This window comes from Marmota monax, unplaced genomic scaffold (assembly GCF_021218885.2).
Source record: "Marmota monax isolate L192 unplaced genomic scaffold, Marmota_monax_Labrador192_F-V1.1 WCK01_AAM20220418_F8-fsc00013, whole genome shotgun sequence".
Classification (NCBI taxonomy): domain Eukaryota; kingdom Metazoa; phylum Chordata; class Mammalia; order Rodentia; family Sciuridae; genus Marmota; species Marmota monax.
The window spans coordinates 12,122,714-12,699,429 of record NW_026692202.1 but is presented as its reverse complement, the minus strand read 5'-3'; the positions used below and the strand labels follow the sequence as shown (position 1 = coordinate 12,699,429).

Here is a 576,716-nt window from a genome sequence, read left to right as displayed (position 1 = left end):
CTGATGTATATTGTAGGACATGAAGGATTTTCCATTTTTTCTTTCCATTTCCAAAGACTCATTTTTCAAAATATAGGGTTGTGATCACACAATTTGGAGAGCAAAATAGACAGTCTGAGTTGCATTAGATTTCTTGCAAACAAATTCTTTAAAATACAAGAATATTTTTACACCTTTTAAAAAACATAAATGCTCAAATAGAAAGGAAAGATTAATATGTTGATCATGATGGGACCACGACTCTGCCATAAGAATTAATGCTAGATCCTAATTCATGGTTAGTTATACCTAGGTCAATCTACACTTTATTTTATTGTGATTTTAAAACTTTTTCTGTATTTCTCAAACACACAGATCAATGCTTTGGGTTATAGAAAGATTGACATTCAATAAAACAAATATACATTATGCTCCTACTTTTTAAAGTTTTTGCAATCAACCTCCAGTGATTTCATATCCTGCCTATCAAATCTGACTGTTTTTTGAACTCTTTTAGTTACTGGATATAATAATGCCAAGTCAGCTTATTATTTCCCAGGATTTGGATGTTTTTAATTATTATATCAAATAAACTAGAGAATTATCAAATTCAGCCATACCTCCGAGAATATAAAGAAATCATTGGGCATGCACTCAGTGTACAGATGCAAAATAGTATGCCAAATTTTTAAATATTACATTACTCCTGGTCATGGTGGTGTGGATGAGGCCATTGGTTTGCCTCAGTTACAGAGTAGAAAAAAGTTAAGAACACTTATTAGAATATTATGGAAGCACAGGACCCTAAGCAAGGTGAGGATCTGATTGATGGGAAAGGAAACCTACGAAAGAGATTGACTCAGGAAAAGAAACAGTTCAGCTTCCAGATGACATGGACATAGATGTACCCCCATGTACACATATTTGTGGTTGTAAATAACCCAAATTATGTGTGTAAATTGTCTCTAGGGGAGAACTCTAGGGGATAGAAATGCATGTCTTAAGAAGATGGTATTCTTTGAAACTCAAAATTGCCCTGGTATCAAAACCAGACAATAACACACGAAAGAAAAAAAGCTACATGCCAACATCCTCATTGAACATATATGGAAAAATCTTTAAGAAAAGACTAGCCAACTGAATTCAACAACACATTAAAAAGATTATTCACCACAATCAAATTAAATTCATCCCAGGGATGCAAGAATGGTTTGACATGTGCAAATCAATAAACCTGCTACACCACATCAACAGAATGAAGAATAAAAACCAGATGATCATTTCAATATATACACAAAAGTCATTTAATAAAATTAAACATTTATTCATGGTTAACACACTGAATAAACTATGTATATAAGAAACATACCTCAACATAATAAAGGGCAAATATAAAAAACCAACAGCTACCATCATACTGGAGGGGCAAAAACTGAAATCTTTTCCTATAAGATCTAGAAAATATAGGAATGCCCACTTTCACCACTAATATTCAACATAGTAGTGAAAATCCTAGTCAGGGCAGTTAGGCAAGAGAAAGAAATAAAGAGTGTCTAAATTGGAAAAGAAGAAGTAAAATCATAATCATTTGCAGATGATATAATCTTATATGTAGAAAAATTCTATAAGGAAAACTATAAACCATTAAGTAAATTGATTAGAATACAAAGAAATGAAAAAACATTCAATGTTCATTGATTAGAAGAATCAATATTGTTACAATGCCCATATGAAAACATAAGCAATCTGTCAAAATACCTATGATATTTCTCAGAGAACTGGAAAAAATAGTTCTAATGATTATATGGAAATATATACACACACACACACACACACATACAGTCCAAGGCATTATGAGCAAAAAGGACAAAACAGATGAATTGCACTACTGGATTTCAAAACATAATAATTAAAGCAGTATTTTATTGGCATCATAATAGATATAGACAAATGGAACTGAATTGAAAACCTTAAAATTAAATTTATGTATCTATAGCCAACTGATTCCAAAGACTCAAAGAACATGCATTGGAAAAAGGGCAGCCTTTGCTATTAATGGTACTGGGGAAATTGGATATCTGTGTGCAAAAGAACAAAAATATCAACTCAAACGGGTTAAAGATGGGCTGGGGATACAACTCAGTTGGTAGAGTGCTTACCTCGCATGTACAAGGCCCTGGGTACAATTCCCAACACCACTACCCCCCCAAAAATGGGTTAAATATATAATTGTAAATGCTGAAACTACAAAACTAATAAAAGAAAACATAGGGTGGACATTTCAGGGCTTTGAAATGGACAAGGATTTATTTGGAAAACATAGAAAACTTAAGCAAACACAGAAGAGTGGAATTACATGAAACTAAAAGGCTTCTGCACAGAAAAGGAAACTATTAGAGTGATAAGGCGACATACAGAATAGCAGAAAATACTTGCAAATTGTACATCTGAGAGGAGGGTAATAAGAAGAATATATAAGGTACCAAAAACTCAGAAACACAAATAATACAATTTAAAAACAGACAATAGATCTAAACAGACATTTTTCCAAGGAATACATGCAAATGAAAAAAAGTTCAATATCACTAATTATTTAGGGATATGCAAATCAAATCAAAACCACAATGAGACATCACCTCACTCAATTAAAACTAGATATTATCAAAGAGATAGAGGAGGGCTGGGGTTGTGGCTCAGTGACAGAGTGCTTGCCGCACATATGTGAGGCACTAGGTTCGATCCTCAGCACCACATAAAAATAAACAAACAAAATAATATTGTGCCCATGTATAAAATAATATTTAAAAAAAATAAAGGAAAACAAGTACTTGGTGGATATCTTAGGAATGTAAATTAGTATAGAATGTAAATTGTATAAAACAGTATGGAAGTGCCCCCCAGAATTTTTTAATATGACTATTATGTGATCCAGCAATCCCACTCCTGGGTATATATCCAAAGGAAGTAAAATCTTTATGCTGAAAAGATACCTGCATTCCCATGTTTATTGCAGCACTATTCACAGTAGCCAAGAAGTGGAACAACCTTAGTGTCCACCAACTGATGAATGAATAAGCAAAATATGATAGTTACACACAGTGGAATACTAACCAGTTATAGCAAAAAGAACAAAATCCTGTTATTTGCGACAACATGGATGAAATTTGAGGTAATTATGTTAAGAGAAATAAGTCAGGCACAAAAGGACAAGTACCATATATAGCACTTACAGTGGAATCTATAAAAGTTGATCTCAGAGCTGCTGAGAGCCATAGCCAAGTTGGAATGACATGGCATTTTTAATTGAAAGGTGACCCTGCTCAGGGATTAGGGTGGCTCCAGGTTTAGGGTGGATCCTGCTGGATTAGGGTGGTTCCAGGTTTAGGGTGGATCCTGCTGGGAATAGGGCGTATCCTGCTGCCTCAGTTGCCCACTCCTGGAGTTCCCGTTGAGTTCTCCCCGGGTTCTGAGAGTATTGGGTATGCAGAGCCCGGTGGAGGGTGTGAATTTTCCCAGAACATGCGTGTAGAGTGCCGGTGAGAGTTCGGGAATAAAGAATTGCTGTTTGAATCTACAAGGCTGTGTGGTGGTCCGGTTATTTTGTGCCCAGCCAGACTGCGGCACAGAGCAGTTAAGACTAGAAAAATAATTACTGGAGGCTGAGGAGAAACAGGAAAGGGAATCATGGGGAAGGGTTGATGGTCTGGTATTAACTTATAGTTAGATAGGAATAAAAAGTCTTGGTGTACTACATTAGGGTGAATATAGATAAGAACATATTGTACATTTCTAAAAGCTGGAAGAAAGGATTTTGAGTGTTTAACCATGAAGAAATGATAAATATTTGAAAGATTGATAGGTTACCCTGATTTGAACCTTGAACAATAAATAAATATATCAAAATGTCACATGGTACACCATTGATATGTAAAATTTTATAAGTTAAAAAATTTAAAAATTCCTATTGTATAATAGACACTGTGTTGGGCACATTGCACATGACAAACTAATATGTATAATTTTGTGTGTCTCCTGTCTAAGGTAGAATGGGTTTAGATAGGAAAAAAATAACTTTTCCCAACTCACCTGGCCGAGCTCATACCCTGGTCTGTTCAGGTCCAAGACTTAATCCTTTTTTTTTTTTTTCTTTTTTCAGTATTGGGGATTGAACTCAGGGTGCTTTTCCATTTAACTCCAATCCCAGTACTTTTTTAGTTTTTACTTTGAGACAGGGTGTTGCTAAATTATTTGGGGTCTCACTAGATTCTGAGGCAGGCCTCAAACTTCAGATCCTCCTGCTTCAGCCTCATGAATCCTTGGAATTACAGGCATGTACCACTGTACTCAGTGAGGTTTAAATTCTTGTCATTATGTTTATGGCACCTGGTATACACCTGGAAAAATTCTACTGAAGCTTTCACCTGGCTTCTTTCCTAATTTTTCAGATTTATCCATGTATGTCTTATGTTCAATTAAATATTTTATTTTATAGTATAGGTCTTTTCTTCCCTATTTTAATACAATATAATTCACCAGCTTTAGTGATCACCTTTAGTCAAACAACTTACAAATCTTTATCATCCTGATTTTCTTTGCAAGTTCCAAAAGCATATTTCCAACTGCTTGTCCTAATCCTCCTTCTACCCCAATACAACACATTGTGTAGTATGTATTGACAAAAACTTTATAAAAGACTTAGAGGCAGAAAGGATATTAATTGACCTACATTAGAGTAGTGAACTTGTATGAAATACTTTCTATCCTAAGTGCTGCCCTGCCTATCAAATACAAGGTACCACAACAGAGAATGGGAACCCTGTTATCCTCTCCTGCCTCTCCTGCTGGGGAGATAAGAGCACTTCAACCCTTGGAGGTTAAGTGTGGCTCAAGGCCACATGGACAAAGCAAAATCAGGACTGGAAGCTGGATCTTTATACTGTAAGGTTTTGAATTTTTTTTTTTTAGACACAATTGTCTCCCTTTATCTGCCCCCACAAAAACCTCATGTATTCTTTTTATTTCTTAATTTTGTTAGTGACTTTAATGGAGTAGGATAAGCAGGTTCTTACAAAAGAACAAAACTACAAGGAGATATCATCTCACTCAATTAAAAGCAGATATTATCAAAATGATAAGGGTTAACAAGTGCTTGGAGGATATCATAAGAATGTACATTAGTATAGTCATGTGGAAAACAGTATGGAAGTCACCCTGGCTGAAACCCCTGTCATTCTTTATACAATCAATTTCTCAGCCCTGTATATCTCTCTCATCTAGTCCTAAAACTCATTTCTCTACCACTCCCACTTTATCTCACACTTTCATCTAATTTTAGATTCTCTCCGGCTTTTATTTCCTGATCACTTGAGCCAGTCACTTCCTGCTGTTCTTTCAGACGATTCTTTTGGCATATATCCTTGCCTCTCAAAGGCATATGTATATTGCTACTGCTTGAAGTTTTAATTGTAGATATTAACTACTAATTTCTCACAATAGAAGATGTAGATTCAACTCTTTCTCCCTAACTCCCTTTATACACTTCAAAGTCTTCACCCTTCAAATATAAATTCACTGTGATTTTGGTTGGATCCCTGTATATCACATTACATCTAAGTAAAGGCTTTCTTTTAGAGATCCATGCGGCACAATTTCTTTCCTTTCTCTACTTAACAGTTTGGTTTTCCCTGAAATTTTATTTGTTAAATTTTCTATCGTAAACTCAACTACAAATCCTTCATCCCCACAATTGTGTCAGTGTTTTGTCAGTATATTTATGCACCTTTCAATTCACTTCTCATTGGACCTGCTCCATGAAGTCTGCTATACTGACCAGGCAGAAGATCAGAGGTTTTCTCTTCCAAGATGGTGCAACAGGCTAACTGCAAGGCTGCCATATTGAGATCTAGATTTACCATCACCTTGGTGACTTGCTTTTTTCTCACTCCTGGGTCACATCTCTCTTTTCTATACCCCATGTCTTCTTTCTAACTATGTTCTTATTTTGTTGGAGTTGTATCTGGGTAAAGGTGCATGGAAGGTAATTTTCTTGAAGCTTTTTTTTTTCTGTCCTCACATTTTATTGATAGTATAGACATAGAATCATAGGTTTGAAACTAATATCTTCTAGTCTCCAGTGTTGCTATTATCTGTGACATTTTTATTCTTGATTCTTTGTAAGAACCTACTTCTTCTCTTCTTGTTTATTTTTCTAACCCTCTGAGAGAATATTTTCTTGGTTTCTAGTGCTCTGAAATTTCACAGTGAAATGCCCCAATGTCTATTTTCATCCATTTTGCTGAGCACTCAGGCAGCCTTTTCCAAATATAGTTGAAAAGTATTCCTCTGAACTTTCTCTGTTTTCTCATTTTGAATTTCCTAATATTTAGAATATTGGATTGTTTTGACTGTGCTTCTTATCTTCTGTATTCTGAGAGATTTTCCTAATTCCCAATCATTCTTAGAGGGCTTTTTTTTTTCAATTTCTGCTATCACATTTTTAATTTTTAATACTTTTGTTGTTGTTCTCTGTTCCATTTCAAAGCACCTATTCCTGCTTCCTGGATGCAATCTCTTCTTTTGTCACTCAGAGGATACTAATGATTGGTTTCTTTAAGACGTTTTTTTTTTTCCCCTAGCATATTCTGTTTCTCCAAGATTTTGATTTGGTTTCTATCATTAATATCAGAAATTTCATTCAAATTTGTGATGATCCTGGTTTATTAGCTGATACTTAAAAATGGCTCTTTTGGAAGCCTAGAATGAGCAGTTAGGACTGTGGATAAACAGCTTGACTAAAGAATAAACCCAAAGGTTTAAACTTAATTTGGGAGGAAACAGCTATGGAGCAATATCTTTAAAACTTTTCCTCTTGGTCACTCAGATTCCCCAGGGAAGAATCTCCAATTTCTGCCTGGATGTCATAGGCCTCACTGCCAACATAACAGTATAGGAGAGGAGAGAGAATGCTGAAAGTCTCCGATTTAAAGTGAATGTTCACTAAATGTTCTTGTTTTCATACAATGATCTTACCCTCAAATACTGTCTCAAGTCTAACGACCATCATCGGACACCAAATCTCTGGTTTTCTGCCAGGCTCAAAGAAGGAGATTGTGTTGACTTTATATAATACTGGAAAGAGAGAGCACTATCATTTTTCTAAACAAACTTTCAGTTAATCTTGTTTATTGCTCTAAATTCACCTACACACCTGATGTCATCAATTCCTTAGCCATTGGGAATTCTATCATGTAAGTTGGACATACTTTTAATTCTTTCTATTTTTCAGGTTTCTAAGTTTTTGTTCATCTTCTACTTTTTCAGTTCTGAACTTCCTTGTTATTGACTAATTTCCATTCTTCTTCCAGGTTTATGCTGTAAAACTAAAACCCCTTTATTGTCATTTTATTTATTTATTGTCTGAGCTTCCTTGTTATTGACTAATTTCCATTCTTCTTCCAGTTTATGCTCTAAAACTAAAACCTTCCTTGTTATTGACTAATTTCCATTCTTCTTCCAGATTTATGCTCTAAAACTAAAACCCCTTTATTGTCATTTTAGTGTGGTTTGGGGGAGGGAACAAAAGCTCAAAGAGATTCAGCTCACATCTTATACTAGATTTTGGACTTAATTTTCTCTTTTAGTAAATTACAACAGTTTCCGAACTCCCTTATCACATCAGTCCTCACAGAAGCAGTCAGCATCCGTGTGGACGAAAGCTTCCTTTCGTTGACTAGAGCAGCTCTCAATGGATTTGCCATCCTCACCACTATTCACATGAACAATTTTTCCATCAGGATCACCTCTCAGTACAATGACTTACTTGCTTACAACTCCTGAGGTTATATTGCTTCATGCCTGGCTCAGTCTGCCATTTTGATGTATTACATAGGATTCATAGCACCCCTAGCTTTAGTCAAAGTTGACTTTTGTTGTTATTGTTCCCTTAATCTGTTATGAATTTCCTTCTCTATGAATTTGCTTTTCCCTTTTCTTACACAAATTTTACTGAAGCACAGGTCAGATGTTCCTCCCCAATAAAGCATCCCCTTCTCCTCAGCTCCGGGTCATGTCACACTCCACACACAGTGCTTGGTACATTTCATTTAGGTTTTCCTTAATATATTATTTGTGTCATTATTTAATTCCCATAATACATTATAAGTTCCTTGAGAGTGAGAATTTTGTCTTACTCTCATATTTTTTTATAATTTTCTTTTTTTATTTAAATATTTATTTTTTTAGTTTTAGGTGGACACAATATCTTTATTTTTTTTTAATGTGGTGCTGAGGATCAAACCCAGTGCCTCATGCATACTGGGTGTGCACTCTACCACTGAGCCACATCCCCAGCCCTTACTCTCATCTATTAACCAATGCAATAAATACATTTTTACATGTTAACCACAATTTAATTGAATTAGACCTATCCAAACCATATAAGAGTAAATAATAACTCCTGAAACTTTAAGATATTTGTCCTAATTCTTATATCTTAGTTTTTTTATTTGCAAAGGCAATAAGACTTAGAATAAACAAACAAATAAAACCCTACTCACTTCATCTCTGCTCGTTTGATTCATTACAACTAAATAATTCTAAGCATGTTCTGAAATTTAGCTACAAAATTGCATATCTATAAGAAAAACTTTATTTTTCAAAAGTATAAATTTCCTATGAAATATATTAAACAAAAAAATGTTTTAATACTAGGGATTGAACCTAGGGATATTTAACAACTGAGCCAATATCCCCAGACCTTTTTTATATTTTATTTTGAGACAGGGTGAAGGGTTTTGGAAATAATATTCCAACAAGACAGCTCCCCAAGAAAAATGGAGGGACAGTGTGGCTTGGGAGGAGGGAAAATTAGCCAAACATTAACAGTGGGCCTTGAGGGAAAAAGCAAACTTTCTTCCCTTCCCTGGTTCATCCCCAGCATCTCCACCAAAAGCAAACATTCATCCCTTCCCAACCATAATGGGTCCTGAAGGAAGGAGGCAAATGCTGAAACGCTGCCCTGGACATTTACTCTTTCCCATTATAGATGAGTCCTGGAAGGCGAAAAGCAAATATTGAAGCTCTAGGTAACAATGGGTCCCAGAGAAAGGAAGATAGGCTGTGAACACCAAGTTGTGAGCTTTTCCCAGTGACAATGAGTTTCAAACTTTCTACAGCTGCATTCCTGAGTTAAAATTTTAACTTGCATAACTAGGTCCCTGATTATACAAACCATCTGTCTGCAATGATTAATTTGCCCTCATTGAAAATTATAAAACCCAGACTCTTTCTGTAACCCAGGGGCCATTTCCCATACCCAGAATGTGAGCCTTCCTACTCCTGATAGATTGGCTTCATTAAAGAATAAAGGAAAGCTTGCTGATTCTAGGTTTGCTTCCTGTCTCCTGCCTCTGTCATTTGTGGCCCGTGCGCTTACACAGGGTCTCACTGAGTTGCTTAGGGCCTCACTAAGTTGCTGAGGCTGGCTTTGAACTTGTGATACATCTGCCTCAGCCTCCCAAGCCACTCTTGAACATCCAGCTTGAACAAAATTTCTGTGCAGCTTACTGTTGAAAATTTTTACATGTTGATGAGGCCATTTCCTCAGATAAGAAAACATTGCTTGCTCCAAGGGTTTATGAGTATTACTACAGTAACTTCAGAAAGATGGCCAAGTATCCACAGATTTTCATTTTTAAGATCTATTTCAGAATTTAAAATATTTTGTGTCAGCAAGAGAAAAGGGCAATAGAACTTAGTACATGCTTCAGCAGAAATATCTACTGTTATCAAAATAAATCTGGCTTTGGATTTCATCACTCCCCAATTCTTATTTTCAGGATGATATTTGGATAACTTATTTCTGATTACCATTAGTCATTTCTTATTATTCCATTTAAAATAGCCCTTATTTATCAGGGATTTATTTCATGCTAAGCCTTTTCATATGTTTTCTAATTTAAGAGTTACATTACTCCTTAGGATATATTGTGTCCACTTACATAGATATGTAAATAAAGTCTTAAAAAGAAGCTAATTTAACTGTCTAGGTTAAAACAGCAGGTAAGTAGTCTTCTGTTTTATTCTATTTGAGGGTTATTTTTAGACACTAATTATCATTTAGTCTAAATAACTTTGCTGCAAAATTTTTATATTTGCCATTGATCTAGAAATCAGTGGGGAAAAAATTCTATACAAAAGATTTGTTTGTTACCTGGGATGAACAGTTAAAAAGAAAACTCCCTATATATTTAGTCACTAAAGCACATACCCTGTGGGGATCAGGTGACTTGGATCATGGTCTCTGGCTGCCTCAAAGCAGGATTCTGTGCCTGCACTGGGAATTACCTGTGTAAAAGTTCAGATCAAGATTGCCCAGTTGCTATGGTGACACCCTGCTTGAGGAGGTTCTGTGCAAGGCACAGAGATTTTAGTCTTGACCCTGAGCTCAGACACCAGCAGACAGGGATAGAGAGTTATGATAACTAGATAATTATAATTGGTTGCCAGTACTTTGACCTTCAGCCTGCCTGCTTGAAGAAACTTTGTCATAGAAAACCCTCTTGATGATTAAAAAAAAAAATCAACTATATAATAAATGGGCTCTGCTACCTCTGGGTCATTGTTTCTCCATCAGCTTTCTCTCTATGTGTATGTGTGTTTGTCTTTTTCAATCCCCCATCATCCCTGTCCAATTTCTGAATTAATGGCCGTGCAAGTCTCAGTCATACTCATTATATGTTATCTGTGGGTTTGGTTCTATTTGTCATCTCTGTGTATCCAAAACTGGTGGAACATGTTCTGCAATATTTTCTGTCTTCCTTTTTCTCACTTGGTGTCAAAAGCCATTGTGCCTCAAGTTATGAGTACATCCAGCAGCAAAGCCCCATTATTCTCCCAAGTTTTGACCAGCTCATTACACTCTGGCTAAACTCTCAGCTTTCCACCAGATTCATTATAGAGATGGATACTGCAATAGGAATCATTTTTTTTCTGAAAACTAAAGGGGCCTAAACTTTATTTTACATTGATTGTGAGCAAAATCTATCTTGTTTCATATTAACCACAATTCTCTGTTTATAAAATCTGAGCCCCCACTTTATACCACAATGTAATTGGAGGTTACATTTATTTGACTATATATATATATATATATATATATATATATATATATATATAACAATATGCATTCACTAAGTTATTTATTCAATACCTAATGTTTGCATAGGATAAAAACTAAACCGATACACCAGTGAAAACAAAGAATATTGATTCACTGCATATATACAGATAATCTTGATATTCCCTAAAGTATACATATCACATGCAGACCTACACTATCAGTTCTATTCTAAGTATGTCCTTGAAGAAATAAATTCTACAATAAAAATAAATAAATTGCTTATCTTCTTTAGCTCTTCAGCTTAGAGTAGTCATTTTTAGGGACTATAGTATTTTCCCCGTGCTCTGCATTCTCATCCTCCAATATATTACTCTCCATGGATCAGAAGAATCAAAATTATGATAACTATAATCCTGCATTAGTATTAAAATTAATCTTTTCTGAAAATAGTAGCATCTACTTGTTTTAAGCCCCAATTGGAGATCTCAGATCTGAAGTGCATTAAGATTCTCCAAAGAAATAGAAACAATAGTGGTGTGTGTGTGTGTGTGTGTGTGTGTGTGTGTGTTAGAGAGAGATTATAAGATCAGATCATGTAATTATGGATACTAATTGAGTCCAAACTCTGCAGTCCACACTGCTGACAGAGACTCAGGAGAACTAATGGTACAGATGAAGTCCAAAGGCAGTCAGCTGGAAAATTCTTGCTCACAGATGCCAATCTTTTCATCCTATTTAGGATTTAACCTGATTGGATGAGTCCCACCCTAATTATGAAGGACAACCTACTTGCTCAAAATCCACCAATTTAAATGTTAAATTTATCCATAAAATAAATCACATGATATCATAATTAAAGGAAAACCTTGAATTTTCTCCTTTCTAATCATATTTTATGATCCATCCCTGACACCAGCCCCCACATATTCCTCCATACTCACATGAGCCTTTGAGGGCAACTTTGATGGAGAAAGATTTCAGTATAAGTCAATCTGAGAGAGAAGAGAGGTTTTATACTTTGCCTGAGGTGCTCTCTAAAATTCAGTTACAGGTCTCCATCACTTGGAGAGGCAGTGTGCCTTTCATAAGAATTTCTTGGGAGATTCTAATGCATGCAGTTCTGGATGAGACCCCATTTTTAAAAAATCCTATTCTAGAAACTGGGTAAAGGTTTTTTCTTCAATGTGTTAATAAAGTTCCAGGGATTTGGGCCAACTATTTTCCATCTGGACCCCCTATCTACACCTATGTTCTACAGAATCTACTATGTCAATGGACAGATTCATCAATGAGCAATATGTAGCTCCTTGAGGAACTACCTCAAGGAAAGGCGTTTGTTCTGGTGAGGATATCATATCCAGAGAAAGACTGGAAGAGGAACTTCAAAAGGTTTGGTTGGAGTATACCCAGCCATTGTCTGGGGAGGCTACAATGCTGCCATCTCTGCAAACACAGATCCCTAAATGTCAGTGATAACTTCAGTTAGTCAAATAATTGAACTCTTCTTTCCAAATATTGCCAGTAATGGGCATCTGCATTTAGAGCGTTTATGTTATAGATTGGGCCAGAGCAAAATAATAATCTTGCTTTATAAAACAATAATTCCTTATAATAATAATAGCTCAGGATAGTTTAGATATCAGGTCCCTCACAGTGTTTTCTATCCCAGACTAAGTTGAATTGCTTTTTCCTTCAGTTTGTAGGCTCTCATTTACTAAGCTGCATCCCTATTATGACTTTACAAGTTTCACTGGGAAATGACACAAGAATAAAAATAGAAATGTCTGAGCTGCCTAGATGTGAGCCTGGATCTCATAGGATATTTTATCAGATGCCAAGAGACTGCTGGGGGAGGGATTGCCAAGATCTGCATTCCCTGCCTGGCTCCCAACTGTTTGCCCTGCCCTACTTGGCCACATTGCACTGGGAAGGAGTCCTTTAGGGAGCAGCATCAGATGCATATGTAGCAGACAAGGAGCAAATAATGAAGATCTCTAAGTTTAATTATATTTAAAAATAAGTTCTAAGGAAAATGGACTGAAGCTGCCTGCAAGGCTATTTTAGAGAAATAGTTGAGTCAGTATTGTGTTTTCTCAAAGTCATTTATAGGAGAGCATAAAATGAATCCTCTGTCTTTCTGTGTCCTCATTCAGATGACAAAGGTACACTCAGATAGAACCAGGTTGTAGCTGTTTCCCTGGTTATCTTTCCAAAGTTAAATCCCAAGTCTGCCTCTTTGACACCAACACTGTGTGCTTTTGTGGGTAACACTCCCTCTATGCCCAGTTTTCACAAATGCATCAATTTCAGTGTTTTTTTTTTTTTTTTATATCCCCACTACTAAGTACTCGGCTCTAAATTCTCTGGGATGAGCACTCTAGATGGTGAACAGACAATACCCTTTCAAGCTTCCACTGTTCTACTCCTAGGACTAATTTGTACCTCACTTCTGCATCTGTTGAAATACCTGAAGAGTTGTGTCAGTCACCATTTCCAAAATTCTCCCATAAATCCTCAGCTGCTTCCCCTTCTGCAGTGTTCCTATGGCTCTCAGCTTGGATATTTATACTTGGTCTATGGAAAAATATCTCTGTCTTTCCCACCAGAGTGTAGATGCGGGTTATGTGTTTTTATTTTTTTCCAGTGATGTTATAATACTTGACATCATACCATCTTTATGATAAGAGCATAATATTTTTTGAATGAATGTCTGCGGAGATCTAATTTTCAAAATATTTTCAGTTTAAAATTCATAAAACGTTAAACTTTTTATACATTTTAATTGTGAAGATATATGTATATCATTATAATGAAAATTTAAATATACAGATAATACAAAGCAAGTTAAAGCAATTCACAATTTATGTTCCCAGAGATAATACCTATTTGACATAGTGGGGTGTGTCCTTTTGGGATGTTTCTATGCCTATATTTAATATATCAATATTTCAAATGTGCCACTCACAGACAGGAGCACTTCTGTCAACCGAAATTAAATCTGGTATCCTAGGGATGTCTTACCTACCCTCCCATAGCTATGGTAATTCTTTAGACAACTCAAGCAGTAGTCCATGATTATACATGTGGGACTCTTGAAGAACCTGTTCCTTATAATTACTTCTTTGTAATTTCATTTGTTGAATAAATTATAGAACCTCTGCTATGAGCTGAACTGTCCCTGTACACATACAAGTATCAAAGTACCAATCTTCAGTAGCTCAGAATGTGATTATATTTGGAGATAAGGTGTCTTGCCCATGACCCACGTGGGCGATAGAATTTGGGTTTCCTCTGTGTGAAGCAGGCTGGCTGCAAAATAAAGCTAAGGAAAGAAAGCAGAAAAAACAAACAAAAAAAAACATGACACAGAAAGTAATTTTAGAAAATGAGGGCAGGATGGCTCTTTGACCTTAGGGGTCAAGCTTCCACACTGGAAATAACATAAAAAAAATAAGAGGGAACTTCAAAGGTTTTCCATAGAATGTTCTTTTGCCAAATAAGGTAGGGAGTTGGCTGTTAGTACCCAGTAGGTTGCACCTAACTCGGGAGCTAGGAGAGCTGTCCCATTAGTAGAGAGAGGGCAGAGATCTCGCCCCTTGGGTAGTCTACACATGGGAATGCCAGGATCTTTCCAAAGGGGAGACCTAAATCACCCATGGCTCAGTACCAAGTAAAAGACCACTCAAATAGTTTCACAGGTGGTATAACACAGAGATGTTTAAGATGAGGTCATGGGAGTGGACCCAAATCAAATATGTCTACTGCCCTTGAAAGAAGAGGAGATTTAGGACACAAGTACACACACACACACACACACACAAACTCTGCCCAAACACTTTTTTCAGACTTGAACTGAGACTCTTCCCCGGGTCTTCTGCCTGCTGGATTGGGAGCTTGCCAACCTCATTCACAATCATATGACTCAATTCCTTGAAATAAAGATGGTGTGTGTTGTGGTGAGCCGTGTTTGTAGACCGTTGCCGCCATTAGAAGATGGCGCCGGTCTCCGTTGTGGATCTTGGTAAACAACTCCTTATTTGGGAGAGTTGGCGTGCTGTCCCTCAACACCCTATGAGAAAACCCCGCGTGGCAGCTTTGGATTGGACTTGAGTAAGCTTTATTAGGCTATGCTTGGGCGCTCCGCGGGGGTCACTAGAAGATGATACATGAAACAAGGCCTGAATAAACTGCTGAAAGAAGAATCCTGTGTCGTGTTTTCCCTTGCCGGCGAGGGGTCGCGACAGTGTGTGTGTGTCTATGTGTGTGTGTGTGTATAGTTGGCCCTCCATATCCATGGGTTCTGCATTTGTGGATTCAACCAAATATAGGTCAAATATATATATATATATATATATATATATATATATATATATAGAAAAAAATTACATTGGTACTGAATATGCACTGAAAACAATACAGTATACCAACTAATTACAGAGCATTTACACTGTATTAGGTTTCATAAGTAATCTTGAGATGATTTAAATATATGGGAGATGTGTGCAGGTTGTATATAAGTACTACACCACTTTATATAAAATACTTGAGCATCCACAGATTTTGGCATCCTTGGCTGGTCCTGGAACCAATACCACATGGTCACCAATATACATACACACACACACACTATCCTATTGGTTCTCTTCCCCTGCATAATCGTGACTGATACAGATTCTCTAATCTTTTGTCTCCTCACTTATAAATTAAGAATAACATGGTGCCTGCCTCATGATATGCAGTAGAATTTGCAAGGTTCTTAGCAAAGTACCTGAATCTCAATGTATATTGATCATCATTATGAATATGACTATAATAGGAAAGTACACTCACTTATGTTTTTCCAAAATTTATACTAATTTTCGTCAATAGATTATTGGTTCCCAGAATTTTTTTTTTTTTGCCATGTTAAGTATTACTGTATGTCAAAGCAAGATCCCTGTTTCAGTCAGGCCTAATGTTTGATTTTTGAAAAATAGACAATAAAGCAAATATTTTAAACTTAAGTATTTCAAAAAGAAATCAAAGGCATACTTAGTTGTCCTTTTATCCTTTACACAAATGATATTACAATGCATGCAAATATTACTACATTGATTTTAGCTGTCTGATTCTGTAATTTCTTTCATTTTTTTGTATTTTCAACATAACTGAACCTCAAAATTGTGGTTATTTTCATAACCTAGAGGATTTTTTTCTATCATTTAAAAATTCTCTCAGGAAACATGATTGACATCAAACACATCATGCCACCAAAGCATCATTAAACCACAAGCTTGAAAATATTTTGAAGAGTGGTTCCTTAGCAAACTTTGAAAGTCTTTCAAAGTTTTAATGCTTAATATTACAATGAAGCACAATTTTATTTCTGAGAAAGATGCACTGAAGACTTTGTAGAAGCTACTTGAGAATAATAACAAAAATCAATTTTTCCCCAGAAATAGAGAACATAAATATATCATGAGTAGTAAGAAAGCTTCAAATAAAACTTAGCTAGCAAAATTTAGCCAAAGTATCCTGCACAGTAAACTTGAAACATATTGCTTCCAGTGTTAGATATTATTGATTTTAGATAAAAGCTAACTTAATAGGTAAGACGTTTTACCTTTTTATTTTGGTGTGCATTTGATTCTAATGAGACTGATCATTATCAATTTACTAACTATATATTTTTAATTTAATTATTTGTTGATGTGGGGCATTCTTGTCTTGTAAAATATTCATACCTTTCTTATACTATACAATCTGCTTTTAAGTAACATTTTACTTGTGAAAAATTATTACTAACTACATGCTCTTTGTAAAGCATTGTCTACATGTAAGTCCAGGGAGATGTCAAAAGGCCCCGGGTTTGCTTTGGAGGTCAACAATCATAATGCTGCTCTGTCATGGAGAAGTCACTTGGGCCACTCTAGCCTTAACTTTTCTGTGAAAGGGAAAAATTAAACTTAATGATCATAGAGTATCTTATTAAGGATAAATTATTTATAAATAAGCTCTCAAAACAGCTTAAGTAGAAGGATAAGATTGCATTCCTGCATATTCAGTCTAAGAGCTCTAACCCTGTTATGAGGGATGTCTGTCTCTCCACCACTCTGCTTATTGGTCTCTGCTTTTCTCTGTGTTCTGATCTCATTCTTATCCTGTGGACAACCTCTCAACAATGGCAAAAAAGATCTCCTTTGGAAACCTACATCCTATAAACTATAAACCCCTTAGTTCAAAAGTAAGAGAGACCCTTTTCTTCCCCTTGTTCATATGCCAAATCTCTGGGAGAAACTCTCACTGGCCACATGATCATCATTGGACCAATGGGACAGAGAGATGCTATAATTAACAGTCCTACCAGAGTTCACAAGTTGGGGAAGAGATAAATGAGTAATAAACAGAAATTATAAATGTCCAGACACCTCTCCCATGGGGTTTGAAGAGTGGGATCCTGTAGAAACTAGAAAACTGTCAGGCAGCTATTTTCTCTAGGTTCAATATGCTCTCATTCAGCTTCTCTTTGAGCATCTGCTCCTTTACCTTCTCTGCAAAAAGGAAAGGGAAAAAAAAAAGAAAGAAAAAAGTGTCTTTGCTTGAAAACTCTCTCCTGTTTCTGACTCGTTCTGATGCAGACACTGACCCACACAACGCCATGGTGCTGCTGAGCTCCTAAGCCCCTCTGACTGCCACAGCTTCTATATCCTGATTCTGAATTTCCCAAGAGAAAGAATTTGATTGACTGAAATCAGGTCAATTTAAATAATTTTACCCCTCCAGTGCTATAGGTGGTGGGGCATTCTAGGAAGGAAATGTGTTTCCTATCTACCATATGTCCCCTGCCCTTTTTTACTAACACAGGCATGCACACACACACATACACACACACCTTTTGCGGATCCCTCCTACCATGTGCTCTCTCCTGTCTGAACTTTCCCCATGGTGTGATTTCTGCCTAGAATGCTGGAATGCTCTTCTAAATTTTTTGAAATAAATATATTTATTTGTTACTAAATTTCAAAAATGCATCCTTCAATTTTCAGCTTAACTATCACCTCTGACAGGCTTTTCTTGCTCACTAATTAAGAACATATTTCCTGAAATTCTGTTGCTTTATGTGTGTGTGTGTGTGTGTGTGTGTGTGAAAATCTGTTTATAATCTTTCTATTCCTCTCTCCCTCACATATCTGCAAACTTACAGTCAAAAGAAATGTAAATTTCAATTTTTCCCAAAATTTAATTTATTCTTTTGAGACTCTCCTTCTCAAAAAAAGCAAATACTCTACCTCAGTCAATTTCCCTAGAGTTGGATGTGTGTTTAGATAGGGTGTGGGATGAGAGGAAGGCATTGGATGAGATCAGATGTGGTTGATCTCATCACGTCTCCATGTTGGGTCTGGTAAAGTGAGCTTGTTCCTGTCTGATCTTTAATCATAGATCCATTTCATTACTTGAACACCCCTTCTACTTGCAACATTGGCAAGTTATCTAAGATATATCTTCAAAATTAAATTTTTCTCATGAACATGTTTATTTAATAACAGGGTGCTTTTCTAGATTAAGAAAAAAGAAACCCATCCAATGTATCATGATTTTTTCCCCTTTGAGAACTGATGCCACTGAGAAGAATGGGGCTGGAAACTCATGTAGCACAAGGGGACACATGTTGGTTCATAGACGACTGCAGATAAAGCACTATAAACTCTACAATTTTTGCTGAAGAAAAATATTTTGGAAAAAAAATGAGGTCCTATGAGAACATAGTTTGAAGCTGTGAACTATAACTTTAAATATCTAGTGTTCCTTAACGAAATTTTGTATGATCTGGATTTCTTTCACAATCAATGACCTATTTAAATAGATTCTATTTGCCTGCCTGATACAGCATTATTTCTATCAGCAAATTGATGTAGTTAATTTGTTTTAATTAGGGAGAGTAATGGGCTGTCATTTATTTTGCTTTTCAAATTATTCTCAGCTCATTCTGTATTGACAGCAATTTTAGCTCTTCTTAATGCTGGCTCTACCCAATACAAGGAGAAGCCCTTTGTGTTCAGAATGCATCTGAGTGGCACATTTAGGCAACTCTAGTAAACAGCAAATAAAAGTTCAGGTTATTGAAAGAGTTCATACTTTTGTCATGTTATTTTAATTTAGATATTGCTTATAAAATTTGATGACTAATACTTTTTTAAGTTGTGAAATTGGTAGTAATGTACGCTTCTTCAGTTTTGGGAGTTGTTTTTATATGCCCAATTCTCTGTAACTAATTTCACAGTCTAACTAATATATTTTAAATAGTGCAATTTGATCTTTTAATTAAGTTGCATAGTTATTTCTTAACCCTCCTTCAAAACAAAACATAAATAATTCACAATGAATCAAAGCATCATCTTTCATAATCAGTGTTTTTTGTTATACAAGGTACACAGCAAAACTGGCCTCCTAGAGCAACTAATCTGCTCACAAGAAAATTTATTCTTATAATAACAAGAGGACATATTGTTATTTCGGTATTCAGCATGGTGAGGTGGTAAGAATAAGGGATTTGGATTCAAATAGTCCGGGGTTTACTCTTACCAAACCTCTGGGGAGCACACAATTGATAAGGTGGTAAAGGAATTATTATATTGAAAGTCCCTACAAAAGCACCCACAGTATCAAAAGGCTCTTTCTGGACCATCACACAGGGGTACAACCTATAGTACTGTGGCAGTAGGGCATCCAGAGTTGAGGTGTAGTCTCCAGGATCTGACTGCCCTGAATCTGATCCTGCCCCCTCACTTAGTGACTATCAGAATGGGGGCAGATCAATCCTCTCTGGCTCAGTGATTTAATCAACCCAAAATTAAAAATAATAATACCTCCCTCACAGGATTGTTGTGAATATTTATGAATTAATTCATACAAAGGTCTGAAGACTTTATGTGGGATGCAGTAAGAATTCACTGAACACTTGGTATGATTCTGATAGTGCTAATAGCCAAATGGTACTACTGATACTGATACAGTATGAGTTCTGCTCTATAGTTCTCCTGATTGCTGCTCCTCGAAAACCTACTTCTTGTGGTTTTATGTAATGTTATTAATATCTATAGACTAATCTGTATAAACATTTGTGACATTTTATTTTCATAATTGTAAAAGAATAATATATACTTATTACATTAAATCAGAAAATACCTCAAAGTATAAAGAGAAAAATAAAAATTAAACCAACTCGGGTTTATGATTTATGCATTTCTTCCAGTTATGTCTCACTTGTCATATAGATAGATGTTCAATTAAGTTTGCATCATTTAATATATACACACTCAGGTTTATATTGATTTTTCATTTAAACTTCAATCATGAGCATTTCTCCAAGTTGTTAAGTTTTATTCAAGATTAATATGAATAGCTACATAATATCCCATCATTCAAATTAACTAACCAGTATTGCACAGTTGAATATTGAGATTAATATCCCATTTCAGTTAATATAAATCACACTATAAGAATTTTATCTTTATGCTTAAATATTTGTCCATGTTATTGAGTTAGTTTTGCTATATTTTCAGCGCTGAAAGTTTTTGCATTAAATTACATTAAGTATCTTTATTGAAACACTTTCTAGAAATTTTTCATTTTTATTACTCTAGTGGAAAAACAGTATCTCATTTTACTTTTAATTTTCAATTATTTGAACAAGTAGAGTTGAGCAGTTTTTCAACTACTTAATTATATTTTGGATTCCTTCTTCTAATTGTCTTTAGCCTTGTTTTCTAAAGATCATTTTAAAATTTTCTATTGAATAATTGACACCTTTGTTGCTGTTTTCCTTATCAAATTGTAAGCATCTTCCCACTCTTGCTGATTCCCCTCAGAGGACAGAACTCCACAGAGCTCTGCTGCTTAACACTGCTATCCTGGAATTCTTTCCCTACAATTCTCTGCCACTAGAGACTAGAAATGGCTGGTTGGAAGTTTAGAATAAAGAACTGAACAAGTGCAGCTCCACTCTGTCCCCAAAGTCCATGTCCCATCTTTATAGAAATCATGGGAAGCTTTTGTCTCATCTGTTCTTCCTCGTGTATGTTTTAAAAGAGTAACTCCACTTGGGAGGGCTGGAACATTCCAGAACTGCCTGGAATCTAATAGGAAGGTGTACCCAACTCTAGTGTTTAAGGTTAGAAAGCCCACCATTGGGACTGGGGTTGTGGCTCAGTGGTAGAGAACCTGCCTAGCACAAGTGAGGCACTGGGTTCGATCCTCAGCACCACATATAAATAAATAAATAATAAAGGTATTCTGTCCACCTACAACTAAAAAAATATATTAAAAAAAGCCCACCATTGCCATTCACAGAAGCCACCTGAAACCCTACCTCATTAATAGAAGTAATACTCTGCCCATTATCTAACCCCTTCCTTCTCTCTTGCAGTTGGTTTAAATCTTAGGTAGGGAAACCAAAGGCATCGTTCATTGGGCCTTCCCAAACTTCAAAATCTGCTTGAAAGTTGAGAAAAAGATACAAAGCTGAATTTGGTAATAATGAAAGGTAAAAATAAAAGATCTAGGACATTGAAGTGGGGGTGGGAAGATTAAAGCTGCAATGATTGGTTTTTCCTTGATATGTTATTGACGCTTCTGATAACTGCATTCACACACAAATAGTTGTCATGAACACTTACACAGGGTTGAAGAAAATTCAAGCAGGTTTCTACAAAAACACAGTATGCCTTGGTCTCAGAATACCTCAACTTCTGGGAATATCAGGGAGCAGCAGAGAAGCAGCTCCTACAGTTTATACTAGTGGGGCCTGGCCATGGGACTACACAGACTCAGCAAAAAAGTGCAGTTTGAGGAATGAGGGGCACCCCATCAGAAATAGGTGAGCTAAGAAGCAGAGGATTTGATTGCAGAGAAAAGTCTTTCTGTGTCAGGTTTTTTAGGTACTTGGGAGTCATGTAAATTATTTGGTGCTTTCCCTTGTGGTTTTTGTTGCGCTGTTGTAGTTTTGTTTTACCAATTAAATCAAATATTAAACTGCAACTCTGTTCTATGAGAACTACAAAAAATAGGGTGTGGATTTTACCATTAAATTGTTTATGTGAAGCCTAGGTAGGCACTTGGCTAGATTTATCCAAATTTTTGTTGTTTTTTTATGTCTAGACTTGAGTCATGAAAAACAGGAAATAACGCAGTTTGCTAAGTTTGCGTATAGGGTATTGATCATGAACTTTTGGGGGTTTTTTTTGTTTTTTTTTTCAGTGCTAGGTGAGCCCAAGTATGTTCTGCCCTTGAATTGTGTCCCCAGTCCTTCTTATTTTATTTATTTATTTTATTAACTAGGGATTAAACCCAGGAGAACTTAACTACTGAGCCACATCCCTACCCATTTTTCTATTTTATTTTGAGACAGGGTCTCTCTGAGTTGCTTAGGGCCTCATGGCTTTGAATTCACAATCCCCCCACCTTAGCCCAAAGAGCTGCTAGGGTTACAAGCATGTGTCACTGTACCTGGCCCTTTTTATTTTATTTTATTTTGAGACAGGGTCTAGCTAAGTTTTTAAGGCTGACCTCAAAATTTGTAATCCTCCTGTCTCAGCCTTTAGAATGGCTGGGATTTCAGGCATGTGCCACTATGTCAGACTATCCATGAATTCTTAAAAGTTACCCTAATATTGTCTCTAGTTTGCTCTGGATTTGTTATTTTGAAAATTTCTGACATGGCTTAGAAATTTTGTAAGACCCAAATTGTGGGTGGGTACACTCACAAAAGAGTGATATATTTCATTTTGTAAGTTAATAGAAAGGAACAGAACCCTTAATATAGAGAGATATGCCGCTTTCTTGGGGTCAATGAAATACTGCAGGTTCAAAGGGAAAAGTGGTTTGTGGAACCCATGCCTGGAATTCTACTTGTAATAACCAAGTTGGCTCGAGAAAGAGAAATTGAAAGTGTTGAAGAAAAAAAAATGGTCCAGTCCTATTCTCAGAACAGGAGCAGTGGAAGCTTGGAAATAAATCAAGAAAGACAGATTGATTAAACTGGAGGAACAAAGAAATTTCCTCAGGAGAAAGGTTGAGATCTGAGGAGATAGGTTAGGTGAATATCAAAGGAAACATGAGCTCTTGAAGGACAGAATGATTAATAATAAAGAGAATATCACGGTAAGCAATATTACATTGTAAAAAAGTAATAAGCATTGTACCTGGTGTTGTGAGGATAAAGTGAGTTCACATGTGGAAAGTGCTTAGAATGCCTGGAACTCATCAGGGTCTGCACGTGGGGAGTTCTCTGTGCTACCTGTTGCTGTTATTGTCATCACTGCTAAGAATAGAGGAATAAAGATAGCAACTAATAAGCCAAATACACTGTGAGTCACCTCAGAAACTTCCTGAAAGAACAGAGACAGAGAACAGAAGGAGGATATGTTAACAGAAATGTCCCACTTCAGCTGAAAGCAGGAGAGAGTACAACTTGGAGTCAAGGCCTACACCTGCAAGAGCTCAGGAGAAGACATGCTTTGGGGAGCATCGACAGAGGGTGGTCCTCACCAGCATCTGGAGGCAAGGTTCTTCAATCAAAACGACTAGGGGTTTGAGGAAGAGATCTTCCATGGGAGTCAGTTTTTGTAAGTGGAAACATTTCCGCAAGAAGGGGTAGGAACCACAGTCGCTGTGGCAAAAGACGAAATGCTCCCTCTTGTGAGAAAACGATGCCCACCAGGTCTGCAGCTCACCCTCACGATAGCACTGGAAGTCAGAAACACCATTTGGGTCACAGAACTCCCTATTTGGTTTTCTTTGGTTGGTGCTATTTTTATTTTTACCTTATCAGCCTTTCACATTCAATTTCTTTATTTAATGCTTCTGCCTGTCTCCCCCTCAACTCCACTGGTGTATAAATTGGGTCTGTTTAAATTTTTAACACTTAGAAGGTACCTGGCATAAACTGATTTGATATTAAAGATGATAAAGAGATTTTTAAAATTTTCTCCTCATCATCTCAAAGCACATAATTCAAAACATAACGATCCTTTCACATTTTAAACTCATATTATTTTCTTTGTCCTATATATATTGAAAATATATAAGCCCATGTTACAATGAGGGGGTGAGTCATGGACTCAGTTGCGTATAGGGACATTGAGTTACCTAGAACTCAAATTAATACCTGAGGGGTTATATTTTTTTCTTGGCCATGACCACATTTTCCTGCTTCTCTCTCTCTCTCTCTCTCTCTCTCTCTCTCTCTCTCTCTCTCTCTCTCATCTCTTCTGACATCGTACATGAAAAACTAGTAGATACTGAAGTCAACACTATCCCTCATTCTTTAGAGAGAGCTTGCTTTTCCTTTATCTGGCAAACAGGTAAATAGCTGACCACTGGTTCTAATTAAGAGTCCAGCAGACTAGGGATGGATATAGCTTTAGATAAGACTGGGTTCACCTTCAAGTCAAACATTTAAGATTGAGACTGTGTATATCACAGACCTTTCCCTCCTCTCTACTACAATCCTGTAGGAAAGTTACTCTTGCTTCTTAGACCAGTCCCCATCCTCCCTGGAGCCTCAGAACTCAGCAGACCTATGCTGTTTTGGTTTAGCCCCATTCCAATCTGGGTCACTTTATTGATGAATTTGGCCAAGAGAATGTGAGAATAAATTTTGGAAATTAATCCTGAGCAGAAATTTTAAAAGTCACTAATGTTTCCACACACATAATCTCCCTTTGCCATGAGATGAGCATGTCTAGTTTATTCTAAAGTTTCAGTAACAAGGTATCACAAACCTAGTGGCTTAAACAACAGGAGTTTCTGTCTCACATTTCTGGCAGCTAGAAGTGCTAACTCAAGATGTCAGCAGGATTGGTTCCTTCTGAGGGCTGTGAAGGAAGGATATATCCAGGTTTCTCTCCTTAGCTGTGGATGGCCATTTTCTGTCTCTTCATCTTGGGTCTTCCTTCTATGAGTATTTGAATGTATATACAAATTTCCTCTTTTTATAAAGACACCAGTCATATGCAATTAAGGACCACCCTAATGACCTCACATTTTCTCATTACATCTGCAATTATTTGATTCCCAAGGAAGGGTACATTCTGAGGTACCAGGAATTCAGACTTCACCATATGAATTGGGAGATAATGTCCATAATTAGACTTATAACACTGTCCTAAATCTCAATTATTCTTGCATCTGGAATCGAAGAAAGAAGAAGACATGTGGAGCAATAATAAGTGGCCAGCACATTAACTCAGTATCTTGAAGGCTGTGGCAGCTGGATGCCATCCTTCAGTCTATACTTCTCTCTCCAGGGAAAGCCAGTCCCTAAAGACAAAAACTCCAGGGAGCACTCAGCTCTGCAGCTAAACTGAGCATTAGAGGAGAGGACATCACACACAGATTTCCCCAAATTAGAAGTAGCCTTTCCCTTCCTGCCACAGATTTATAACATTATATCAATGTCAACACCAGTATCAATGCCAACACTATATCAATGCCAACACCATATCAATGCTATGCCTGATTCAGAGGAAAACTCTGATCTTGGACAGGATACTTGTCACCAGTTAAACACAAGAGAAACAATGGTAAATATTACTATGTAGATGTTTGGTAAAGCTCAGAAATGGAGAGAGAATCACAGCAGGAAAAAATAAATTGACATTCTCAGAAATTCAAATTATGAGAGTACAGGAGCTGAGGGGGGAGAACGTTAATATTTAAACACAGTTTTCAGAATGCTGAAAAGCCTTCTTTGACTAATCAAGTATGAAGAAACACAATGTGACTTGAGGATACATCATAAAATGACATGCCATTTCTGCCTGGATTCCTGAAGATCTCTTTTAGGACCCCTAACATGCCAGATAAGAAGTCAACTATCCTGAGACCACTTGGTAGGATCCATGCAGGGCTCAATAAACAGAGCCGGATTTTAAGTCTTTGCCATTGAGGCCCAACACCCCTTTTATTTTCTAAAAAGAAGAAGGAGGAGGAGAAGGAGAAGAAGAAGGAGAAAATAAAGAAAAGAAGGAAAGAAAAAAGCTCATAGAATATTCCTAATACTAGTGGGTAGGAAAATAGTATTTACTATTAGTGTGTCCCCTATACCCAAGCACCCACATGTACTCTGACATGCACCCCTTCATTATTTACACTTTCCTTCTTAAAAGAATGTAAAATATTATCTTTGCTGGGTTTTCTCTACAACACTGTTGTTGTTATTGTTGTTGTTGTTGTTGTTGTTGTTATGAGAAACTATTTGGTCTCCTAACAACAATCATTCCTTTGGAAGATAGAGAACATATTTTTAAGTAATATGTTCTATTAAAGCAGCACATGTGTTGGTCTTACTATGGTAAAGTTTATATAAAAGTTTATCATTCAAACCACTAAACAATGAGAACCAAGCATCCTCTCTCTCTCTCTCTCTCTCTCTCTCTCTCTCTCTCTCTCTCTCTCTCTCTCTCTCTTAATTCCATCTGTCTTTGCCCTATCTCTCTCTGCCTCTTGTCCAAAAGTCTTGTTCAAAGATTATCTGTCATTTATGGTTCTGCAGGAGGTATGACATGCCCATATCTGAAGCTCAGATTTGGAGCTACAGGTCCTTCTTATTATGAACCAAGCAGATGAGAACCACAAATCCAAGACTTGATGAGAAATATCTTTTATGTAGAAAGGCCATGTTCCTCTGGGTCACTTTCTTTAAAATAATCTCAGCAACACCTTCACAGATGAATCTTTAGAAAATGTTGAAAGCATATTTTCTTTTAAATGTTAATCCCAAAATAGGTGATCCAAGATCCAGATGAGCCTATGATTTTTCCCTTCCTGTTTTATATTTCTTAAAGAAATAACTTTAAAGAAGATCTTTTGGCCAATTTGCAAATCCATACATGGGAGGATGTATTCCTGAGGTCTATTCAAAAGTACCAGATGTCAAAATTTTTGCTCTAATTTAAAAGTTGTTGATGGCTTCTTGAATTTAAATATGCTATAAAAGAAAGTTTTATTTTGATAGTCCATATTTTATATAGGGGTTTATCATATCTCTGTACCACATAAAAAGAAAAGTAAATGCAAAGGTCACTCATAAATTAGAAAAGAAATGAAGCTTTTCTACTGACATTTTTACTAGTCAAAAAGCAGTGCTAATGGGATTTAAGTAGTGGTTTAAACTTTTTATCAATATGTAATATTTCAGACCTCTTTTATATTTTATTAGAGACCGGGTCTCACTGAGTTGTTTAGGGCCTTGTTAAGTTGCTGAAGTTGGGTTTGAACTTGCAATCCTCCCATCTCATCCTCCTGAGTCACTAGGATTACAGGCATGCACCACCTTGCCCCGCAACACATAATGGTTTTGACAATTTAGTTTAACCAAGCTGAGCTCTCTGTCCGGAACTGTCCATCATGGACTAGAGAGGGCCACCTCTAGAGCAGTAGATGGGCAGGACCTCCAAATCCCCTGCTATGATAAAGAAGAGAGTGATGAGTTCCTGTGATCATATTCTGAAGCATGTGCCAGCATCACTTCTGGACTTTGAATCATCAGGAGAATGATTTGACTTTCTAAGTCCTTTAACCATGCCAAGCAAGCTAATCTCAGATTCAAACAATCCTTAAATTTCAGCATTTTAATACAAAATTCCTGCTTAAGTAACAGTACATAGAAGGTGGGTAATGAGCTCTGCTCTCTGCAATGATTCAGGGACCTTAATTTTCTACCTAGTGAATTTACCATCTTTCAGTACCTCGTTAAATCTCCTCTGCCTGGGCAGCTGACAGGGGATAAGAGAAGGAGGGGAGATATTTCCTCCGACCGTCTCAGCCTGGATGGTACACTCCTCTTTTCTCTCTCCATTTTGCGGGTAAGAACTAGTTTCATACAAACTCCATTGCATACATCAAAACTACGTTTATGTTTTTCCCTAACTCTTTACAGTTGGAAGAGTTTGACTGCAGAAGCAAGTGATGCAGTGAAATATAGCCTACAGTCATCCATGTCTGATCCCCAAACTCTGAGTGTTAACTTGTGTGGCAAAAAGGACTTTGCAAAAGCAATTAAATTAAAGATTTTGAGAACTAAAAAAATTCTTATTCACTTACTGCATGGTTACTTTCCTAATCCTGACAAGGAAAATTATTAACTAAAAATCTTATAAAATATAGCTTGATTGGGTAGAAACATATCAAGTAACATCTGATGCAAATGTCATTGATACCTCAATAACTCATTACCTGTGAAAAATGAAAATTTTTTGACTGAATAATCATATGGCATTTAAAACGTCTCATTTTCAAAAAGAGAAAAGACAAAAATAAAACCTCTCATTTGCCAACCTCTAGTCTAAGAAGTAATATTTAAAATAAAACTCTCAACATGTTATGTGCTATTCTTGTCTCAGTCCGAAAATGATGCTGGTTTGGTGTTGCCATAGATATCTACCCATTAATGATTAAACTTCCTTCCTTCTAACTTCATTAGAATGTATATGGTGAAAATGAAAAAGAGGTTTCAGGTTTTTTGAGATGAGTATAAGATAAGAAGTTCACACACACACACACACACACACACACACAAAAAAAAAAAAAAAACCCTTTGTGTATTAGAAACTAGTTCAGGCTCCCTTGGTCAGCAGATCTTTGTCATATATACCAATTATGGTTTGGGTTTTTTCTCATGAACTATAGTAATAAATTCTCAAAGGGATAAACATTTTATGCATCACAGATTCATTATAATTTCCTGGGAAGAGAGAAGTGGTGAGAAATAGTATGAATCATGCAAAAAATATAGATTTACTTAAATTCCATAAAGTATCAGAAAATTCTGTTTATCCATTCCCCTTATCAAATTTACATATAAAACTATCACAATAAATTACCAAGGCAAGGAAAGTTTCAGAATTATAGGTATAAGATTGATAACTAACAGTTTTTCACAGAAATAAATTTGCTTCAGGTGAGGTAATTTTGTTTATTATATTTCTAAAATCACTTAAATGCTGGTATTTTTTCCAGCTTCCAACATAGCAAGTAATTTATCACCTCACTACAGTCTTTAAAAAAAATAGCTAAAACTTGGAAAGTGTGTAAGAGGAGTACAAATCCTCAGATCATTTTGCTCTGCATGAGAAGATAAAAGGAATTGAGGTCATATTATCTCCCTGTATTTCTCTATTTGTTTATTCCATAGATTTTTTTTTCTGAGTACTCAATATATGCCAAGCTCTGCCTGCATGCTGGGGATACAGAAATGAACAAAACAGGCAATTTCCATTATTATAGAGCTTTTACAGGTAAGAAATGATGAATGCTCAAGACTGAGAATGGTTCATTCCCTTCTGACAAGAGGATGACCCCTTAGGCTGGCCTTTGGATTCTTTAGCCTATATTTTAAGGATTCCTGGCAAGAATCTCCCCCAAAGTGGGTATTTGTGTCTCCATCTTATAGATGAAAAGATTTGTATTTCAATAGAGATAAATAAATTGTTCCAGGTTAGATCTACAATGCAACTCATGACATTATAATTCAAAATCTCTGTTCTTGTAAACACATCATATTGACCTGATAGGAATTTTTATTACTTATCTGATTCTAAATTCTGTTAAGTCAGGAGTCACCTTTAAATATGTCTGCATTTTGCATAACATCTAAAATCAATAAATTTAACCTCTAAATCAGCCAATTGGGAATCCCAATGAAGGCCTATGCTATAAAAAAAACATAGCATCATTTCAAAGGCAGACTAATGAGGAAGTAGACTATATGTCACCTGTATCCAAAATGCATTTCAGAAGATATTCAAGGAACTGCATTTTACATTAAATTTTACCCTATTGTTTGCTTATAATTCACCAGTAATTATCCTTTTCAGTTAAATATTTTATCATAAATATATATTGAATAAAGCAGGCATGTTTTACTTTTCTATGTATGAAATATATACAAAACATCATTGTGTAACTTTTTTTATACACCCATCAAAATGGCTCAGAGTAGAAAACTTCCTGAAACGCAGAATGATCATGCTGGAAAATATAAAAAACATGTGAGTTCTACATGAAGTGACTATAGGCAAAATATTTGAGCATTTTGGAACCCAATCTCTCAGTCTATAGCATGTGTGTGGATAATATGAAGATTAAGGCTAATGGTGGGGAAAACACGTGTGCTAGACCAAGATATGCAGCATAAATTTCAAGCTAAAATGTGCTACATTTTAACATTGGCTTCAAAAAAATATAAAACATAAAATAGAGTTTAGTCATGAAGTAATGAATCAGCAAGAGTCCTAGATCCCTTTGCAATCAGTTTCTCACCGTCAGCATAATGTAATCATTTCAGCAGGTCATTCCAGTGACATGGGCTGAGTGCACAGAATATCAGTGAAATCCTGTGTCAGATTCTACATAAAATGAAGATTGAGGCCTAAGTACTGGTAGTTTATTATTAGTTTCTATTTTTACTTTATTATTAATTTCCTATTGCTGCCGTAGCAGATGACCACAAATGAAGTGGCTTAAGACAACACAGATTTAGTCTCTCGTAGGCCTGGAGATCAGAAGTGTTTTTCTCTTTTATTTAATTTATGCTTATCTTCTTTAACTAACATTTATTTTTATTTAATAATGCTTCTTGATCAACAGGATAACTGAGACTGACACCCTCACTTCTTTTACCAAAGTATAATAAGACACCCTCCCCAGCACCCCTCCCCGCCCCCTCCGTGGAAGCTTATCCAAAGTATAGCACTGTCTTGAGAGATCATGCCCAGTACCCAGGGACAGAGGAAGAATGAGCTTTAAAAAAAAAAAAGGACAAAAATTTGCAGCCTGATATCATCTAATTCACTGACCTGATTGTGCTTCAAGAAAAGAACTGAAATTTCTCAGGTTTAATAAGACATAAAAAAAGAAAAAGGACAAATAGCTTGGATGCTTGTGATAGCCCATGGAAGCACACATTGCTCTGAGTAAATTCTGGCTCTTGGTCTTCTACACAAAGTAAAACAGCCATCCTGCAAATCTCCATTTGATGCACAAACTGGCATGTGAGGTGGCAGGGTTTTTCCCTTGCATTATTTAAAAAAAGAAAATAAAATAGAAATTTAATTTGAAGGACCTCTCATGGACGCCCCCAGAATTTAAGTAGAAAACATTAGTAGATGCTAGCAAATAAAAGTAAAATGAACACTTGAAAGAAGTCCTAGGGAAAGAAAACAGAAACATATTTTGTTAGAAAAAGGCAAGCAAGTGACCATGCTAGCCTCTCCAAAAATAATTGATTCATGGGGAGAACACAATGAAGCACCTAAAAATACCAAAGCTAGGTTTCAAAAGCATTCTAACTTCAAATAAAGAACTGTTGATGGTTTCCTTGTATATATATATTTTTTTATTTATTTATTTTTAAGAGAGAGAATTTTTTTTTGATATTTATTTTTAGTTATTGGCAGACACAACATCTTTGTTTGTATGTGGTGCTGAGGATCGAACCCCTTATCAGAGAAAATCTTGGAAAGAATTCAAATGCATATTTTTTATCAAAACAACCATTTTGTTTTGGTATTGGGAATTGAACCCAGGGCTTCTCAATTCTAGGTGAGTGCTTTACCACTGAGTTACATCCCCAGCCTTAGAGGCATATTTTCTATCCATCAAATAATATTCATATGTCCCCTGTGCATACCAGTAAGAGTTTTGCCACATTAGTTAGAAGTAACTATTTCATCAGTATTTTTACAAGATTGTGTTTTTTTTCACTTTGTCTTTGATTTGAAGTTTTTCTTTCTCTTCCCAAGTAGGAATATTCTATACCAAAGCCCCACAAACTTCCAGATGGTTCCAGTGAGGATCTACATGGAGCTATATTTTTTCCTTGAAATGAAGAATGGTCCAATACTTAGTTTTGTGTGCTTACCGGTTTATTTTCAGAGCATGCTTGAGTGATTCTTCATATTAAAGTCACTTGAGCTTCCCCTTTCTTTTAAATTGTTTCCCTTTTCCTAAAACTCTCTTTTATGTTTCTGTGTGTATAGCTGAAATATTATAAATACTGTTTGTATTAGATGGGAGAATGGGCTATTATCCCCCAAGACAACTTCTGATGGTAAGATCTTATGAAAATTTAAACGTTTCTCCCTTAACACCACTGTACTACAGATAGCTTTTAATAATTTATTCCGTGTTATAAGAACTATAGAACTTGGGTCCCCTGAACCTGTAACTACCATTGCACACACAGAATCAGTGCTGAATGGAAGCTTAGTCATCGTCCTATCCCAGGCTCCCATCCCTGGCAAGATATCTCAGGGAGCTTTAAAATAGCAGTGCCAGAGTCTCATTAGGACTGAATCAGAATCTTCAGAGGGTGAGGCTCAAAGATTGTTATTTCTCAAAGCTCCTCAGATCACTCATGGTTGAGAGCCACATTATCTAATCCGTGAACCATTTTCAGCCAAGAAAACGGAAACCCAGTTTAGTTACGAGGCCTACCTGCATAAAGGAAAAAGCAGTAAACTCGGAGTTGTACTAGAACACTACATTTTTAAAGTGCAAGTTTCTTTCAATTGTAAGTACTAGAGGTTTTCAAAGGCTTTCTGAGGAACAGAAACAATGTATTTCAATTTTAGCATCAGTACTTGTCACCTGATTTGCAGAATCCATTGGGAAATGAACATGTGGTATCTCTTGTCATAAATTTGCCAATATTGCGTGGCAAATCTCTTATTGATATGTGACATCAATAGCAAAGCATTAAACCAAGCACAGGATCCTTTTACATTTCAGGGTCTGGGTGCAGAGGACACACAGACACGAAGTTGACTCTGATCCAGGCTTTGATGTCAGTCTGTTTTCAATGAAAATATGTTGCAGGCTGGGCATGTGGCTCAAGCGGTAGTACGCTCGCCTGGCATGTGTGCGGCCCAGGTTCGATCCTTAGCACCACATACAAACAGAGATGTTGTATCCGCTGAAAACTAAAAAATAAATATTAAAATTCTCTCTCTCTCTCTCTCTCTCTCTCTCTCTCTCTCTTTAAAAAAATAAAAATTCACAACTATAAAATATATATATAATTATAAAGGGGCCACATAGAATGTTCTTTGATGTTATGCTCTCCACCTGAGAGGTAAAAGAAGGGAGCTTTCATTCTCTGGGTCCTAATAACAGTCAGACAAGTGTGGCCTTTAAGGGGGAGTTCCTGATCTTTCTACATTGCACATGGGTGTCCAGAGGCAGAGTCAATGTAGCTAAGGCTGGGTTCTGTCAGGGCAATGTCTGTGTGATGCTGGCTGCAACAGCAGGGCTGGAGAGTTAAAGACACCTGAACACAGTGATCCTCCAAGCTAGGACTCAGCCAAAAGCAACCCAAACTGATTTTAGCCACAACTCTTCACCTCCCAGGATGCTTATTAACATCTTTCCAGCCACATGTGCCAAACATGGAGCATAGTTTGGACTGAAGTAGAGGAAGCATTATTAGAGTTAGATAATCCTTTTCAAAGAAGTCACACACTGAGAAGCCCAGGCTGGATATCTGAAAGACCAAAGGAAAGATCAGAATGCAAAGATTGAAAGCCTGTGTCCAGCTGAAGGGCAGCAGTCATTTTGCAAGTTCCCCCACAGATATGAACATGGGAGGCATCCCTGACGACATTTTATGCCAACTTTCCTGAAACTCTTATGTATATCTAGAGCATTTTCTCAGGGATGTTATTTTATGCTGAATCAGACATTTTTCAAATGATTGCTTGATGAAACAGAAATTAGCATTTTCTGCCTGCAAATTGATAATAGTAAAACACTTTTAGGTAAATTTGGCTACAGCTAAAAATTACAGAGAGAAAGCATTTCCTAGCTTAAGACAATTCTAAACGCATGTATTCTTGTACCCTGAGGCTGCTGGCAGTAATTTTCACAGACATATTGTGAATAGACGTCTTCTTACTATTTTTGTTTAGTTATGACAGCAGATTCACATAGCAATCTTAGAATTGAGGGGGAAAAAAGGCCCTAAAAATACTTGATGTATATGTTCCCGTAGAAGTAATACAATTAACACAGAAACAGGAAAACAGAACAGTCTTTACATAACTAAGTTATATCTACTTAGAAATGCTATATGTTGGTTTTCCATCAATAACTTGCTATGAAAAAAATTCCTTTCAAAAATATTCTATACCTCACTTTTCCTATATTCTCTGCCAGTCAGGCAACATTGATTTTGTGTTAATGATGTCCAGAACCCTGAACCTTAAACTGTGTGTCGGCAAGATGTTTACATATTTAGCAAAGCACCAAAAACTCTCTCAAGGATATTAGAATTGAAATATTCAACTGACATTTTTCCTACAATAAAGAAAACATTTTTCATAAGGTTTTCAAAAATCAGATTTATCTCTTAAGTGCAATTCACATCCTTTGAGGGAAAATATTTTTATCAGGGTTTCAAAATGTAATTGCCTTACTCTTAAATGTTTATTCATAATTCAAAAACATGACTTTAAATATTTCGTTTTCCATCTGTTTTAAAATGTAAATACCCACAAAAGCTGTGTGTTGCCAGTTCTTCTTATCCACTTTTTTATTGCCATAAAATATTTCTTGTTACAAATGTGGGACTTTCACACAAAAACAGTTGAATAACATGGATCTATAAAACAAGATTTCTTTAAAACCAGTATATATGTGAATGAAGAAAACTACACAAGATATATTTACCTTGTAGAATTGCATTTAAATTTATTCTTGGATATAGGACTTCAATAAAAATCATCTTTTATTAATAAGGACATTTTGTTTAGATTTCACATAAGCAGATGTTTCCTTTACAATATAGAAGCTAAAGGTCATGAAGAAATGTCAGACTTGGAGAGAAACCTGGAAATTAGTGTTCTTTAGACTTTATTTTATTTTCATATTTTGTATTTGCTTTTTTCCACATCCCTATCTGTCATTCAATAAAGTAGAACAAATATAGTGTGTTAGAATTCCTTCTTTCTGAATCTTGGTTACCTTTAATCCAGTAAAGTCATAAAGATTTTGAGTCTCAGTGTTACCTGACCTGTTGAGTATGATACTAAATAACTACAGCCATCTTTAAGTGTTATAATTAAATGCTGCTATGGTACTTTTAATGCTGGCCTTCTTGGAGAAGAGATGGTCTGAAAAGCTTCCCACATTTTCCAGGTTAAGACAGCAGATTCAATGCCTACCTAATTTTTCTCCTCCCCAAACTCCATTAATTTAGAGTAGTTAGTGCATGTTCTCACTGATATGTGTGTGATCTAAGAATGGTGATCTCATGGCAATGGAGAGTATAATAGTAATTAGGAAAGGACAGGAAGGGTGGGTGGGAGAGGTGATGGGGAGAGAATAGTTGGGGAAGACATGAATGCAGTTGCATAAGAGGAACAACTTCTAAAGTGCTACAGCACAGTAGAGCAACTGACAAAAAATAGTTGTTTATTTCAAAATAGCCAGTTGAAAGGACTTTGATGTGCTGGGACTGGTGGCCAATGCCTGTAATCCCAGTGACTCAGGAGGCTGAGGCAGGAGGATCATAAGTTCAAGTCTAGACTTGACAATTTACAGAGACCTTGTTTTAAATAAAAAGCAAAAAGGGCTAGGGATGTAGTACAATGATAAGAGCACCCTTAAGTTCAATCTCTAGGAGCTCAAAGGGAAAAAAAAAAACAAAAAGAATTTTCAATGTTCCCAACACAAAGAAGAAAACTGTTTGAGGTGATCTATATGCTAATAACTCTGATCTAATTATTACACATTATGTTTGTATTAAAATATCATACTAAAGGTGCAATTATGATGTCAATTAAAATAAATGCATATATTTTAAAACTATAGTAAACTAAATGTCTAAAGAGAAGGATCTGAAGACATGAGGCAGAGTGAAGAGTACCAAGTACAGGCTCATTAAGCAACCTTGAACCCATCATAGATTGATGGCAGAACCCATATTTCCTCTGTTCCACTCTTCTCCTAAAATCTCCAACAGCCTAATACTCACTATCCACACAGAGAATATTACCTTTCCTAAAGAAAATACCTTACAGTTTTCCCCACAAAATGACCCACTCAGAACATTTAATTTTATAATTCAAACGTAAAAACTCTACTCATGAATTCAGGACTACTGATCACCCTTTTATTCCTGAACATGAACAGACATAATGAACAATCACAGATTACCAAACACCTGAGCAAAGTCCCTAACAGGGAGGGAAGAGATGGAGTCAACAACTGACAAAAACAACTAAGAGGAGACAGAGTTGAGGCCTTTATTATCCTCAGAAATATAGATGATGCTGCATCCATGAAACAATGAGAAGACACTTAAAAGGCCAAGAAAGGGTTGGGGATGTAGCAGGTTGTAGAGCATTTGTCTAGCATGTATAAGGCCCTGAATTTGATACCCAGCACCACAAAAAAAAAAAAAGATAGTAAATAAGAAGTGAAGAAAGAAAAGACTTTGGATTTTAAAAATAATCTAACAGGGAAAAGGGTTTTTTTTAAAGCTTATGGAGAAGTTAGAAGATGATTGGAGGACATATTTCAGAGAGTAGAAAAAAGACACAAAAAAATGGACAATAAAATAGAAAAAGAAAACTGATGTGTTAATCTTTCCACAAATAGAGAACAAGAGAATATGGGAAGTAGAAAATAATTTAATTTCTTATAATTAAAGAATATAACTTTCCCCACTGGAAGAACCAAATTGTGGAAACAGTCACACTAAGAGATATCAATGTAAAATTTCACAATTCTGCATGGGGACAAAGAAAAGATTCTATAAGCTTCCACAGAGGAATTGAAAGAAAAAGAACTACATACAAAAGATGAGGAATGAAGTAGGTTTGAAGGTCTTAATAGCAAAACTAGGAGCAATGAGCAATAACTTCAAAGGTTCAAAGGAAAATAATTACCAGTCTAGAATTGCTATACCAAATCAAGAACTCAGTCAACCCGAGTATAGAATATAGGCATTTTCAGTGCATGCCTGGTATCAAAATACTTGTCACCCAAGGAACCCTTTCCTAAGAAGTTCCTTAAGGATATACACCACCTCAATGAGAAAGAAAAACCTGGAGGGAAGACATAGAATAGAGGAAATAGAAGATCAGTGTGTGAAAGTAGTTATGAGGACGGCAGTAATGGAGACAGTGGGATTCAGCTCTGGCCAATTGGCAGAGTGAGGCTCAAGAACCAGACAAGAGGTGAAATCACCAAAATCCTCACTGCTACATCTTTTTAATGTGAGACAGATCAAAATGTACCAGTGAGCCTGATCCATCAGGTTTTTACCCAGACATGGTATGACCACATGCTGATGAGTGCCTGTCCCTCTATGGCCTGTTGAAAGGGTTAGAGACACTTCTAATAGTTGCTCTTCAATAGTTGCTCTTCTTTGACTTACTCCTGAGAACTGTAGACAGGCTGTATCAAGTTTAAAACAGAAAATACAGAGCAACCCTCTCCTGTTTAACCATATCCCTATGTGACACCCAGTGCCTGCTTGGTGGCACAGCCTGCTGGGTACTTCAGCTGTGTTTCTGACTCCATGAATACCCAGCAGTGGCCAGCTGGTACCATGTTCAAGTTATATACTAGGAATCCTTTGGTGTAAGTGGAGGTTATAATTGGCATATGGATAAACAAATGGGATTTATGTTTGATTACATTCTTCTAAGCTTGAACATTATACATTTTCCCTAAAAAACTAAACTTGTCTAGTGATACTGACAAATCAAGTTTAAAAAGATCAGGAGAAGGGCTCTGTAATACAAGCTAGACCACTAACTTCTCTTGTCTTCTGAAATTTGGGTCTTTTCATTTGAAACCTCATCTAATACCTACTGAATTATTCTACCTCATCTACATCAAAAAAATATCCAATTGACCAAAAGTCAGCCCTTGCTGAGATTAGGGAGAGAGAATAATGTATCTTTAAATGAGATTGTCATAAGAATTGCTTGGTTTAGCTACTCTTCATACAGGGAGTTAATATCCTGAATATATAAAGAATTCTAAAAGCTTAACACCAAAAAATTTAAAAAAACACAATCAATCAATAGACAAAAAATAGACATTTCTCAGAAGCAGAAATACAAATAGCCAACGAATATATGAAAAAATGTTCAACATCCCTGTCAATCAGGGAAATGTAAATCAAAATTACATTGAGATTTCATCTCACTCCAGTTAGAATGGCAATTATAAAGAATACAAATGATAATGAATGCTCGTGAGTATATGAGGAAGACTATATACTTATACATCCTTGGTGAGACTGAAAATTAGTACAACAGCTTTGAATAGCAGCATGAAGTTTTCTCAAAAAAAACTAGGAATATAATTATTATATGATTCAGCTGTTCCACTCTGGTATTTTCCAAAACCAAAAACAACAGCAGCAAAACTAAAATCAGCATATCTTAGTGATATAGGCACATGAATGTTCATACAATGGAATTCACAATGAGCCAAGTTACAGAACCAGCCCAGATGCCATCAACAGATGAATGGATTAAAAACAATGAGGTATATGTACACAATGGAGTTTTACCCAGTAATGAAGAATAATGAAATTATGCCTTTTGCTGGTAAATGGTTGGAACTGTAGAACATTATGCTAAGTGAAATAAGCCAGACTGAGAAAATTAAAGGTCAATTTTTTTCTATTATGCCAGGAAATTAGAGCAAAGTAAGGAAAAAAGATATGTGTAGGAGGTTGGGGGAGATCCCATGAAAATAGAGGGAAGATCAGTAGAGAAGAGGAAGGAGATGGAGGAAGGGAAGACATTTGGAATGAAAATGAAAAAAAAATATGCTCTGTACATACAAGTATACCAAAACGAAGTCCACCTTTATGTGTATCTATAAACCTTTAAGTTAAAAAACATTTTAAAAAAATAAAAGGACAGAAGGAAGATCAGTAGAGAAAGGGGAAGAGGAGGTAGGAGGAGAGGAGGGAAAGAGGAAGCACTGGGGATAGAAATGAAGCAAATTATATTCCAGGCATGTATGATTATGTCAAAATGAACCCCACTATTGTGTATAACTATAATGCACTAATGAAACTTTAAAAAATTAAATTGTTTGGTTTATGTTAGGAGTGATAAAAATGGTTTTTGTTTTTTGGTTTTGTTTTATTTTTCTGTACTTGGGGTTGGACCCAGGGCACTCCACCACCGAGCTACACCCCCAGCTCTTTTTATTCATTTTGAGGCAGAATTGCCCAGGCTGGCCTGGAACTTGCATCGCCCTGCCTCTGCCTCAGCCTCCTAAGCAGCTGGGATTACAGTTGAGGTTACAGGCAAGCAAGACTTCACTGCTTTGGGAGAGGGGGAATGCTTATTATGGCCACTAATATGTCAGAGAATTAAAAGAAGTCTCTTGGAGGACATCTTGAGATTATCAGTGTCCCCAAACCACAGAGAATCAAAGTATTACGAATTCTTTCTACTTTTAAAACATTTAACTTTGATGACAAACCCTTCCTTTCAGGAGTTGATCTTAGTAAAAGAGAGATGAAGCATAAATTGCAATGAAAGCTTTTGTTTGTGTTTGATTGTTTATTTTGCTTTTTATGTTTATTTTAGTGATGATATCAGGACATTGAGTCACTGGAAGAGGTGTTATTTACATTAAAAAAAACACGGAGAGTTAGGAGAAGGCAAATAAAAGTAGAATAAAGATAATATATGATATCTATATATTGGGATAATCAGCCAGTTCTAGAAATCAAGTTTAATGTGATGAAGAAATTTGGTTCAAGAAAAAAACTGTTTGTTCACTCAAGGATTGGAATAGTTGCAAAATCTTCAGGACCTGCCTGAAAACACTTTCCAACAACAAAATTACTATGACCTAATCACTTGTTACTTTATGTAGTTGCAAAACATTTTACTCATTCAGCTTTGCAGTCTGAGTCAGTCATTGATTGCACATTTCCTTAGCTGTCACCTGCTTTTCCAACGAGTATCATTCACTCTGCAGATCACTGCATTCGGCCACATACACAAAATTTCCTAATTCTTAAAAGGTCCTGAACTGAGAAAAGTCAGAGCTCATGAAAGGAGGGTGTGGTAACCTTTCTATCATCTAAAAGAGGAGAGAAGCCATAACTCTTTCAATATCCATTCCAAGCTAAACATGATTAAGAATCCAAGTACCACATAAAGGGAAATAGGATACCAGGCTCTAGGCCGCTTTCATTCTGGTTCATAATGAGTAAGATTTAGTATCTTTCTGTTGATTTGTGAAAGCTTCTGAGGCCATGTTAAAGCCATTGACTTCCAAATGAGAAAAAAAAAAAAAGCTGATAACCAGTTCTCTTAAAACATCAAGCTCTGATTTATTAATGTGTTCCTTATCTTCCAAGGCTTTGGCAGAAATTCTCCTATTCTTAGAAAACCTGGGAAAAGCCAAGAAGACATACGTTAACATACCTATGCTTAGTCAAAATTGTCTTTCTAAAATAACAATGAGGAAGCTTCTACCAATGAGTCATTGCTTCTTCTGACCACTGCATCTAAGGAGGGAGGATCATGCATGAGGCATCAACATTTACCGAGCATTGTCATCACACAAATTCTCCCTCCTCCTCCTGAAACAAATTAAGTTTCTCAATAATGTGTCTCCGGGTTGGCCAGAGGGGAATTAAATTATGTATCTGTGCAAATTAATTCTTATACTATTTGTAACGATCACCTATTTAGATTATATATGGACTATATTTCCAAAGAAATCACTGTTCTAAAATACTATGAGTCTTCACTGGAAGTAAACAGGATCTGTTTCTAATCCTGCGACTGATAGGAGACATATTAATTCCCACAACAACCACTGCTCTACCTCTCAAAATTCATTTTGAATTTACTCATCTACAACCTTAAAATAAATATCATTGATTTAGGAGAGAGAAGGGGGGGCACCAAGCCATTTAAAATAAGAATTTTCTACACACCATCTGGTCTTGGGTTGATTATTGCAGTGACCTAATTATAAAATAAAGGCAAGTTTATTACAAAGTAGATGACCCAAATGTCTAAGAATACAGGGATTACCAGTTTTAAAGGTAGAATATATAACTGTGATTACAAAAATTGAGCATGAGAATTTATATTTTTATTTGTCCCTAGAAAAAGTTATTCAGAACAAGTTCCAATTTCCTTCAGTAGTTTCTTATTGACATTTGATTTTAATTCTGTTCTGTTAAAGAACAAAATTACAACTTAATCCAACAATTATAGTTTAGTCTAAAAATGTTAATTAACTTTATTTTCTATTTTAGAATCAGACAAGACTCCATTCCATAAAACAGAATGAGTATTCAAATGAGTCCAACAGTGGAGTTTGGTTTTATAGACTGAAAAGGGCTTAAGAAAGCAGAAATAGGATGTGGAAGGAAAGGCACGTTCAGACATTGCTAGTGACACAGCAAAATGATGCAACCACTATGGAAAGCAGTATGGAGATTCCTTAGAAAACTGGAAATGGAACCACTATTTGACCCAGCTATCCCACAGCTTAAAATAATACCCAAAGGACTTAAAATAATCAATGTACATAGCAGTTCAATTCACAATAGCTAAACTGTGAAATCAACCTAGATACCCTTCTATCAATGAATGGATAAATAAAACATGGCATATATACATAATGGAATATACTCAGCACTAAAAAAGAATAAAATTATGGGATTTGTAGGTAAATGGATGGAGTTGGAGAATACCATGCTAAGCAAAGTAAGCCAATCCCCAAACCCAAAGGCCAAATGTTCTCTCTGATAAGTGGATGCTGATCCATAATGGGGGGCATGGGAAGAATGGAGGAACTTTGATTGGGCAAAGGGGAGATAAGGGATGGAAGAGGTTATGGGGGCGTGACAGATGATGGAATGAGATGGAGATCATTACTCTAGGTACATGTACGACTGCACATATGGTACAACTCTACATCATGTACAACCAGAGAAATGAAAAGTTGTGCTCCATTTGTGTACAATGAATCAAAATGCATTATTCTGTCATATATAACTATTTAGAACAAATAAGAAAAATAAAGAAAGCAGAAACAACGGTCTGGGGTTGTGGCTCAGTGGTAGAGTGCTTGCCTAGCACGAGTGAGGCACTGGGTTAGATTCTCAGCACCACATAAAAGATAAATAAATAAAATAAAGATATCGTGTCCATCCACAGCTAAAGATAAATTTTTTAAAATGCAGAAACAAAAAAAGGAAATTGGTCATTTCAATGTTAATTTCCTGGGAAGGTAGTGATAGAGCAACAGAAAAATAACTGATGGTTAACATCAAGTTTCTTTAGGTTGTCTTTTCTCATGAAAGGATTAAGACAGGGAACTTGATTATGATGTCAATTGAAACTGATCCGTATGGGAAATTTGGTTATCACTCTGACTGCATTTCTCAGAAAGTTAGACATATGCTCTAATTAAGCTTCCTGATGTGGAATTTAGCATTAATGGCTCCTTTTTTATTTTAGACTGGTCTGGGGGGGGGGGCTGCTATAGGAGCTTAGTCCAAAACAATGGACTCCTGTAATTTTTAATAACAGTTACCAAAGTCATATTTTTCCAGTGTTGTCCATTCAAGGTTATGCAATGTTCATTTGCCTTGGACTTTTTGTGCTGATGGCAAGACTCAGCAGTTGGGAACTGCCAATAGGGAGAAGAATGAAATGCTCATTTACTCAAAGCCTGGGTAAAGGAGTAGTTCTTGAATTATCCTACATGTAGTTGGAACCAGAATCTAGAGAGTGTTCCAAGCATTGAGGAAGTATAATAAAAACAAAGTTATTCCCAACCCAGGAAACCTGTCTGAAAAAGTAGAAAGGAAATAAAACAATGTTATTGTTGAACAACTTAACCAGAATGCAATGTTCATCACAGCCAATCCACAAATGATATTGTGAAGACAGAAAGAATCTCTTTTATGTAGCTAAATGGATACAACCCTTTACATTCATGTTTTCAAAATAAAATTTCTGCTCTTCTTGTATCTTCATAACTTTGGAGGAAGATGCCTACTGAAGTTAGGCTCATAATCTCCAGAGACTGGAGATTAGGCATTATTTTCCTTGATGATTACATTTCAGAGAGCTGGCCTTCAATTCTTCGAAGGCCATTCCCAAGTTTTGAGACTGACACAGGCTAACTTAGTATCTTATCTTCCACCAGAATGTGACAGAACTAGGTATGGGGGCTGCACACTAGACCTAGAAAGACTGGGCTAGAGATCACACAAAGAGCATCATGCCCAAATTTGGCAAAGAAGCAGTAAACTCTCATGTCTTTGATGGATTTTGTGAGCCTAGAAAATTCATATCATAAGAGACCAGTGCACTGGAAACAAAATTGAACAGATTATATTGTTCTATTGTGTCCCTCCACAAGTATGTAACAATAACTAATTATAAGACATGAATAAACACACCATAGACACACACACATAAAACCCATTAATCTTTAAGTTGAAATTTCAGTTTAAAATGCAAACTTTATCTTAAACTGCATTTTTTATTTTCTATACATAAAGCAAACAGAATTTTGTGGTGTGAAATTAATAATTGTAGCCTGATGGCATAAGAAAGAGAGAAAGTGGAGGAGGGAGTGGAGGGGGAGTGCGTGAAGAAATAGCCTAGGATTTCTAGGGAGGCAGATCCCACATCATCTGTGTTGAGGCGGCCATTACGCAGAATGGGTCCTGACCTTTGAAGTAGTGGTATAGACGGGCCAGCAGCTTAACAGAAGAGACTGAGACAATGAAAGTGAGTGAAAGGGATACTAATCCTAAAATGGAATTTATTACTTTCTCCAGGACTGGAAGAGTGACAAGAGCATAGGAGAATCTTCAGCCTGTGGTAGGAGAAAGAAGCCCTTATGGGAATATTGGACAACTCTAGGGCCAACTTTGTCAGACTTGCTCTGTGACCTGCCAAGTTGATTTCATTTTACTGTATCATTTATTCAGTAAGTGGGATTATAGAATAAATATCAAGAAAATTTAAAAATAAATGGTGACCAGTGAAGACTTGGGAACAATGTGCCCCTTCTTGATTTTTTTTTTAATTTATGATTTTCACTCTCATTGCATGACCCTAGATAACCAGAGGAAATTTTTCTCCATGACTCAGATTGAATTTCTTGTACCAGGAATGGGAAGAAAGTAACTCAAAGTAGAGTTGCTTTTAAAAACAATGAGATCTGGCATTCTTATGCTAAACATGCCAAGACTCAGACCTGCTATATTTATTTACAGCCTGTTACATACTAGTTATTGTTCGATGTGAGCAAGACAGAGAAGAACCTTTCTGTCATGGAAATCGTAGTGAAGTAGGAAAATCACAGGAGTAAGCAGATGATTATAACCAAGAAAAAGGAATTGTGCACAGTGAAGTGTAGGACACTTCAGATGATGTCTGGAACCCACAGTTGGGAGTGCTCAAGGAAGGTTTCCAAATGTAGGAAAGTCTACATTTATTCCTTCAGTATATCTTTCATGTCATGACATGATGATAGGTTTTTTTTAATCCATTCATGTGGGTATGATTTTTCTACTGAGAAATCTTTTCTGAAAATCAAGGTGATATTTTACCATTACTTTTAATTTAAGATAAAAGGAAGGATGAGTAGTTCTTGCATTTTGAAATCATATGAACTTCTTAGTGGTTATTAATAGCTCATCTCTGGATAACTGGTTGAATTCAGTACTTTACTGAATAAAAGATGTTTCCACCACAAGAGACTTGATTAAAGAATACTTTTTTCCATTTAGAGTAACAGTAAATTCAATTTAATTCATTGACTCTAACTTAGGTAAAGTCAGCATTCTTAGGTTCCAGGACACTAAATATATGGTAAGTAGCAGATAATGGTAATTAGGTGGCTCTTAAGTGGCTTTTTAAAGTTAAGTATTAGTATGTGATGGGAGTATACATTACATGGAAATTAATCCTTAAATTGGAAATCTAGGTATATTCACAACTAATCATTTTAATTGCTTAATTGCTTAGTCTGAATGGATTGCTTGCTATAGTTGTGTCTTTGGTAGCTTTGTAATTAGATCTGTGTTTCAAGGAACAAAATAATCCACTAACACCTTTTTATTCACCAAAAGAACTATTAAGCAATGAGGGCAAAGGCAATATAAGTCCATGCAAATATGCTAAATAATAGTTCATAGATTATAAAATCCCTAAGCTGTCTCTTAAGATCTTTATCTCATCCAAATAAAAATAGTTTTTTCTCTTTTTAGATTATAAAATAGTAAATTTTCAATTTAAAAAATTTTCACTCAATAGAAATAAAGAGTAAATATAAAATCAACCTTGATGTGTACACCCAGAAATAAATTCTACTAATATTTTCTTTTTTAACTTCTTACCACGTATAGATTTTTTTAAACTAAAATTAGATTAATTTTAAACATTGTCTTTCATCTCACTTCTCATATTTATTAATTTAAAAAAACTTTGGAGTCTATGACACTAATTTGTCTTCTTCAATGTATATATATTTTCAATATATACTTTTTTCCATATTTATTAAGCCATTCTATTTTTGAAGTTTAGTTAGTTTTCACATTTCTTTTTTGTTATTATATGAAATTCTTCAGCAAACATTCTTATTATATTTTTTATGTGATTTCTTACTTCAAAAATTCTTACACTGCAATGGCTGAGCTAAGGAGAATATATAATTTAAAGACTTTGGTTAAAATGTTACCAGACTTTTTTCTAAAATGATTTTGTCAATTTTTACCCTCATTAACAATATACGAAATAGACCGTCCCCTGATATCTCATCAACACTTGTGTGTGTGTGTGTGTGTGTGTGTGTGTGTGTGTCTGTTCTTATCCCCTGTGTTTGGAGATAAGAGCACATGCTAACTAAATGTGCTAAAATAAAAATAGGGAAAAATTATTTATAAATTTATAAAGTTATTTTTGAAGAGATTTATACAGAGATATTATTCTTAATATCTAAAGGGAACTTACAAGTCGAGGAGGGAAAAAACATGAATACCTCATGGCCACTAAATATTTTTTAGGGCCATTTTGAATATGCTAGGGATTTTACCAATGGGCCTCAGGCATGCTAACTATGTGCTCTACCACTGAACACCTACACCTCAATCCCCTATCAGTATTTTATGCTTTTGCCATGCTAGTTTTTTAAAGTCTAGAAGGGGATAGCAAAGAAGAGGAGTCTTTGGAAATAATGGATATGTTTATTTTATTGATTATTATGCTATATCACAGGTATATATATAAATCAAAACCCATCAATTGCATACTTCAAATACATGGTGTTTATTTTTACGTCAGTTATATCCCAGTGAGGCTAAAAGAGGAAAGGAAAAAAACCCAAAACAATGGAGGGCAAAAAAAAATGTATTTACTTTCATATTTCTCTGATTATTAAAAATTTAAGTATATTTTAGATGTTTAGTGGTCATTAGATATTTGTGTTTTTTCTCTTCAACTTATAATTATTTTTAGATATTAAGGATAATATCTCTTTATAAATATCTTTCCTAATTTTGCCTATTTTTATTTTAGAACATTTGGTCATCAGAAGTTTCAAATATTATTTAAATAGTTTGTCTACCAATCTTTTCCTAGTATATCAAGATCAGATCCTGTAGCAATGTTCCTGAAGCCATAAAATATTCTAATGATATGGTTAAGTCTGTTTTGAAAAAGGTCCCCCAACTATCCATTGCTTTCATTAGAAGATAATCCCAGAACAAGGAGCGTTTCAGAGAAGATGCCCTTCTTTCAACCCATCTTTTGCTACATGGCAAAAGTTCTCACTCTTCCTGGTCATGCACTTTCCTTTACAAATAGCTTGTATATTAAGTCGAATCATAAAATTGAAGTTATTTGACCATTTTGACATCCAAAAAAAAAAAAATGGCGATTTCAAGTGGTTCAATTTAACAGACACATCCAGGTACATATAGAAATTTGGGAGTCTGGAACACTCAGTAACACCACTTAACACACAGTGCTGAATTTCTTAGAGACAGAGTCCCATGTACAGAGTCCTCTTGCACCAAGAGGAGGTTTTGTTCTATTTATTTGAAAGTCCTCCAGTATTGGCAAAAGTAGAGACTGCAAAGCAGCTGCAGGCCTGATAGATGTGCCATCATTTATAGAGCAGGGGCAGGCCTGACTCAGCTCTGTCAGAGCTTTGGTGCACAGTCTTATAGATTACTAATGGCCCAGCATTGGCTTCTGCATTATCCTGTTTCTCTGTTATACTCCAGAAAAAAAAGTGGATGTTGGAAAGTGATGTTAATGCTACCACCAAAATAAGGAAGCATATCCTAAATCAAGCAACTTTAAAATAAAGGAAATATGGAGGAGACAGAGCAGAGAACATCTTGGTCTTCATTGGCCCCTAAGGGTGCTGGCTAATATGACAGTGCCAATCATAAGCTTCAGTTTGTTTAGAAATTGAAATTTGATGCCTATATGAAAACAAGAGGCTAAGCTTTTCAGGAAAACAAGGGTTACAGGCCTAAATAACTTCTGAGGGGAAAGGGAAGAAAGCCCAGAATGATTATAGAGTCCTGGGCTACAACCGGGCTTATAAAAATACCACAAGAGTTGCTGGGCAAGTAAAGTCATGAGCTTTGATGGTAGAGTTGCTACTATTATTGGGTTTTCCTGCTCCTTAGAAAGAGCAGAGCTGCATTGCTAAATAGGTGGCACTCAATTTAGCATTAACTTTGGAACGTGGAGCTAAAAATAAGATTCTGCAGTAAATGTAATAGGTGTTGAGAATTCAGAAATAATATTGTTGAGAAAGGAGACTGACATTTTCTAAATTTTTATGATAGAAGTGTTTTAAATGTTATTCTCCAAAAATATCAGGCATTTTACATGAATGGTAAGTTCTTCCCAAGTGAACAGAGAGTGGATGATTCACCTTTTCATGGGTGATTACTGACTTTGAAATTCACAAGAGAGAAACTTCAGATAATTGAGATGAATTTAGGGGGCAACCTAACAAAACTGGACCTAATGACCCTTTTTCTCTCTTTCTCTTCTATTTTTTTCCTACAAATGCCCCCCCCTTAACTCCCTTCCCCCACCAAAAAAAAAAAAAAAAATCTCTGCCTCATTAATTTTTCTCAAGATGCAAATCATGTAGCCAACACCATCATGGAAGTTTGCCATCCTCAGCTCAATGCAAATCAGTGGTGCTTTGGGTATTGTCTCTTCACAGTATCCAAGTGTAACAGCTGTGACTTTTGAATGTTTTGAAGAGCTGAAGGACCTCAAGCAAGGTTAATAAGCCATAGTATGTAGGTTAAACATTATTTCTGGGTGTGCCTCTGAAGGGGTTTCCAGATGAGGTTAGCATTTGAAACAGTAGACTCAGAAAAGTGGATTGCCCAAAATGCCACCATTTGTTCTAAAATAATCCCCTTGAGGGCTCTGGGAAAGAGGGCAAAATACAGATAAAACAAGACATAGTTTGCTGATGGATGTGAAAGCTGAGTAATAGATATCCAGGGGTTTATACTATTTATATTATACTTTATTCTTTGGACATAAGCTTGAAATTTTTCATAATAAAAAAGAAAATAAATTTTTAAAATCTTTTAAAAATTTTTTTAGAAAGTGCTGAAAGCCATAGCCAAGTAGGAATGACGCATGGCATTTTGGGTTGAAAGGTGACCCTGCTGTTTGAATCTACAAGTTGCTGTTTGAATCTACAAGGCTTTGTGGTGGCTTGGTTATTTTGTGCCCAGCCAGACTGCGGCAAGAAAGAAAAAAGAAAAGTGGATTGCCTTCTCCAGTACTGATGGGCATTGTGAAATATAACAGGGGTCTTGAGTAGAACAAAAAAGGAGAGGAAAACTTTGAGCTTCTTTTGTCCTGCCTTCCTGGCTGAGACCAAAATTACACCCAGCTTTCCTTAGTCTCCCTAGGTTGGCCAATTGGGAGACTTTTTACCTGTATAATTGTCACGATGGGCAAAGAAGCAACTTATGCAGTTGAGGGGGAGAAATAAAAAATATCCACATGCTTCTGCTATTTTCAATGCTTTATTCACTCAAATCACTCAATGTAATTTTACTCCATAGGTCCTTAATCAAGAAAATTACAATCCTTAATGCTGGGCCCTGCAATAGACATAGTCAATTCAAAGCAAATAATTCTAAATTAATCCTAAGCACTGCAAACACACTTAATCATGATAGACTCATTACAGATTTTCTCTCTGCATGCTAAGCTCAAGTGCCAAGATCTAGATTCTCAAGTCTTAGGCCTTAAGTCCAGCAAACACACAATCACTCAGACCATAATAGTCAGGTCAGGAACTGATGAAGGCTTCTCCTAGGGTGGAGCTGACGGCTGGTTGAGGAGAGGGTTGAAAGGAGAAGTTGCAATTCTCACCAGGGTCAAGATAGAGTTTGAGAGTAGTGAGGAGATGCAGAGGATCAGGCAAATGATGAGAAGAGTTGGGATGTCAATCCAGGTCCTTATCAGGCTCTCTGGCATGTGGTCATCAGTGTCAGCTGGCTAAATGTCTGTTCATTTGCTCCATCATTTATACTAAATTTGGGGGCTTCTGCTCACCCTTTCAGTCCCTATCAGCTGGTACCGGGTTTCTTAGTGATGTCTTACATTTTAGGGTCAGGACATATGGTTTGGTGATTTCTGCCCTGATATCACACATCTGATTCTTATCAGGGCGAAGGCAAATGACAGTGACTTCACTCGAGTTTTATCAGAGTTGTAGAAAGTGACTTGTCTTTATCAGGCTATGCCTGATGGCATATTGGAGGGCTCTGTAGGCTGGTGCCTGGTGCAGGTTTATTTAAATGAAGTTGCTTAGGCTAAGGCCATCCTTAAAATAATCAGATAAGCCAATATCTTATGATAGATTTCTCTCTATATAGATATATATCCTATTGTTTCTGTTTCTCTGGAGAACCCTGACTAGTATATGGTCTGTCTGAATACAAATTCCATGCCCTAGTGAGTAATTTATTCTTTCAACAAATTCTATCAAGTGTCTGGGTACTGTAAATACAACAGTTAAAAAATTTAAAGTTCTTGCCTCTCTGGAACATATATTCTTGTGAAATTCTGTCATAACTATGATATTACCTTGTAGATACCAGGATACTAGGATAGTCACATGTTCCTATCTTTACCATTTAGAAATAACTGATGGACAGATTTTTTGCAGGAGGCACCAAAAATTTGGTGGTTTAATAGCATCAACACTAGACTTTAATGGAGATTAGGTGTTATTTTGGTTCTGAATATTTCTCTTGCTTGTGATTACTTTACCATAGTTGGAATACAAAGAGTAAAAAAGCTGACATTAGCCTGTGTAATGAGGTTTTCCTTCACAATTTTATCTTTTCTCCCACTAACAAAAAGGAAGACTGTACTAATAATCAGGGAACAGAACACATTTTTGTTCAAATGTTATCATGAATCAGAGATTGATTTTAAACTATTCAAAGTATTCTGGCAAAGAAATATTTTGAGTTTCACAATTGCTAAGTTCTGTCTAAATAAGATTGAAATAGAGGAGCCAAACATAATTAAACCTTCATCCCTTCAATGGCAGTGGAGAAGAAAATTAATCAATTAAAAGAAAACATTTCTCTTAGATTCTCATATAGATGCTTTTAGAGATGGTTGTTCAGTGAAGGGCTCCTTAAGAAAGCTGAGGCTCAATCTAGGTTGGATCTTGAAACAGTTGCCCCAAGTCAAACTAACTGAAAATGAGGGTCCAAGAAAGCAAGTGGTGGCCTATAGGAGCTATCTCCTACCACTGGTAATATCCAAAAAAGCAAGCTTCAGAACAAGACAGTCTGCAGGCATTAGGAGCTAGCAGGAAGAGCTATTTTTTTTCTCTTCTGGAGTCTGTATTTTTTTAAAATATTTTTTTTTAGCTGTAGATGAACACAATACCTTTATGTTTATATATATAACAAAAATATAAAATATAAAACAAAAACAAAAAAAAAAAATATATATATATATATATATATATATATATATATATATATATATAATTTTATATATTTTTATATTGTGTGAGGTACTGAGTTCCATACCAGCACCACATTAAAAAAAATAATCTTGGCTAGTGTTCTACCACTGAGTCATAACCCAGCCCTGGAGTCTGTATTTTTAAGTGCATTATTTGTGGAAGCATGCATATAGATAAATGAAAGGATCTATCTGTGAATTGAGGCAGCCCAGAAGCCATTCTACAATTCTACAATCTCACACACATCAGCACCACCCTCTACCACCACCACCACTACTAACAAGAATATTGTGAAATTTTCATAAAATCATTTACTCTTAAATGATCTAAAATATGTTATATAATATAAATGCTAAATATTTATTTTTAATGTTAGTTATAGTTAATGTATTACATGGAAATAATATGGCAGAGGTAAGAAATACATGTAGAAAATATTTAACCATCACTCAAATGCTGCCAGTCTAAGGGAACAAAGAGGAAAATATACTATAAAAATCTCTAATGTATAGTCTGATACTGATTTTGGTTAGCTTTTTCAATGCTGTGACCAAAAGACCTGACAAGAACAATTTTAGAGGAAAGTTTCATTTGGCACTCATGGTTTCAGAGGTCACAGTCCATAGATGTCCAACTCCTTGGTTTTGGGCCTCAAGTGAGGCAGAAAATCATGGTGGAATGGTGTCGCAGAATAAGCATCTGGAAACATGGCACCAGAAAGCAGAGGGATAGCTCCCCTCACCAGGGACAAAATATAAACTGCCAGGGCATGGGCTCATCAACCTAACTCCTCTAGACCCCATACCTGTCTATAGTTACCACCCAGTTAATCCCTACCAAAGGATTAATGCACTGATTAAGTTAAAGCTCTCATAACCCAAACATTTCACCTCTGAACTTTCTTGCATTGTCTCACTCCTGAGCTTTTGGAGGACAACTCATATCTAAACTATAACAATATCCAACCTCTGCATTATAAAGATCAACTAAAATGGTAAAAAAAAAAAAAAAAAAAAAAAAAAAACAACGGTTGAGAGACTGCCTTTCACACAGGTTAAAAAAAAAAAAAAAAAAAATATATATATATATATATATATATATATATATATATATATATATATATTTCATCTCAATTAGGTAACTACAACCTCTTTCTCATGTGTATTAACCACCATTACCACCATGATTCTTTAAAGAAACTATTTCTCCAAGAATTAATAGGTGTACAAGAATAAAATCATGAAATCTTTATTGCATTCATAACAATCACAGTAGTAATTGTGCTCAATTTATTTGTGAATATGAAAAGCAATTTTAAAAGGAAATATTTTTAAACATACCAAATTCACTTCTGAAAATGAATTAAATGTTTGGAAGACATTTATTTGAGCAAGAAGGATCAAAGGACAGCCAACACAATGGTGTTAACAACTGTTTTAACAACCTAACAACCCAAATATTTGATCCTTTTTGTTTCATTCAATCTTGTCCATGATGTAAGTAGCTATAGTTACTCAGCACCAGGTTTATAAAAATGAAAGTATGTTCCTCTCATTTTTATGTCATACTTTTTTAACCAAAAAGTCACTTATCAAGAATTTGTGATAAAATATGCTTCATTTGAGCATATCTGTGGAGAGAGGGTTCAATAATAAACAAAACAAAGAAACCTAAATTATGTTGCCAACCCAGCCTTAAAATAATTTTAAATAAGGTTTAAAACTATAATAAAGTTGGCTGGGATTGTAGTTTAGTGATAGAGCATGTGCCTAGTATGTTCAAAGCACTGATTTCAATTTTCAGCACCACATTTAAATAAATTAAATAAAGGTCCATCAACAACTAAAAACAAATTTTAAAAAATAAACTATAATATAGTGTGTCTGAATAAGTTATGAGACCACAATTCTTCCACAAGTCCCCCAAATCCTTCTTTTCATGTTAGCACATTGTGTGTTTAGACAGCTGTTATATAATTGTAAAGTGTGGACCCTCATACCTAACATCCTTAGGATAGTTTATTTACATGAAACATCTCCCTCCACAGATATTTATTCAATAATTTCACTGTTAGTAGATTTTAAAAATCATACTGTTCTATTATTTTCTATGACCTTAACATGGAAAATGTTTAAGTATATGGAAATCAGGAAGTTCCAAGGTCATAATCATTCATACTCTTATAGCTTCTGGGAAATTTCCAACAGAGCTTTTGAGAAGAGTTTATGCAATTAGGATTTCATAGTTATTTCTAAATATGCTCCTTGCTGCTGTAAGTTTTCCAAAACCTGTACTTAAGAACATAGCTGTGAGGTCTGATCACATAAGGAAGATGCAGTACATTTTCCTTACTAGGCATTTTATAAAGAAAAGTTTTATACTTTAAGAGAGCAGACAAAATAATATGTATCTCCTACATTTTAAAACTTCTCTTCCAATTCCAGACTTCATACTGTTTGACAGATTTTCTAAACTTTTTTTTATATATCTCATCACCTTCATATATTCATGCAATAGGAAAACCACAAGACCCCAATCATGTTTCAGTTAGGACTCACAGATCACAACAATCTAAATCTCATTAACTTGGACCAGGAGCTCCCAAAATACAACTTCAATTTACTGAAAAAGATTAAAAGGCACATGTAGAGTTTGTACTGCAATGAGAAGTCAGAGCAGGCGAAAAGCTATCAGTCTCAGGGTTTTATTCTTATTTTGTAAACTTATGTACCAATTTTAAAAGGCTTATGAAAATAGACAAGAAAATATAGAACTAATCAATCCCTAGAAATTCCCCACTGGAAAAGCACATGAGCCTAGCTTCGGAATCCCTCCTTTCCTTAACTAACCCACAAACATATATGTCACCAAACACTAATTAAAATATAACATTTTAAAATATACAGCTGAGGGCTGGGGTTGTGGCTCAGAGGTATCGTGCTTGCCTGGCGTGCATGAGGCACTGGATTTGATTTTAAAAAAATAGAGATATTATGTCCACCTATAATTGAAAAATAAATATTTAAAAATATATATACAGCTGAAAGCAACCCCAAATATAAGAGTTCTCCTTGATATCTTTCTCACCATCAATAGTCTGGTCAGCTCTTCATATCCCAAACTCTTCTAGGTCTTACCCTTTCCTTGCTGGATCATGGTGGCTGTAAACCTCTATACAAATCCTGAAACAAGCCATGTGCCTTTAGGTCTTCATCACTGTTCAGAAATGTGGGCCTCTTAGCACTGGCACATTCCATCTTGGCCAAACCTACCTTCCACCTAAAATTCCCTGCAAAAAAATTTCCATCATATTATAATATTGAGCAGCAGGAGAGTATGTGTGGTAGAGAGTAAAGGCTGTCTACAAGCTGTGCAACAAGTAGATATGCTCTGTTGGCAGCAATGGTGTCCCTCTATCTGGACTCCAACACCAAATGACCCTGAACAAAAATTAGCATACCTCAGAAAATGCAAAGAAGTATGTCAAGTAAATCCCAGACTGTTAGATGGTCACTTGAAGAATAGGAAGTTTCTGGTGGGTGAAACTGACTCATCAGCTCCTGTTACCACTGCTTCCACTAATCTGTGTCTCAACTTTCCAGAAACTTCTTTTGACCAGGCCCTCCCAATACTGGCCCCTGGTCCCTTACGTACTTTTAATCAAGCCCAATTCTAGTATGTCTTAAAGAAGTCATAACTATGAAAATGTGGCCTAATTGATGCTAAAAAGTTGGCTGAGAGGTAACCTAAGAAGCAGTCACAAGCAGAAAGGGAAAGGTCATCAGGAGAAGAAAAGAAGAAGTGTGGTGAGCCGCTTCTGCTGTTTCTGCAGACTATGGTCGCCATTACAAGATGGCGCTGGCTCCGCTGTGGTCTGTGACAAACAACTCCTTATTTGGGAGAGTTGGCACATGGTTTTTCACCACCCTATGAGAAAGCTCCACGTGGCAGCTTCGCATTGGGGCTTGAGATGCTTTATTAAGGCTGGGAGGGGCATCCGAGAGAGAGAAGAAGAAATATCAAGGGCCTGAATAAACTGCTGAAAGAAGATTCCTGAGTTGCGTCTTCCTTGCGGGCAAGGGGTCGCGACAAGTGGTGCCGAGACCCGGGAACCAGAACTTTCAGCAGTCAGGGGTGGTGCACCCGTTAGTCCCAGGTAAGTGGGATCCGCGACCAAAGCGGGGTTAGTCCCAATAAGTGGGATCCGCGATCAAAGCGGGGTTAGTCCCAGGTAAGTGGGATCCGCGACCAAAGCGGGGCAGCTCCTCTGTAAAGAAAGAGAGAGCCTTACATTTTATTGCAGCTGCACTGTGTACTTTCGCTTCTACTTTCGCTTTTGTTTTCTGTGTTTCTTTTGTTGTGTCATTTCGCTTTTGTTTTTTGTGCTTCTTTTGTTGTTGTGACGACAGGGACGCTCCCCTGTAAAAGGAAGAGAGCGGGAAATTCATAAAAAGGAACGCTCCCCTGTAAAAGGAAGAGAGCGGGGACTTTTGTACTTTCACTTTCTTTATAGCTCTAAAAACATTATGGGCGTTGCTTCTTCAAGCCCAATTTTGTTGGCCCTAGATGGGTTGTTACATTCAAAAGGACTTAAGATAAGGCAGAGTACTTTGCAGATGTTTTTAAGAGAAGCTGATATAGCGGCTCCTTGGTTTGCTTTTTCAGGGAGTCTTACGGTTCCCAGCTGGGACAAATTAGGGAAAGATCTAGATTTCGCTCGTGAGCAAGGCACCTTAGAGGGTGGCGTTATACCACTTTGGAAGTTAGTTAGAGGATGTATAACAGATGGTAAATGCCAGGAAGCTGTGAGTGAGGGTCAAGCTATTCTTGAGCAACTGCATGAGGAAAAATCTGAAGGATCATGTAGTGAAGTGGCAGAGAGTATTAAAAGTAACAGTAGTGAGAAGGCAAAAGAGCCTGAAGATAAAAATAGGAGAAGGCTCTACCCAGACTTGACCGAATTAAAAACGCCTGAGAACACAAGCGACTCAGAGAGTTCTGAGGACCTTGATATATTGTTACAACAACTACATAAGATAAAAATGAAAAAGAAGAAAAAGGAGACACAGGGCACGCAGGCCTACTGTAAGAAGGGGAAGGGAGTTAACATCGGTCAACAAAACTCTGAGGAGGAGGAGGTAGAATATCTAGAAGAAGATATGGTGCCGATTGCCCCACCTCCGTATGTGGGGGGGAGCCAAGGTTCCGGGAGATCTTTTCATGCACAAGTTTGGAGGACAGTTAATACAGATATGGGACTTGCATACCCTGTATTTCAGGACAATAACAGGGGAAGATATCATGAGCCTTTAGACTTTAAGATAATTAAAACCTTGGCAGAATCTGTCTGCACTTATGGCATAGATGCCGCTTTCACTCTCACTCAGGTGGAGGGACTTACTAGATTTTGCATGACTCCCTCAGATTGGGCTAGTCTAGTCCGCGCTTGTGTTTCCCCAGGGAAATATTAGGAGTCCAAAGTTGGCTGTTTAATGTTTCTGGCAGTACCCAAGACTCGGAGCGAGGTAGGAGACTTAAAATTACTTCACACAATTCACAATTGTTTAATGCTACATTACCCTCCGCAGCAGTCTGTCTCCAATCTCCATTCCTGTTTCTTTTGGCTAATGTTACATTACAGGGGATGCTTAATTGTTCTAATACTACCTGTTATTTGTCTGAGTGTTGGAATGGCTCCTGGACTACGGCAATGGTTATGAAAATCCCAACCTTTGTCCCGATCCCGGTTACTGCAGATCCAGAGTCTTTTCCTATTGTTGAACTGAGCCCGTAGAGATTTTGGAATTACGGCAGCTATAGTGACAGCTGTGGCGGTATCTGCTGCTGCAGCAGTTACAGCTGGAGTAGCCATGGCCAGCCAAGTACAAACTGCTGCCACTATTAATCAGGTTATTCAACAAACATCCACCATACTTGAATCTCAAAGTAGAGTTAATCAACATATTTTATCTGGGATTCTGGCTGCTAATCAAAGGATAGATCTGCTTCAAGCTCAAGTTGAGGAATTGTCTGACCTAGTACATTTGGGTTGTATTGATCAACGTGCACATTTATGCATAACCTCTGTCAGATTTAATGATTCCAGGAATGCCTCCCGCATCATTGGCGAATATTTGGCCGGAAATTGGTCCATGGCAGTGGAAGACATGATCCAGTCTCAACTAACCCAGATAGCTGTCTTGAACAGTACTCGTGTCGATCCTGTGACTTTGGGTCAATTCACCGATTGGATATCTTCTGCTTTTTCCTTCTTCAAAGAGTGGGTGGGGGTAGGCATTTTTGGTGCAATGTGTTGCTTCGGTATGTTCCTCTGTTTGTGGTTTCTCTGTCGCCTTAAGGCCCGCAGTGCTCACGATAAGGCTATGATCATACAAGCTCTTGCAGCTTTAGAAAATGGCAACTCACCTCAAGTCTGGCTTGCGCATCTTAAACAGTAAACCTTTGACATGGTCGTTACACCCCAAGTTTTTATAACATTGCACTGGGATCGACATGACTTTCCTTGTTATTCTCTTAGTGTTGGAAAGCCCTTGCACTCTGCCGGTCTTACTGCCATTGCACGCAGATGGGTTTCCACACTAGTGCTTTTCTATCGCCTTAAAGTCCGTGCCTTTCTTTCAGGGTGCTGTCAACTTGTTTGTCGTTATAAACAGCCACAGTTCAGCCTCAGCTATCTCCCTTCGTCCACCATCGTCACGATACAGGATGCGAGGCAAGGCACTGCACTTGAGTGATCCTTGACGTGGACCTCAAGGAGAGCATGTCCTATTGCATGCGGGTTAGACGCGTCCACGCCCCGCCCCACGAAAAAAGGCGTCGGCTGATATGGCCTCAGATCTGGGGAAGGGCCCTCCTTAGGACTGAGCCATACTATGCAGCCACTTCTGCACAGTGGGATAGGACCTCTACTCTCGCCTGTATTGTTTTAAGAAAACAGAAAGGGGGAACTGTGGTGAGCCGCTTCTGCCGTTTCTGCAGACTATGGTTGCCATTACAAGATGGCGCTGGCTCCGCTGTGGTCTGTGACAAACAACTCCTTATTTGGGAGAGTTGGCGCATGGTTTTTCACCACCCTATGAGAAAGCTCCACGTGGCAGCTTCGCATTGGGGCTTGAGATGATTTATTAAGGCTGGGAGGGGCATCCGAGAGAGAGAAGAAGAAATATCAAGGGCCTGAATAAACTGCTGAAAGAAGATTCCTGAGTTGCGTCTTCCTTGCGGGCAAGGGGTCGCGACACAGAAGGTTCAAGATGAAAAGAAAAAAGAAAAGGTGGCTTCACCAGACTGGTCTTCAGAAGTTAAATAAATGTCAGTAGGAACTGGCCATTGAGCCCAAGATATGTCAAGTAAGGACATACTTTTAGTCACTTGCCCAAGCTTACTTTTATGGAATAAGTACAAATTCTTCAATGAGGCTGCCCTCTTTAAAAATGCTGCCATGTTTCTGGGAGCATTTTGGTTTGGATGATTGGTCCTTATGGTGTGCTGAACACAACACACCTAGCACTCACCTCAGACATTCATGAGTTGCAACCTAATCACAGGTGCTGGCAGTGGCTAGACACATTAAGGAAGAAATCTTCGCTAGTGTCTTCCTCTAAATGGGGTTTTAGTCTGAATCGTGAAGTTACTGATATATTTAGATTTATTCAATGACAACTCATTTATTTATGCCATAGTAAATTACTTTCTATTTATTATGCATTTTCTTAGTATTTTTTCTTCCTCCTGTTAAATTGAGCTTGCCTGACTTTGCTTTCTCTCTGCTATTACCTCCCCTACCATTTATCCTACAGTGTGCTCCCATGCATACACCTTTCTATAAAACTTGATCTTACACTGTCCTTAGAGCTATTGCCCCCAGTTTGTCCTCTGCCAAGAACATTCTTGGTCCAGATATCAAGGTGATTGGCTTCCTCAGTTCCTCAGGGTCTCTACTCAGATATCATCAAGTCAATGAGGTTTAGCATGGCCTTCTCATTTGGAGGAAATAAGGAAACAGGCACAAGTAGGTTAAGTATCCTGTCCAAGTTTTCATAGCTGGAGAATGCTAGAACAAAGATTTGCTTCCATTTCCTGATATATTTTTTTAACCTTTAATGCTATGCTGACACTCAATTAATTATTTCTCCTCAACAATTAAAAACTCAACCAACCATATTAATGACCACAAAGAAAATTTAACATCAAACACTTAACATAATACAGACTACTTTATTTTTCTTTATAATAATTATTTAGTTGTATTAACTGTACAAATTAATGGAGTTCACTGTGACATTTCCATGTATACATATATCCTGCTTTGATTGATTCTACCTACTATCCTCTTGTCTTCCCTATTTACCCCTCCCATTTCCTTCAGCTTCTCAAATAGTCTGTTTTCTTAAGACAATATTCTATTTTCTTAAGACAATGCTATTTTACTTCAAATACAATGGAACTGGAAATCAGTATATTAAAGATAGCTTTATAAAAAAAATATTCAGGGCTGGGGTATAACTCAGTGATAGAGCATTTACTTAACATGTGCAAGGTCTTTGGTTCAATCCCTAGCACACAAAAAATAATAAGAAGAAGATAAGGTACATACTGTATCTAAAAACCATGCTTCTAAATAATTCATGGGGCCATGGACAGTGGAACAGGTCTGCAGTCTCAGTTATTTGAGAGGCAGGAGGCCACTTGAGTCCAGGAGTTTGAGGACACCCTTGGCAAAATAGCAATGCTCAAAATAAATAAATAAATAATTTAAAAAGCTAAATAAGTCATGGGTTAAAAAGTCATAATGGGGGGCTGGGGTTGTGGCTCAGAGGTAGAGCACTCACCTAGCAGGCGTGAGGCACTGGGTTCGATCTTCAACACCACATAAAAATAAAATAAAAATATTGTGTCCACCTATAACTAAAAATAACTATTAAAAAGTCATAATAGGAATTTGACCACAATGAAACAAAAAAGCACCAATATCTAAATTTCTAAGAGTAGCTACATTTGGTTCATATGATGTCTTATATCTGAACATAGGTTAGAAAACAAAACAAGTCGACTGCAAACTGTGTGGAGTATTTGTTCTCAAGAAGCTAGGTACAGAACTTAGAGCAAGGACAAAATGTATCAAACAGGAAATAAAGATAAGAACATAAAATAATGAAAGGAAAACAGATATGATTCCCAAAACTCAGGACTAGTTCTTTGAAAAGACCATTATACAGGTGAATCACTGACAATACTGATCAAGAAAACAAAAAAGAATAAGCAGCATCAGAAATAAAACATGAGGTATAACAGAGACAACAGAGTTTAAAAAAAAAACACAAGAATACATTAAATATGCCAATACATTTTAAAACTTGAACCCAGGGCTTGCACATATTAGGTAAATGCTCTATCACTGAGTTATTGAGGGTTCTACAATTTTTATGAATATATGAAGTTATGTCATGTTCATAAAGGGAAGAACTAATATTGTAAAGATCCAATCATTTTGATATTGGTCTTTAACTTCAATACAATAATGATTAAAGTCCTTTCAGAGGGCTGGGGTTGTGGCTCAGTGCTAGTGCGCTCGCCTAGCACATGTGAGGCACTGGGTTTGATCCTCAGCACCACATTAAAAAAGTAAATTTAAAAAAGTAAATAAATAAAATAAAGTCATTGTATTCATCTACAACTAAAAAAAATATATTTTAAAGAATCCTCTCAGAGTATGTCATGGAGATTGATACACTAATTCTATAGTTCATGTCAAAGATACATATTTAATAAGAGCCAAAGATCTGCACTGTGATGAAAGACATAAATTATATATGCAATGATGATGACTTTCATTATAAGATTTCATTCCTTAAGAAAAAAGCTTAGCAATCTGAGGCAAATATGGCAAAATATTAACATATGTTAAATCTGGGTAGTTGACACATGATATTTTAATATTTTCTGAGATTTTATCTTTTTTTGATATTCTGCATAATTTGGGTGTTTTTAGAAGGAAAGCCAATGATGCTGAGTACTGCGAGAGAACAAGCAAGATAACCACTAAATCATTCTTTAGAACTGATATTATGGATATCACTGCAGGCTACAACAGAAGCTGATGATGTGAGATAAAGAGGCCAGAACATGAATAAATTGGGTTGAGGAGTTAGTACCACAAGTAAATAAATGCCTAGCATGCAAAGGGCCCTGGATTTGATTTTCAGAACTGAAAAATAAAAAATAAGAAAAAAAGTAAACGAAGACAGTGAATACAGACTACATGTTTTTTTAAAAAAGCATGTATTTTTAACAGATACACACACACACACACACACATTTTTCAGCTGTCAATGGACATTTATTTATTTATTTATTTATATGTGGTGCTGAGTATCGAACCCAGTGCCTTACACATGCCAGGCAAGAGCTCTACTACTGAGCCACAGCTCCAGCCCCTAAAAAGCATGTATTTTCAAAAAGCAATAATATAGCAAAAGTGAATTGAAAGTTGTGTATCTGTCACACAAAGCTGTACAAAACCATCTCTGTTCTGGGAGAGCTAAGTTTGGTGAGGCTATTTTATCAGCCGTCTTCACCCTTTTGAGTGATATGTCTACCCTGGAGGCTCCAATGGCATAATGGGAGAGGTTTCTTGCTTGTGATGGTCCTGCACTGGCATCAGAAACCATGCTTTCTGTTGCTGCCTCGTCCTACTGACACCCTTGGGATGTTTGTGATCTAGTTCATTTCCAGTCTCCTGGCTAATGATGACATTTGCAACTGAGATCTTTCATCACAGTCCATAAAGTGCTTTACAATTTTTAGGTCTTTTCAGTCCTCATCATCTCCCAGGATGTTGTAGGAGATGGGACACCTTTCCAGGGCTTTATGGTGTTGCTGTAGAGACTAAGTAAATTTCAAGAGTGCTCTGTCAGCTAAGGGTATGTGGCTCAGTGGTTGAGCACCCCTGGGTTCAATCCCCAATAGCCAAAAAAAAAAAAAGAGAAAGGTGGGTGGGAGGAGAGAATTAGGGATCAAGGAGACTAAAGAACATGCCAATGAAAGGTAATGCTATACTTTAATTGGATCTGCGGTTTAATCAAATTAACTTTGAAAGATATTTATAGTTAATTGGAGAAATTTTAAAATGCAAACAATATTAGATAATATCATGGAAGTTTCATTGATTTTCTTTGGCACAGTAATGATACTATTTGGTATTATATGTATAAAAATGTCTCATTTTAGAGTTGATACAAAAAAATATTTAGGTTGGAGATATATCTAAAATTACTTTAAAATAATTCATCAGAAAATTTATATAAGTAAATGTGGCAAAAAGTTAACATTTGCTGAGTTTATTTAATGGAATAAAAAATGCAATATGTTTCTAATTTCTGAGGTAAGATAGCTCTAAAATTAGTGTTCTATTCTCTATGTGTTGACCTTGAAATTTGACAACGAAGTCCTTCTCATGGCCATAGCTATTACTTAAAAGAAAACTGGAATACATAAGTACATATTTGTATGATTTTTAAAAGCACAACAATATTTAGTTCATAATTTTTTTCACTTTTAAATGTAAGACTATGAAACTAAAATTATACTTACTAAAAGAAGTTACCATATATATGCCAAAAGATATTCATCTCTGTTATGAGATATTTTTTAAAAGTAAAAGGTTTTCACTTAAAAACAAAGATTATCTTCCAAAAATATTTTCTTTATTAGGAAAGCTAATCTATTTTGTTCTGCTTCTATACTAAGAAAAGCACTCTTAATGAGTACTGTTTTAATAGTAACCAAATGACATTTGACCACTGTAGGAGAACAAATGTGTTGACTGAGTCACTAATCTCTTATGATAAATAAATAATGTTAAACAGATTTGAGAACAACTGTCTTGAATAATCCATATCATCCAGCATTGTTATTATTGTTTGTTGAAAAGTCTTTAAAATGGTAATGCCACATTATTGTGAAGTCAAGAAACCTCTTCAAAGAGAGAAAATATCAAAGTGTTTATCTTCTAGAGATGTAGTCCTGGAAATACAGAGCACTACAAGAACAGGAATAAATGCTACTATATTAACTTCTCCAGCTTAAGTATAGAAGAGTATGTGTCAGATGCCATAATCTTTCCTAAAAGTGAAAAGAAGAATTTTCATGGAGGGGCTCTAGAGTCTTAAAAATAATAATTTCATACAGTTCCTTTCTGTTACTGATTCAAGATAACCTCTCCTGGGCCTCATGGCTATCAACACTCATCTTTAAGGAGGATGACTCCTGCTCCTAAAAAGGATATTTTTGGGAACATGCCAAAGCTGCGACTGCAGGGAAAACCATCCAGACACACTTCGGAAAGGCTTCGCTTCTACAGCCCCTCCATAGGAAATCAGCACTCCCAGTACCAACTCCCTTGTTTGCCATTGTTTATTGCCAGTTTGTTTTTCATCCTGTTCATTTAATGGAAAATGCTAAAAATTCTCTTATAGAATTTAAGGAGGTTGGAAATAAAATGCCAAATTTAATTTTCAACCCAATTCTTTAGCTTTGGCATTTAACAGCCAAAAGTGAGGCTTCCTATCCCTACACCTGTCACCATCCTATTATCTTCTACTCTCTATTGAGTTCTCTGGGAAAAACTTAGAAATTAGTAAAGTAGCTGGACCAGCTGTCCTCTGAGTCATTTAACATTGATTGTATTGTCACCCAAGGCAAAGAAAGTCCAAGTACAAGAATACCAAGGGTTGTTCCTTTTAAAGAAATAATGTCAATTTTTAAAAATATTTATATATATATTTTTAGTTGTAGTTGGACACAATACCTTTATTTCACTTACTCATTCATGTGGTGCTGAGGACCAAACCCAGGGTCTCGCACATGCAAGGCAAGTGCTCTACTGCTGAGCCACAACCCCAGCCACTCAATTTTTTGTTAATGATTGGAGCCACGTGAATCTCTCAAGCAACTCAAAGACTCTCCTAAAAAAGTATCAAAGCTGATGTGTTACAGCTAATATTTGATTCCAAATGAACACACATACGTGTGCATACACCCAATAATTTTCACTCCTTCCTCCACTCCATTTTAATTTGATCCCTCTCTCTATAAAACCACAAGGCCCTAGAAGAAGGGGAAATCCACTGATATTCAGAATGGAATACACTTGAATATCTATAACACTAGAAGGACCTGGAATTCCATCATGTCTGTAAAGAAATATAAACAAATTCTGAGAGAACTGAGGACAGAAGGAATGAGAAGAAAAGGACTAGGAGACACAAGACTGTGAATGAAGGAGGGGAGCAGTCCAGCAGCCCCTTTGGGGAGGCTGATGTAGTGGATACCCCTTGTGAAAGACCAGGCAGCAGACTGGCTGTGGAAGCAGTCCAGGGTTAACATCTACCTACACAGCTCACCCTCTCACCTATTTGGAACAGCCTGAGCACACTTCTGCTAGCAACATGTGGTCCTCAGTCCTGAATGTCAGTCTGAGGTGGTATCTGAGCATCATCCAAGCTTCAGCCTTCTTCACTGTGTACCTTCTGGTAGCAAGAGCATCTTCCTCAAGAATATAAACAACTGAGGGCAGCAGCTGTTGTCAGTTTGGTTTGTTGCTAGATAACAGGGCCTGGAACATACAGACACACTCCATAAACGCTGGTTAGGTATAGGTTGAATTAGTCTCCCCACGGAGAACACCAGCAAGAGAATCACAACCTCTTAAATATGAGATTAGAAACTTGGCTTCTTACCATACAAGCCTACTGTGCTTTGTATCCAATATCAGGTAATTGGGGAAAAAAGAATTGATTTGAAAAAACTTCAGGGTTAGGAGTTTTATCTCATAATTTAGTAAGATATCAGTCCTTTTAAAATGCAAATGCCAGGGAAGGAAGAAATAACCTGGAAATACCAACAGGGATAAAAATGCTGCTTTTGCTTTTAAAAATAAGAGATAAAATTATTTTAAGTTTGATTTACACAAATCATAACTTAATTGTTCCAAACCTAGGCTAATTGTAAATAAAGCAAAATCTAGGGATGAAAGATTTGTGGTACTTAATCCTTTGAACAATTATCTGTGTTAAGCCATATTTTTCTAAGACATATTCTTGAACGTTAGAGATAGAGACATAACATGACAGAGGACTCCTTCATTTAAAGATAATATTTACATAATGTCTTATGAATAGATAATACTTTACAAGGTTCAAAAATCAAAGCAACATATTTAAAAAGTAAACTTCAAGAAATCCCAGTGCCACTCCATTCCTGTCCACCTTGACTCCACACCTATTATGTATAGTCATTTTTAATTTATTTATTTATTTTAATTAGGTATATGTAACAACAGAATGCATTTTGATTCATTGTACACAACTGCAGCACAACTTTTCATTTCTCTGGTTGTACACGATGTAGCATTGCAGTATATATGTAGTCAATCATGAACCTAGGCTAATGATGTTATGTATAGCCATTTTTATTAGTGTCTTGACTACTATTCCAAAATATCTTCATAAAAATATAAATACAGATATAATTTCTTATTTTTTTTAGATTAAAGTAGCCTGGATTCTTATATTATTGTTATTACATTCCTCCTCCTCCTCCTCCTCCTCCTCCTCCTCCTCCTCCATCTCCATCATCACAGTGCTGCTCCTTGCTTTTCCAGTTAACACTAACATACCCTGGAGAACTCACCTCAGCACATTGTGAATGTGCTCACTCTTTTCACAACTGCATGGTACTCCATCGTGTGGTGAACTAGATCCCTTTTAGTGGGTGTTTGTAATGTCTCAAGTCTTCTGCTGCTGGAGATTATTCCATAATGAGTAGTTTGTACATATGCTGTTCTGTGATTATTCAGGTCTATCAACAGAATAGATCACCAGAAGTTAGATTTCTGTGGCAAGGAGTCAAATGCCCCAATAATTTTGGTAGTTTGTGCTGGATAGTCCTCCACAGGTGTTATATGCTACATTCGCCACCTACTGAAGCACATGATCACTGGCAGAGTATGTCATCAAATTTATAAGTTTCTCTTAATCTAGCAGGAGAGAAATGGTATCTCTTTGAAATTTTCCTTACTATGAATGGAGCTGAGCATCTTTTTCATAAACTTATTAGCATCTGTTTCCTTATCTGCTCCTGTTTTTCAAATAGAGTTGCTGAATCTTAGGAATTCTTTATATAGTATGGAAGTTACACATTTATTTGTGATATAAGTAGTTTTTTCCCCTGTCAATTGTCTTTTAGCTTTGTCAAATAGACTTTCCTGTTTTTTCCCCCATTCAGAAATTATGATCACATTGCCCTTTATAAGTTTTACTCAACTCTAGAAGTTAGCACTGTTATCTGTGATTTACAGAAGAAGATACTGAGTTAGAGGAATATGCTGAGTTATAGGGTTGTAAAGTTATTGTCCAAGAATACACAAATCTGACCAAAGAGTATCTGACTTTGAAGACGGTATAATATATCTATTATGCCACACTGCTCTCTTACCACAAAAACAAGTAACAGTGACAATATCTAACTCTTTCCATTAGCTATATTTCTATCCTCACAACAACTCTGTGAAGATATTACTTATTCATTTTCACTTATAGATGAGGATTTTAAATTTCTAAAGGTAAATAAAATTCCCCAGGAAACCTAAAGTGCTCTACTGAGGATTAAGTCCCAGAGCCTAATTCCAGCACAGGAGTGTTCCATCTCCAATTTGTACAGCCCCTGGCCTCAAGGACTTGGAAGCCAGTATTAGAGAAAAGTTGCCAGTTCCAAACAGAGCTGCAAAGGGGAGTAGCTTCTCTCACCCCCTGTTCTATCTCGTTAAGCCAGGTCAGGCCCACATTCAAGTGGCTGGGCAGTTTCACCAGAGATTGTCACTACACCCAGCAACAATGACAGTGCCGGCTCCTGACAAGATATTTAATGAAACACAAATTGCACCGTCTAGCTACTCATCAAGGAATATTACTTCAAATTCACAATATTCAGAAACTGCTGAGAGGCGCACTCTTTGTGGAGAACTTTTTGAAGGGTCAGCACTCTCCCAATTCCCCTTATTATGCAGAGTAAAATCAATGCCCACAATCAACCAGACCAACAGTAACTGTCAATCAGCCAGAGCAAAGTAACTGTCCTGCTGTATGATTCTTCCTGGGCAACTCTTACTAAAATTTGATCTTAACTGATGTTCTCAAGCTATAGAGAGAAGGCTTTTAAAAAAAATAGTGCATGTTAATTATGCAGAATAAAGAGTTTATCATATGTACCCCCCCACACACCCTCCCTTATCATCCCCTTCCTTTTTTGGCATGATCTCTTTCCTCTTTGACATGATCCCCTTCCTCTCCTCTATCAGTCTCCCTGAGAAGGCTTTGGAAATGCTAGAAAATAATGTTTTCTGTGGAGGTGGAATCAAGGAATGAAATATCTAGCATTTTCTCTTTGGTAGAAAACAAATATCAATTTCTAGCATCTATGCCATGAATAGTTATAAATTCCACTGAGATTGAAGTTTGCTTATCCTATGGACTCTGACACTCTTAGAACCAATTGTATTTTCCTCATGAATTTGCTATAAGGAAACAGGTTTGTGTCTGTAGCCCATCTGCAAGGGTGGCCTACTTCACTCTTAGCCATTACCATACTTCACCCTTCTTTCCCCTTTTATATTTTATCTTGATAAATTGAAAATATTTTATTTTGAAATAAATTAAAATAAGACAGAATATTAATACATAGTTAAACTAAGTATTTTATCCTCATTCTTATCCTTTTAAACATTGCAAAACTACTATTAGAACTCTGCTGAATTCAAATTATGATTCAAATTAAATGAATAAATAAAGTTTATTTCATCTGCATCAGAATTTCATTGAATTCTTCTCATTCTGCCCTGACCCATAAAACTGCACTAGAAATTTGATGATTTATGTCTGGTAAAAGAAGAGTCAGGGCCAAAGAAGGGCATATCAGAATTCTTTTCAACTTATGGCAATTGTCTGACATGCTAATTCTAACCTGGTTAAATCAAACTTAAGTTATTAAATATGAGGGCTATTCTTTTTCTAATAATGACTTTGAAGCTAACAGACATGGAACCTTTAAAGTACAAATTGATACTCAAAATTTAATCTTCCTAGAAATACTGGAGTCCCTCTATGCCACAATAAAATCACCCAGAAAGCAATTTTAAATTACTGGGAACATTAATGTAAAATACTATTTGTTACAGAACAAACAGCATATGATTATATCATAGAAAACCAAATGTACTCTTGATCATTCACTTAGTATCCTGATTCCAGTCACCTTCAGTGATTTCCAAATACAGGACTCTTTAGTACAATCAAGAGAACCAATTTCTGTTCTCTTGCTTCTCTTTCTTTGACCAACCCATGGAAGGCTACCAGCATATTCTACCCAGGAAAAGATATATCATAAAAAATGAAATCTTGGTTCATTGTGAAAAAAAATAAAAATTAAGAAAACCCACATATGTTTATATCTATCCTAAGAATAAAACAGTAAGTTTTCTTTCTCTTGTTTCATTTTCGTTTGCTCCTGATGTTGTTTTCAGTGATTCTGTGAGCAACTCAGTGTTTGCTCTCCCTGGATCACTTTATACTTAGAAAAGCTGAGTCTATCGACCTCAGGAAAAGTCTGGCTTTAGACTTTTGCAATATTTCTAACCTCAGGAAATTACCAGTGTTCCTGGAGTCTGAAATGACTATACCCAGAGGAGCTAATTTTCATCTGTGCTTTGAACTTACACAGAAACTACAGCCACCTTTATCTGTCTGGCTTATAGGTTCATGTACCACAGGGTGTTCCATATGGTTCTCTTTGTTGTTATTTAGCTGGTAAAAACTGCTTGGAAATACTGTGACTACCCACATCTTACCCTTATCATATTATTCAATTTGGTCTGAATCACATTCTCTCTCTCTCTCTCTCTCTCTCTCTCTCTCTCTCTCTCTCTCTCTCTCTCTCTCTCTCTCTCAAATTAGGTTTTACTATTGCCAAGAACAAATTGTTCCTTAGGGAAACCAGTAAAAACCTTGATGGTGTGTCACCTTCAGCATAACTGTGCCAAGTAATTTTAGTTTCTCTTCAGTTTTAAATCACCACTTTCTCTTCTTACATATCTTTGAAAGAAAGTGGGGGAGAAAAATTCATCCTTATAGTCATTTCACATTCACCCTTCCAACTATAGCCAACTAAAAGGAATTGAACTATCACCAAACATCAAGAATTAAAATTTAATAGAGCATAAAAATAAAATTATATCCCCCACTGATGATTAATAAACATTCCTAAGAATCAAATCTTCAATTTAAAGGAAAATCACTAGTCCTGATTTGCTGAGTTGGGGTTAAAATCTTATCTTTAGCTTTTGCCTAATTTCTAGATACCATGTAAACCCATCACTTTTTCTTACCTGCACTGAGAAGTCTCCCTAGGGCTGTTCTCTAGGTGTGGTTTCTTGGAAAGGGCACAAAGGAAAAATTTCCAGTTGTAATAAGCAGAGAAAAGAACAACCTTCTTTTAAAAACTTTTTTAAATTTCAAGATGGCAAAGCAGATTCCTTAACACTTGAAAAGTTTATATAGCTTTCACATTACCTAAGTCACACCATCAAACAATGTTTTCTTTTAATGTCAAATTTGCAGACAAAAAGTGGAACAAAGAGGAAACAATTAAAACTTCAGATTTATAGTTAAAGAAAATAATTTGAATAAAATTCTGCAAGAAACATTTAATGAAGTATAAATACAAAGAAATTAGCCATGCTATGTAGTTATTAAAATGATTTGGTGGCAGGGGGTGTTGAGGATTGAATTCAGAGTGATTTATTTAAATTTATTTCTTTACAGACAGAGTTTCACTAAGTTGCTAAGGTTCTTACTAAATTGCTGAGGCTGGCCTCAAACCTGCAGTCCTCTTGCCTCAGCCTCCCTTCCATGTTGCTAGAACTTTAGGTTTGAGCCACCACACCCAGCCTAGAATAAATTTAACCTACATAAACTAATCAATAAAATCAGTCATGATCTATTAACTTGAAAAAGCAAAGACACAATAACACATAAAGTGTTACCTCATTTTGTAAAATAAATAAACAGATTTAAAAAACTAAACAAGACAAAAGTATATGTTTCTATTATTATAGAGGAAAATATATAAGTACACATAATCAATAGTTAACATTAGTTATCTGAGGAAGGTATAATTTAAAAAAAAGAGTAGAGATTAAAGCATTTTTTCATATTTCCATGTTTGTGTTGACTTTCAAAAGTGAATGCTTATTATCTCATAATTAAACAAAACAAAAAATGTAAGGGAAAGAAGACAATATACAAAACATATGCATCATATATGAAGAATTTTCCATTTACAATACATATTTGTTGAGCGCTAAGACACTGGGCATTTATCTTAGTTAGAGTGTGCTTGGCTATAAGCAATAGCAAATCCAACTCAATCTGGAATAAATAAAGACATTTATTGACACACATAACCAGAAATCCAACCATGATGTTGATTTCAGGAATGACATAAGCCATGAACTCCAGTTCCTTTTTACTGAAATTCTCTAGATGATTCTAGGACTCATCCTCATGTATCATGTATCCAGAAGAAGAGAATTGGTTTTTAGAAGTTTCCCAAGAAACAAAACAGCTGCCCCCAGCAACTCTCCCCTTGCGCCCCATTAACCCAAGTTCTTTCACACCCCCAATCTTGATAAGCTCACCAGCAAAGGATACAGATAATTAGATAATCAGGCTTTCCTTACAGTCAGGTCTGATGACAGTCTCCTCTGAAAATCATGGGCTAAGTTGGGGAGGAGACAAGGGTGAATATCTGAACAAGGATCTGTTAGCAAAGTACAAGGAGCAAAGGCAACTGTGGTCAGACCACAGCAAGCCTCATGGAGTTCATGGTTTTGTAGAACACAGCAATAAACAGGGAATTCTGACAGCGAAGAATGTATGAGAAAGAAGTTAATGGTGCTTTCTTAGGGAACACATCACAATGTGGCAAGTAAAAAGGGTATGTTTACAGAAGACCACCCTAAGGACTGCTAAAGACCTGAAAAAGAGGAGAAGGAAAACAGCATATAACGACAGGAAGTAAGCAAGTGTGATGGTTTTAAAGGACTGAAAGCAGTACCAATGGCCAGAGCCCACAGATGCAAAGTCATAGTCACTGTATGTGGGAAAAACTCCACAAACTGCCAAGAAAGAGACAAATTTCCCAAGAGAAAAATGAGACAAGTAGTTTACAAGAAATAGAAAAGGCCAAGGAACATATGAAACGCAAAAAAGTGCACTTTTAAATTCATTTCATTTTTCATTTACCAAAATAACAATTAAATCTGAATCCAATTTTAGAATAGGATATAGTTAGAGTGAAAATAAACTCATACTCTTCAAAAGGGCAACTTGGCAATAAGTCCTCCAACATTTTAAAATGACTACCACTGAGTCCAAAATTTCATCCTTTGTAATTTATCTCAAAAAAAATAAAAACCACAAATTTGGGTAAATATGCTCAGGTATTTTTCACTCTAGTATTATATGTAATATAATGCATGTAATTATATGTAATATAATGTAATTTAATTTTTTGCAAAAAATTAAAAATAACTTAAATGTCAATAAATAAGGTAGATTAAATAAACTATGATACATCACATTGATAAAGTATTATGAAGTAATTTTTAAAGCATATTTTAATGCTAAATGAAATTATTAAGTGGAAAAACAAATCAAAACAGCACAGTGTTATTATCTGACTTATGTTTTATAGAGCAAAAATATGCATGCAAGAAAAAACACTGGGGAGATTTTTAGGTTAGTTGTCAGTGAATATTTCTTAATTTGTGTGTGTGTGTGTGTGTGTGCGCGCGCACGCACGTGCACGCTTTACAATGTTTTTCACGTTTTCTGTAATAAACACATTTTTATTTATTTAGTTCTTTTTGTTTTGTTTTTGGTACCAGGGATTGAACCCAGGGGCACTTTTTGTTTTTTATACCAGGGATTGAGCCCAGGGGCATTTTACCTCTGAGCCACTGCCCCAGCCCTTTTTAGATTTTACTTAGAGACAGGATCTCTCTGAGTTGTTTAGGGTCTTACTAAGTTGCTGAGGGTGGCTTTGAACTCTCAATCCTCCTACCTGAGCCTCTAGTGTCACTGGGATTACAGATATATGCCATCACACCCAGCTCACATTTTATTTATAATAAAAAGAAAGAGACTCTTTTTGAAGGTACTTATCTCAGTAATCAAAACAAAATCACAATGTTCTTTTATTTTCTATATAACTATATCAATTCCTAGCTTCTTGTTAATACAGAGAGGTTCAGAGATGATGAATTAAAATTATCATAGTGAAGAAAGTAACTAACATCTGTCATATGATAAAGGAGTGATATATCTGTATCCTGTAATTTTTTTCTTTAAAGAAAATATTTATTTTATGATTAAACTGATGGGAAGTGAGAAAGAATTGGGGTAAATGTTATTGGTTCTATCTCAGCAACTATTGATACTGTAGACAAATAAGGTGCTTTGATGTGAGACATAAAAGTTCATCCTCATTATAAATAATTCTAACTACCAATAGAAGAATTAGCTCTGTGTACCAAATGCCTTACAAACCTTATTTTATTTCTAAATCTCTCAAGAAAAATGAAAGATAGGTCTCAGAGATTAACAATTAGCCAAGTCAAGACATAAACCCAGATCTGTTACAATTCAAGGCCCAGGTTCCCTACTCCATACAAATCTGCTTCCATATAGCATGTTATTTATACTAATAGCACACATTATTAACATTCACCAATAGCTGTGTTTTCATATTGCAATAATTAATTCAGTATTAATGAATAGACCTCATAGCATAGTGACTATATAAGGGGTTAGGTAGAAAACAGTGTTGTTTGCCCTCAATGTGCATTCAGTTCAAAATGAGGACTATAGGGAAAAATAAACAGGTGATTGCAACAAAAATAAGGAATTATTATGACAGAGAAAACAGGATGCTATGGAACCTTAATGAGGGGCATCTAACTCCAAATGGCATTGGTGAAGAAAGGAAAGTTCTGGGAGGCATATCTCCATGCAAATGGATGAATCAGAATTTATGTCAGTGCATTTAGGTTGCTGTAACAAAAATACCATGAACTGGGGAGCTTATAAACAACAGAAATTTCTTTTGTGTAGTTTTGGAGACTGAAAAATCCAAGACCAAGGATATCTGCATCTGCACATTGGATGTCTGGGGAGCACCCACTCCTTGCCTCATAGGTGGCTATATTTTTGTTAAAGCCTCACATGGTGGAAAGGACAAAGGGAGCTCTCTCTGGCCTCTTTTGTAACAGTGTTAATTCTATTAATAAGAAGTGGGCTTTTCTGACCTAATCACCTCCCTAAGGCCCATATAAAGTTATCATCATGTGACAAACATATATATATATATATATATATATATATATATATATATATATACCACAAGAACAAGCTTGAGGCAAGGATGTGTTCATGCAACAGCATGGTGGTATTACAGTATGAAATATAAGGTAGGAGGTAGAGGGAAGTGGGTTCAGAGGGACAGATAGGAGCCAGACCAAATGCTGTGCTTAGGAATTTAATCTTCAAAAATTCAAAGGGATCCAGATACTTCATATCACATACTCTTCCAAGTAAAAATAAAAGAAAAAGGAAGGAAGGAAGGAAAGAGAAAGGAAGGAAGGGAGGAGGGAAGAAAAAGGGAAGTAAGGATGGAAGGAAAAGAAAAATAGATTTTTTCATACTATATAGATTAGCTTTTTGATACTATATAAAATACCTTACATAATTTTGGCTCATAGTTTTTGGAGTCTGCAGTTGTTTTCCCTTTGGGGCCTATTGTATGATAGTATATCATGGGAACATACGGTGGAGCAAAGTCATTCTTCTCATGGCCAAGAACAAAAAAAAGAAAAAGAAAGAAAGAAAAAGAAGAGACAAAGGGCCCACAATTCCTTTCAGAGCACACTCCCAATAACCTAAAACTTCCCATGAGGCCCCACATTCCACTACCTCCCAACAAGGCCAAGGGCTGAAGACCAAGCCTTTAACACATAGGCCTTTCTGGGACACTCATCCCAACAATAGCAAGTATTCTACCAATACATACAAATCTATCTTTTTATATTGCATACCTATACTACTAATTAATACTTATTAGACTCCCTTCTAAGGTGGAACACTGAGGCAACAGTGTGGAGGATGGATTTATAGGTACAAAGACTGAAGTCTATTGCAGAAATCAAATTGAGAAGAGAAGACTGAGGGAACTGGTCTATGCTGGATGGTAATGGAAAGAATGGGCTCATGGAATTAAAACAAGTAGAATTGATAAAACTTAGAACCAACTGGATAATGGGTAGACTACAATAACAAAATGTCTAGAATGAAATACAGGTTATATTTTCCATAAAAAAAGAAGTATGTACTGAGTGGATAGATGGTTGTACCAGATAAGGATGAATTTTTAAAAATATAGACTTTAAAGTATTTGGGGAACATCCAAATGAAGATAAATAGCCATTGTCTTCTAGTGCTCATGGATCTAGAGATCCAAGCTGGAAACACTTACCTATGTGTATGTCTATTCATGGCATCATCAGAGTATTCCTGAAGTTGGAACTAAACACCTGGATGAGATGATACAATAATGGAAAACACAATTAAGAAAACCATGGGGCATGATAGGGAGAATAACAACCCTCCTTATACGTATCCCTGGCCTAATTTCCAGGACCTGTGAATAAGTTACTGTATATTGTAAAAGGAACTTCATAGATGTGATTAACTGAGAGGTATTGAGTTGGGAATATTATCCTGAATTATCCACACAGACTCATTGTACTCACAAGATCTTTACAAATGAAAAAGTAGGGCACAAGGGTCAGATCAGAGTGATCTGAAGATACTATATTGCTAACTTAAAAGATGGAAGGAGGAGCTACAAGCCAAAGAGGCCTGAAAATGCTGGAAAAGTCAAGGAAATAGATTTCTCTTAAGCCTCCAGAATGAATACAACCCGACAGACACCTTGATTTCAGCCTAGAACTCATTTTGGACTTTTAACATTCAGAATTGTAGGAAAATATTTTTTTATTGTTTTAAACCACTAAGTTAGTGGTAATTTACTATAGCAGTAATAGAAAAAAAATTACCAAGGTAATCAAAATTTAAGATCTATACCAAAAATAACATATTCAGGAACAAAATAAAAAATGAGCCAAGGAGGCTGATATAAATTGAGGAGATGATAAAGCAGGATGGAAACCTCAGGGGAAAGCTGAGAATAATCTCAAATGCTGAAGGTGAGTCATATGGAAATAAACAAACAACAAAAACCTGAAAGTGTCCACTGAATTCAGCATCTAAGGAAATAATTGATAATTGTTTGTCAGACAGTTCAATGGGGGAACTACAATGGAAGCTAAATAAAGCCAAGTAAGTTGAGAAATGACTGGAAAATGTACACAGAAAGCTTGAACTAGTCTTTCCAGAAATTTGGCTCTGATTGGTAGAAGAAATGGCTAGTAATTAGATAATAAACATCCAAACACACACACACACACACACACACATTAAGGACAGCCAAGAATCCAGGTTTTGTGAGAATATGAAGCTCATATGATTGCAAAAGAGAGGGAATCTTTAATAAAAATAATATAATACTAAGAATTTAGAATATATACTAAATGAATATATTTTTATTTGTTTTAGTTAGTTACACATGACAGTACAATGACCTTGACATATCATACATTTGAATAGATGGGATATAATTTCTCATTTTTCTGAGTATACAGATTGCAGAATCACATTGGTCATGCAGTCACATATATACACACAGTAATACTAAATGAATATTGATCATGAAAAGAGAAAACATAGCAAAACCCCTCATTTTTTAAATCTGACAAACACTATCACAAAAATCCAGAAGAAAAAACTTTTATTAATTAAATACCTAATTATCCTCTCAATATGTTTTCCCCTATGTGTTTGGATATATATTCTATTTATCCCTTCTTATGACAAAAATCTTTTAAATAATTTTCTATCAGACAAAAAGAAGACAATTTAGCCATTCCTCTATTGTGGTTGATCAACATCTATTTATTAATATTAATGGTCAGAATGTGTAAAACATTAGATTCCACCCAAAGACATACTTATCACATATAATACTGCTAAAGGTTTTTGCCTTACAGAAGAATTCTTATAAATTCTACTTCTCATTATTCTTATTACAAAAGAAGCATACATGTAAGCTGAATTTGTTATTGAAATTACTAAATATTTCCTATTTAATTTATTTTTATTTTTATTTGTGTGTGTGTGTGTGTGCTGGGGATTGAATCCAGGGCCTTGTGCATACGAGGCAAGCACTCCAGCAACTGAGCTATATCCCCAGCCCCTAAATATGTTCCTAACAGGAAAAGAAAGCTTGTTTTTCCTATGCTTCAATGAGAACTAATTTCTTCACTTATGATTTTACATACATGAACTCAGGAGGATTCTCCATATTAATTTCTGGCCCAACTTTTCAAACATTATTTTCTCCACTGCTACCTTCATACTTCAGGTTGCAGGCACCAAAAGGTACATTCACAAAACCTCTATGTTGCAATGCAGGGTGAGACAGCCTGGTAGGTAGTGAGGGTATTCCCAGAAGCCATCCTAAGCTAGTAATAATTTAACTGCATATGCATTTCACTAAACTAAATTAAATAATGTCTCCATTTCAATTAGGATTCTCACAAACTCCCCAACACCATGGAAATAGGACAGAAGGCAAGTCAAAGTAGAAAGATGTAGTCATTTTAGAGTAATTATAGAGAAATATTAGATTCTTATATGTTACTTCTGTATACTGTACAGATATATATGATCATGTGAACACACTGTTAGGCTCCACCTTAACAGAAACTTGAAAGGAGCTTAGGAAAGTAAGAAACCATGAAACTTAACATAATTAGCTTTAAGGTACATCCAGCTGTGGCTATGAGGAAATGTTGGAAGAGAAAAAGGCTTGGAAAATCCAGAAAAGAAGGGGCACAGTGATAACAGAGAGCTTCCTGTAGAGCAGAGGAGACTGGAGTCCAGGACACAGGAGGACACAGGGGCAGGAAAGAGCATACAGCAGTTTCCATACAGACAGGTGTGCACATGTGGGAGCAGGAAGTTGAGGGAAGTCCCGCTTCCTGTCTACAGCCTACTGTGGGAGGTGAAAGATGAGGCTGTCTGCTGGAGGTGAAGGGAGCCCTGGGTCTAAAGAAGGGATAACCATTTTTAGAACCTGTAGAAGACATGACCAGGGCAATGTGAAATTCGGTGAATAGGGATGAGTTTCAAATATAGATGAAGAGCCTGAACTTGAAGTGGCACCAGTGTGACAGTGGCTATGGGGCAGTCCACAGCAACATTAGTAGGTCAGGTGAGAAAACATGTGGAATGGAATCTAGTCCGTGACCCGCACAGGCTTCAAGAAAGAAGGTTCGAACCGTGAGAAACTGCAGGGAGTTTTAAATTAAAGTTACAAGACTCTAATTACCTTTAAAACCAGCCCCAGAACGGCTTTTCGTATCTCCAGCCTCCAGCCACCTAATGCGGTAGTGAGGTTTACTGAAGAGGCTAGCGAGAGAGAGAGAACACGCCAGGGAGTGGACTTTTATTGGGGAACAAGAAATTCTGGGGAAAATCCCATCCAATGAAGATTAAGGGGGGCAGCATCCCAAGGTCAGGGGCCACGATTGGGTCTTTGGGGTAGTGGCCAGACACGCCTCCACACGGACAAGCCCTCAAACCTGGAGAAGGGTGGGGAAAGCTCTGACACAGCTGTGTCTAAGCGCCTCTCACCCAGCCAGGGAGGTAACTCAAATCATGTGTGAGGATGGCCTCCCACAATGGAAGTCTGTTGTTTTTGAACACTCGGTGTTCCCAGACCATTGTTTCAGTCATTGAACCCCAACTTCTCTCTAGGAAACACTCCTTCCCATGCTTTTAGCACACATGCTGTCTAGCTCCACGGTGGAGCATGTTCCTTAGGTCCAAACAGATCAGTTTGTTTTTCTGACAATGATGATGAAAAGAATCTTGCCAGAAATTTTTTTAAAAGAAGTATTAGAATTGGGATAGTATAAGGTGACAGATAAAAAAAATGGAATAGACAAAGGTATGGCCTTTTCGTTTTGGACAGGACAGAAGTTGGCAGTCCTTGCTAAAGGGAAATTCTCACTTTCATCTTGCAACCAAACCATGTGTCTCCTAAAGCTTCCCCAATACAAAGTGAACAAGAACAGAGTCAGGAATTCAGAGAGTATATTTACTATGATCCTGAGTAAGATGCTATAATGAAAGGATTAACTGAGGCTGAAATTGGCTCATCTGAAATGAGAAAGGAATGAAAATTATACACATGTTAATGGAGAGCATTTCTGCCTGTGGCCTTCAATCTGAAATGGCTAGAAATGCAATGAAATAAAACCTGGGTGGTGAGTGGAGGATGGAATCTTTTGCTGTCAGTTAAGTTTCTTGCTTAAGAAAGGAGGGAATCTTAGTGAAGTGGCATCCCCTTTCTCCACAGAAAAGCCCTCTTAACCATGGCTGATTTTAGGACTGTCAGCAAAAGAATCCCTGCGAAAGAGTCCAATGTAGATAAACTTCTTATTTTCGTATCACCCTGTTTACTTGGCCACTGGCCGAGAAGATAACAGCACTCCAGGTGCTGGACATCTCCTTACTAGTTTTTCACAAACGTATCCAGTATAGCACTTTGTAGAAATGTGCAAACAAGGCCTCTGGCCTTGAGCTGGGCTTCACAGAGATGTCTACACTTTTAAGATAAATTACAAATGGGCTTCATGGTAATAGCTGGCAGAGGAAGGAAAGAAAGGGGAGAAGAAGCTCTCCCCTTCTCAGGTGTTGTCCTTGAAGAGTTAACTTGCCCAGACAGTGAAAGAAAAAGCTGCTTTTATGTGAACTTCTGCAGACTGTGAACTTCTGAGCCCCTCCCCTTACATGCTGGGTATAAAACTCTGAAACTCCCTGAACTTGGGGTTCAGGGGATTGATTGATTACAGCAAAAGCTGTGCCCTCTGAACCTGGCTGCAGCCAAATAAAATTGTTTCCTGCTGTCTTCAGTGCCTTGCCTTGTTTGTCCCTACAACATTAGCAGAGACAAAGTGCTATGTGGGCTGTTTTGCACCCCAGGACTGACAAAGACAGTAACTAAGCTGGATTAAGTCTGGGGCAAGGGGTAAATTATTGGCTACTCTTGCCATAGTATGGTTTGATTTTATCCCTAGACAGAAGTCATTTAGTTGAAGGTCAAGTACGTGAGCCAATGTCTAACACAAAAGGAGGGCCAACTACCAAGAGATTTGAATTCCCAGACTCAATTCAGAAACTGTTTTAACATGAAGCTGCCTTTTTGTTACTAGCCACTGGGACTCAGGTAATAAAGGAGTTGTGTTAAGAAAGTTGCTTTGTTTGCATTCCAAACCAACTCCTGGGACAACAACCAACTCTAGTTACTTTGTTACCTTTGAGTAAGATTGCTGAGAGATAAAATCAGGCAGGATCCTTCTTCCTACTACCCATCTGAGAGGTAGACATGGAAGGCAATAGACAAGGGAGTACCCCCAAAGCACAGAATAGGGATTGACCAAAATATTTATTGACACACTGGTTCCATAAATCTTGGTTGGACACTCTACTTTTATGAGTTAAATGGCCTTATTTTACACACATACACACACACACACACACACTGACACACACACAGGAATATAGTATTTTAGGTTAAAAGAAACTGAGATGATTTACAACTTAGGAAATCTTCTCTGAGTACCATGTGATCAAATGGGTTTTTCTGACTAACCCCAGTTCCAGAGGAACCAGAAGCCTTTGCAGAGAGCTGTAAATTAACTCATGGATGATTTATAGGAATCTTGTGCCCATTGAAACATTTTCATCGGAATCTTATAGTCACGGTATCAGGAACATAATTTGAATCATAATCAAGGCAATGTAATAGGAATTTAGAGCTAAGCATCAGATCCTGGGAGCAAAGTGAAAAAATAAATGGAAAAATAAAGAAATGAGGTCAGAAGGTAGAAGAATCCCATCCATGAGTAATGTCAAATGCATGGAAACTTAAGACATTTTTTTTAAATAATTGTTGATCACAGATGATCTCTAGTACTAACTCCATGTGATCCTCTGCCCAGACATTCTTGAATCATAGCTCTATTCCAGTGTCCATCCATTAGTGATCATCAATGTGATATTTACTCATATTTGAACAAAGTTGGGGCAGGTCAGTAGCTGGGCATACACACCAGGATAGGATGTTCTATAATTACCATCATATGGGAAGTACCCAGCCCATCTGAGTCCCATGAGCACCCACAGTCTACTGCCTTATTGGAATAGATAGAAGAAAGATATAAGAATGAGCTGGAGGAAGAAGAGAAAATCTAGCAGTTGTGCTTAAGTAGAGCCAGCTACAACACATATGAATCACTGAGTGAAGAGGACCTCCAACGGGGGAATACTTCCAGAAGTAGCTGGTTTCCTGGGATGTAACTGTAATGCACCTACTGATTGCACTTTCACATAGTGGCAGTTTTCTCATAGCTTATCCCCAGCCCTCAGCCAGTAAAAATTTATGGCTGCTAGCTGGTCAGTGGAAATTTTATGCACAATTGACTTTGAGGCTGAGAGTAATAAATCATAAGTGCCCAGAAAAAAACTTCTTAGTGTCATACAATGTGATTCTCACTGCCCCTGAATAAAACCTGTGCCAGGAACCAAAACTTCAAGACACAGAAACACATTGACAAATGCCCCAGCAGAGGTAGCAGACCATAGTAGAAGGACTTGCTGCCAGACCAGAATGGTCTGACATGGCCTGAAGTACTTCCAGAAATCCTGCATGGGGCTCCAGGAGGAGTGTGGCTGGTAATGAGTGTAGAATTGTTTATTGATTTGTCTTTCTTCTCATCTAAGATACTAAGATTGTCACTAATTCTGCCTCATCCACAAATATCATTCAGGTAGCTGAGCATGAAGGCATGCTTATAATCCCATAAACCTCAAAGGGTGAGGCAGGAAGATCACAAACTTGAGGCCAGCTTCAATGGTGTAGCAAGATCCTGTCTCAAAATTTAAAAACCAAAAAAAACTAAAAATAATAAAAGTGCTGGGGATGTTGCTCAGTGGTAAAGTGCCCACAAGTTAAATCCCCCAAAACACCCCACCACATACACAGACCTTGGATAGTCAGCTCCCCACCCTATTAACTTGCTAGAACCTCTAGCACTAGCCTCATTCTTACAAACTGCATTCCTTAGGGTTGAGTCATTTTCCAGTTTTTTTTAATCTATCCTTGGCCTGCAAGTGTGTTTCCTTAGATGTTATTATTATGTAATGTTGATAAGGCCAACAGATGAGAAGGTGACTGCCCTTGAAGACAGTCTGTTGTACTGTAGTTCCCATGGGAGAGTATGTGTCACACCACAGAGAACCACATGAGGAATAACCAGGGTCTATCACAAGGTAGAAGGAGAGAAGGTCACTGTGGGCCTTATTGTGGTTTCCTTCAGAATGAATTGCCTGAAGTAGGGAAAAGAGACCGAATATTGGTGAGTTTGAATAAGGTCAGCAGGCTCTTGGGATATAGGTGCTCTCTCTGTTTGTCTGGTGTCTGGCCCTAAAACGATTAAGGTAGGTGGGATATATGGTGATCTAGGAAATAAGAAAGAGTGTCAGGAGCTGTCTGTGGCTGTGTGTGGATTGTGTTGCGCATAGTAGCCTCTTGAGGGGACAGGCCTGGCACTGCGAACTCCCTGTCAGCGACTGATCACATGATGCAGGTATGAGCCTCCCCCTGTAGCTCTGCCTAAGATCCCACACAGCACCTGAGATGGGTGTGACTCACCAAGATGTTAATCAATCTGCTGACCATAAGACATCACGAAGCAAGACTGCACCCTTGAAACCTTACATACATACATGTATGGATGGATAATAATGATCATCTTAAAGAGGTGCTATGACCAATGGTTACCTGAAGAGGAAGGAGCTACAGTTTTCACTATACTGGTACTCCTAGTTCCCATAAGACCACTGTTGGTCAGGCACTTGGGGGATTTTACTGAAACCACTCAGATAAACACCCAGACTGTACATGGGGACAAATTTCCCTGAGGTCTTGCTTCTGAGACTCAGGACTTAAGGACCAGTGGCACAAGTCTGCAGGTCCTCCACAGTCCCTTGGCCAAACAGCATTCCTGAGGAAAGAGGTATCTTTCCTGCAGAGGAATTTTGTCAGTCTGAGCTCCTCCTCACTACCAAGGTCTTTTCTGTCTTTCTACTAGTGCTATGTCCAAACATATTTCCAGGAAGAAACTAGCACAAAGAAACTAGTGTCATTTGGATTATTTTCATCCCCAAAGTTCTGTTGCCCTGGCCTCCAGGACTTTGTGTCTACTAGCCTGCTGAGATTTCTGCCCTGTATTCAGACATTCTCTGAGGATGCAACTGCTAATAATGTTTAACATAAAGATCCTAAGCTGCCTCTTGTTTGCAAATGAAAAACACATGACTTTAGGTCATAATGCTTTATTTTGTCAGATGTTATGGGTGGGACCTGTGCAACTTACCAGTGCTGAGTAGTGCTTAGCCATGCTGAACCTAGCATATGCCAAGATAAAGAGGTGAGCAATAATTCAAACAGATCACCAAAGCTTAGAACCAGGAGACCACAGAAGTCAACATGGGCAGCAAGATGAGGTTCAAGTTAGACCGAGTGGAATAGTCAGATTCTATTTAAAAAAAAAAAAATCCTTCATGAATAAGGGAAAACTAAGGTGAAGAAAACAAACAAACAAACAAAAAAACACAGGTAAGAGGTTAGATATTCAATTCTACAATGTTAAAAAAAAAAAACACTGAGTTATTTTGGTTTCCATGAAGAATATAGGTTTGAATTCTTATATTTCTATCTTGAGTCCTGTGGCCTCTTAAAATCAGTCAACCAGCTGGAATTTCAAAGATTTATAAAATAGAATGATAATATCTATCTCCCTTAGTTACTGTAAGAATTGGAGATTATAAATTTATGCAGAGACACTATTTGTACCATTATAGGCATCAAATAAATGATGGCTGCCATTAAAATGATTATTTGGCTGTGGACTTTCTATGGACTTTAAATAGCAATAATAGTCTTAGCCAGGAGTTGACACCTGAAATCATTTTTTATAGCACTTACCTTGCTTCAGCCAACACTGAATCTTTATTTAGTAGTTAAATATTTTGGTACTTATTTATTCATTGAGCAGAGTAAGGAGATAACTTTTATATGTAAAAGTCTGAGCTTTTTGCCAAAAAACACAGTACTACCCACCCCAGGTACATATCATTATGTTTCCTATTTTATGTGACTACCCATCTTTGTTTTAAACTGCCAGTGTTTTAAAGATTTGTTACTAAATATAAGTTCTCATAACCCATACAATATTGGGCTAATTTGGCTGGGTTTTTTATTATTATTATTATAAATTTTCTTCTTTTTTTAAATTTATTAAGCCAAACTTTTGTTCTGGCACCATGTTAATGTACCTTTTTGTCTATTTATACATGTCACATCTTGGATTGACTTCTTATCCTCAGTTTCTTCCAGGCAAAGACAATGAGCACAGTGAGCATAGTTAATAAATGTTACATAATAATAACTATTAAATGTTCTTTTAAAACCACAAGCAGCTTTTTATCTTTAGCTTCTACTTTGAGATAATTACATACTTCCCCAAAACTATTTATAGCTCCCATCAGGAAGAATGGATAAAAAAAAATGTGCTCACAGTCCTGCCAAATCTATGGTGAAAGTGATTTAAACTCTGAAGATCCGTTGCAAGTGTTCAAAATGCCACTTGACATATGGATGTCAAACTATATCAATAGAAAACTTTTCCCAACCAAAATTTCCATGATGGAGGAAGTTATAGCTTACATCCTGTTCACATCTCCATCATCATTCTTTTACCAACAAACTGTGATGGAACAAAACAGTGACAGAAACTCACTTTTACCTATTAGAGTTCAGTCCCTTGGCTTCTGCATCCTCAGCTGCATCAGGAGTCCTGGCTTCCTCCTACCCTTTGAAGGGCTGAACTCTGGCAAGTTCATCTTTAAATCAAGACCAGATAACAGATCAGCCTTACAAATGAGTGGCACTGAGGACCTCCTCCAGGATGTGGAAATCACAGGATCAAATATATATTTGCACATTCCTGAGTTTCCAGATTTAGCATATACAAATTTAGTGACCCTACCCACTTTATATACTCATCCTCAAACTTGCTTAGAAATGACATCAGAAAAACTCCAAATTACCTTCCCCATTAAGTCAAAGAAGTAGGTTAGCACAATGGATAAGTCACAGACTTAGAGTCTCACTGGGTGCTGGTCTGAGCTCTTCCCACTCAACCTATTTGATTTGGATAAATCCATTATGATTTTTGTCACCAAGATTCTGTTATCAAAAGGCCCATTTCCAAGCTTTGAGGGAAACTACTGAGATGGGGAAAACAATGAATAAGCACAATGCCCTGGTCTCAAGGAGCTTTAGTATGGGAGAGAAAACTCGTGATCTTAAGGGGAAGGATGAACTGAGGAAGAATAAAGAACTGTCTGCTAAGAAGTCTTTTTCTTTCCCTTCCTTTTTTACAGGGGAGGGATATTGCATTGTTCTGTCAGATTACATTTTTATATTTCCCCTCAGTGTGAATCTTGTTTCACTACACACTTGTTTTCATGAAAAATCTTTTGCCTCAAGAAAGATCAATAGAACCTGTTGCTTAACAATAGTGACCTTTGCACAGATTAATATAAAATATTGTGACTTCTTGCAATCTAAGTTAATTACAGCTTTTAAGACTATAAATATCTTTGGAAAAGTTGTCCAAGAAAAATCCATCTTTCTTCCTATTACAGAGAAATGTCTTCTGTGCCACTTGCAGTTGCCTAGCTAATATGATCAGTCCAGGAAGGAAGTTGAGAAGAGAGAGGAACTCCCAGCATCCATGAAGAAAAAGATGTCCCAGCATTAAGTCCAGTGGGGCAAGGTGACAGTCCAGAGTAGGAGTATGGAATCCCTAGCTAGAGCCCCTCAGAAATTAAAGTACAGACTGAAATGATCAAACCACTGGTCCAAATACTGGCAAGCAGCAATTCCTAATCTTATCACATTGGCTTGCCCCGATTCCTTTCTACATTAGCTTAGCTTTTTTCGTAGAGGTTAAGCTTGGGTGATCGACTTACAAAAGATGTTATTTTCTTTAAAATTCCACTATGTTTTGTTTCTACTAATAAAAATGCACCTGCTCTATTCAGGTACTGCCCCGGATCATATGTCTTGCCTCTGCTTCCTTGATTACTTTTTTTCCCCAACACTTGTGACCTCACTGTTCAGCCCTTCTCTCTGAAAGTAAAATATCATTGACTCAAAGTCAAATGGAAAGAGCTCTAAAGTTGAGTGTGATTTGAGTCCCTGTTCCGCCTTCTAACTGCTGCAAGCTTTTGGGCATTTTAATGCCTTAAAACTGTTTCCTAATTTGTCTATATAAGGTGTAATTTATTTGAAAACCTACAAGAGAGGTACTTACTGTCATAGAACTGATGGTCAAAAGATAAATTACACAATTAAAAAAATTGTTTCATTATTTTCAAAAATATCTAATATAGTTTTTTGATACATTTTTTAATACAAATGATTCAATTGGTTAATAAATTCTAATTACTATACTAATAATGACTTCATGGGTGTCTTAAAATACTGCCACTTTATGGTAGGCAGAAAGAGTTCTTAGGGACACAGTGTGAGTTTTAAAGCTGGCACAAGGACCCCAGGGCTCCTAACTCCCAGCTCAGCACTAAAAATAGGCTTATTTATCTTGGATAGTTAAATACTCTTCAATGTTGTTTATATTAATTGGTATCACCAACTTTATTTAGATAATCATATAGAATCCAATGCTACTTATCACAAATTCCAAATTAATGGACCAGAGCAGAGCCCAACACTGAGGATGCCGTAGTGAGCACAACCGGGCTTACTGGTTTAATGGGCCTCTGGCATGAACAATCACTTCTCAGAGGTGGCTCTTTCACTTTTCCTCTGTGGAACTGTTGGACTCCCTGTGACATTTCTTCATTGCATGGTGTCTCTCCCACAGATGGCTTGGGCAGGTGCCATTAGCAAGGGTATAACCACTGGCAGGAGGGGTAACAAGGGAACCTTACAAGGCTTCTTCCAATATCTAAGCTCCGCCCCCAGCCTTGCCAGCACTGTCTTCATCATGTCCACCTCCATTAGAGAAAATCTCCAGGACTTCAGACAAAGTACATGTAGTCAAACCCCAACGATGCAGCAGGGTGAAGATCTTTCCAAAAGAGATTCTGGCTCCATGAGATTTAAGAGAATGGCTAGAAGTCAGTGTCCCCAAAATTTCTGCCACAGTTAGCCAGTTCCATAGAGATTCTATGATATTAGAGAAGGTATGTCCAAGGTTTGGAAGGACCCAGGCATTTCTGACTTAGCCAAATATAGTAAATGACTTAAAACCAGCAGCAAACCAATCTAGGTTTAGCTTTGAAGACAAGTTCTGCTTCTGATTGTTTATTTTCTAAGGTATAAACAGCAATAATCATTCAGTATGATTTTTAGTAAGCTCTTTAGTAAGCTTTTCCCACTAGGGATTTAGTTCTATTACCAGAGAATAAAGAGGCAAGGTGCACAGGAAAAAAAAAAAAAAAAGAGGAACTTTGGCATTAGGCCTAGATTTGAATACAAACTGTACCTGACCTGGTTATTTAGCCCACTGAGAGAGCTGTTCCCTCAGTTAGAAAGGACAAATAGTGTGGATTAAAATAGATACTGTGTACTTTGGCCATAATAAGTGACCCATGGTATCTCTGTTATTACTATTATTGTACTTGTATAGTTAAAGTTAATATTGCTATAATTATAAATGTTTTCAAATTCCTTAGACTAAAAGCATCACCTCTGACAAGTATCACAATGTACGCTTATATAGAAAGGACTTGTTTTACACAATTATCTGATCAATCATTACTCCTTTTTGAGAAGTTTCAAAATAAATTGAAAACCAGCAAAAGATATTGTGCTGTGATTATACAAATTTGAACCTAATTCAATCAAAATGTGTATCCCATCCTCTGCAACAATCATAACTTGGACATTTTATTAATCTCCCACATACACAACACTGAGATTTATGTGATTAAATTTTTGAACCATTGACTACAGCACCATGGAATGATTTGACTATATTTTACATCTGAAAATTGTCATTGTAATGGCCTTGAGAAGTTAACTTGATAAGGCCACAGTCCCCAATTATTCCATCAAACTCTATCTAGGTGCTGCTGTGAAGATATTTTGTAGATTTGATTAAAGTCTATAATCAGTCCATGTTAACTATGGGGAGTTTGACCTAGATTATCTGAGTGAGCCAGATTCATCTCTTGAAAGGTCTTAAAAGCAGAGCTAAGGTCTCTCTGGGGAAGCAGAAAATCCACCTGAGAATAGCAGCTTCAGTCTATTACTGAAAGTCCAGTCTTCCCTCCCTGAAGTGCTGCCCTCCGATTTCAGGTTTGCCTAGTTTCTCCATAATTGTGTGAACAAATTCCTTGCAACAAATCTCTTAATGTCCTATATAGTTTTGCATTTCTTTTTTCTTTTTTCATTTGCATTGCATGTATTCTAATTTTCTTCACTGACAACCAAAACAGGGAATTGAAACAAGGCTGTTTTACTATTTTTGCTCTACTGTGATCATTCAAAAGCAATGAATATACTGTTAAGAATAAGGCATAGTGCGTAGAACAGCTTGGCAGGTTAGCTTCAATCCAGCAAACTACCTCAAGTCTTGACAAGGCTGAGGTGACAAATTTTAAGAGTTGGACACTAAGAAAATGTTATCTAATAATAATCATCATCTTCATATATAATAATAATGTGTTCACTACTAATTATTTCTGTTAAGTAGGTACTATTATTACCATTCTGATTTTAGAAATGAGGAAACCAAGCCATGGCATAATTATACAAAGTCACACATCAGGTAACTTAGCTGGGAATTGTAGTTTTGCACTGGTTAAATTCTGTCTAATACAGCCATGAAATTTTTATTTTTCATTTTGAATTAAATCTAATTGACCCCCACCTTGATATTTAAGGTAGATATCCCTCCACAAGTTGTTCTCTTTATTCGGATGAACTGAATGGGGTTCATTATTTTCATAGTAGATGTGAATACGCTTTTAGTTCAGCATGTTTTTCTATTTTGCTATATCTTTTCTATCTTTCTGTTTCAGAAGGAAACAATGAATGTAGATTCAATGACAACTTTCTTTTGTAACTTAAAAAGAAGAAATATATTTAGCAATTGCACATGAAAAAAAATAAAACACTCATATCTAATTGGCACAAAATTGAAACCCTTACTACATATGATATTTCTCATAGATTTATATGTGCATTTTAGAAAGGTCTTATATTTTAGAAATGGAATTGCAATATGAAATCACTTTATTGAAACAGAGGTAGACATTGTCATTGCTTTGCCAGCTCACAATCTAATTTTAAATGACTCAGCTGTAAAAATTTCATAATTTTCCTAGGCAGAGTTTCTTAAAACTGTTTTTTAATAATAATAGTTTTTTGTCAAGTTTCATTTCATCCTGATCTACTGTGAAAACCTATAAAACTAGAATAAAGGCACATACACATAGGCTTTGAGAGCTAACTTGAAAATAAGAAACCAGAGGAAGCCAGATTTGAAACTAAACTCAGATTTTAATTTAACAGAAAGCATTATTCATGACAAACTTTTCTAAAATGAAATGAAGTCCTTTAAAAAAAAAAAAAACTCCACTCTAGAAATGTTAAACATTTATTCATTTTCTCATTGGGAGTTCCTTTCTTGAGGGTAATAAGAATATGCACAAATAACCAGACTTTTTGATATTTAAATATTACAACCGAAAATTCAAAGTTTTTTTTTCTTCCACATATGTTAGGTATTATTGTAAAATAAATTATTTTTAATTACAAAGGACTAGTACCAGTAGGTATCTAAGAAATTTATTACCATTTACTTGCAATAACAAACATGTGCTTTGATATTTTTATTTAGTTATTATAAAAACTGAGTTTTCAAGGAAGGCATTTTTAACAAGACTATAGCTTTAAAAATAAATTTACACCTAGCAGTTCTTTAAACTTAAACTAAAAATTGTGGTAGAATAAAATGTCAAGCAAGAGAAACTTTTTCTGTAATATATACATAAGTATTTTCATGTAAACAAAAGCAAAGTTCAAAAAATTAAATTAAATATCTTTGTAAGCAACAGAAATACATAGATCAAAAAGGTTATTTTATTTTACTTCATGCTTCCATTGAATACAACTGGCATAAGCAGAGCAACAGGAATTAGATGAATTTTTACATTTCTCTCACATTTTTCAGGAAATTACATACATAAAGAAATATCCTAGAGAGAGGTGTCTCTAGGAGAAAAAGTACTAGAGTAATTAGACTTCTGAAAGTCATGACTTTCAATTATTAAGTCACTCTTCTTGCTCTACTGTGGAACATATAATATGATTGGGCAAAGGTGAGGGAGTAGTGGGAGGGTTTATGGGGGCAGGAAAGATGGTGGAATGAGATGAACATCATTACTCTAGGTACATGTATGACCATATATATGGTGCAACACTATATCATGTACAACCACAGAAATGAAAAGTTGTGGTGCAATTGTGTAAAATGAATCAAATGCATTCTGTTGTCATATATACCTAATTAAAATAAATAAATTATTATTTTTTTTAAAAAAAGAAGAAAGTAAAGCTAACACTGGCAAGATCCACACTAACACACTTGGCGGCCAATCAGGCACACAGACATAGATTTTCCTCTCAATGTGGATTACCCATGCACTAGGAGATAACAGTTTCCAACACAAAACAATTGTTTTGAGATAAAACAGACAATATTTAAAGTATATTTATACAGGAGTGTTTTTTGGAAGTGTGCCCTAGGGACCACTTGAACCACAATCACACAATATGTTCAATATAACAAAAATGTACATTCCTGGGCTCAAATACAGATCCTCTGTGAGCCAAGAATCTGTACTGGTCCTCTTGCTTAGAAATATTTAAACACTTTGAAGTTTAAAATATCACTACCAAAGACTATTTGTGATTTCCCTTGACTTTTCCTTTTGACCACACTATTTAATTATCTCTTTCATACTTCCTATTTATTAGCCAGAAGGAAAAGAAAACAGCATCATATCTGATTATGTCAGTCAGCAGTGATAAGTAGTAGTGGTTTTCCTCCCCTCAAGAAAATATGGGGGAATAAGCAACAAGCAATTTTGCACCTAAATTTATTGAAGGTGCACCATAGTACTTTTTTTTAAAGCTTTCAAAATGTATACATAATATATTTTCAAAGTGATTTGTAAACTGTCATCTGATCAAGATTATCCAGTGTAAAGAGAACGGCATTGTTGTTGCTGAATTCTTACAAAGGCCCCTCACAGTCTTCTCTCAGTAACAATGAGCATCTGAGCAGGCTCTCCTGAGCTCTCAGCAAGGGAGGCACTGCCCACTCAGCAGCACAAAAGCACTTACAGCCTGCTCATCAAACAAGAAGAAAAAACAAAGCCCAGTCAACTCCATCTACAAAATCTCAAGACCTACCAATATGTAAGATGAATACAGATCATGTCGACTTTCCTGAGAGAAAGCTGAATCTCAAATATCTTTACTAATGATATCTGTTTGAAATCCAGTTTATGTTGACAATGGAAAGTAAAATACACATCAACATGCTACTAGTATCTACTGCAGTATTTATGTCCTAAGGAACCCCATGGACAAAAACAATTTTATCTGTGGTTAATATAAGTTAGAAATTAAAGAGGTAGGTGACTATCATCTGAAGATGACCCCACAACATGCTGAATAATATACTTGACTTCCAAAAGAGTTCTTTAACTGGACAGTGAATTCCAACACCGTTGTAATTGCTGAGCAGAGTTTCCCAACATCCTAATTCCTGATGCCAAATCACCAGCTTTTAAGACATTCATTTTTAAGAAATAACTGATGAAGTAAAATGTAAAGAAGTAATACTGGATACCAAAAAGTGATGCTGACATCAGCTGGGCTCTTCAAATAGCTATAGTCTCATATGAAGGAAAAGCACATTGAAGTTGGATAAGACCTTACAGATTCACCTAATCCAACTCTGGTTTTACAATTGAAGAAACAGGCTGATTTTTTTTCCAATGGCTTACGAAGCACTAAAATTCTGAAAAGATGTTATAAATCCATGGTTAAATTACCAAGTTATCCCATGATATAGCCAGGAGGCCACATTTTCATCCCTTATGGCCTAAGTCTGTAGTTCCATCCCAGTTGGCTGTTATAAAGTATGCCAGTGGTAACAGGAGGTGACCGAAGGCCCTGCATGCACCTGAGGAGACAGATAGTCAGCAAGAGAAAAATAATTTGAAGCCCACAGATCTTCCCTATTAAAACCTGCTCTAGGCTCAGATAAGGATTTATCTTCCTTCTTTGTGGTAGATACACCTCTGGGTACATTCACAAAGTCTAGCTCTGCTTAGGAGAAAAGCACTGGGCATTAAAACTGTTTTGCATGGAACACTTAGAACTAATACAGCTGGACTACTGGAAACCTCCAAACCCACAAGGGCAAGGCCTACATACATCTGTATTTAATTGTTCAATAATTGTTGGTTATTTATTTACATATCAAAAAGTCACCTTATTGACTTATTTTCATATTTATTTTTATCTTTAGATTTTTAAGATCTGTAAGTGATTTTATGTTTCCTTTTCTACTTTCCAGACTTTCTGTTTCATATTTCTCTTGGTAATTAAAAAAATGAAGCTATTTTTAAAGAAAACATCTTGGTTTTAAAAAAAATGTAAAGGATATGCATAGTTCCTTCATGACTATGAAACATTTAAGTTGAATAAAGTGTCTGTATGGTACAGCAAAACAGTACAGTCTCAGGATCTCAGCAGATGTTTGGATCCCAGCTTTACCACTAACCTTGCACAGGATTATAGTCCAAGTCATGCTTTCTTCATCTGTAAGAAGTTAAAAATAACATCTACCTTACAGAATGCCATGAGGATAAAATGATGCACAGCGCCTGGCAAATAGTAGGTGCCCGTAAATGTGGTAATACTCCCTAGTAAGCTTGGTGAGAATCCTTGAGTAAAAGGAATTACCACAGCCTGCACCAGCCATCTCCCCCCAAGTGCATTCCCCTTTGAATCTGCAAGGGGCTCTGTTGCCTCAATTGTTCCCTATTGCTCCAAAGAGTTGCTATTGTGCTTTGAAAATTTTCTACATTTTTATGTTCTCTCTTTCAAAACTGTACATGCAGATAAAACATTTTTTAAAAAACCATCTTCCTAGAAATGACAGTGCACATTTCCTGAAGCAAACATGTCATGTACAAAAACAATTCTGAAAAATATGACTGAATTAATCTGTTCATTGTTTCTTAAAGTGCACCAAAGTAAATAGTAATGACTTTTAAAATGTCACTAACCTCCTTGGGTTATTTTTAAAAATAAAACTAAATATTTATCAACTGAGATGTATGGGTTTTTGGCTCCAATGTAATGGCAAGAAGCAGCAGTGTTGTCCAGAAAAAAAAGAATTGATAAATTCAACTAAGCATTCCTTAGCAGCAAACAAAACACTAACAATTTAAGATAACTGCAGGCTCAATAGAGCACAATCCTGATTCCTGCCACAAAAATAAAATCTGTCAATAAAACAAAACAATCTCCCCAATCTAAATCAAGGATTTTTCTTGAACCCTGAAGGTAACATTTATGTTAACTTTCCTATTTTGTATCCTTGGTAACAGGACTATAACAAATTACCATTCTTTCTTTACACTGCACACACACACTCACACACACACACAATCTATAAAAAAACAAAGTTTAAGTGGAGAAGCCATGTGAGCAAAGTTCAAAGTCAAGAACAATCATCACCCAAAATGACAGACAGCTCCAATATTCACACCACCGTCCGATGTTCCCCACACACATAGACAGCACTGGGACGTATCCTTCGCCTTGTGTGACCAGGGAGCTGTGGCAGAAACTTGAAGGACTTCGGCATCATGTCCAGGCAGGCGTCATGGAATTTCTTAATCCTCCAGTAGTAGATCAGTGGGTTCAATGCAGACTTGAGGTAGGAGAGCCAGAGTAGCCAGGTGCTTATCTCAAAAAAGTTGTGCTTATAGTAAAAGTGCTTACTGAATGTTGCCACAAGGCTATAAGTGGTGAATGGAGCCCAGCAGACAATGAAAACAGCAAAAAGAATCAAAATGGTGGTGAAGGCACGTGTCTTAAAGCCCATGTCTATGCTCATCTGGAAGGGTCTCTGTAGACTCATGAGACCCAGTTTGCTGGCCTGGCTTAGGCATATACCTTCTGGGTAGCTATGGATCCTCAAGGCATTGTGCCGGAGGGTGTTGAGTATGCCCATAAATGAATACAGTATCACCAGGAAAGGTATGAAGAAAGAAATGAGAGAAATCAAAATCACATAGGCCTGGTAACCAGGATTGGTTGTGTACCCAAATACACACTGGGGGGCTCGGGAAGGTATCTGCAGGTCAGGGTTTCCTACAGCCAAAGGAAAAGCTACACAAAAAGAAGTTGCCCAAGAAACTGCAATCAGAACCTTAGCCCTATATGGATTTAGCTTATCCTGCCTCTGGACTATAATAAGGAATCTATCAATGCTAATTATGAGTAGGATGGCAACTCCCTCTATCACAAACAACCAGAAAAACATAGCTGAAACTCTACAGAAGAATTTCCCAAAAATCCATCTGGTAGTAAGAATAGTTACCAGAGCAAAGGGCATGTTCAGTACTGCAAGCAACATGTCTGCAAAAGCCAGGCTGGCAAGGAGGATATTAATTGCAGATCGCATGGCAGCTTTTTGGTAAACCATGAGGCAAACAACCAAGTTCCCGAGAAAAGACACAGACAGAATAAATATCATGATAGCAGAAAGGATGATCTGAAGAGGCAAGCTCAGACTCTTGAAAACAGCTGGTGTTGCGGGCACACCTGTGCTATTCACTGTCAAGGAACTGAAACCAGTGGGAGCCATGGTTTCAAAACTGTATCTAAGCAGTGGACCAACGGTGGGAGGCTGGAACAGTGGAGGGGCCGTGATATTCATGTGGGAGTTTTCATAGACCACAAATGTTGTGTTGGATAACCCAGTATGGGACGCAGTCAACACTGCTGAGAAGACCATGGTTTCAGGAAGACGGAGGGTGCAGGCAAAGATGTGTGTGTTCTTCAAGCATTTCAACACAGAACAGCAGTATCAGGTTCCACTGATGGGCTTGGAAACACATTCTGGAAAATGGACAAAGGGTTCCATCTTCCACAGGAGTTCTTCTGCCTGAAAACAAGGCCACAACATGAAAAGTGAGAAATGAGCTTTGTAAATAACATTTGAGTTCTTACCTCATGTAGGATCAGTTTGCTCTTTTTCATACCTTGAAAATATCATTGTTCTGTTGTTTTACTTTGAGTCAACCATGATGGAAATTTCATGGCATTCATATATAAAGTGAAAAGGATCTCAAAATATTACTGCCCCAAAGATAAAAGTTATAACATCATTATTAACTCTTTTAAAATTTAAAATAATGTTATGCCCTTGCTAGTACACATTGTATTATATGGTTCTCCTAAGAGTACTAATTTTTTAAGAGCTTTATAAATACACATAGTATTTGGGTTCATTCCAACAAACCCAAACATGCAACTTCTTACCAATTTCTACAATACACAAGTTTTATGTAAGGGGATTTCTTAATCTATTATCTCACCAACTAATTTTCTTCCTTCTGTAGGTCTTTCCTAGAGAAATAACATTTTACTTAAAAAAAAAACTATCTTTAAATCTTTTAGACTTCAATAAACTCTTAAAAGATTGGGAAAAAATATACAGAAATTGTAATAAAAATTGTAATTTGCTCATTACATGGATATAGAATTAAGTAATTGATTTTTACAGGTAATTGCCAAAATTTCATGTACTTATTTCTTGATATATGAAAGGTGGGTATCTCACTTGAGAGATCTCAGACCCAACATTATAGCCAAATTATGGGCTCCCTACCATACCTGTACCTATCTATAACCCCCTTTTTTTGTCCAGCACTGTTTTTATAAATAAGAAAACACTGATCTATTTGGTCAGCTTATCAATTTTACTACTTCCTCTCATTTTATAGCTTATTTCTTTGCATCTACTACATTTTATCCATCCTCACATATTCACTGTGAAATGCAAACATTCCTGGACAAGATCCCATGTTTGACCAGTGGCTCTCAAACTTTATAACCAAAAAGGGATCAGTGGGGAGGGACTAAAGTTGTTGAAAGGCTTTTCATCATAATCACTACAAAAACATATATATCATTAAAAATAAAACTGTGCTTACTACATAAGTCAGCCTCAATATAAGTCTACCTCCTGAGAAAAGTTATAAATGAAAAAATGTACATCTTAAGTCAAATGTAACACCTTAAGTTGTGTTTGACCAATTGTGTTAAAACACATTTAAAAAATATATACCATCTTTCAGTAGTACACAGTTAAAAACAGTTTCCTCGGGGGGTGAGGGAATATCTCTGTGGTATAGCATGAGGCCTTAAGTTCAATCCCCAATACCCCCCAAAAATAAAAATTTAAAAACTAAAATGAAACAGTTTCCTGGACTATGTTGAAGAATAAAGACAAACAAAACAAAGAAATGAAACTAAAGCAAAGGTTTAATTTAAAAGGTGCTTTTTTAAAGTTGTTATATTTGTATATGTAGCCATAATGACTTTTCTGCCATTAACCCTCCCATTACTATAAAAACTTCTAACTCAATTCATTTAGTTAGTCATCAAGTATTTATTGAAGAGCTTACTATATTTCAGTCACTGAAGAGAAAATAATTAGAACACCTGCCTAGGATGCATGAGGCCCTGGAGTCCACCCCCAGAAGCTACCCCCCCAAAAAAGGTAGACTCACAACAAACACTGCATCCCCCAAATCACAATGAATAGACAATTAATGGATTTTTTAAAACAAATTGTGCAAACCCAAAAGACAAGAGGTATGAATAAAAGACACATCTAAAAATATTTTAAGGCAAAAAGCAAATGGTGTGATGCTTACTAATTTAACAAAGCAGAACAGAAAACAATGTATCCTTAATCCTTTCAAGGAAATATGCTTTGAGGAAGATAGACCTCCCTATAAATCCCAGAGAAGCTGTGGAAATCAGTAACCACAGAAAGTACATGTGGAGCAAAAACTGGAAAGATAACTGAAAATCAAAAATGACTGAAACCCTACTCCAGGCCTGGGTCTCCTCTCCTCTGAGGCATCATGTGACAGCATCCATCCCTATTCCAGTAGCCCAAGTCTGTGGTAGAACTGAACCTGACAAGCACCAAACTAAGAATTATCAGTGTGGACTGCAAATAAGGCAATCAAGTCACTATTTAGAGAAAAGTCAGCATCAGAACCTAGCTCCTTTCTTACCCTGGAGGATCCAGAGGACACAATGCCTTCATCAAGGCTTTGAGAAACACTTTGGTTGAGAAGATCACCAGAGCATCTTTGAAGATCTCTGCAAGAGCTTTCTCTGCAGGCCAGGAATGACAATGGGCACTATTACCATTTAGAAATGGGGGTACTGGGATTGAATGGGGATGACAGTATCACAGAGTGTCACAGGCTGAGTGACAGCACTTACCCAGAGATAAAGTGAGCATGGTTATCATAATGGCAACTGAGTGAAACCTGTAGTCAGAATAGTTTGACTTGCAGAGACCATTAGAAACCCAATAGATCCTACTTAATCTACATAAGCAGAAAAGCTAAAAAATAGAAAGATGCAGCCCCTCAATAAATTCTCTAAATTGATCCAATACACAGTCCTATAGCCCTTGAGTAAAAGGAAGCCAGGTCCTTTTAAGGAAGGACCTTGTTACACGGCAACATTTTTTAAAAATTTCTTTATTTGTTCTTTTTAGATATACAGGACAGTAGAATGTATTTGGACATATTATATATACATGGACTATAACTTATTCTAATTAGGATCCCATTCTTGTGGTTGAACATGAGGTGGAGTTACACTGGTCATGTATTCATGTATGAAACAGCCAAATATTTAAACTATAAATCTTCCTCTCAGTCTTCCCCCAAAACACCTGCAGTCAATTACCAGGGTGAATGCACATTGGAGAAAGAGAAAATATTCAGAATTTTGTGGGATTGCTTAATATGACTCTGAACTAACACTCATTCCTGGAGTGTACTGTGGTACTGTGTTTCACCATCCTGAGCAGGTGTTTAAAGAAATCACATGATTTATGATTTATGGATTTTGGGCTCAGGACCAACTTCCAGTCATCCCAGAATTCATGCCATGGTTATTTTTCCCAGTTTTAAAATATAGAGTTGGTACAGACAGAGTCAGGAGATTCTCTCACTGGCTTCTTAATCTGGAGTAAGGCTATAATGGTGTAATGGTCAAACGCAAACCTCTGGAACTACCTCTACCTATGAAAATAACAACCAAAAGCACTATTTCATTCCTATAGGGATAGAAGAGATTAGGATCACCATTGAGGACTTGAAAGATGAAGATCTTGCCAACCACATCTCCATTCAATTTGCCTAATTGACCATGCAAAAAAATGGACATATTTGGGTACCAGATGTGGATTCATTGTTGGAGCAAATCAACATATTCTCTGGCATCTGGCACACAACTATTGATCTATCAAGTTCTGTTTTTTTCTTTATATTTGTTAGCAAAGACTACCTGAAGGATTTTGCTTCCTACTATCCTACTAGGACTCTACCAACTCTCCAACACAGACATAATATAGCCCATAGGGACCTTGATTGCCACTCCATTCCATACACTGCCATGCTATCCAATCATATGCTGACTCAACAGTAAGTAGTAACTTCCCTATATATGTGTGTCAGAGGGTAGAGAAATTCCTTCAAAAATTCAGAGGCACTTGATTTTCGTAAATATTCTAGGGATCTAATAATGTCAGGCTATCTCTTACAAAATGTTATCTCCCTCTTCCTATTACTACAAAAAGAGGCATATAATCTAGTATGTGCTTTTTTTCCCCCTTGAGGCAATATACACCTCATTTTGACATTATTCTGACCCATTTATCAAGTAACTTGAAAAGCTTCCAGGTTTGAATAAGATTCAGAAATAGGTCCAGACTGCTATGAAAGCTATTCTTTCACTTGGTCTGTATAATTCAACAGATTCACTGGTGTTTTAATTGTCTGTGGCAGTCAGGGATAATATATGGTACCTGATAGACACCCTACAGCTGAATCACAGCACAGACATTTAGATTTTTGGAACAAAACTATGCAAGATGAGCACTCCATTTGAACTTGATTTTGCTTGACCTCCAAAGCCATAAAAATTAAGAGTACATCCAACACAGTGGCGCTCGCCTGTAATCCCAGCAGCTGGGGAGGCTGAGGGAGGATGATCGTGAGTTCAAAGCCAGCTTCAACAAAAGCAAGGCACTAAGCAACTCAGTGAGACCCTGTCTCTAAATAAAATACAAAATAGGCTGAGGATGTGGCTCAGTGATCAAGTGCCCCTGAGTTCAATCCCTGATACATAATAATAATAATAATAATAATATAATGAGTGCACAGGACATTAAACCTTAAGTGGAGGTTGTATATGTGAAATCATGCCTGGCAAATCCTATGGGCACACTGGCAAATCTAAGCAAGTGGCTCAGATTTTCATAACTCCTATTCTTAATACATTGATCCTCTCTTTAAACTTAACCTGTAGCATCACTGAGAGGTTTCTTATGACCAGTTAACTAAAGAAGAAAAATTCGGGTCTGATTTAAAAATGGTGTTATACAATATGCTTGCCACTCAAAAGTAAAGAGTGATAGCATGAGAGTTCTCCTTGGGAGCCCTAAAGGACATACAAAGGGCAAAGCTCCAACCAGGCAAGACTTTGACCAATATACCTGGTTGTTCATTTTTTAAAGGAGATACATCAGAGGTGCGTAGGTACAATCATTTATGAATGGTGACTCGTGTTTTGGCTGACTGGTCATTTAAAGCACACTGAATAACAATCTCAGAGAAAAGGACTTAATTATCAGGTAGATGACTAAATTTATGGAGCTTAATCATTCTCCTTCTTTAGTCACCCCTGTTCTTCACCAAAGGGCTCATGAACAATACGGCCATGGCAGAAGGGAAGTAGGTTATATATGGGCTCAGCAACATGGACTTCTCACCAAATCCAATCTGGCCACAGTCATTGAGTACTCAATCTAGCAACATAAGAAACAAAGTTCAACTTATTAGATATGGCATCATGTCCTGGAAACACTAGTCAGGCATCTGGTAGCTTGCTGATTATAAGGATTACTTCCATTATTGGAGACTTTCCTCTTGTTAGAATACACCCATATCCTGGGTATTTTTGCAAATTAAACCATCAAGCATAATGTCATCGTGTTTAATATCCTGTGCCTCCTTCATTTCACACAATATCCTGTGTATATCAGAAGAAAATAGTCAGGAAGCTCATACTCACCGCAATTACACTTTTGGAATAAAGAGCAAGAACTCAAAAACAAAGCATTTAGAATTCTCAGTATCGAGAAGCATAAAGGAACAGACATAGCAAGAGATTTAGTACAATGTTTATTCTTAGAGAATGACCTCTTTTCTCCTGAGTTTGGTTAGAAATATAATGTCAAAAATTGTCTTAAGCTCTTTGAGTTTGTTAGTTATTTAAAATTTCACAGAAACTCTTAGATATTATTGTTATTTTTATAATCAGTATTATAAGGAAGAGAAAACTGTCCCATATGGAGGTCAAGTAACTTACCTAAGGTCACACAACTAATAATGGGTAAAACTGAGATTTAAACCCAGGAACTCTGCTCTTGACCAATGGCTCTATACTGGTAATACTGAGAATAATGTGCAGAAATGTTACAAGTACAAGAAAAATGTAACACCTAGTGTTTTTTCATTTACATCACTTATATATTTTCAAAGACATATTATTAAATTTAAAAACTAGCTACAATAGATTTAGAAATGTATTTGATTGAGAAATGAATCAAGATTCTGTCTGTATTTTAATGAAGACATTCATCTAAATGCTGGGCTTGATGTCTTGATTACAAATGTCTAGGTCTGCCAAGAAATCTGTGACATATGGAATCTAAATATGTACAGGAAATTCAAATACTTTGTGTTTCCAAAAATGAGATTCAATTTTAAAAGAATCTTAACAGTGTTTAATATGCTTAGTGATTTCCAGTGTAGATGTCACCAATATTATGTGGTACAAATACAATTAAGTTCCAAAGTAATAAAATTAGTTTACACATGTGGTCTCTATAATCAGAATGACCACCTTTTAAGCATAACCTCATATGAAACAAATTAAGAAAGGGAAATTCTAAAATCCTAATAAAAGTATTTAATAAGTAAAAGGAAAGATTTTAATGCCAATTGTTTCAGTGCCCCCAAAAGATTTCCTGATACTGTGGTGATAGGTAATATAAAGGCCAGCTGTTTTTCAGAGAAGCATTTCACATGTCCAAGTGCTCAGGAATTCCATAAAACTCTGCGAGGCAGTCCTCACTCAAAACTGGGAATGCAGAGAGTAGGAGCAAAAAGTGGGACAGCTGCCCTGAACCCCAGTCAACTAAACAGGACCTTTTCCCTCATCTCTTCCCTGTCTCCATTTCTTTAAGATGCTTTTCCTCTCCTCCTTTCTCTTCTTTCCCCCTTTGCTCCCCACTTTTCCTTTTTGCTGCATAATCTTATTCTGAGCCTTGAAGTTTTTGAAATCAAACTCCATTTCCAGTCTGAGATAAGAGTCCACCCTTAGATCCACATACATGTTGGAGTATACTGACTTTGCCTGCATCTCTGTCCCCTATAGGAGAACATTGCTAGCCTTCTCTTGGCAGTTTAGATGGCCAAGTGGTACAAATAAGATGGATTGTGGCCTACATCCTAAGAGTACAAGCTAAATGCAGAGTCTCACTGCCTGTTTTCTCTACCATGGCTCAGGCTGACATTCTTATAAAAGGGATGGGAGCATTACACTATAGACCATACCCTTAGAAATAAAGTCATTATGTAAAAGTCTACCTTGATGTTAAAATTCATCAGGTTGCCTCTGTGTGTGTGTGTGTGTGTAAATTTTTTTAAAATCCTTCCTTTCATGGCTCCATAGATATGTTCTCTTTATACGTAGTTTGATTTGAATCATTTCCTGTATTTTTCTCTTCCTTTCAAACCCACAGTAACCCACTAATATTTAAAACCTATCAAATTACACAAATGCTAAGAAAATATCACCTAAGAATGGCCCACTTCAAGTCTTTCCTAACTTCATCTTACTATAAGGATTTCAAAAGCACTTTAGAGAAAAAATGTTAGTCAAAATTGTGGCCCTTCTATTTAGTTACTGAAATATTCAGGCAAGACAATAAACTTCTCTGATTTTTCAAACGTCTTCATCTCAAAAATGCAGAGGAATGAGAAGCTGTGCTCCATCTGTGTACAATGTGTCAAAATGCATTCTACTGTCATTTATAACTAATCAGAACAAATTTAAAAATAAATTTATAAAAAATACAGATATGAAACCACACCATAAGATGGCTGAGAAAATTAAAGTAGATTACAAACTACAAAGTGCTATCAAAATAAAACATAATAGCTAAAATCTTGTACAGTATTTCTACTATTTTTGCAATTAATATCTTTACTGTAAATAAATGGTGTACCTAAAACTGGTGCAACTTTTTGAAGGATAACCAGGCAATACTTTTCTTCAACATTAAAAAACAATTTAAATACTGTCTAGAATTTTATACTATACAAACAATGGCACAATTAGATAAGGATGTTGTCCACAGCATTAGTTCATAGTAAAAAAACTAAACCTCCTTTAAATGTTCATCAATGAGATAAAAGTTAAATAAATTGTTGTTGTAAGGGCATAGTAGGAATGCCATGCAGCTATCACGAATAGGATAATCTACAGAACTGATAGCAGGAAATGTACATCATACACTAAGTGAATAACATTTACTTGAAGAATGACATAACATGATCCATTGTTGTATATGTACATGTGCATTTATAATGTGTATATGCATGCATTCATATATGCATATGTACATAAACAGCAAAATATTCACCAAATTGACAAAAAAGATTTCTTTCCTGATATCAAACTAAGGAAGCAAAATATGTTTTCCATATTTATTCCTGGTTTTGTAGTTTTTTTCCAAATTAAACCAATGCTGATCTGTATTACTCTGTCACACTTTTCTTGTTTCCTGTGTGAAATTCCTCTAGGATATAGGCCACAATCCATCTTATTTGTAACCTATCAACCCTATCATAAAGTTATGCACTAAAAAAAAAAAGCTATGCACTCTAAACATAGTTAAAATGCAATCAGCAACCATGTATTTGTATCACCCTCCCTTCAACCATTGAGACCAGAGTGAGAAGCAAACCAGAGATTGAAGATCTTCTCTATAACAGTTCAAGCAAAAAACGTGGGCTCAAGTTTCTCAGGGCTCCCAGTAGAGACCTCTGTCTGTTACCTTCTCCAGTCCCAGCACAACACCTCTAAACCAACGTGTTCATTGAACATGTTCTGAAGTCTGGCCTTTATCCCAGCTGCTGGAAAGGATCCAGCAGCACCACCTTGAAACAAATGCTTCTCTCTAATTCTTCTGCCCTTCAATAAGCAAAATGAACACATAGTGGACTGCTTATAAAGACCAGAAGAGGACTACAAGAATAGCTCCCAAGTGTACAGGAGATTCATTACTATAGTAGAATAAAACAGGAAAGATTTGAAATACTGTCTTTACTCAAACTCTCCACTTTTGTGTTGAACACAGTAGAAACCTAAGAGAAAGGAGAGTTCTTATCTAAGCTTAGGGAGCATCTCTCATTCCTGGCCAGAGGCCAGGAGAAGAAGAATTGTCACACGATTGTCCTCCTCTATTATCTGCCACTCTTAGCCACGCGTTATTTTACTTAGCCCTCAAGGCTTACTCCCTCTTTCACCATCTTTCCTCTGATTCAAGAATGAAAGTAACCGGAAAACTAACAGAGAAGAAAGAAGATAAATCATACCTAAATCCCTATTCATTGCCTACATCAGACCCTTACCATGTCTAAAGATTATAATTAGCAAGAGGGAAAGGTCAGCAAAGGACACAGGAGAGAAGCAAATATACTGCAAGTATTCTGAATTCTGGAAATAAAGCAGCAGCTCAAATTTCATCTTTATTTCATTAAAATCAAAAGCAATCACTTTCATTGGGCATCTTGTTTTACAATTTAAAAAAAAATAGCTAACAAATATATTTACATTGCTAAAGTAATATCCACAATTTTTTCAGTTGAATTCTGTTATTCCTTCACTTATACATAAGTACAGCAAAAGGAAGTTTTGAATAAACTAAATCAAAAAATAATGTGCAATGATAGAGTAGAGTGGGATGGGGTAGAGGAGGGTTGGTTTAAAGTTATTTATTTAATTAATTACTTTATCTTTGATGCTGGAGATTGAACCCAGGGCCTTGCACATGCTAAGCACATGTTCTGCCACTGAACTATCCTCCAGCCCTTATCGTTTTTGTATCTGTTTGTTTTTAATAAAAATAAAATCTTTATTGTGTCAGATTTTCACTGATTTTTAAGGTATATTCAACTTGAAACCTGTGCTAAATAAAGCTTATGGGAAAAAATGCTCTGTGCATATTTTCAACATGAACTACATAGACAATAGTCTATTACACAGTTTCATTCCTAATATATTTCTAATTTCAGTCACAAAAGAGAAAAAAATTTCTAACTAATAGTTCAAAGGAACATTCAGTTTTTCCATGGACATTTTAAAAATTAAATTATTAAGCAAGATGATTTATTTGCATTCATGTTAGTCATTCCAACAAATACTAAGAGGAAATTAAAACAGCAAGGGCTGTTTCAAAGGAGAATATCCTAAGTGACTTCTGATGGCAATTAAAACTGAAACTCAAGTGGGAAGAAAGGTCAGCATTTAATAGAAAAGTAAACTAATTATAATTAAAAACTAGTAAAATGTACTTTTTAAGTGGCTAATACAAGATTAACCTGAAACCTTTCTAGAAATGCAAAACAAACAAAAAAAGTGTTCCGTGGGTGATGAGTTTTGCTCATATTCCCTTTGTTGTCTATTTCTATGTCTTATTCTGTGGCTCACATTCATTTACTAAGTCATTGTTCTGCTGAGGATCTTTTCCTGCCTCAAACTATTACTAGCCAAAAAGCAGCTGATTTCATTTCATCAGCTTTTAATAATTCACAGACCATTACTCACAACCATTGACATTTCTCATGATGGTGTCTGACTGCAAATTCAACACATGGTAGGAAATATCAAGTTTTATGAGATAATGAGTTCTAAATCTTAAGACAAATTTAAAGCCAGTCTGCATCTCTAACTGCTCTTTTAAAACTTGAATATCTCCTTCTATCATCTTAATTTATTTTCCATTGCTGTCACAGAATACTCCGGACAGAGTGATCTATAAAGGAAACTGGCTTATGTTGGCTCCCAGTTCTGGAGTAGCCACTCTAAGCTGTGTATGCCCCAGGAAGCTGGGAAGTTCAAGGACATGGTTCAAGCAAGGGGCTTCAACTCATGGTGGAAAGTGGAAAGGCAAGCAGGCCCATGAAAGAGAGAGACAAAACACAAACTCATAGGTTACCAATCCAGTGCCACATACACTCCCACAAAATAGCACTCACCCTTCTACCAGCACACAAAACCAGTGACTCAGTATTGTGAATTTTACCTCTAAAGAAATTCTTTAACTGTTTTTCCTCCATCTTACTGCTAAGACTATGTCCCTAGGTAAAAGTCTCCAAAATGGTCTTGCTTCATTAAGGGAAGCCTTATCCTCCTTGTTTAAATACATCTATCAAACTATACCAGTGAATTTTTTTTTTTGTAAATCACAATCCGAATCTTATTAACACATTCATAGATTCTCATCAACTACATCAATGGTGGTATGTGTACACACATATATATAAAATCTTCATCAACTAAGCGATCCAACATACTTATAATTGACAAGAATTCAGAACTGAGGGGTGTGGAAGAATGATCACCTAAAAAACATATCAGAAAATATGAAGAATGTACATGTGGTTGGGAAATGCCTCCCCCCTCTTTTCTTTCCCAGATTACAACATGCTCACCTGTTTTAATGTTTGTTACTAGCACCCATTCTCCCATCATCTAGGAAGAATAGGGCCCCTGGGCCATGGAGGTACTCATGTGAACAAGGGCTCCATCTCCATGCAGTGACTAGTGTGGGGATTGGCCATGATACCTGCTGGCCCCTCTCTAGACAGCCTTCCATACTTCTATGTTAGGTCACCCTTACATCTTCTTTAACACGTCACTCTCTCCAGGAATCCTTCTCAATGCTTCATCTTGGAGGAAGTACCCTCTCTCTGCTCCAAGTGTACTCTATGTACCCCTCCTGGTTAGCACTATGTTGTGGTGACATTATCTACCCAGGGATAAGGCACCAGTTAGAAAGTTGCATAGGTCTATAAGTAAGGCCAGGTGGTAACTGATGCTTTTTAAAAGCCCAGCATTCTGGGATTCCTTTAAATTAAAAATATTCTGTAAATATGAGTCTTTATCTAACCAGTGTGTTTATCCATTGATAGGGATTAACTGGATTCTAACAGTAGGCAGGTAGGATTTGGCTGGAGGACGTGGATCCCCGGGGGAATGCCCAGGAGGAATGGGGCCAGCTGTCTATGGGCTGAGACCACTGAAACAGTGAGACCCAAATAAACTTTTCCTCCTAAAATTGTTCTTATCAGCTCTTTTGGTCACAGCAGTGAAAAAGCTGATTAAAACAAACATAATGTTAGATCATAAAATGGTATAAAATGCTACACATATACTACATACACTGCAACTTTTTTTTTTTTTTTTTTTGGCAGTACAGGGGATTGAACGCAGGAGTTCCTCAGTTCCCCAAGTTGCCTCAACAACTTGTGCCACCACACCCTGCCTACTGTAAATACACCATACACACAAACACACACAGGTACAGACTGAAGAGAAACAATGTTGAAAGTAGGGTATTAATGATGGTTGGCATGTGTTATTTTCCTTTTTTTTTTCAAACATGTTTCATGTGCTTTTGTAGATGTATATATGTATTTTGTAGTACTAAGGATTAAACCCAGGGTGTTCTGTTACTGAACCACATCCCCAGCCCTTTTTATTTTTATTTTTTTAATTTTGAGACAGAGTATCCTAAGCTGCCCAGGCTTGCCTTGAACTTGCAATCTTCCTGCCTCAGCCTCCCCAGTCTCTGGGATTACAGGTAAGAACAACCATGCCCAGCTGCTTTTACATTTTTATGAGAAAGTAAAAATAATTAACTTGACTCAAAGGAATATTTTCAATGTGTTTGAAAGAAAGAATAAAACCGTGCCTTAAGGAAATTACAATACATTAAACCCTAACTATATAAGAATATTCTTTATAGCTGAGTGAGTGACTCAGCTAACACTGAGCAGAACTGAGTTAGGAGGGTCTCTGGCTAAGTTGTTTTCAGCTGTCAAACCTCTATAGCTCTACTTACAAATTCAATGCTATTCTAACCTAAGGAAAAGTAAAAGGCTATGACTTGTTTCAACTTGCCACTAAGTTGGGAAGCACTGTCGTCAGTAATAATGAGAGTCCAGCTATAGAAATGGAGTTGGTCATACCTGTGCTCTGCAATCGTGTTTGAATATGTATACCAATGCTAAGATATTGGAGAAATTCAAGGAAAGTATAAAAAATATTTTCTCATTGATTTGTTCACTTTCTCACTTGTTCTTAGGTTCAGAAAATACTGGGGAAATGCAAATAACCTTTATATCATGTTTTCTTATGAACTGATTCTTCATAAATAACCAATTTACAGGTGAACATAGTAAATTGAGTTTAAATCAGTTATGGAATATTTTTGATCCAACTTAAATATATTGTCTCCACAGTTTAGAATGACATCTATATATTAGAATCTGAGAGGCAAACCAAGTAATATGTATTTTTTAAACCTTTTGTTTTGTGATAATTGTAGATTCACATGCAGTTTTAAGAAATAATATTCATATCTTTATCCAATTTCCCCCAAGAGTCTTACTAAACTATACAAAATATCACAACCAAGATACTGACAATGGACAGTCCAGACACAGTTCTATACTGCAAGGATCACACTTGTTGCCCTTTTAAGGACACACACCCTTCCATCCTACTCCCCCATAACCCTTGCCCCTTGGCAACCATGGATATAATCTATTATCTGAGTCTATAATTCTATCATTTTAAGAATTTAATATGATCATACAGTATGTAATCTTTTGGGATTGACATTTTTACTCAGCATAATTCTGTTGAGATTCAATCAAGCTGTTTTATGCATCAGTAGTTGTTCCTATTTCTTGCTGAATAATAATACATAGATCAACAATTTTTTAACCATTTGCCCACTGGGAGACATTGTTTCCAGCTTTTGTGAACAATATACAAAGCTTCTGTGAACATCTATATATGAATTTTGGTGTAATTATAAGTTTTCTTTTCTCTGGATAAATGCCTAAGAATTCAATTGCTGGATCATTAGGTAACTGCATGTTTAATTTTATTAGAAACTGCCAAACTGTTTTCCAGAATAGCTGTACTACTTTACATTGTATGAGCGATTCAGTTTCTCCATGTTCTCACTAGCATTTAGAATTGCCTGTTTTTTAATTTTAGTCATCATGGCAGATGAGCAGTAAGAACTCATCAGGGCCTGGCCTAGAGGTGTATGCTTGTAATCCCAGAAACTCAAGAGGCTGAGGCAGAAGGATCATGTGCAAGAACAGCCTGGGCAACTTAGTGAGACCCTTTCTCAAAATAAAAAAAAATAAAAAGGGCTGGGGATGCAGCTCAGTAGCAAAGGGACCCTGGGATTAATCCTAGTACCACAAAACAAAAACAAAACTTCATTAGGTTTCAGTTTGCATTTCCCTAATGGTTAATGATATTGAACATCTTTTCATGGCTTATTTACCATTTACATATCTTCTTTTGTGAAATTTCTCTCTGACTCTTTTGCCCATTTTCAAATTACTTTGTTATCACTGTTAAGTTTGGGGAGTTCTTTCTAAATCTACATTTTATCATGTGACAGACTAGGGTTTGCAAATAGTTCTTCCCAGCCTACAACTTGCCCTGACATCCTCTTAACAGAGTCTTTTGCAAAGCAAACATTTAATTTTGATGAAATCTAGTTTATCACTATTTCTTTTTATGGATGAAACTTTTGATATTAAATTTATATATACATATATTTTTTTCCAGACACCTTCTACTATTTATAACATGCCATCTTGTGGTCATTTAATAACTATAGGGGACACATAAGCATAACCAAACCAATAAAATAGGAACAGTATTGGTGGCAACATTTGGTAAAACTTTTTTGTATGTCTTAGAATAACTACATAGATATAGATATTTTTACTGATATATATATATCTACCTACCTACTATGGCCAAAAGAAGTCTTCAGAAAATAAAGTGCAAACTTTAAAAATCTTCAGTAGTAGAAATGCTCTCAAAGTTCACGCTAAGAAACCACTGAACCCATATGTTTTTATTCTCTTTTTAAAAAACTCTGTGTAAAATCTGGGATGGATAGAAAATGACTCTGCCATAAAAAGCACTTCATTTCTCATCTTACAGATACATACACACCCTTGAGTCTCACCGACAAGTTTGCATTATCTTTGAGATGTCTTCTGTTGTTTGATCTTTGTCTGAGAGAAGCAGCTATGGTTCATTAACATAAGGGTGAGCCATAAGGATGAGAGATGCACATCTGCATGTGTCTACTACATATTACACTTGAATTGAAATGAAATCTTATTTGAAGATTGGCACTACCTGGAATGTAAGATATGATAATTATAAAAATTCAACAAAGAAAGGATAGCTCTAGTATTATTTATGCTAATTCAAAGCAAATATGAAATTCAATGGTACTCAGGGAATAGTCCATAGACTTATTCACTGCTAACTTTATTTCTAAAATATACAATATTATATACATATATATGTGTATGTGTGAAATTATATTATTTGTGTGTATGTACACACGCTCACACATACATACCTAGCAACTTTTCAACTAAATGAGAAAAACATTTCATATTTATCAGTGCTGGTTGAGTGCTACATGTAAGCATTTTCCATTCAAGTCACATTCCTTTTCTTATTGGTCTCTTTTCCTGACAGTGGAGAATACCATGGATACCATTCTTGTAAAAACATTTCTCTGCAATTTCTCATAAGAGTGAGCTAAAAGTGAAAATCTCCACCACTCTGCTATTCCTACTTAGCAACAGCAGTCATGTGAATTTGTGCCAGTTTCAGAGTTGCCAAATTTCACTTAACAAAACTCTATCATATACATTCTCTTACCAGTGGTCTACCATTTCTTAAACAAAACCACTGCCTCTCATCCTCTCTCTACTCCCATTACCTTTATTAGTAACAATAACCAATTCGTATCAGCCTTGGGTGTTTAGTTATATTCATCAAGTACTTAGTGCTTTCATATTAGCCAGACACCACTCTGTACTCTACAAAAATCAGTATGATTAATAGCTCTAGAAGGTAGGCATCATAACTGTCCTCTTATAGATGAAAAAGCTGAGCAACAAAGCAATTAGGTACCTTGCCCAGGATCACACAGCTAGTAAATAGTAGATCTAGGATTAGAAATCAAATAACCTGGCTCTGATCTGGGAATCATCATCACAAGTCTAATTTGAGAATATGTGAAAAAATAAAATATGCAATTTTACCCTTTCCATAACCCTTAATATTATGTCCCAGTCCTTGAAATATATTATTACTAAGCTATTTTCCCCCAGATACACAGATGGAGGCTCAGATAGTGACATCCTTCCAGCACTGGGAGAGCTATAACTAGAACCCAGAGAGGGCTGGCTCCAAAGTTTCTGCTTTTTTCAAAATGCTTTTTGCCTCTCTCATCACCCTCAGAAGAAAAAAGGGACTTTTATTCATTAATATAGCAATTTGCAATGTTAAAGATGCTGTCCCTAGATCCAGTCCACACCCCGGGGCTAATACCTTGAAGGTTTTATTTGGAGACCAGCCTTCCCCAGAGGCTTCCATTTTTCTTCAGAACACCATTCCCTGAGGATTTGTGTCAGCATGAGAGTAGACACTGTACTTTAGTGCTTTATGCAGAGTTGATGAAATGACCAAAAATAAATATAGGACAGTGACTAAAACAAGGACATTTCTATGGGTAAAATTATACTTCCTCAACTAAAAGAACCAAAGATGCCTAACATAAGGAAAATTCCACTGTCCCTCATCCTCAGACACTATTTTCAAAATGCTGACTAAAATTTGAGTTGTCTGGATGATTTCTGGAAATCCAAACACTTGGTTAGAGTAAAATAAATTATGTGAATGGAGAATGCTTTAAATTATATCTAAAGCTTATAGGCATGCTTTAGTACGGGCATGCTTTAGAACTCGGAAGTCAGTCTAACACTAACTCTTAAACTCCTTTAAACTGCAGCTGCTACGGTTGCCATTCAGCATTTAGATAATGCTTCCAGAGATGAGAATAATTTAACTTCACACAAGGAAGACAAAACATATACTCCCCTTTTTACATTTGTGGAGATTTATGAAATCGGTACTTAGCTCCCAATGAATGTGGTACATTACAAAGGAGAATGTGATCTTAAATCAGTAATATGGACTGATATGAGAAAGAAGATAATGACTCAAAATGGGATGCCTCTGATCCAACTTACAAGAGGGATCTAAAATAGTCAAATTCAAATTGAAGAAGCAGAAAATAGAATGGTGGTTGCCAGGGACTGGAGGGAGGGAGAAATGGAGAATTATTTGTTATACAAGATGAGTAAGTTCTAAAGATCTATTGTGTAATATAATACTTAAATAGTTTACAATATGACATTGTATACTTTAATACGTTAAGGAGACAAGTCTCCAGTAAAGTGTGCTTACACACACACACACACACACATATACACAAATCAACACAAAATGAAATGTTTGGAGGTGATGGATATACTTAGTTGTCATGACAGAATCTCAGGTATACACACATGTCAAAACCCATCAAGATGTATACTTCTAAAAGCTACCAATAACGTGAGGAATTTTTTTTTGTGTATCAATTTTACCTCAATAAATCTAAAAATAAAAATAAAATAAAAATTAAAATGAGATGCCCTGTGACCTTAGACCTAAAGGAAATAATATAAATGAATAAGTAGGCAAACTGTTTATTTTGATTAATAGCTGAACACAGCATGACATAAGGAAACATTCTTCAAGGGCTTTCTGATCTTGTCTCTATCACTTTTCTAATGTAGTCTGCTTCACATTACTATGGACCATAACATGCACCAAATACCATGAATAAATTAAAAAAATAAATTAATTAAAATTTACAAATAAGAGATATACAACCCTTGCCTTCAAAAGTCTTTAAACTTTATATTAAGGTCAATGGAAAAAGCAATTATTTTAAGTCCATTAATGTAATAACTCCTTATCTTCAGATGTATGGATTCTTATTTGACTGTTAAACATTTAAATTCTTAAAAATTCATGAAAAATAATGTATTCAACAGGTAAATCATAAATAAACAAGGCAAAAGACCAACCATCATTTGAAAGAGTATTCTGTATCACTAGAATAAAAAGTAAAATTAAAATACAGTATTGCTATTGTCTAGCAGATTTTCAAAGGCTTAAAAGATGAAAATAATTCCAGTAAATTGATACTCCACTAATGGAAGGGCAATCTAACAGTAATCCAGGAAGTTATATCAACACCCTTAAAAGCATTCCCAGGGACTTGCTCTTCTGGCAAAGAAAGACAAGTTTGTGGTACACCAACATTCCCACCAAGAACCACCAGTATACCAAATAGTTTTGATAATCCTCTTTGAAGACATCTAAGAGCTCCAAAGCAGGGCAAAACTTGAGAGGACAAGACCTCAGGGAGAAGAATATGGAAAGGTATGGTAGCACTGTAATCTATGATACTTGTCCCCCGAGTCATGAGCCAATTATAAAACGCCAGCTAAGAGGTTTTCTCAAGGCAGCTGAGAAGCTATGAGCCTGAAAAGTGGCAGCTGAGAGGCTTAAAGGTAGCTGAGAAGCTTGAAAGTTGGACAAAAGAGGCAGCTGAGAGGTGAGAAGCTGAACAAGAGCCACCCAAGGGGTTGGAAGCTGGGGTCAGTACTCTTGGGAGGAGACAGCAACACCTTCTGAAGGACTTCACTCTTGGAACAGGCACAGACAGAAACTGAACTGGCCTCACAACAACCAAACACTAATCTCTAATTAGCTTAAGTGTCTTCTTCATCTTAAGTTTCCTAATAGAATTTATTTGTAAAACTCAAACAGGATGTCAAAAGCACTGCTATAAAGGAAAGATGGTTAAGTTGATCAGAAAGCATCATTACAAGAACGAAAAGGCAAGGTGACAGAGGCAGAAGTGCAACCACAAAACTGATAAAGGACTCACACCTTGGAAATACACTCTTTAAATATCAGTAAATTTATACAAAAAAGACAGACAATTCAGTTGAAATATGAGCAAAGAAACTGAATAAAAACCTCACAAAGATATCCAAATAACCAGAGAATGAACAAAAACCATGTTATACCTAAAGGGGTTTTCCCTCAGGGTTCTTGGAAATGCAAATAAAATTCTCAAAAGACACAGAATCCAAAAGAATGGCTAAACCTTAGTGCTAAACAACAGTAGAAAATATTGAGGAGGTGGTACAAATATAACTTTCACATACTGTTTTGGGAGTGTAAATTGGTAACTGTGTTTTGCCATTTCTGGTCATTTTGTAGTCAAGCCTACTCTAACACACCAATCTCACTCCAGAGAAAATCTATATGAAACAAAGTGCACACATTGGGCACCAAAAGTCAAGTACAAGTATATTCCTAGCAGTACTGTTTTAAATAACCAAATATCGGAACAGGAGAAATGTTTATCAATAGTAGATCTGATAAATCTATGTGAACTATTCATATAATGAAATGAGACATAGTATGAAGATGAACAAACTACTGCAACACACCAAATGAATGAATCTCACAAAAGGCACAGACACATAAATATAATATTTAATTTAGATAAAATTCAAACACTGGCAATATTAATTTATAGTGTTAGTAGTTACCTTTGGGGAAGAGTAGAATTAATGAGAATGAAGGGACTTCTGGGAGGTTCTATGAGCTCCTGGGATGCTATAATGGTTTCTCTTGATCTGTGTAGTAGTTACACATATGTATTCATTTTGTATTCAAATTTCAATGAGCTATGTCCTTATGAATTGCACATTTTCCTGTCTGTATGTGAAACTTTAACAAAAGCTCATTTAAAATAGATATATTAAAACTTTCCAAAAATTTTACTTTTCAGAGATGGATGCACAGCTGGTGAAAGTGGATTTTGATTTGATTTCACCAGAAGTAAAAGTGTTACTTCAAATTTAAAAAAAAGCAAATTTGAGGAGTTAAAGATAATGGGGGCTGAATAACAATGCTACATCTTTTAAGGTTGTCATAACCATGTACATAATATATGAAAAGGTCAGAAACGGAAGATAAAGTAACACAGGGCAGTACCTCTGTGGCTAATTCAAGCATCTACAAAAAGACTGACTGACTGTCTTATTCACTTTTCTGTTGCTGTAATGGAAGTCCCATGGGCTGAGGGTGTAGCTAAATGGTAGAGTGCTTGCTCAGCATGTGAGGGTCTCTGGATTGGATCCCCAGCACTGCCCCCCAAAAAAATTAATTGAAAAATAAAAAAAGAACTAAAACAAAAAAGGAAATATTTTATAATATTCTTTAAACATTTATATAGTTAAAATACATATAAAATATTCCAGATCTTGGATCAGGCAAATAATTTATATATGGCACAAAACAACAACATAAAAGAAAAATCATTGGTAAACTGGCCATAACTGAAACTCAAAAATTATGTGTTTCAGAAGGCATTAAGAAAATGAAAAGTAATTGATTAGAAGTATTTGTAAAACGTATTTAATAAAAAACTTGTATCCAAACCATACAAAGAATATTTGTAACTCAAGAATGTTAAAATAGTCCAATCAAAAATGAATAAAATGTGTTAATAGGCAAATAAGAATATATATATATATATATATATATATATATGACTAATAAGCACATGAAAGAATGTTCAACATCACCATCATCACATTAGGAAAATGCATATTAAAATCACAAAGAGACACTATAACCCACTAGAGTAGCTATAATAAATAGCCACTTAAATAAATTAATGGAAATATATTTTACATTTCAAAAAATTTATGCCACTTGGTAAAATTATTAAACACTAATAAATAATAATAAATAATATTATAAACTCTATAATAAATAAGATAGACAACAATAAATGTTTGAAAGGGGATGGAGAAACAGGAACTTTCTAACACTGCCAATAGGAATGTAAGATGGTAGAAATACTCTGAAGAAGTTTGGCAGTTTCTCTAAAAAGTTAAAACGTTAAATTCTAATACAAACTAGAAGTTCTGATCCTGATATTTGCCCAAAAGAAATAAAAATGTATCTCCACATAAAGACTTGCACGTAAATGATCATAGCAGCATTATTCATAATAAGCCCCAAATTGGTCCATTAATTGGTGAATGAATAGACAAAATGTAGTATATCAATACAATGGAATACTGTTCAACAATAAAAAGGAATAAACTTCTGATACATGCTACATTATAGATGGATGTCAAAAATATGCTAAGCAAAGAAAATGAGTCACAAGAAATCACATATTATATAATCCCATTTATTTGAAGTGTTTATAGAGACAGTAAGTAGATTAATGGTTACCTGGGACCATGGATGGGATATTAACTGTTAATGGGAATGAATGATCTTATGGGGGGGGGGGGGGTATGTAGAAAATGTTCCAAATCAATTATTGGATGGTTATGCCACTTGGTAAAATAATTAAAAACTAATAAAATGCCTAATTTTTTTGAAATGCAAAATATATTTCCATTAAGCTGTTAAAATTTTTTCATGTACATGATGGCAAGAAATCAGAACCAATATAAAGGTTCACTTTTACGGAAACACAAAGGACTATGAAACAGTATATATAGACTATATTCTAGGGCTGGGGCTGTAGCTCAATGGCAGAGCTCTTGACTAGCATGCAGAGCTCTTGACTAGTTGAACCCAGTGAGGCACTGGGTTCAACTTGCAGCACCAAATAAAAATATGTAAATAAAATAAAGGCATTCTGTCCATCTACAACTACTATATATATATATATATATATATATATATATATATATATATATATACACATATATACGCTAGGTTTTTTTAGTTTTAAAAAAGTATTAGAAAGAAACATACCAGAATATTAACAAATATTTCTGATTAGTAATTTATTGTGATACATTTTTCTCACTTTCCTATATTTTCCAAATATTGTAAAATGTGCTTAAATTTTCTCATATTCAGAGAAAAATTTCTTCTTCAATATTTTAATATATTACTAAAAATACATTTTAATATTACTTTTCAAAGAATATGACATTTCTTAAAAAATAAAAATTTGAGGGCTGGGGTTGTGGCTCAGTGGTAAGAGCACTTGCCTCGCACGTGAGAGACCCTGGATACAATCCTCAGCACCACATAAAAATAAACAAACTAAATAAAGATATTGTGTCCATTTATAATTAAAAATATATTTGAAAAAAATAAATAAAAATTTCTATTCCTTAGAAGAGACATTAAAGAAGCAAAACAAGTATTCCCCTGTTTACTTCATCATGCCCATGATGCATAGGTAGAACAAAATACAGTATTTAAAGATTTAGAAGCTGATGATAAGGAGGAACTACTGAAACATACCTTATCAGTTAAGCAACAGTTACTGTTATATAAGAAATGTAATTTCATCAGTCTGTTACAAACAGAGAAGAACAGAATTTTTGTTTTCCCCAAAGCACAAAATTTAAATATGTTTATCTAGTCACTACTTTTAAAAGCACCCCATATTTCCTAAGACTATTTATCTAGTAATCTAAATATCTGTGCCTATCTTTTCATATTAATCTCTAGATCATCTCTTTGGTTCCCACAAATACCCTGTCAGAATCTATGCTATTTTATAAGAAAGAAAAAACAAAACCTGCTTATTTTTTTCATTTTTGTGCTATTCCACAACAGTCTTTGTTTTGTTTTGTTTAAATTCACCTTACAGTCAATCTGAATTTCTGGGTACACCTCACCTTGCCACTCTACTTTCTTAAATTGTCCCTTAGCAAATCTCTAACCCATCTAATCCCATATGCCTATCTATCTACATGAGGGTTGCACATTTAACTTCTCTTTAATAGTAGCAAATTTGGCACATGTTTCCAAGACTTCAAAATTAGCTATCTAATCAAAACTAAATGCTTTTTCCTTCACACTGATGTTTCTTTTAAAATACTAGCACTGTCTTCTCCATTGCATCTCATAACAAATGATTTTGGGAAGAAATAAAAAATTAGGGCCACAATTCTATCTATTGAGCATGTCCAAGTACTTCCTCCAGATGCCACCTTGGCAGTAGTCACAGTGCCTGAGCAGGTTACTTAATCCCAGTGCCTCATTCCTCACCAGGAAAAAATGGAGATTATCATAGTATGCCTGAGCTCTTGAAGCTATTGTAAGGAGTAACATTTAGTGCTCAACAAGTACAAGCTAGCACTTTACTTAGGCCAGAGAAGAAAACCACATCTTCCAGAAGACCAAAACTGCAACCACATTTAGGATTCTACTCCTTCTTGAACATGCCTTTTCGATGCCTCACCTCAGACTGAGTTGAAACCTGTTTCTCACTTCAAGATTCTACACTGTGAATTTGATACCTATGCTTCTCTTCCTCTAACCTCCTTTATTTCAGAAAAGTGACTTACTAGACTTTCTAGAAATGTCCTACAACTGTGCCTAATGTATTCCTGTACCTCCAGATAGAACTGTAGTGTGGCTTACTTGTTTCTCATAACAACATTTTCAGTTGCTGATTGTGATTATCCCTGAAAGTGCCAGACAAGTTAATTCAACGAATGTACTTCAGGCATCAACCTCATATCAGGCGCATGCTAGTTGTTTGACATTCTTCTTTGACATGCTTTCTACTAAAATGTGTGGGATGCACATGTGTATCTCTTTCCTCCCACACATGCAGACAATGTCTCTATCTGAGATACTTCAAGCATAATCTCTTGGTATGACAGACATGTCTGGTACACTCCCTATCTCACCACCCTACCTCATTCCCATCAACTGGGCACATTTTTTTTTTTTTTTGCCATGGTATAATAGAAATCTCATAGGATGAGACTCAAAAGACCTTCACAGCTGGGCATGATGGTGCATGCCTGTTAATCCCAGCAGCTCAGGAGGCTGAGGCAGGAGATTCATAAGTTCAATGCCAGCTCAGCAACTTTGCAAGGGCCTGAGCAACTTAATGAGACCCTGCCTCAAAATAAAAAAATAAAAAGGGCTGAGGATGTAGGTCAGTGTTTAAGCACCCCTGGATTCAATCTCTGGTTAAAACCAAAAAAAAAAAAAAAAGGACCTTCAACATCATCATAGCCCCTCAAATAATTTCGTATCGTATATACAACAGGCAGCCATATATATATATATATATATATATATATATATATATATATATATATATATATATAACGTCATATATTATACACACAAGAATCGGCCATATATATGATATGATACATATGTGTGTATATATATATAGGGTTGACTGTTGTATATACAATATATAAAAATACATACATATGTATCTTTTGTTGAAAAAAAATCAAAGGATGGATCCTTGATCCATTGGTCCTGTGGTATATAAATGTAATTCAATATCATAGCAAATTCCAATAACAAATGCAAGGGAAAATACAAAATTACTAAATCTTTTTCATAAAATAATGAAATTATTTCAGAAAATAATGCAAGAGAGAACAAAACTAAAGATCAGTCTGCTTTTTGTACACCACTTTAAAATAGGATTGCTGAACAACATTGCTGACTCATCCTCAGAAATAATGGCAAATCTGTTTTGACCCTGACTTACTGCATGATCAAAATAATTCTGGTTAACTTGGGAAGCTTTGAAAAATCTAAAGGTCATATTTAAAACAGTTCAAGTTCAAAAATCTATGCAATAAGACTTTTGTTTTAGTATTTTAAGCATTTAATAGATAAAATCAAGGAAACAGCCAGGCGTGGTGGCGTATGACTATATTCCTAGCAGCTCAGGAGGCTGAGACAGGAGAATTGCAAGTTCAAAGCCAGCCTCAGCAATGGTGAGGACTTAAGCAACTCAGTGAGAACCTTTGTCTCTTAACTACGTTGCCCTCACTCTCAGTCTTTTACTATGCTGTCCATATATACAATATAAACCTTTGACGTACTTTTCCACTTGACTTCTATACTTATTTACAGTTATTTCCTCCCTTCAACAACAACAACAACAAAATTATAGGCTATATGTTATCTAAAATGGTTGGGACCAGAAGGGCTTTGGATTTTGGAATTTTTCAGATTTTGAAATATTTTGAAACCTGAAGTCAGACATATATCAAAATCTGTAACTTTTGGAGCTTCGTGATGCTCAGAAAGTTTTGAATTTCTGAGCATTTTGGATTTGAAAATTTCTAATAGGATGCTCATTTTGTGTTATGCACCTGCTCTAAACCAGCTCTGACTAAGTACTGCATTCAGTGAGGAATAAAAGAGATGTATGTCCTGATTTTAGGTAACTTACAAGCCAAGTGGGGAGACTCACACCAAACACACAGTAACCACTGTGTTACACCATATGTATATACTGTGAAGAAAAACCCAGGATGCTCTAAGAGGAGAAAACATAATTAATCATTTATGTGTATCTATATTTTTTGTGACATTCTTTAAATTTCATTCTCTAAGATAGTATGATATCAAGCAAGATGAATCCAAAGATTAGAGTGTTTTGGTTTCCAAGTTACAGTTTTTTTTATTCTAGTTTATTTTTTGGTGGGGAATGGGTGGGAAAGAGTGGTAACAGGAAGTAAGAGAAAGAAATAAGGATGAAAAGCAGGAGTCTTCCATTGTACTAAATAAAATTTTACAAAATGCATGTGGTCCTGAACCAAATGTCTCCTAAAACTGAATTGGTAATAAACAATTTTAAATTCAAGAATATTTAATGTTTCTTGGAATCTCACCAGCTGAAGAACTCTCTCTACTAAATCCTGTCATAAAGCAGAGTTCAACTCTAAAAATAACTTTGCCTTCTAAAACCATCCCATTTCTATTATTTCTAAATTTTAATATTCAAAGTTACTATGCATCAAATAATTGGGAAGGGTCACTCCAAGTAAAAAGGGCTACGTATCTGTCATTGTAAATGCAAAGTACTATATATAACTTCCCAATATAAACCCTGCTCACCTCTCTCTCTCAAAATACCTTGCCAAAGAAATTTTTTAAAGAAAATCTGCAATATTCATATTGAACCTTAAAAAAAATCAAGGTGATAAAATAGCTTGATTAAACGCCAAAGAACAATTTTTCAAAAAGCTTCATAATATCACAAGGGGGAAAAAGGTCCAGAGGACCCTTTTGTATGTCACTAGGTTCCCCACTGATAGTGTCATAAGTGACATTGCCATTCATGTGATACCTGCCACTAGTCCTCTGTCCTCCACTCAGATGAAAGCATCACAGAAGCTCTGCCAGTTCACAAAGTGCTGATGCAACTGTCATGTGACAGGTAAGACCAAAAACCCACAGGGAATTCACGGGTCAATACACAACAGACAGAAATTGCCTATGAGAGAGTGACTGTGTGTGTGTTAGTGTGTGTGTGTGTGTGTGTGTATCCTCAATATACATGTGGGTATATGTGTGTGTGTGTCTGCACTAGATGAACATTTAACAAAAGCAATAATCACTGCAAGAACATGGCCCAGATGTAGAGTTCACCTAATAGCTAATAAAACAAATGTGAATTTCTCCTCATATACAGAATATTTATTATGTTAGAATTGAGCAAGGAAAAAAAAACAGAATTTAACATAGATTGTGGGAGAGATCAGTGAAAGAATCAAGTCTCAAGTTCATATTAGATAAAAAAGAAAAGTCCTTTTCCTACAACAGCCACAACCTAAATGGATGCTGTATGTAGAATGGCTTTTGAAACTAGTATCCCCTATCTAACCACTAATGATGTAACCACAAGGACCTTTTTCTAGATATGAGTAAAGACCTTTCCACATTTAAGTTTCAGTTTGTGAGTTTCAGAGATCATTTCTATTCTGGTGTTTCTTTATGTAAGATGAGAAAAATTAGAACAAAACACGACTTTAAAACTTAGAATGCCAGAGGAAAATTATTTCTTAAAAAGAGCATACAAAATAGTAAAAGCTTAATTTTCTCATTTTCCAGTGATGGATAATCATCATTGATGAATGGAATAACTATCTAAAAGTAATCAAGCTAATTACTTTAGTTTCTTCTTATTATCATTACTATTGAGATTCATTTTACCACTGTTCCTGTTTTTATTACTAATTTACAGTAACTGAGTTCTGATAGATACAAATGCTGAGGTTCTTAAACTCTTCCTATTTAACTGCTCATCACAACCAAGTCTGTACCCACTCTATACCATATTACATTGGATTAAAAGGAAAAAAAACTGAGTAAGTTTATGTTAGTACATTTGGAGCTACTATAATAGAATACCAAAGACTGGCTAATTTATGGAGAGAAATTTACTTGGTTTATGGTTCTGGAGTCTGGAAGTCCAAAACTGAGGGGCTACGTCTGGTCAGGGCCATGCTATGTCATCCCATGGCGCAAGGCAGAAAGGCAAGAAAGAACATATAGAAGAGACAGGGAGGGAGATAGAAAGTACCGGAGTCAGCAAGAGAGGATGAAACTTGCTTTTATAACAAACACTGTCAAAAATAACACCAATTTAACCATAATAATATTAATCCATTCACGAAAGCAAAGCCCTCAAAACCTAATCACCTCTCAAAGACTCTGCTTCTGAATAACACTGCACTGGAGCTTAAGTTTCCAGCCCATGAACTTTAGGGGACACATTAAACCACAGCAATGCTATGAGAAAAATGGAAGGAAAAAACTGAATGTTTTTAAAAATGTCTACCAAAATGTAGCCATTTGAAATAAGTACAGAATTACTCCTTTTCAAAAGTGAACCACTCAGAATAGCCCTGCAATTGGCATCTTTAAATTTTGAGAATATAAACAAGGGCACTGCAGACCATGGATGGCTTTTTAACATTCCCAGAAGTTTAAAGGAAAAGTTCGAGCCTGAAGCAATACAAAGCTACATGACTAGCTGTGCCTTTCAAGTTGGAAAATGAAACCAAATAGTTTAAACGGTGTTATTTAGAAGCATTAACTTCCCAAAGAACAAAATATAAATGCGAAATGGCTATAGACAAAATGAAGTTTTAGTCTTAGTTAAGAGGAAATGCTAATATCAATATCTTACCTATACAGAAATTTCAGGTTTATCAACACAGGAAAATGATAAATTGTAAAACTGGAATTTTAAAAAAGGAAACTTTTTGCCATCCTATCTTACTACATTAATGCATGCTGTTTCTTCACAAAACCAAACACCCTACAGTAGTTAGATAAGGTTTGCTTATTAACCTGAATAACAAAGATAACCAATTTTATACATGTTTATTATCTTAGAAACAGAACAGTTTCTTCAGCATAGTCAAACATAAATCATTTGAGTTGGGATTATAGAATTATATTTCAGAAGACTTCAACAACCAGGGGCATCAAAGAACCGTATTTCCTATGTAAAATCTGAACAAGAAATGAATGCCCCTAGCCTCACAAGGACAGAAATGAAAACTGCAGTCTAGATCCTGGTGCAAGGGAGATGAGGAAAATAATAATTCTCTCAGAGGAACTATTACCATAAGCTAACCCTGAAACCAAAAAAAGGAAAAAAAAAATCTCAAACACAACCCACACAAATATAGCACCAAAACTAATAGCAGAAATAAGTATATGTCCCTGCTGGAGGAACTCACCCTCAACCCAGACTTTAAAAATTACAACAAAGTACAAAGGAAAGCAAGCAATTTACAGCTAAAAAAAAAAAAAAAAAAAAAATCACAGAACATCAAAACAATATGAGTGACTAAGAGCAAGGGAAAAAGAAATAAACCCACAAAATGATTTCAATTACAGAAATTATTAGACAAAGAAAATAAAATGAAATAATAAATGGCTGAAATTATGAAAAGGAAACAAATTTGAAAAATTACCAAATAATGTACTAGAAATGAAAAACATAATAACTGATATTCAAAACTAAATCAACAAAGTGGCATATTGCACATAGCTAAAGTGAATTAATAAACTGCAACTTAAAACAAAAGAAATTTTCCTGAATGCAATCAAGAGAAAGTAATGAAATATAAGAGATAATGGAGATGAGACAAAGGTGATAAATAAAGATGATCTTACAAACATGCAGTTGGAGTTCCAGAAGATCATAAAATAAGAAGTATTCAAAAGGATGGTACATAGAAGTTTCCAGAATTCCTGAAAAATGCTAATCTTCAAATGCAGCCTATGTAAAATCTAATAGGACTATTTATTTAATTCATACCCAGAGACATCCAACTGAAAATTCAGAACAGAAAAAGAAAGAGAATCCTTAAGGAGTGAGAGAGTATCTTTAAAGGGTCTTAGAAGGAATCAGAGTTTGAAAAAGATGTGGATTCCCTGACAAGGGAAACAAAATGGGCTTGACCACTTAATTCTTAATAGTAATAATAAGATTCAGAAGACAATGGGAATGATTTTTTTAATGTGCTTCGAGCTATTAGTTGTCAAACAGAATTTAATATCCAGGGTAACTTTCTTTGAGAAAGCAGGCAAATTAAAGTATTATGATAAACAAAAATATCTCCTTCTTTCTGTAATCTCTCTCCCTGCAACCCCGACTCTCCCTCTTCCTCTTCTCTCCCTTTCTTTCCAAAGGAAAAGCAAAGGATACATGTCAGGTAGAAGACAAATATCCCTAAAAGAAGCCTGATACACAGGAAGGAATGGTGAAAAGGGGTATCAATAGAAGCTTAAATATAATAGGCACTGTGTATGATAATAAAAGCAATGTCTAACTTATAAAGGAAGAAAGAAGATAGCACTATAAAATATTTACCAGTAATAACACGAGTAAGTTAAAATTGGGTTTCGTAGAGTAAACTGCTTCTTAGGAATTCGTATTTTTTAAGTGGAGGAGGAGCTGACACAAAAATAAATAAATACCACAGTCTCGATGTTTAAACAACATTAGTTTATTTTCTCACAGTTCCGGAGACTGAACATCCAAGGAACCATCAGGATTAGTTTCTGGTAAGGCCTCTCTTGCTGGCTTGTAGACATGTGTCCTCTGACATGCGTATCTTCACATGGCCTTTCCTCTGTACACACAGAGAGGGACAGAGAGATCTCTGTGCCTCAACAGAGATATCAGATCAGGCCTCTATCCATTTAACCTTAACTACCTCCTTAAGGGCCCCATCTCCATATACAATTACATTGGAGATTAGGGCTTCAATATACACTTTTGGAGGACACATTTCAATCCCATTAAAGAAAGCAAAAGTTATGATTAACTGTAGACTACATAATGATTAGTATTCATAGTAAAACTGCCTGAACAACCACTAACAGAAGAGATATAGAGTCCTTTAAGCTCTCAAGTAAATAAAACTAGCAGTAAAAAGGAGGACAATGTAACTCAAAGAAGATAAGAAAGGACAGAAGAAAAGATGCTGAATAAGCACAATAGAAAATACATGTAATATGATAATAAATAAACCCAAATATATCAGTCTTCATTCAAAATAGATTAAATTATTCAGCTAAAACCAAAGATCCAGCTATGTGCTATTTACAGGAGACATATCTAAAAACATAACAATATAGATCCAACTTGAAAGCCAAAGAGAAAAGAAAGATATATCAAGCATTCGTGATCTATAGGAAATCCTGTATTGTTTTATAACTGTCAAAAGACTTTAAATTAGCCAGGTGTGGTGGCCCACACCTATAATCCCAGCGGCAAGGATCAAGAGTTCAAAGCCAGCCTCAGCAAAAGACAGGCACTAAGAAACTCAATGAGACCCTGTCTCTAAATAAAATATAAAATAGGGCTGGGGATGTGGCTCAGTAGAAGAGTGCCCCTGAGATCAATCCCCAGTAAATCCTCCCCCCAAAAAAAAGACTTTAAATCAAAAAACACTACTAGAGATATAGAAAGTTCAATTTATAATTTATGCAGATATTTAAAAATCTAAACTTACATCTAACAACAAACCTCAGAAAGCAAAACATTAATTATCAAGATGAAAATGATAAACCCATGTTTTAGTCAGCTTTTGTACCACTAACACCAAAATACCTGACAAGAACAACAAAGAAGAGGGTAATTTTATTTGGAGCTCATGGTTTCAGAGGGCCCTGCCCACAGATGGTCAACCCCCTATCTCTGGGCCTAAAGTAAAGCAGAACATCATGGCACAATCACATGGCATAGGAAAGCAGCTCAGGACATGGCAATCAGGAAACAGATAGCTCTGCTCATGAGGGACAAAACTGTCTCATAGATAAGCTTATGAGGAATACCACATATCCACGTCATAACAATCCATTAAAATCTCTCTTAATAATCAAGCAGACAAAAACATCAATAAGTAAAAAGATTTAAAAAACACAATTAAAATATTCACATTATAGATACATGTGGAACAGTACACCCAGAAACTAGAGAATACATGTTATTTTCAAGCTACACATGTAACATTATTAAAGGAGACTACTTGTTGTGGCACATAAAGCTAAACTCAACAAACATCACAGAAATGGTTCCATACAGACAACAAGCTCTGACCATATCACAAAATTAGTAATCAGAAAGAACAACAACAGTAAGTTAGGAAACACCGTCCTCAATTCATGGGTCAAACAAATCACAGAAAATCCTCAGAAACATACAATAACAAAACTCAGAAATAACAATAACAAAAACTCTAATATGCAACTAACGTGGTGATTTGAGGGAAATTCAAAGTCCTTGAATGAAGCAAGTAAGCACCCAACCTGAGAAATCCTAATAAAGGCAAAATAAAAACAAGGAGAAAGAAAATAAAAGTATAAAAATGAATGAGTTAGAAACAAGCACTTAATAGAAAAGATCAGCAAAGCTAAAAGTCGCTTCCCTAAAAATATTTTAAAAATATATTTCAAGACTGATGAAGGGAAAAGAGAACACAAATTAGTGTCATCATGAAGAAAAAAGTGGAATATATCACAGGTGTGGCAATGATTAAAACAGACTAAAAAATATAATAGAAAACTTGATGCTATACTTGTAAAAGAAGAGTTACAATCATAAATAACCCTTAACAAAAGAATGGATGAATTGTAGAATTCATACAATAAAACACTGAGTGATGAAAACAAACTACAGCTACAAACAACATTGATCAATGTTGTTCAAAAACATAACACTGAACAAATGAAACAAGAATAAGATTAAAAAAATGTGGCATTTATACACAATGGAGTATTACTCTGCATTAAAAAATGACAAAATCATAGAATTTGCAGGGAAATGGAAGGCACTAGAGCAGATTATGCTAAGTGAAGCTAGCCAATCCCTAAAAAACAAATGCCAAATGTCTTCTTTGATATAAGGAGAGTAACTAAGAACAGAGTAGGGACGAAGAGCATGAGAAGAAGATTAACATTAAACAGAGATGAGAGGTGGGAGGGAAAGGGAGAGAAAAGGGAAATTGCATGGAAATGGAAGGAGACCCTCAGGGTTATACAAAAGAACATACAAGAGGAAATGAGGGGAAAGGGAAAAATAATACAAGGGGGAGAAATGAAGGACAGTAGAGGGGGTAGAGAGAGAAGAGGGGAGGGGAGGGGAGGGGGGATAGTAGAGGATAGGAAAGGTAGCAGAACACGACAGTCACTAGTATGGCAATATGTAAATCAATGGATGTGTAATTGATGTGATTCTGCAATCTGTATATGGGCTAAAAATGGGAGTTCATAACCCACTTGAAGCAAAGTGTGAAAGATGATATATCAAGAACTATGTAATGTTTTGAACAACCAACAATAAAAATAAATAAAAAGAATAAGAGTGTGTGATAGCATGTGTATGTGTGGAGAGAGAGATAGAGAAGATAACTCCATTTATGTAAAGTCCAAAAATAATCAAAAATAAAGAATACACAGCTTTCGGAATAAATAAGAGTTGCCTCTGGGTGAGGAATAAATAGAGTGATTCTAGGCCTGTTGTATTAACTTTAGTATAGGTTCATGGATATTTAATTTTTTAACTTATAAAAATGTTTTACATCCTTTTATATGTAAAACATACTTCACCATAAATATTATTAAAAGAAAAATATTTTATGCCGTGAAATAAGTTTCAATAGGATATCCTGAATTTTCCTATAAACAATGAACTTCCACAAGATCTCATAAAAAAAAGAAAATTTACCTGTTAAATCTATCCATACCTGTTGGTATGGATCCATACCTGTATCTTTATATACCAATATATAAAGATACAGTTCTTTGAGATATTGAAGGAAAAAGGAAATGACACTCAACTAAACAAAAAACTCATTTTGAAGGACGAAAACAAAAGAAAGCAACAGGAAGTAAAAGAGCAGAGAACCTAAGCTTGAGTTGGAGAAAGGAGAAAAAGTGACTATTCCAGAGTGGAGAACACAATGTCTGAAAAAAGAACAAATGGCTCAGAAAATAAGTCTGGAGGTGGATTATGTTTATTTTACCTTACCTTCCACAGTCAGATCGTAAAAATGGAATATACCGACATGAATGCATTCCTTAGGGTCATGTCTTGTGGCTAAAGATAACTTCAATTCTAAAAGTGAAGAAAAAAATTTCTCTCTATATTTCACCATCAGTCCTTATGTTTTAACATATGTCCTCTTGCTAATTTCTGTCCATTTTAGAGCTCTAGTTCTGTTCCTGGAAATACCATATTTTCATGATAGACAGAATGATAGCTATGTGGTTTCAAAAAGGTAATTTATGGCTAAGATGAAGTTTTTTCATTTTTAACAGAAATGAAGAAAGATACAAACATATGGATAAAACAGACACAGGCATAGACAGGCACATGTGTGTGTGTATGCGCACACACACACACACACAGAGCTCAAAGTTAATAATGTGTTTAAGCCTTCCAAATGTATTCTAAATGCTAAGAGTCCAGAACTATACACACACAGGGCAGGAAAAAAAAATCTTTTTAAATTTTAGAGACAACTCCACAGGAAACAAAAATCATCTATTATACTACAGCAATTAAGTGTGCATCAATAAATGTGGTGAGGAGATCACATAGGAATACAGTAAAAGAGACTTAAATTGAAAAAGGGAAAACATCCTCATCGAATACTATCAACTGTTATGTCTGTTTTGTTGGAAATAGCCATTAATAGTAACAACTGAGAACTAATGAATGATTTGGGGTTGAGGCTAAATCTTCATAAACATCTAGGATTTTTTCATTTGGATAATGCACTGATCAGTCAGGTCTGGGTTCAAATCCTATCTGACTTAAACGAAAGGCTCAAATATATTACACTAAGCAAATAATATGAATAAGAATAATAAACTGCAAAAGATAACCAAGGAAGACCATAAGTAGGTCTATAGATTTTATATCAGGAATAAGGTCAATGTAAAACATCAATACCCTTTATCTCTCCCAAAATATTCTACCTCTAGGACTTTACTCAAGTGGAATAATCATAGACGGGTATAAAAATGAGCTATAAGATAATCACTGTTGTATACAGGGGGAAAAAAATCCTGGAATATTACAGCATATCCCCAACAAATTATGATATATCCATAGAACAATATTATTCATTATTCAAAATATTATACATTATTCCATGACATGAAAAGTGGTTTGTGGGAGACCAATCTAGCTCGTGACTGGGTCCAACTCCCCTGCTGAATGGTATGGCATCCACGGGGTGGTCACTCTGCTGGACAGCCCTGGTCTTCTAAGGTTCCAGCGACTGTGTCTTGTGCAGGAGCTTGTCTCTCCACATCCCCAGGGATCCAATCACCTCACCTGTCCTTGTAACCCTGTCCCCCTTGACCTTCATTGGACGGGATTTCCTAAGAATTTAGATTCCCCTAATAAAAGCCCACTCCAAAGCGTGCTTGCTCTCTCGTCTGCCACTCCTGTAGTTCCTCACTCTCCCGTTTGGGCAGAGGAACCCTCCCGGATCTTGTTTTAAAAGTAAATTGTGTGTCTGTTTTATTTCTAACACCTTCGGAATTTTCCCTGAATGACCTTGAGTTAGCCATCTGTGCTGGACGCAAATGGCAGTGGTTCATCTTTACGTTAAAATTACAAAATGATATATAAAAGTGCCATTTTTAGAACTTATTTTTCTATATATGAATATGAATATATATGTGTATATATATACATATGTGTGTATAAATATATGTGTCTATAAAAAATGATAACAATAGTTATCTGTAGACATAATCTTTTTCTTTTCTTGTCTGGATTTTTTAAATTTTCTATAATGAACATTTGTCATTTTCACAAAAATAAAAAAGTGTTAGAGTTGAGAACAAAGATTTGAAATCTTACAATGGCAACTATATGCAAAATACAGAAATGAAAATGAGAAGTTACCAACATCATTACTACACCTTTATATGACAGCAAATTTACCCAATTTATTAAAAAATGGGAAGCCTTAAACCCAAAACCCACACGTACATTATTAAACAACTGGATAATGCAAGAGAAGGCAGAGCATTTGAAGAAATACTGAGTGGGAATAAGCTGAGAGAACTGAAGAACAGACCTCTGGTTAGTTCTGGATAGTGTAAAATTTTAGATAGCATCATGATTTATGCAGGTTTCATCAAAATGAAGCAGATAGACTGCTTTACATACAACCCAGAGGAAATGGAAAAAATAAGTTAAAATGATGAAAAGACTGTATTACATTACAAATACATATTTAGGCAAACATTCTTCCCTCTGTAAGGCAATAGGTGCTAGGCCTAGAATAGTCCCTCCCCCCAAAACTTCCTTTTGTCTATATCCTCCCAGGATCTAACAAGAGGAAAAAACTTAACAGCAGGCACCCTCAGCCAGAGATTCAGAACCCAATACCTGGCACAGAAATTAACCAGTTCTTAGGTAACTTTCAGTTGAAAACCTTTATTCTTATCCAGACATCAGACATCTTTAAAAACCTATGAATGATCTTTCTCAAAAACTACCTATATATTTATTTTTGTTTTTTAAAAACTGGGAGGAGGTGAGGACACCTCTCTTTGGAAGGAAACAATTATAATATAAAATTATGTCCCTTCTGCACTATCCTTTCCCAGGTTGATGCTTAGAAGTTTCCACATTAAAAAACATTGTCCAAAACAGTTTTCAAATGTTTTAATTGTACAGACTGAGTTAAGTCAATTGAGACAAAACTCCTAAAAAAGTATATAAAGCAAATGACTATAATGACAAACAAGGGTTTCAACTGAAAATTATCTAAGAATCAATTAATATATATGCTAAGTGTCTGAAATAGTATCTGGCTGGGGATGTTGTTAATCTAAATTGGGCCTGAGAGAATGTAATTTCTTTAGCATTATCACTCAAAGGAAATACTAATAACAATAGTGTTACTGTTAACTTCAATAGGTGACCACTCGCTTACCCTCTTAAGTGCAAATATATGCTCATTTGCCCAAGACCCCAGAGCCATGTTAAAATCCAAATTAATTCATTATGTTTATAATGAAAATGAATGTATATCCCAGTATATTAAACTAGTTTCATTCTTGAGCTTTCTAAATTGTCTGTCAAAAAACAAAAATGGGCAGAAATTAATTTGACCAATCCTGCCCATATTTACTGGCATAGAGGTAAAAAGCCATTTTGTCCTATGTGTCAAACTCAAAGACTGAAACAGCTTGCTGTCAGCCTCAGAAACCATTTTTTACAAGCATGGCACACTGCCTTTAGCCAACTAAACGCTAAAGCATGTTGGGCTTCCCACACTGCAAATTATGTGGAATTCTCTCCACATTTTGTGGTTGCAAAAGCACTGTTTTGTGGATCACACAGTTCAAATTAAGGGCACATCTGACCTTAAACGGAAAATTCCCATGAAACAAACTATAATTGACCAAGATCCCATCGGCCTTGAAAGTCTGTGATCTCAGGCTCATAATCAAACATCTCAAATGTTAGTTTTTTTGAAAGCTAAAGACATAGTAATGTCAACTCTTTTAAACTTCTTATTGTGTTTCATATGAATTCTAAAACCTCATCACAAATATGAATGTCATAACTGCAAAGAAAATGGGGAAGGGGTATGCCACCTGCTACAGTGGACATTTATAGCAAATATAAACACTTTTGGGGCAAAACCTAACAAATTAAGACAAAAACCAAAATTAGATGGATTATTCATCTAATTTCTAATTTTCATACATTTGCTGAAATGTAGTAGCTTCAACCAAGAAATGTGATTAAGAAATATTCCAAAGATGAGATAGTTTTCTTTACAGTGACTGCAGCATTGTATTATAGCATTAATGTAATACAAGCATTAATGCATTAATGGGTCACTCTCTGAAATCAAATGCTACTTAAGTCATGTTTAACAAAAAAAGTATCAGAACTTCCCCAAGATTTGCTTCTTATACTTTTGAGGTCTACTCTGTAAGTTCCAGACTTAGAGAATGAGTGCCTTCAAGGTCATTTCTGAAGTGCTAAAAGAATAAAACACTGTACTGTGAAGCAATTTTTTTCCTACAGATTCCTCTACTACAAATAAATTATTGAAGTTTAAGAAATGCCTACTTCAGTCATCTATGGTGGAGTAATTCAGTCCATTTTAACAGATAAATATATGCTTAAGATTATTATTATATGGTTCCTGGTCGAAGCTTTCTAAGAATTCCAGAAAAGTTAGAAAACAGCATTTTTAACATAAATTGACTAAAATGCTAAAAAGTTGACAAGCCTTAATAAAAACTATTTTTAGCTTCTCATCTTTAGACCTGCTAGTCGTTTATTTTTTATAACTTTGTTAATTTTTATTATTTTTAAATATGGTGCTGAGGATTGAATCCAGTGCTTCACATATGCAAGGCAAGCACTCTACCACTGAGCCACAACCCCAACCACTAGACCTGCTGTTCTTAGTACATATATATCATCATATCCCTGAATGGTTTTCACTGGGCTAGACAGACAAATATAGATGTAAGTGTGGTACAGTTATAAGACCTCTATCAGTCCATGCATGTGTGTATGTGTGTGTGTGTGTGTGTGTGTCTGCATGTGTTTACACAGATGTAGTTTCAAAAAGAACCATTCATGAAACAATCATCCCAAATAAAATAAACCTATACGAAATCTCAAGGAACTCACATTAATCAAGGAATTCTAGGAATTAAATCACATCCATCTTTGAACCCCAAATTCTTACCTTCTATCCTGAAGTCCTAATGGTACAACAGTAACTGAGTTAGGATTTTTAAGTCTGTGACTTTTCTAAGCAAATTTTTCTCCAAAAATGTTTAGTTGGCTGCAAATTTTGGAAAAATGTTTGAGAAATTGAGGGATTTTGTTTGTTTTTAAGTTTCAGTTCTGGTATATTCTACAGCAAAGTGACAAAATTATACTCAGAATCAAAAATCTATGTCCCATATAAAATTTTACAATATTAATGGTTATTTTAAGATGTTTTCTTTCAAAATTTCCCCATTGCAAAAAAAAAAGATATTTCCCTACAATATCCTCTACTTGGGTAGTATGTGTCTTTCACAAACAAAATTACATGTAAAGCATATATTTGAAAATTTTAGTACTTCATGACACTCTTTTCTTCAAATAACTTCTCCCATTTCATTTGTATTATTCAAAGTAATCTGGATGATGTAATCAATGTGCCACAAAATTTTACCTTTGCAGTACTTCACAAAATAAAGGTACTTTTCATCAGCACCTCTGATTTGCAGCTGACATCAGATGTACACACTGTTGAGTGGAAAAGACAAACAAGAACAGACTGAAGTGGCCAGAGGCATAGGGTGTGAGTATATAGGGTTTTCTTCACCCATGAGAAACACAGAAAAAGAAAACTTACCCCCTTGTGTAATAAATGTACCTATGTATTAGGTTTCATATTACATACCTCATCCATGGATAAAACTGTCTGAAACAACATCAAATTATGCAAGAAAAATCAGGTTTTATTTGCAGTTCTTAGAAATGTTACTCCTAAAATTAGTTGGATCCTTCTTAATCTAAGAATGAAAAACGAATTCATCAATAAACAAAGAAAATCCTATTCTTAAAGATATAGCTAAACCTCATCCTCTTACTGAAAAAAAACTTCATCATAGTACAGATATGCTGTATTTCATAAGTATCGAGGCTGAATATAAATATTTCATCAAAGACTAAAGGATCACTTTGAAAATTTGGGCCAGCCCTGGGGGGAAATTCTTTTTAAAGATGTTTTTGAAGGCTTTGTAAGTACTCTGAGATTCCAAGATATGTTTTCTTTAAGAAAAAAGGAAAAGAAAAATAATTTTTTTTTTTTTTAAGAGGGGAGTCAGAAGCAAAATCAGGGCGAGGCTGAAAACCTACCAAGGCTAAAGACACATAGCTCCTCTGCAAGCTTAACCGCATGCTAAGAGGGAACCTCTTGGAACTGTTGGAGCTCGCAAGGAGCCTTCCACCTGGGCAAACAAGGAGAATTTCGGCCAAGAGCGGCGAGACCACATTGTAAAAAGTTCAAGAGGAGTAGATCCCCTTCCTTTGGCTCGCAGCACTTCGCTTCTGGAGCCGGCGGCCCGGCAGGGAGCAGCTGGCACCAGGTGCCGGTCTGCAGCCACCCGCTTCCTAGAAGGCCTAACTGCTCCGGCCGGTAGGGGACCCGGCTCGGAGGCTTCGGGAGGCGAGCAGGCACCCGCAGGAACCGTGTCCCCGCCAGTTCCCTGTGTGTGGCGCTGGCTGCTGCAATGACTCCAGTCCAGCTGCAAAAATCTTACCGCAAACCCAAGCTGCTCTGGCACAACTTCAGTCTCAGCAGCCTCAATTCCCCCGCGCCCTCCGCCACACCGCACACCGTCCCCACCCGGAGGGTCATAGCACGCCCCGCCCCGCCCCTGGCGGCTACCTGTCCCGGGGCCGAGGACCCCAGGCTCACCTCATCCAAAGGGCAGCGCGCGGGAGCCTCAGGAAGAGCCCGGGGAGCATGGCCTCATCCAGTTCCTCCAGGAACTTTCCTGACATAGCACTTCTCTCCTCCGCTGCTGAGAACAGGGCTTCCAGGCAGAGGAGGAGGACAACGATGAGGAGGCGGAGGTGGCTGTAAAGGCGGCGGTGGCGGCGGGAGCTGGAGCAGAAAGTGAGGAGCATCGCCGACAGGAGCCTCCGCCTCGCGATCTGCCGTGGGGTTCCCGCCCCCAGGGTAACCAAAGCTCCCTCTTAAAGGCGCCGGCCCCGTTTTTGGCCCGGAGGTGGGGGGGGCGGTGGGGGGGGTGTGGGTGGGAGGGAGGAAAGGCGAACAGAGAAGGAGTCTAATAAAGAGGGGGGATGCTAGTAGAGACGGAGAGATACTGGGAAGCCACCGCCCCGGCTGTGCCCGGGCTGATCGCTGGCCCTTTTTGGCTCTTTCTCCTCCAGCCTCACTGGTGTCCCACATCTGGTCGCCCCTCCTAGGCAAAAGGCACCAAGGCTATGGCAAGTGCTTGGACCCCCGTGCGGAGCCACCCCAACGGCTGGCCTGCAACCCGCTACAGTTCATGGAACCTTTCCTTGTTCCTAACTGCGCACACTCCTATTAGGGTTTTTGACTCCCGCCCCCACCGCGGCACCACCCTTCCCCCGCTCCCCAAAAGTAGGCGAACCCAGCCTGCGACTGCCCAGTGGAATTTTATTTCCCAAGGCTGCTTACCTTTCCCCCTGGTTATTCTTTCTTCTCTGCAAACACTGTAATGAGGGTTTCACCTAAGAAGGAGCGCAGGAAAATGAAGACTAGCTGGGGGCCCTACACAGATCTTTGAAGGTGTTGCTGACGTGTGCCCTGCCTGAGAGACTTGCCAAGTGCCCTCCTTTACCCCATAGTAAATGACCACTTCCTAAGCGAACTTCAACTGGATCTCTAGAACCATTGACTTCCATGAAGGAAGACTGGCTGCAAAGATCGCCAAATTGAACTCCAGGAGGTCACCCCAGAAAGATCCTGCCTTAAGATGTAAATGATGCTGCATGTGAAATGCAGTTATTAAGTTACACATGATATTGGTTTTCCAGGTACCTTCGTTTGTGATAACTATTGAGACCACAGCAGAGTGGGGATATCCAGGGGACTCACAATATCAGCAGCTATCACCACCCAACAGTAGCCCCAGGGTGTGAGTAGCAGAGGGTCTGCCATTGTCCACTGGCTTGCTTTGCTACCTCATTGCTTCTTAGTACTGTGGGCCCTCAGCAGAGTGTGGTACAACACTATGCATTTGCATTCTTCACTATGTCTTCTGAGTAGTGGACAGGTTATTTGGGGTTAAGGTACAGGCTAGGCTCCAAAGCACTGCTTCTAGCACAGGACTGAGAAGAAATGGTATTTTCTAATTCACACAAAAACACTTACAGGCCTGAAACACTTTCAGGCCATCACAGGCCTGAAACTAGACCTCAACATCTTAGTTCTTCCCCTTCTGCCACCTATAGCTGTGAAGAAGTGCTTATGCTGAAATAGAGGGAAGAAGGCAGAAAGAAAATATGCAAAATTGAAAGAAACTTCTGTTACCAGATAGAGAAGAAGTAAACTCTGGGCTCTATAAAAGCAGAAGACAGGAAAGGAGGTTAACAGTAAGCAAGATTGAAGATATCCTGATTTTATGATAAATGCCTGTATAGTATGGATAATTGGATGTGACAGGCACCCACCTCAAACTGACTTAAGAAAACCTACAACAGAAGTGGCTGAAATTCACTGGCTCATATTTTCATAAATCCTAAAAGTACAGCACCTTTTCTATTTTTCCTCCAGATGCCCAAAGACTATCAGAGTTCAGTTTCTCTCCCTATCTTAGCTGTGCTTTGATTATACTTGTTCTATTTTCTCTAAGCAAGATAAGATCTGCAGCCCCAGGCTTACCTCCAACTGCCTTGGCAACTGATCCAATCAGGAAGAGAGCAGACAAAGAATCTCTCTCCTGGAAACTAACCATTGTAACCATGAAGTGGAATGCACACTGACTGAAGTCATTTGCCTATGTTAGATGAACATCAAGTGAAATAGCTTAGTGTCCCATTATCCATATACAACCAAACTAGATAAACTGAGTAGAAAGTAAGAGGTTTTCCCAAAGGAAAATTAAAGTGTCATTAGCAAAGAAGGGGAATGAATATTGAGTAGATAAAAACCATAGATGCCCCCCATTCCCCAATACCCAACTGACTACCTATCTATCCCTTTTAGCAGTAGTCTAAAGATTGAAATGACAAGCATACCAATAGTCACGGAGTTGCAAGTAATTTAACCAGCCAACCATATCCTTTGACTTCAGGAGCCACTAGGAGGTCCTCAGTGATACTGAAAACATTCTTGCAAATAAACAATATGCAAGGTATACTTGTATTTGGTAATGTTTCCCTTTAAATTATGATAACAGTGGTGGTGCCTGCTTAGCATGTGTGAGGCACTGGGTTCAATTCTCAGCACCACATACAAATAAATAAAATAAAGGCCCATCAATAACTAAAAAATATTTTTAAAAAATTAGGATTACTCCACCAACATACATCCCAAACCTAAGGCCAAATCCATTGTTAGGCCTTATGTCATTGTAAACAATTCAACTAGATGAGTACATAAAAATTCCTTATTACAAGGAATTTGTTACAAACAATTCCTTATATTCATTCTACTTGAAAAAAAATATGACCCATAAATAATCTCATGTCAGTATCCAAGTGCCACAGGGTCCAATTTCATTTAAACAATTCAATAACTTCTTTTCAGAGATAGGATAAAAGAATTTATATTTTGGCCTACCAAAAAAATGCCAATTTCTACTTTTTTCCTCCCACTCAAGAAACTTTCTTGTAGATGCTAATCAAAAGAGTTTTATATTTTCTTCCTTAATTTGTAAGTTTTATAGAATTTCTTACATATCATATAAAACAGACATAAACCTGCAAGAGGCTTTAGAATAATCTAAAGGGAATCTTCAGTAATAAAGGAATGAAAGTTCAAAAGTTGGCTTGTGTTGAGCTGTCTTTAGCATCTGTAGAGTGCCTGCCTTGAAGCATACAGAAGCAAAAACATAGAATATGGTCATTATCCTCAAAGAGATTAAATTTAGTCAAGGAGACATAACCATCAAAGACATAAAACAACTACGGAGCATAACAATACACCATATAATTTAGTATAAAAATGTGTGATGAAATCTCACATTAAAAATAGGTATGAGAACCCTGTTTCATAAATATATGAGATTTAAGACTATCCTTTGATTTTTGCTAGTACAGCTAACCCATGTACATATGTAATTATTGTTACTATACACTATGAGTTCTAAATTGTACTGTAAAAGTTACATTTAGCTAAATGTAAAGATTAAGGTGAAACACTTTACTAAATTGGTGTTATCCAAACTAAGATTATCTGTAGCAATAGTCTGGGATTTGTATGGAATAACAAGTTTGTTTGGTATTTATTCATGTCATTTGATGTTTTATAGCTAGATTTGATAACCTGATGTGAATAAGTTATGTATACAATTTTGTGTTACTCTTCACACTGGTATTGGAATTTAAATGTATTTTTGAAAGGTAATAAGGAGAGCCTTATCTGTTTTAAGGCAACATTGTAAAACACGAAAGCATTTTGCCACTTTTTCCACATACAAAAAAATTAAAAGCTCCCTTAGCCTTTGGGGAGCGGGGGAAGTAGACATGAGAGGGGCTGGGGTTGTGGCTCAGAGATAGAGAGCTCCCCTACCACGTGTGAGGCCCTGGGTTTGATCCTCAGCACCACATAAAAATAAATAAAATAAAAGTATTGTGTGCAACTACAACTAAAAAATAAATAATAATTTAAAAAATAGGCATCAGAGTAAGAGACCTTATGGACTTGAGTATTCTTGGAAACACTTTTTAGCAGGGAGGAAACTTAATAGCCTTTGGGGGGAAAAGCAGAGATAAAAGGAAGGGGCTTTCCAAGTGATAAAACAAAGTGAGAAGGCATTGAAGGGAAAAGATACTGACATTTATTGGAACATAAAGAAAACCTAGACTGTCATGTCAAGATTGTCATGGTTTAGAAAAATATTTCAGACAAAGTAATGAAATGATTTTAGAGGATATTACCATTATTGTCTGTTGTTGTTGATCATTTTTGTTTTTGTTTTCAGTGCTGGGGTTCCAACTCAGGACCTCATGCATACTAGGCAAGTATTCTACACTGAGCTACTCCCCAGTTCCAGCCACTAATGTTTCAATTAAAATAAAATATCAGAATGTGTTCTACTTAATAGATTAAGAAATATTTGTTAGGCCAGGCATGGTGGAACACACCTGTAATCCCAGCAGCTCAGGAGGCTGAGGCAGGAAAATTGCAAGTTCAAAGTCAGCCTCAGCAATTTAGAGACCCTGTCTCTAAATAAAATATAAAAAAGGATTGGAATGTGGCTCAGTGGTTAAGTGTCCCTGGGTTCAATCCTTGGTGTGTGTGTGTATATATATATATATATATATATATATATACATATATAAATAATTTGTTAATTAATACTCATATTTTATTTTCATGTGTATTCTGAGTTATGATGTAAATTCCATGTCTTATTTTGTGTCATGTTCAAAACAAGTTCAAATGCATTGGTTCTGAAGCCAAATAGACCGGGTGTGATATTCTACTTTGTGGCAAGATATTAAGTAAATAACATCTCTCCAAGCATGAATTTCCTTATGTGTAAGAGATTTTCAGCACAGTCCTCTATACACAGTAAGAGTTATAAATGATACTTCTTATATGATGATTAGATTGAAGATGTTAAACCCTGAGTATCAAGAGGCTTTTTTTAAAATACCAATGTCTGGGGCCTACGCTCAGAAACCCAGATTGATTCAGTTTGGGGGTTGAATCTGAACATCAGTGAGATTGAGTTCCCCAAGTGATTCCAGTGTATAGTCATGGCTGAGAACCCTGGTTTGTAACCAGTGAAGAACACATTTAGCACCTGAGGAGCATGATGATACAAAGTGGGCACAGTGGTCTCCATGATTTATTTTTCTATGTCTTCACCAACCGTAGATAGCATGCTAAGTGGTTAGCAGAATTCTAACTACTTTATTTTCAACATTGCCGCTGAAATATACTCAACTGTGGTACAAAATGCTCAGGGTTTATCTCAGTTAGTAGCACAGATGAATCCTGAGTCATAATTTCTTGTGTATCTTACCACATGCACAATTTATGGTCAGTTATCAGCATATAGTAGTTTCTGTAGATGTTAAAAGTGAATAAAATGACATCAAAACTCCATAAGGAACAGAAGAACTAGAAAGAAATGACATTGGAAATCTATAAACTGAATAATTAGCAAATGACACATTAAATTTCAGCTATTTTCATCCTGACTTTTAACAGTGTACCTTCTAAATATAATAATTAGTGATGTGCTTTTTGTAACTTTACACTCATTAATCCATTTTGAGTGTTTATAACTTACTCATTTTTTTCCCTATCCAGTCAATCCCTTAGTGTTGAAGCAGGAAAACCTCCTTCAAATACTATTTATTTAAGAGTTTCAGAATTCAGAACCATTGGTATTTTGCCCGGTTATTTTGTCTATGTAAATTCAGATGTCTTCAGACTTCAGTTGGGGAAAGAAAATAAAGGTAGTACAATTTTGAATCTCCGCAGGGAGATATAGCAACTAACATAAGGGAAAAAATTCCAAAAACTTCAAGTCTGATAACTAGACCATGATATTATAAAATCGAAAGTACCCAGAACCACAATGAAGTCTTCTTGTCTGAATCTGAATCTAATCCAACCTCTAGACCTGACAGGAAACACAGAGAAAAAGGGATCAATTAAAACCACCCCAAGGAGGCAATCAATCAGATCTAGATGTCAAGCATTCCATAAGAAGAATGACCTGCTTTCTCTACCAAATCAATGGCATGAAAATGGGTCAGATTTTAAAAACTAAAACAGATTTAAGAATCATAATAATTAAATGCAACGTGTGAACTTTGTGTTCTGTTTTTAACACACCCCCTGTGGGAAAAACTCTCAACACAACCAGGAAAACCAGATTATGAACTAAGTATTAGATACTATAAAGGAATTATAATAAATATTAGGATGACATATCAGTTATATATAGACAAAGTGTCATCAGAGAGACATCCTGAAGAATTTTTAAATCCTACAAAATATTGAAAGAAGGAATAAATGAGAAAAGGACTTATAATTTTTGAAGCTGGGAGGTGGATTCACGGAGGATTATTATCCTCTTGTCCTTATTATGGAAAGTTCCATAATAAGTAGATTTTTTTAAAAGAGAGAGAGAGAGAGAATTTTTTAATATTTATTTTTCAGTTTTCGGCGGACACAACATCTTTATTTGTATGTGGTGCTGAGGATCGAACCTAGGCCACACACATGCCAGGCGAGCGCGCTACTGCTTGAGCCACATCCCCAGCCCAATAAGTAGATTTTTTTAAAGAACTTTTTTTGATGTCAAGTTAACTTTTTATTAAAATCTTTCTCTTGGCTTTGTTAATTTAATACAGTGATATATGTGGATCTAACCCTGGTTGCATATTAAATATTTTTAGAAACAAGCTCTTGTCCTTTCTTATAATATTTTGGCTAATATTCACATTTCAGGCATCTTTTAACATGCTGAACACCGAGGACAAGGTGTGATTGCCAGTAATTTTGCTTGGTGGCTTATGATTAGGCTGAAAGAGTGTCTCAGAGGGGAAAGCCCACAAACATTCTACACAGTTGGTCTCTATATAGTGGGTGTGCTCTCTCGCCAACTCTCTCTATGCTTTATTTCTTTCCCATGTGGGTTGCACCCCGTTTATGAAGGCTCTGGCTTCCTCTACCTTGAAATGTCCATGGTGAAGTCTACAGGTGTGTTAGGGATTAATTGGCTGGATGCTTCTATTTTTGCAAACGTTTGTAGAGATGTGATCTCTTGGCCTTCTCCCTTCCCTCAGTCTTCCCCATTACACTATTTTCTACCGCTTTGAGTTGGCTCATATACACGTGCGCGTGTGCTGTCACATACACTTGTGCGCGCACACAATGAGCCTCCTTTTAGTCCATGTTTTATTTTGGAGTTTCTCCAGCACTGATACATGGACCATGATTGCACATGACTAAATGTTAGGAGACAGTAACCTTTAATGTGTCTATTTAATTTATTATGAATTAGAAAATACAACTCATTGATTACATCATTTCATGGACATTACTTCTTAGGCTAAGGCTAGGTTTTTTAAATTAGTTATTTAAAACTATTAAGTGAATAAAAATGCAGATATTTTGAGGATATGTAAAACTTGTGAAGGTATTTCATATCTGACAAAGGACTAAGAATTTTGGAAATTCTGCTTTATAGCTGCATAAGAATATATAGCTCACACACTGCCAGCCCAATTCAACAGGGGCTTAACTAAACATGGAAGATAGCAGAACAGTTAAGTAAATGCTTTGGCATTTCATTATCATAAATTCTACTTCTAGTTCCACCATGGTAGAGGGACCTTAGGCAGTTATTTAACTTTTTTGATCCTCAGATGTTTCATCATCTATAAAATAAGAATAGCAATAATGTGTTGGAAAGCTTAAATAAAACATTTATCTGTAACACTTAAGACAGTTCTTGATAGAAAGTTAAGGTCAAAGCATGTTTAGAGCCATCACTAGTGACACATAATTCGTATTTTTCTGATGTTCTTTAATCTCATACCCTTTTAGAAAGTTGTAAAATGGCTAGCAGCTAGCTTGAAAACTTTCTATTAGGAAATACAACTAACATGTCTGTGTCATCAAGAATGAGGAGGGTTTTTTAGCATAATTTTTTCCACAAGTGGTATATTTCTGATGATAAAAAATTGTATCATTTTTACCATTTGTAATCACTCAGTTTTCTTCATTCACATTTTTAAAAACTTATAATGAGCTCTCACAAAAAGTATTATTTCAAGAACCTTGAAAGACTATTTAGAAACTATAAGATCTCAGTATTTCATATATTTTTAAAAAAATATAATAGATAAACATTTATTTGCATTGAAGAGAATTTTAACTCCAATTTTGCTGGATTTTCCTGGAAGTCACAATTTTAAGTCCTCCATTTTAAAATACTAATCCTAAAGAAAACAATTATTCTCAAAATTACTCATAATCATTTTTATTCCTTCTTATACACAGTTATTTGACTTATAATATTTATTTCTAAACCTTTTCTTCTGATGTTAGGTATGTAAAATACACAGATACAAGAAAAGATAATAAATCAGTGTACCAATAAAAATGTTTGAATATGCCCAATGTGGTGGTCATTAGAAATGTACCATGCAGCTGCCCTAGTGCAGGGATCCCACATCATTCCTAACCTGCTCCCCTGAAGATCCATCATTACATTCACTTTGGACGTCAGGGGGGATTCTTCTAACACCTAACTTGATTGATTAACTCCTTGGGGTGGTTTTAATTGATCCCTTGGCCTGGCCAAAGTTTCCTTAGAACATCATAGCAGTGTAAGATCCTTCTTACCTGATCCTTCTTCCTTTTCTGTATCCTTCCACAGGTGTGAGAACTGCATCATAATTGAAGGTTGTTTCTACTTACTCCTTCCTGCCTTTTATCTTCCATAGATATTTTACCAATAAGTCTCTGCCATGCCTCATTCCTGCTAGGCTTAGGCAAACAAATCCAGACAGTATGAATTTGACAGACATGAGAAAATGATATGAACATTAAAAGCTATAAGGGGATTGTAGCACAGGCAGCCAAGAAAAGCCACAGGGAGTTGGTGTGAATTTCATTTTCTTTTTCTTTCATTTTCTCAATTCAGGAAAATCTCTTTGAAGTACCATATCATGCATGTTACCTGTAGAAGAGTGAGAAGCTATCTACAACTTTAAGAGAGGCATGGCATCATTACAGTGAGGCAGACCAGTAGAAAGGAGTATCCTGGAAGAGAGGACTATGGCTGATAGTTTCATGGAGCAAGAAAGAAGAGAATATGCAACAGGGAAAAAAAAAAAGAGTCACTAATTTAGAATCCCTGTTTTGGAAAGTAAAAGAGATAACAGCAGTGCCCACTAGAGGAAGACAAAGTTATTTCTAACTTAATATGAGGAGGGATTAGGAGAGAGGGAAAGAATAATTAGCTCAATAACTATCTCCAGATTCTTCTCAGATAGATAGAAAAATGCCCTTGCTTGGAACATCTGATGTGAGAGAGGCATTAAGGCTGAAATGAGAAACTGTCGCGACCCCTCGCCGGCAAGGGAAAACACGACACAGGATTCTTCTTTCAGCAGTTTATTCAGGCCTTGTTTCATGTATCATCTTCTAGTGACCCCCCGCCGAGCGCCCAAGCACAGCCTAATAAAGCCTCCCGCATACCAATCCCAAGATGCCACGTGGATCTCTCTCATAGGGTGGTAAGGGATTGCATGCCAACTCTCCAAAAAAGGAGTTGTTTATCACAGGCCACAGTGGAAGCCGGCGCCATCTTCTAATGGTGGCCACGATCTATAACAATGGCTTACCACAGTTCCCCCTTCTATTTTATATAACAATGCAGGCGAAAGTAGAGGTCCTATCCCACTGTGCAGAAGTGGCTGCAATGTATGGTTCAGTCCTAAGGAGGGCCCTTCCCTAGACCTGGTCCCATATCAGCCGACGCCTTTTTTCGTAGGGCGGGGCGTGGACGTCAAACCCGCATGCAATAGGACATGCTTTCCTTGAGGTCCGTTGAGGGATCACTCAAGTGCAGTGCTTTGCCTCGCATCCTGCATCGTGACGACGGTGAGAAGTAGGATAACACAAGTAGCCTGGTAGTAATGACAAAATTTAAGTTGGCAACACAATCCCTAAACCCCAGAGGAAGGTAAAGAGTCTGTAGCCAAGAAGAAAGACCAGTCCTGAAACCCATCTGCGTGCAATGGTAACAAGACCTGCAGAGTGCAAGGGCTATTCAGCACTGGGAGAGAATAAGGAAGAGGACATGCCAATCCCAGTGCAATGTGAAACTAACTTGGGGTGCAATGGCCATGCCCAGAAATCACTGTTTAAGATGTGCAAGCCAGATTTGTGGAGAAATGCCGTTTTCTAAGGCCGCAAGAGCCTGTATGATCATAGCCTTCTCTTGCGCATGGCGAGTTTTAAGGCGACAGAGAAGCCACAAACAAAGTACAACACCGAAGCAACACATAGCACCAAAAATGCCCACTCCCACCCATTCCTTAAAAAAGGAAAAGGCAGAGGATAGCCAACTGGTGAATTGACCCAAAGTCACTGGTTCGACACTGGTGCTATTCAAAACAGCAATCTGAGTTAGTTGAGACTGAATCAAGTTTTCTGCTTCCATGGACCAGGTTCCGGACAGATACTCCCCGATGATGCGGGAGGCATTTCTGGAATCATTAAATCTGACAGAGGTTATACATAAATGTGCACGTTGATCAATACAACCCAAATGTACTAGGTCAGACAATTCCTCAACTTGAGCTTGAAGCAGATCTATCCTTTGATTAGCAGCTAGAATCCCAGATAAAATGTGTTGATTAATTCTACTTTGAGATTCAAGTATGGTGGATGTTTGTTGAATAACCTGATTAATAGTGGCAGCAGTTTGTACTTGGCTGGCCATGGCTACTCCAGCTGTAACTGCTGCAGCAGCAGATACCGCTACAGCTGTCACTATAGCTGCCGTAATTTCAAAATCTCTACGGGCTCTAATCAGTTCAACAATAGGAAATGACTCTGGATCCGCAGTAACCGGGATCGGGACAAAAGTTGGAATTTTCATAACCACTGCCATAGTCCAGGAGCCATTCCAACACTCAGACAAGTAGCAGGTAGTATTAGAACAATTAAGCATCCCCTGTAATGTAACATTAGCCAAAAGAAACAGGAACGGAGATTGGAGACAGACTGCTGCGGAGGGTAATGTAGCATTAAACAATTGTGAATTGTGTGAAGTAATTTTAAGTCTCCTACCTCGCTCCGAGTCTTGGGTACTGCCAGAAACATTAAACAGCCAACTTTGGACTCCTAATATTTCCCTGGGGAAACACAAGCGCGGACTAGACTAGCCCAATCTGAGGGAGTCATGCAAAATCTAGTAAGTCCCTCCACCTGAGTGAGAGTGAAAGCGGCATCTATGCCATAAGTGCGGACAGATTCTGCCAAGGTTTTAATTATCTTAAAGTCTAAAGGCTCATGATATCTTCCCCTGTTATTGTCCTGAAATACAGGGTATGCAAGTCCCATATCTGTATTAACTGTCCTCCAAACTTGTGCATGAAAAGATCTCCCGGAACCTTGGCTCCCCCCCACATACGGAGGTGGGGCAATCGGCACCATATCTTCTTCTAGATATTCTACCTCCTCCTCCTCAGAGTTTTGTTGACCGATGTTAACTCCCTTCCCCTTCTTACAGTAGGCCTGCGTGCCCTGTGTCTCCTTTTTCTTCTTTTTCATTTTTATCTTATGTAGTTATTGTAACAATATATCAAGGTCCTCAGAACTCTCTGAGTCGCTTGTGTTCTCAGGCGTTTTTAATTCGGTCAAGTCTGGGTAGAGCCTTCTCCTATTTTTATCTTCAGGCTCTTTTGCCTTCTCACTACTGTTACTTTTAATACTCTCTGCCACTTCACTACATGATCCTTCAGATTTTTCCTCATGCAGTTGCTCAAGAATAGCTTGACCCTCACTCACAGCTTCCTGGCATTTACCATCTGTTATACATCCTCTAACTAACTTCCAAAGTGGTATAACGCCACCCTCTAAGGTGCCTTGCTCACGAGCGAAATCTAGATCTTTCCCTAATTTGTCCCAGCTAGGAATCATAAGACTCCCTGAAAAAGCAAACCAAGGAGCCGCTATATCAGGTTCTCTTAAAAACATCTGCAAAGTACTCTGCTTTATCTTAAGTCCTTTTGAATGTAACAACCCATCTAGGGCCAACAAAATTGGGCTTGAAGAGGTAGCGCCCATAATGTTTTTAGAGCTATAAAGAAAGTGAAAGTACAAAAGTCCCCGCTCTCTTCCTTTTACAGGGGAGCGTTCCGTTCTATGAATTCCCCGCTCTCTTCCTTTTACAGGGGAGCGTCCCTTTTTCCCGCTCTCTCTCTATTTACAGAGAGAGCGCCCCGCTATTTGCTTGCGGATTCCCACTTTACCTGGGAACTTACTGGTGCACCACCCTGACTGCTGAAAGTTCTGGATCCTGGGTTCGAGGAATATAATTCCCCGTCCGGGCCACCAATTGTCGTGACCCCTCGCCGGCAAGGGAAAACACGACACAGGATTCTTCTTTCAGCAGTTTATTCAGGCCTTATTTCATGTATCATCTTCTAGTGACCCCCCGCCGAGCGCCCAAGCACAGCCTAATAAAGCCTCCCGCAAACCAATCCCAAGCTGCCACGTGGATCTCTCTCATAGGGTGGTAAGGGATTGCATGCCAACTCTCCAAAAAAGGAGTTGTTTATCACAGGCCACAGTGGAAGCCGGCGCCATCTTCTAATGCCGGCCACGATCTATAACAATGGCTTACCATAAGAGACCTGTGCCAAAACATTCCAAAAGGGAAAGGCTGGATTGCACAGACAGGGGTAGAAACGTATTGCTTCTGAGGGTAACAAGGAATGAGAGGAATGAAGAGCTCAAGAGAAGAGAAAGAAAGAGGGGAAGGGGCCTGAGAATGAGGTGAGGGAGAAAGATCATTGAAACTTCTGCTGGCAGCATACTGAAAGACATTGTAAGAATTGTGATAAGAGGTGTTCTATGGTATTTGTGATGAGAGACGTTCATAAGTATTTGTGATACTCTTATTCCCAACCCACTTTGTCTTCTCTTCAGAAATTCATTAAAGTCTAACCAAGCTACAAATGCTTTTTAGAAGTTGTTTTTGTTCACTATTCATTTGCTTTAAGATAATTCAAAGAAATTATGATCCCTGTTGACTGGGTACAGACTAGAGGAATTAAAGAAACAGAAGGTTGAGAGGTAGATGTGTCTGAAGAGCCTAAGTACTTTAGGAATTCTCAAAATTCTTGATGAGACTTTGGACTTCCATTGCAATGAACTTAGGGGTGAGTTGAGCTCATTTTGTCTGGCTCATAAGAGGTGAGAAGGCCTCAGTTGATCTCTGGTTTACACTTACTGTTGTACACTAGAACTATAGATTTTTTTTATCTCATCACATACATCTTCACTTTTTGCAGTGAAGAACTTGTTCTGGAGCAGAGCTGGCAGCTGGCTCCAGGGTTGGAAAGAGCCCTCTGGCAGAGATTTGGGTTCTCACTATTGGAAGTGTGATTAGCTTGCATGAAGTATCACCTGCCCAGGGGTAGGGCACAGCAATGACAGCAACTGCTGCATGAAGGTAAAGAGTCTTGCCAGGAGTCTCACAGAGTCAGCACTAGGGCCAGCAGATTGCTAGGGGCTGAGGGAAAGGAAAGAAGAGAATGTAGCTAAGAGTTAGGCAGAGCTGGGTTTGCATCCCAGCCCTGTGCTCTAGTTTCTGTGCAACCCTGGAAATTACTTGTCATTTTGTAAAATTTCATCTGTAAAATGGGGCAACTAACTTGTAGGGTTTTTGAATATTGAATAAAGAAACATTTATTAAGGAAATAGTAGATTGCCCAGAGTAGAAGAGACAGATCATCAATTGGCAACTAATATTAATACTTGTGGCTTTATTAAATGAACGACTTGACATGAGCAAAAAGAGAAAACAAAAGGAAAAACTTGCTATTTTTTCCTCAGACCACTGATTTCAGTCATGGTATGTGGAATCCCCTTCCTCGTTTCTGGACTATGTGTCAAGCAGAGCCTTTGCTAGCTGTTCACTTCCAGTTATTACCATTTCTCACTAATTTTAAGATAATTTGTTGTTCATTATAATCTAATGAATCTTAGTCTAGATGTAGTAGTGAAAACAGAATTCACTTTAGTAATGAGGACTTGTTTTTCATATATTCAAAAGTCTAATCCAAGGATAGCATAACTTTGATAGATGTTGGTATCTCTACCTTGGTGTATGTTTGAAAACTTCCATAATACAAATGGATATTAAAGCTTAATGCAGTTCAATCATCAGAATATTTAGAGATTTTGCCAAGTTTATTTCTAAAGGGGAAATAAAACTAAAATATGTATTATTTTCTTCTTTTTTATTTTTGTTATTCTTATGACAAGTTAGCATTATTGTGACACACACAAATATCAATATAAATGAACACAACTTAGTTAAATTACATTTAACTGAAGTCATGTAAATAAGCATTGAACAGATGGGGGGAAGAAGGGAAGGAGAGATTGATTTTTCAGGTTCACTGGGTGCAGGTTTCTGAAATATCAACACAGAGATAATGTGGAGGAAGTGTGGCATTAAGGTCAAAATAAAAAGTTCTTCTTGGGGATGCCATCAGAAGCTTACTAATCAAGAAAAGCCCGGTACTGGATGGATACACAACTGAGTTCTACAAGACCTTTAAAGAAGAACTAACACCAATACTTCTCGAACTATATCATGAAATAGAAAAAGAGGGAACACTTCTAAACACATTCTGTGAGGCCAATATCACCTAATTCTAAAACCAGACAAAGACACATCAAAGAAAGAAAACTGCAGACCAATATCTGTAAAAAATATAGATACAAAATGTCTCAATAAAATTTTGGAAAATTGAATACAAAAACATATCAAAAAGATAGTGCACTATGATCAAGTAGGGTTCATCCCAGGGATGCATGGTTGGTTCAACATACAGAAAACAATAAATGTAATTCATCACATCAATAGACTCAAAGATAAAAATCATATGATCATTTTAATACATGGTGAGAAAGCATTTGATAAAATACAGCATAACTTCATGTTCAAAATGCTAGAAAAACTAGGGATAATAGGAACATACCTCAACATTGTAAAGGCTATCTATGCTAAGCCTCAAGCCAACATCATTATAAATGGAGAAAAATTGAAAGCATTCCTTCTAAAAACTAGAAGAAGACAGGGAAGCCCTCTCTCACCACTTCTATTCAACATAGTTCTTGAAATTCTAGCCAGAGCAATAAGACAGATGAAAGAGATTAAAGGGATAGAGATAGGAAAAGAATAACTCAAATGATCATTTGCAGATGATATGATTCTACACCTACAAGACCCAAAACATTCCACCAGAAATATCCTAGAACTAACAAACGAATTTAACAAACGAATTCAACAAAGTAGCTGGATATAAAATCAACACCCATAAATCAAAGGCATTTCTGTACATCAGTGACAGATACGCTGAAAAAGAAACTAGAAAAACCACCCGATTTACAATAGCCTCAAAAAAATAAAATAAAATACTTGGGAATAAACTTAACAAAAGAGATGAAAGACCTCTACAATGAACACTACAGCACGCTAAAGAAAGAAGCTAATGAAGACCTTAGAAGATGGAAAGATCTACCTTGTTCTTGGATAGACAGAACTAACATTGTCAAAATGACCATACTACCAAAAGCACTATACAGATTGAATGCAATCCCAATCAAAATCCCAATTACATACCTTATAGAAATAAAAAAAAAAAGCAGTCATGAAATTCATCTGGAAAAATAAGAGACCCAGAATAGCTAAAGCAATCCTTAGCAGGAAGAGTGAAGCAGGCGGCATCACTATACCAGAACTTAAACTATACTACAGAGCAATAGCAACAAAAACAGCATGGTATTGGCACCAAAATAGACTGGTAGACCAATGGTACAGAATAGAGGGCACAGAGTCTAACCCACATAACTACAGTTATCTTATATTAGACAAAGGTGCCAAAAACATGCATTGGAGAAAAGATAGCCTCTTCAACAAATGGTGCTGGAAAAACTGGAAATCCATGTGCAACAAAAAGAAATCAAACCCTTATCGCTCACCATGCACGAAACTCAACTCAAAGGGGATTAAGGACCTAGGAATTAAACCAGAGACCTTGCACCTAATGGATGAAAATGTATGCCCAAATCTCCATCATGTCAGTTTAGGTCCCAACTTTCTTAATAAGACTCCTATAGCTCAAGAATTAAAACCAAGAATCAATAAATGGGATGGATTCAAACTAAAAAACTTCTTCTCAGCAAAAGAAACAATCAGTGAGGTGAATAGAGAGCCTACAGAATGGGAGCAAATCTTTACCACAAGCACAGCAGATAGAAAACTAATCTCTAGGATATATAAAGCACTCAAAAACCTTACCACCAAAAAACAAATATCCCAATCAATAAATGGGCCAAGGAACTGAACAGACACTTCTCAGAAGAGGATATACAATAAATTAACAAACATATGAAAAAATGTTCAATATCTCTAGCAATTAGAGAAATGCAAATCAAAATTACTCTAAGATTTCATCTCACTCCAATCAGAATGGCAGCTATCAAAATACAAAAACAAAAAGTGTTGGCAAGGATGTGGGGGAAAAGGCACACTTATACATTGCTGGTTGGTGTAGCCAATATGAAAAGCAGTATGGAGATTCCTTGGAAAACTTGGAATGGAACCACCATTTGACCCAGCTATCCCACTCCTCGGTTTATACCACAGGGACACAGCCATATCAATGTTTATAGAAGCACAATTCACAATAGCTAAATTGTGGAACCAATCCAGATGCCCTTCAGTAGATGAATGAATAGGGAAACTTTGGTATATATACACAATGGAACATTGCTCAGCATTAAAAAAGAATAAATCATGGCATTAGCAGGTAAATGGATGGAGTCGAAGAATATAATGCTAAGTGAAGCAAGCCAATCCCAAAAAACCAAAGGGCGAATGTTTTCTTTGATATGAGGATGCTGACTCATAATGGTGATGGAGGGGGAGCATGGGAGGAATGGAGGAACTTTAGATAGTGCAAAGGGGAGGGAGGGGAAGGAAGAGGGCAAGGGGGTAGGAATGATGGTGGAATGAGTTAGACAGCATTACCCTAAGTACATGTATGAAGACATGAATGGTGTGAAAATACTTTGTGTACAATCATTGACTTGAAAAATTGTGCTCTATATGTGTAATATGAAATGAATGGCATTCTGCTATCATGTATAAAAAATTAGAATACATAAATAATTTTTTAAAAAGTTCTTCTTGGGTTTTTCTTCTATTACACATATCTTTTCTTTTTGCATTAGTGCTCCCATCAGCTTTGAAAAGTAAATTTAGAGCCAAGTCTACCTACTTTTCATCCTCCCCAACCCCTCCATCATGAACAAGTAGAATCTTGGGGAGTCAAGTTTTAGAAGGAAACAGTAAATTTTTCTCTTTAAAATTAACATAAATTACAAACATTAAATAGGTAGATTCCTGGGCTGGGGATATATTCAGTTGGTAGAGTGCTTACCTTGCATGTACAAGGCTCTGGGCTCAATCCCCAGCACAATTGGAAAAAAAAAAGGTAGACTCCAGAAAACCAAGGAGCAGGTACAATTTAAAATACTCATGAAAGAGAATATTATCATAATAGTTTAGGATTTTAATGTTATTGCACATTATCTCTTTTACATTTACAGCAACATCTCTAGACCAATTCTTGCTCCAATCATTTAAGTACAGTTGGAAACCAGCAGTAAACAAAACAATCAAAACTCCTGGCTTCTGAGACTTCCATTTTCTTGGGAGAGACAGACAATAAGCAAAATAAAGGAGTGAAATATATGGTAATTTAGTAAGTGATAATTACTATGAAGCAAGAGGAAGTGGAGAAGAAAGATCAAGTGTGTTGGAAGAAAACTTAACAATAAAATCATCACAGAGTGATCAGAAAAGTATATTTGTTGGGGAGAGTGTTGCAGGAAAGAAAAACAGTGAGAACAATGTCTCTGGGCTGAGGGTCTGGAATAGTCAAAGGACAGCAGGGAGGCTCCTGTGGCTGGAGAAAGGCAAAAAGAATAGTCACTTCCTCAGTTTAGGAAATGTTGTACTTTCTATACCCTTTGGTGAATCACAATGTCATTCACATTTTAAATACTCTAAGAAATTCTGCCAAAAGCAACCTGTTTCATGTTGATATCACAGCATTTCCAACTTTCCCACCCACAGATCTCTTCTGCATGGAGCACTTGATTTTTGGATTACAATTTGAGAAAGATGTTCAGTTTTTGAACTCTTAGAAGAAAGTCAAGTGCCTTCTTCTTTATACCTGGTTAAACACAGAAAATATTTGTTGAATGGATCAAACATCATTAGGCCACAATTATCTAATGCATGAGGTTATTTTGTGTGGTAAGCCATTCTTATAGACCGTGGCCGCCATTAGAAGATGGCGCCGGCTTCCACTGTGGCCTGTGATAAACAACTCCTTTTTTGGAGAGTTGGCATGCAATCCCTTACCACCCTATGAGAGAGATCCACGTGGCAGCTTGGGATTGGTTTGCCGGAGGCTTTATTAGGCTGTGCTTGGGCGCTCGGCGGGGGGTCGCTAGAAGATGATACATGAAACAAGGCCTGAATAAACTGCTGAAAGAAGAATCCTGTGTCGTGTTTTCCCTTGCCGGCGAGGGGTCGCGACAATTGGTGGCCCGGACGGGGAATTATATTCCTCGAACCCAGGATCCAGAACTTTCAGCAGTCAGGGTGGTGCACCAGTAAGTTCCCAGGTAAAGTGGGAATCCGCAAGCAAATAGCGGGGCGCTCTCTCTGTAAATAGAGAGAGAGAGGGAAAAAGGGACGCTCCCCTGTAAAAGGAAGAGAGCGGGGAATTCATAGAACGGAACGCTCCCCTGTAAAAGGAAGAGAGCGGGGACTTTTGTACTTTCACTTTCTTTAAAGCTCTAAAAACATTATGGGCGTTGCTTCTTCAAGCCCAATTTTGTTGGCCCTAGATGGGTTGCTACGTTCAAAAGGACTTAAGGTAAAGCAGAGCACTTTGCAGATGTTTTTGAGAGAAGCTGCCGGGGCCGCGGCCGCGGTCTGGGCATGAGGATGGCGGTGGGCTCAGTCAAGATGCAGCCGCCATGCGAGAACCCGGCCCTGGCCGTGGCGGTGGCAGCGGCGGACAGCGCTCTGCGCCGCAGTCCCAGCGCCCGCAAGCCGGAGCGCGAGCAGCCGCCGGCGTCGCTGCGGCTGCGGCTGAAGGACCTGCTTGCACTGCTGCGGAGTGCGCTCACGCTGCGGAGAAAGCGGAGCGCCGCCGGGGGCCGGGACCGGACGGAGCCGGTGTGGGTTCCAGAACGCCTGACAAGAAGAGCCCCAACATATAAATCTGAGGTTAATATAACCACTTTGGCCATTACTTCCCAGGTGTTAATTCCATTGTCTCCTTCTAATGAGACTTCTAATGCCACTCATTTTAAGGCTTCTCCTTATTGCACCCCTGAGTATGGCTTCCCTCCTATATTTACACCTTGTCAAGATCACTCTTGGGAGAAACATCAAGTCGCCAAAGGTTTTTCCCTTTCCCCCTCTCTCAAAAGGTACTTGTATAATTCTTCCAACAATAATTCCTCTATAGGAGCGGGTTGGTCCTGGTTTCAATGGTTGATTTCCAATGAAAAGGGGGCCACAGCCGACATCTCCGCTTTGGCTCAATTACAAGGAGTCCAAAGTTGGCTGTTTAATGTTTCTGGCAGTACCCAAGACTCGGGGTGGGATAGGAGACTCAAATCTATTTCACACAATGCACTATTAGGTAATGCAACGTTACCCTCTGCAGCAGTCTGTCTCCAATCTCCGTTTCTGTTCCTTTTGGCTAATGTTACATCACAGGGGATGCTTAATTGTTCTAATACTACCTGTTACTTATCTGAGTGTTGGAATGGATCCTGGCCTATGGCAGTGGTTATGAAAATTCCAACTTTTGTCCCGATTCCGGTTACTGCGGATCCGGACTCCTTCCCTATTGTTGAGGTGCTCAGGAGCCGTAGGGATTTTGGAATCACGGCAGCTATTGTGACAGCGGTTGCAGTGTCTGCTGCTGCAGCTGTCACTGCTGGAGTGGCCATGGCTAGTCAAGTGCAGACTGCGGCCATGGTTAATCAGGTCATCCAACAAACTTCCAGCATTTTAGAGTCTCAAAGTAAAATCAATCAACATATTTTATCAGGAATTTTGGCCGTTAATGAAAGGGTGGATCTCCTCCAAGCTCAGATTGAGGAATTGTCAGACCTAGTACATTTGGGTTGTGTTGATCATCGTGCACATCTATGTATAACATCTCTCAGATTTAATGATTCCAGAAATACCTCTCAAATCATTGGACAGTACCTGGCCGGAAACTGGTCCATGGAAGCAGAGAAGTTGATCCAGACCCAACTGACACAAATTGCCATGTTGAACAACACTCGTGTGGACCCTGTGACATTGGGCCAGTTTATGAATTGGTTGTCTTCTGCCTTTTCTTTCTTTAAGGAATGGGTGGGAGTAGGCATTTTTGGAACGATGTGTTGTTTTGGGATTGTCCTTTGTCTGTGGCTTTTCTGTCGCCTAAGAGCTCGTCATAGCCAAGAAAAGGCTATGATCGTCCAGGCTTTTGCAGCCCTAGAGAATGGTATCTCTCCACAAGTTTGGCTTGCGCAACTTAAGCAATAATTTCCTGGGTTTTGGCCATTGCACCCCAAGTCATCTTTGACATTGCACTGGGTTTGGCATGCCCTCCTCTTCCTGCCTTCCCAGTTTTGGAAGGCCCATGCACTCTGCAGGCCTTGTTGCCATTGCACGCAGGTGGGCTTCCATGCTGGTGCTGCACTTTATGCTTTGGACCCTTCGTTTTCTCAAGGGCCGGGGGATAGTGTTGCCACTTCCAACCTCATAGTCACTGACCGGCTACTTGTAAAATCCCCTTTCTTTTTCACCATCATCACGATGCAGGATGCAAGGCAAGGCACTGCACTTGAGTGATCCCTCAACGGACCTCAAGGAAAGCATGTCCTATTGCATGCGGGTTTGACGTCCACACCCCGCCCTACGAAAAAAGGCGTCGGCTGATATGGGACCAGGTCTAGGGAAGGGCCCTCCTTAGGACTGAACCATACATTGCAGCCACTTCTGCACAGTGGGATAGGACCTCTACTTTCGCCTGCATTGTTTTATAAAATAGAAGGGGGAACTGTGGTAAGCCATTCTTATAGACCGTGGCCGCCATTAGAAGATGGTGCCGGCTTCCACTGTGGCCTGTGATAAACAACTCCTTTTTTGGAGAGTTGGCGCGCAATCCCTTACCACCCTATGAGAGAGATCCACGTGGCATCTTGGGATTGGTATGCGGGAGGCTTTATTAGGCTGTGCTTGGGCGCTCGGCGGGGGGTCGCTAGAAGATGATACATGAATCAAGGCCTGAATAAACTGCTGAAAGAAGAATCTTGTGTCGTGTTTTCCCTTGCCGGCGAGGGGTCGCGACAATTTTGCCTTAAGGGAAGAAGCCATTAATCATTTCTTTGTATGTTCTTTTCCTGTGTGTTCTGGGTAATCTTTTAGCTTACTGAGGTGAACCTATATGCCCTCCTCTGCTCATTCCCCTATACTCTACTGGATGGGAAGTTTCAGGGTCCAGCAGCCTAGATATAATAAATTCAAGTGCTTAGCAGATTCCTTTCTGGGAACCTAATTCTCTTTTCACTGGTCTTGATTGGAAGTAGCAGCTATGTTCCTAGTTATTAACAAGTGAACCTAGTCCTTGTTTCCCACTTGACACAGTCCCTGCGTATACTAGTAATGGCAAGGGAACCCCAAAGGGAAGAGGGCTGAGTGGTGGAATTTATAGAAATCTCACAAAATCACTCCTCACTCCTTCTTTTGAAACCCATGTCATAGAGAATTAACTCATGTGATTAAAGCACCCATATTTTAAAAAATTCATAATAAAACTAGAAGTGTTTACAAAAAGGTTTGTGGAGTATACTGTTTTCATTTCTAAAGATATTACAATAGCATCTGTTTCTAAGTATTTAAGAAATTCACAAAATTATGGGTAGTAATATAAGTCCTAAAAATGATCCATTGTTAAAATAACAATTAATTCCTTGAGTATTTGTAAAGCAACTTGCACGAGTTCTTGGCTCCTCCACTGACGACTGGTTATATATTTACTAAGACTATACTATTGTCAACCATCTAGGGAATTTGTTCCCATAAGGAGCTGCACTCTTCAGCCAGTTTCATGTGTACATAGTTTATTTAAAAAGCATCAATTAGTATAGACTTCAGCAGAAGATATCATGGTTATTAACAGCTTATAACTTTGTGTGACTTTTTGTTTGCTTCATCCTCAAACCAAGAATATAGAGAAAAAAAGAAATTGAAAAAGAAGAATGAGTAATTAAAATAGTAAATGGAAACTCTATTTCCTGAAAATGACTTGGCCTTTGAAATTTTGTTTTTCTGTCACTCAAGAATAAAGCAAACTAATAACCCTATGGAAATTGTTCCTTAATCTTTTAACTTTTAATTCTAATATCTTTTTAATTGAGAATATATTTAAGCTTACCCACTAAATAGAGAATGTTCAGGAATTTTAGTGTTTGTAAAATAGGAATTGAAAATAATTCTTGGAGAAAGAAGTTTATTAAATATGCAAAGTAAGAAAACTATAATAAAACAGATTATGTGATCATATTTGTAATAAGCTTTCCCATTATAATACTACTCTCCATTTTAAGATTTATAACTTAAATATTAATAACATATCCTGATTGCATCTTGACAAAACAAGACTCAATTTCAGAACTCAGGACTTCATATTAGTTACACATGATTTTTGACAGATAGTGTGTGTGTTTGTGCGTGTGTGTGCACACGCGCGCGCGCATATACATGTGGGGAAGTGCATACAAAAACGCAAAAGCAAAGAAACTCAGGAAAATGCATAATTTTAAAATGAAATAAAATATATTAAATAATGAATGAATCATTAGTATTTGTATTATAGTAAGATTAACAATCCTATTCTAAGTTCACCTGCATAGATTTATACATTTATAAACAAAACATGTGCTTATGACACACTCTAATGTGTGTGTCACTCTATGCTAAAGGCACAGAAGTTATACTGCTTATACTGTGCTGTCCCCTAGAAGGTGGGAAGCATGTGTAGGTAATTCACCAGCCTCTTTTCTCTTGCCCACCACTGGTAGACCTCTGACTCAGAACACACGGTGCAAGAATCATTAATGTCAAGCTTCTCACTTCACAAAATAGATGAATAAAAGATGTCTTTATTTGGAATGATTGGGCCCACTTAGAAGGTAAACTTTAAAAAAATCTAAACATGGAATGAATAACAATGTAAAAATGAATTCCAGATGGACTAAAAATTCTAAAGTTAAAAAAAAAAACTATAGAAATGTTACAATAAACTTTGTGAAAATGTTCCTATGGTTTTGATGGAGGAGGACTCCCTAAGAAAGTAAACACAAAGTCTTAAAAAAATAAAAAGGCTGGCCATCTATTTACACAATAGAAAAATCCATCAGGAGCTTTGCAGCCCATCTGCTTATATGTGGGCTGCACACAATGAACTCCTTCCAGGGAGTACAGTATGTAAAGGGATGGTAAAAATGGAGCTTTACATTGGAGAAACCTCACCAACGCTGCATCAGCCAGCTGATCTAGCTTAATATGGATAGTGGTAATTCATCTTAATAGCTTCCTGGCAGTCTTCAAGGCAAGCCAAGGGAGATAGGTTCAAGGGGAGTGGCAAGATTCTAGAGGAGCATGTGGATCCAGAAATATTACCATGGCCATTTTTGAAAAATGCAATCTGTCACAATATATGTAAAACTCATACAAAGGGAAAAGATGTAGCCATATGTATACACACACACTAGTAAAATAAGGATGTAAGTATGCATTTTACTGAAGTTAATATGAAAAAAGCAATAAAAATGCAAAAGATATTTCTCCTCACTACATGGAGGAAAATCAATTCAAAAATACTTTTATGTTTCACAATGGAAAAGTAAAGATTAATTACTTCAAAGCTGGAGAAGATGTAGGAAAATAGATGATTTTTATGAAACTGCAATGAAAATAAATGTAAACTCTCTCTTCCCTCGTGTCTCACTGGTAACCCTTATTTGCAAGGACACCTGGAAATGTAGTTCTTTCAAGTTGACACACAACCCAGGGTCTGCTTCTAAGACAGGAGGAGAAGGGGTAATTTTTTTAGTCAACTAGAATTTCTACTGTAATCATTAAACATGTATTTGTTCAGAAGCCAGGCATGATGGTGCAGGCCTGTAATCCCAGAAGCTCAGAAGGCTGAGGCAGGAGGATCATGAGTTCAAAGCCAGCCTGAGCAACTCAGTGAGGTCCTTAGCAACTCAGCAAGACAGTGTCTCTAAATAAAATATAAAAAACTGCTGGGCATGTGGCTCAGTGGACAAGCACCCTGGATTCAATCCCCCCGCCCAAATTTATTTGTTTAAACATATCACCACAGTTATAGTAAATTAAGTTCACTCATCTGAAGTATTGTGCATACCATCATTGTGATCATTAACTCAGCAGCTGTGATTCCTCAGGCTTTATTCTGCCACTTCATTAGTGTGTTTACATATGTGTTAGTATGTGATATATACATGCATCTGTGTGTGAAAACAGGATCCTTTATATTAACTTTCCTTGAGCTATTTACTTAAATTTCTGACAGAAAAGACTTTCCTTACAATAGAACTATTCCAAAATAAAAATGGAAATTTATGTCTTTCTCCATCAGTAGATCATTCTTAAAAATTTTCATGGACTCATGTATAAGATCAGATATATATGAGATTGTTGATTGTTATTTGTGGTGGCAAATAGTTGAAGGTTATCTGGATTTCCATCATTTGGTAAACAGGTAAATTAAATAGAAAAGATATATACAATGAATTACCATGCAGTGGTATTAAATATATAAAATCATATTGCAGACTGAAAAATATAAAAACAGTATAATAATACTTATGTAAATTAAAAACACATGCAAACAATATTACATACTTCTCAATGTTATATATCTATTCAAAGATTATTAAAACATTAGAAATGAATGTCAACTGGCCAGAAGCTGAATGAAACAGGGGTCCTTGAGCATTTTTCTCTCTTATCTTGTTCTCTTTCTACATGATCTTCCCAGTGTAATAGCATTGGGATGGTTGGGATTCTTACATGGTATGCTTTTAGAGACTTGTTTTTAGTACATCCTACAATATTAAACATTGTTTAATAAGTCAGAGAACCAGTGTGGAGATACTATCATTTTCTGACAGTGTTTTTCACTACGCTTCCTAAGACTGGGAAAATAAACACAGATTAATACCATGGTCATCCCATATGCTTTTGAAATGAGATGCTCCTAAGCCATGATTTTATCTGGTTTTCATAACTGCCTCCTTCCATTGGTGGACCACTCTGGCATTTGGGGTCTCCAGGAATTAAGAAACACTAACAAGGGCTGGGGATGAGGCTCAAGCGGTAGCACACTCGCCTGGCATGCGTGCGGCCCGGGTTCGATCCTCAGCACCACATACAAAGATGTTGTGTCCGCTGAAAACTAAAAAAAAATAAACATTAAAAAATTCTCTCTCTCCCTCTCTTTAAAATTAATTATAAAAAAGATTTATTAAAAGCTACAGAAATTAATATAGTTTGGTGTTGGCATAACTGTAGACCAATAAAACAATGAAACAGAAACTCCAGAAGTTGATTCATGTATTAAAAAAAAAGAAACATTAACAAATAATCTCCATAAAGTCTGAATATTTTCATTTTCTTATTTATGCTTCACATGGTCAATTTCCTTTGTGCAAGGCCTTGAGGAAGATTCACAGCACACACATGTGGCCATGTCTGTAGGACTGAACTTCTTCAGCAAAGGCTCTGGGGCTATAAACTGGCTTATATCTGGAAACTCTGGTTGAGATAGTGCATTTCCAACACAGTGACTGAGGTCAAGTTTCTGCCAACCAAGGCTGCAATCTTTCTGCCTGTATTAAAGCAAGTTTAGATGCTGTCCATTCATTTTATTTCTAAGGACCCTGTGTCCAATTACCCATCACTGTAGATCTTTCTGGGTCAAAAAAACTCTAATTATCATTCAGTACTTACAGATTATGATATGTGTTTCTATCTTTCCTTTGTGCTTCAATGCCACCACCTACCTAACTGCTGTCATTCTAGGATTCCATTTTTGTGACTGATATCAGGGAACCCAATTCCATTGCACCATCTTCTCCCATCACTTATGGCTAACCAAGGACAGCTATCAGGGAGTTTATGAAGAATGATGATGTGTCTTCCTCAATGCACTTCTTAATGCCTTGGTGACAGAAAACCTTCCAGACCCCGTGGAGGGTATGGTTAGCAGGTAGCTGAGAATATTGCATACACAAGAAGCCTTCCAACAATTCCAGCTTCCTTAGTTTTCAGATGCCTTCTCTTGTATCTTGAATTCTCAAAGTGTGGTTCTAGGATCAGCAAAGTCAATATCACTTGAACCCTAAGATTCTGTTGAATGCTAGATTTTGAGACCCAGTACCATACAACAGGGAATATTTGTCAATTCAACCTCATTACCAGTAACCTTTTGTCAAATCCAGACTTTGATTAGTTGATATAGCAAGTCATCAATGATATCACAGGTCTGGAACCAACACATTATATTCAGAATTCCACATAAGCACACTCAAGGCAATGAACTCAGTTCAATCAAGCCTTACCATTTATCCTCCTTGAATTAGACCATTGGAATTTTCTCCTGTATATGTTCTTGACACTTCTGACAATATTTAGAGAGGTCACATTTTGGGGGGCAAAGACTATGTCCAAATTTTTTAAATCTACATCATGTTGGGATTTAACTCTTATGTATGAATCTGTGGGCAATAAAAAACAGTGAGGAACTAGATCCTGAGAAGAATGAGGATCTGCTTGCCTAAGGTATAATCACTGAAAGATTTTCATTCAGAGGAAAGATGATTTCCTGGAGGGCAAGAGAAGGCTCCTCTGACAAAGTCAGAATAGAATTTAACTTTCTCAGCTTCATGTGTGTCTGCACAAATGGCCTCATCTACTCCTTTCTCACTAGCACCCTTGCTTTAGTATGAAAGACCTAGTAGAATGGAACATTTCATTGACATTGCGTCACTGCGGGCCTTCCAATCAGGTCCTGGGCTTGGGGCTCAGCCATATCTACCCTGCAACCTACAGGAGAGGAAAAGCTATTTCAAAGCTTCCATGGAAGCGAGATTCTCTATGAATATTCACAGTTGGACATTCATGATTTTCACTCTTTCTCTTCCTTGTTGTAAACCATTGAAACTATCTTTGTTATCATTATTAATCATATATATTGTTGTCTTCATAGTGACATGTCACCACACTGTCTACAAAAGAAGAAAAACTTTAAAACCAAGGAAACTACCAATGCCCATGGAGATTGCAGGAGAAGGGATGAACAAGTAATGGAATATCACAGAAATGTTAAAATGATGGGCTGGGATTGTGGCTCAGCGGTAGAGCGTTCACCTAGTACGGGCGGACCCGGGTTCGATTCTCAGCACCACATAAAAATAAAGGCATTGTGTTGTGTCCATCTACAAAAAAAAAAAAAGATTCTCTCTCTCTCTCTCTCTCTCTCTCTCTCTCTCTCTCTCTCTCTCTCCCTCCCTCCCTCCCTCCCTCCTTAAAAAAAAAAGAAAAAAGAAATGTTAAAATGAACTTAGTATCAACACCAGTCATTCTTGGAAACATAATATTGAATCAAGAAAGCAAGTCCAAGAAGACTACTTATATAGAGTGACATTATAGATATTTTAAAGCTCAAAAGCAAGCAAAACTGAACAGTATGTCTTTAAGCAATGGATAAAAATGACTTAAAACTGTATTCAGAAGTATATAGCCCATATACATCTAAAAATTACATAAATATTTTTAAAACTATAAAGGTAAAGGAAGTATGACCATGCTTTCTGAAGACCCATGATGGTCCCCAGTTGCTGGAAAGGATCACCTAGTGATCAGCATGGAAGGATAAAGAAAGTCACTGGTAATAAATGCTGATGGATTTTGTGGGAAATGGAAGAAAAGGAGGTCGTGATATAATGAACTAAATTAGCAAGCCCATAAGTAAAATTTAAAATCAATAAATTAAGCAATAAGCATATCAGTATTTTATTTTGCAATAAATATCAAGAGGAATAACCATCTCAAAGAATTAACGTGCTTTCACTTGTAAGGTGGGATAGAAGAAACCTGAGGCAAAGGCTTGATCCTTTTCTTCCTAAGTCTTCGGTGGATTTTGTTTTTGACAACTTTGTTTCTAATGTACTTTAATAGAATGTTTTAATTATATAAAATTGTAAAATGAAAAACTATCAAAGAAATGCTGGTGATCAGGGTTTAGAAACTGTGGAATAACTGGGAATTACCTGAGAATAGGAGGACCCAGGAAATAGAAGTATTGGATGCAAATCTAATTTTGGCTCTGCCACCAATGAGCTGGGTTCCTCTAAGTAGTAGGAAAACTATCCCATCAGACCATCTCATGAGGAGTTTGAAGAGGTGACCATAATGTATGTGCATTCCAGTTCTAAAATTTTCTACTATTATTTCAGTCCAGCATTTAAGTTTGGGTCATAATTATTATTATCTTTTAGTGACCATTCATTTAGGCCTGTTATGCTTTTGCCACCATCTCTGTTAGATTTCCATGCCCAGTGACACTGAGGCCTCTGCTGTGGAAAGTTCCTTTTACATTGAAAATATCCCAAAAGAATGAGGAAGGGTCCCCCCTCCCCTGCTTTGTCCTCTGACAAAAGAAAAGTTTGCTTCTGAAAAAGAATAAAAACAGGAAGGAAAGAGGGATGGAGAGGCAAAATTTAACTCTACTTTTATCCCAAAATTTAACTCTACTTTTATCTTGTTGGCAGAACAATTTTCATTCCTGTTCCAGACCTCTTCTGTTTCATGCTGGGATTGTACATTTTGAACTTCAAAGCTTAAAAAAATAGCACATCCTACATGAAAATTTCCCTCTTTTTGGCTTCCAAGTTCTGGAGGACCCACTTACTCTGAAATCACTTTCCCTACAAACAGCAATTGAACCAGCATCAGGGGGTAAATTCTGACATTCTGGATGAGTGATCACACCTGGACACCAGGTAAACTCTTTTAGAACCAAAGGGACTGGGTTACAAGTGATCCTACTATTGATTGACACCTTAATAGTGCCCTCAGGCTCCACTTGGCCATCTTTTAGATCTACATTCGTATGTAATTACCTGAAAAATAGGACATCAATTCTAACTTCCACAGAAAATTTAGCAACTTGAGTTTTAAATTTTCTTTGCCTTTTATATCTGTATTCCTGAGGAATAGTCTGCCATTACACCATGTACTCTCCTATTTACGTCATGTTTATCACTCCATTTGTACCCTTAAAGGCCCTAGGTACCAATAAAACAAAATTATACCTCTCAGAATCACTGCTGACCATTTTAACTCTCCATTCTTTGATGTTTTGTTGTTTGGGTTATTGTTTTCATACCTCTAATCCTATTAGAAGTGGGAATAAGTGTGCCTGTCTAGATTCTATTTCTCTCTTTCATAACTGTGTCACTTTGAGTTGTTTTTCTGATGTACTTCCCCCAGTGAAATTTAATTATGTGGGCTTAAGTTTACAGTTTTTACAAAAGAGCATATGAGTGACTAACTTCAACAAAACTATTATAGGAACCATAAATCCCTATAACCTGTGATAAAAAACCTTGGGTTTGGGGGGTGGGGGGTGGGGGGGGGAATCATGTGAGCTTTTTATTCGTGCAGTTTGTGGCTGATTTTGTCAATTCTACCATACTTTCCATGGCATGATGATAGGGATCGTTCATATCTGAAAGTTATTATGAGTTTGATTTCATTTAACACATTTATTGGACACTTGTTTTGTGCAAAGCACTGTGCCAAGTATTTTAAAGGATAACAAAGTGAGTCAAACAGGATGCTAGCCTTCCAAAGAGGGTAGATATGTAGTTCTGATTCTAAAATTTGTTGGCTAAATTCTTCACAAATATCATTTTCTTTTTTAATATCATAATTATATTTGTATGTGGTGCTGGTGATCAAACTCAGTGCCTCACACATGGTAGGCAAGCATTCTACCTCTAGAGGCACAAATATCATTTTCGATATGCCTATTTCTTCAGAAGGGTAAATCATAACTTATTTAGCTAAACTGCTTTTACTTAATCATCTTCCAAAATAGATGGAAGCAAGTGATACAGAGTAATAAAACTAAATATGGTGATAGTATAGAAAGAGATGCTTCATTTTATCTCAGGAATCTTGGAAGGCTTTTAGAAGAATAGAAATTTGACTGGCCCTTGAAGAATTGACCAGAAATTCATAGGAGGATATGAACATAGAACAAAAAGACATTTCAACAATTGGGTGAAGTGATGTATGTCTGTAGCCCCAGCTAACAGGGAGGCTGGAAGCACATATATACTAGATGTATACCAGAAAATTCATAAAGTTTGTCTATCATTAATGTAATAAAGGAGTAATATCTAGCAATATCTTCAATATATAGTAAGATTATATAACGTGTTATGAAAACATTAAGCCCCCCAATAGAAAATCTGGTAATATAAATTAAGAGTCTCAGAAAAGCTCATCTTTTGCTGCCCTCCCCTCAAATAATTCCACATCTAGGAACCTATCATGAGAACACAATCAAGGTATACTTAATGTTTCAATGCAAAGACTTTCACCATAAAAATTCTTAAAAAACAAATTAGGGTAGGAGGATATGGTTCAATAGCTTGTCTAGCATGCACAAGGCCATCAGTGTGATTGATCTCCAGCACCACAAAAAGTAAATAAATAAATAGCAGTTTGGTTAAATAAGTTATGATTTACCCTTCTGATGAAATAAGCATATTGAACATTATATTTGTGAAGAATTTGTAAAGGTACGAGAAAAGACTAATGATTTACTATCATGATATAAAATAGAATATAAAATGGTATCTACAATATAAGTATATATACACATACACACAAATTTTGCTGAATTTCTTTAATTGAGCATGTACTATTCTTACTTTCCATCAGGAAAAAAAAACCTTTTTAAAACAGTTTGATAATTTTATGTCCTTCTACATCTTAGCCAACAAATTTTAGAATCAGAACTACATATATACAACAATGCTAGTCTCTATCTTGGCACTTGCTTTTCTTTTTCAAGGCTTTTAGTACTTGGTAGCACTTGCTTAAATCAAGTACTAATCTGCGCTCTACTGCTTCTACTTCACGTAACTTTCTTTCAAAAGAAGACTCCTGAATTATCATTACAGATTGAAGACTTTATTCTTCCATACCCTAGGTCTTTTATCTGAGAATTAACACAAAAAAGAAAAAAATCTGGTTTGGGCATCATATTATAACCTCGCCAAAGACTTTTTTCTTTAAATTTTGGTCTTCCATTTATGTAAAACATGTCAGTTGCTTGTATAAATCTGAGTTCTCTATATATAAGCTATCTAGAAGATCTCTAAAATTTAGGACCAAATGCACTGAAGTTCAACCCTATCAAATAAACCATCATTATGTATATCAACACCCAAACCTTTTAAACCAGAATTAAAGAAATGATAAGTAGGAACACTTTCATCTGTTCAGGGAAACATGGAATCTTATTCACTCTCTTTGCCAGATTCTATAAGGGAAGGGATAAAAAAGCAGACTTTGGGTAACCAAGGGGGAAAACGCACCTCTCCTAAAGAGGAACATGCCTGAATTACATTACATTCACAGAAAACAAGAGTGGATGGCTTGTTAATGTTTGCACTGAGGCCAATATTACGCAAAACTACATAGATGATAAGGAACTGATTCCAAAACCCAAAGCAAAAGAAAGATAATTTAATTTCCATTAATTCAACCATGTTCTACCTTAGATTTTATACCACTGGAGGTAAATTCTGTTTGGTTCATTATTAGACTCCCTATTTACAACACAGAACTGTATCAGAAGCCAAAAGCACATGATGTCTGAAGAAAAAAGAAGACTTCTAACATCCCTTTTCTTGTGGATACTGCTGACATAGTATTACTTCTAATTCCTTTTGAGCATTTAAGAGAACTAGGAATAAGACAAGGAAAAGAGACCTAGCAGATACAGCATCTCCCTACTAGTATTTGTGTTCCAGAGGCTTTTCCTGAAACACCCCAATATTCATGGGATCAACTCCCCAAGTTCAAGGTAACAATGGTAATAGAGATACCCACCTTCTCCTACTCTGACAGGATGATGTCCTGTAGTGACATTCTTAGCACTATCTACCCTTAGAAAACACCCTTCCTCTCTGGATATGGGGCTCTGGCCTGAGGAATGTCCCAGTGCAGCAGTAGCTCTTCTACCCTTCAAGGCCATTCTCTGCTCAACCTCCAACAAATCTCAGCATTTGAGTATTTTCGGTAGACTCCTTCTAGCAAAAGGTATATCATGAATTACATGCTTAAGACTTTGTAGCTTTTCATCTTATTTATGATATGAGTTAAGATAATTTTAGACAATAGTAACAGAAAACAACTCAAGAGCAGGACAGAATCCCAGAATCAACAAACATTCATGAGCATCTCTCTTGTTCTGGTCCAATTTTCACTCTGACAACTGACTTCTAGCTTCTTGGTACAGCCTCCATTCTCCCTTTTCCATCATAGAGCCATACTTATTCACAAGAGAAAGGTTTTGTTTCTTTCTTTCTTCTATTTTTCTGTTTTTTTACTAGCAGAATCAAACTGATTATGTTCAAAGATTCCTACTTAGATTCTAAGCAGGAATTCTGCTTCATTCAGAAGCATTTAAGTTCTTAAATCAAGAAGAAACTAAATTTAGAGTCTTAAATAATTCGTTCCATTTTGCACTTGAGATTTTGAAAATAAAAACTAAACAAACTAATAAAATAAGCAAGCCCTAGAACGCAGCAGCAGAAGCCTTGGATTTCTTTTTTCCACCTTTGGTGAATTTCAAGCAAACAGTATAGGATGCTCAGGCAATACACAGTGCTTTAAGTAGAGATGATTTATGTTACCATGATTAAAAGGCATAAAGAAGTGAGGTGATCCTGTAACTAAATAGGAGCATAGCTTTGATTGGCACCTCTGATTAGTTCAAGGAAACCAAACACTGAATCAGAAAGAAGCCAACTCTCCATTAAAAACCAGGCTTCTCCCTCCAAGCTGTTGCCAAATGCAGAAAAAGAAGATGCCCAGATCAGAAGACAGCAGGCAGCCTGTTGGGCACTAGTCAGAATCTTAGAATGGATTATTTTTCTTCTTCACATTCAAAAACTGTGTTCCCAGCCTTTTTTTGTTTCTTTATACAACCACCTCAGAACTTGGAATTTGTTTAGGAGTCTGGAATTTAAATTCACTCTAAACATCCTAATGTGCTTTTCTCACACTAAACTCCAGTCAGCTTGCTGAAGCAAAGATGTGAATGCATAGAATGATCACAAGGATGCGCATTATCTCATGATGGTTAATTGGAGGAAAATGCAAGGTAAAATGATTTATGTCTGGGGCTGGAGTCGTGGCTCAGTGGTAGAGTGCTTGCCTGGCATGTGTGAGGCCCTGGGTTTGATCCTCAACACAGCATATGAATAAATAAAAGATCCACTGACAACTAAAATATATTTTTTAAAAAATGATTTATGTTGAAAAGAGAAGACAAGGGACAGAGTCTACGTTCTGCTACTGTGTGGAGATTTCTAGGGCATAATCTAGAGCTTGATGTTAAAATATGTTGAAATACAGTCTGAAAAGGCTTCTGCCCAAACTCCTGAAGGCAGTGTTAATGATATACAATGCACCCCATTTTGTAGAAGTACAGCATTGAAACAGTTCATTTTCACCCTATGTAAGGTTTTTCTATACTTAAAATAGGGAAGATTTTGCTGTAGTTCAAAATTGCCTAATTTGGAAGCTAAACATCCTTTGAAGCATTCTAAAGTAATAGACAATAGATAATAATATCAATATGTTAGGCTTGCAGGAGTATTAACAACCTGCTTCAAAAATAAAAATTTGGGCTGGGGATATAGCTCAGTTGGTAGAGTGCTTGCCTCGCATGCGCAAGGCTCTGTGTTGAATCCCCAGCACCACCAAAAGAAACCTGAAAATTAAAAAAAAGAAAAAAAGTCAGCCAGGCACAATGGCACACATTGATAATCCCAGCAGCTTGGGAATTTGAGGCAGAAAGATCACAACTTCAAAGCCAGTCTCAGCAACTCAGCAAAGGCCCTGGTAACTTAGCAAGGCCCTGTCTCAAAATAAAAAATAGAAAGGGCTGGAGATGTGGCTCAATGGTTAAGCACCCCTGGATTCAAATCTGTGGTACCAAAAAAAAAAAAAAAAAAAAACCCCACTAAATACCAAGTTATTACTGTGTCCACAAAGAAGGCACTTCAACCAACCTTGACTATGCAAAAAGCCAAAAGATTCCAAATTGAGTGCTCTCTTACCTTTCACTTTATGGAATGAATGAAGGAGTATTTTGATAAATTAGGAGGCCTTGTGACATGTAAATTCAAGAGTACTTACAAGGAAAAGAGCTTGGAGAAAATTCAAGAAGTCTCAGTGAAAAACATGAGACCATGATAGAAAATGATATTCACAAAGATTTGCATCTTGGTCATGAAATATAAACTGTAATCCCTAATGTGATAAAAAAGTAAACAAACAATGTTTTTCTATAATCTGGTATAATTTTTAAAGATTTCTTTTACACAAAAATAAGAACTTAATAGAAATGAAAACAGATTAACGTTGCAGAGTAGATTGTGAGAGGGCACTTTTCTGCCTTCATTTAGATTTTATCTGGTTTAGACAATAGATTTTAAAAACATAAGATTATAGGAAAATATTGTTTTCCCTTTATTAATTTGAATATTGCTCTAGGCATTTTATTACAAAGAATTGAATTTAAATATAACTGGAAACATTCTAATGATGATCATAATAGTCTTGCTAATTGAAAACAGAACTGAGAACTTGGAATAGTACTGATGAGTTCACAAAGTACCCTCTTAAATTCAGCACATAATTTTAGTGTCTCTTTTGACTGCCAAGTGTAGTAGAGGGAAATGCCCAGAGCAGGCTATCCCCAGAGAGAAAGGCCTGTAGTACATTGGGAAGAATATTAGGGATTCTGTTCATTGAAGAGAAAATGGGAACTCATAAAACTGGACGTGTGTCTTAATTGCTTCAGAAATAGAAATCAATTTATAAACATTTATCATTCCCAACTATTAACATTGAAGCATCTACTTTAAATGTTCTAGTTTTCCATGTCATTGGTCAAAGTGATCTTATCAGTAAATAAGCATCGTGGAGAGCTGCCTGCTCTGGAGTACCCTGACCCCTTCAAACATCTACTTCTGCAACCCTGTAAGCAAGCCAGAATGAAGAGTTTCTCCCAGTCCCTCACATCTCATAGCCAGCGTTAGCCTTTCCAACCAAGGAGTTGGAACGTGTGGGAAACAAGAAATAAATCATTATGGCTGCTGAGAAAAAATGGCTTTGTATCTATCTCCTAAATTGAAATGAGTCTTCAGTCCTAGACCTCCTTCACCATCCCACAGTGATGTTTTATGCCAGAATCTCAAGTAATTCCATTTTAGCAGACATTTACCTGCCAGGAATGAATGAGAAGGTTAGTGAAAATATTTAATTACTGAATAAATTAAACTGAATGTTACCAGAATGTTATTGCCTTGTCTGTCATAGAGAGTGCCACAATAATTACCAACTTTACCTGGGACCTCAGGAAAGACTTTACAGCAGAGATGGAAAATGAGTTTCCTTTTATATATCCACAAGGGATGGCAGCTGGAGAAGGGCTCTGCTGAGAGGAACTGAGGCAACTCCAAAATCAATCGGGGCACAAGAGCACCCAGGAACAAGGTGGCTGTGAGTGTGTGTGTAGTGAAGAGAGACATAAAGTGGCTTGATGGTACCTGAAAAGGAGCTAACACCTCCTTCAACCCCTGCCTGATATTATGGTTTTGGTGTGAGGTGTTCCCCAAATGCTCATGTGTGAGATGATGCAAGAAGCTTTGGAGGAGAAATGATGGGGTTATGAGAATTTTAACCCAATCAAGAGAATTAATCCCCTGATTAGAATTCACTGAGTGGAAACTGAAGGCAGGTAGGATGTGGCTGCAGGAGGAGGGTCATTTGGGGTATCTATTTTGTATCTGGCCAGTTGAGTCCCTCTGTCTGCTTTATAGTGTCATGTTCCCAGCTGGACTGAGACCTCTGAAACCGTGATCCCTCAAATAAACTTTTCCTCCTTAAATTGTGCTTTTCAAGTATTTTGGTCACAGGAGTGAAAAAAAAAATGACTAAAGCACCTGCAATGTACCTGTCTTTCTAATCTCTGAGCCTTCACTTGTGCTATTCTCTCTGCCTGATCACCACCCTCCAGACCCCAGGTTTCATTGCTGAGGATCTCTTTGTGTCTCAAGTAAAAAGAGTACAGACAATTCTCCCCTTTTTGATCCAGATAAAAACAAGTTGGAAAATATAAAAATAGGGGAAAATTGCACATTATCACTAGAAATGAGCCATTGAACTACCAGAAATTTCAAGAGATATCTGCTGAATACAGTGTAAACAGATCCAGATTGAAGAACAGCACAGGGTCAGGGTGTAAAACACATCATACTCAGGAAGCAGTGTGATCACTCAGAAAATTAGGTGGAAAACAATCTCACAAAGCACTCCTTGGTTGGAAAGGGAAAACAGGCTATGATATGAAAGGGATTGGGAGAAACATTTCAGTCTGGCTCGCTCACAGTAATGGAAAAGAAGTTTGCTTGAGGGGAGTAGGAGGTAAACCAGAGCAGGACAGCTCCACAGAGCATAGAGCCAGCCATATAATGGGATTGTACAACATGACTAGAACTTGGGCAGAGCATAGCAAGCAGCCAGGAGCCAAGCAGGGTGTGTCTATACCAAGCTGAGACACTCATTTATGTTTTCCCCATAGAACATTTCTTTTTTTAAAAAAAGAAAAGTAATATTAAAGTTAAGAGAAAGAAGAGCTACATAAAATGGAAGATCTCTCCAACTCCCTGCCCAACATATACATGTACAGACCCCTAAAACTTTCCAAAGATCAATTTTCATGATCTGTTTGTATCATTCCAGACATGTTTGATGCATGTATAAATAATATTCACATACATAAAATATGGGTTTAGAATATTCTGCTAATATATTTTACCCAAAATATACATTGGAAAGATTTCCAAGATAATACATTTTGATCTTTTTCATGATTGTAGAGTATTCCATCACACAAGTGTACCATGATTTAACTAATTTCTAATTTGTGAATGCTGAAGTTGTTCCTAATGTTTCCTCAAATATAAAAATTCTTAGGTTGCATGTGTGTGATTCTTTTTTTTAAAAGATAAGCTCTCTGTTTTTTTTTAGAATATTAATTTTTTTAGTTGTAGTTGGATACAATACCTTTATTTTATTTATTTATATGTGGTGCTGAGGATCGAACCAGTGCCTCACACATGCCAGGCAAGCGCTCTAGCACTGAGCTACAACGCCAGCCCATGTGTGATAATTTCTAATGGATAAACTCCTAAAAGTCATTGGTTTAAAGAGCGTGAATACTTTTAATTGTAATTGATATTGTCAAATTCATATTCCTACCCACAGTGCATATATTGTAGAAGAAACCTTTTCCCACACTACTGACAATAGAAGAACCATTAGATTAAATGTTGAACAGCAGAATACTATGATTTTAAGTAACTGCATAGAGTTACTTAAAATCATAGTGTGGGAAGTTATATTAAGAAGCTGGACACATTGTGCATGTCTTTAATCCTTGCCACTTAGGAGGCTGAGCCGGAGGACTGTAAGTTTGAGGCCAGACTGGCCAAGAACAAGAACATCTTAAAACAAAAAATAAAGGGGTGGGTGTATAGCTCAGTGGTAAAGTACTGTTTTAAGGACTTTTTTTTTCCACTGCTATGACCAAAGATCAGACAAGAACAATTTTAAGGAAGAAAAGTTATTTTGGGGCTCATGGTTTCAGAGGTCTCAGTCTATAGAAGGCTGGCTCCATTCCTCAGGGCCTGAGGTGAGGCAGAATATTATGGCAGAAGAGTGTGGTGGAGGAAAGAGCTGGGAACAAGGCACTATAAAGTAGAGAGAGAGACTCAACTGGCTAGATACAAAATATGTATCCCAAAGGCACATCTCCAATGACCCTCCTCCTGCAGACACAACCTATCTGCCTTCAGTTTCCACACAGTTAATCCTAATCAGGGGATTAATTCACTGATTGAGTTAATACTCTCACAACCCCATCATTTCTCCTCTAAACCTTCTTGCATTGTCTCACACATGAGCATTTGGGGAACACTTCACATCTAATCCATAACAAGTACTCCTGAATTCAACTCCTAGTACAATAAATAAACATCCTATAAAGTTTTACAAAAGATACATTATTAAGTGGAAAAGAAAGATGTGAAAGAATATATGGCATAATACTGTTTTTACAAAACCTTTCTGAGCTTCAGTTTCTTTACGAATAAAATGAGGATGATAATGCCCATCCTAATCTGTTAGGGGCAAAATAAGATAATATTCATGAAAATAAGTAAACTATAAAGTTTCTGACAAATTTTACGATTTTCTAATTGAAATAGGTGGCAACATTTTCCAAAAATTTTTTAAGTCAGTGGAATAACACAGTCTAAATCCACTGCCCATATAAAGCCAACCAGAGGCTCGGTTAATGGAGCAACTTTTGCTCTGCACAAACTGGCAAACGTGGAAACTGCAAACAGTACAGACACAGAAGAAACCATCTGCACAGATTGGCATAGGGTGTCGAGTTTTCTCCCAAGAACTCTCACATTGTCAGCCCACCACTTAGACAACTGCTCACCTTTTCCACAGAACTTTCTTTCTTAATTTTTTATATACCTGAATAGGAAATCACTCCATGCCTGGCACAGTTATGTAAGTCAGCTTTGAATCTGAGGGATTCAATCCAAATCTCTGTCCTATCTGGATCCTATTTAACTAGTGTGGTCTAAAGATAGTTTTTAACCATCTATGGATATTGATTTCTTCTTCTGAAATATGGGGTTAACTAAATTTATTCTAGAAGATTACATATATAAAGTACTTAACATCATGACTGACACAAGATAAAGCTGTAATACGTAACAACATTGTTATTATTGTTATTGTTGTTATTGTTTCTACTAGTAGAATATATGTTCCTTAAAGGCAATGGCTAGATCTTATTCTCACAAGATTTAATACCCAATACTTGTTTCTAAACAAATTTATCTAGATTCATATATCATTTTATAAATTTGGCCCAGTATTATTTTTTAGACAACTTTTATATAGTTTCTATTCAAACCCACAGTTTTAAAATAATAAAACATCAAAGATTATAAATGGGAAAGTGAAATTTTTTGGAAATAGCGGGTGGAAAGTGGGAACTTGAAATACGAGGGAATATGTGGAAGAAAAGAATACTCATGATTCTTAAATTAAGAGAGAGAGAGAGAGAGAGAGAGAGAGAGAGAGAGAGAACCAACACGCATGCACCCGCGCTGGGTGTGGTGGTGCATACCTGTAATACCAAAGACTAGATAGAGGCTGAGACAGGAGGATTGAAAGTTCAAAGCAAACATTAGCAACTTAGGGAGGCCCTAAGCAACTTAGCATGAACCTGTCTCAAAATAAAAAACAAAAAGAGCTGGAGATGTGGCTCAGTGGTTAATCGCCCCTGGTTCAATCCCTGGTACCAAAAAAGGAAAAAAAAAATGACTCTCCTGACTTGAGACATTACTAACATTAACTAGGGCACAATGTGTAAAAAGGAGAAAAAAATAAAATCTTCACAATGAAACCAAACTTTGAGATCTGATATACATATATTAGCTCTCAAATATATGTTTACATTTATATTATGTATATTACATATCCTTGCATAATATATAATCAGGCATATGCATATTTAGTTTCCTGAAAACAGAAACCCATGTTGAACACTTTGACATGTATATGGCATTACAAACAGTTTGCATATATTGTACTTCCCTCTTTTTTTTTTTTAAATTTTTTATTGTTGGTTGTTCAAAACATTACAAATTTCTTGACATATCATATTCCACACTTTGATTCAAGTGGGTTATGAACTCCCACCTTCACCCCATACACAGATTGCAGAATCACATCAGTTACACATCCATTGATTTACATATTGCTATACTAGTGTCTGTTGTGCTCCGCTGCCTTTCCCATCCTCCACTATCCCCCCTCCCCACCTCTCCCCTCCCCTCCCCTCCTCTCTCTCTACCCCCTCCACTGTATAACCCTGAGGGTCTCCTTCCATTTCCATGCAATTTCCCTTCTCTCTCTCTTTCCCTCCCACCTCTCATCCCTGTTAAATGTTAATCTTCTTCTCCTGCTCTTCATCCCTACTCTGATCTTAGTTACTCTCCTTATATCAAAGAAGACATTCGGCATTTGTTTTTTAGGGATTGGCTAGCTTCACTTAGCATAATCTGTTCTAATGCCATCCATTTCCCTGCAAATTCTATGATTTTGTCATTTTTTAATGCAGAGTAATACTCCATTGTGTATAAATGCCACATTTTTTTTATCCATTCGTCTCTTGAAGGGCATCTAGGTTGGTTCCACAGTCTTGCTATTGTGAATTGTGCTGCTATGAACATCGATGTAGCAGTGTCCCTGTAGCATGCTCTTTTTAGGTCTTTAGGGAATAGACCAAGAAGGGGAATAGCTGGGTCAAATGGTGGTTCCATTCCCAGCTTTCCAAGAAATCTCCATACTGCTTTCCAAATTGGCTGCACCAATTTGCAGTCCCACCAGCAATGTACAAGTGTACCCTTTTCCCCACATCCTCGCCAGCACTTGTTGTTGTTTGACTTCATAATGGCTGCCAATCTAACTGGAGTGAGATGGTATCTTAGGGTGGTTTTGATTTGCATTTCTCTGACTGCTAGAGATGGTGAGCATTTTTTCATGTACTTGTTGATTGATTGTATGTCCTCCTCTGAGAAGTGTCTGTTCAGGTCCTTGGCCCATTTGTTGATTGGGTTGTTTGTTCTCTTATTGTCTAATTTTTTGAGTTCTTTGTATACTCTGGATATTAGGGCTCTATCTGAAGTGTGAGGAGTAAAGATTTGTTCCCAGGGTGTAGGCTCCCTATTTACCTCTCTTATTGTACTTCCCTCTTAATCAACTGAGCAAGTGTCATTCAGAGTTTAGGTCTGAACAAAATGTCTGGACTAAAAATTTGACTTAATGATGTCAGAGAGTCCCAAAGCAGTTTACACCAAAGCAAAACATCACCTCCAGTCTCCTGGGTATTTATACTCAGAGGGCAGGTATTGAAGTGCATGTAAAATTTGCAATGGTTCTCAGGTTTAGAATGATTTAAACAATCTCTAAATCATCTTTTGTTTTCAAGAGCCCTATATACATATTTTTAGTCTGATCTTAGAAAAAGTGAATTCCCTGTTTTTAAATAATGTTCCTCTTTTGTGGCTAGAAATAAGCTCATTTGGGGCAGGGCTGCTAATTGGCAATTTCAAAGACACATGGGGCCAACAAGGTCTCCTAAGCAGAAAGCTACAGACCTGATATATAACAGGAGAGGGAACATTGGGAATTAATAGTAGAATGTGTCTACTATATTTTTAAAGGATGAATCTGAAAAAATAAGACACATAAAAATTTCATCATCTTAATATTTTAATGTTCTACACTCAGTATGAAATAAATGGGTTAGATTGTATAATATTATTTAAATCACATTAAGTACTTTGATGTGGCACAGCTCAAAGTGTTCACTCAATTTGGGGATTTTCTTAGACTCAATTAAATTGATATTTCAGATATAGGAAGAACTAAATTTGCAGGCCACTTCTTTTACAGCAGCACATTGGGTATTGAATAAATATTTGCCTAGTTACTAACCAATAATTAATTGTCAAATACACAGTAGATGAACTCTGATTGTACTGCAAAGCTAATTCTTGCTACTAAGGACCCATCACTTTATGGGGGACAGGAAACAAAGAAAGGGAAAACAACCCTTTTCCCTGTAAGAAATCGGTTGCGATGTACAGGGTACCCAATATGCGTGAGTTCTGCTCCTCATTAGCACCGCTGCCCCAAAATTCCACAGCCTGAACATTATGATGCCTAGAACATCATAGAATGAGTCATGTTATAAGTCCATCTTGCAGAGCCACCATGTTCTATCAAAGGATTTGAGTAGATCCACATTTCAAAGAAAATTCTTGGAGGACAATTATAAAGGAAGAGGCATTCTTTCCAACACCTAGCACCATTCTCTGCCTTAGGAGAAAATTTGGGTCAGGATGAATTTTTATTTGCTTTAAACTTTTTGAACTTAAAAAAAAGTAAATCTATGTGAACAACTTATTCCCATAAGCTTCATTTTGTTCTGTTTTTAAAATATTTTTAGTAATCTGTACACCTTTATTTTATTTATTTATATGCGGTGCTGAGAATTGAACCCAGTCCTCACACATGCTAGGCAAGTTCTCTACCACTGAGTCACAACCCCAGCCCCCTAAATGTTTTTGAGGTGCTTTTGAAGATACATCATATATAAAGCATTTATTTATAGTAAAAATGTCAAAGGCAAAATATACTCATAGCAGAGATCACTATTTTTAAACTTATTTATTTCCTATGAGTTTATTTCTCTGTGTGATTTTATAAAATCACATTTAATTTTCATACTTTAAAACCATACATCACATTTATGTGCAGGGCTATAATTTTATATACTCAAGACACAGAGAATAAATAGTTTACTTTGTAAATTCATCAAACTACTTTCTTCTATCATTTCCTTTCATACTACTTAAAATGTACAAAATGATGATCTGTTTCAAGGTTAGCAAAGCTGAAGTTGAAGTTGAATATTTCAAACATAACTAAGTTACTGATTACATTTATTCATAGTATACTGGTTGGGGGAGACTGCATTTGATAAAATACTTCAAAATTCTCCATCTTTCTAAAGCTTCAAAGAAAATTCATGGCTATCCTTGAATTCAGCCACTCTTTTGCCTGAATGCACAAAGTTGAATGGGAAAATCTTTTAGGATCCTTTTGAGTTCTTGAGTCCAGGAAGTCTCAGGAGAGGAAAATCATGAATTTCTCACAACTACTTGGAATCACATAACACAGTCCATGAGTTTCTTAGAAGAGCCTCCAAACTGGCCTCTTCCTCAAAATGAAGAAGCCTCTAATGGAGCCAGCAGCTGTCTTAAGGCTTGTTAATAAATCAACACTTCGTGAGTTCTACACATATGGTATGATGTATATACATCACACAAGGGGTGATGTTATGTGGTAGAGGGCAGAAAAAGATGGGCACAATTGCCATCCTGAAGACTCACAGATACTGGCCAAGGACTAATATGTGCCTGTATTCAGGTTTGCTACAAAAAACAAATTGCTATTAAAAAAAAAAAAAAGATACCTGAAACATAAAACAAGCAATTTTTCTCTTTAACAAATAGTTCTCCAAACTATCATAGGGGAAAACTGAGATGGAACTACAAAATAAACATACAACTATATAGGTCACACTCATATATTTATGTATTTTTATACACACACATACACAGAGGCATGTGTGCAAAACACAGAAATGTGAGTCCAGGGAGTCCCACTGGGTGATCTGGAGTTGGTCAAATTAAAACTGTTTTTCTTTCTATACATTGCCAGATTTTCTAAGTATTCAAAACTGAGTGGCTATTACTTTTATAATTAGAAAAACTGTTATTAAAATATTCTAAAATCTGGATTTTAAAATATTTCCATATTTTTAAAAACTCATTTATAAAGGGATTAGAAAGCATATTTCTTGTCTAGAAATCAAATATAAAATTTAACTAGGAGAATAAATTCTACATTTTGGACATTATATCTAAACAATCTTTTTAACACGTTGAAAAGAAGAACAGAAGGTAATGTTACAATTTGTATTCAAGCCTGAGATCTTTCTGGGCTTCCAGACACTATGATGATAAGTACTTGAAATGCATGAATGAACCAAAATTTAACATAAAATCACAAGTGCTTCCATCACAAATACAACAGCTGTGTTTAGAATTTATGTCTTGATATTTTCAAAAGCCAACAAATTTGAATGTAGCATAAAAGTTAATTACTTCCACAACCCATTTCCTGTGGCCAGTGACAAAAGAAAAATTTGCAAATAAAGCCAGTCTTATTTATCTTATTGTCTTATTCAACAATATTTGCTCATTGCCAGTCACTATGCTGAACATTAGGCATTCAAAAGTAAAATGATTAACTAACATGAAAAGACAGATAATCTAATTTTTTAAACATACAAAACACTTGAAGAGGCGCTTTGCAAAACATGTTCAAAAGGCCAATGAGCAGTGACTAGGTGTTCAACATCATTCCTTACCAGAAAATTACAAATTACAACTACATTATATATCAACCCGAGTGACTAAAATTAAAAGACTGGCTATACCAAGCACTGGTGCACATGTTAAGCCACTACATCACTCTTTAATGGTGACAGGGTAAAATGCTACCACTCAGGAAAACTATTTGGCAGTTTCTAATAAAGGGAAATATAGCCTAACCTACGACACAGCAATTTCACCCTTAGAGACAAATCCAAGAAAAATTAATGCATGTATTTCCAAAAGGACACACACAAACATGTTAATATCAGCTTTATTCACAATAGCTCAAAACTGGAAGCAACTCAAATTTTTATCAACAGTAAAATGATGTATTCATTCAATGCAATAGTAAATAACAGTAAAACAGAACAACCAACTGACACAGAGATAAACCTCAAACATAGTATGTGGCACAAAAGCACATCTTCTGAATGATTCCTCTTAAATGAAATTCAAGAACAGACAAAATCCATCTATGCAATAGAAGTTAGGGTGGTGGCTACCTGGAGCAGGGCCCAGAGTGCTGACTATTGATTTTGAAGGAACTAAAGGGAACTATCTGGGATGATTGAGAGTATCTTGATTTAAGCAGTGCTTATATTGCCCACACATAAGTAGAAAATAATTGAGCTATACACTTATAGCTGCTGCATTTTAATGAATAAGAATACACCTCAATTTTTAAAAATACCAGAATTAGTTTCCTACTTTCAAGAAAATATAATGAAAGTGAACTAATCACCATATAAAATGATAAATACAACTATACACTTCATGGTGGTATTGATGGAGCTCAGAGGAAGAATCCAGGAATCCTGTCTGGAAAGGCTTGAAGACTCTGTAGGTACATGTGGAACTGATATGTAATTATGACTCATAGTCCAGTAAAGCTTTTCCTCTTCATTGGTATATTGGAAATATTTTTTTAAAATATAACTGAGTATTCATCCCCCACCACCCCTATAGGTATTCTACACTTAATTACTTGACATATAGTCTTCATTCACTAAGTCCGGTCATAAAGTTCAATTCACTCCAGAATACATATATTGGGTCCTTAGTGCTCCTTATATTGGGATGATAAAGCATGAACAGAGAGAAATAAAAAAAAAAAGTTGAGAGCTTTCAAGGATTTTATAATTTTCAAAATGTTTCTTAGAACCACACAATGTTTGATATTGTTTGTCCCCCACCCCAAGGTTTAAGTGTTGGAAGCTTAGTCCCCAGGGTGGGGGTATTGAGAGATGGTGTGCAACTTTTAAGAGGTAGTAGCCACTGGGAGATCCTTGGTTAATTTGGTGCATAGTCTCAGAAGAGAAAGGATTGTATCCCTTCTGTTCCAAGATCTCAACTGTTCTCTGTCTTACTATTTGGTGATGTGATCTCTTTCTCTCACCTGTATTTCCCCCATTGTCATCTGCTCTGAGGGGCATGAGTCAACACAGAAGGGTCCTTCATAGAGCCTGTGCCATACTATTTACACTTAACTTTCAAAACTGTGAGCTAAATAAACTTTTCCCTATAAATTTAGCATGACTCAGGTATTTTGTAACAGCAATGAAAAACAAAACTATACAATTCATTTCTTGTTCAGTTCTACTGTCACCACCTAAGAACACAAATTAGCTGTAGTTCTCATTCCTGTAACACCTCACAAGTCTCAATAGACACCTACCTAGTCTCCCTGCTTCCCAGCATTTTCTCAGCCCTAACTGTTCTATAACACAATTGTCCTTACCAAGTGTCTTGATGTTTTGGATCCGTTCAGGGATTTTTAGGGTCTGTTGCATCAAGGGTCTGTTTCATCCTCTGATATGGATTTACTGGATGGTAGCTGTAGGCAGGTAGGGTGTGGCTACAGGAAGTAGGTCACTGGGGGTGTGCCTTTGGGATTTATATTCTGTCCTCCATGAGCTGAGACGTCTCTTTCTGCTTCCTGGTTGCCATGTGTTTAGCTGCTTACCTCCTCCATACCCTTCCACCATGATGTTCTGCCTCCCTTCAGGTCCAGAGCAATGGAGTTGGCCAACCATGGACTGAACCTCTGAAACCATGAGCCAAAATAAAGTATTTTTCTCCTCTATATTGTTCCTTTTGGGTCTTTTGGCCACAGCAGTGCAAAGCTGACTAAAATAATGATAGTCTCAGATATAAGAATCAAATCATTGTCAAAAGCCTAATATCATTATTTAAAAACAAGGCATTTTTAAGCAAAAACATCTCCTTATGTCCATATCTTTTAAGATAATCTGATTTATTTTTATTTAGAAATGATCACCCAAGGGACTTTTTCAATCAACTAAGGTCAATAATGTTGTCTACTAAAGAAGTAAAAATATAGTTACCAGGTTGGCTTTTCTGTCAAAAAAGCTGGTCGTTTTAACCATTCACCATCGATGTTTTGCATCTTTTCTTCTCATCTGCATTTCAGCAGGAATCTTCTGGCAATGTGGAGATGTTTTCAAGCACAAATTTGATATGCACAAGCCATCTGTTTTTCCAGTGATTTATAATGTCATTTTTTAAAGATTAAGTTCTTCACCGCCAGTCTTAATTTAATAACATATGTGTGTATATGTTGTGTGTGTGTGCGCATGCGAGTGCGCTTGCATGCACCTAGAATTTTCTAGAATGTTCTAAAGTTCTTTTGGAAATGAAATCCACTAAAAGATTTCCAGTCTGTGAAAGTGAAAATTTTATTTAAATAACAAATTTAGAACATTTCTGTTAGGGTTAAGACTTGTTCACAGATATTTAAAGTGGTTTTAAAAGTTCAACTAGTGAGTATAAAACTCAGGGTAACTGTCTTCTCTAAGAGGACACAGAAGCTGCAGGGAAACTTCACTCAGAAGATGTGTTGCGTCTAGTGTGTCATGCCTTGCTCCAGGTAGTAACACTGAATGTGGAGGTTTTGCCCTTCACAGCCTATGCTTACTGCTTGAATTTGCTTGTTTTTCTCTCCTCCTTTCTTGGGGAGGCCCATTTACCCATGCAGTCATTCACCGTAATGAGACTGTTTGATCTTTCAAAAAATTTAACTATAAGAAATATTACCATTTTAAACAAAGAAAGACATTTTCTGGTAGTAAGACCAGAACTTTGAAAATGTGGAAAGCTCAAAAGCTAAAGTTATAAATCTTGACTCATTTTGGCTCAAATGTGTACTGACCATTTGGCTATTTGAGAAAAATGCATAATGTGACTGCAGGTAGTTAAAAAAAAAAGAACAGTAGAAGATTCAGGTGGACTAGCCTCAAATAAGTTTCCAGGCAGTAAAGACTGGATACAGAGGATTCTTCAAAATATGTAGGAAAGATGAATTTTACTAGAGCTTTAAAAAAGAGTATTCTGGAATACTCCTGAGTACAGGTTAGAAAGGATGCTCATTGTATTAATCCATTTTCTACTGCTATAACAAAATACCTGAAGTTGGGTACTTTATAAAGAGATTTATTTGGAGCCTGTTTTAGTCAGCTTTTTCACTGCTCTGACCAACAGATCTGATAATAATAATTAGGGGAGGAAAATTTTATTTGGGGGCTCACGGTTTCAGAGGTCTCTGTCCAAAGGCAGCCAACTGCATTCCTTGGGGCTCAGAGTGGGGCAGAAAATCATGGTGGAAGAGTGTGGTGAAGAAAAGTGGCTCAGAAACTGATCAGGAAGCAAAGAGAGAGAGACTCCACTCAAGGGATACAAACTATCTGCTCCAAAGGCAGGCCCCCAATGACCTACCTCCTCCAGCCACACTCTACCTGCCTTCACTTATCACTCAGTTAATTCCTACCAGGGGATTAATTCACTGATTGGGTTAAGGTCGTCATAACCCAATCATTTCACCCCTAAACCTTCTTTTATTGTCTCACATATGAGCTTTGGAGGTGTACCTCACATCCGACCTGAAACAGAGGCTGAAACTCCAAGATCAGGCAGACCTATCTTTTCAGCCTCTAGTGATAGCTGCATCACAACATAGTGGAAAAGAGCATACAAGTGGGGTCAAATGCTTAGGGGACTTTTATAATTTATATATTCAAAAACTGACCAGAGAGGTGACTACAGGCAGGTAGGATGTGGCTAGAGGAGGTGGGTCAATGGGTGCATGTCTTTGGGGTTTATATTTTGTCTATGATGGCAGCTCCCTCTCTGCTTTCTGTTGCCCTGTTCCCCAACTGCTTTCCTCTGCCGTACATTTCTGCTATGATTTTCTGTATCACCTCAGGCCCTGACGAATAGAGTCAGCCATCTATGGACTGAGACCTCTGAAACAGTGAGCCCTCAAATAAACTTTTCCTCCTTAAAATTGTTCTTGTCAGATCTTTTGGTCACAGCAGCGAAAAAGCTGACTAAAACAGGGGCTTGCTTTATAACAACCCACTCTCTCTAGAACTAAATCATTCTAAAAGACTAGCATTAATCTCTTTTGAGGATCATGACCCTTGACCTAATTACCTAGCATTAGGTCCCACCTCTTAAAGGTTCCACCACCTAAATACCCCCACACTAAGGATCAAGCTTCTAGTGCATGAAATTTAGGGTAGATAGGGGGCTTAAAACATATCCAAACCACAGCATCGATCTAGGCCTCTGCAGTATGGGAATCATCTCCCTCCAGTTGCCTTCTTTCCAGGACAAAATTCGGATCATCCTCTTGGGGGAAATGTGTTGAGAAGTAGAGCAGGAATGGGTCCCGTGGATTCAGCTCCTGAGTTGGAAATGTATGCCCCACTTTTGGAGATCCAATCTCATCTTCATGGCAGGTTCTCTTACCATGAAATACACAGTCTGAACACCATCAAGTCTAGCAAGGACAGACCTTTGCCTCTTTCTTTCAAGGAGGAGTACATTAGGATAACACCAACCTTTCTCAACTGATTCTCCCCATTTTGAAAACCACAGTTCTCCTTTTGCTTTACATCTTTTTGCTTCCCCCATGTTTGTTGAAAAACTTTAATGGGTAGGTCAGCACAGATGTAAATTATTCTTTTTCCAATTCCATTTTCAACAATGATTCATTATAGTTTGAAATGTTTATTCAGACATGGTGAAAAATTACAGCTGGTTGGACAGCTGGAGGGCCTTTCTCATTACAACGAGAAATAAACACTGAATTCTGATGGTAACAAGCCATGTACTGCCTTGAAACGGGCATTGCATGAATCTGATTCCAGAAAAACCTGAATCTCTTATTCAGGTTAAAGTGAATCCAATGTAACAGCTCAGGGCTGTGTGCAATTTTAGATTCATTGTCCTCATTATAAGGTAAAAATAGAAATATATAGATAATATTATTTTCTTGTTGTGAGTTAAGCAGGGAAATAAGCCTCTGTGATTCCAGTTTCCTCTGGAATCCTGAGAACAAGATGTTTATGAAGCTTTAAATATACAATGAAGAATTTGTTAAATTATATAATATGTTGAAAAAATAAACAGGGAATTGATATTTGTAATACTACTACTAATAATAATAGAATGCTGGAAAAGAGGGGTTTGAATCCTAGAGGGGAAAATGGTCTCTCTTTTTTTTTTTCATTCCCTTTGTCATAACAATGAAAGTAGACTGCAACAGATATTTTAGATTATTTTAAAATCTTTGTAGTTGTATTTTCATCCCTAGTTTTCTCTGCCTCAAAAATTATCTTCTTCCTCCTTTACTTTTAGGATAATAAAGTAAAAAATATTTATATATGCAAATATTATTCTCAAAATTTCAGGACAAAATACAGCTCAAAACATATTCACATTCTTGGCAACTTTTCATATCTTCCTTTTCAAAAAGAGACCTGATCTTCTTTCTTTCTCCTGACAATGGAAAAAGAACATTTTCAGAAAGTAAAGGATAAATAAACTGATCTTCTTTCACCTTTTGACCAAAAATGTTTTGAATACCATGTGTCCAGTTGCTTTTTCTCATTCTTTGATGCTTCAAATAGGCAGAATGAATCTAGGACAACTGTGTCCCTGAAACTGACCTCCAAAATCCTAAATTAATACCACAGATAGTATAGGTAATTATGAGTAATTTTCATTCAATTATTTAGAAACACATTTTATGGCCCCCAGTTCTGACTGAAGGGTGTCTAAGAAGACATTCAATCACAGTTAGCAGGGAAGGAGAGAAGCTCAAGAAAGGTTCCATGTGACATCTGACAACTCAAAGATGGATATGTGGGAGAGGCACACATCTCCCAGAATTTTAAGTTTCTGTGTGAGACCAAACTCACTGAATTAATTCTGTTTGAACTAAAAGTAGAAACAATGTTTGAACTGACCTTGAATAATAATGTTAAGGGTCAAATATGGTTAAATGTGTACTTGTATTTTAATTATGATTGTTTTAAAAAAAAAGAAATGTAAGTGATAGAATTAGAGAAATAGTTTTGAAAAATTTAAAGACTGATAATAAAGAGTAGAATAAGCATAATGTGCCAGTATTGCTTTTCCAGAATTACTATAAATATGTCAAGAAGATTAAGTGATGCAGAAGCTGGCCAGATGGAAGATGAAATGACAGATGTCATTTTCCCTTTTTTTATTTTTTGCAGATTCTTAGGTGTATTTGTTGTATGGAATGTAGAGTAGATTTTGCACAGATTTTGGTGGTAAGACAGCCAAAATTATTTCACGAGAGTAAGCTCAGGCAAAAGATGCGAGGGCCTGTACTTCCCTCCCTTCACAGCACGACCTTTCACCACCCCTCCCTTGCTCAGTTTCCTCTTCCTTACCATCACCATAACAACCAACATGCCATAATAAACATAATAAGGTGTTGTCAAGAGAAGAGAGAGCTTTTGGTGCCTGTCTTTTTTAGGAGGCCAACATTCCTTCTCTGAGCACCTAAGATGCCTAAGTATAGTCTAATTAATCAGCCTTTTAAAGCCTCCATCAATATCCTATCACCAAGGAGACCACACAGAACTAAAAGTGTGCACCTCAAAGGCCAGCTCTGATTCATCGAAGATGAGGCAAACAGCAGGACTGCATAGAGTCTTGAAATAGAAAGATATGCTCCAGCCATGCTATCTTGTCTTCCAAGCCTCTGAAAGTAATTAAAGGCATAATCATCAGTAGGGGACAAAGGGATGTGAGATGAAAGAATGGAAGGCAAACCGTGACCCAGATGTGAGCAAAATGGTCATTTCCACACTCTTACCTCTAAGCCTTAATACATGTGTCCCCTCCATAGCAAATTCCTATCTTTCCTGTTATGTCTGATGACCACTTCCTTGTCAGATTCACTGTGGAATATAATAGCCATTTGAAATTTAACTCTCTGGGTATCTTTGATGTATGATTAGTGATATTCATTTTTATCCTCAATTTTAAAAGTCTTACTTGCTAGGAACTTAGCATTACAAATAGAATACAGGGCTAGTGACAGTGAGGAAGGCCAACACCAGTGTGGTGGAGATCAGGACTTTGGAGAAGAGCCACTTCTGAGCTCCTCCCCCACAGGCTTGCAATATGACCTTGGGTCAGGCAAGTTCTTAGAAGTCTAATGTTTAGTTTCTTTGCCTAATAGTTAGTTTCCTTCTTTTGGAGATCATGAAAGAAGCTATCATACAAAATACTTAGAAGGTAAGGAATGAAAATGTGTACTATGGTATTATCATTATCAGTATTATCATCATAAATTCAACGGTTCAAAGGTTTATAGGACTCTACAATGGAATAGAATTTTTATTTGGGGGAGGTTGAGGCAGGAGGATGGAGAGCTCAAAGCCAGCCTCAGCAAAAAGCGAGGCACTAAGCAACTCAGTGAGACCCTGTCTCTAAATAAAGATAGAAAATAGGGTTAGGGATGTGGTTCAGGGGTCAAGTGACCCCCCCCCCCCCCGAATTCAATTCCTGGTACCCTCCGCTAAATTTACTTTTAGACTTCCCACAGGTTATTTGACTCATAAAAATTGATGGTTATTGGAGTGAAATTGAAATCTTCCAGATCAAGCTATCAAAAGTAGAAACTACACTAATGAAAAGTCTGAATTATAGGATATTCTTAAAAAAGTGCAATTTTATTTGCTGTAAATTCACAGGACAAACGAAAATTCCCTGCTGGGGAAAGAATAATCACACATTTGTAATTAGCAAATTCTCCTCAAATACATAACATACTACTAAATTATTTGAAATTTTGACTTTTTAAAAGATATTTATTTTTCAGAACAAGTTAGATGTGTTCCAAGAACGTGTTTCAAACTAATAATTTGCTTAATAAATGCTTTTTTAAAGTTCACTTTTTAAAAAAGTGATCTGTTTCTGTCTAGTCCTGTCAAGTAATAAAAGTTTAAGTGATGGAGTCTGACCATATTATACTGTATATCAAATTACATAATTAAGAATTAATCTCTTGGGCTGGGGATGTGGCTCAAGTGATAGCGTGCTCGCCTGGCATGCGCAGGGCTCTGGGTTTGATCCTCAACACCACATACAAATAAAATAAAAATATTGTGTCCACCTAAAACTAAAAAATAAATATTAAAAAAAAGAATTAATCTCTTCAGTGTCTTAGCTTATACTATCCCCATGGTTAATTATCACAAATCAAGCTTAACATTCCTTTCAAATTAAAATATTGTTCAAAAATCTTTCTTTTTAACTGATTAAACTCTTAGGTAAAACCAATTTATTTTATACTCATTAACTAACTATACTTGAAGTTATAAAAAAAATTCAAAATTGCAATAAAATTTATAAATCTGGGAGCTCATCTGAAATAGAGGGTTTAAGAGTATAAAGCCATGAAGATAATTATAGCAAGAACAAAGAAGTTCCATAGATTCAAAAATAATTTTTTAATTGCATAGTAGGGTTATTTCATTGCTTTGATAATGTAGCTCTTGTTTTATTGTGAAGATCACAAATATTAGACACTTATTTCTCATTAGCTTGATATATTATCACAGTTATATAATTAGTAGAAGAATTCCATTGGTGAAGGAATGAAATTGAGAATGATGAAGTAACTTTCACAATAAATAAGAAATCCAATATATGAGTGTAGTGTGCCTTGTTAGTATGCTCTATAACTTCTAATTCCTTTATGTAAAAGTATCATGTATTAAATATGGGTTGCAAATATTTTCAAAACACTAAAATACAATTAGATTTGCTAAACAGAAAATGATACCTTCTATTTTATTTCTGATGACAGAAAAGAAACTGTAAAATCTTGGGTCTCCAGGACATCTTCAGGAAATGCTTATTCCAAGGTAAATGAAACATTGTGTTGTGGAGTGGGACTGGGACCCTGGGTGGCCCTGAGTTCTAGAACCTACTTTTAATTTCTTGACTTTAGATACACCACAGCTTGTAAAATGAAGGATTTAGAATTGATGTGACTAAGAAATCATCCAGTGCTACTCAATGATTCAGAAAGCAGAAGCATCAATTTTCACTAACAGCAATATTCAGTCTCAACTGCAGGATAAACCAACCTAAACTTCATGGTACAAAAAATATACCAAGATCAAATTATGTTCTTAAAATAAGAATACACTTCTAAAATCTTACATAGGTTGATATTATAGGCTGAATTGTGGGCCCCTCCACCCCCCACCACATTCAAGTGTTAAAGACCTAACATCCAATTTCTAATGTTTGGATATAGTGTCTTTAGAGCAGTAATTAGGTTTCAGTGATGTCATATGGTACATCAGAGAAGACCATCACCTACAAATCAAGGAGAGAGACTTCAAAACAACCTTGCCAACACCTTGAACTTGCACTTCCATCCTCCAAAACTGTGAGAAAATAAATACCTGTTGTTTAAAACACCTGGTTTGTGAAATTTTGTTGTGTATTATTTTGTATTAGCTATTAGATATTTTATTGTGTATTATTTGTTGTGCAATATTTTGTATTAGCAAGCTAATAAGTTGGCTCTTTGATAGCAGCTATATAATTAAAGGATTCCAATGTACATAAATATAAACACTAGGTATGAAAAGGACAGCAGGTGTCTAATGAAATTGGAAGCTCTGAGACTGCCGGAGGTTACACCTTCTCCATCACTGTTAAAGAAAGCTCTTTCAGGATATCAGTCTCTGCACAAAAGCCCCATAGTGAGCATCACAGCAGAGTCTCAGCCTTCACCATACCAGCCACAGCAATGCTCTGCAAGGAGAAAATTAAAAAGCCAACAATACCAACCAGCACAGGAAAATAAAAAACACAAAAGGCGATGTTTTCAATAGCCTCTCAAGATACACGAGTGCGTTCATAGTGAATGGAAGAGCCTCTTCGTGCAGTTACCAACTACGCCATCCACACAAAGGGATAGGGATTATGGGGAACCTGAACTCTTTAGTGAACTAATTTCTTTTATATAATCCCCCCCCCTTGAATAGCAACTTCATTCTCCTTAGGACAACAGCATTAATTAAGACAAATAAGTCCTGATCATCAGCGCTTTCATTTCTCCTCCTTTGACTCATCATTGCATTGTTTTTAAGATTCTGAGGGCAGTTATTAAATTTTGCTGTAGTGAGATAACTTGTACATTTCTCTTATCCCAACTAGTGAGCAAGAACTATGTTTATTCTTGGACCCAACAAATACTCAGTACTTACTGAGTATTTGGAATTGAATTAAAGTACTCTTCAATCACCTTCTGAAGTGTTATTTTGCATTTTAGGTGATAGGTAAATACATATTTCTATAGAAAACTCAGAAAAGTTGGAGTTCACATTGGGAAAGTCATGAGAGATGAGTTTGGAGAGAGTAAGAAGTATGGAATTCCTTATAATTTAAGGAATTTGGATTTTTATCTTAAGGAAGATAGGATGAATTTAAAGCAAGGGTATAGCACTTAGTACACTCACAAGTTTTGAAAAATATTCTGGGTGTCATTTGGAAGACAAATTATAGAAGTCGTGACTGAGGGAGGAGGCTAGGGGTGGGGGTGAATTAGAGAGCAGTCAGAAGTCTGAGTTTTGCAGTCTTCATAACAGGAAGACTAGTGGAATAACTGTTGAAATCACCAAAGGAAGTACAACAGGGTAAGGTATGAAGGTGAAAGTGATGAATTGGGCTTTTAATTTTTTTCTTTTTAATTTAGGTTTTGCATATAATATATTAAAATGTCTAAAACTTAAAATATACAGTTCGATGTATTTGCACACTTGCATATACTAATGCAATGTCCACCCAGATCTTCTTATGACCTTTTCTAATCAATAACATTAATTACAAGGGGTGTATAGTGAAAATCTGGCAGCATTCACCTTGACCAAGCCATTGAGGTTAACAACACCCAACTGACATAAATTGACCTCATATATTTCTGATGATGCATTGAAAAGAGCAAAGAAGGCCACAAATTGGTATTTTCCCAGACAGAGATGTGGCTTATGCCCCCTGCCCTTGAATCAAGGTGGGCTCTATGACTGGTCTGACAAACAGAATAAAGAAGTGGTGCTCTGCCAATTTCTGGGCTTAGACCTTAAGAAGCTAACACTTTCACTTCCTTTGTCCTGCAACATTTGTTTTTGGAACCCAACCAATCATCATATTACTATAAGCCCATGCCATAAGGTCAGCCTGCTATAGATGCTCTAAACCACAGCCTAGATAAACTCTCAGCCAACAAATAGCATTGACCCTGCCATAAGAGTAGACTATCTAGAATAACCAGCCCAGTTGGGCCTTCAAATGACACTAACCCCAGCTGCAAACACATGAGAGATCCCAAGGAAAACTGTGAAATTGAGCTCTCACAATCTTCAGAATCATGAGAGATAATGATGAGTTGTTCTTTTAAGCCACTTGGTTTTGAGATGGTTTCTTATGTAACAATAGGTAACTGAACAGCAGCTAACAGTAAATTTTTAAGCTCCAGGAGACTTGGGAGTTGGTTATCTTCCCTGCTGTATATTCAGCTTCAGATAAGCAGCTGGAACATAGTAAGTAGATCAATAAATTTTTGTGATCAGTTAGCAATTTGTGAATAATTAGCAATATTATTGACCTGAGAGAATGATTTGAAAAGATGCTCTTTTTAAAAAAAACTATTAATAAGCAAAGTATAAACATTTGTCTTTTAACAAATTATCTGAGAAAGCAGAGAAAGTTAAAAAACACACACACAATATTAATCTTAACATTCAGAAGTGGGTCACACATTTGACCTAACTAGAAGTGGGTCTCTTAAAATATAGAATATAGTGACCTAAATATTTAAAGACCTAATTAAAAATGTTGTTTTGAGGCTGTAAAATCTCTAAAATTTGGTCTTTTAAAAATCTGTTATTTGAACTTTTGCTAACCCTCCAGGTCTATCAAGGCCAGTAACAAAAGGGAAAAACAATGTAAAACAAAAAAATAATAATCTGGGAAAAGGAAATGTATTGTTTTGTTTTGGTGATACTGCAGTATCTCTGGGATATTTATAGAGCAAGTTATTATATATTTCTTTCTCTCTCTCCCACATTCCATCCCTTATTTCCTTCCATAAGAGATATTTTAAATGGCTTTTCCATTTCTAAACTCCTTATCTGACCCAATGGTATCCACAGTCATAGAAGTGATTGAATAATGAATGAATATTTACCTAAGGACCCATAAATAAAGTCAGAGTTGAATACTCTGGGACTCTATGCCAGAGTTTCCCTATACTAACAATAATCTAAATAATAAATAGGAGACAATTTGTATTGTTTTTATATGGGCAATAAAAGGAGCACCTGCTTATATATTCACCAGCCCATATAAAGATATATTAAATCATAATATCACTTATTGAAAACAAGTTAATTTTTTAAAAAGTAAAATTAAAATACCACACACAAACATACTATTTTATAACAGGCATTATTAAAAATGAAAGGAAGTTAGAGACCATTCTAAAATAAAAGTAGTAATCTTCATTATATGGTTCAATTGAATTATTAGATGACGTGTATTGTGCTTAACTTGAAAAACAGAAAGTTATTTAAAGAAAAAAAATTGGCTACATTTCCCATACAACATGCTACAAAGTATACTAAAATAGCAAAATTGCTTAAATATTATTAGCTCTAAATGGAATTTTTACGACCAAATATGTATTATTAAACTTAATATTTCCTCCTATAAATAGAAAATAGGCCTGGGACATATTTTTGTTACATATTTCTATAATTGACCCCTGTATTTATGCACGTGGATGTCAGTAATCAACCCTACACCCAAATCCTTTTATTAGTTTGCTTACTTTGGAGCCATAAGCAGAGTTCGTTGTTATGCAGGTGACTTTCCTTTCTCAAAATTAGGTAAACTTTCCAAAGGTCATATTCTCTCATGCAAACAAAAGATTTTTTCTGTTCATTGTTTCCTGGATTACAATATACTTTCTTACTCAATTTCTTTCATCTCAGGAATTACATGTCAACTTCCAGGTACTGGCTTGTTTATCCCATTTTGGCCATATTTTTGTCCCCAAATTACTCATCTTCAGAATAACTTTCAAGTGACTTTTCTCCTCACAGGAAGCAAAGGAAGAAGCAATTTTGCTGTTACCCAGTATATACTTCAGAAAGTCCACAGATTAAAATTTACAGAACTTTAATGCTTCTCAGGATTCTGTGCTATTAAGTTCCTCTACTATAATTTTTTTCATGTGTGCTTCCAAGACACAATTTGTTCTGGAATGACGTGGTCCTCATGTATGAGAATTGGCCCTAAGGTGTGTGAGACCAATAGAAAGAAGTAGGCAAATCCAAGATTATAACAAGTGCAATTTACTGTGGATTAAGTGACATAAACATGGTCCTGAGTGGCAGCAAAATCAGGTGGAACCCTGCAAAATAGGTTGGAACAATGAGGACTTATAAAGTGGTCAGGATGTCATCTATTCCAGAATTCACCTGGTTTATCTCAAGCTAATATCAGAGTCAGACACCTTCCTGATGACAGTGTCTGATCATAAAGTTCCACATACCACTCTAATGGTTTTGACTATCTATAGCATGTGGGGAAACAAAACCAACCAGGGTTACTTGGACAATCATGGTGGTTATCACTGAAGATGGCTGTGGTCAGATCAAGTTGAATCCATGCATTTCACCCCTTGTAACTGGTTTTTACAAACTCACACGCCCTGCTTTTCCATGATGTGTCCTGAAACTCTGAAGGGTTTTAGCATTGTGTAAGTAGTATGCAGTGAGGCCATTTGTCTGGCCTGCAGGAAGATTCCACAGCAACAATAGGGGTGTTTTAGTCAGCTTTTTAGCTGCTGTGACTAAAGGACGTGATGAGAACAACTGTAGGGAAGGAAAAGTTTACATGAGGGCTCATGGGTTTCAGAGGTCTCAATCCATAGAAGGCTAGCTCCATTCCTCAGGGTTCTAGGTGAGGTAGAACATCATGGCAGAAGGGTGCAGCAGAGGGAAGCAGCTCACTTGTTGTTCAGGAAGGAGAGAGAGAGAGAGAGAGAGAGAGAGAGTCCATTGGCCAGATGCAAAATATATACCCCATAGTAGCCAGGCCCCCAATGAATCACTTCCACCAGCTCCACCCCACCTGCCTCCAGTTACCACTCAGTTAATCCAATAAGGGATTATTTTACCAATTAGGTTAAGGCTATGACCCAATCATTTCTCCTCCAAACCTTTTTGTATTATCTCACACGGGAGTTTCGGTGGGACACCATATCTACCTTTTCGTATTGTCTCACACAGGAGTTTCGGTGGGACACCATATCTAAGTCATAAGAAGAGGCAAAGCCCAAAAAGAGAACAATTATGCAAATGACGATAACTTCAATTTTTCCCACCAGAAGCCCAGTAACCAGATCAACAACTTAGTATATCTCCTATAGAAGGGATAGAATCAGATAAACCATCAATTTGGGTTTTCCAATGGATGACATGAGGTGTGTGACATCAGGGATGTACACATAACATTTTGTCTTCATAATAGCACAGATTCCAGTGTAAACAGCAAAAATAACAAACAAACAAATAAAACTCCTGCAGCTAAATAATGTTTAGTAGGAACTTGTAAAGATAAATGTGTACCAACCAATAAGACAATACTGGTGGCATCATTTCTGGCAGCAGCAGCTGGATGCTGGTGGAGTGGAGCAAACCACCCATGATGGCAAACAGCATGGAGTCTGAGTGATTCTTGAAATAGTGAAATAGCATGCCAGACCCAAAGGCCAACTGTAGTGCCCTCAAATATTTCCCACTCAGGAAATAAACCATGACTAGGTTTAGAGTCCAAGAGGATCAACAGGGATCACACTGTGGCAAGAAACAGCTGATCCATCTCAGGGGAACAAGCCACTTAAGCACCCCACACTGAATTGTCCCCTCCCCTGGATTTAATGTTGTAGCATGAAAATTAGCAGTTTTCTCTATCTGTATATCAACTCTGGCAGTATAGCCTCTGGATGTACAGCTTGTATGTAGGTGGTCTTTGGGGCAGGGACCACAGCCCCCAGGCACTCATATATGACGCATGCCAGACATGTGGATTAAATTTGTTAATACACTCAACTTCAGTCCAGCTGGCAAAGGTGGTTTACCTACTACTATTTGTATCTATTGCTTTAACAAGCCATTCTTTTCTCTTCATCAGTCCTTCTGCCTGAGAGTTATATGGAAGATGAAAATGCCATGACACATCACTTTTGGGTCCGACATGTTTAGACAGCATATCTCATGAAATGAGTACCCATGCCTCACGCTTCAGTTTCAAGAGTGTTATAGTGGAAGTATGATTAGCTCTCTTGCTAAGGAAGGCTTCTATAAGGCCAGTAGACCCTTGTTCCACTTGCCATCATGCCATCCACAATATAGGGCTTCAGTATATTGTCAATTGTGTATACAAACAACCAGCAGCATGGCTCACAAGTTACTACCAGTCATAGGACCCACAATTCTGCCCATTGACTGCTTTCATTTTCTCCTGGCTCAGATCAGACAGTATCAGTGGAAGGTTGTATTGCAGCAGCAGTTCAAACATTTGGGTTCCCTCCGCTGGTCTCATCTGTATGCCGCACATTTTCTGATATGGGGGCCACCCTCTCACACTCGAGATCATAGGCACTGGGGCAGTGTGGTGAGACAGTTTCACAGGTTAACTGGATCCAACATTGCCTCCGGCTCGGAAGTATATGAGCTATCAGAGAGAACAACATTGTTAATATGCCAGTTAGAGTAGAGATTTGCATTATTGTGGATTGAGGCTGATAAAATAGGCCCTCCACCATCTTCTTTATAGGTGGGCCAGTTTACACTTTTGGAAAATCTCAGTCACTAGGCTCCACCAGTAAAAGGGCACAGTACACTGTTAGAAAATGCATTTCTAAGTTCCCTTTCAGAAATGTGATTAAAAGAAAAGAAAAAAAAACTTATTGGAGAGCGCAACTCATGCCATCTGCTCTACTGGTGACATCTGACTGCATTGGCATGCCTGATACAGCAGTGACCAGATCAAAATCTTTGGCTTTCCAAATGTTTTTTTTTACTGGGAACATATCAGTCCTAAGTGGCTTTCCTCTTAGTCAGCTGATATAGTATGTGTAGGCATTGAGCTGAATGAGGAATAAAAACCCACCAATAATCTAAGAGTCCCACAAAAGCCTATATGTCCTTTATTGTATGGGGAAGGTTAGTACTTTATCTCACACTACACCTGGAATCAAATAGGTCTTTCCCAACCAAAGCACCCCTAGAAACTTAATGGCTAGTCTAGGACCCTGACTCTTGGAGTCGACAGCCCATTCCCATGTGTGGTGAATACACAATCATTTTATTGTGTCCCCTAAAAGAGTATAATCTTCACCAGTTAGCATATCATTGGCGTAATGGAACCAGCCTGACTTAAGGACAGGTGATTGAGAACTGCCTAGGCCTTGGATTCTTTCAGCAGATCTTGGAGAATGACAGCTTGCACTAACTGCATTTAGTTTGCTAGGGGGTGCCCATTATTGTCCTCCAGAAAGAGATAGAAAGGCACACCTCAGAAAGATATGGGATGCATGTGAAGAAGCTTACCTCAGTGATGATCTCAGTAGGATCTCCAAATATGATACTGGTGATGACTATCAGGTCTGAGTCCTGTTTCCCCAATGTGAAGATTGAACACACAAGAAATGCCCATGCCAAGGCAAGTATAGAAAGCAAGAGGTTTTTTAAATATTTTTTTAGTTGTAGATAGACATAATATCTTTATTTTATTTGTTTATTTTTATGTGGTGCCAGGGATCAAACCCAGTGCCTCACGCATGCTAGGCAAGCGCTCTACCACTGAGCTACAACCCTGGTTTCTAAAGCAAGTTTTATTTAAAGGATAGAACAGAGATAGACTTCTCTGAAGAGAAGGGGCCCCAGAGCTGTGTGTCTCAAGAAGTGGGAGCATCCTGCCTCATTTATAGATTTTAGATTTCCTTTGCTCTCCTGCCCTCCTTCTCCCCTTATCTTGTCTAGGTGACTAGTGACCAAAAGGTAAGCCAAAAGGTGAAGTGATCCAAGAGCAGGAACTCAGTGGCCCAGAGAGTATTCATTAACTACTCCTACAACTCCCTCCAGGGAACCTTGCCAAGGTTACCCCAGAACACCCCCACTTCTGAGGCTTGTTTTAAAGAAATGGAGTCCATTGATGAATATATTAAGAGAAAAAAGAAATGTTTTAAAGAACACAACTCCTTTAATGAACTGAAGAAGCAGCCTGGCAATAAGGGTGGGGTAATAATTCCAATTCCTCCAAAAGGAAGACTCTCTGTGGCTTGTACACCCATCAGCCAGCAGTGCTCTAAAGGCCAATCACAGGGCCTTGCAATTCGGAGCACTATTCATCTGAAGGGGTCAGTCAAGCACTTTTCTCAGCAGCTAAAATGAGTGTCAGGTTTTCAGCTGCTACTAAAGATAATGAGCATAAACATTCAGTGACCAAGACTCCACTTAAAAAGTTTCCACATGTGACCACATCTGGGAAAACCTCAGAAGGCCATGCTGTGCTGGGGATACCCAACTTAAAGACCAACAGAGGGAATTCTGCTGCAGCTATTACCCCATTCAAGTTGACAACTATGGCCATGCAGACTCCAGTCTCCAATAAAAAAACAGTATTTGATCTCAAAGCAAGTTTGTCTCTTCCGCTCACCTAAGAGCCACACAAAGAAAAGCTGAAACCACGGGGGAAATCTAAAGAAAATAATTCTCTGAATGAACATGTAAACAGAGTTACCTTCTACAAGAAAATCTATAAACAACCTTATCTCCAGACCAGGAAAGAGCAAGGGAGGAGCAAGGGAAGAAACAGGAGCAAGAACAAAAGGAAAAGAAAGCAAAGGTTTTGGAAGCTCAAAGGGGCTTTGTTATGGTTAAAGATGAATAATTTGTTAATGTCTGTGAGGATGACCTTAGGCCTGAGCCTAAGCAACTCCATTTTAAAAACACCAGTTTTGAAACCTGCAGTCTCACCAGGCACACCCACAGATCCCTCCGGTATGGCCTCAGACAAGTTACTTTCCCTCACCCTGATAAACAGAGTAAAGCCCCTGGCAGGCTGGCCTTGCCTGATAAGAAGGGAAAGGCAAGAAGATCAGGGTGGAGACCACCAGCCCAGATGTTTCTGATCCCAGGGTAAATGATGTCATGGAGAAATCCAGTAGTAGCTGATAAGGATTGAAAAGGGGGGTCAAAAGCCCCCAAATTTAGTATAAATAATAGAGCTAAGAAACAGGGATTCAGCCAGCTGAAACAAGGATGATCTCAAGCTGGAGAGCCTGATGCCAACCTGGACTGACATCCCATCATTTGTCATCATTTTCCTAACCTTCTGCATGATCCTTACAGCTCTCAAACTCTACCCCTTCATCTGGACCTTGGTGAGAGCTGCAACTTCTCCATATGACCCTCTCCTCAACTGGTCATCCACTCCAAGCCAGGAAAAGCCTGCCTTGGTTTTGGACCTGATCACCGCGGTCTGAGTGAGTATGCATCTGCTAGACTAAAACCTTAAGGCTTAAGACTTTTGATCTAACACTTGAACTTAGCACGCAGAGGGAATGTCTGTCATTTCCTGTCACGATTAAGTGTGTTTGCAGTGCTTAGAATCAATCCAGAACTGTTTGTTGTGAATTAGTTAATCTAGAATTGTTTGCTGTGAGTTGATTCTGTCTATTATATTGCCTAGCATTAAGAATTGTTTTCTTGACTAAGAACCTACAGAGTGAAATTGTATTGAGTAATTTGAGCGAATAAAACTTCGAAAGGGGCAGAAGTGTGTGGACATTCTTTATTTCTCCCCTCGACTGCATATGTCGCAATTTTGCCCCCTTGTGACAGTGTCCAACAAATATCCCTTTATTCTGAACTCGTTTTCTGAAATTTTGTAAATATTTTTATACTGTCTTTCCCATTTTAGTCAGAAGATCTTTCTCAGTTAACTTTTGTTCATAATCTATGAAGCATCTGTGGTGTTCTTTATGTGCTATGAAAGACATTATTATCTTAAAGCTCACACATTCTTTGGAACGGTTTCTATGTAAGTCCCTGTACAGCCCAGTTTTCTCATAGGATTCATCTTAGAGCTTAACCTAGATCTTTAATGTCAAGGTCCTTCTACAGTTTCTAATATTAAGAGCCCTGCAGTCCTCTATGCAATAGCATTTACCTGAGGACAGCTAGTCATACCACAAGCTTCAGTAGAACTTGAACAATAAAAAGTTAAGAATAGGGAAAGCTGGGACCGAAAGGTCACCTCTTATCCTCTCATCTACAAAATCTAGCAATCTTGAAACTGGACCAGTTGTTTGGTTATGGCGTCAATATTTTGCCTATATGAAAATGTTTAGGTTTATAATAAGCACTTGTACAGATCACCTCATGTCCTTACTACCTGTCATTCACTATATTCTTAAAAAATAAAATTCTACATCTCATTGTGGCCTTATAGTTTAGTGCCAGGCCTAGAGTATTACTGTTTTAAGGATTAAAATGCTGTCACTGTCAGATTTGTATCTTAACAATTTTATGGAAAAGCCCCAAGATACTTGGCATCTTATTTTTGTTCCTTGCTAACTACACAGAGCTTCCCAGTTGTATACTGCTCAAGAAATTTTTTTTAAATTTTTTAGTTGTAGATGGACACAATACCTTTATTTAGCATTATGTGGTGTTGAGGATCGAACCCAGGGCCCGGCACATGCCAGGCAAGCATTCTACCACTGTACTACTAAAGAATTTCATATATAAAAATTTATGAAAAAAAATACCTTCGAGGGTATGACCTCAGTGCTCTATTTCCATCAACCGAGTCCCACTTTCTGGTTTCCACTACCCTACAGCAATTCATTAAGCCATCTATACATTAATGTACTAATGAGATCAGAACACTTCCCAAAAGCTACTCCTCTCAATGTTGCTGCATTGGGGAACCAAAACTTCAACACACCAGTCTTTGGGAGACATGTCATATCCAAACCATGACACTACCTAAATTTGGGGTTGAAATTATGCCCACAGAGGTCTGTAGTGTCCTTCCTAATAGAATATCCATCCCTAGAATGTTTTTAGGAACTGGTGGGTTAGTACCAAATATGGAGTTGGGGGTTTTCTTTTAATTCCTAAATGTAACAATCTCTCTCTGATGGTCTTATCCTCATATTCCTCAAGCACTGCCCAGCCCCGGAGAACATTCTGAGTTGCAATAGATCAGTATACATTCAACAACCGTATTTACTGGAGCAAAGGACTTCCCCTGGTTCTTAGAGAACAGAAGATAATTCGAGATGAGGCATCTGGTTGCCAACTCTCTCTCTCTTACTCAAAGAGAATGTAGGGAAACCATTCTATGCATCTGTCGATACTGTAATTTGAAAATTCTTCACCTTCCCCTAGAGGGAACAGAAGGAAAAGGTTGGAAATGTCCAGGCTTAAGCTCCTTCCATAAGGCTATCAAGATTACATTAGGTTCCCTGGGGTTGCCAAAGCAAGTAATAAATACCACATCTGCTTTCTTATTACCTTAACCACCCCCCACCATTTCTTTTCTCTCCCATTTCTCTTAGTTGTCAGGCTTTGTGACAAGGCATGTCTTATTCTGACCATCTTGTCTCTCCAAGGCTGAACACAACCTTGTCCACATTATTAAAAATTCTGTCAAAAAAATCAAACTGAGGAGTAAAAGAAAAGAAATGTACTGTTGGAACATTTTGTTTTCATTCCATATTTAGAAACTGCTTTTCAGCTCCTTGAAACACCTGGGCATAAATGGCTTGTCACATGCTCAATTCCCACAGAATACCCTGGGCTTCCTCAATGCTTTTCCATGGGGGTACCTATGCTGACTGGTACAGTCCCTTATGTGGCCATATCTCTTATGCCTCAGATGATCCAATCTATAAGGGAATGATTTCCTTGGAACAACAGACATTATGTAGGTGCTACCTAAAGCCTGGATGAGTGATAAAATTATGTTTTATTTCATTTCCTACCAGTGAAATGTCATCCCCTCCCATGTCCCAGTCTCACCATCCAGGCAGTTAGGCTTTCCCAGGGGAGTTGTTTAAAAAGTTTTTGTAATATTTAGCAGTTTTGCAACAGTGCACTCCTGAACAGTCACGGTTTCTTAAATCAGAAGGTCCCCCATCTGAGTATTCTGTGCCTTTACATTGACATTCAAACAGAAAAGTGAGTCTGATTTATGGGGGTAAGGGGTTGGGAGGATGTGGAGGTGGGATTAGTGGTGGTGGTCCCTGTTCTCTATCATTTCAATCTCAGGTTCTTCTTCAATCCTCTCTCCCAGGGATTCTAGTTCTTTGCATTGCATTCTGATCTTCAGATGACAGTCCATACTTGTTTTCTCTTCCACCACTTTTCCCTCAGTGTCACAAAACAGCAAATTAGGATATCTAGCTTGGAGTCCTGATCTTCAACTTTCTCAGCCAGGCTACAGTCTATGGTAAAAGAGAGAGATGATGTTCTAGTCAACTTTTTCATGGCTGTGACAAAAGAAATGACAACAAGGTAGAGGAAGAAAAGTTTATTTTGGCTCACAGTTTCAGAAGTTCTGTGAATGTTGGCCAACCCCATTACTCTGGGCACAAAGTGAGGCAGAACATCATGGTGGAAGCGCAGCAGTTCAGGACATAGCACCCAGAATGCAGAAAGCAAGTTGTACTCACCAGGTACAAAATATAAACCCTTAAAAGACTAATCCCCAGTGACTTACTTCCTCCAGTCACACCTTACTGGCCTATGGTTACCACCCAGTTAATCCATATCAGTGGATTAATCCACATGAGTTTTGGGGCCACACCACTTATATAAACCATAACAGATGTATATCTCTTTCAACTTGTATCACTTTTCCTGAAGTCTTTATTCTCTTGCCTCCAGCCAGATGGACATTGGTAACCAAAGTGAACTGCCCACAGCAACAGCCATTCCACTAACAGTGAGACACCACTCTTCCTAACAGCAATGGGATAAGAAGCATTCAGCAAATAGCTGCTCCAAATCCAGTAGTGATTTCGTAGCGTACCCATACTCACTTGGTGGGCTATACACCTCTAATGCATGGGCCAAGCCTCCCCACATGAAGTTAGATGGCCAGCCCAGGACTTTTCCTGAGGATGCTCCTTCTCCTTGAACATTTCCTTAGTCTTCTTGGCTGGATAATTGTTTCAAAATAACCCATTCTCAGTGTTTGAGAACTAGCTCCCAAAGCTAGTTCATGTGACTGAAGAGGCATGGAGATCCAGGATTGCAGAGTGCGATTTACTGAGGTCTTAGTGACATCAGCATGGTTCTAGGTGGTAGCAAGATTCAGGTGGACCTCTACAATATGGGTCAGAATAATGGGGGTTTATAATAATGGTCGGGACAAAAGTGACTTCACCCAAGCCAAAATGTACCTGGTTTATCTCAAGCCAGTATCAGAGTCAGGCACATTCCTGGTACCAAGGTCCAGCCATAAAGTTCCACATACCACTCTTATTTTGACTATTCATAGTATAAGGGAAACCATGCAGGGAAAACCAACCAAGGACAACCATGGAGGTTATGACTAAAAATGGTGTGATCAGGTCAAGCTAAAAAAAAAAAAAGGCGTGGGGATTCTACAGCCACCCAAATGCTCTGAATTTAAAGTTTATTTTTTTCTTATGTAGATTTAGATCAAGTAAGTGCTTCTGATATTTCATTTCCCTACCAAGTAACCCAGTTCTATTATTCCTAATGCAGAAAAAATGGAGTAGCCAGATAAAAACAGATATCACTCTTGCAAACTTTTTCATGGACTGGTGTATGTCAGAACTAGTAAGGTAATATAGTTATCAAGCAATGAGTGATGGCTATTTGAAATGCAGATAACTATTTTAATCTTTTACACTTGTTCATTTCTTATACATTTTCAATTTGTACCCAACAAGCTATTTTTAAGCATAGCCTCAATCCAGGGTGCTTTGAGTTACTTCAGTTCAATTCCTTTAAGTATGCTTATAGAAGCTCCCTCATATACCACTAATTCTCCAGGACCCCAACTCCCATTTTCTTGGATTTATGTATGTTAAATGGCATTGAGTAAATATGGATAAAGGGATGTTCATGCAGATATCTGCAGACTAAGCAAAACCCTTTGACACATACAGGAATTATTCCTGAGTAAGATTCCAAATGTTGATGAGGTGAAGTTAAGATGATTACATCAGGGTAGCCTTTAAGACTTCCAATAGTGTTATTTTGTGGTTAGGATGACCACACTTCCTAGTTTTTCCATTTTATGTCTACTGTCCTCATGTGATTGGCCTTTTACTCTCAAGTGTCCCAATTTAGGCAACAGATTATAAGGTGATCCTATTTACCTATGGTAGAACTTTGCCAAATCCATCCGCTTTTCTGCAGCAGACCTCTCTTTTTGGTCAGCTCTTCCTCTTTCAGCTCCCTGGATCCCAGTTCTCCTACCTACCTATTAACTTCCTTCTATCCTCATATGACCCTGATTACTTTGGAGGCTTTTTCCTTCTCCCTCATCACTTAGAAATCCTTCAAATTCCTTCAAGGCCACTCTTCTTTCCCCTAATCCTCAATTTCATACATAATAAACTTTAGACCCAGACAATGCAGATGGTCAACCTGTACAGACTCATCAACCTGTACAGATGGTCAATCCATATACACTCAGCAATCACTGGTCATTATTGTTAAAACAATCTCACATCCAAAATCCACCTACCAGGAGTCTTCTAAGCTCAATAAACCAGTTTCTCATAGCAGAGGAGTACCAGTTATCTGTTATTTTCCCAGAGCTCTAGAGGGGAGGGGATTTTCATATAAAGCAAGCATTGAATGGTTCTGGCCTTTTAAAGTCCCAGGTGACCTGCACGTCATCTCATTTAATTCTTATAATCCTACAGAAAGACAACACAGCATAGCAGTTAGGAGCACAAGGTTCTAAAAGATGATCTACCAGGGCTTAAATTTCATGCGTCAATTACTAAGTAATCTCTAATGTTACTAAAGTTTCATGTGCTTCAATTTTCAAGGTAAAATACATTTGTACTTATACCTGTGGAAAATATTGATCAAGTTAATATATGTATGGCACCTAGATTAGGGTCTAGTATAGTAATTAATTTTAAAATGTTAGCCATTATTATTACCTATTTTTCAATTGTTAACAAGTCCAAGATGATATAGTTAGTGGTAATGATGAGATATAAACACAGGTTTTGTCAATCTAAACACCATCCATTTTCTGTGATATTCCTACTATCCAAGTGTTCTCCTATATGTAATAAAAAGCAGTAGACTAAAGAATGATATGGGAAGTAATTTTATTTTATCACATGACACTATATGAGAAGCCATATTTACAGATGCCTAATCACACAATATAGCTTTGAACACAAAAGGTGGCTCAGAAATAGCAATACCAGTGATTCAAGTATTGATCTTTACAGAAAAGAAAATAATTTTGACTGATTGAAAGGAGTTTGAAAATAAAAATTTTTATTGGCTAGCATTCTTTCATATTTTCTTGAAAACTACTGTGTTGAACAAAATAAAATACGTATAGTTTATCACATGGCACAGTATTTAAAAACAAGTTTACAAGTTGCCTATCTCTGCCCACTTTCTGTTTCAGCATTACTACTGATGTGTCATTCTATCATCATGCTGAATTCCTCAGCATCTTCCATACCATTTCCCGGGGAATCTCTGGGAAGTAGCAATGGAATCACATTGACAAACCCATCTTCCACAATTCCCACCTTCTGCTCCTTTGAAATAAATTTATTTTTGGTCTAATAGGAAAAAATACACTATGATTTTGAAAACCTCAATTCTGAGTCTGGCTGTCATGAACTACAAATAATTACATCATGTATCCTCCTCAGGCATGTTCTCAACTGGAAAAAAATTCATATTTGCTTGGTCCTTTGTAGTTCTTTACTATTTCATTTATCGTCACAGTAACCATTATATTTAAGGCAGCATTATACTCATTTTATAGTAGAAATTCAATCTCAAGAGGTTACACAATCTACCCAAGATCTCATAGGTGGTAATCTATTAAGCTGAGCTAAAGTTACACAACCTCGCTTAAGATCCTAGTACAGATATTTGTGGTTCTTTTAAGTTTATTACATTAATGAAGCAGCAATTTCCCAGCTTCCTTCCAAGGACCATATTTTATGCTTCCACTTACTATTTTTCTTTCTTCTTTCAACTAGCATTAAAACAAAATATTTATATATAATTTGATCATCAAATTTCCCTTACCCTGGTTCTTTAACTGTTTAAAAATTTCTTGTATTTCTAAATTAAACCAAGAGAAAAATTGTTTGTTTTTTTTCCCCAATAGTCTCCCCTCCCCCAATAGTTCTGATAGCTTTTGGCCTGATCCATTTCGGTCTAAGCAGATTGCTAACATTTATTAACATTACTAGTTATTTCTTATAATTTAAAAGACATTATTCCATACTTAGAACCAATTCAAAACAAAACAAAAAAATCCTTGCCAATTCTTATTCATCAAAAGTAATGATATAAATATATTTTTCACTGATTTCATAGTCAGCCTCCTGCCTGTCTTTATTTGGGAAATATTATTATTCTCTTTCCCTAACAAAAAAATGTCATGGTCCTAGGAGTCAAAAAACTTACTTTCAATATCCCTGACAGAATGAACTAACCACTTAAACTGGAAGGTAAGACTTATGAATTTTAAATGTGGGACTCAGGTCAAAAGACCAATTTAAAAGCTGATATCATGTGTCTAAAATAACTTAATATCTCCTTCAATTACAATAAATTTATAACTGTTCTGATTAGCCATGCTGACATACACATAGGAACTATGCCTAAACCAAATTAATTTAAAAGAAAACAAAACAAATCCATAACCAATCTTGAAAAGTCAGGAGATCAATAAATAGTATGCTCTCAAAGCAGGGAACATTAAACACTCAGTAGTTTATATAATTTTATATACTAAAAATGAGGAAATAAAAAGGATATGGGAATGGGAAGTACATATGGGAAAATCAATTTCATCACTTTCTTCATTTTGATTGTATTGCTTTCTTGTCTTCAGGAGGGAAAATTTTGACTTCAAAAGTAACAAAATACTTGAGCAGGGAATTTACATCTTTCAGTTCTAAATGGTATTCTTGAGCTATTTTCTCAGCAGTCCATGTTTCTGGATGAAGTTTATGATTATTGAGAAGTGTTAATGCTTCTACAATGGATATTTTGCCTTTGGGAATGTTCTTAATATTCAACATATCAAAATGGTGGCCTTTTGGCAATCTGAATTCCTTTGATTCTTGCTGTGTTTCAGTAGTTTTCACCTAGTATCCAAAAAGAAAGAAAAGTGAATTTTAGGATACAAGATTTGGAATCTTCTTTCACATTTCTCAAATCCTTTTCAAATAAATACTGCAAACATTTTCTCATTATAATGAGCCATGGTTTCATGGCACCTGTACCATGATGCCTTTTCATAACTATAGCTCTGTCATCACTAAGGAATTAAGGTAGCTTCAGAAAACTGAAATCTGAAATGCTCCAAATCCAAAATTTTCTCAGCACCAACAGGATGCTGTAAATGAAAAATGGCATACCTGACTCCCTGTAATAAGTTGTAGTCAAAATGCAGGCACGCTAAAAATACTGTATAAAATTACCTTTCAGCTATGTGTATAAGGTGCATATGATATATAAATGAATTTCATGTTTAGACTTGGGTCCTATCCCCAAGATATCTCTTAAGCAAGTATCCCCCCCCAAAAAAAAAATACAAAATATGAAACATTTCTGGTTCCAAGCATTTCTAATAAGAAATAATCAAACTGCTTTAAAAGGGCACCATTGTCATGCTTACTTGATTACCTCTATTTTGTTTCGAGTTTTGCATTTTATATTCAATACCCTAAACATCTCAAATGAATTCAAATACTGCTAGAAAGTGTGTCTCTTCTGAAAAATAAACTAATGTCTCCAATCCCTCAGTATAAATAAAACTTATACACTGCCTATCTCATTCAAGCTTAATCACTGCTCTAGTACTTAAAATACTATAATTCTAGTGTAAAAATAGAAAAATAAATGGAACTGATGAGTTCATAAGCAGACCTATATATGCATGTATAGCAGCATTTAAAATGTGGGAAAAAATTTGGGGAATTCAATAAATTACACTTAGACAACTGGCCATCCATTTGAAAAGGAGTTGAACTGATCTCTTCTGTACAATAAACACCATACTGAATGCCAAGCAAATATTAGCCCCCCCCCAAAAAAAAAATATATATATATAACAGAAAACCACTAGAAAAAAATACTGAAGACTTTTAAGATGTTAAAGCACCCCAAACTTATCAAAAGAAAAAAGGGCAGGGGGCAAAGAATTTAAATAGGCAATTCAATTTTTCATTTTCACTCATTCATTTTAGACTTTCTCTATTGCTCCTGAAATTTTAATACCACTAAATATCTTTCTGTAACTGTTCAATTTTTTTCATTCCCCAAGAGCCAATTTTCAAATGCCTGAATTAGTATAACATGAGAAAAACAATGTTTGGAAATATTATTCAATATCTGTTTAAAAATAACATAACATGTACAATTATGTGTTTTTTATGTGAGCCTTTGGTGATAACTATACCCTAAAATCACTATTACATACAATTTTCAAATGCTGTCTTATTTCTCCTACAAAAATTATATCAATAATATATTTGTGCAGGCTATGCCTGTCTACAGACAGTACCAGAGAAATTTTAGAATGGAAAAAAAATCTGAAAGTTGTGGTTGGTTCTTCCTTGCCCTTTAATCTAACTCTTCCCTATTCAGAACCTCCCTTGACAAACTTTAATTCATCCTTCAGACCCAAGCCTAAATATCTCTTCCTCAGAAGCCATCCCTCATCCTTCAATTTCAAATAGATCCCTCTGATACACTTCCACAGTGCCTATAATTATGCATTTGTAGCATGCATGTTCATCTGTTTAATGTCTGTTTCCCTCACAACATCATAAGCCTTGTGAGAGTAAGAAGCAGGTGTTGCTCAACACAGAGCACTGTGCCTGCGCTTGTCTACTATATGGACTTAACAAATATGCCCATTGCGAATGTATTCTGTAATCCTAATTTTACATATCCTATTTGAAAACACACTTCAAAACACAAACAAAAAAAGCTCTGACAAACCCAACAACCCAAAGGAGTTCCTAAGATTAGACTATACCTCAATTCACAGGAGAATAATAGTTCTAAAGATATCCTTTTGTTACTCAAATTACAACTACCAAAATCTACCCAGGTGCACTCAATCAACACTTTCATAAGTCTTTTAGAACTCTGGTAAATGAACCAGGTCCTATGTGTCTTGCCTAGAACACTGTGCTTAAACTTTGCCAAGGCCTGAACTCTGGACACAAGTACAAACCCTTGCTGAATGCTCACTTTTTTTTTTTTTTTTTTTTTTTTTACTACTTAGCACACTTCTCTTGATCATCTTCCTGAAGCCCCGAAATAAATAAGTAAATTAACTATTTTCTTAATTAAAACACACATTACCCGCAGGGAAGATACAGGATCTGTGGACTCAACATATACTTCTTTTAGTAATGAGAGCAGCCTGTCATCTTTTCTAGCAATTTCTCCCTTAACTTCTGGGTTGTCTAAGGAAAGAAAAAGAAAAATCACTTATTAAAAAAGAAAGAAAAATTTCCTTTAAGATCCCAAATACTTAACATAAGGCATTTAAAATAATCGTTTGGAAAGTTCGGAAAATATTTTAAATGTAAATCGAAATACTAGGTCAGGCTTGGCACCCATCCTTCTGTGATCACACAGAGCGAAAACTTAAGCAGCACACGATTCCCGCTGATTCGGATATGCCACAACAAACTGCCAACGATTAATGACAATAGCAGGTGAGGGCAAGGTCAGCGATGGTACTGACCACCACCTCTGGGACTGACAAGTGGTAGGGGCCGCCAACCTCACCGCTGTGCGGAGGGGACAACCTCAATGTCACCCGCCTGGCAGCTCCACCTTCCTGCGCTCGGATGATCAGAGCCGCTGCGGCCTAGCAACTTGACACAGGTCTTCCGGCCTAGGGACCGAGGCCCACGGTACAGAACCGCGAGCCCCGCACTGAGAGCCGGCGACCCGGCGACCCAGCGCCCGCCGCGCCCTTGCTCCACTCACAGTTCATCTGTTCTCGCAGGCTCTTGGTAGAAGGGTGCCTGGGAGCCGCAGAGGGTTTCGGCTTGCTGATTTCCCGTTCTGCTCGGTTCTCTATGTTGAAATTCCTGATCGCGCGGGTCATCCGAGCCCCCATCTCTTCATAACTTGATGCCCTCAGGTTCACAACGCACGTGGGAAAACACCGGCGCCGGTGACCTCTGGGCGCACGGAGTGTGCGCATGCTGGGGTCAAGCCGGCTGCGCGCCGGGAAATGGAAGGTACGTGAGCGCTGGTCGCCCCCTCGTGGTCAGGAGGCTACACACAGCGTCTCTGTCCAGAGAGTGTCAGAAGCGCTTCCTTCCCGGCCTACAGCCTGAAGGATACTGGCTGCTTCCCGCGGGAGGGGCGGGGGTGAGCCTTGGACGCTGAGAGGGTACCTAGGACCCAGACCCCAGCACGCACCCAGAAGCTTTGGGATAGATACAGGTCGCGCCCCACCCCAGACTTGCTGAACTGATTCCTCTGGAGTGAGGCCCGGCTTCGGTTAAAGCTTCCCACGTGACTCCAGGGTTGCAGTGCGAGCTGAGAACCAAAGTCCTAAGGAAGTTGATCATTGCACAAACCAGGTCCACGAGTTATCCCGTCCTGCTTTTGTGAAAGGAAAATAAGAATAGGGTGTTCGTTCTCAAAGGGCTTTTGTTTTAAACTGCTCTTTCATTTCAGTACCCACTATTTTCCTATCCCTTTGCCTAAATCCTCTCCAAGCCACCGTTTTCTTTTTCCATGATCTTTATCCCATTCTCATAACTCACTGAGATAATGATATTGATTTTAGTTATGCTTTCATTTCTTTTCTCTTTGTTTTTATAACTAATTTTGTTTACTGCTCCATGCTGTTAACCAAGGAGTCAGCCGCCCTGTCTTTTCCTACCTCATTTCTCATCTCTGTTGCCTTACAGAGTCTTTGAGCCCCAGGAGACCTCAGTGTAACTTACAGAAAGCAATAGCCAGTACGTGTGGGAAAAGCAAATATCTCTCTCAGTCTCCCTCCTCTCCGTTTCAGACTGTGTTTCGCTAATGCTAATTTTATTAAAGATTATTTAGGAATATTGTGATTAATCCATAATAAAAGAAAACCAAGAGGAAGGAAGTAGTTTCCAAAATTATTTTGGAAAATATTTTTCACAGACTCTGGCAGCAAAATCTGTTTTTAGTGTTCTCAATTCTTCTTAGTAAAATGAAATAGATGGGTTGTTTTTAACCTTTCTAAAGTTAGAAATGAATATAGGTGTAAAGGTAATCAAATTAGAAAAACTGAATTGAAGAAAGGGACAGTTTTAGTTAAAGAAAATTAATTTTATTAAATATCATGCTTAATCATAGCAAAACCTCTACAAAGAGCATAGCTTCCCTCCGTTGATTATAATGAAACGTTTTTACCAGGATTGGTATTTGGAATTTATAGACAATAGAGTGTTCTCTGACAGAGTTAATTGAGAAGTTATCCTGAAGGTGGCAGGCTGCTCCAAGGTTTCCAACTTCGGAACTTGGTTAAAAGTCTAGAAATCGTTCATATCCAGCCTGTACATTTTAGTCACTTTCTATGTGAAAAGTACATTTTAGTCACTTTCTATCCAGTACATTTTAGTCACTTTCTATGAATGCCAAGAAATATTTATCTGCTTCATTATATCTATTATGTAGTTTAATAATTATGGTAGAAATTCTGCACTCTGTTAAAATATTTTTAAAGTGAAAATCTCATTCTCATAAGAAACTCATCCAAACTTCTGGCAGCATGAAAAAGTAATGTTAGTGCTGAGGGCTGTGGATATTACAAAATTCAAGAATTCCTTGGGGTACTGGGGTTGGGGCAGTGGCAGAGCGCCTGCTTCCCACATGTGAGGCACTGGGTTCGATCCTCAGCACCACATAAAAATAAATAAACAAAATAAAGATATTGCATTCATCTATAACTAAAAAATGTTTTTTAAAAAAGATTCTTAAAAAAAAAAAAGAATTCCTTGGATTCCCACATTTACAAAGATTGGATTTAACATTTAAGGGGCATCCAAATGTGAGCCGCCTGCTTTCCCTGGTTCTTTGCTACTCAAGCCCTCAAAAAGCAAAACAGAAGGCAGATGTTCTCCACCAAAACACACAATAGACTTTCACCCTTTGGGAATTATTCCAGAAATAAAATCTGAGCCATAAATGCATAATCCTAGTTCTTCTTGTCAAAACATATAAATTAACAGGAAGTCTGAACTTAAGAACTCCCCTTGGGCTTATGTTAAAGGGTTGAAATCAGGTCCCCAAGGAAAGAATAACTAAGATTGAGCTCAGAATTAACCTTTATCTGAGTGGAGTGTTAGAGATGTTTATGACTGAATATCCTAAGCTACTAATGAAATGAACCCAGGGTCTTGCAAACACACTAGAATATAATTTTTTTTAGGACCTGAGATTTTTTGTTTGTTTTGTTTCTTGCTATATCCAGCACAATGAATAATACTGGGACACAGTAAATACTTTTAAAATGTCAAGTAAATGTCAAATGAACAGACAAGTCAGACCCGTGAACTGGACTCCAGATTCTAGGCAGGTTGTCTGTGACTGATTACCAGCCATGATACGAGAAGTGAGTTGTGCAAGTTACATAATCTGGTTGAACCTGCTCTTCTCATCTTAAAAATTGAGAGTAATTCTTCCGTGGGAAGTATGGGAGTATTAGATTAATTCTAGATAGGGAAGAGGTGTGGGAGGGTAAGGAAGAGGGCAGGAGATTAGCAAGGATGGTGGAATGTAATGGACATCATTATACAAAGAACATGTATGAAGACGAATTGGGTATCAACATACCTTATATACAAACAGAGATATGAAACATTGTAGTATATATGTGTATTAAGAATTATAATGCAAAAAAAACAAAGTACAGGTATAAAGGCATAAATTGGCGTGAACATACTTTATATATAGAGATATGAAAAATTGTGCTCTATATGTGTAATAAGAATTGTAATGCATTCTACTATTGTCATGTATTTAAAAACAATAATAATAATACAATTAAAAATGTTAAAAAACTAAAAATTGAAAGTAATTAACCAAAAGATTTTACCCAGATTAAAAATTTAAATGTCTAATCTAGTCCAAGCTTAGAATATGATGTTCAGTATTTGCACTGCTTTGCATTTTCCAGAAGAGCAAAGAGAAGTTTGGAAAAAGAACTAAAGATATGCTGAAGTTCTGGTGTATAGGTGAATGAAAGGGATACAATAACTAAATATCTGAAAGTAAAGTTAGATTCATTCTTCAAGCATCTAATAAAAATAAAGGTATTCCAAATTCGATGTTTAATTGCTGGTTAGCATGTTCTGCACATTTGGTGGCATTTGGGGCACATTATAGCTGGAATGTGGACTACCTGCCTTTGCCTGGTATAAATCACAGCAATAGTCTCTAGCCAGCCCCCTCCATGCTTCCCTCCACCTTTTTTGGTCTTCCTTTGCTTAAACTCTTACCATTGCACATGCCTTCTTTGAACATGATTCAATAGCATTCTTCACTCTTCAAGTAATTGCAGACACTAAGCCCAGGAGATGGATGACTCAAGGAGCCCAAAACAAACCCAGGTGAGAACCTAGATGGTTCACTGACTAAAATCTATCTAGTAGTGGGTGGCACTAATGATGTATAGAGAAATGATATCTCATCAGAGGTGTTGGTGTTCAGAGAGTTGGTCTTCAGAGCCTGGACACCAGCTCAAGTGCCAAGGAATTTGTTAAGATCCCCAGTTCAAGTAATTTACAAAGTTCCCAAGCTTGGCCAGTATTATAGTGATGCAGTATTGTATATTTGTGAAGCCCAGAATAGTGGTGGTGGGGGAGGGGGACCCAAAACCCAAACCAATCACAATACTCAGTTTGAAAAGCAATAGGTCTCAGATTGGAATTATCAGCCAACAATTATGCCCAGATGCCTGCCCTGGGCTTACTGTACTCATGACTTTTGTCATTTTACTAGTTTTCCATTGCTGCTAACAAGTTACCACAAAAGTGTGGCTTAAAAGAAAACAATTTATTATCTTACAGCTCTAGAGGTCAGAAGTCCAAAATAGGTCTGATGAGGATAAAATCACGGGGTTGGCAGAGTTGTCTTCCTCCTGGAAGCTCTAGAGAATCCCTTTCCCTGATTTTTTCTCTTTATAGAGGCTTCCCACATATGTTGGCATTCAGCAGGTTCATCACTTGTTTATCATGTATCCTTCTCTGACTGTGACTTTCCTGCCATCCTCTTTCCCCTTTAATATCCTTGTGATTGCATTGGACCTGTGTGGATAATCCAAGATAATCTTTCCATCTCCACATCCTTTATTTAGTCACATGTGCAAAGAACTTTTTGCCATATGTGCAAGGTAGCAGTTTTATAGGTTCATCTTTGAAAGACCTTTTTTTTTTTTTTGGTCCACCACAGTCATTTCTTCAGAATATCCATATTTGTAGTTATGACCACTTAAATAAATACAAAGATAGAATGGTAGGGAGAATGCCCAATATGCCTCATTCAGTTCCAAAGGGCTTAAGTTTCAGTAACTGCCTAATAATTGAAAAAATTAAACCATCTTATTTATTTTACTACCACTCAGTTCTGCACATTGCTCAGAGAGGCAGTTCTTAGGGCCCCAACCTCTCCCTCTGGAGAATTTATTTGCATCTATGACAATGAGCAAGGGTATGAATCTCCCCTCATATAAAGCAGCATGACTAGTTTCCCTAATTATGGTATCCTAGAGACACCAGAAGTCTATCAATTTTCTTTCTTTACTCTTCTCCCCACCCTATAATTTCCTTCCCAGATTACCTACCATTCCTTTTCTTTGCATTAAAGTTTTTCTACTGTTTTCTCATTATATCCACTTTTAGAAGATGAGTATGCCTGGAAAATGCAAGCCATTTGTGGGAGTATTTGAGTTCTCCAGACTCTTCGATTAGAAAAAGACAGCTGTCTGAAAAGGGGAAGAGTAGAGGCAAAAGTTATTGGGAAGAAGAGAGGAATAAAGGAAGAAGAAAGAAACCAGAGCACTTATCAGAGGCAGAAAGTATGTCTGTATCCTTCTACATGGTTAAGGAGACTCATACCCAGCTCCTCTTTCTGTAGCTTCCCGCCATTTCATTTGTACAATCTAGAAGTGAATAGCTTTTAAAGAAATACCCAAACCTGAGGGTTGTAGCTAAAGCATAACTGTAAGAAAATATGTGTATGTCTGTGTATATGTATTAGATATGTGTGTTAGAAAACTAGAAAGATAGCAAATAAATTTGAACTAAGCATTAAAGTTAAAAACACAAGAAAAAGAGTATCAAAATAAATTTTAAAAATTTAAAGGCCTAAAATAGAGCATAAATTAATTATATAGAAAACAAAACTAGTTGGTTCTTTGAGTTTCAAAGATCTGGAAAAGCTGAGCAGAAATAAAGGAGCAAATAGTAGATATTGGGAATTTTTTTAAAGAATATGATCACAAATATGATGAGTTTTTCTAAGTAAGATAAAATAGTACAACTTTCTAGACAACTATAATACCTACATAGTCTTCTCTTGTGTGACTTATTTCTAACCAATAAAATATAGTAGGGCTGCGTTTTGGCTCAGTGGTAGAGCACTTGCCTAGCATGTGTGAGACACTGGGTTTGATTCTCAGCACTGCATAAAAATGCATAAATAAAATAAAGGTCCATCAACAACTAAAAATATATTAAAAATATAGTAAATATGAATAGAATAAAATAGAACAGAACAGAATAAGGCACAGATATAAAACAATTGAATATAGAATAGAATATGATCACTCTAATGATTGTGTTATATAAGACTCTATCTTAGGAGATAGGAATGAGAGATTCTACTATTGCCCTTGAACAAACAAGATGACATGTTAAGGACTTTTTTTTTCCCTCTCTCTCTAAGCACTAGGGATTGAACCCAAGAGTGCTCTGCAACTGAGCTGCATCCCCAGCCCTTTATTTTCACATTTTGAGACAAATTCTCACTAAGTTGATGAGGGGGGCCTCAAACTTGTGGTCCTCCTGCCTTAGCCTCTCAAGTCACTGAAATTACAGGTGTGGGCATACCCAACTTCACTAAGAGTCTTTGAGAGAGCCTCTAAGGAAGCCAAATAGCAAAAAACTTCTGGGGCCTTTAAGAAATGAGAGAGGCCCCTAGGTGACAGCCAGCGAGAAACAGGTACTTCACTTGTACAACAATAAAGAACTTGAGTTTTGCCAACAATCACATGAGCCTGGGAAATTACCCCTATACTCCAGAAATTAAAGCAACCAAGTCAATACTATATAGTTATTTCAATATATATTTTGAACACCCCATTACAAATAATAAATGTGTCTATCTAGGAGTTGAAGGAAACTTCCTTTTCTTGATAAAAGATATGATATCATACTGAAATGGTTAAATGTTATAGCAAGGTCAATAAAGACAGTGCCCTCCATCACTGACCCTGTTCAACATTTAGAAGGTCCTAACTAAAACATTATTTGTTAATTTTCAAAATTGAAACCTCTATCTTCCTAGAAAATTTAAGAGAATCATTCAAAAGACTATTAGGTGTAATAAATGAATTCAGTAAGGTAGGTGAATAGCTGTCTCTCCTATACATCATTTAGGAAACAAAGTAACCAAAAAATATCATCAATGATGACCACAAAACTATTATATATCTCTGAGTAAACTCTCCAAAATGTGCAAAACCTAAATCAAGTTAACCACAAAATTTATGGAAGAATATAAAGGAATACACATAACTGTACATATCAAGTTTCTTGTGAAGTCTACATAGTGTAAAAGTATGTCAATTCTTCCACGAATCAATCTATAAATTTAATATACCTTCAATTGAAATTTTAATAGAACTTTAATATTAAAGTTCATCTGGAATAGAAAATATTAACAATCAATTTTTCTAAAAAATGTTAAGGGAGGTCTGACTTTATAGGATATTGAAGATAATATAAAACTTTATAGTGTGCTATTGATACAGAAGTACATAGAACAGAATTGAAGAGAACAGAACAGAATCCTTGGCTTTCCATTTCTTTGTAGCTTGGTTTCCTGTCCCCTTTTTTCACTTCCCTTTTCTCTGTATAAGGTAGTTTTTATAATGTATCTGTCTTCTACAGCCTCACAGACTTGCTTTTTATAGAAGTAAGAATCATCTTATCTTGGTGGTCTTGGCTTGATTTCAAAAAGGTAATTTTATTCTGTCCATAGCAATTTAATCAGCACAATAATTCTCCCTCTTGATCCTGGCCACAGATGTTCCCCCTGATGATTTGGTTAAAAAAAAAAGGAAAAAAGAAATGTGAAAAGTTGTAAAGAACAAGTAAATACTCAGTGACTAGTTTTCAAGGATTAAATGTAAAACAGAGAATTCCAGAAAGGCTTCAGAAAAGCTTTGAAAAGCCAAGATGTAACCACAACTCTTTATCTCAGCTGATGAACCCAACTCAGAAATTCCAGAGCCAGAGTTTGTGTTCACTCCATCTATCAGTCTACCTCTCTTCAGGTCTTATCCTTTCTTTCTGTTTGTGACTGTTTATCTTACTCTTTCCTTAACAACCATAATATAGCATTATGATTACTATCGCACTTGACCCCAGACAGACCTGCAACTGAATGTTGGTTCTGTCACTTCCTTACTGCATGATTTTATAGTAATTCCTTAAAATTTTTGCCATTCAACTTGCGCATCAGTTAAATGGGAATATAGCAATCCCCTTTACTTCAAAGGGTTGCTATGAGGCATAATCCATTTGAAGGCACAGGGATTGATACATTGTAAACATTGGAAATATTAGCTCTTATTTTTTGTATAATAGAACATTAATATAATGTGAAACATTTTAATATTATGCTTTAGATTTGAATAGCATTTTAAAGTTTAGAAATTAGTATTTTCAGATGTTATTTCATTAATACATCATTGCGATATTCTCTAGTGTTATCCCATTTTATAGCTCTAGGATTCACACATAATTACCCCTAAGCTTGAACACACACAACACCCTGAGAGTCTCATTTCTGTTGGATGTGACATTATTAGCCAAGGCAGAGAGGCAGGCATGGTAGGAAGAATTAATTCTATGTCACTGAGAAGAGCACCAAGTTGAGTTTGCCTGGATATCTAACCTCCCAACAGTAAGATGATTATTATATAGTGTATTGAGTCTCAATGTTTGTGGTGATTAGTTATAAAGCAATAGAAAGTGAGTAGGTAGTCTAAGAGTAAGGTTGGGAATAAAGTAGGTGGTGGGGTGGAGAAGGATAGGTACAAAGAGACTGGAGAATTGAATGGAGCTTTTGTTGAAGTCACAAGAAATCAGGTGGTAGACATCTGTAAGTGAAGGAACATAATTTGATCTTCATTCTCTAGTGTGAAGTTCTCTTGAACAGAAACTAAAGTTATACTGCAGAATGCCATGAGGATCTTCCTTCCACACAAAGGCAGAGAGAAATAGGCCTTTCATTGTGAACTATCTATGGCTCTCCCAGGGCAATAGATTTCCCAATACACATGACCTTTCTCTAGGCTCTGCTGGGAAGGTACCTCATAGTAGCTCTGGTGATGAGCGTAACTGACCAACCCACCTTTAACCTTTTTTGGAGAAGAACATTCTATAGGATCTCTTTGATATTTCCTGATATAAATAAAGCAGGCATGGGCTCTATTTTGTCCAGAAGCTCAATTAGTCTGATCAGCTTGCCCATCCTGCCCCTGTTTTTGAAACTACTTTCTGTATTCTGTAGGTTTTTTGCCATTTTATTTCTCTTAACTTTTATTTCTTAGCCAGCTCATTCCACCAAGGGGAACCCCATTTCCACCACTCACGTGGGACCTGGGCAGGAGTTTCTTGAACAGAAACTAGAAAGTTATAGATCTGCCATAGCAAGATGATTGACATCTATACAAAGGATAATTTTCAAGAGAGAGAGATGAGGTAAGACATTGCTATTATGATCTATATGAGAGGTAAACTTTTTTCCCAGTTTTACTAGGGATATCTATTTTATAGGAAGTCTTTGCAGGGGCGAGGCACTGTTTAGTTATACTTTCCACTTGATCTGGATAAATAGACAGCAACACACATTCCTATTTTCTCAACTCTCCCAGTTATTTTGAGGCAAATGCCTTCTTTAATGATACATCTTATCATCCTTAGAACATATTTGCAAAGACAAAGACTGCTCTTTTAAAACACAACCACAAAATACTAAAGGTAATTAAAAAAAAAAAGCTGTGAATGAGAAAAGTTACCATAGTCCTCCCTTATCCACAGAAGTACATTCCAAGACCTCCAGTAGATGCCTGAAACTGCAAATAGTTTTGAACTTTATATGTACCATTTTTTCTTACTCATACATATATACAATACAGTTTAATTTAGAAATTAGGCACAGTAAGAGTCTAACAATAATAACCAGTAATAAGTTAGAATTATGACAATGTACTGTAATAAAAGTTGTGTGAATGTGGTCTCTCTCTCTCTCTCTCTCAAAATGTCTTATTCTACTGTACTTAGTCTTCTTGAGATGATGTGAGATGACTTAATACCTATGTGATGAGACAAAGTTAGATGAACTGACTAACTTGATCTGTTCACCTAACTTCATTCCATTTCATGTTAGACTACGAACAGCTACTTCCACATAAACACTGATACTGCTGCAGTTTGTCTGATAATGAGATGGGTACTAAGTGATTAACAGGAACATAGTATATACAATGTTAATATGCTGGACAAAGTGTCAGGCAAGGCTAAGTGGGATAGCTTGGAATTTCATCATTCTATTCAGAAGAGTTTGCGATTTAAAACAAAAATTATTTATTTCTGGAATTTTCCATTTAATATTTTCAGGTCTTGATTGACTATAGTTAACTAAGATATCAGAAAGCAAAAATATGGGTAAGGGAAGACTATAGGATTCTTGATGAGTTCACATTCAGCAAATGGTATTATTTGCTTTAAGTGAATTGAGCAGTAAAATAATGACTGTTAAACACCTTATGTACCAGTAGCTCTTGAAATTCTGCCTTCCCCTTCTCTGCACACTGCTCACAGTCTTCCCATTTACTAGAGTTCTTCCTTCTAAAAAGCCTAGTTAGTTTGCCATTCATTGGAAAAACTGATTATGTGATCCCAAGATGCCAAAACTTAAATCATCCAGCTCATTTCTGTATTAATTCTTGCTAAAAAGGACATTTAAAAAAAAACTGGTTCGTTGAGACAGATGAAAATTGAAACATGATTCATCTGAATGACAATATCCCATCTATGCTTTCTTGCCATCCCCCTACTTTTACTCCAAACCAGAGTTCTGGTTAGTACCCAAGATGTACAACCTATGGGTTTACTTTGTATTCAAGTGACTAGTTATTTGCCCATTTTCCAGTTCAGTAGCCAGTAGTACAGATAGAAGATTCATACAATCAAGAATAGTGGATATCTGGGAAAAACTATTCTAGGCCAAGAGAACAAACGCTCTGAGTCAGAAGCATGCTTGATGTCATACTCCTGTACTGGTGTTGTCCCTTCTGTTACAGCTAAGCCATAAATCCCCCAAAGGGTCATAGCCAGCAAAGTCAGCAATGTATAGCTATGTCTGTGAAGCCCAGCAAATATACTCTTTGGTGGTATATCCAAGAAATAGGAGGAAATTTAGAGTTTATTGTTTTATGGCAGCCCACAGTACAAAAGCACAACCTGCGTTAACATCAAGGAATATTTCCTGGAAAAGTAGAACACAAAAACTTTTCACACACACAGGTATCCAAGGCAATGAATATGTTTAGTAATCATGCTGGGCTTACCTTATAGTGGAATTGAATTGCAAAACATTTAAAATGTTGCACAGCTTTTATGAACAGGGTTCTGCCACCTGTACACTCCTCTATACACAGGGAATCAGAATGCTTATATTTTTGTTTCATCCTATATGTCTGAATACCCCATCCATAGCATCCTTACCAAAAATGTAAGACCAATGCTTTTTCTCTCCCTTTTTTATTTGAAACATGGGCTACTCATTCAGGTCACAGAGCAGATCATATTGAACTGTGGGATGTTAGTTAGAGCTTAGAAATAATCTAGAATAATTAGCCCATCTTCCAATGAACAACTACATTTTCCTTCCTTTAACTGCCCCATGGTTCCACCTTTCCCATTTCTGATGTGACTGTTATATGCCTTCTATGTGCTCCCAATTCGCTTTCCCTGGGTAAGTACTGCTCAACTAGCCAGACCAAAGCTTTTTGTTTCTGCCTATTTGAATTTTAATTGCTTGGGATACACTTTATTCTTTTGTTGAAAACAAAAGAAACTGAATTGACACTTTGGCACAAAAGAGTGTTTACTGGAAGTGTGCAGAGGCCTGACAAAACTCTTGAGAGATTTCAGCAGCAGGACTAGATGTCACTGTATAGAGACACAAATTCAGCTGACTTCTGCTGCTGGATTTTTTTTTTTTTTTGTCTAAGAATTAATTGCAGGCAGGGAGCATACTGACTGACTTGATCTGGGTCATGTGCACATCCTTTGATAGGGATGGTTAGGCATCTCTACCAGAACCACATGGAGGATGGTAAATACAGAGATGATGCACAGTGAAAAACATTTCTGACAACTCCCCAAATTAACTGCTCTGCTCTGGAATTTTGCATGTGTGTCATGAAGGCTTATTTTTGGACATCTTTTTCTGGCTTTAATGACCTAGTTTTTAGATTTAACAAGTTTGTATGATTGGTCTTGATTTGGGTTCTGAGCTGTACTTTGCAAACCAGCATATTCCACAGTTTTAAAAAACAAATTTGCTACCTTGCTCACCTGTTCTGGGTTAGTCTTTAGCTAAGGCAGACCTGTCACTTAGCACCATGATGAACAAGCTGGGCAGAAACAGACAGGATAGAGATGGTTTACTATAGATAATTAAGGATAGTTCAGTTCTGCAGGTATACAGATTCAATGTTCTTTCCTACTGCAGGTGATTACTTTCAGTCCACCACATGAGAGATAACCAGAGAAAGAAGAGATAAAGTTACTTCCAGGGCATCAGCACATACAGAAGAGTTTGGATATATGTGCCTTTTGTGTGAAGGCATTGTGATTTGGACATGTTATAGGTTAGCAAATAGAATGTCAACAATGGTAAGCTGTTAGAATTGTATAATTATTAAGATGGATGGTCATTTTGAAGATTTAAAGAACTTTATATTTTCCCAAACATTTAACAGGTAGGAAAGGAGATAGAAAAGGAGGAGAATGTAAGGTATATGCCAGGAATTCAGAGACATGGAACACATAGCTAGTTTGGGGCATAAGTAAAAATTAACCTTTACTGCAGCTCCATTATAAGATGTCAGTTTCTCTAGATTCACAATCTCCTGGCTTTTGTTTGTACAATAGACCATTCCACTACCCTCAATACACCTTACCATGGTCTCCCTCCTCAGGGAATGGGATCTAAGAATCTCCTCATGTTGGACCTTTCAGTAATAATCCTAGTCCTAGGGAGGAGAGACAGGAGGCAGGAGATCCCCCATAAGATAATTCAAAAAATATACACCATTTACCTAGCTCCATGTGTAAGTCAAGTTACTCAAAAGGGGAATATCCAAGCATGTGTTTATATGATAGAGTGAAGACCGGTTCCCTTGTTCATGACAGTGATTTAAATAGCAATATCTGGAGCATTTTGTTTGAGCATTCTAACTTGTTCATTGTTTTTTCATTTGCACTGGCTTCCCAACTACATTTTGAGACTCGTGGGACAGTACCATAATTACTTGCCTCCATATATCTATAGTACTTTATATAAAAATTGCAAACAGTACATGCTTAATAAATGTTTGTTGCTGATAATAAAGTGAAAGCTTACAGTTTTTGTTTATTTTTTTAAATCAATTACCTTTTAATGGAAGTTACTGATTTACTCTTCAGTATTTGCTACATTTATACATGTAATCCTTTAAGCCTTTTAGGTAAAGCCTCAGAATTAATAGAAATATGATTTTAATCTGGATTATCATGAGAAAATTAGATTTGGTACAGTTTATTGATAAAAATCACAGTATCATAAACCTGGAAGAGACTCAAGTTTTGACTCTCAAGCAGGTGCTCTCTAGGATAAATAATTGCTTGATTTATTTTAAATACCACCTTTTACTAAAATTAGTTATGCAATATCTTTGGTTAATTTTATGTGAATACGTATTATACAATGAATATGGATAGTTGTATAAATGACATAATTAGACACAAGTATATTTTAAATATATTTTTCAAGCCAGAGTTTTATACAGCTACTGCTTTGACATTCTACATTAGCATTTTAGGGTTGCTGTAACTAAATACCACAAACTGGATGGCTTAAACAACAGAAACTTACTGTCTTACAATTCTGGAGAGGATGCACCTGAGATCAATGTGTTGGCAGAATTGCTTCCTTTTGAAGTCCATGAGGGGGAAAGTGTTCCATAAGAGTCTCCGTTAGTTTGCGCTGCTATAACAAAATATCTTGGACTGATCGTTTATAAGCAAAAGAAATTTATTTCTCAGTCCCAGAGGCTGCCAGTCCAAGATCACAGTGCCAGCATGGTATGGTTCTGGTGAGAACTCTCTTTTCTGAGTAGCAGACTACTAACTTACTATATCCTCACTTGATGGCGAGTGAAAGAGCTTCCTTGTTCTCTTTTATAAAGGCATTAATCCATTGATGAAGACTCTGCATTCATGGTTTAATCACCTCTCAAGAGATTACAACTTATAACACCATCACCTTGGGAGTCATGATTTCAGTGTGAATTTTGTGAGAACACATTCAGTTCACAATTCCCTCTTTTCTGGGGTTTTTCTGGCAATCTTTGCTGTTCTACAACTTGTGGAATCACCTGATCTTGGCCTTCATATTTGAATGGAATTTTCCTTCCTGTGTTCATGTCTACTTCCAAATGCCCCCTCTTTAAAAAACACCAGTCATATTGGTCCAGGAGCCTACACTAGTGCAATATGACCTTATCTGAACTAATTACATCTATAATGATCCTATTTCCAAACAAGTTTACATTCTGAGATACTAGAGATTAGGATTTCAACATATAGTGCACAGAATTCAACCCAAAGCAAATTCTTATGACTAAGAATTTTTTTCTTTATGTCTATTTAAATTATTTCTTTGTTCAATTCAGGTTCTGTTTTCTCTCTTCCTTCATTAGGGAAAACGGGCCTGATTATGCTCATTACTTAAGACAGAGAACACAAACTCCTCTTTTTTTTTTTTTTTTCATTCCAAAGCAAGAAGAATGGCTCATCTAAACTGATAAACATTCACTAGGCCATGTTCTTTTGGGTGAGTTATGATGCCTCAAAGTCAGGATCCCGGCCTGGACCCTCTTTTCTCTCTTGCACTCCTGAATACCACTCCCTACACAGATATGGAAGAACCCTAGTCTTGCCTCCCAGAGGAGGGAGGCCTCTGTCAGCCAAGAAGCAGCTGGGCGGTTCTCCATAACACACAATCACAGACTTAGGCGGGAAGCCTAAGCACCTTGCAGACTGGAGCTTCAGGGCCTAAGCCCTATACTTACCAGTCATACTGCACTGAGGGCAAGTGGGGAGGGGGTGTGTTTATCAGGATCTCTCCCACCACTAATGACCCCTGACCCAGGTGTGTGTGCTTCAGATTGGGCTGTCTTTAGCTAATGGTGAGATGTTATGCTTAGGGCTTGGGAGGCAGGCAGAAACAGGCAGGCTCAGTTTGCAGGTAGAATCTGGATGACACAGGATGCTCCAGGTTAACCTTAACTCTGAGCCCTAGTCTCAAACTCACTTTTACCATTGAAGGTTTCTTGGGTAGTTGATCAAAGGTTAGGAAAGGTGATATTTCATTTCCCTGTGGCTTTCATTTTTCTTATATTCAACCCTGAAATAAGCAACTTCGTGACATGTTAAGCCTGTTAGCATCATCTCCTTTTCTTCCCCTATGTCTCATTCCTGGAAAAAAACAAAGTAAAAGCCTTCTCTGCCATGAATAGCCCTACTCTCTAGCACTCAGCCAAATGCCCAGCCACTCACTCCACAGAACCATTCCTCCCTATTGTAATCAGCCAAACTTTATAACTCCTGACTTCCATTGTTGGCTTCTCATAAGTGCGCCTCCTGTTTTCATTTGTGATTCTTTGGGGCACATTCCATGATTCACTTACTTTAGATTTCCTCCTAATTCTCACCTCTGGACACTCCTCTGTCTTTGATTCTGTGCGTCTTAGGAAAGTCTCTAACTTAAGGAACCTTGGTGGTCCAGCTAGCCCTCCTTCTCTTTAAGCCAGGGTACAGGGTTATAGGGTTATTTACCCCAAACTGCTGTAGCGTTTCAGCTATCTTCCATCTTCCTGATAGAAGATCTTCATGTCTCTTGTGAAGAAAAAGAATTTTATGTACCTGAACATTACTGTACCCATGAGCCCTTTGTCCTGACCCTCCTACTTCCTTAGGGACCTTGAGCCAGCCCAAACCATTTCAACATCTTTCCTAAGTTCTCACTTATCTTAACTCTGCTCACAATGATTCTCAATCAATTGTCTATTTTTAAAAAAAAAAAAAATTTATTTTTTGGCATAGACGGACACAACACAATGCATTTTTTAAATTTTTATGTGGTGCTGAGGATCGAACCTCGGTCCCGCCTGTGCTAGGCGAGCGCTCTACCACTGAGCCGCAATCCCAGTCCCCAATTGTCTATTTTTTTAATTCACTTGTTCCACCAGCATTTAAATATGATCAAACTCCTCCAATTTAAAAAATAATGAACACTGGGTTTGGTCCCTAGAACTGAAAAAACAATCAACCCACCAACCTCCATTCTGTCTCTGCTACCTTCTGCCCAGCCTCTCTTCCCCTGTCAAAGTCACGTTTCTTGGGAGAATTGTTTTGCATTACTATTTCCATATCTATGCCTCCCATTCACTCCTCACCCCATGAAAAGTAGCATTTGATCTCTATGTGCCCCACCAACCCCAAACTAAATCCAACAAACACTATTTTGTTCATTTTTTACCACACAGTGTATTTGACATTTTTGGTCAAACTTTTTTTTTTTTTTTTTTTTTTAAAGTTTTCCCCCAAATATCTCTCTGGCTTATCCTTCATTTCTTTATGGCTCATCCTGTTTCTGACTTTGGTTTTCATCCTAACCTTGATGATTCCTGAATCTGCTATTCCAGCTCCCTGAGTGTCAAACCTAGAGAGTCACCTGCTTTGTAGATCCTATAGGCCTTTCAGGTATAACATTCTGTGACTCATTATTTTCCCCCACAGGCCTGCTCCTTTTCCTATGCTTGTGGCATTACCACCTCTCCAGGTGTCTAAGGTAGAATCTGGGTAGCAATCTGAACTTTTACCTCCATTTTATCCCCTGTATCACTCACGGTCAGCCACTCTGTCTCCTGGATCCCCTCCCCTCTGCTTCCATACTGATGCTGCAATGATCCTTTACAAATAGACCAACTTGCCCATCACCCTGATTTATAACCAAACAAATAAACCCTGCATACTTGGTCCTTAAAGATCCAGTTGTACTTTCTCAACAGTTTCCACATTTCATCACCCTCCATTTGCATCTTCAGGTAAGCATCCTCTTTTTCCTGGAACCCATTGTGACTTTTCCTGTGCTGTTCTGTTCCCTTTACAGTAACACTCTTCTTTTCATTGTCACTCAAAATGGTTAATTCCTACTCTCTCATACTAACCTTCACCGTGGGACCTTGAGCAAGCTAACTTTGCTTTAGTTTCTTCTTTTGTAAAATGGGGATAATAATAATACCTACCCCTGGGTTATTAGAAGAACCAAATGAAATAAGATGTGTCTGAGGACTTAGGACTTAGATGGAAGCATGGAGGATAGTACATATTTCTTGTAATTGTTGTTGTTATTATTACTTGTTGGACTCCGATTATATATCAAGGACTCCTTGACTGATCTGGGAAATCTCATTTTCATGGTGCACATAGTTTTACCCCAACTGATATGAACTTGCTATTGCTAAAATACTGAAAATTTACCAAATACATTTTTCAAATGGTACCAGTAGGCTCCAGAACACCACTATCTGAATGGGTCAGTAGAGACACTGTGAACTTTCTTTTCAGGAAGAAGCACATATTTAAAGGATATGAGAGTTAAATTCTGAGACAAAATGACATTTTTAAAAATTTTTGTTCTGCATACAGAAAGTTTGAAAAAACAAGTTAACATTTTGCTGACTTTGTTTTGTTATGTATTTACTGGGCTTCTCAACTCTACCCATACATCAGTCCATTTAATTTCTTTGGTATATTCCAAAGTAAGTTGCAGATATCAATATGCATTACCCCTAAAAACATCAGTATGCACATCTTAAACTAGATTGTAATACTTATTTACTATTTCTTTTTTTAGTTTAAATTTATATGGAATAAAACATACAAATCCTAAGTGTACTATTCCATGAGTTTCTAATGATCATCTACTTGTATGTATATGTTAATAAAACTAACACTAATTTGTAGAATAAATAAATAAATAAAATTTGTGTTTTTGTCTTTTTGCTGGGTGGGAGGCAGGATCTCACTGTGTTGTTCAGACTGTGAACTCATGATCCTTCCGCCTCAGCCCAAATAGCCTCTCTCCAAAATGTTGATTTTAAGCATGGCCTGGATCAGATTATTACCAAGCTTTCCCTTGATATGTGTGCACTTCAACTAGGGCTCTCATTATGAAAACCAGGCCTTACAGTGTCCCCTCCACCATGAGGGAAGAACATGGTAGTCAGATGTTCAATGTCCTAATCCTTGTAGTTTATGAATATATTACCTCATATGGCAAGGGGGAATTAAGGTAACAAATGAAATTAAGATTGCTAATCAACTGAATTTAAAATAGAGAGATTATCCTGAATTATCCAGGGGAACCTAATATAACTAGAAGGTAAGGGTCCTTAAAAGTGAAAGAGAGAGGCAGGGAGGGAGATGGGAAGAGGAAGAGAGGAGGTGGAGAGAGAGAGAGAGTCAGAGAGAGAGAGAGAGAGAGAGAGAGAGAGAGAGAGAGAGAGTGTCAGAGAGAGAGAGGAAGAGAGATAGAGGGAGGGAGGAAGAGGCAGGGAGTGGAGGGACCCAAGAGAGACCCAGAGAAATGCAGCACAAGAAAGATTTCTGTGTTTCTATGTTTCTGACTTTCAAGATAAGAGAGAGGGCCCACAAGCAAAGGAATGTGGACAACCTTTTAAAACTAGAGAAAAACAAAGAAAAATTCTGTTCTAGAACTTCCACTAAGGGAGCTCATCCTATTGATATTTTGGTATTATCCCAGTGAGACCCATGCAAGGCTTCCAACCTTCAGAGCTGTAATATAATAAATGTGTATTGTTTCAAGCTTCTGTGTGTTGTGGTGTTTTGTTTTAGCAGCAACCAGGAAGTATTACAGAGGGGGATCACCATAAAACATTGCCAAGGACCCGGTGTACTTGTTAAGTATCTGCTTAACTTTGACTTCTTATCAAGTGAGCTCCAAATCATTGGCTCTACTCCCTTGGTTAAAATACTGCCTTTGGCCCTTCAGTCCTAGTAACTGAATTGGATATTGCTAGCATTTGAAATCTGGCTTTCCCAAATAAACCAGTCTTTGTCTACCTCCCTCTGTCACTGCTGCCTATTTATAAGATACCAAGTCAAGTCACCTCATATCATAACTTTTGTGAGGCACAAGGGGAATTAGATAGTCATAGCTTCAAAACTGTTCCTCTCCTGTTCATTTCTACAACCCTAACTGTGTGCCATGTTCCTGGCACTTACTGCAATGACCCTTCCTATAACCCATTAGGAAGATCAACTCTTCTAAAAAAACAAAACAAAACAAAACAACAACAACAACAAAAAAAACGGATGTCATCTATGCCTGCTGACTGAAGTAAAAACACCTTGGATTGCATTCACAGCTTCCCATAGTTTTTCCTCAACCTCCATTTCTGAACATATTTTCCAACATTCTTCTACTGAAGTTTATAATTCAATCACAATATCTAAAGCTACTTTGTGTTTCCCTGTTTTTTAACTCATACCCATACATTTATCTATCCAACCATCATCAAAAAATATATATATATTTACTACTGCTTTCTAATATTGTAGTGGGCATGTTAAGGGGTACAAAAAAGACAAGTCCCCTAAAATGGCTAAGACAATGGATATGCTCTTGAAGGGCACACAAATATTCAATGAAATATGGCAATGGGTGAAAGGGACACATGTCAAATGCCCTGGGAGCTCAGTGGCAGGAAGGGCTTGGCTTGTGTTTTTTTGTGATTTCATCCACACTTTCCTTAGCTGTGACTCAGCTATGACACTGAGCTTAAGTTTGGGAGTTGGAAACCTGGATTTCAGCCCCAATTTTGCAATTTATTTATTGAGAACTAGGTGAACTCATGAACCCTATTTACTCATGAAGAAAAAACAGAATGGATAAAAATCAGAATTGTATTGAGAGGGAGAATTAACAATGCTCTGCAATCAAAAGTACTATGTATATATGTGTACTTTTAAAGGGGATCAGAACAAGCCCCCGCCAAAATATGCTGCTTTGAAATGAAGGTAATTGAAAGTGGCAAACACAGAAAGAGTTCTTGCCTTACTCGTGCCTGTATAAAAGCAGGGCATGAATTTCCCTTTATAAAGGTGACCCTCACTCCCTTCTCCATACCAGAAAGAAAACATCCCTCATCACTAGACACAGAAAGTCACCAGTGAGGTGGCTCTGCATAAATAAACCTTACTAAAATAATCTTATCTCCCATTAGTTGCTCCTGTATATTTATTTTCCCACAATTTACTGCCCAAATGCCCTTTCCTTTGTTTTGCCATTTTTCTACAACTTACTGCCCTTTGCTAAAATGGCGCACAATCCCTTCATTGGTTCTTCATTTCTTTTTTTAAGAAGATGTCTGTGCACATAAACATTAAAAATAGTAACATTAAATAATATTTGTATGACTTTTATTCTGTTAATCTGTTGTTTGTCAGTTTTCTATATAGACCTCAGCAAAAATAATTTTTTAAAAAAATAAAAGGTAGAAGAAGCCTTATTTTTTCTCTCCTATACACTTATTTAAGTATAACATAAGTTTTTAAAATATAATAAAACAATTATTTAAGGCCTAGGTCATATGCCATTTGTTTTTTTCTTTTCTTTAAATTTTTATAGTGCTATTTTTTAGTGCTCATCCTAAAGGAACTAATTTTTTTCCATTTAAAATTAATGTGTGATAAATTATAACCAACCTACAGAAAAATGAAGAAAGCACAAAATGTACAACCTAATGAATTGTGAAATGAACAATCAGGAACACTTTCTAGAATCAAAAACATTAACCAGAGCCTTGGGAGAACCCCATGAGCACCTTATATTAGCATTTTTCATGTGTTGTTTTAAACTGCCTTTTTATTGTAAGGATTTTGAAGACAGTTGTGTTCATCAAGACTAGAAAAGATCCAACCCAAATTAAATCCAACCCAAATCCAACCCAAGCTTAAACAGAAAATGATAAGTGTGCTGCATGCAAAATCAAATGGTGGAAACTTTAAGGATGGAACTGGACTTAGAACAACTCTGGGCAACCATTATAATTTCTCTCTCTCATATTCCCTTCCCTCTTTTCTTCCCTTCCTGTCTCCTGCTTTCAGAATAAGAACTTCATGTCTCTAGATGATCCTTGTTGGAGAACAAAGGTTACCAACTTATGATTTAGAGTTCTTCTACCTATGATTTTTCAACTTCACAGTGGTGTGAAAATGACATTCCATAGAAATGATATTTGGAATTTTGAAGTTTGAAGTTTTTCTCAGCTAGCAATATATATTACTATATTTTCTCACAATGATGGACAGCAGGAGTGAGCTACAGTTCCCTGTTGACCATGAGAGCAGACAAGTGCTACTCTACAGTGGATTATGGTTTGATGTTCATTTGTTATGTTTATTAAGTGCATTTTCTACTTAAAATATTTTCAACTTATAATGGGTTTATTAGGACATAGCCCTGTCATAGGTCAAGGAGCATCTGCACCTTGTAGCCTTCACACTAGAAAAGATACTTCTTCCCCTGACTTGAATTAAAAAATAAAAAATAAAATATATTTTGAGAAAGTCTATTGTCTGGCTGACCTGAGTTACAATCTCCCTCCTGGGATCAGGATACTGAGGTTTAGATTAGAGAAAGGTGCTGGTAATAGAAATCACTTCTGGAAGAGCTACTAGTTTTTGTTCAGTGCACCAAATGATCATTACATGTTCAAAAGAAGAGGCAGTACTGTCTTTAGTATTGTAGGTGACCCAACAGGAACTTCAACAGGGTCTGCTCTGGTGTTCAGCATGTCTGGATTTGTCAGGAAGATAGCTAAGTACACCAGGGACCAATTATTATGACATGCTTAAGAGGTTTCAGGAAGAAAAGCTCCTCCTTACTCCTTCACATCTTAGGTGAAGGAGTAAGGAGGAGCATGCTAACTTTCAAAATACCAGGGGACTTCTGTTACTCAGATTGTCCCCTAGAAACCTCTCTGAGACTCAGGCCAGTGCCTAGAGAAGTGTGTCTCATCTAGAGTGATATGGACAGCTGGGATCAGAGAATGTGCTGTTGCGGGGAGGAGTCTATCCTGTCCACCACAGGATGTGAAACAGCATCCTGATCTACCCGGGAGATGCCAGGAGCATTCTCCTTCTCCAGCCATGCAAAACAATAATGACAGCAGACATTAAGTTCCCTGAGGGACAAGATCACCTTTTATTGAGAACCATTGCTTACAAGGAAGGAACTATAAAAAAGAAAGAAAGAAAGAAAGAAAAGAGTAAGTGAAAAGGGAAAGAGGTTATGTACAAGGTACTCATGAAGGCCAACTTACAGTATTTTCAGCAAAATGACCATTTCTTATGCTACCAAGGATGCGCTGGGTGACTCAACAGACTCAATGATAAAATATCTTTAAGACAACATGATACAAAATTTAAGGAAGCTGGTACTGTTACTTTCTGCTAAGTAGACAGGCTAAAGATGGAGACATTTTTTGTGTTATTTTTGACAGTCGTTATGTCTATTTTTACCTCCAAGCTCATGTTGTCTGGGAAACAGTTAAATTTTAGTGAATGGATAATTTTAATGAATGAAGTTAATGTTTTTTTCTTAATGGCATAGTTAAATTCATACATTACTACTGTTATATTAGAATTTTAGAAATGTCAGGTACATTAATCTACATCATACTACTGTAAAATAGCAATGAACTTTCTGTGAAAATTGATCCCACACAGATAGTTCTAAGATTAGAAACTAAAATTCTGATGTATCACCTAGTATTCAGTTTAAATTCCATGATAGGTGGTCTAAATGTAAGAGAGCAAGACTTCTCAAAACACAGTTCAGGAGATATTTCTATGTTCAGTGTGTTTCTCATCAATTTTTAGAGGAATCTGTCTCATTAAAAAGAGATCTCATTAATTTGTTTTAAAATAATGGTTCCAATTCCACCTGAAATGTGTTTTGAAAGAGTAATGGAGAATAAGAGATGAAAAAAGAAAATATTAGAATGAATTTTTTAAAATCCTCCAATTAAATCTCCCTTTTAAAAGATGAGAAAATGAGTATCTAGTATTTTGCTCATGCAACATTCCTCGCCCTTGACTAGAGTAAGACAACTCACTATTCCCAGTGGAAAGTCCTCCTTCCCCATTCCACTTGGACTTGTCCTCTCCACCCTATTACCTGCATCACAGAATGATGATAGTCCCATGATCCAGAGTGGGCCATGAGACTCTTCTGGGAATTTGAATCTTAAGTGAAGTTATTTGGGTTCCTATTAAAAGCTTGGGCATTCAGATTTCCCCGGCCAGTCCTTCAATTCTATGAGCCACCATATCCCTCCCAAAAAGTACCTTCTTTCTTATCAAAATTAGTTTATTTTGCTTAAAACTAAAGCCAAAGCACTTTTAATAATATAGGAGGCTCTGAAAAAAAATTGTGACTTGTTTTTATCACTCTGGTTAAAGAGAAAGGGAGAGTCAGGAAAGAATACAGAAAAATGATTATCTTGGGATTACACTAAGTATTTGGAAGTACGAGGTCTAATTTACATGAGTTTTCATTTGTTTGTTTTTAAATTTTCTACCCATGATGTATACATATATTATAGTTATAAAGATGCAAAAATGGTCTAATTAATTTCAGGAGAGTCAAAAATTTTAAGCAGCTTCTCCCTGCCCCCTTCTTCTTCTTCTTCTTCTTCTTTTGGTCAGTGTTGGGGATTATGAATTATATCCTTATGAATTATATCCAGGGCCTGGCACACATGAAGCTGGTGCTCTACCACTGAACTATATCCCCTAAGCTATTTTTTCTATGATGCTAACTATTTTCCAGTAATACAATGAAAAGTGTTATCATATTCATTTTATAGATGGATTTTAAAAAGTGAAATTTTTATTTACTAATGCAATATAATGAATAACATTACAAATGTTATTCATACTCATGATAAAACATGAAAAGCAGTCCTGAATATTATAAATGAAAAATAAATGATACATGCTAAACCCTTTCCCAGAGAAAATACTTTCATATCTATTATATTTCTAATGTTTCTTAGTACCTGGACCTACCCCCCCAATTCAATCAAGTAATCATTTCACAAACTTCACCTCAGTGGAGGGAGAACATTAGAGATGACAGGTTAGACAGGTTAGCAAAAAAGCCAGAAAGCAAACCAACAAACCAGATTTGTTTTTTGACATTTCAAAAATCTAGGCCTCTGAGGAAAGTCAGGGGCTCATGTGTCCAGAAAAATCAACAAATTTTGGGAAGAACATGATAAGGAAGAGCAAAGGTTGTTAACTGGGAAGATTGGAGAAGTTGGGAAGACAGTGACAACTTGATAAAGGAGCATGGTCCCTGGACATACTCAGGACAGGGGTCTGGCAAAGAACAGGAACAGAGTCAGCATCAGAGACACTATTGTTCACCGCTGACATCACTGTCTATAACCCAACACAGGATCTTCATTCAGCTGAATGCAACACAACTGTTACCTGTCACCTGTGCTAGAGTGTGTGGTGACCCACAATAATCAGACATCCGCAGGAGAAGATTGCATATGTGCACTGAGAAGGGCCCATCCTGACCCTTTTGATGGAGAATGACCCATGAGTTCTGTGGGTCAGAGAGTGGCACAGAGTGTTGATAGCAGTAGTAGTATAACAGGGAAGGTCCCAGCATCTTCATGGAGCCAGCTTGAGTCACCTGTCTCCTTCTGTGTCTATAAAACTGAAAAATACACACTGTTACACACAAGCCTCTCTCCTTCTCTCTCTTCCTCTACTTTTATTCAAACTAGTTCATATTATACCCATTGCTCTTCAATTTGTTGTTGTCTTTTTTTTTCTTTTTTTTTTTTTTTTTTTGGTCACCTAGTGATATATCTTTGATCAGTATGTAAAATTCTACTCTATCTTTTCAAAAACAATAGCTCCTTCTATTCATATAATTTGACTGATTTCCAAATGATGGGCCTCTTACACTGTTTCTTTCTGTCTTCTTTCCTTTTTCTCCCTTTGGATGTTACTAAGCTATCACAGTATCTTTTTTTTTCCTCCAGCTTCATCCCTTTATTTATTTTTTTAACAGCTCTGTGCAGTTTTCTTAACCATTCAAGTACAGTAGCATCTGGTTTGGACAGAACTGGGATTGAAAAGTAAACAGATATTTAGCATCTAACAATTTGAAAGAAGCCACTACATACTCTTCACAGACATATTTTTTTACAGAGCCAATACAGTGCTTGCCTTTTATCCAGTAAACCAAGTGCACTGAAGTAGAAAAGATGCAAAAATAAAAACAGCTACATCAAAAAAGACCAACACTTTAGAAAAAGATTGAATTACTTTCAGTTTCTCCCCTTTATCCCCTGAAACAACACCTTACAGTCTGGATCTACCTATACAGTCCTACATCAGCTTTTAGAATATTTGTCAGGAGAGAAAAACTGACACTGACCAGTACAGTCTGGATATTTAGGAAGGGGAAGGGGAGAAAGTCAATTCTCAGAACAAATTAGTCAGATTCAGTCTCATCAGCAGAGTCTTTGGATTCTGCACTTCTTCCTTGTGCTTATCCTTCTCTTGCAAATGCTCCAGTTTGGCAGCCATTTGTGTCTCTCAGTTCTCATTGTTAGCTTCCATTTTGTGGGTCAGTTTCTCTTCCAGCATTTAAATGATGTTTTGTTTTCTTCTATTGCTTTCTGAAACACTTCTTTCTATGCTCTCAACCTCAGCTTCGTGGGAGTTACATCTTTCTTCTGCACTTCTAATTTCTTCTGAATTTCCTCCAGGGAAAGATACTTCTTTTTGGAGAAGGAGGAATCTGGGACAGATTATTTTGACTGAGGGCTTAGAATCAGCTCAAAAGCCTGGCCAGAATCACGCTTCTCTAGTTCTTTCACCTGAATATCAGAAGAAGCCATGGTGAATAGACTGACAGTGTATTCTATACAATCCAGAGGTAAGGAAATCCCTGCTTGGTCCAAGCCACCTGGCCACACTTCATCCATGTTATTCTAAATGGCAACATATTCTTTTCTTTTGTTTCTGTGGTTTGAAACTAGGATTGCTTTGCCACTTACATGTATCATTTTTACTTTTAAGATAGCCTCTTGGTAAATTGATGAGGCCGACCTTTAACTTTTGTTTTGCTACCACTTCCACCTATAGCATTCTTCTTTATAAATGCTGAATGGTAAGCAAGGTATGGAGATGTAATGCCAGATTCGTGGGATCCCAATAGACCTCCAGGAGCCGAATCTGATGCAAGCACCCAAGAGTCTTTATTGCAAGCTCGAGCCTGGACTTACAACCATTCCTGATGCAGCAGTCGCAGGGAGTGAGTCCCCGTCCTTTGTCCAGTGAGATTTTATAGGTTTTGGGGGGATACGCTATGTGTCACAACATCACACAGCAAATCATTCCATACAGTGGGAAAGTCAAACAACGACTCTTAGCATTGATTAGCACATTCACTGGCGGCGGGAACAAGTTGGATAAGGGTGATTGGTTAGTACAAGGGGGGAAATTCCTTTGAACTGATTGGTTTAGGCCACGAGGGGTGTACGTGCTAAAGTACATGGTTTCCCAACATGATACCAACCACCATAAACTACTTGGGGGTCATCTGGCATCCCAGGTATTTTCCCTGTCTCATACTGATTGGAGGTTGCAGAGGGTTGTAATGGGTCCTCATCTAGCCTAAATGAGTCAGGGACACCTTGCGCAGCAGATCTCTCCTGTGTTTTTTTGTTTGTTTGTTTTGTTTTGTTTTGTTTTTGAGACTTACTCTAGCACATTTATTAGAGTTCCCATATTATGTGAGCACCAACATAATAATTTTTTTAACATTTTTTAAAAAAATGTTTTTTAGTCATAGTTGAACACCTTTTTTTCTCTCTTTTTTTATTATTAGTTGTTCAAAACATTACAAAGCTCTTGACATATCATATTTCATACATTTGATTCAAGTGGATTATGAACTCCCATTTTTACCCCGTATACAGATTGCAGAATCACATCTGTTACACATCCACATTTTTACATACTGCCCTACTAGTGTGTGTTGTATTCTGCTGCCCTTCCTATCCTCTGCTATCCCCCCTCCCCTCCCCTCCCATCTTCTCTCTCTACCCCATCTACTGTAATTCATTTCTCTCCCTTTTTTTCCTTTCCCCTCACTTCCTCTTATATGTAATTTTGTATAACAATGAGGTCTCCTTCCATTTCCATGCAATTTCCCTTCTCTCTCCCTTTCCCTCCCACCTCTCTTCCCTGTTATTTGTAGACAAACAATTCAGCAGGGTGGGTATGTGCTTAGGAGTGCTCTGTGGGTTTCTCCAAGGACAAGGGTCATGCCCCCTTCCCTTCCTTAGGACAGGCCTTAAGGTAGAAGCTGCTGTTATTTATTTATTTTCAAAAATGGAGTCACATCAGTTTCTCAGAGGCACATAAGCATAATCCCAGGACTCAAGATGAACAAGAATTGGTGATGATAAAGAAAGCTACGCATACTCTCTTCAGTGAAGAACTTTGCCATGCGCCTCACAAATGGGTTGACTTCATTAAGTTCACCTTTGGTAGATTCTTCACAGTCTCATTGATCCCCTGGGCTTTGCGGAATGGGCGGAACTTTGGAACCAGACTTCTGAGGAAGGCCAGTGGTTAACTGGTACTCCAGGGTTCACAGGAAACTTGTCATATTTGTGCAGGAGGAGCTCTTGGTGAGAGCTTGACTACATGGATGCAGCAGGCCTCTGCTTTGCAGTCCATGTGAGCCCAGCACCAAAGCACAGTCCAGGAGAGAACATGGAGCCCTGCAGCTGCTCCCAGGAGACATGCTCAAAATGCACCATCACCGCCCCAATCGCCCACAGCATCTTTTTATGCAAGTTTTTGTGCTTTTGTTAGAGGTAACCCTAGGATAAATAATCAGAGGCAGAGTTTCTGGACCCAAAGGCATATGCATTTCAAAAAACATAACAAATGTAAATATTAACAAGCTGTCCTATAAAATATTTGTATCCATTTCTTTTCTCATAAATTCATAATTTATCAACATTCTCTCTGACATTAGATATTAACATCTTTGTACATCTTTGCCACTCTGATACATGGAAAAATATAACTTGTTTTAAATCTGCCTTACCCTAATGATGACTAAGAATATCCTTCATATTGTGTTTGTACCTACCTAGTAGTAGAATTAAAATATTCTATTTTATGGATAAGGATTATTTCCTATTCAGTACAGTAACTTTTTACTAAGCTCCCATTACAAGTCTAATTGATTAGACTGAATAGACTAAAAAACAAGAATAGCATTTGGTATCAGAGAATGTGACATAGAAAATGTAAATATTAAACATTTCATCAATGAAAGCTTTCTCTTGGCATGGCTGGTTTTGGGTGACCTCGGCTCCTGATGAACAGAACAAGTTACCTATAAAATGTGCCCACAGGTTCTTGAATACATGCAGGTGTTAGCTAGAGTTAGCTTGTATTTTTTACTTGAAAACTGGAGAATATCAGCCAAAAATCAATTTTGATTTTGGTATAATTAATATTGATCTGTTTTCTCCAGAAGTACACTTATTGAAGTATGGCTCAGTGATTTCTTAATGTCACTGTTGGTTTGTGACAGAAATCTATGACACTGGCTTTAAGAATAACACCTGTCTCCTCACTTGGTGTAGCAAAAGGGCTACAGCAGCTGTTTGCTCTAGACTTGAAAAAGGAGCTGTGGCATAACTCTACTTTATTATGTAGTTTGAGAGTGACATCTGGTGTCTAGAGACAATTTCAAATCTCCCTAATTCTCACAAAGCTGTTGAAAAACAGATTGTATAAAAACTTATGATAACGTTGGATTTATGCTGTGTTCTTACATCTTGGTTTATGGACAAGCTGAGGATAGATGGAGACAACAACAACAAATGCTGCAAAAACTTTCGTGTTCCAAAACACATCCCCAAAGAGTAAGAAGTAAGTTGAAAAATAAGGGCTCCACACTCAACCAAATTCCAGGATACTTGTTTAAGAAAGTGAAAGTGGCTCCCTTAGTGTAAGATCTCAGTCTTTAATGCACTATTGTGGCAGGGATCCCATTCTTAATGTTTCCCCAAAACATTTAAATCACATCCCATTTCCTGCCATGAATGTATGCTATTTTCCACCTAACCCAAGGCCCATTTTTCTTTAATAAATTCTGTGGGGGCTGTGATCAAGGGTTCCACCCTAGACCACCTGAGAGATAGGCTAAGACTTCAAATTAGGACAACTGGAAATGGGATATGAACAGGGAGTATAAAGAGCAGTAGATTGGGGTTTATCTCTTCCAATAATGGGAGTTACTGGATCATAACATCTCTACCCCAATTATCCTGTGGTCACTGCTTCTCTGTCCTCTGTGGATGTTCTAATTCCTGCCTGGATATCCAGGGAGGCCTCCTATCAATTCTCGAGCTCCCTATATTCTTAAGTCCCCTTTTGTTTAAATTGAGTGAAGTAATTTTCTTTTACTTGCAATCAAAGGACCCCACATGTTTTTCTTCCTCAGCTCATCTTTCATAATATCACTAGATTGAAACAGGGACAATGTCTCTTAATGACAACTAAAAGTCATTTAATTATTACACTGCCTAACATTATAAGGGCCAAAAAACAAAAAGTTCAACACATGGTCAGTATTCCAGAGACAAACAAAAAATTAACAAACAAACAAACAAACAAAACCCCAGCTTTTAAAAGTCTTAAACTATTTTCTTAGTAAGGAGAAAGACTGAATTTAATGATATTTGCGAGAGAAAGCATCTAAAAGCCCTAGTAATATTGGAAAATATGTTTGTGTTGAGTTTGGGTGGTTACCTAACAAACACTGAGTCTCTTATTTAACATAAATTTTTTAAATTTACTCCTCAACATCTTAGATGTAGGTAAGCAATATTTATTGAGTCACTTCTATGTGACAGATAATGAGCTAGGGTCAAGGGATAGGATAATAAACAAGAAACACCAGCTAGGGCTGTAGGAGACCTTTCCTTATCATACAGATGGCAAATTGGTAGTAATAAAGATTCTTTTTCTGTGTACATGCAGTTATTTGCACTTTTTGATTATATTTAATAAATAGAAGCTATTTATTCAAAAAGGATAATCCAATGGGTATATTGGAGATATATAAATGTATGTATGTGTGTGTGTGTGTGTATATATATACATATATATATATATATATATATATATATATACATATATATATATACACACACACACTACATTAACATATTAAGTGTTGTTAATTTAATGACACCTTGTAAATCCTAATGGAGTATTCTGTTTATTGACACCAGTCATTGTTAATATTTTGGGTTCAAAAATACTTTCTTATTTGATCTCCAAGTATAAAATAACATCCAATGAAAAATATCAGTTGTTTATGAAAAATTCTAGAGAATGACACTGCATCTACTGTTTGCAGTTAATTGTTTGTCATTCTTTTCTCTGCTCCTATCCTGGTGTCCAGGACTGCTAGATGAGTAGGTGCTCAGCTTCCTAATGTGCAAATATCAAGATCATGGGAGTAAAACACTCACTGGAAGAAAAAGACAGGTCCCACAGGGACAAATAGACCTAGAAATCTGGAAAGTTTAAAAGTGGAAAACAACCTCTGAAACTGATTTGGGAGTAAGGAGAATATTAAGGATGCTCCAAAAAGATACTTCCTAACCCAAGAACATAAATCTGCAAGGAATGAGCCTTCCGATCCTGTAGAAGTTTAAATATTCAGTGTCTACAAAATATAGTTATCTCTAATGTCGAGCTGTATTGTCTTGCTCCAGTGGATTAACTCCACATGTGACCAAGGTTTTCAATTCACAGGTCTAACATTTACACATTAAAACTAATCATTTCACTCAAATGTGAATTTTGAGCAGGCTTTTCAAAAGAATGAATTAATGAATGGTCTGAAAGTGTGCCAGGCCCTGGAATTCAGTGATGTGTTCCGAGGTTGTTGTCTGTCTGCGGTTTCAATTCAGAATTAGCTATAACCAAATACCCTTACTTATTCTTCAGGTTCAGGACTTCTGTCCACCTTTTAGGGAGAGGTGGATCAAGTTTCCTAAAGTTATCTTGATTTTGTTCTCAACATTAACATGTACAATCCTAAGGAGGGCCACTTTAGGGCCTCTTGAAATAGAGGGAACTTGAACTTTACAAGTTCCCTAGGTCAGGGAAAGGGAAAGCACAGGACCAGTACTCTCCACAGCAAGTTGGGGTCATGGCTTCGGTTGGCACAGGTTGCTGCGAAGTCCTGGAAAGAGAGTCTGGGGTAAGCAGGCTAGGTTCTATAGTATAATTCGTCACAGCAGGGGCCGCAGCTGTGGCTGCAGGGTGTGCATGTGACCCGGCGGCCAGCGGCGCAGGTGCCAGAGAGGGAAAAGGGGGGCGGCAGCACAGAAAAGGGGGACTTCCGGGGAGAGCAGGCGTGCGCGCTGGCTCGCCGGCGGCGGGGAGGGGGCAGGGAGGGGAGGGGAGCGTGCGCGCTGGTTCTCCAGCAGAGGGTGGGAGGGGGGGTGTTGTGCGCGAGCTCGCTGGGGGCAGGAGGGGGCGGAGTCGCTTTGGCTTCTAAACCCACCCGGGGGCTTCCAAGGTGCGTCTACTGGTTGACAACTGCCTGGGGTAGCTAGCCGGACGTGTCCCTTGCAGTGCTGGCTGGTGCTTTTTATTTACTAGGGAACACTGCCCGGGAGCGCGCAGGCAGGCGCGCGCGCGTACACAGACACAGGCACACACACACACACACTCGCGCGCGCGCGCACACACACACACACACACACACATACTGGCGCGCTCGTCTTCACAGTTGCATCCCCAAACCCGCAGAGAGAAGCTACTGCAATTTCTCTTAACCCCAGGATCTTGGGGCGAAGCAGAGCCTTTGTGCATCAGGGAGAACCTGGTGCCTGCGCTGCCGCCTCGGGTACAAAACCAAGCAGACCGCTCACCCCATCGGGTAAGGCAATCTCCTGTTTGGGGAGTAACCTGTTCGGGTTGGTGCCTGCAGACCCGAGGGAGAGGGTGGGAAACTGCTGTAGTGCTAGAGGGGGCGAGAACTGGAGTTGAAATTTCAGGGGCATACAGCCTCTACCAACGTCGTCTAGCGGAGCAATTACTACTCTGGTTACTTATTCTACCAACCCTGGAGTTGCTCCCCCTTTCTATCCTTCCCCCCAGCCCAATATGCACTGTGTTCCTTGGTTGCCAGGGAGACTTGCTTAAACATTAGCTTTGGGACATCTATTGAATAGAACTGGTTTCTTAAATGATGTTGTTATTTATTTTGATTTTTAAAATAAAATATACACTGGAAATCTTGTGTCAATTTGACATTCGTTAATTTGTATTCAGGCGACGGTTTCATTCAACTTCAAGAAAAGCTGTAATTGCGGTATACGATATGCTTTAAAAAGGATTCTTCAGATGAATTTTCAACGGATTGTGTTTTGAATAATGAATTAGTTCCATTTTGGTGATATAAAGAATGCTGATTCCAATTTAAATCTATTCTTCCCTTCTATTTTCAGTTCTGTTTTGCAGTTCACTTAGGTGTGATTCTTAACAATTAAAAGCAGATGATTGTATTGTGGTTCCCCACATCAGGATGATCTGTTGTAAATTGACCAGAAGGGGAATACATATTTGTGAATCCCTAAGATAACAATATAGTATTCATGAAATGCAGCTTTGCTAACATTTTAGTATCCACTGCATCACTAATTAAGGCAGTTTTCTGCACCTCTGCCCATTTCTGAGAAGATTCTGTTTTCTTTCAAACCTCTTGTTGATTTGAGGAGGGAGTATTTCTATATCTATATATGTTGATAGATATAAAATGTAAGCCATGGCTTAAAACCCCAGAGTCTAATTAGAACTCATATTAAGATGTAGATTTTTATTTTTTGATTCTGATGTACTGAATTCTTTAGCAAAACACTGATTAGGGCCCTTATTTCACAGAAGCCCCTTAATACTTGGGCTTTCAGTTTTGGTTGTACCTCAAGTGCCTGGTGGATGAACTTGTAACACAGCACTTGAAGGCATCAGCAATCCAGTAATTACACTTTGCACTAATTTCATACTTTCATCACAAAGAGGAATGACTAAATAAAGATTCACTGTCATTCAGTAATTCATTTTGTTTTCCTTTGATATTTGTTCATCTTTTCTACCTCTTGTTAAATAAAGCAAGGAAAATATGTCAAATTCCTTAATTTAGATTTTAAACTGTCATGCATGGTGTAATGATAAGAGGAACAAAGAAGACAAATAATAACTGAAGTAGGTAAAAGGGATTTATGCAGCTCACAGAATGCTGAGAGATGAAAAATGATGACAAACATTTTACATTATAGTTTACAAAGCACTTTTCATTTTTTTTTTTATTAATCCTCATAATAATCATGAGGTCAAAGAATTACCTTCAGTATAAAGCTGAGACACCCAAGATTCAAACCTTGTGGAGGTCACTGAGCTAGTCAGTGGGGAAGCCCTTTTTGGATAGAGGCTCTTTGCCTTAAAAAAAAAAAAAGTTGTGCTTACATTTGAAATATGTTCAGGGGTCTGAAAGGTGAGATAGAGGAGTGGAGCAGCCTAGTAGGAGACATCTGAGAGAGTGGGTGTGGACTTTGGCCTCTGCAACAGGCACCAGAAGGCACCAGAAAGAGGGCAGCTTCTTCTTTACTGAAGCTGATTGTTTCTGCCTAGTCTTTAAAACATACTAAATTTTCAAGGAAAACAGAAGATTTTGGATTTCTTTATGTGGGACTTCTTGAACCAATCCTCTGAGGGTATCCAAGAATAACTATGCTTGTCATTGTAAAATGAATTTTACAATGTGGGCTTACAGAAACTGTAAGGACAACTTTAAAAATATGTCTGGGACACATGTGGCCCATGGCCTGTCAGTTTGTTACCTATGACTACTGAGGCCTCATCCAATAATAAACTGTTATTCTCTAATAAAATACTTAAGTGAATCAATTATAAGAATGATCAGGAATATTCTCAATCAGTATTAAAGTCTAATAAATATTCTACATTTGTTATTCAGTAAACAGGTCCAAGTTTGTTTCTGAGGTTTCCTAGGTCTCTGTCTTGTGCCTTCTGGAAAACTAAAGAGAGTGAGATGCTCCAAAATAGGAATGTTTGAATCTGATGAAAAAAAGTATTTGCAGTTTAACATTCTTTCATTCCTGACTTAATTTTTTTCTTGGCATAGGGCTAAGAATGTACAAAAAGTCAGTTGAGTGCTATTGGTCCCTTGTATCTACAGAAGAACCAATTGCAGATTAAAATATTTGGAAAAAAAATTGCATCTGTACTGAATATGTACAGATATTTTCTTGCCATTATTCCCTACACAATAAAGCATAACAACTATTTACATAGCATTGACATTGAATTAAGATATTAAGTATTGTAAGTAACCTAGAAAATATTTAAAGTATATAGGAGGATGTGTATATACTATATGCAAATACTATACCATTTTGCATAAAATGGTCTTGAGCTGGGTGTGGTGGCACACACACTTAATCCCAGCAGCTTCAGGGGCTGAGGCAGGAGGATTGCAAGTTCAAGGTCAGCCTCAGCAACTTAGTGAGGCCTTAAGCAACTTAGCAAGACCCTGTCTCAAAATCAAAAATAAAAAGGGCTGGGGATGTAGCTCAGTGATTAAGCACCCCTGGGTTCAATCCCTGGTACTAAAGAAAAAAAAAAAAAGGACTTGAGCATTTGCAGATTTTGGTATCTGTGGGAATCCTGGAACCAATCCCCCAGTGAGTACCAAGAAAAGACTATACTTTCATTGTAAAAAGAGGTAGAACAAAAAGATGGTCACAAAAAAAAAAGGAGCATCCTGAGCTCTTCAATGAACACTTCCTATTAAGGAGTTAAGTAATTAATTAAACCCACCATGATATTGCAAGTTGCCAAAGTCAAAGGAACAAAGACCTGTGAAACTCAAAGAGACACTAAATTCTAGCATCTTGACATAGTAAATGCTGTTTGCTCCTTAAAGGCATCTTGTAATGAAACAAATACCTTTTGAGAAGCTGTTTCTCATATTTTCACTAAAGTTATAGTGATGTCAGTGGACTTTACTAAAGTAGGTAGTTGAAAAGGAGTACTATTTATGTTATTCTTTTGTGGATTCAGAAAGAAGTGGTTTAAGGGGGGAAAAGATGAGAATAGTAGCTTCTAATGGTTCTCCTATTCTAAAATCTCCCTCTGGAAGGATGCTTTAATAGTAAATAAAAGGATTTTGATTTCATTTCAGTGTGCACTTCTAGAAAGGAGCTAGGCAGGTGTTCACAAATATTTTCATAACAAAGTCAAGACTGAGTGCTCTTCCAGAATTTAGAGCAAACAAACCTCTTGGAAGCATCCTATTTGAGCCCCCTCTAAGTTTAAGGTATTTTCCATCAGTTTCTGTTCAAATTCACAATGTCCTTATAAAATGGGCATCTTATAAAGATGAAGAATTCAGGACTATGTGAAGTTAAACTGGATCAATGAAAGAAAACTTTAAATCTCAACTTTGCTTTCCATTTCACTCTCATCTTCGGCCTGTTACCTAATGGAGGTTATATATGTGTACATCATTGGGATTTTGTATATGGCTGAGGCAGTTATATGTTAAATGCTACAGTAGAAATATAAGATTGCATTGAAGCATAGACACAGCAAAAATAAGAAATGTTCTGTTTGTGGAGATCAGTTAAGTCCCTATATAGGAGGGGGATTGATGGCTGGATCTGATTATATTAAGTGAAGTTCCTTTTCATCTATTGAAAGATGGGAGGCTCTTGCCAGACAGCCAAGTTGGACATGTGAGTTGAGAGGATAATGCTGGTGATATCTGATACTGATGAGCTAATTAGCTGAATGGATAAGGGAAAGCATGAGAATGTGGTCTTTAGGATGGAGTGCAGCAAGAACGTAGAACTGGAGATGGGTGTCAGGGGATAAAGACAAATTGGTGAAAGAGATGAGAGGCTTGTAACATAAGGGAGAATGTAGCACTGATTCTTCTAAACATTCTGATGCTAAGGGCAAGAGACAAGTCAGGTATTATGTCCTACATAGACCTGGTCCATAGCAAGTACCCATTAGCTATTTTGGGTTTTCTGGATTTTTAATATCCATTGTATGGCACATAATTTCCTTTCATGATATCACTTTTCTATGGGAAGAGTGTATGTATGTGGATTCAATCAAAGTGGACAAATACTTGGATTTTCAGAAATGGGAAAGATTTGGGCAAATTAGATGATAAAATGTGTCATCATTTTCTTTTAGGAGAGTCATAGTTTGGAGGCTAGGGAAATGCTTAAAGATTTTACTGTTACACTTAGGAAGTCACACCTCGTATCTGTGGGACAAGTAAAGAGAAATATGAGCTGTGTGTGAGCCATTTGAAAAGCAATACTCAAGCACAGAGGGAAGCCTTTTGGTGAAAGTAGATATCTGCTCTTAATGTTTGTTGGGTCAACATTTTTACTTGAATGAGGTATGAAATATAAGGGATGAGCAAGTGAAAGTTTGAGTGATTCAAGTGTTAGACCTGCATTGACTGGATAAGAGAGCTGCCTCTTAGTATGACTGCACAAAGTAACAGGATTAAATACAATAGAAAACCGTTAGCACTAGAGTCTAGCTCCAGGGACATTTGGCATGACAGGAATTCACTTTAAAGTAGGAGGGATTGTAATTCCCATCAAGTACAATATAAGCCAATATGATGATTTTCCCTTCACAGACATATTTGCTAAGTAATGGAAAATCTGAACAAATGATGTAGGGAGCCCATCTTGCTTATTAAACTGGGCTTTCTGGTGAGAGTGGAGATAGACTTGGCTGTTTCTGTCTCCCCCAGTTCTCATTATTGCAGAATATATTGCAGTTTGCAGAGTTAATCTTCAGAGTTAACTCTGGAATATCTTACTTTGCTTTTTCCTGGGAATTAGTAGATGGAATTAATTTTGTTCATCTTTTTCCCTTTCCTGGCATTTCTAATCTGATCTTTTATTCTCTGACTCTTGTTACCAAGATCTTCACTTGAGAGAAACTGAGCAGGAGGAAGGGCTCAAATTTCTTCATATCTCTTTTGTTCTTGCTGTATTTCATATGCACACTGCTATGCATTGATGCATGTAATTTAGCTTGATTTAGACATATGGTACTATAAATTTGGGTAAAAATTTTTTAAAGAATTATATATTAAAAAATAACAGTTTTGCAAACTTGATTTGGAATCAGATTAGTTCCGCATATGGCATAAAGCATTGAAAGCTATGAATATGTCTAAAATAGCTTTTTTCCTTTGCAGGGCTGAAATCACCGACCTGATAAGATGATTTTTAAATGGAGAAGGAAAATCTTTGGCAGTTTTCATGGACTTTTGACAATATTCTCCTACATATTTATTTGAGGCATAATATATTCTACTTTCCATGCCAGATGAGCCAGTTCCAGTTACTTAGAAGCAGGGCTACCCACCCCCCTTCCCCACCCTGACATACAACTGGTTTGGCATACAGGATATTGATGGGATAAGTAGTCACATCCTGGCTGATTGCTTCAGTGGGAACACATTTGATGCTAATGGCAGACAATAAGAGCAGTGGAGGAGGCATCTTGCAATTTTTTATGACAAAAAAATCTGATACCTCATTTTAAATCATTACTTAGAAGCCTTATTATTTGTGATTTTTAGTTCTACAATTGAAAGTGCAAAGTAGCATGGCACAACTAGAACATGAGCCTTGGAGCCTGGATTTGAATATGAAATCAGATACTTTTTAGCTCTGTGATTCACAGTCCAGTGATATATTCCTTATAGATCACATTTTTCTCAAATTATAAATGAAGATTCTATTACCTAGATTATAGGGCATCTTAGGTTGCTTTCTGTTGCTATAAATGAACACAGAAGAAGGTGAAATTTATAGTGATTTACTTAGCTCATGGTTCTTGAAGCTAGGAAGTCCAAGAATGAGGTGCTGATATCCAGTGAGGCTCTTCCTGCTGCGTCCTAATATGACCAAATTTAGTAGCTTGGTTTGCTCTTCCTCTTCTTATAAAACTGCTAATTCGATCATGGAGGTCTCAATCTAATCCTAACTATCTTCCAAAGGCCCTACCTCCAAGTACTATTAATATATGACTTTGGGAATTAAGTTTCTAATACACCACTTCTGGGGGACACACCCAAACCATGGCATAGAGAGACTCCAAGATTATGAGATATGTATAGAAACATCTATCATAATGCTTGGTGCATAATAAAAACTCTGTACCTATTAATTCCCTTTGCTACCCCCGCTTTCCCTCAATGATGTTAGAATCCACTTAAATTTCATGCACCATATAAAACATCTTAATCTGGCCAGTGCTAGCCTCGGAGAGGAGCTAGTCCTTTAATTTTTTTTTTAATTTTTAAATTTGTTCTAATTGGTTATACATGGTAGCAGAATGCATTTCAATTCATTGAGATACCCGTTTTGTGTTACCGAACTTTGGGTTACACAGTGTGCTGCTTGAGTGGACTCTCCCAGGGAAAGTGATGCATATCTTGAGGTTAATGGTGTCTTTCCTCTCTAGTAAGCCACGTCTCCCTCTATTCTGCAGCTGTTGGTCATAGGGAAAATGAAGGAGGATCAGTTTCCTCCTGCCTAGGTAGCTCTCAGGGCTGTATTATAGAATTGCTTCAGGGGTTCTCCATCTGTAAAAAGTGCAGAACTACACCTTGTGTCCTCTGTGGAATGAATAATAGCAGCACCAAGTACCTGGTGGGTACAGACCTCCTAGCCTTTCTGCAAGGTCAATTTCTAGTTGCCTACATCTTTTAGACAACTAGGGGTTTCCCTTCATGCTGAATTATGTAAATTTTATGAAAAGGTCAAAAGCTCACCAGGCTCAAAGAAAAACCTCCTTATATTCTCTTTCAAGTCAGATAGGATTATTCACTTCTCAAAGAGAATACTTTCTAGCTAAAGCTATTTTTTCCCTTTGCATCACCACCTCCCCATTCTTCCCCCACCCCCTGCCCAGCAACTTCTTGTCCTTGAGAAAGACAGAGTAATTTGTCTGCATTTTAAATACCATTTGATTTTCTGGTGACCTAGGAGTGCAAATAAGGTTACTGTGTCTTGATTTACAACTTCCATAAAGGGTAACCCAGATGACAATGGGAACTGCCCACCAGATTGGTGACTTCTACAATGGTCAGGATGACAAAAACACTTGTAGGAAGTTAGTCTGAGTTGTAAATTTTAGAAACCCATAGACCAAGAAAAGTTCTAGTTTCATCATAAAATGGACCATAAAGCACATCCCTAAAGAAAAAGAAACAAACTATTTCTTGTGCTAAATGCGCTCTGCTTATACTGGGTATACATATATGCATGTGTTTATTTATATTGGTATGTATAAAGTATGTTGCAATTTCATAATTTCTATGTGATTTTGGTAGTTAGTAAGTAACACCAGTTTATATACTTAAAATAAGAAATGCATGTTAACAAAGATGATCAAGATTTGAATGTTCTCTCTGATAAGTGGATGCTAACCGAAACAAGGGAGGGTGGAGAGAGGAAGAATTGGAGAAGGAAGGGAAGGGAGAGGGAAGTGGAATAGGAAGGGCAGTAGAATTACTTAGACTTAACTTTCCTAATCTTGTATTTGAAAACACGACCAGGGTAACTCCTCATCATGTACAACCACAAGAATAGGATTCTAATTAGAATAAGTTATACTTCGTGTGTGTATAATATGTCAAAATACATTCTATTATCATGTATATATAAAATGAACAAATAAAAAATGATGATTTGTCAAAGACTGAAAATCCTTTACTGGTTTCTTTAAGACTCTAGAAAAAAACATGGTAAAAAATTTATGTATTGGTATTGATTATAGTGAGGTGTAAATTCTGGTATGCAAAATATGGTGCTGAGATGCATTATTGCTAGATTTTGTGTCTGCATTGCCTTCACAGAGCAGCAAAGTTACAAAATCCTATCACTAAGAAAAAAAAAGCCTACTCCTAATGTGAAGACACTGGATTTATTCTCCGTCACTTTCCAAGTGACAGCTATGGTTATTATTTTGGAAATTTAGGTTCATAATTGAGGTAGATATCTGACTGGAAAAGATTTATTTTGATAGTCTCTCTGTGACTTGCTTCCTCATTTACTCTATTTGACATTCCCTGAAAGGAGACTCAAAAAAAAAAAAATGCCGCTCTTGTGATAGACAGTGGTGTAGATATAATCAAATAACCCCTTGGCTGCAAAAAGATTCACTAGTCTTTTCCAGACTGATGTCCTTGAGCTGATATGGTTAATTGGTTTTTTGTTTTGAGAATTCAAAACTTAAAAGAATTATGGAATCGAGGTTATGGTTTCTTTCTTCTTCTTCTTCTTTGGTCCTGGGGATTGAACCCAACTCAGGGGCACTTAACCAATGAGCCACATCTCCAGTCCTTTGTATTTTTTATTTTGAGACAGGGTTTCACCTAGTTGCTTAGGATCTCACTAAGTTACTGAGGCTGGCTTTGAACTTGCAATCTTCCTGCGTCAGCCTCCTGAGCTGCTGGGAGGTTTATTTATTTATGCTAACATTAATTACCTATAGTCTGATTTTAATTAGGGCACAGCTTATCTTCTTTCGCTTTGGGTCAAAGCTATTTATAATTTCTTGGAAGTGTTTAATATCACCTACAGATGGGGTTTCTTAATTGATGAAATGTCCTTTGAGAAACTACGGCATAGTGCTTAGGTCTTTCTGCACAGCATTTGACATGGCTTTTTACTGAAATTCTGATTCATTAATTTTAGTGCCATCTGTAGAGTTTGATGATAAATTTCTCTTCTCTGACCTTACAATTTTTCACAAAGTTTTCAGTTTTTTAGTTCTGTCTTATGTTGTTTTGTCAATTCTGATTAGTAGAAGTCTGCATTGAATAGAGCATTGAGGTTTCCTAAGGCAGTGCCAAAATTAAAAATACCTTTTCCTGCTCTCTGGTTTTTATTCTGGAGATCAAACCCAGGGCCTCACACATTGTATGCAAGAATTCTGCCACTGAGCTACACCCTCAAAAAGGCCCTTTCTTAAGGTTGCTCCTACCTGTGGTTGCTTGAGTCATACAGCAGTATTGAAAATCTCTCACTGGTAGTGTTTCAGTGGAGTAAGGAGAAGGTAGGGGTAGGCACAATGAGTTGGATGGGGGGTTAGATTCCTTGAGTGTCCACTCTGCAGGGAGACTTGCAGTGAACTCTGTGCCTACATGTCCTTCTCTGTAAACCTGAAGAATCTTAATTTTCTCACACCATTGTTTATGAGAATAAAATTGTATATACCTAAAATGTGCTCTGTTACTACTTCTGATTGGCCATTCTAGGACCTTACTTTAGAGAATCATATATTTACCAGTGTTAGCAAATAAGTCTGTTATAAAGGTTTGCAGCCAGGCTGATCCTCAGAATACCTGGAATTGTTTTAAAAATGAGGTTTCCTGGATCCTTTGTATTTACCGTGTTAGGATCTGCATTGGTGCTGGGCCATTCGTGTATGAAAAAGCCCTTTTCAAGTCATTCTGACAATTGGTCTAACTTGGGAGCTTCTATCTAGAGTACAGTGACCTGCTGGCACTCTGTTTCTTATTCCCATCTCCCAAGGACCAGCCATGTCATCTGGACCTGGGCCTCAGCTTTCTGTCATTCACACTTAACAACAAACAGCAATTTAAGTCTGTTGAGGTTACATAGGTCCCCAGATACTCAGTGGGCATTTAAACAATACAGGCAGTTCTCTGCTAACCATAAGGAGTATGGTTGGAGTATGATAGGAGTATGATGTGTGATTAATATCTTCATTGTTGAAGTAGAAATTACCAAAGCTGGTGAATTTCTGCAGAGGGCATCCTTATAAATGTTATGGTATTCTCTGTATGGTAGATTGTTTTTTTTTCTTTTTAAAGTGCATTTCTGCATGAGATAAAATCAGATGATTTTTATCTTATACATTCTAGATTTAGAAAATTAATAGTGATTATATGGCATTATATAAGCCAGCTGGAGAATATTACTTCTACTGTGGATGAAATCTTATGAGTCATTGATGAACAGGTTGGTAGTGGATTGCTGCAGGGTAGTATAGATACTGATGGAAGGATTTGGGGAACAGAGAACCTATGTTTTCAAATTGTGGTTTATTATTTATTTTGGGGAAGGTTCAAAATGTGATTTTTGGATGATAGGCATTTTGAAGAGATATATAATTATTAAGCACTGGAATATAGTTAGGAAAAAGAATCTTTGCTGTTAGATCACTCATGAGTTTCCAGGCACCCACAGAAATGATTAAGGTTATGATGGTGAGATGTTGCTTGCTTGATGACAGTCCTAAGAAAAGTCATTGCCTGGTGTGTGAGTACACAGGAGAAGGGCGATATCATGCTTATCTGCCCATTGTGATTTAGTCATTATTGTGACTACTGCCGTGACTTCCCTGACATTGAGTTTGGTACAACCATTCCTATGGCAGGAAATTTTTTCATACTTAATAATACTTCTGAGTTGAAGGACAAAATATTTTGATCTGAAGAAAGACTGTTTCAGAATGGGAATTGTTTTACTGAGTTACCTTTTACTGTGTAGAAAATCAGATGAAGTTCCACATCTGGAACTTTGTCAAATTGGTATTAGGTCAGACTCTGGTTTTTTATGTCAGACAAGTGGAGGGAGGTATGGGGACAAGGAAGAAGGGAGAAGGGGTAGGGATAGTGAGGATGGGGGAGAGAGAGAAAAAAAAAAGAGAGAAGAAGTGGGGACCGAGAGAGAATGCTAACTGAACCTGCATTTGTTGTTGGTTGATTTGGAGGCTGCAGCCCCATTAGGTGGTTAGGTCTTGACTCTTCTGCCGACATCATCTTTTTGGCCATTTGTGCCACAGGATGGGATGTAATGACCTCAGGCACAGCTACTAAGCCAAACCTGTATTTCTAACTCATGTGATAAACATAATGAGCACATAAAGAAGTTCAGTGGATAAATATGCATAACAAATAGGATAAAACCCAAACTTAGAAGTGAGAGCAAGGAGAATCTGTGTTTTACATCACAAAACAATAGTAGGTACTATTTAAATCTTGAAGCAAGTAGGTGACCTTTTCTACCTTCAGAGTAGTTTTCTCCTAAGGAGAAATAAATCTCAAGAGAGAATGACCCTAATTAAAATTTGGGTATTTCTTTATGATGCTTTATGAGTTTCCCTCTATCATATGAGGTGAATTTAGTATATCCCAACATTTGCTGGCTTTCACCCAGCTTTTCTGATCTCTTTGAGCCCAGGGCTGTGACTGCCATTTGGCATTGTTGAAGCCAGATCTTCCCAGGAAGGTGAAGTCTAATGCCATTAGAAATATAATTAAGAAGTTAGAAGAAAATAAGATACTCTGCAGAGTCCTGTTCGTAAGGATAAAGAAGGCTAAGATGATTTTAAATAAATATTTACACATTTTACATGGTCAGTGCTGTAAAAACACTTGAGAAATGTTATTGGAGGAAATGTAACAAAGGTGGTCTTTAAAAGAAAGTTGCCAAAATTATGCCAGGTGATTTGGGCACATATACTATAACTTAGTACCAAAGTTCCTTATGTGTGCGTTCTAATTTTTTTTCTTCTAAACCTGCCTCCTCAGAGCTTCCCCATGGTTAGTTGCCTGGGCCCAAACCTTGGAATCATCTCTGACTCACTCCTTTCAACTTACACTCAAGCATTTGGGAAACTAATGCCTCTACCCTCAAAATGCACCCAGAATCCAACCCTTCTTTCCATTTCCTGTAGCCATGCATGTTCCATCAGCGTCACCCTTTCTTAGATGGGAGGTTTCCTTTGTCTCCCATGGGCTCTTCCCTTCACAGTAGCCAGGTCGATCCTTTTTAACTCCAAGTTCGGTTATGTTATTTCTTTGCTCAAGACTGCAATAGCTTTCAAGCCCAAGGACTAGGACTCTGCGCACCACCTCTCCTCTCTCTTCACCTGCCCCTGTCTTTTGCTACTCTTTCCCTGTTTACTCCTTCCCTTGCCCACTGGTCTCCTTTTCTGCCATAGAACCTGTGTATCTCAGCTCCTAGTTCCCTCTGCCTGGAATGCTCCTTCTCTGGCTATCCCCAGGCTCACTGCCTCACCTCCTTCAGGTCTTTGCTCAACTGTCACCGTCTCTGTGATGCCCACTGTGGTCACCCTCCTGATTTCCCCCACTCCCTGTACTCTCAATTCACCTTGCCCTGAATTACTTTTACTCACAGTTCTTATCACTTTTTAAAGACAGCTTTACTGAGGGGAAACTAGTATGCCATTCAAACGGACTTATTTTAAGTATACAGTTCAATAAAAGCAAATGTATAAAGTTGTGGGCAGTTAACATTATGATTCTGTTTTAAAGAATATTTCTGTCTCTCCAGAAAGTTCCTTTGTGCCTATTCATAGCTGTATCCCCCCCTGCCTCATCCCAGGTAACCTCTAGTTTGTTCTGCATCTAAAAGTCTAGATATTTAAATTTTGACTTATTTGACTTTGTACCCCCACAGATTACCTAGCACAGTGCTCAGCAAATACGGATTGAATTGCTGAAGAAGTTGCATATTTGTTTAAAATTCAAGTGTTACTGTTTTTTGTGTACTTATGACCTTGGCAAACAACTAGGGTGTCTGGCAGGTTGGAGGTGGGGCAGATATGAGAAAGAGATGTAGGGGTGTCAATGTTCCAGCAGTGTTTGTATGTCAGGTGATTTCCCTGCTGCTCTCTGGTGTTTTTCTATGTCCCCAGTGTCCCCAGGGAGGTGAGCTGGCTTCTCACACCTTTTCTTATGAATGATTCTGTCTCCTTCCTCAGTTATGCACTAGAGGGTGAAGTCAGTCCTAGCTGTCTCTCTCACTATCTCCTGAGTTCCCATCTGCCCTTCTCTTCTCACAGTTGCCCTTCTGACTCAGGTGCTTGCCACTTTAGCTTGCGTCTGGTCTCTGACACTCTTTCTCCTTCCATCCCTTCGTATGGACTGCTGCACTACAATGTTTATAGAGTTGGATTCCATCATCTCTGCTTTCTGGGAACTTCCATTGACTCTAAGATCCTTGGCTTAATGAGTCTCAAAGGCATTTCCTCATTTGCCTGCTTATTCCTCACAATGTGAACTATGCCCCTTTCTCAAGCTCTATAAATTAACATGCTTTCAGGAAATACACTTCCTAGACAACTTCATTGTGATGTTTGTCTGATCCCTAGGCCTTTTTGTCTGGCAGTGAGTAATTGGTTTGCAAGCAAGCTAACAAGCAAATCCTTAAAGCCTCTAAGAGTTGACTATTTGAAGGAATCCAGTGACTAATCTGTATATGTTTTCCCAAATTGTGGATTCAAAACATAACAGCTCCAGATTTGCTTTATATTTACTAAGGGTTTCTCTGGTCCCAATGCACTGGAGGAAAGTGATAGGACAGTTTCACAGTGGAAACTTAATGTGGCTAAGCCACACCAGCATCAGGACCAGACCTTAGCTGTATTTGGTCTACACTTGGACCCTGGCTAGGGCTTCAGTGTTGGTACTGGAGCAGGGCTGGGTGGTATAGTGCAAACCTCTCCTGCACTCCAGCCATCTGTGTTCCTCTGTACTAAAGCTGTCACATCCAACTCTCCCTGTGCTGTTGTTATTGCTTCTGGGTGCTCTGCTCCTGCCTTATGACCAAGGATGTTAGGGTGCCTTCGGTATGCTGTGCCTTCTCCAGTCAGTGAACTTTGTCTGCTTCTGGCTGCTTCTTTGCTTTCTGGCAATTGCTACAGCATGCATCAGTGAAATGGATTCAGAGATAGTCAGCTCTAAGGTTGAATCCTGATTCTTTCAGATACTGATTTAGACTTTGGAAAATCCTTTATTTCTTTGAACCTTAGAATCCTCCATTGTGCTCTGTAGTATAATCATGGGATCAAGTACAACAATATACTTACATTTTCATTGTCTAATACCTGGCACAAAGTCACCATCCAGTAAGGTTTTGCCACTAATGTTATAATTATTCCAAAGCAAAACAGGAGGGCCCAGGGAGCTAATGGCTTGCTCCCCATTCATCAGGGAGAGCAGTCCCTTCTTTCCATTATCATCCCTGTGTGGGTGTGTGTGGGGGTTTGAGAACATCAGCAGTATTTTTGACCACTGTCTATATTTTCCAGTGCTCAATCTCCAGTGCTAATGACAGTACTAATCCATACAACATGGACTACACCTGGTTGGCCTGTGTGACCCCTTGCTCTCATTTCAGGATGAAAGGAAAGTACTCTGTGTTGTTGTTGCTTCTTAAATATGCTGCCGTTGGTGTTTTTGATTATAAAAGCTTTGCCAGTTTTCTCGTTAATATTTTTCTATTCTGTCAAGAATGCTCATTCTGCACGTGGTTACTGGGCATCTGTTAAATGTCAGGCACTGTGCCATGTGCTGATGATTCAATGGTGAGGAAAACAATCCGGTCCTTGTCATCTCAGCACTGACACGCCAGTGATAGAGACAGGCATTTATCTCATGATCTCACAAATAAGGGTAAAATCACAATGGAAATAAATGCTAAAGGAAGAGATTTGAGGTATTATGACAAATATAAAGCAAGGGGGTTTAATCGGTTCCCTAAAGAGGTGGGGCTGGGGACCTGAAAGACCTGAGCTAAGGAGGTAAAAGGGAGAGGGTAGACAGGAAAGCCATTACCCCTAAGACAGTGTAGTGCCCTTGAGGAAGGACTGTAATCAGAGAGTAAGGGACTTGAAGGGCTGATGGTGGCTCCTGTTGTAGGATATCATTCATCAGTGTAGGAAAGCTGGAGTCCATTGCTCTGGTTCAGACCAGAGATGCTGGTAGTGGCTGAGCCTGGGGATGGAGAATGAGAGAAGGTTATTCTTTAAGGACTCTATGAATTTTCAGGGCTTGGAGATGGATTGAACACTGGTGGAGAGGGAAACCTGATGACTCCTACATTGGTGTGGTGCCACTCCATACAACAACATGGGGAGAGCTTCCCCTTGCATGAGTGGCAGTACTAATCCATACAACAATGTGGTTAGGACAGTATTAAATATGAACTGTCTTTAAGATGTTTACATGAGGATATCAAATAGAAGATTATTCTATGGAGTTCATAGAAGACTGGGACTGTGATACAATTTTTGATTAGGACTGAAATTGCCTAGAGACTAAATAGAGAATTAAATTGCATCTCAAGGAATGGTAGCACTTAATAATGAGCTAGAGAGGAGTGAGCAAAAAGGAGCAAGAAAAAAGGTAGCCAAAGAGCAAAGAGGAAAACCAAGAGAGGAGGAAATCTTAGAAGTCAGGGAAATGTGGTTCAAGAAGAGAGCATTGAGTGATTTGAAATGCTGCCAATACCCCATAAATTGAGGAATGGAAATGACAATAGGATTTAATGACAGTCAAGGCATGTGGGGGTGACTTGGAGACTAGAGGCAACCTAAAGTCCAGACCTCCTCACTGTGCCACCACATAAATCCCCAAACCATACCATAACTCTGCTTGAGCAACCCCAAAAAAGCTGAGCTTCCTCACCATTTGAATAGAAATTAAGCTGAGTTTCAGAAATTAGGAAGATAAATTGTTCCTTGCACATCAGACCTTGCAGTGAGATCCATACGCTCTCTAAATGCCGTCTATACATTCACTTAGGGGACCTTATTAGATGCTCAATATGGAAGCCTGGTGAAAGGTGCTCCCTGCTTTGAATACATACACAGAATAGGGGAGGAATGGTCTCACAGGAATACATCTGTTAACTGTCATCTAGGGATAGTGTAAGCACCACTAACATGGCCACAAATTATTAGAATTCAAAAGAGGAAAAGCTTAATAGATAACGTGGAATGCATAATCAAAACTGGGAACATGAAGTGCACAATCAAAAATTGAGCCTTCTGTAGGGCAAAGAGGCCTCCTGGAAATCTGGGATAATTAACACCTTTGGATTTAGCTTAGAGTGCCACTGATAGATCATCAGTCTTAGGTTTCATTTCTTCTTTTGTACTTCTGTAAACAAATTTTCAGGTCTTTTACAAGGCTTTGCTTATAAGGTTAAAATTTCAGAAAATAAATATCTCTGAAAATGACTTTAAAGGTACACAGCTTTTATGATTCACATGTTCCAACAGCAAACTAAATTTAACTGAAGAATCAAAAAAATCAGCACTGCTTTGGGTTGAAAATATAGAGGATGGAAAGGTAGATTTACTTCTTTCAACTTGGGCTTATACTAGTTTTTAAAATATTAACTTTGAGAAATATCTCTACCAAATAGTCTTTTATCTATTTAGGAAGTAGTGAAATGTGGATTTTGATATTTGATGTGGTTCTTTTGAAAGTCCTCCCTTAATTCTTAATCCCTATTAAGAATTAGCAATACTTCATCTGACTTGATTCTTTAAATAAGTTTTCTGATATATTTTAGTCAAATATATCAATGTCTGAAAGGCATTGATTTTAAACACAAGAAGTTCGATAGGAGGCTATCTTCATAAAACAATTCAGGTGAAGATTGGATGTGGAAGTCAACTTCATATTATCCAAGAAAGCCCCTCTAAGAGCACAGATGTGAAGGAGTCTTCCCAGGCTTCCCCTCTGGACCCTCTGCTGGGTTCCCACTACACAAGGAGAGCTGGGGATGATGTCACATAGCTGCACTTTCTTTTTAATTTATCTTCACTAATCAGGCCCATGTAAGCAATGAGAAGAATTTGAGGACAATTTCAGCACTTTTTTCTACTAAACTCAAATTTTCTGGTTTACAGGTGGGATGGGTGAAGTATTTGCTCCATACCTTCTTGAAAAATCTAATATATGGTACAGGTCCTCATTCCTGTGCAAAATGCATGTGTGTATATGGGTACAGAAAAGGGGGCACGAAATGAGTGGCATCTATATATATGCCATTCTAAATATGTGAAATCTGTTCATGGATCTCAGGTTAGTGTCTTCTGTTCTGAACTGTCCCAGGGGCCATGATCTGAAGGAGCTTCCTGAACCTTGTTTCATTCACTCTTCTCTGACTTTACAGATAATGCAAGCTCAGGTTCTGCTGGCTTTTGCAATCCACAATCAGCTGGCCCCACCTATCCTGGTCAACCTGATCTGACACTGTCCCTATACTATGCTGCTGCACACATGCCTGATCCACAGAACACTTATTCAGTTCCCTCTCAGTTAAAAAAATCAAGATTCCGCTCAATGCTCATTTTCTCTATGAAATCATTCCTGATTAACCTGCCCGTATCATGTTTTTCCTTATTTATTCTGCCATGTAGCTGTGGAGAGTTGCCTTTTGTTATCCTCTAGTCATCTCATATAAGTTTCCTTAATTCAGAAGTATATTAATAGTAGAAGTTGTGTCCTAAAGTATTAGAGCTAGAAAAGACATTAGCCTGTAGATCCTTTTATTGTACCTCAGCCAATCAATAGCAGTGACTCGGTACATTTGTGATGTGTATGTTTGCATGGTCACGCACATATTACATTAAGAATAACCCTGGGGATCACATTAGAATCAGGGATGGAGAGAGAGAATGGAGAAAGACTTGAGAAACTGAAACAGCCTTTCCCCAAAGGATTCTGCGTAGGCAACCTGTTTTACCTCTTGCCCATATGCCTTGGTTAAAAATTAAATTAAAAACTCGGTACCAGAGATTTAGAGGAGGGACAGGAGGCAAATACGGAAAAGAAAGAAATGAGATGGATTATCCATGTTCCTTTCACACACACACAAACATATATACTCACACCCTACCTATGTGTGCATACATGTGTGGGGTGTATGCATATGTGTCTATATATATATGTGTGTGCACACATAGATACATGTACACACATGCACACATATGTACACATGCTTGCATATCCATATATACGCACACATACATTCTCATCCCCTATCCTGGGATAGATGACTGTGATGTGCCCATTATTCTTTTCCTCAAAATGCATTTGGTTATGGTAAATGTGTTGTTTGTATTTTTCTAGAACCATCTCTTAAAGGGCTGGGTCTCTTGGTGTCACTCATATAGAATCTGTGATAATAATCTCTAGTAATACGATTTTTACTTTTATTTCAAAAGGAAGAGAATATCTTTAACTGTTCTGCTAAGGATATTGCATCTGTACACAGGCTAACACCTGTTTTACTTCTTCCCTCAACATTGGATCATATCACATTGGCTGTACAGAACTCTCCCACAAACTGACTTAGATGATCCCTTCACTCTCCAAAAGGGAAAACAGAAACCCAGAGACACAAACTGGCTTGTGCAGGAAAATGGTAGCAGAGTTGGGACAAAGGATACAGGTTTCCAAAGGCCTTGCCTTCATCGGTTTGCTCTTCTTTGATTTTATGGCCCCTTTGGTGCCTCACACAGCATGTTTCATAAGCTTTCACTTCTTTTGACAGTTAAATACTTTGAGCTTCCTGTCTTTTTCCCTTGCCATATGCACAGACACTTGCCCCAGCCATCTGGGGAAGGGAAAAGTCTTATCTGGCACAGGAATGAGAGTGCAGATGCATTCTTTTTATAATTACTCCAAAGAAGGTTGTTGGAGGTATGATGTATTTCGGCTGCTTCTTCAGATCCAAATTCAAAAGCCATTCTCATATTCAGAAAATATTTTCTTTTGCATAAAACTCTCAGGACATTAATTCTTTCTCAATCTGTGGTCTCATTTTTCAGCATATGCCTCTGACTTTAGTAGCTCACTGAAAGCTAGTACACCACCAGCATTAATTTGACCCCCGGCTGTATTCTTTCCCTGTCAGTTCCTGTCCTCCAGGCTGTTGCTCACAGTTATATCAAAGATGGGAGCAGCTGGAATCAGAGGCCTGTGATTATTAAGACAGTAATCACTGATCATGCCGACACTAGCAATATTAACTAGTGCTTAAATAATTGAAAATGTTACCTATGAGGCATGCATGAATTCAAGGTGTCAGAATAAAAGACGTTTTCTAGAATAGCCTTGGAAACAATAAAATGCTTTTGTTCTTATTTTATTCAAGTAGTCTGGCTCAAAAATGCTGTCTGGGGATAATGAACTGCTTTGGAGCTTAAATAAAATTTTTAAATTTCTTTACAAAATAGAAAATAAGATCTTGAGGAATACCATTTTAGGGGGAATAAATTAATTTTCTTAGATTTCTCAAGTTACAAAGAGATTGTAATACCTAAGTTTTCTATTATTGTAACTCTAAGTGCCACAGTAGTAGAAAGAGTTTGATGGTGGTACATATGCTACTGATGTTGTACCTCAGTTTAGAATGTACTTGCAAATTCATCATTTCATTTAGTCTCGATGGAAGTATTGTGGGTAGGTGGTTTTCCTTCTGCCTTATGGAGAAATAAATGTTTACTCAGAAAGACTGAACGATTTGCCCAAATTATATGAGTAATAAGTTCAGGAATTGGGTTGGAACATAAGATTTGTCCATCATTTTATAACAATTTCCAAATCTTTGCAATGGCAGAAACCTCTATAATATACTTGCGGTATGGGAGAAAACAAAAAACACTATAGTTTTTGGTGGAACTTTCTGGATCCACTCTGTATCGGAAGAGTAAGCAGTTGCAGGAAGGAAAATTGCTTTTAATGGGATTACAGAACTTGGATTCACTGGAAGAATTATCATCTTTTCCTTTAAATTTATATCTCTTAAGAATGTACCCTTTGGCAACGTTTTTTCACCAAAAATGATTAAAGTATATGACTTTCCCCCTATATTGAATAATTCCCCTATTTCAGTATGAATTTGTAGGTCTTTTTATCACAAACTAAATTATTTTATTTTAATTTGGGAAGCCTTTCCTTGAGAGATAGGATGCACTTCTAGGACTTTGTTTTCATTTGTGGTTGTTTTTTAGGTACCACCATTTTATCCTGGCACCTTCCTGTGCCAGCACTTTGTGCTAGCTGTGAACATATATAGCAGGACTTATCTGACACTTTCCATTGTTCACTGTGGTGCCACATAACTTACTGCTGTTCCCTTCCAAAGAGCTGGAAGCATATCCAGTTCTGTCAGAGCAGAAATCCTAGCAGGTACACTAAGACTGGGCAGGTCTGAAGAACTTATGAGGCAGACCTTTTCAGAGATCACAGACCTTGTAGATAGGTTAAGGCTTACAAGTTTATTTCTAGTCCAGTGGGTGAGTGTCAGAGCAAAAGCTTAATTCCAAGTAGAACAGTGTCTGCCATCCAGATTGTCCCTTGGCCTAAATCCAACAGGACTCAATTCCAAGTCCTAGAAAGAGGAGGATACTTTTAAAAGAGCAAGTGTTTTTTGTGTTTTTTTTTTTTGTTTGTTTGATTGTTTGTTTTTGTATCAGGGATTGAACTCAGGGGCACTCAATCACTGAGCCACATCCCCAGCCCTATTTTTTTTTTATTTTATTTAGAGACAGGGTCTCACTGAGTTGTTTAGCACCTCCCTTTTGCTGAGGCTGACTTTGAACTCGTGATCCTCCAGCCTCAGCCTCCCTAGCCCCTGGGAAGAAATATTTTTTAAAAAGCATTATTTTGCTAAAACCTCTATGGGATCCTGGGTATATAGTGGCTTCAGTGACTTGGGCAGTGATGGCACTTAGAATTTAGCTCACTCTAAGAGAGGACATTCTTGGGCAGTGTCTCCTTTGTGGCTTCTTTACTGTCATCCTTAGTACTTTCTACATGAGCCTAGAAATGTTTGGTATAAACATCATAGATGCAGCAGCAGGTATTATTGCACAGAATGGAGACAGCGTGAAGTGAGAATGTGGAAGCAGAGAGGATTGTGTTTCGAGAATTTCTGGGATAATTGAGGAGCTGGTCTTCCCTGTGTGGTCAGTTTATGCAGTTGCAAATGTGAGCTGCAAGGTCACACAAGGAATATTTTATAATAGTTTCTGGGATCTTATAAGGGTTTATACAAAAATGATGTAATTTATATCATTTTATGAAAAAAGTTGACTTTCCCAAAGAAATATCAACAAAATTAGTAAAACTTTCACACATTAAAAATGTGAATATATTTAGGGCAAAAATTCTTCAAAATTTTTGCTTTAAGTGATATATATCATTCTAATCAATTCAACCATTCAGATTTATATATAATATTCATTTGCAATTTCTGGTAAAATTATTATTATTGTACATAAACCCTTCATTTAGATCCCATTTACCTTGCTTGATTTTTTTCAAACTACTTGTCACCTCCTGGAACACCATATAATTTACTTACTTGCCATGTTTATTGCTTATCTGTTTTCTCTATGTAGAAAGCTTGTTCCATGGGACAGGCATTTTGTCTGTTCTGCTCATCAATGTGTCCCAAGTGCTTAGAAGAAAGTCTGAATGTGGTAGCCATGCAATAAATACTTGATGATTCTTAAGTCAAGAATCTGCCACTTCTCTGCTTATGAATTTGGAATTATTAGAACTGTTTTGGGAGAAATAGATTGTGAGGAATAGGGGCCTAGAGAATTCTTTTACATTATTGATAACTGGGCAGAGACAAAGTACAGGAGAGAGAAAGATCGCAGTAGACCACTTCTGAATTTGCGACTTTTACCTATATTTTTGCCATTCCTGCCACTGCTGCTCTCTCTAGAGTCTGAGGTAGGTAATAATGAGATGACAAGTCCTATGCCTCTTCCTCTTTCCCCATTGCATTCCTCTCAATGGATTCTTTTATCCCCTGGTAATTTAAGGAGAGAAAAAAAAGAGTTAAAGGGAAAAAAAGGGTTAACTCATAAGAAGTGGCTGGTACATGCAAAAGAAAGGGATGTCATAAAATGAACCGTGAATAATAATAGAAAGAAGCAGATTGTTGGCTTCCATATGCTAAGAATGAGGTACACACTGAATTCCAAACTTTCTTGTCAGTGATTATAAAATGAGAAGCTTGAGGAGTTATTTGTTTTAAAGCATTTATAAATGTTAAAAGAAATTTCACAGGGAGGTCACTAGGCTAAAGTTGTTCCAGTACCTTAAGGCTCTTACATAAGCAAACTGAAGCCAGGAAACTGTAAACAGTTTCATTTCAGGAAAATGAAACTTAAGCTTACCAATCAGAAACCACCAGATAATCTCTCACCAGGGACTTTCTACCAGATCACAACCAAATAAGGCAAATGCCTACCTGTAGCCAATCAAGAAATTACTTTGCTTCTGTGTTCACCCTATGGAAAGTCTGCTGTTGATGTTCTCTGAACCTCTTTTAGTTCTGGATGCTGCCTGATTCATGAATCATTCTTTGCTCAAATAAACACTATTCTGTTTAATCACTCTAAAGTTTTTCTTTTAACACAAATAAACCAAAACCAAATGCTCAGTGGCATCATTGCTCTTCATTTCTTTGTATTAGTGCCCCAAAGAAATCCCTCTTAAGGATTCTCCTGAAAATTACACTGCAGTGAATGTTATAAGCAACGTCTTCTAAGCATCTTGTAAAGATTACCTCTCACTTCTTAAAGACTTTAATTGTTGTTATGCCTCACTATATGTAGAAGGATGATAATTCAGCAATACAGATGGGGAGGTAAGATAAAGTCAAACTTGTACTTCAAACTTGAGATTGGTTTCTTATCCTGTGCTTGTTGGATCACCATAGTTTTTGTTCTTAAATATTTCTCCATAGAGACCTAAGAGTTTTGTTTTTAATGGCATGTGGATGAAAAATATTCTGCCCAAACATCAGATAATTTTTGAAACTTAAGAAAAGTTTTGCAATGTAGGTATGTCCTTAGGTGTGACATTGTATTTTTCTGAGATACACAGTTATTGAAACCATAGGATAGACTTTGAAATAAACATGATAGTTTTGTTTTCACAAGTAATGTTTACTAATTTCATGTGTAGGATATTACCAAAGGCAGTAATACCTTGATCAGAGAATACACTATACGTTTTTTTTTGAAGCAACATTATGTGTTCATAACTTTTGTGAACTGGGAAAATTAGGAATTAATAAAGAAAGAATTCTACTTCAGTCATTGTGAAATATCAAACTTGATGGATTTGACAGCCTTTTATCCCCTCTACCTCCCCACACTATTCTCTGAGATGCGTCCTCCCACGTGTCAAGCTCACCCAAGCCTCTTGACTGAGCCAAGAAAACAGACTCTCCTCTCCTCCTCCTCTTCTGACTCATGTCAAAAAGTCATGTAGCAATTCAAAACATTTCTCAAATCACAAAACATAATGTGGAAAACTTTCTCATTTCTGACTTTGGAATATTCCTCAGTATTTTGACATTTGTGTAACGGTTATTTTCGGTTAACTTCATTTCTCTAGAGGCTTTCCCTGACCACTCAAACTAAACGCCCACTGACTGGATCATGTCGCATGTTTGGCTCCTCATAGTACCCATTGCTATCCGGTGTTTTCTCATTGGCTGTTTCTTGCCCTTTGAATGTAAGTTCTGTGAGAATGGGGACACTAAACTGTGCTTCCTGAACCTAGCGGTATATAGTAGGAGCTAATGAATATTTTCAAATGGATGAATGTTCTTAAAATCCTCAAACATTTCCCTTCATTTTAATTTGTTATCCAGAGCTCTGGCTATGGTACTCTGGTTAGTCAGTCTTCCTTTTCTGTCATCCCCTCTGCCTTCCTTTGCCGCTGTCCGTACTTGTCCTCACTCATTCACCCAGATCTAGAATCTCTGGGTCCATCTCCGTTGTTGACATTGTTTTCATGTAAACTGACTGAGTTTGGTAATTTCACTTTAAAAAATATTAATATTTTCTACTTGACTGCATCCTAGCAGGGTTGTACAAATTATTAATGACAGCTCTTATTTAATTTCATAAGATAATGTCTTAAAACTCCCCAGTGAGATCAATAATTTCACCTTATTTATAAATATTCATAGTGTAATTTGTGCAGTGATTCAGAAAGCACCACTTTCGTATCTTTTTTCCCCTTAAATTTTAATATTTCTCAAAGGTATTTAGTAGCATTAGTTAGAACTAAGGCAAAGTGGCTCAGTATGTAAATAGTTTGCCACTGACTTTTGAATTAAATATACTAACTTGAAATTTTGTTATTCACATCAATATTCTGTGTTCCCTTTGGTAATTGTAAAATTATGACTTCAACATTTCAATTGCACATTATATTTTCAAAGTGCTTCAACTTGCTGTTTAGTTATTCTATAAAAGTAGAATCAATCATGTAATATTGTCTTAAAACTGAGATCTCTTAGCTACAGGGTTTTCATCAAAGCCAAGGTTTTAAAAGGATGCTAATTTTAAAATGAAAATGAAATTTGGAATTCTTTTTTGTCTTGATATGAAGTTGTTAGAATCTTGTGCATACTCTGTAAAAGACTTAGGGTGCCTTTTCACAGACAGGATAGTGTTTTGGGAGGTGTCTGGAACTTCTGCATTTGTGGTACAAACTCCATTAACTCACTAAACAAGACCAATACATTTATTAGTAAGTATTCTAGGAACCAAGCTCATTCCAGCAAGGAGGTGAGTGGGATGTGGTCCCTGCCCCTATAATTCATAGATAGGATGTCAGTTAACATGCAGCTCAACCCAGCTGAAGGAACTCAACCTCCTGCCCACGTACTTTCTCCTACCTTACATCTTTTTATTAAAAAGAAAATGATAGCTTTTATCAGTTGTCATGTTAAAAAAAGCTAGACACTTTGCTCTACAAAATCATTTTAATCTCACTCCTTTAACATGAATTCTTAGAGTATGGTAAATACTATCTAAATTTTGAATGATTGAATGAGTGAGTGAATGAATGAACAGTTAGTGCATGATTAGTTACAGTAACTTCTTTGTTATTCATCCAAGTTAGATATGTTTTCATGGAAAACCAAATAGTTTGTCTAGGAAACTCGCATCTTTATCACCTGAAGTGTAAATTAACAAATTGGTAGATCACTATGTCCTCTTCACTGCAGACATTGGATATTAGTAATATCTTCAAAATGGAGAGTCAGAGAAAAAACACAGGAAAGATTTCATGTCAGCCTCGCTCAACGATTGGCAAACTTTTCCTGTAAAGGGCAAATTAGCAAATACTTTAAGCTTTGTGGGCCAGATGGTCTGTGTGCAACTGCTCAACTCTGGTGTAGTATGAAAATAGCCATAGACAATACCTCACCAACTGAGTGTGGCTGTGCTCCAATAAAACTTCATCTGGCAAAAGCAGTCGGTTGGATTTGGCCCACGTGCTGTTCATCAACCTAAATAAAACATTGATTTCCAAATCTTAGAACTTTCAGTCAACCATTCATTCTCCAGTTTTAGATGTTCCAGGTCAAAAAACTCTTGCATGAATTTGTTATTCTACTCAGGCTCTGGGGGAGAATTTAGTTTCTGCTTTGGGTTCAATTCCTTGTGGTTGTAGGACATAGGCCCTTTGTTTCCTTGCTGGCTGCATTCCTTCCCTCTTGGTCTCCTTTCTGTCTTCAGAACCAGCAGTGTCAGCCAGTCCTTCTCATATTGCATCTCTGAGACCTTTTCTCTGGGTTTTAAAAACTCGTGTGATGACATTGAGCCCATCCAGACTACCCAGGGTAATCTAGATTCAAGGCCAGCTGGTTGTCTGCCTCAGCCCTATCACAACCTTAATTCTTCTTTTCACACTAAGGCAACATATTCACAAATTCTGGGAATTAGGATGAAAAACACTAGAATTACACTAGGAAGAAAAAACATTCAGTGTAGCATCGAGCTGGAAAACCTACATGGGAGCTGGGTGGTCTTGGTGAGTTCCTGACCTTGTGCCTTCCTTAGCTTGGGAGTATTTCCCAAGACAGAGACAGACCAGGCCAATCCTAAAGCACATACCCACAGGTGAAAGTGGCAAACAGTCCTACCAGTACCCAAAGTGATTGATAAGGACTGATAAGAGAAAGGCCAAAGCATTTCAATATACTATTCTAACTACTTGGGATTCTACAACAGAGGACATTCTTATAATAGAGCCCATGAGATGATGGTAGGAAAATGCAATTTGTACTTTGTAGACATTTGAATATAGCTATTGTCAATGTCTTAAACTTAAGAAAGCCTTTTAATGCAAATTTCTTAGTTTGAACTAAAAATGTACTTCCCACAAAATATACAATTCTGAATGTTTTATAAATTAATGTGACCAGTCTAATATAAAGTTTCTTATTTAAACTTCTGATTTAAAGCATGATATTTACATTTTTATGTTAATAATAGAAAAATGTACAGGATCATACTCACATGGGCTCTGTTTGAGGATAAGAGAGATTTCAGCAGCCCAAACAAAATGAGGAAGAAGCCAGGACCAGGTGGGGCTCAGACAAGGAAACAGTCTGGGCTGTCTGTTTGGAAGAAAATCACCAGCGTTCTTATGCACATTGTTTCCCATGTAAACATGGACTGTGTTTAGCTGGTGTCAGTGGCCCACAGTTTGATACTATAAGGGGACAACAGCAGGAAGAAAGCTTGTGACTAATGCTTAAAGTCAAGTGAGCACTATGATGATTCTGCCTTTTTTTTGAGTATGTCTCAAAAGAGGACTAGGGGATATTGGTGCTGTGCTGTGCCCCACCCATCTCTGCACCTTAACCATTGCTGGTAAGGTGGTTACTGTGTACGACCTGGCTTTGCTAAGACTCAATTAGGAAAAAGGCAAAGATGGATTCAAAAGTATTATTCTCTGTTTAGCACTAAAATATACTGATATCTAAAGGTTCATCATCACTACCATCATCTTAGTGTCATCATCAAGATAATAATATAGCTGGGTTGGGGATGTAGCTTGGTGGTAAAGCACTTGCCTAGCATGCACAAGGCCCTGAGATTTATCTCCAGCACTGCAAAAAACAAAAACATAAATAAAGCCCAAAGATAATATTAATATGTGTCTTTTGTATTAATGTATTTTCAATAATATATTGATATATACTCTAGATTATCTCATTTAATTATATATCTCATAAGTTTCATTAAGTTGTAATTCAGCTAATTAAATTGTATATATTGTAAGATGAGTTATATTTTTTCATTTAGTTTTTATCTTATCAGCATTATATTTATACATGATTTGAAGAGTCAGATAATTCACAAGACTGTTATGTAGAGGTATAGAAGCAGCAGATGCATAAAATGAGCCAATACCAAAAAACCAGGGGCCAAATGTTTTCTCTAATAAGTGGATGCTAATCCATAATGGGGGGCATGGGGTGAGTGGAGGAACCTGGATGGGGCAAAGAGGATGGGGGTGGGTGGGGGCATGGGGGTAGGAAAGATCAGTGGAATGAGATGGACATTAATACCCTAGGTACATGTATGATTGCACAAATGGTGTGGCTGTACTTCTTACACAACCAGAGAAGTGAAAACTTCTGCTCCACTTGTGTACAATGAATCAAAGAGCTTTCTGCTGTCATGTATAACTGATTAGAACTAATAAAAAAAGAGGCAGCTGCGTTCAATTCTTTTGGATTTTTATTTTGATATTTCTCAGCAACATGCTCATGTTGCCAGTTCCTTTTGGTTTGAGTCTATTGGTTTCCCATGACAGAAGAGCAAAATTTAGTCCTCTTCATCCATCTCCTGTAACACATTTGCTCACTCCCTGTCCCTTCATTCTCTTAATTTAGCTACACTAATATTTTATTTGGATCTGTATTCTATTTTTATATGGCCACGGCAATCTAAATGCTCTTCATAACCAAACCATGAGTGCTATTCCTTTCTCACACAGCTTTGCTATTCCTATCAGTTTTCTATCAGTTTTACCTTCTTGGGGAAGTCTCTCTGGACCCTCTTGAACTGCTCCAGTCTGAGTGTTCTTCATAGTTGTAGTTTGGGGATTTCCCTTCACCATCACTTGGAGATTCTGTCATGAACTTCTTGTATTGAATTCTTGGTTTCCTGAATCATGTCTTCCTTTTTCTTCGTATAGTCCTTTGTTTAGGTAGAAAATATCCCTTGTAACTTCCTGGGAAAGTAGTTAGGAGATTATTTATACATTGCAAGTGTGTAAACATCTTTATTCTACTTTAACACTTTTAAAAAATTGATAATTTTGTTTGAGTATAGAATTCCACATTGGAGACTTTTTTCTCTTTTTAAATTTTATATATTTATTTTGTGGTGCTCAGGATTGAACTTGAACCCAAGGTCTTGAACATGCTAGGCAAGTGATCTACCACTGAGCTATACTCTGAGCCCAGGAAAAAAATGTTTTAGTTTTAGTTTTAGTTTTGTATTTCTTTGGTTTGGTGATCCTCTTCTGTTTTTTTCAAACTTTTGGTGATCCTTGGATAGTCACCCATTTTAAAGAGAGAGGGAGAAAAAGAGATGACCAGAAGCTCTGAATACATGTGTAGGCTTGTTACCCAGGGGCTACTTGGTAAAGTGATCAGGTTGAGCTGTTCATTTTACATCTGACCTTTAGATTTTACTATTGGCTTATATACCCCAAGGAATACTCTAATTCCCCTGAATGGTATGAACCTAACTACTGGTATTCTGGAAACTGAGTGGTACATGAAAGCAAAGCACCTCCATCATCCACTATGTCTGTAATGCCCAGTCTAAATTGTCATTCCCTCTAGACAGCAAATATCCAATCTGCCACTGGGATGAGGCAGGACCAGAAGCTATTCAGTGCAGGAAAGGGGTGGGGGTTTAGGAGTCTTGACTGCTTTTAAAACAGATTTTCCCCAGTTTTCTATTGCAACTGTCTCAGACAGTTTGGGTCACTATAACAAATGACATAGACTGGGTGGCTTAAACACAAGCATTTTATTTCTCATAATGTGGAGGTTGGGAAGCTAAATATCAAGGTGCTGGCAGACCAGGTGTCTGGTGAGGGCTCCCTTCCTGGTTGGCAGATGGCCGAATTCCCACCATATCTTCACATGATAGAGAGCAGACAGACAGAAAAACCTCTTTTTCTTCTTATAAGGGTATTAATGGCACCATGAAGGCTGCACCTTCATAACTAAACTACCTCCTGTTTTTCTCTGCTCTCACACCACAACCAACACAGAAGACACTAAAAGGTGTGAGGATTCCTCTCCACCAGCAAGAAGCAATTCTGCAGCTGGGGACACTAGCTGTGTCCTCTAATTCAATTAAATTCTCACACTGTCTACCTGGAGATAGTGTTAGGCTCTGCAGATTGAGATCCCAGTGCCCACCCTCACTTCAGATGCTAGTTGCAAGTTTCATCTTGTTTTACTTGTACTTCTGATTGAGCAGCTGTAAATTAGTGTTCCCACAACCTCCTCCTTGTGTTCAAGTAATTCACTCAAGCACTTCACAGAACACTTAACGTTTACTGGTTAACACAAAAGATGTTGCAAAAGGACAGAGATGAAGAGATGTATAGGTTGAGATATGGGAGAAGGGGCCTGCAGCTTCCATGCCTCCTCTGTGTGTGCCAATCTCCAGGAACCTCCGTATTCAGCTACACAGAAGCCCCCTGAACCATGTCCTTTTGGTTTATATGGAGACTTGATTGCATAGGTGTGACTGATGTAAGGCATGGACAACTATGTGAATATGTGATTGGACAAAAAGGGTATGAGCTAAGGTTAGTAGACTGAGTGGAGAATCCCATCAAGATCTGTCTGCTCCAGCATTCTTGGTCTCTCTGTGCAGCACTCCTTCCTCCAGGAAATGAGGGGTGAACCTTTTGGAACAAGGAAGGTCTTATGAGTTACTGTTGGACTTTCCTTTCTTCCTTCCTCCTTCCTCCCTCCCTTCTCTCTCTCCCTCCCTGCCCTTTCTTTTTTTCAGAACTCCAGAAAGCCAGAGGAAGTGGAAGGTTAGAACATCTATGACCTATTGTTGAGGAAGAAAAATTCTAGTTCCTATGGTCTGCCTTGAGGAAGGAGTTATGAGCCAATCGAGATGGATAAAAAACAAAGCATTACATTGGTCATTAGGGTATTAGCAAATCAATTTCAGGAGGACAGTCCATAGTTTGAACCTCATGCTGGTACCATCAGTTCCTGAATCTTCCAACATATATATTCCTTGATGCAAATTAGAATTTTTCTTTGCATTCCCCTTTAACAGAGTAGAATTCACCTTCTGTACGAAATCAGCTATTATGCATCCATCTGTTCTTAAGCTTCAGTAGGTTTTATGGCTTCTATTTCTTGTTCTCTTTGATCTTGTATTGTGGTGAGCTGCTTCTGCCGTTTCTGCAGATTATGGTCGCCATTACAAGATGGCGCTGGCTCCGCTGTGGTCTGTGACAAACAACTCCTTATTTGGGAGAGTTGGCGCATGGTTTTTCACCACCCTATGAGAAAGCTCCACGTGGCAGCTTCGCATTGGGGCTTGAGATGCTTTATTAAGGCTGGGAGGGGCATCCGAGAGGGAGAAGAAGAAATATCAAGGGCCTGAATAAACTGCTGAAAGAAGATTCCTGAATTGCGTCTTCCTTGCGGGCAAGGGGTCGCGACAAGTGGTGCCGAAACCCGGGAACCAGAACTTTCAGCAGTCAGGGGTGGTACACCGGTTAGTCCCAGGTAAGTGGGATCCGTGACCAAAGCGGGGTTAGTCCCAGGTAAGTGGGATCCGCGACCAAAGCGGGGCAGCTCCTCTGTAAAGAAAGAGAGATCATTACATTTTATTGCAGCTGCACTGTGTACTTTCGCTTCTACTTTCGCTTTTGTTTTCTGTGTTTCTTTTGTTGTGTCATTTCGCTTTTGTTTTTTGTGCTTCTTTTGTTGTTGTGTCATGGGTGCCACATCTTCAAGTCCGCTTCTCCTGGCCCTAGGTGGCCTGTTACGTTCCAAGGGCCTGGAAGTGAAACATAGTACTTTACAGAGATTTTTACAGAAGATAGATATCGCTGCACCGTGGTTTGCATTTTCGGGCAGCCTTACTGTACCTAGTTGGGATAAATTAGGCAAAGATCTTGACTTTGCTTCTGAGCAGGGCATATTAGAAAAATTTGACTAACTGGGAGGACCCATTGCGGTCCAGTCAGGTCTCAGGGAGCATTATCAGTGCCGTACTGAGCCAAGTAGTTTCGGGGAAGCAATCAGGCTCAGGGACCCCCGCAAATAGCTCTGCTTTAAACATAACTACCTTGGCTATTATCTCCAAGGTACTAATCCCAGTGCCTCCTTCTTCTAATAGTACTTACAATGCCACTCATTTCAAGGCCTCCCCTTACTGTACCCCTAATCTTGGTTTCCCCCCAACATTTACGCCTTGTCAGGATCATTCTTGGGAGAAACATCAAGTTGCTAAAGGTTTCTCCCTTTCCCCCTCTCTTAAGAGGCATGTTTATAACTTTAACAACAGTGCCAACTCCTCTACAGGAGTAGGTTGGTCCTGGTTTCAATGGCTGATTTCCAATGAGAAGGGGGCTTCAGCCGATATTTCTGCATTGGCTCAATTGCTGGGAGCCAAAAGCTGGCTGGCTAATGTTTCTGGCACTGTTAAGGAGAGTGAACGAGGTAATAGACTTACATCTGTTTCGTTCAACTCTCTACTATATAATGCCACATTGCCCCCTGCAATGGTCTGTGTCCAATCCCCGTTCTTGCTCCTTTTGGCTAATGACACCTCGTCGGGGATGCTGGATTGTTCTAATGTTACCTGTCTCTTATCTGAGTGTTGGAATGGTTCTTGGACTGTAGCAGTGGTTATGAAAATTCCAACTTTTGTCCCAATCCCAGTCTCTGCGGACCCAGATAAATTCCCCATTGTTGAGCTACTTAGAGTCCGCAGGGATTTTGGAATTACGGCAGCTATAGTGACAGCTGTGGCAGTGTCTGCTGCTGCAGCGGTTACGGCCGGAGTGGCCATGGCCAGTCAAGTACAAACTGCTGCCACCATTAATCAAGTTGTTCAACAAACTTCCACCATACTTGAATCCCAAAATACAATTAATTAACATATTTTGTCAGGGATTTTAGCTGCCAACCAAAGAATAGATTTACTCCAAGCTCAGGTAGAAGAATTGGCTGACTTGGTGCTTTCGGGTTGTGTTGACCAACGTGCACATTTATGCATAACCTCTATCAGATTTAATGATTCCAGGAATGCCTCCCGCATCATTGGCGAATATTTGGCCGGAAATTGGTCCATGGCAGCGGAAGACATGATCCAGTCTCAACTAACCCAGATAGCTGTCTTGAACAGTACTCGTGTCGATCCTGTGACTTTGGGTCAATTCACCGATTGGATATCTTCTGCTTTTTCCTTCTTCAAAGAGTGGGTGGGGGTAGGCATTTTTGGTGCAATGTGTTGCTTCGGTATGTTCCTCTGTTTGTGGTTTCTCTGTCGCCTTAAGGCCCGCAGTGCTCACGATAAGGCTATGATCATACAAGCTCTTGCAGCTTTAGAAAATGGCAACTCACCTCAAGTCTGGCTTGCGCATCTTAAACAATAAACCTTTGTCATGGTCGTTACACCCCAAGTTATTATAACATTGCACTGGGATCGACATGACTTTCCTTGTTATTCTCTTAGTGTTGGAAAGCCCTTGCACTCTGCCGGTCTTACTGCCATTGCACGCAGATGGGTTTCCACACTAGTGCTTTTCTATCGCCTTAAAGTCCGTGCCTTTCTTTCAGGGTGCTGTCAACTTGTTTGTCGTTATAAACAGCCACAGTTCAGCCTCAGCTATCCCCCTTCGTCCACCATCGTCACGATACAGGATGCGAGGCAAGGCACTGCACTTGAGTGATCCTTGACGTGGACCTCAAGGAGAGCATGTCCTATTGCATGTGGGTTAGACGCGTCCACGCCCCGCCCCACGAAAAAAGGCGTCGGCTGATATGGCCTCAGATCTGGGGAAGGGCCCTCCTTAGGACTGAGCCATACTATGCAGCCACTTCTGCACAGTGGGATAGGACCTCTACTCTCGCCTGTATTGTTGTAAGAAAACAGAAAGGGGGAACTGTGGTGAGCTGCTTCTGCCGTTTCTGCAGACTATGGTCGCCATTACAAGATGACGCTGGCTCCGCTGTGGTCTGTGACAAACAACTCCTTATTTGGGAGAGTTGGCGCATGGTTTTTCACCACCCTATGAGAAAGCTCCACGTGGCAGCTTCGCATTGGGGCTTGAGATGCTTTATTAAGGCTGGGAGGGGCATCCGAGAGGGAGAAGAAGAAATATCAAGGGCCTGAATAAACTGCTGAAAGAAGATTCCTGAGTTGCGTCTTCCTTGTGGGCAAGGGGTCGCGACATTGTATATTTATTGTTGTTTTTAAATCCATTTACTATGGTTTCTTTGGGCAATTTCCTTGTGAAAAAAAACATTGTTTTTGAAATTTAGCATTCCTGAAATTAGGATGTGTGTTGCAATCAGTGTAAACATTTCAATGGACATGTGTTCAATCCACCATCTTTAACTGGGAATCTTACTTTTATTAAGTTCCACTTTTACACCTTCTTAATTCCTTAGGAAATTTGGGTTTAGAGAAATTAGGTAACTAAAAGTTCACACAATGTTATGGGTTATACAAAATGTTCCCCCAAAGCTCCTGTATTAATGATGCAGGAACATTTGGAGTTGCAATGATTGGATCATGAGAGCCATAACCTTATCAGTCCATCCTAGTTTGAATGACGTGAGTGGTAGCTATAGGCAGGTAGGGCATGGCTGGAAGAGGTTATTGGGGTGTGCCCTGGAAGGTACATCTTCCCTGTGGCCCCTTCTCCACTCCCTCTTTCTCCTTCCCAACACCTCCATGAGCTGAGTAGCCTTTCTTCATTGGGCCCTTGCCCCATGATGTGCTGCCTCACTGTGGACCCAGAGTAATGGAGTCAGCCATCTATGGGTTGAGATCTCTGAAACTGTGGGCCCCAAATAAACTCTTCTTCCTGTAAGTTGTCATTGTCAAGTATTTTGGTCACAGCAATGCAAACACTGACAAAAATACAAAACCAGTATTGGAATCAGGTTGCAGATCTAAGCAATCTACTTCTGGACCTCAATCTTTTTATCAGGTTACTGTACTATACCTCCAGCTTGCCCAGGATTCTCATTCATAAGATTATAGCTCAGGGGCCTTCATATCTTTGAATGTGTTGTTCTCATCTGGAGAGTAGTTTCTCTCTATTCTTCAGTGTTTCTGTGTTTAACCTTTGCCCAGCACTCTAAAGGACACCAATCTTTCCTTTGGAAGGATAATATAATTCAGTATAATACAAGAGAACTGGGGATTTTCATCTTAACTGCACCAGTTATTAGCTTTTCTTACCTTGAACATTTCAGTTTGTTGAGACCATGGTTTTTCACTGGGGGGAAAAAAGAAAAAGAAAGAAAGAAAGGACACATTTAATTCTTACAAGGGTAGATTGTTATAAAAATTAAATGTAATAGCAAACATACATACATACTGCTAGCCTCCACGTGTAGGTACTTGAGTAACAGCATTTTCCCTGTCCCAGTGCTTCTTGCAGCTGTAAGATACACATCAGCTTTTAAAGGGGTACAAACTAGTAACATACTAATGTATACAATATGCTTCAATTCTCATTTTTTAAATGAAAAAATATCTGTATATTACTCAATAGCAGAAAATGCAGAATATACTGCATTTATAATATCAGGGTATATGTGGAGATATTATTCCTTATTTTGTAGATTATAAGCTTTTTGAAGGTAGATATTTTAAACCTTTTTGTTTTTCATCATATCTTGTTCAGTGGTTCCTGTATTAAGCATTTAGCAAATATTGGATAAATGAACAGTTCATATTTTAAAATTCAAAATTAAGACCATTGCTGTATTTTAAAATGGAGCTTGGATTACATCTAGATCATATGGTTGTAAACCATGTGTTTTCTATTTGTTAGAAGGGAAACATTAACAAGAGAATGGTCATTTACTGTCTGATTAAGAACTTTTTTATACAGGGTTGTCTAATGAAATAAAATAATTGCACATATGTAGCACATTAGATTTTGCCATGCTATATAGTATTATGCTATAAATAATAAAAATAATTTATAATAGCAAAATGCTCAAGATCTACATTATGTCATCTGTAAAGATGCAGATGGATAATTTAATTTAATTTTGAATGATGTGAGAACTATAAGAAATTCTTTAATGAAAAAGTTTTCATGGCAACATTTAAAAAAAGCACCTCAGGATGTTATAATTGCAGGTTAGGTTATTTTGACAAGACTGTGTAACTGATCCAAGCATTTTATGTTTCTATTCATAGAGCAGTGATGGAACTAAAAATTAAATTAAACTGAGAGCTGAAAAGGGGTGTGCTAATGTGACTGGAAGAACTGACTTAAATATCATATTTTAGTTTGGTTCTCAAGGTCTCCAGCCATACTCATTAGGATGACTAGATACTTTGTCCTGATTTTTACATAAGCAAAAATTTTCATATGCAATGTAGTATTTTATTCTTTTAGAGAATGCATTTCATAATGTAATTTGAAACATTATGGTTCAATATATGCAAATATCTGTCATTAAGATTTCATGGTCTTCGTTCTAAAACAGAAATACATTGTACTTTTACTTTTCTGCTTTTAAGGATTTATAACAATAATGGTAGTCCTGAGGATTCCAACAGTGAACAAGATAGCTGTGGATTCGGCCTATAAACAAGATGATAGTGTTTTAGCCAGTTTTTGCATTGCTGTGACCAAAATGCCCAATAAGAACAACTTAGAAGAAGAAAAGTTTATTTGGGACCCATGGTTTCAGAGGTTTTGGTCCACAGACAGCTGAATTCATTGCTCTGGGTCCAAAGTGAGGCAACACATCATGGAGGAAGAGCCCAGCAGAAGAAAACTGCTCAGCCTAGGTGGGGTCTGGAAGCAGGGTTGGTGGTGTAGGGAAGGGGCCTCAGGGAAGATGCACCCTTCCAGGACACACCCACAGTGACGCCCCTCCTCCAGCCATGCCACCTGTCTGTAGTTAACCACCCACTCATTCACACTAGGATGGACTCATTGGGTTACAGCTCTCACAATCCAATTATTGAATTTCTGAACTTTTCTGTATTAATACAGAAGTTTTTGGAAGACACCTCATATCCAAATCATAACATTTCACTCCTGGCCACCAAAAGCTTATGTCCATCTTACAATGAAAAATGCATTTAGTCTCTCTCCAAGAGTCCTGCAGTCTTAACAGTTTTAGCATTACTCAAGTTCAAAGTCTCCTCTGACTTTGAACTTTTGGCTGTGAGCCCCTGTAAAAGTCAAAAGCAAGTTACATATATATCCAATATACAGTGACAGAGAGTAAACAGGGAAGAATGGGAGCAGAGAAAGAAAGGACAGGACCAAAACAAGACCTAAACTATCCAGACAAATGGGCCCCACCCTTAACTCCATATACAGAATCTAGGACACATGGCTGCTTAATGTTCTCTCCTAAGACTTAGGCAGCACAACATCTTTGGCCTTGTCAGTTTCAGTGCACATGGGCTCTTTCTAGTCTGGCTCTCTTGGTAGCCAGCAGCTTTTCTTGGCAGATGGTCCATTTTATTGGCAACTCTTGATTCCTTTGGTCTCTATTCTAGCTTCAGCTTTACCTTCACAGCTACACATATCACTCCCTAAAGCATGGCCCATAGAGATCTGATCCTGCTGCACTTTTCCTAGTCTCCCAGACTTTCCTTTGAAGTCTTAGTATAAGTCTTCATGACCCTATCATCCTGCAATACCATAGAACCAGCACTTCATGTATAATGCCAAGGTCTGCTGCCAGCTCTCACAATACCTGGGCCCCCTGGAATCACAGATGCAGCAGCCTCTAAGCACCTGAATAATCTCTTTTCAAAGGAATTTTCCCTTCTGTACCTTTGTGCCTGCAATAGGTATGATCTTGCATATTTCTGAAATGGCCCCATAAGCATCGTGCTTATTGTCTCTATGCAAAGTGCTTAACATGTCTTTAGGAGCTTCAATAAGCATCCCAGTTTATATCCACTAGCCAAACTGCAAGTTTTGGAAATCCTTTAGCTCTGGTTTCTGCTCCTGATTATCACAGTAAATCTAGCTAAAAGCGCCAGTGATGTTCATGCCACTGATTGAATGCTGTGCTGCCTTTAAGTTTATTCTACCAGATTAATAAGTCGATAGTTTTTAAATTCAGCCTCACCCAGAGTCTCAGGACATAGACAAAATGTAGCCAAGTTCTTTGCCAGAATATAATACAGTGCCCTCTAGTATAGTTTCCAGTATAGACCTCATCTCTGGTTTGGAGGAAGAATTTTGAAAAGTTTAGAGATGCAGACTGAAAAAGCTTTCAAATATTGTAGGCAGAGCTTAATGCATGATTCTGGTGGGGACTTAGAAGGCCAGAATGGCAATAGGAATGCAGACTGTGCTAATGAGGTGACTATGCTGTTGAGTGTAGATGTATGGGTACTCTTAGAGCATGTGGGAGCATAACTAACTCTTGACCTGGGAGGGTCAGGGAGAAATTCCAAGAAGAGGTGATCTCTGAGACTTGCAAAATGAATAGGAGCTAACCAGGCAGAAAGGAGTAGAGATAGTGGTTACCAGTGTTCTGAAATGATAGAACAGTTCAGCATGGATGAGTTGGTTTACATGATTGTGAGCAAAAGCCAAAGGACCAAGTGGCAAAACATAAAGCTAGAAAGGTGTGCAATGGTGCCATTTTAAGGAATTTGCCTTTATCACAACAGTTTCAGGCAGAGAGATGAGTTGATCAAATGGCTAAGGGTTTTGCCTGTATTCATCTGACTACCATGTACTCAGTTGGAACTGGGTTTCCACCTCCCCTAGCACATGAAAATAGCAGTGTTTCCCTTTCCCTCTTGAGTAGAACCAGTAGCAGAACCACACTGCAAAGAATTCATACATTTATGATCATATATAATAAGATGGTAGGGCTACCTATGAAATGCAGCTTGGTAGAAGGCCTGCTGAGGGAAAAAAAATCACCCTAAGTAATGGAAAAGTCATGCAGGTGCACAGCGCAGCCTCAGGAATGGAGTTTTAGGAGGTGGCAAGTTCTTTAGGCACAGATCAGACTGGGCTTGACATTCTAGATACTTAGCCATCTCTGCTTCTACCCACAGGGTATAAGATTAGGGCCCGCTCATGTGACTTTTTTTTTTTAGCTTAATTACCTTTTTAAAGGCACTATCTTCAAACAAAATCTGAGACATTGGAGATTAAGAACTCAACATATGAATTTGGGAGGGATACAGTTCAGCCCGTAACTGGGGCCTCTTTGGGAGATACCAGAAAGTGGTAGCTATAGGTCTTGATCCTCTGGTGTTAGATTCTGCAAATCAGACAGACCTACCTAGGGGCCTTTGAGTTTTCTTTGGAACAACCCTGAGTGTGCCATTGCTCCATCTTTTACTTCCAGTGATGGAAATATTAACTTACATAGCCTTTGAGCACTTTAGATTATTGAAAACGTCCTTTGTATTGAGTCACTGTTGCCTTCATTCTCCAGGAATGGTACTAGGTGGTTCCTGAAACTGTTGGTAGATCTTTACACTTTAGGGTGTAACTAAATCCTGGAATACGATCCCTTCTTCCTGTTAGCTGTGGATCAGAGTGTGGACTCTGGAGGCAGCTCAGCTATGATTGAAGCTTGGTTTCATCACACCTCTTGTGTGTCTTTCAACAAACTGTAGTTAGTCTTTTATATCTGAGGGTTCTGCATCCATGGATTCAACAAACCTCAGGAAAAAAAATGTGTGTGTGTGTGTGTGTATCTAGACACACACACATTATAGACACACACATTATACACACACACGTATGTATATATCTGTATAATATATATATTATTATACATATATATATGTTTAAAATATGACCTGGGAAGGTAGGGGACTCACATTTTCCTCACACTTCTCTTAATGTCCCCTGAGAGTCTATCAGGTTTCCCCCCAGCCTCTTTATAGGATTGTCTTACTGAATGTTTTGTCAGCCAGTAATAACAACTAATGTTTATGAAGCAGTTTTCAGTTTCAAAGTGTTTTTACTCTTAGTTTTATCCTCCAACTGACCCTGAGGGGTATAATTGATTGTTGTATCAGTTTTGTATCTGAAGGCGCTGAGTGCTGGAATTAACCAATTTGACTAAGATTATATGACTGGTAAGTGCTAGATTTAGGATGTAGAGCAAAGGCTCCTTTTTTTTTATCCTTCTAAATTATGTTCAAAGCATATGTTTATTGTAGAAGCATTGGAAAATACAGATATTCAAAATTAAAAAGTATTTTCATGCTGGGCACAGAGGCACACACCTGTAATCCCAGTGATTTGGGAGGCTGAGCAGGAGAATCAGGAGTTCAAGGCCAGCCTCAGTAACTTAGCAAAGCCCTAAGCAACTTAGCAAGACCATCTTGTTTATATTAAAAAAATGGGCTGGGTTTATGGCTCAGTGGGTAAGTGCCTCTGGGTTTAATCTCTGGTACAAATATGTACATATATATGTATATACGCATATATATATAAATATGTATATGCATATGCATATGTATATATGCATATGTATATGTACATGCATACATATGCATATACACACATATATAAATATATTTTTCACAAGATGAAAATCATGTATTCTTACAGAGGTGATTTTACATAATATATTTTACTCTGATGTTTTCTCTTAAAATATGTAAATATTTTTTCAACTATTTATCTGCCTTCTCATTTTGCTATTAGGTTACTGCTTGGTTTTTCAGTGAAGGATATACATTATTTAACTCATCCCCTCATATATAACTTCTATTTTTTGCTTGAATAAACAACACTTCAGTAAAACCTCTTGTAGCTGTATCTATGCATGCTTATCTGATTATTTTTATAGGGTGTATTTTAGATATAGAATTCTGGGTTAAGGATTTGCACATTTTAAAGCCTTTGGTCCATATTTACAAGTGCCCTCTACCAATTTAAATACCTGTGGGCATGTATAAGAGGTTCCTTTTCCTTGCTCCATTGGAAAGAACTGGCATCTTGTTGATTTATTTGCAATTTTTATTACTAAACAGGTTGAACAAGTGTTGACTGTTTATATTTCCACTTTGATGATTTATCTGTCTGTGCTCTTTGTCCATTATTTTCTATGGAGTTGTTCATCTTATTCTTATTGATATATAAATACATTATATATTGAGAATATTAGTGAATTCTGTCTTACACTCTTTTGAGTACTATGCATAATCATACAAATGATTTTTTTAAAAAAACTGTAGGGTTGTGGGTTGTTTTCTTTTTTAAATCTCATGTGAGTATTAAGCTACTTCTCCTTCATTTTGATAATAAAAAAAAATGAAATACAGCAACATTTTTTGAGCCTTGTTAACTTCATCTTATCAGATTCTCCCTGGAGCTAACTGTGCCATCCAACCTGTTCAGCTTCTCTTTCAGCTTTTAATCTTAAATACACTGTTGACAAGTGTGCCCTCAATATTTCCATCCAGGTGATGGGAAAGGAGAATCAAGTTAATGTTCACTATGTAACATGGTGTACTAAGCACCATTATAGTTGCTTTCAAATATATAAAATGTAAAGTAGAATAATAGACAAAAATGACACTTTGCTGTGTGATTCAGTGTGCTACATAATTTTACAAAGTTTTTTTCTTTTCTTATTATAGATATTTAGTTTTCTGGTATTGTTGTGCTGGGACAACATAAACTTGTGTGTCCTGTCAACCTTTAGTGAAGTCCATCTTCAAAAAGATATTTCATCTTTTCCCTCTTGATTCTTTTCCATCTCTCATAGGATTTTAAGAAACACTTAGTATATCAAAATGTTCATATTTATGTCTTATAATGCTAAGAATTCACTGACTACATTTCTTCTGTAATTTTCATATAACCTATTTTAATTATTTTAGATGTCTTTGAAAGTAGTAGTTTTATGGCTTTAATACAATTTGGGATTAGAGCAGAACAATTCAGAATGCAGACTATTGCAGATGAACGACTGTTCAATTTACATTTTTTTTTTAAATTTAACTATGGCACGAAAGGGATGTACCCTTAGCAGAAACTGTGTTTTGAATTATGATACTTTCCCAGGATGGTGATATACTATAGTATACTTTCATGATGCCAGGTTGCAGCTCTCAGTCTGCCCTGGGCTCAGGAGGGTGAGCAGTCATTACTCTGCAGTTACTAACCTATTGTGGAGTAGGTTAAGTTTCCTAAGTGAACTTTCAAGATATTTTTGGTGTACAATGGGTTTATCAGGATGTAACCCTAGCAGAAATTAAAAAGCATCTGTTCAAACAGACCCAGTTTTGATCTTTGACAGTACCAATTCTTAGTTCTGTGACTTTTGTTGAATTCCTTACCTACAGATTTTTTACCAACAAACAATGCTTTTACCAACAAACAATGCTTTACATGAATGAACTAGTTTAAACTAGTTGAGAATTAAACTAGTTCATTCATGTAAAGGATTGTTTACTATAATACAGATCAAAGTACATTTTATTAATGATACTAGGTGAAATAGTCATTGTTTCCAAAATTTTTGAATTAAAATTTTTAATATCAATTGTTCAATAGGAAAGCTTCAAGGTTATAATCTCAGGGAGTATGTTCTGAATAATCAAGTCTTTTTTTTTTTGATAGTGGGGATTGAACCCAGGGGTGCTTTATTACTGAGCTTACATCCCCACCCTTTTTTCATTTTTTATTTTGAGACAGGGCCTCACTAAGTTAGTTGCTGAGTCTGACCTCATACCAGGGATATTCTCCTTCCTCAGCCTCCCAAGTCACTGAGATTGCAGGTGTGCACCACCACTTCTGACCAGATAATCAGTCTTTTCTGTATTAAAAGAGTTGTAGGGTTTTGGAAGTAAGAATGGGGCAATTTTACTCTTTGGGCCTAAATTTCTACTGAGGTGGCAAACTGAACTTTTGATCACACATTGGACTTTTACTGTGACAGGTAAGCCCTGTTAATTTTTATTTGGAGGAATAACTTGGGTGTTTTCAATCTCTGAAATGGAAAGCATCCTTGTTAATATTCAGGAATGCATGTTCTGTACAGGAAAATATGCCAATGGGGGACCCTTGGATATTTGCTGTTCAGACAAAAGGAACATCTATTATTACTTTTTAGGCACCACATGCTAATGTCCTGATATTAAAAATGTATCACTTCATGTGATAAACAGAAATCCCAGAGTTAAAGATAAATTGTCATCTCATGTAATACATAAATGAAATAATGACTAGGACCATTGCACATATCCCAATATGTTTTATGCTTTGATGCAATATTTCCTTTCAAGGCATATTAATTAGATATTGAATTGGAATCAAGAAGTCATTGAGTACATTGGAAAATTATCTAATGTGGCTATGTTTTTGTGGTTATGACCTATGTCTACAATTCATAATAAGTATAAAAGTCTCTGAACTCACTGGTCATGGTGGCACATGCCTGTAATCCCAGCAACTCAGGAAGCTGAGGCAGGAGGATTGCAAGTTCAAGGCCAGCCTTGGAAATTTAAGTGAGGCCCTGTCTTAAAATAAAAAGGACTGGGAATGCGACTCAGTGGTTAAGTGCCCCAGGTTCAATCCCTGGGACCAAAAATAAATAAATAAATATCTCTAGACTCTTCTATTGTATCACTTCTGTTTGTCTTATATTTTACTTCTACTTGTTTAATAACTGGTGATCATTCCCTTTAATTAGTATAAATTACAGATAGCAGGAATAAGTAGTACTTTTAAAAAATCATTAATAAGATATGAAACGATTAGTACTTGTCATGTTAACTACTTTGGCGAAAAGTAAAACATAAGTAAAAATTAATCCACATACCTATCATCTGGGCAAATCTCAATAGAATTCATATTTGTATATACAATAATAAAAGAAAGTGCACATTGACATTTACTGAGACTCCATGATACATCAGTCCTTTGTAAATAAAAATTCTCCTTACAAAAGGAAAATTTGTGTCCTGTTAGAGTTTTTCCTGTAGCAGCTAACTCTCAAATGGCCATTAATGAAAAATCCATAGTTTAGAATGGCATATTCTGGTACTCTTCCCTGCCTGTTCCTTTAAAGTAGTTATGCTGCACAGAAAAATCCCCTTCTTGAGTTCCTTAAACTAAACTGAGAAGCTCATGTAATGATACTGAAATATGTAATATACATTTTCTTAACTATTTTTATAGACACATTTACTATTCAGAGACTAAATATTCAGAGTATAAATTCTGTGTTCATTAAGGTGATATTTTTATTTATTCAGTGGTTGAGTAAAAGTTCTTGAAGACATGACTATGGGCAGGGACTACTTGCTGGGGGGTGGGAATTTAAAAGAGCCTGACTGGAGTTGGGTCAAGGAGAGAATCTTCGTCTTGCCAGTGGGTTACAAAGTTGTAGGGGACTAGTTGAAAGAGACCACTGAGGTGGTCACTCTCAATTCACAGGAAAAGAGTTATGCCCCATGCTGCCAACCCCACCCAGCACTCCCCTTAGGGTTTGTAATAAATGTAGTTAATGTTTCTGAAGGTGCGCAAGCAGCCCTAGGACCTGGGTGCCTGGAAGAACTTGAGCCTTTCCCTATATTCTTCAATGCTCCACCATGCTGGCCCAGCTCTGAATCCAAGTGTGCATTCTTGGGAGGGGAAATACAGGAGATGTCTTGTATTTCCCTGAGCTCATGGGAAAAGTTGAGCATCTTGAATTAGGAAGAAATCCACATTCCAGGCATGTGAAAAAGTGCAAGGAAGCTAGCTGAGGGAGAAGAGGTCTAAATGGCTGGCACTGACAACCAGCCATATTGTATGTACACTGTACTGGGAGTAGTCAGGGATGTTTCCATAAAAAGGGTGCATTTGCCTATAAATTTTAACTTTAATCCAACTAAATTTATGACTTTAATCAAATTAAATAGTAAAAAATGTATATAAAAATAGTAAATAATAAAAAGTAAGAAAAATTTTTCAATGGTGATTTCATAACTCATTTTGACTCACCTTTAAAGTGGTATCCATTTCACTAAGCTTTGCAGGATGTAGCAGATTATCAGTGGGTAATTTGGAGAAGAGATAATTTAATCAGTTGGTCTCCAAAAAGTAAATGTCTATAGAAGGCAGTTTATTTTAGAATTTTCAATGATCATGTTTGAAATATTTGAAAAATATCAAGTTAGATTTGTCCTTTAATTGTTAATTACATAACTTTTATGATCTGTATTCTCCATTCATCTGATTATTGGAAGAGTTTTCAAAACATTGGGCTTTCAGATAGATTAAGCTTTTTCACCTCCCTGTAATAAAAGATATTCTTTGCAATTTTAAAGCTCAAGTGTCCATTTCTGTTAGTGTTTGTGTTAGGATATAACAGCCTCGAGTTTATAACCTGGATTCTGAAAGGAAACTGTAGCAACAGTGGGTTGCTAAGCAAGTGTCTCAGCTAATTAAACAATGTACCTAGAATCATTCTGACCACCTGTGCTGCTCACCCATCATGAATCATTTAAAAAGGTTTTCACTTTTAGGTTTATCAAAACTTGCATTAGAAATAAATGAAAGTATAGATATCCTGTTTTCCATGATTAAAAAAGAAAATAAGAATTAAAAGATACAATTGTATAAAAACTGTTTGAATCACTAACAATGAAATATAATCATACCAATTGAGGGTTTCTGTCCAATATAATAAATCCTGTATTTTAGTCAGATTGCAAATTGTATCTCTCTTTTTTTATACAAATCAGTAGAAATAGGCACAGTTTAGCATATTCCTTTCATAGGCATTTTCACCCTGTTTTCGCTTTTCAAAATAAAATTGAGACAGAAGGAAGCCTATTTAACTTATCCAGATTGCAATTAATTTTGCTACTTGGATGTGTTAGAAAATGGGAGCTAGACCCTCTAGAGAGAGTTGTAAAGTGTAGTCATGGACCAGGTCCCAGACTGTTTAAATAATTATTTTTCTGTTTAGAGATACATCAATGATTTAAAACCAAGACAAGAGTGGGGAGCAGGAAGTAAGTGAATAAGTGTATATAGCCAAGGAGCCATTTAAAGCCTGACAACTCCATCCTATTACATATTTCAACTATGCTAATCCTGTAAGAACCCAGTCTTCATTTCCTGCTAATTTTCATCCTCTATATGTCATTTTTTTTCATCTTGTTTTCAGAAATCTGCTCCTTGAATAGAAAATCATCTTTCTGTAAACACTTAGCCAAGAAGTACTTGACTAATTTCATTAAACATGTTTGGAAGGGAAGTAAAATCTCTGTGAAGGACAAGTCAACTAGTATCAGTGATTTAGATCATCAAATTTCTCTTATCAAATCAGTTTTTCCCTTTGGCCATCTGATGTTTATTTTGTATTTCAATCTTTTATTAAATATTATTGACTCTCAAATATATTTGACATTCTTGTCCTTGAATAATGTGAAAAAGCTTAAAAATTTCAAAATATCTAGAACCATTGCATGTTAAAAGAGCTTGGTATCAAAATGTTACATGTCAACAAGGGAGCTCTCCTGCCGTCTCCTCAGGACTCTAATACATTAGCATCAGGATACCCAGAATGTGCTTTTTTGCATTTAGCTCAATATGCTCTTCTTTCTTATCTTTTTATCTAGCTGGAATGCTTGCTGATTCCTCTGCAAACTTCTAAGACTGAGACCCTGAGGAACCCAGCTGGACAATGCCGTCTGAACGCTGCCTCAGGTATACACTGTAGGATGATATCCTTGCTTCATCTATTGAGCCCTGAAATGGTCACACTGCACATTCCAGGACCAAGTACAGAGCAGAGGCTGAACACATATTTGAAGGAATAAACCAACCAGTGAGAGCTTTTATGATTTTGGTGTGATGGCACAGGACTGAACACTATTACCTAGTTGTTGGTCAATAATCTGAAGAATTTTCATGGTCCTTTGAATGCTATTACTTTTTTTCTTTTTCTTATTTGCAATAATAACCTCCCTCAAACAAAAAGTACACCACCGCAAAAGTATATGATTTTTTCAAACAATTCAGAAAACTATGCACATATATGAATATTATCCCCAATGAATATGACTTTAAAATGATTTAAAGCAATCACTTTGGGGAGTGCAATGCTTACTCTCAAAATTTTTATAACATTTACCTTTAATATTCACTTTTTAAATAGATACTTATTGAGCCAAGCACTACTTGGTTCAGAGGACCCAGCTATGAATGAAACAGATAAGGTCCCTGCCCTCATGAAATGGCTATTCCATGGGAGAAATAGACATTAAATAATCACACCATCAGCAATGCAAATATAGTTGTGAGAAATGCTCTGAAGGAAAATTACAGGATAAATACAATAAGGGAATGCCTTTCTGAGGAAGTGCTCTATGACCTGAGATCTGGAGTGGAAGGAGTAGCTTGGCATGTTCCAGAAACAGTGGGAGCCAAGAGAGTGCACTTGTCATATTCTCATTGGAGGTAAATCTTTATCATCCTCAGGGAAATAGTCAAAAGATCTTCAGAGCAATGAATAAGACATGTGATAAACATTAAGAATACATTTTTTAATATTAAGAATTGAGCATGTCTATTAAATAATGATACCAGCTTTTTTCCATGACTCTGAAGTTATTAAAGGTGACTAGTTCCAAGAATGTGTTCAGAAATGCTGGCGTTGCTATAGCAAGTGTAATGCCTCTGCTCTTCCCACATGAGTCCGCTGCACTTGGTCAGTTTTACTCAGTGGGGAATGAGGGTATATTGTGCAACATCTGGCAACATTTTGGGTTATCTACAGGAGTGAGGGTATGATTGGCATTTAGTAGGTAGAGGCCAAGAATCCTGTTAATCATCATACAATGTATATGACAACTCCCCACAGCAAAAACCATTCTAGCTCAGAATGTCAGTAGTATTGCAGTTGAGAAACCCTACCTAGATCTAGTCACCAACCAATATAGCACATGGGGACTGTGGTATCTATTTGCCACCACCTCAGCCAAGACATTTATTTCTGATTACCATTATCCGTGTGCATTCTCAAAATGATGCTGACTTTCAATTTGTCATTCCTGTTTTTATTAACCAATGCCCATTCTAGCATCATCTGTCATCTACAGTACAACATCTCATTTCTATTATAATGTTCTCTCCTGCTATGCTTTGACCCAGAACCCTCCCTTCTCATCTCTTACTCTTACATCATGTCAGGTAGAACTGTTTGTTGCAACATGATTAAATGTTCAGTTGTATCAAGTCCCCCATTCCAAAAGCTCTGTTTACCTCATGACTTCCTTGAACCTGTCCTCCCCTGAGGACTGCTTCTCTTGTAGCCCTCTCAAGTGGCAGCATTATTTATTTTATCACATCCCACATATTTCAAGGATGAGTGGAGAGATTGTTCTCAGCTTTGTTTCTAAATCATTAATCCTTAGACGAGTTGTTCAAGAAGACCATGACAAAGACATGCTGTTCTGAAGGTAGGACTCTTCAGCTCTCTTACTCGATTCTCTTCCTCACTTTAGTCAAGGTCATTTTCCCTTATTCACTGAGAACCCTGGCACCTGGCTTGCAGCCTTCCCTTTATAACCTTTCAGGGTCTTCAGTGTCAGCATGGAAGATCTCTTCAGCTGCATGGTCCTTGGACCTTCAACCTGCTTTATCTCCAAAAATGTTCTTCTCCTTCCACTGAACCACCCACTCCTATGGTCACACCTTGGGCCTTGTCATTTGTAATTGCTTCATTTTTGAAATCGCTACACCAGCCACTTTACTCTTCCAGAACCTCCTCTCCTGGATTGCTGATTTATTTACCCCCATTAGGACTGCACTGTGACATCACTACACTGTCTCACCTACTGGCCCTGCTTTTTTTTTTTCCCCCACAATCAAACCTTTCTTCTCCCCATTTTCCTTCTTAAACAGTTTATATTCTATAACTCTTGCTAAATCCTTAATTTCTTGCATTCCTGATATTTTTCATGCATTTATCTGAAAAAAAGCTCCTATTCAGATGAGCCAAACTATCTGTATTTCACGCCTACATTGTCCATTGGAGACCAGTTCAGAAAATCTTTAGATACAATAAGAAAAAACATGCCCAGAGGTTTAGTATGTGTTTGTGGGCCACCTATTTATTCCCTGCTATTCAAGGGGCAATCCTTTTCTACAACTAAGCCCAATATTGCTTATCTGCTTTAAATTCCATCTTTCTTATTTTCTTGGTGACTTGTTGGTTATAGCAGAGCTGTGCTTCTACTACCCCTCTGTGCATATAACCCATAAATTATATCTCTAGCCAAGACTTCTTTCTGAGCTCCATCCATGAATCAAACTATATATTTGACATCTGCTCTTGGGAGTCTTAAAGACAACTCAAACTTAACATGTCCCAAACCAAACTTATCATCTTCTTCTCTGCAGTTCAGATCCTTTTAAACTGGGAATAAAACAGAAATATAGACATCTTCATGGTGACCTCCTTCCTTCCCACCTCCATATTTAGTCCACCACCAATGCCTCTATATTTCTCTCAGAATAGCTTTCAAACCCATTCATCTGGAACTCTATTCCCATACTCCAGTCCATGGTCCAAGTCCATAACTCATCTGAACTATAGCTGCAGTCCAGAGCTGCTCTTGTCTACCCCTGTCTCCCTTTCCTCTCTTGATACTGCAGCTTGAGTGACTTTTTTTCTGTGACTTCCCATGACTCTTAGGATAACCTGACCAAGATACCCTCATGAGTGGGCTCCAGCCTCTGCTACTTTGGCCTCACCTATACCAGGCTCTCCCCTTTCCTCAGGGTTCTAGCCATTAACCATCTGTAGACATTGTGTAAGGGTCATTCTCCTCTATTCCACAGGATCATAGCATTTGCTGTTCTTTTGTCTGGAAAATTTCCTCTCATCCTTTTACCAGGGTAATTTATTATGTCCTTAAGCTTGCACCTCCAGGAACTTTAGGAAGGCCAGATTACTTGATTAATGTGTAACTGCCTAACTAAACTGAATATTCCATGAGGACTGCTGCCACATCTGAGTTTGCTCACTGTTTTTTCCCTGCTACCAACAGGCTGAATAAATATTTGTAAGATGAATGAATGAGGCAAGGAAGGATACAAAACTGTTCATATACAATTAAATTCCTTTCTGTTTATTATTTCTTAATCATTCTCCATGATTTCTTTTTGCTATTATAATGGCCATTGCTATCAACTGTAGAATCGTAAAAATTTATAAAGTATTTTATAAAAAATAAGATTAAGTTCCATTACTTTTAGCAGCCTTCCTAGATAAATAAGTAGAATTATTTTCGTATTAATGTAAGGAAAAAGAAAGGATTAAGGCTGTTTATACAACTTGGCTGTTTTTGACATGTAAGAGTATAACATCTTATTGGGACCCTTACTTGAAGACTACTTGCATGTTCTTGTATATAGAAGTAGTAGGCAAACACTGATATAGAAATTCAGTTGAATTTTCAAATTTGAAATGCAGATGTTTAAAACTACATAGCCATTTTGGAATTTATAACATAAAAAGTGATTGAACTCAGCCAAATTTTATTCTATGAAAATGAGACCCTGTGGGATTTCTGTGATGAAATTATTCCCTTTTTGAATGGAGGTAGTGACTAGCACTAATGCAGTGACTTGCTGTGAGTAGGGTATACACTGTTATGAATTTCATGCTCTGCATTCAATTTATCAGTTTTTGCCATCCATCCAAGAATGAAGGTTACAGGCTTAAAGTCATGAATACTACTATTCCCCAAGACCTCTCTTATTACACTCCCCATTACTGATGCTGACATACAGTCAGTCAAGTGGTTGCTCCCTGATGTTACTAAAAAGCAATGTGTAGCTCAGGGAGTATAGGCTTCTCACTGTTGCACCAGGCCCAGGCTTGGCTCAGGAGCCTGATTGGGGGTCACCGGAAGTCCTAGTAGGCTTCAGGTGAAAAGAGATAAAGGAACATAGCTTTCTAGGAACTTCCCAATAGAACCATAATAGGAAGCATACATAATTTGAAGTAGTCACATTAGAAAAAAAATGGTAAAAAGAAACAGGTCAAATTAATGTTAATTAATTTATTTTATATAAACAGGTCAAATTAATGTTAATTAATTAATATATTTTATATAAACCAAATATACCCAAACTATAATAATTTAAACATGTAATCAATATTAAAACATTAATGAGATATTTTTCATTCTTTTTTCATACCATCTTTGACATCCTGTATAGATCTTACACTAACATCACATTTTTATTTGCGAGCCACCTAGGGAGCTATGTGTGACTAGTGGCTTTCATGTGAAACAGTGCAATTCATCGGGTTCTTGTAGAAAAGGACATTGGAGTTGCATTGGGTAAGGCAGGCCATAGAAAAGGACATTGAGTTGCATTGGGTAAGGCGGGCCATAGAAAAGGACATTGAGTTGCATTGGGTGAGGTAGGCCACAGCACTACCTGTGAATTTTGAGGTGGCAACAATTCTTTCATGGAACATTTTTCTCAGAACTTGATTGTTGTCCTTGGACACTCAAATCTGTATTCCCTTGAGAAATATAGTTGCTTCTTCATGTATTTTTCCAGGAATTAGGAAGTTTTAGGATATGTTTTTTTTTCTTTTGTTTCCCAGATAGTAAAAGGAAATTCCTCTAAATTGAAGGGTGTAGTTTGCTAATTTGGTGTGTTATAGATGCTGACAGAGAGCTAATTGCAAGTAAGTATCTGCTCATCAGTTAATTAGACATGGTACATGGCAAACTTTGATTCCTCTCCTCCCTGGCTTATGATTATTACTTGGTAAAGTGGGCTTGTCACCTTCCAGCAGTGTTCATTGGCCACATGTTCCTTTACACTGGAGGGTTGAAGTCTTTTGCAGATTTATATCTGAGAATTGAGTGGGAAGTTACTTTCGGAATACAATATTGACTTGTTGATTAGTGGGCCTTTATTTCTTGCCAAATGTTGGAGTATTTGTTTCTGCTTTTAAAGATTTCTAACATATTGGTTCCAAAATATTTGGGATCTTGTGCCAAGTGTTGTCTTAAATATTTAGCTTGTTATTTTCTTTAAGCTTAAATATTTCAAGCCAAGCTGAATGATCCTGTGAAATCGTGCAGCATCACTATTGTTTCAAAGTGGAGACCTTTCTCCTTTGCCAAATTTCATTTTACAGCTGCTCTTTTCCTGGCAAAATTTATTTACTCTCTACATATATATGAAATGCAAATACTGATTTAGGCTTAATAATAAGGACATGCATTGTGGCACTATATTTGGAAAATGAGTAAGGAAACATTTTAAGGAAATTGTTTTAATATATTCTGTTCCATGGCAAGTTAAATTTTTAAAAATCTATTTATTTAGTATTTAAGATGATAGAAAGGGGGAAAAATTCATGAAAGTTTTAAATACATTTTCTAAGATTGCAATAAAAATCTACATTCTACCTCAAAACTTTAAGTCACAGTATAAAAATTAATGTTTTGGAAGCATGATTTCAAACATCTATGATCTCATGTTATTATATTCATGTATGTTATTCTAAAGGGCTGATTTTCTGATTATTATACACAATATAAATATAAAATTATGTGGGACTTTTGTACCCTTTGTCCCCCTCAGGCATACATTTTGGAGCTCATATTTACAGATTATTTTTTTAAGCAAAAAAAGGAATAACTCTCAGTGTTATGTTTTCAAAATGTCTGCTCTTGGGCTGGGGTTGTGGCTCAGTGGTGGAGTGCTTGCCTGGCACGCGTGAGGCACTGAGTTTGATATAAAAAGTATTGTGTCCATCTACAACTAAAAAAAAATTAAAAATTTAAAAAACAATGCCTGCTCTTGAACTTTTGGTTTTTTTATCTGTAAAATAGAGCTAACAATACTACCTGCATCCTAGGGCTATTATGAAAGTTGAATGAATCAATAATTATAAATCTCTAAGAAGAGTTCGCTAAATGTGGTATAAGCATTGTGTTTGTTAAATACACAAAAGTGTCATCCTTTTAGGAAAGATTTTTTTCAAAGACTTTCTAAAGATGTACTTAGCTGTTATAATTTTTCTGTTACCATTCTGTTTCCTCATTTCTTCAACTGAATGATCCCGATTAATCTCCATTCTAGGCTTTACATAGGAACTTATAAAAATTATTTATGCTTCTGAACATGGTTTTCAATTAGTGATTTTAAGTGTTCCTAGAGCTAGAGCCACTAGATGATTGTTCAGTGACAGTCACCATTTCAAAACTCACTGCCACATTTTAACTAAAAACAATCCACCCACCTTCCCACGAGAGCTTCCTATATCATCACCTTCTGTCAAGTTATTCTCTTTCCACAGTTCTGACATTTCTGAGGCTTCCCAGTTGAAAATGTCCAATAGAGCTTACTGACTGCACTCTGGAATTTCATGGGAAGCATTTAGTTAGCTTTAAGGTGGTGATTTGTGCTTCATGTAATATACCAGGCAACCGGTGTACCTGCTGGGCAGAACCCTGTCAATAAACCAGCCATGAAGGCAAGGCTATGGCCACTCTGTGCTTTTCCTGAGCAGCCCTTGCACACTGAGAAGGAGGGACTGGATGCAGGAATTATCAGCACAGGAGAGGCAATGCTCAACCATCCTTTTGCTGTCTTTACTCAGCTTTAAGTAGAGTTTGCTGTCCAGAAACAGGGTTTCACAACCTGTAGCTTTTTTTTCCCTAATCAGCATTTGCTCACTTTTTCTGTATTTATTAATGAAGTATTATGTCTTGTGGGGAGACATCTTAAGTTACAAAGCTGGAGAAAGAATCAGTTAGAGTGGGAGTCACAGATTGGAAAGAGTCACACACACACAAATACATCAAGAGCAAATTTTGTACTCAGAGGTGTACATGCTGAGGGGATCAGGACCTAGAATTAGGCTCACGGGTCCAAGAAATGGACTAATACGAAGACACAGATGGATGGACACACATGAACACAAACTTAGAAAGAGGGGCACTAGTAGGAGATAAAAAGATGGGACAAAGGAAAGAATCAGAGAAAAGAAAACAAGGACATAGCACAGGGCTGGGATGTGGTAGAGCACTTGCCTAGCATGTGTGAGGCACTGGGTTTGGTCATCAGCACCATATGAAAATAAAATAAAGGTATTGTGTTCATCTACAACTAAAAAAATATTTTTGAAAAAGAACATAGCACAGAGGAGATTTTTTTAAAAAAAATGTATGAACGTGAAGGTCAAATTCAGTGCACTGGAAGCCAAGTTCCTTCCATCAGGGTGGAAAGATGGGATAGCATTCAGGAAGCAGGGCTGTTGAGAGGAAAAAAGTTGACTTGATTGTTCTCCTTTGTAGTATTCAAGAAATGCTGACAGGCCAGAGGCTCTGCCACTCAGAATCTCACAATGACAGCGTCCTGGCAGCGCTGAATCAGCAGAGGAGTGATGGTATCCTCTGTGATGTCACCTTGATTGCTGAGGAACAGAAATTCCATGCTCACAAGGCAGTCCTAGCAGCATGCAGTGACTACTTTCGGGTAAGTTAAGGTAGTTTGTGTGACTTAGGATATCAGTAAACCAAGAATGACAGTGTTTCCCGATCTGTCACTCAAGCATGAACCAACTAGAATGTGTCTCCAGAATCGCAAACATTGGTGACATATGTTTTTTCCCTGGGAAAAATGAGATCTGGGGGCCCATTGAGATACATCCATATCTGGATACATGGCTGTTTGTCCCTATGGAAGACAGACATGTCTTTCACATCTGAGCCAAGGGGTATCTGGTACTTTACCCTCATTAGAAAATGTGGTATTGTAGTTCTCCATATGGGGGTGTGGGCCAGGGGAGGGGTGTTCCTGGATTAAGGACAAGAACAATCTGTAAAACAACTTCTTAAAAAAAAGTTCCTAAATATATGTAGTGTTTCTGATTTTTGTACATTTTTATGCATGTTCTATACATGTTACCGATGTTTTCTAATTATTCGTTCCTGGCACAGAATTGCAATTGGTCTCATAAACCTTAATGTTGACACATGTGACTGAGTAAGATATATTGTTTTGTTTAGTAGAACTCGGGAGTTCGATTTCCAGCTACTAATGATATGTGGGGCTCTGATGATCTTTTTGGGGAGAAGAAAGTGTATAGTATGTTTATAGCTGATTAAGTGCCATTCATTTAGCTTTTCCTGTGCTTTTGGCAGACAAGGACTTTATATGCATATCTCATTTAATCCTCATAAAACCCATCGTTCAAATGCAGATGAGTACTATTAAAATCACCATTTTATGTGTAAGGAAACTGGATCTCAAAGGTTAAATAATTTTAATAAATCAGAAAGTAAATAACAAGTCACACAGTTCCTAATTGGCAGATATGAAACTGAAAGTCATGTTTAATTCTTATGCTATTCTCTCTCTTATTTGATTATAAAAAGGACAACCTGGAAAATTATTAGCTAGGTACTAGTTTTTTTGAAGTATTAATTCTTAAATATTCATTTTTAGGTTCTTATAAAAATTTATTTTTTATGTTACTTTGCTAATTAGTGACCAATATTTTCGAAACATAATAAGTCTATATGCATGGGAATACAAATTTAATTGTGATTGGTTTTTTTAAGTCCTTCACCAAAGTCTCTAAGTGATATAAAAACCAACCCAGACTCATGGAAATCCTTTGGTTAATTTGGATATTTCCCATAATGATTTTGTGTTTCATGTTTAGAGACAACATCAACTGCACTCCATTGCAACTATTAGTGTTAGAGAATTTTCAAAGATTCCAAATGATAAAAGAAATCCTTTTAAAATTCTTTTAAATGTGACAAAACTGAGTAATGTTAAGGAAAAGAGGTAATTACTTGAAATTTCTATTTCTAGAATAAAAAAATAGGGATTTGATTCAAAACTCCAAAATGAAGCTGAGTACTTTATCTGTGAAGTGACCTTTTAGTTCAGTTAATACAGTGATCCATGTATGTACTCTCACATTGTCAGGTATTAATCTTCCAGAGAGGTTTTATTATTCAGAGGGTTTTTGAAACAATAAAATACTTTGAATTGTGTGCATGTTATGTAATATGAGTTTTGTCATCTCTTAGACTATAATATAGTCTTCTTGGTGCTTAACTTCTCTCCACTTAGATCTCTGCCTGTTGGGTTTTTAATTTAATTTTTCATTTTTAATTAAATTATTTAATTTTATTTTTTATTCTTCTTAGTTATATATGACAGCAAAATCCATTTTATATTTAGGACCCCCTTCTTATGGATATACACAATGGTGGGATTCACTGTAGCGAATTCATATATGTACTTAGGAAAATTATGTCAGATTCATTCCACTGTCTATTCCTATGTACATATATAAATATACCACAGTGAATCTCACAATCATGTACATGTGTAAGACAGTAACTAAAAAAACACTATAAGTAAATAATAGGTCAGTAGAATAGAGGGAAAGGAATCAGGGGTAGGAGGAAGGAAAGGGAAGGGGAAGTACTGGGAACTGAATTAAAACAAATTATATTCCCTGTTTTTATAATTATGTCAAAATGGATCCTATTATCATGTATAACTAAAAAGTACCAATTAAAAAGAGCCAGGTTGTGTTGCTATACTGAATAGATTGTGGTATAGGAGAGGATCAATTGAGCTCAGGGAATAGCAATCTTTTTTAAAAAAATATTTTTAGTTATAGATGGATACAATGTCTTTATTTTTATGTGGTGCTGAGGATTGAACCCAGTGCCTCACACATGGTAGGCAAGCACTCTACCCCTGAGCCACAACCCCAGCCCCAGCATAGCAATCTTTTATGATGGGTAGTAAATATGTCCACCCTTTGCTCTGGAGTGAGACTTCATCATACTGGACAGTAAGCATTCCCACACTTCACTCTGCAGAGATACTATATCAAGAATTTTGAGCAAACCTGCCCTATGCTCTGGACTTTTATAACCCTCTGTCTTCCAAGGCTGTTGGCTACAGAAACATACTTGAAAATAGAATTCAAAACAAAGGATAGTCATTGGTCTATTCACAATATATGCAGAAATGCTAGAGACCTTTGGAGAACTGTTTTCCAACAGCCACATGCCCTGGACTAGAATTATATTTGTTTCCTTGTGTCTTGTGCTGTACCCATATAAAACCTAGAAACAATATCCTGTTGTAGTAATTTCTAAGTATCTCATAACAATGATAAAGTTGCCTTTGTAAATCACTTTGTAAGTGATCAATAAATATTTATTAAGTGAATGAAGAAATGTTTTCTAATTATCATAGAGTTCCATGTATATTTCAATTCTTAATATCTTGAGTATTTAAAATATACAAATGACTCTTGGAGTTTTCCTTCTAGTGTTAATTAAGTACTTTGATACAAGTTACATTTTTGTACTCCATACTCTGATATCTAGAAAATTATTTTAAAGCTTAAGTACTTCTTGTTCTGTTCAAGAAGCTGGGACTCTCAGAGGGAGAAGGCTCAAACTTTGATGTAAACCATTTTCTTATATTGGTCTGAGAGTTAACATCAGTTTTGCTTGCTTAAAATATGAATAATGAATGAGCAGTTCAGCACAAAGTACTGTGATTTCCTGTGATCATTAACATTTGAAAGGTTTAAAATCACATTCTTGAGTAAAAAATAATGACTTCAAGAATTAAGATTATCGACAATTTCAGTTGTGTGGGCACAGCATGGCATTAGTCAAATGCTGTAACTGAATCACAGCAGGAACTTCTTTTCTGAGAGAGCAGAGCAATGGTAGAAGAAGAAAGGAATGGACTTAGAAGTCAGGTCTGAGTTTGAATCAGGGACTCTACCTGTATCTGTCTGTTTGCCATTGTTTCCCACCATGCTTGGCAAATAGCAGGTTTTCCCTTAACAATGTTTTCTGAGTAATTCATCCTCTTCACCATCTATGCTATGAATATAGGAAGGTCTTTTTATTGCTGTGCACCTTTTGTTTTTTAAATTGATCTAAATTGATGACCATCAAACAGAGCTCTCATGGGTTATATAGAGATTTAAATGGGAACAAATAAGGTAAATAAATCACTCGGCTCAGTGACTAATGCACAGCTGAATTTGAATAAACAGGAACTGTTTCTCTCTTTTGGTTAACCTGTGACTCTTGGCTGTGCCATGTTTGGGTGTTAGTGGGAAGAAAGTTCAATTCATCTTTATGCTCAGCTGGTCACACCTTCACTCACCTTTTGATTTGCCAGAATAACCTTTGATTCCACCTTTTCCTATCTTTTCACTTTTTAATCTGACACCCCTTCTCTCTTCTTAGAACATTCCTGTAACCACTTATCTTTTCTTCTCCTCTGATTGTTCCTTTCCAAATCCTGGTGCAGGACTGTGTGATTTACTTCCACCTCCTGCTTAGGTCCTCCTGACCACCTGACTGACTACTGCCAGACCCCTGGGATGACCTTCCAGACCTTTAGGTATCATTCATCTGACCCTTTGTTGTCTTCTGCTCATTCAGTGTGGTGGCAACACCATTCTCCAGATACCTCTGGATCTTTGCACTCTCAGCTTTGCACCTGTAACTTCCTATTGGCTTCTCAGTCTATCTTGTAAGGTTTATCACAGCCAACAACAAGGGTACTGGCTTGCACAATGCCTGATCTTAACTATCCTCTACTATTTCCCTAAAGTCATATGTAAGGTACTCCTTTTATCTCCTTCAAAGAATTAAATATTATGTACTATGGGTTGTGGTCACTTTGCCAGTAACATTTCTGAGGGGGACTGTGACTAGCCAAGGACTAATGAAGCCCATAAAAGTACAGTTGAACACAAGTGAATTGAATCAGATATACCGGGAGAGTTAGGGGCCTTGTGATCTAGAAAGTGTGTAAGAGGTGAGGCTGAGGCAGCCTTTTATCCCTTATCTTTGGAAGCCCCATTGACCCTTGAAGGGAGCATGTAAATTTCAGGGCTCCAACATGGGCAGCCCTGGGCTACAGGCTACCCTGTAGGTTCTGAAGGCTGTTGTTTTATATTTGCTGTCTCCAGCTTAAATCCCCATGAACGCCTGCACTTTCTGGCCAAGGAAGCAGATGTCTTGGCTATCTAATGTAGCTTCATATATGTGTTGGTAAAGTGATTCAAATATGACATTTGGAAAGTTAAATATTTGAGCTTCTTTTTCTGTTAGAGCCAGAGTGTACTTCTGCCTGTGTAATTTTTAGACTTGAGAGAAGGGCATCAAACCATGATATTAAAAAGCAAAATCTTATGTGCCGTGCATTTCTGTAATCATATTCCCTAGTCATTACTTGATTGAATGGCATAAAAGTCCATTATTATATAATTAAAAATAATTTTTTTTCAATTCAATAAGTATTTGTTACATACCTGCTATTTTCTAGACATCAAATGGATTCATAGTCTGTTGGGAGATAAAGATAAGTGAACAAATGACTGCTACATAATGTAATTGCTTACAGGATTTTGAGGTTTGGAATGGTGTTTTAGGCTTAAGCTTTGCTTTTGTCCCTCAGTATTCTCAATCAATAATAACAGTAATAATAACTACCATTAATTAAGCATTTATTATGCTCCGAGCATTTATTCTAAATGTTTTATGTGTATCAACTCATTTCGTCCTTTGAAGAAACCTGTAAGCTGGATACTAATATTATGATCTTTATTTTAAAAATAAAGGAGGTTCAAATTTAAATAATTCATATAGGGGCCGAAAAAGCAATTATGAAGAGCTAATGGTGGTCTGAACTAAGTGAGGAGCAGATAGCTAGGGAGAAGAGAATGTGCTTAGGAGTGGTTTAGAGGAGGTAGAATTGACAGCGAAGGAGAGGAAAAACAGGAGTGACACGTAAAGCCCTGGCTCAAGGTCAATGTGGATGTGTAACCGATGTGATTCTGCAATCTGTATTTGGGGTAAAATTGGGAGTTCATAACCAACTTGAATCTAATGTGTGAAATATGATATGTCAAGAGCTTTATAATGTTTTGAACAACCAATAAAAAAAATTAAAAAAAATAGATATAAAAATTTAAAAAAAAAAAAGGATAATGAAAGCAAGGAGATGCTAATGTTGCCCACAGACCTGAGGTATGGAGGACGCTAGGAAGAGAGCAGCTGCAAGGCATTTTGAAGGAAGCTGTATCCTTGAGGAAGCAACAGGGAAAGGCTGTGTATATGAAGAGGTTTCTTTCTTTCTTTTTTTAAAAATTAATTATTTAATTTTAATTAGGTATATATGACAGCAGAATGCATTTTGATTCATTGTACACAATTGCAGCACAATTTATATGGTTGTACATGTAGCGTCACACCATATGTGCAGTCATACATGTACCTAGGGTAATGATGTTCATCTCATTCCACCATCTTTCCTATCCCCCTGCACCCTCCCACCCCTCCCTCCCCTTTGCCCAATCAAAGTTTCCCCATTTTCCCCATGTCTCCCCCTTCCCATTATGGATCAGCATCCACTTATCAGAGAGAACATTCGGCCTTTGGTTTTTGGGGATTGGCTTACTTGGCTTAGCATGATATTCTCCAACTCCATCCATTTATCTGCAAGTGTCATAATTTTATTCTCTTTTAATGCTGAGTAATATTCCATTGTGTGTATATACTACAGTTTCTTTATCCATTCATCTATTGAAGGGCATCTAGATTGTTTCCACAGTTTAGCTATTGTGAATTGAGCTGCTATGAACATTGATGTGGCTGCCTTACTATAGTATGCTGATTTTAAGTCTTGTGGGTATAGATCCAGGAGTGGGATAAAGGGGTCAAGTGATAGTTCCATCCCAAGTTTTCTAAGGAATCTCCATACTGCTTTCTAGAACAGTTGCACCAATTTGCAGTCTCACCAACACTGTAAGACTGTGCCTTTTCCCCCACATCCTCACCAACATTTATTGTTGTCTGTATTCTTGATAGCTGCCATTCTGATGGTGTGAGACAGTTATCTCATACTAGACAAAGGTACCAAAAACATACATTGGAGAAAAGATGGTCTCTTCAAGAAATGGTGCTGGTAGAACTGGAAATCCATATGCAGTAAAATGAAAATAAACCCCTGTCTCTCACCATGCACAAAACTCAAAGTGGATCAAAGACTTAGGAATTGGACCAGAGACCCTGCACCTAATAGAGGAAAAAGTAGACACAAATCTTCATCACATCTGATTAGGCCCAGACTTCCTTAACAAGACTCCTAAAGCACAAGAAATAAAATGAAGAATTAATAAATGGAATGGACTCAAACTAAAAAGCTTCTTCTTATCAAAAGAAACAATCAATGAGGTGAACAGAGAGCCTATATTTTGGGAGCAAATTTTTGCCACACACACATCAGATAAAGACCTAATCCCCAGGATATATAAAGAACTCAAAAAACTTAACACCAAAAATACAAACAACCCAATCAATAAATGGGCTAAAGAGCTGAACAGATACTTCTCAGAAGCAGATATACACTTGATCAACAAATATATGAAAAAAATGTTCAACATCTCTAGTAATCAGAGAAATGCAAATCAAAACTAATCCAAGAGGTTTCTTGAAGTTGAAGCCATGGTGCAATTTGCTGTTCAGTTCTTTGCCTCCTCAGAGCTCACTGCAGTTCCTGGCACACCATGGTTCCTCCATCCCCATTCTCCCTGTTGCTGTCTGCTTTGATTTTTTGCTGTGTTTGGGCTGGTAGGCATTCACCAATCTGCTCCTCAGAATTTTCTCCCCAGGAGCACCCACTGTGTGTGTGTGTTTGTGTTGTGTGTATTTGTGTGTGAATATTCTGTTTCGTATATTAGTTCGTCTCATTTTTAAAGAAAATGTCCTGTAAAGACCTGAATCTAATAACACTGCTGACATTAAAACATAAATGGAATCATTGCTAAATTCGTGCTGTTTGCTATTTATTTTATAAATTCTTCATTAACATTCTGATTCTCAGAAATCACATCTGCAGACACATAGTGTTTATTGAATTAAGGATAAGCAGCAGCACAATGTCAACAGTTATCTTTCTGTTAGCCACCAATCCCATAGCCTCCTGCCGTTATTCTTAGTCTGCTCTTTAACCTTCATTGATTCTGTGGGACTTCAATATGTTTCCCGTGAATTAGCTTAAAAATAAAATTGATAATAAAAATAAAAGTACTTATAAACTGTCAAGTACTAGAGGAATATGAAAGGAGTTTTAATAGTCAGTTTTTGTTTTTCATTCAGACTCCATGCCTCAGCTTTCTGGCCATGCTCTGAACAGTCTCTGAACTCGATGCTGTAACTAGGATTCACTCATTTGTTCTGCAGGAACATTGTCATAGTCTAATTCGAAGATTCCTCAAAAATTAATTATTAGCAGAGAGTAACACATATCAAATCTCCTTTTCAGAAAAAAATAATAGTAAAATAACCACTTCAATATCTATAGCAATTTAGTTCACTGTTTTGATAATTACTGTAAGCATATAAATATCTACTGCTATTCTAAATAGCAAAGCATTATTCTGAAATTATTTTATTGGTGCATCAGTGTCACTAAAATTAAATTCCATGATATTCAATATTTTCCACAGCCAATTTTTCCCCACCTTTCCTGTGATTAATTACTTTGCTTGAGGCCAAATAAGCACTCCTGGGTCCCATGATTATGCAGAATTTATGTTAAAATAGCAGCATTGCTGATTCTTCCATGTTTGCACACTGCTGTGTTCCTTTCTTTCTCTCATTTCTGAATTTATCCTACAGATCACAGAGGCACTACAGTATCACTCTCATTATATGAATTATGCATTATATGGTAAGCTGATCATTATTTTCTGTCAAATGCATACATTTTGTTAACATTCAATTTTACAAAATCCATTAACAGGAATCATTAAGAAGTAGAACAAGGTATGTTAGAAATTAGAATATGGCTAGAGAATCCAGTTTTATCATCATTGAAAATATGAAGAACTCTGAGAAGAAAAATTAAAATGTAAGAAAGCTTCTAATGGGTAAATTAACAAGGCTATGGGAAAATGATTCAGATATATGCTTATTTATTTATTTATTTTTTTATTGGTTGTTCAAAACATTACAAAATGGGAGTTCATAACCCACTTGAATCTAATGTATGAAATATGATATGTCAAGAGTTTTGTAATGTTTTGAACAACCAGATATATGCTTTTTTTTTAAAGTATATTTTCTTTCTTGTTTGAGTTTTGGGATCAAAAACTTCAAGGAAATAATTTGTTTATAGATTCTAATCATCTATAAGCTGATAGTATTTAATAGACTTTTAAAATAAAAAAATGCTTGATATTAGAAAAAGGTAAAAATTCGGGTATTAGAATCATTTTATCCCTGCTGTATTCTCTTTCTGATGATAAATTTACTTCATTCTGTGCAACTGTGAAATAATTTACCTCTAATATTTTTTATTTCAAATGTTTTCTCAAACATTTACAATTTAGTTTTCTTAGATTTTACTCAGTATTTAATTAAAAACCAGCAAATGAAATTAAATAATGTTTTCTTTTAAAAAATTTTTTAGTTGTAGATGGACACAATATTTTTATTTTATCTTTTATTTTTATGTGGTGCTGAGGATTGAATGCAGTGCCTCATACATGCAAGGCAACTGCTCTACCAATGAGCTACAACCCCAGCTCCAAATAATGTTTTCAATACGGTAATTATTGCTACTTCAAAAATAAATGTGTTTCTTCATTACACTTCTTAATGTGGTAAGAGCCAATAAACTGCATGGTGGATACTAGTGACAAATGGTGCACATAATTTACCACCATTGCAATCCCATAGAAATTCACAGAGCATCCACTATGTGCAAAACTGTTTGGACTGGATGCTGCAATGGCTACAGAACATCATCACTGCACCATCTTCACAAAGATGATGGTTGAGATCTCAGGAACATATGAGGTTGCACATGAGAAAGGAAAGCTACGTTTTAAAACATCTATGATCAGAACCAAAATGATGTTTTTACTCAGATAAGAGGGAGATAACAAGAACATGGCCAAAGGGAACATAAAGAAGAATTGAATATGCATGCACATAACCAGCATGTACATTTTAATAAAAGCTAGAAAAAAAGGGTTTCAAGAGAAAGTCATGTTCTGTAGAAGATCAAGGAAGATTCAGAACAACACAACAAGGTAACTTCAGTAGATTGGTGGGAGAGGAAGCCAAACTGTAGGGGTAATATAACAAACTATTGATAAGTGCCAATCAATGCATGTCCGTGCTGATGAGCTACAGATTGTAAATAAGCAATTTAATGCTGTGTCATTTCAACAGAAGTTTTTTCATGGGAAAAGTTTCTCAAGGAAGTGCTCAGTGAGTGAGTTCACATGCATTCTGATTAAGGTTTCTGCTATAATTTGAATGTTGAAGGTATCCTAAAGCCTATATGTTAAAGCTGTGGTACCCAGGCTAGTGATATTGCTGTTGGGAGTGGGCCTAGTGGGAGGTCCTTAGGGCATTGCAAGCATGCCTTGCTCCCTAGCTCATGATGTAAGCAGTTTTTTTTCCTATCATGTGTTCCCACAAGATGGGTAGCCTTGCCCAAAGCAATCAGGCCAACAAATCAGGGACTAGAACCTCTAAAACTGTGAGCCAAAATAAGCCCTTTGTTTTTATACGCTGACTACCCAGGTAATGGTATGGTAATGGAATGTTGAAAAATACCTTTTGTAACTTGTCCTGGATACTTATGAAATAGTTCCCAGATAGCCTACTTTGAGGAACACTAATACAGACAGTATGCATTATAAGTATATGATTCTGTTTTTAAATATATTTTTAACTTCATTGTTAGATAATGCCTGGTCCAACTATCTGGTTTGATTATAATTCTTACTGAAACTACTTTTGTCATTTTCTAGACATCAAATGAAACTTCCAAGAATATTTTTAATAATCCCTGTCAATAATATTTTTGGATACATTGAATCATTATTTTCCTTTTCATTCTAATTACTTGAAAATATTCTCTAACAAATATTGAACGTAATTACCAAAGTTACAGAACCACCATGATGTCCTTTAATAGATGAATAGATAAACTGTGGCACATAAGTATCATGGAATATTGTTCAGTGATAAAAAGAAATGAGCTAGAAAACCATGGAAAGACATGGAGGAAACTTGAATTCCTATTACTAAGTGAATGAAGCCAGTCTGATAAGAACACGGACATGCTAAATGATTCCAACATATGACAGTTTGAAATAAAGCAAAACTATGGAGTCAGTGATTTCCAGGGGCTTGAAGGAAGGAGTGAGGGGTAAATAGGTGGAGAACAGGGGAATTTTAAGGCAGTAAAACTATTCTACATGATATTGTAATGGTGGATACATATCATCATGCATTTATCAAAACCCATATAATATATAATACCAAGAGTGAACCCTAATGCAAACTCTGAGCTTTGATTGATAATAGTGTATAAATATTGATTTGTTGATTTTGTTCTAGTGCTAGTGCATGTTGATGGTGAAGGAAGCTATGGCTGGGGAGGGGACAGGGATTATATGGAACTGAATCTCTATTTATGCTCGATTTTACTGTGAACAAAAAAAATTCTTTCTTAGCCTTTTATTTTGTTGAGATCTTCAACCAACTGAATGAAGCTTATCCACATTATGGAAGGCAATTTGCTTTACATATTCTCCCAATTCAAACGATAATCTGCCAGGCATGGCAGCTAGTCATATGCCTGGCTGTAATCCCAGCTACAGGGGAAGCTGAGGCAGGAAGTTCCCTAGCTTTTCAAGATTAACATGGACAATTTGGCAAGACCCTGTCTCAAAAATAAAAATGGACTGAGAATGTAGCTTGTGGTAAAGCCCTTGCTTTAGCATTATCATGCACAAGACTCTGAATTAATCCTATTACTATGAAAAAAAGTAAAAAGAGTTAAATTTCATTCAGGAACATCCTCACAGACACACCCAGAAATAAAATTTCTGATTATAAATTTTGTATTATCTTAGATACAAAAGAATTAATCCTTTGTCTTTCCTCAGTTTATTTTGTTTCTTTTTTTGTTTTGTTTTGTTTTGGTAAAAGTGAATAAAGAACTACAAAAATGGTTTCCTAAAGAAAAAAAAATACCTGGTGATATCCTGATGCATGTTATCTTTTGGTTCTAGTGTTGAGAAATGAATATCTAAAGATCTCAAACCTTGCTATCTAGAGAAGGAAACAGCAATTACTTTTAGATCTAATTAAAGAAGTTAGAGGGCTGGGGTTTTGGCTCAGTGGTAGAGAGCTTACCTAGCATGTGTGAGGCACTGGATTCAATCCTCAGCACCACATATAAATAAATAAAATAAAGGTGTTGTGTCCATCTACAACTAAAAGTATTTTTTTAAAAAAGAACATAGAAAATAAAGGACACATTCTTCTATGTTTGTTATTAGGCTTGCCCCATCCCCCTAACAGCAAGAATGTCACTGAATCTTTTGGACAGCAAACTAGAAGGTTAGAGGACTAAGGTGGCCTTCTTTACTAGAGATTGTCCAACAAGGCAAAGCAGGTACTGATGGATGTGTGGAAGTATTTTCTGTGCTATAACACTAAGTACCTGTGACAGTCTGCTCCTAAGAAAATTCTGCTTCTGTTTCATAAATAATAAATTCCCAGTGAAGCATTATCATAACATAGGTGGGAGGAGGCACAGTGCAGGGACATGATGCAGTTGTCATATGTGACATGATTTCATTGCTAGATTGTTTATTGTTGTCTAGCCAAGTCCACATTAGTTTCCATTAGGTCGGCATTTGAGATAATATAATACAATTGCTGATTTTTAGAATGGGAGACATGTTCTTCTTTGAATGCTGCAAGAGATGGTTGCTGAAAATAATGGATTCTTATCTTTGTAGTCTAGGCAAAGTTAGATTCAAAAAGCTTTTTGATAAATTGCTTAGAAAAGTCAGTGAAATATGTCCTAATGGTTATTATAAGACAATCTTTTTAGTAGTAGTGAAGACAGTTATTAATTACTCATCACAGACAATATGTGTAGTGGAAGCAAATCTCAAAACTATAATAAAAAGAAATTTGTGCCTTTTACATAACGTATAAAAGTCACCTTAAAGTAGCGAAAATGGGGAGGGAGAAGAAGAAAAAGGAAAGGAGTTGGTACTGGGGAATGAAATTGATTAAATTATGCGAAGCACCTGTGCAAATGTGTCACAATGAATCCCATTATTTTGTATAATCATAATACACTAACAGATATTAAAAAGGCAATGAAAACTCTTTAAATTGTAAAAATTAATGTATTTAATTGACACAATCTTAAAACTTCTATAAAATTATTTTAAACCCGAACTCATTGAAGAGTGCAAAAGAGATATATGTTAAGAGTGAACTTTTATCTTGAAGTAAAATATTTAAGCAGGAGCAGAGTCATTTCAGACTAATCCCCTGATTATGTAAATGTTATAATAAAATTATTTAAAACTTCCTAGTGGGAAATGATGCTGCTGATACAATTATAGGCCAAAACATGAATACTTTTTTAAGCAAGGAAAGAATGATTGTTACTCAAACTGCACAGTCTAAATAAGAAAAGGAAGGGAAGTTGCCACTTATTAAACATTATCTTTATTTACTAGCATCAGTACTAGGTGTATTCATATTCTTTATATAATCTTCTCATGCTACAACTTCACAGATGATGAACTTGAATTTACTCAATGTTGAGTTGTTTGTTTTAGATCACAGGACTGGTGGATGCCAGATTCCAAAGCCCAGCCTAGGTCCACATGCCTCCAAATTCTCTAAACTTTTCATTATATCAGGCAGCATGGAACTCAGAGAACATTCTGTGTAAGGTTGCCATTAGCTGTTGAGTAGCATGAACAGAATATTGTCCCCCCAAAGCTGTTCATACTCCAATCCTTGGAGCCTGTGTTTAAGAACATTGACATGGAGAGATTATCCTGGATTGCACAGCTGATTCCAACATTACCACAAGGTCCTTAAAAGATGGACAAGGGAGTGGAAAGTCAGAGAAGATAGGATGATGGAAGCAGAAGTTGAGGAGATGTGCTTGCTAGCTTGAAGGAAGGCAACATGAATCAAGTGAACTCTTGCTTCGGAAAGAACATGGCCCTATTGACACCTGATTTTAGTCCAGTGAAACCCATTCAACTTTTCACCTCCAGAACTGTAAGATAAAAATTTATGTTGTTTTAAGCCACTAAATTTATGGTTTGATCATGGCAGTAAGGAAACTAATGCAAACACTTTCATATAGGTAGCTGAAGTGAATTTTCCCTTGATATTTCTGTGAATGTTTGGACATGAATAGGCTCACTATCATTTCTGCAGACCTGACCTCATAGATGCCACCTAAAAACGTAGTGAAATGAGAACCAACCATGCATCTCAGATATGACAAGCAATTAAACCATATATAGGAACTATTATATAGGAAATAAGTGGATTCCTTTATCTCAAAACAAGATAGAACAAAGTCAGAAGGATTTGAATATTTGTCATGAAAACTTTATTATATGGTTATGATTGTTATTCTTCTTTTTGGGGGGGGGTATCAGGGATTGAACTTAGGGGCACTTGAACACTGAGCCACATCCCCAGCCCTATTTTTTGTATTTTATTTAAAAGAGACAGGGTATCACTGAATTGTTTAGCACCTCGCTTTTGGTGAGGCTGGTTTCGAATTCGAGATCCTCCTGTCTCAGCTTCCCGAGCTGCTGGGATTACAGGCATGAGCCACCACACTGGGCATGATTGTTATTTTACTGTTTCTTTTTTTTTTCTTAGCATCATAATTGCAAAGGATCCTCCATTTTAGTATTTCAGCTTTGCCTTGTTAATAACAGAGATCAGTATGCCTCAGAGCACTTGGTCAGTGAGTTTTGTAACCTTAAACAGTGGAAATCCAATGGCATGTAATTTTGTGAGAAAAGGATACTTACATTTCCTAGCCTTTAAATAGTGAAATGAAGCAAGTTCTCTTAAAATAAACATTACATGTTCGGTTGGGAAAACATTCCTGGTACTTTATAGGGAGAAGATTTATAAAGTTGCATGTTGTAAGATACAGATTTCATTATCCAGCATTATTTCAGCTGTATCAGGAAAATACAATGAGCTAGGGTTGTGGTTGTCTTGTTTGAATTTTCTTTTTTATGGTTGTCTTGTTTGAATTTTCTTTGTATTTTAATTTGGCACATTGCCTTAGGAAACTCACTTAGTTTTCATGACCTGGTTTGTTTGTTTGTAAAATCTAGATAATAGTACCTGCTCTGTTATCTCATCTTTAAAAAAATCTCCTAAACCCTGTATGATGGCACTCGCCTGTAATCCCAGCGATTCTGGAGGCTGGGGCAGGAGGATTACAAATTTAAGATCAGCCGCAGCAACATAGTGACACCCTGTCTCAAAAATAAAAAATAAAAGGGGCAAGTGCCCCTGGGTTCAATCCATGGTGCCACATAGATAGATAAATAGATAGATAAATAAATAAATAAACAGACTACTGAGACCATATAAGTGGCAGAGCTTAAGAAGAATAAAAATTGTTACAGTGGTATTTGGTGGTGTTTTGTTATGGATAAGAAAGTCTGAAGCTCTCTCTGCAATATATGTCTTCAGATCTAACAGTAAAAGACCCAGTTAGGCCTTTTGAGTCCATGGAATGATAAAGTAAAAGTTTGTAAACAACCTAAGCAGGGCTGGAGATATAACTCACTTAGTAGAATGCTTGTGTCACATGCACAAGGCATGCATAAGGCCCTGGGTTCAAACCCCAGCACCACCAAAAAAAAAAAAAAAGTATAAACAACCTAAGTACTTATTAAGATGCTGTTCAAACTTTGGATGTAAGTTCCACAAATATCTTTACTCAGAATTTATATTAACTTTTCAGTGTTTCCGGAGCTGAAATGTTATCAACTACTGAGGCAAAAGAATAAAACACATACCATGGGAATAAAGCCAACTTTGCAACTTACTGGGCCTTGCTAAATTCCATTATTTCCCTTCTTAACACCGAAAATATTTGCCAAAATGATGAGAGGTTATTTTATAAATTGTCATAAAGCTTAAACATGAAAACTAAGCATCACTGCAGTAGCTTCTCAAGTGTGGGTGTTGGTGCACCCCTGATGCAGATCAGCCCCCCATCAGTTATTGATTTAAAATGAATTTGCTGATACTGTGTACCAAGAAGCAGAATGGCATTTTTCTTAAAATTGCAGAATAACCTTAGCAGTATATCATAGAAGAGCCCAAGGGAAAGTTGTTATTAAATGAAAGTTTTGCTCTTGTTTTCATTCCTTTGCCAACACACACCCTCATGGGGAGTGAGCTCTCTGCCCACAGGTTTTTTGCATGTTACTTGCCATCTGGCTATTTCTAAGACCCTTTATATATCTCTCTTTTTGTTTTACTTTTCCCATTCCTTCTTTCCTTGCTTCATTTTTCTTTTGTCTTTTCTCTACTGATTTTCTTCCTAAATGTCTCTCTCTAAATAATAAATTACAATTTTGGCTTTATATTGAACAAACTTTGAATCCTCTGCTTATAATTTCTAAAGTAAACAAGGAACCTTTTAAGTGTTTCTTAGACAAAACCCCAAAAGAATAAAATAAACTTTAATAATGTAGGTTCTTTGGATTTTTTTTTTTTGACTAGAGAATTGTCTTTTTAACCTTTGTAAGAGACCTTGATATAGAAGCAATAGTCTTCATACCTAATTCTCCTAAAAATACCTAGATTCATGTTTTTCATCTTGGTACTTTAATGATAATTAGCTTAAATATTATAATTTTTTCATGGTGGCTGAGGATATTTTAGTTAAGAGAAATAAATCATTTTAAAATAATTTTGTTCATTTTACATAAGTGATACAATAAAACATTGACATGTGATTAATTATGCATGATGCTAAAACTATTCTGATGAAATGTAACCTTTCTTTAAGATTCAAAAACCATCTGACTTTTTACCTGCTTTAGGGTATCTATACATATTTCAGTTCTCACTTTATGTTGCCATGAAGGAAAAAGTAAACATAATATTTCTACTTTTTGTATTCTAGATATATAGGAATTGACTTTTTATCCTTTTTTTCTTTTTTTGTCAAACTCAAGAATAATTGGCCTTTTATGATGAAGATATGTATATATTGTAAGCAGTCTATCAGAAAGGACTGAAAATGAAATTTATTGGTAATTGGAAGCATATAGTGAAATACACTGTTAAGACTGACAGGAACTCTATTATATAATTGACTGGAAATTATAAGCTCAGTATTTCAGACTAAATAACAGGGACTAACATAACAGGGAAGTGAGTAGGGAATAATGTTTATTTATTCAAGTGCTAATATATCAATATCAGAATAAAAATTAATTAGAAATTTTTATCTAGAACTGTAAATATAACTTCACTGGCACTATTACTGGGGTTTGAAGGAAAATAATTCATTGACTTTTGATTAAATTTCTATTATTGTTAGGGGACAGATGTGAATGGTGGGAATACAAGATTAAGGCAATAATTCTATAAAAATTGTGTACTATGCAAACACCACATACTTTTTTTTCCAAGAAGCAATTTACCTGCAGCCCTGCTTGGCAAAAGAGCAAGGTTTTCATCCTAAAAAAATAGCTGAAAAGAAATAAGAATAAAAACAGGCATTTTATCCTGCTCATGAAATATTAGAAACAAAAAATTCAATGTGGATCAAATATTTTTATACTATTTATTAAAAATTAATTATTTAAATAGACTTTGATCAAATTGTTAAAGAATCACAAAAGAAAAATACAATATAAGAAGTGATGGTGACATTTAAAGATGAAGAAAAACTTATCATCAGAAATACTATAGAAATTCTATATCAATAATATTCAAAACTTTGGTAAACAGCTTTCTAGGAAAATATAAATTAGGCCTCCCAAAAAAGAAAAAAATTTAGAAATGAAGGTAGTAAAGTAGTTATACATCTGTCATAAAGGAAATGGGATCAATATTTTTCTTGCTAATACTACCAGCTCTTAACTTAGTTGTTGTTTCCCATTCTAAAGTCTAGAAGAAGACAGAAAATCAAACACCTAGGTAAACTGTGGAGCCAAGCTAGATGCCCTTCAGTGGAAGAGTGGGAAAAAAATGTGGCATATATACACAATGGAATTTTACTCAGCAATAAAATAGAATAAAATCATGGCATTTGCAGGTAAATGGATGGTGTTGGAGAAGATAATGCTAAGTCAAGTTAGCCAATCCTCCCCCCCCAAAATGCCAAATGTTTTCTCTGATATAAAGAGGCTGATTCATAGTGGGGTAGGAAGGGGGAGCATGAGAGGATTAGATGAATTCTAGATAGGGCAGAGGGGTGGGAAGGAATGGGAGAGAGCAGGGGATTAGCAAGGATGGTGGAATATGATAGACATCATTATCCAAAGTACATGTATAAAGACACAAATTAGTGTCAACATACTTTATTTTCAACCAGAGATATGAAAAATTGTGCTGTATATGTGTAATAAGAATTGTAATGTATTCTGCTGTCATTTATTTTTTTTAAAAATCAATAAAAATATATAGAAAAAAATAAAAAAAGAAATCATTCAACTTTATTTTATAAGGCTAGCATAATTCTATTACCAAATACAAGGGTAGCAAATGAAATAGATCCACATCTCATTATTAATATAGATAAAAAAGTTGCAAATAAAATATAGGAAATCAATAATCTGTTTCTACTCCTAATTTCTTTCTTGACTCACAAGAATTGCAGGTATTTCCTATACCCTTAAACACTTTTTTCACTTGGCTCTTGGGACTCCATATTCTGCCAACTTTCCTCCTACTCACTGGATACTCCTTCTCAATCTTCTTTGCTGGTTTTGCCTCATCTCTTCATCTTCTTAAAGTAGGAGTAGGCCAGGCTCAGTCCTTGCACTTCTGTCTAAACCAGCTATCGTGGTGATCCCATGTTGCACCATGACTTTCTCTCTGTCATGATATCCATATGAAATCCAACATCATGGCATGTTAGAGTTCTCCAGATAAATAGAGCAGTTGGGAGGAAAAGAGATTTATTATAACAAATTAGCTCACTTGATTATGGGGATACAAGATCTGCTGTTGGCAAGCTGGTGACCCAGGAGATCCACGGAGGTAGTTTCAGTGAGAGAGCCAGCAGACTTGAGATCCAAGAAGAGCTGATATTTCAGTTCAAGCCTAAAGGTGGGAAAAAAGCTCATGTCTCTGACCAAAGGCAGATAGGCAAAAGGAATCCCCTCTTACTCAGATATTTTGTTCTAGTCAGGCCCAAACTGACTGAATGAGGCCCATTTACATTGGGGACATCCATTTCTTTTATTTAGATTACCAATTAAAATGTTAATCTCATCCTGAAATACACTCCTAGAAACACCCAGAATAATGGTGTACCAAGTGTCAAGTACCCTGTGGTCCAAGCAAGTTGGCACATAAAATTAACTATCAGATATGATAACTCACAAATTTATATTTCCATAATGGACCTTCCCCTAAAACCCAGAGCTTGTATATCTAGCAGCCTGCTCATCATGTCTTAATGTTTTAAGAGGCAACACAAACTCCCCGTTCCTGTCACAAAACTGCTGTACAGTTTTCTCCATTTTTAGTTAATGGCAACTCTATATTTAATGCAGGGCCCAAATATGTGCATCATCCTTGACTCCTTTCTCTTGCATCCAAACTGCCAGCAAAGTCCTATGGCTCTACCTTCAAAATATATCCAGACTTCAACTATTTATACTACTACCACTCTGATCTAAATCACCATCATCTTTTGCCTGGAGTTTTGCGGAATCCTGCTTTGTCTTCCAACTTCAAGCCTTGATCCCTTACAGTCTGTTTTATTACTGCAGCCCCAGTGGTTCTACTGAAGATACAATTCGGATTATATTACTTCTGCTCAACATGTTTCAGTGTCTACTGTCACCGAGAGTAAGGCCAGTCCCTCCCACCACTCTTGCCTTCCCTTCCTCTCTAGTCACACTGGTTGTCTCTATTCCTAGGATATGCCTGGTGCTCCCTCACCTGAGGATCTTTGCACAGCTGTTTTCTCTGCCAGTAATTATTCTTCTGCTAGATAGACACATGACTTGCTCTTTGGTCCTCTTTAGATCTTTGCTGAAATATTACCTTTTCAGAAGGTAAGATTTTAATCTTATCTGTAATAACCTAAAATTTAAAGAAGACTACAACTATGGATTACTTGTTTAACAACAACAACAACAACAAAATAGTAAGGACAAAAAAAGCCAATATTTAGTTTTAAAAACACTTTTTAAAACTGCTCAGCAAAATTTCATACCTCTCTGAGATTTTTGGATCATATTTATTGAGCAGTGACAACATCCCTGGATCTACATATAGGACTGTAGGTCGAAAGTTGATTCGTGTCACCCATTTGTTTCAGCTTTCAAATGAAAAAGTGATTTTCCTTAAAACAAATTCTGTTTTTGTTGTTATCAATATAGATCTCTCTGAATAATAGCTGTCATGGATGGGGAGCAGAAGAGCGGAGGAACTACAGTTCCAATTTTCTTTAGTGCTATTTTCTTTCTGCATGTAAGGATATGACTTTACTGATGCTGATCCAGGAGATGATTTCCATTTCCCAACATAGAACCTCTTAGATTCTTAGTGGAGACCTACTGCCCAAAAGGAGATTAAGTGCCTAATTCCAAAAACTTGTGACCCAGTGGGCCTTTGCTGTTTTCTCCAGTCCAGATCCAGTTAGCCTAGTCTTGCATGAAGCCACTAGGGAGTTGCGGGCAGGAAAATCTGGACAAGAGTCCTTGGTAATTAGTTAAGGACCGAATGTAGTCGTCCTTTTCTTCAACTTTCAGCTCTCTTGAAATATTTGATACTGGTTCACAAGAGGGAGCTAGTGTTGTAATAGACTTGTCTTTTCTTAAGGCAATTATAACTTAAAAAAAAAATCATAGCTGGCTGTGGTAGTGCATACCTGTAATCCCAGCAGCTCAGGAGGCTGAGACAGCAGGATCGTGAATTCAAAGCCAGCCTCAGCAAAAGCGAGGTGCTAAGCAATTCAATGAGACCCTGTCTCTAAATAAAATAAAAAATAGGCTGGTGATGTGGCTCAGTGGTCAAGTTCCCCTGAGTTCAATCCCCAGTATCACCCCCCCCAAAAATCATGAAAAAGCATAGTTCTAAGGAACTGTAGAAATTGAACAACAACAACAAAAATCACCCAATGTTGATAATGTGCTCAATTTCTTACCTAAGTCATAATAGACCATTGTTTATGAGTAGAAGTTGAAATTCTACAACTTGTATCTGATGATTAATCAGTATCTACCAAGAAGAGGCCTCAAGGAATAGTTTTTAAAGTTATCCAGAAAAAAAATAGTACCATTGGTTATGGCCTTGACATTCAACAAAGTCAATTTAAGCAGTCAATCTAACATTTTATAGACAGTCTATTACAAAGCCGCACACTCGGTGGCTGTAGGATAAGCATTAATTGTCTGGCTGACAATAAACAGCTACATATCTGCTGCTCTATTCGCTGCACACAGTAGAAGAACTGTGAGAAGGCTGACTTAGGGTGTACTATGGGACAAAACCTTATGAGCACCAAGAGGGGTGTGTATGTGTGTGTATGTGTGTGTGTGTTTAATAGCTTTATAATTTCCTTTTAAAACTGAGTGCATTCATTAAAAATGGAGCTCCTTTTGTAAAGTACCAGTTGATAGTGATAGTGGTCAAATGATATTTCCTGTTTAAATAGAAAGCTAAGAGCCACTGTCACATTCCTTTTCTAAACTATTTGAGTCAGTGCCAGAGAAATCATTAACGTTTCTGAGCCAGATGACTATTATTTTCATTATTGTGTTTATAATTCACTGTATTCAGTATAGTGAATGGAGAGTGGTGAACTCTGGTCTGCATTTCATTCCTTTATTGAATCTGATTCATTTCTACTGAATACAACAAGTATGAAGCTAGACAAATATTTGTAAAGATATCACAATAGCTAACATTTTGTATCATTTATAATATGCTAGTATTGTGCTGTCCTTTTTATGTATTTGCTTCAAATGTGCATGGGAAGATTATTTCATATCTTTTTAATGCTTTTTAAATTATAACTTTCACAGTGTTTTATTAAAAATAAAAATTCCCTCTTGCTTATTTGCTCTCATATATACAGTTCACCTCAGCTTCATCTGAAAGAACATGTTTGAAGGATAATAAAGCTGATGAAATTTTAAAACTTCAAAATTAAGTATTGAGCGAAGGCAGATGTTTTATAAAAGAGAGGCAAAGACAGCTGATCATGTGAACCCGATGAGTAATTATTGGGATCTGTAGATGTGTCACAATTTTGTTTACCATCCTTGTAAAAAAAAAAAAAAAACAGATTCAGAATGAATTGTCCATACTGTGGGATGATCCGGCTGCTTCTTGAATCAATTGCTTTTAATTAGCCTGTCTGTTGGTTGGATTCTGGGCTTGCATGCCTGGATTCCTGAAAAATTGAGTTAACAGTATTCTTTTCAAAGAGATTTGACTCTAAAGTGATGAGAGATTTTCATATCACATCATTCGTATCACATTGTGATTGCAATACTTCTAATAGATGCCTTCTGATTCAGTTACAATCCATGAGAATTAGTCAGCCTCATGTGAGATTCCAGTAATAGGTGATAATAATGCAGTGTCCAGTGAGACAGTGAATATTCATCCTTTTGAGGTCAATGGTGTGGGAAGAAGCTGGAGAGAAGTTGTCTGTAAATCTAAATACCATCTATGTCTGTCTTTTTCTTTGAAATGAAGGACCTACTAGTTTCCCAGTTTATCCAAATGTTCTTGAGAGGGAGAAGCAAAAGTAGACTCTGAAGACCTTGGCAAAGTATGTGGGTTCAAGTCCTGACTATCCCACTTATCAGCTTTATCACCTGGGCCAGTTGCTAAACTTTACAGGTTCTCAGTTTCCTCACATTTGAGGGGGTGATAATAGTACGTACTTGTAGAGTTCTGAGGATAAACATTTAATACAAGTAGGACTGTGACAGTGGGGGCATGGCATGCAGTAAAGTCTGAGCAAACATGAGTTACTATTGTCTTGTTATTATTACCAAAGTACAACTCCAATGAAGTACTAAAGGAAAAAGGCTTTTTTCCTAATGATTGAACAAAGGTCATTTCACTCAAATGAAAATAAAGATCTAGATGGATGACATGAATGTATGAATGTATAAAATTTATAAAGTATATTTATTTGTACATAAATTTTTAGAAACAAATTTCATATATATATATATATATATACACATTTTAATAAGATCAAAAGAAACTCTTCACATGGTTACCTTTTTTAGAGGTACTTTAACTATTGTGGATTGTTGGTAAAAACTCATACTCATTTTGTAAGGTGCAAAGAATTTGCCTCAGCCTACATCTAATATGTTTGCAGAAAAAGTGTACTTGAACACTTGGGAAAACTTGAATACTTCATATTTGTTGAGCTGGCCTGTTTTGCCTTAGATTAGGAAGGTTCCAGTGAAATGAAATGGTTGCTTAGCAACTAATGGAGTTAGATGAAGCAGTCTGTTAGCCATGCTCTCGCCCTCATCTGGGAGTATGCCTAGTAATGGGAAAGAGACTTCAGTGTGTGTCACCTGACTCACAGCTGTCAAACCAAAGTGACAGGGAAGTGAAATATGAAAGAGACATTCCACAGCTGGGTGGGGCACCTATGTGTATTTGTATATACCTTATTTTATTTATTTTTATTTTTAAAAATTTTTAGTTGCAGACCGACATACTAACTTTATTTTATTTATTTTTGTATGTGGTGCTGAAGATCAATCCAGTCCCTCAGACATGCTAGGCAAGCACTCTACCACTGACCCACAATCCCAGCCCTAAACCATATTTTATGTTAGAATGTTGAAGAAAAAAGATTTTAAAAGAGCAAATTAAAAATAAGATAAGGGCTGTTGAAAGTTTGGATTAAAATTAACTTTTAACTTACATTACATTTTAAGAGAGTAAAATAATCAAAATAATTGAGGAAGTTCCATAGTGTTATCTTCAATATTCTTGCAAAAAATTCTCTACAGAAAAAAGGGTAATGGATTTTGTAGATGACATTGTGAATTCTAGGACATAAACTGTGTTTTAGTGCTTCTTTGCTCAGGGTCCCTGTTTATACCCATGAGGAATATTATAACTAGATGCTGACCACTGTCACGTGAGCTGGGTGTGGCCTCATAGCCCTCAATCCAGGAATCATTACAAATATTAGACTGGACAGGCAAGAAACTTCCATGCCATTCTTTATATGAAACTGAAATTTTTTTAAACTTCTACTTTTTTAATTTCATAGGGATGTTTTAAGTGATTTGTGTCAAAAGCAGCTTTCAGGCAGCCACATGAAATTCCTCTTCAGGAAAATGTGATAAGAAGGAAATGGAGAAGAGAAAATCAACCAAAGTAATTGGGGAAAAAGGGATGGTGTGAAGGATTTGCCTGAAGATTCTTGTCATTGGTACCGTACAAGAACATAGGACAACTACTTTTTCAGAGATCATGCATTTGAAACTATGAACCTTTTTAAAAATAAGCTTTATTTTAGAAGCAGTACTTGCCCCCACCCCATGAATCTAGGGACCAGTTCTTCCTTACTAAAATTTGGACTCAAGCCTTCTGCTCAGATTATAGCATTTCTAGCATTGGCTTCAAACACTAATAATTTTATTTATTTATTTGTTTGTTTTGAATTTTTAAAATTTCTGTTCTTTTTAGTTATACATGACAGTAGATTATAATTTGACTTATTTATACAAACATGGAGTACATCTTATTCTAACTAGGATCCCAGTCTTGTGGTTGTTCAAAGACCACAAGAGACTGATGATACAGAGATCCACTGTGATGTATTTATATGTGTACATAGGAAAGTTACATCCGAATCTTTCCACTGTCCTTTCTATTCCTGTATCCCCTCCCTTCCTTTCATTCCTCTATAACCTATGGAACTTCTATTCTCCCCCACCCTTTGTTGTGTGTTAGCCTCCACATATCAGAGAGAACATTCAACCTTTGGTTTTTTGCATAAATATTTTTGACTCAGAATTTGGAGTTGATGTTCTTTACAGTGGGAGATTTAAGAGCTGTTACCAGATATCTGAAGGGTTGTTGAGAAGACAAGAGAATAAACTTAATGACCTTCTTCTAGGAACCAGAGGAGAGAGTTATCAAGAGGGTAATATGATTCAATATTATGAAAGTTTTACTAATCCTTGTCCAGCAAGAGACAGCCTGATACACAAATTTATTGGATATCTCATCATTCTAAACACTCAAATATGCAGAGAGTTCTACAAGGAGTGGTGGATCATACCAAAGAGGAGGAGAATTCTAAAGAGACAAAGGATAAGCCATAATGGTACTTATCCTTTTCGAAGGCTCATTATCACCATGTGGTTAATTTAGGAAACAACTGTATCAAGAGCAAAGCTGTGAAATGCTGCTAGTCCTTTGAATACATAAGCCGATCTTTAAATATATTTAAAGATCTTATTTGTAGCATGATTTTTAACATATAAGGTAGGTTTTTCTTTATATAGTTGAGGTGAGGGGAAGTTGGTATTTTAGTGATACTAAGTTTAATTGCCTAATTTTATTTATGATAATATAATTATACTAATTTAGTTTGTCTTATGATATTTTCTTCCCTGAGAATATTACTCTACTGTTTGAGGAACAATGAAAACAGTTATAAATATATAGGAGGAAACCCCCCACTAACCAAATATCCCTACTCTGTCAGGCCATTAATCCTCCCAGATTGTTATGGTTTGGATGCCAGGTGTCCCCCAGAAGCTCTTGTTTCATGCAGGAGAATAAATGATCAGATTATGAGAGTCATAACCTATTCACTGGATTAATCCATTTGATGGATTAATAATTTGAATGTATTACTGTATGGTAGATATAGGCAGGTGGTATGTGGTTGGAGGAAATGGGGCTTGGGGATTATTATATATTTTGTTTCTGATTCCTTGTACTTTCTTTCTCTTTCTGTTTGTCATGAGTTGAGAAGTTTTCCTCCACAATGCCCTTCCACCATGGTGTTCTGCCTTAACTCAGGCCCAGAGCAATGGTGGTGACTGACCATGGACTAAACCTCTGAAACCCTGAGCCAAAATAAACTTCTTTTCTTCCAAATTGTCCTGGTCAGATATTTGGTCACAGTGACAAAAAAAAAAAAAACTGACTAAAACATAGATGCACTGGGTTGCTTCTGCATGCGTGTGATAAAGGAGGTAAATAGTCTACCGCAGTTGTGGTCAGAAACATTTCTCTCCCTTCTAGAAGGGAAAATGGCTATTACAGTTAACTGAGATTACATTTACTGAGATTTCCAACCCATTCTGTATGTGAGCTATAACCAAATGCAATAAACTACAATCGCCATTAACACCAAATTGAGCTAAACGTAATGTTTGTTGATTTGGAAGTTAGTGCAAATCTGTCATGCCTTGGTGCCTATTGTAAACATCACTAATTATATAACACTGAGCATGGAAGGATAGATCCGCTGAAGTCATTGCAAATTGCCCTTTTCAATGACTTCCTTAAGTATGTCTGTTTATTTTCATTTAACTCTCTAACAATCATAAAAAATAAGGATTGAGCTCAATGGTAGAGCTCTTGCCTAGCATGCATGAGACCCTGGGTTATCCCCAGCATCAATCAATCAATCAATCAATAAGAATGGAATATGCTCCCCAAACAATCCAGGTAATTTATCTGTAATTTTATTTGTATTCCTGATAAAATGGAATTCACAGAACATCTTGCCTACATAGTGTTAACACCAAAGCTATATATAACTTACCAGGTAAAAAAACATTTCAGCAACTTTGAGTACCTAAAATACCTTTCAGCTGCCATTTTACTTATCATTGACGAGGTAATAGAATCTCAACTGGTCAATTTTGTGGCCTAATGTACCAATTTAAATGGGGTTTTAGCTCATTTTGTGTCTACCTGACAACTAGCATAACCCAAGAAAACTTAATTCATGTTCTGTGATTTTAGGAATCCTTTTATGTCATTTCTTTGTGAAATAAAGGAGAAATAACATCATAAATCTCTGGTCAGCATTTAAAGTGGATTGTATTCTCACAAATTGGGTTTTCAATGAGAAAGATTTGTGGTGGTGGCAGCACATTATCAGCCAAGAGTAAGCTGTGATGACTGTAAATCTCAGCCTGGCCAAGGTTCCCCCAAAGACAAAACAGTGTGAACCCAGAGGAGTCTGTGCTAAGCTTTCATTTTTCTAAGCAGAACCTTATCCTAGGCTTTGGCAGAATGTTGTGGCTTGATAGAAGACATGGCCATATGTTCTTCTTCTTCTTCTTCTCTTTTTTCATTTCCTAAATGGCTAAGCCTTAAACTCACTTGTTTCTGAAGTATTTTCTTATGGTAGATCCTCTATTTAACTATGGTTTTTATATTCCAACATCTAAAATATGCTACATGCAGAAATGCTTTTCTATATAGAACTAATTATTTTTGTTTATGACACTGTAGAACAGCAGGCCATCATCTGTAGATGAGTTTTTGAAGAGGATGTTAGCTTGCTCATTCACTCTCACCTGTATTTATTGCATGCATGTGATGCTAAGGTTTGGAACACAACAGCAAGGAAATAAGATGTAGTATTTGCCTTCATGGAACTATTAGTTTACCTTTTCAAGAAATTTGATGCTTAAATATAGCACTATTGGTGTTATTGCTGCTTTTGCTATCAAAGGAGGCTTTGTCCTTGTCCTCCCCTATGGGCGCTAGTAGTCCTCTAGACATTGTTTCTCAAGCCTGGGTAGCCTAGGCAACTTGGTGTTTCACTGTGCCAAATGGCCAGGTTCTTCTTTATCCAACGAAGTGTTCCTAATTGAGGTGCCTTGTACATGTATTCAACCCAAGACTTTGACCTTGATTTAATAATTATATATTTTACCCCTAAATGAACTAATTATCTAATTTTTAAAAATTATAAGCTTTAAATTTGTAGTACTAAATTTCTAATGTGATATTAAAATGGAAGTTCTATTTTTATAGAAATGGTGGTGACAATTTTTTGGGATAGAGTAATTTCGTAAGGTTAAGGGTATGGTCACAGTGACAAAAAATAAATGTCTAATACCACTGGATAGACTGGGTTACTTCTGCATGTGTGTGATAAAGAAGGTAAATAGTTTGTTCAAATGTGGTCATAACAATCATAAAAGGTGAGGGTTGGGCTGAGTATGCATCAAAAGGAAGTATGCAGCAAAAGTAAATTCCTGCAGCGATGGATAGGAGTTTTGAGTGGGACTGTCATTGGGAAAATATCTGAAAGACATGGATTTGGGTTGTGTTTGGATGGAGGGTGTTGTTTCTCAGCTCTAATTTTAAATAGATCAAAGGAGACATGTATCTAAACCTTAAGACAAACTTGTGAAGTTAGTAATTCTCCCCATTTCACAAATAAGAGAGCCAAGGTTCAGAGAAATTAACAAATCAGCCAGAGGTCACGTGTTCAAGGTAAATTGTCCACAGTGACAAATAGACTTTAAAACCAGGATCTGAATCAGATGTGTCTTCTTACATAGTTCTGAATATTAAAAATGAAAAAAGTTTTTAAAAGGCAGTTGTTTTGAAATACACAAATAATGTATGTTCATTGCAATGATCCAAATAATAATTTATGTAAATAGGATAAAATAATAGTCTCTTTGCCTGCCCACAATCATACCCTATAATACAACAATTATAGAAAAAATTGTTTGATTGTATTGATAGAACACAATTACCCACTTGCTTATATAAACATGTGCAAATATACTTGTACCTTATTTAAGGAATTGAGTCTTCTGTTCAACTCTACTAATCCAGGCTTCAAGTTCCATAGTTCACATACCTCTGATCATCAGTAATCTTTGCCGGTATTTCTCTGGTTACATCAATATCACAAGCCTCTGAAGATCAATATTCTATGCCAGTATTGCTCTGATTACTTTTGAAAGATACTAGGAAATCCTAAAAACTCACTTGGTAATCTGTTCCATTTTTTAACCTTTGATCTCAGAGATTTTTTCCATTTCATTAACTCTGGTAATTCTTGGGCAGTCTGAGCCATTTCTGTCCAGCTCTGCATATGGATGGATGGAGAGCAGCTGGCCTCTGCATCCAGTGCAATTACAAATTTGAAGATCTGAAAAAAAGTAAATTAGTGTGGTGAATACTGAAAACTTAGCCACGCATATAATAAAAAGCAGACATTGAAAATGACTGAAATTTCCTTTGAAATGGTTATAAAAAGTCTAGAAGCAAATTCAGAATTAAACAATTCGGAAGATTTTTCTTAAGTTGTGATCTGTGCTTGTTCATTTTGGAATTTCTTCTAGAAATGCAAAAGCAGAATCTCTTAAACTCTAAAGACAATTTCTTATTAGCATTTTTTACCTATAACCACACTTGATTTCTAATATTTTCCTAATGTATCAATTACTTAAACTAGGGAATACATAAAAGAAACTTCATTTCATTTCAATGTTACTAAACACATATATTAACTAAGAACTTGACATATCAGGCACTATACTGCTATTGTACCCACCACAAATTGAGGATTCTGTGACTTCAAATCCAAGATTTTTTTCAGCTTTATTCACATATAATCAACAAATAAAAATTGTGTGTGTGTGTTTATGTATATATATCACGTATATCTCAAGTTTGCAACTCGGGGTTTTCATATATGTATACATTGTGAAATAATCACATTAAGCTAAATAACATAATCATCACCTCATATAATTACAATTTTCTTTCTCCCTCTCTCCTTCTCTTTTGTAGTGGAAAAATGTATACTTTTAGCAAATTTTAAGTATATAGTACAGTATTGTTAACTATAGAGACATTGCTGTACATTAGATCTCCAGAACTTATTCATCTTGCATTAACAGGCACTTTACTCCTTTTGAGTGACATTCCCCATTTCCTCTTCCTCCTAGCCTATGGTAAGCCCTATTCTGCCCTCTGCACCTGAGTTTGACTATTATAGATTCCATATATGTGTACTTGTCTTTCTGTGTCTGGCTTATTTTACCTAATATAATATCCTCGAGGTTCATCCATGTTGTTGCAAATGGCGTGATTTCCTTCTTTTTTAATTTCTCTTTATGTGCATATGAGCATGTATGTATTCTCTTTATCCACATTCTCTTTAATCACTTGTCTGATGAATACTTAGGTTGTTTCCACACCTTAGCTATTATGAATAATGCTGCAATGGACTTGGGTATACAGATATGTGTTTAGGATACTGATTTCATTTCATTTGTGTATAAATTAGTTCCATCTGATCTATGGGTAATATATTCCAAGACTAGATACCCGAGTCCACAGGTAGTACCAAATTCTACATGTACTCTATTTTTTACTGTTTATATATAATGATAATAAAGTTTAATTTATAAATTAGGCACAATAAAAAATAAAAAACAATAAATAATAATAAAATAGAACAAATATAGCAATATATCATAATAAAAGTAATGTGAATGTGTTCTCTCTCTCAGCATATCTTACTGTGCACTGATCATTTGTGATGATGTAAGATGACAAAATGCCTATGGAGTGAGATAGAGTAAAGTGAGTGTCATAGGCATTGTGATATAGTGGTAGGTTAATACAGAAGGGCTGCTTGAACACAAGTACTGTAATACCCTGCCAGTCAATCTAATAACTGAAATGGTTCCTAAGAGACTAATGCATGCATAGTATATGTAGCATGTAGATACTGGACAAAGGAATGATTTGTGTCCTGTGTGGGATAGAGTAGAATGGTACAAGATTTTGTTATGCTATTCAGAATGGCACAAAAATTTAAACATATGAATTATTTATTTCTGGAATTTTCCATTTAATATTATCCAATATGGTTAATCCTTGGTAACTGAAACTGCAAAAAGAGAAAAAATGGATAAGGCTAAATGATACATATGATATATACCATAAGTGGGATTGTCAGATCATAAATGCAAAAGACAGGAGATGAAAGTGTGACTTTTCATGTCCAGTTGGCCTGAATGTTCAGGATTACTGCACATTGGTTGGTAGCTGCAGATCCTAGGGTGGAGAGAATGAGTTCAGTGAACTTAAATAGAGTTACCTCTGATGAGAGGGTGCATGTGAGGAATGCAGTACCATGTGTGTTGTTACCGTAACTCTTAGATATCATAATGATTTGCAGTAGCTTGTATGAATGAAGCTGTATAGAAATCAGTCTGAAATCAGAACCTATCTTTAACTTGCAAAACATTTTTCTAGTTTCTTGAAGACATTGTCTTGTCTCCTTGCTTTTTATGTACCAGAATTGTTCTCTCTTTCTTTCTCACCTCAGGCAATGTTCAGTCTTTGCATGGTGGAAAGTGGAGCTGACGAGGTGAATTTACACGGTGTGACCAGCCTTGGTTTGAAACAGGCTCTGGAGTTTGCATACACAGGACAGGTATGGCACCAAATGTGACCCAAGAGGCTTTACATTTTAACTCCACCTAACCAGAGGAGATTATCCTGGAGGTATGAGATTTAGTTATATTTCTTGTTACTCATTTTGATATTAAAATGTCTCATTATCTGCTTAATTTTGTAAATGAAGTGATGGAAAGGTAAGTAGAGTAATTTGAGTTTTAATACGAAACAAGGAAAATATATTTTAACTTTACTCCATGCTCGCTGTTAATAATTTTTAAACTATCCTAAAGGACTATCATAAAGAAAAGAATATGCTTTGTAGTGTGGATTAGCATTCAAGCTCAGTGACTTAATCGTGTCTGTATTGTCTTAACAAGAAGAAAATAGTGCTGGGGTCAGTGGTAGAATGTTAGCCTGCCATGCACCAGGCCCTGTGTTTGATCCCCAGCACTGCAAAAGAAAAAACAAAACAAAACTATTTTAAAGTCTCAGATGCTGTGTCCAGCATCTTGGTATCCCCTCCTCTACTCTCAGAGTCAAGGTCTAAGGCATTTTGGTTAGAACATGATAGTTACAAATCCTAATTTGTTCATCACTAAAATAGTTATAGGATTTTCAGGGATCTCCAGAGGATTGCAGGGACATCCATTTACACTTCAGGACTAGTTAAATAAATCAATCCAGGTACAGGTTCCATGCTTATCTTACGTTATAAACTGTTATGGTTTACTTTCTTTTCATCCAACTTGGGTTCAATGTCTTCTAGTGCTAAAAAAGGGACCTCTTCTTTTGACAGGCTCATATCCTGTAGGGGAGAGACAGGCATATACATAATTGTACCTCCTCCCTGAGTTGGGAGTTATGGTAGAAGCAGAACGCAAAACACAGTGGGGGGAAGGAGTACATGGTCACCTGGGACATCAGAAAAATTTCAGAGAGAAGTTGCTATTTGGGTCTTAATATGTGTGAGAGTTCACCTTTCCTCTGAATTTTCTAAAGAGACTTATTAATATGTATGATACTGTCCAGATGCCTTTCTGGAGTTCATAAAACTCAAGATACGTGTTATAGAAAAATTTAAGCAACTGTGGCATGTGGAATAAAAATAATAGAAGGTAAAAAAGAAATCAAGTATCAAGTAGGATATACAAAGAGGAAGAGAAGGGGGATAGATCACTAATTCAGAGTCAGCCAGCCAAAATCATGCTTTAAGAAATTAAGGAAGGCAGTCATTTTTCATAGAGTTGCCAGACATTTTTCTAGTGGTGAGTAAATAATGTATTTATGCTTTTTGGTTTACAGATATAAAGAAATATGTCAGGTCTTACATCATTTATTGTGTATATTTCTTTTTTAACACCTGAATTGCAGTTAGACCTGCGTCTGCCTGTGTCTCAACTAAGCTTAATGACTCATAGCTCATACTCCACTGGTAGGCAGTGAAAATGAAATAGAAATATTGGTTTTTGATAAAACCATTCAACTAAGTAGCTTCCTTGCTTAGCTGCATTAACAACTAAATGGTTTAAGCTTAGAGATTATAGATTGTAAAGTAAGTTTAAATTATTAGTAAGTATAAGTGCACAAAAAATGTGGGAAATAAAGCATACTAGTCAGAGAAGAGGGGTAGAGATTAGAGTGGAGTTTAACTATGAAGGGTGGCATGAGTGAACTTTTGGAAGGTGAAGTTACTCTGTGTCATGATTGTGGAGGTGAGTATGGTTATGTTAAAATACACATGCAGATAGATTTACTGCCTTATTGTTTGCCTTGATTGCTTTGTGGTTTCCTTCAGAAGGGAAAGCATATGTGTATATGTACTTATATGTGTATACACATACAGAGCCTGTGCCATAAATGTGAACTGAAGATAGCAGAAAGGGAACCGATTTTCTAAAGGGCAAGAAATTTATTTAGGAAAAGGAGAGAAGTTTGAAGGGCAGCCATATCCCATTCCCCAGAAGTCTTTTGCCTTATACACTCAAATTTCACTTTGAATGGAATGGAAAGCCAAATAGGAAGAAAATACATGGGTGACAAGTATTGTGCCTTTAGGAGAAAAAAAAAAGAAAAAAGAAAAGCAAGACCTAGTGCCAAAACCAAAGGTGCCTTTATTCTTTCCAGAGACCAGAGTCCCATTTCTGAGTATATTCACTGAGTGGTGCCAAGCCTACAGCACACCACAGTACCCAGCTATTCAGCTTGTGTCCAGACAGGGCAGGAGGAGGGCTGACATCTCATGGGACACTTTCTGAAACAGCCAGAGCACAACGTACTTTGTGGGTGCTACTCAGCTTAATTTTTGAAACAGTCCTGAGGAATGTGATGATCCCATTTGAAAGACAAAAAAAGCTCAGGTTCATGACAGTTTATTCAGGACTAACTGGAGCCATGGATGAGGAGATGGAGAAAAGACAAACACACAAATAGAAAAAAGGCTGGGACTTGGTGGTTCAGCTACCTGTGATGAAGGAAGACTGACCATGAGCAAGCTCAGCACATTTATTATATAGGTTTAAACATCAAAAGGATTTATTGTGAGAAAGTTTCTTCAAAGCCCTCAGAGTGAAGGATAAACTTTTTTGCAACCCAGATATAATTATCAGCTATTCACATAACTCTACTCCCCGGCAGGACATTTGAACCTGAGGTTAAGAACTGATAAATTCTGTGTCTGGCACAGAACCCCCTTTTGAACAGAGTGTAACCATAGCAACTGGGCAATCTTCAATCAGTGTCTTTGCACTGAGAAATTCTCAAGAGAGATATCACCTCTATCTCCAGGCAGTTCAAGGACCATAATCCATTCACCGCTCCCGACACCTAGGGAGGTACAGTGAATTGATTAAGATCATTCTCCCTGTGTATTTTTTAACCCATTTTTTTATTAGTTGCTCAAGACAATACAATGATCTTGACATATCATACATTTGATTAAAATGGGGTATGAATTCTTATTTTTCCACGTGTACAGATTGCAGGATAACATTGGTTATACAGCCATGTTTATACATACAGCAATACTAATGTCTGTTGTATTCTGCTGCCCTTCCTAACCCTCCCCCCCTCCCCTCCCCTCCCTTCCCATCACCTCTCTCTACCCAATCTACTGTGACACATTTCTCTCTCTTTTTTCTCTTCCCCCTCACACCATCATATATGTAATTTTGTATAACAATGAGGGTCTCCTTCCATCTTCCGTGCAATTCCCCTTCTCCCTCCCATTCCCCCCAACTCTGGTCCCTGTTTAGTGGTAATCTTCTTCTCATGCTCTTCCTCCCTACTCTGTTTTGAGTCGCCCCCCTTATATCAAAGAAGACATTCGGCATTTGCTTTTTAGGGATTGGCTAACTTCACTTAGCATAATCTGCTCTAATACCATCCATTTCCCTGCAAATGCCATGATTTTGTTATTTTTTTAGTACTGAGTAATATTCCATTGTGTATAAATGCCACATTTTTTTATCCACTCATCTATTGAAGGGCATCTAGGTTGGTTCCACAGTCTAGCTATTGTGAATTGTGCTGCTCACCCATAAATCAAAGGCATTCCCTGTGCATTTTCATCCAGTTAGTAAAACTCAGTCTTCCTAATTTCAAATCTGTTGTCTCTTTTAAGTGTCCAATGTCATTAAGGAAAAATTGAGTCATGTTTGCTTTGCTTTGTTGAAGGAGGCACAGAAGTATTTGGAGATTTTAGAGAGTGACCATTTTGATAGTTTCTTCTACCTGGAAGCTATGCTTTCCAACCCTTGGTCCATGAGGACTTGGAGTTGTGCTGTGTCCTCTGTGTGATCACTGTGCTGCAGAATGGAAAATGATAAGTCTTTCCTAAACAACATCCAAGGAAGTTTGGCTTCTCATGCATCAACATGACTTTACAGTAAATCCATTTTCCCTCTGAGAGTGAGACATAGATGATAGCAAAACAATGGTATTGTAGTATACTGGGGAGATGTGAACAGCTGCTTTCTCTTACTATGGAACTGAAATTAACATTAAGCAAAGAATTTGAAATACAGAAGCATGAATGAAAGCACAGTTCTTCAATTGCATAATTGTTATTTACCATTGTGGACATTTGCTGATAAATGGTCTTTAGCCATGATACATATATAGATTTGTAAAAATGCAGGGTTAACATTGAATTTATCTACCTTTAGATATTTTTCCTGAGAGTTGATTACATGTTAGTCAGTTATAGTAAGCATAGTATAAAATGTAAGTATTTTAAGTGACTGAAAATCATTGCTGTCTTGGAGAAGAGTTGGAAATACAGAGTAGGAGTGATGAATGAATACTGCTAAATGTAATGATGTGTGCGTGTTCCTCCTACACACAGCTCTAAAGTATAGCCTTCTTAAAATTGCCCTACAGATTTCTTCCAAGAAATTTTAAAGAAAAGGTGAACTTTTTCCTCTGAAAGTGCATGCACATTACCTATTAACGGGCAAACATGGGGTTGCACAAACATACAGTGTCTTTGCACTTATTAGAGATGTGCCAGTCCTCTGGGTACACTTGCTCATAGCATTACTTAAGCAGAGCTCAGGATTCACTGCAGCCTTTGTGAGTATCCTTGCAAAGCCATGCACAATTGCCATGATTATAGTAGAATCAGTCATGGAGGGCAAAAGGGCCAGGCTCTATCCGTTCCACTGCCCTGTTTTAGGAACAAGATCAGAAGCAAATGAAGCGACGTGTCACTAGGCAGATCTGCTTTAGGGAGAAAAAAATGAATCTAAGAAAATATAAACTCCCACTTACCCTGGTGGACAAGAGGACTCATTCTGTTACCCTGGCCTCCCTTATTCTTCTTACTTTTCAACACTGGTGAAGAATGCATTTATATTAAAGAGTCTTGAGTAGAAGAAACATGAGGAAGACAAGCAGAGGAATTCTGATGGAGATGTTGGCTGGGATGAGGAATCTCATTCCAAACTAGACAAGAGATTAGCCACCCAGGAGCCAATAAGTATTGATTAAGAAAAACCCAACCAGATAGTGAGGAACAGATTATATGGAATCATTTTTATTAAGCAAAGAGCCCTACTTGGAATTTGGAAGGACTTCCAGCCCCAAAGGTCTCAGAATAAGCCTCTAGGAATTTGAGTTAACTTAGTACCAAAATGGAAGCAAATAAGATGAACCACAGTGAAGTTTATTGTTTAGCCCTCTGGTTACGAAGCTGTTAAAGAAGATAGACCCTATGCCAAGCATTTTTTTAAAAATCTGTACATATAGTAGAACAAGAGTTTAAACCTAGCTAGCCTCCTTTTACTTTCCAGAGAATTATCCTCCTCCTGTTCCATCCCTTGTAGCCTGATGGAGAGATTCCAGAAACCTAGGAAGAATATAAACTGTTCTTCAAATGGTAGTGATGTTTGTTGTCTCCTTCAAAATTTCCCACTTTGAGATGCTACTAACTTTATCAGCCATGAACCAGCTATGTTGGCATCTGATGAAGACAAGTCCTTTGGTATTCATATTCCCTCGCTTTTCTCTTCATCAGCCGAGAACTCCAGCCCTTGAATTCTCAGCATCATGGTAGAACCCAGCTCTTTGGGAGTGCCCATCCTAACTACCCTTCTCTGACCTGGAGAATGCTCTGGCACAATCTTCACAAGGAAATATTATGTAACCATTACTATTCATATTTTAAAACCTTTTGGAAAGCTAGTATCACACTGTTGGGTGAAAAAAAAAATTCTTTGTAGCTATAGTTACAATCATGTCAAACTATTCACACAGATAGGAATTGAAAACTAAAGGAATTTCCCCCCTAATTTCCATGCTATTATACACTGAAGTTTTTCCTTCTGATTTTTTGACTCCCTCATAGGTTCACAGGAATACATATCCCCGATAAGTTATGCACTGTAGCATAACATTTTGATTGAAAATGTATTCTCCACAACAGAGTACTTTCCTCTGGAGACCTGAACATCAGGCAAGGCAAGAGAGTGACAGGAATCTTAATTGGAACTGCTTTCACATGGACCATCCCTTTAGGGGTAGATTTGTCACTTTATATGGAAAAAGTCTCCATTGTATTTACTATAAACATAACCTGGTTGAACTAAATGGTAGTTCATGGAACAAATGTAGGGGAATTTTTTTCTAAAATGCTTCTCTTGGGAGCAGTGTTAAGACAATTCAGTGGTTTAAATATTTTAACTTAGAATCCTCTCTTTACCCAGCAGTATCTACAGAAACCTGGTGAATAGAAGGCCCCCAAACCACCTTCACTGTGTAGCAGACAATGGAGGGCACAATCTGAAATCCACATCTAAGGAAGAATATTTTTTAAATTTTGCATAAAGCAGTCTTATTCTCCTCTCCTTAGTTAGAGCTTTGCCAAAATCCATAACTGGACCTATACACAGAAGGTCGAAGTGGGTAACTCAAATTCCATCAGTGACTTTTTTGCTTTCTAGAATCTTCTAAAACTCTATGTTATTTGCATTTAGGAAGATTTTTCTCTTTTATGCATGCATTGTTGAAGCAAACAAGCAGATTAATCTGCTTTTCAATTTAAGGTGAAGTCAACACGTGTTCCAGGTCTTGGTTTCTCGGAACATGTTGACCCACTTAACAGACAAGAACTGTGCCTGTGGCTCTTGGACGCTTATTCCAAGTGGAATTTTTATGGCTTCTCAAGATGTCAAGTAAAATAATCATCCTCGACATGGTTTGGTGTTTCAAAAGTTAGGTTGGAGACCTAACCATTTATCATGAAAAAAACTGAGCTTTTTAGAAGCCGACCTCTAGCAGCAGACTTTCCTCAGCTAAGAATAACAGCGACTTTGCTGGGACTGCTCCCATCTGCTCTTTACTAAAAGAGAATAGCTGTTTCAGACAGAGTGAAGTCCTGCAGGAGGGGTTCTTCCCTGCAGAGCAGGGTCAGCTCTAACTGATGGTCTCTGTTTCACGCCAGTCTTCTCCCTTATTAAATCAGTGTGTGCTGTCTGGCCAGACTGTACTTAGAGCATAGTTTATACATGAAGATTGTAAGGCCATTTTTTCAGCAAATTAATGTCTAAAAAGTCTCTGAGTGAGCAAGTGTCACTGCAGCCACATTTCTGAGATCACACTCTTGTCCAGTAATAAAGCTGATATGTTGATTTTTTTTTAGAAAATATATTTTTGTTTTTCTCTAATAATTTGCAATTTGGTATTTTTTCATTGTCTTACAGTCACTCTGTAGAAAGAGGATTCCCCACCCCCACCCTCCAAATTTGATTCAATGTTGAGATTGATAATGCCACACACATTCCAACAGGGGATTAAAAAGGCCATTATGCCATGAGGCTTTCTGCAGAGAGCAGGGTGGCTTGAGAGAGGAAGGAAAGGTGGGGTGAGTGGTTTTGGCTTTTATTAGAGGTAGGACTGAGACAAGATTCTCTCTGCAGGCTCTGGTGGCTGGAAAGGAGCTCTTGAGCTTTCTTAGATTTTTGCCCAGTTGTGGAACAAGCAAGAAAACAGGACGGGTGGGGTTTGAAGGTGCCATCAGTTAAATATCAAAAATTAGTTGAATAATACATTTCAGGCATTGTTTTTCAGGATATTATTAAACTCAGTTGCCTAATGAAAACAAAATATGTTTGAACAACATGCTTGCACCATTTATATATTTTTCAGCACCAATTCTGAATTAAGGAACCCAAGGGCCAAGGTGCTGAGCTCTTATGTACAGAGAACGTGTGCTGATAACACCACAAGAGTCTCCAAATACTGTGACAGGATGATTGTGGTCCCTCTGTGTTTTTAAGCCAATCTTCAGTCTGTAAAACTATTTGAATGAGCTGGATTTGTTGCCCTTCTTTCCTCCACTGTCCTCCTAACGCTCTGTACCACCCATCCCCATTACCTTACTAGCAGAGGGAATCAAAAGAGAAGTGTTGCTTTTTTGCCCCTGATAATGATTTTATTGTCATAAGTGGGACAATAATCAGTCCTTCTCTGACTGACATCCTCCAAAGTAGAAGTGGCTGGTACCTAGAAACTCAAAACAGTAGGTCAACCTACCTACTTAATTGAGGGGTGGATTTTGCACTTCTCCATACAGTTGTTTCTCTTGAATGTTCAGAAAATTCCATCACCACCCATTTTGTAATTCATAGTGTATATCTGAGTTTTTTTCCTTTGCCATAGCAAGTGAGCATGACTCCATTTTTAAATATTTCTAAACAAAAATCTTTACAATTGTGTTCTTTTTTGGAGGGGTAGGGGGTGGGTACCGGGGATTGAATTCAGGAGCACTCAACCACTGAGCTGCATCCCTATCCCTATTTTATATTTTATTAGAGACAGGGTCTCATTGAGTTGCTTAGCACCTTGCTAAATTGCTGAGGCTGACTTTGAACTCGAAATCCTCCATCCTCAGCCTCCTGAGCTGCTGGGATTACAGGCATGTGCCACCATGCCCAGCCTTGTGTTCTGTTTTGATCATTGAAATTTCTTAGTGTTGGTTGTACTCAGAGTCATTTCCTAAGAAAATGTTCACCCTTCCTTTAGTTGCTTCCTCAAATCACCTGAGTGAAGGAAGGTTAACCATTTATTTAGTGGAGACTCTTGGTTAGTTCTTTAATTTTCATAAGAAGATGTCAACTTATTGATGGATTTTTAAAGTACGTGAACTTTTTCCTTTGGTAGGGAAAAGAGAGTAATTGTACTCTAGCCTCATCCTGTTTGCAGGATGCTTTTGCCAAAAGTTCATTTAGGAAAAATTATACACATAATTATACACAGGAGATATGTAGTCACTCCATCTGGCTTGGTGGTTCTTGATCTTATCTATTAGACTTTATATGAAAAGGCCATTTTTACTATCCTGAAATGAAATTCTTGGATAATATTCCTTTCCTACTCAAATTACTCTAAACACCAATAGAATGCTGTGAAAACATGTAGGGAACAAACACAAGGAAATAAATATATATTTAAGATACTACCTATGTAGGTATATACACACTGGCACACTGCTCTCCCAAAAGAAGTGATAATCCTCTGTCTATGCCTGTAGGTAGAATCACCATGATGGGGACAGATGCTGACTGATAAGTAAATGTTATGCTGGCAACTCAGATGCCCCACGGGTGAAGCCTAAGTAACATTTCTCAAATACTGAACCCCCTCTTAATAAAATTCCTAACAAAAAAAGCAAGAGTCTTTTCTTGATTTTAATAGTGGTAGCATTGTTGTAAAAGTCAATTTATCTTGACACAGAACAACACAAAGTGATTTATATCTAAAACAAAGTTGGAATTTGGGCTTTAATCTTTATAAAGAAAATTTCACTTATATGCATGTGCAGCAGGGCATTCAAGGGTGCAAGCTATAGTACAATTTTTTTGTGGTTGGTGACTGCCCTGTGTGTTGCCTGGCATCTGGAAAACCTGGCTACTGTTCAATAAATACCATTATTGTCTACCCTCCTGGGATGACTAAAAATGTCCACGCACATTTCTATAGACCTCAGGGTCTAGAAACACTAGCATTTTCTTTTTTAGTTTTACCATTTAATCTTATATTATGTTATACTTTGTTTTTAGTTTTATGTCCCACTTATAATAGTTATAAGGAAGGAGATTCTTTTCTCTCTCTATCCACCCAACCCCCCCACACACATATGTGTATATGTGTGTGTGGGTTGGGTGGATATAACTTCTCCTGACCTCAGATGACTTTTTGTTTTCTATTGTTTCTTCCTGAGTTATTCTCCTAATACTTAATTGCTTATATTGATGCTTCAGATCCTTTTTGAAATGAGGCAAAGTATAATTACATAAGGCGAGTAAGAAGATTTAGGACATCTGTCTGCAAATTTTTGCTGTCCCAGAAGCACCTTAATGTTACTCATAAGCATGGATCAAGTTGTGCTACACCCTGTTAATTCTGCCAATGAAAATCCCAAACTTGTTCCATAAATAAACAATAGCACTTGACTTCTGAACTTTTCCATCCTTGTTTCAGCACTAAAAATAAGGGGCATGCAAACTTCTGAAAAATAATACTCTTTTTTATCTTTGAAAATGAAAGAATATCATCCAAATGTTTATACAAACCTAAGTAAGAATAAAAGTAAAAAATCATTGCACTCTAAGCCTCACTTGCCAACACAGTATAGGTTTGTCGTTTCTTCTGCCCTTTGCCCATATACTCATGTAATTTTACAAAGATTTGTGATTATAATTTACTTCAATTTCTTTTCTGGAATTAGATAAGCTATAAGTACATTTATTCATTTATTCATAAATGCAGAAGATACACGTAATGCTGCCTTGTTATAATTAAGTTTTTTTCTTTCATTTGTAATGTTTTTTAAGTAAATTCAGAGACTTGGAATTATGTGAATAAGAGGAGGAACATATTTTTATGGAATTGCCTTCTGAAAGAGTTTTACAGTAGCTACTATTGCACAATGAGCTTTTTAAACTTTTTTCCTTAAAATGGAATTCTTGAGCCCTCTGCTGGAAGCACTTAGCATTTGTATAAAGTGATAGCATATGGGAGTTTTATAATTCTAAATGAAATTTTTTTTAGAAGAAAACAACTTGATGGCAAACACATATGGTCTTGTGATTAATATCAGGATACATAATTGGCCAAACGGAATTTTTTAGCAGATTTATATTGCAAGTAGATATCACATTTGAGAATAATAATGGTGAGAACATTCAAATGAAGGAATAATTTGAACATGGTGTTAATTGGAAAATATTTTATTTCCTTTGTATACTTGATAAAACAACATACATTTATATTTTTATCCTCAAATTGATATCCATTAATTCAACAAATACTTAATGAGCCCAATGAGTCCCTATTATCCATTAAAGGCTTACCAGATATTAAGAACGTATTGATGGGAAAAAATGCAAATTTAATGCTTTCTCAGAGTGGGTTAAACTGTGATTGGAAATGCCAGATCAATACCTCATTGCATTTTAAAGAAATGGGTTACCAAGGATCTGAATTATTTGCATATAGAGCACAGTGAAATACCCATGCTCCAAAATTTACACTGATTCAAATTCATATTGAAGAATGAATAATTGAGTTGTAGTACTTCACATAGCACTGCCTTAAAAATAAGTGTTTAATCTGCACTGTACGTGGCAGACAGAAAATAATAGCTGCCTGTTCTATGGTATTGAATAGATCGAGTTCCTGAAAAACAGATCATAGCCATTCATCCCTATATTAGCATGTTTGTAAGGTAGAGAGAGTTTGGTACAACCCCATAAATAAAACCAATGATTTAAGAGGAAACCAAGCCTGATTCCAATCTGTGACACCATCAGAGAATTATTAGTTGAATCCAATTGTAAGAATCTACTCTTGCTGATTGTTTCTGGAGAAAGTTGCAGTTTTCATTTTAAAACCCATGATCCTAAATATAAGATAGAAACTTGTCTTTGCCAGGCAATGCAAACTTGTTTCAGTAGCAAATTTGCCTTGCTCCTTTCCTGATGAATTTCTCATTCCTTCTCCTCTCTTCTCAAACACTGTGCTCACTACCCAAACTACAATACACATACCATAAGGAAAATTCACCTTCTATTTAAAAAATAAAAGCAGAGAGGAAGAGCTGCATCTTCCCAACATTCAATCCCCAAATGTCCCTGTGTCTCTGAACTTATTCTGTGTACCTCCATCTGTTACTGTGGAACAAGTATCTCTGAATGGGATATTGTTAAGATGTCAGTTCATTCCAATTTGATCTATCAAGTCATTGCAATACCAATTAAAGTTTCAGAAAGTTATTTTGTGGATACCAGCAACCTGACTGTAAACCTTACATGGAGAGGCAAAAGACTTTGAAGAGTCAACACAATAGTGAATGAGAAGAACAAAGTTGGAGGAGTAACAATTCCTGACTTGAAGACTTAATAAAACGTTCCAGTAATCAAGACAGTGTGATGGCTAAAAAGTAGACAAATAGACCTCTAGATCAGAATAGAAATCCCATAAATATACCCACATAAATGTAGTCAACTGATCTCTTTGACAAAGTAACAAAGGCAATACAATAAAGGCAGTCTTTTCTGCAAATGGTGCTGATTCACCTGGACATCCACATGTGAAAATAAACAAATAAATAAATCTAAGCTTCAATGTTACAGTCATCGTGGAAATTAACTCAAAATGGATCTAAATGTAAAACGCAAAACTAGAAAACTCCCAGAAGACAACATTGGAGAAAAACAAGAGGTCTTTAGGTATGATAAAGACTCAAGACACCAAAAAAAAGCAGTTCATGGAAGAAGTAATTGATAACCTAGACTTTACTAATATTTTTTAAATTTTTTTATTTGTTTTAATTAGTTATACATGACAATACAATGACTTTGATATATCATATATTTGAATCAGATGGGATATAATTTCTCATTTTTCTGAGTATACAGGTTGCAGAATCATATTGGTCATGCAGTCACATATATACACAAAGTAATAATAATGTCTGTTTCATTCTACTGTCTTTCCTATCCCCCCATACCCTCCCCTCCCCTCCCATTTCTCTCTACCTTATCTAAGGTAACGCTACTTTTTTTCCTCACATCTTCATACATGTATTTTGTATGAAGGTCTCCTTCCAGCATCCATGCAATTCTCCTTCTCCCTCCCTTACCCTCCCACCTCTCTTCCCTATCTAGAGGTAATCTTCTTCCCATGCTCTTCCTCCCTACTCCATTTTGAGTCACCCCCCTTATATCAGAGAAGACATTTGGCATTTGTTTTTTTTTTGGGGGGGGGGGATTGGCTAACTTCACTTAGCATAATCTGCTCTAATGCCATCCATTTCCCTGCAAATGCCATGATCTTATTATTTTTTAGTGCTGAGTAATATTTCCATTGTGTATAAATGCCACATTTTTTTATCCATTCATCCATTGAAGGGCATCTAGGTTGGCTCCACAGTCTAGCTATTGTGAATTGTGCTGCTATAAACATTGATGTGGCTGTGTCCCTGTAGTATTCTCTTTTTAGGTCCTTTGGGTAGTTTGAGAAGATGAATAGCTGGGTCAAGTGGTGGTTCTATTCCCAGCTTTCCAAGGAATCTCCATACTGCTTTCCAAATTGGCTGCACCAATTTGCAGTCCCACCAGCAGTGTATGAGTGTACCTTTTTCCCCCGCATTCTCACCAGCACTTGTTGTTGTTTGTCTTCATAATGGCTGCCATTTTTACTGGAGTGAAATGGTATCTTAGAGTAGTTTTAATTTGCATTTCTCTGATTGCTAGAGATGATGAGCATTTTTTCGTATATTTGTTGATTGATTGTATATCCTCTTCTGAGAAGTGTCTGTTCAGGTCCTTGGCCCATTTGTTGATTGAGTTATTTGTTTTTTTTTTTGGTGTTTAGCTTTTTGAGTTCTTTGTGTACCCTAGAGATTAGAGCTCTATCTGATGTGTGAGGGGTAAAAATTTGTTCCCAGGATGTAGGCTCCCTATTCACCTCACATATTATTTCTCTTGCTGAGAAAAAACTTTTTAGTTTGAATTCATCCCATTTGTTGATTCTTGGTTTTAATTCTTGTGCTATAGGTGTCTTATTAAGGAAATTGGGGCCTAGCCCCACATGATGGAGATTAGGGCCTACTTTTTCTTCTAATAGACGCAGAGTCTCTGTTTTAATTCTGAGATCCTTGATCCATTTTGAGTTAACTTTTGTGCATGGTGAGAGATAGGGATTCAATTTCATTTTGTTGCATATGGATTTCCAGTTTTCCCAGCACCATTTGTTGAAGATGCTATCCTTTCTCCAGTGCATGCTTTTAGCACCTTTGTCTAATATAAGGTAATTGTAGTTTTGTAGGTTAGTCTCTGTTGGACTTTACTAATATTAAAGACTTCATTATCAAGGAAATGGCAAACAAACCATAGATTGGAGAAAATATTTGCAAAAACACATCGGACAGGATTGTTATCCAAAATATACAAAGAATTCTAAAAACTCAACAAAAGAAAAATAAACAATCTGGTTTTAAAAATGGGCAGAAGACCTGGGAAGCCTGTCTCAAAGAAAATGGCAAATAAGTACATGAAATGTTCAGTATCATATTTCTTTGGGGAAAAGCATATGAAAGCAACAGTGAAATACCATGCCCCCTATTAACACGCTGCACCAACATCCAACATACCAACAACACTAAGTACCTGCAGGGACATGGAGCAATGGAAACTCATTCATTGCTGACAGTAATGCAAAATGGTATAGCTGCTTGAGAAAAGTTTGGTAGTTTCTTACAAAATTAAACATACTTTTAATGTATGAGCCATGAATCACCCTCCTTGGTATTTAACCATTGAAGTTGAAAAGTTAGTTTTATACAAAAACGTGATGTCTGTAAGAGCTTTATTCATAATTGTGAAGACTTAGAAGCAATCAAAATATCTCTCCATAGGTAAATGGATAAATAAATTGTGGCACATCCAAACGATGGAATATTATTCAGTGTGTTTTAGTTAGCTTTTTCACTGCTGAGATTAAAGGACCTGACCAGAACAATTATAGAGGAGGAAAAGTTTATTCAAGGACTCACAGTTTTAAGAGGTCTTAGTCCATAGGAGGCCAGCCCCATTCTCTTGGGCAGAACATCATGGCAGAGTGTGTGGCAGAGGGAAGCACCTCACATAGTGATCAGTGAGCAGAGAAAGAAAAACTCCACTCGCCAGATACAAAATATTATAACCTGCTTGAATCAAATGTATGAAATATGATATGTCAAGAGCTTTGTAATGTTTTGAACAACTAATAATAAAAAAGAATCAAAAATAAAATAAAAATAAAAATTATATATATATATATATATATATATATATATATATATATATATATATCCCAAAGCCATGCCCCCAGTGAAACACTTCCTTCAGCCACACTCCACCTTCCTTTCATTACTATTCAGTTAATCTCATCAGGGATTAATTAACTGATTAGGTTAAAGGTATAGCTCACTCATTTCTCCTCCAAACCTTGTATTGACTTACACATGAGCTTTTGGGGGACACCACATATAAACCATAACACAGTGCTAAAAAGAAATGAGCTATCAAACCAAGAAAAGATGTGGAGGAAACATAGATGTATATTGGTAAGTGAAGGAAGTCAACTTGAATAGGATGCATATTGTATGAGTTCAACTATATTACATTCTTGGAAAGGCAACACTGGAGAGTCAGTGTAAAGATCAGTGGTGGCTAGAGTGAGGTGATGGGAGGGAGATATGAATAAGCCAAGCACAGAGGATATTTAGGGTAGTGAAACTATTCTGTATGATCTAATGGTAAAAATGTGTCATTACATATTTACCAAAAGTCACAGAATGTACAACATCAAGAATGAACCCTAATGTTAACTATGGACTTTGGGAGAAAATGATGTGTCAGTGTAGGGTCATCAGTTATAACAAACAAGCCATTCTGTGGTGATATTGAAAGGCAGAGCTGTGTATGTGAAGGGGCAGGAGAAATATGAGTACTCTCCCTTTGAACTTTGTCTTGAATTTTGCTGCAAACCTAAAACTGCCAGGGGTGCACAGAACTGTAATCCCAGCCATCGAGGCCACAACCTCAGAATTTAGTGAGGCCCTAAGAAACTTGCTAAAATCCTGTCTCAAAATAAAAAATAAGAAGAGCTAAAGATGTGGCTCAGTGGTTAAATGCCCCTGGATTCAATCCCCAGTAGAAAAACAAAACAAAAACAAACAAACAAACAAACAGACAAAAAAAAAAACAACACTGCTCTAAAAAAAGTCTATAAATTAAGGAATTGAAATTTAAAAACACAAGTAAAAAGTTTGAAACTATACTTACGTCCCAGTCTGTACAAAAACTTGTGATAGGAAGATTTGGCCTGGGAGTTATAATTTGCCAACTAGACCATATTTCTGTCTACTTAATATTTCTACAAGGATGAATAATATGATTACAGATTTAACATATTCTCAAACTGAAACTCTTGATCTCTTCCCTCCAAGCCAGCCTCTTTATTTGTTTTACTGTTTTCGGTTAAGGCACAACAGTCTATACAGTTAGCTAACATGGGACTTAAAGTACCAGGGCGGCAAGGAAACTTGTCTGGTTTATTTTCATATCCACAATGCCAAAAATGGTGCCTAGAACATTAGGCTTAGAAAAGATTGTCTGATGTAGAAATATGAAACAATAAGCCCCACTATATATAATTATAATGCACCAATAAAGTAAAACTAAAACTTCAGAAAAATTTGGGGAGTGGGTGCATTTCCTTGCCTTCAGTTTTCTCATTCGCCATATTGAGGTTATATTTGTTGACAATAGTAAGAAGTGGAGAGAGGTCTGAGAAGGACAGATAATAGAAATGAAATGCCCCATGTGATGCCTGGTATACAGTCAGAAGTGTGTAAATACTGGAAGTAAACATAGAAGTTAGGGCTATTGTGAAGTAGATTTTTTTTCACAGAATTAACAATACTAACAATGGCAGCTCCCTTGTTTATTCTATAAAATATACCAGGAATTATTCTAAGCATTTTATCTGGGTTATCTAATTTACCCTTACACAAACTCTATGAAAACAGGTAGCAGTAATCTATTTCTTTATAAGATGATGCTAAAAACAAACATGCCAATAACTTATCCATGTTTCCATGGCAGACTCCAAGGCCGTACTTTTGCTGCCAATCCCTATAAAGTAAATGCAAGGAATTCCCCAAAATGAATATGGAATTGGATATTAATGATGTATTTTTTCATACGAGGACTTATTTCACAGCTTTCTTCAATGAAATTAAACATGTTCAGGCCACTGCTCCTACAACACTTAGCATTATTACACCACAGCTTAATAATTCCATTTGGCTCCTTTCTTCTCTCTCTGTTCAAACACCTAGCAGAGACACAGTTTTAGTATCCCCTATAAATGAACATTGGTATCAGCTTCAATCATCCTTTTAGAGAACTTCCACCCTTGGATGTCTGTATTTTGAAGTAATATTTCCTATTTGGTCATGATAGCATTTTAAGAAACTAGCTCCCTTACGGAGAAGTCCAGCTTCATTAGTAAAATTCTTTGGGATGAAACCTGCTTTCTTCATCACACTTGAAAGAGCACTGGTTATAAAAGTAAGTCTTAATAATTAATTTGGCTTTTCTTTTAACCTGTAATGACCTTCATGTTTCATTATATTTTAATTGCTGGGACTGTGCTTTGTCTTAATGTTAGAAACTATCAAAAATATGTTCTGCTTTTTCAAATGATTAGCCACATTTTTAAAGGTGATGTAAGTATATATAATTTATCTTTACATTTTGTTAAATAATGTATTTTATTAATTTAAACATAATGAAGAAAACTAGGTTGGAAAAGACTAGCTGACAGAACTGATAATCTCAGAGCTTTGAAATGTCAGAATCATATTAACAAAGAAGAGGCCAAAAAAGAAAAGGGAGTTTGCTCATAGGATATGAAAGGACCACGTTTTTTTTAATAATTAAAATTTATTTTGCCACTTTCTTCCATAAAATCAGGCATCCCTAACTAAGTGCTCCTACAGCAATCCATGCCTACCACAATCTTAGCATCAGTTACACCATAGCTTAATAGTTCTATTTGTCTCTTTTCTTTCTCTACTTGAGCACCTAGCTCAAATATTTGATCCATTGTTCTTCCTTATGTCCTGAAATCATAATTATACACATGTATTTTCTCAGTCCTTAAAGCAGTTTTTTAAGATAGATATTATTTTATACAGCTAAGAACACTAAGGCACATAAAATCGAGTAGTTTTCTCAAGCACATTCTGCCAGAATCAGGATTTGAACTCAGAAAGACCTAGAATTCTTAGGCTAAGGTCACTGGGCAATGCAGGCAGTTTGGAGCCCAGGAGGTTGAATCTAGTTGGAGGGTACCCTGGGGATGATAGCTCTTGCTAAGTTTTCTATAGGAAATGAACTTAGAGTTGGATGTTAAAGAACAGGAGGATTTTTACATATGGAGATTGAAGTAGAAGGTGGGCCTTCAAGAGAAAAAGGTATTGCTTGTGTGGAATATGGTGGACTGTTGGCTTTCCCAAAAGGGCCAGAAGGTCTCAGAATTGGAAAGTAGCTTTTAAAGTCAGGATGGGGCACATCATGAGGGTTTCTGAATACAAAAACAAATTTTTGAACTATCTGATTTATAAAGAACTTCTGAATTCTAACCAGTGTTGCTCAGAAGGAGTGCTCAAACATAAATACTTATGAACATTTCCCAACATGATAGAGGCATTTAGAAAGCACAAGTCATAAGTTTTATTATCCTTACTTATCCTTACTTGAGTTTCTATTCCCCTAAAACTAAGGTGTCATTTTATAGAGGCACAGTACATGAGTAATTTGGAAAATCCTTTTGCTTTAAACATGGGCACCACCTTGTGGATAAACAATCCTTAGTTAGCATGATGGTTTTGGGAAAAAAAAACAAAACCTAAATTGAGAGCAATTTCTAGATCTTATGTTTCATGGATCCATTTACAAGAATTCTCTTATACAGAAAGACTTCATGCAAGTGGTTTCATGTCTCTTGATTATTTAATTTGAAAGTTATTTTTGCTGTTGTATTCAATTTATTTGATGGCATAAATTCAAAATTGTGATAATTTACCATCTTACTATGTTATATGAAAAAAAAGAATACCAAAGAAAGAAAGTATAAAGAAAAGGAAAACTGTGTTCATTTATTCTTTTAAGTGATATTAGACCACATCTAATTTTCAGGTGCATGAGTGTTGGTGCTTGCAAAAGTGATTGTGTTCATGTGTGCACGTGTGCATGTGTGTTTAATAAAAATATTAGTTATCTGACTTTAATATGCTCAAATCCCTAAGCCTACTTTCCACAAATTCAGAAGAAAGTAAATTCAAACTCTCTTGAAGCAAGCAATGAGGAAGATAGCTATGAAGATACCAACTCACTTTCTCATGGGCAAAGAAAAAAAAAGTCATTGACTGTAGCTACTAAAGACAATCTCTATCATCAGCTAATCTAAAGCAAGGGAAAATAGGAGAGAAAAATGAAGAGAGAAAGAAGAAGATAGACCCTTGTGATAATAAAGTTGAGCTGAAGAAGGAAGGGCAGGGATGTCAGGGTCTGTTTGTGGTCCCTGTGCTATCTGAGTCCTGCCTTGCTCTCCCAGAGCATGGCCAGGCAAGATCTGAATGCTGACCCAGGTGGCCCACATCATCCCCTGTGCAGAATCTCATCTCAAGTCCTATTCTCCTTCCCTTTCACAAATTTCTGGCCCCACATCCTACCTAAATACATTGTGGAGACCAGGGGCCCCAGACTTCTTCCAGTTTAGAGGTTCTTAATTAGAGATTGTGCAAATCAGCTATCACTACCAACCCTCCTTAAGTTGATAATCAGGTGACATGATTGAACAGAGTATTCAAAAGTGCATCCAGCCAGGAAAGCAACTGGACCACTTTATGCCTGAATTCTCACGTAATAACTCACACTGGGAATTGTCACCTGACCAAACCTACTAGCCAGTCTTATCCCCAGTTGGCCAAAATTAGTGCAGTCTCAGCATTTGGTGTGGGAATGAGCTGAGGACCTCTTGTCCAGATAATGGGATTGTCACCTCCCTAGATAGCACTGTTCAACTCCTTCTGACAAGCACAACCCCCTATATTCTGCCACCTGAGGGCCAGATGTAGGTGGGTGGGTGGGAGGAAATTCTTTGTACAAATGGACCAGTGGACAAGAGGCATTTATTCCCCACCTAAGTCTGCTTCTAGTTGCATCAAAACTGTTTACAAATCTGGAAAAAGCTCCAGCTCTGCCTACATTTCAGTGTCATTGAGGGAAGAGGAATACCCAGCCTACTTTTTATTTTTATTTTTTTTTTGGTACTGAGGATTGAACTCAAGGGTACTAAACCACTGAGCCATCATATCCCCAGCCCTATTTTGTATTTTATTTAGAGACAGGATCTCACTGAGTTGCTTAGCATCTCATTTTTTGTTGCTGAGGTTTTTAACCTTTGACATTGGGTTCTAGGCCACTTAGTCTTAGGCATCTTGCATTTTCTGGATTTGTGTTGTCCACTGTTTATGCCTCTGTTTGAGTTGAGTCTCCCAGACTACTGAGTGACTGGATATGTCAAGCCACCCCCACTCAATACTAGGCTCACAGCTCTCAGGAGACATCCTCCCTTCCTAACAAAGATGCTTGAGTGACCACACCTCCCATCTCTCCAGCTTTGAGTGACATGTTGATGGACCTAAGTTTCTGAAAGGATTAAATGTAACCTACATTACTATATAGAAGTTAAATTCAGCTTACCTTAGTTTTCCCTCATAGATGTGCATATTTTAGATCCCTTCCTTCTATGAGTGCTTTGAGACAGATGGTAGATAAATCTCCTGTACTGTAAATCATGAGGAAATTGAACCTTTGTTTTTATTCCAAGAAGCCCAAATACAAATTCTCTGGAAAACTACATTAGAACAACGAGTTACCAAAGAGCAATAGAGCTGAATTTAAAAGACTTCTACAAGTGGGGTTTGCAAATGCTGGTCCTGTTTCCCTAAGTGAGAACCAGCTATTCTGATAGAATTTCTTTCTCCAAACCTTCAGAAGCACTTAGGGATTTTCTGTGCTAAAATGTCTTTTGGAGAAACTTATGTTATAAGATGAGAAAGAAACTGGAGAACAAAAATAATAAACAAAGACCCAAACAATCCCAATATGGGTATCTCATGTGAAGGTGTCTTGCAGTGAGCCTGTTGGATATGTTACACATGCTATGGAATATTCATCTTGTCTCTCTGTGATATCTGCCTTTGCGTTTGGTGTTACTGAGCCTTGGAGGTTATCGTGTATGCCAGTTGTGTGAAATAAGCGCAACTGACAGGATTTAAAGGCCAAGAGTAACCTTTCTAATCCATCTATTCCCCATTCCCTGCCTTAGGCTATGCCTCTTCTGCAAGACTGTACAACATCCTCGTTCCTCTGACAGGAGCTGTGCTTATTTCCTGAATGTCAGTCAAAGCCTCGCTCCTTGAGGAGGTGGAGAAATGCAAGTTTCTCCTTCTGACTGAATGGAAAACAGCTATAGAGAATTTCTAGAATAAGTTGAGCATTTGTATTTTTGCCAAGTGTACTTAACTTTTTTGCTTCTTTACTTCAGTAGTTCAGAAATGTAATTTATGTTTAGATTAATTAATAAAATCAATTTGGAATTAATTATATGTGTAAAGATGAATTCATAATTAAAGAAACCTTTCCATTGTGAATGATAGCTATGTGCTAGACATTGTTCTAAGTGCAGGGGATACAAAATAGAAGTGCTGGAGCTTGTAGAAATAGGAGATAAATAAATGTGTAATAAGTTAAGAAGTGATAAGCTCTATGAAGAAGACTAAAGCCAAGTTAGGAAACAGAATAACAGGTGTTGGGAAGTGGAGTATTATTTTATATAGGATTGTCAGGGAAGGCCTCTATTATAAGGTAATATCTAAGTATATGTCTGAAGGATGTCAGGAAAGACCATGCTAATATCTTAAGGAAGAGAGGACCGGTTTGGTTGACAATATTTTAAAAAGGTAATGTGAGGGGCCAAGAGAGAAAGCAGGGCCACTAGTTTAGAGGCCATCATAGTTAAGTCTAGGGAGGTAGAGTGGATTGGACTAGAGTGATCATTGCAGTGATTGGATTGTGGACCTGTTTTGAAGACAGAACTGCCAGGAATTCCTGATGGATCAGTTGTGAAGTATGGGGAAAATAAAGTCAAGAATGACCCTGAGGTTTTAACATAAATAAATAGTTTCTGTTTTCTGACATGGTAGGTTTGGGAGAGGAGCCTGTTTGGTGGATGGTGGAATGATCAAGAATTCAATTTGGGGCATGTGGGGTTTGAGCTGCCTGCTGGGCATCCATGTGACCAGCTGAGAAGGCAGTTGGGTATTAGAGTCTGGAGTTCAAGGTGTGAGGCTGAGGCAGGAGAAGCAAACTGAAGTATCATGAGTATGTGGATGGTGTTAAAGCCATAGGATTGCATGAGACCATCCACGGAGTGAAAGGAGAGAGGAAGCAGCAGGTCTGAGAATGGATCCCTGGGCATCTCCAAAGCAGAGGTTGGGAAGGAGAGTGGCTTATGATATAGAAGAAAGCCAAGAATAAAGGGGCAGAGGAAATCATTCCAAGAAGGTACACAATCACCTTTGTTTAATGGCTGTTTAATAGGGTAAAATTAATACTAAGAAATGGCCATTGGAGTTGGAAGCATATACATCACTGATTACCTTGATGAAATCATTTTTTTAATGAAACAATGGGAAGAAAACTTCCAAGGAATGGGTACAAGGGAAACAGAGCAGAGCTAATGGCAGCAGGGTATGAGGACAATTTCCTAGAGAGTTTTATAAAGAAGGGGAAGGAATATGGAGGAGCTGTGGCATCAAGGGAAGGGCTATTTCTCAAGAAAAGAGATATAACAGCATATTTGAATGCCAAAGGGAACTATCATCCAATAGAAGGAGAATAAACAGTGGTGCAAAAAATGAGAGGGGACAATTAAAGGCAGAAGAGGTTGAGATCAAGTGTACAAGTAGAGTGTTGGGGGAAACCAAAATGTGCTGATACAGGTAGAGGTGGGTTGGTAGGTTTGGAGGAAGTCTTTGGAAGGTTAGTAGGTGAAAATAAGACAGGGGAATTGGAGGCTCAAGGAAAAAGGAGCACTTATAACATAACAGTGTGGAAGAGTGAGTTGGCAACATTAGTGTTGCTCATGCTTCCCTGCACATCAAAACCATGGGGGGTGGGTTTGGGGCTTGTCAAAACACTAGTTAAATCACTTTAAAAGTTTTTGATTGAGTAGATCTCGAAGGTACCCAAGAGTTTCAATTTTTACTGGTTTCCAGAAGATGGTGTGCTGCTGGCCCACAGATGAGAATTTGGGGCCCACTGGACTGTTGGGATGAGTGGTAGGGATACCTCTAAAGGCTGCCTGGTGCCTGAAAGTCATCCATGAAAGTGAATTTATCAGCATGGTTGTATGTCCTTGTCCTGCCCTGTTCCGTGGCTCAAAAACTGTCAGAAGTAGGCAGTTAGTTGGACTGAATCAGTAAAAGAAGCAAAGAATTGATATCACCAGGATACTTGGGAAGGTTTACTTCTCTGTGATGTCTTTGTATGCTGAAAATGCAATGTGTAACTTTTTTTATTATAAATAGAAAGGATTAGAGGCTGAGAAAGAGTAAAATGAGAGTTTGTGGTTGAAGTTCAGTGTTGTAGGGCTTAGAAGTAAAATGGAATAATAGCCACCTCTGGCCTCAAGGCAAGGAGAAACTTAAGTCCCTTTCCTTAAAATACCTGTTTACTATGTTGTTTCTATGATCTACTAAAGAGCAAAATTCTGAAATGTACTTTGAAAAACTCAATTTCTTTGTATTTTATAAGGTTATGTCACAAACTGAATTTTAAGAGGATTAGAATGTTCTTTGAAAATCTTTATATATCCTCCTACAAAAAATAAGCGGTAATGTACTGAGCTTTGCACATAGGAAATGAGTATTGGTTGATGCATTAAGGAGAAAACTGGGCTGTTAAGAGTGAGGACCACAGCTCACTAATCAAAACAGAGAGAAAAGAACTGACTTAATTCAGAACAGTATTGATTCAGATGAGTAGGTTTAGCAGCAATTTAAATTTAGTATATTTACACATTAAGCAGTACTATATAAGTTTTTTTAATGTAGCTGATGATCTTCTTTTTATTGAAAAACAAAACAGATTTTATTGGAGCCAGGCGTGATCCAGGACGTCTTAGCAGCTGGCAGTCACCTACAACTGTTGGAGCTTCTCAACTTATGTTCCCACTATCTTATTCAGGTATGTGAGCTTACCTCCTGACCATGTGCTCTTCACATTCCCTTCCACTGCAGTTGTAAGCTATCCCCCATCAATTGGAGCCCAATTATAGGTAAAATGTGTGTGTGTCGGGGGTGCCCTGTGGTGGTACAATTTCTCCAGAAAACTCTCCTAAGAGGGCAGCTACAGTTCTTGTGTCTGCAGATGTGAATGTTCCCCTCCATCCTCCCTTCCGGCCCCAGGTCTCCACTACCCTCAGGCAGCAGATTAATTCAATAACCATGCCCAGGCTTCTCTGTGGGACCCTGGGGTGATGACCCTAGAAAGTATCTTGATCTGAAGTAATGTTGTCTGGTTTTGGAAATAACCACTAATATAAGAAAGTCAAATAGTAACAGTAACAGTACAACACAAAAGTCATACATGATTAGTTACCATGTAAACTTCCCAGGCTGTAAATGCTGGAGAAGGAACTGGTAAGCTGTACATCCTTGCTTCCCTGATTCACTGGCCCTGTGAGGTTGGCGGGGGAGAGAGAACGTCCATTCTCTGAGCACCTACTGTGTATTCACGGATGTTTCACATTCAGCCCTCACAACAGTTTTGCACATTTTTAAAAATGAAAAATTAGAGAATTTAAATATACTATACTTGCTGGGGGCAATTTGACTGGTAAATGGTAGGTCTTCTGATTCCAAAGGCCTGTTTGCCCCTTGGATGAAAACCCTGTTGGGTAGGAAAATATAGGACATCTTAGGCAGCCTCATGGTTGTGAGACTTTTTTATTTTACAGAAAGCTAAGAAATAATTTCCTATTTTAGGATTCTTCCATTTCCACCACTGGTTTCACTTTGACTTGCAATTATTACAGCATTACAACAGAAATGAAAATTAATTTTAAAAAAAAACAATAAATCAACACAATTTTATTATCTTCATGCATGTGACACAATATTAGTGAGCAGAAAAATCCTGTTTGTTTTCCTGCCCAATTATTTTATTTTCCTTGATGATCATTTTCTCTAATTCTAAATATGTCCTTTATTATTGACTTCTGTTACCCACTAGGTAGTTTACAAAGCTCTTTCTTATGTAGCATCTTATTTCATCTTCCTACCAGTGCTGGGAAATGGGAACCAGTGCTTCCCAGGGAGACAGTGTGAGGAATGTCAGCCATGCTCACCTCAGGAGCAATTCAAACACAGTATATGAAATTTTTATCATTATCTAGGCACATTTAATCTTGACAGTAAATGTTTAACTTTTTTATCTATTTTCTTTCCTTTTCCCCTCAATATTGTTGGGTGGTATGGGAATGTTGTTTCTAATTCCTTTTTGCCAGTAGCAAATGGGAATCATATAGAAAGGTTACAAGACTTTGAAAGTGCGTATTTGACTTGTGAAATTGAAGTTACTTTTATTTGACATTTCTACATCAAATACTGCAACTAGAGTTTTAAGCATCATTGGCTGATTCACTTTTTCCATGGCAGATAATAATCAGTGATGCATATTGACAAGTTTGATTAGAGTGCAAATTATTATGATGCACATTATAAATGGTATGTATATACAGGTATGTGTGTGTATGTCTTTACCTATGATTTCCTATAAATGGGAATTGCAAATGAATATTAGAATTTTATGTGCATTTTGCTCTGCCCCATTAGAGGAATTTGTTGAGCTCTTCAGTGACTTGTACTCTTTGGGATTGAACTCTTGTGCTTCTTTAGTTTGCTGAGGTGGAAGTGAAGTTAGCACACAGACATATTTTGTGGCAGTAATTATTCAGGCTTCTTGAACAGTGGTTGAAACTTTCAGTCTTTTCACAAAAATATTTTCATTTTATTTTCTCACATAACTTTACTTTCCCTTTTTAAATTATTATTTTTTAGTTGTTAATGAACCTTTATTTTATTCATTTATTTGTATGCGGTCTTGAGAATCGAACTCAGTGCTTCATACATGTGAGGCCAGGGCTCTCCCACTGAGCCAGGACCCCAGCCCATACTTTCTCTTTTGATCTTCGATTATTGCAAGATCTTGAACTTGTAGAAGGAAACATAAACTGTATGAGACCAAAAACATGTGTATGTAGAAAACTTACTACTTTAGTCTTTTAAAAGTACATATTTTCCTTATCTCTCAGGATAAAAATTTTTATTGTATTAGTCTGCTCTTATATTTTAACACAGTCTTAAAACTATATATATTTAGTAATTTTTGGCAATATTACTCAACTGATTTTGAATTTCATGTGGGACCATTTTGTGAAGTATATGAAAATATTTTTGTTAAAATGAAAAATCCCCAGTGCTTAAAATGTATAAAAAGTTATAGCCTGCTAATCAATAAAAGCTGATATATTTCTCCATTCTTGTTTGGTACTTTGTTCAAGTAGGGAGTTTTTGAAACTGTTTTCCTCACTAAATGTCTGGTATTGTTTTGTTGTTCTTAAATTTCCATCTTTTTTGTTTGTTTGTTTCCCTACTGAAACTGTGAAGGATAGACCCATCTTCTAAGACCCAGTGTTATTCTCCAGTGCTCATTAAAAAGCATGTCCAGGGAGAACCCTCAGTGGATCTTCCCTGAGCCTTCCTGGCTACCAGCTATTGTCTTGGCCTGAAACTCCTCTGAATACCTGTAAATATTGCTGCTACCCTTCCCTGCCCTCTCCCCCACCCTGCAAAATAGAAGAGACATTTTGAGTCCACTCTGCTGATTCCTTTCTCTTGCTCATCCTCTGGCAGGCTGCTGAGGGTAGGAACCCCAAACCCAAGCCTCAAGAACAGTACCTCTCATGTCAACAAAGGTAGCTATTGAATTAGCCCCCACCAGGCTGTGAGGCCTTCACACAGGTTCTCAAAGCATGTTTGTGGAAACAAGGGAGAGGCCCATATGGCAGGGAGTTGGCCACAACAGTTAAGGGCCACCCAATCCTGTTAAGCGATTTACAAACAACCATTCAAGTCTGCATTCTTTCTTGCCAGCTTTGCAGTGGGATTCCATAGGACTCTCTCCTGTGTAGGCTGTCATGATAGTATATTGAGACCTTTCAGACTTTTGTCTGCTATTTGAGATTCACAGCCTAGATCTAGTCCCAGATACAATGTGAAAGCTTCTTTCTCTTTTCCTTGTTCACTGGGCTTTTCCAGAAAATTTCACCAGAAAGGTGCACCAATTAATTAAAGAACAGTTCCTGCCTTTCAAACAGGTCCTGGTAAAAGGCACAAATGACCTTGCTTTTCGAGTTTGTGTGTTAACATATATTTTATTCACTGTTTTAAATATTGTTAAGAAAACTCTAGGATAACAGTTTTCAGAGTGATAGGATACAGATATGGATTTCAACATGTCCAATGGTATACTAAGTTTCTTATATAAGTGTCACAAACTTTTTGAATCTGGTTTGGTTCTCCAAACTCTGATTTTTTTTTCCTAGTCAATTTCGTTTCTTTTTTTTATTTCTTATTTTTTTTTAGTTGTAGTTGTTACAATATCTTTATTTATTTATTTTTAATAAATTTTTTTTATTTATTAAAACTGGGTCTACCCTTCATACTTCCAGCAGGGAAACAAACAAACAAACAAAAAAGACGGAAATTTGCTGAATATCAAAACCAGTACCTCACAAGGCAAGTGCTCTACCACTGAGCTACAGCCCCAGCCCCTTTCTAATCAATTTCTAACTAACTATTGAACATCTCCAGCTAAGTATCACATTCAAACTTCATGTATGAAAACCTGCCCTTCTCTATACTGACAGTACATTGTTCTGCTTGTTGCCTAAAATCCTGTGACGTTTTAGATGCCTTCCTCACTACCCTATCCAATCAGTCACCAAATTAGATAGAGTCTACCTCACAGATGTCTCTCCCACCTCATCCTTTTCTCCAGCACTAAAGTTACTGCCTTTTTTTAGACCCTCACCCTTCTTGCATAAGGGCTACAATTAGGCCATAATATTCTCCTAAGAGATTTGCTTGTTTCTGTACTCTATCCAGGCCAGCCCCTAGTCCTTTGAGCATCATTATCTTTCCCAGGAAAGGGAATCAACATTTATAGAGGACCTATCAGTGCTGAGTGTTTGGCAAGGACTCAGCTTTCCACTCTGTTAAGTAACCTCTTAAGGCAGGTAGGTGTTATATTCTTTTTACAGATGGAATAATTTACATGCCTAAAGAAGGTGTTAATCTTGTTTGGAAACTTCCACCAACCACCCTGATGGAATGGTCATGTACAAAAATTCTCAGCTCTATGTCTCTAGCCAGGCTGATTCCTCCCCAGCCTCATCTCTAGTCATAATGCCTTTCCTAGCCCACTTTGATCTGAACCCTGAGACAGAACTCATACAGGACTTATCATCAGGGGAGAACAGGTGGTGGAGATCTTCAGGCTTTCCATCTCCCTTAGAAAATAATGAAGGGCAGGAGTGAGTGGAGAAAATACACACACACACACATACACACACACACACACACACACACACACACCATGTCCTGTGCTGATACACAAGGTCATAAGATCAGGAGTATTCAACCCTGGACTCTGTTTTGTATCCCATGAAAGTGATGCCTTAGGAGCCATGTGCTTTACTAAAGATGCCATTTTTTTTTTTGTAGTCAGCTTTCTAAAAACAAAACAAAACAAAACTTTAATAAATGCTTTCTATATTTTGTACCACCTTCCCCAAATAGTATAGGCTATTGCTTGAATAGCTAGTTTTCTTTCTATTCACCAGGTATTACAGCCTTTATAAAGATATGTAACTTGAATGTGTTAATAAGAAAGAACATCACATAGACTTCCAATAAAACAAAGTAGTGAATTCATAAACTCCCTTTGGGAATGTGCTTCTAATATCTATTCCAGGCAGCAGGTGGCAGTGTGAATCCACCAGATTTCGGTAGTTAATTTAAAGCAAAAATCAGAAAAAATGAAAAGAAAAATTATTTATTTTGCTACATATTAGTCTTCTGACCTAATCAGTAAAAAAGTCATTATTCACACCACACTGGGCAATATGCATTGTAATTTTTAACAAATAATAGGAAACTGTTAATGTGTTCACAGGAAATACAGTTTTGTCTTGGGCTTCTGTGGTCATTTATCACCGCACTTTGTGAAATCACTCATTTGTTCTAATTTGAATGTAAATGACTCTAAGGTTTTACAAATAAGGTGACAGACTCACATAAATGTAATTGCAGGGTTCATCTCCCTCTTTTTATATATCACTCATTAGGTTATGAATTAAATACATCGTATTAAACCAGGGGCATGTCCAATGATGATATTGTAATGGCAAATTACTCTATGCTATTAGAGGTGTATTTTTTATTCATGGACATTAATTTGTCATTAAGCGGCATTAGTTTAGCACTTTTATGTGAAAGACGTGACCTGCAAGAGGAGACGTGCTGCTGGGATGTGAAAGGAAAGTGATGCCAGGGCTGTAGGTAGAGCATTTTATCACTGTAGGGAAAACAGAGAAGGGTGCTTGTTTCGTTTGTTTTGTTTTCTACTTTTACAAGCCTGAGAGAAGATCATTTCCCCCAGACTGAAGGCATTGGTCTGTTTACAGTGTGCAGTTTGGATCATCCAGAGAATCCAAACCCAAAGCATTACCCTGAGTACTAATGTAAAGGGGATGCTGAGGTGGGCAGCAATTAGTCTCCCCCTCCATGAATGATATGTATCCAGCACCCCTGTCTTCATTCAGTTTTACGCTCAGGGGACTACAGGAAGAATTGGTCATGTTCCCTCCTTAGTGAAGGTACAAAGGTTTAGAGAATGTTTTACATTATTCTTTCATCAGGGTTCTAGGGAATATTTTTTCCAAAAAAAAAGAAGAAGAAGAAGCTGTTGTTATAAACAGTGATTTTACTATTTTTTTTTTAGCTAAGAAAATATTTTTCTACTTTCAACTTTGAGAAGCTCTGGATACTTAAAATCCCTTCACCAAAGCTGAAAGTATCTGAGCCTTGTGTCCTTCTGCTGTGGCATCATTCTTTGCAGGGTGTAAAGTGCTTAAAAAATGGCTCACCACCTCCAGTTATACTGTTTTGCACCAGTTTTTAATCATATCCTTCCCTCGCTTCACATTGTATGAGCTCAGTATGTTCAGTAATCTTCCCTTGCTTGTTAAATATTGAAATTTTGTATTATAGTAGGAAAAATATATTAGTAGTCTCCCATTGGTTTTGTCCACTGGATACACTTTTTTAAAGTTGGAAATGCTTTCTTTGGGGGTTGAATTTGACACTGAGGCACTTACACAATTTACAGTATTATAATAGAGTATCACTCTTTAACTAAGTAGTACTGCAATGACTTATAGGAGGTTATTTCGCCTAAACAATGTATTATTACAATTTTAATTATTAAACCAACCATATTGCCTAAATACATAATATATAGTGGGTGTTCTGAATAGGATGATTTATCTTCAAGGTTGAGAAGAAGTTATAACTCACACTCATTTTTCTTCAATGTTAAACCATTTTTTTCCTACATTAGAGAAGAAAAATGATTGTACCAAAATATATATTTAATATGCCATAATCAAATACACTAACTGCATGCCATTCCATAGTTCATCAGAGCTGATACCCCTGTGTTTGGAGAAAGTTTGGAAGTATAATGTTTGGAAAATATATTATAAATATAATCTTTTGGATTTTTTTAAGTCAGTGGAAATGATCAGGAAGGGTACAAATGTAATCAGATCTATTAAATCATAGCCAACTACTAATTATTTGTTCTAATCAAGAGTGTTTGCTATCTGGCACGAGTAATCCAGAATATCATATTTGCCAAATATCATTCATATTTGGCTCTGAAATGCATCATAAGATCTTTAGTAGCCATTTTAGGGCCCCAATTAATTTTTTCATATGCTATTATGTTGACTTTCATTTCCCAAACCCACAGCAAAGGATTCCAGAGGCAGGCTTACTGACTGGGGAAGTCATTTTGGCATTTTAATTTTTTATGTGGAAAATCTAGAGCTGATTGTATTTTCTTTGGGAGTTTTTAAAGTCAGGAAGGAAATCTTGAAGGATTTTTCTGATGTTCGTAACTTCTATTCTAACTATTATTAGCTGGGCAATTTTAAAATCACATTAAGTATAATTTTTCTTCTCAAAAATAAAATGTTTTTCTGAGCATGGTAGCACACTCTTGTAATCCAAATGACTCAGAAGGCTGAGGCAGGAGGATTGCAAGTTCAGTCAACTTCAAGTTCAACAACTTAGTGAGATCCTGAACAACTTAGTGAGACCTTGTCTCAAAACAAGAAAATAAAAAGGGCTGGGGATGTGACTCCATAGTCAAGCACCCCTGGATTCAATCCTCAGTACCAGATAAAATAAACTAAAAAGTTTCCAGTGGTTTATAAAAGCTATAGTTCAGAATCAACAATCAGTCAAACAAGTATCAATTATACTTAATTCCATTATTAGTACTTGGAAATTAGAGGAGGTTAAAAGAAAACCTGTTTCATTTGAGATACTCATTCTCCCTCCCACCTTCCACATACAAATAATTCTACTCCTAGTGGAATATCTACTCTCTTAGCTAAGTCTAAACCACCATTTAACTCCTTACTCCAGCAGTTTCCTCCTGTGTTTCCTGTGGTTTCAATCTCTCCTCCATGGTCATCTTCTTTTCAGTGTATAAATAGGATCAATAAGGTGGGAGAAATTTTTCTGCTTTTCTCCTTACCACAGCTCTCTCTCACTACAAAACTGAGGCCAGCTTCTTCGTTTCCTGCCTTCTACTAATTCTTTGGCTCTGTTGAACTCAGTCTTCTGCTTTCATTAGTCTTTTCCACCAAAGGTCACCAAAGTCTCCTCACTGTTAAACCCAGTGAGCCTATTGTTGTATCTTAATGTGACCCCCTACAACATTTGAGTCTGGTAGCTCCATTCTCTTCTGCACCTGTCCTTCTTTAGGGTTCTCCCCCAGTTCTACTCACTTCTTTTCAGTTCTTTCACAAACTCTTCTCTCTTGAGCTCCTTGAATATCACTCCGGGCTGGGGATTGTGTGCTGGTGCTCATGTCCTCTGCTCACTACCACTCTTCCTTGTGTCTGAGGATTTATTTATCCCCTGTCCTGAGCTTCAGCCCTGAGGTCAGCTGGCATTTCCACTTGGTATCCCCACATGCACCTCAAGTGTATGCTTCTCTCCCCCTTTTCATAAGGGACCACCATCCTTTTAGTCACCCAAACCAGAAATCTTGGCATTGAAAAGGTAAGGTACAGGCACCCTCCTCCATCTCCTGCTTACAGATTAGTTTTCCAGTAGTTTCTTTCTTGTGTCCCTAATGTACCCAAAGATAATGTGCCCTATCATTTCTAAGCCAACTGTCTCCTGGATATGCCACAGGAAATTGACTTTCCCAAGTGTGAGCCCAAGCCCCAACCCAAGAGTCATCCTAGAACCTCCCACCTTCCCTGTGCCCCAGACACACCATCTCCAAGACCTTTCAACTCTACCCCTTAACTTTAAATCTTTCTTTCTCTTCCCATTACCACTGCCTTAATCCAGATCTCCATTACTTATTTCCTGGACTAAAAAAACCTCCTGCAAACCAACGAATCTGCCTTCACTCTTATCCTCCTCCAAAATTCTGTTTGATTGATTTTGAAATGTATTTTTTTAATCCATGAAAAATTCCGTTTGATTTTTTTTTTTAAATAACAACCTGATCATGTCACGCTTTTGCTTAAAATCATTCATTATTTAGTGGTTCACTATAGCCTTCAGGATAAGGTTCTCTTAATTTGACACACAAAGCCTACCTTTATTAGGAAACTTCTTGTCCCTTTAGCTTTACTGTTTTGACAATTTATTGCTCAGGTGCGGTGCCACAGGCACTGTGAACTTTTTTCATTTGCCTGTACCTAAACCACATTGCACAAAACCTCCTTCTCTGTGGATTATTTTCCCCTCGTATTGTCATCTTCTGAATTGCTACTTAACCTTCAAGTACTTGGCTCACATGTTTCTCCTTTCCCATTGCCTAATCGGTTCACCCAGTAGGCATTAGAGTACTCTCTTCTTTCATTTGAACAGTCTTCTGGTAGGCTGATCGCAATGTATTGTGTTGATTTATTTATTTTTCTCCTTGTGATACCAGTGCGTCTCCCAAAGTTGTATGAAACTATGCAAGTTACTTACCCTCTTTGCCCCTCAATCCTTACCTGTGACATATATACAGTATCCTTTATGCAATCTACCCCTTAAGGACATTGAAGGGTTCAATGGTATAGTGCACGCAAAGTATCCTACAACTCAGTGTCCTACACCAGTAGGTGTCCTGGAAACCAGAGCCAATGTAATGGGATGTTTCACTTGTGCTAATATGCTGAGTCAGCTTTGCTAAACTTCAAAACAGCATTTTTCAGCACACGATGACTGGGGCCAGAATTATCCATTGTTGATGATGGCTGTGTTGCTATGCTGCTCCCTGCTAGATTTCCAGCTTACCAGAGACGTTCCCAAGGAGCAACATAAAATTATTCATGAGGCTTGGATATTATGCATACAATTGATTATGAAAATGTACCAGTAACCTAATTGTGAAATTCCTCTGTTATACAGCACAAATATATTTAAATAGGCCTTCCAAAACTCTAAGAATTAGAGCCTGCTGCAGATTTTTTTCCTTGTATTTGTTGAATTGCTGCTAATATTTTGTTTTTATTTAATCAAACTGTATCATATGCATATTTATATTTCTATATGAATATGTAGTTACTTATAGTTGTCCCAACATTTACATGTTTGTATACAAATACATCTATTATATATTTATACATACACCTTCTTATATATTTATACATACAAAAATACCTGGGTTTACATAATTTTATCATATCACAAATAATCTGGCCTGCATTGTCAATGAAATGCTCATTTTTTTTCTCCAATAACAATTAGACATTAGCCCATCGACTCTAAGATGGCATTGAGAACATTTGCAATCCCTGTACATACATGATAAACATGGTAATTTATTTCCCTACATGATTCATCCCAAGGCTATTAAGAGGCTTGGGCTTTGTTTATTTGTTGGTTTGTTTCAACCTGTTCCAAAGGGCCAGCCCTGCACCTCACATCCACACCAGTGCCCTTTATGTTGCTTCCTCGACTTCCAGAGTATCACAATCCTTTCCTGCAGCACCAGGTTGGGTACTCACGTAATATGTTGATTTATAAATAGGTTGTAATCCAAATAGGGAACAGGTGGAATCACAACTGGGTATGGTGTCTTGGATATTAATGGCTTGGCTCAGCAGTGGAATTTCTAAAGCTGTATACACTTTTTTTTGTCTTAATTATGCATTCATTAAAAGCTTTTATACCCAACAGAATAAAGTAAATATTTTTTGATCTCCATAGTGTGCTCCCAGACTGTAGATTTGCACAGCAGGGTCTTGATAATCTGAATAAATTGTATTTCCCCAAGGAGTTTATCTTTCAAATAAGGTCATAAAGAAATGCAGCTCCCCCATCTTTAGATTTCTCTGTATGCCTTTTCTGCTATGAGTAATATACAGATTGAAAACCAGAGTATATTATAGTAAAACTTGCTTGTGGTCCAGTATAGTATCTCAGTCTGTTCTGCTTGATTATCTCTGGTGAAACATTTTTTAAGTACAAAAGAAATGAATGTTTTTATAAGACAACTATGATTTTTGTAGAAAAATGAAGTCCATAATAGACATTCAGTATTTCCTTCTCTTTGCTTGGCCAGTGAATGAAATTGATGGGATAGGCAAAGCTATAGTTTAAGTAATGTCAACAACATTTTTAAATGGAATAATGATCATGATAGCTGTTGTATGTTGAACATCTACTATTGGAAGGCAATTTACATACATTTCTAAAGTCCTTTGCATAGATCTGGAATGCAGCATCACTTCTCCCAGTTTTCAGATGAGAAAATTACACTTAGAAAGGGTTTCCACTTGATGAGGCATCTAGATGGGTCAGCTTTAAGTCATTTGCTTTTCCTACCATTCCAAACTGATGCCACTGTGGTACAGCAAAATTGGAACTTTAGCAGTTTAATAGCTATCAGGCTGTGGTTTTGCATGCTGACACACAGCAGCTCTGCTTACTGACACTTTACCATAGAGGCTTGCAGCGCTTAACAGATACCTATAACAGATAACTAACTCCAGTAGCAGGAGCAGGTAAGAAACAAAGAAATGGGGACAGAACAATCCCCCTTTAGGCTTAATGCAGTAAAAGTCCCTAATGTATATGAGCTAAAAGTCCCCAGGTAGTTGACAAACTTGTACCCATAAAAGGAATGTAGAATGTACCCTCCAATAGAATTGCACCAACTCCCTTGCTTCAGTGTATCCCAAACTTGCTTATGTATAAAAAAATAAAAGCTCTGCTATGCTCTGGGCTCAGAATTTGGGAATGATCCTTCTGGGCTGTGGTGCCACTAATAAAGTGTTGCTTCCAGATCTTAGTGTCCTGAGCCTCATTTCCCACTACACCACCAGCACCATTGTCCCTACAATTCACAACCTAATGAAGGAGATGGAAAATACAAAAATAAAATCTCAAATAAATGTATACAGTTGGATGTACATATTTCAGAGTCATAAAATAATGGGATGGCAATGTACCCAATATTGTTTTGGAGGCTAAAAATAGCATACAGTGTAAAAATTTCTTTCAATAACTTTTTTTCCCTATTTCCAGGCTGCTGTATTTATCTCCAGTGTAGCTAACATTCCAGACATATGCCTTTATCTAAATTTTTAAGTATTGAAATGTTTAATATATTTATTTAATATTTAATAACTGTTTGTTTAAAATACTTAAAATACTTCACTGTTTTTGAGAAGAATCTATGTTTTATTCTATTAAGAAGTAAAAGTTGAAATTTTCTTGCCTTCCCATTGTACATCAATCAAAACTCACCAAGTAGGAACTTTGTGAAGACAAAAGGGAAGGTCTAAAGAAATGAAGAGGCTGCCTGCACCTTGATGCACAGCTGGTGACAATAAGGTCAAACAAATAACACAAGCAGCTAGTGCTATTAAAAGACAAAAGAGGGGACAGTCCTTCAAGCTGGAGTGGGCTGCCTTTCCAAGAAATGAATCTGATCTGATCCTGGGTTGTCCCCAGGACGGGGAGAGTATTTATTCTCTGTGTGTGTATGTGGAGGTATGTACCAGGGATTGAACTCAGGGGTACTTGACCACTAAGCCACTTCCTCAGCCCTATTTTGTATTTTATTTAGAGACAGGGTCTCACTGAGTTGCTTAGCACCTTGCTTTTGCTGAGCCTGGCTTTGAACTCTCCTCCTTCTGCCTCAGCCTCCTGAGCTGCTGGGATAACAGATGTGCACCACTGTGCCTGGCAGAACTTCCCCTTTCTTAAGAGCCACTTTCAATATGTTGAATTATTTTAAAATGCTTTACAGATAATAACCATTAGGGACAAAGGACTCTTAAAGTTCTTGTAATACAAAGAAAAATTATAAGACAACTCATTTCCTCCTGAAAATATTTAATTCTCTTTTGACAAACAGAATGGCCATTAGAGTTTTCTGATCATCACTAAATAGCAAAGAAGTAAGGTCCTTTTTCAGCATCTGGAGGGTTCTTTAGCCTTCCCATTGTACATCAATCAAAACTCACCAAGTAGGAACTTTGTGAAGACAAAAGGGAAGGTCTAAAGATCCAGGGTTCTTATGTATCTGGCACCACAAGTGGGCATTCCACCAATTATTTGAAATATCAATATAACCAATTATTTGAAAGACTTGATAACTAGATAGCATCATGAAATAATTTCTTAAGATGAAATCAACACCTGAGACCTTCTTTCTCAGGGAACTGTGGGTGATCTGTTGTTTTGCCCAATCATGAAGACTGTTATTTCTAATAACAAAGAGGAAAACCAGGCTGATATTTTTTCTTCCATGTGAGGTCTCGGAGGGGCCTTACAACTTGTTATTTTTTCACCCATAATCCAACAAACATTTTTCAGTTATAACATTATGATTAATATTTTTCAGGATTCATGAATCCTAAGATGCAAAACATACTTTTTATTACTGATGGTTCCTGATTTAAGATAATTTGACTTAGTATTTTTTTGACTTTATAATGGTATAAAGTGATACACATTTAGTAGAAACCATACTTTGAATTTTGATATTTTCCCTGGGCTGGCAATACTGTAGCGATACTGGACATAAACAACAAGCAACAAACAGCTCCCAATCTTGAAGGTAAAAAACAGTATCCTGTGTGGCTGAGCTATGGTGTTTGGTAGGTTAAGTGTAGAAATTTACTTTCAACTTGTGATATTTTCAGTTTATGATGGATTTGTCAGGAGTTAACCCTATTATGAATCAGGGAACACCAGTAACTTATTAGGAATACATTTAATGTTGGAAGATAAATGTATGTATGAATAGCTTAATGACAGGTTATTTGATATGTGCTAGGAGATGTGAAGTGGGAGATATTAGAATTGCATCAGTAATAGAATGTCCCAGTTACTTATCATTTCTTCCTTGGTACTTCCTCCTAATAAGCAACTGATAAAATGTTTTCATCTCATTTTGAGTTGACATTGTTAAAAATCAAACCATTCTGGTTTTTGTACAGAGTCAGTTTATCAGGTTATTTGGAATAGTTGCTGGGGAGGTTTTTATAAAAGGAGGATTTCTTGATTTTACAGAAAAGGTGACTTTTCCTTGAGAGGAGTCCTTAAATTATGATGTAGTGTTAACATGCTGTTATAACCTCAAGTTTCATGTGTGTTATTACACGCTGGGCATTGAAACCTTGTCTTCTGACCACCTTTATCTATAGTAAAGCATTGACATGTGATAATTGGGGTGGCATATTGAAGGAGGGATGTATCAGTGAAGGGCATCAGTAATTGAAAATGAAAGGTCATCATTATATTGGTGAAATGCAGCATTGTTAATTAATCACATCTGTTGAATGTTATTACTCAAAGAAAAAAGTTAGAACGTTATTCAATTTGGTCATCTCAGAGGCTGAAAATTCAAGAAATCAAATGGTATTATGCTTATTTTAACCTTGAGAGAAGTTTAATATTACCTTCAACCCAAGTCATAGTTTTCCACACTGATAGCACATGTTGTTGGTGCTTATTTTTCTTTCACAAGTCAGTGACATTCTCAGAACTAGATGAGGCAACAAGAGAAATAGCTGTTATTAAGATTGTGTTTTGCACAGGTATTCTTAGTGCTAAGTCAAAGCATCTCCATCAGATTTCTGAATCTTGTCAGTTTAACAAGGACTCCTAGAATTGAGGCAGTGTGCTCTGGGACAGATATTGGGGGGGAACTACAATAGATGCAATCATATGACGACAGATATTTCCTGTGTTCTGTGTAATTCCTGTGCCAAGCACATGATTAAACTGCAGTGCTGGGTGGGCAAGGACTTACTGACAAGCCAGGGAGTCATGGATATGGCCAAAACTAAAGACTGTGTTTTATTTATTATTTATTTATCTATCTATCTATTTATTTATTTTAAATATTTATTTTTAGGTGTAGATGGACACTACACAATGCCTTTATTTTTTTTTTTTATGTGGTGCTGAGGATCAAACCTGGGTCCCTCCCATGCTAGGCGAGTGCTCCACCGCTGAGCCACAATCCCAGCCCCAAGACTGTGTTTTAGAAATACAGATTATTTACTCCATTCTTGTGTTGCTGTTGGAAGTCAGGATATATGTAAAACTAGGCTGTGGGATATGCAGATCCTCGCCATAAGGCTACACCCTTCTTCCCATCCCAGGAAGTACAATTCAATGCAAGTAAATCTGGATGACATTATTTCAAGGGTAGGCTTAAAACTGCTGTAAATTGTAAAACAGTTATTGTGTGAAATTTGGTTATTTATTGTCACTATCTGCTTATTTGAGATCTTTAAGATCTTACCACTGATTGCATTCCATTACACATAAGACCCATGCGGGAACCTCATTCTCTTGCTGCCTTCTGTGGTCTGGGAGAGGTGGCAAAAGGGCCACAGGATCAACTTGTCACCCTCACACTGCCCATTCCTCCCACTTATGTCTTAGTCACCTGATAATTTGCCTCAAAAATGTAATTACCTCAATTATATTTACAATTACAAAAATGTAATTGGCATCAAAAATGTAATTGAATATAACCCAAAATAAGACAGTATTTGCCTTTCCCATGCTTTCTTTCCTTGCCATATTCACTAGTTAATTTGGGGAATAACCCATTTAAGGATCTAATCAGGTAAATAGGCCATATGAAAAGACTGGATTTGGGAAATACATAGGGCTTAAAAATTACTGGACTCGGAAAACTGGTGTTTATTCTACAGCTAGTACAACACCAGGGACATATTTTATGGCTCTTCTGCTATTTAACTTGTCACTCACACTATAAGAAACAAATACAAGGGGGAAAGAAGCCAAATATCCCTCAACCAAAGGAAAATAAATATTATTTAAAACATTCCCCAAAGAACAACAATGTATGCACCATAATTCTGAATGAAAACTAAATTTCAAGCAGGAAACTGTGACAGAAATGAAACCTGTTTAGAAAGAAAAGAGAAAGATTGTCTTTTACTCAAGAGAGTTTCTTGTTGCTGAGCTATAATTTCCATTCAGAACCACTGCCTCTACATAGGTGTTCGTATTTTTAAAATTGCAGAATGTATGAGAACTGAGACAATCTCATAATTAGAAAAATATCATTTGTAAAGATATGAAGATACTTTGATCTGAGTAGTCAATTGACAGAAGACAATTCTCTCTTAGACTGAAAAAGAAAATTTTGGTGGATTTAAAGATTTTTTTCTTCATGGAAGAACAATTATATTCTGCTTGTTCATTAACACTTTCAACTCAAGACATTATTACCAATTTGCCCACTTGGAAAACTCAATGACCACTGACTTTGCCTTTGTGTATATATGTAGGAAGCCCGAAAAGAAAAAGGAAAGTCAAGGGAGGACAATGAAGTATGAAAAGTGACCCAATTTGGGCAAGGTTCAGAATTGGATGTTGGAAAGACATGGAATATTCTGGTTTTGCTTAATTATAAGTAAACAGAAAAAGCTCATGGAAAACTCTTTCGTTAAGCACACATGTATTAAGCATCAGTTCCCAACTAGATACCAGGGATGCATGAAGAATGAAACATAATCTTGCTACTAAGGAGTTTAAATTTGGTAGAGGAGATAGATCTGTAATCAAAGGTTTTTTGTTTTTTTTTTATCTTTTTGTAGTAGCAACTGTATCCTGATCTTTTGGCCTTATCATAACTGAGTAATAATAAAATCTACATTTTAAAACAAGATGGTGATGAGATTGCAGGCAGAATGTTCCAAACAGGAAGCAGCATGTGCAGAATTCCTAAGGATGAGGAAATCTGTTTCCACTGTTCTGTCTGAACATTCTATCTGCAACCCTCTTTCTCTCCATGGCACCCCCATCACATAACCCACTTTATCTGCTTCAGCAATGCGCTAGAAATCTGCAGAGAACAGGTCATAAGTAAAGCGTATGTGGTCAATTTGACCTGAGCCAGAGAAGCTGAAAAGGTGAACAGGCTTGTTCATTCAGTAAGTGTGGTTTGAGCTCCTTCCATGTACCCAGAACTGTTTTAGGTACTCAAAATACATCATTGAACAACGCAGACAGGTCCTTATGCCCATAGAATTAGAGGGTTGGAAGAAGACAAACACAATGTAAACAAGTACACAAGTAAATGCAGAAGACAATTATAGATGATGATGAGTGCTGAAAGCAGATAAAGTGGGTAATGTGATGGGGTGCCATAGAGAGAAAGGGGGTTGCAGAAAAGATGTTCAGACAGAACAGTGGAAACGGAATTCCTAATTCCTTATCCTTAGGAATTCTGCACATACTGCTTCCTGATTGGAACATTCTGCCTGCAATCTCATCACCATCTTGTTTTAAAATGTAGATTTTATTATTACTCAGTTATGGTAAGGCTAAAAGGTCAGGATGCAGTTGCTACTAAAAAATAGTTTGTTGCAGTTCTCAAGGAGAAGGGGACATGACCCCATTCAGGGCCATGTGGCAAAACCCTAGGGTTGTTCAGGAGGCAGGGAGAGTGAGGAAAAAAAGTGAGCAAGAATGTTTATTGTGGCTTCTGAGGAAGGAAGGAGCAAGGCAGGGTGAGCATGCTTATAATTAGTTTGGATAGTTTCAGTGGACTTTTGGCATAAGGGCTATCTCTGATCCTCTGGTATTTAGCACAAGAATCATTAAGACAAAGGAATACTTTCTCTTGAGTGTAGGGGCCAGATAGAGGCAGTAGTTCAGAGTTCTGGGTTGGTTAGTTTTCATATGAAAGATATTTGAGATTTCCAAGAATTGATCATTCCTGGGAAATAGTCTCTCCCCAATAAGCAAGACCCCAGATGCCAGAGCATAAATAATACAAAAATAAGAAAATATGGCTAATAAACATCCCTCCCACCCCCAACCCTTCACCAAATTAAGTTCTGCTCCTCCTTCAGTTCTCAGCTCTGAATGGCTTCTCAAGGAAGTCCTTGCTAACTTTTCTCTCCAGATCAAATATAGGCACTCATAGTTCTATATTCTACTCATTGTAATTTTTTCTCAATTATAAGTTTCCATTTACTTTTAATATTTTAGAATTATGACTCCTTCTTCCAGAAGTCTGTGCACTCTGCAAAACCTGGGCTTGTCTATTTTTGCTCACTGTGTATTGTCAGTGTCTGCCACGGTCCTAGCACATGAAATGAATATGTAGGTGTCTGTCACAGCTGGAGCCAAGCCTGGGTAGGCAGGGTTGCTGCACTATGGGATGTGAAGATCAGCAGGTCCAAGTCAAGAAAAGCTGTGCAGAGTTACTGAGTTTGGACTTTTTCCTATAAGCAACAGTAACCCTTTTTTGAGTTGTAAACAGATGATCAGTATGGTCAGATTCTTGTAAAAAAGAGAGAATTGAGAGTTTGATACAGAAGGCAGGTATGGTAATTTATAACACTGTTGCTGGGTGCCCAGACTACAGATGATAAGGTAAAGAAAAGAAATGCTAAAAAAGAACAGACAGAACTAAATGAATGTATAGAAATGAGAGAAGAATATGTGCCAGTTCTGAGGTTTCTGGTGTGGGTGGCTAGATGAGGCCACTCTCCAATCAGGAGAAGATACAGGTTCATGTAAAATAGTTTCAGTTTGGAAATATTGATTTTAGTGTGGTTGTGGGATATCCAAGAGAAGATATCTTCTTATAAGCAGTTCAGAAAGTGAATCCAGAATTTAGGAAAAGTCTTGGGTTAATAATATAGATGTAGGAAACATTAACATACAGTTGCTTTATAACTCAACTCTGTGGTTTTTACTTTGGCCATCTTCTTTTTCCCTGACTTAATGGTGCACCTTATTCAAGTCTTGGATATCTAGAAAGAGTGCATTCTTCATGGTGTCTCCTTATATCAGTGCTGAATCATGGTTTGTGGATATCAAACAACAATGTTCAAATATAATTATTGTTCTTTTTTAAAAAAATTTATTTGTTATTGATGGACCTTTATTTATTTGTTTATATGTGGTGCTGAGAATTAAACCCAATGCCTCACACATGCTAGGCAAGTGCTCTACCACTGAGCCACAACCTCAGCCCCTAATATTGTCCTTGATCTTCCATCCCTCAATCTGCTGTGTACTTTCCATATGCCAAGCAGATATGGTAAGTGCTTTTCATACGTTATCTCTATGAAAATATTATGAGTTGGTTGAATTTTCTATTTTGTAAACGAGGAATGTTGGAAGCTCAGTGGTTGACCCAAGTTTCCCAACAACATAAATGTCAGCTAGATTTGAACCAGATCAACCTGACTCCGTGGGCCTTGCTTTTCCCTACCAACTGGGTTGCCTCTGAGTACCCAGTGACTGGTGGTTTGTTCTGCCTTGGATTCAATTATTCTTTCTCTTTCTTTGACATATAAAAGATTTCTTTTTTAAAAGTCTAAAAGTAGATATACAGAAATATTAATAGTGATTATCTCTGCATGGTGAAATAATGAATGATTTTTGTTTTCTTTTCCATACCTTATATGTCCTGAATTTTATGAAATGAACATTTATTACATTTTTAAATTAGAAACATAATGACACTCTTTCTAAATAACAGCAATGATTTTTCTCCAGCCACAGTACTATAGGTGAGCATTTAATGAAATTTTACTATTGCTTCCCACCTTCCTCCATCACGTTAATGGAAATCTTTAAAAGTAGAATTATTGATGCTTATTTTGCTTACACATGATCTTAGCCATAAAGACAAGAAGTGATGATTTTGCTTAAAGTTCACAGAGCCCTTCTGACCCATTAGGAGACATGTGTGCTATAGCATCATAGAAGGTGTATTCTCTTTTTCCCTCAACTCCTCACTTTATACAGTTAACTTCTGAGGTGAAAACTATGCATGGCAAGATGAATGGAAACTGCTGATATATCCAGAGAGCACTGGAAATATGGGGACATTATACTTTAGAAGAAGAGAGGAGAAATGAAAGGGTGAGGTTGGGAGCTCCTTCTCTTGTAACTGATGTTTCTTTTATACACAAACATATGTCAGTTCCCTTCCCCTTTGGTGTTCAGTTGACCACGGGCATGTATCCATTTAGCCTTCATAATTCTCCATCATTAAACTAGAAATGCTTTATTAGACTGGACTTATACAAATTATATCCTTAGAAATTGACAATATTTCAGACTGTGGAAAGTGTTAAACAATTGCCTTAAAAAGAAACAGCAAAAAAATGAGCATAACTTTTAAATCCCCCATTAGAAATTTTTTTGTTCTCTATAATTTCGAATTGAGCTGCTTTTAGGTTGTAGGCTTCTAATTAGAAGAGAGCCATTATCTCCATATAAAGATTTTAAAATGCCTAATAAAGGATTTTTAACTACCACTACACAATCCAGTCCAAACTCAGTTGTATACACCTTTATGGCAGGAGAACATGTGGGGGAAAAACTTTACCCTGGCTCTGTGCCCATCACCTTTTGCTTTGCAGAGCTTGGTTGTTTTACTTCTGCCCGTGTTCACCTCTGTATGCTGGGTGCTACATTAGAACTGGGGCACCCCTTGGTCATGCCACTGTAATACTTAAAAGGCACGGACTTTCCATCAGGCTTCTAGATGACCACAGAGTAATTTATTGGGGTGCCAAATGGTATCCAGGGTCACTTTGTACATGTATTTGCCAGAAGTAATGCTCTTATTCCAAGGAGATGGTCCTAAAGCTCTCAGTAGACTGTCCATATGCAGGGATTACCTATCCTTTTCCTCCCAGAGAAGAAGTTGCCAATCCTAAGAAGTAAGATTTGAAGTTTAAATGTTACTTGAAAAATTAATACTGGAGTCAACTTCTGTGTTCCTTTGATAAAGTCTGCTGAATGAGAAGTGACGTTATTTTGATTCTATAGTTTTGAATAGACCCTTAGATATTTGAGTTGTAATGGACTTTAGTGATAATCTGTGGTAAACTTTATTTTAAACATAAGCATTTAACCTTTTTCAGTTGTGTTGGCAAATAGAGTTGTTAAGAGTCAACTCCTGAAGTCTTCTAGCTTTACTCCTGTTAGGAATATAATTATAGTATTGTCTACCACTGTTTTAGTCACCTCTTTCACCACTATGACCAAAAGATCTACAAGAACAATTCTAGAGAAGGAAAAGTTTATTTGGCTTTCATGGTTTCAGAGTTGATGGATGGCCTACTCCAATACTTTGTGCCCGAGGTGAGGCAGTACATCGTAACAGAAGGATGTGGAGGAGGAAAACAGCTCAGCACATGGCAATCAGGAAGCAGAGAAAGACTGTTCTGCTTACCGGGAAGAAAATATATACACCAAAGGCACCCCTCAATGGCCCACTTCCTTCAGCTGTACCCTGAAGAAAGTTATCATCCAATTAATTCCTATCAGAGGATTAAAACACTGATTAGGTTACAACTATTATAACCCAATCATTTCACCTATAAACATTCTTGCATTGTCTCACACATGAATTTTGGGGGCACACCTCATATCTAAACCATAACACTCACCCAAATGTATAGAATCTAAAATAGATAAATTTAATCAGGAAGCCATAGTGATGAAGCCACTGGTACTCTGAGTTGTTTTTTCAATTTCTTTATCATATATTTCATTATTTAAAATGGTACTCATTAGCCAATAAAAATCTAAAATGGGAGCCACACATATAAACTAAAAATTTTCTAGTAGCCACGTTAAGGAAAGTAAAACAAATGAAATTAATTATTATAATATGTGTCACACAATATAACTAAAAGAAGATAATGTAAACATGGTCAACATAGAAATTATTGAGATATTTTCCATCTTATTTTTCTCACTCTGCACTTGATGTGTATTTATACTTACAGCACATTTCAGTTTAAACCTGCTACATTTCAAATGTAGAATAGCCACATATGGCTAGTGGTTCCCATATTGAGTATCACAGATTTAGCACATATTCACTTAAATTTTCAAATATTATGGAAGCAAACATATTAACATGGAAAAAATATTTTAGAAAGAGTTCTTAATACATTTATTTAACTAGAAAAAGAGGGTAAATTGTTGAACTTACTTAAATAGGTCAAAAGAGTAAAAATAGGTATTTCATGGCATCCTGCATCCCATATGTTGTTGGAAATATTCCTCACATATTAATAATTATAAGGTAAAAATGAGGAGAAATTAGAACATAGCCCACTCTCATTCTACTTAAACTAGGCAAGTTTTCCGTCCACAGATGTGTGTGCCATGATGATTCTCACAGGGTTATGTTGACAAAGGTTCCCAGTAGCCACAGCTTTCTAGAGGCACAGTTGTAAAGCCCTGGTTATCAGCTTGAGAGGGTGAGAGGCAGGTAAAATCCTCCAAAATTGAATCATTGCAGTAGAAAGACTCTTAAAAGGTGAGAGAGAATACTAATGGGTGGTCTGAATGTTTGAGGTTAGCAAAAAAAATATTATAAATCATCCACCTTAGATAGATTCATTATTGACGTATTTGGGACAGGAGTCTTTTCTGTGCTATTTCCTCATTTCCTGAAACTTTACATGGAAAAAACCTGTCTTTGAATTTCATTGAATCAGGATGAGTTGTTTTTACTTTTAAAGACATACTTGGGTTGAAGTTTTGGAAAAATAGCAGTCAGTCTGTCTTCATATAGTTTGTGTCATTTCTCTTAAATCTCAGTTCACTTGCCCTTACATTACCTTTAGTCAAAAAAGAGAGCTGTAGAATATGGTAAGGATAGTATTTTCTTTGTTGGTAAAACATTTATAAAAAGTTGCAAAGTAACATTTCAGCCAGTGAAACCAGAAAAACCTTTTAGTAAGTACATTTATAAAGCTGTTTTTAAGTATATAGGTTTTGAGAGAGGTAAATTAGGAAAAATTATAAATCCTAGTATATCATTTCTCTGCTTAGAGCCTTAAAAATTGATATTTTTTACTAGGACATCATCATGTATAATACTGGGGTACATTTTAACATAATCAAACATGCATGGAATATAATTTGCTCCCATTCAATTTCCAGTACTTTCCCTTTCTTTCCTTCTTCCCTCCTCCTTTTCCCCTTCCTCTACTCTACAGGTCTTGCACCATGAGAGAAGACATTCCACCCTTGACTTTCTGAGTCTGGCTTATTTCACTTAGCATGATAGTCTCCAGTTCCATCCATCTACCAGCAAATGCCATAATTTCATTCTTCTTTATGGCTGAGTAAAACTCATTGTGTATATATACCACATTTTCTTTATCCATTCATCTGTTGACAAGCACCTGTTCTGGTTCCATAACTGGGCACTCCAGTCAGAATGGCAATTACAAGAATACAAATAAATAAATGCTGGTAAGGATATGCGTTTATTGCTGGGGTGGGAGGTATACATTCATACATTGTTGGTGGAAATGCAAATTAGTACCACCATTCTGGAAAGCAGTGAGTGTGGAGAGTCCTCAAAAAAACTAGGAATGCAACCACCATATGACCCAGCTATCCCACTCCTTGGTCTTTATCCAAAAGAACTAGAATCAGCCTACTTTAGTGACACAGCCACATCCCAATGTCTATAGCAGCAGTCCCATTTCTGTCTATAACAGTCCCATTTCTCCTACCCCTGTTATGAAAACCTTAGTGAGTCAATCTGAATTTCTTGCCTGCTCTATCTTGGATTGATTTCTAAGAGATCTTTCTTCATTTTTATTTTTTGGCACCCAGGAATTAAATAGCTTTAATTACTTGGATCTGTACAGACTTGCTGACCTCTTTAACCTCACTTTGTTGGAGAAAGCAGTGATCGATTTCTTAGTGAAACATCTCTCTGAACTCCTGAAGAGCCGACCAGAAGATGTTCTAACGCTTCCTTATTGCCTGCTTCAGGAGGTCCTGAAGAGCGACCGCCTGACTTCTCTGAGTGAAGAGCAGATCTGGCAGGTAAGGGAGCTCTGCTTGGGTCCTCTGTTGGCATCAAGAGTGCAAGAGTGTGTGATGTTATTAGAAGTTAAAGGATTGTCACTGTACTGTTGTACATATCTAAAAAGAACCAATAAAGAAAAAAGAAATTATTGAGAAGCAATGACTATTATTTTATCTGGTTTGGTCCTCCATGGGGTCAACCTTTTAGAAGCCCTGCTCCCTTAATGGGCACATGATTGGAGAATACCAGCCCTTGAGGCTCCCAGATCTCAGCTCACTATGGGTGGTGTGGCCTAACGCAAGGCACTACAGGTGAGATTCCTTAGACTCACTGTGGCTTCCAGAAACTCTAACCCAGACATGTTAGAAAAAGGGAAAGGAGTTTTTTGTTTTGTTTTGTTTTTTTTCCTTTGTGGGGGAAATGTTTCTTGAACTGAAGATGAGAAGAATGGATTGTAAAGTGATATTTATGCATATTCAAGGCAAGTGGAATCAGAATAAATTCTGGATTTTCTTGTAAACAATTCAGAAATGTCTTTATTGTAATGGAGAACAACTTGGACCTCAAATGAAATGAAGTTCTGAAAAACTCTCCTTTTTTTTTTTTCTGGTTCATTCTGAGTTCATTGCCACTTTCCTAAGCCCTGCATTTTCGTCTGATAAAACATTCTTTACACATTGTGTCACTACTTTGTCTAGTAGATAGAGGGATGATTTGTGTTTTGACATCAGTTATCCAATTTGAATCCTCTTCTCATTCTTTTTTTTTTTTTTTAGTTGTCGATGGACATTTATTTATTTATTTATATGTGGTGCTGCGGATCAAACCCAGAGCCTCACACATGCCAGGAAAGTGCTGTATCACTGAGCCACAACCCAAGCCCCCTCTTCTCATGCTTGAATATCTACCTGGTGCTTTTGGGACACAGAGACCATGCTCCCCTTTCCTCTAATACTGTCTGTCTCACTCTCTGAAGCAATGGCTACCAGGGTGCCAGGCTTCAGGATTTCCTGATCATTTGAAAAATAGCTAAATGCAGAGTACATGGGAATAGTTCCAGTGCTCTGTTGGCTAATGAAACAATAAGTTCCTAAGATCTTATCAAATATATTCAGAGATTATTTTAATTCTGGCAAAAACCGAGTCTTGTAGAGCTGTTAATTATCCAACCATCTGATTCTATTGGATGATGATTCCTGATGCCTCTTTTGCTTCTTTCTTTCTATGAATTTCTTTAATCAGCAACCTCCTTCTTCATTATTTTGAATAATAAGAGCTACCTCCCTGATCCCAAGCTCTTTGCAACCTTAGTGACTTATCACAACAGGCCTAAAGAACAGCTATTACCAGCTCCATCTTCTAGATGATGAAATCAGGCTTCAGTGTCTGACTCAGAATTAGAGCCAAGACAGCCTTCAAATCCAGTTCTGCTGACACCTGCCCTATCTCTCCACTATTCCATACACTGTCTTGATTTTAAAAAAAAATCATAGTTTTTTGCTGTTTCTTGGGTATTTCTGGGGATGTTTATTTAAGCAGAGATTGGAAGTGTCATGAGGATATGATTTTAGTAGACATTTCAAACATAATCATCTGAATTTACTTTGGACAATTCGCAGTGGGAAATAGCCAAATTTTCTTCATTTCCCAAGGGAAAAAGAAAGACTTGGGATGAACTCTGTATTTAATTTTTCCTAACTGAATTGAAATCTGAGTCCAACCATCCTTGTGGCATCTATCTCCTATTGTAGAGAATAAGAGAAGCACTGCCAGCAATCAACATGGAAATTTGCAGACGTCTGAGTGTCAAGAAAATTCCATACTGTCCACTTAAGAGTTATCATAATTGCCTCTCTAAAGGTTACTAATGTTATAATGTAGAATTTTCAAAACTGGTTTCTGCTGCAGGCAATAGTTATTTTTTAGACCTGGTACTCAAGGAAGAATTAAAAGACTCACATAAATATTATCAATTTAGGCATTCAGCAGGCAATAAGAAACTGTTTTTGCTTTATCTTAGTAACTAAGTAATTCCCTCATACTCAACTCAATAGAGAAAAATCAAATCAGACCAGCTATATTGCCTCAAGTATAGTTAAGTTCATCATTTTTGCTGAGGTTATACTAGTAATGCAATATACCATGGAAGAATCTAATATTCAGCCCAGGGTGAAGATTGGGTATGCCAGAGGATTAGTGTCAGGGTGCTTTATAGAAGTGAAACTTGATGGACAGGCTGGAGACAGATCTACAGAATCTCATTAAATAGCTGAATTGTTCATTACGAAACGTTCTCACTGTAATAAAGTGCTCATTGACTTTGACAAATCCCCATCCTATGTCTTAAAAAGAACAGTGAGGCAGAGGGTGTTGAGGAGGAGAAAGGAAATTGGCACAAAGTAGGACAGGTAATAGCAAAGCAGATGGAAGGGTAGTGCTATTTGATTAATATGTGAAACTGGTAGCTTAGGTGAGAGCACAGTAAACATGCACTGCGTTTACCCAGGTGGCAGTTACACTGTGGGCTGACAATGTAATCTGGGACAATCCCTTTTTTGGTGAAAGTCTAATTTTCATTATTCACCAGACTTCACACAGTCTGGCTCTGAAGACTTGTCATAAGAATCTTCAAATTATCCTCACTGAACAAACACTTTTTTTTTTTTGCTTTTTCCTTTCTGCTGGTACTTACCCAGTCCCTTTCCTTGATAAAATGTGCTATAGGCTGCAGTAACCATACCATTCTGTAAGTCCATGAGTCTGTAAAATGCCCCAAGATTCTGCTTTACTTTTCTCTTTTTCTCCATTTTTCCCTCATGAACAATTATTTTCTTCTTTTCCCTAAACTACTTAGTCTGGTGGTTAACTTTACTCTGTGTTCAGAGGTAATATAAAGACTTGCACCACAGTCACACCTTAGATGTGTAAGGATATAGAAGTACTCTCCAAAAATATTGCTCTTTTAAAAAAATTCAGTTCAATTTGGTTCAACAATTGAGTTTTGTATGTATAAGGCCAGTGATTTCTCCCCAAAGTGGCTAGTGGTTACTGGTTGAAAAGAAAGACAAGACTGATGGGTCCATTGGCACTTGCTCATAATCCCAGGATTTGGGAAGGCTGAGTCAGGAGGATCAGAAGTTCAAGGCCAGTGTCAGCAATTTAGGGAGACTATCAGTAACTTAGTGAGACCCTAGGGTCTTAAGTTAAAAAGGACTAGGGATGTAGCTCAGTGGAAAAGTGCCCCTGGGTTCAATTCCCAGAACAAGAAGGAAAAAAAAACAACAACAAAGAAAGGCAGCTAAAAATGAGCAATAATTATGAGGCATGAGGTCACTAATATTTTTGACCTGGTGAATCTCCACCAGTTTTATTTTTCTTTCATGGTGTATCTCTAATTTAGAACTTTGTTTTGATAGGGTCCTGTTAAATATCTTGTGTGAGATTCAACATATAATTTCAGATACTGAGCTGAGATCCTGCCCCAAGTAACTGAGTGATAGAAGAAATGAGGAGATGCTGGCAAAAGAGCACAAACTTTTTTTTTTTTTTTTGTAGTGCTGGGGATTTAACCCAGGGCTTCATGCATGCAAGGCAAAGCACTATACCAACTAAGCTATATCCCCAGCTCAAGAATACAAAACTTTGAGTTATGAGATGAACTAGACCTGGAGATTTAACATACAACTTGGGTGGGAATGAATATATTCATTAATTTGGCTGTGGTAATCGTTACATGATATGTACAGGTATCAACGTCACATTGCACACCTTGAATATATACAATCCAAATTTGTCAGTAAAATAGTTTGAATAGAATTTTTTTTTGTAGTTTTGGGGGATCAAGCCCAGTTAAATAGTTTTAAATAAATAAATAAGCCAGAATATGGCAACTCTTCATTTAAAAGAAAATCTCAGAAGGAAATTATTCCATACCACTCCAACACTTTAGACCTGTGTTCATTTTCACAGGAAGCACTCCCAGTCTTACTTTTCTTCTCAGGAAAGTATATCCCCAGCCTCTTTAACCTCAGATTCTCTTTCACCAGATTAAGAGGAAGACTACCACATTTCATGAGAGTATAGTTTATAGAAAATGTCTTAATATAGCATAAATGCTTAGACAAACTAGCATTGGGAAAGGTTTGGATTTCCATCCATCTATTAGTGTTTATTGAACACCTATGAACTGCCCTAAACCATTCTGGAGTTGATGGCAGAGAACAGGTTTGCTAACCCCATTTCCCTGTTCCAGAAGAGGGATCCTTATGATTTTAAGACTGTAAGACAGCTCTCCAAATTATTAGTTCATCTCTGAAATAGCAGAGTATTTTGGAATAGATAGTTTGTGGAAATAAAAATGAATATTTCTTGAACACCTATTGTAGCCAGGCATAGGGTTTCAAACTAGATCCCTAAAAAGCTTTACCAAAATATTGAAGATTAAATTAGAGAGATGTATTTTACTTTCATCTCTGAATGTGGAAACATTTTTATTTTCCTTTGATTATTATTAATTTGCTATTTCCCACTTTTAGTAGGAAAGGATTTATTATTTTGTAAGTACTTTCCTTCCTTGGTTAACCTTGGAATCTTATAAATTAATTATTATTAAGTTGCTATTTCCCACTTGTAGTAGGAAAGGACTTTTATTTTGTAAGAATAGTACTTTTCTTGATTGCCCTTGGGATCTTATCAATGCTTGTCTTCCTTTATTAACCTTAGGTTTGAGAGCACCTCTTATTTATATTTGGAGCCTAACTTTGCCTGGACTTATGTGGATAATAATAATAAACAATTCATTGTATGTTGTCAAACAAGGTCAGACTTCAGCAGAGAGTCTGTTTTATCCTAGTTATGTCCCATTTTAATATGTCAAACGGGGTTCATGTAATCTGTTTGAGGGTTGGGTGTGGGGGTAATCCTGTTTACATTTGTCTTTGATTATCTACTCCCAGAGGTTTAGGCTGAACCCATAGTGTTTACATTGTGCATTGCCACATAATCCCCTTGCACTCCATAAATAATAAATAAAAACAATAATGTAGAGTTTTCATATTACAGTGTATTGAATGGGTAGTAAAACATCCTGCTATTCTACATGAGGCTGTATTTATTCTAGGAAAAGTGGTATACAAAATGAGTTTGACCTTTTAAAGACTGCATTTTCCGTTATATTTTTGTTGGAAATTTGCTTCCATAAATTATATTGTTAATAATATATTCACTTTATAACTCTAGGGACATAATTGTTCAGAGTGGTCAACAACCTCTAAATCAGTGGTTTTTGTTTGTTTGTCTGTCTTTTACAAGCCCCTCCTAGGCTTTTATCTGTACCACAAAATCATCCCCTTTAATGGTTTGATTTAGTCATTTTCCTCAAAAGGAGTCCCAATAGGTGAACTCAAACAAAAAGCTACTAGCCCTGTGTAATTGGAAAGTAGAGGACACTAGTGATGCATTTAGCTTTCATCTTTTTATCTCTTGATGATAAATTGACCCAAATGTACCTCTGGCCTAGGAGAAGCAAGTTCTTCAAGCTCTATGTCAAACAATATGATATTTTTAAATTGAATACCACATCCCAGTTTTGAGAATGCTTCTGCATTTATTATTGCTCTGTTTCTCCAATGATACAAGCAGGAAAATTGAGATAACAAACTTAGAAATGAAATTCTTGTCCTCTAATTCTTGGGCTCTGTCCATTTGGGTCCATATCTTCTAAATTTACTCAAGAATAATGGACACAAAGATGCATCAAATTAATGCTGTGCCTTTCAAAAAAAATTAAGAAGTGCTTGACCATTGGCTTTCCTGGTGTCATGTACACATATTGAAAGAATGGTGGCCACTCGGCCTGCCTCCATGTCTGTGTCATCTTGCCGATTCTAATTCTAATCCTTTGTTCCATGTCACATGCCTCATTCATTTTTTTCATTAATTCCTAGTCATTCTTGAGTACCTACTCTGCTCCACCTATCCTATTGAGTACTGCTTTCATCTCTACAGGATGGGTGCTAGAGTCAGTAATGGAAAGGACCAAGGGAAGGGGCGCTGCTTTCATCAATCTTGCAGTCTGATGCAGATCTTTCTGCCTGCTTCTTTCCCACTGTTCCTCATTCCCTCCCAGTGGTGATTGATTTGTGCCAAGAATTAATTTGCTAATTTGGGACATGTTGAAATGATATGGCTACAATGCAAAGTGAAATGTTCTTGTTAGGATGGTTCTGCACCACCCAGCATCCCTTTGTCTTTTCTTCAGTGCCTTGTTTATTGTTAAGTCTCATTCATGTGCATACCCATGAGAAAAGTTGCAAACTTTTCTCAATCCATGTGGTATACTGCAAGTTAAAGATAATTAGATTATGGGCAATATTTAATTAAAAAATGCTATATGTCCTTATTTATGTCTTCATTTGTTTATTTATTGTGGTGCTGAGGATTGAACCTAGAGGTGCTTTAGCACTGAACTACACTCCCCAAATTGTTTTATTTTTTATTTTGAGACAGAGTCCCGCTAAGTTACTGAGGCTACCCTGGAACTTGCCATCCTCCTGCCTAACCCTTCTGAGTCATTTGGATAATAGGCATGCTCCACCATGCTCAGCTAACGTTCACATTTTAAATGCTAGGACTTTGAAAACTAAAAATGGTATAAAATACTGTGGCCTGAGAATTCTTATCCTCAGACAAAATTGTAGTCTTTCATCGTGTTCCCCTTCCTCAATCCTGTTTCATACAGGCATTGTAATATCATTACTGTATTTTTTTCCCAAATAAGCATTTTTATTCATGATATCTCATCCTATGTTTTTTTCTAACTTACTATTCTTTTTTAAAATTTTATATATATATATATATATATATATATATATATATATTTTTTTTTTTTGTTTTAGTTGTAGTTGGACACAACACCTTTATTTTATTTTTATGTGGTGCTAAGGATCGAACTCAGCGCCTCGCACATGCTAGGCAAGCGCTCTACCACTGAGCCACAACTAATCAAATTTGTCCCATTTCTTAGTTTTCTTCCTGAAACTTCTGTAGTTCTTCCCAGTTACATAGTCTTTTATATAAATGTGAGTGAGGAAATCTCCATTTTCTTCTTAGTAGATGGTAGTGAAGAGAATAAACAGTGGCTGCTTTGCATCCCAAATAGTGCTGCCCAGAGGGTGTTTTATCTTCTAAGAGCCCCCAGCTGGACACTAAGTAATGCTGCTATTTCGGGGCTTGGCGCTGGAAACTGCCAGAGTGTGTATTTAGTCCTTCCCCCCTTATCTACGTGCAGTTAATTCCTCTGTGAGGATTCATCCCAAGTAGCTTGAATAGTGGCTTTGCTGCTGTTTGTCTGGGCTGTGTGCCTTTGTGAGACACATGACACGTTCATTTCAGAGGGACCCAGCTAATCCTCAGCACTAGAGCTGAGCGTTGTCAAGTAGCTGTGAGGGCAGTGATTATCAGAAATTACAGGAGACCCAACTTGTATTCAGGTGCTGTTGTTCCCATGAGTTAATAGTTTCTTTTTCTTTCTTTCTTTTTTTTAAGAATGAGCACAACAGAACAAGGTGATTTATGAGATATGACATATTTATGTTCTTTGCTTCTAATTTTCATTGTGATTCATGTTGTTTCCAGACTGATATTTTTGTTGTTGCTGCTGTGAGAAGGAAAAAGATGACTGGAGAATATTACTTATGCATTGGTGGCCTGCAGTAATATTGCTGCTACCTGGGTTATCAGGGACTTAAAAATAAAAACCCAACCATAAGCTATATATGAGGTAGAAACCCTGAGGCTAGGCACAGAAGTCTATCAATAATAACAACAATAATAATTCTTTTCAAGCCTAGAGAGCTTCATATTTTAAAGCATTTTTACACATATTTCACTAGTGTCTCTCATCAGCCTCACTAAGGCTAATGAGGCAAGTTTTATCCAAATTTTGACTAATGAGAAAACCAAAGCTCTCAGAGACTTAGAAGCTTGCACGTTTCATTTCATGGTATAGGCGTAAATGAAGGTCTCACTGGTATTCCCTTGAAATACACCAAATCTGTTAAAAAAAAAAAAAAAAAAAAAAAAAAAAAAAAAAAAACCTCAAAGTACCTTATACATCTTGGAAGTCAGAGGTTTTTATACCTTACTCTACAATGAATGGGCCAGCCATAGATCTCCTAATAAATTACCAGTTTTCATTTTCACCTGTTGTCAACTTTGTGGGAAACTGCAAAATGACTTCAATAAAAGTAGTACAGGAAAGTATTGCTAAGGGTCTTTTTTTGTGTCACAGCCCAGAAGATTTGGACTCCAGATGGGTTGATGAAGAAGAATGGTTAGAGAATTCTAGCAGAGGGAGGGAACCCCATTCATTCCTTCAAAGTACAAGATGGTAGAGTATAAAACAGGAAAGTGATAAGGGAGAATCACTTTTAAATCCTATGAAGAGATTTAAATCAGTATAAAAAAGAACCTGGAGCACCATTATTTATGTTGCAGTGCTATAGACTGCGTGGGAGAGTCTGCATGTTGTTATCCCTATCTGGGACTAAAAATTGCATGGAAGGAATGGAAATTATTAATCATTATGTCTTCATTTTTGCCCAATATATTGAAAACTTAGAAATTTATGCTGCAGAAATTGACAGTTAGATGATGGCTTAGATATGGGGTTTAAGAGAAAAGGAGAAAAATATTAATTTATTGACATTGATAAATGTTAGTCTCTTCCCAACATAAATTAACTTGTGGGCCCATGTCCTGCAATATCAGGCCAATTGAGGGGGCATGGTGTTCATGCTGGTTGGCTGTGTCAGACCACAGTGGATTCCTGTTCTAGGCATTTAAGGGAGATCTAAATTTCCCTGTGGAGTGGCTTAGAGGCCCTAGAATTATTCATATTCAAAAGACATGTCTGGAGAAGTCTTAGCATTTATGTTGGATACTGATGTCCTTACACACTGCCTCTCTACCTCTGCTCTAAGCCTTTTGTTACCAGTAAAAATGAAGAACATCTGGACCTTGAAAAGTGACTATTCTAAGATAATAACTGGGGGGACCATTCATTGTTAGCTTTAATTCTTAGTCTTCTTTTTTGCTCATTGTACACAGTCAATGGTGATGTTCTGCTCCCAGTCCCACCGTCTCTTTTGTGTTATTTTGAGTAGCACTTGGAAATATTGCAAGGAATTTCTGATACTCTGGTAGAGAAAGAATACCCAAGAAGATGAATCCTTTTGGAGAGGGGAAAAAAAAGATGTCAACAGGTTCTAAAGGCAGACATCCAAGATTTCTAACATTGTTCCCTTGGTTTAGAGAAAGTATTACAAGTTGGGGTTGGTAAGTCTTACATGTATTATCTACACTTTAAGGACAGAAACAATGAGCCTTGCATGCTAAGCTGAATGGATGTATCTTCTTTGTGTTCTTGTTGATGAGAAATGCCCACACTCTATCTCCTCTGGCCACACAAGGAAATCATGTAATTAAAGAAGTGATGGATGGTATACTAAAGTTTAAACATTTTAGGAAGACCTATCTTATTAACACTTTAAAACAAGTGAGCATAATATCATTAATTTTGATTAATTCATTTGCTCTTAATACAGCTTCTAATTTGTAATTCTATGTGAATTACAATGTAATTTGGCATTAATTATACTAAATTGACTGTAAGTCAGCCAATCACAATGGGAAATTATTCACAGCTGAAAGTAAAACTAAAACTCTCCATCCAGAAAGGATGACACTTAGCAAAGAGGCAAATACACTTAGGCATCTCTCTCTGACTATGGATTGACATTGGACGAAAGGATTGCTTATTTTGCCCTCTGCTGGGACTACATACTCTTCGGAGTGAAAGCCCCATATCCAATACAAGGTAAATAATAAAGTAAACAAAGGGATTGATTCATCAGGTTTTTCAGTTCCCCTGAAGAATAATTTTGTTCTTCTCATGTAAGATTTAGGCAATGTAGAGGGGGCAACACAGTGTTTTAGAATGATTAATCCCACACCCCTAGGATTCTGAGGGCTAGAATAGGAATTTACTCAAATCGTTCTTCCTTTCATCTTCAAATTTTGTGAACGGGCCAGGAAATCCTGTTTTAAACTTACGTGCAGTCAGAATCCTGAAGCCACCCACCATTTGACCTATACACAAACTGCCTTCTAGGCAGAAGGAATTCATGCCTTAACAAACCAACCTCATACTGTGAGAACTAACTCCTCAGGAGATGATGGAGTGTGTGTCATTGATAAAGCTTGCTGGAGGTGCCTGTGAACACACTAGAAGTAAAGCAAACTGCCAGAGAAGTTGGACATTTGAGAAAGTGGGAGAGAACAAGGATGGATTTGGAAAATATATGTGTTTGAACCATTTGCCAGATGTCTTCCTTTGAAAATTATCTTGAAAACAAAACTAAACTTTGAGATATTACAGAAAGTCATAAGACAGATTTTGGCAATATTTTGCTTGAAGCCTATCTGCATGTAGGCAGACCTGTGAATTTTGTACATTCTGGGTTTTTGTACATTTGTGGTCAATAATTGACACATAAATGAGGTGTAGCTTTTAGGAAGCAAATTTGGCTAACTATTGCATGGAAACTTCAAGGCTATTTTTAATGACAATTCTCTTGCTTTGTTAACTATATATCCTTGTCTCATAATTCCAATACACTATTAGCAAAAAAAATTAGCCTAAATTTTATGATTAAAAAACAAAAAAAAAAACTACTCTAAATCCTGAGTCAGCAGCCACCCTCTACTGTTTTGCAATGATGCTGACCATAGTTCAAAAGGACATGATCTGGAGTACCATAATCCCAAGTGTTGAAATCAGGCAAGGCCCAAATCCTCCAAGTCTACACGTGTACACACACACACACACACACACACACATTCACAAACACATATACACATGCAAAGCATATGAATATGAATCTTTGCAGCTGAAAAGCTTTCCTTTGTTTTGTAGTACTGTTCTAAATCATAATATTCCTGTGATTAGCTATTTGATCTTAAAATTAAAGATGAAAATAGAAATTAGAGGCTTACTGTGTTACTTCAAGCATCTTTTCCAATAATTATGAAGTATTTTAAGGATTTTAATATCTATGGTTTGTTAACAAAAACAACTATGTAAAAGTACCATTATGCCATTATACCATTTCAATTTTATCTAAATCCTTCTTATATCAAATTTAGCCTGCCTTATCACAGAATTTTTATTCCTGTCCCTCCACAGACCCTTTTTTTAAATTTTTTTTAATATAGGCATTGGATTGGTGGGTTCCAGTCTCTTCCCTACTACTTGGGGTTCCCAGTGTGGCTTCAGGTTCTTAACCAAAAACAATTCCCATTTGATACATACTCTCTGGTGAATAAACTCTTTTAAGCTCTTGATAGGCATATTATTCTTCAAGAACAGTAAGAATTCAGGGAGAAGAACTAATACTAAAGTGAACTGAGCAGTGGGGTTGAGAGAAAACATTTACAAGGATTCCTGTCCTCGGTTTTATCTTCTTATCATTTAGAATGCTGGCAGAATAAATGGGTCTGCTAATCAAACAGCACTGAGAGGTTAGGTCATTGGAAGCCTTTTTAGTCATTTTGTGCTTTTCAAGAGTGAATTTGTTAGAATTATGCTGAATACCCACTTAAAGCCTCAGCTGATAACCCTACCTGTGTTTTATAACTCTGCACTGTCAGAACTCATAATAAGTCAAACATTCTTTCAGTGGTGCTCATAAGGGAGGGAAAAAAGCCCCACAAATTTAAGAGTAATTTCAGATTGTAAATGAAAAGGAGAGGCACGACTGTTCATTTGCACCAATCATGCCTTCCTTTCATCTGCTCTGATTAGGCCTGGTGCGGTTTCATCAGACTCCTCCATCACCGAGCTGTCACTCCAGCCGTCTGTTGATTGAAAACAATCAAGGCTCTGATGGCACAATTATTCTGACCCTTTAACTAGAGGCTGCTGTGATAATGAAAGGTTGATTATGATAGTTTGTGCCTCTTTCAGTTTGCCAAGAAGGTTAATTTGGGCATCAGACGGATGTTTAATGGGCGCTTGCTGGCTACACTGAGGTAAATGAGAACGTGCAGTCTTGGATATTGCACGGATATAGTTTGGCTGTCAATCATTGTCATTTGGAGTTTGTGCCTCACACTCTGGAAATCACATTTTATTTTTTCCTTGGGATTTAATTTATTCTGTGCCCTGAGGAAGTTCTTTCACTCGGTGACCTTCACAGCAGCTTTCTCTGCCTTTTTTTTTTCTTTTTTCAAATGGAGCTCAAAGGCACAACACATCTAGAAGAGCATTTTTCTTTCATTTTCACTTAAAAATGGAAACTTTAAAAATCCATCCTTATCACTGCCTTCCAATAGAGCAAATGTTTCCATTCTGATTGTGCAGTGGGGAAGTAGAAGCGACAGGGATGCTCTGGCCAGTTTGCTAATGCAGCAGCTCACACAGTCTGCACTGTTTCTTACACCAACCAGCAAATGTAGCAAGTTCAAAATGGGCACATGGATGGAACCGAAGGCTCCATTCTCCTTCCATTTCTCTCACTAACCTGTCTCACAACTTGGTCTGGGGGATGGGGGACTGAAGTCGTGAGACAGATATTTGTCTGTAGAAGTACTGAGGTTATTAAAAGTTGCAAATTTCAATTTGTATAAATCCAGAGCCTAATCCTGTAGCTGTTTGAAGTATAGAATAAAAACGATGCAGGCATCTAATAATGCCGGTGTTTACAATGTGTAGCTCATACTGTAATGAGTTTTGTAGTTCTTTTCTGCATACCTTTTAAAAAGAAAAATAGAGGAAAAGAAAAAAAATAAAGGAAAACCCTTATTTCTATCTCCAAGCTGTGCATAGTGGTCTCATGTTAACATGAGAGAGCTAAAATCATTGTTCTGCTTTTGTTTGTGTTGTCTTCATTTTTTCCCCAGTTCAGTAGCATATTTTTGCTTAGCCTTGGACATTTTTTCTCATGTGTCAATTGTAAAACAATTAAGTCTATAGATGTTAAAATCACAGTATCATAATTATTGTAATTTTACTTCGAGTGTTCCATTTTCACATTATTTATTCATTGCTTTTTTTAATAAAGCTATTTGTTTTTGAATAGTGAGAAACATTAGGTGATAATTCAGTCTTACCTGAAGAGACTCCTAAAGTGAATTAAACCATTGAATCCAGTTACTGTTTTAATGCCACCCTTATTTAAGCAACAGTGCTTGTTGAAAGTGTTTATTTAAAAGGAAATAAGAATAACAATGGTATCACCAAATTATTCACAACACTAGACCACAAAGACTTTTGTTTTTTGTTTAGCTTATGGATAAAATAACCCTCAGGGATGCTTCATAAAATTATTGATTAGTTTGGTCTTCATTTTTTTGAGCAATGGAAAATAAAAAGACAATTAGAGAAATGTGTCAATCAACTCAATCAATTTTGAGGGGTTGTTTAGAAAAGTAGTGAGGTTTCATTTTACTATTACCTTGTGGTATCTGTGACAATGACTGATTTTATAGGCCCACTATGTTAGCAAATTAAAGGGACTCAAGCAAAGGCCATCTCCTCTTAAAGGAAATATGATTTGTGATTTCAAATCAATGTTAGTCTAAACCTGACTGGGTTCCAACCCCCACCACCCTAACCTGTGTATTTGTTATGTAGAAGTATGGAAAATCTCAATAGAGGACTTTCCCCATGTCTTCCCAAGCCCTCCATGACACACCTATCACTGTTCTCTGTCACTGTCTCTGCCCCTCGCCCCTGGACTGTGTTCACACCCGTGTGATGTCTCCCTCAGAAGGTCTCACCAAGCATCTGACACTTCATAGCCTGGCATGTGCTGGCAGTTATTCTACATCCAGGACTGGATCTGGTTATTGGGTGCAGTTTTCTTTCCCTCTTAGTCTCCACCTTCAAAGTTCCCTTGCTATTCCTGCTAACCTAATGGAGAATGTCTTTGACCTGTGATTTTCTCTGGGGTTCTCTCATTCAACTTGCACTTATAGATTCCCCACTGATACTTAAACAAGTCCTTTTCTTACCTCTCTTACAGACTAGCTTTTGAATAACCACTATCTTTTACCGTTCCTTCATCCACTGCAATCCCTTCTTTCCTCTTCTGATCTTATCAAGCCACTAATTCTCTCCCTCAGGACCATCTTCTGGCATGAAGACTGCAGCTTGGGCCCTCTAGGCCACTCTTCCATCCACAAAATCCCTTTCCTGTTCTCTCTGCCACTTGGATTCTTACATGTTTGATTCCTGTTTTGAGACTCATTGACATTTACTTGTTTTTAATGATCCTCTTATACTCCAAACCCTTTTATGTGACCGGCTGATTTTGTTGCTGCTCTTTCTTTCTTTTATTCTTTCTTCTTCTTTTTTAAGTGCTAAGAATTAAACCCAGAGCCATAGCACCTGGCTAGGCAACTACTCCATCACTGAGCTGTATCTCCAGCCCAATGTGACTAATGATATAGTGCCCTAAATGTTCTCTGGAATTTTTATTTGGGTAAAAGAAAACTATGGTAATTGTGGTGAAAAGTGTATATTCTTGGATAAAGATATTATTATTGTGTTCTATACTCAAGGTATTACAAGGAGGGAATATTCATTTTCCCAAGTTATGTATACTATGATGGAATGAGGATAGAGAATACAATGTGAAATATGCTGTTTAAACATCAGTAGCCAGACTGAAAATCACATAGTGATGGTGGCCATTGGTTGGTACCCCTTTGCATCCACCAACAGGCTAGCCCTGGCTTCCTCCTCAAACCTCCACACAGCTGGCATGGTGCCTGCTCCACGTCCCATCCCCTTAATAGTGGAGTCTGGCCATGACAATGTTCAGTCTGGTGCTTCAGTTACTGGGGCCCCCACTCCAATCTCAGTGCTTCCTACTTCTCAATTAATGTTTGAAGTGACCTCTGAGGATATTTTCTTTTTATTTGGAGGCTGCCGGCCATAAACCCTTAAATGAAGTTGAGATACTTCATGGGCACCTGAATTCATCATAATACCACTTATTAAAGGGATTTGACAATCTCTGCGTCAGTGACCTGGGGCAGCTGCTTGGGTCTGTGCGGTCCATTTGGTCATATAATTAAAGGTTTAATTTCAGGTGGGGAGCACATGTGCCAGTGAACCTGCTACTGGCTCATTATTCAGGAATCAATTCACAGAGAAATATTCAAAGTCTTGATGCTCTCAGGGTGCTCTAGGGCATGTTTACAAATTAAACAGGTTTTTTTTAAACCATAAAATTTATACATGTGCCAGCAAAATTTAAAAGAACAATGAAATGACAATAGGGAAAGATGGGTCTTACATATGTCTAAATCTCTGTCTATAAGAAACTGAATCTTCCAAACTTGTAGGTTTTCTCCCCATCTCCACATTCCATGAATATGTTTTACAGGGACACATCAAGATACTTAAGATCAAGAGTGAGCCTTGAGTTTTATAATATTACTAGAGCTTGGAATTGAATGGCCAATAAGAATGCATATATGTGTACTGAGTAGAATTTTTTTTTGCCAAGTTAATTTCTGGCACATAATGAACACTCAAGAGTTGGAGAAATGGATGAATGAAAAAAAAAATTCATGGTTATATATTTTTTTCCACAGAAGAAAAAGATATCCATTGACCCAAGATAATCAATCATTATTTTAGTTTTCTCAAGCTAGAGGGCTAGTTCATATATATTTTTCCTTACTACCAAGTTAATTGAGTTGAGATTTGAGAAGACTCATATGGACACAAATTCAAGTATTTCAATGGGACACCAAGCCAAGTAAAGAAAGTAAATATATGCTGAATATTATGCAAAAATTACTAGATTTAAGTCCCCTCCATCCTTCCTTATTGATGCCTCTTTGACTTGGAAGATTTGGAATTGAACAAAACCACGGAACTTGAATTATGGATTTGAAGCCCTGAATTTACTTATGTGAAAATAGGTTTATAATTAGGTCTAGTTCATAGTTCGTTGTCACCTTACAACATGTGAAGTATTTAATACCATATAGCAAGTTTCTTATAATCCACAGCAATCTCAAAATTTATGTCCATGTTTCATGATTCTGTGTTATATAACATAGTCTGAATATCATGATTTTATCATGAATTCAAAAAGACAATTGAATTGAGGAATAGCTCCATCTCTTGGTGGCACATTGTTACCATATTGATTTTTTTGTTTTGTCTAGATATTGTAATTTACCAAGTACTTTCACATGCTACCTCCCTCAGTTTTCTGTAGAACCTTATAATGCAGGAAATGTCAGCCTTTTTTTTACAGATGATGAAACTGAGTCTCAGTGTGTTGGTGTTTATGGTAAATGCACAAATATATTGTTACAGAAACAGGTCTTTTGACCTCAAGTCCTTCCTCCTTTTCATTATATCATATTCACCTAGATGGGTATGTGCCAATTAGTTGTAGAAAAAAAGTATTAGGATTTCCCTGGTCATTTCAGCTGACTTCACCTCGATAATGCATCCTTACTGCATGCAGTAGTTGGGAAATAATGTGAGATGGTGTGACCCACATACAGCACTGTAGTCCTGTTCATCAATGGCATACAGAAGTTTTTTTTTTTTTTTTTTCCGATTAACCAAATTGGCTTTCTCTCATTTTCCAGTGTTGTTCCAACAATATAAGCTTAATGTCTTGCTTATCTGCAAAGTCTATTTATCATCCAGTAGGACATGTTGTGTAAGTATATAGACACTAGCATCTGTAGAAGTCTCATGTCATCAATGGGCAGCATGTAATGTTCTGAAACAACCTCAGCTATTGATGAGTAGGTGGATGAGTATTGTCTTTTGGCTCAGAGACAATTATGGGGTGCATTTTTATAACAGTTCATGGGTTCTGGTTAAATTTTAGGTAACAAAGAGTTTCACTTGCCCTGCAACATCATTGGCATGCACAGTATTGTTAAGAGTGTCCTCCAGGACACTCTTACCATCTAAAAAGTTTTATGCAAACGACACGTGGAATGATATATTTAGACACAATCAGAAGGTAAATTTTATGTGAACGGTTTACTAAATATTTGCATTTATGTATGAAATCTCATTCTGGGAATTCTAAATAAATAGTGCCCTGAAGCAGTCACCTTAGAAATTTGAAATGTATGTTCTTTGATTGAGATTATTTTATTTTGACAATAAATGGTATCTGTTAGGTTGGATAATGTAATTTGATCAAAATTGTTCCAAGGGAGAAAAAGACTGCGGTATAACCCAATTCTCTGCATGTGGATCTGTGGGCACATGCACAAATGCATGTATTTTGCCTAATACTGATTTATAAACAAAAACCCCTCACCTTGGTTTTTGAAGAGATTTATAAAATCTATTCATGTTATAAAAACCTGTGACTTGAATAGTATTTGTAGCAATTTTGGTTACCTCTTCCACCTGTCTATAAGAAACTGAATCTTCCAAACTTGTAGGTTTTCTCCCCATCTCCACATTTCATGAATATGTTTTACAGGGACATATTTTGGTAGATTCACAATTGACATATATTTTAGCGATGAAAGAGACTCTCTGACCAACTCATCAATTTTACAGATAAGAAGCCAAATGACTGTCTCATTGTCGGCCATATCTTCATATTGCTCCTTTTAATTAGTTTTTGAAAGATCAGCTCTAATTGGTAGCCAATTCTCACAGGCAGAAAGGGTATTACAGAATATTAACCTTACCTCTTTTTTTTCAATGAAAGAATGAATCTTTTATTTGTTCTTTAATCATTACAGGCTTAAAGAAGAATCCAGTGGACCAACATGGTTGCTTTTTTGTTTTGTTTTGTTTTGTTTGCTTTGTCTTTCATATTTTCTTATTCAGCTCTTCTCAACCACTTCCACCAAACTACTTCCAAGGGCAGAGGAAAAAATATATGTGCCCTTTCCATTTGCCAGATGTTTGTAATTCTCAGGTAGAAATAGGGGGTTAGTGAACTTGGTTTTGTTTTTTAATGTTTTTATTAGTGCACTGTAGTTATACATAATGTTGGGTTACTTTTGACATAATCATACATACATGGAATATATGGGGTGTTCCATTACAGTTCCCAGTATTACTTCTTTTCTTTTTTTTTAAAAAGAGAGAGAGAGAGAATTTTTAATATTTATTTTTTAGTTTTCGGCGGACACAACATCTTTGTTTGTATGTGGTGCTGAGGATCGAACCCGGGCCGCATGCATTCCAGGCGAGCGCGCTACTGCTCGAGCCACATCCCCAGCCCATACTTCTTTTTTTTCCCCTCTTCCCACCCTCTGTTCCCATTCCTACACTGATATTCCTTCTATTTATTTACTGGTTTTTTTAGTTGGCTATTTATAGATATACATGAAGGTGGAATTCACTGTATTAGATTCATACATATATATAGTATAATTGTGTCGGTTACATTCTACAGTTCCTCCCTTTTCTCATCCCTGCTCCCTCTCTGTCAATCTCCTTCCTCTATTCCACTGACCTCCCCTCTATCTTCAAGGGATCTGTTCTGGCCCTGCCCCCTATACTGTTTCCTTACTTTGATATATTTCTGCATATGAGACAAAACATTTCACCCTTGACTGTGTGAGTCTGGTTTATTTCATTCAGCATGTTCTATAGTTCTACAGTTCTGTCCATGTACCAGAAAAATGCCATAATTTCATTCTTCTTCTTTATGGCTTATTAAAACTCTGTTGTGTATGTAGACTACATTTTTTTCTCCTCAATTCTCTGTTGACAGGCTCCTGGCCTGTTCCATAACTTGGTTGTTGTGAATTGAGCTGCTGTAACATTGATGTGGCTATATCACTATAGTATGCTGATTTTTAGTTCTTTTGGATAAATATAGAGGAGTGGGATAGCTGGGTCAAATGGTGGTTCTATTCTTAACCTTTTGAGAAATCTCCACACTGCTTTCCAGAGTGGTTGTACTAATTGGCAGTGTGAACAACAATATATGACTGTACCTTTTTGCCCAACATCCTTACCAGCATTTATTATCATTTGTGTTCTTGAGGATTGCCATTCTCACTGGAGTGAGATGAAATTTCAATGTAGTTTTGATTTGCATTCCTTAATTGCCAGGAATGTTGAACATTTTTAAAAATATATTTGTTGGTCATTTGGTTTCTTCTTTTGAGTAGTATCTGTTTAGTTATTTTCCCCCATTTATTGATTAGGTTATTTGGTGTTAAGTTTTTTGATATCAATGTGTTCTAGAGTTTAATCCCTGTTGGAGGAGCAGCTGGTGAAGATCATCTCCCACTCTGTATGATCTCTATTTATGCTCTTACTTGTTTCCTTTGATGTACAGAAGCTTTTTAAATTTGATGCTGTCCCACTGATTGAGGCTTGGTTTCATTTCTTGGGTTTTAGGAGTCTTGATAAGGAAGTCAGTGCCTGCACCAATATGTTCGAGTGTTGGTATCGTGTTTTCTTCTAGCAGTTGCAAAGTTTCTGGTCTAATTTCCAGGTTTTGATTCACTTAGATCAGACTTTTGTGCAGTTGAGAGATAGGAATCTAATTTCATTTTTCTACACATGGATATCCAGTTTTCCTAGAATCATTTTTAAAAGGCTCTTTTCTGCAACATGTATTTTTGGCATCTGTGTTGAATATCAGATGACTGCAACTATGTGAGTTTGTCTCTGTGTCTTTTATTCTGTTCCATTGGTCTTCATTTCTGTTTTGATGCCAATTTCCTTGCTGTTTGTGTTATTATAGTTCAGTAGTATAATATGACAACAGTTATTGTGATGCCTCAAGCATCACTCTTCTGGCTCAGTATTACTTTGGCTATTCTGAGTCTCTGATTCTTCCCAATGCAATTTAGGACTGATTTTTCTAGTTCTTTGAAGAAGCTATTGGCATTTTGATAGGGACTGCATTGAATCTGTATATGGCTTTTGGTAGTATGGCCATTTACTTGGGAGGTCTTTCCATCTTCTAAGATCTTCTTCAATTTCTTTCTTTAGTGTTATGTAGTTTTCATGTTAGAGGTCTTTCACCTCTTTGGTTAGATTTATTCCCAAGTATTTTATTTTACTTTTTGAGGTTATTATGAATGGGATAATCTTCCTGATTTCTTTCTCAGTGGATTCATTATTTGAGTATAGGAAAGCAATTAATTTATGAATGTTGATCTTTTTCCTACTACTTTGTTTAATTTGTTTATCAGCTCTAGAAGTCTTCTGAAGGAGGTTTTTTTTTTTTTTTTGAGTCTTCTAGATATAGCATTATGTCATTAGCAAATGGATAATTTGTCTTCTTTTTCGATTTCTCCTTACCTCTTTTTCTATCTTTATTTTCTCTTCATTTTGCTATACAACTTACCTTTTTAAAAGTCCTCTTGTGTTATGAGACTGAACCAAAGAAAAACTCGGGTCACTTTTTATTTGCCCAACTAATTATCTGAAACTTAAATGTGACCAGTCTAAGGGAGTTTTTATTGTGATTTTTCTAGTCCTATGTCTTTACCCTCTTCTGGGTAAGAGACACATTCAGTATCAAGGGCTTTTGCTTTTGGAGCCCTGCAGTATTATAAAAATGATTATCAGAGCACAATTTTATACAAAAGGTGAAAATAAGAATGCTATCAATCTCCCAACTTCATAAAATTTTAAATGAACAATGAAAGAATATGTTTTATTATCACATCTGCTAAGCTGAATATTCTTTTTAAAATCTGTCAGGTTTTTTGTTTCCCCTGACAGTATATGATCTGGAGCCTCATCAGATTTGATTTCACTGAAATACATTTCTTAGAGGAAAAAATAGCCTATGTGTCTTGCATGTCTATAGTCAGCTATAATGGTTAACGTGCAACCTCCCTTGAAAAATCTGTTTTACAAGCAAAATGTTGGCACAATTTTAATTGTAGCACTTGTGTAAGCACTGTTATAATTTTTAATATTCTTCTATGGGAACATTTTCATTGTTCTGGTAGAAGAAAACGCTCTGATCCTGAATCCTTCGTTTCTGGTGCTTTGGGGTTTTATGGGAATGCTGTCTTTTTGAACTGAAATTTTTCATTTGGTATTAAAGGAAAGAATGTGAATGTAAGATTTTGAGCATTTATTTAGTAACATAAGCTTTCTTTTCTGTGGCAGTCATTATTCTGGTGTAATATATCACTGTTTGGACCTTACTTGCCTCACATTAAAGAGGTGAGCTTCTGTGCAATATAGCATGGCAAATCCCAACATCTGCTCATTTGTATTAGGGAAACTTTCCATATTTTTAAAGTAAAGAAATGGTACTTATATTAAGAGGGTATTGTGTTAAAGTTTCAGGTTTATTAGAATTCAAGGCATTTTAAAATAGTGTATAAAATAGTCTACTTAATAGCAATCACTGAACTTCCCTTTGAAGACCTGGATGAGAAGACAAGAGAGCATGCTTGATAGTTCATTTAGACAGGAAAAGTTACATCTATGCAGCATTGTTCATTCTATTAGAACATGCTGCTTTGATTCCCACTCCTTGTTACCCAGGTGCTATTTAACATGCCCAGCACTCTGGTGGAGGTTCAGTGTCAGTTGGTTGTTGATTTGCTCCTGTGCCCTTCCTTTGTCCCTTTCTGAAGCTGCAGAACTGTAAGATTTATGCTGCCTTTTGGGCAGTCAGGGGAAACAGGTGCCCTGGTTTTTGTGAATGGGATGTCAGGACTGGCAAGGACGTAGACACTTGTGCCTTCACAGCATGGGCTTCTGCAAAAAGGAAAGCTCAGTCTGCACCTTCAGCAAAGCTGTCTACAAATCACATTTTAGATTGGAGAATAATAATTGCCTCCCCTGGCCAACAGGGCAGAGTAAGGTTATGAAAAAACACCAGTCATTGCTTACTCAGTGTGGGCTGATGAGTTCCATAAGAACATCCTTTTGAGTATAAAAAGAATATTTGTGGACCAAGACAAAGAAATAGTTTTAGATGATGTCATAAAAGCTTTACTTTTTGTTATCGTTACTTTAAAAGATTTGATAACTCATCTGTTGAGAAGCTGTTTTTTAAGAGCACTTGTGTTATCTGTTTGCAAAGCATAAAGATACTTCTGGGGAAGAGCGTACTGATGTGTATTTTGGGATTAATATGACTTGATAATTAATACATTTTCTAGGAATCTGTCAGGGTATGGTTTCTTATTGTTTTAGGGTCATGTTTTATAGCACACATATGTAGAGACATATTTAAGCAGACTTGGACTTCAAAATATCTACTTCTGTAAAAGGATCTAGAATTTTAGATTTCAAAACATAGCCAGGTGTTAGTAGGGCACACATGTAATCCCAATGACTCGGGAAACTGAGGATTGCACGGTCAAGGCCAGCCTCAGAAACTAAATAAGACCCTGTCTCAACATAAAAATTAATAAAGGGGTGGGCACTAGGGAATATAGCTCAGTGGTAGTGTAACCCTGAGTTCAATCCCCAATGCTACCAAAAAATAAAAATAAAAAAAGCGAAACACTAATTTAAGATTCAAAGCATGTCCTTTCCCCTGAAATGCTTGTTCTTTAAATACAAACTCTTTAATTAGTACTATTAATATATGGTACCTATCTGGAAGCAACATGTACTTACTTTAAAGTGGATTCTATTTTTCTAATTTAGAGAATATGTAAGTCATATTTGAACTTGAGTGTGTCTGCCTGGATACTACCTTAAAATAATTATTGATGGTAAAATAATGACAAGGTTGACATAATAGAAAATAGATTATGGAATTTAATAACTGGGTTTCTGGTTGCAGCTTTTCTACTAATTAGTTGCATGACTTGGGTTCAGTTAACTTGTCTGGATTTGATTTCCAGCTATAAAATTGAGAAGCTTGAACCAAATGTATTCTAAAGTTTCTTCTTGCCTGAACAATTTATTACTTATTTGAAAGCTTAAAATACTGTAGTGTTTCTTGCATCGTCAAGAATCTCAAATAGAGTGAGCCAGCACCAAGCATGTTAGGGAGGAAAACAAGGGCTTATATATATGTAAGTGTAGAGCACTGTGTGCTGCATGTGGAGTTCTGAGAGCTTATAAAGGCCTTATAGGAAAACCATTAATGATAAGATAATAAAATGGGAAACTACAGTCTGTGGAAGATAAATAAAGATGTAAAGGAATTGATATTGTTTGTTTAAGAGAAATGGAAATAGCCTAAGAACAGTTGCAAAGAATTTTTCATTTTGAAGCAAATATTTATAGGCAACTATGGGCCAAAGACTGTGCTTATCAAGAATCTGAGAGAAGATAGATGAATGGGGGTCAGATTAAGCTATAGCCAAGACTCCTTTTTGGAAGGAATGATTCTCTATTGGGATTACATGAATTGAGTTAGGCAAGGTGCATGGGAAATCCCCTGGTGTTTTTGGAGATGCTCATTTGCTGTTACACATTGTTTAGGAAAATCTCACCTAAGGACCCTATTTCCTGAGCAGTCTTTGTTGAGCCCTCCCAAACTGAATCTGTAATTTCTTTTCCACTCTTGCTGGATTTGTCACCAAAAATGCGGGAGGTAGGACTTTGACCTCATGCTTCTTTTTCTCCCCCATTAAATATTAGAGTTTAGGGTGGTGGAGGTATCACTATGCCAGAATAGATAAGATAAAACAGGATTTCAGCCTCCTCTGAACTATGGTTTTTCAGTGTAGTGTCATCATTTTAAAATCCATCAGTTCTAAGAATAACCTTTTCCAAGCTGAAGCACCAATATATGTTACAAAGCTAACTGTGGTCTTTGGGTTCTGTGATGCTTCAGTGATCAATCTGTCTTCCGCTTACTATAGTCTTCAAGCCCTTAAATGGGTTCCTGGATTCTTTCCACAATCTTGCCCTTAATTAAGCATAGAAGTGAATAGTGCTTCAGTGAGGTTCACAGCATGGAAGTGATTTTGAAATGGCTCATTGTTTTGAAATTTTCTCCCTATTTCTTTCATTATTAGGCTAAATAGAAACTATCTTTGCTTTCAGTTGTTTTTCTCCTTTATATTTTTTAAACGTAAAGTAAAAAGACAGCATAGTAACAATTTTACATTTATTTATGTATTATTGCAAAAGCAAAAGTTCAGTATGTTTAATAAGACTAACTTTATATAATTGATAACATAAGTCAACTGTTGATTTATAGACCATATAGAACCAGAGTCTCAAGATGTTATCTTATCCATACGGTCAAGCTAATTACATGTCCTATATCTTAATTAAGGTATTACTTTGAGTTCTTCTTCAATTTAAAACATTAACTCCAGTGGGGCAGCATTTTATCCTATGGATGGAACAGTTAATGTGGCTTTCTGAAGTAACTAAATTCAGACACCATGGTAGAAGAACACTGTTTTATGAATAAAAATCAATCTGAAACCATCCTAATCAAAGTGTGATCCATGGACCTGTGGCATATGCATCACCAAAGTGCTTGATAGAAATGTAAACTCCTAATTCCACACTCTTCCTACTGAATCAGAATCTGCATTTAACCAGAAATCCCTGGTAATTCATGTGCATTCAAGGTTTGAGTTGGTGGCAGAATAGTTCATTACATTCATCTTTGATCTAGAGGAAAAATAAACCCACCAAATATAGATGACTTGGGTGTTCTGATAATGTAAATAAATTATAATGGTGTGAAAATTATATGAGATCTGTAAAAGTTAAAAAATGTTGGAAAGAAATAAAAATTACTCAGAAAATGCAAACAAATATATATGCATAAAGTATTGTAATATATAATATATAGGGAAATTGGACATGGAAAGAATCATGATACATGTGACATGGGGTGGTAGAGAGAAAGCCAGAAATTAATCAGTAATAGCACACAGAGGTCACTGTTGAATTGCTAATTTGATTTGTTAGAGATTTCCTTAACAGCAGAGCATAGTTGAGGCTTGTGTATCTCTCATGCAGTTAGTGATACTGTTTGGTATAAAGATAAATTGAAGAGTGTTCAGAGATGGGATGGAAGATTAATTATGACATAGGAAGAACTGATTTATGAGGAGAGAGAAAAATAATTAAATGGGCAGCACTATGCTATAAAAAGAAGCTATGGCGACATGGATATTTATCTAATGTTTCTCCAGAGCTGTTTCCTGTGATATCTATATGAAAGATGCAAAACAATAAGGATGTAAGGATGCTGAGAAATTGTTTGTAAAGCAAAGCAATATCAACTGGAATTACTCAATTAAGTTAGGAGCAATATCAAAGATTAGTTTCAGAAAATTTTACCTGGTACACAAGAAATGACCTTGTGCAAGATGACTTTATTCCTGAGAACTTTTGGAAACTCTATGGGCAAAGAATGAAAAATCATTTAGTATGTTGTTGAGTTATCTCTCTAGGGAGATAATTGGAACCCCATCACTTGAAACTTCTAAAATTAGGGTGGATGAAAACTAGGATGCCATACATGGAATGCCCTCTCCACTTCTGGCAGAGACCTGGTGATTGATGAGTGGCATTTTGTTTCGCAACATCTTTGATTATGTTACCATATATAGTCCATTTTTTTCATCAGGTTGGTATCGAATTAAAATTAAAATACTACTTTCTATGAGAACATCTAGAGAGTGTCAGTTATCTGCCCTCCCTGGTGCCTGCCTCTTGGTACCCAGTGACATTCTTTATCATTTCTCTTCACTCTGTAATTATTAAGGATGCACTTCCCTACACAGCAGAAGCAAATTCATTTCCTCATTCACTTCATTCAGAAGCTAAAAAGACAAGTCCAAAAGGCACCTGGACATTTGGAGCCTTTTGTCAAATGGATGCAGAAACTCTGGAAGTCTGAAATTATCCAGTGCTTCAGAGAACCTAGTGATTCTTTTTACTGGGATGAAAATCTGACACAAGAGTACCATACTTCCTTCTCTCTTCTTCTGTTCGCTATGCGTCATCTGAACAGGGAAGCCCAGAACCCTAATTCCATAGCTCAGAAAAGAAGTAAAACACAAAAAAATTATTTAATGTTCCAATTCATGGCTTTTTTCCTGCTAACTCCTTCAGATCCAACACCATAATTGGTGTTGTCTAGGAAATCTAGTTTAGCATAGGTTCTGCTAAGAATAATTCATATCAAATATATTGACTAGAGATATTATATATACTGTTTTATGTTGATGGGAACATTTGCCAAACTTAAATATCAAGTCACATTAATTAAATTATTTCAGGTGTTCATAAGTGAATTGTTTTCTTTGATGGTATTTTTTAAATTAATGTTAATTTTGTTATTTATAATTTAATGTACCTGCTTCCATTTTAAGAAATTATCTTTTCCTATAACCAAAATTTCTTAATCCCTTCTTTCTTGTAAGAGATCTGGAAGGGTGAGTTAAAAAGTTAGTAAGGATTGTGTTCTACTATTTTGGTCACATACAAAGATAAACTCTTCTACCCCTGCTTGTGAAAATGACCCTAAAAAATTGTCAGCATCTTACATGTGCAAATAACAACTGCCTTCAAGGTGAAAACTAATTAACAGAAAATAAGTAAATAAAATTGTCAAGTTGCAACCTTACTTTTTTCCTTCTTGCTTCCTGACTGTTATGCCATCCAAAAGGGTAGGGAAAGTCTTTTTTCTTTCTAAATAATTCTACTAACGTCATACTGATTTTCTCTCACGTACATCCCATGGTTCCAGATGATCTCATGTTTTCTTATTTTTCTCATGTTAGTACAGCATCTTGCCTCATGGGGTTAACATGTTACTTGAACTGAGATGGCAATGATTACCACAGTTCTTCTGTGTCTCTGCTGATATGGGCGGGGGGAAAATTTCCTTGCCTGGGTATCAAAATATTCCAGCATTACAATACATACCACTATTAGGTATAATTGTAATGCACCAATAAAAAATATTCCAGTATTGTACTGTGTAGGAAAAATTGTATTAAGTGTCTGAAAGACTACATGGAGGCCTGTGTATATGTCATTGATGTTGCTTTTTCTTTCTTACCCTTGATTCTCTTCTTATCTCACTTCCCTCTGTTTCAGCTAGCTGTGAGGTGGTTGGAACACAACTGCCATTACCAGTACATGGATGAACTCCTGCAGTACATCCGCTTTGGCCTAATGGATGTGGATACTCTCCATACAGTTGCCCTGTCCCATCCCCTCGTCCAGGCAAGTGAGACGGCAACAGCTCTTGTCAACGAGGCCCTGGAATACCACCAGAGCATCTATGCACAGCCTGTCTGGCAGACCTGCAGGACCAAACCTCGCTTCCAATCAGATACTCTATATATCATTGGTGGGAAAAAGCGTGAGGTGTGTAAAGTCAAGGAACTTCGGTACTTTAATCCTGTTGATCAGGAGAATGCTCTCATAGCCGCCATTGCCAACTGGAGTGAACTGGCTCCCATGCCTGTGGGAAGGAGTCACCACTGTGTGGCAGTCATGGGGGACTTTCTTTTTGTAGCAGGAGGGGAAGTGGAGCATGCCAGTGGCCGGACGTGTGCTGTGAGGACTGCCTGTCGCTATGATCCTCGCAGTAATTCCTGGGCAGAGATAGCACCCATGAAAAACTGCCGGGAGCATTTTGTGTTGGGTGCCATGGATGAATACCTCTATGCAGTTGGGGGCAGAAATGAACTGCGTCAGGTTCTGCCTACAGTTGAGCGATATTGCCCCAAGAAGAACAAATGGACTTTTGTGCAGTCCTTTGATCGATCTCTATCATGTCATGCTGGATATGTGGCTGATGGTCTTCTTTGGATATCAGGTAGAACATGCCTCATATGTTGGATTTATCTAAAAACACTTTCACTATGGCATAAATGTAAAAGTCAAGCTTTGGTAGTATGTCCTTGTGTGATTGAGTTAAGGATGCTATTTTAGCTAATTAACAATCATTTATTGAGCACCTACTCCATAGAGAACAATGTAATTAGAAGTAATTGACCTTTCTATGAATTTATGAGTGATTAGTGGTGTAAAAATTTAAGTTGAAAATTAATGGCCCATCACATCTGTTTTTCTATCAAACCTTCTATTGTTTAAATCATCAGCCCTCAATTCTTGGATTATGGTGCACAATTTGTGTTTTATCTAAGTCCTTTGCTTTTTCTTTCTCTTTTGGCTGCCTGACAAAAAGTCATTTCTTCACAGTCAAGTTAGAAAAGGTAAAAGCCTAGTAAATCCATTTTTCTGGGTATAGCAATGGATATATATTTAGGTATTAACTATGCTGTGTATTGAAGGAAGGCATTTAAGTTAATGAAACAAAGCTTTTGTATTATCTGTGAATAGTGTTATTCTTTACCATCTGAATCTTTCATTGCTGTTTACCTTCCCATTTTTACTAATTATTTGGGAGTACAGTTTGAGCTCTATTTTAATTTGCTTTTTATTTTTTCTTAGACAACTTTTGTTTATGGAAAAAGTAAAAGGAGTAATATATTGAACACGAGCCCATAATCCAGCTTCAATGGTTTATTTGATCATTACTAATCTTGTTTCATCTACACCTACAAACACCTTCACACCCCTACTGGCTGCCTTTTGGCATGTACAAGGAGTCTGTGGGGCATATAGTATCAGTCTCACAGTGTCAACCTGTGTTTTCATTCCCACTGTGGAGAAAGACCTGAAGTGTCCGCTTTTGAAAGAATTGCCTACAGGGAAGGAAGTTGCATCTTCTTTCAGTTGAGGGATACACAATGTAACCCAAATGCAACTTGAATTTCTGTGTCATCAAGGGGAATAGAAAGATTGATGACGTAAATAGTAAGGGAAACTTTGATGTTTGTACTTGGAGAAAATGATCCCGTTATGAAGTGAAGTTTTCTCAGCTTTCTTCAGTGATCATCTCCAATTTTTTAACAGCTGTTTTGACAAAATTCTTACTCACATTAAATTAAATTTGTTTGTATTTTACTCATTTTGTCCTTTTGTTTTCAATAACCAAGGACACATTCACAGTCTCAGCTTCTCTGGTGAAAATTCACTGATTTTGACGTGACCTAACCAACATTAGGGCTTAAGTGCTCAATAAATTAATAAATGAAGTTATGACTAGTAGTATGGAAGAGAGTAAGTTAACAGAACCTAATAATTACTCTTCCTATGTACCAAACCAGCAGTAGAAATGAGTACGTTAGTGTATAGAGATATATTTAAATAAAAACCTTGTTTATCTAGTAACTTCTTTCTTTTTCTTGAAATATATATTTCAACAGTTAAGAAAATAGCTGCCAGGACTATATCCTGTTGGTTTTGCTAAAGAAACTTCAACTCACTGCAAATAAGTATTTTCTAATAGAAAGAACAGATCTGTACTTCCTTGTACAACAGAACAATGATGGATTTATGAAATCAATGCAGTTTATGTTTTCTCCCAATTTATATTCATTCCATTGACTCATTTGGTTTCATGTATTGTTAATTTACTATATTCCTAAATTTTTCATTGCACCTTCTAAACTTTGTATAAATTTCTCATATTTAAATAAACATTCCTTATGTTTTGGACTATAAAGCTAGCTTTTTAGAAATGCTGGAGTTTCCTTTACATAGTTTTAAAGATAGGACTACTTAGTACCTTTTTCAGTGAGGCTTAAGAAAGCACAGGAGCTCATCTTAGACTAGCTAGATCAATCATCCTGGTATCAAGTTAACTTCCCTTTCAATATGAGCCTGTATGTTTCCTTTTCCATTTTATTAAATCTGTCAATTTATTACATATCTTTCTGCTCTCTCACTTTGTGTTTCTCCTACTGGTAAAGAAAACACATTTTTCTTTGTTCTTCTTTTGCACTAATGTATGCTGCCTGTGTTAACCGTACTTAATGAAAACAATCACAATTTTCTCAGGTTTGTTTCTCCCTACTGTGTACTTGAGATGAAAAACTCACTTTCCTGTGTACAGTACAATACCTTTAATTGGAAAGAAGAGGAAATCACCTGACATTTCTAATACCTTCAGTCATCTGCCTTTTTCCTCAGGCCCAGCTTATAATAAATCAATTGTGAATCTAACCATGAATAGGGAGGGGTGACTAGATTTGCTAATGGGCCCCTTAAAAAAAAAAAGACAGGTATACTTCACCATCCCTATCACTGATTTAGAAATGTTAACCTAATTTTTTGGAGCAGATGAAAATGTTTCAGGCTATTTCTTATCTTGGACCAAATAATCAAGTATTTCCAATTTAATTGATGGGGGATTGAGTCATTGGCATCCTTCTGGAATTTTGCAAGCTTTGCCTGAGGTGTAGTATGGATTATAGAATGTGGATTTTAGAGGCTTAGTTCTGTTCCATAGAACACAAAATGAATGTTTCTTTAGAGACTCAATATTTTCAGCGTGCTGCCTCCCTCCTTCCCTCCCCCACTTCTCTTTTTGTCCATCTTGGGTTCAAGACATCTTGAACACTGTCCATAATTTTTAATGTGTGACAAGCAGAAGGGAATTCAGGAACTCAGGCTGTATGGCTATACCCATTAGCATTTAATTTAAGATGTTAGAGATAGTCAAATTTTACAAGCTCCTATAGCATTTGACATTGTGACCCAGTTCACAAATGCTCCATACCATTTCAATTTGAATTCACAGTACTGAAATAAAATAAGCATTAAATATCCTGCAGCTGTGTTTTAAAATACATGCTCTCTGTTGTAAGGTATAGTCTGTGAATTACTAAAAATATCTTTTTTTTTCTTTTAGTGTGTGCGGGAAAATTAATCCTGAGCTCATCTTGCAGAACGACTTATCTTTTTATTTTTGTCTAATGGCAGCAAGATAATGAGAAGCTAGCTACAAAATTAGAGCTTTAAAACTATAAAAATAAGACAAATGTTATTGCATTTGCTCAAAAGCAATGTATTTAATGCTTTATTGATTCTCTTAGTGAATGATACATCCTTATAAAGTATAGTGCTGGGTCGTAGATAAATACAATTAATTCAGCAAACACAATTCTTGCCCTCTAGGAGCTGACAATCAAAGACATTTCAAAGATATTTCATTAATGAAAGAACATATGTTAAAGCTTCTTTAACTCTCTAGAAGCTATGTTTATTTTTGTCTTGATTAAATTTATATGAAGCTTTATTGCCCCATTTTAAAATAACTAATTTATTTAAAACTACTAAAGGGAGTTTGGTTTTTCTAGTATCTATTACAATTAGAACAATGTAAAATTTTATTAACATTTTTAAAACACCATAGTTTTCACTTTCCTTTCTCAGTGCAGATAGTATTTTGCTTACATTTTAAAAATTATGTACAAAATATTGGTAATTAACAGCAGGCATGGTAGAAGTTTTGTTGTGGTGTCCTGAGACAGTAGAGTATGGTCATACATACATGTGAAATTTCCCTACTTCTTATCAATCACGAGATGCTGAGCAGAGTTCCTAAGCTCCCTAGGTCCTATTCTAGACTAGCACTAGAGGAACAAAGTAGAGCCTAGTATATAATTATAGTGCATGATACTATTATGGTAGAAATCTTTGCAAGGTACAGAGTCTTTGCAATGCAGGGAGTAAATATTGCAGGGGGGGGGCAAATTCCAACCGAACTTGGCCTCAGATTACTGAATACTTTATATACATTCATTAACCCCTCTCCTTCTGGCAAATAGAATGTTGGACAAACCTAGCAATGCCTATATAATTGTTGCTCAGTGTCCATGGGGAGTTGGTTCCAGGACACACACACACACACACACACACACAAACACACACACCACAGATAGGAAAATCCTCAGAGGGGTTCACTTACATAAAATGGCATAGCATTTGCATATACCCAAGTATGTCATTCTGTATAATACAATACAAAGTTTTATGTAAATAGTTGTTTTAATGTGTGATTAGGGAATAATGATAGAGGGAAAATGTCTGTAGATGTTCATTATAGATATATTTCCCAAAAAATATTTTGCATCTGTGGTTGGTTAAATCCATAAATGTGGAACCCATGGACACAAAAGGCTGACTATAACAAGGATGCTGATCCTTTGGGAGGAGAATAGTTAAGAGGAGGGTAGGGTGTTGACTCACCTCACCAAATATGTGACACACTTGCCCTCTCCATGCCCTACTATCCTTCTCCCACACAGTCTGCTCCACTGTCCCTAACTTCCTCACTGTCTCTGATTTTCCTCTAGACCCCTCCCTTGGACTCAGAGAGGACATTGTCTTCTGTTTTTCAGAGCAAATGTGAGATAATAGACGGAGGTAGTAGAAAGTATGAGAAGACCCATGGGCCAGAGATGGTCTGGAAATGAGTCAAGGGCAGAAGGTTGGGAAACATTGGTAAGGAGGATGCTGAGTGGGGGACTCAGGAAGGAGCCCTAGTATGCAGGATGGACAAGTGGGAGGAGGGGAGGAGTGTTAACAGGAACCACACAGAAGGTCCAGTGAGGAAGAGCTGCCCAAGACCAGAGGGACTTCAAAGTCCAAAATATTTCCACTACATTTTTCAATCAGGAGAAATTCAGTGAAAGCAATCTGGGGAGTTCAACAAGTGGACACTAGAATTTAGTAGTTTAATGTGACTGGAAAGTCAGGAAGTAGAAACCATAGGTCCAAGTTACATTGACAAGAAATCTGGAAAATTCTCTTTTACAATACCCATGGACAGTGTATCATCTAAACTTTCACTGAATCTGATTTTATCAGACAAGTTTTCAATTATTGCCTGGCTTCCCCTACATGAAGAGAATTTCCTGTTTCTAGGTACACACATATTTCAGTCCACATGATAGCAACATTGTTTTATTATAAATGAATAGTATTTTGGCCTTAGGAAGAGAAAAAGGAGATTAGAAAAGAAGGAAGAGGAAAGTTTAGCTGAGAAAAGAGAGCATAGTTATAAGAGGGTCAAATGAGGACATTTTTTAAGGTTACATGTGCATTAATAAAATTTATAGTTAAGAAAAAGAACTGAGTGGAATTGAAGATGTAGGAAAGAGGGGCACCCATTTGGTTGGTAAATGCGGAGGGCGAATCCTAGGTACCAACAATGGTGATAAATCCTGGGATACAATATTGACAACAGACACAGAGTCCTGAACAGGCAGGAAGGTATGGGGGGCGGGGATGGGTCTCTAAATGGGAAAAAAAAGACCCTTCCTGCACTAATCCTGGGGAGAAGAAAATAATGATAGGTGTGGACCCAAGCATGTTCACAGATGAGGGACAGGAACCTGAGAGGTTTCCTTGTTGATAGATTCAAGTGAGAGGCAGAATAGACTGTTGAGATTGTGTCATGTCAGGACTAGGTCAGAAAGCCTGAGGAGAGTGACCTGGCAAAAAACTTCAAAGAGTAAATAGAGAAGGAATTGACAGTTTTTTTAAAATTAAGTTTTCAGAGCCCATACTAAGATTGGAAGTTATAAAATTGTGGTGGCCCCATTTGCATATTTCTGTTCTATTTTTTTTTTTTTTTGGGGGGGGGGTTCTTAGCAGAGAATTGGAAAAGGCAGATTCTGGATTCACTCACAGTGGAAGGCTTTTAAACTGAATAGCCTAGAGGGTCCTACTGGAAGGAGTTTAGTATGCTGGGATCCCAGTTAGGTGAGAGTCAGGGGCTGAAGGTTTGCTTAAGGGAGAACATAATGCCCTCATTTGTTGTGGCAGTAGATAATAGAACCCTTGTTTGTTGCCCCTGCACACAGTTGTCACATGAGGAGGCCACCAGCCTTTTAGAGGTTTAGTATTTCATAACTTGACATGTCACTTTAAGGTTCATAGTGAAACCAGGTGCAGTGGCACATGCCTGCAAACCCAGCTACTTCGAAGGCCAAGGAAGGGGATCACAAGTTCAAGGCCAGCCTGTGCAATTTAGCAAGCCCCTGTCTCAAATATAAAAAGAGCTGGTGATACAGATCAATGGTAGAGTGTTTGCTTAGCATGCAGGGAGACCCTACATTCAATCCCTAGTACTGCCAAAAAAAAAAAAAAATTCATAGTGAATTGGCATGTTCATTAAGAATTAAATTTTCGTTGCTTTAGAGTCTAGCAACCAGCTTCTCCCAACAGTTATTTTTTTCTCCTCTTTACTTCTACCCTCAGTCTTTACCCTTCCATATCTGAAAGGGATGAAAACTACAACCACACAATTAACTTGAGACAGAAGCCAAATGGGGATATGAACTACTCTGCATTGCTTTTAAATCCAAGTGGTTTAAAAGAAAGTAGTCAGATCACCTACATTTTCAAAAAGAAAACAAAAACATGAAAGTTTCATCCTAAATTCACTGACCTGTGTCCTGAAGATACAGCACTTTGTTTACTCTTACCCTGCTATGCAGAGAGATTTAAAGAGGTTACATGACTCCCCAGATCATGTAACTAACATTCAGCATATATTGGTTTGGGTCAGGAAATTGTTTTCTGAAAGAATCATGTGTTATAGTATAGTAATCTAATGAGCTTTAAAATTGTTATTTTATTTTTTTTAAAAAAGCTCAAACCATTGAGTCTAGAATTTACCTCATGGAGATAATTGGCTTAGTCTAGATGGTAACTCTAGAAATCAAGAGGCTGGGATAAAGGGTAAGCTGGATGGCTTTTGCTAAAACCATGTGGATTATGTCATTTTTTTTATTCCCAAGATGAAGGAAGATGGTTAAAGGTACATCATGGAAATGGGGAATGGTTTATGGAGCTGGTTGACACAGGAGAGAGAGAAAAGACCAGCAAGAACCCAGAAAAGCCAATAGAGATACTCAGAGGTGAACTCCAGAGCTTAATCCTAATGTGCAAAATATTTGGAGGAAGGATTCTGATTCCAAAGACTGGGGATTAGAGTGAATTTTGTTGAGATTTTAAAGGGCAGATGTCCCGTCTTGACATCAGCATTACAGTACATTTTACCATTTCATTTACTTAAAACAACACACCTATGTCTGGAATTTAAGTTTGTACCTGTTCACTTTCAATGACATAAAAATAATATACATTTTAAAGTGTGGCAACCTTTTCATTATATTTTGTAAATTTGAGACCTTTTTTATAGGTTTTGAGTATATTATTTACCTCTTCATTTGTGTGAGTTCCTCAAGTACAACAGAAATAATATGGATGCTAGTTTTAATTTAATGCATGGATTAAGTATCCCTAGATTTGAAATGATAATTTAGTACAAATATTTTCAACTTTAATTGTTTATATAGCATTATTAACACTCTGAAAATATGGACAGTTTAACATTGTATAAAAATAGATAATAAAAAAGTTTATTCTTGAATTTATTTAAGTATCCCTATGATGTCACATTTCCCAAGAGCTAATAGTATATTTAGCTCTGTAAAAATAGCTAATATGAACTCACACTTAATGCCTGGTCATTCTTTGGGTAATTAAACTTTAAATGTGAAGGTTCAGTTTTTTTGAGAATTGGAGCAAGTTTATATAGGAGGAGCTTAAACTATTAAAGAAGGAAAAAGCCCTGGGATACCCAAATAAACTGGGTAGTAATCCTGGCTATTAGAAAAATAAACTCTAATAATCTATTTTAAGACTACAAAATTTATCAATTCAGTATTCCACACAGTCATTTGTACCTTTTATGGAAATGGTTAGAAATGTCAATAAAATGGCTATAGTATTTTAGTAAATTTCCATTTATGGATTGCCTGCATGCTAAACACTCTATCTAATTCCTTTCAAATCTATGAGGGATATATACTCATCTCCATTTTGCCTCTGAGGAATCTAGCATTGGCTATGGTAAATGGCTCTCCCAGAGACACAGTCATAAAGGAGCCCATGTTAATCCTATAGCCTGTTTTAAAACTGTTCCTCTAGATTTTCATGAAGGTGAGCACTGTAGTCTCCAAGAAAGTTGCAGAGAACTTGTGATAGACTGGAGTATTCTCCAACCTAAGAGCATGGAAACGACCAGTTCTTTGCATCCCACTCTGTCTTGGTTACACAGTAGCACTATATTAGGAATCAGAGGATTCTACTCCTAGTTTAATGTAGAACTCTCTATGAACACAGGTATTTTCTGTCTTTGAAAAACAACAACAAAATGAACCATTAGACTTTTCCCACTCTGACTGAAGTATAATGAGAGCAGTTTTTCTGAGTACTCTATTTTATATACACTGCCAGCACTGACCAGTTGTTGCCTTTTGAACACAGTATGAGTGTTTAGCAGATCTTGGGAGCAGAGACAAAGCTTGCTTGTTTGGCAGTTACTCATCGTCTTCTCTCCAGTATTCATTCATTCATTTGTCACAACATTTTGGGGGGAGTTGTACAGGGAAGCTTAAGAAAAACTGCTTTACTCTTGTCTTGATTATAGAAAGCACTTCTCACTATTGGTAGCATGGTGGTAATTTTTCATTCCTTCTGGCAACTTTAAAAGACTTATTTGACTTTGGGGGAACCTACAGTATATCTCTAAGTCACAGTTCAAAAGTATATGACAAGATTTCTCATTTTCAATTTTGGTTGAAAAGTCTTAACTTTGACTGTGGCACTTCAAAGTTAGAGAAAACTTGGCTTTAAAAATGGAAGCTGATATGAGATGGCATATTTAATGACAGATGTATCTATAGAAAGCTGTTAAGATGCAGATTATCCCCTCTGGGGTGGGGGAGGGAGATCAAAACTGCCAATCTATAAAATATACTCGATAGAGGAAGGCTTGGAATCTATCTTCGCAAGTGCTTTGATTGCAGGGGACAGTATAGCAGCATGTGGCATCATAACCCAGAGCAGACAAATCAGCTTGATGACTTTCAAAGCCAGGAATACTGCTGCAGGCAAGGGTACTCCAGTCTAGGAGAAATTAAAACATATAGAGACTGTTATTAATTCCATATCTATTTTTGTATAGTCAAATCTGTATGCAAATCCTTAGCATCTCATTTCAGCAGATTAATCTAAAAGTGAAGAGTGTTATGTGAAGAGAATGTAATGATAAAGCTCTGCAAATGAGTAACACTGCTAAAGAAATGTGGGCTGCAAACTTGGATGCTTTTTATAAAATTTATTTTTTTATACTGAGAAGAAATGTTTTTTATTTATATGCTCATTTGTAAATCATTTCAAAAGGAAAGAAATAGAACTGATTTCCAACATTTTCCTTTGCAGTTCTGACTTGGCAAAAGTTACTACACTAAGCTTGCTAGGCACCTCCTGTGGTTTCACATTCTAGAGGTAATCAACCAAATAACTAACTGAGACTTTTGTCTTTACTCCCAACTAGTAATCCAATATCTCATTTCTAAACATTGTCATCTGAGTGAAAATTTGTATGTAAGTGTAAGAAATCTAATTACTGAGTGCAAATTAACAAAACATTCTATTATAGATGCATCTATGGAAGCTAGTAAATAATAATTCTAAATAATAATTATCATTATTTATTATACATGGAGATATTGTGTGCCCTGTTTGGGAGTGGGGATATAATAGCTCCATTCTAATCCATTGCTTATGAATTTAATCTATAAGGGGCAGAGTCTGATACATACAGTCATGTAAATATTTTCAAATAGTGTCATAAAGTGGAGAGTTGACTGCAGTAGATACTAATTCTGTCCCATATTTCTAAAACAAGTAGGGAAACTTGCAAAGTTTTAAAATAATAGGTGGGAACTTTTATCTTCTGTTCCCTTTCAATTACAGAAATGATTAAAGGAAAGCTGGACATTAATCCAGTAGCTATGTCCCAGGCTGAAAGCAATGACAATCATATTAACCTTGAACATGTATATGATTTGATGGTTCTTGTGTGGTTATTCTGAAAGAGAATTATTAAATATTCCATTTTTAATTGGGTAGGAAAGGAAAGATTTGGAGAAAAGCAACAAACATTAAAATTTATTTTGACACACATCTTGACTACATAGGCATTTTAGGCTCAGCTTTCTTAAATGTGTTTTCCTTTTGTTTCATTTTAGAAATGAGACGTTCAATGAGAAATCCAGAGAAAATATTTTTGAGGGCAAGAATCTCCCTTCTATTCTTCGTTAATTTTCTCTGATGACAAAACTTTTATTGATCATAAAAGTGGTTGAAAGCCTTAGAATTAAAAAAAAAAAGTGTAACCTTCAAGCTACTCCATGATCAAATATGTGAAAGATATAATTTCCTTATAGGGATTGAATCAGAGTAATGATTGGTCTGGGCGGGTTCCCTCATCTTTATGTGTCCATTAGTATTTGTTGATTCTTCCAGCTCAGTTGAGAGTTAGGCACTAACCCTCTGCATCATATTCAAGCTGATTTGAAACTTAACCATGGAGTTGATGGTGAAGACCTATTCAAAGCATTTGAACAGTCAAAGCCAAAATTGTACTGGATAAAGTTAAACGGACTATTTCAGTGCGGGGAGAGAGATCAGAATGGAGTTTGGAATAAACTCCTTTAAAGCAAAGAGATTTTTAAGAACTGCTTTTTAAGCACTGGGGTGAACAAGCAGAAAAGTACTGAGGAAATTTGGGGGGAAGATGGATCGATGTATGTTGTTGAGCACATTCAGTTACTTCTTAGTTTGCTCTTATTCCCTGTGATGAGGCTGTTGCTTATTGGTGCATATCAGTATTAGGTTCCTGCCCTCCCAAAGAAATTGGGAGATAGGGTGCCATCTTGCTTATATTTCAAAGGGATGGCTCCCACCCAAGTCCTCGAAGTTTTTCTTGGATTGTAAAAGTAGAATGTGTCTTTTAAAATGATTTTTATCTCAAAGAGGCAGAGAAATAATTTATAAATAATCTTTCTAAAATAAATGTCCTAAGAAAGGTCAGGGACCTAGCGGCAGGAAGTGACTTGAAACTGGAGAAACATAAAGACTTCTTGGTCATTATTATAGCAGTATTATGTTTTTTAATTTTTTTTAATTTCTTAAATTTTTTTTAGTTGTAGATGGACAAAATACCTTTATTTTATTTATTTATTTTTATGTGGTGATGAGGATCAAACACAGTGCCTCACATGTGCTAGGCAAGCACTCTAATGATGAGCTACAATCCCAGCCCAGTATATATGTTTTTAATTCAAAAAATTACCATTTGTTAGCCTGGCTCAATTTCAGATCTTTATTGCAAAATTACCTGCTTCTTCATGACACTTATTAAAGCAAGAATGTTATTCATTTTACAGTAGTGTCTAGAACTAAGTATAAGGCAATATTTCTAAAGAAAGACATTTTTGGTTCCTGTATTCCTGTTATTTTATTACCTAAAATTTTCTCACTGTATTGTTTTATGTGTTGTTCTTTAGTTTTTACATTTGATGGTAAAAAAATTAAGATATGATTTAAAAGATTTTGGACTTCATAGGACTTATTGTATACCAAAACCATGAAAAAAAGTGTAGGTCAAGTATCCTCTATCTAAAGTGCTTGGGACCAAAAGTGTTTCAATTTTGGATTTATTCAGATTTTGAATATTTGCCTACACATACAGAGATGTCTTGAAGATGGGAACCAAATCTAAACACAAATTTTTTTTTTATATATACATATAATTTTACACAGCATTTTTAGTGTGCCTGTATTTTGACTACAATCTGTCACTTGAGGTTGGGTGTAGAATTTTCCACTTGTGGCATCATGTGAGTGTTCAAAAGTTTTCAAATTCTGGAACATTAGGATTTGGATTTTTGAATTAGGGGTGTTCAGCCCCTATGAGGACAAATAGAAGAAATACCTAAAAAGTTTGATGATTTTTTTGTGGGTTTTAATTAAACAGAAGGTCTTAATTCTCTTGAATCTAAGCACTGTTAAGGAGGTTTTATAAAAATTGACCACAACAGCTACACAGGAGAATTTCAGATTTGTTCTGTCCAGTTTGGTAGCCATTAGCCACATGTGCCTTTTTAAGTATTTGAAATGTGTCTAATCTGTCCTGTGTCAAATATACTCTGGACTTTGAATACTTGGTATTGAAAAAATATAAAATACTTCCTTATATTGATTTCATGTTGAAATTATATTTTGACTATATAGAGGTAATAGAATTTATTATTAAAGTTCACTACTCCTTTTTACTTTTTAATGTGGCTACTGGAAAATTTATAATTGTATATGCGACTCACATTTATGACTTTTGTTATATCTATTGCACAGCACTGGCTCCAAATCCCTTTTGATAAGTAATGTCCTTTGCTATATATATAGTTGTTCCAAAGAAATATCAAGATATCACTGTGTTAATAAATGGAGAGTATAGCTTTAAAATTGTAAATTTAGCTAGTGGAAAGAATTTTCCATATAACATGTCCTTGGCATATGTTATATAGTGATTTGTCTATGTGTACTGTGTTCACTCCACTCTTCCCCTATATAATGTCCCTTATTCTGGCCATGCAGAGCAACTTGCCAAAATTGGGGGCCCTTTTGATAACATCAGCAGGCTTGTTGCTTGTTCTCAAATGGAGGGCTTCTGAAACGTTTCTTAAAAATGAAATTGCTTTCCAGGCATGGTGGCACACATCTGTAATCCTAGCAACTCAGGAGACTGAGGTAGAAGGATCTCAAGTTCAAGGCCAGTCTGGGCAACAGTGAGACCTCATCTTAAAAAAAATGAAAGAAAGAAAGAAAAGAAAGCTGGGAGATATAGCTTAGTGGTGGTGGTAGTGGCCCTTGGTTTAATTCCTAGTACCACAAAAAAAAAAAAAAGGAAAAATAAAATATACTATTACTTCATCAATAATAACTTCTTGATCATATCATGGATTCACCAGGAAGTATACAAACAAATCCTTAGCTGTAGCTAATTCTTTTTTCATTGTATTTCATTATTATGCTCTAACACGTTACTTTGTTACAGGTGGAGTAACTAACACCGCACAGTATCAGAACAGACTAATGGTATATGAACCTAACCAGGTAAGAATCATATAAGAAAAGCTCATTAACCTAATTAAAATGAATTTTTAAATATTCCCACAGGAATTAATAATTGGAATGTCAGGTCTGTACCTGCAAACAGTCATCTTAAGCTCATATAGGGATCGTGAGCTTATTTGTGTAAAATTTTTTGTTTACATTTTTGTTGTTATTGTTACAAAATTCCAGTTCCTCTAGTTTGTGCTATTCATAATGCGTCATTCTTTTAGAGCTTTGTATAATGCAGAAAGGATTGATTGTTCTATAGCTGTCCCCTCCTGGAAGGGATGCCATTGTAAGGGAAAAGCATGCTTGTAATTTTATTTTCAAATCAAATAACCAAAAAATATTTAACTTAATATAAACAACATTTTTTAGAACAGTACCTAAAATGCATTCAAGGTAAAAGTCTCTGAAGAGTTGAGTATATTTTTCATCCAATAGCTGGGGCCTAAATCAGAAGCATCCAGATTGTACCTGTTTGTCCACTTTTCATTGTATACTTAATGATGTTTGTGTCCTCCCAAAGAAATATTTTATTCTCTTTTCTTTCTACCAAAATATCTACAACTTTGGCAGATCCTAAAGAATTTTTCCATTTCTATGTTTGACAATACTCACAAGTGATTTGATTTTGAGGTTTATATTAATCAATTGAAGATATTGAGATATGAAACAACAGGTTGACCTTGGCAGTCTGAGTCAGGATTGACCACTAAAGATTTGTCTGTGGTCCTCAGTGTATTTGGTTATCTTTTTATTTTAGCAATTGATTCAGAATTTAATGAAGGCATTTCTCTTTTCACAAGTGTGTCTCCTGATGTCATTAGAAGCTGTAAATTTCAGAGACTAAATGTCCATGGGTCAGCTGTCTCAAGGGGGATCATTAATTGCAGTTGCTTGAGCTGGGTGCTTACATGGTTAAAGAGGAAGAAGGTGTTAACATTGCTCAAATGAGTTCTGTTTCATGTTTGTACACACATGCTCTTTTTAAAAATTCTGCTGGCATATTGTTTACGGTGGGTACTGGCAAACATCACATCTGCTTGCATCTTGCTCAGAATCTCAATAACTCTATCATTCAGCCCTGGTGCTTATTTCTCTTCTAGGCCTTTGTGGAGAGTCGATAATGCCTGCCATCTGCCACAGAGCACATCGCTACCTGCCAATAGGCAGGCTGGGGTGACCTCTGCTTCCCCACCACTGATTAGTATTCACACGCTAGCTTATTAGGAATGACCCCACCAGGCCTCCCTGTTTCTTTGCCTTTGCAGCGGTTGGCGGCTCACCTGACAGGCACTGCAGTGAAGGAAGCTAAAGATATAATCAGGGGATGTAGGCAGGCTTTGCAAACCAGATGGCATCTATAGTCTTATGGCAGGGGACTGGACTGCTAATACAAACATTGATTCCTGATACTATAATGGGTCATCTCATAGAAAGCACCTAAGAAAAGCATCATCAGAGTTTTTAGTTAAATTCACTCAAGTGTAATGTATTAAAGATATGTCTAAGCAAAACATCTAAAGAAAGACTTGATTATTTTATTAAAGAAGATATTTGATTAGAAGGAAATTCTTATTATAAACATGTTCAATGGGGAGCTGATAATGTACAAACAACTGTTTTTCCAGAGTGTATCTTTAAAAGAGAAATTAGAAATGACCTAGTATATATGCCTTTAGTGAATATATGCCCATAGTGTCTATACCTATGGTGAATATATGCCTGCAGTGTATATGCCAATGTTTAAACAGACATGCTTGTTGTTGCTGTTTGCTTCTTCCATTACAGCCTTGTGAACTAGTGATGTTCTATGTATTCAAAACATCATATGACTTTTTCTGGTTGAAATCCAAATTTTCCTGGCAAAAAAGGAAATTAGGTTCTTCCTGTGTGTTTAGTGTTTATGGAGAAATAAAATGGCTCAGTTTACTTACCTGTCCATTACTTGGTTGATATTTAAAGTTAAAGTCATATTTGAGTCTCTTCTAATTTTATAATTTATATTATATTTTAAATAAAACTCTTATTTTAAGCATGTACCCTCCTCATTACCAACAGTGACCTAGAACCAAATATTGAAGGTTCCACCATTCCTTAAAGTGCTCATATAAAACTTGACTTTCTACCAATATAAATAAACATGTACCTAGAAATGACTTCTCTCAGTTTGGCAAAAGTTGTAACTGTAAATATATTAAAGGATGACGATGCAAAGGAAATGTGGGAAGTTTGTTGCTGAACCAGACCTTAGCTCATCCATGGATCTCAGGTTAACTTTGGAGAGAACAGAAAAGCCACTCTAATCTAGCTTATTTAGGGGCCTACATGATTATTATAACAGTGATTATTAAAATAACTTATTTTTTTTAAGTAGACATGTATTGTACATTTATTATATATCAGACATTTCCCAAGTGCTTTATGTATGTTATCACATTTAATCGACTGGTTCATTGGGTAGGTATTAATTTCCCCATTAACTCCATCAGGTAGATATTGTATCCACAGATGAGAAAATAGGCACAGAGAGGTTAAGTAAATTGCTCAAGATCACACATGCGTTATAACCCAGGCATTCTGGACCCAGAAACTTGTTCCTAATCATTATGCTTAATCACTAGCCCCAGTATACCTTAGCCATGGGTTTTCACTCTTAAGTGATTTTTATCAGTAAATTCTCTGAAGTGGGTAAGATAACCATCATGAAAAGTTTTAGTGTTTCCCTTATAAAATGAAAAACTGTCTTATAAAATGAAACAAACAAATGAAGGGCCTTATAGAAATCACAAATAGAATGAGAATACATAGTTCTTTTGTACTTGTTCTCATGAAAGAAGCCTATACCTTTCAAGATATTTAAACAATATTCAAATAAAAGTGACTGATAAGGGGCTGGGGTTCTGGCTCAGTGGCAGAGCGCTTGCCTTGCACATGTGAGGCCCTGGGTTCGATCCTCAGCACCACATAAAAAGAAATAAATAAAGCATGATATTAAAAAAAGAAGTGACTAATGAACATTAGGGTTCTCACTACTAATGAGCTATCCACTGCTGTTTTATGCCAAGGAAGTCTCTTATTTCAGAATGAACTTGAATTTCTTTTTTTCAGAATAAGTGGATAAGCCGCAGTCCCATGCTCCAGAGAAGGGTCTACCATTCCATGGCTGCTGTCCAAAGGAAGCTTTATGTTCTTGGAGGCAATGACCTAGACTACAATAATGACCGGATCCTTGTGAGACATATAGATTCCTATAACATTGACACTGACCAGTGGACACGTTGTAATTTCAACCTGTTAACTGGCAAGTATCTTGATTAAGTAAATAAGTTTAAAAAAATAAAATAAAATGCCGATTCATGAAGTTGCCAAACTTGTTTTCTTAGACATCCATAGTGCATCTCTAAATGTTAAGTGCATAGTGGGTATAACAACCGTTTTTTTTTTTTTTTAAACTGGTTCTTTTTAGCTATACATGACAGTATATATACTTATACAAGCATGGAATATATCCTATTCTAATTAGGACCCTAGTCTTGTGGATATACACTATGGTGGGCTTCACTGTGGTATTCATATATATATACATAGGAAAGTTATGTCAGATTCATTCTATTGTCTTTTCTTTTCCTATCGCTCCTCCTCTCCCTTCATTCCCCTTTGTCTAATTCACTGAACTTCTATTCTCCCTCTCCCCTTATTGAGGGTTAGCTTCCAACTAACAGAAAACATTCAACCTTTGTTTTTTTGGGAGGATTGACTTATTCCACTTAGCATGATAGTCTCCATTCTATCTATTCACCAGCAAATGTCATAGTCATTCTTGTTTATGGCTGAGTCATACTCTATTGTTCTATACATGCCACATTTTCTTAATTCATTCATCTATTGAACAGCATTTAGGTTGACTCCATGGAATAGCTATTGTGAGTTGCTACACTAAGATTTCATCTCACTCCAGCCAGAATGGGAATTACCAACAATACGAGTAACAACGACTTGCTTTTATTATTAACCAGAAAGGCATGCATTATCTTTCACAAAAAAATTGGACTCCAGCACATGGCTGGCATCTCGTTTCTCAGAGCCTGTACTACCTCTGTGCATTCTCATGTGACTAAGAGAAACATGTCAAGACTGTTACCATCGATGAATATTCATATAGGAACTTTGATGCATGGGGGAGGAATGAGGCACTGAAAGAGTTAGCTCTTTTTACAGAAAAAATTTATTTTGTATTTCTCATTGTTTTGTTGTCTTATTTCTTGTGAGTTCAGGAGAATGGTCTTCATTATTTGTCACTGTCAAATACTGTTTCTGGGTGTAGTCTCCTAGAAATTAAATCTTAGAGTAGTTCTGTGAATAGGGGTTTGATCATGTTTCTGGCCACACATTCCATCCAAGCATTTCCACAGGTCAATCCTAGCTGTAGCCCATCCTCATCCCAAAGAATGAAAACAAAGCTGAAACGCAACTTCTAATATTTCTTTTTGTAAGTGAACTTTTTTTCTCCTGTCAACTTGCATCATTAATATCCCCAAACAATCAGGTAGCTATCAGGGCTGCTCAAATAATAGGAAAATCACAAACTCAAAATGGTGGGTTAGATTAGTTCCTGAAGACATTTTAATATGCTAGTGAGCATTCAATTAGTCAAGGCTGCTATTGGAGGGCAACATTGGGAGCATAACCAGAGATGTGTATGCTTTGTATTGAGCTCCTGTTTTTTCAAAATGATTTTTGAGGCCCATTACAAGTACTTAACTCTCAGTTGTGGTAGTACCTTAGATCCTCCATCTCTGGATCTGGATTCTGCCTGCTATAGAATCCAGCTTATTTATTACTCCAGTGAGTCCTGTGTCAGCTCATCAATAAAAAGGGACTCTTTCACTCTCTGATGGCCTCCAGGGAAGAATTTGTGTTCGTGAGTTATTTTGTCTTCTTTTTTGAAATGGGAGGGGAAACATTTCATCATTTTGGCGTGTCAGTATCTAGGGATTATCCACACTAGTCCCAGCTCAAGAACTTTAATATAATCCTAAAACTGTTGTGTATGTAAAGAAAGGGAGGGTAGCAACTTTATCATTTTTTTCTGCCATTTGTCTTCATTTAGGGCATGCTAGGGGCATGGCTCTGTTTTATTGGCTTTTTGAGGTTGTAGGTATTGGTTTATAGATGTAAGCACTTGCTTTAAAAGCATTTGTGGATGCAAAAAGAGTTTTGCATTTCTAAAATATACCTTATTTCTGCCATTATAAATTAATGGCATACGGCATAATATAGAACTCTTATTATGCTGTATTTAATATTACATTTACTAACTTTTCTGGCTAATAAATGTTTTGACTTGGTTTTGACCCAACACAGATTCATTCTCTGAGAAATAGTGGTTAATTCTCCATAATACTGGAGACAGTGATCAGTTGCTGTAAAAATCTCATGGAGTATACAGATGTACCACAGGGGAAAATTGTATCGTTCAGTGGCAAAAGGGTTAATTAAAATATGTAAGAAACAGATTTCTTTCTTTTTATTGTGTTCTCTTTACTTTAGGCCAGAATGAATCTGGAGTTGCTGTCCATAATGGGAGAATATATTTAGTCGGTGGATATTCGATTTGGACAAATGAACCCCTGGCTTGTATCCAGGTGAGTGGTTGAAGTTCCTTTTGAATTTGCTCAAGTGATTCAGTGAGGATGTTTTGTAGTGTAGATATTTGGCCTCTAGACTTCATGCTGTATCCTAAAAACTGTGCCTACTAAACAATTGAGCTCTCTTGAAAATACAGATAGACAGACACAGCTTTGAAAATAAGTGTAAAATATATCGGAAACTGAGATACCTTACCCTTTTGTTACAAAACAAAAAAATTTAAACATCTTTGGTAATAGTTTGTCATACTCCCAAAACTTTATGGATACCTCTTTTTCCCCGCATTACCTTATTTTCTGTATCACGATTTGTTCATTTCCATAAATGGCACTTTCAAAGGTTTTCTTCTTTCCTGGCAAAGGCTGTGAATGGTAATAGTTAATGGCTGGTCTGACAGGGACAGCCTCTGCCTCAAAGAAATAACCCTAGCTTGTCGGCATGTGAGCAGCCCAGGCTGGGCAGGTTGCCAGCTGGGCCTTCCAGAACAGCAGTGGCCTTTGTTGATATACATATTTAAGGTATTATTCCTATTATTATTTTATAATCCTTACCATAGTTTTCTATTTTACATGTTCTCTGATAAAATTCTGACATATATTAGCACTGACCTTTTTCCTGACAACCAGAAAAGTATATCCTTAAACTACTCATATTATTTAATCTCATCTTTGTGGAAAGATTTTTAACAACTGCTTCAGGATCTTTAATAATTTAGAACTTTCCAAGCTTTTTATTCTCCGTGTTGTCTAAGTTTTTGAAATTATAAGCATCTCATTGTGTTATCTTCAGTTACATCTCCCGCTCATTCATAATATTGTTTGCTTTTTTTCCTCCTGATTTTACTTGTCAGAGGTTTGTCTGGAAATTCTGACATACTTTTATCATTCATATAGATCAAGCAAAAAAAATGTCAGCAAGGAGAGGTTAGATATGAAAAATACAGCTAACAAGCTTGATGGAATGAATGTGAATTCTAGAGTGAACAGTTAGAATACATTTTTTCTTAGTATACATGAAGCATTTACAAAAACCTGTCATGTGCTTCAAGTTAAAAAAAATTTTCAATAAATTTCAAAAATTAAGTATGATTTAGTTTGTACCTCTAATGCAATGCAATTAACTTCGAACTTACCAACAAGTTGTGTAAACCCTTGTTTATCTGGAAATAATTAAACCCATAGCCACATAACTTATGGGCTAAAGAAATCATAATAGAACTTAAAAAAAATTCCCAGAACTGTGTGTAAATGAATACATAATTACATTTGTGACATAAATATAGCTCAATACATTAGAAAATGAATAAAAAAATAAGCTCAAAGAACATAGTAGATAAAAATAAGAGAAAATTAATGAATAAGGAAATGATGATATAATGGAAAATTATAAATCACATACGAAAAAAGAACATAATATTTGATGGGAGTTAATGAAAGGCTGCCTGGTATCTGCATAACAACAAATAAACTGTTCTCCTCAGGGTGCTTCTAGTCTTCATGCAAGCACATACTTGACAGCTTTCATAGTTCTTTAGCTATTTTTAATTTTTCACTTTTCAGAATTGGTGACAACATTTGAACTGGGCTACAGGCAGAGCTTTACAGTGCTGGACCACTTTTTTTAAGTGGCTTTGAGACCTTGTGTTTGATCATTTTCATAATGGAAGCAAGTCTGGTTTATCGCGAAGTAAATTTGAAAATTTCAGATATATTTTTGGGCATATTTCTACTAATTTTAATATTAAATTATCTCAAGGAATAGAAAACAAGTTGAAGCTATAACTTAATGAAAAAATAATGAAAACTTACTATATATATCAAACTTAGAGGACCAGAGTGCTCCTGTATTTTAAAAAAAACCCACACCTCCTGTTTTAGAATAGTCTTGAAAGTTAGGTTGAAGACATAGAAAATTAAGAAGCAAAACAAAACTTCATAGTCACATCTTTGGTTTTGTCCCCAAAGAGCTTTTCTTTAGAGCACTCACTAATGATATACACTAATTTATTGCTAATGATTTCTGGCTGTTCTCAAACAAGCAAACTTATCCTCAGGAGATGAATGATTGTGGCAAGTGTATCATCATCATCATTATCATGGTACTGGGGATTAAACCCAGGGGCATTTAACCACTGAGCCACATCCCCAGCTCCCCCCTCCCCATTTTTTTTTCTTGTATTTTATTTAGAGAACAGGGCCTTACTGAATTGCTTAGGGCCTCTCTAATTTGCTGAGGCTGCCTTTGAACTCACAATCCTCCTGCCTCAGCCTCCTGAGCCGCTGAGCCCCCATGCCTGGCTGTTTAATTTTATTTTGAGACAGGATTTGCTAAGTTGCTTGGTGCCTCCCTGAGTTGCTGAGGTTGGCTTTGAACTTGTGATCCTCCTGCCTCAGCCTCCCGAGCTGCTGGAACTAGAGGCATGTGCCACTATACCAGCAGTATTATCTCCCAAGTGTATTTTCAAACCACTGAGGATATTCATGAGTATTCTCAGGATTAAGGTGATTCTAAAAGTGGAGTCAAGGACATATTTAGCTATTTTTTGATACAGGGGAATGAACCCAGGGGTGCTTTACCACAAAGCTACATCCAGTCCTTTCTAATTTTTATTTTGAGATAGGTTCTTGCTAAGTTACTGAGGATGGCCTCAAACTTGTGATCCTCCTGTTTCAGCTCTCCAAGTCACTGGGATTACAGGCCTACCACTGTACCCAGGTCAAAAATGATTTTAATCAGTGTCTGTATTAGTGAAGTATTTCACCTTTGAGATTATACAACAAAATATCCTATGTATTTTTTTTTAAAGTCAGTGCTATGGGTAATTCTATATTCAAAAGCCATTTTGATGAACAGAACCAATCCTTTTGCAAATTCTATATTTATTCCCTTGGCTGGCACACTGGTCCTACAAAGTATAGATACATTTTAAAAATAAGTTTCTAAAAGTCTCTACTACTGGGCAGGGATTGTGGCTCAGTGGCAGAGCACTTGCCTAGCATGTGTGAGGCACTGGGTTCAATTCTCAGCACCACATAAAAATAATTTTAAAAAAGCCTGTTGATAACTAAAAAAAATTTTTTTAAAAGAATCTTTACTACTAACTAATGTAAGTGAGTATATGGATAACAGACTTATCATGTGCCTTGTATTTTAGTTTTAACAACTGGTTACTAGTTGTAATATTCTTTCTGAACTAAGGCTCAAATGTTTTATTTTATGGGTGACTATTTCTTTTGATGCATTAAGAGTATTATATTAATGGTTGGAGACACTTACCTGTTTGAAAGCAGGTCACTTGATGGAAAATAGCCAATAGGAGAAGTAAGACAACGGGATACTGAAACAACATTTATGAGAAAACTGTGGCTAGACAGTAGAAGTCTCTGAGTGCAAAACAGGGAAAGTAGAGGGCAGTGATGGTGAAAATCATATGCACACTAAAAATACCTGAGTTTAAAATTTTTATGTCATAAATAATAACTATATAATCCTTAACCCAAGATTGACACATCATTAATCCAGAGCATGGCCAATAAATAAAGACCATAATGAAATAGATCAGAAACTGTTTCACTAACATGGAGAAGGATTAAATTATTTTCTTTTCCCTTGAAAATGCTAGTCAATAATCTATCCCAGTAGATGCTCCCCTGGACCCTAATTCAGGTTCATCTAACAGTCATTTGTGGGTTTCAGCCACGTGGGATGATGCATGAGAAAGCATGCTGTTGCATTTCCTGCTACTGCTCTTAGTACAGACTATGATTCATCACAAGGACAACTCGAAAGAGAGAAAAGCTGAGAGGCTCTTAATTAATACTTGTTTGAAGGTTGAGATCTGGACTTGTTAGTAATAAAAACTCATGGGAAATATTGGAAATAGGTTCCTGACAAAAATGAAGGTGTTCTTGTTTATTCTGTGGTCATGTAAGAAAATTTCTGGCACAGGAGTTTGACTCTAATCTGGTGTGCCACAGATGACAAGTAGTACATAAGGGGGCAGCTGTGCAAGTGTGCAAGTGATTAGTCTGTTTCCAGATCACTTTTACTGTTCTCTTCATTTACTATTATTTTCTTTTGGCTGGAGATATGCTGCCAATCTGGCTCTGCCTTCTCCCAAATGCCTTCTTTCTGCCAGTTTAGGGGAGTGTTTTGGAGAAAAACTGCCAATGCTTCCTTTTCTCTTCTCAGATTAAATACATTACATCTGCTTAACATATGTAGTCTCTGTTGGCCCAGGCAACTGGACAAAAGCTCTGGATTATTATCTTACTGTTATTTTGCCTTCTAAACATGTACTCAGTTGGAGGGAGGAATATCATTAAGGCACAAAATCCAAGCTTTCTGGGTTGCATCCTTGAGCTCAGATACTCAGCGCCACCACGCAGTATTAAGTCACTTAATGTTGTCTGATTCTGTATTCTTTTCTGTAAATTGAAAATAACACCTAAACTTTCATAATTGTGATCTCTATTTTCTATATTCAATGAAATATTAATCAAAATCCCATTGAGATTTTCCTTTTCTCATGGGGTAGGCAAGTGATACTTGTCAAACTGATGATAAAATTTCTCTAGATGTTGGGTGCGGTAGTGCTGTAATCCCAGCAATTTGGGAAGCTGAGGCAGGAGGATCACAAGTTTGAGGCTAGTCTCAGTAATTTAGCTAAACTCTATCTCAAAATAAAAAAGGGTTGGGGATGTACCTCAGTGGTAAAGTACCCCTCCATTCAATCCCCAGTACCACACACACACACAAAAAAAAAAAGAAAGAAAAAAATCTCTAGGACAGTAAATGTATATGAATAACCAAGAAATATTTGAAAATGAATGGGGGAGACTTGCCTTTGTCAAAACAACTATAAATGGGATATTGCAAGAAACATTACTGAAACTGTAAATGGGATACTGAAAAAGAACAGCATTTATATTTAGTGTTAAGATAAACTAGTTAGTATCTCTAATACTACTTACTAATGTCAGGACATATTGTTCAATAAATAGTTTGGGACAGTTAAATGTCCATTTGGGGAAAAAAAAACCACATAGCTAAAAGTCTGGTTTTTCTTTTATTCTACCACTTAGTGATTTTTCCCTTTTATGAGCTTGGATCCCTTAAATTCAAGGGCTCCTTTTTATCTAAAATAATGCATTATTGCGTTAAAGGTTTATGAGTCAATCACATAGATGATAGATGAAGATGTGAGTAGACGAAAATCATTAAAGGAGTCTATCAAGAGGTTTGTGGTTGGATTTTGGTGGGTAGGGTGGCACACCTGTATCTAGAGTTCAGGTGAATGAATGGGACCAAAAGTGGATAGCAATAGGGCAATATCAATGACAAACTTTTATTTTAAAATCATAGACCCCAGGGCTGGGGATGTAGCTCAAGCGGCAGCGCGCTCACCTGGCATGCGTGTGGCCCGGGTTCGATCCTCAGCACCACATACAGACAAAGATGTTGTGTCCGCCAAATACTAAAAAATAAATATTAAAATTCTCTCACTCTTTCTTTAAAAATAAAATAAAATAAAATCATAGACCCCAAGGGAGAAAAAGTTTTAAATGAGATTAGAGGAAAGTCAAATGAACAGAGATAAAGATGATAGAGGGCTGGAAAGAGCCTAATAGAGTTGACACATGGAGGAGAGCAGCATTTTCCTTAGCAGGGAGGTGAAGTTGGATTCAGTTAGGTGACAGCAGGCACAGTCTAACAGAAGCTGTACCTTATAAGAAAAGAGACAGAACTCCAGCTAGAAGTGGAAATAACCGGGGAAAAATTTCCAGAATCAACTGAACTAATTTTGAACCTGCTACTAAGCTGTTATAATATTTTACTATGTGCCAGATGCTCTGCTAGATATCACGTTTTCACGATAAAGCTGCAAGGTCTTGCATGTTTTCTTCATTTTATAGATGAGAATCTGTAAGCCAATATTATGACACTATCTACCAACTAGTTTGAACAAGCTATTTAATAAGTCTAAGACAGTTTTATTAAGCGAAGGTAATAACTACTAACCTCTTACTGAAGATTAAATGTTTATAAACACACACACACACATATTACCTATAAATATGTACACACAGTCTAACACTTAGTAGGAACTTAATAAATATTTCTGGTACCATCCTAAGGTATGGTGATGATGGCATGACCAAGTTTAGGTTCAGGCTTACTTTGAGTATACAGCTTTAAATAATCATCATCTCTTCTTATTTTGTAGGTATTGGATGTAAGTAGAGAAGGCAAAGAAGAAGTGTTCTATGGGCCTACACTCCCTTTTGCTTCCAATGGAATAGCAGCATGCTTCCTCCCAGCCCCATATTTCACATGCCCTAACCTTCAAACTCTTCAAGTGCCTCATCACAGGATTGGCACCATCTGAAAGCCAATGCTCTGTTAATAACTATCATACCAGGCGGAAAAACAAAGGGTGACTGTTGGATACTGGGCATGAAGAGCCTCAGTGCTTAATGCTTCCTTGTTTTGTGTTATAGGTCTTATATTCACATAAATATTAGCAAAAAAATGAACAATTTTCTAAAATACATTATTGAAAACTCCTGTCACTCTTCTAAGTGTATGTCAACATACAATACAATATGTATGACTTTTACTGTGATGTAGCTTAGTGTCAACTTAATGGTACATTATTGTTCCATGGATCTTTAAAACATTCTTTATATACTTTTTCTAATCAGTGCTGTCTAGGACAATATGACACTGTTGGTAATGCAGTTAATTTCACACAATGGCATCAATGATCTCAAAATCTTCCACACTTACTCCCTTTACTACTCAAACATGAGCTTCTAATTCTTCTTTTTAAAGTTTAACATTATGCAGCCCTGCTCAGTAGAGAGTCAGCATTAGGACATCATAAATTTTTAAGTGCCATATTTTATTCAAGGTGATGCAAATAATAGAAGTACACTGGAACAGCAGTTGGAATATCCAGAATTTTTGCCTTGGTTACTCTGACCTTGAGCCAGAACTTTTTGGTACTGTAGTCTTCCTACCTTTTAAGGAGGATCATTACTGATTTCCATATTAATTCAAAAGAATGTTGTGAGCATTAGGCAAATGCTCTGAAGTACTTCCCCTAAGAAAAACAATGCTACTCAAATTATGAGGCATTTCACAATCTTGAGAACCGTGTAACTGAATCAGATTACTTTTACGTTTAGAAATTACTAGATAGGATTTGGAAAACATGCTATGAAATAAATGATTCTGAAAAGCATGTGAGACATACACCTTTTCTAACCAGAAAAAAGAACGTTTACCAATACCAAAGATATCTAAATTTCTAAAATCCTTGCTCAAATAATAACTCTTAAATTAAGTCTCATTTTAAATCACTTAGTGAAAAATGACATTTTAAAGCTAAAAAAAAGTAGTTGTACTAATTATGGTACCATAAAGTGCTTTGACATAAATTTGAACTTAGAATTGGCAGTTCTAATAAAAGTTTTCCATTTTGTTAAAGGTTATGTCAATCTTGAGGACTTGTGGGAATTTTCACCACCACTGATACATATTTTATTACGACCACTTTTAATAATGCATAAGAATTCATTTTTAGGCTAGGTTTTTGGGTTTGCTTTGTCTATGACAAGAAAATAAATAAAACAATAATCACATTTGAACATAAATTCAACAAGTGTAAGTGAGTTTCTTTTTTCCTAATCTCACCAGGACTTAAGGTCATCTATATTAAAAGGAATCCTTTACTCTGACCTTTTCCCTTCAGCACTTTAATCATTTAGCAATTCCTCACTTATAGAAAATGTCATTTTATTCACATAACCATATTTAGTAATAAAAATGAATAAAAAAATTTTATCATAAATACAGAATCCACTGACTTTATACACTCTTATAAGATACCTAAAACATTATTTTAAAAAATATATGGACCTATGCAATCTCCTTAAAACACAATTTTTTCCTCCAGCAGTTTACCCTTAACCCATTAAAATCTATTTGTAGAACCAGACTCTACATCCAGGGAGTGAAAGGGAAATGGCCTAAGAATAATCTTGCCTGAAAGATAATGGAAAGGTAGACTTAGACTACCCTTTATTATTTCTGGACAGATTTCTAACTCTCAAATAAAACAAACCAGCATATATTATCACATCCTCCTTGGTGATCCTTATAAAATATTATTCACTAATGTAATCTAGTATTGAAGTCAGAATTTTAAAAAGTTTTGCATAGAGTTGAATGCATCTTTTACAGTAAGCTATAGCCAAACAGTAGCATCAAAAGTAGAATATTTCTTTTCTAAAGAGAAAAAAACCCAGATTGCTTAGAACTAGGCCCTTTTACTCGAAATTATCATTAATCAGAAAAAAAATTCTATAAAACCATTTGGTTGGTCATATAAGCCAAATTCCATTAAATTGTTCAAATATAATATTTTCTATTTAAATATCCTGATTTATCTTCCATTTTGAGTCTGCAAAATTAAAGGCAATTATATTGCATTTTAATTTCTACAGAAACCCCTAAGACTTCCAAAGATTAAAACATCATTTAGAGATTTTAGTTTAAAAACAGAAACAAAAAGTAGTACCACACAGATCTTAGTAGAATATTCTCAGTGTTCAAAGAAAAATGAGCAAAGACATAATTCTCTATAATAATGTAAATGTTAAAATGGAGCACATTCCTTAAATCTGTAAGAACAAAATGCCTTTTAGGTTATGATTAGGGTACTTTTCATACTTTTTCCCCATATTTTCCTCACACCTTAAGTACATGTTTATTGTACCCCCTTCAGCCTCTGCAATAGCTGAAACATTTTTATCATTTTACCACAAAATGTAAAAGCAACAAATTATTTCTCCAGGTAATATGGCTTATTTTTAGTTTGCTTTTCAAATAGTGAATCTGTTATAAAAAGGAAGGAAGTTGAATAATCATGGGAATAATTTACGTCAAATATATAGATTTTATAAACACATAAATTTAATCTTTATTATAGGTACAAATAGCTTATAACTCTGCATATAAAATAAGAATGTCCAAATTTTTTTCTAAAAGCACAATTCACAAATGCAATAAACTGAATATCACATACTAAACATTCTAACAAGTAAAAATTGGTCAATTACAATCTGATTTTGGTAACCTTACCCATACAGGTTATCACAGAGTGAAAACACAACTCTAATTAAATATGTGAAAGAATATGTTATTTTGCTAACTTCCCAAATCAACTGTTCTAAACAAATAAAGCATATTATTTATATTGGTATCCTACACTCTTACCTGACAAGGTAAAGAGATCAGTTTCTGGAAGATGTAGGTTGTTGTAAAAAGCTATCAAAAAGTAGTGGCTTAGTATAGACAATACAACTTTTGATGAGGTTTCTATGATATTTACCTCTGATCTTTTAAATATGAGTGCTATGATATTATGTAGGATTTAGGGACAGATTTCTAAAAGGGTTTCTCAAATGCAGAAGCTTAACTGGTAAAGATTTTTTTAAGTACATGGGAACAGGTTCATGCAATTCTTTAAGAATAAAGAAGCTTTAAAAACTGTAATAAAGGGCTGGGGTTGTGGCTCAGTGGTAGAGCACTTGCCTCACGTGTGAGAGGTACTGGGTTCAATTCTCAGTACTGCATATAAATAAATGAATAAAATAAAGGTCCATCAACGACTAAAAAAATATTTTAAAAAACTGTAATAAAGCATTGTTCAATGGGTAATAAAACCCATGAATGGTCTAAGACCTACAAATAATTTCTTAAATAGACATTGATATAGGAAAAGTCAAATACAGTCACAGATCACATAACAGAGATACATTCTGAGAAGTGCATCATTAGGCAAATATCAGAGTGTACTGACATAAACCCAGATGGTATAAATCAGTCACTTGATGTGACATCTTGATGCAGTCAAGAGATGTAACAAACAGGAGATGTATGAGGCTGTTACCAGTGTAACATGACACCCTATTTTACAGTAAACATTTTTAAAATAAATGTTCTAAAATAATGATTAAAAAGTATAGTATAGTAAATAATATGCCAGTAGTAGTCATTTATCATTATCAAGTATTATGTCCTGTACATAATTGTATGTGCTTTACTTTTATGAGTGGCAGTAATGTAGGTCTGTTTACACCAGCATTACCACAAACAAGTGAGTTATGTGTGGTGCTGTGATGACACAGTGACTCTATCACTAGGCCACAGGACATTTTTAGCTTCCTTATAATCTGATGGGATCACTTTGGTACATGTGGCCCATCACTGACTGACATGTTAAGAAGCACATGACTGTATACTTAAGAGAATACAGGTAGAGACATACAAGTTTTAAACTATGAAATTCTTCTAATGCAAATGAACTCAACACGGAATGATTTTTTGCACAGAGAGGATCCTCCATGTCTTTTTTCCCCTCCCCTATGGAAACCTTCTAATTAAATGTTAACTAAATTGAAATTTAAATCATAAGCAAATCCTAATGTCTGATTTAAAGGATGAAAAATCCTTTCATCACTCTGTTGCCCTTCAATCATCTTTTACATCCCATTTGGTATTTTATAGATATTATTTGAGTGGAATGCTCACAAATCCAAAGTGTATATATTTTTTCTTCCTGTTTAAATGTCCTAAGCTTCTGTATAAATGAAATGTATTTCATTTTGATTTTTATATAAAGTATGATACTCCCAGCATGAATGAGACCGAGAGTACAATGGACATGGCATCCAGAGAAAACAGCTAAATCTTTTGTTTGGAAAGTGTTAAGTCTGATAAACAAAAACAAAAACAAAAACAATTCAGTCAAAATGGCAGAAAAGCTCTAGACTAAGGAGTCTTAACATCAACTTATAAACAATGGGAAGTTTTTGGAGGTCCTGCAGCTGACAACTAAACAAGAAAGTAGTATTTTAGGAACACTGATTTCAGAACAATGTGTAGGATAAACTGTAGAAAAGGGGACCAGAGGAAAAGAGATGAAGAGATTGTAGTGATCCATGGCGGGGTGTAGGGTGGTGAAGTTTGGATGCAAGGAATTGCAAAAAAATAAAATAAAATAAAAAAATGCCCAGGAGCCTGTATAGGCCATCAACTGAAAATTGGGAGCAATCAAAAATCTAAGATGCTTCTGAAGTTTCAAGGCCAAGTATCCTGGGAAAATAGGATATTCCCAGGGTAGAAAATGAAAGCAGGAGCTAGTTTGGGCAGCTTAACATACTGCCTCTTAAGATTTCAGGAAGATGCAACTAGAGAGATTTAAAGAGAAATTAGCACTAGAAATATACCTGAGAGATAAAGTCATGAACTAGTGTTATCAGTCCACTACTAAAAGGATGTTGGGGCAGAACAGAGGAAGAGGATGGGAAAGAAGACTTCTGGTACTCTCAAGACACAGTAGAAGCAGGAAACTTTGCTGAGGAATGGATGGGAAGATATGGGGAAATGTGAACATCACAGAGATGCCAAAGAATGTGAGAAATGAACACACATTCTCATATTTGACCAAAAGAGTTTGTAATGTAATGTTTACATTACAGTGGTAAAAGAAGCAGCCTCAGAAATGACAGGGTACTTATGGGGAAATGAACATTAGAGAAGCGGGCATAAGGTGAAGTCTGGAAGTAGAAGAAGGAAAGATTGTAATAATAAAGGATAAGAGATTTTCAAGAAAAAGAACTGAGCCATAAATTTGTTTTTTCCCCAATTAAAAAAGCAGCTTCTTTAAAATTTGACTTATAGGGGCTAGGGTTGTGGCTCAGTGGTAGAGTACTTGTCTCGCACATGTGAAGCACTGGGTTCAATCCTCAGAACCACATAAAAATAAATAAAGGTATTGTGTCCACCTACAACTAAAAATATATTTTTTAAATTTTACTTATATGTAAATAAAAAATGTGTATGTATGTTATTATAGTCTTTTGTTGTTATTGATTTTTAATTACAAACTTCAATTACTCTTAGTATTTACAGATATATGCCCTAATGAAGGATTCCATAACAGTTTTTCTTATCCCTTGAAAGTTTTATACTGTAAATTCTAAAATTGTCCTTGGGGGAACCAAAAAAATGAAAATAAAAAAATAATAACTCACCCCTCTTGAAAAGATATTGCCTTAAAGAGTTAAAACTCCTTTAACTGCTGGTACTTGCAAAGCATACATTATTAGTTTAGTAAGTCACTATTATAATGAAGAGAAAATTATTGTTATGAACTCTATTAAGCAGGATTAAAGAATATTCCATTTGTGACAGTTGACTTTGGGGAGAAACAGACCATTTATATCATGAAAATAACAAATAACAGCTTTGGAACTCACAAATTACAATTAGGCAACAATTGTAACTAGAAAATGCTGATTGCTTGCTTGCTTGTTCACCTTATTTGTTTATTTATATTTATTTTTAACATTTTTCCACTTGGGGGATGGAACCTAGGGTCTCACACATGCTAGATAAATGCTAGATAAATGCTCGACCAGTGAGCCACACACAACCTTAGCCTCTATTTCATTTTAAGATACTTTCTGAGCCAGAAAAGGGTTAAAAAGTTTTCTTGAAGGATTAATGTAACCATGATAAAGACTACAATTCTAAGAAAGAAAGAAATTATTTCAAAGTTAAACATGACTTGTAAAGACACATTGAAAAAAAAGTGGGCTATGTCATTAGAGAAAGGGAAACAAAATTGAAAGATGTTCTTTACTTTTATCATGTATGAATAATGTAGCAATCATATAAGTACACCATGATGTAGAGGAAAACATTTTTACATATATCATTTCTCTGATTCCCATAATAGCATTGTGAATTTTGAACATGATTATTTTTTCTCCATGAAGGAATTAGGCTGAGAAATGGTAAGTAACCTGTACAAGGTCACAAGTAGAGCTGGGTTAGAGACCTATGTGGGTTCCTAACACTAGGACTGAAACTTTACCACATCAAGACCAACTGGTAAAACACAATCTGGATGAGAGTTAAAAAGTAAAGAAAAAATAGTTATGAAAGGAAACTAAATTGGTTCTCTAAACTTACAAGATGCCAAATTATACAAGCAAGGATAGAGATCAGCTGACTTCTTAACTTTTATGTAATCTTAAGAAGTTTCCAGAATATTTTTATTTATTCTTTTTTTCTTAAAGACTCTTATTTTTTTCCACCTGATGTCTTTTAATGACAACTCCAAGCTAGATACTTTTGGAATAAGTTTAAAATCTTTTTAGGTATTATCTGTGTAATCCTTAAGTCAGATTCAGCCTGAATCCTAAGAGAGTTAAGTATACTTTGTAAGGGTTTTATTTATTAACTTGCCTCACACATAGTATAAAGGAAAACAAATATGCATCTCTAAACACCCACCTCCTCTAACAAAAACAAAAACAAAACATACCACCAAAACAAACAAACAAACAAAAAAAAACACACAAAAACAGAGCAGGTCAGCCAGGTAATTTGAAAAAGTAGCCTATTAAAACAGAAGGTGTAAAAAAAAAAAAAAAACCCAACAACAACCCACACACACAAAACACATCAATCACAAGACAGGACATCACATTATAGTAAAAAGTCCATGGATGTACCAGAACAAACCCGCATAGTACTCATACACAGAAAACATTTCCAGAAAAGGCTTCTTTAATTTAGTTTAACCAAAATTTCTTCAAACTAGATTACAGTTTGGCAAAGCTCCAAGGATCCTATTACATAGTTACTAATTAATCTTTATTTCCTTATTCATATATTTTATACTTATATAAGAAAAAAATCCCAGAAAGCATTTTTTAACAGATCATTATATAATTAATTAAAAGTAGGAGATGGATTAGTTCAAAGTAGTTTTAGATGACAAGCAACAGACAGGGTGATTCACAAAATATATGCATTGTCATTTTCCAATCTCTGCATCTCATCTTGTCCCATCTGTCCTAGGTGAGATAAAAGTTTTCTATAGGATTCCCTGTTTAAGAAAAAAGAAAAGAAATAAAATATACTTATTATCTTTTTCAGCATTTTTCCACTTGAATATTTACAAATTGAAACCTGTCTGTGGGTCTAACTATCCATCCATCCATTCATTCATCTACCAGATTTATTAAAACACTTTTAAAAAAAGGTACTTTGTATATTTTGTGAGTAAACCTAGATGTTAGGATTAATTCAGTTTTTAAAAGTATGATTGATATACATATATATCAAGTATGGATTAAAAATGACACAAAGTTTACTAACCATCTGCAATGACATAATGCTACTAGGTAATGAAATATAATCATGAAATAACTTACAGATAGGAATGGTATGCTTATAACGGGAAGACTTGTTTTGAAAACTAAAAATGAAAATAAAAGTTTTATAACCATAAAACAGAACAGTATAATACTTTTAGTATACGCCCTATTTTCTTCTTTATCTTCTTAGAAATAACAAAGTTTGAAACTAAAATATTGTTGCTCCTATTAGATTCTCTAGTATTTCCCTGTATCTGAAATGTGTTTTAGATTTATTGTGCCTGGCAGTTATTTCATTAGACTAAATATCTGTGCTATTCAGAATTGTTAAAACCAACCCTCTCATGTCCCTGCTTGCAAAGTAGTATAATAACAGAACACTTGTTCCCAACAATGTACTATGTTAGGATGTTTCATGTAATCTCTTCAGTTTTTTCATTTGCATGAGCTTGTTTAATGACATGACAATGAACATCATTTCTTTAAAGCTATGATTTAAAGTGACCCAATCTTTTCTCTCTGGAAAATAAGAGGCTAGCCACGTTACTGTGTAAGAGAAGAAAAGAGATGTTCTACCTTAGCACAGAAAAACTATTCCCTGACCCTCCTTTTTAAAAATTTCCATTTATTATACTGAAAGATGCAGTCCATTCGTTTGCTAAAGCTGCAATCAGTATAGTCATGTCTCCAAGAATGGTCTCCAATATGACATTATACAATTAAAATTTCTCAACTAAAACCTGGAACATGCATGTTTATTAGATTGTGCATGTGTACACAGGAACACAATTAAAAGCATTTGATTCTATAATAAACTGTAGGACATAAGAATCCTAGTATGAGTACTGACTGATCTAAAGTAATCTCTTTAGGAAATATAAACATATTCCTACAGAATTATATTTCTCTAAATAGTCCAGCTATTTGGTTGGGTTATAAGTCTATAAAAAATTTTTTTAAAAAGTCTTATCTATTCCCCCCCCAAATCTGTTTTATCTAATTGGGTTACTTACCTTTATCATATGGCTATGCATGATAAAGTTGACTCAATAAATCTAGCGTCCCTCAAAGGATTATGAATTGGCACTATGGGTTTTATAAAATAAGATACATGAGGCTCTGAAACCCACTTCACGAAGAGAAACACAAGTGTTTTGAGCAATAGTAGTTCTACTGAAATATAGAGCTTTCTAATATGGTCTTTGAAAGGAAGTACACAAGAAAGGATGTGTGGATTCTGCTAAGTTTGTTGATAAACCACAGTATTTTTTAATCATACTTTACAAAACTGATAATAATCCCAATATTGAAATATTTTTCAACTGAAAAGAACACATCCCAAATTTTGGGGAATGAGAAAATAGCCATTTTGATAAAATGAAATACAGATTTCATAAACATTGTCCAAAAGAATGCAATTAAATGAGCAAACATACCTTTGTTCAATATTTTTGCCAAGGCCCAATTTCAATTCCGAATCCTTCAGAGATTGAGTGAGGGTAGAAATCAAGGAGATGACAACCTGCTGCTTCAGTGTTGCTACTATCTCTAAAATGCTGTAAACTTGATGACTGTATCTTACACCATAATCCTGGATAAACTGCCTGTGAAAGTAAAACACATCACTCAAAATTCTGGAGTTATTCTTTGAGTTGGTGCCTACATTGCAGTCAGCCATAGCCTAAGCACAAAAATGATCACTTCATGTAATATTATCATGAAAACTATATTTAACATGGAGACTACTATTAGTACTTTAAAATAGAGGACAGAAATGTCCTATTCCTGTGTCATCCAAGACCAGTGATGGTACTGGGGATGAGGAAGGAGCTGGAATCCTAGGAGGATAAATTAAGGGGAAAAAAATCTAATTCCAGAGACTCTATGCTATACTTTCCGCATTAAAATGAGGGGAAGCAAGAAAGAGTGTGGAACACACCAAAAGGGAGAAGAAAGTCAGATATCCTTCGTATCTCTGGATAAACAGTATGCTAACAGGGAAAGCAAAATATTAAAAATAGACCTTTATTTTCTTTAAACTGAACAGGAACCTTAATACCAACAGAAGCCTTTATGAACAAAACTATCTTTTAACCCTAAAATTTTCACATCCCATCGACAAAATGAAAGCCATCTAACATAATAAATTGTAGATAACAAACATGGAATCTTTGATCACATAAAATAATTTTCCCTCTCCTTGGACTCCACAATCTTCACAAATCCACAAATGGATCACAACTTAAATAAACTGAATAGTAGATATGTGCCAAAATATAATGAGAAAAAAAACTGAATCAACAAAGATCCAACATAGAACAAAGGAAATGGACCCTAAATTATTTGTTACGGTGGTAGTAAGATAGAGATATTTATAATGAGGGTAAACTTATAAACCTTGATAAAGAAATATTTAAAAAAATACTGCCCTCACCGAAAGCATAAGACTCTAAAGGGGACAAGGCAGGAAAGAGGAAAAAAGTAATTCTCAAGTGGCACTGTTATTCTTATGAACAACAAACCTACTCCTATAAAGTCCATACCTCACAAATTAAACATAAGAGAGCCTTCTGAAACTAAAGGATCCAAAGCAAACCAGAAAACCAAGGACATATCCTTTTAAACTGTACACTGAGCAACATGCTTAAGCAAGCTCCGGAGCCCTGTGCACATGCCATCATGACTCCTGTTTCTCACCTTTTCTTCTCAAATACGTGCAAGAATCTTTGAGGAAATTCACAAGTCATTTCAAGTCAGCTCCCTTATCTGTTTCCCTGGCATTTTTATTTTTCAATAAAACAACACAATGTAACAAAACTACTGCCAAAAATACAATAATTGAAATACTATAAATAAGTAGTAACACATTATGTTTTGGATAATTAGTTATTTAAAAAACATGCTGGCTGTCAAATGGCTGGCAACAGTTTCCTTGCCAGTTGGCATATTTTCTAGTTACCTAAACACAGAAGTCAGCTGGGCGGCAGGTTCTCCTTCTGACCCCACTTGGCAGGCTTTTACCACGTACTGTAGGTTCTCGGTGGCCAGCCTTTTAACTAGGAGGAAAATTATAGCATTACACACTGTGTCTGAATTGACCATCTGGATCCTCATTTTTAACACTCTTAATTTAGAAAAAGATGTGTTTTCTTGAAGTATCTACATGTTTTTTTGCTAATTTTCACAATGAAATAGTTACAAATTTTGTTTTGTTCTAGAGTATACCGAAAATGTTTAAAAGTCTATTTTTGACTCTTAAAATTGAAAATAACACATGAAGATATGTTCTTCTCTTAGAAAAGTGTTCATATTCAAAAATACTACACCAACATAAGCCTGCACACACTGTTACACATTGACAAAAGAAAGCCCTTCAAACCAGCTGACTGATGATAGGCAGATTGATTGGTTTTTAATTTATAAATATATTCCTCCCATTCCTTCAGAAATACATAAAAAGCAAATCAGATACCACCTATAATCTATCTTCACTTAAAATTAGCCAAACATACATAAAAACTACTTATGTTATCTTCCTTTCAAAAGATAACAAAGTCTCAAATGAATATTTGTATTCTTTAAATATTTTAAGAAACACTTTAGAATTGTATGCTTGTATACAATAGTGCAAAAACATTCCTATAATTTGAATCTTAAATGTGTTCCCAAAGGCTCATGTGTTAAAGGTTTGGCTCCCCATCTGTGGTGCTATTGGGAGATGGCAGAACACTTTAAGAGATGGGGCTTAAGGGAGGAACTTGGGTCACTGTGGTGTACCGTTGAAGGAGATATTGGGACACCAGCCCCTTCCTTTTCCTTTCTTTTCTTCCACTACTATGAGGCGAACAGTTTCCTTTGTCATATGTGCCTACCATATGATACACTGAATCCCCACCGGCTCAAAGACGACAGAGCCAACCAATCATGGACTGAAACCTCCAAAATTGTGGTCCAAAATAAATCTTTCCTCTTTTTAAGTTGATAATCTCAGTTATTTTGTTACAGTACTGCAAAGCTGACTAATACAAATATCAAGAAAGAATACAGAAAACCCAACATGTTCTGAATGCTTTTGTCACGATTTAGGCATATTAAATATATGTATCCAGGGGGGGTGGGAAACCCAGTGTTTTCTCTAAGAATAAGAAAAATTTTAGAAATTGTGACCCATTATAATAGGAATACAAAACATGATGAATATAAACTTAATTAATAATAAATAGGAGATAATGTTTTTTTATGGTATGAAGCTAGTAAATAAAGAACACAACAGTTTACAATCCTAGCGGCTCAGGAGGTCTCAACAAGAAGCCTCAACAGAAGGATTGCGAGTTCAAAAGCAGCCTCAGCAAAAGCGAGGCACTAAGCAACTCAGTGAGACCCTATCTCTAAATAAAATACAAAATAGGGCTGGGGATGTGGCTCCAGTGGTTGAGTGTCCCTAAGCTCAATCCCCAGAAACCCCCCTCCAAAAAAAAAATGTATACAATTCAAAGGTTTTAAGCATTTTCACAGTTTTGAACCATCATTACAGTCAATTTTAGAATATTTTCATTATCTCAAAAAGAAACTCTATTTAGTATCACCTGACTCCTCTTAATCAACTACTAATTTTCTTCTTCTCTCTATAGATTTAGCTATTCTGGGCACTCATATAAAAAATTGTGTTTTTGTTTGTTTTAAATGCCAACTTCTTTTACTTAGAATCATGTTACAAGGTTCATCCAAGTTACAGTATATATCATCAGTTTTTCATTTCCTTTTGTAGGCCAACTAATACTACATTATATGGATATATAAAAATTTTAAATTATCCATTGGTTAAAGGACATTCTACATTTTATTATACTATATACTATTGCTATGAACATGAATGTTCTGATTTCTATACAGAAGTGTTTTTGTTTCATTTCTTTCTCTATTAGAAAAGTATCTATTCATATCTATTACCCATCTCATTTTTCAATTCAGTTGTCTTTTTATTATTGAGTTTCGGAGTACTTTATACATTCCAGATACAAGTTCCTTATCAGACATCATTTGTAAATAATCCTCACAATCCTGGGTTGCCATTCCACTTTCTTCTTGTTATCCTTTGAAACATAATAGCTTTTAATTTTTATTAACTCCAATTTATCTCCTTTTTCTTTTGTGGTTATACTTTTGTTGTCAGCTCTAAAAATCTGTTGTCAAATCCAAGGTCAGAAAGACTTACCCTTATCCTATGCTTACTTCCAAGAGTATAGTTTTAGCTTTAAATTTAGATTTCTGATTTATTTTGAGTAAATTAGATGTTCATATAGAACTCATTATTGTTATACTCACTCCAGTTTTTTTGGTTACCTTTCTACATATTAATCTTACTGGACTTGTTTTGTAACAAAAATCATTTTTCCTTTCCTGATTTCAAATTTTTCTCCTTGCTTTAACTTTTTGAATCTTTACTATAATGTGTCTGTCTGTAGACGTCTTTGTGTTTTCCTTACCTAGAGTTAGCTAAACTTCTTGAATGTATGTATTTTGGAAATCTTTAGCCATTATTTTTTTCCAATATTTTTTCTGTTCCTTTCTGTCCTCTTGGTTCACCTATTATACATATGCTGGTGTACTTAACGGTATCCCACAATTCTCAAAAGCTCTGTTCATTTTTTTTCATTCTTCTTCTTTCTTCTTAGACTGTTTAATATATATTGATCTATCATCAAGTTTGCTGATTCTTTCTACTGCCAATTTCAATCCACTAGAGAGCCCTCTGGTAAACTTGCCAGTTCAGCTGCTATATCTTATCTCCAGAGTTCACATTTTTTCCTATAATTTCTCTTTATTCATATTCTATATGTGATGTGACATTGTTAATATAATTTCCTTTATTTATTATGTTTTCTTTTAGTTATGTGACTATATTTAAAATAACTCCTATCACATCCAATGTCTGATCCTTTCTCTAGGAGTTTCTGTTGCTGGCTCCCCACCCAGTATATAAATTGTAATTTCTTTTCTTTACATGTCTTTTAATTTTTTTGGTAGAGAATTGGATATCTTTTCTTTTTTGGGTGAAGTCTACTCCTCCAATGGTATAATTGAAATGCCAAGTTGCTGATGCTTTCCCCCAGTGATGTAATTGGCAGGTTTCTCTTTTAACTATCCCTTTCTTTGATTACATCCAGGTGCTTAAAGCTCCACTGATTAATTTCTGGACAATAGTTCTATTGTTTTAAATAATGCCCTGGGGCATAAATTGCTTTACAGGCTGATCCAATCAAATTCAGGATCCTTTGACAGGATGCTTTATGGGGTCAGTGTCTGAAATTTATTCTGACCCAAGGGCTTTTTGTTGGCTTTTTCTTTTACTGATTCACTCAACCTGGCTGGCCTATAAATTAGTGTTATATCTCAGATGAAAATTACCAATTTCCCTAATGTATATCACCTCCATTTTCATTGTTTTTAAGAGTACTCAGTATGAATTTTTCCATATTCTGTTGCCAATGGAGACAATTATTTTACAAGAAATTCAAAACTCTGTTCTATGGCTTGTTTCTTGCTTGCTTCCACCCAGGCAAAAATCTCAGAGGTATATCTTTGGTGTTGAGCGTGAAGACAATGGTGCCTACTATTTTGTGCAACATTCATTTTAGGAGCTGAGAATCCAGGAAATAAAGGGAAATAGGCCTAAGACCTCTTGACTTGCTCTTCTTGTTATCAAACACCTGCCCCCAACGGTGATCAGGTCTTTCAGTGCTGCTGGACTCATTTATGGTCTGTCCCACTAATGGGGCTGAGCAGAGGACTGGAACCCCTACCTCTAGGCCATACTTACCTAGAAAAGAACTTCAGCATTAAGTAGCCAAAGCTACCTATTCATATCCTCATAAATATGAGAAATATTTGTCCTCTCTCTCCTAGGATGATATCCCTCCTATTGTGAGCTAGGGAGAGAGGGAGCCATATATTCTTGGATTAAGTAGTCCTAGAATAGAGTTACTGCCTTGATGTGCTTGGAAGGAACAGGAGGGAGTGGTCTTGGTTCAATACCCGGGACTCTGGCTATTCTTATCACCTTTTAGTTCTTTCCTTAAATAAATGTTTCTCTATTTGTTGTTTATTCTTAATATCCTTTCCAGAGAATTTAAATGCTGTCTTTAAATATTTTTCACCTGGTTTGATGGTTAATTAGTTATGTTATTATGCTAACAGGTACGGGTTTTTGAGTAGACATGTTGTCAATACTTGTAGGCATATACCTAGGAGTGGAACTGCTGATTCATATAATAACTTTAGATTTCTATGATTTTTCAGGCTTTCCTTTTAAACACTGAGACCATAGGTAAGTCACAGAAAATTTTCTCTAAAACTTGCAAATCCACTTCATATTTCTCCTCTGGCTTATAGAGAATACAATACAGAGAATACTATATTCTAACTATATTGAACATGTGATCTATTTACTAGTTAGATGTGAGCTCTAACTAGCGGTCTCCTTAATGATAAAATGTTAGTATCATCAACAATGATTTTTTTGGGGGGCTGTGACTGTGACTCAGTGGTAGAGCATTTGCCTAGCACACATGAAGCATTGGGTTTGATCCTCAGTACCACATAAAAATAAATAAATAAATATTTAAAAAGGTTTAAAAAAAGACATTTCTTAAAAAAAAAAAAATATGATAGGTTGGTCAACACTTTATACAGTAGTACATCCCTTATCCTTGGATGATACATTGTAAGACAATTGCCCCAACTGTGATGCCTGAAACTGTGGACAGTACTGAAAACTACATATATTATGTTTTTTCTTATACATACAGAGGTACAATAAAGTTTAGCTTATAAACTAGGCACAGTAAGAGATTAACAAGACAAAAAGAACTATATACTGTAATGAAAGTTACATGAATAGGATTTCTCTCTCTCTCTCAAAACATCTTCTTAATCTTTCAGCATTCTGTGGCTTTTTTTTTTTTTTGGAATATCCAAATTGCTAGCATCACTACTCTAACACTTTAGGGGCCATTATTAAGTAAATAAGCATTGCTTGAACACACATTATGATGTCTATCTGATAACTGAGAAAACTACTAAATGACTGTAATAGGTGGGTAGCATATACAGCATGGATACACTGAACAAAGGAATGATTTATAAGATTGTATCATGCTTATTCAGAATGGTACAGAACTTAAAACTCAAGAATTGCATATTTCTGGATTTTCCATCTAATCTTTTCAGACACTATTAAGAACAGGTAACTGAAAGAACATAAAGCCAAACTATAAGCAAAGGGCAACTGCTGTACTACCTGCTCTATGTTAGCAACTTTGTATTATACAGTACAATAGGATTTCATTGAAATTCAAAGTACACATAAGTTTTTAATGAGGTCAAAATTTCTAAAGAGTCTGAGGGCCATCACTGGATATTCTCTAGTGAGGAGAATGTTACCATGAATAACAGGATTATATATAAACATAACACAACATTTTACACAAACCCAGAGTTGGGAGCATTTAAAATACTGAAATAAATATGGATTTTTAAAAATAGGCATACGTTTTTGAGATAAAACAGAACATTTCAAAGACTTGTTTGAGCTTTCTACTACCACTTTGGGCACTGCCCTCAGATTCTTCAGGGTATGCACTGTACTCATTTATCTTAGCAGTTGAAAGTACTTAGGCGGAAACATTTGAGATTCCCTGCCTTGAACAATCAAATTATAATGGTAAATACACACAAACGACCCTATTTACATTAAAAATTCCTTCAGGATTGAAGTATGACTCCTATTTTACATATTCCCAATAATCTTATTAAAGTGTTGACACTAGGGATTAAATAAGGGATATTTTAAGGCTGATGAGACTGAAAACAAAAAAACTAGAATCAAAGGATTCTCATAAGTTTCCCCCTAAATCAGCACAGATATTCTAGCAGAAACTGGGATAGAAGAAAGTACACTGGCCTCTGACCACTTGGTATTTGACAAATTGCATTTAGCATTGAAGCTAGATTAAATAAATAGTCTTTTAGATGTTAACATAGGAAGTAGTCCTTAAATAAACTCTTTCCTTCAAGAGAAAAACAAAACTAAAACAGACCGAAATATGTCAAATTTTAACCATTTTATCCCTAACCTCAACTATTAGTTGGTATTCATTCTTATCCAGGATATAGGAACATATAGAAAATAGCCATACAACCTTTTGTAACCACTCATTTAACTGACGGGAAAGAGTACTTTCCTAACTTGTAAATGGAAAACAATGACAAACACAAGTATATTCACAAACTAACCTTGGGGTTCATGGACCAACACCAAACATTGTAAGATGCCAGGAAGTAGCAGTTCAATATCACAAACATCTACGTCAGTTTCTTTGAAGAGTTGGAGAATAAAGACCAAAATGGAAGCTAAGCGAGGAGGGGGTGCTGACCCTTTAAATGCAAAGCAGGATTTCCTGAAAAGAAGCAAAATTTTATTTTTTCTTTTCTTTAAAATTTTCAATAGAGCCAAAAAAAAAATTACTATATACTGTAATGATACTGACAAATCCCCAAGTGGATAAGGCAAAGTTTAAAAAAGCATGTATATTTTACCATGCGATCTTCAAATATCAGCTATTAGAAGCAATGACTGCACATCCTTTCAGTGTGCTATGATGGTCAAAACATAATACAGGGATGTATCATGAACTAAATTTAAAGCATCTGGCTTTAAAATGAATTTAACCAAACCTAACTGTTATTTTGTTGTTGTTTTTTTCTTTTCTAGTAAGTCTGATCTCCTCTCTCAGCTCCTCAAGGCTTCAACATTTTCTCTAATGTCAAATTTGCATAAATAAATTGCTCCTCACATTTATTTATTTAGGAATTTGAGAAGGTTCATATCTTTCTAAATAAATAAAAGTCCTGTTCTAGCAATCTGCTTCTTGCTCCAGCTTTACATCTTTCCTTTCTCCAGCAGGTAAAAGAATAAGAGAACTAGTTTAGAATTTTGTATCATCTGTCAAGGCAAGACAAATTTTAGCATTTTAGCTCAGCAGCGATTGTTAAGAATTTAATCTGACTCATCTTTGTATGCCCACTTCTTAGAATAGGTCCTTGGTCATAGCAGGTGTTCAGGGTACATTAAAGTGAATAAATGAAAGTGAAAATGGTCACTTTCTAAAAAAAAGTCTAGAAAATCTGAAAATTTGTGAAATACTGCTAAATCTAAACTAGATATCAATACATGTTTGAAAACTAATGATATTTACATAATGAGACACAGAAATCACTAAGGATTATAAACTCCTTCAGGAAAGGAACAATGTATAGTAATTGTTTCTCTTCCCCATGGCTTTTAACAAATACTGCATATTAGATTCATTCATTCTTTGAGGGTGGGTTTTGTCCATTTGTTCACTGCTGATTTACTAATGTCTAGAACAGACAATAATTGAGCACCTGGAATGTGCCAGGTACAAGTCTAAGAACAGGGATATAGATAAGTTTCTGAAAGCAAGGGACTCATCATCTAGTGGAGAAGTTAGATAAGACAGAAAAAGTTAAGTATGACTGTGTTAAAGGTGCTTTAGCTAAGATCAGTACAGAATTCTCAGGAATTCAGGGGAAGAAGCTCTGACTCAGATGGGAGACTGCCAGAGGAGAGCAGTACAGAAGGCAGGAAATCACAGGGGGGCATCTTTGTATCTTTCCTGAGTATTAAACAAAAACCAAAACCCTTGGGGCTGGGGATGTGGCTCAAGCAGTAGCGCACTCGCCTGGCATGCATGCGGCCCAGGTTCAATCCTCAGCACTACATACAAACAAATGTTGTGTCCGCCGAAAACTAAAAAATAAGCATTAAAATTCTCTCTCTCTCTCTCTAAAACAACAAAAAAAAAAATTAAAAAACAAAACAAAACAAAAAAAACCAAAACCCTGAACCAAAACCCAGGAATTGTTACATCTTGGGGGTCTTCAACTAGAAACCATGAGAAAAAACACTTCCACTGGATACAAGTAAATAAGAAAGTCCATTAATGCAACTAGGATCCTCAATAATGGGGCTTAAAACAGTTCTAAAGATTTAATTTCACTTTAGTGAAACTTTAGTTTATATTAAAATTAGTTGTGCAATGTCTCAAATACAGTGGTAGATTACTACAATCTTGCTGGAAATTCAGAAACAAGTGAGGCAAAACTATTATGAATTTGCAGATTGAGTCATGCAGGGCACACTACTTTAAGAAAGTAAAGAACATCATACAACATTGAGATCTCAGTTGTAGGTTTCATAGATGATAGGCAGGATTTAGTCCAGAGGAATAGCATTTTAATGAAGAAAATGGCATGAAGAATGCTGTGATGCAGGTAAGTATAAAGCATTTTGGAGCGGTAATAACTAAGCTCATAAATGTGATAATTATTTTTGTTTTTGCAGTGGAAGTTGAACCCAGAAATGCTTTTTCACTGAGCTACATCCTCAGCCCTTCTTTTTATTTTGAGACAGGTTTTTGCTAAGTTGCTGAAGCTGGCCTAGTAATATGTTTGGAAAGGTAAAGTGACAGATTATGGAGAATTAGAATATGGAATTAGAATATGGAATTTATTTCACAGGTCAAAGGGAGCCAAGGAAGGTTTGGGGACAGAGAAGTGTCCAAATGCATCAGTATTTTAGGAGAAAAAAGTAATCCAGGTTCATTTTCTATGCTGAACTAGAAGAAAAAGACTAGATCTGGTGAAAGTAGTTGGGAGACTCTGGTATAGACTAGGGGCAATGTGATAAGGAAAGTAAAAATGAAGGAAGTAAGCAATCATTTGCCAAAGGAGAGAGAACAAAGAAGATAAAGCTTCCAAACCCAAGTAATAAGATACTAGGAACACAAAAAGAAGATGAGATTTTAGGTATGGAATCCTGTAATGAGAGGTGATGGATATTGTCAGGTCATTAAAAAACACAGAACACTTTTACTAGGAAAGAAAATATGTATCACCATAGCATCTTAAATGTTAAAAACTAATTTCATATAAAGCTAAATATTACATGAAGACAAAAGATAATTTCTATTACTGAATTTTCCAGTATTGCAGTTAAAGGATATAAAGTTTAGTAGAAAACCTAAGAAGTTTCACTCATTAATCTATTTAATAATAAAATGGAGTTAAGATAAAGAGTGAACTAATAAAACAGGACTTCATATTAGCTTCCTTTTACATATCAGCATTTATCTTTTCTTTTATAAAATGTAATTACTATATTTTATGAAGTATAAAATAAAATGAATGCTTATCTGTTGAAAAACTATGAAATAACTTTAGGAATATATATGCAAGGAAAATAATGGCTCCATAGGAAAAAAAAAACAGAAGCAATTTAATAAGTATTGTCTTAGGCTGCTATGAGCAAATGTCATTTAAATAATTTCTTAATGTTTCTCAGAAAAAGAAAAGTTTCTAAACTACCAGTATCCTAAATGATTGCCAATATTTTTGAGATACTGTGTTATTTTCTAATAGAGGTGAATAATTTATAGATATATCTATTTTTACTACTTAGATGTACCTTAAAACTTGTACAATGCATTTCTTTAGAGATGATATCGATGGAATGGTGGCTGAATTCCTCAGTGCCAGCAAAACAGGATGTTGTCCAACATCTGTAACATATGGTGAAGCTGGAAGAAACCGCCCAATATACTGCTCAATAACATTTCCTAGCAATTGATTCAAATAGGCATTTGGATTTTGAGACTGACAGCATATGATACACATGCCCTACAGGGGTGGGAAAAAAAAAAAGAAAAAAGAAAGAAATACTAAGAAGTTTTAAAAAAACATACAATATTTAGGAATTTACTAATATAATCCCAGAATTAAATTCATGTCAGAATTTATAACTTATCACAATCAAAATGACATCTGACATCATCAATAGATAACATACATATGAACCTTCAGGAATTGAGCTTAGATATTACATATGCTATGGTATTTAACCAAAAATGCCTATTTTGGGGACATGAACACGGAAGCAGGAGAAAAGAATACAAAAAGAAAAACAACCGAGATTCTCTCTCCTGTCCTCAGAAAACTTGACTACTACTACTACTACTAGTACTACTACTGCTACTACACACACACACACACACACACACATTATAAAATACATTTCAGGTCAGTCTTTTTTATATAGGGCACTGGTCATTTTTGTCTACATTTATGCCAAAACTTTTCCATGTTAAGAAATATGGTAAATTAGGGCTGGGAATGTAGTCAGTGGTAGAGTGCTTGCATGCCTAAGGCCCTGGTTTCTCTTTCCAGCATATGTGAATGTGTGTGTGTGTGTGTGTGCACGTGCGTGTGCGCGCGCGCGCGCACACACACACACACACACGACTCATAAATGTGATAATTATTTTTGTTTTTGCAGTAGAAGTTGAACCCAGAAATGCTTTATCACTGAGCTACATCCTCAGCCCTTCTTTATATTTTGAGACAGGTTTTTGCTAAGTTGCTGAAGCTGGCCTTAAACTTGTGATTCTCCTGCCTCAGCCTTCTGCCTCACTGGGATTACAAGTGTGTGTCACCAATCTGGTGATAATTTTTTTAAAAAATAATTAATTGAAGAAGAATGCAGAAGATTAAGACTTAGAGCAATAACAATTTATTTAGAGATTTTTCTCTCAGAAACTGTGCCAAGTACTTTATATTCATTATTTCATTTAAATTTCTCAAAAAAACCCCATTGAGTTAATATTTTTATATACATTTTATATCTAGGGAAACAGGTTTAGCAGGTTAAAACAAAACTTCGAGTTCTTGTGAACTTTATTGAGCTCCTAACTTTGCTAAACCTGTTTCCATATTCTCTAGATAAGCACCTTCCTTTCCACTCATCTGCCAATTGCTGAGATGAGCAGTCTATACTGCACTATGGACTGTTCTTTATCTTTCTGCTGGATGACACATTAAACTTTGATTTATGTACTATCATAAATACAAAATTACCAAGTCAACTTAAAGCTTAATTTCCAAAAAAAAACCTATAGAGTTAATATCTTTATATCCATTTTACAGCTAGAGAAACAGGTTTAGCAAAGTTAGGAGACAGAAATTTTAAAAATCCATCTATGAAAGAGATCACTTAATTACCTAATCAAAATCTACTTTCTCCTTTCCTCCTCAGTTTTCCTTTCTTGACCTCAAATTAAGTAGCACTTATCTTCAATAATGAATGACAGGTCAATATTTCAAACTGACTACTGGACTTCATTACCTAGATATTCCAAAAGCTTCAAACAAAAGTTGCTCAAAAACGGATCCTTACCTTCATCCCTGTATTGCCAGAATTTTCCATTTTAGTTAGCAACACTACTAACTGTAGTACTAGTGTGATAGTGACTGGCAGTCTTCGGGAAACTAGGAAGCAATTCATTTTTTTTCTGTTCCTCCACAATTCATGCAGCAAGTATTTTTAATTGGAGCTCATCAATGTTTTTGAAATCTGCTGCGTGGGCTCTAATCTCACTGCCTTAGTTTAAAAACCTTTAGATAATGTGTAGGTAATTCAATGAACTAGTATTCTGTATCAATGCATTCTGTATCTCCAATCTAACCTCCTCACTATTTTAGATGTTGACACCAGAATCATTTTTCTAAAATGTAAACATGATTCTATCACTCCCACTTCTTTGCTCAAAATCCATCAATACTCCCCATGTCAAAGATGAAATTCAAATTCTTTAGTATGGTAATATAAAGCCTTCCCGTGTAAGGCTCCTTCCATGTGAATTTCCAACCACAACAGAACTATTTGCTTTTCCCCAATGCGCCTTATTTTTTTTTTAAAGCTCCCGCCCTAGTACAAGTTGTTCCCTCTGATAGAAATGGTCCTCAACTCTTACTCATTCAGCTCTTCTACACTTAATATTCTGTACAGTATATTCTCACATCTCCTCCACCCTAGTCTGGTTGATGAATAGATAGCTCAGGTCTCTAAGGAAAATATTGAGCACAATACTATTAAGGGTCTGTGCCAGTTTGACACCCTCTCAACCTCAAGCTTCTTGCCTTTCTAATCTTTGTTTTCAGAGCTAAAGAAAAAGAGAAGTTTAAAACTTGTTCAGTGCTTGTGTCACAGGTACACATGTACCTTGAGATTACAATGTCCGGTTTTTAAATCTGCATTTGGTAAATTATACTTTAAGACAAAGTTTTCCCTTTTATTACTTTAAGCAGCCACACTGCTTATATACCTGGAGATATAAAGGAAGACTCTTCTGAATTGCAGTCAGCATGGGTGCAGGTAATTCCTTCTCTTGCTGTAATACTGTATGTGGCAGCAGTAAACAATCTATGATCCGAAATAGCAATTTCTGGGCTTTAGAGGTGGCAAAAATTTGAGCCCATGATTTAACAAGAATTCCTAATAGAGAAGAGAAACAACAACAGTTATGGTTGTCTCCTAACTACAGCATTTATTATTCCATGAAAAAAATTATGTTTAAAATATAAATAGGTAGTAGGAAGAAACATCCTGGGAGTCAAAAGATATAGTTTAAGCCTGTATTTCACTGAGATAAATTTCTCTCAGACTTCTGGGTTGGGAAAAACAAATATATGAGCAACTGGCATTCATATATTCTGCTTTACATTTATATAATCTTATATTCTTCTATTTCTTTATATTTTTTATCTTATATATAATTTTATAGGCTGCCTCAATCTAGTTCACAAGGAGAGGTTTAACTAAATTTAATTATTAAAATAGGAAAAGTAGAAGTTGTAACACCTTGGAGCAATCATTTAGGCTCCTTAAACTTCAGTTTTTACACCTTTCACTTATTTATCATAAAAAAAAAACACACAAAATTTTGAATCTGGAATAAAAGAAAGAGACTTGATTTCCTTGATGCTAGGAGTCCATCAACTATGTGATGAGAGTAAAACTTAACAAATGAATACGCTTTTTTTTATATAGTATGTAATAGATACATAATTCTCACTGGGGTATATTATTGCTATTGAAGCCTCATTTATTGAAAACCAAATCTAAAAAGAGATTAAGTGCTTGTTACAACAGCAGAGTGGTAAAACTACTGCATAAACTTTTACATTTCATTCTACCTTAGAAAGCAAAAAAGATGATAACATTCAAAGTCATTTCCATCAAATAGAAACTTTAAAATTCAAACTCAGAAGGAGAACACACCTGCTTATAGAAGAGTATATTGATGTTAAAAAAAAAAAACAAACAACCAATAATCACTTCTAAGAAGAACAAACAGCAACATTAATCATCTGTTGTAAAAGGAAGTGCAATAATCAATCATAAAGAAACACAGTGTTCACTTAGCAATATTTTAAATAATGCTAGCTTACTCCTCATTTTTTAGTGGGTAGAAAATTTGAGTCTGACAGCAATATAAGAAGAACTCACATTCTAACTAACATTAATATATCCATAAAGCAACTGTCATCATAACCAACATTTGAAATGATTCACATCACTCAGGTGTCATAAAGATATTACTTAAAAAGAGTAGATACGGACCAACCAAAAACACATCATCTACCTTTGTATTTCATCTTCTGCAGTGAAAGACCTTAGTTTTTCTGAGGCCACAGAAGGGAAAAGTTAATACATTTGATGTTTCAGATTCCTATTTCTTAAATTTCAGCTGATAATATCTGTACATGTGATATTAAAAATGCAAACAAGAACGATGAGGAAAAACTTAAGTCAAAAACTTTGGGAACAGGGTTAGGGCTGTAGCTCAGTGGCAGAGCACTTGCCATGTGTGAGGCACTGGATTCGATCCTGAGCACTACATAAAAGAAATAAACAAATAAAGGTATTCTGCCCATTTACAACTTCAGAACAATAACAACAACAACAACTTTGGGAATAGTTTAAATACATAGTAGGTTTATTTAAAACAAAACAGAACAAAAACAAGTCTTTTTCCTAGCTATAAAGAAATATTATATACTAATACTAAGATAATCTCCCTGTCTAAAGATAACCACTATAAAAAAGTTCTTTTATATATACTTACTTTCTACTTTAGCAATCTTTCTTATTTAAAAACAATAACACGATGTACTACTAATAGATTCATAAATTTATTAAATTCAAGAAATATTTAGCATCTGCTATTACCTACACTGGAGAAATTTTCAAACCAACATATTTTAAATTCACAATACAGTATGTGATGCATACTCCATAAATATTCTTTTTTTTTCTTTTTCAAAATACGAAATGAGGGAAATAAAAATTTCAGAAGTTATGGCTACTACCCTGAATAAGATTAAAAATTAGTAAGGGTATGTCAAGTACACATTTTTAACAATTGAAAAGGTATAAAAAATGCCATAAGATTAAAAACAAATGAAGTGCAATCAGGGAGACTAAGTCTACCTGGGAATGTGGGAAAAGCAGAGACAACTGGGCTGGGCACTGAAAGTTCATGGGTAGAACTTCAACCACAAAAACAAAAGGGCAAAATGGCCAAAGAAATGAGGGTGATCAAAATGAAAGGCATGGAAACAGAAAGTATGAGATGTAAAGAATGAGAAAACAAACTTAAACCACAACAAAACTGGAACAAACACAACCCTGTCTCCCCCTGTACACACTAAAAAAAAAAAAAAAAGAAAGGGAAGTTGAGGATATTACTGATGGATCAACTCTGCCTTTTCACAAATTATTAGACTACAATCAAGATCCCAGATGTTACTCCTTAACATGGAGTATGGTTTTATCAATAGCATGTGTCTTCTAGTAGCAGCCTTATAAGTGATTAACTCTCCTTTCCTCAACTGGTTTTGGTAGCCCAACCCAACACGCTTTCAAACTTTCCTATGTTTATAGTTGCTTTTCTCCACTTTATTCTAAACCTTCTACATAAAGAAAACAGTGTTACCTGTTCCTTATTTATTTTTTTCTTTCTTTCTTTTGCAGTGCTGGGTATTGAACCCAGAACCTCACACATGCTAGGCAAGCACTCTACCATTGAGCTACATCCCCAGCCCTACCTGTTCCTAATTTCTAATGAATAAATGGGTAACACCATAGTTGTAAATTCTATTCCCTGTTTTTGAGATATCTACACAAAAAGAAAAAATATAAACCTATTTGCCACTAACCCCCCCCCCCAAAAAAAAACCCCGAGGTTACAGAACAAAGAAGGCCTTCAATTCTTCATAAGTAAAATTTTGCCCCAGGTCTACATATCACAAATCCAATGTCATTTTGTAGTTTCTGATAAGACTATCATATATTCTGCAATATAAAGACATAACTCTGTAATCATACACTTAGCTTGGCAAAAAGCTAAATCTGGAAACATCATAAAACTTTTTTAAGAGCCTAAATGCTAAAATGCTAATCTAGATTTTCCTATGTAATATTTATAATAAATTTATAATAAATATTCTAAAATTAAGATGTCTGAATTGCTACCATTGCTTTCACTACATTGCACATCATCCATATTTACACATTTTTCACATTCTCCTTTATCTTTCACAACAAAGATAAAAGGTTTGAGACAGCCTAAATCAGGTTTATTTATACATTCACAAGATTAAAGGGAATAGATATAAGGTTTTGGCCACAGAGAAATAAAAAAACTAAAAAACTTAAATTCTATATAAGAACTTCTAAGGAAATCTTTTTCATGTGCCTTTATCCAGTTCCTATTTTTGGTTAGCAACATGGTTTTAGTGAACAAAGATATTCAAATTACTGAATTCCTAAAGAAAGATGAACTCCATTGTTCTAGAACAGGCAGAGAAAAAGATTTCTTTTTGAAAAGGGAAAACACAATATTGTGAGAAACAAGATTTGAAGCATAAATACCTTAATGCTCATATTAAACCTCCTGACCTCGTTCATACAGAGCAGACCATAAAAATAAAGGAAGTGGGGTTTTCTGATGTTTTAAATTCTAATGAAGTACAGGTAAGCATTAACAAAAGCTCTATTTTAGTTATTCAGGTATTCACAACGTAAGTTACAGCAGACTACTGCTAACTGTTTTGGTATATTTTCTGTATCGATCACAATTAATTTTAATATTAACACAAACATAACAAACACAAGACCAACATGAGTTATTTTAAGCTAAATCACTGTATTTCAGATTATTATGACTTTATGGAGAATAAGTAATTTCACCAGTATATTTCTGTCCACCCTGATACTAAGGAAATGATAGTAGGAAAATAATGTCAAGAATACATACCCATCATCCCATAAGTGAGCTGCAGCCCTGCACTGGAAATTTTTTTTCCCAAATAGGGTTTTATGTATTTTAATACTTCACCAAGGTATTCTAAGGACTTTGTGACCATAGCAGACTTATCAGAAAGTGTCTGGAGATTCCTGTAAGTTGTACCAACAGCCTATAAATAAAGGAAAACAATATTTAACTTTCCAGGTTTTATACAATAGGGGCTTAATTCCCTTACCCCATACATACATACCCAATACAGTTAGGCCTTCACCCTTAACTTTCCAATAATGGTTCACAGCAATTAAATTTCACATGAAAAGGACTAAATCTTGCTTTTTATAATTAAAATAAAGGTTACAGGAAGAATAAAAAAAAAAATCAATTCACCAATAATTATTTATAGGAGGTTTCATTCAGCAAAGTATCACTGGGGGAAAAAAAAAAACCCACAAAACTGGTGTATAAGAATGTTGTAATGAAATCACATCAAGACTACCAAACAAGGAAGCTCATCAAATATATGTGACTGAGGACTCAAAAATCTCCAAATTCCTACAAGGAAAGCCTATTAGTAATGCTACCATATCCCAACAACAAAAACCTATATAAAGTTCAGCTTTATGATAGGAATAGACATCCCTCTACCTCCCAGAATTTTCTTCATGAGTCTGCTAGTTTAATAACAAATAACAGTAAGGAGGAAAGAAGAGGAAGGGAAATAAGAGAATAACATCAGGAAGGTGGGAATAAGTAAGTAAAGCCACAGAAGAAATAAGAGAAGTTGTTGGATTAGAAAGTTGGAAGAAATTAGTAAAGTTTTAAAATCATTTTTGGAAACTTAAGAGTGGATTTCAATGACCTAAACTAGACCACAAATAGCACCAATACACATAGTTAGGGGATCTCCCCAGCCTTGCCAGCTGCTCCAGCTGCTCTTAGTAGACATGAGGAAGGAGAGAAAGCTGGATTTACTGCACTGACCTAAGGTTGAAAGTTTGTAGGTTTGACCAAAAGACAAAAGACTACAATTGTGAAGGTACTGTTAAAAGTAGTTGAAGTAAGTCTCCAAGGAGGCTAATTAAGGTGGATGGGGGAGGAAGAGCAAACTTGAAAGGATGCTGTAGTTGGAAAAAATGGCAGAAGGTCATAAAAGGGAGTGGAAGGTCACTTATGACATGGAGGGATGGGAGTAACATTTCAGTAAAAATTATTTTCCAAAACAAATTAATGAGAAGAGTAGTAGTTCTTAAACATTTGTGCAAATCTCTTTACTGTCCAGCTTAATAGAAGTAGGCTGTATTTCTTATTTCCTTCTATATGTGATTCTTATGATCTGTTACAGAATAAAGAAAATCTTGCCTCACAAGTACATATAGGTGGAAGTAGTATTTTGACAAATTTTTCAAATAACTGTGGAAATTTCTCTTTGCTATTAGACCAAAACTTGACAAGTGGTATTTTTTGGAGGCCAGTCAAAATGAACTATGGAACTAAAGAATCTGAGGAATCTAAAATGATGTCATAAAATGATGTCAGTGGACACTTCATACATTAAGAGATCTTGGCATATCTTGTACTTAGAATAGATCTTTTACCCTTGAATGCTTATTAAAAAGCTTGCACTGGTCATTTGGAAAATTCTGACTCCTGAGTTACACAGCTTCCTGATGTTGACACATTTCATTATTGATATTGGCAAAAAAGTCATATGCATTAATACCAACACCATTCTCATAAAAAAAAGTCATTAAGTATCAGGAAGCCCTCAAGCTCACAATGACAAATACAAGCTTTCCAAAATTCTAATTTTCTTGAAAGCTCAAATTATATTATTAGCAACAGATATTGTCAGTTGTTTTCTTTGAAGTGATGGGCTGGCTTACTTCATTCATTTTTGAAAAAAATGTCTGCCAAATACCCAAGTCTGAATAACCACATTTTGTCAGTTGTTCTTTCAAGATAAAAGCAATCAGCTCAGCTTGCAACTCAAATAATCACACAAGTCTTTTCATTTAGACAACCACATTGTTTTGGCATGCAGCAAAAGTGCTTTAAGTGCACTTTGCATTGTCATTCACAGAATACTAAAAGAATATGTACTCAGGGTCAAGATTTAATAAAATTAATAATTTTATTTCTTCATTAAGGATATTCTTAAGTGAACTGTTTTTCCTGAGTATATAAAAGTGTAAATTATTATGGCTACTAGTATAATCTTAGGACACAGTACTGACTCATGCTAAAGCTTTTGCATGATTTGTGCTATGTCAATATAGTTTTGAGCTCTAGAACCTCTTGACAACGTATCAGTAACTCCCAGGAGCCTATCAACCATACTTTTGAACTTTAGTACACCCAAGGAATCTCAATATTTTTTTATGTTTAGCTCTAATCTCCCCAGACTAAAAGACATGCATTTCTTAGTACCTTGACTATGACAACCTATATCATTTCTGTATAGAAAAGAATTCACACTGCAGGCCAAATGCTGATATCCTTAAAAAGTCTTCCATGTCAGGTAGGGCCTTGGGCCTTTAGAGTTTTAGGGAAGCTGCTCACTATTCCCTGATAAGAATGGCTCACTGTGCCAAAAAAATCTGTACAAATAACATTGCTATATCAAATGCCTATTTTCCTTTTGTACATCTGGAATTCTGCAAGTGCAAGGCAAAGCGGGTGCATGTAACCAGTTCCCAATAAATAAAAACCATGGACATTGAATTGCTAATGACCTTCCCTGATAGTGAATATTTCATGTCTCATCACTACTCCTTGCTGAAGAATTAAACATACCCTGTCTCTCCTTCACTGAGAAAAGACACTTCGAAATTATGCCTGGTTTCTTTAGACTTCACTGCCATGTACCTTGTCCCTTTGTTGTTTGTGCTTTATATGCTTTCTTTGTAACAGGTCATGGCTGTAAGTACAACTATATTCTGAGTTCCAGTCTCTCACAACTCCCCTAGTGAATCACAAAACCTGCAGATAATCTTTGAGACACTTGACAGAACTCTAAACAAGTCGCAAAGTGAACTTCTTGCTTACTTACCCTTGAACCTAAATCATGAAGTTCCTATTTCTCCTTAAGGTATCATCACTTTTCTGGTTACACACAGTATTTATTTCATATCCATTTAATCTTCAATTCTTTCCAAACTCCACTAGTTTCTGGCTGATAACTCCCACACCTTTAAATATATTATTGTTTCTAATTTTCATATAAAAGTCATTTAATCAAATCAGACCTACTTAAAAATCTTCCTACTCTTCGCAGGATAAACTATAAACATCTTATTAAGATGCTCTAAAATTCTTTACCTACTGATTGATCTATCAACAAACTGACACTAAGCATATAAGACCTTGCATCATTTTAAACTCTATATATGTCTTATGGTCTCTGACAAGTGAAAGTTCTTCTGGTTTTTTAAATTTCTAACATGCCTTAGGTAATACTTTGCAGCACCTAGCTAAAAACTATCATTTGTTTAATGATAAAAGAAAAATTAATTTGGGCTAAATTATATTTAGGAAGACTAAATTTAAAGTATAATACAACTCACTGGTAGGACAGCAGAACAGAATGCTTGACTTCCTTTTCTGATCCAGTAGGGTTCCAAGCAAACAATAGGTATTTATTTAATCATGGGTTGAGCCTCAATCAACAACTAAATGAAGTGCCCAACAGAAATGTATATTTTGCATCTGCATGTTCAATTACTAAATGTTGTTAGTGTTTATACAATATTTTAAATTTTCTTACAATTGTACTTTAACTTAAAACCTATGGAAGAATTAACATTTATATAAAAAGCTTATTGGTTGTAATTATTTTCAGTGTAGTTAATGCCAACCACTCTGTAGAAAACAATCACTCTACTTTTACTGTGAACAGCTTATAAAAGACACTAATTTAAACACATTAATGACCTCAACTGGACTTAGAAAACAAGCATTATCACAAGATATATTCTTTTAAAATTAATAATTTAAAATTTAAATGGGACTCTTTATTATTTAGAAAAACCAAACCACATGGATTAGACTTTAAAACCCCAATCATACTACATATGAAATAGCTAGTATACTAAGGCTTACAGTGTTTGTCATAGGGCAGTAAATACTCAGCTAGAACTATAATGAACCCTGTACAAGTAATTTTAGTTTGCAAGTGCCCAAGAACATTGCTATCCAGCAATTTCAGTAATAAGACATTCTTAAAATTTTGGGTGGCCTTAGAGTAAAACTTTTATGTAGTACTCTTTAGTTTTATTATTCTTCATTAAATGTAAATTTTCTGCTGTCCTACCAGTGATTTGTACTATACTTTAGATTCAATTTTCTTCCTCCAGAATTTTATAATAGCAGGCAACTGATAATATAATTCAATTTTTTAAAAATTAAATTTATAGAAAAATTTTAAGAACACTGATCAGTACAGTACAATTAGTAACACAATTATACTAATAAATGAAAAATACCTCAAGGAATTGAACAACTGCTTTTTTGGGGTCTTCTGGGATGGGTAAATATCCAACTTGTGCCTTTGAGAAAATATCCTTTACTTCTGAGAGTTTAAATAGCAACCTTGTCAATTCAGCCAACTGTTCCACATAATCTTTTTCTGTAAATAAAATCACATATTTATTATATAAAGATATATAATAAAATAAAGTTTTCAATATGCTGAATATATGTATATATGTGAGTGCAGGGGATGTAAATCCTTGTTTATGACATGCTTTTTTTAAAATTCAAATTTCCATAAAATTAAAGAGTAAAAGTTTTTCTCACTTATGAACAACTTAGCCCAAAAGTCATTCATGTAAAGCCAACTGATATAGTAAGATATCAGAGAAAATTTAAAGCCTTTTTTCAGGGCAGCCCTGCTACAAATGGTTGGAAAAAACAATTGAGGAAAAGGTGTGTTCTACAGAAATAGAACTGTATGAAATATTTTTTTAAAAGTAACCAGACCAGAGTCACTCAATGACTAATAATAAAGCAGAAGAAAGGCAAAATATCTAATAAAAATAGGACAGAATTATTCACAATTGGATATTTTTCTTTTTGGGTACTCACAGTGTGATATCTGGTAATACTTCAAATTTCCACGTTTTTGTGTGATAAATTTTTTCAGAGTAAAAAAAATTAGCCTGTCACCTGAGGAACAAGTTTTTGTTCTTGGCTTCCAAGGAAACAAGTTCTTTTATCTTGATAGCAGGGGAATTTGTCATATGTAGTCCAAAAAAAAAGTGTGTGTGTGTACACACACACACACACATCAAGAAAAAGAAGCAGGGTGCAAAAGGAAAGAATAAATTTCTGCTTACATATACACTTAATTATAAACATACTTTGTATATTTTCTATTAATTTATGTAATAATCTTGGGCTGGGGTTGTGGCTCAGTGGTAGAGTGCTTGCTTGCCTCACATATGTGAGGCACTGGGTTTGATCCTCAGCACCACATAAAAATAAATAAACAAAATAAAGTTATTATGTCCATCTATAACTAAAAAATAAAAAAGATATTTTTAAAAAATTATGTAATAATCTAGAGAGCAAAAAGCTTTCCATAGGTACTCCCTCCATGCCTCACCAAATAAATGTATACACGACTCACTTACCAACTGCCTGCTCAGAAATTGCATCAGTAAACAAATCATCAGGTCCAGAGAGATTTTTTATATACATTTGCAAAACACAACGGATCCATGATCTTATAGTTGAGGATTGAAAAGATACACAGCCTGAATGAGAAAGTGCTTCACACAGGGTGCTGTAAAGGCAAGTTGACGCGTATTAAAACAACAAGAACAAAAATGGCAATATATTCCCTGAATATATACAGCAAGTAAAGAAATGCAATCTAACATCTCCCATGAACACACTTGGTCTTACTCATCTTTCAGATAAATACACTAACATAGACAGGCATTGCTGAAAATGAATACTACAGATAATAATACTATACTCAAAAAGAAATGCTGGATAAATTTGTGTTGTCATGTGTAATGTTCTAATTTTAAACTTTCCTTTTTCCATTGATGGTATAAGCCAAGGGAAAGGTTGAGGAAGCATATGGGTGAAATGGGAAAAGCAAGGGGCTTATATCTAGATAGGTGAGATGATAATGAAGGAAGCAGAAGCAGTAAGTAGAAGAAACAAAAAACAAAACAAAAAAACATCGAAGTGGCCTTTGGAATAATTAAGCAGAGAAGAGGTCATGACCATATGAGGAATGGGTAAAAAAAATTACAGACAAAACATATGTCTATGAGTATCTCCTGACAAGTTCCACCCCTATCCTCTTCCCTGCTCCTCCATTCCACAGGTTCAAAGATTACCCCACATGGGATTCAAAAGCAAAATCTCCAAGAAATTTTAAAAGTAATCCTTATTATGAAGCCAAAGACCTGGCTAAATTTGATTTCTAATCTGTTCATAAGAATGGGGATGGTATACAGAGTTTTGAAAGGGCTTAACATTAACAAAAAGAAAAAAAAAAGCAACCCACAAAACACAAGCTAGCTTTCCTACTATGACTATTGTAAAATGTTGGTGTATCTGAAAGCAAAAAAAATCTTCCAAATGAGAATATATGTGGAAAAGATAATTTTTCATTTTAGATAATTCTTACCTTACCAGTGCACTGATCTATTAGGGATTACATTAATAAGTATGACTGAAATAAGGACACATACCTATTTTGTAGTAAATGACTTAAATATTTTGCTACAACTTCGGGGCAGATGATATCATCCCAACCATAAAGTTGAATTATTGATATTACTGGCTGAGGCTGAAGATCTGACGGAGCAGTACTTGGCATGTCCGCTGCCAACAAAGTAAAATCTAGATTTAAAATGAAAGAAACTAAGGTGAGAAAAAATTTTAAATTTCCCCTCACCCAATTTATTTAATAGTGATAAAAATACCAAATAATAAAATGTCATATCTAGAAATGTAGAACAAGCAAAAAGTTAAAACTGAACTAAATTCATGTTGTCAAAGAAATTTCTAATAGCATCATCTAGATCTTCAAGAAAGGATCGAGAAGCATCTCTTTCTTATCATTGTGGATCTGTACTGGATTCTTTAACTCAAGCTGGAGGTTTCTGCTTGTATGTCGCCATCAAATCAAAGATACATAAAAAAATATTTCTAGCGTTTACTCTTTTATAATTAAGCTAATTTATTTGTTACTTATCACAGTGAGCAGTTCACTCTTACCTTAGAACACAAAATTTTCCTTAATAGTAATCACTATAATCAATCACACCCCACCTTCTTCAGAACCCAAAGATCTAGGAGCCAAAATTCTTTAATTTAATCATGTTACACAAATAATACTTCATTTTGTGATTTACTGGGAACCCCATCAACTCAATTTGTACTACACTGATTTATGCTTGTTAATCAATTTTTTAGGAAACACTGCTGTCTATGTAGCTTTCTTCAAATGTAATTTATTCTCCCATACCCCTCATAACACTTGACCTACAGATGAGGTGAGTTTAATTCTTGATCCACATTGCTGTTTCTAGATCATTGTCCCTTTCTCCTTCCCCAAACTCCTACCTTTGAATGTCATATATATCATCAGATGGTAACAGCCACTAATTCCTTCTAACTCTCTTGTAGTCACCTGCACTCTCCTAGTTTACCCCTCTTCCATGCCAAGCCGAGTAGACTGTTGTTCATTATTATTCTCTCCAACAACAACCTTACCATTGATGTTTTTTCCCCTAGTATCTTGGCCCTTCATTTCTTGGCACTCCTCTCCTCCAAAGAATATTCCTCCATTCTACTTTAGACAGTCCCATGGTGATCACAGAAACCTTGGCATTACCAATAACCACAATCTTTCTATAATTTTATTTTCAAGTGCTATACCTTTTGATACCAAATTTGCTTTAGTCTAGGACCCTAAATCCAACAATTCTTTGATTACATCAGGGCCTATAGTCTACTGCACCCACAACTCTTTCCCTACCTTCCTTGTGTTCATGTCTTCCCTTCCCTCTTTAGGGTATTCCCCATTACTACACTCATTTATGTATGCCACCAACTCCCTTGAACTTTTTTTGATTCACTGTACTTGCCTAGGGGGAAAAAAAAATTTATCTGTTTAATTCCACTTCTTGGCCTCCTCCTCACAAGTACCTGCACCAGCATAAATGAGAACAATACTGCTGATGAATATGATTAGAGACTTCATGTGGGGGCCCAACCCCAGCCAGCAGTCCAACATTTCCCTAGTCCATTCAGGCTTCTATTCTCCTAGGCAACTATCACATATCTTCCCCTTCCTCTTTTCTTTAACAGCCAGCAACTCCTCCCTCTACATCCTCTCTTATTTACTACTTCACAGAGAAATGAGAAACATTATACCAGTACTACCACAACTCCTACCATATTCACCCTGGACTCCTACCATATTCACCCTGGTGCCTCCATCAGGGCCCATTTACTCTCCCTTCTCCTCTTCTACTATAAATGAACTAAGGCCAAGTTCCTCTGTGGGGTCCCTTCTTCTCTCGACACCAAAACAAAAGTGATATTTTTGTACCATCCGATTTTCATTTACTATGGAACATTCTTGTAAGTATTAAATACACTGAAATTTCTTCCACCTTACTTAAAAAACAAAAACAAACCCTCTCTTTGACTCTACTGCTCCCTCTAATTCATTCCCATTTTTCTTAAATGGTGATATTTAAAAATTTTATCTATATTTGTAGTTTGTTATTCTTTTTACATTTTCTCTTAATTTATCTTTAATCTATTTAGTATCCACTACACACAAATTGCTCTTCAAGGTCACAAATGTCTTCCTTCTTGTAAAATCCAATGACCAATTTCAGGGCTCATCTTGCTTGATTCATCAGCAGCATCTGAGATGCTGTTGATCATTTCCCCCTCCCAGTTTCCAAACACTATGCTTTTTTTTTTTTTTTCTTTTTACATGCACTCCTTTTTGTTCTCCCTTCCTATTTCTCCTTATCTTAATTTCAGTGTAGAAATATGCTATGGCTCAGGCTTCAAACTTTCACCCATACTTAGACTACTGGTGATCTCCTCCAACATCATGGCTTAAAAGACTGTCTATAAATGGGACGGTTTCCAAATTTAAACTTTCATCTTAAACTTCTTCCCTAAACCCTAGGCTTATTATCTAAGATTCCATTTTAAATGTCTATTTAGATTTTAATGGATATTTAAAACATTGTATCCAAAATTTTTTTAAAAATCTTAATTTTCTCTCAAAATATCTGTTTCTGCCATAATCTTTCTCATCTCAGCAAGTGGCTATAGTTACCTTTAACTTCTTTTATTAACTGTTTGGTTACCTTGCTTGACCCACTTAGCAAATTCAAAATATTTTCTCTACCTTCAGATGAGAAATCTGACCATTTCTCACCAACTCTACTGCTAACACCTTAGTCCAAGCTGATCATTTCTGGGTTATTGCAATAGTGCCTTAACTGGCCTCCCAACTTCTCCCCTTGCTCCCTTTGTCCAGGGTCAACTTGCTAGCTTGAAGGATCACACTGTTTGTCTGCTCAGAACTTACCAACAGCTTCTAATCTCAAAGTAAGAGCAAAAGTCACTACAGTCATTTAATGAGACAAAATGCAACCAGCTTGCTCATATCATTGTGTTCTCTCACCCCTTTCATACTCCATATGAACCTTTATTGCTTCCCTATAGTTTTTCTCTCAGCTCTGGACTTCTACAGAGCATGATCTTTCACTTCCTTCAGGTCTTTGCTCAAATGTTACTCAGGACTTACTGAAAAGTCTATTTAAAATTATAAGCTGGGAGCAGTGGCTCATACCTGTAATCCCAATGGCTCAGAAGGCTGAGGCAGGAGGACTGCAAGTTCAAAGACAGCCTCAGGAACTTAGCAAAGCACTGAGTAACTTAGCAAGATCCTGTCTCAAAATCAAAAACTAAAAGGGGTGGGATGTGGCTAAGTGGATAAATGCCCCTGGGTTCAACCCCCAGTACCACTCACTCACTCACAAATAAAATAAAATAAAATCACAACCTGCCTCTGGCCTTACCCATTCCCTCCTGTATTTCTGTTTCTTTTCACAGGATTTATCACAATCTAACAAATTACACATTTAAGAAATTCATTCTCTTTAGCTCAATTTCCTACTAAGAATATAACCTTTATGAGATAGTCTTGTTCTCCCTGACCCCCCCTTGATAAGTTCCCAATGCTTATAAAAGTGGGTATATATAGTGCTTTTTAAATGAAGGAATGATTTTCTCCTAAATGGTGTTTATTTAAAACCAAAACCAAACCCACACATTTTTCTTTGTATTTACATACTATTTATTTTCAGAACCTAAGATAGCACTGACTTAATAAATGAAATCCATTTTTGTTGACTAAGTGGCAGCTAGCATGACAAATGTAAGAAAGCTAAGTTATATCAGCTATTAATCTTAAAAAACAATGTACACATTGTTGTGATTAAACGGATTGAATACCAATATATATTTTCACTGATATTACAGTAGTTGGAAACCATTGCCCTGTCATAATTCTTTAATCTATAATTGTAAAATCTTAATTATGCAAATGCTACCAGAATTCCAGATCTTTCAAATTTATAACATTCAGTCTTTCATGTAGTTGCTTTTAACTCAGTTTCTTCATCCATACCAGGGTAACATAAATGTTGGCTTACATCTTAGGCTTTAGAAAATACTATATTTAAATACATAAAATACCTATATAGTTACCTTTAATACATGTAACAACTACACTGATTTGTCTATTCCATTAATTTTTAATATAGTTTGGGCGAAATACATATTTGAGAAGGATAATGATCTCTTATTTTAAGACAACTGGATATATGCAAATATTTGCAAAATTTTGCCTATAATTCCGTATGAATCAGACTTCTCTAAATCCTAAGGACTATGCTTAGACCAATAATCAAATCAAGTATAAATTACAACCTAAAATAGAGGCAGTAAAAGTCAGAATGATAATATTCTATATATTTAATGTCATTCTTATCTTCTTGGTGTTGAAGTGGTATTCATTCTGTATTCTTTACTCTTTACACAAATTAGTCTTATAGGTAGATGTCTGCTCACACAATTTGAAAATAAGTTATTCAAATTAGATATAATCAAATGACACTTTACTTTCCAAATATTACATGTACAAGCAAAGTTTGTGTACATTGTTTTTTAAGATTCAAAATTACTTATTTTTAGCAAATATAATTAATTTAATTTTTTAATAATAAATAAGCCAGTGGGTCCTAATTTAAAAATATATAATTCATTTCATCTTTCTGGCTGTCAAAATATTTATTACACTGTTATAAAGCAAGTTTGTTACCAAGAAAATAGAGGGAAATACTGACAAAGAGTCTGCAAAAAGAGAAAGTAATTAACGAATTAACAATTAATGCTGACCTGCAGCTGCATCTGCAAGTTGTGAGGGAGGCACAATCTGTGCCATTCTCTGACTCTTCAAAAATGAAAAGAAATGTTTCCACAGTGCACCAGCAATTGCAGCAAGGTGGCGCTCTTTAGCCGATAATGAAGACTGCACAATTAGGTCCACATTCTCCCTTTGAAGTTCCTGGCACAATTGTTGATGAATACTCCTAAAAAGAAATAAAAATATAGTTAACAACCAAGAAATGCTTACAGAAATATTAATTAAATACATTTTTTTGCTTTTTTTCATTCATATCATATGAAAACTGAAGGACCGTTTTATATAATTAAAACCTTTATGACAAGACATAATGCAATTCTGGTTATTTGATGGATGAATGATGGCATATTAAACACCATAAAGTTAATGTTAATTACTAATGTCAACCATTAATTATATGCTTTTTAATATGTCAGATCCAAATGAGAAACAGGCAGCTTCAGAACGAAGGTCTGCATTTTGCAACTCATGTATGACAAGTGATTTTACTCAAATCTAGACATGAAAACAATTTTTAAGCCATTTTCTCCTGAAGGTTTTAGGATATAGATACACTAGGAGTGAGGTTAGTACATCTGGCTTGTAAGTGGTATTTTGAATTAAAAAAATTTTCCTTGTTTAGTAAAGACAAGGACTGTGTGCTATTGTATAAAACTGCTGGAGAGTCTTAGTCTTAGTACCTCAGACCAAAAAAACATAATAAACAGTAAATGTTCCTCTTCATCCCAATTTCTTAAATTTCGATTCATCATTTAATTCCCCTTTCTATTTAATTAAAATGAAAATTTAGACATTTCTAGACCTTAACATAAACATCTGCAGGAAATTGAGGTTACCAAAGTAAGAAGGAGAAATACTCAAGAGATTTTCTTAGTGATCTGGAAGAGAAGGCATTTATGCAGTGTACTCAGCAATTAATAATATGATGTATTAAAGGCACAACCATAATATTTTTCCTGTTTCTACTTATATCACAGCCAGATCAACTGAGAGTGGACATAACTGTATGGATATCATCCTCCCATTTGTTTTCTTCAATTATACAGAAAGTAGGGAAAAGTAACCAATAAAAATAAAGCAGAAGACTTCCTTTGACAGAAAATAGTATTCTACTAAGAAAAGTAAACAGCACCTAAAAAGAATAATATTATATTAATCCTAATTCAGTATTCTTTTTTTTTTTTTGGTACCAGGGATTGACCTCAGGGGCACTTGACCACTGAGCCACATCCGCAGCCCTATTTTGTATTTTATTTAGAGACAGGGTCTCAACAAGTGAGTTGCTCAGCTCCTCATCCTTGCTGAAGCTTTGAACTTGTGATCCTCCTTTCTCAGCCTCCCAAGCCGCTGGGATTACAGGCATGTGCCACTGCGCCCAGCTCTAATATAGTATTCTTGATGTTTTTAAACAGTTTAGGGATAGTAGACACTAGAAAGAACTATATGAGACAGAACTAATACATACACAGAATTCCACAAAATAACCAACTGGTTATAAGACCACATCTTAGAAGATATCACATGATTCCACACAGGAAGTAAAGCATAAATTATATAACATTTGGATCTTGTACTCATGTATACTGGAAATCTGGCAGTCATGGGGTACTGCTTAATCCTACTTTAAGTATTGAAAAAAGTGTACAAATTCCTGGGGAAAGAGCATTCAGCAAGCAACTCTCACAAGAGCTAACCAAATATCTGTTATGTCTTCTCAGTTTAACAACTTGACTGAGATGCTTTCAACTTGAACTAGTGGCTAGAGACTGTTTCAGAACCTTTAGCTTGGATAAAATGAATAACAAACTCCTAAAATTCATTTGGCAACAAACTCAACTGCCTATATCAACCTAGCAAAGTTCATGAATACATTTCCACACACTGAATTCCAAGTAAAATAATACCACCATTTCCAGTACCCTTTATAGCTTTTTCAAAGTATATTGGTTTCAAAGATAATGAGTAATGTATTGAACTTGGGTAGGACATATATTGTTCACTACTTCTAAATAAGCCACTTTATTCACTAAAGCCTATTCCTTAGGAAGGAGTAACATTTTTGATCAATCCCTATGTGTTAGAAATTCCTTTAATTAAAAATCAGATCCTTAGCTCTCATGAGTACCAATGTCCAACTCAAAATGGATTAAAGACTTATAGGTAAGACCTGAAGCTATAAGACTACTAGAAGAAATAGAGTAAACACTTCAGAACACTGAAATGGACAAAGAGCTTTTGGATCAGACACCCAAATCATAGAAAACAAAAAATAGACAAATGGGATTATATTCAGCTGAAAAGCACAGTAAAGGAAATAATCATCAGAATCAAGAGTAAACTATCAGAACAGGAGAAAATATTTGTAAACTAAGGCTGATATTCAGAATATAGAGTAACTCTAAAAAAAAGTAATTAAAAAAATGGGCCACAGATCTTTTTTTCCCACTTTTAAAAATTTGTTCTTTTTATATATACATGACTGTAGAGTGTATTTTGACATAGAATACATACATGGAGTATAACTTCCCATTCTCATGGTTGTACATGATATAGTTTCACTGGTTGTGTATTCATATATGAACACAGAAAAATTATGTCTAATTCATTCTACTGTCTTTCCTATTCCCATCCCTTCTCCCTTCCCTTCATTCCCCTTTGTCTAATCCAGTGAACTTCTATTCTTCCCTTCATCTTGTGCCACAGATCTTAACAGCCTTTTCTCAAAATGACCAACTGGTATATGAAAATGTGCTTAATTAACATCACTAATCATCAGACAAATGCAAATCAAAATCACAATGAGCCATTTACCTTACTCTAGTAATACTGTATATTATCAAAAAGACTAAAGATAACAAGTGTTGGTGAGGATGTGGATAAAAGGAAACCCTTGCACACTGATGGCTGGAATGGAAATTAGTACAGCCATTATGGAAAACATTATGGAGATTCCTCAAAAAATTAAAAATAGAGCTAACATATGATTTGGCAATCTAAATCCACAAATGAAATGAAATTGGTACATTGAAAAGACTTCTGTACTCTCATGTTCACTGAAACACCAGTCATACTAGACAAGAAATGAAAATAATATAAGTGTTCATCAACTGATGAATGGATAAAGAAATTGTGGTACATATGCACCATGGAATACTATTCAGCCATTAAAAATGAAATCTTGTCATTTTGGACAACATGGATACTACTAGATTACGTGAAGTGAAATAAGCCAGGCACAGAAAGACAAGTGCCGAATGATGTCTCTCATATGTGGAATATTAAATAGTAGATCTCAAAGAAGCTGAGTGTAGACTGGTAGTTACCAGATGCTGAGGAGAGTAGGGCATAAGAATGGATAGTTACAGTCAGTTGGAGTAACAGTTGTGGTATGCTACTGCACAGTAGGGTGTTATTTCAACAACAGTATTCTGAATGTTTTTACTGTTAAAAAAAATGATAAATGTTTGAGGAGACAGGTTTAACCTGATTTAAACATTACACAACGTACAAATGTATCAAAATATCACATGAAACCCCATTAATATGAACAACTTTTATATCTTTATATATCAGGGAAATAAAGAAAACTTTCAAGACAACTCTATAAGATAGTTCATTAATCCTCTTTATATGATGAAGCTGATAGCAAAAAAGTTAAGTAATACGCTCAAAGGTCACATGGCTATGAAGAGCTGACCCAATAATCTGAACCTGAATATGACTCTTAAGTCATGTTTCCCTTAAACCCAGAAAGGTTGAGGCAGAAGGAGAGTGAGTTCAAAGCCAGCCTCAGCAATGGTGAGATGCTAAGCAACTCAGTGAGACCCTGTCTCTATACAAAATACAAAATAGGGCTGGGGAATGTGGCTCAGCGTTTGAGTGACCGTGAGTTCAATCCCTGGTATTCCCCCCACCAAAAAAAAGAAGACTTTCTGTTTGATGGTCTGAGTATTCAACCTATATCAGTTTGAATAAGAAGAATGATCACCTGGTATATTAACACAGAACAAACTTGTTTAAGACCTTATAATGATCTCTCTACTCATGAGGAAATCAAAGAGTGATAAACGCAAGAAGTGCCAAGAATATATCATAATGGTGTCTAAGAGAAGAATCAAAATTCTGCACAATAGCCAAACAGTTAAAAATATACCATGCAGTGGCAGACAATTTTTTAAAAAATCAAATTTTCTGAACAAGAAAGCTAACTACACTAAGATTACTGAAAAATAAACAGTATATTAGAAGTGGTCATTGCACATCTACTGAAGGCATATTTACAAAACTAAAATTATGAAAAGAGTTTCCTCACTATTGGCAACAGTGTGAAAGAAAACATATAACATGCATGAAATACTGTAAGGACCCTCATATAGTTCTAGAAGCCACGGCTATTTTATGAGTAATTATCTTACTTTCTTCAATAACCAGTAGACAAATATGAAAGTAGGTTAACTGCAAAAAAGGCAAAATGTGATTTATGGTCAAAAAGTAAAGGAAAAGATGTGAAATCTCCCAATATTTGGCAATTTTTGTTTAAGACAGATTTTACATGGGTTAAAATCATTTTGGAAATATACATGTGTAGAAATACACATGAGTAACAAGTCCACTTTACATTATAAAGGATGAAATACAGGATACTGGGAAAGAAATATGCTGAATTTCAAGTTGTTCAAATTGTAGCTCTCATAATAGAAATAACAGCAACATCCAGCATTTATTGGTATTTACCATGAGACCAGCACTGTGCCAAGTATTTTATAAGCACTAATTCTCACTCTGTGAGGTTGAAACAATTATTATTCAAATCTTTTAAATGAGAAATTGAGATAAAAAGAAGTAACTGAATTGGGTAACAGATTAACAATGCTACTTAGAGCTAGGTGACATTGGAGAAAAAGGATTCCCCAATTCCTGTTTTCTTACGTCAATACAAACAATCAAGAATTGTTCTACGTCCACTTAACAGGCTTACCGTGAAAACCACATGAAATAATGCCCCGGAGTGTTCATGAGTCCATCTGTATAAACACCCCCACGTTTATACACCCACTTATCCACGTGTGTCCTATTACTTCTATTTCAGCTCTGTTGTCTTGAGTCCTTTCCTTTCCTCATTATGTTCAAGGGCTTTCCTGATTCCTTTATCTGACTGCTCTTGAGCCCCACTTTCTGAAATGTTTTCCTGTTTTTACCAGCCTGCTGTTTCTTCCCTTGATTTCACATATTCACTTACCCTCCTCACCCCTCCACATCCCCAGACACACACCAGAGACAATGGAACTTGTACCTGACTGGTGCTGCCTGTCAGCCTGGTCTCCAAGTTTTTGACTAATAGTTTAGATAGGTTTTTTGGAATCCTTCCTAGACTACTGCTTATAGGGTTTCCTTCTAATCTTAGTTTATGCTGGTTTTATCTGTGACTGATACAGATATGATTCTGTATGTTATCTTCTGGGTACTGAGTTGCATGTTTAATATTTCTCATATATTATGCCTTGAAACATAAAGAAAAGAAAAATTGTCTAATGACAGCCCTTTCACCACAAAGAAAAAGCATAATACAATAAATGTGACTGATAAGAGCCAACAGAAAGAAAGGAATTAAAAGCAATAATTGAATGCCTCTTTTAGCTCTATTTCAAACATGGAAACTTTAAAAAATCTATATTAGTGAAAAATATAATTGGAAGTTCTATGTTAAGAAGTTGTTCCAAAACCACTGTGGGTTTGGATTATTCTAAGTATCATATTGATCTAACTAATGGAAAACTGAATGGGAACCAGAATACTCTATAATTACTTTTAGCTCAGCTAAATTCTCTGAAAAACCTTAGATACTTTAAATTCTTTTGCTATACTTGCCCACATCTATGAAATAGAGCTATGGTCTTCCTTATTACCCAGAAAGAATATAACATAGCCAAAATAATGACATTATCAGGAAAAAAAAAAAGTTTGAAGCTGGAAGTTACCCTAAAAATCATACAATCCAATCCTATGTTAAAAAAAAAAAAAAAATCAGAAAAGAAACAAGAATTTTAAAAAAGCCTCTAGGTACAAAGAGCCTTTTACAAAGTCTCCTATGAGAGAACAGTAGCTTCAGTGCTGACTCCCAGTCTTGTGCATGCCCAGGTGAGCAGGAACAAGTGATAAACAGGAAACCAGCTGGCAATCAGCAATCCAGGTATACTTTGCAGCACACCTAAATACCTCAGTATACCTGTGTCGGTGCATATGTGGAGCAGGGAGTGAGGAGATGGTAGACAAATGAATTAATATATGAGATTAAGGCAAGAAGTATGCTGTTTTGGTCATGGAGGGACGACACTGGAACAAAAAGCAATGTTGGCAATGATGCTTACAGCCACATATAATATACCATTAAGGAAAAAAGAGCTTCTCCAGAGATGTAAGGAGAATTATCAGAATGAACTCTTGCCTAGTACAGAGGAAAACAGCTTGGAACACTGGAAAACTTCTGAAACTGTTTTTCATCTGTTATATGGGAACAATGCCCTACTATTCTCCATGGAGCTGCTGAATTATGAAATCAGTGTACTCCAGTGAAAATTCTTTGTAGACCATAAGGCAAGATAATAAGGCACTTTGGTCACATTGCTACTACTTCTAAATCCCAATAGCTGTGTTCTTAGAGGCAGTAGAGCATCCCTAGAAAGACAAGGGCTTTGAGGACAGACATGCCAAGACTATAAACCCTATTTTACCAACTATTAGTTGGATAGACCTTTTTTCATCTAAGATTTTTTTTTAAAATAAGGCAACTGCATTGTTAGCCAAATAATTAAAGATTGTTTATTGAGAATACATACAATAACCCTATTCTAAATGTTTTAACTTTGTTAACCAATTTCTTTTGTAGGTACTATTATTAATGTCATTTCATGAACAAGGAATCTAAGTGCAGAGAGGATAAGTAATTTTCCTGGGTCATTCTGTTGAACCCTAGCAGTCAGAAGAGCTCCAATGCCCCACCTTATAATCACTATGTTATGGTTGTCTCCAATAATATTTATAAACTAAATAAATAATACATGTTTCAAATGTCATATTGCTGTCTTTATTCATTCATTTATATACTAAGTTCCTATTAAAGGTAAATATAAAATAGTATAACAGCCAAGTTGAAATTATAATAATTCTGGGGAGTGTAAACTATAAGGGATCTCTAAGGTCAACTACATATGATTACCTAAAAGTTTCCTATGACCCACAATTGAGTTAATTTGCAAGACTAGGAAAACAGAACAAATCAGAAAACCAGTGATGAATCTAACAAATTAAACATTCCTTTTTGGGTTAGCTTCCCATTACTGTGATAAAGTAGCTGACATAGTAAACATAAAGGAGGAAAGATTATTTTGGATCATGGTTTCCTTCTTTTCTTTTCTTTCTCTCTCTCTCTCTTTCTTTTTTGGTACTGGGGATTGAATCCAGGGGTACTAAACCACTAAGTCACATCCTCAGCCCTTCTGTATATTTTATTTAGAGAAAGAGTCTCACTAAGTTGCTTAGGGCCTTGCTGAGTTTCTGAGGCTGACTCTGAGCTTGCCATCCTCCCAAGCCACCTGGATTACAGGTGTGAGCCACTGTATTTGGCTTGAATCTTGGTTTCAAAGGTTTCAGTCCATGGCTGCTTGGCCCTGTTGCTTTGGGCCTATGGTGGCAAAGTCCATCATGGCAGGAACATACGGCAGAGGAGGAGGCCTGGTCAACTCATGGTAGCCAGGAAGCAAACAGATAGAGAAGGGAACAGGATCCTAATATCCCATTCAAAGCATATCTCAGTAACATAATTTCCTTTCACTGGGCCCCATGTCTCAATAACACCATGGACTGTAGACCAAGACTTTTTAAAACATGGACCTTTGCAGGAGATTTCAGATCCAAACTCTACAGCACTATAGTAATGCTGCCTTATGGTCTTAAACAGTAATACTGGTGAAGTGCTTAAAATAGAGTTCTGTCCCAGTCTTAAAAGACATGGCTATCACTGGTATGAAAATATGCCAATAAAAAGTGATAGTTTCTTGAAGTTACCCTTATACTTTCATTTGGTCAAAGAGGAATTACTATAGATAAAAAGCAGAGTCAGCAACAATGCTTACACCAAATACAATGCACCATTAAGGAAAAAAGAACTTCTTAAAAGATGACTTATTATATTTGTAGATATATTATATACATTATATATGTTATATATTTTTATATATACTTTATTGAATATATTTATTTATAGATGATTATGAGTCCCAAATCAATTGAGTTTTTCATTTATATTTCACTACATTTTATGGGTACACTTGTGCAATGAAGTAGTTACGAATCTTGACAATCATCAAAATCATCTATAGAGCTTCCTAAACATATTAATGTCCTAGATTCACTAAGGATACTTTTATATCTTTAGGAGCTGTTTTAAGTTTGGATGCAGAATGTCCCCAAAAGGTCTATGTAGTAAAGGCTTGGTTCCCGGAAGGTACTATTGGGATATGGTGGAATCGTGAAAGATCTTTAGGTTATTAGAAGCATGCCCTTAAAAGTGATAGCAGAACTTCAGTGCAGCCTTCTTCTTTTTTTTGCTTTTCAAAATGGACAGTTTTGTTCCACCATTTGCTTCTTCTGTAATATGCTGCCTTCCCTCAAATACTGGGACCAGGTGATCATGGATTAAAATTTCCAAAACTCTGAGTCAAAATATCCCTTTATCTTTATGCCCTGATCATTTCAGGTGTTACAGCAATGGAAAGTTGACTAATACAGAACCTAAGCATACTTTTTTTTTTTAATTCTTAGTAGGTCTAGGGAGGAGTCTGTGAGTAAGCATTTCCATCAGCAGATGCTGCTAGCCCACAGAATACAATGAGTAGCCACCCTCCTGGCTTTCCTCACATATAAACTAGAAATAATATTAGTACTTGCAGAATTAAATTTGTTAATATAGGCCCAACACTTAGAATAAAGCATGGATTCTCTGATTAACAATAATTATTCCATTTATTAAGTATTTCCAATTTAATGCTTGCAACAGATAAGGAAATGGCCATGCAACTTGTAGCCCATGGGTCACATAGATCATATGTAATTCTGTACTGGAGGAGAGCTGCAAAGTACTCTTTCTTCTAATCTGTATCTATAAGTGTGCAATTACCAATTCTGAGAAGGAAGGTCACAGAAGGTAAGGTCAGGTAAAGACTAGTAAGATGAAAAAGAGAAAAGTAAAAGTATAGAGGTATATAAATCCATTTTCCTAACTCTCGAATTCAGCTCATATTGTATGTTCTAGGCAGTAGAGATAAAAAGTAAACAAAATAGAGGGGGTCTCTGTCCTGAAGTTTATATTCTGAGGACAGACAGATGAGTGACAGGAGCTAATATATCAATTAGGATGATCAGGAAATACCTTTTGAGAAGTGACACTGAGCAAAGACCTAAATAAATAAGGGAGGGAATCCCATGCATATATTGAGGAAGCCCATTGCAGAGGGAAGAAAAGCAAATGCCAAGAAGCTAAGATTGACAGAGTCTACAGGCTAAGGGAAAAACAAGAAGGCAATGTGGCTGAAGAACAACTGGTTTCAGAAGGAACAGCAGGTAAATTCAAAGAGGTAGCTGGGTTCCAGATCATGGAAATATTTTCATTAAAAAGCCCCACCTGATGAATATGCATTGTGTGACTTTATACATATGTACATATATAAAACTACCTATCACAAAATTCTCTTTCTCTCACGTTTGAATGCTATTTTGTGCTCTCATCCCATAAAAGTGAGCATGGATGATCAACATGAGCAAGCCCGACCCATAAGCATCAGTATTATTAGCACAACATATTGCAAACACCCTTGGCAAATGGGTGCTCTATTATACACGCTAAATTGAATATGTTTATTTTGTTGTAGTCTGTTTCTGACAATTATTCTACCTCTGAGAGGGCAGTTTAACCTATGTCAACAAGTAATAAGTCTGAATATAACACAAGAATCAAAGGGAAAGTATCATGCTAGATGTTAAGGTGTAAGTTCACAGCTCTTCAAGATGCCATCAAGGAAATGATTGAGGGTAAAGGCCAAAATTAAGGGTTGGTTAAAGTTCTTTGGAATTCCATAAGAAACTATTAACACATGAATGTGATGACTCAGGGATTTCTAGAAGAACAGGAGAACAACCATCATCTGATGATGACAACTCATTTCCAAAGGGGTAAGGCCAAGGTAACCTTGCTCTGCTTATATTCAGTGTGGTTCCAACTTCCAGGAAGTCAGGCTTCAAACTGAATAGAAAGTATGTGGGCACAGATAATGAATAAAAGTAAGAGGAGGGACAGTGAATGCAGTGTGAAACTAGTCAAAGTCCTCCTACCAGAGCATCATATGAGAAAGATTATGAGTTAAGATCCAGGATCTTTTGAGTTAAGATATTTGTCCTTGGGGTTAGGGGCAGTCAGAGGTGAGATGATTTTTGTAGACTCTGACAACAAAATGCATACATGTTTGATAAAATACCTAAACTTGTCATAATGATCTTTTAGAATTTCAAATGTGGTTGTCTTCCTCATCAAAGTTGGTAGGGTAAAAGTGAGCATGCACAAATGTACTGGATCTTACCCAAAATGTTATGTGTGGAATTCTCAAGAAAAAAGGAGGGCTGGGGATGTGGCTCAAGCGGTAGCGCGCTCGCCTGGCATGCGTGCGGCCCGGGTTCGATCCTCAATGCCACATACAAACAGAGATGTTGTGTCTGCCGAGGGCTGAAGAATAAATATTGAAATTCTCTCTCTCTCTCTCTCTTTAAAAAAAAAAAAAAGGAAAGAGTAAAAAAAAAAAAAATCCTTAGAAACTGATGGCTAAAAAAGAAAATAAGAATATACTTATTCTCACTATAGGAAAATAGAGTATGGAATAAGCCCTCATTTGGGGATAGAGACCACCAATCTAACTTAGCAGCAGTGGAGTTGGTAATTACTGGTGATATTAAATGCTCTTCAGTCTTTACTTTCCTTCATCTTCTTGTTCCTTTCTGTCTCTGTCTTGCTTTGATTATTCTACCATTTACAGAAAACTGTGCTTTGACTCATGGAGTACAACAGATGTGACATTGTGTAACTCTTAAGTCTTGGTGACAAAACAACAACAACAAAAACAGAAGGCCATGAAGTTTCTCCATTATTTGCTGAGAAAACTCATTCCTAAGAGTGCTGAAATACCCTGAATAAAGTCCAACTACCTTGAGAACACCTGTGGGAGATGCCACAGGTAGCATTCAGGTCAACAGAATTAAGCCTATTCTTTGGTCATTCTAGCTCAGAGACTAGACATGTTAATAAAAATGCCATCTAGGAACTGGATTCTCCAGCATCAGCACTTCCAGGCCCACTCTTGTGAGCTATCTTATACACAGAATCATCAGAGTTGAGGCTCCAGACATCGTAGAAGAGATGAGATGTTCCTGGCTTTCCAAATCTGTGATCTATACATGTCTGTGAATGTAATAAGAATTAGTTTGACAAGGTTTATTATGCCTTAAAGAAATGGCACCCACTACATTCCTACATACTAAGTAGGAATTAGAGATTCGAAGTCAAAACAGATGCAGACCTGACCTCAAAGAATTCATACTTGGTACAGGGCAGGAGGAAACAAAGAATTTTCTTAGAAATATAACCAAGGAGGTAGTATCTGCAATGAAGCAAAGGCAGATTCAGACAAAATAGCTGGTTGAAGTGTCCTAGAAGCCATCCACATGATTTCAGAAATCTAGATTAAAGACAAATGAATGACAAAGGCAAGGGTCGTTTGAAGAAAAGCTATTTTTCCACCCGCTCAGCACAAAATAACTATCTCAAATTTATGCTGAGATATTATATAAACATTTATTCTCAATAAATTTTATTCAGTTCTTATTGCTTTTACATTTCATTAATCAGCAGATCTTTTTTTAAAAAGAGTTTCATTTTAATTTTCCTTAGATATAAGGTATTATGTTTATGAATGTATGGAGCCCATCTTCTACAGCTAATTAAAACACTCCAAAAACTAACTTAGCCCTCTCCTCCTGGCAGTCTTTTCTAAAAACAGCAGTCCACAGCAGTGCTGCCATTTAACAACAGATGCAATCTTTCTAAGTCATCTTATGACTTGTGTTTAGCTAATGGGGGAATCTTTGTTTCAAAAGAATTCAGGGGTCTTTTTGTTAAAGCTAAAGACCCAAATATTTTTGAGGTCAAATATTCCATATCAATAGGTTAAGGCTAAATTCTATTTGTAAGCATTTTTTTCTAATTGATGGTAATAAATTCCTAAAAAGAAAGGTCTAATGGTAATGTTGACTGATTCTTAACTTCATCCACCCAAATGTTCCTGTCACAGTGAAATTTGTTCTATAATTTACATTAATGGACTAGGTGTACCAATAAATATCAAAAATGTCCAGTTTCTTAATCCCCCTCCATTTAAATCAAATTCAATTCAATGTCAACAGATTGTACCAATGTATAATTACAATAGCTAATGCATTGGGAAAGGTAGTGTTCTTTGATAAATAATTTTTGAAACCTCTTAAGCATTCTACATCCTCTATATTTCTCTCATGTGCAAGAAATGTAGTAAATTACACAACCAGATACACTGACCATTGCCAATTGTGCTACAGAATTTAAAAACACGATTCTGATTCTCGGCTCCAACAGTGACAATTTTTTTTTAATTCCAAAATTTAGTGAAGCAAAAAAGTAAAACAAAACAAAACCTAGGAATGTTTTAGAAAGGCTTTTTTTTTTTTTTTTCATAAAAAGTTCAAACAAACTCCAGTAGACATAATAGCTTAGTCACCACATAATATAATGCTGAATCTTGGGTACATAAATAAGATTTATAAGCCTATAAACTACTTGGAATTAAGTGTTAAGTTTTATGTATACATAAATGTATATAGATCTCATCCCTTTTCTTCTACCCTCCATTGCTCTTTATAAACACCTTCTTTTAAGTACAAGGCAAATGTTCCCTCTTGATTTCTCACCCTGAATTTTCTTCTCCCTCATTTGTGTCTCCCCACTCTGAACCTCCACTGTCGCCAACAATCCAACTACAACCTCTATGTACCAAACACATTAATTAAGAAGGAATGCTTAATCTGAAATCTACAGAGTAAAAGCTGTGACTAATTGATGTATATCAATCATCAAAAAGAAATAAGTATAAACTTGTTTAGAACAAATCTGTGTTTAATAGTAAATAAACTTCTTAGTTTTAAATTATAGTTACTCCAGATAATTAAACATATATTTTTCCTACAAAGACACTGCTTACTGTTTTTGTTGCAGTTCTTTACAAGGGAGAAAAGACAGAGAGGGGAAAAAGTTTTCCTAAAAGATTATCCATTGAGTCAATGATCTGTGGGGGTTTATTATAAAGCTGTTATTAGGCTAAGAGCCCCAAAAGCTTTTATTATATCACTAATTTCTTTTTTGCAAAGCTTCAGCAAATGAACTGATTTATCTGGTTCTGCATACTTGGAGCTTGATACATGCTATTTGTACATGACAGGTTTCATCTGCATAGCACCATTGATAACATTTATCTGCACATCAAAAAGCCCATCTCCTTATGTTAAAAAAAATTCATGCATACGCTGGGATAAGAAATGTTAAAGTGGTGAGTAAAAGATATGAGATATCTCATAAAATGGAACTAAACCATAATAAGCTCACTGCATAACAGTGGTACAGGAGAAACTACCATGTCAAAAAATGGGAAGAACTGGAAAGATTTTTGCTTATGCTGATAAAGTCATAAAGCTTTGCTAGGCATCATATGAATCTTAACTAGAAATGAGAAAAATTAATTGACTCTCAGACAAGAAATGATAAACTTTCATAAAGCTTTATGACCAAAGCAGAAATATTTCAATACAAATTTTAAAACAGTGCCCATTGCTTACAAATGTCAGTAGGAAAATAACCCCTCAAAGATTCTCTTAGGGCAAAAATCAAATGTGTAGATAGACTGTTACTGGGTACACAACTAAAACCTTTTGCTAAAGCTTAAATTTCTTACAGAAAAGTAACTTAGAAAACAGATACAAAAAAGTAAGCAGATATAAAGCTTTTATTTCAGGCCAGATGTGGTGGCACATGCCTGTAATTCCAGCTACTCTGGAGGACTAAGGCAGGAGGCTTTTAAGTTGGAGGCTAGCCGGGGTAACTTTGTGAGATCCTGTCTCAAAATAAAAAATAAAAATGGTTGGGGATGTAGCTCAGTGGTAGAGTACCTCTGTATTCAATCCCCAGTATCAAAGAAAAAGTATCTGAGTAAGAGTCTGCTGAAAGGAAGGCATAACCTACATATGTTAATAACAAGATAATAATGAGGTATTTCCAAATTTCCAACAAATGATACATTAGACATTCTTTGGAGAAAAAGTTACCATTTTTCTTTATGAAGAAGATATACATTGAGTTAAACAGTTCTTGTAATTCATCATCTTTTAGAACACGAGGTTACATTAGGCTCTGATCACCTCCTATTCTTACTCTCCCAACATTTGGTAATACAGACAGTGGAGTTAATTTTTTGCCATTCAGGAAGAACTATTGGATTGCTAAACTTGTATCATCACCTCTGAAACACAGTAAAAATCACTGTTAGAACCAATGGTTTATTAGATCGAATCCACCATCAACAATGTCAACTCTGCCTGGTTGTGTTAACAGGAAAATGTTTTACGAGTTCCACCACTGGGCATCAATTTAACTTCCAGCACCAGCTATGCTGTAAAACCGTGAACGTAATTTATATGGTGACCTGCGTGTGTGGGAAGCAATATCTAGGTGAAACTTCTCACAGTCTGACAAAATGCTTTGATTTGCACCATTCAGATAATTGAGCAAAAAGAGTTTAAGCAATCACCACCAACAGCCTTTATCTCCAAATGCACTAAAAATTTATTACTCTGTGAGTTCAACCTATTGCTTTAGAGCCTAGCTTGATAGAATAGAAATGATTGGATAAATATTACATTTTCAACTGGTACACATCTTGTCCATTAGGTTTAAATATTGGACAAGCTACGTGTTTAAGATAAACATCAGTCTTAGCTGATTCCATCACACGGTACATTTAGAAAGCCTCCAAATGTTTCCATAGAAACATTTTTGAGCTTATATATAGCTGAGGATACATGTTCCTTGTCAATTAGGAGAAAGTAAACCTAGAGATCCCTGCACTCGTCTTAAAAAATTTACCTTTATCTTTTACTTAGCGTTTAAATACAGCTGACAGTATTTAATATCTATTGGGGTGTATAAAGCAATTGAGTAACCATTCAAGATGGGACATAAAGAGAGCTCACCTATTGATCCTAAATAATAGTTTATTCTTCAGGCCTTTCTAGGAGTTTTAAACTACAGATTGAAAATCCCTTAACCAAAATGCTTGGGAGTGTTCTGAAATTGGGGTTTTGGAATATTTGCATATATATAATGAAAGATCTTGGGGATGAGACCCAGGTCTAAACGTGAAATTCATTCACTTCATATATATCTTATATAAATAGCCCAAAAGTAATTTTATATGATATTTTTAGAGTGCCTGTGTTTTGGTTACAACCTGTCACATAAGGTTAGTTGAGGAATTTTCCATGGGAGATTATACTCAAAATAGTTTGGGACTTGGAGTATTTCAGATTTTTGGATTAGTAATGTTCAACCCATAACATAGGTTTCATACTCACAGCTTTTCTAATACATTGTTGTATATTAAGGGAAGGGTACTTACCTGGCAACTTCTCTCTACCTGCCTGAGAACGTATACTTTTAAAGGTGACTGGGGTCCATAGTTACAGAGCAAAGCTGCAGGATTACTGCAGTGCAATGATCCTTTCTAGCATCACAGGAGGGATCCTAGGCATATAATCTTCAATGCCTTTGGGCTCCTGAGAGACTACAGTAGCCTTGACTAACCTGATTAGCTCAGAGTTACTTTCTACTATTTTCTAATTTAGTTTGATTAGATACTGCAAAGTAAATAACATTATTTTCAGTTTTGTGCTAGGAAAAAAGAAATAGACTCAGAGAGGTTAAACAACTTGACCACTACGAAATGAAGATGAAACTGCAACTCAAGTCTGTCTGTTTCCAATGCATTTTCCACTACAAGTCATATTTGTTCAAGACCAGACTAGACTATAATAGTTAAGATATTACATCTGAAGGTTTAAAAAAGTTTCTAAAAAGACAGCAAAATAATATACACACTCAGGATTTTTTATTAGAAGAATATCTTTATAAAGGTCCCAATCACTGGCTTTTATTTATTTAAAAAAATACTATCATTCGAGGATCATTAGGTAAAATGAGTATTAGGCATTAACATTGACAGTTGACTTCTCTTCCTTAATTAAAGTTTTTAGCCTTGTTTTCATGCACTTTGCCACATCAAATAAATGCTTTGTGCAAAATGGAAGCAAAAAACTTACTATTTAGAAATAAGTCATCCCATATTCCACATACAAAGCCATTTGTTATAGCAGTACTAGAAGAGACTTAAGCATTTAACTTGAAATGCCTAGCAAGATCTTTTAAGCTGTTTTTCTTATCTTGTTCTTCAAAATTCGAAACTAGAAAATCCCACTTGACTAGAAAGGCAAAAAAAGCAGGCTGTCCCTTCTAGGGTTAAAAGATGCTTTTTGTAAGATTTTAGGTAAGATTAACCTCTTGCTCACAATAGGACTGGTTATTGGTTTTATTTTTTTACTGTCTTTAACTCAGGTAAAAATCAATACAGAGCGAGACAAAGGGCTCTAGAGGGTCTGGCTATACCAGCTTTGGGTTTGGCTCCTGCACAATTCTACAACATGCTGAGGCTGGGAAGGATTAGCCTGCTTGTGTTGAGTAAACCGATGATACTCAATAAACAGTTTCTGTTGTAAACCCCTTAGGACGTGCAAAGCCACACTAGTTGGCAATAGACCAGATAAGCGGCAGAACCAGCTGTAATCTCATTTAGACCTGAGCTGATCCTCCTGTCCTTTCATTCCACAGGATCAAAGCAAACCACTGAGGAGGCAGCTGTATTATAGCAGCTCTGCTTGCTGGATGCAGCAAACATTTCATAAATTCCACTCCTTGAAGCAAGTCTCTACCTAATCTACCCAGAGCTGGGACAATCAATGAATTTCTGAATTCATTAGACTGATTATTACAGGGTATCCATTTTCTCTTTGGAGAAATGTAATAATTGCATGGCAACTTTACAAAGCAGCTGCTACTTCTAACCATTTTTTTTTTTTTTTAATGAAAGGGCCTAAGTTCCCCCCACCCCCCAGACATACAATATCAAATAAAAGTGGTTTGAAACTATTTGGCTTATTATCTTTAACAAATATTAACAATTGACTATCACTCAAATGGAGCCCAGTTTTAACAGTGGCCTATACTTCCCGTGTTCAATGACATGAGGGGAATGCAAAACCTTACTGTAGTATGGTCTCATACACTGGCCAAAACTGATGTTCAGAAAAACTGATAGAAAATGTCTCTGCGGTTCATTACAGAATATTATTTAACATTTATTTGTAATTCTTCCATAGAACAGGGCACAGTTTTGAAAGTGTTCTTTAAAATTGACAACATTAGTACTTAAAAATAAGTCAAGTATTTCATTCCTTTTCACCTTTCAACAACATTGATACTTTAGAATCTCTTTTTACCAGGAATTTCCTTTAAAAGAAACATAAATTTCAAGTTATGAAGTTTTAGAAAGTAGTCAATTCCCAAATTTAACTGGATGTAAAATGAGCAGTAACATAACAGGTATTAGATGTCACATCACAAACCACTCTAAATAATACACATGGTGAGATGAAGCCCAAAACTGATGTGACAGACTATAATATCACCAGTTAAAAATAATCAATTGTAACTTAATGCCAAATATCAATAAGGCAGAGTCATACAGAACTTCTGGTCAGGGAATTGGCAATTTTTTTTTTTTTTTCTGGTAAGCGTGCAGGCCTTGAGAGAACAAGAATTGCTGCTTTTTTTGTTTGTTTGAGCAACCTTTAAATATATAAAATATATTCTTACGCTCCACAACTGTACTAAAACCGATCTTGGGCCTGATTTGGCCAGCAGTACCTTGGGTTGCTAACCCATTTGTATATTCCAAACTACTTGTTCTATAGATGAACACCCAGAATTGTTCTGCATAGTGAAGCATAAGTGTCAGGATCAGAACTCACATCTCCCGAGTCTCACTCTAGTGCTTCTCTACTGCCTCCTAACATTCATCCTGCTTCCGCAAGTAAATGATGCCAAGAATCATTTGAAAAACATAAAGAATGCTTGGGAAGTGTCAATGTGGACACCAATGACCACACATTAACTGATCCAACCATTTCCAAACTTACAATTGCTAAACTTAATGACTCACCTTTATTCTTATTTATACTCACTCATTTATTCTTTAGACTTAAAAAGGTCCCATTTAACATAATCACATAATAACAGCAGAAGTGAAAAATATCAAAACCTTAACTCTTCTAATATTTGCAAAATCCAGATCTTTGTAATAATAACATCATGATAGGAAACTGCAAAACTGTGTAATTATACTTTAATTGTATTGTGAGGCATGCATTAATCACAAAGTTTAAGTACCAAGGATAGAATTATAATAATTCTGTAAAACAAATTTAAGCTAGCTAAGTAGGTCAGAACCACTAACATGCAACAGGAGACCTCTGGGAATTTATCAGTTAATGGCTATTTATGTGCAAATGAGTGCCCTCCAACCCTCCAAAATCCTGTGTAGCTGAAGGGTATTTCTGTTAACCAGGAGCACTGCTTAACTGCAGAGGCATAAATTAAACTATTTTATTGGAATGATTGTTAATTCTTCTACTTTGCTTTTCTACATTCCCCCCTATCTTTCCAGAAGCACAATTTATAGTACATATTTAATAACAACGAAAAAATGTTACTGGTGAGTTTTCAAAACTGATCTCTCCTGACCCCACATAGATACTAGAACTTCAGTAAAATGAACACTTTTTATGCTTCACATCTCCCAAAGTGGACATACATTGCTAAAAATTTTTTAAATTTCAATATAAGCATTATATTAAAACACTTTTAACAATGAACTATAACAAAATCATTTTGTCTTTATGTTCTTATTTTACAGAAGACAAAGAAATTCAATGGAGTTTGAACCTATTAAAAATTTTGTCATAACAGTCAAAATACCTATCAAAGGTACACTTTGAGATAGGAAAAGGGCTTTTTGTTTAAAAAAAAAAAAAAAACACTAAATGCCTATTTCTAATTTGCCTTAAAAAGAAAATGAAACATTTGGATAATTTTTTTGAAGGGAGTGGTAGAAAGGGAGAATAAAAATTTTCAGTATGACATAAGTATGGTTAAAAGAGAATACTAAACACCCATTAGTACAACCATAACAAACTCAGTACTGAAGTGGCATAAAACTGGTTATTATCTTCTAGATTTTGGATGGAATAACAGTTACCTAAAATTACTGCTTTTAAAGATATAATATTGTGTCAATTTGTAAGTTGTAAATTCATTCCCTTGGACCTCTTTCTTTTCCACCATTAACTGAAAAATAAAATATAACCTAATGCTAAGTTAAAAGACAAGTAAGAGCCAAATTAAGTCACACAATATCTTTAAAATTATATTTTATAATATAGTGAAACCTCAGCACAGTAAGCTGGAGTTAAAAAATGAAATGTTTATGGGAACTCTTCTATTTTAAACATCCAGGTAATAAAAGTTTATGGTAAACTCCTTCAAAGATTAAAAAAAGAAAAGTTCCACTCATCTTTTCACAACAGAGTTTTCTAAGAGCTGTAAGTTAATTATATAGCACAGTAAATGATTATATGAAATGTGCTGCTTGATCAGTATGCTTGGGAAACATATCACTCCTATACTCAGAGTGTGGCCATGGGCAGTTACCAAGCATCACATTGGACAATGTTTATATATGAAATAAAAAACAAAGGTCTCTGGCCTATTGCTTTGTGTAATACTTGGATGGATAATACATACGACAATTAAGATGCATTTCTGGCCTGAAAACATAATTTTATCATGGGTCTGCTTTTAGCAAGAAAAATATTAACTACACAAAGCAAATTATCACATAAATATAACCATCTGTTAAAACCAATCACCCTATTTTGAAAGGAAATTCCTGGAAGCTGTACAGTGAAGGCTCACTTGAGGCTGTCCCCTCTTTTTGGTCTGGGTCAATGCAATGGTCACCACAGAGTCCTCCAGTCACAGACAAATTCTCAGTCAGATCTTTGTGTACTAAGCACTGCCGTAAGGCTTAATTAACCTTGTTCAGAAAGAAACAGGACCTTCTCTTACTGAAGAAATATAGACACATAGTCAGCTCAATGAACAAGTACCAAAATAAAGAGGGCTGTTTCATACTTTGATTATCCTATCCAAAATTACATAGTATCACACAAGGAAGAGAACTGTGTGGGTATAACGAAAGTCATTGAAAATTACAGCCTCTGCATTCATATGGATGAAATAACAGATTGACATGACATTAAAATGTTTTGACATCTTTAGGGTAATGAAGCCTAGAGCATCAAGGAGAAAAGATCTAGATCAGAGGAACAGTGAATTATCAGTAGTTAAACATAAGTAAAAGATATATTTTATAGTAAGTCTAACTTATAATTCCTAAAATTTACATAACTGCTTAAAATGTTGCTTAAATATTATTGTCTGAATATATAGAACTAACCTAGATTATCAGATCATTTCTTTATTCCCATAACACTTGGTCATAACTTAATCTAATGCTCTCTCCTTTTTGTATTTTTTTAAAAATTGCCTTATTTTTAAATAGATTTTTGCATCACTAGAGTTTATTACCACAATGGTTTGCCACCTAGTTACCTTACCTAAAGTTCCCTTTGTGTACATTACTCCCAGAGCGATCTATATCATTATTATTCATTCATTGGACACATGTATACTAAGCAACATTATGTGGCATGCACTTTAGCTGGATAACTTGATATTAAAGGTGTGAAACAAATTCCCTCAAAGAGTATCAGTCTAGTGAAAGAGATGAATAAAGATAGATGATATTTAATGTGGTAAATGTTCTGGCTGATATAAACAGAGTTTGGAAAATTAGAAAGATGCTGGCTGGCTGTCCTTGGGTGGCCTGTGAACCCGTAACAGGGCAACTGCATTATCTCCCTTACACGTGAGGGACCAAGTATGGTCTTTCTCTCTAAGAGCCTATGATTCAACATGGGAAAAAGAGGACATGCTCTCTTGATGCTATCCCTCTACCTAAAACCTACAGTCCTTAATTTCCTCCTCACCCAGGTTTATGCTATTGTCCTTATTTCAAAGCACTTTATAATACGGTATGACCTTTTACTAAAGCAGGTATCCCCCACTTTCATCAGACTAACTTCTTCAGCGTCCCCTAAAAAACATTAACCCATTCCAACTTCTAGTTCTTCAGTCACTGTTCTGTTCTAGCATTTTCTTCCTTTCATTCTTCAACAAGCTATATAACTGCTATTTTTATATCACACCTCTTTCAAGAGGACTTCCCTATCCTTTTCCTTATCACATGTGCAAATTTCACTTCTTCCATATCCAATACAAATGCTATTTCAAAATATCTTTCCTAATGCTTCTCTCTTCCTGTTTCTTTCCTTCCTTTTTTCTCCCAACAAATTCTCAAAATATCTTACAGTGTTATCCATTAATTCACTTTGAGCTATACTAGTTATACATATATATTGCCTACTAAAAAAAGAATTTCCCTAGGAATAGAATTGAATCTTTATTTTTGAGCACAAACTGAGAAGCATCATGCACTAGCACAGCTCAATAAACATTATTAAAATACAATAATATCCAACTAATAATTTGTTATATTGTGTATAGTAGCATATATCTCCAACTATAGAGTATCTGGTATATCTGCCATGTCCTAACAAGCATCAGGTAGGAGAACAAATCCATACAAAGCATTCAGGAAACTGCTCAAGTCTTCTTCCTTTTACCCATTCTAGTTCTACCTAGTTACAATTCATTTGTAATCTCTCTTCTCCTGAAAAGCAAAAGAAAATGATGAGAACTCAAATTGCCTAAAGTGTCTGACACACAAAAGGCTGTAAGCAAACAGGCTGGTTAATAACGAACTATGATACGGCCAATAGGTCTCTATTTAAACCTATCTTATACAAACTACCATCTGAATATTTCTTAAGTAAATAATTTCTCTAATGAATATCTAAGTCACTAACTTCTATCCAAAGTAAAAATGTTTGATAATATTAGGAATGCTATTTGGTGTTTAAGAAAATTCTTTCCTAAAGCAGTATGACAATTCTTCAAAAAATTAGGAATGGAACCACCATATGACCCAGCTATCCTACTCCTCAATATTTATTCAAAAGAACTAAAATGAGTACAGTGATACAGGTATGTCATTGTTTATAGCAGCACAAGTCACAATAGCCAATTTATGGAACAATCCCAGATGCCCATCAATATATAACTAGATTAAGAAAATGTGGTGTGTGTGTGTGTGTGTGTGTGTGTATATATATATATATATATATACACACACACACATACATATACATACACAACACATACATACATACAATGGAGTTTTACTCAGTCATAAAGAATGAAATTATGGCATTGCTGGTAAATGGATGGAAATGGAGAACATCATGCTAACTGATATAAGCCAGGCTCAGAAAGTCAAGAGTTGGATGTTTTCTCTCATATGTGGGAGCTAGAGAAAAATTAGAAGAAAAAAAAAGTATGGGTTGGGGGCGCCCACAAAAATAGAGGGAAGATAAGTAAAATAGAAGAGGAGATTGAGGGGACAGAAAGGGGGAGGAAAAGTGAAATGATTAGACTAAATTATGCTATTTGATGTAAGTATTTCACAGTGAATTCTACCTTAATGTATATCTATCTACAAAGCCCCAATTAAGAACATACAGATAAATAATCAGAAGGAAGACAACTACAGAAGAGGAAGGGAAATAGGAGGAGGGAGGAGGGGAGAGAAAGAAGAGGCACCAGGAAATGAAATAGAACAAATTAAATTCCATGTATGTATGATTATGTCAAAATAATTACAACTATTGTGTATAACTATAATTTTAAAAATCTTAGGAAAAGATGAGAAGACATAAATCAAATAAAATGTTGATTTCTGCTTAAAAGAAGGTATTTCCTACATGCCATTCTATTTTGTATTTTTGTTTTGTTCATGCTATATAAAATGGGAAAAAGAGCTCTACCTAACTAGAAGACAAACTAAGTCCATCTGAGGAAAATTCAGTTTCACCATGCTGGCAGTATAAATCACATTTCCATTTTATGTATCAAATTTAATAAAAAGAAAATTTACTTAAATATTAAAGCACTCAATATATAATTAATACAATTAGAAACACTAAAGTAACCCAATCCAATCATTTATCCTTTAGATAAAAGAACTGAGATATGAAAACTGGCCTGAGGTCCCACGCAGTTAGGGCTGAATTAGGTAAAAAAGGATCTTTCTATCACTTCACATCACTTCAATTTGCTTCTTTATATAAATGTGATTTATCCTTGAACCGGTGGTCTCTATCCTAAAATAAATGTAAATACTATATTATCGAATACTCAAGCAGGTAAAGAAAGTATTTAATAATATACAGGACCACAGAGGAATATGAACCAGTAGCAATGTAATCTATCTCCTTCACTTTGAATCTTTATGTTGTTACCAAAAAAAAAAAAAAAAAAAAAACCTGAAAAAAATATCAGAAGAAATGAAGAACTATCTAACTTCAATGATTCTAAACTAAATGTCATATAAAAAAGGGTAAGAGAGAGGATGCATACAAAAATTTAATCTGACTCCTTTTGTTCCAAACATTAATTCCAATGGGAATAAACATACCCATAATAAAATCCAATGACTTTAAATCTTTAAACAGACGTTCATGTTGTCTGCCTGTACCATTCCAGATGAGAAATTTCAGAAATCAAATCAAAACACAGACATAATTCCTTGAGTCCATATGGAAATAATGAAAAGATAAAATCTTGTTCAATCTCTAAATGAGGCAAAATAAACTAGCTGTCTGAGAAAACAGAAATATTATGGTTATAGCCCAAAACAAAATTTCCACTGTAAGATATTTCTGGAATGGCTGGACCATTAGCTTGACCCAATATATGAAATTTTTTAGGTTTTGGAGACTGCCTACTATTTTGCACAAGTGATCTTTGGAATATAAAAAATTCTATATATTAAATTGAACTAATGGTACAACTATTTCAGAATTTGAAAAGAAAGATGATGGAGATACCAATATTTGGAGGAATTAAATCAATGCTTTTATTACTCCACAAATTCTATGAGAGTAGTACATATTTTCATGTACATCAGAACACTTACTAACAGTTCCAAGACACACTGATTATATAAGCAATATGCTAACTTACACTGGAATTCCTCTTAGGAAATCAAAAGGCAAGAACTATTAACTGTTATATGTGTACGAGCATAACTTTTGAGAGTATAACATTCATTCATTCATTTATTTATTTATGAGAGAGAGAGAGAGAGAGAATTTTTAATATTTATTTTTTAGTTTCGGTGGACACAACATCTTTATTTTATTTTTATGTGGTGCTGAGGATTGAACCCAGCGCCCCACGCATGCCAGGAGAACCACATCCCCAGCCCGAGAGTGTAACATTTATATACATAAAACCTTTCAAGCTTTTATACATCAAAAAATACAAAATACATGAGCTGGGGCTGTACTCAGTGGCAAAGCGCTTGCCTAGCAAGCGTGAGGCACTGGGTTCGATCCTCAACACCACATAAAAATTAACAAATAAAATAAAGGCATTCTGGGCTGGGGTTGTGGCTCAGCGGTAGAGCACTTGCTGGCACGATCAAGGACCTGGGTTTGATCCTCAGCACCACATAAAAAATAAATAAAATAAAGGTAAGTGTCCAACTGCTACTAAAAAATAAATATTAAAAAAAAAAAGGCCTTCTGTCCATCTACAACTACAAAAATAATTTTTAAAAAATACAGCCGGATGTGGTGGCTGTATATATAAAATACAAATTTTAAATAGAATCACTATATTTCAAACACATATGATGTACATAAAGTTGATGTAATAAATATATATGCTATGGCAAATTAATATTAAAACACAAGATACGTTACTTGGAGATCATCAGAAAAATAATTCTTCTAGGTTATAAAAAGCATTACATAATGAAATTGCTTTACTCTCCTCTGAAAGAAATTTTTTTTTTTTTAACTTTCTTACTTTTTCCAGAGCAATCTCTCCCAGAATGCTGTCACTATTTTTCAATCTGGAATTGTCTTCCTGTACCTACATTTTTCTGCGCTAGACGCTCCATTTCCTGAACTCAAAATATTTCTTGATCTTGACTTTAGTCCTTCACTTCCCTGATGCACACTTCCTCTAATAATATATCTCAAAAGCATAAAGTGAAAATAAGAAAGCAAGTTGCTCAATGTACGTAATATTTCTGGTCCAGTGATGTTTATGTAAACTTTTTTTAAAGCATAAAAGAATGCTATATTGATTTTGAATTGTTTTTTCAAATTGAAATATCCAAGTATACTGCCCTTAAATGACAAGGATTTACATTTTTTAAAAAGTGAAAAAAAAATAACATTAAGGTGTTAGAGAATGGGAATAGAAAAACAAACAGATGTCAAGAGAAATGTTCAAAAGTACATCAACAACAAAGTGCTATAATAATAATTCACTAAAGATTTTCCATATATGGACAAGTAGCTAAGTTAATTATTTTTTATCATTAGTGGAATGTATGAAAGATGTCAAAAATAATTTAAAAAACTTTCTGAGCTGCAATCTACATAAGCACATGCTTCTATAGACTTGTAATATTTTCCTTATAATATGTGCCACCAATCAACTATACAATATAGTAAGCCTGACTTACTGTCACATATTATTTGTATGGAGTAACTCAGAAAATTCTGTGAGGTAGAGGAGTTTCAAGAATGGTCTATTTAACATTTGTTTATTATTCTTTCATTTATTTGTTTATATGTCTGCCTCACTATGCTGTGGGGCATCCAAGACCAGCAATTTGATTTTATGCATCTCTATTTTCTCCAACAACAATAGAAAGTCTGCCATAGCTGGTACAGTCATTTCTGTTTTTCATACCAAAGCATAAAATTAATACAGCAAAACTCTCTCTTACATCCTAAGAAATATAAACAAAGAGATGTGACCAATAAGGTAGAGTAACTTGTGCATTTACTTAAAGCATAAATGGTATTCTATTCAAGGAATATCACAGAAGTGATTCAGAATGGAGCACAAAAAAATCTTAATTTAGAGTGGGAAACTCTTAAATTTACTTAATATATGTATGCTTTCATTTCACTTCTCTGAAATCAATGGACAAACAGCAATGATAAAAACAAGTAAAGATCACTTGGTACTCTGTTAAACCCTTGACAGGTATTATTTGTCTGTCCCTTTTTGTTTGCTGGGGATCTAACCTAGGGTTAGGTCTTATGCACGATAAGCTAGGCAAGCACTCTACCACTGAGACATATCCTTGGTCCCAGGTAGTATCTCTTTTATTCTTCAAACCAGCTCTTCAATAGGTAGGTATAAACTCTTTACAGATTAGGAAAACTGAGGTTGAAAGAAGTTATATAACTTGCTGAAGACATTAAAAAGTCTCAGAGATAGAATTCAAACTCATATTTGCAACTTTCTGAAAAATAAAGCTATGCTATTTTCCACTATAAACAAGAAATTATTATGTATATTCAAGCAATAATTAACTGTAGTGAAAACATAGTTCACTGGCATTGACACTGGGTATATTAATAACTCACAAACTTGAACTGTAGCTAAAACCCTGTTAAATAAGCTAAATCCAAATTTTCAGGCTACTAGGATCTTGAAAAATCAGACAGGTACCAGAACCTGAGTTAAAAATAATGTATAACTGGGCTGGGGATGTGGCTCAAGCGGTAGCGCGCTCGCATGGCATGCATTCGGCCCGGGTTCGATCCTCAGCACCACATACAAATAAAAATGTTGTGTCCACCGAAAACTAAAAAATAAATATTACAATTATTTTAAAAAAAAACCAACTTTATAAAAAAAAATAATGTATAACTCCTAAATGTTCACTGGGTTAAGAAAGTGAAAGGTGATACAATAAAATATGACATGTAGCCTTAAACAATGTATGTGTATATATGTTTCTGATATCTTTTTTTTAGGAAAAAGAATAAAGTTGTTGAAATGTCCATAGTATAATTCTAATTTTATTTCTCTTCTCTCCTTCAAAGTAAGAGATGGTAAAAAAGTCAGTGGGATAAAAGAAGAAATAACAGCAGTTTAGAAGAATATTTTCCAAAGTACTAATAGTGGATCCCTTTGTGGGACACAGGTTTAGAAGCAGAATGACTTTCATTTTCTAAAATACAATTCTACATTATTTACAATTTTTTGCAAAAAAAAAAAAAAAGGCTGAAAGACACCTTTACTGGAAAGTGCAGAAAAAGATTAATTTTGAGAAATGAAAGTTAATTTATAAATCTTTCTTTTTTTTAACCATAAACTCCATAGCTTCTTTTTTCTTCATTATTTTAATGGATCAAATTACATTTTGTTATAAAATACATGGGGAAAAATTTTTTTTCTAGTCTAAGATTTTTCTACTAGGTAAAAATTTTCTTTCATAGGATGTGTATAGTTATTTATGTAAGCATGTATGCTTAAACCTTGAATATAATTGAACTCCTATATGATTTTTTAGAATTATAGCTCAGTTTTTATATTTTAAGTCAAATTATTCAAACAAATGCTTTTCACATATAACCAACCAAGTCTATGAAAATCAAAGCCTCCTTTACAGTATTATGCCTGTCACTCTTGGATTTGTGTAGCAGTTATGTAACACCTGAGAGCCTGCCAAAACAGAAGCACATCCACAACAGTTTCCCATCTAATGGTGAACACTGAACAAAGCATTAAGTTTTCACGAATAAGAAATGGTCAAGTAAACCACGGTACACCCATATAATGGAATATTATGAAGACAACAAAAATAATGTAAATGTTATTTGATATGGAAAGCTGTTAATAATAAATGGGAAAAAACTTCCAAAGAACATTTAATCTCATTTTGGGTGAAAAAAATGTATATGAGTAGGAAAGGTATGAAAGGATACAACTTAAAAATATCGAGAGTAGTTCTCTTGGTATAAGTAACTTTTTAAAAACTCATCTACATTTAATATCAGAAATATATAAGGAGTCTAATATTATTAAAAATGATATTAAAGTTTTAGGAACAAAATGAAATAGAGATCTTACATTGTAGGATTTTGCTGATTTTTGTTTTTTTCAAACCATTTGATTTGTAGAAACATCTGTCTTCCATCCAACCTCCTCCCTAAGAGAGAGATTTATGCAGCATAAACTATATAATCAGGGACTTCTTTTTTACTTTGTATATCAGGTACATTTCAAACTGTGCTGACACTATGGTTGGTAGTCTATTGTTAGATTTTGAAGATTAGCTGTTAGTAAAGTGCTGTTATTGATAAAAATACATAATTGAGAGAACCCACCCACCTGAGGCCCCTGAAAGGACAATATTCCATGAAGGGTGTATAGGGGTTTCTTGCCCTGGGTAGTTTCACTTTATAAATGGATTAACCCTTGTTTCTCCAGAAAATTCTGGAACAACCAATTTACTAGTTTTCTATTAAGTATGCTCAAAAGGTGCCCCCTCACCCCAGCTTTTGCATTCCTCCACCAGCAGCTTTGCACCACCAAAGCGCCTCATATTCTTGGAAACCAAGAGAGGAGGCTCTTTTCTTCATTCTATTTTACTGGTTTCCAGGAAAACTGCCAGTAGGAGGCAGCAATGACTGGCTGCGGCAACAGCAGTGGCTCTACTTTGCACAGTAGTTAGCTGCTGGCTTCATTCTTCTGTCATTATATAAGCAAGATGACACTGTTCTCTAATCCAGCCAAAGCTGATAAGTACCATCAACCTGTCACTTCCTACATTTCAAATTCTAACATCACAGCATCAAAGAGTTTTTACATTTCGATTTCTTTCGCTGGCAGCAGCCGGTAGCCTCTCATTCTCCCACGGTGTTCTAATGCTGCATTTGCACACCGGGGTTACTCCCAGACTGAATAGCAGGTCATCCCCTGCTCACTGAGCTCATCTGTGGCCCATGTGCTAGGCAATTTAGATCCAATCAGCCCTTATTTAGCTCAAGAGTAATGAGCAGCATAGTGACACAGACTTAAGCCTGACCCTCAGGACACTGCTCATCAAGCAGTAAAACTGTGACAAAATCATTCATCTTCCACCCGCTGGCAAGAAATAATACTCGCACTCACTGTATTACTTTTCAAGATAAAAAAAAAAAAAAGTCCTGAATTTTCATGATGTGAGACATTAATTTGCAGAAAGCTGAATTCCCTTAAACCCCCCTGTTGCTATGAGCTCACCAGGGGGAAACAGGCCTTAGGAGACTGAAATGGAATAAAGAAAATTGCTCCAGCTTTCTTTTCATTTTAAATAAGCCTTAAATCTGACAAGAGATATCCTAAAGAGAGAAAAATATATATCTTGTAAGGTAAAGAAGAAACAATTGAAATTAAGAGTTTCTGATGCTCATTTCACTCCTTGTTTGTTCTCAATTTTGTTAAAATATAGTAAATAAAATTTGAAAAAGAACAATTACCTTTCTGCACAAGGCAGATAGGGAAAGGTATGGTTGTTCTTTATAGACAATATGGTGGCAAAAGTAAATTTGTATCATAAAACAAAAGTGTACTCTGATGTTTTCTACAAAGCACATGTTGAAGAAATTAGCTTTGGGGTAATACCAGAAGATGGTGTGGATAGCTCAGGATATTTTAAAACTATAATAAATTGACTATAGTGCATTCTGAGGTTTTATTAATCAAAAATAACTAATTATGGGAATAATTAAGAGACTGATTTCCTTCCCCACTGACATGTCACATCATTAAAACAAAACATATCCGCAAGGTCACTGTACTACATTTATTGGACATAAATGCTTAAATTTTATTTGCTTTTCCTGAATATTTCTCTTATGTAACTCAAGCCACATGGCCAGTTTATCTCATTGAATTTCTTTAGGTCTGGTCTACTTACTTAAGTCACAATTTCAGGTGTTTTTACCTATTTTATAGTTGGAGAAGAGTTAACCTTAGTATACCTGTCACGGAAGAGATTTATCAGCTTTCAGTATATTTATTATGGCAACATGTCTTTGGTTTAAGAGACAGCACTGTGTGGTGCCATGAAAGAGCACAGTAGTGAGGCCTTCCTACAAGTTCACTTCTGAATCTTATCTATAGCTTCAAAGATCTGGGTGGTCTAAAACCTGTAGTGAACCATAGGGTTCAGACAAGGAACCACAGCAGCATAAATAAATTGGGGAAAGTAGCTTTCACCTCACCCCAACATCTTTTGATTTGTTACCATTTGCTAAAGAGAAATATTCCAGTGCTTGGTATAGAAAATAATCATGGCACTTATTCCCTAAATAACTGAGCTGAGCTACTTTCAAAAGAATGAAGTATTTTCTCTACAAAGTATATTTCTTTTGTTCCTGTACTTTTATCCAATGTTCTTCATCCCAATTTGTTTCACAGTGTTCTTTCTCTACCCTTCCTTCCCTCTTTTTCCTGTGTAATCATGAAAGGTAGGTTTTCCTAGATTTCATCACAGAAAAATCGAAATTTTTAGTAACTTGAAAATTTAGTAACTAAGAATCAAAAAAACCTATAAATGTCCATTCATCAACTTCTTGAAAGTAGGAGTAATCTTGAAAAAAGGAATCTAACATAAAAACCATTCACCCACTATAAAATTTTTATAATTGTTGGGAATTAGGGTTTGATATTAAACATGAGCTAGTTTATAACTGGACAGTATAAGATAGGGGCACAGCAAATACAAAAAAAAAAAAACTGAAAAGGGTGGGGAAAATCCATGGACCACTGGATCTTTTCTTTGTACTCAGTATTCTGAATTTCATATATGGGTCCCTGCTGTGAGTCTATTTTCTTACATTATGATTGAGTCACTCAATAGGCCCTTTCAATGCAGAAACTTCAGTTCTGGGAAATATTCTTAATTTTTTTTTTTTTATTATTTCCTTTACTTTGATTCTTCAGTTCCCTCTTCCAAATACTTTGCTTTCCATTTAACACCAATATAAACAATCTCTACTTTTAGAACCTGCAGAAGGTTTCTGTGGGCCAGCCTCAATGGAGTGGTTCTCCAATCTTCCAAAAGCAAGGTAAAAGCTCAAAGGCCTACATATTGCATCTGTTTCCATATTTCAGCAGAATAGTCTGATGCTAACTACTGGATTGGAGAAATAAAATTAAAATGGTCACAAAAAGGTGAACAAAAGTAGATACACTGAGTTTTGCTTTTTCAATAAAAACAAATACCTTTCAATTAATTGGCAAGAATGGATCTCCTAGTATCTAGAGGTCTCTTGTGCTCACAGATGCTCAGGAGGCAATAAGCAGAGAGATGAAATTTAGATTAAGCATTAAGTCTATAACCTGATTATAGATACTGTTGTCTACTATGATGTGGATACTGATAGAATGTTTCTATAAGCAGGTTTAATTTAGTAATAAGTATGAATCATTATTAAGTAATATTGATGAGTAAAATATGCAATGTTAAAAAATGTGATGGTTAGAATAAACATCTAGGTTTCTCCTTTCTATTTTCTTAGTCTTTCATGTAATAACTACATGAGTGCACATCATATAGACTCAATTTGATTGAATCACTGATGTATCTCAATTGTCTATAATAATGCCTCCTATGCTAGTAAGCACTGAAAAATATTAGTTGAATTTATTTTTTTGCAGAAATATTTTCTGCAGAAAATAATTACAACCCAAAGTAGAAAGCAATAAAGAACATTACAGAGTTAAAAGTACTAAGGAAATTGAGATTCTTTAAGATTGGAGACATATGGACAAGCACACATTTCATAGAAGCTTGGAATGAAAGATAATATTGTTCTCATAAAAGTGAAAAAAGATAAAAAACACTATGTATAGAATCTATTAAAACTTTATTATGGTCCATATTTGGGATATGTACAGCATCTCAGTGCTGTTCAAAAATTTTTCTGCTCTCCACTACAGTATCTACTAACTAAGTGTAGCTACTGGGGATATGATATTAATACTAGTGTAATGAAATGGAAATTTTGTCTATATACATGAATTTAAATGGTCTCACATAGCTAGTGACTGCCCTATTGGATTACAGAAATTGAAGTAGATGTTTTCAGAAATGCTATGAGGTAGTTATTTTACAAAGGTACAGCTGAAACTTAGAAAAGTTTAATTTCCTAAGATTGCACTATTAGTAAGTGGGGGGGGAGGGGTGACTGGAGCCCCAGGTTAATTGACCCTAAACCCCTTCTCCACTTTTTTTTTGAGGTGGGGGGGTACTGGGGATTGAACTCCCGAGCACTCAACCACTAAGCCATATCCCCAGCCCTATTTTATATTTTATTTAGAGACAGGGTCTCACTGAGTTGCTTAGTGCCTCACTTTTGCTGAAGCTGGCTTTGAACTTGCCATCCTCCTGCTTCAGCCTCTGGAGCCACTGGGATTACAGGCAGATGCCACTGCATCTAGCTCTTCTGCACAGTAGAAACTATGGGGCACATCTACGAGTTTAAGAAGTAGAGGCAAAAAGTACAAGTTGCTGCACAAATAAGTCTAGTGCCTAGAATCCTGGCTCTATCACTTCTCAGCCTTTTGGCTAAGATCAAGTGTAGAACCACCCCTCCTCACCCGACAGGCATACCATGTTTTTAGATTCTATCTTCACTTCTCTTCTACTTATTACCAACTTCTGAAATCACCTTTCTGGTTCCTCAAATCCTGCTAAATAGGTTTCTTATTTCCCCAATCTTTGCCACCTCACTTGTCTGCCTACTGTGACTAGCACTATTTCTAACTTTTGATTTTAACAGTTACTTTCCTCCTTGGATTGATCTCTTTCCTAAGTAGTGTGTTTCGCCTGATGTCAGCTTATTCAATCCTCAAGTCCAGCTCTGTTGTGCTAGCTATAGTTTGGCCTTAATCCTCAACTAGTTTTGACAGGAAAATAAAAGCAAAGGTAAGAAAGACTTAGGAGATTTCTCAAAAAATCGTAGTTCTATTTGAACTAAAACTAAAGTAAAAGGAAATCACAAGAAAAAGTTGCAGGTGTAGGTAAGGCCAGAGTGTGGATGGCTTTGAATATCAAAATAAAAAATATGTATAGAATGATATATTCAGACATGTTCTCCAAGAAGATAAATGAGTCAAGAAAATATGAAATGAGCACATGCAACAAAAGAAAAAACAGATAAACAGGGCTTCATCAAAAATTTAAAATTTTGTGCTACAAAAGGCAACAGCAAGAAAGTGAATCCAAAAAAACAGAAGAAAATATTTATCAATCATATATATATAGTGGGACTTGTATCTAGAATACATAAAAAAAAACCTCTTTCAGTTATTAAAAAAAAAGACAAATAAGCCAACATAAAAATGGGCAAAAGATCTGAATAGATATTTCTCTAAAGAAACATCATTAGCTACCAAAGGACTGAACATCAAAATCACAAAAAGATACCACCTCATACCCAACAGGATTATTACAATCAAAAATACACTTAGCAACAAGGATGTGGAGAGACTATAACTTTCACATACTACAGGTGAATATGTAAAATGGTCCAGCCTCATAGAAACAACCTCGCATTGCCTCAAAAAATATGACCCAGCAATTTCACTCCCAAATGTAAAACCATGAAAAGTAAAACTGTCCACACAAGAACACGTACAGGCATATTCACAGTAATATTACTATAGTCAAAAAGTGGAAACCTAGGGTTGGGGCTGTAGCTAAGTGACAGAGCACTTGCCTAGCATCCGTGAGGCACTGGATTGGATCCTCAGCATCACATACAAATAAACAAATAAAAATAAAGGCATTCTGTCCATCTACAACTACCAAAAAAAAAAAAAAGTTATAAAATAAAAAAGTGGAAACCCATATGTCTAGTAACTGATGAATAGATACACAAAATGTGGCATATCAATACAATGGAGTATTATTTAGCAGTGAAAAGAATGGAGTACAGGTACATGCTATAAACTTAGAGGAATCTGGAAAATACTATTTAGGTGAAAGGGTTAAGTCACAAAATATGACATATTGTATGATTCTATTTAAATGGAAGGTCCAGAATATGTAAATCTGAAGAAATAGGAAGTAGACTAGTGGTTGTAAAGGATGTGATTTTGGGTATGAAAAAATGGGAAGTGATTGCTAATGGGTATAGGGTTTACCTTGGGGATGATAAAATGTTTTTAAATTGTTATGCTTTTACAACTCTGAATATACTAAAAACCAATGAATTATAAGTTAAGTGGATTATATCTTAATGAGGCTAGTAAGTAAAATGTAGTAAATAAAATGTCAAGATATATAAACTATATCTCAGTAAAGCTGTTGAAGAAAATGAGATGGTTTGAAAAGGGAAGGCACTGGAGGCAAAGAGATGGAGGAAAGCTTTATTAATGTTCTATGAAACAGAGGTAATGACAGCTGTGAGACTTTAAAAAAGAATGATGAAATGGTTCTCCCAAAGAAGACATTAAAAAAAAAAAAAGAAATACCAGATAGAGAGAGGACAGACTGATAGACACGTATTTGCCTAACTTTAAAATTTCTTCTTTTTCTACAGCAGCTCTTAGCAACAGCAAATCACAATTTCCATTATAATGAGGCAATGCTCATGTTCCCTGCAATTCTGACTTCGTTCTTTAAAAAGTCTGACTCGTTACACATTTATATATTTATATATATAATAAAAAATATATATATATAATGACATTGTGATAGAGGTATTACACTAGGAGTAGGTAAAGAACCATTTGAGAACTGACACACAAATCCATTGAAAGTGTCAGACATAAGTGTATTAAAAACAATTATTATATGATAGGTTATTTTGAAAATAATAGTAAGGATAATGGTAGCATTAACTAACATTTATCAAATACTTACTAACCACTTTGAATTTATTATCACATTTAATCCTTAAAAATAGCCCAGTGAAGTAGGCACTATTATTATCACTTAACCAGTAAAGATTTAGACACAGTAAATTTTTTCTTACAATATTTTAAACAATTCACTTTAAGTGATGCAGGAAGAACTCATATCTAGGTAGCAGACCTAGAGACTAAATAAATGACTCAAATATTAATTCCCACAGATGAAAAATTAAGACGACAATCTATTTTACAAAATACAAAAAAAGAAAAAGAAACAAACACTACCCAGCTAAATAGTAAGTAGTTTATCTTACTGCATGAATTTATAAAGCATGTGAATGAAACACACTACTCAAAATTATTGCCTGGTGAAGAATAACTAAGGTCAAAATACTATTTATAGATGTAAATATTTATACATGTAAATAGTTGAAAAACACATGAAATACTTAATAATGTAAAAAACCCTATATTTTATTCATTCCTGAAATAAAAAGATTAATACTGTATTCTCCTAGAGAGATACCTATGTTTTCTCTGATGCAACCAAAGCTTGCATGGATTATTCTTAGTATGCAACATATCTCTACCTTGTTTTTGAAATAAAAACTGGTGACACAGTTTTCCATGGAATTTACTCATGTGCCTCCCCTAAATTATTAGACTACTGCCTCCAAATTTACTTTGGCTTTTTTTTTCTTGGTGGCACCGGGGAGTAAACCCAGGAGTCTGCTACTTCTAGGAACATTCCCAGTCCTTTGTATTTTAATTATTGAGACAAGGTCTTGCTAAGTTACTGAGGCCAGTCTTGCTTTGTGATCCTCCTGTCTCAGCCTCCCAAGTTGCTAGGATTACAGGTGTGCACCATCACACCCAGCTTGTATTGACTTTTATATGATGAAATAGCACACAAATTTTGGGTAAATTGGGATATACCAAGCACACCATGGAAATAATACATTTTTAAAAAATATTTATTTTTTAGTTGTAGTTGGACCCAATACCTTTATTTTATTTTATGTGACGGTGAGGATCAAACCCAGGGCCCTGCATGTGCTAGGAAAGCGGTCCACCACTGAGCCACAACCTCAGCCCAATACATTTGATTATTTTAAAAATAACCCATTCATACTAACACTCAATAACAAAAGGAAGAAAAAAACTTGCATGCTGTAAAGATGATCCATATATTTTTCCTTAAATATCATGTAAATTACTTGACATATAGCAGATCCTTCAGAGAATAGTTGTTCTTGTACTACCTCCTTTCCTGTCTAGTCAGTCCCCAATTCTTCCACTAACAGAAGGAGAAAAGAAAAATCTTTGTTTAGAATAGATGCTACTATGCCAATAAAGCTATTGAGCATAGAGAATATTTGAAGGGAATAATAAACAGACATTTTATGCATGTGTCCATGCATGCACAGACCTCTCAAATACGGAAACAGATACATAACAAATAGGTGATCCTCTAACTTCACAGGAAAAGAAAAAAAAAAAAGGGATTTAAAATATGTGTATTTTGAAGTCTGGGAAAAGAGGCTTAGTCTTATTGAAGGAATTGTACTTCAATATACAGCATCTCTAAAAAAAAAAAGTAGTCATCCTCTCTGAACTATGCCTTAGTCTCAACATCTAGCCTTTTAGGCTAGTTCTCAACTGCATTTAGACTTCTTTGAAAATAGGCTCTTGTTTAATACAAAATAGGATGTCAGTTGATCAATAACCATTTGGCTTAAATTCATAAGTCCACAACCTCCCTTAAGTGTTAGAACAAACAGGTACAAAGCCTGAAAATTTATTGTTTCTTTTTAAACTCCAAATGATATTTGCAGATGCCAAAAGGCATTTTAAAATCACTCACCCTTACATCGGTAAAAATGAAAAAGGGAAATGGGGGGAGGGAGGATCTCATGAGGCCTTGTATGTCAAGTTTTTGCCCAGAGCTAATTTTCATAGCTATGTTATAAAACCCTGAAAATAGAGGTTTATAATGGAAATGCTGACAGACCCTTAACTATAGCAGCATGAATGGATATAATTAAAGAAAAGCTTTTGGCTAAACCAATCTCCACAATAAAAGATTTCCATTTTTATATTAACCTCAAATAACAGCAAGTGAGAACTAGAAATGTGTTCCAGAAAGGTAATGTGAAATGTTAAAGATGACTGCTAAAACTATTTGACATTCGAAGTTTTAAACACAGAGGCATTTAGTTAACATAACCAAGTCAGTATTTTCATAATGCTACTTAATCAGCAATAAAGAATGCTCTGGTGAGCCATCAGCTCCAGTTAGCAGAAAGTGGCATATGAAGTTATTATTTCTTAACAGCCTAGAGGGAGCTGCTTCTCCTCTTTAATCAGTGATCTTAGTTCCTTCCCACCTATAATTTCTCTGTCATACAGTTATAAAACTATTACCCAGTTCAACACACACACACACACACACACACACACACCCTGCACACACATTTATGCAAGGTCTGGTACCTTATTCCCACCTGATTTTGAAAACAGAAGAGATTGTTAAGGTAAAGTATTTCATTCTTTTCCTTGGCAGGGATGCAGCCAGGAATAAATATCATCAATCTATGTAATCTATCTTCCCTACCTAAACCAAAATTCAAAGAATTTAGCTCAGTTCTCAACTTTAAAGAAGGAAAAAAAACCACATGCTTTAATTTTTAACTATTCAAAATGTTTTTTATCTTTATCCTAGTATTAAGAGTATACAGCACACTTAAAAGATGACTCTGAAAAGATCTTCAATGAAGTTCTAGATTTTGGATTAAGAAATTAGGAACATACCTCTGAAATCAAATACCTAAATAACTTTTTCTTATGTTTCCTCTCCTCCCTTTTCTTTCTTTTATATTGTTTATTAATTTTTTTGAGGTGTAAGAGTAGGATTTATTCAAGGGTGCTCCCACAGGACGAGAGGGGACCCAACAAGGGTTTCCCTCCTTCTTTCTTTTTAAGGTAAACAATTCTGCATGATTTCTGGGTCTTTCCCCAAAAGACCCCAAACAAAACTCTAGTCAGTTTTGGTCATATCTGCCTTAGAAGTGGTAAAAGCTGTTGGGAGACAAAGAAACTAAGTCATAGTTCCTCTTATTATATACTGTGATCAATCTCACTAAAAATCTGTGTGCAAATTGCTATGCAAGCTTCAGAAATAAAGGATGACAGTGCCTAAAGTATGTTATCATTAAAACTTGTGTGTTGCTATACCCTCTTATTTACACACTGACTTCATACTTCTCTGTGTTTTATAATTTTGGTAATAGAAGTTGTAAATGATTGGATATTCTTTTTTTAGCAATGAACAGTATAAAACAAAACCAACTACACATTTATACAAGGCATCAAATGTTAACAATTTATAAACATCTGTCTCTTTTTTCATAGGCTAGATAAGAAGATCAGTAGTACTCACTATAATCCCCTGCTCAAGATAGCAAGCCCACAAAACAATCCAGATCCACTTGAGAAACTCATAATAAATGTAAAAAATTCTGTATTGCATTAAGTGAAATTTAGATAGTTGCAATGGTGCTAATAAATCAAAGGCAAATTACTATATATAAAATGTAACTTGTCTGCATATCTCAATTCATTTTTTCCAACTGATTCATTAAATAGGAATCTGCAAAATTCGAAAAATTAAAGTAATCAAAAGTCCCCCAATAAGCAACTATCTTTTTTTAATAGCAAAAACAAAAGGTAAAACCACTCAAAAATATATGAATAGTAGCAATAGTTTCAGGTCTGCAAATAGCTTGCAGACTTCACCCATGCAATTACTTCCAATTTATAAAAAAGTATAGAGATAGGATTAGTGTAGATTTAATTACTTACAAACTATTAGAAGACAACATAAGAAAGCAACAATTGTATAATGGGTTTGAGTTTGAAAGCCAATTCTGAAATTTAACTGTTATTTTAGGTAAGCTACAAAGTCTCCAAAATTCAATTTTTAAAAAAATCTATAAATAGGAATGGAAGTGTTAATTAAGAAAGAAGACAGTATTTGTAAAGTGTGACTCTTTCAGAAACATAAGAATTATTCTGGTGTTTCTAGTTACTACTTTTGAAGAATTACCAAGAAAAGTTCTAGTTAGAAGCTTTATAACAAACCAAAGTCAATGAATAAACATGAAATAGAGAAAAAAATCATCTTTTTTTTTTCTTTTGCTTTCTTCATATTTCTATTTTTAAAGCCTCCACAATCTTCAAAATAGGTCTCTTTCTCCTATTACAGTTTCAACTAACATTTTTAACAGAGTTCTGTTTTCTTATTTTAGAATGTATTTTTGCTAAGGACATTCCACACAATGATGAAAGAATGAAAATGGAAGCTATTTCACACATTATCAGAAACAGTAAAAACTGATACAATATTTTTTGTAGGAAGTTTGGTAATACCCATTCACATTTAAAATTTATACATACCAATTCTTTCTTGGGATTAACCTACACATACTTCCACACATACACAGAGATGCATATAAAGATATTAAATTAAAATGTGTTAGAACAAAACAAAATGGTAAATTATAATATAAATCCCTATTACTGGGGACTGCTTAAATAAAGTTTAGCACATCTACACAATGGAACAATAAGCATTCATTAAGAAGAATTAAGTAGGTCTCCAGGAATTAACATAAAAAGCTGTCTAGGAAATGTGTGAATGTTAAGCCAAAAAAGGAGTTGTTCTGAAAAAAGATTGTCTGTTTTATGTTAAACATACAAATAAATAGGGGGAAATGTCTGGAAGGTTTTCTAAGAAATTATTTTACTTCTGTGAGGGTAGAACTAGAATAGTATTTCTCAATCTCAGCCCTGCTGATAATTCTTTGGCAGCATTCCTGACCTCTACCCACTAAACACCAGTGGTACCCACCTATTTTTAACAACTAAAAATATCTCCAGAAATTGTCAAATGTCCTCTGAGGGACAAACTCATCCCCAACTGAGAACCACTGAACAAGAAAATGAAGAAATGAAGGTGGGAGAAAAAAGTTTATCACTTTATACTTTTTTTAAAAAAAAACATTTTACCACAAAAATATTACATTAACAATGTAAAAAATAATTTTAACAAAAATAAAAAAGATTACCCAGCATTCTTAACTAAAATTTTAAATTAAAAGTGTAAGATATAAGTCTTTGTTTAAAAACCATGTAAGAATAAAATAACAATTGTTGAGGAGGATTAAAATAAACTTATCTTTCAATGGAAAAGGTAGAAAAGTGGTAAATTCTGCCACTGTTTCCATGACTGCTTCTTCTCTACAGGCCCACATGCTCCTTTCCTTTCTTATTCCTATGCTCCTAAATGTCTGATAACAGATGTTACTTTTGTAATGTGATATTAGGAGGGAAGCAGTCTGTTAACTTCAGACATGGTTTCAAATAAATCCTATTTCTATATACAACTTCTACACAAATTTTCAGTGGCAGTGACTGACTACACCGAGTGGTAGTGTCTTAACATAATTTAGGTGGATCTGAAAATACTAAGTCTTGTATAGATGATTGGTGTTAGAATAAACTTATGTTCATTTCAAAACAAATGGATTCAGCAGGAAGAATTTGATGATGTTGAAGCTGTAACTTTACAGCAAAAATTTATAGAAACTTACTTTTTTTTTTTTTTCAATGGTTCAGTTGAGCCAAAACCTCCTTATGGACACAGAATTACATTTGCTTCAATGTTTCAATAAAAGCCACCTCAGATTTGAGCTCATGGTCTTATTTAGAATATCGATAACATAACTCTCAGTAATTATATTCTTTCCCAAGAAAGAGTAGGGGAAGAAAGAGGTCTAAGAGCATGCTCTGCAATTATATCAGAACTGCTCTGAGTTTAGTTTTGCATCTCCTGTTTGCATAAGAGCTTTCTTTTTAAGAACTACTATTGGAAAAAATAGTTTGAAAACTAATGATTTTTGCAAATATATCAGTAGAACAAATACTTCCTTATATATTTGGTTTCTAAGTATGTTGAAGGAGAAATTAATATAAAAATCAAAACACTGCAGAAAAACATACCTGACTCTGGCCAGAACAGCTTGTAGAAAGCTCAACACTGTCCTAAGTTCAGATTCTCGACAGGCTCGTAGAAGCATATCAAATCCATCATTAAGCAGTTTTTCATGGGAAGGACATAAGCAATTGCTGGTCTCAAATACTTCTTGAACACCATCAATGTATATGGAAAGAAGGGTCCAGAGATTATGTCTTTGTATCAATTCATCATTCTTAGATACCAAGAATTCCTTTGCCTTTTCTTGAAAGTCACAGGAAAATTTCTCAGCCAAAACACCAATGTCCAGATTTTTCTGAGCATACAGTAAGAGAAATGCCATCTGACCCTTCCAAATGAGGGCTCTCTGAGATTTTATAAAGGTTGGCTTGAGGAAATTCAGGAGGTCTAAAACGTGACTTGCTACATCTTCTACCTCTGCAACAGCTGCTAACAGTAGAAAAAGGTTGAAAAAATTCTGTAGACCAACTTCAGTTAATTCTTCCATCCTTTTTTGATGGAATTTAGAATATATTCTGTAAAACATAAACAAATTGCTTTAATAAAATTATTTCATTCACAAAAATTCATCATTTAAAGTAAACTTTCTATCAATACTCATGATAGTCTCATTACTGATTAAAAAAAAGAAATTGAAACTCTTTTCAAGTTATGGATTTTAAGTTTGTTCCTCAGTATTACAACTGACAAAATCAAAGTGTTCCACATTTTGTTGTCTTATGTTAAGTTTCACATTTTAAATGTGAAAAAGGACTCTAATCACAGTTTACTTTAAAAAATACAAATTGTAAACACTTCTCCAAAGATATCAATGAACATTCCTGACAAAGAAAGATACTGCACTCACCTTCCTTTGACTTGTTTCCAAGGATGAGGGCCATTGTTCTTCATTGCTCTCTTAACAACTTTTGCCAAAATGCAAAGAAAAATTGTATAACTACTGCTGGATTTATATAGGTCAGGATCTTGTTTATCACAACAGCAAGTCTTCACCATTTCAAGCATAGACAAAGGTGACTTGTTATTAACAAGGCCTTTCAAAGGAAGCCAAGAAATACTGAAGGAACTATTCTAAAAGTAAAATAAGACAGATAATAAGTATTAATTTCTTAGTACATTAAATGGGAAACTACAAATTCCAATTAGCTCACTAAAAGTTTAAATTATCTTAAGCACAAAACTATTTTTCTGTTACAATACCATTATCATATACCACCTCCCTTCCAAAAAATTCCATAAAACCATAGAAAATCAAGGATATTCAAATTTTGGCTTATCCACAAAATGTGTTTTTAACAGTTGGTTTGTCCAAATTAGAATACAAATAAGATTTAATAAGGTATAATCCTTAACACTCTTTTACTGCAGAAATTCCCCAATGTTCTTGTTGTACCATTCATTTTTTACATCAGGAAAATTGTTGGACAGAATTTCCAATGTTCTGGATTTAACTATTTGCATCCGCCTCATATCACTTAACATATTTTTTTTATATTTATATGTTTTCTGTAAAATAGTGTAGCTATCTAGAAGCTAAATCATTCACATTAAATATTTTTTTGGCAAGGTTTTGGCAATTTTTTTGGCAAGGTTCTTTCATTGGTAGTACCAAGTGCTTCCTATTATGTTTACTAAAGAGACACACACATTCTGACTTTCTGTAATGTTAAGACTGATGAGGATGTCAGCCTAATCTACTTATTTTAGTGATCCCTGCCTTTAACATTTTTAGCAGCCACTAAAGTTTACTGTCTATATGCATATTTCACTAGACATATAAAATAGTGACTTTATAATCCTACCATTTATTCTAAATTAGCTGATCCAAAATTTGATTTGGCCAAAACATAGTATTTATTTTCCTTTATTTATAGTTTTCAAAATGAGGTACTCTATACCTTCCAGAATAATTTTAAAAGTATTATGAACTTGAAAACTTAAAACATATTTGATGTTTTAGTCCATTGTAGTCATTATTTTTTCTTAAGCTCGAATTTTCATTCTTTGATCAATGGGAGCTTCTTCAAATCAATTCCTATGTCCTTTTGACATGACTCTAACTTAATTTTGATACTTTCTATGCTCTCTTGTGTCACAAAGTACTCCAGACTCTATACATCTCTGCCTTGGTCTTTTCTCCAACTAGCCTAATATTATTCTTTAAAGAAAGGTATTTTTCACTTTTAATAAGCTCCATTATATATAAAACCCAAACCTGTCATTTATTGGTAATTTTTCCATTATCATTTTCTATCTTAATAGAGAAGTTCACTATTTATACAAAACCCCAATATCCCAAATCTCTTCTTTTTTCAACACAGGTAATGGAATCTTTAAAATTACTCTTTAAATTTTTATATTCCAAACTCATCCTCTCCTTTTAAAATTGCCCTTATTTTAATTCTCATATAAAGATTCTCATAAGCCACAGTATTATCTCATATAAATACAATGGACTAACTCATGTGTACCCAATTTGTTTACAAAAACTTTCTCAAATACATAACCTAATATGTCACATCCTTGCTTTCCAATGTCTCCCGAATAAACTAGAACTCAACTGTAAATTATCTACAATCCTTCATAGTCTACCAGTCTCCCAAAACTAACATCTTTATTCTTCTTATCTATAATCTCTCTCCACTGTCATTCCAGGCCTATTTTTCAGAACTATAAAAATGATAGGAATAGACCTTATTCTTCCATATCTTCATACATTTATCCATGTTGTTCCTTCAGCCTGTATGATTGTTTTCTTCTGTAGTTGGAAAATTCTACTTATCCCTACAGTGAACTTAAAATTTTATGACCTTTTGAAATCTGGTATTCTTTGGCATTTTAACATTTTCCCCAAAATATGAGTGTACCTGCCCATTAACTTATAAACTACTTAGGTGCTAAAGTGGTATCTTATTCAAGATAGCAGTATTTATTCAATGTATCACAAGCAATCAGTTATTATCAGAAAATATTTAAAAACGAGCATTAGAAAAAAATCTTTCTGCTTTAATTTTAGCCACTTTGTTTATACACAGTCTCAAGAGGAAAGAGACACCAGATGCTGTTGTGTATATGCCAATTCTTTATAAACAAGTTTTTTGAAAGTTAAAACTACTCTTGAACTATTCCAATCTACTTTTAAACAAAAATTAACTTTTCAAGAAAAACTGATAGCTGCTCATAATGAAAGCATAAAAATCCTCTCAAGGCCAGGCATGGTGGCGCATGCCTGTAATCCCAGCGGCTCAGGAGGCGGAGGCAGGAGGATCTCGAGTTCAAAGCCAGCCTCAGCAATTTAGTGAGGCACTAAGCAACAAAGTGAGACCCTGTCTCTAATAAAATACAAAACAGGGTAAGAGATGTGGCTCAGTGGTCGAGTGCTCCTGAGATCAATCCCTGGTTCTCAAAAAAAAAAAAAATTCCCTTAAATATGACATACCGACTCTTCAAATTCCTGGAGTAAATCCCATATTCTAGTAACTCACCAGGTTCTTACTATAATATTCCCATAGAATGGTGACAATAGAAATGTTTGGTTCCCAGAAATCACAAAGTGTCAAACAACATTGAAGATACATTCGTAATTGTTCTTCTAGTATACCATCCTAAAAAACAAACTGAAGTTAGGAAGGAGTAAATGGGCTCTGGAAACATGAACATTATCACCGAATAGTGTGTTGAATAACCTGTAGCTAAAAAGAATATGAATATATATCACCAAATCATAGCCATTCTCATCTTCAGACAAGAATGCCTAAATTAACATAAGGTACATTCCTGAAACAATTTAGAGATCATTAACATATTTGAATAGCGGAAATTACACTACTCCTTTTGACTTTTGGTTCAATTACTTAATATATAGGTGTTTCATAAATGCATCTTGTTAGAAACCCAAAGAATGGATAAGAAATCCATATCAAAAAGAAGTGGCAAAAAGGATCCAAGAATTAAGATGTATATAAATTCAGAGGGCCTGGTCATATGAAGGAAAGATATTAATTAGGAAAAACTTCTAAGTTTTGGCATAAGACAATGGGTTAATGGTACTGTTTCCTAAAATGACAAAGTCTAGGGGAGGTGAACATGGGGAGAATCACAGGGCATTTTAGGACATATTAAACGACATACTGATGTAGAGCTCAGGGAGAAAGTCAGAGTTGTTGACATAAATCTGGGTGTTAAGATCATATTAATAATTTTTAGAGTTAAGAGGTTAGATACAGTGACTTAAGGAAAGAACAGAGATGAGAAATAAGAAAAGAATCCAGAACAGAGAACCCTTTGATATTCTAACATTTAGATACCGAGCAAATGTAGAAAATTCTATATGCAAAAACAAGTGGACAATAAAAACAGGAATACAATCAGATATTCTGGAAGTCAAGAGAAATATTTCAAAAGAACAGTGGTGAACAGGGTTGAATGCTGCTGAGAAGTTAAAAAATGAAAAGAAATAAGAACCCTTGGAACAATTTTTTAAAATTATTCATGGCTATGATGAGTTAATTGGGTATGGTAAAGACAAGCTCAACTTTGGATGGCTAAGGAGATAACAGCAGTTGAGGAAGTAAAAATATTTAGAGATAAAGTCCTTGAACAGGAGAGAAAACCAAGAGCCACAGCAAAGGGAAAGAAATTAGTTCTTGATAGAACCAGTTACATTTTCAATATAAAAGAAAAGTAGTATGAGAGGTTAAGCACAAAGCAAACATTTTAGGAGATTTGAAGGAAAAAAGAGAAGTTCTGATCAGACTGGTTTCTATTCTTTCAGTGATTTAGCAGGCATGATATTCAACTACATGCACTGGGCCAGAGCCTGTGCTGAATTGTGTGTTAAAAAGAAATTCTGCAACAAATCATTATGGAGAGCAAAAAAGCAAACATTCTAATATTGACTGCCACTTAAGATTTATAATGATGAATTTAAAGTCAGACAAGTCAGTAAGAATGATTATTTTATTTTCTCCAGCAATATTCAGCTATGGGTAGGGGTGGGGAAGGTAAGGGAAGAGGAAGAATAAGCTTTTCCAAGTTTAAAACAAGTCAGACTTAACTAATTAAACATGTTTAAAATGGAGTGACTAAAAAATGGGTTGTGGGATGGGGCTGGGCCTTAGCAGCAGAACACTTGCCTGACATGTGTGAGGCACTGGATTCGATTCTCAGCATCACATATAAATAAATAAAATAAAGATCTATAAACAACTAAAAAAATTTTTTTAAATCAATTAAAAAAAATAAAGCCTTGTGTAATCTATATTGTTTAAGGAGAAAAGTCAGGACCTAGAAGAGGACAGAAAAATGAAAATGTTGATGATGATGGGATAGAACAGAAATGAAAAACTATAGGGCATGAGCATGGAAGGAGCTAAGTAAGGTAAGTAGAAGAAACTGTTAGGAGTAAGGACATTAGGACACTGAGAGGGTAGGCAGATTATATACAATAATGTTAGGGTTACTAACAAAATAGTAGATGGGTATAGAAGAAAGTGGTGAGCTTGGTACTAAATGTTTCAATGAATGAGTCACAAACAAAGGGAAAAGACAACACTGAGGAGATTCTTTAGATAAGGCCTTCACTCTTAATTATTCACCCTTTAAGATACCTTAAACTTCAAAACTTCTAGGAAAGTTCCTAATCCTCCACTAGGCAGTGACCTTTCTTGCATACTTATATCATAACACTTGTTAGATTTAATGTTTATCTGCCACCAAGCTGAGCTAGCTGCAGCTATGATAATGTCCCCAGGGTCTAGTACCTTGCTTGGTTTACCAAAGAGCCTCCATAAATATTTATAAACAAAACTGAGACTCACGTCTGGTGCTTTTATTCACCAATCAGCTGTATGGTTTAGAGAAAGCATTTGGATTCTCTAACAAACTCATTTAACCAAAAAAGACAAAATTTTATCCCTTATGAACATTCTCTGATTTTATTGTGAAAACATAAACCTAGATCTAGGATCATATTGGTTTCTATTTATACTATTGAGCTGAATAAAAAGCATACTAATTTTATTATGTCTGCAAGATAAAAAAGTAGGTTATCAAAGTTCATTTTGAAGGGTTTTAGTTGGCATCTGAAACTTGTTTTACCATGTAAAATCCACAAAGACACACTGAAACAATAAAAAGAAGTTTGGGAAAAGCAAAAGTGAACGATATCTATGTATCCGGCATCGTAAGACATGTTTTACATGTGTTGGTTCAAGTACATTTCATACCAGCAGTTTTAATATCTTCATTTTACAAAAGGGGAAAAAAAAAGCTGGGATTCACAATTTATAAATAGCTTACTCAAACTCACTTGGTTAGGATCTAGGATTTATGTCCCTAAAGTCTTTGTTAGACAAAACATTCATTCTATGCCAAAAACAGAAGAAAAAGAAACAAATATTTAGTCAATACCAAATTTGATCAAGATTTTTCTTAATTTCAAGATCAAAATTGGAAACAAGGTCTTTTTGAGTCCAGAGCCCATGTTCTTTGTACTATATGCAATCAAGAAGAAATTAAAAATGGCATACCAAGAGATCAATTTTATTTATTTTCTTACTTATAAAGGAAAAGAAATGAATTTTTCCTCCTTTTCTTCCTAGTGCCTGCAGATGTAAATGAAAAGAAATGGTTTAAAAGTACCATTCTCCACAGCTGTGGTTGGATAGGTAATCAATTAGTTGAGTGTGACTTAGAAAATATGTGCTTTGTTAGCCTACAGTCAATTACAGATAGCACGTTATATGTTTTACAGTTTCACATTCTATATAGTCAACCATTCCTGTTTTCAACTATTTTCTCTAATTTGAAAAATTCCATTTAAAAAAGTATGTATATGCTTTAGAAATTAAAGCATTAAAATTAAATTAAACAAAGGAATTGTCCCTCTTCAAATTCACATAGGTAAATCAAGAATACACAGTACTCAGGAGTAGGAGTAGGAGAAATAGCAGATACGCTAGCTCGAATTTATTTAAAAAATTATAATAAAGCTAACATATGGTTGGAAGGAATATCTGAAAACACTTGAGTATACTAATTGCTTCTTTTCTTTTATTTTCCCATCATATACTTATCAGAGAACGAAACAACAATATAATCATGGAAAATAGATGCTTTGCATAAATATGACCAAAACAGATATAGAAACCAAAATACATTACCAATTGTATATATACATGTAGCCCTAGGGTGACTGACTGACTTATCCTGGTTTACTAAGAGCTTTGTTGAATTTGGCACTGAAATCCCAGGCCAATGCAAAGTGGTATGGTTGGTCACCTGACCGTCTTTCAAGAATTACATATTTATCTTCAAAACAGTTTCAATTGCCAGGATTAAAATACTCACTAAATTGTAAAAGAACATTATTCAGTGTCAGAATAAGTTTTATCCTACTATGATGTCACAATATACTTAAGAAACACAAAACATCAAAGAAATGTTAAATTAGAAGTAATGAAGAAAAGAGTTTTATTAGATTCCTGCAAGTTCATTGCTTTGAGTTTTCACAATGGAGTAAGCATATGAAGATTTGAATCCTAATCCCAATACTTCCTAGATAGCTGGGTGAACCTGGAAAGCTGTTCAACCCCTTCGGACTTCAGAGTCTTAGGGTGTAAAATGGAAACAATACTATCACTACTCAAGATTGTTCTAAGCATTAAGTTAAAGAATGTATACTAATTGGTAAGTAATTGTCAATTAAGTAAAATTAAATAATATATGCTTTATACTAATCTAAAGCTCAATGTCTGCTTCAGGAAGATCCTTTTTTGCTAGAAAAAAAGATCTGAAACATTATTTGCTTAATTAAAACTACAGGAGTGTTCATCAATTTTACTAGAATATTGTTGTGTATTTGGAAGGTATATATTTTTTAAACAAACCTATCATCCCATAGCAAATGGACTTTTTTCACTGTTGGAAATCGTGTCAAAGTACATGAGTATTATCAGACTTTAATTTACCCGAATGGGGATAAAACAGATACAATCAAACTGATAGCTCTATTCCCAACATATTATTTATTCTTTTTGACCACCTACTGCAACCACAAAATTGGTTTCAAGAACTCCAGTAAGTAGTCCTATACTACTTATAGAATATAATTGGATGCAATCAAGACACAACAACATTGAAGGAATACTAGACTGAACCAGAGGACCACTTCTTTCCAAATATTATAATGACTCCTTCTGTCACAGGAAAGGTATCACTTTGATTTTATGCAAGACTTAAATTTATAAAGATTCCTGGATTAGTGGTAGTACCCCTACATCTAGGGTGACTGACTAACTTATCCTGGTTTACTAAGAGCTTTGTTGAATTTGGCACTGAAATCCCAGGCCAACACAAAGTGGGATGGTTGGTCACCTAACCTTCTTTCAAGAATTACATATTTATCTTCAAAACAGTTTCAATTGCCATGATTAAAATATTCACTAAATTGTAAAAGAACATTATTCAGTGTCAGAATAAGTTTTATCCTACTGTGAGTGTCACATTATACTTAAGAAGTCTTATTCTAAGCAAATATGAGTTTCTTTTATTTAAAATCAAAATTAGGACACAGTTCAGTGGAAGAACACATGACTAGTTAGCATGTGCAAAGCACATTTTTCTCTAGCACCAGAAAAATAAAATCAAAATCAAAATTATAGGGAGTCAAAATCCAAAGGGAAAAAAATATTAATTTTCAAGAAACTAAAAATGTTTACAGAGGGCTTTCAACATCTTAGACAAAAAGCAAACTTTTCTATAGAACAGAGATGATGACAAATTCTGTTTCCTATTGTGCAGGATCAGTATGGGTTTCTTTGTTGATTCGTACATATAAACTTTTATAGCCTCCTAAGAAATATTGTGTAACTTAAAACCTGGCTGAACAAAACCATAAAATCATACACTGTCACAGTTGAAATGAAGTATATAAATTATTAAATATGATGGTAACAGAGGTCCAGGTGAAGGAAATTTAAAGGATACAAGTAGTTAATAACTTAATATAAAAATTAAGCTTCTAGTTACTGGCTCAGATATAGTAACAGAAAGATAACACTATCCAGACTTCACTGAAATTCTTTTTACTTGGCTTTAACTAAGCTATGTTAAGGCATAAAGACTGAATAATTAACCAATGCAAATGACAATGATTACTATAAAGCTATTATTTCACAGTCCCACTTTAGTGATTATATTTCTGAAATAAAAAATACATAAAAAACTTTTTGAGTTGCTAAATCATTGTTTTCAAAAAGTAAAGAAAAAGCCAAATTAAATTGAAATAGGAATTTTTTTTTTTTTAAAAAAAGGAAGTATAACTAAGCCAAAACTTTTATCACTGTAAAAATTAAGAGAAAGAGTCTAAGGATAATGGTTCTACCATTTCTGATACAACTTACTTATGGCAAAGTTTTTGGCACTCTAAGTTAAAATTCTTAGCTCACAATAAAATAATATGCATATCTAAACTAAAAGTATCTATGTTTCACCTTAAAAAGTTAATAGCTAATAGATAAAAAATATTTCAAGTAGTTAAAATGATTTTCAAAAATGTCTATTGTAAATATACAGAACAATATAAAGCAGTATTATATTAAAATATTTCTTCTTCATTCCTCTTCAAGTTTTAAACAATCTTCATAAATAAAAAATTAATTTATTTCCCAAATTTAAAATCTTTACTATAATTTTCCATAAACGCTTACATAAGTGACAACTTATATTATAAAACTTTAAAGAGCTACAATAAAACATGTTTAAAGATGTGATAGCAAATTTAAAACTATTTTAAAAGGAGGTCAAGTCTGACCTCTGGGCCATGAAGCACTACATTAACAGCTCTGCAGAAAGAAGAATGATAAGGTATGAAATGAGTGCTCAGAAACTAGGACCTTATCAGTTAGAATATGATTCAGGCCTGTAAGACAAATTGCTCAGCAAGGCAAGTCACCTTCCTGCTGTGATGAGGATATAGCTGAATTTCCAATGCCACTAACTATCTCCTTCATCGTGTCTTCTAGTTTGATATCACACAGTCAAGGAATGGCTTATAGTTCTGAAGCATCTAACACTTATTTTGAATACATTTTGTCAAAGTCACCAACTAGGATAATTATCTTTGTCCTTTAACTGACAACTTCAGTGTTGAAAATAAAAATCTTTAAAGGACAGTCACTAAAAGGAACTACTGTGAGATGGACTGCACAGAATGATTTTATCTCACACTTTTAATAACTAAATTATTATTATTTTGTTTAGTTGTCAGTGGACCTTTATTTTATTTTTTTATATGTGGTGGTGAGAATCGAACCCGTGCTTCACACATGCTAGGCAAGCACTGTATCACTGAGCCACAACCCTAACTAAATTATTATTGAAATCATTTTAACTGTTTGCTTGATTTTTATAAATAGAACTTATAAAAATTGATCAAAGTCTACAAATTGTCTCATTTTAATTACATACCTGAATACTCAAGGACTGTTTGAGCAGTTCTTCCACAAATTTCCAATTTGATTCCATTTGTCTCTAGAAAGGAAGAAAATAATGCTGCATCAAAATATTGCTCTTGACTATGCATATATTTAATATTATGGTATATTAAGTATAAAATACATTTTCTCTACCATTATAAATCATTGCAATTTCTTGAACATCTAACATTATTTTGGCAAAGATTTGAAAGATTCGGAAGAAAAAAAATCTCCAACTATTCTAATCTAACATAAACCTTATTGGGAGCTGTTTCATTAAAAGTCGTGCTTCTACAGTATTATATTAACAAATATTTAATCTGCTGTCAGATATACTCTAACAGAAAAAACTCTTTACATATTTTTTCCAAGTTTTTATGCTAAGTATTCATTCATATTCTCCAACTATTCACAAGAGATTTTTTTCCTTAATTTTATTCTTAATGGCTCTGAGACAGTCTGTCTTATTAAACAAAATAACAAAAAAATATTACAAAGAAAATCGTACACAGTACTACCCTCATTTAGCCAATGATTAAATAAAGCAACTTCAATTATGTGGAATACTCTCCACAATAAGGAAAAAAACGGAAAAAGGACTTTCTGAAACTGAAAACAATTCTGCTTTTCCAATAGGAAAGCCTGGGAGACATTTTCTCGGGACACTGAATTCTTAGAGGTTTAGATATGTAGCCATCAGTTAAAACCAGAAGCAAAGAAAGCACCTTGGAAATACCAGATTATTACAGTGAAAAAAAAAAAAAAAAGGATGAAATTATTTAAGACTTCTTCTGCAAGGCCAAAGGCCTTAAAGATTAAAGGCAGACTCTCATCCTACTCTACCATTTGAGTATGGGGTAAACTCAAATGACAAATAAGACATGTGCAATATTTATGATTTTAAATAACTTAACAATATTCATATAAAATGTGAAAATCACTAAATAAATATTTATTTAATAAAAGTGCAAAGTTACTATAGTAGCCAGACTCTAAAATGGTCCTCAATGACTGCTGCCTCCTGATATTCATGCTTTATGAAATTCCCCCTCACACCATACCAGGTTATTCTGTCACCAGTAGAATACTAATACCAATATAAGCGACAGTAAGTCAATTCCCCCTCACACCATACCAGGTTGTTCTGTCACCAATAGACTACCAATACCAATATAAGTGACAGTCAATTCCAAGATAAGGTTATAGGACAATAAAGTTTCTACCTTAACTACACTTTCTTATTGACTAGTTAGATCTGGGAAAGGCCATACTATGAGCATCCATGAAGAGACCCCTCATGGTGAGTAACTGAAGCTTACTGCCAAAACATGAGATTAGAAGTGGATCTTCTAGTCCCAGTTATCTTCAGAGACTAAAGTCCATGGCTTAAAGGTTAACTATTAACCTCAAAGATCCTTAGGCAGAATCACTCAGCTAAGCTGCTCCTAAATGCCTCTCAAAAACTAAGTGTTGGGGCTGGGGTTATGGCTCAGCGGTAGAGTGCTCGCCTCGCATATGCAAGGCCCTGGGTTTGATCCCCAGAACCACATACAAATAAATAAAATAAAGTTATATTAAAAAAAAACTAAGTGTAGATAATGATTGTTGTTTTAAGCTGCCACATTTCTGTTATCCAGCAACTACTAATATAATGAGTTATTTTCAGCAAAAAAATTACTGACTTTTTTGAAATACATTCATGTAAGTAAGGTGAACGCAAAAAAAAGTATTTACCAGGAAGGAATGTGGAGTAAAGAATTTTGGCCCTTTACAAAGAGAAGATCTGGCCTCTGGAAGATACTCTCTGAGCCCTTGGAATGTTAAACCTGTTAGGAGCATCTTGATTAGGCCATAGTCATATTGGATAGTCTACTATGCCCAAAAGACCAACATGTGACTTCTCTTGGGGCTTTGGGTCAGCTAACCTGGACACTATGGGCATTCCCTATGTACTTTCAATATACTGATGCCAGGAGATTAATGTGTCCCGACTCCATAGGGAGAGGACAAAAGAAGCTCCACATTTTGTACTCTGCCTGGACTGTCCTATATGCTTCTTCTTTAGCTGATTTGAATATAAATTCCTTCTCTGTAAAAAACAATAACCATGATTTTAATAGTTTTCAGTGATTTCTGTTAGTCCTAGCAAATTATCAAAACTGAGCATAGTTTGGGAAACCCCCAGGCTTGCAACTGATATCAGAAAGGAGGACAGTCTTACAGACTGAGAACTGAAACCTGCTAGTTGGCCATAAAACTCTCTCAAAAAGGAGACCATTTTGTTGTATCAATACATATATATACTGTGTATTGTATGTATGTATGTGTGTATATATATATATATATATATATATATATATATATATATATACTGTGTTAAACTGTGCTCTTAATTCAAATCTAAGTTGATCTGATTCCAATATTCCCTGTTACACCATGCATAAGTAAATGATTGTTTTCCTAGCAAGGCTTTCCTCAGAATTCAGCAATTCATTTTTATATCATGTTATTACTAAGGATAAGTAAGCAGGAACATGACAGGGTTGATATAATTGAAGTTTCACAATTAGTGTTAATGAGCAAAATTTCAATTGTTCTGTCCTATCAAGCCATTTGAATCACAAGAATTATACAGAAGTAGTATAATTCTTACCCAGGGAATTTCAAAAATATGGATCAACACTGTGGCTACGATCTAAACAAAAATTGACTAAAAAGAAAGAATTGGCAAATATATCATTCCTAAATCAAATGTAAGAGAACATATACCAAAGAGACACAGATTTTTCTTTCACAAAAATATTTAAATTGGGCTGCTATAGTGTTTTTTTCTACATACTAAGTTACACCACTATAGCCTTATTTCTGAAAATCAAGTTAATTCAGGTAAGAGATAATTTGGAGCTGTGTTTGCTATTTCTTACCCCACCATTAAAGCTAAGATACCCGTTTAAGTTTTAGTATACGTAGTAACCCACCAGGAATATAAAATTGATTCCCTCAATCTCCACTTCCAGCACACTGGAATTCTGGGTACAACTCTCAGTTTAAGGTTACATTTTACACCTTTTATCTGGTTGCCATTTCAGATGTTTCAAATACGAGCATCAGCTAGCCTGACTGATTGCCCTATGTTCTTGGCAGGCAAAGCACTGTTAAAACTGACCCCTGCAATACCAAAAAGTAATTTTCCTCTTTAACTGTATTTGGTTTTAAAATAGATGACAGGGATTGTGAGAGGATAACACATTTTCATCTAGATTGAGAGGAAAAGCATTAAACAGAATGTTTGAAAATCTAAAGCTTCTAATATGCAAAGTGAGATACCAAATTTTTCTTATAGGCTTATGATAAGAAATTGGCTAATTCTGTGATTTAAATCTACATATAGCAAAATGCCAAACTACAGAAACTTTTAAAATAAAAAATAATTAAACACATCTGAAACCTATTTTAGATGTAAAGATTTTGCATTAATCTTAAGGGCAAATCAGTTCACATTTTTAAAAATGAAATATCCCCATGCTGTCAGAAGACTAGAGGTATTTCTCTGGTGAAGAACACATGACTATTATTCATATCCTCTCCCACATCAGATTATTTTTAAGTTGAATAAGCATGCTACTGCACAACCCTTTTCTCTAGTATAGTTGGCTATGCTAACACATCATAAAGAGAAAAAGTAATTTAGGTAATTTTCAAAATTATGATCCACATATATTTCAGACCCAAATTAACATTCTATATAATTCCCTGTTAAAGACTAAACCAATATGCCTTTTTGTTCAGATGAGGAGTTATCTGATTCACCAACTAGAGACATCTTTGAAAATAAAAGTAAAAATTAATCAGATAGGATGAGGGGATACCAGGAATAAACTAGGAACGTTGGTGGAAAACTATAAAAAAAGACTATCCTTCCAAAGACCTATTTATTAAAGAGGCAATCCTTAGGAGAACTCTAATATTAAGTTTATCTAAGTGATAGAACAGTGTGATAATTAATCACTGTGTAATTCAGTTTCTTTACCTGTAAAATGGGTAAACCACACTTCACTGATGTTAAAAATTGAATAGTCACTGTGAGATATTAAATGTTATAAATGTAACATGCATTTTGTACCAAATGAAAACTGTTACTAACAAAAGGCTTGAGTTTTTCTTTAAAAGCCTTTAAGAAATTCAGAAATATCTTGAACTCTGATAACTCATATAATAAAAGGTTTATTTTACACAAGCATCTACAAATATGCATTCCTTATCCTTACTACATGTATCATATGAAATGTTCTTGTTACAAATCTGGCTTTCCTTTTAAAACATTCCACATAACTTAAAGAATTAAGATTTTTTTAAAAACGTTAAGTGTCTTGGCAAAAGAAAACTACATAGGAACTGTTGACAAATACTAAAAGATACAAGTTGAGCTATTTTTAAACACAATTTACTAACATAATTCAGTGCAAACAGAAGCAAAATCTCCTCCAAAATTCTTTGTATAAAATGGAAAAGTGGTTTCAATACTGAAACTGTATAGTGATTATACCACTGAAATTCAACATTACAATACTAATAGTTATGACATATATATTCACGTGGCTAGATTATCTACCACATTGGGAGTATCTGGGGGATCAATATCAACCACTCTTGAAATATACCACTGATTCTAGTAAGTATTACTGCAAGCATTAATAAACTAAAAGCAATGTTTTTTTAAAGCAAGGAGATATCATAATCTGTTTCATGTTTTGCACCTATTATTACGGTAGCAAGCAACAGGAACTCAGAATTGCTTAGCTAATTACCATATTTATATACACTGATTAAAATGAGGAATATGTACTTGGAAGAATGAGTTGGAAAGCAAGATAAATGATAATGTTATATCTTACGATTGAGTGTCTAAAGAATCTGTTATTGCCATCAAGGAATACATTTCATAAAAACATTCAAAGCCATGGTTCTCGTATCTCAAGGAGGATGAAAATCAAACAACTTTTTTAAAAATAAAGATTCTAAAATTTCAAACCGGATTACTGAATTAGGATCTCCAGAATAGACCTAGAAGTCTGAAATCTTAAAAATTCACAGGTAGGGGGCTGGGGATGTGGCTCAAGCAGTAGCATGCTCGCCTGGTATGTGTGCGGCCCGGGTTTGATTCTCAGCACCACATACAAACAAAGATGTTGTGTCCGCCAATAACTACAAAACAAATATTAAAAAATTCTCTCTCTCTCTCTCAAAAAAAAATGTATCAATATTCCTTTAAAAAATAAATAAAGTTACACAATTAAAAAAAAATTCTCAGGTAGGTTTAACAACTAGCCACGTTTGTGGATCATTCCTACAAAAAAGAACAATTTAAAAAACACACTGGCTTTAAGATTCTAGATGTTTATTTTATGGAACTGATGGGCTGTATGTAATTTCTGAATGCAAACAAAATATATACAAATAGGGCTTCAAATAAATACATCTATCAGCTGGTTTAAGTCACAGAGCTTTTTAAGCAATACTACAAAAGAATGTCTGTAAGTAGACCACAACTAGAAAATAATATAGTAGTTAAAATCTTTTTCTTCATATCCGAAGCAAACTTCATAGTTACTAAGCAGGTTAAAAGATCTTTAGGAAAAGCATCTCTAAAGAAATATCTGGGGATATTTGTATATGACTATAATCCCAGCTACTTTAGAGTCTAAAGCAGGATGATCACCAGTTCAAGGCCAGTCTGGGCAACTTAATGAGAACTCTTTAAAAAAACAAAGAGGGGGGGCTGGGGATGTGGCTCAAGCGGTAGCGCGCTAGCCTGGCAAGCATGTGGCCCGGGATCAATCCTCAGTACCACATACAAACAAAGATGTTGTGTCCACTGAAAACTGAAAAATAAATATTAAAAAAGATTCTCTCTCTCTCTCTAAAAAAACAAACAAACAAAAAAAAAAAACAAAGAGGGGGTGGTGGGAATGTAGAACAACCTTGGGTTCAATCCTCAATATCCTCTCCCTCCAAAAAAAAAGCTATTCTGAAGAAATACTTGTATTAAATTATCCACAAAACAAGTAGTTTTGTTTCTGGAGACACATACTTTCCCTCTGCTATTCTTACAGATTTTAGAACTAGATAGAACCTCTGGAACAATTCAAACTCATGATTTTAGGATGAGAGAAGAGAGGAACAGAAAGGGTTACGTAATTTATTCAAAAGTCACACAATTACTTAGGAGAGCCAGGACTCGATAGCATGCCTTTTGTAAATTGCTTTTCCTTAATCAAACAATGAAAATATAAACCTTGTGAGGAGCTGTGGAATACATCTGTAATCACAGTAGCTCAGGAGGCCGAGGCAGGAGGACTGTGAGTTCAAAGCCAAGCTCAGAAACTTAGCCAGGCCCTAAGTAACTGAGTCCCTGTCTCCAAATAAGATATTTTTTAAAAGGGTTGGGGATGTGGCTCAGTAGTTAAGCGCCCCTGGGTTCAATCCCTGGTAACAAAAAAAAAAAAATAGAAACCTTATAATTTTTAACATGTTTGTAGAAACATTATGCATAGATAAAAAGAATTTATTACCATAGAATGAGTTCACTTTTTGTTGTTTCTGCTTATTTTCTTCATCTTAAAAAAAAAATACATATTAAGTGACAGTATAAAAGTTAAAAATAAATTAATAAAAGATCTTACCATTTCATCTGGGACTCCATGGCGATCAAACTGATAAAACGATCCTACATGAGCAATAATCCACCAACTAAAACCTAATGGATCCCTGGACTGTATTATTGGCGTAGAAGGTTTTCTTAGGTCACTTGATTTTTCAAACAGTGTTTTAAGTAATTTATTCAACCAGTTCCAAAATGACTATAGAAATAGAGGTAAGGTGATTCAGTTAAATTAGAAAAATATTTCAATCACTTATGACTCAGAGTTTTTCCTCCATATTAATAGTGAGGTATATACACAAATGAGAATACAAAACAAATATATAAAACTTAAAGAATAAATTTTAAAAATACTCTGGTTAAGAATTAGAGTATAACTAATACTTTAGAAAGATTCTACATGTCCCTACAGTTACATCATCTTTTCTAACAGTATCATCCTGACTTTCAGATAAGCATCCCCTTGCTTATAAATATTTGCCACACAAGTACATAAAGCCTACATTACATACTGTTTAGCTTTATTTGAGATTTAAATATATGCTTACATTTGTAAATGATTTGTTTCTGTTCTTCAGTAATTTGCTTCCTTTGCTCAATATTCTGTTTCTGAGGTCAAGCATTGCCATAGTTCAATGGAATATTCCAGTGTATAACTATGTAATAAACCATTTATCCAATTTACTGTTCTCAAACACTTAGCGAAGTTTACTAATTTTTTCACCTATTTTTTTGGGGGGGAAGGGGAGAACGGGGGAGTGTTGGGGATGGGGGGGTGTTTCATGTAAAATTTAAATAACAGGTTATTTGGCATAAACCTCTTGAAAATTCCTTTCTAATATCTACAGAATCTGAAGTCATATTCTTTATTTTTAGTATTGACTATGTAATCATCTCAGGAAAGACTGACAATTTTAACTATCATTTTGAATAACCAATTTTTGGCTGCATTATGCTCTTTGATGTTATAGATTTCATAACTTTATTTTTATTTCCTTCCTTTTATTTCTTTAGGTTTGTCATGAAGAAATTATTTCTAACATCTTGTGATGAATTCTTAGTTCACTAATTTTCAGGCTTTTTTAAAGAACATTTCCATCTAAAGATGTGAATTTCCCTTTAAAAGTCTAAAGCTTTAACTGCTAGAAAGTTATTATTTACTTTAAAATATTTAACAATTTCCATTTTCTCTTCTTTCACTATGAATTATTTAGAAATATACTTCAATACTTTAATCATGAGTATCTCCTTAAAGTTCAATTTCTATTTTTATACCCTGTTACCAGCCTCAAGAAAATTCAAATTTGTTTTATCTTCCTGATAAATTAAGCCTTTTATGAATATGAAATAACTTAGTGCTTTTTTTGTCCTAAAGCCTAAATTTTTTCTAATATTAGTTTAATACATCACAGCTTTTATCTTTTTTCTATCAACATCAACCTTAATGTATTTTGTATTTTAAATATGTCTTTTGTAAATAGCTTACAGAGTGTACCAACAATACATTTTTTTAAATATAACTTTTAGTAGCCCATTTACAGGTAACATAATGACCAATAAATTTAGTTTTAAATCTAGCATCTTATTTTGTATTTCTATTTGTATACTATTGTACCTAACAATATCTCCTCTTGGGTTCAGTATTTTTCCTACTACTAACCTGTAAGTAAAATAGTCTACTATTCTCTTGATGATCTTAGAAATAAAAACTTGCATTCAAATGTCTTGGTAAGTTAATATACATCAGAAATATATGAGTGTGGGGCTGGGGGTGTGGCTCAAGCGGTAGCGCGCTCGCCTGACATGCGCGAGGCGCTGGGTTCGAATCCTCAGCACCACATACAAATAAAATAAAGATGTTGTGTCCACCGAAAACTAAAAAATAAATAAATATTAAAAAAAAAAAAGAAATATATGAGTGTGCACACATACACAAGTAGACATATTTAATTGATCCACCTATGTCATCTCAGACCTTTTTAGCACCAATCAGCCCCTAAACTTCAAACTATCTGCCTCTGCTTTTCTTGCCTTAGGACATTTTCTGGGAATTAATGTTACCCATCTCAACAGTCAGAACATTCCTCCCCTCCTCTCAAATGGCATGGCTCTGAGCTCTGTGTCGCCCCTTGGCTTTTCAGAGTTCCCCCACAAAGGTCAAGCTCTATTTTCTCATACTGATTTGCTTGGTAATACACTCTTTATGAGATGCCCTTTACTTCTTTTCTCAGTTCTCCATTCCCCTAACCAGTTTCCTAGAGCTACTGCCAAATTAACTACTCATATGTGAATTACCTAAAGAGAGAAATCCAAATAAAAAATACATTGATTCTCAGTGTTCATATTTTTATCAATAAAAAAATTGTTTTATGTGCAGTTGTTTTAAAACACTTACTAATTACTAAATACATTACAGTTTTATAGAAAACTCAAGACTTACACCACTAAATTTCAATCCAGCAATTTATTTCTATCCATCAATCCCAACAGTTGCTTATTTGTCTTTCTAATATTTCTTTTGTGCATGACTGATATTTCCTTATTTTCACTATAATGCATGAAAGCCAAAGTTCAAGTTAATGGAATTCAGCAATGGTTTCTAAAGTTATAAGGCAATTTCACAATTCAACTTACCTAAATTACCACCTACATTTAGTATTTGGTCTCAGTATTTTTTACTTTCTACTAGCTCACTGACACACTTAAAATGTTCATTATATCATATCCAGCATGATTCGATTATTTTTAGCAAGAAGTTCAAACTATCTTATTCTTGGGAATGAAAACTGCTAATTTGAGTGTGAAAAGAAAATAGCCTTTAAAAATCTGTGAATCATAGAACTTATTTTAGTTGTACTTAAAAATAAATGACCTCAGACTTTCATTTTTTTAAAAAAATAAATCTAGTTACCACATAAAATGAAGAGCATATAAATAATTTGTTACACAATACATGTGATTATGCAATTTCTGCTACTTAATGTTTAAAATTAAATATCTTTTGTCTTAAAAATGTAAAAAAAAAAGACTCTGGGCAACAGGATAAACATGCCCACATTAGCTATATGTGATTGCCATTTCAAGACTAGACTGTATAAAACAAGAAAAACTCTAAATTACAAAATTCTTTTAACAAAGTAAAACAAATTGTAAGAAACAGGAAAAAAATGTTAACTATGTCAAAGGAATCAAAAACAAACAAACAAAAACTGGCAAATAATCAAAAGCAAAAAGCTGTGGAGACTGTAACACTTAAATCTCACTGTAGAATGCAAAAATCTACTCTGACAAACTAAAGTGGAAGAAAAATCTCTCCCCAAAAAGCAGAAATACATTATATTTACACTTATTTGCTGCTAAAATAACTCAAAATTTAAATATAGCAATTGTCAATCTGCAAAAATACAGTTGTTATTAAAATTAGCAGCACCAACACCAAATTGTATAAAATTGGGAAGCTCAAAAATTCATGAAAAATCAAAAGTACTTTTTCATATACTATCATCCATTTTAAATGTCATTTCACAGTGAATTGTTTTGTGCACTTCTACCTATAAATATTTTCTTTTCCAATAATCTATAATACTTCAAGTAAAATAAAGCCCTTCTCTGAAGACCTGACTCAAAATGAGATGAAAGAAAATTTCCTATTTCCCCTTAATACATCTCTTCCTGAAATAAAATACTATAAAACCAAGTGATAGAAATTTATGTCATATTTCACCCTATATCCTCCAGTTATAACAAATTTTCTGATTAAAATGTTTTCTGGATTACTAGAAGGTATTAAATAATTTAACATAAAATATTCCTGATATAACAAAAATAGAACTTTAAGAGTCCAATTTTGTATTTCCATATTTTTCTTTCTTTTTTTCAAAATATTTATTTTTTAGGTGTAGTTAGACACAATACCTTTATTTATTTATTTTTATGTCGTGCTGAGGATTGAACCCAGGGCCTTGCACATGCTAGGTAAGTGCTCTACTGCTGAGCCAGCCCTCCACATTTTTCTTTATTATTAATTTGGAGTTAAAAATGAAGTAATATTTTGGTATTCAGTCAATGCGCTGTTTGGTGATTGTTTCTATCTTCCTATAAAGAAGGAACTTAGTAAGATTTTCTTAGCTAAAAACTCTGAATAAATTCAGTATGAAAGTTAGTAAAAATAACTGAACATCATTTTTCCACTTACTTCTGAAAGAGACCATTTCCTTCTGTGGTCTAGAAGATGAATGAGAAGAATCCATAATTCTTTAATGCATGGACATGGGCAATGATGACTCATTAATGCTTCAGAAGGCCTAACCTGTAGAACAGAACCAAAATGGGTTATTTATAAGAGAGCAACAGAAATTTACATGTCACCTATCTGTTTTACAAGATTGATTTAGAAATGTATTCTCGGTTAGATAAAATTATTTATGAAAAATACCTTTTCATTAATTTTTAAAATAAGTTTCCTTTTTAAAACAAAATTACAGAATAGATTTTAATTTCAACTTAAAAGAAACCTCTGCTTTATGCATCTAGTCCAGAGGTCAACCACCTTTTTCCAAGAAGGGTTAAATAGTAAATATTTTATGACTTTGGTGGAAATACAAGCTCTGTTATGACTCTTCAGCTCTATCTGCCATTATAGTACAATAGCAGCCACAGACAACAGGTGAGAGAAATAGGAAGAAGTGTGTTACTAATAAAAACCTAATTTACAAAATAGGTATTAGGCTATATTAAACCTCAGGGTCATTGTTCACTGAGCAAAATATAATTCTTCTACCACTACCAAAAAGAAAAAAGAAATAGGAATAAAGAAAATAAGACTTTCAATGAAAATATTAGAAAATAGATTCACTATAAAGCATGATAAATTTTTATAAGACATAATAACCATAATTATCAGGTTTTTACACAGATTAGTCAATTTCCAAATTATTAAGAATTTCAGTAACAAAATATCTTAAATAAATCTAGTTAATGCAATGTACACTATATTTACAAGTAAATCTAGTCTACTGAAATTCATAATGTATTTAGTATTTCACATTAGGTACACACCTCTTACATAAAAAGCATGGTAACAAGTAATAGCCGCTAAAACATTAGTGGAAGTTCTTAACAAGTGCAATTAAAAAAGAGAAAAAAATAAAAGGCATTCAAATTTTAAAGGAAGAAGTTACGTTATCTGTGCCTGTAGATGACATGCTCCCATATATATAAAAGTTTAAAATTAGAGCCGATAAATTCAGTAAAGTTGTAGTATACAAAATCAATATTCAAAAACACAAAGTGTTTCTATAGACTAATAGCAAACTATCTGAAAACGAAATCAAAATGATCCCATTCATAACAGCTAGCAAAAAGAAATACTTAAGAATAAATTTAACCAAGGAGGTGAACAATTGTATGATGTGCAACAGATTTAATGAAATCCCTATCAAAATCTCAATCACATTTTTCAGAGAGACAGAACAATCTTAAAATCTGTATGGAACCAGCAAAGAACACGAATATTCAAAGTGATCTTGAGTAAACAACCAAAACAACAACAAAAAACCTAGAGGCATTAAAATATACTACACAAAGATATAGTAATCAAAATAGTCTGTGCCAGTACACAAAGAACAAAGCAATAAAACTGAATAAAGTGTTCAGAAATAATTATATTCATTTACAGCCAATGAATTTTGGACAAAGGTACCAGAATATATAACAAATAACTGTTGGGAAAACTGTATATCCACACGCAGAAGAATGAAATTAGACCCTCATCTCACATATCCAAAACTCAACTCAAATGAATTAAAGATAAAGACTTAAATGTAGGACCTAAAACTGTAAGAGAAAACATGAGAAAAGCTCTATGAATTGGACTAAGCAATGATTTCTTAGATATGACCACAAAAGTCCAAGCAACAAAAACAAATATACTTACTAGAAATGAATAATCTGCTCAGGAGATAAAACTGAACAAAGTGATGACAAAACATATGGAACAAGAGAAAATATACGCAAACTATATATCTGATGAGATGTTAATATCCAAAATAGGTAAGAAACTAGAGAAGTCAATAGCAAGAAAATAATCAAATGGACAAAGGATCCTTCTCAAAAGAAGACATACAAATGACCAATAGGCATAGGAAAAAATGTTCAACATCACTAATCATCACAGGAATGCATCTTTTTCTTTTTTTCTTTTGCTACTGGGGATTGAACTCAGGGGCACTCAACCACTGAGCCACTTCCCCAGCCCTATTTTGTGTTTTATTTAGAGACAGGGTCTCACTGAGTTGCTTAGTGCCTCACCAATGCTAAGGCTGGATTTGAACTCGCAATCCTCCTGCCTCAGCCTCCCAAACCACTGGGATTACAGGCGCACACCACCATGCCTGCCTCATCTTCCATCTTCTGAAATATAAATTATTATAGTCATGATGGGATACAGTATGGAGGTTTCTACAAAATTTTAAAATTATGTATCCAGAAATCCCAATCTTTGGTAAATATCTAAAGGAAATGAAACCAGTATGTCATAGAAATATATGCACTTCCATGTTCATTGCAGCATTATTCATAATAGCCAAAATAAGTCTTCTACCTGAGTGTCCATAAATGAATGAATGAACAAAAAAATTTGTGGTATGTATTTATGTATGTGTACACAAATACACACACAAAATGGAATACTATTTGACTCTTTAAAAAAGGAAATCCTGCTATTGGCAACATCACGGATGAAGTGGAGAACATTATGGTCAGCGAAGAAAGACAAATACCACACATGACCTCACATAAGAAATTTTAAAAAGCTGAACTTTTAGAAGCAATAAGCACAATGATGGTTACAGCAACTGGGAGTGATGAAGGGTTGAAAGAATAAAAGAATACTGAATTAAACCAACACAGTGACTTCAGTGAAAAACAGTGTATCATATTCATGTTTTCACCACAGAAAATATGTATGTGATGTAATGCTAATTACATCCAATTTAATCATTCTACAATGTATACATGTTTAAAAATATCACTGTATATGACTAATATTTATAATTTTTTGTCCAGAAAACCTAAGTTAATGTTAAAAAATAGTAAATAGCATATTGGTTGATACACATGATTAATTATAAAGACTAAATTTAAGATATTAATAAAAGCATAAAACAATCTAAAATTTTTAAAACTTACAAATCCTAATTTCTCTAAATCTTGATTTCCTACAAGTAGGTTTTAAGCTCATAATCCAAAACAAGTCCTGACAATCTACAAATTTCCACTACTTGAAAATGAACATGTCTGAAGCACCTTTAAATCATGATCTTTGTTAAACACTAATTGGTAAGTGCAATTTAGTAAAAACATACAATTTGCCCATAATTCTAGACCTTTTATGAAAATCACCAAACAAAAACCTCTCTTTAAATTTGTCAAATAACTTTTGTTTTAAGTATCCATTAGCAGTAATATAACAGATTAATAAAGGGCTACCCTTTCATTTGAATAGAACTTCTATTTGAATACAAGTTAAATTTACAGACATTTTTCTAAACATCTTATTTTCATTTATTTATTCTTGACCAGAGGAGGAGAAATATTTAAAAAAATAAAAATAAACTAAAAAATATTAAAAACGATCTAATTAAAAAGTGGGCAACAGATCTTAAGAGGGACTTCTCAAAAAAAAACATTCAAAATATGTATTAAAAAATGCACAATATCACTAATTATCAGGGAAATGCAAATCAAAACCACAATGAAATAGCAGCTCACCCCAGTAAAAATGGCTATTATAGAAAAGACTGAAGATAATAAGTTCTGGCAAGAATGTGGAGAAAAGGGAACACTTGCATACTGTTGGTGGAAATATATAGTGATTATGAAAACACTGTAAAGGTTTTCAAAAAAATAGAACTACCATATAATCGAGTAATTCCATCCCTTAATATATATCCAAAGGAAATAAAATTAGTATTTTGAAGAGACATCTATACTTCCACTTTGATTGCAGCACAATTAAAAGTCACCAAGAAACTTTCAACTGATGAATGGATAAAGATAATGTGGTACCTATACACAAAGAATACTATTCTGCAACAGATAAGAATAAAATCCTGTAATTTGCAACATGGATTAAATAGAAGATCATTATGTTAAGTGAAATAAGTCAGGCATAAAAAGATGTCACTCATATTTGGAATCTACAAAAGTTGATTTCATAGAAGTTGAGAATAAGTAGTTACCAGCAACTGTGGAGAGAAAGTGGAAGGAAGGTGAGGAAATATTGATCAGTGTATACTTGTTCCTTGTCAGACAGGAACAAGCTCTGGTGTGCTACTGTACAGTAGGGTAATCATACATAATAATAATGTCCTGTACATATAAAAAAGCTGGAAGAAAGGATTTTGAAAGCTTTTACTATGAATAAATGATAAATGAGGAGACAGATGGTTTAACCTCATTTAAACACACTATATGAAAGTATGGAAACATGTTACTATATTAATATGGACAATTTTCATGTATTTATGTACAGGTTAAAAAATAAATTTCCCTTTTAATTCCCAGATAACAGTAACCAAATATAAAATTAGGAGAATTAATAATCAAACTATTATAGATCAAATTTTTATAGATCAAACCACTTGCAATAAGTACTATTACCATTAAACACCAAAACAACAAGTACTTCTTAAAGTATTACCTTATCATACCTGTTGATTGACAGGCTTATTAAATCACAAAAAAGATTCTCACAATGTTCTTCAAATAAGCTGACATTGGTTAAATTGTCACCTGCCAAACTGACAAACTGATGTCCATATATAACTTGTTCTGAAAAATAAAAAAATAAATTTTCAGTACTTCTATATAAATTTAATAAGCTTCTTCTTTTCCCCCTAAAGTCTATCTTTAAAAAGCATTAAAGCTACATCACTTAAAAACAAGAGAGAAAAATTTCACCTACTTTTCTTTCTTTCTTTCTTTCTTTGGTACCAGGGATTGAACTCAGGGGCACTTGACTACTGAGCCACATCCCCAGCCCTATTTTGTATTTTATTAGAGACAGGGTCTCACTGAGTTGCTTAGTGCCTCACTTTTGCTGAGTCTGGCTTTAGACTTGCAATCCTCCTGCCTCAGCCTCCTGAGCCACTGGGATTACAGGTGTGCACCACCATGCACAGCTCTCACCCACCTTTCTGATCAATAAAACTTCTAAAACATTATTATTTTAACAAATACTGATAAGCTGACCGCATGCAATCATTATGGGCCATAGACCAAACCAAAGTAACAAACAAGCAAAATTTGCACTTATCACAGGAAGTTCACTTCTGTATTGCTTTGAGAAAATATGTGAAATACAGAGTCCCCATGAGAATAAATTATAAATCTGTGTATACTTTTGTATGTTTGTTTATACATGCTCACACATGTACACACACACATATATGTTAAAAGTTTTTAAGTCTATTAATAAATTGCAAAGCAGATACTGAGGTTATGCATACCATTACAACATAAATAACAGGTTGTTAACCTAAAATGCAAACCACCAAGATTAAGAAATAAATAGGCAACATATAAAATAAAGAATTATTACTTATATATTAACTTCTACTAAAATAGTAAGAAAATTTTAAAAGATAACAGGCAATTAATAAAACAACTATGAACAGACAATAAAATTATATAAAGGTATTCAACTTCACTAGTAACCAGAAAATTCAAAAAAGAGAATATAACTTTCCATGTATTAGCCAAAAAAATTAATAATGTCCACTACTGGCAAGAATATGTAGTAAAGCTTCACTCATAGTTAACCTATTAGTTCCGACTTACTATACAATAACAAAGAAGAGCAGCATATACAATATTTAACTGCCAACGTGCCACTCTACTTCTAAGAAATTATTTTATAGACTAATGTGCACATAGATTAAAATACGTGTATGCATACACATTTGTATATGGATGTTCAGTGACATATATAATATAAAATAAATGGAAATAACTTAAATGTTTAAAAAGTAGACAAGGTTCAATAAAGTACAGTAGATCTTTAAATGAATAAGCAGAACTATATGTAGTAACATAAACAGATCTCTATAAAACTGCTAACTCAAAGACCATACTGAAAAGTGATGATACTATCTGTAGTTAAAACAAAAACCCAATCCTACCTGTGAATTTATATACATGTACCAATAGATAGTGAATGTGGAAAGATAAATAGACCAACCTATTCCCTGCATTAACTCAGGGAAAACGGATTATAACTTTTATTATTTATTTTATTACTACTTAACTTTCTAAAATAAAAATCAGACAATGAAATGAATGAAAGTTCAGATGTCTAAAAAAGAAATAAATCAAAAACCCAAAAACTTACTAAATTTTTCACCCAGCATGTGAAGAATCTCTAAAGCCATCCAATGGATATCTAAGTAGAGATGTAATAAATGCCATGATGGAGGAAAAAGCTGTGAACGACATCATCAAGTACAATTGAAAATTCAGAATACTTTACTAAGTACTCTGTAGTATTTCAAAATATTCCACCATATACACAAGGGTAAAGAACCAGTTAACCTACCACTACTCAAAAACTCAGGGAAAATCTGCATTGTTCATTGGAGTATTCTTTCAATGAAGATCTTTGAATTGAAAGCAGGATATATTTTTAACCATTGGTGTTAGACCCATTTTGAGGCTGCTCAATAGATTTGTAGAATCTTCCCTGCAACCAATGTCTAATTCTACTAAAGTTGTAAGGCAGTCAAAAAATTTTTAGAAACATTTTCATGACTTTGTTTTTGGAATTTAGCTAGCAAATATATTTTTTCATTTAATGAGTACCCAAGAACTTCTATATTTTTTTTTGAAAAAAAAAAAAAGAGCTTCAGACTACCATGTAGACATTATAGTCATCTTTTTTTAAGAAGTGGAAGATGAAAGAGGTGGAAAAATTTGTCTCTTAATTTATGCATTAAGATTCAAATGCAATTCTATCTGACTCTAAAGCCAGAATTTTTATCCATTGTGCTGCACTGGGTTCTCAATAACCTTCATCTAGTCTACACTGAGCACCGCTATAAAGATAAATACAATGACACAACAAGTTCTAATTAGAACATCAGGTAAGAATGATGCAGAAGCAACTTGTTTTATCATATACACAAACAAAATAAAATGCAAGAATAATAAAACTGTATTGGCACAAAAATTGATTAAAAAAAATAGCAAGAATAAGAAGAAGGAGATAGTTACATATACAATCTCAGGTCATGGGGAAAGCATAGATCATTAAGATAGGGTTGTTGACTTACCCATTTGAAGAAATTAAAGTAAGATTTCCCACCTCATTACACATTTTAAAAAAATGTATAAACCAAAATATTTCTTAACAACACCATAGATAACACTACAGAATAATCAATAAATACAACTTAAATGATCTACCTGAGAAGTCAGCTTAATTGGTGAAAAAATAAATGGATGAAAATATCTGTGATATATAACACCCAATAAATAATATCTCACATATTAAGTTTATAAAAAACAATAAAAGACAGATGCTCAATTAGAAATGCTACCTAAAATAAGACTATTCACATGCAAGATTGATAAAAAATATTAAATATAAAGTCTTAAAAGATGTTTTTTATTTTCTAAGATTTCTGGTTGTTTCAGAAGAACGGTATTTCAGTGTGTGATTTGTTTATTTGTTGAAGACTTTAAGGTCCCATGGTTTAAAAATTCAGTCTTCTGAGCTTCAAACAACCTGTTTTCAAATCTGCCTAATTAAAAAGTCTATGAAAGGCAAAATCTAGTATGAGGACCCTTGTGCACAAACATCTATTTCTGCTGCTTGATAAATTATTCATTTTTATTTTCTTTTACATTTGATGGCTATCCAAGAAATAATAACCAGTGTAATTTATAGAAGACAAAAAAAATGGGGGGGGGAGGATAGTCCTCCTTCCACAATTTACCCATGGCTGTATTAAATGATATAACTAAAAGCAATTATTTACTTGTTTTCTATGGATTAGACATATTAACCTATGAATTCAGTTGGAACTCTATTTCCTTTATTATTAAATAAACTAATCTCTGATTTTTTTTAAAAAAAAGTGTGAACTCTTTGGAGTTTTGGTATGATTTCACAGAAATACATAAAAAATTGTATCTTACATTTTGTATCTTACATTGACATATTTTCTGAAAAATAAAAAATTACTCAAATTGATGAAGTAAAATATAACAGAAGGAGTTCAGAGTTCAGGGAATCTCAATGTAAACTCATTATAACTTATCATTTATAACCAGTTCCATTTTCATATGGTGAATTTTTTATTAACTATAAACTAGACTACACTAATAATTTGATTTTTGTTTTTTTAAAAGCAACCTTCAGAGAGAATAATTACCACAGGCAGGGAAATAAGAACACAATTAAAATTATCTCAATAATATTCCAAAGAGGTCTAAAAAGTCAGAATATTTAAAATGATGTGGTTTTGAAAGTGTACTTTTTTAGGAGATGTTTAATCATACTACAATATAGGCAGCAGCTTTCACAAATCCTTATCACTGAGGAAGATAAAACAAATTTTAGAGACAGAGTCTTTTTGCAACTTTTTCTATATTGTCATGAACAGGAAAAACAATAGTTATTATTTTTAAGCCCTTCATGCATATTAATTTATTTGAATTTTCCAATAATTTTAGGAAATTATACAACTTACATAGGTGGAGAAACTGAAGCAAAGACATTACTTGCTTTGAACTAATTAATAAAGAGGGGACCAGGATCTAATCTCATGCAGTGTTTGTACCAGGGTTGTAACATTGACTGATTTTTCCCATTCTGGAATAAGTATTCCCTGTGAGGAAAAAAATCTGAGAATTTAAAATTTAAATGAAACAAATCAAACCTTAGTCTGGTTTTGATTTAAATATGCTCCCAGATGAATACTGGGAAGTTCAGATAGGTGTCCAATATACAAAAGTAATCCACGAAGTTCATCAACCAACACTGAGGGAAGCTGAGCCTCCAAAGTCTCATAAGGATGGACAGGAACATAAGACTCAGCATCCTGTATTTTCAGGCATCTAAAAAGTAATTGGATACAATAAATAACCACTGTCTGGATAAATATACCCATAAAAATTCATACATTAATCAAACTACTCATCTGTCATCCTACCTGAAGATGAAAACTTTAACATAATGGAGAAATATGACACACTGCTTCCTGATATTATCTGCTTTGCAATGTAGGGTTGATATCTTCCCTGAAACCAAAATGAACAATGTTAACTATAACTTAAACAATTACCAGTGAGCAGTGAAGAAAAATTTTACAGGCTACACCAGCAGTAATTTGGTCTAGTAACTTTTTCTCTTTTTTTATTAGTTGCGCATGACAATACAATGGTCTTGACGTATCATACATTTGAATCAAATGGGGTATAATTTCTCATTTTTCCAAGTGTACAGTTTGCAGAATCACATTGGTTATACAGACACATATATACATATAGCAATAAGAGTGTCTATTTTATTCTGCTGCCCTTCCTATCCCCCCTTACCCTCCCCTCCGCTCCCATCACTTCTCTCTACCCAATCTAATGTAACACATTTCTTTTCTTTCCCCCCCTCACATCATCATACATGTATTTTGTATAACAATGATGGTCTTCTTCCATCTCCCATGCAATTCCCCTTCTCCCTCCCAGTAACTTTTTCTGCTGATTCCTGTGATTCTTGTACACCCCCACCTCATGCCTCCACAACTGCTCTTAAAAAGGTCAGCAACTGTGTTGCCTGATCTAATGGATATTACCTGTCCTCAGGAACTTGCCTTTGAAGTTGCACTGGCTTCACTGAGCCTACATACTGCCAGTCTTCTTTCTTTCTTGTGTGTCCTTTCTCCTAACTCTTCTTTACTGATTGATCTTTCTTTCTCAATGCTACTACTAATATGAGGTCTCCTCAGGATTCAGCACTAATTCCCCTCCTCTCTTGAATGCTAAATTGCCTAACATTTATACATAGACATTACTGTCTGACAGCATGCCCTTACATTGCAAATAATATACCTTTTGATGGCTTCCAAAATCAGTTCATGCTGTGTACATTTTTTCCCTTCCATTAAATGATACCACTAGTAGCCTATATCATTTTTAATTCTTTCATTTCCTTTAACCTCAGACCAATCCATCAGCCCTATTTAGTTTACAACACAATACACCTTCAAACTGTCCATTTTCCCTATAATCCATTTACCTTAATCCACTACAAAAGGACTCCTAACAAGTTTTCCCACTTCCTTCTTTGCCTCCCTTTAATCCAAATACAAAATTAACATATTATTTTTGGTTACTCCATCAAAACCACTTAAAGCTATCAACTATACTTAGAATGAAATTAAAACCAATGATTTATAAGGCCCCAAATGACCTTTAAATAGTTCCTGTCTTTCTCCCAACCTTGACCCATGCTCTTTCCCTCACTTACCTTAACCTTTGTATCAGTAAGAATTATCTAGGTAATTACTACATGTAAAACACTGGTTACCACTATAATAAGTAAGAAACAATCACTAAACAAAATAAGAGAAAATGTGATGAGAATTATAGACAACAAATTAAACATAGAACAAAATTTCTAAGTTTGAGTTCAAATAAAAAAAAAATGCCCACTACTTTGGCAAAACTAATAAGACAATAAGTATAAAGTTGTTGTGTAAATACTTACATATTAATCAGCACTTAGGTGAATCACCAATTCACCAATAAAAGTCATATCCTCACCATACTTTGAAGACAGTTTGTTCCCTCCAAAATGCATGGTGGTGTTGGGAGGTCGGGGTCTTTAAGAGGTGATTAGATCATTAAGAGGAATGAATGCTATCTCACAGAGAGTATTCTCATTGTTGGAGAACTGGATTAATTACTAGGACAGTGGGCTGCTACATAGCAAAGCCACTCCTCACATTTTGCCTCTTTTAAATGTGCCCATGTTACCATCTACTTTGTTAGGATGCTGCATGAGGCCCTTACCAAATGCAGCTGCCAGATCTTGAACTTTCCAGCTTTTACAATCATACCTAAAAAAACCTCTTTCATGAATTATTTAGTCTGCAATACTCAGTTATAGCTATAGAAAGGGGACTAAGACAATCCTCATTTTCACAATTCTCAGCTTCTAAAAGCAGTACTGCCTAACAATAATTGCTGTGAACTTTTACATCCATGCAAGATGGAGTAATAGGATTATTTATCCATCTCCCACTGTAAACTTAAAAATAACCATAAAAATAACATAAGTTTTCAGGCATTGCACATAAGACAATACAAGATCGCTATCTCAGAAAGAAGGTGAAATCCATGAGTGCATTGGCTTCTCATCTAAAGAGTTTCCAGGGTGTGGGACAGGGGAGACAGCCCAGAGAGAGCCCACTTGTTGCACTATCGAGATATGAGATCTGAGTTAAGAAAAATCTAAATTTACAGGGGAAAAGTACCAAGGGAGAAAGAAGCCTATTTAAACACCTCTAAAAAATGCAGCAAGGGTCTCCCTTGATTCTTTGATTAAGTACCAATCTGTTCAAAGATGACAAAAAATTACCCAAGGCCACAGAAAAACACCAGAAAACATTTCCCTATAAAGCATACACAAGTGAACAGATCAAGTTCCCACCAGCAAGAAGAAAAAAATAAAAGACCTCTTAAAATACCAGTCACCAGAAAGAATACTGAGAAGATTCACTAGGTTAATTTACTATGCTACATTAGTATTCACCTCAAGGAGGATTTTCTTGTGCTTTTGTAGTACTGATGATTGAACCCAGGGCCTTGCTACCACTGAACTACATCCCCGTCCTCTCATCCTTTTTTTTTTTTTTTTTTTGATACAGGGTATTGCTAAATTGACCATGCTGGCCTAATACTTGGGATCTTTTCACCTCAACCTCCAGAGAACTTAGGATTATAGGCATACACCATGACATCTAGCTTAAAGGGGGCTTTTTAAAAGCCCTAATGAAATTTAAAACAAACTTCAAAAAGAGTCAGTGGATTACAAGTTTTCAATAGCAAGCCAGAACAAATTTGACAGAGGAATGTAAGAAAATATAAAAAGTAGCAATTTAAAATCCATAATATACATTATACAATAAAACAGTATTAAACAGATATTCCAAGCAGAAAAATGTGTCACAGAACCAGGAGAAAAACCAATCAATACAAACAGATCCAGAAATGAAAGTGATGAAAGAATCAGCAGTCAACTAACTTACAAAGTGATTACACACATAATCCACATATGCAAGATAGATGGAAAAAAATTTAAGGACAGAAATAAAAGATATTGAAAAAAATCTAAATGGAATGTCTAGAGATAAAAAAAATTAAATTTGAGATAATCAAGAGAACATGTGCTACCTTAACTAGAAAGCAACCCTGGAAAGGTAAGGAAGAGGGCAGCACTATAGGCACTGGCAGGAAGGATTCCCACATAAAAGTTGGGAAGAATTGAGGGCCAAGGCTAGCTGCACAAATTTATTATCAATGTTGTGACATACTGCTTGGCAGGGACCACTTGATCTATAGATTATCTCTAATACTGCTAGCCTGTCCAAAAAAGTCTGTCATGAAGAACTTTTTTTCATCAAGAAAAAGAACCAAAGTGTCAGCATGAAAAATAACCACTTAAACAAAGATAGTCATAAGCCAGTATCTGCAGGGATTATTGCCAGTACCCACTGTGAATACCAAAATTTGCAGATGCTTAAATCTTTGATATAAAATAGTGTAGTAATCTGCCCTCCCCCCCGCCCCACAGATGTGGAACCCACAGACACAAAGGGCTGTCTGTAGTGGTTTTAGGTTATTAAGTATATAGTATAATAATCTTAGGTAATAAACACCTTCCCTAAATCCAATTCATTTTAGATAGTAAAAGTATTATTTTTGCTCTTTTCACTAAAATCCTTTGATTTGCAGATCCCTTGATGTTTTGAAGTCAAATTTACATTATCCATCATAGTTTTTAAAACACATTGTGATTTCATCCCTTCTAAATTTTTCACTCTCACTTAAACTCTGATGTAAACACACAAAGTATTATTCATTCCATACTCCCTAAAACTTTATGCTTTCATATCTTCCATTTTCCTTGCTTTGATAAGCAAATAAACCTCTCTTTGACTAAAAGCATATTCTGGTCATCTTTGGTAGCTGAGCATCACTAATGATAGACACCGGGCTAAGGTCTTACATGTGTTAAGGGATTTAATCATCACAATATCTCACTGTGGTAAGAACTATTACTTGGTGTGAGATCTGCAATTAGCTAAGTTCAGAGCCAGGCTGATCACAAAGTCACAACTTAGAATTCTACAATGCACTAAAAATGTTGGAAAGGAAAAGCAGCTAGCCTGTAATAAAACAATATTGACCTTCAATTTCCTTTAGTACCTTAACTATACCAAGCCCCCTTAAGTCAGTAATCCATTAAATGCCAAAAGAAAAAAAAAAAGCAGAAAGCAGAATTTTGTTACTTTTAATTTCTTGTTTAGTTCTCCATCCCACCCAACACCTCCAAAACAAGTAGTAATTCACTTCTGAGAAGTTTAGCTTCCTTAAATCAGTTTTACATTTAAGACCTACACATTTGAAAAAAATGCTATAAACCTTAACCATAACAATATGTAAATGTCATATTTTTTTCTGAATTCTGCATTCACTATATTATGAATTTCTAACCCAACACATCCCTCATATTATGATATCCCAATTACATTCTTACAGACCCATGTGCAATTCATGCAATGGAGCCACATTCCTTTTTGCCACTAAATGCACTTTAACTTACCAAAATCACAGCTGACCTGTAATAAGGTTTCCAAGTTGTATAGCTGTTGCCTAATTTAAAAATGGTAAAGAGAGAGTTAATTTTAGTATAGCTTAAAGCATATTTAACAACTACACAGATAATGTTTCCATGCCTATTAAATAGCTTTAATACAATTTAGTTATGGATGATGTTTAACATTTTGTGAGTGTTTATTAAAAGTCAGATTTAGATAGCAAAATTTTTTAAAGAACAGAAAACACACCTTTGACCTTCCAAAAATTAAAAGATGCACAGATCTCAGAAATCTCAGAAAGGTGTATTAAAAGGTACATGGATCTCAGAAATTATTTCAAGTATCTCAGCTCTCAATCAATGAAATACAGTTAATATCTTTAGAAAGTTTGACACATAAAACATTCTAGATCAAAAGTTTTATAAGAAAATGTTACATTGTATTATATAGTAGTTTGAAAAATGCAGTAGTTTGAAAAAAGTAGTTTGAATTATGCAGACTGAAGTTATCATGGAAAGCCATATTCGTTTCCCTCTGATTTCTTGATATTCACCTTCTCTTGCTATTCTTCCTACTTGCCTTCAGTCTCTTTAAATATTAGCCCATATTCATAACTTATGTCGGGATTACAAAGATTCATTCAGCCTGTTCTCTCAATAAAACACACAACATGGCACAGATACACTGTCTCTTTAGAAGGTCTTATGGAATAAGAGTGGAATTCAGGACCTCTTCATTTTCATTTAAATGTACCATATATATATATATATATATATATATATATATTTTTTTTTTTTTAAAGAGAAAGTGAGAGAGAATTTTTTAATATTTATTTTTTAGTTTTCAGCGGACACAACATCTTTGTTTTTATGTGGTGCTGAGGATTGAACCTGGGCCACACCAATGCCAGGCAAGCGTGCTACCACTTGAGCCACATCCCCAGCCCCCATATATACATTTTTAATGTGTTTTTAGATACTTTGCCCTAAAGTTGAGCAATAAGCACAACTGATTTGATTTAAAATAATCTTAAAATCTAAGTACAGACTGTGTTATATGTAATGAACAACTAATTTAATCCTGCTAATTGTACTAATGACACATAGTTAAAAAAAAAAAAAAAAATCCCAGCCAGGCACAGTGGTATACACCTGTTAATTTCAACTACTTGGAGGCTGAGGCAGGAGGAACCCTTGAGGCTTGACTATGAAACAACCATAGTTTTAAGAAACACATTATGAAGTATTTTAGGATGAAATGGCATGATACCTAAAACTTATTTATAAATACTGTACAAAAGAACAGGGGATAAGACAGAAAAAATGTGATAAAATCTTGATGCTTATTGTAATGAGAGTAAATGGGAGTTGGTAATACTATTCTATTTTTGTGTATATTTGAAACTTTTCATTAAAGTATTTTTTTAAAAATCTTGCCTAAATAGAGAATTAATTATATTCTTACTATGCTGTTTCAAAGACATATTTGGAAAGTCTGAGTTTATTCTCAAAAGTTCATTGAAAGACTTTGGCTATTAAGTAATAAAGGATTTTAATTTTTCTTCCAAAATTTACAGTATGGTTCAAAGCTTAACTATTTGTTTTCTACAAACATGTCAACTACAAACAAAGATTCTGAAAAATCAATAAAAAGCAACCATTAAAACTATTACTCCAGGGCTGGGGCTGTGGCTCAGTGGTAGCACACTTGCCTGGCATGTGTAAGGCACTGGGTTCAATTCTCAGCACCACATATAAATAAATAAAACAAAGGTCTATCAGCATTACTGCTTAACTACTGTTATTAGTAAGAAAATAAAGTGCGCAACAAGCACAATTCCACTGATGTTTTTGTAATCAGTACAGAAATCACCCAGCAATGTAACTCACAAAACTGATCACCATCTATACGCATAGGGTGTTAAACACACACACAAACACACACACACACACACACACCTGAATAAATTAAAGAGATCTCTAGATGAATTCACTAATGCTGTTTCAGTAACCCACTGAATGCCAAATATTTCCACTGTATCCTCTTCAAAATTTGTTGGTAAAGGATCGAGATTCAAAATTAATCTGAAATATATAAAAAAAAAAAGCCTGATTTAATCTCATCAATGCTAAATGTCATAATATAGCATGTCCTTTTTCACATTATTTGAATTCACATTATTCATGACATGTAATAAGTCAGGAAATGCACTGGCACCTTACATATCTGGATTACTATGGCCAGATTGTACTAAAATTTCATTCTTGCATGGTGATAAAATTTAAAAATACAGCTAAAGATCTAAAAGGATTCAAGGGCACACACTCTTGCCTGACTTTACTAGTGATTTTCAGTTATAATATTTCATTCCTTGGGGCAACATTTAACTTTTTAAAACAGTCAAAAGTTATTAGGTTTATGTCTAGGGAATAGCATAATCCAAGTTGGGGAATCTCTTTTAAGGTCTCCAACAAGGTATAAATATAAAATCAACAAAAATTATTTCCTTAATGACTGAAATTCCCTCAGTAGGTACTGCCAGAATATTTCAAGAATGTAGTTTTACTGTAATATGAATATACCTGATCAGTGCAAAAATAAGTCCATGACTTCCATAGGTATAGATAGGATTTGAAGTAACTGTGGCAACAGAAATGTGTATGTCTTGCTTAAAAATTATCAAAAAAGCTAGACTATTATAGTCACTAAAAGGAAATACCATTTTAAAAGGCCCTCGTGTTTTATAATTCACTTTGATTAAAAGATAAATTAGTGCCCAGTTCCCCACCCCACGGGGAGGTAGCAGTAAGGTAAAAGAACATCAGTTTCCAAGGAACTCCTCTTTAATACTCAAAATACTTTTAGGTGTGCTCTAACCAGGAAGCCAACAATAGAACTACTTAATTTGCATCCTTATTGATACAATAAGCCTATTTACAAAACATGGTTGGGCAAATGCCAAAGTTTATAATAAACTGAAATGAAAACATTCCTAACAAACTGATGAATAATCAGATAAGGGATAAACAGTCTCTTACTTTTTTTTTTTTTTAACCTACCGTTTAAGGGCTCCACTAGCAAGATAGGATTCTCCAGAAAAATTTTGTCCTAGCCCTCGGTTGTCAAAAGCACAGGAAAAGGAAGGGGGTTTGCACCATTCTGTCCCCAGTTCCAACTCTAAACTGTCAGTAAGGAATGTTGACGCAACATAACAATCATCCATTATTTACTTCATGTCCTGAAATGTTGTGTTTCCTTATGATTACCATTAAGGCTCCAAAGAGAAGTTGTAAAAAGATTCCTGAAAGTGAAACGAGCAGAAAGATTAGGAGTTACATTAGAAAGTTCCTAAAACACTCCATAGCACAAAGGAAAAACAAACAAAAAAATTTTTTACCCTCCCCACGTTCCTACCCCGCCATGTCAACCCAGATCAAGGCTGTCAGACCAATGCTCCTCCGACTGGCTTTGTGGCACTGATGTAAACTCTGCCTTCCTTGTCGGATTCTGCCGGCTGGGACAGGGAAATGTTTGCAGAACGGATCCAGCTTCAGCTCTGAGCCCGCCTCGAACTGCGTGCGCCCTCTCCTAAGTTGCTAAACCTCACTCCGCCGGTATCCAGGTGGCAGGGTGGAGAAAGCTCCCTTGCAGGCTGGGGTAAATTACACCGGGCAACTACTCCCGGGCACCACTCCTTCTAAAGCGGGTAGGAGACACACACCCGCAGCACTGAAGCAGTGGGTGAGCGGAGCCGGCGTCCGGAGCATCAGGCTGCAACAAGGCCCCGACGACTCCCCTTCCCCCACGGTGCCCGTCGTACCTGACCCTACCTGCAGTCCCGGAGATCTGCTCCCCAAGATCACCTCTACCGCCCCGGAGTTCATGGGATCTAAACCGGAAACAGGCAAAATTCCCGCCAAGTTGCGCCCGCGCTCTGGAAGGGCGGGGCCACGGCGTACCCTGCCCCTGGCTCCCAGTCCTCTCGCGATGTCTTCACAGAAACTCCTTGCTCTCGGCGAGCTCTCGCGAGAGATAAGGATACGCTGCGCGTTTACACGTTTTCTTTCTTCTGTACCTGTAATTGGGACTTCAGTTGGAAGGCGGGGTTTCGTTTGAAAACGAAATTAATAATTGAGGCAAAGGTGAGGCGGGCCTATGAAGAGAGGGGTTATCCTCCTGCTTGGCCCAACAACAGCATTCTTCGAGGGTGGGTGTCTGTCACACCCAGAGGCATTTCAGCCCCCCTTTTTTTTCTGCTCAAGTGCCTGGAAGTCTTTTGTTGTGATGGAGGATACCTTTTGCCCATAGGCTAGACAGGACAAGAAGCTAATCCACTGTTTTGAAACACTACGGGTCCTGTGGCCCTTTAGGTACAAAGATTGTTGCTTACTTTCTTTACAACACATGTGGACAAGGTTAGCAGGATTTTGTAAAAATGTTATTTCTTTCTCAGCATTTTGCTTATCTTGTCCACGTGTTCTTTAAGATTGAGACCGCAGAAGTCTTTTCAGAGGAACTCAGAGAAAAACAGAATTTCTAATTCAAATGCCTTTTCTAATTAAGTATTCGGTATTGCCCCAGCTCTCCAAAATAGTTTGTCTTGCCTTCAGTCCTGTATGGGGAACCTATCATAACTCCTCTCTGTTTAAATCAAATAACCACACATTTTCTGACAAATGGGATGAAGTGAGAAAAAAGCACAATATGATCTCTATTCTGAGCAGTTTAGGGCTACTGTGATGGGTATTTATTCTGCTCAGTTGATGTAACATGAGACCTGATGGTTTGTTATGGACTACTGCATCTCACTTATATTTCATTGTCTAACTGTAGCATGTCGATGTCCTCCAACATTGATTCTAAAGGTATATTGCTTAGATATGAGAATAATGTGATCTGGCGCTGTGTTTAAGAGAATTTGGTCAACAATGGCCAATATATTCATCCTCTGATCAAAGTAGACTCATTTTTTTTTTCTTTTTAAGTGTTTGTTATTAAGTGAGTGGGATGGAAGAACAGTTCTAACTTAATTTAGTACTATTAACATGTCAGTAAGAATCTCCATCAGGTAATATATGACTTGCTCAAGAAAAATGTTTGAGGGTTGTTTAATGAAATGGTCATTTACATAGGTGTGGGCAGGATTACCAGAATACAAAAGTGATATTGACATACCCAAAGCTAATAAGAGAGACCTAAGAAGTTAAGGGAGGAGAGATTACCAGGGAGCAGTGAGGTTTATTACTAAGTGTGACAGTCAGGAGCCCCTTATGGTGCCTTCATAAGAACATAACCATTGCCTACCTAGAACCCAACAGGAAAGGAGCTGGAAGTTAATTACCCAAAGTGCTTTCCCCCGAAACTCTCCAGTTTCTACTGTTGTTTCTCATTGGCCAAAAACAACATGAAAACAGGGGAAGGGTTGCAGTCCTTACAATTACTTCTGTAGTTGATGGAACAGGTAGACAGAAAATTAGTATAGATAAGAAGACCCAAGTAGCACTCTCAACCAGTTTACATGCCACTCAACCCAATGATAGCACAGTAACATTCTTGACAATTGCACATGAAACATTCATGAAGATAAACCATATTCCAAGCCATACAACAAATGTCATCAATTTTAAAAGGATAAAGGGCTGGGAATGTAGCTTAATGGTAGAGTGCTTCCATAGCATGCTCTCAGAGAGGCCCTCAGTTTGAAATGCAAAGAAAAATGAAATATTGAAATCATACAAAATATACTGTTTGACAATAATAAAATTTTAAACTATTTGTAATAGAGAAGAAGAAAAAGCTCAATTCAGTAATTTAAACATCTATCTTAAGAAGATAGGAAAAAAAATCTAGTGTATTAAAGCTTGAGCCAGCAAATGGAGAAAATAATAACGAGTAGAAATAAATGGAATAGAACAAGAGAAAAAGAGGAAATAAGTGAAAACAAAAGTTATTTGCAAAGAACAACATGTAATTAATAAAACCTCTGGACTTATCAAAAAGAAAAAGAAGACACAAATTAACATTATTAAGAATTATATAGTTGTCATTAATAATTTTATAAACACTAAAAGGAAAAGAAAATTAAGAATATTGTGTCATGGGAAAATGATGAAATGAACAAATTCCTTCAAAGACATGAACTGTTCACACAGCTCACAAAAGATGAAAAGGATAAATTAAATGGCTTTAAAATTCATCATTTGAATCTTCGGTTATGCCCCACTCCTGACCATATACATTCCACACTTCTTAGAATGGCTTTAGTGTTAAATTCTCCCAAATATTCAAGGAAGGAATAATGCCAATTCTATACTAAGTCGTCTAGAAAACAGGATTGAATACTTCAACTCATTTTACAAGGCTAGTATTGCATCAATATCAAAACCTGACAAAGACAAGAAAAAAATTACAATCTGATATCACTTGCCAAGATAGAGGCAGAAATTTTAGAAAGTAAAATTCAGCAATATATAAAAAATGACATATAAGAAAATCATTTTTATCTTAGGAATGCAAGTTTGTTTCAAATTTTAAAAAGCATTCAGTATAACTCATTATATCAACAAATTATAAAAGGAAAAATCACATCATCACAATAGATGAAAAATTTATTTGAAAAAATAAGTATTCATTCATGATAAACTCTGCAAGCTAAAAAATTTTTCCTTACTTGATATGTGATATCTATGATAAATGTACTATTTGCATCATATTTATTTATGAAAATGAATGCTGTCTCCCTAAGATTGAGAACAAGGCAATTTTGGTCTGCTTTTCTCACTTTTTTTCACCTTTTATTGGAGATTATTAGCCAAAGCAATAATATGAGAAAGAAATTAAAGTTAAGTTAGAAGGGAAAAAAATAAACCTGGTCTTCATTCTTAGATGGAATTCTCATAGAAAATCCTAAAGAAGCTCTACAGCTACTAAAACTAGTGGTAAATTTTGCAGTTTGGCAAGGTTCAGTGATAATATAAAAAAATTAATTGCATTGTATAGACAAATTAACATTTGGAATTGTAATTTAAAAAACAATACCAGCTGGGCACTAGTGACTCAAGAGGCTGAGGCAGGAGAATTCCAAGATGGAGGCCAACCTCAGGAATTTAGTGAGACTCTGACTCAAAATAAAAAACGCTGGTGATATATCTCAGTAGTGGAGTACCTCAGTTAGTTCAATCCCCAATAACAAAAATTAAATTAAATTTAAAAAACTATTTAATGCATGGGAATTACTACTTACATACAAATATGTAAAATAGGTGCTTAAATTTGTATGCTGATTACCAAATGTTGCTGAGAAAAATGCAAAAATATCCAATTAAATAGAATGATATAACTAAATGGAAGACTAAATGTTCTTAATATTTCTCCTGAAATGGAAACATGGAATCAATGGCTTGCCAGCAAAAAATCTCAGTGATCTTTTGTGGAAATTGACAAATGCATTTAAAATTAATATGGAAAAGCAAAGGACTTATATAGTTACCGCTGTTGACCGGTGACGAGTCCTTGCTTCCCCGTTGTTGAAGAATAACACCAGAGAGCACGCCGAGGCAAGGTCAGAGTAGAAATTAGAAGTTTATTAAAGGACAGCAGAAAAGACTTCTCCCTGAGGAAGAAGGGGACCCAAGAGATGGAATCCAGTTGGAGGGCAAATGTGTTTCCCTTTTTATAGGTTTGGTGATGGAATGTAGGTTGGAAGTCCCGAGGGGTGGGACACAGGTGGGCCAAAGAAGTAATCTGGTCAGGAAGGACTTCTGAGTCAGCACCTTTTTGCTGGGGGCTGTTCATTAACATTTCTTTGAGGTGGACTTTGGCCTAGGGCCTTTTGGGACTTCATTAACATTCCATGAGTTGTCCTGTGTTTTCCCTGAGTCATTCTCCGCACGGCCTCCATTTTAGATTTCACTGGATATTAGACCCGATTTACCTAACTACACTGACTACCTAATTTTAAATCTGGCTTCAATATAACCTAATAACCAAAGCAGATTTGAATTTTAGAGCAGAAGTAGAAGATTCACATTGTCACTTTTTATGAATTATTATAAAGTTATAGTAATCAAAACAGTGTGGTATTGATCTAAGTATATATAACCAATTGATGTAAGAGTATAGAGAATCCAGGCATAGATACCCCACTTATATATGATCAACTAATTTTTGGCAAAAATAATTTAATGATAGTCTTTTCAACAAGTGCTAGAAGTATTGGATATTGGCACACTTAAGAATGAACTTTGACCTTTAACTCATTATTTACAAAATTAAAATCAGTATGGATCATAAATCTAAATGTAAAAACTAAAATTATAAAACTTTTATCTATTTAGATGGCTATTAAAAAAAGGGAACTGCCAATAAAGAAGGGCAAGAGATAAGCTAGTCCTTGGAAGAAAAATAAAATAAATGTGGTCTGGTATGATGTCTGTCATGAAATCCAGGAGGTATATTTTATGAAAGAATGGGTACTCTGTCAAATTCTACTGAAAGGTGTTGCAGTGTGGGATGGGATCAGGGTCATTCCGGGTGGATTGGGTTGGCATTGAAAAAACCACACAAACACAGAAAAAAACTTTGGGGGTTCAGGATGGCTATGCAGCCTCAAGAATCAAGCTCCCATGCTGGAGTGCATGGAGGCAAGAGGCAGGCAAGAGAGCAAGCACAACTGAAACCTCCCTATTTACTGGGGAGAAGCCATTCATACAATATTCCACACAAATAAGACAAGGGATTGGATTTCAGAGGGTTCAGTCTTGCTTGGTGATGTCTTGTGGTCAGCAGTTTGACATCTTGGAAAGTCAAACCCATCTCAGGTGTTGTGTGGAGAGAAATGGCACACATACATCCCACAGTCAAATCAATCAGCAGCATCTGCACGGTTCCTCCTACACATAGCTTACACACACAGCCCATGGATGGCTCGAAACAATGAGGTTTCAGAGGCGGTAAGAACTCTATTGGAAATTGGATTAGAGGCCATTTTATGTTCTGGAAAAGAAGTTGTCTGTGTTTTCCTCATGTCCTGAGACTTTCTGTGAGGCTGAATTTAAAGGTGATCGACTCATTAATCTGGTGGAGGAAATTTCAAGGGATGACAGCTTCAGGATATGGCATAGATATTACTGGAAGTTTTTAGTCAAGTTTATTGTGATGATTGTGAGCAGAAAGCAAAGCAAAAAGATTTGAAAAACTTGGGAGCTTGGCTACAAAACTGCAAGAAAAACTAGGGCTTATAATATTGTGATTGTTAAAGGTTTAATAGTCACTAGATGCTAAATACTTCATCCAGAGACAATAGGAAAGATTACTTGAAGGCATCTCAGGAATTGGCAAGGCCACACCCATCTTGGGGTCAAGGTTGTAAAAGTAAAAATTCCTTTGAGAAGTGATTGTTGGGTCCTCCAGTCACACCCTAACACCTTGCTAACACAGAGGCACCTAGGAAGTTGCTTCATCATGCTCAGCTCCTCATGCATTTAGAGACTCTTGTAGCCCTGTTCCCAGGATGCTTGGCACTGCTGGAAACAGTGGTAGACCTTTGTGTCAACTACAAGATGCTGATTCTGCAGGTTTGCAGGATATTGGAGTTGGGTCATGGAGGTTATCACTGAGATTTTAAAGAAAAGCCTGGGAGGCCAGGCAAGGTATAGAGTCCCTGCAGGCAGCCCTTGAAAGGATAATGCATGAAGATTTGAGGAGGAAGCAAAACCTGCAGTAGAGACCTCCAAGTTTAAGAGATGCCAATACGTGGGACTTACAAGGAAAGCTGAAGAATTTGAGTAGACAAGCCAAGAGAGATGTGACGTGATTTGCAACCATCAAGACCATAGAGGCAGAGCTACACAGGCCTTTTGGAAATAGCATTATGATGCCATGTGCCCCAGGTGTTAGACATGGAGCTATGTGACTAGTTTGCTCAGCTGGATTTTGGTCTTGCATTGGTCCCAGCCCTTCTATCTATGCCACTGTTTCTACACATGAAAATATTAAACTATGCCTTTTCATATTGGATATATGTAACTTGCTTTTGATTTTTATGGGAGTGAACATGTGAGTTTGCCTACTGTCTCAGAGGAGACTGTGGACTTGGACTTTTGGGCAATCCTGGAACTGTTGAGACTATGGGTACTCTTGAAAATGGACTAAATTAATTTTGCACTGTGAGATAAGCATAAACTTTTGGGGCAGGTCCAGAATGTTATGCTTTAGATAGGAGGTATGCCCCAAAAGCTAAAGTGTGAGACAATGCAAGAAAGTTTAGAGGTTAGATGATGAGATTATGAGAGTTTTAGCTTAATCAGTGCATTAATCCTCTGAACAGAATCAACTGGATGGCAACTATATATAGGTAGGTATATATAGGTAGGTATATATGGCTGGAGGAGCTGGGTCATTGTATTACCATATAGGAGTGTTGAGTTTATTGTTTCCATTTGGCAAAGAATTGAAGAAGAGGACACAGAGATAGAAAGCAAACAGCAGGTTTATTTTAACAGAGACAGACTTGTCCAAAGAGAAGTGTTCACAGTGATGGGAGTCCAGTGGGGGTGTCACAACTTACACAGCCAACCTTAGAAACTGGCAAGGGGTAGTGGAGTATTTAGAAAACACACAAACACTTATATAGAGAAAACTGGGACCAGGTGGGACACCAACCTCTAATGGAGGAAAAGTGACCCAGAGCTAGCTCAGCAGGTTTATTATATAGGGTCTCACAATCAGGAAGTTAGTGAATATTGTTGTTTGTGCACTAAAAAAGTTGCAGAACTAGAAACATTTTTGTAGCTATTGTACTATTTCAGTGCTAGGAACATCCTGTTATCCTGCTGTACCCAGGAAGACCATCATCCAGACTTTCTGCAAAGTGGGCAGGCTTGAAGTCTGTAGCACTTGCAAGATATTTTAGTCATCTTGTTATGCTCAGAATTCTCTATCTCTGGCAGCTGGTGTCTGGCTCAAGGTCAGTACTATTATTGTTCTATACCTTTGCAAAGAATTTCCTCAGGTGGGGCTTTACCAGAGCTCCTGGGCAATCTTGTACTACACCTTCACACAGAAAGTTTCTGGAACAAAGTACAGCCATAGCTCCAAGGCAGTCAAAAACCATGATCCAAGTCACTGCTCTCCAAATAGGTGAGTTTTGGCTTGTTCTTTTTATGGAATCTGTAATTTCTTCCTTTCCTTATCTCCTCACCAGTTAATGCTCTCTTCATCATTATTGATTGGTGCTCCATGTGTCCAGCATCTGTTTTAGTTTTTCTGTTGGATCTTCCACTTAGAAGCATGAGTACAGAAGTGTCTGTTTGATTGGGTTCCCTGCTTGTGGACATGAGCACTTTGGTCAACTAGGAAGTTGACCTCATTAGAAAACCCCCTCCATGCTCCTTTGTTCTAACCCTGCCCCCATTCTCCTCACTTGCCATCTTGCTCTGGCTGCCTAGGCCCTTCTACATCTCTCTTAATTGGGGGCATGCTTTTGGGGGTGTGTATGTTGTGAACTAAGCTTTGTCTTTCTCTGCTTCCTATTGCCATGTCCCCAGCTGCTTTCCTCCAGCACACCCTACCATCATGATATTCTGCCTCATTTCAGGCACAAAGCAATGGAGCTTGCCGTCTATGGACTGATACCTCTGAAACCTTGAGCCCCAAATAAACTTTCTCTCCTCTAAAATTTTCATCAGATCCTTTTGTCACAGTAACAAAAAAAACTGACTAAAAGAAGTTGAGCTGAGTTCTTGTTTTATTTCATCCTTTTTCTCTATGACACATCAACTGGAATTTAGAAGAAAGAGTGGCAGTTAGAGATTTTAGGAGAGAAAAGATGTGTTGTCATATTGGTGAGTAAAACAATTACATTACTATGGAAATATAGTAGAAATGTTAGAGAGACAAAATTATAGTTAAGTCAGCATGGTTTTGTCATTTGCTCCAGCAACATTTAGCTCTTTGGTAAAATAGGTAAGAATATATGACCAAAATTGAATGTTGTAATATTAGTGAATCATTCTAAGTTATTGCTTCCTTTTAAGTGGATTAACACAGTATCTATTTGATAATCTGTTCTTATGTTTTCAGGTATCAGACTCAAAGCCAAACAATTCAAATGCAGCTGAATATACCGTATTCCAGAAGGTAATTCCTTCAGTTTCAGAAGGTTTATCATGACTTTAATTGAAATCTTATATAAAGTTTATGGCCATTCCTTTTTATTCCTTAAATAAGACCAAGGATTATTTTACCTCATCATAGTAACTACTCTTAAAACTAGAATTAGATTCTGCATTTTATTCAAATCTGACTAATATTAAATCCAGTTGTAATTATCTTATCCAATTTGCTACCATTGAGGATATACTGAGCTAGTAGGACTTAGCTATGGCTTTTAGCCTTGTGCTACTAAAAAATATTAGGTTATCTCTATAAGCTACTTATGAGCTATGCAACACACCTTTAGCTTTATGCAACATATGTTAGCTGACTTTCTGTTGATCCATACTATTTTATTGCAGTAATTTTGTGCAACAGACAATGACCGCTTAACCCCTTAAGGGCTACTTCCTGGTATAAATATCATGGTTTAAACAATGAATTCTGTAGTAGCTGGGGGTTTTAGTTGGGAAGAATCCTTTTATATAATAAGAATTTCATATAATTATTCAGGGAATTAGATCATTAAAATATAATATACAATATACAACCTTGAACAGACCTGAGCACAAGACTAAATTTATTATCAATCATCATTTTTTTTATTTGTATAGTTAGCATTTTCTCCTCCTGCAAGTCCTTTTGTTTCATCTTTTGCCTCCATACCTTGGTAGAACAGTTACCCCTCTTTCTTTTACCTTAAACCTCTCCCTTTTTACTTTTCCTAGGCTTGGCCTGCTGTGGTAGGCATCACCTCACATGTCTCCCAATAATATCTTCTACTTGGTTCATCCCCCTTTGTAATTTTCTGCCCTTGAGTGAAGCTGAACCTAAAAACTTGTTTCTAATGAATAGAACAAAGCAAAAAATGAAGACAGATCACTTCCATGATTAGATCACAAAAGACTATGAGTTACATCTTTCTACTAGTTTAACTTGATGAATAAACTGTTAGAGAGGCCCAGATGACAAAAACCAAGAGGAAACTCTGACCAATCATCACTGAAGAAAACAAAACAAAACAAACAACAAAAAACAAACATTATGAGTGAGATTGTGAAGTAGGATTCTTCCAGAATTGATGTGAGATGACAGTGCTTGGAAGGCATGTAGTAAAGAATTTAACCTTGTCCAAAAAGGGGTCTGGCCTTTGCCATTAACTTTTGGGAATTATTTTAGTCAGTTTTTTTCACTGCCATGAACAAAAGCCTAACAACAATTTTAGAAAAAGAAAAGTTTATTTTAGGGCTCATAGTTTCAGATGTCTTAGTCCATAGACAGCCAGCTCCATTCGTTGGGGTCTAAAGTAAGGCAGATCATCAAGGCCAAATTGTGTACCAGAGAAAAGCAGCTGAAAACATTTCAATAGGAAGGGGGGGACTGACTCCCCTCACCATGGACAAAATATATACCCCAAAGACATGCCCCATGGACCCAGTTCCTCCTGCCTACAATTAGCACCTAGTTACTGTAGGCAGTTATTTCCTATCAGGAGATTAATGCACTGGTTAGCTTAAGACTCTATTTACCCAATAATTTCACCTATGAACTTTCTTGCATTGTCTCTCTCACACACACACACACACACACACACACACATATATATATACATATATATATTTTTTCCCGTGGGAGGATATCTCACATCTAAACCACAATAATAGGTAATCTCCAAGCCCTTTCATTGTCCTATATGATAAGAATGGGGCTTAGCATCATACTTTATAGTTCAGTAATATGATTTGGTTTGAGGGTAGGCCATTTCTGAAAAACCAACAAAGTAATTTAAGGTTGGGTCTTGGTTATCAGTCAAAATATGGAGAATGAGATCAACTATATGGATGACTCACCCATTCTGCCTACATAATGAAGCTCACCAGAAACTTTGAACACCGAGGCTTAGGAAAACTTCCCTGGTTGGAAATTTTGTGTGAATATTGTCACATATTGATGCTTTGAAAGTTATATATCCTGACTTCACCGGGAAAAGCAACAGAAACTTTCCCCCAAACAAAAATTTTGTACTATCTCAGACTCTATCCTACCTTTTTTCTCCCTCGGTTGACTCAAATCTGTATTCTTTAAACCAAAGTCTTCAATGATTTGTATGAATGCTTTTAGCAAATTATCAAAACTAAGTGTGGTTTTATGAAGCTGTAAACCTTGTGATTGGTTTCAAATATGAAAGAAGTCTTGGTGGACTGTCTGACCCCTAATTTTCAGGTGGTTGAAACTCTTAAACTAGCATACTATTAGCTAATGAAGCGAGTAGACACCTCAGTCCCACTGAGCATGATCTATGTTCTGGGTGAAATAATACATTATATTGAAATAGTAAAATTCATGGGTGGGGGCTGGTGCTGGGAATTTAACTCAGGGGCACTCACCACTGAGCCACATCTCTAACCCTATTTTGTATTTATTTACAGACAGGGTCTCACTGAGTTTCTTAGTGCCTCGCCTTTGCTGAGGCTGGCTTTGAACTCATGATCGTCTTGTCTCAGCCTCCTGAGCTGCTGGGATTACAGGCATACTCTACAGCACCCAGCTGAAATAGTAGAATTTTACTCTCTTGAGAAATTATTGGATAATTTTGGTTGCTTCAAGCCAATTAATTTTGGCTTATTACACAGCAGCAGATGACAAGTGTAACTACTAATACGTTAAACAACAGCAACAACAAAACAAATACAATAAAGGGAAACAAAACTACCTTGCTTAGAGTATCTATTGAGTCACAATGATTCTGAGTAACCAACTGACAATAAGCTACTTTCAGATCTCACTTTATATTTTTCCCTGACCAACCTATTTACAACCACAGTTTCTGTTACTAATTCTGTGCAGATTATTCTAAAATTTATGACTTTATTCAGTACCTCTCCTCTCATCTTCAGATCTGTCAATATAATTTTTGACTTAATCTCTTTTCTTGAATGCCTCAGAAGAAACCCTTCAAATTTGATGTCTAATTTAGAGTGCATCATTATTTCTCCAAAGTCAGATTCTTTTACAGAAATGTCCGCCTTTATAAATAGTACCACATTCTTTGATGGCACAAAGCCTAATTAAAGTAGTCTGCTATGAGAGGGCTAGGGTTGTGGCTCAGAGGTAGAGCACTCACCTAGCATGCGTGAAGCACTGGGTTCAATCCTCAGCACCACATAAAAATAAAATAAAGATATTGTGTCCACCTGTAACTAAAAAATAAATATTAAAAAAAGTAATTTGCTCTGGCAATATTATTTACCTCATCCCCCTGATTATTTCCTCACCAAATATTTTCAGGGTTACTCAGATTCCTCAGAACTCAAACATTTATCTTCATTCTATTACTGCCATCCTAGACAAAGTTTTGAAGAATTATGACTATCTCTCACCAAGAGCTAAAATAACTTCCTAACTTGTCAACTAGTGTATACTCTGCATTTAACTCTCCTCACTGCATGTCTTTCTCTCATTTTACCCCAAGTGATTTTGTGTGGAATATACTTCCTTTCTCCTCTTAGTACTGCATATACTTCAGATCTCTACATGCATCACCTCCTCATGGAAGCTTTCCATGACTTTCCTAAGAATGCTGAATCTGTCTGTCTGTCATAGGTACTCACATAGCTCACTCTGGAAGCACTTGCCACAGGTGCAATTTTCTGTTAGCACCTGTAATAACATTTATGTCACACACCACATTGTAAAACTCAAGAAGAAAAGAATCATGCCAGCTTTTAGTATGCATTATACCTTCAAGAAATAGCAATTGAATCATTTATTTATCTATTTATTTATTTATTGTAGATGGACAGAATGCCTTTATTTTATTTATTTTTATGTGGTGTTAAGGATCAAACTTAGTGCCTCACACATGCCAGGAAAATGCTCTGACACTGAGCTATAGCCCCAGCCCCAGTTGAATCTTTTTTTAAAAAATCTTTATTGGTGCATGATAATTTTGTATGATGGTGGGATTCATTATGCCATATTCATATATGCACATAATTTTTTTAAAGAGAGAAAAAAATTTTAATATTTATTTCTTAGTTTTCAGTGGATACAACATCTTTATTTTATTTTTTATGTGGTGCTGAGGATCGAACCCAGCACCCTGCGCATGCCAGGCGAGCGTGCTACCACTTGAGCCACATCCCCAGCTCATATACACATAATTTGATTAATATCATTCCTAGTAACTTTCTTTCCTTCCCCTCTTCTCTTCCCTGATCTGTTTCCTCTACTCTACTCATCTCCCTTTATTATTGTTATCATTATGATTATAATAATCATCAATTTTATTTTAAATATTTATATACATACTCATTGTGGTATATTTGTACATGGAACTAGCATAATTTGGTAGATTTTATTTCCTAGTACTTCCCCATGCTTCCCTCCTCACTCTCTCTGGATCCCCTTCCTCTATTCTATTGTTCTGCCTTCTATTTTTATGAGATCCTGCCTTTTTAAATCCCCTTTCCCTCACCCTTCTTGCTTCTGCATATGAGATCAAACTATTGCAAGGGAGGTGACCAAATTTAAATTTGTTAGCAAATTTACTTTTGTTAGCACACCATCCACATTTTCATATATTTGTATACATATGAATTCAGTGAGCAGAGATAGAATTTCTAGAGAGAGGATTTCTTGAGACAGTATATGTGAAATGCTGCAGTGTTTCCTCTGTTTGAGGAGGAACTTAGGACAACCACTTAGAATGAAATATATCATATCCCTGGCATTTTGGCACATCTGAACTGATTTCTGTCTCAGCATTGACAAATCTAAAGGCAAAAGATTTGCATGAGTGACTTGTGATGGCAGGGTATGGAGAGAGAACCTGAGAAAGGTTTACTGTCACAGGATAGAGAAACAGTGTGTGGATCCTGAGGGAGGGAACTAGACCTGAATGTGTTGGGAAGAAGCTGGTCTTGAAAAATCTCTGCAGACATCAGGTGGCATCAGCAGAATGAGAGTGGAGTGAATCAATGGAAACCAGGCAGTAGGGGACAGTCCCTTGTAGCTAGCAAAAGGAGGTATAAATTGCATCAAATACCTTCCTTGCTTAAAATTCCTTCTTTTGAGCTTAGAGTGAAATCTAAACTCTCTGTGATTTTACGCCTTCCTATATCCACAGTCTTATCCTATACAACTCTCTACTCTCTCCCAAAGTATGAGACACATACTTCTTTCTGTTCTTCACATACACTATTTTCTTTCCTGTCACCAAAAGCTTCCAGAAGCTGTGCCTCATTCTCTTGCTTTTTCAAGTTCTGGCTCCTTTTCATTCTTGAGATCTTGGCTAAACTTCTCTCCCTCAAAGAGGCCTTTGTAGACCCCTCAATTTTAAATAAATTTCCATAATAATTTGAGTTGGGCAAAACTGCAAGTGACATAATACTCAGCATAACTGTGACTTAACAAGAAAAATTGTTTCTTTCTCTCGTACATGAAAATTATATAATAAATTTAGATCTTGTGGTACTGAATGTTACCAAAATTCAAGGATCTTTCCTAATAAAATAAAAAGTGATACTAATATTTTTATTTTAAGTTTACCTCATGAGGGCTTCTTTTCCTGTAGCCACCACAGGTATGTCCCAGCTGGCAAGAAAGAGAAAAAGTAAGAAGGGAGAGATCCAAGATGGCAAACTAGAGGGAGGCTGCATTCCATGTAGCTCCATGACTGGGGATTCAAGCAGAGGAAATACTGTTTCTCTGAAAAGCAACTGTAGCTGCCCCAAATTCCCCTGCCATTTTTCCCCTATTCATCTGCCACTGTCACCTGCCATTTGCCAGCATATTGCCTGTCTTTTGTGCACAGATTGCTCCTAGACTGCAAGTGATCGTCCGTTATTTGTCTGTTTGCCTACCTTTTGCCTGCCCATTGCCTGCTTCCCAACATACACCTGTCAATCACCCGTCATTTGCCTGAAAACTGTCCACGGTCCGCCCCTGGATCACCCACAGCCTGCTGCCCACTGCTGTCTGGAAGTCATTGTCAGTGTACATGTAGGTTTAGTTACTCCCAGCTGCTGCCATCTTGGGACATTGGCTAGGGTCTGGGAGTCTAGGGACAAGGGGCCTGCAGGTTTGCAGCCATTACCACTACCATCTCAGGGTGTAGCTGCCTTAGTCTGGGGACACCCACCAGGGCCTGAAGATCTATTGTCCAGGTGCCTGCAGGTCTGGTTGCACATGAGGTCTTCCTGATGCATGTGCTAGTACCCACCATTTGACTGCTTCTTTGCAGAGTTGCTCCTTTGTGTGAGCACATCCTGGTGGTCTCTCTGCAAATTGAAATGGCATTGAGATCTTGGGACTGCAGCAAGGTAGAGACTGGGGAATCTGAAGCCCAGATCCATCAGATTGCATCTGGATCTTTGTGGGCCAGTCTGAGCCTGGCAAGCCTGTGAAAAGCCAGAGACTAGGGGCAGTTCCCTGGGAGGCAGGGGCACAGGTTCAAGAAACTGGAGAAATCTGTAGCTGCCCCAAACTGGGCTCTCTCCAGCTCAGTATGTTCTGAAGTTTATAGGGATGGAAGAGTACAACGGGTAGGAAGACTGAAAGAGGGTGTAAGGGTATATGCTATCAGCTTACCCAGCCAACCAGTCCTGAACCCATTGGACTGGCACTACCATCAAACTTCATACAACCCCACCTTATCCACAGAGAAGGGAAACAGAACATTTGTGAAAGCCAATGGAAGCAGTTGTTCAATTTTCCATTGAGACTTTTCTTTTTTCTTTTTCTTTTTTTGCCCTTTCTCTCACATCTCTACCATATTTGAATCCAAATATTTTTCATGCATCAATTTATTGAGGAATGGAATATCTTAATAGTATATTACAGTTTTGTTGTATAGTCTTATATTTTTACTTTTTTTAAAAAAATCAATATGTATTTTTTGTCTCAATTATCTGTCTCCCCAGATTCTCTTTCTCATTTCTCTCATGCTAACAGCCAACCTTTATTAATTCCACCTGCAATATTAATATAAATTTTTACCTCTATCTTCTCTCCTTCTCCCTCATAAATATAACCTCCTACACTACTTATGTTTCCTCTTTGTCTATCATTTGGAAGAGTAAACCGTTTTAGCAAACTTACTGTTTATATTGTAGACAATAATTAAAGACATCATTTCTGATTAATGTGACAAAGGTGTAGATGCCTTAATAGGCACTATTTGGTTTAAGGTTATATATTGTTTGCATTAGGTGCTGTTAATATTGGTCTCCCCCTTAAAGGGAGGTACTTAAGACTACAGAGTAGAAACTGTACTACCTCGGATCCATACTGCTAGATGGGAAGGCACATAAACAACATGAAAAAATAGGGGAACAAAGCACCTCAAACAAACCAAGATGTACCAACAATAGAATCTAAAGATAAAACAGAAGACATGTTGTAGGAGTCTAGAAGGTACATAGTTAGACTGATCTTTGAAATAAGGATGGTATCAGAAAGAAAGTACAGGAAGTGAAAAACGACTTCAATAAAGCGTTAGAGATCATGAAAAAATAAAAGGAATTAGAAATCCTCAAAATGAAGGAATCAGCAAACCAAATTATAAATTCAATAGAAAGCATCACCAACAGCCTAGGCCACTTGGAAGACAGAACCTCAGACTATGAAGACAAAATATATAATTTTGAAAGTAGAGTTGAACATGTGGAGAAGGTGGTAAGGAACCATGAGCAGAACATCCAAGAATTATGAGATAACATGAAAAGACCAAATTTAAGAATTACTGGGATAAAGGAAGGCATAGAGATATAAACCAAAGAAATGAACAATCTGTTCATTGCAATAATATCAGGAAAATTCCCCAAACCTGAAGAATGAATTGGAAAATCAAATACACAAGGCTTACAGGACACCAAATGTACAAAATCACAACAGATCTACACCAAGGTACATTATAGTGAAAATGCCTAGTATACAGAATAAGGATAGAATTTTAAAGGTTGCAAGAGAAAGGAATCAGATTACATATGGGGGAGACCAATTTGGATCTCAGCAGATTTCTCAACACAGACCTTCAAGGCTAGGAGGTCCTTGAAAAACATATATCAAGCTCTTAAATAAAGTTGATGCCAACCAAGAATCTTATATACAGCAAAATTAAGCTTCAGATTTGATGACAAAATAAAAACCTTCCATGATAAATGAAAGTCAAAAGAATTTATAAGCCTGAACCTCAGAACATTCTCCACAAAATATTCCATGAAGAGGAAATGAAAAACAACAATGAAACTCAGTAAAGGGAGGAACTACACTGAAGTAAAAGCCAATTAAAGGAGAAACAAGACAAGGTAAACCCCCCATCAAAAAATTTAAAAAAAGATTGGGAATACAAACCATGTCTCAATCATAACCCTGAATATTAATGGCCTAAACTCATCAATCAAAAGACATAGACTAGCAGATTGATTTTAAAAAACAAGAACAACAAAAGACCCAGTGATGTGCTGCTTTCAAGATACTCACATCATAGGAAGAGACATCCACAGACCCAATGTGAAATATTGGGCAAAAAATACCACTCACAGGGCTAGGGTTGTGGCTCAGAGTTAGTACACTCACCTAGCATGCATGAGGCATTGGGTTCGATTCTCAGCACTACATAAAAATAAAATAAAGGTAATGTGTCCACCTACAACTAAAAAATAAATATTAAAAAAAAAACACCCACTCATGTGGACTGCGTAATCAAACAGGGATTTCTATCCTCATATCAGATAAGATAGACTTCAAGCCAAAGTGAGTGAGAAGGAAGTGTCCATAAAGAAGGGCATCTCATACTGCTTAAGGGAATCATGCATCAACAAGACATAACAATCATAAATACACATGCCCCAAACAATGGAGCATCTAAATACATCAAACAAACCCTTCTCAATTTTAAAAATCAAATAGACCACAATACAATAATACTGGGTCACTTTAACACACCTCTTTCACCACTGGATAGATCATCCAAACAAAAACTAAAAAAACAAACTATAGAATTAAATAATACAATCAATAAATTAGAATTAATAGACATATATAGAGTATTTCATCCATCATCAGACAAATATATTTTCTTCTCAGCAATACATGGATCCTTCTCTAAAAAAAACATACGTCACAAAGCAACTCTCAGCAAATACACACACACACACATACACACACACAAATGGAAACACTACCCTGCATTTTATCAGATTACAACAGAATGAATCTAGAAATAAATGATAAAATAAAAAAAAAACATAAGCTACTCTAACACCTGGAGACTAAATAACATGCTATTGAGTGATGAATGGATAGCAGAAGAAATCAGAGAGGAAATTTAAAAAAAAAAAAAAAAAACACTGAGAGGTAAATGAGAACACCAATACAAAATATCTGGGACACTATGAAGGCAGTACTAAGAGGAGAGTTAATTGTATTGAGATCATTCATTAAAAGAATTAAAAGTAAATAAGTAATCTAACATTATACCTCAAAGCCCTAAAAAAAGAACAAAACAATACAAAAGCAGTAGAAGGCAGGAAATAATTAAAATCAGAGCTGAAATCAATGATTGAAACAAACAATTCAAAAAATTGGCAAAATGAAAAGTTTGTTCTTTGAAAAAGTAAATAAAACTGATAAACTCTTAGCTACATTAACAAAGAGAAAGAGAGAGAAAACTCAAATTACTAAAGTTTGTGATGAAAAAGGAAATACCATGATGAACACTACTGAAATACAGGAGATAATTAGAAACTATTTGGAAATAAAATATAAAATCTCAAAGATACTGACAGATTTCTAGATACATATGATGTCCCAAACTGAGCCAGGAGGACATACACAATTTAAACAGATCAATTTCAAGCAATGAAATAGAAGACACCATCGAAAACCTACCAACCAAGAAGAATCCAGGACCAGAAGGATTCTCAGATAAGTTTTACAAGACCTTCAAAGAAGAATTAGCACCAATACTCCTCAAATTATTTCATGTAATATAAAAGGAGAGAACTCTTCCAAACTCATTCTATGTGGCTAGTATCACCCTGATGCAAAAATCAAAGACACATCAAGGAAAGAAAACTTTAGACCAGTATCCCTGATGAACACAGATGCAAAAATTCTCAATGAGATTCTGGCAAATCACATACAAAAATATATTAAAAGAACAGTGCACCACAATCAAGCAGGGTTCATCCTAGGGAGGTAAGGTTGGTTCAAAATAAGGAAATCAACAGACATAATTGATCACATCAATATACTTAGACAAGAGTCATATGATCATATCAATACATACAGAAAAAGCATTTGACAGAATACAGCACCACTTCCTATTCAAAACACTAGAAAAACTAGGGATAGTAGGAACATACCTCAACATTGTGAAAGCTATCTATTACTAAGCCCAAGGCCAACACCATTCTAAATGGAAAAAAATTAAAGCATTCCCTCTAAAAACTGGAACAAGACAGGGATGCCTTCTTTTACCATTTCAATTCAATATAGTCTTTGAAACTCTAGCCAGAGCAATCAGACAGATAAAAAAATTAAAGGATACAAGTGGGAAAAGAAGAACTCAAATGTTTACTATTTGCAGATGACATGATTCTATATTTAGAAGATCCAAAAAATTCCACCAGAAAACTTCTAGAACTAATAAATGAATTCAGCAAAGTAGCAGGATATAAAATTAACACCAATAAGTCAAATACATTTCTTTAGATCAGTGATGAATCCACTACAAGAGAAATTAGGAAAACGATTTCATTCACAATAGCCTCAAAAACAAAAACAAAATAAAAAACAAAAAAACACCTCAGGAATCAATGTAACAAGAGGTGAAAGACCTCTACAATGAAAACTACAGAATGCTAAAAAAAAGAAAGAAATTGAAGAAGACCTTAGAAAATGGAAAGATCTCCCTTGTTATTGGATAGGCAGAACTAATATTGTTAAAATGGCCATACTACCAAAGGAAAAGGGTTATTCAGATTTAATGAAATTCCTATTAAAATCCCAATGACATTCATCATAGAGCTGGAAAAAGCAATTATGAAATTCCTTTGGAAAAAGAAGAGACCCAGAATAGCTAAAACAATCCTTAGCAAGAAGAGTGAAGCAGGAGGTATATAATACCAGACCTTAAATTATTCTACAGAGTAGTAGTAACAAAACTGGTATGGTATTGGCATCAAAATAGACATGTAGACCAATGGTACAGAATAGAAGACACAGAACCAAACCCACATAAATATGGTTATCTCACATTAGACAAAAGCACCAAAAACAGAGTGAAGAAAAGATAGCATATTCAACAAATGTCCTGGGAAAACTGGAAATCCATATGTAGTAAAATGAAATTAAATCTCTACCTCTGACCCTGAACAAAAATCAACATGTATCAAAGACTTAGACACTAGAAAGGATACCCTGTACCTAATAGAAGACACAGTAGGCCCAAATCTTCATCATGTCAGCTTAAGACCTGACTTCCTTAACAGGGCTTCTGAAGCTCAAGCAGTAAAATCAAGGATCAATAAATGGGATGGATTCAAACTTAAAAGCTTCTTTTCACCAAAGGAAACAACCAATAACATGAAAAGAGAGCCTACAGAATGGGAGAAAAACTTTACTACATGCACCTCAGATAGAGTAATAATATGATATATAAAGAACTCCAAAAACTTAACACCAAAATAACAAATAACTCAATTAATAAATGGACTGAGGAATTGAACAGACACTTCACAAAAGAAGAAGAATACAAGTAATCAAGAAATAGATGAAACAATGTTCATCATCTCTAGCAATTAGAGAAATGCAAATCAAAACTAAGATTTCATCTCACTGCAGTCAGAATGGCAATTATGAAGAATAAACGCAATAATAAGTGTTGAAAAGGATGTGGGGGAAAAAGGCACACTCATACATTGCTGGTGGGACTGCAAATTGGTGCAACCACTATGGAAAGCAGTATGGAGATTCCTCAGAAAATTTGGAATGGAACCACCATTTGACCCAGCTGTCCCACTCCTCTGTTTATACCAAAAGAACTTAAAATCAGCATACTACAGTGATGCTGCTACATCAAGATTTATAGCAGCTCAATTCACAACAGCTAAACTCTGGAACCAACCTAGATTCCCTTCAACAGATAAGTGGATAAAGAAAATGTGGAGCTGTAACTCACTGCCAGAGCACTTGCCTAGCATGTTTGAGGCACTGGGTTCGATCCTTAGCACCACACACACACACACACACACAAAATAATAATAATAATAATAATAATAATAATAATAATAAATAATAATAAAATAAAATAAAGACATTTGTTCATCTACAACTACAAAAAATTATTTTAAAAAGAAAATGTGTTAAATATACACAATGAAATATACCCAGCCTTAAAGAAGAAATGAAATTATGGCCTTCGCAGGTAAATGAAGTGAGAGGAAGAATATCACACTAAGGGAAATAAGCCAAACCCCCCAAAGCAAAGGCCAAATGTTTTCTCTGATAAGCGGATGCTGATCCATAATGGGGTGAGTGGGTATAGGGAAGAATGAAGAGGATTGTGGGGAGTGAGGGGAGGAGGGAGTATGGGCATGAGAAGGATGGTGGAATGAGTTGGACATTATTATTCTATATACATGTATGATAACACTACCAGTGTGACTCTGCACCATGTACAGCCAGAGAAAGGAGAAGTTGTGCTCCATTTGTGTACAATGTGTCAAAATGCATCCTACTGTCAAGTATAACTAATTAGAACAAATTAAAAAGAAAAAAAGTAAGAAGGGGATGTACACTCTTAAGGTCAATTTTAGAAGTTTCTCATCTTACATCTACTTACTGGCCTGAACTTAGTCATATACTTGCCTTTAACTACAAATTAGGCAAACCAGAAAAGACAAACTTTATTCTGAGTTACCATATGCCTAACTAAAAATTATAGAGGTTATAATGGATACAAATGAAAGCTGGTGTTTGCTCCCATAATTACATGTAAGCTTTATTTTTTTACAGCATTATGTTATAGAAAGTTTTCTATTTCATAGAAGCCTTATTTGACCATCTAATATAAAGCCACATTGTAGTTTGGGTTGGGTTTGTCATCAAAAGGAGTCCAAGGATGTACTGGACAGTGAAGTCCTTGATGTATGTAACAAAGAATTTCAAGCACATGTCATATTGAGGCAAAGAAATGTATTTAGAAAAGCAAGGAGTTCATATTCAAGAGAGAATGTAAGCTGTCTCAAGAATGGGAAGCAGTGTTGGAATCTTGGACTCTGCCTTTAAAGGAAACTTGGTGAGAGGAAGAAGGTATGTGGTGATGACATTAGCCTGGTGGTCACAAGAGAGTTTATGGTGGCCTGGCAGTTCTTAAGATCCTGACATCTTCTTAATGATCTGATCAATGGGTAACATTAGCATGCTATATTATAGATTCCTTATCTCCCTTTGTTCATTCTATTCTAAAAATACATGCATTACTGGGCTAATTAGCAGTGCATAGGGCAATTTTCGTAAGTGTGTGAAGATTTATAGATTTCACAAAAATTTGGGGATTATAGGTTTGTGGAAGAACTGGCTCAGAGAGTAACAGGCCTGAGTAGAAACATTGGCTTTGAGAATAAAGGTATAAGGAACTTTAACCCAAAGCTTTCAGATTAAATTTATAATTTCCTTGTCTTTCTTTTATTTATCTTTTTTTTCTATCATCATTATTCCAAGATTTGCGTAGTTAGTGTTCTAGGGTATCAAGAAGAGAAGGAGTTAGATTGTATAAGTTATATCATTCAGGAAACTACCACCTGAGGGCCAAATTTTGTCTGCCACCTGTTTTGTAAGTAAAGTTTTATTGGATCACAGCCACATGCATTGGCTAAATATTTCATATAGCTGCTATCTTGCTACAATGGCAGAGTTGACTGTTTGCAAACAAGAATGTATTACCCACAAAGTGTAAAGTATTTACTACCTAGCCATTTATAGAAACACTTTAGTAATACAACCCCTGAGTTATATTGATAGATTAAATGAATCACATCTATTTAAAGGCATTAACTTTCTTGGAATTACTAAGATTTTTTTTTCTCTGAAAGACAGTAGTAATAAGAAAAAGTGTTTTTAAATTTGTTCCTATAATACAACCATTTACCCTACTCTCATGTCTTCTTTAAATTTCTGTTTTTTGTGAAAGGTAAGAGGAAGTCTTTTTAATTTTTTCACTTAGCATTATTACCTGGCCTATCCTATGTCACCAGTCTAAGAATCAGAGTGCAAGAGCAAGAAGGTACCTCAGTGGTTATTGTATGGAACACTCAGGTATGCCACCCAGATTTTTCCTACAGGATAAAATATTTATTTTCTCAGCTACTGAAATGCTATTGTCGGGTCTTTGCTGTCAACGCTTTTCTGAATTGATACAGGTAAAAAGAGCATGCTTGCCCAATGTTGGACATCTCTTATCCATCAGTGCTGGCACAAAAGTATACATGCTATCTTCCTTTATCCTCTGCTAACTTATGAAACCTATGATAGACCATCATAGATTCAGAGCTCATATCTATTGGCTGAAGCCTTATGAGATGGCATTGAAGCCCAACATATCCCCCTGTCCAGCCCTACTTTCCTTCCATTCATTCCATAAGTTGTTCCCAAGAGAATGTCTTAATAAATTTCTTGCATATCAATCTCTATCTCAGAGTTTTCCTAGGGAACTGCACAAATAATAACTTCATTATTACACCAATCTAACCTAATTCAATTCAAAACTGCACCAAAATAACCTTATTCAATTTTCTAATTTTAAGAAGCTGAAATTCTACAGTACAAAGTTGGGAAGAGGAAGAACCTGGAATTTGGGGCCCCAGCGGTCAGTTCCTCCCTTTCACAAAATATACCTTCTTCAATTACAAGAGAACTCTGATACCTGTTTAACACCCTGCCTTCTATAAAAAGAAAAGACTTGATATGTGAATTTCTATATCCTCTTCTTGATATTTTTGACATTGTAATGTCAAGAGATTATGTCAATTCAGTGTCACTGGAATCTGTTATGGGTTAGGGTAGATGGAATAGAGAAACATCATTGTTTAAAAACTTAACATACCTGAGTTTTATTCTCATTTTACACATTTTCTAAGACGTATGATCTTGGCCAAATTTCTTAAATCCTCTTAATATCAGATTTATTATCTGAGACTTGGATGTCAACACTACTTGTTAAAGGCATAAAGGACCTTCTTCTTATTCCACTATGGTAGTTTATTTTATAGGTATTATACATTCTATTTCATTTCATTATATTCCAGAGAGAACTGCTAAGAATTCAAAGACATTTCTATCACTATAATAGTTACAAAAGAATGAGAACTCATGGTTTCTTCCCTTAAGAAATCTCAAATTCTGTCAGAGACAAAATTTGAAACATAAAATAATTATATATGTATATTTATGAAACCTACAAATAAGAAACCAAGTCAAAATGTTATTACATGAACTATATATTAGGAAGTGAGGATCAAGTACATTTAATATGGGCAGACTTTTCAAGCTATCACTTTGTAATTGTCCTCTTAGTGAGCTATAGGTCAAAGGAAACCAAATTGCTGTTTTTCAAATTAGAAAGACTGAAGGAAATTTCCCCTTCCATTATCTACAATTGTAAGGATAAAAAGAATATTAAGTGAAATATTGAAATAAATTTTAGTTTAAATTTTTATATTCACTTTTTTGCTGTTCAATTCTGCAAGTTTTGCAAGTCAAATTGCCACAATTAATGTGCAATATAGTTTCATTACTCCTCCCAAAATTCTGTCATGCAAACACTTTTTAGTCAACCTATCCCTTCTCTTTCTCCAAGTCCTGTTAACTACTCATCTGTTTTTTTCTTTTTTCTTTTTTTTTTTTTGTGCCTGTATTTTTGTTGTTGGCAGACTATCACATACATGGAATTATGTAGTATGTGGCATTTTAATATGGCTTATTGTATCTTTTACAATAATTTTGCTTTTAATCTATGTCATATTAGGATGAGTTTTTTTGTAGAAAAAAATTCAAAATAAAAAATTTTCAAAATAAAACCTGACTTTATTGGTATTTTTTGATCACTTTCACGTAATGCATTTATTAATGTGGTTGCAATTGAGATTTGCACTGCATTATTTTTCTTTTTGACCTCTGGGTTGATTGTTGCTCTTCCCATGTTTCTTCTTTCTTGAATTCTTTTGAATTATTTGGCTATTTTCAGTACTACATTTTGATCTCATTATTAGCTTTTCCACCATCTCTTTAGTATATTTACAGTGATTTGCCCATAGATTACAATATGTATGCTTAATCTTTCAGAATTTAATAAGAATTAATATTTTCTATTTCAGTAAAATATAAAAGCCTTAGGACCCTTTACCTTCCCCTTTTTATGTTGTAGTGGTCATATGTATTATTCTATATATGTTGAAAAATTACCCAGATGTTATATTTTTTTATTTTAAGAGTAATAAATACTATTAAAAATTTAAGAGATCACAAATTGTCTATTATATTTCCAAAATATTTATTATTATATGTGTTACTCTTATTTCATTCTCAAAGTTCCTGATTTCCTTCTTGTATCATTTACCTGCAGCCCAAAGAACTTTTGTTAGTATTTCTTTTAGAATTAATCCTGTGGCAATATATTATTACTTTTTCTTCATATGATAATGTCCTCTTTCACTTTCATTCCTAAGGGTATTTTCAGAAAATATATTATTCTGGGTTGAGAGTTATTTTCTTTCACAGTTTTGAAGCTGGCGTTCTATTGTCTTTTGGCCTTAATGTTTTCTGATAAGAAATCATTTCAATAATTTTCTCTTAGTATAATGGGTTAATTTATTTTAGCAGCTTTAAAAAATTTCTCTTTGACTCTCAGCAGTTTTAGAAGGTTGAGTATGGGCATCATCTGCTTTAATTTATCCTGTTTGAGGTTTACCAATCTTCTTTATTCTGTAAATTTTTCTTTCAAAACATTTGGGACTTTTTTAGCCATTATTATTATTTTTTATATATTTTTTAGTTGTAGCTGAACACAAAACCTTTATCTTATTTATTTATTTTTATGTGGTACTGAGGATCGAACCTAGTGCCTAGCACATGCTAGTGAGTGCTCTATTGCTGAGCCCCAACCCCAAACCTTAGCCATTATTTTTTAAAAAATTTATTTCTGTACTAATCTTTGTCTTTCCTAAAAGTTCAATTACATGAGTCTTTAGTCTTTTTGTATTCTCCCACAGGTTCATAATGCTTTGTTCATTTTTTTCTTAAATATTTTCCTTTCTGTTATATAATTTCTATTAGTTTTCAATTTCACTAAAATTTTTTGTCATCTCCATTCTGCTTTTACATTCATTTTGTAAACTTATTTCAGATATGTAGCTTTTTGAGGTTCTAAAATTTCTATTTAGTTCTTTTTTTATTGTCTACTCCTGCAGAGAAATTCTCTATAAACTTCAAGGATGTTCACTTTAACTCTGAGAGTATGCTTATAATAGCTGCTTTAACATCTATGTTTGAGAATTCTGTATTTGCCCAATTTACTATTAGTGTCAGTGTTCAGTTTTCTATTTATGTTATGAATAGCAAGGTGATTTATAAAGAAAAGTGTATTTGACTTAAAGTTTTGGAAGTTCAAGGATATGGCATTGATATCCTTTTTCTGACCCTCTTGTAAAAAATACGTGTTTTTCTTGGAGTTTTGCAGTGCATTCCGTAATGAAGTTTCCTAATTCAGTTCAAGGACAGGACATATAAGAAACTCTTTATGTCAGTCAGCTTTTTATTACCATAAGGAGATGCCTGAAACAGACTACTTAATGAAAAAAGAGGTTTATTTAACTTACAGTTCTGGAGGTTCAAAGTTGAAACCTCAGCACAGGGTCTGTAGCAAGGACTACCCCTAGGATGCATCACTTTATGGCAGACAGCAATAGCAGGAGTATAAGTAAAAGCAAGCATATTATATCTTGAATCAAGAATCAGAAAAGACGATGGCAGGGGCTAGGTTTACTTCTTTATAACCACCCTCTCATGAAAACTCAAAGGCTTGCTGGAGAACTTCCTCATACTCACGATGACTTTAGGACTTTCCACCAGTCCCTACTTCTTAAAGATCACACCATATCCCAATACCACCACTTTGGAGCCCAAGCCTTTAATTACAATGCATCTTTCGGGGTACAATTAAATCATAGCACTAACTGAAATTCGATTTTCCTCTACAATTTACCCGGAGTTCTTTCAGTTTTAAACTCCTCAGGTATTTGCTTTTTGTAATGATAAAGTGTTTTTAGTTGTAATTGATGGGAAAAGTGTATCTAGTGTTTTATTTCATTTTGTTCAGCACTGGACGTAGGAGAACTTATCAAACATGATTTTCACATTGGACAGGAGGAGGCAGAGGCCCATTAAGGGGATAGTAACTGCTGTTGTAGGAAACAACAAGTTAGTTTACTTCTGTCTCTTTATTAAATAGAGATAACTCCCACCTTGCTGTTACTTTTTGTTGAAGATGTAAGTTGTTAATGTGTGTGGTATCAGTCAATTTAATGTGTCAACAAAAGTTGTATGTTTAAAGGTTATAACAGAGATTACACACTGAACTAGGTCCTCGTTAAAATTGGGAAGATAAAAATGAAGGCAAATCTTTTAAAAATAAACTCTATACATGTTTGTATTGTTTGAACATTATAAATGACCAAATGTGAGGAGACTAGAAGAAACCTCCTTCCCCTAAAACTTCAAGTCAGCATTAGACTCCATAAATTTCAGATTCTAGCTACAGAAAACTTTGATAGTATCTGCTTAGCTCATAAAACCTTCTTTCTCCAAGAATCTCCTTGTTCATGCATTTTCCAGAAGGCTAGAGCCTATAGAATAGTAAAAGACCAAGCCTCATTTTGGCCAACAGAAGATTCCAGCTTCTGAGGATTTGTAATAAGGACTGAAAGAACTTAGCTTATATTATTATTTGCACCTGATCTGAGGTGATTGTGCTTTAGTATATGTGGAACAACCATCTTCTACTATGTTTAGAAATAAGTAGAGAAAACCATATAGCACAAAGAGAAGTAAAAAAGTGCCTAAATGTAGAAATAAAAGACCATTTGACTAAAGAAAGGAGACAATTATACATAATGATAACAAAACTGAAAATAAGCAAAAATTAAACTGAGAAAAGAGCTCAGTCATCTTGAAGCCTTTAACATTTCCTAGTTCTAGGAAATCTTTTGTGGCCTATAAACATTCTTGACATTTTATTTGATGATATGATCATGTATTATTATAATAATTATCCTATTTTTCTTAAATCATCTTAACTAAGACATTACATTTCTTCCTTAAATAGAAAACCAATACCACAAGAAAACCATGACTTAGATAATTATAATTTGCTTTATATTTCCAAAAGAAAGAGATGATTGAGAGTATACATATATAAAATAACTCTAAGAAGGCATAATCTAGTATGATAATACCATGGCTAGATCTTATCTTGAATATGGGGCATAGCTTGAAAAAATACTATAGTAAAATTGGGCAAGGGTAGGAGCATGTCAACTAATTAGGAAAAAAATTTGCTTCCTAGGATATTTGAAATTAACCATCTATTCAGAAAAAAAATACATGTTTTTTTCATTCAACAAATATATTTTGAACATTTACTGAATATCAAGTATTGTTGTACCTGCAGAAGAATAAAATGAGGCAGTGCCCACATGGAGATATGTTCTGGGGGCAGTGCAGGCAATAGTAACAAATACAAAATAAGAGTAATGAGGACTATTAAAAAAAAAAACAGAGCTTAACGAATGTAGAATGCATTCTATATGCTATTTTATACAGGAAGGCACAGAATAACCTCATTGATTAGGAATCATTTAAGCTGAGAGCTGACTTGAATGAGCAAGCAAGCCAAGCCGATCTTTGCAGGGCATGTGGGGCATGAGCAAGAGCAAGATTTCCTGTGTGAAGTATGAAAGGGAGAGAGTAGAAAATGATAAGGCCCGGAGAAAGGCCAGATCCTGCTGCCTGTAAGGACTCTAACTTTACACTGAGGACCATAGGAAACCACAGAGCAAAGGAATAAAATAACTGGTTTAACCAAACCACTCTGACCACAATGGGGAGAATAGACCTTGTGCTGCAAGTCTAGAAGGCGGGTGGGGAGCAACTAGTATTCCCTTGGTATACTCTAGGTGAGAGAATCTGTAGCTTAAACCAAAGCAGTAATATTGATATGAAGTCATCATGTAGGTGGTGCTGACAGAATTTGTTGATTGGTCAGTTGAGAGTTGTGTGAAAGAGGAGTTACTATTGATATTATTTTGCTTGAATAAAAGTTTGAACTTAAACAAATGGGTGACTGAAAATGACATTTATTGAGAAGAACAGTTGTCACAATTTATATGTGGAGTTAGGCAACAGCTGTGTTTTAGGATGCCTATCTGTACCTAACCATATGCTATTTGGAAGATATCAGACACTGTTGTAAGACATGCTTTAAACCTATTAGCTCATTTAAACTACCTTCTGAGATAGATGGATAATATTGTTCCTATTTTGTCATTAAAAGAAGACGTATAACTAAATACAGCCCAACTAGTATAAGACAAAGCTAGGATGTAAATCTAGAGAGCTTAGCTCTGGAATCTTCACTCCTATGGGTCTATATTTGTCAGTTTTCTGTTAATAAAGTAATCTGAGGCAGGCTAAGTTTTACAAAGAAGAGGGCCTTTTTCCTAGAGCACAGTGTTTATCTGAGTAGTTTTTGCTTGATTTCTTTCATTCCATTGCAGGGAAATGGAGACTGGAGCGATAGTCATCTGTAGGCTCTATTGTGCCAGATGTCAAATGTGCTTTCTTCACTCACATTTTTGGATACCTCAACCGGAGTGGAAGGAATGGCTAGCTGGACTAGCTGGACATCTTTCTTTCTCTTAGTTTCTCTCTTTCTCTTGTGGGAGCTTGAGCATTAAAAATAAGGAGGTCTATTAGATTCCATGATGGCTGTCTTACCCAGAACAAGACAAGAGATCCAGGTGAAATTGTAAGTCTTCTTTCCTCGACTCAGGAGTCAATACAGTGTCATTTCTACTGCACTCTGTTGATCAAAATCAAGTCACAGGGTTAGCCCAGATTGAAGTAGAGGGGAATACCCAACAATATGAATTGTGAAAGGCATTGTTCATTGGAGGGGCATTTTTGAGAGCTAACTATCACAATGAGCATATAATTATACATAGTAAAACATAAAGCCTCTGACTTGAAGATTAAAATATAGTATAGGGCAGTTTTTTTTTTTTTAATCTTTGGGCACTATTTACTTTCTTTATTAAATAAATGTTAGTTTTTAGAACAACTTTGGATGTTCAGATACACTGAATTCTTGTACTCAGTTTCCCCTGTTATTTGCATCTTATGTTAATATGGTGCAATTTTTCTAATTAATTAACCAATAAACTTATTAACTGAAGTACATACTTTATTTATAGTTGCTTTGTTCTCACCTAAAGTTCTTTTTAGATTTGAGAGTTTCATCTGAGATACCACGTTACATTTAATATCCATATCTCCTCTTGGCCCTAACAGTTTCTAAGATGTTTCTTATTTTTAATGGTCTTGACAATTTTGAGGAGTTCTGATTGAGTATTTTATAGAATGCCCCTCTACTGGAATTTGATGTTTTTCTCATGACTAAATGGAGGTTAAGCCACATATACTATCAATATGATACATCATTGATTTTTTTCTCTTGTTTTTAAGAAGATGGGGTCTCCTTGTGTTGCTTATTCTGGCCCAGAATTCCTGGGCTCAAGCAATCCTCCTATCTCATCTTCTGAGTAGCTGGGGTTTTAGGCATGAGCCAAAGTGCCTGGTTTTAATATATCACTATATCACTGTTTATGTTCAGGTTGACCATCTGGCTGAGGTAATGCTTCTCCAGTTTTTTTTTTTTTTTTTTCAGCATAAAATTAGTGTCCTATGCTAAACCCTTCCTTTTTTTTTTTTTTTTTTTTTAAACTATGGAAGTCACTTTATGCTGTGTACTTAAGGAGTGGAATGTTGTGCTCTTTTCTCTTGAGGGAGGATTATCTACATAAAATATGTGGTGTTCTTCTGCAAGAAAGACTTGTCTCCTCTCTTCCATCCATCTTTCTTTCTTTCTTTCTTTCTTTCTTTCTGTATTGGGAATCAAATACAGGACGTTGTGCATCTCAGTTTATTTTTCAATAATTTATTTTCTTATCAGTATGGATTTATGAATATTTTACTTTGGGTTAAATGCGAGTACTATTTTATGTATTTTGTTGCTCAAATAATTTAATATTAGCCATTGGGAACTCTTTCAGATAATTTCTGTGTCTCTTTGACACACCCCAATAAGTGTAATTTTTGTTTTTTTGAGTACTTCTTATTTTTATCACTATAAGATACTACATACTCACTTTATATATTTCCTCAGTCCTGTAATCAGTCTTTAGTATAAGGACCCAAGTTCCTTTTATTAGAAACCAAGATCTGTAGGATGTTTAGTAGCATCCCTGGCCTCTATTAGATGCCAGTACAAACCTTCCTCCTGTAGTTGTAAAAATTAACAATGTTTCCAGACATTGTCAAATATTCCCCAGTTTAGGAGAGTATGGTCCAAAGTTGTATTCCTCTGTTGTAGAGAGACCTGCTAAAAATTACAATAGGACAATATAGTGGAGAGCAATGGAAGTTGCAAAAGGACCCTCTGAGCCTGTTTAAAGATATTGTGAAAGGACATGCAGGGTTTGCTAGAAGAGGTGACATTTGAACTGAGAACTAAGTTGAAATAATAGTTTTATTGAACACTTATCATAAGCCAGACAAAAATTCTCATTATTTCATGCAATTCCAAACTTTAAAAGCAGACATTATTGTCATTTTATAGCTGACAAAACTAAGGTTCATAGGAATGAAGTAACTTGAATAGTGTGCATGAGCTGGTTTTGAAGGATCTAGTCAGCCAAGTGACTAGAAAACCCTGAGGCTACTGACATATTCCCTTCAGGACTATTTCAACCACTTTGTTTATCAAAGTACAATGCCTCTTCATTTAAAAAAATTTTTTTCCTGCTGAATTCTAGATTCTTGAGAGGAAGAACCATGCATTCTTCATCTTATGTCTCCTAACTAGCTCAATGTTTGCAGTGTGATAGTTGCTATTGATACATGATTGATAAGAGAATAATTAGTCCATGCCATTAGATTTTCTCAGAGATTATGGAATTAACCTATACTTGTTTCTGGAAAAAATGCTATTCTACAACTACTCCTAGTGGAGCACTCATTGTTGGGGCACACTAGCTGATTTCTGGTAAGTCTTTTCACTATTGTGCCTCAATATTTCCCTCTTGGCACCCCAGTGTGTCATTGGCTGATGTGGTGACATACTCAAACTGATTGTGGACAGTAGCTTTCTGTTGTGGGTTAGAGATGCAAAAGAGGAGTTCTCTGAAAAGGAAAAATCATGCTACATCTCTGATATAAAAAGGCCACCATATATTGTTATTAGTTTCTGCATATAATGTCAGTGACATACTTTTGGCAATTCCTTTGTCCCATTATGATTGTTTTATCATTTTAAGGGTCAAATTTGTGAAGAACATGAGTGATTTTTAAAAAAATTTTCTTTCAATTCCTTCTCTTTTCCATTCTAATTTCTATTTATTTATTTATTTGATGATGGTGGTAGTGGTGTACTTCTTCTTGTTTATGAAACAAAATAAGGAGGAAAAATACCCTGTATTTTGTTCCTTTTCTTTTCCCTACAACTTCTGGATATGTTATTTGTAGTTGCTATGAAATTTGAAGAGCCTATTGAATATGAAGTTGCTCTCTGTTTTCAAGACTTACTCTTCCTTTCCTTTGCTAAAATTCTGGTCTAATTAAAAAAACAGTAGATCATAGTTAAATAAAACTGTACCCAGGATAACCTTAATTTCCATATGCAGATTTATCTGCACTGACAGCCACCCCCCCCCTTACACACACACACACACACATTCTCTCTCTCTCTCTCTCTCTCTCTCTCTCTCTCTCTCTCTCTCTCATTCTCCTTCTCCTTTCCCTCCTCTCCATCTCCCTATTACATTGTGTCTGACTGATTTTCAGAGCACCTTCGCTGTTCCCCCCCTCATTCCCTTTCTGTAAAATATCTAGACAGGAAGGAGGTGGCTGCAGAGGCTGAACAAACAATCTCATATTCTGCCTGCAATGTCATCGTTTCTTTCCCCCATTTTAAGGGGCTGAAGTTACCCAGGAAGGGATGCAGAGGAGCTGGAAAGGAAGGGGGGAGCTCTCCAGAGGCAGCTGCGGTCAGGGGCAGGAACTGCCACCAGATGTGCCTGTCTTTCTGGGCTTTGATTCGAAAGGGGCAGCAGGAGGAAATATTGGGAGACAAAAGCCCCGCTTTAAATGATCATTTTCTTTATTTAACATGGCAGCAGACACTCTCTGCGTAGGATCATCATGCCGAGCATAAACTGGACTTTCCCACTTGCCTGGCAGGAGTCAGACAGATCCCTGTTTGCTAAATGAACATCTGAGGTAAGACTCACTGTTTCAGTTACTTGATTTCTTTTTCCAAATCAATTAATTTTCTTAAATATATGTTTCAACCTCAATCACAAACAGTATAGTGGGGACAAATCTGTGTTAATCTGCATCTAAAAGCCAAAGAAAAGCAGATGTATAATATATTCAACTCAATTTGTACAGGTTAGTTACTTTGTCAGTTCTGTGTATGCCATTTATTTTTTAGGAAAAATATTTGCTTTTAGAATAGTGTCATCATAATCTACCACTGGAGATAATA

At 36.1% G+C, this 576,716-nt stretch overlaps 4 protein-coding genes and 2 pseudogenes across 9 annotated transcripts; 2 read left to right on the top strand and 4 right to left on the bottom strand.

The window, feature by feature from the left end:
- Positions 1–89,164: 89,164 nt before the first annotated feature.
- On the bottom strand, positions 89,165–134,269 carry Gpr63 (G protein-coupled receptor 63). Of its 2 annotated transcripts, none has more exons than XM_046431162.2 (2): positions 134,050–134,269; positions 89,165–94,817 (listed from the first exon to the last, which is right to left on the bottom strand). In XM_046431162.2, exon 2 carries the CDS (start codon positions 94,665–94,667, stop codon positions 93,408–93,410), a length of 1,260 nt encoding a protein of 419 aa, XP_046287118.1. In that variant the 5' UTR covers positions 94,668–94,817; positions 134,050–134,269; the 3' UTR covers positions 89,165–93,407. The 2 variants fall into 2 exon arrangements, with proteins under 2 accessions (XP_046287118.1, XP_058431527.1); XM_058575544.1 differs by lacking the exon at positions 134,050–134,269 and adding an exon at positions 132,799–133,549.
- A 60,203-nt stretch (positions 134,270–194,472) lies between these two features.
- On the top strand, positions 194,473–196,971 carry LOC124083239 (nucleolar and spindle-associated protein 1-like; annotated as a pseudogene).
- A 6,428-nt stretch (positions 196,972–203,399) lies between these two features.
- Ndufaf4 (NADH:ubiquinone oxidoreductase complex assembly factor 4) lies at positions 203,400–208,558 on the bottom strand. The gene is made up of 3 exons (XM_046432366.2): positions 208,302–208,558; positions 207,666–207,769; positions 203,400–205,435 (listed from the first exon to the last, which is right to left on the bottom strand). Exons 1-3 carry the CDS (start codon positions 208,519–208,521, stop codon positions 205,148–205,150), a joined length of 612 nt encoding a protein of 203 aa, XP_046288322.1. The 5' UTR covers positions 208,522–208,558; the 3' UTR covers positions 203,400–205,147.
- Positions 208,559–233,477: 24,919 nt separating this feature from the next.
- On the bottom strand, positions 233,478–233,886 carry LOC124082959 (stathmin-like; annotated as a pseudogene).
- A 5,752-nt stretch (positions 233,887–239,638) lies between these two features.
- Klhl32 (kelch like family member 32) lies at positions 239,639–426,060 on the top strand. 2 transcript variants are annotated; one of them, XM_046431151.2, is made up of 11 exons: positions 239,639–239,978; positions 285,626–285,713; positions 293,345–293,525; positions 324,477–324,584; positions 348,316–348,414; positions 371,709–371,924; positions 398,948–399,674; positions 412,689–412,747; positions 415,862–416,054; positions 418,304–418,398; positions 424,629–426,060. In XM_046431151.2, exons 2-11 carry the CDS (start codon positions 285,691–285,693, stop codon positions 424,788–424,790), a joined length of 1,863 nt encoding a protein of 620 aa, XP_046287107.1. In that variant the 5' UTR covers positions 239,639–239,978; positions 285,626–285,690; the 3' UTR covers positions 424,791–426,060. The 2 variants fall into 2 exon arrangements, with proteins under 2 accessions (XP_046287107.1, XP_058431522.1); XM_058575539.1 differs by lacking the exon at positions 371,709–371,924 and having other exon boundaries at positions 239,640–239,978.
- Positions 426,061–432,031: 5,971 nt separating this feature from the next.
- Mms22l (MMS22 like, DNA repair protein) lies at positions 432,032–543,664 on the bottom strand. Of its 4 annotated transcripts, none has more exons than XM_046431127.2 (25): positions 543,511–543,664; positions 542,740–542,981; positions 541,639–541,764; positions 539,686–539,735; positions 535,013–535,100; positions 534,740–534,917; positions 532,192–532,282; positions 530,503–530,633; positions 525,997–526,110; positions 521,824–522,000; positions 515,133–515,195; positions 508,148–508,267; positions 505,510–505,733; positions 504,668–505,177; positions 463,323–463,516; positions 458,576–458,726; positions 457,499–457,650; positions 456,350–456,492; positions 451,878–452,037; positions 447,882–448,051; positions 445,190–445,401; positions 441,937–442,100; positions 435,602–435,698; positions 434,079–434,246; positions 432,032–432,371 (listed from the first exon to the last, which is right to left on the bottom strand). In XM_046431127.2, the coding sequence occupies exons 2-25, from the start codon at positions 542,901–542,903 to the stop codon at positions 432,281–432,283; spliced, it is 3,738 nt and encodes a 1,245-aa protein (XP_046287083.1). In that variant the 5' UTR covers positions 542,904–542,981; positions 543,511–543,664; the 3' UTR covers positions 432,032–432,280. The 4 variants fall into 4 exon arrangements, with proteins under 4 accessions (XP_046287083.1, XP_046287090.1, XP_046287097.1 ...); XM_046431134.2 differs by having other exon boundaries at positions 543,501–543,652; XM_046431141.2 differs by lacking the exon at positions 543,511–543,664 and adding an exon at positions 543,095–543,468.
- Between the last annotated feature and the right edge of the window lie 33,052 nt (positions 543,665–576,716).

Bases quoted from the DNA above. Each gene is read 5' to 3' on its own strand.
- Gpr63 (XM_046431162.2), bottom strand. From the start codon at position 94,667: ATGGTCTTCTCAGCAGTGTTGACTGCGTCCCATACTGGGTTATCCAAC.
- Ndufaf4 (XM_046432366.2), bottom strand. From the start codon at position 208,521: ATGCGCACACTCCGTGCGCCCAGAGGTCACCGGCGCCGGTGTTTTCCC. The intron at 207,770-208,301 runs GTGAGTGGAGCA...TTCTTTCCTTAG, and splicing joins CCTGCGAGAACAGATGAACT to ACAACCCAGAAGTTAAGGGA. The intron at 205,436-207,665 runs GTAATGTGTGTT...TTTGGATACTAG, and splicing joins ATCCTGTATCTTCCCTGCGG to GTGAAAACTACTGAAACACA.
- Klhl32 (XM_046431151.2), top strand. From the start codon at position 285,691: ATGCCGTCTGAACGCTGCCTCAG. The intron at 324,585-348,315 runs GTATGGCACCAA...AAAACAAAACAG, and splicing joins AGTTTGCATACACAGGACAG to ATTTTATTGGAGCCAGGCGT. The intron at 412,748-415,861 runs GTAAGAATCATA...TCTTTTTTTCAG, and splicing joins TGGTATATGAACCTAACCAG to AATAAGTGGATAAGCCGCAG.
- Mms22l (XM_046431127.2), bottom strand. From the start codon at position 542,903: ATGGATGATTGTTATGTTGCGTCAACATTCCTTACTGACAGTTTAGAG. The intron at 463,517-504,667 runs GTATGTTTTTCT...ATTTCTTTTTAG, and splicing joins GCTGTTCTGGCCAGAGTCAG to GAGTATTCATCAACAATTGT. The intron at 452,038-456,349 runs GTATTTTTCATT...CTTTATTTATAG, and splicing joins CAGTTGTTCAATTCCTTGAG to GCTGTTGGTACAACTTACAG.